This window comes from Patiria miniata, unplaced genomic scaffold, assembly GCF_015706575.1.
Source record: "Patiria miniata isolate m_02_andy unplaced genomic scaffold, ASM1570657v1 HiC_scaffold_30, whole genome shotgun sequence".
NCBI classification, from domain to species: Eukaryota; Metazoa; Echinodermata; class Asteroidea; order Valvatida; family Asterinidae; genus Patiria; species Patiria miniata.
In genome coordinates, this window is record NW_024037070.1 from 4,682,018 (window position 1) to 5,202,263 (window position 520,246).

At 39.8% G+C, this 520,246-nt stretch overlaps 24 protein-coding genes, 1 long non-coding RNA gene and 1 other non-coding gene across 36 annotated transcripts; 10 read left to right on the forward strand and 16 right to left on the reverse strand.

Annotated features, from left to right (window-relative positions):
- The first annotated feature begins 2,144 nt into the window (after nucleotides 1–2,144).
- LOC119739332 lies at nucleotides 2,145–13,424 on the forward strand. Of its 2 annotated transcripts, XM_038214222.1 has the most exons (8): nucleotides 2,145–2,307; nucleotides 4,994–5,168; nucleotides 5,368–5,435; nucleotides 5,643–5,694; nucleotides 7,925–8,086; nucleotides 9,007–9,372; nucleotides 11,049–11,280; nucleotides 11,766–13,424. In XM_038214222.1, the coding sequence occupies exons 2-8, from the start codon at nucleotides 5,075–5,077 to the stop codon at nucleotides 12,277–12,279; spliced, it is 1,488 nt and encodes a 495-aa protein (XP_038070150.1). In that variant the 5' UTR covers nucleotides 2,145–2,307; nucleotides 4,994–5,074; the 3' UTR covers nucleotides 12,280–13,424. The 2 variants fall into 2 exon arrangements, with proteins under 2 accessions (XP_038070150.1, XP_038070151.1); XM_038214223.1 differs by lacking the exons at nucleotides 5,368–5,435; nucleotides 5,643–5,694.
- A 5,596-nt stretch (nucleotides 13,425–19,020) lies between these two features.
- Nucleotides 19,021–29,362, reverse strand: LOC119739082 (probable basic-leucine zipper transcription factor Q). The gene is made up of 8 exons (XM_038213917.1): nucleotides 29,039–29,362; nucleotides 27,868–27,974; nucleotides 26,769–27,092; nucleotides 26,525–26,699; nucleotides 25,907–26,005; nucleotides 25,223–25,753; nucleotides 21,961–22,189; nucleotides 19,021–19,635 (listed from the first exon to the last, which is right to left on the reverse strand). The coding sequence occupies exons 2-8, from the start codon at nucleotides 27,895–27,897 to the stop codon at nucleotides 19,137–19,139; spliced, it is 1,887 nt and encodes a 628-aa protein (XP_038069845.1). The 5' UTR covers nucleotides 27,898–27,974; nucleotides 29,039–29,362; the 3' UTR covers nucleotides 19,021–19,136.
- Nucleotides 29,363–32,688: 3,326 nt separating this feature from the next.
- LOC119739496 lies at nucleotides 32,689–50,210 on the reverse strand. Of its 2 annotated transcripts, none has more exons than XM_038214472.1 (11): nucleotides 49,876–50,210; nucleotides 45,244–45,487; nucleotides 43,294–43,471; nucleotides 41,516–41,580; nucleotides 40,865–40,922; nucleotides 40,419–40,477; nucleotides 40,156–40,204; nucleotides 39,628–39,819; nucleotides 38,858–39,220; nucleotides 36,655–36,883; nucleotides 32,689–34,503 (listed from the first exon to the last, which is right to left on the reverse strand). In XM_038214472.1, the coding sequence occupies exons 1-11, from the start codon at nucleotides 49,932–49,934 to the stop codon at nucleotides 34,047–34,049; spliced, it is 1,953 nt and encodes a 650-aa protein (XP_038070400.1). In that variant the 5' UTR covers nucleotides 49,935–50,210; the 3' UTR covers nucleotides 32,689–34,046. The 2 variants fall into 2 exon arrangements, with proteins under 2 accessions (XP_038070400.1, XP_038070399.1); XM_038214471.1 differs by having other exon boundaries at nucleotides 41,516–41,583.
- A 44,661-nt stretch (nucleotides 50,211–94,871) lies between these two features.
- LOC119739505 (neuronal acetylcholine receptor subunit beta-2-like) lies at nucleotides 94,872–119,856 on the reverse strand. Its single transcript, XM_038214478.1, has 9 exons — nucleotides 119,228–119,856; nucleotides 118,464–118,642; nucleotides 118,061–118,105; nucleotides 109,756–109,862; nucleotides 108,878–109,088; nucleotides 107,608–107,826; nucleotides 104,839–104,935; nucleotides 100,610–100,786; nucleotides 94,872–96,968 (listed from the first exon to the last, which is right to left on the reverse strand). Exons 1-9 carry the CDS (start codon nucleotides 119,283–119,285, stop codon nucleotides 96,451–96,453), a joined length of 1,611 nt encoding a protein of 536 aa, XP_038070406.1. The 5' UTR covers nucleotides 119,286–119,856; the 3' UTR covers nucleotides 94,872–96,450.
- Nucleotides 119,857–124,731: 4,875 nt separating this feature from the next.
- Nucleotides 124,732–136,075, forward strand: LOC119739453 (twisted gastrulation protein homolog 1-A-like). 2 transcript variants are annotated; one of them, XM_038214416.1, is made up of 4 exons: nucleotides 124,732–125,218; nucleotides 133,045–133,291; nucleotides 134,579–134,764; nucleotides 135,554–136,075. In XM_038214416.1, the coding sequence occupies exons 2-4, from the start codon at nucleotides 133,069–133,071 to the stop codon at nucleotides 135,802–135,804; spliced, it is 660 nt and encodes a 219-aa protein (XP_038070344.1). In that variant the 5' UTR covers nucleotides 124,732–125,218; nucleotides 133,045–133,068; the 3' UTR covers nucleotides 135,805–136,075. The 2 variants fall into 2 exon arrangements, with proteins under 2 accessions (XP_038070344.1, XP_038070343.1); XM_038214415.1 differs by having other exon boundaries at nucleotides 133,042–133,291; nucleotides 135,554–136,074.
- A 10,671-nt stretch (nucleotides 136,076–146,746) lies between these two features.
- Nucleotides 146,747–178,932, reverse strand: LOC119739335 (granule associated Rac and RHOG effector protein 1-like). 2 transcript variants are annotated; one of them, XM_038214227.1, is made up of 13 exons: nucleotides 178,781–178,932; nucleotides 176,525–176,980; nucleotides 163,559–163,735; nucleotides 160,372–160,509; nucleotides 158,162–158,491; nucleotides 157,363–157,521; nucleotides 156,443–156,645; nucleotides 154,941–155,268; nucleotides 154,145–154,307; nucleotides 152,436–153,072; nucleotides 150,389–150,532; nucleotides 148,517–148,613; nucleotides 146,747–147,582 (listed from the first exon to the last, which is right to left on the reverse strand). In XM_038214227.1, exons 2-13 carry the CDS (start codon nucleotides 176,867–176,869, stop codon nucleotides 147,208–147,210), a joined length of 3,096 nt encoding a protein of 1,031 aa, XP_038070155.1. In that variant the 5' UTR covers nucleotides 176,870–176,980; nucleotides 178,781–178,932; the 3' UTR covers nucleotides 146,747–147,207. The 2 variants fall into 2 exon arrangements, with proteins under 2 accessions (XP_038070155.1, XP_038070154.1); XM_038214226.1 differs by having other exon boundaries at nucleotides 176,525–176,978; nucleotides 178,776–178,932.
- Nucleotides 178,933–187,018: 8,086 nt separating this feature from the next.
- On the reverse strand, nucleotides 187,019–208,776 carry LOC119739244 (paraplegin-like). 2 transcript variants are annotated; one of them, XM_038214102.1, is made up of 16 exons: nucleotides 208,234–208,776; nucleotides 207,514–207,577; nucleotides 205,325–205,408; nucleotides 201,140–201,291; nucleotides 198,971–199,087; nucleotides 198,061–198,171; nucleotides 197,271–197,409; nucleotides 196,529–196,677; nucleotides 195,581–195,819; nucleotides 194,038–194,167; nucleotides 191,661–191,823; nucleotides 190,569–190,879; nucleotides 189,989–190,061; nucleotides 189,043–189,203; nucleotides 188,259–188,336; nucleotides 187,019–187,358 (listed from the first exon to the last, which is right to left on the reverse strand). In XM_038214102.1, the coding sequence occupies exons 1-16, from the start codon at nucleotides 208,609–208,611 to the stop codon at nucleotides 187,152–187,154; spliced, it is 2,556 nt and encodes an 851-aa protein (XP_038070030.1). In that variant the 5' UTR covers nucleotides 208,612–208,776; the 3' UTR covers nucleotides 187,019–187,151. The 2 variants fall into 2 exon arrangements, with proteins under 2 accessions (XP_038070030.1, XP_038070029.1); XM_038214101.1 differs by having other exon boundaries at nucleotides 207,472–207,577.
- Nucleotides 208,777–208,939: 163 nt separating this feature from the next.
- Nucleotides 208,940–292,995, forward strand: LOC119739243 (ankyrin repeat domain-containing protein 11-like). The gene is made up of 14 exons (XM_038214100.1): nucleotides 208,940–209,038; nucleotides 225,067–225,155; nucleotides 248,616–248,662; nucleotides 270,294–270,497; nucleotides 273,658–273,760; nucleotides 281,291–281,452; nucleotides 282,210–282,395; nucleotides 283,974–284,116; nucleotides 285,955–286,177; nucleotides 286,318–288,749; nucleotides 289,233–289,331; nucleotides 289,705–289,845; nucleotides 290,368–290,466; nucleotides 290,997–292,995. Exons 4-14 carry the CDS (start codon nucleotides 270,450–270,452, stop codon nucleotides 291,174–291,176), a joined length of 3,816 nt encoding a protein of 1,271 aa, XP_038070028.1. The 5' UTR covers nucleotides 208,940–209,038; nucleotides 225,067–225,155; nucleotides 248,616–248,662; nucleotides 270,294–270,449; the 3' UTR covers nucleotides 291,177–292,995.
- On the forward strand, nucleotides 217,678–220,407 carry LOC119739246 (putative nuclease HARBI1). Of its 2 annotated transcripts, XM_038214104.1 has the most exons (4): nucleotides 217,678–218,255; nucleotides 218,821–218,922; nucleotides 219,205–219,359; nucleotides 219,839–220,407. In XM_038214104.1, the coding sequence occupies exons 1-4, from the start codon at nucleotides 217,813–217,815 to the stop codon at nucleotides 219,853–219,855; spliced, it is 717 nt and encodes a 238-aa protein (XP_038070032.1). In that variant the 5' UTR covers nucleotides 217,678–217,812; the 3' UTR covers nucleotides 219,856–220,407. The 2 variants fall into 2 exon arrangements, with proteins under 2 accessions (XP_038070032.1, XP_038070031.1); XM_038214103.1 differs by lacking the exon at nucleotides 219,839–220,407 and having other exon boundaries at nucleotides 219,205–219,668.
- LOC119739247 lies at nucleotides 220,908–222,385 on the reverse strand. Its single transcript, XM_038214105.1, has 2 exons — nucleotides 222,080–222,385; nucleotides 220,908–221,712 (listed from the first exon to the last, which is right to left on the reverse strand). The coding sequence occupies exons 1-2, from the start codon at nucleotides 222,300–222,302 to the stop codon at nucleotides 221,354–221,356; spliced, it is 582 nt and encodes a 193-aa protein (XP_038070033.1). The 5' UTR covers nucleotides 222,303–222,385; the 3' UTR covers nucleotides 220,908–221,353.
- A 3,128-nt stretch (nucleotides 292,996–296,123) lies between the features above and the next one.
- Nucleotides 296,124–307,236, reverse strand: LOC119739194 (uncharacterized protein C594.04c-like). 2 transcript variants are annotated; one of them, XM_038214030.1, is made up of 6 exons: nucleotides 307,071–307,236; nucleotides 302,435–302,690; nucleotides 301,660–301,821; nucleotides 300,092–300,290; nucleotides 298,557–298,752; nucleotides 296,124–296,874 (listed from the first exon to the last, which is right to left on the reverse strand). In XM_038214030.1, exons 2-6 carry the CDS (start codon nucleotides 302,639–302,641, stop codon nucleotides 296,679–296,681), a joined length of 960 nt encoding a protein of 319 aa, XP_038069958.1. In that variant the 5' UTR covers nucleotides 302,642–302,690; nucleotides 307,071–307,236; the 3' UTR covers nucleotides 296,124–296,678. The 2 variants fall into 2 exon arrangements, with proteins under 2 accessions (XP_038069958.1, XP_038069959.1); XM_038214031.1 differs by lacking the exon at nucleotides 307,071–307,236 and adding an exon at nucleotides 303,357–303,500.
- Nucleotides 307,237–313,964: 6,728 nt separating this feature from the next.
- LOC119739195 (beta-1-syntrophin-like) lies at nucleotides 313,965–351,540 on the reverse strand. 2 transcript variants are annotated; one of them, XM_038214033.1, is made up of 7 exons: nucleotides 350,801–351,540; nucleotides 327,226–327,524; nucleotides 325,434–325,541; nucleotides 323,850–323,992; nucleotides 317,535–317,734; nucleotides 315,806–316,008; nucleotides 313,965–314,385 (listed from the first exon to the last, which is right to left on the reverse strand). In XM_038214033.1, exons 1-7 carry the CDS (start codon nucleotides 351,309–351,311, stop codon nucleotides 314,293–314,295), a joined length of 1,557 nt encoding a protein of 518 aa, XP_038069961.1. In that variant the 5' UTR covers nucleotides 351,312–351,540; the 3' UTR covers nucleotides 313,965–314,292. The 2 variants fall into 2 exon arrangements, with proteins under 2 accessions (XP_038069961.1, XP_038069960.1); XM_038214032.1 differs by having other exon boundaries at nucleotides 325,416–325,541; nucleotides 350,801–351,538.
- On the forward strand, nucleotides 326,267–326,339 carry Trnaa-ggc. The gene has a single exon. It is a non-coding gene; the product is annotated as a tRNA-Ala (tRNA).
- Nucleotides 351,541–353,097: 1,557 nt separating the features above from the next.
- Nucleotides 353,098–360,258, forward strand: LOC119739457 (malonyl-CoA-acyl carrier protein transacylase, mitochondrial-like). 2 transcript variants are annotated; one of them, XM_038214420.1, is made up of 6 exons: nucleotides 353,098–353,579; nucleotides 354,900–355,118; nucleotides 355,211–355,422; nucleotides 356,383–356,470; nucleotides 356,654–356,871; nucleotides 358,344–360,258. In XM_038214420.1, the coding sequence occupies exons 1-6, from the start codon at nucleotides 353,219–353,221 to the stop codon at nucleotides 358,737–358,739; spliced, it is 1,494 nt and encodes a 497-aa protein (XP_038070348.1). In that variant the 5' UTR covers nucleotides 353,098–353,218; the 3' UTR covers nucleotides 358,740–360,258. The 2 variants fall into 2 exon arrangements, with proteins under 2 accessions (XP_038070348.1, XP_038070349.1); XM_038214421.1 differs by having other exon boundaries at nucleotides 353,104–353,525.
- Nucleotides 360,259–363,607: 3,349 nt separating this feature from the next.
- LOC119739231 (terminal nucleotidyltransferase 4A-like) lies at nucleotides 363,608–385,487 on the reverse strand. The gene is made up of 9 exons (XM_038214086.1): nucleotides 384,867–385,487; nucleotides 381,540–381,663; nucleotides 379,174–379,220; nucleotides 374,071–374,191; nucleotides 371,824–372,060; nucleotides 371,295–371,496; nucleotides 369,990–370,110; nucleotides 369,255–369,636; nucleotides 363,608–368,976 (listed from the first exon to the last, which is right to left on the reverse strand). The coding sequence occupies exons 1-9, from the start codon at nucleotides 385,325–385,327 to the stop codon at nucleotides 368,323–368,325; spliced, it is 2,349 nt and encodes a 782-aa protein (XP_038070014.1). The 5' UTR covers nucleotides 385,328–385,487; the 3' UTR covers nucleotides 363,608–368,322.
- Nucleotides 385,488–387,065: 1,578 nt separating this feature from the next.
- LOC119739232 (Fanconi anemia core complex-associated protein 24-like) lies at nucleotides 387,066–393,162 on the reverse strand. Of its 2 annotated transcripts, none has more exons than XM_038214088.1 (6): nucleotides 393,087–393,162; nucleotides 391,533–391,744; nucleotides 390,910–391,049; nucleotides 389,431–389,583; nucleotides 388,502–388,661; nucleotides 387,066–387,972 (listed from the first exon to the last, which is right to left on the reverse strand). In XM_038214088.1, exons 2-6 carry the CDS (start codon nucleotides 391,672–391,674, stop codon nucleotides 387,962–387,964), a joined length of 606 nt encoding a protein of 201 aa, XP_038070016.1. In that variant the 5' UTR covers nucleotides 391,675–391,744; nucleotides 393,087–393,162; the 3' UTR covers nucleotides 387,066–387,961. The 2 variants fall into 2 exon arrangements, with proteins under 2 accessions (XP_038070016.1, XP_038070015.1); XM_038214087.1 differs by having other exon boundaries at nucleotides 387,070–387,972; nucleotides 388,485–388,661.
- A 254-nt stretch (nucleotides 393,163–393,416) lies between these two features.
- On the forward strand, nucleotides 393,417–406,583 carry LOC119739233 (DNA replication licensing factor mcm4-A-like). Its single transcript, XM_038214089.1, has 18 exons — nucleotides 393,417–393,534; nucleotides 394,242–394,467; nucleotides 395,310–395,480; nucleotides 396,318–396,399; nucleotides 397,398–397,476; nucleotides 398,287–398,487; nucleotides 399,116–399,350; nucleotides 400,428–400,670; nucleotides 400,784–401,018; nucleotides 401,667–401,761; nucleotides 402,508–402,610; nucleotides 403,401–403,577; nucleotides 403,885–403,978; nucleotides 404,216–404,370; nucleotides 404,476–404,593; nucleotides 405,280–405,521; nucleotides 405,836–406,046; nucleotides 406,454–406,583. Exons 2-18 carry the CDS (start codon nucleotides 394,275–394,277, stop codon nucleotides 406,547–406,549), a joined length of 2,730 nt encoding a protein of 909 aa, XP_038070017.1. The 5' UTR covers nucleotides 393,417–393,534; nucleotides 394,242–394,274; the 3' UTR covers nucleotides 406,550–406,583.
- Nucleotides 406,584–411,054: 4,471 nt separating this feature from the next.
- On the forward strand, nucleotides 411,055–422,231 carry LOC119739235 (E3 ubiquitin-protein ligase TRIM71-like). The gene is made up of 2 exons (XM_038214090.1): nucleotides 411,055–411,190; nucleotides 411,556–422,231. Exon 2 carries the CDS (start codon nucleotides 411,634–411,636, stop codon nucleotides 413,956–413,958), a length of 2,325 nt encoding a protein of 774 aa, XP_038070018.1. The 5' UTR covers nucleotides 411,055–411,190; nucleotides 411,556–411,633; the 3' UTR covers nucleotides 413,959–422,231.
- A 7,032-nt stretch (nucleotides 422,232–429,263) lies between these two features.
- LOC119739237 (DNA-directed RNA polymerase II subunit RPB3-like) lies at nucleotides 429,264–437,313 on the reverse strand. Its single transcript, XM_038214092.1, has 7 exons — nucleotides 437,090–437,313; nucleotides 433,198–433,316; nucleotides 432,622–432,674; nucleotides 431,960–432,088; nucleotides 431,437–431,488; nucleotides 430,658–430,864; nucleotides 429,264–429,503 (listed from the first exon to the last, which is right to left on the reverse strand). Exons 1-7 carry the CDS (start codon nucleotides 437,173–437,175, stop codon nucleotides 429,322–429,324), a joined length of 828 nt encoding a protein of 275 aa, XP_038070020.1. The 5' UTR covers nucleotides 437,176–437,313; the 3' UTR covers nucleotides 429,264–429,321.
- A 213-nt stretch (nucleotides 437,314–437,526) lies between these two features.
- On the forward strand, nucleotides 437,527–445,405 carry LOC119739236 (regulation of nuclear pre-mRNA domain-containing protein 1B-like). Its single transcript, XM_038214091.1, has 7 exons — nucleotides 437,527–437,745; nucleotides 438,579–438,708; nucleotides 439,303–439,415; nucleotides 440,226–440,500; nucleotides 442,037–442,163; nucleotides 442,811–442,986; nucleotides 444,393–445,405. The coding sequence occupies exons 1-7, from the start codon at nucleotides 437,595–437,597 to the stop codon at nucleotides 444,537–444,539; spliced, it is 1,119 nt and encodes a 372-aa protein (XP_038070019.1). The 5' UTR covers nucleotides 437,527–437,594; the 3' UTR covers nucleotides 444,540–445,405.
- A 593-nt stretch (nucleotides 445,406–445,998) lies between these two features.
- LOC119739531 (glucose-6-phosphate isomerase-like) lies at nucleotides 445,999–458,748 on the forward strand. The gene is given in 14 exon segments (XM_038214506.1): nucleotides 445,999–446,226; nucleotides 448,492–448,582; nucleotides 448,947–449,135; nucleotides 450,033–450,116; nucleotides 450,577–450,610; nucleotides 450,613–450,719; nucleotides 451,311–451,427; nucleotides 451,730–451,783; nucleotides 452,217–452,441; nucleotides 452,628–452,793; nucleotides 453,310–453,386; nucleotides 454,350–454,478; nucleotides 455,110–455,252; nucleotides 456,539–458,748. Coding segments are annotated over 14 exon segments (1,674 nt in total). The 5' UTR covers nucleotides 445,999–446,092; the 3' UTR covers nucleotides 456,663–458,748.
- A 6,198-nt stretch (nucleotides 458,749–464,946) lies between these two features.
- Nucleotides 464,947–478,624, reverse strand: LOC119739532 (type I phosphatidylinositol 4,5-bisphosphate 4-phosphatase-A-like). The gene is made up of 8 exons (XM_038214507.1): nucleotides 478,472–478,624; nucleotides 474,743–474,942; nucleotides 469,189–469,295; nucleotides 468,310–468,427; nucleotides 467,592–467,638; nucleotides 466,890–466,980; nucleotides 465,847–465,901; nucleotides 464,947–465,054 (listed from the first exon to the last, which is right to left on the reverse strand). Exons 1-8 carry the CDS (start codon nucleotides 478,581–478,583, stop codon nucleotides 464,972–464,974), a joined length of 813 nt encoding a protein of 270 aa, XP_038070435.1. The 5' UTR covers nucleotides 478,584–478,624; the 3' UTR covers nucleotides 464,947–464,971.
- Nucleotides 478,625–479,624: 1,000 nt separating this feature from the next.
- Nucleotides 479,625–489,854, reverse strand: LOC119739251 (pyrimidodiazepine synthase-like). Its single transcript, XM_038214110.1, has 5 exons — nucleotides 489,622–489,854; nucleotides 487,789–487,894; nucleotides 486,715–486,937; nucleotides 485,334–485,454; nucleotides 479,625–480,716 (listed from the first exon to the last, which is right to left on the reverse strand). Exons 1-5 carry the CDS (start codon nucleotides 489,749–489,751, stop codon nucleotides 480,475–480,477), a joined length of 822 nt encoding a protein of 273 aa, XP_038070038.1. The 5' UTR covers nucleotides 489,752–489,854; the 3' UTR covers nucleotides 479,625–480,474.
- Nucleotides 489,855–497,226: 7,372 nt separating this feature from the next.
- LOC119739253 (glutathione S-transferase omega-1-like) lies at nucleotides 497,227–502,785 on the reverse strand. The gene is made up of 5 exons (XM_038214112.1): nucleotides 502,405–502,785; nucleotides 501,558–501,663; nucleotides 500,844–501,066; nucleotides 498,921–499,047; nucleotides 497,227–498,451 (listed from the first exon to the last, which is right to left on the reverse strand). The coding sequence occupies exons 1-5, from the start codon at nucleotides 502,427–502,429 to the stop codon at nucleotides 498,228–498,230; spliced, it is 705 nt and encodes a 234-aa protein (XP_038070040.1). The 5' UTR covers nucleotides 502,430–502,785; the 3' UTR covers nucleotides 497,227–498,227.
- Nucleotides 502,786–504,436: 1,651 nt separating this feature from the next.
- On the reverse strand, nucleotides 504,437–511,959 carry LOC119739252 (pyrimidodiazepine synthase-like). The gene is made up of 5 exons (XM_038214111.1): nucleotides 511,735–511,959; nucleotides 507,532–507,637; nucleotides 506,911–507,133; nucleotides 505,905–506,031; nucleotides 504,437–505,049 (listed from the first exon to the last, which is right to left on the reverse strand). The coding sequence occupies exons 1-5, from the start codon at nucleotides 511,886–511,888 to the stop codon at nucleotides 504,826–504,828; spliced, it is 834 nt and encodes a 277-aa protein (XP_038070039.1). The 5' UTR covers nucleotides 511,889–511,959; the 3' UTR covers nucleotides 504,437–504,825.
- Nucleotides 509,184–511,077, reverse strand: LOC119739254. Its single transcript, XR_005272549.1, has 2 exons — nucleotides 510,768–511,077; nucleotides 509,184–510,052 (listed from the first exon to the last, which is right to left on the reverse strand). It is a non-coding gene; the product is annotated as an uncharacterized LOC119739254 (long non-coding RNA).
- Nucleotides 511,960–520,246: the final 8,287 nt, after the last annotated feature.

The following is a 520,246-nucleotide window of genomic DNA, read 5'->3' on the forward strand; positions in this document are numbered from 1 at the left end:
TGTCTTGGTTTTTCCAGCATCTATGAATACCAAACTTTAAACAGATCAGTGTAACAATATTTGCTTTAAAATACTCATCCCCAAATCCATCCATTTCTGAAAATTACAGCAAAAGCAAATGTTGTACAGTCTTAATGAAGTTTTGGTTGTTGCATGTTTGCGAGTGTGTTTGTGTGTCAATTTTGTTTTCTGTTTGATGATTTGAAATTGGCTTTTAATATGTCTAACGTTTGGGTTTTTATATCTTTGTCCCGTTAACTGCTTGTGAACCCAAAATGTCGTTTTGCAGGTTGTATCTGTTGTCGTTTCGTGTAAGTTTTGTTTTTAATTGCATGATTCGATCAATTTCAATGAGACTTGCGATTTTTACCAACGTATACTAGTAATCGCCGAGTAGTCACAAGACATGTAGAAATAATTATTGTAAAATGGGAACATATTTATGCAAAACCTGGACTGAAAGTATTCAGTTTTAGAACCGATGAACTTAATGTCAAAGTGATTTGAAAGTATTTGTTTAATTGAGTGGAATTTGGGGATTTTGTTTATATCAGAATTGATCATACTTCATGTGTACATAATTTGAACCAATAGAAAATGGACCAAGTGGTTTTGAGTCTGGTTACAGAACGAAACGATTGTGCCTTATTTTCTTTCTTTTTTTCGGGGGAGGGGGGCACCTTCAAGTTGGAGATTGTGTACTTTGTAAGAGAAACTAAACAGCCATGCAAAAACAATGGTACCGATGATTTTTAAGGATTTGCAGTTTAAAAAAATTATTCTAACTGCATGCATTTCCCAGAAAAGTGAGAATATTTACATTAACTTCAGAAAATGTGTTGGGTCTTGTTAGATCATTTTTTTTGTAATTTCCTCCTTTTTTAATGTGAAAGGGAAAACATGCAAAGAATTATTAATTTGTATATTTAATTCATTCTCTTACAACAAGTTCATCTTAGAAGGTATTCCCATTGACAAATATGTAAGCAATGTGCTTCAACAATTTTCAAGTATATACATAAAGAATTAGAAAGTAAGAATTTTTAGTTCAACATTTGTTATAACACCTTGATTTTTATACTAAGTGTGAAAATGTTATTTTCTTTTTTCATTTTGGATTGTAAACACTTCATTATTATGCTTCCTTTTTTTATAAAGTTGATGAATTTTGTACCAAATGAGAAAAACATGTTGGTGCTTTGAAATAAAGTGATTAATGGTTCAAGTTAATTTGGCTGTTGAAACAGGTCTTTTCCTTTTTCGTTATGTGAAAATTTTGCTCAGTACAAAAACATTTGAAGAAGTAAAATAGGTAAACGGAATTATATTGTACAAATTTGTTTAGTGGGTGGAGGGGAAAAAAATCATACTATTATTATTATTATTAATCATTTTTGGTAATGAAACCAAGGATTCCTCAAAAGCGCCCTAGGCACTGTAGCTCGCAAGCCTGAAGAAACCTGTGGAGAGAAGACAATGAGAAGAAATTACAGTTTTAGAGGTGGGAGGAAAAGCCCAGAAGAATATTCTGAGGAAAACCCACGGAATCAGGTAGGGACTGAAAACCCAATTCGTCCAGGCGGGATTCGAACCCGGGTCACAGCGGTGGAAGGCGAAGAAAGTATCGCTACGCCAACCTGACTCGACCATCTACACGGTCAACAACCAAAAAAAAATCACATCACTGTCTATACACGTTTCAAAACCAAACATGAAATAACCCCAACGTGTTCGGAAACAACACTAAATACTGGTTGTATTACTTGTTGTATTACCAGTCTTGAGCCAAGACTAGCAAAACATTAGACTATAGTACACCACTTGGTGGCGCACTCTCGTGCCGCGGGGAACTCCCCAAAATAACGACGTGGTCGCTAAAAATAGATTATCAGTAACTCGCTGCTCGAAATTGAAGATATCACGTAGTTCATGTTGTTATGAAGTAGTGGTTGTTCTTTATCTGTCAGAGGGTTTTAAAATTAAAACATCTTTCAACTTCATCTCTAATTTGCTTGATCGTAATATCTTATCACAAGAGGACAGTATCAATAATTAATAGTTACTCAAGAAAGTCATGTACTACACGTTATTAATACTTAACGCAGTGATGCAATGACGATAATGTGGAAATTTCCAGATTCTAAAAATAGCTCTGAATAATGAGGTAATGCAATCCACACGAAGCGTTTGCTGTTGTGGGGATATTTGCTGCAAATGTGCAATAATCCAATATCGATACATGAATTAACTGATGTTCCTTGCTTTCCACTCGCGTCTTACAGTTGTTGTGGCTCTCAAAAAAGAAACGTAAGTATTTTTGACGGACTTTTTAGTGGCCTATCCCTAATTTAACTTAACTAACATTGACCATGGAGGTAGGAAACACCTCCATGCTAACATTAACAACATTTTTTTGTATTATGAATGAGCATGTTTTTTGTTAATTAATTTTTATATTAGGCCTAATGAGTAATGTTACAATGTTAATTGTCATGTTTATCAATGTCATGTTTGTTTGGCTGTCGTTACGATCATAACGGTAGACCTGTAAACATGGTTACAAGAAACATAACTTATTATTAACTTATATATGTTTAGACCCGTGAACGTGGCTTGTAAACTGAACGTGGCTTGTAAACTACGCCACGTTCTTATGTCATTTCGAACCTGGCGAACGTGTCCCTCTGACTCCCTCCGTTACACACACTGAACGTTATTTTGCCCATGTAATAAGTACTCACATATGAAGCTGTCTTGAATTCTATTTGTACGTCAAAACTTGCATTTGACGACAATTGAGGAAAATTCTGGCCCCGGTTCATGAAGTCCGTTCGCTACTGCTAGCTGCCATTTTCTCCCAACTGCCGCATGCGCATTGCGTTTTATTTTCGTATGATTCGACGGCTGTTTACTGTCGCAGCTAAAACAGACATCGTTTTAGACAAGTTTCAAGTCCTTTCCTCTCTCACCGCACCGCACGCGGTCGCACGTGCGCCCGCGTGTTTGTTGTGCACACACGTACTGTACACGAGATAAGCCGAGCAGCAATCGTCTGCGGGGTTTTTTTTTCGGGGTTGCGACATGAAACAGCCGTCAATCTGTCCAAGCGACTCAGACGCGTCCGGGGTTATTTGTCAGGGTCAGGTTAAAATCTAATTTCTACACGTTCGTATGGGTCTTTACTGATGGGCAAATTTCGTCGAAATTACACAGCCGAAACAATCGGACGGGCAAATTTAGATTTCTAGGTGAGTACTCAACACCCATACGGAATTATGTATGTCGGATCGATTTCGCCAGGTTCGAAATGAAACAAGAACGTGGCGTTGTATACAACGCCACGTTCACGGGTCTAATATATGTTGGGCGCGTTCGGTCAATGTGCGCAATCGGTCAATCGCATTGCGCTGTCGGTCAATCATGAGGCTATATCGGTCAATCCTGCTGCCACCCAGTAGGCCTACCAGTAGAACACCAGTTTCTTTGCGCATTTTCCGGCGATCGTGTACATGTATCTACGGGCCCGGCCCGGTTTTATTATAACTATAATAAGGGAACAAAATCCACTTTTAAATTATTTGACCAACCAAACTAGTCATGCTAGTTGGTAGACCCATGAACGTGGCTTGTAAACTATGCCGCGCTCTTGTACATGTTCAAACCAAGCGAAATCGGCCTTCCGTGACAAAGACTGAACACCGCCTTACCGTGTGATAAGTATTCACATATCAAGCTTTCTTGAACATGTTGAAATCTGCTTTTACGCCAAATCTGGCATTTAAACGATATTCTTGGTAAAATCTGGCAAGATCTCGACGTCCTGCAACCTCCTGATGCATGTGATTTACCACGTGATAAATGCTGCAGATAATTTGGTATCGCACTGACGCTCCGGGCACTCCTGATGTCCGGATCATAAGTGCGATTCCAAATTATTAGCTGCCTTTATCACGTGGTCTCGTTATTGGCCAATCAGACGCCGCCTGTCATATGCGCCACATGAAGCAGACGGGTAGCTCGGAGGGCTCCGATAATTTTGCACGCAAATGACCCTGGGTACTCGTCCAGGGTCATTTGTCAGGGTCACTTGTCAGGTTAAAATCTAATTTCTACACGTTCGTATGGGTCTTCATTGATGGCAAATTTTGTCGAAATGACACATCCTGAACACGCGGACAGGCAAATTTAGATTTCTAAATAAAGAAATGAAATATTAAACTCAGGAATATGATTCCCAAGCAGCAGCACATCAATCATGATCACACCTAGACTGCTTTCTGCCCCCATAAATTTTCCAACTATCATTGAAAGATGAAATCACTTTCGCAGTGATCAGGAAATGTTTTTAGCCAATCCTGTAGTGTTTTTAATATTGCTGCATGCTTTTTGCAGTTTTTAACTTGACCAGTAGTGTGTGATCGAAGAGAGAAAAGGGGAAATTTGAGCTTGGAAAGTAATTGTGCAATTCGGGGGAATGAATGGATCTGCTCGAAAGATTGTCATTTTCAATTTTTTTTCCCTGGGTCCTGTAAAGTTAATAGGTCTTGTTCACAATAATACCACACTTTTGAAAAGTTGTGTAAGTCACACCGTGATGTATAAAATTGAAGGAAAAACAATAACCAAAAAACCCAGGATTTTCTCAAGGAAAAACCAAACCAACTTAGTTGAGAATTACTAATGGTGTTGAATTATTAGATCCGGCATAGCATGAATTTTAAGGGAAAAAACACAGAGAAAATTGAGTCTCAAAAAGAGTGTCAGATGTCACTGAGAATATGTTTGGTGAAGTATAAGGAAATTAAAGAAATATTGGTGTTTAATACCCCCAGTTACAAAAACCATTTGTTTTACAAATCTGCTGATTTAAAAGCAACAACTTTCTGGTAGGTACCATTTTTCATGATTATATGAGATGTTTAAAAGCATTTTCATTGAAAGTGTGGAACTGAGTTTATTTGTAACACAAATTTTTTTTTTCCATTTTGGACAGAATCGTCTGATTCTATTCATTGTTTGTGCTCGCCTCATTTGCCTGTGATATTGACGTCGTGGTCTAGCTCTGCGTAGAACGATGGAGAACGGCCAAATGAACCAAAATGTATCGGTAGAGCCAGAGCATTTGCAGTATTTCCTGGCCATGTTGGCAGAAGAGAACATGGGGAATGGTAATTTTTTTGTTCTTTGGTTTGTACAACTTTTCAAATTGCTTTTCCACCGTTCCTACAACGTTGATAAACATTTTTTGAGTACAGACAGGACTAGAACAAAATACTTTTGTAAGTTTATTCCATCCGGTATGCTGTCGATTTCAAAAGACCGTATATAAATTGTTTTTTATTTCTGTTCGGAATTTCCCAAAACAAGGGCCCGCCGGCGTTGAGGCTCTTGAGTCCAAGTTTGACGACGAGATATACAGAGTTGCGCTAGCCATGGTAAGAGACAAATTCTTTCACTTGCACGGTGGAGTAAAAAAGAAACATCAAAATAATCCACTTTATACCAAAAGATATCCATATCACATCAGAGATGTCATTCATCGGCTGTTTTTCGTTCCTTTTAAATCATCACAATTTGGAGATTATTTTAAGGTATTTTTTCGGAGTGATAATTTTTGTTTTTCTGATGAATGTTGTCAACAGAGCCCACTGGATGCAGGCTCGCAAGAAAACAACACTTCGTTACCAAAAATAGGTGAGAAATGTTTTATTTGTATGCAAAGTTAATCCTCATTTCCCTTTAACAAACAAAACATTTTTTTTTGCAATACAGACCCAAATCGTAGTGTAATTTTGATTCAGGATTCTAATTTTTTTGCAAGAACATTCACAATCCAAACGACAAATCCACATGAACACTGCGTTCGCAAGGGACAACTTAGTTATGATGGAAACATTGTGACAGCGTTTTTTGTTGTTGAAATAACGGCTGAATGTTACAATGAAATAAACTGGCGATTTCAGCGTACCAAAACATGTTTTTTGTGTGATTGCAAAAGGAAACTGAGAAAGATTCTTTACCAATTATTTTGAAATGGGGGCAGAAAAAATGCTGAAAAACCGTTGATCCACCAGAGTGAAAGAATTTTCTCTTTCCTGCAAAAAAGTCTTTGTCGTTTCCAACTTTTGCTTTTCCTGTCTTCCTCTGCCTGCTTTTTTTTCTCTTCCTTGCACTTTGAAATCTCAGATCTGATGATTTCAAATCTCTGTTGTTGAGTCCAAGTTGTTTGTGCTTGTAAATCTTTGTTTATTTTGTGTGACATTTATCATCATGAGTTCTCTGCTGGATATAATATTTGTCTATTTGAAAACAGTGTATTCAATCGGGATGTGTGACATATTTCATTTTTTTAATATGTAAACTTTGGTTGGTTCAGTATCGAATCGCTTCATCAGGAAAAAAAGATTTTTATGTTTAAAAAGAACCTTTAATAAGGGAATAAATGTGTGCTCGAGAGGTTTTAATCACTCTGTTTAAGACCGCTTAGAGTCTGGGTGTTGATAATTACCCGAGCCGGAGGCGAGGGTAATTATCAGCACCCAGACTCTAAGCGGTCTTAAACAGAGTGATTAATACCGACCAAGCACATATTTATACCCATTCATAAATACCTTTTCGGTCAAAAAAATCCAATATTTCGGTCAAAAAATCCCAATTTTGTTCAACAAGTTCACTTCATTCCTTTTGAAACATCCCTCTAGCTAAATAATGGAGTGTTCAGCTGGCAATTAAGATGTAAACAACCCTTTTATGGAGATTCACACTCGCATGGCACGTTCTGTGCGATGTCGCGCAGAACGCACCTGGGGCGTTGCGTTTTGAATTTAGAACTATAAAATTCTGACTCACTGGTAGTGTTGTGCATGCCTACGTGAGGACTGTGAACGTTCAACCAATAAAACGGTAAAAGGCACCGGATTTCATGGGAGTCCACATTTTATGTGACATTGGAAAAGTGTTTAAGACCAGCTAGCCATGTTTTTATCATCCGTTTAAAGGGAATATACATCATTTGCTTTTGCTGTAATTTTCAGAAATGGATGGAATTTGGGGGTTGGAAATATTTAGCAAATATAGTTACACTGACTTTTTTGAGGTTTTGGGTTCGAAAATGCTATAAAACCAAGAAAAACAATCATTTTCCTGTAGTCTGGTTCCCTGACTCCATATAAGAAGAAACAGCAGTTTACATACATTGGGGAATTGTAAGGTCGGGGAACCAGTCTAGCTGGCTCGTACCCGTTCATAGGTTTGTAATCGATTGCAAACAAGTGCGATTGTCAATTGGGGCCACTATTTGAAAAAAGCCAGTTTTTTCCAACGCTGATCGGCCGATCAGCGTTGGAAATTGATACAAAAATACCACTTTTCTTGAAAATGACAGTTTACCAGGTGCCATGATTTTACAGGATGCTTTACACTGTCATTCACTAACAGTCCAGCAAGGTATTTCAAAATGATTTGGTAGTTTTATTTTTTGATGTTTGCAAATGTTGTATTTTCCCTTTAAGACCAGCCACGTGACAGGCTCTCGACCAATAGGGGTGGATCCATAATTTTGGGAAAGGGGGGGGGGGGGGGGCAACCTTTCATGCTTTATACCCTCTGGAGTAAATAAGTTTCTACCAAGTAAACATTTTGCCTTAGTGTGTATTACATGAGGATACTGGCTAGACTGCACATTATGTGTATGTTTTTCCAAAGCGTTGATAGTTTTTCAAACATTTAAAAAAAAAAGGTGAGTTCCCCCCCCCCCCAATTTAAAATATTGCCCTGGTGTGTATTACATAAGAATACTGGCTAGATTACACTTTACAGGTATGAGTTTCCAAAGCTTCAATTATTTTTAATTGGCAAATTCCTCCCCCCCCCCCCCACCAATCCACCCTGTTGACTTGTCTTAATTGGATTGTTTCCCACCCAGACCTAGCCATGATAGATGACATCATCGGACCAGACCAGGAGATGCAGATGGACGTCGGTGCCCCTCCCTTGCCACCCACAGGTGGTTACCACTACCCGATCTCCTCCCCACACATGTACGACTCCAATTACGGCTTCGGGCAACAACAGTTAATACCCAATGGTATGGCACTTGTCTTATGATAACAAACGTCAACTCATTTAAACGGTTTCCTTCCTTCATGATGCTGAGTTCAAACCTTCGGTAATAGCAGAGGTTTTCATTTTTTTTCACAAAGAGGTTGTATTTTTGTCTAGTTTAAAGGTAGGGTAGATCGTTTGTCAGTTGAGCATTTTGGTTTGGTTTGAACCATCAAAAGTGCTCAAAATCTAAGATGGGTGCTTAACAACTATCCTGATGAAGTTTTAGCTCTGTGAATGCTGTAATTCCGAAAAATCAATGGTCTTGGATCTCGGTTTCAGTTCTAAAGTTGCCGAATCATGTTTTGAATGACGCCCGAAATCAGCGTCCGGGACACGTCATTCAGCCGATTGTAGCTACGCGGTGTCACGCAATGAAATGACGAATAATTTTAAGGTTCTCTCCGTGGGTCGCAAAAAAATTCAGTGTTCTTTCAGCAAAACGAAATTCACACACATAGGGATGTGTGTTAATTTTTTTCGTTTTGCTGAAAGAGCGCACACCTTTTTGGTGATCCGTGGACAGAACCTTAAATTGGCGGTTGTGTTCAAAATTCTGTAACTTGAAAAGTACATGAGTGATTTGAATGATTCTTGTACTAAAAGAAAGCTCATGAATTGAGTTTCCATATACTAGATTTTGAAAGTGCTACATGCAGAACTTCAATAAAACAAAAGTCCTGAATTTTGGGTTTCGGTGGGTTTTTTTTTTACTCACACTGTATATAAAGCGGAGAGGTGTATGTAGTCACGAGTTGATCGGCGAGGCAGCTGCCTCCGAGTCCCAAGCAAAGTGTGCGAGGCGAAGCGCCCTCTACCATGAAGCGGGCGAGGTGAAACCGTGCTATTTGTATGTCAGATTAACCCTAATCCTCACGGTATTATTTCTGTATCTCTAACCAGAGGAACTTTTGCAAACAGTCCCCGTTCAGAACCCGTCAGCGATGATCTCGGGCGCCATCCCCGAGCAACTGGACTTTCTCCAGTTGCCCATGGTGACCATCGACCCATCGCAGCTCCAGGAGAACGCATCCTCCCAAACGATGTCCGTCGATGTCCCGCCGGAGGGCATGTCTGTGGAGGTGATGTCGGTCGACCAATCAGAGGTCATGTCCGAGGCCGTGTCCGAGGACTCGGCAACCACAGGAAGCACAACCACAGAGAGTGCTGCCGAGAGTCTCCCAAAGCAAGGCGGAGCCCACATGACGGAAGGGGAGGGGCAGATGGCCCAGAGGCAGGGAAACGGAGAACCCCCTCAGCTACCAGACTGTACGAAAGCATTCTTAGCCGTTTTTATTGGAAATTGTTTGAACAAAATGAATGGTTCCCTGCATGGAGAAAATAAGATGCTTTTATTGCCCAATAGCAAATGTTAGTGAAAAAGTCCCTTCTAAAATTCTCAGTTCACTGTGTGGTAGTGAATCAGAGCTTAACCGAAAAACAAAAGCAAATTTAGATAGGCTGGTTGTGTCTAAGAAGCTTGTCTTCTTAAGCAGTTCACGCCGGGATTTCTTTTTCCGAAAGTTGCGATTTTTTTTTAAAAGGCAAGATATAGCAGCCAACGTTTGATATATAGCCAAACCCCACAAATACTAATTCGGTAGCGTCATGTCAACAGTACATGTATGGTGTTTCTTACCGCAACCTCATATTTTTCAACACTCTGGGGTGTGCCCGCGGAGCGTACTACAACAGGCCATGCACAGCGGCCAAGTTCAAGTACAACACACGGTCCGCCTCCACAGACTTCTCGAACTTTGTGTGTGTGTTCAAAACAGATGGGGATAATCGTGTTTAGACGTCAACCGGAGGCGAGTCGAGCCACACTTGGCATTTTAACCCATCAGCCGTGCCTGTGTTTAGAAACAGCCAGATTGTGTTAAAGGGAAAATACAACATTTGCAAACATCAAAAATAAAACTACCAAATCATTTTGAAATACCTTGCTGGACTGTTAGTGAATGACAGTGTAAAGCATCCTGTAAAATCATGGCATCTGGTATACTGTCATTTTCAAGAAAAGTGGTATTTTTGTATCAATTTCCAACGCTGGTCGGCCGACCAGCGTTGGAAAAAACTGGCTTTTTTTCAAATACTGGCCCCAATTGACCATCGCACTTGTTTGCAATCGATTACACACCTATGAACGGGTACAAGCCAGCTAGACTGGTTATCTGACCTTACAATTCCCCAATGTATGTAAACTGCTCTATTTCTTCTTATATGGAGTCAGGGAACCAGACTACAGGAAAATGATTGTTTTTCTTGGTTTTTATAGCATTTTCGAACCCAAAACCTCAAAAAAGTCAGTGTAACTATATTTGCTATATATTTCCAACCCCCAATTCCATCCATTTCTGAAAATTACAGCAAAAGCAAATGATGTATATTCCCTTTAACATTCATCCAACGGGAAGTGATCGAATTGACTATTCTCCAAAATAATGGTGTTACAATTGCCTAAAGATGTAGTGATGTCATGGGCCTTATTCACGAGTTGGCCATTTTTGTCGAGTTCCCTGAATGTATTTCATTAGTTGTTTTCTGTTGAATGGGATGGCGCCAGACTATTTATGCAGGCACAATGCAGCCTTATTTTACAGTCATATTTGTTTTTAAATACGGCTTTAGACATTAGGGAATGTTTAATTACAAATTTTGATTTATTCTTTACAGCAGACTGGAATTTGTTAATAAATTAACTTGCTTTCATTTCTCTTCGCAAGTTCCAAAAATGAAGATTTTACCTAACTTTCAATTCAATATGGCCGACTTGTGAATAAGGCCCATGCTTTCTCACATTTACTTTCTTTGAAAGCAAGTTGGGAAGTGGCACACATTAACAAAGCCTGACTTCCATCTCAGGTCAGTCCTGTGTACAAGATGAAGAAATTCAATAACGTTTTGTTTCCTTCTCCCCCCCCCCCTTTTTTTTTGGTTAACAGTTAAAGAACTCCTAATCAGAATTCGCTACCGTTCCAAAGAGATGACCAGAGAGCTCATCAAGAATCCTAACGGCTGCCTGGTATTTTACAACAAACCTTGGAACTTCCCGGTCCCGCCAGAACGCTCCCCTGCTGGAGTGGCCTTCCCAGAGATCAAAATGCAGGAAAGTGAAGGAATAACAGAGAGTCAGTTCAAGTTTACGGAGCAGGTCCTTAAGGCTCTGGAGAAGGGGTAAGTGGTTGGTCATTTGCTGCTTGACGTTACTAGATATACTGTCTGTACTACTTCACCTTAAACTTAGAGTACATCATTTGTGATTTTGTTTTGGTTTGAAGCAACAAAAGTGCCCAGAATCTAAAGAAGGGTGCTTAACAACTAACCTGATAAAATTTTAGCTCGGTGAATGCTGTACGTTCCCAGAAAATGTTCTAGGATCTCGATTTCAATTCAAAGTTGCTGAGTCCTGTTTTGAATTGGGCCGGAATTCAGCGTCCGAGACACGTTCTCACTGAGGCCATGGCACTCCACAAAATCGGGATGACACAACACAGGGATGTTACACCCTCACCATGAGGTTAATTTGTAAAACAAATCCCAGGCTATGCATGGTAGGAGCTTTTTCAATTAAATTTGGTCACAATGTGTTTATAAGTGCCTGGCTGTTGAGTTTAAAGTGTCAACGATAAGTAAGCTAATTGTTGTTCATTCTGTTCCAGGGTTTACCTCCGATGCGATGATTATGGTAACATCTACGCCACCCGTTTCTGCCGGAGTAAGATCTTCTGGTACAGCACAGAGAAAGGGCCAATCGCCGAGGCCGAAATCACACGGTCCATGCCCAGCCTGACGTTCCAGAAACTGGAACGCAATCAGGAGGTCATGGTCTTCGACAACATGCTCTTCCAGCGCAAGCTCTTGCACTACGTCATCAACAAGCCCACGTTCAAGAACGAAGCGGCCAAGCAGGCCTCCGTCAAGCACACCATACCCATCAGCCCGGCCATCTTCTTCACGTTTGCCCAGTCCTGGAACCCCATGACCAGCGCCCTCAGCAGCTGTCTGGTGTCCATGGTGGTCAACCCCGTGCGGGCCAGGATGCAGCGGCAGTGGGGGAACGAGGACCGGCACGAGTCCTACGACTTGAGCAACTATCGGCCGCAGATCTCGGCCAAAAGCGACGCCAGTATGAAAAGCTCAACCGAAAAACAACTACCGAATGTCAGTCACTGAGTGAAGGTCATTGAGTAACTATGGGGTGTGTGACCATCGGTTAAGTCTTGCATCCTACACTGCATTGGTTTAATGTTCAACCCAGTCAACTTGACTTGACACAAGTGCTGTGCCACTTTTCTGAAACGTTCTGAAATACTTCAATCAAGTGTGCAGTTTGCAGTGAAAATCGTGTCCGTCAGCGTCAGCAATGTGACATTAGCATGATGTTATTTGACAAGATATATTTAATTACTGACTGAATCCATTGTAAATGACCATAAAAATATTGAGTAAAAGACTTTAAACAGCACTTAATCAGGCCTATTGTTCATTTCCCAATTCAGTCACAGTCGTATTCTACCGGTTTTTTTTTTAAGGTACAACTGATTTTTTTGATCAGTTCGTGCCGGAGGCCGTGATAACATGCACTGGCTGTTTTTGTACCCAGGCATGGCTGACGGATTAATACATCTAGATTGCATTCGACTTGCTTCCGGGTGACGTCTAAACACGCTAATCCCTCGTGCATTTTGCACACACACACACAAAGTCTGTGTAGTCTGTGGAGTCAGACTCTGTGCTGACCATTGTGTGGGCCGTTGTGCACGACCTATTGCTGTACAATTAACGCTCCAGTGCACACCCTGAGTATTGAAACATATGAGGGTTCGGCAAGAAATAATATACAAATACTGTTGAAACCACTCTTGTGGATCAGTATTTGTGGCGTTTGGCTGTATCACAGAAGTTGGCTGGAAAAATTTTGCCTTTTGAAAATTTCGAAATTTTCAGCAAAAATAAATCCAGCGCGAAGTGGTTAAGGTAATTCACACATTTTATAAATTCTTCTTGCTATAAACATCCTACCACCGTTGAAATTTTATGTCTGAGGTCACATAACATGAAACGAATAAATTAGTCATAAAAGGTCTGTATATTTGCATGAGTCATGGTGACTTACAAATTAAAATATCACCCACGTACTGCAGCGGTATTTACGGAAAGGGGGGGGGGGCAAAAATGGAGGCGAATTTCGAACATACAAGCGGGGCCTATATTTGCTTTTTTGGGTGACAATTTCTGTATTTGAAGTCATTAAATGAGTAGTTGACAGAAAGATGGGGGGGGGAGATGAGACATACCTCGTAAAAAAAAAAAAAAAATTAAGTGAAAATATAGGGGGAGGCACATGCCGGCTGCGCCCCCCTCTTGATCTGCTACTGTAGTGAGGGAATTTAAGATAAATTTCCTTTTTTGATGCCAACTCCTTCATCTGTACATACATGTAAAATTTAGTAATGTAAATATTTTTTTGCATTCACTATTAAAATGGGATCACTATTGGATAGACATCCAGCACCCATGCATAATAGCTGAATGAAAACAAGGCAGGCACATTATCTTATTTATCTGCATTGGATGTTTCTTATTAAAATGATTTGCGTTCTAAGTTTCATCCCATGGGGAAATGTTTATATGACAGATACATTCAAAAGGGCAATTCCACGGTTACTCGCATTACATTTTCGTAATGTTAGTAACCGATTTTGTGCGTCTTGTTTATCATACATAACGCATTTTTCTGGATGTCATCTTTGGTGCTTAGGTAGGTCTAGGTCTACTCTATCTACCATGGGGATAACAGATATTAAACCTTTTCAGTAAGGTAATTACAGCCCAAGGAAACTCAAAAGTACATCAAAAATGTAACGTGAGTAACCGTGGGATTGCCCTAAACATCCTCTTCTCACTATTATTCAAGAAATGAGTATCACCTCTAAATTCCCTGTAAATAACAAACTGAATATTTCATGAGAAATGTAAACGCTGTAAACTTGAAATTGCAATTTGCAGGTGGGAACTTGTGAACAATGTGTTAAATTATAAGGTTTAAACAATTTTTTTAAAAACTTATTGATATGTTTGTTTTATTTCAGTGTTTTATTTCCACTCCTTTTGTTAAAAGTCTTTATATGATAAAATAATTGAATTGATGTAGTGCATTTCCCATCAGTAACAACAAGGGCGTCAATCACTTCGCAACAGTGAGGGGGACATGTCTTGACAAGAATTGATGCAAAGCGCGATGCCCTAACTGCGTGGGGTTCTGGGCCCGCTTAAGGGCCCCGAAAATTGTTGGATTCTCGACGCTTGTGTGTGGTGCGATCTGAGGCCATTTCTGACTTTAAACAGTTTTATAAGCAAAAGATCGTCATTTAAATATCATTTTGGAGTTTTGGAGTCATTAAATCAGCTAATCTGAGCTATAGAATCATATGTGGGCTACAATTTATATTCAGGGACGAAAAAAGTAGGGGGGACAAACAATATGATACTCCCTCCCCACTTTAAAAAGTGGGGGCGTCCCCCACCGATTGAGGCCAATGAGTAATGATGGGCTTCTGCAGCTATTTTGACGAGGATGGACATAAGTGTGTCTAACTCTCTGATAATGTAAATACGTGTTTGTCTGGATGTGTTTTCTTTTTTTCACGTGGCATTATGTACAGTGAATTACCAGACAATGTTGTCAGTACATTGAATCTGTGAAAATTGTTTTGAGAAACTGATTTCTATTGGAAACTGTCACAGGTTTTGAGCCATGAGGGGTGATGTTAATATTATACCGTTAATTGATTGTATATATTTAACACCCGATTCTGCAAAAAAAAAGAGAGGGCCCTAAAAAATCTGGGTATACAAGTTCTGGAACAAAAATGTTAAAATATGTCCAAATGATTTAATTTATTACAGCTGGTACTTTCTTGCATCGCTTCTGAAGAGTGCTTTGCCGCTGCCCCCCCCCCCCCCCAAGAAAAAAACAAATCCTGGCGACGCCCATGACGATTACACCACTCCCTTCCCACTGTTGATACGGAGTCATGCTTGTAAGCTGTGTTGCACAAGTAGGCGAAATCATATAAATTTGATAAAATCTGCAGTATGTGAAATAAAACAATTGTTTGAAGTACAGTCTGTTGGCAACCTCGTCCCCAGTGCTTACTTTATTTCCAACCGCGTTTCCAATAGTAAACCCTGGATAGGAAACTTTCTTCCTGTATCCTGATTGGATACCGCAATTGGCTAGTAATGGATTTTTATCGTGTACTTGGTGCTATTATTCACAACGTGCAGTACGTGTTTTCGCGATCATTCGTCCACGCCTTCTCGAAAATACTAATTTCCTTTCCAATTTGCTCATATTAATATGAAATATGATGCTGTATGTTGTCTTGATAAGATCGTAACAGTTTGATTTCAAAAATCGTGTTTTCGTAACTCACGCCGTGCTCGCGCTGCTACGAATTGACTCTGTTTTTACCCCAGACACCGCATATAAAACCAAACGCTAATGTGTAACGCATATCCAGGCACCAGACTGTTCCTCATTTGCATACGTGTGCAAAAATCTTGCACATGCAAATGATCCAATACCAGGGTGAGAGAGCAGGTAGTGGTGGGCGCGTACTGCTCAACACCCTGGAGAGGAGGTTGAGTCTGTTGGTTATTATTTTGTTAAAGGTAGAGTCCATCATTTGTAATTTGTGCATTTTGTTCGTTTGAAGCAACAAAAGAGTTCAAAATCTAATGAAGGATACTGAGCAACTAACCTGATGAAGTTTCAGCTAAGCTTCAGCTGTACATTCCGAGAAAAACAGCATTCTAAGATCTCAATTTCAAATCAAAAGTTGCTGAATCATGTTTTGAATTGTTTTGAATTGCAACTATATGCGACGTCGCGCACTGATCCGACGAATTATAACAACCGCGCGCGCGTGTGCGTCGTTCGAATACTTGTGCGCGCTGCGCTGAATAACAAAACGAACTACTAATTTAAATTTTCCTACGGTGCTTCTTAAGAATCACCGTTGGAAATGCCTTCTTTCGTTGATTACTTCAAAATGACAGCTTCCCAGAAAGAATAATTTCACAGGGAGTTTAGTCTCCTTACTATCTTTCAACCAAGTTAGTTTTTCAACAATAATTACGCCAGTTACTTTTCGAATGGCTGCAAATGATGGACTCTACCTTTAAATATTAGCACATTTTTAGTCTAAATGCCTGAACTGGGCCTTCTTTTGTGGCGTATGGATATTCAAGCTTGAGAGACGCGTACCACAAATACCTAGTGCCGCCTCCCCCCAAAAGGAACCATAATTTGCCACTCCCCAAAGAGGTTTTTTTTTTTTCATTAAAACTTAAACCAGAGAGATATGTAGACAACTAGTTTAAACTCAATGTTGCAATAATTCTCATTCCCCATATGGATTTGTGAAATACAAGTAAAAAGATAAGAAAAAGGGGGGAAGAGCCCCCCCCCCCAGCTTCAATTGAGGTCCACCCCACCCCTTTGAATTTGTAGCTGCAAGTTCAGACCTTTGTGGCACCCAATAAAATGCTAGTTCCCCCCCCCCCCCCAAAAAAAATTAAAAATTAAAAAAAATGCCACTGATATGCTCATTCCCGGTGGTAAATAAGGGAATAAATGTGTGCTCGAGAGGTTTTTATCACTCTGTTTAAGACCGCTTATTAGAGTCTTGGTGCTGATAATTACCCGAGCCGGAGGCGAGGGTAATTATCAACACCCAGACTCTAAACGGTCTTAAACAGAGTGATAAATACCGACCGAGCACATATTTATTCCCATTCATAAATACCTTTTCGGTAAAAAAAAATATCAAATAATTCGTTCAAAAAATCCCGATTTTGTTCAACAAGTTCACTTCATGCTTTTTAAAACATCCCTCTAGCAAAATAATGGAGTGTTCAGCTGGCGCGTAAGATGTTAACAACCCTTTTATGGAGATTGACGCGCGCGTAGCATGTTCTGCGCTATGTCGCGCAGAACGCACCTGGTTATGGGGCGTTGCGTTTTGAATTTAGAACTATAAAATTCTGACTCACTGGTAGTGTTGCGCATGCCTTCGTGAGGATTGTGAACGTTCAAGCAATAAAACGGTAAGAGGCACTGGATTTTTAGGAGTCCACATTTTATGTGACACTGAAAAGGTGTTTAAGACCAGCTATATCATCCGTTTAAGACCGGCCACGTGACGGGCTCTCGACCAATAGGAATAGCTAAACTGTCTGAGGTATTTATGAATAAAGTTTTCATATTTTTTTTATTGAAAGACATATTGATTAACAAAAACAGGTTAATGCCAGCTGATTTAATTGTATATTGCTTGTACAGTTATCAGCTGATTTTGAATTTACTTAAAACACTCTGTCTAACTGGGTGTGGTTTCATAGCATATCCGCTCAAAAACACTCAAAAACAGGACACTGAAATAACGTAAACATGGAACAACTTTTCACAGGTCCTGCAAACTTTTATTGGAATACATGTAATCGCATTTGAATTAAAATTTTAAATTAAAACAAAAACAAGATTTTATAACTGTTGTTGGCAAACAACATCAGATTCTATCCATCTACGATTGTTTTTTAATATATCTGAGTTTTTCTTGCGAGGACAAATGCCTTATTTCACCAAATTTTAAACGATCTACCAATTTGATTGGAAAAGCATTTTGGCAAGACTATATCTATTTACTTGAAACATAAAAAGAGTTAAGCCATAAAAGAAATCATGGTAAATGTAAAAGTCACTGCAAATGTTTACGTAATTGTATTATTTTCAAAAGGTCCTGCAAACCTTTATCGGAATAACTGCATTTGAAGGCAAATAACATCAGATTCTCTCAATCCATCTACAATCTTATTGGCTAGCAATTTTGTTAATAATCTGAGTTTTTCTGCGAGGGCAAATGCCTTATTTCACCACATTTTAAACGATCTACAAGTTTGATTGGAAATACATTTTGGCAAGACTATATCTATTTGCCTGAAACATAAAAAAAAGTTCTAACTTTTTTTTATGTTTCAGCTTAAAAGCTTTTTAAAAAATCCTGGTTAATGTAAAATGCATTGCAAATGGTAACATTATTCTACTATTTTAAATAACAATTGGGTTTCCTGTTATACACTAACTACATATTACCAACAATTTACTACGTTATGCTCAATGCTAATTGTATGTGAATTTCAGCAAGTTTGTTTCCAACACAATTAAGACACGAGATAAATTTTATTCCAGATATTCTTTAAGTATGTACAGTTTTCTTAGAAAGGCGAACTAGACTTTGTCATGTCCCTTTGAACAATGCCTGATTTTATACTTGTCTTCCAACTACAAAACAATATATATTTACGTTACAAGCATATATACAGCAACTTCTTTAAAGATAGAATGGACTATTTGTTGTTTGTGCGATTTTTTTTTTTTTTAAATTGAAGCGACAAAAGTCCTCTTGGCTTGTGATTGACTTGTGATTGGCTTGTGATTGATGAGTGATTTACTTGTGATTAACTTGCAACCGACTTGGCAGTTACTTGTGATTGATTTGTGGTCAACTCCATCATGATTAACTTGTGATTGACTTGTGATTGGCTTGTGATTGGCTTGTGATGGACTTGGGATTGACTAGTGATTGACTTGTGAATGTGAAGATCACATTTGTCTGGTAAGAACCAACACTTTAAATCCACAAATCAGGGATCTGCATAACTATTCCATCTGCCAATTCTATCCAAATTAATAGTTCCACATTTACATTTATATAAATATTTAATAATTATATAATTACGATATACAATTTTTTTGTTGAAATTAACAATTTGAGATGTATCTAGGTTTAAAACACAGCTATTAGACATACTGTTAACATATTTTTCATGCAACCCATTCCATTCCAGTTTTTTTTTTTTTTTTTTTTTTATACATTTTTTTTTTTTTTTTTTAATACATTTTTTTTTTTTTTTTTACATTTTTTTTTTTTAAATCATTTATATTTTATTTTTGCCAACACAACTCATTTGGGTAATGGTTGACCATTTGGACCATGTGAAGGCCCACCCTGGCTCGAGGACAAACTCATATCGGACATAGCCAAGACCACTTCGTCACATTCAAAGGATTCGTGGTTGCCTCCGTTTAAAACACATCGGTTATACCGGGCCGATTTTGGAAGGACCTTAAGGTACACCAGACAATTAGCAACAGGCTTATCCGGTTCCCAGTCCTGGCCAATCGTGAAAAATATGACTGGGCGAGGGATTTGGTCGGGTTTACAACTAACACAACAATCCAAGAGGCTTTCCTTGAATTTTTTCTCATCAAAGACCTTCACGATTGTGTCTTTTGGCAACTCCTTGACGTAGCGTTTATGTTTGTGGTCCAAGGAGGTGCTATTTTGCTTGCTGACAAGCTGAAATCCTTCATCGCTGGGCATGGTGGAATAGCAGTAGACGTGGGACCGACAAAAACGTCGGGCACAGATGTCCCCATCTTTGTCGTAAAATATGTGAATCCTGGCCGAGATGAAAACAAAGAAAAGAGGAATTTCTTGGCTAAGCAAGGATGATAATGCTAATTATGAGGGGGCAGTAAAGGAATCTTGGTATTAGCATTGACGCATTTCCAAACCAAGGGCGGATCCAGAACACAATTTTTTTGGGGGGCCAAAAAAAAAATTGGTCCCCCAAAAAAGTGGGTCAAAATTTTTTTTGGATTCTAGATGCTCTGTGGTGCGATCTGAGGCAATTTCTGACCACTTTAACCAATTTTTTTTTGAGGAAAAGATGGTGGTGTACTCATTGCCTGCCTTTATTGCGATGTCACATAAAAAAGAAAACAATTGGGTTTTTTGGGGGGGGGGGGGCCATGGCCCCCTGGATCCGCCCTTGTTTCAAACTAAACAAAAGTTGTCTTTGTAATATGTTGCTCCAGCTCCTTTCAAAATGGGAAGTGATTTTGTTTTTTTAACATCACTCAAGACAACACCAAAGTATAAACAAATACACGTCGGTGAAGGGCAAAACCTGCAATGTTGAATTCAAATCATCCCGCGGAGCATCTTATATGAATAGTTTGGTTACTGTACCCACTACTATATGAGATTAGAAACAGCCAGCCGACCCGGGCAATCTCGGTGGTCGAGTGGTAAGACATCTTCGCTAGTAAGCAGAAGGTCGTGGGTTCAAGTCCCACCTGAGTGATTTTGTTCTCACAATCACTCGGGGGCAACACTGAGTATACAGTTTTTTATAACAAAATTTACGGCGTTGAAGGGCAAAACCCATTATTGAATTCCAAAATTCCTTGGTAAGATCTGAAGGTGTGCATGAGAACTAGTCAGCAATACATGTCAATGTAAGTTTGTGCAGTGTTGCAGTCCAATGGTTACGGTGTTCAACACAGGATCTGTGATACATGGATTTGACCCCAGAGAGGGGCATGGTGTTGTGTCCTTGGGCAAGACACTTAACTACAATTGCCTGTCTCCAACCAGTAGTATAAATGTGACTGGCTCCACAAAAAAGAAACTGAGTTACATGATTGGAAAGCCACAATGTAAGCTTTCATTTGGTATATAATAGAGCTCCATAGCTCCTCCCGTTCTGGAGATATGACATATTTGCATTATATGAATTACTTCCTTGGAGTTAAAATAAGCCATTTGCGAGTTAAATTTGAATAAAATCTGGTATGCTGACTTAATCCAATGGTTTGCACGTTTTAACTTTGCATTCTCCCGACCAAAGACACTGTTTCTATATCACGTGATTTGGGGCAAGCCTTATGCTAGCAACCCCAGCTCCGGCATGGTCTGGTGTCTTTGTGCCATTCTCACCCAGTGTGAACAATATACTGGTGCTGAGCGTCTCTTACGTAACTATGCAAGAGCTTGCCCCGAATCATGTGATTAGCAACAGTGTCTTTGGTCAAAGTTAAAATGTGCAAAGCATTCTGAGCAAGTCAGTGTACCAGATGTTTATCAAATGTAAATCCCAAAGGGTGTAGGTTACTCGCAAATGGCTTATTACACAACTGAGAAAACAGGCTTTGAAATAGCTGGCTTCGATGTAGAACAGAATGATGCACACAAAATGGTTGTATTTTCCACTTTGTTCATCAAAATCATCATTTCTGTGAATGAAACCTGAAACTGTAGGTAATAAAGATGTCATTCATGACAAAAACTTAAAATCACTTTTTGACATATTTTTACCCTCTCAATGTTGAGCAGGCCATTGTACAGTGCGACTTAATACCCTTTTTCTGTGGAGCCGGTCACAAATGGGTACCTGTGAAGGTAGAGACCAGCTTGCACTGATCTAAAGCTGCTGCTGCAAAAACAATTGTCTCACATAGCCTGATGTGCAGGGGTACTGATTGTAAAATGCTTTGAGATCTTTGGTATAAAGTGCTATATTAACACCACACGTAATATTATACATTCTACAAATAAGGCCCCAAAAAAAATAGTCGGTCTCTGGTCAGACCGAAGTTCCGGAATTGATGCGGCGACGCGGTTTTTTTTTTTTTTGGTGGCTTTTTTTTTTCAAGCTTGAATTGTACAGACAAGGTGGGTACTATTATCTCATCATTATACATTGGTGTCCTCCATAATTTGCCTAGGTGCCCTTTATCATTTGCCTTGGTGCAATTTCCCAATTCCTTGGTGCTCCTTGGTACAAAAATTTGAGGAGGTGCGGCAATAGAGAGCGCTGTTATAGCTTCCGTGTTAATTTGAAGAAAAACAAGGTTGACGCGGATGATTAAAATCGACGCGCGCTGACCAGAGAACGAGTATTATTTTTTTTTTGGCCTAAACATTTACCACAAATTCTTACCCTTTGGCCAGTGCATCCAACAACTTTCTTGTGGCTTCTGCCTGACTATCCGTCAGTTTGACTTTCTTGTCCAGTTCTGGGAACTCGATTTCGGTGACATCAGGGCTGGTGTCTCCAAAAGTCCACGGTTTCTTGTGGAACACCAGACATCCGTTGCGACTGTTGACCTCCAGGGGGCATTCCCGCAGCGCTTGCGACTGGAAGTACAGTTGGATATTGAGCTGCTTTGCTGTAAAGAAAAGAGAACAAAACTGAAACGGATATTCTCAAAGGTTCAACTGCGAAATGTTGAGTGCACTTTGCTGGGCCGTTATTAGCCAGTTCGCGCCGGAGGCCGTGACAACACGCACTGGCTGTTTTTGTGCACAGGCACGGCTGACGGGTTAAAATGTCAAGATTGCATTGCCTCCAGGTGACGTCTAAAAACACTAATCCCTCGTATCTCTTGTACCAGAGTTGCTGACTCGAGTCATGTGACTTGGACTCGAGTCGGACTCGAGTCGCTATTTTTGTGACTTGTGACTTGACTTGTAAATACCAGCTTTGACTTGTGACTTGACTTGGACTTGCAAACAATGACTTGCGACTTGACTTGGGATTGCAAAAAATGACTTGTTACCAACCCAAGTCAGACGCTACTCGAGCGACCCAATACACTTTAATTAAGCTATTATAGGCCAAAAAAAAAAGTCTCCATTTTCTGGTATGCGCGCGCGTCGCCGTAGCCATGCGCGTCGGCAAAATGAAAAAGGTTTTTTTTCAATAAAAGATGATGTCTCAAAACCGCCAAACTCACTGGTTTGTCTGGAATCCTGCTGCTGCACAATTTTAACGTGTTTTTAGATGGGGTTATGATCGAGAATAAGCTTTATGTGGCCTCTCTGGACTCCCATATATTTGTACTAAGTTTAGTCGGGCACCATTTGCAGTCATCAGTCGACATTTGAAGCAAAAAAGTCGGGTAAAAAAACAAAAAGCCGCGTCGCCATACCACTTTTTGGACAAGCTCCATACCAGAAACCGGAGACTTTTTTGGGGGGCCATACTTTTAATTAGCTTTTTCATTCCAGAAAATAGACCTCAGTGACTGAATCCAGTAAAATGAATAGTTCCCACTAGTTTCAAAAGTTTTCAATAAGACTGTCACAACAAACTACAGTTTTCAATGACCAATTGTCTCTTGCTTAATGTATTGGTTGAACAAACTTTGAAAGGAACCTTTCTTTAAAAGAAATCAGGCCTTTGTCAATTGCATGTAAAATACTGGATAGCCTTACCCATTAGTAGGCGTTTAGTATACATGAAAATTGAACAATAAAGTGTTAGTATACTACATGTAATTGAGTGAGTGAAGTCTTTTTTTCACGGTCATCTTAGCCTTGACCAAGGCGTTGGGCTTATCGATTCGCCGATAAAAAAAAATCGCCGATAAGAAAATCCCTAATCAACTTGGCAAAGCATAATTGCGTGCACATATCGAAGCCCGTACGCTGCTAGTGAGAAAGTAACTTGTACCATACAGCAAGGCTATGCTTGTAAAATACGTGCGCACGTACATGTACATCACACACGTACTCGTACAACAGCCATGCACACACAGTACCGTACATGTACATGTACATGTACAGTACATGCATGAGCTAGTCCGCGTAACCCAACGCCTTGATGGTTTTGAGTTGACCCAGCAAAACCTATTATGGTAATGAGGTACCACCCCCGCGTATATACTGAATTCTCATTGGTCAGCCCGCGATAGGCTAACAAACACGTCGCATCCGCGAAGAAACGCTGCAATGGCGGCCCGTTGCTGTGGGTGAAAGTCGTTCAGTCCCAGTCTGTCCGAAGCAGTATTGAAGGCTCCAACGAATTCTGCAGGTAATGCTGTCATTAGACGATCGTTGCCCACTCAAATGGATTCATTACACGAGCCGAAAAACTCGAATCAATGTCAAATTGTTGAAAAAGTGATGACCATGGCGCTCTCGCTAAAAAGACATGGAAGACGCCATGATGACAAATGCATTATGCATGTCGCGCGACGTCACATGATTCTTGTGAAGCTTACGATTGGTCAGCTTAAAAATGAATTAATCATACTATTGGGAAGGTTGTTTCATGTGATTGGTCCAAGACGAACCTACATAATCATCACGGCATACCCGCATACCTGAAGCCCGCCCATTTTTTTCCAAAACTGGACGAAAAAGTAAAGAAAGACATTAAACCCGGAAGTTGCAGACCCAACAAGGCGGTCGTTCGACAGGCCACGCGGCGCGTATATCCCCCACACGTACGTACGTACACCCACACGCAGAACATAGTAGGCCTACATTTACTGCCTTATTACACCATGCGTACAGTCCGTACTCACGTGTTTGTGCTTGCTGGTTGTGTTAGTACCAAACCGTTCGTACGGACAAGGGTCGGTGGTACGGTACACGCACGGACAAGGGTCGGTGGTACACGCACGTAGCCGCGTTGATTGTGGGTGCTAGGGCCCGATTATCTTCCTTCGACAAAAAGCCGAGAGACCGCATTGAACAAGGCTACGGTCATCTCAACATTTATTTCTACAATGTAAAGTAAATTTATTAAAGTATACAAAAGGCTTATATCCGACAGATATGTGATAAACTACAAGAATGGTAATTGCAACACATTGAAAAAGGGGAATTAAGGAGGCATGTTCAAAATAACTCGTAAGTTGACGCCAGGTTAATTCTTATAGCTTATTACAGCTGTACAAAATAATGTGCAACTTGACGTGTTCTTGGACAAAGATACTTGTGACTTGACTTGTTTTTAGACCAAATGACTTGTGACTTGACTTGTGACTGGACCTAATGACTTGTGAATTGACTTGTGACTGGACCTAATGACTTGTGACTTGACTTGGACTTGCAAACAATGACTTGTGACTTGACTTGGACTTGCAAAAAATGACTTGCTGCCACCTCTGTCTTGTACACACACACAAGGTCCATGTATTCTGTGGAGGCGGACCGTGTGTTGACCATTGTGTGGGCCATTGTGCATGGCCTACTTTTAAACAATTAATTTATACTCCAGTGCACACCCCATAGAATATAGAAACACATGAGGTTTTGACAAGAAATATCGTACAAATACTGTTGAAATGACTTTTGCCAATCTGAATGTATGGCGTTTTATATCAGAAGTTGTTTCTGGGACATTTCGCTTTTTGACAATTTTGACATTTTTGGCAAAAATAAACTCAGCGCCACTAGATACATGCACTCACCATCAGGCTCTTCACCGATTCCTACAATGTCTGAGGTTTTGGTCTTCTTGGCATCTGTTTCCAGTGATGACAACTGGTTAGCGTCCTTCTTGGACTTGGCGCCGGCCTGACGGTTTTTTTTAGGCTTTCTCGGCTTGGGCCTTTTGGTCTTGGTTTTCTCTGGAGGATTCTCGTTGGTTTCTGAGGTGGAGCTAGTGGGGTTGCAGATGGGAGAGGCTGCCATGGTGGTTCCCATGGCAGCATCCGTGGGGGGGTTTGAAGGGCTCAGCTGAGCCTCGCGGGTTGTCGTGGACTGCGAAATGTGATTGGCCATCACGGTGGCGGGTACGGTCGCCAATGGCATTCCTGCAGCTGCTGCTGAGCTTCGTGGTAAAGCAACCTGATTGGTTGATGCTGTTACCATGGTATTAGAGAAACCAGCAAGTGGTGGAGCTGGATTGGTTGGAACTGCTGTCGCCATGGTAACACCTGGATTATTTGGGCACTCATTTGGATCACCAAGTGGTAGACCATCAGTGTGCTGTCCATCTGCTGCAATTGATTAAAATGTATACATTTCTAATTGGAAGAGATCATTATGCACTATACACACATATAAAAACAAAATTGATTTTGTTTTTTTGTAAATGCACCACAATAGACAACTTAAAAATAATCCCAAAATTAAATTATGAATAGACAAACCTTCTAGTTGTCTAAGAAGAGAATCATATGACGTTTCAGTAACATCAGCCGCCGAGCTTCCATTGAGAAGGGCGTTCAAATCATCCATGGTGAAAGTCACTGTCAACAACAACAAAGAAATCAAAGGACAAGAAGTTACAAATACCACAGACATTTCTTTACCATTATTATTCTTATTATCTATTTCTGGTGAAGAACCAAAGGACTCCTCAAGGCTGAAAAGCGCCCCTGGCACTGTGGCTCGCAAGCACCTGTAGAGAGAAGGCAATTAGAAGAAATTACAGTTTTAGGGGTGGGAGGACAACCCCAGAAGACTAGGAATGCCATGTCACGGTTCATTTGAATAGCTTGTGACTTGACTTCAGACAAGACAAATCGTCACATAATTGCGGGTGAATTAACTGAGAGGATTTGTGAGGCCACAGGCAAGATTGCTCTGAAATTATAAGTGGAGTGTCATGGCCGAGCGGTTAAGAGCAACGGACTCAAGCTCTGGTGTTTCTGATCAGCAGAGTGTGGGTTCAAGTCCCGGTCTTGACACCTGTGTCCTTAAGCAAGGCACTTAACCATTACTGATTCCTCCTTCCGATGGGACGTAAAAAAAATCTGTCTAAATACCTTGATTAGCTTGATCCTGGCAAGGTGGTGACTGGAACTGCGGATGATTGACATCCTGTGGAGGTGGCAACTGGCTGGCCGGTGCCTGCAACACTTGTGCCAGCAGCTGCTGCTGCTGTTGCTGTTGCTGCAGCTGCTGCAGCTGCTGCAGCTGCTGCAACAGCTGCTGCTGCTCCTGTTGGTGTTGTTGTTGTTGTGGTTGTTGTTGTGGTTGTTGTAGTTGTTGTTGTTGTTGTTGCTGCTGCTGCTGCTGCTGCTGTTGCTGAAGAGGATTCAAGTCAGAGGTCACCTGAAAGCTCGGCCTCATATAATCCTCTTGTTGTGCCACCTGCGCCGTCTGTGGATAAGTCGTCACATTTGGCAAAAGCTCCGGGACTGGTACCTGATGTGCTTGAGGCATCTGGAGCATGGGCTGAGGATTCTGCACCAGACCATTGCCCAGTTGCACCCATTGAGCCATCGCTGCCGCTTCAGTATACGTTGGAGGCTGCATCATCAACTGCGTTTGAAGAGGATTGTAATTTTGGTGCAAGCCCAGTTCTGGGACAACCGTCTGAGTTTCGCTGCCCTGAAATAGCATCACATTTAAAAGTGAAACTTTTAACGTTTCACTAAAAATGTAACTGTCAGCCAAATCCAGACGATTAACTGAATTAATATCTTCACTTTCATTTGTCATTTCAAAAAGCACAATAAAGTCTTCAATGAATATGACACACAGATCAACAAATTTTTAAGTGTCCTATAGGCCTTTCTTTTGTTTGTAAACATTGGCGCCATTTTGTATGGGCTGCCGTAAGCGCATAAATTGAAGCCGTGGTTGGCAACATATTTTTCCAAAAAAGTCCTCATAACGCCATCAACACATAGTAAAAAGACATATGTAGGAATTATTTTGTATCTTTGTGGAAAATGTTTTATTTTCAAGCATCAAATAATGTTTTGGTGATCTGTAATAACTCTTCTTCATTTTTGCAGTGTTGGACCTTCCATAGTTTTGCAGGCTGTGGTTGGCAAAAATGCAGTTTGCCAACCAAGCGCAGAAAGGTCTACACAGATTTAGTTTGCAAACTAAACTCATACTGAAATGAGCAAACGTAGCACATAACTTTTCTTTATGAGTAACCTTATGTTTTTTTCTCTTCCACTTAGGTACCCTGTTAAAGACTGAGCAATTTTGTCTGGGGGCTGGTCCATGAATTTTCAAAAAAATTTGAAAGATACAAAATTAGTTTTGGCATTGACAAACTATTATTGATGACATCATGAAACTTGCTTCACTTTCGCTCCCACGTGAAGTGTTAATCAACTGGAAGATAAAGAAATTTGTGGCTGAAAATTACCTGCTGATCTTGAGGCACGTAGCCGTCCATTTCTCTTTGGCAGTGGACTTTGATGAAGAGCAACTAGTTGATTTTGAATGTAGAAGAGATGTCCGCTGCCAGTAATACTGTTGGATATTAGAACAAAACAATTAAATTTGTAGCGTTCGGAATGTCAGTTTTCTATTTGAACAAATCTTTTAACATCTTATTCAACATCAGTATATTTAGCACTAGTGGGTCTGTATATCGGTCTGACTTGGCCTGGGCCAATTACGCACAATGAACCATTTGCGGTATGGCCGTATTCGGAATACAAGTACTTGTACTCGTACTCGTTGTACAAGTACTCGTACTCGGAGACCTGAACTTGTACTCGGAAGTGCAAGTACTCGTACTTGTACTCAGTAACCTAAGGTTTCGGCAGTACTCGGTACTTGGAAAAGAGTACTCGACTACAACACTGATCGTAACCACATCTAAAAACACGTTAAAATTTAGCCCGAAAATTTGGGACTCTCAATACTGTGTATGGTTAAAATTGCACAGCAGCAGAATTCCCGTCAAACCAGTGAGTTTGGCAGAATTAAGACATCATCTAACATTGAATATTTTTTTTAAAAGACATTTTTTTTGGCCTAACCCATATTATAAAATGGAAAGAATGTTGCAACCTGACGCTGCTTTTTTCCTTCATATATCATCTCAAGACATGAATCTGGGACTGAGAAACATTTCCAATTTTGTTAGGAAATAACTTAGACAATTTTCTTGACTCTCCGTAGCCCCACTAGTGTGGCCGCGGTATGCTGCGCTGAACCTCTGGAGCGCAGTATACCGTGGCCACACTAGTGGGGCTAGACTCTCCGTAGACTTTGTACACAACCGCTGAAGTAGCGTCAGGTTGCAACATTCTTTCCGCTAAGGGGAATTTGGCAGAATACAGCTGCCGTAACGATGGCCACTACGATTAATATGAATTTTTGACTGACTTACGTTTTAAGACAATTTTCACAATTAAACATTTTGCTTTTAAACAACTAGGCCTACTTACAGAAAATTCTAAAAAGTATTAAACAACCATCACAATAGCGTCGTCGAGATGCTGAAGTCTTACCCCCCCCCCCCCAACAATCCAGTAACTGATATAATTATGTATATCAAAACTTTACCAGTTAGCAGTTAGGCCTACCTATTTATGCGGCCAAAAGGTTTGGCCCACCACTTCCGACCACAAAGGCAAAGCACAAGAATTTGATACGACTTCGTGATGTCCACGTCTTTCTTGCTTAGCTGAGCATCAACCAACTGCGCAGCGTATTTTCAGTTTCACTTTGGACACTGTAATTGTAAACCACACATCATCGGGTATTTCTGAGCTAAATTTAGCAGATTCTCTCATAATTATTTGAAGTGATGGGGAAAAACAATAGAACGTCTGATCCTTCTTTGGAAATACCCTGTTTTTCTGTGATAGTAGACAAACGTACAGTTCGCACCAGTTCAATCAATATGGTTTGTACTACAGGCTCGAAAACAATCGCTTCAGGGATTCCCAGAAAATATTGGTGGCGCCCTGGACATTCCAAAAACGTGAATGTTGGGGATTCCCCTAGTTCTAATTCTGGGGATATTTGTTTTGTATTCAGATATACATAGCTCATGCATTGAGTGAAAATAGTCCCTTCTGTGAGTATGCAGCATAATGTAGCGCGATATGTGACAGAGGGAACCCCCTCTTTTGTGTTGGTCATTGTGTTACCAGAATCTCAGGAATTCTTTTCAGATATCTAGGGGGATGTGTTAGGTAACAATAGTCTAGGGTTTGCACAGGGGGTTGGGGGCACCCCTAGTATCGTGCTGGCTATTGTATACAGACTCAATCGATGAAAAAAAAACGAAAATGCAACAAAAGAGTCATTTTCTAAAAATAGCGAGGGGCTTTTTTTGTTGGAAATATGCATAAGCTTAAAGAAAATAGGAAGGGAATGCATGTATCCCCAATTCTGAATTAGTCCCCAAAACAAAAAGTGAAAATGAAAAATTTAAAAAAGGGGCCTAAATCGATGTCTCTTGAAAATCTTGGAGAGTTGTGAATTTTTCTTTCTTTCTCATTCCAGTGAATGTATGCAACCCCCATGGGCGTCGCCAGGATTTTTTTCGGGGGAGGGGGGCAAAGCAAATTTTCGCTAGCATATTCTCGTTTAATTTCTGTTCATTTTTTTTTTAGGGGGGGGGGTTAATTCAAAAATACATGAACTTTGGGAGAAATTTCCACCCAAAGATGATTACCCCCTAAAAGTAATGGTGAAGCCCATCACCATCTTGAAAAAAAGATGCCTGCACTCCATTGCAAAATAGACAAATTTTAGGGCCCATGCTTTTCCATCAAACTAACACAGAAATACCGAAGCTTGCAGTCAAGAAAATTTGACGGCATACAAATTGTGATTTGGCCCGCGTAGCCAATTTTGGGCTTATTTACAGTCATACATCCTTAATACAAAGTCTTGATTTCAAGTTAACCCCACCCCCTTAATATTTAAAAGTATAAACGAAGAAATCGAAGATATTTAATAATTATTTATTCAAAGCCCTTTTTTGTTAATAGCCATGACCCCCTTCAAAACGGCCAACAAGCCGCCTACAGTATTTCCTATCGGAAAAAAGAAAAGAAAATCGGGGTCATCCTTTCCGCTGGAAATAGTCGGGGGATATAACAGAACGTTATGGCAACTGTAGAAGGTAGAAACACAAAAGTGTCAACACCGATCTCCAGGAAACACAGTAAGGAAATACAAATGGCTTGTTTTATGTTTTGCGCGAGACAGTATCCCCGTCAACATTTCCCAAACTGGCCTGGAAAATGTGTTCCTGGAAGTACTAATTGTTTCCTCGGATTTCCAGAGCGACTAAAACCAAGTTGGCCCCGTTAAGGCATTTTGGCACACATTCAAGAGTATGGTCATGAGACATTTTTTTGGCTATATAGGGCCATCGCAGATTTGTCCTTTGACCAAAAAATATAGGTATAGAGTAACAAGCAATTTTCAAAATTTTCAAAATGGCTGCCATTTCTTGTTATTCTACCTATATTTTGTTTTCAAAGGACAACATCTGCGATGGCCCTATAGCCAAATATCTTTCTCCTGACATACTCTGACTGTGTGCCAAATGCCACGTTTGTATCATCAAAGGCACAATTCCCCTAAATATTTCCCCTATCTGCCCCACTAAACTGGGCCTACGTTCTCACTTTTGTTTCGCTGGATGGACTATGGAGGATATTGTGGTAATAAAATCATAAGTCGATTTCTAACTGTTAAAGAGTGATAAACCACTCAAAAAGAGTTCTCCCGTATGGCTCTTTAAAAAGAGTGGAAGTTAATATCGTTTCGGTTTGCGGGAACACCATGTGGTAATAACTACTGCTTAGAAGATATTAGTTCTGAAAAGAACTTGTCCTGCTTATTATCAACTTTGCTAAGTAGTATTTGTGTTCTGTTAAGAACAGTCCTGCTGTAAGTTCTAAAAGAATTAAGTTCTTTTAGAAGATATTAGTTCTGAAAAGAACTTGTCCTGCTTATTATCAACTTTGCTAAGTAGTATTTTTGTTCTGTTAAGAACAGTCCTGCTGTAAGTTCTAAAAGAACTAAGTTCTTTCTTTTAGAACTTACAGCAGGACTGTTCTTAACAGAACAAAAATACTACTTAGCAAAGTTGATAATAAGCAGGACAAGTTCTTTTCAGAACTAATATCTTCTAATCAGTAGTTATTACCACATGGTGTTACCGCAAACCGAAACGATACCGATACCCCACCATGCAAAGCCTCAAATCTTATAGTGGAAGTTAATGTTTCTCACTATGGGCCATAGTGGGGAAAACCTCGAAAAGATGCAAACTTCAATCTAAAAGAGTGAAAAACTACTCGAAAAGAGTTGTCCCCCATAGGCTATTGGCTCTAAAAAGTGGTGTTTTTTTTTTTACTCTTTCACATTTAGAGAGGCCAGCCATCGCGGGTGCAACATTATTCAGGGTTGTACAGTTTTTAGTCATGCATTGCGAAATTTAAAGGGGAAAAGATTTGCTGTTGTTTCGGAATTCCCCGTCTCTTGATTTCGCAAGTTTAGCTCTAACATTTTGTAGTCGAAATGTAACAAAGGAATTCACAAATTTTTAATGAGTCATCATCAGATTCTATCTACACTAACACAAATTAATTTAAAGGGATCATGCAAAGTAATTATTTGAAATGCAATCCTTGAAAATGCACCTTAATTTGTATTTCATTAATCTTCGATTTTCGTTTTGCTATTTGCAAGGGTATTTTCAGTGGTGTTTTTTTTTTGTTTTTTGTTTTGTTTTTATGCTGATGCGAATTTCCATATTCATGAGCAAAAGTGTGATGTCATTTCAGGCAGAAACCTCAATGTTGCAGCTATTTCAGCACCAAAGTGGCCAGAATTGTGGCTATTTTCCTGTCATTAATTTTCTTTTCTGTGGTGATTCGTTGTGGTGTATAGTACAAGGCAGTGAGCAAACTTTTCACACAGATTGTTCAATTAGCACATTGTTGGGTTCACGATTTGAACAGAAAAACCCCTAAACTGAACTTCCTGAAATGACATCACAGCAACAGCGCCCTCAGTTGTCCGGGAAAGCATGGAAACAACTAATGTTTGAAGAAGTGCACTTTTTAATCCAATTAACCAAAAAGGGATGTCAAATAGTTTTCATACATTTAAGAGGAGTAGAAAATTGCCCAAAATATGTTTCTAGGAAAAATTCATTTCACGGACCCTTAAACTAAACCTTAATGGGGCACGAATCGAAGTATATAATACTCTATATTGTTAACATACAGTTTTACACTGAAAAAAAAACTAGGTATCAGAACACACTTTATTTCTGTACAAATAACTGATCTTTAATGGCCAGCATCATCCGTTTCTAATACAAAACAATCACTTGATAAATAAAAGAATATTAAATCAATTCAGAAATAAGGATTAAATAATATCTATAAAGGCATATCAGGCAATGTATAGGCATAGCTGTTGCGTGCGTTCAAACGGTTAAAATTCGAGGTTATGTTCGCTTGATTTTGTTGGCATAGAAAGAAATTATTTACATCAGTATAAAAAAAACCAGCAAGATAACTGCGTATAAAAAAGACCACCGTGTAAATGATGCAGAAAAATAGGTATTTACAAAAGTCCACTCATTGGATCATTTACATATCAGTTTGTAGAAATATTTGTAAAAAAAATATTTACAGGTTTTGTTCCTTGCAAAGTTATTATGATGTCTCATTGAATTCGGTGTACTAAGACTGCTTACGACACCAGACTGTATAAGGAACTCGCAACAGGAATGGTAAAATGGAGTCGGCAATTGTCTGCGATGATGTCAGCGACTGTCAGGGAATGTCTGTGATTGATAAGGATTACCCGCTCCAAAACCACCGTTTTATAGTGACGTAACAAGGCAAAGCAGATGGTTAGGTGTTCCAACTTAAACAAAAAATGTTGACAAGAGAGTAGCCTAATGGATATTGCAACAATTAAGTCACAAAAAGATTAATTATATATAGCCAGTGAATGATTGAAACGAAAGCACCACACACAAGCGACAAGCTAATTATGAACAGCGCCATCATCAGTCATTTTTGGGTAACCAAGGCCCGATTTTTTTGATTCTGCGAATATTTTGATGTCTTCACAGAGCTACCGTGAAAATTCTGTGAGCGCCGTGCGAAGAAGCCAACATTCCTTGCTAACAGCTTTTAGTGAAGATCAAGGTATAGAATAATCCGGGCACGGTGTCAATTCTATCACGAAGGCCCCCTTCAATGGCGAAAACAATGCTTTGCACAATAGCGTGCACAGTGGTTTCTCCATTGAAGGGGGCCCACGTACAGCTGTGATCACGTGCCGGATTTGTCTACAGCAGAGCCTTGAAATAGGGCCCAAGTACGGTATCCGTTTGCATCAGAAACTGACCGGCACATTCGATTTATGCATTTTCATATTTTCCTGAGCTAAGTCTTTCCAGTAAACCTTATTGGCCTCAGCGAGTATATAGGTCTATATCTACAAAGCTATAATACATACTTCTAAAATACAAAAAAAAATGTACAGCTACAGTTTCTGAGGTCAAGGTTCATTGATTTTTTTTAGGGGGGAGGGGGTGGGATGTTACACCACAGCACTCGATCTGCGGCAGCTCTGGGCCAAATCGTTCCACGAGTTGCCGAAGGGCGAGGCACAGTCCGACCCCGCCCCTGAGATCTGCAGCAAACCGCTGTGGATGCTTCCCGGCAAGGAGTGGGCATCCGGGCTGATGGTGCGCAGCTCCTCGGACGCCCTCAGCGGCGTGACCACGATGGAGATGAGGCAGGCGTGGAGGGACATGTCCAGTGCGCTCCACTTCTGCGCCACGGTGAAGTAGATCTTGGGCACCATCGGCGGCGCGTCCTCCCCGAGCAGGTAGCGGCGCAGCTGGTCGTGGAACTGGTCCAGATCGAAGACTTTGACCTCCATGTCTCGCTCCAGCTTCGTCGGCTTCTCGTTGGCGTTCGGGGAGCACCAGAAGACGACACTGCGACAGCGCCGCGTGACGTAGATGTTGCCGTGACGACACTCCAGGCTCATTCTACACATACGGGAGAGGAAGACGGCCACTTTTGATTTTTGGTCCCAATTTTGTTAGGAGCTAGAAAGGCAGCTGAGCTGCTGGGGTTCATTGAGAAAGGTGTGCACTTTGTGGTAAAAGCATGAAACTTGGCATGCAGGGCTGCATTAGATCTTGGATCTTGCGTATTTGGGAGGTGGAGCTTGATGTTTTAAAAAGCGGTGTACACAATTAAATTCAGAGAAACTGAAGTTTTTGTTCACGTCTGAAATAAATATAGACATGAGATAATACATCTTAACCTTTAAAACGCCTGTTATTTCCCCCATTTTGTAGGCGTTGCCAGAATTAGTAAATTAAGTCATGCCGGCTATATCCTCCAACAGCTTATAAATAAAATCGTGGACTTTATTTATATGCAATTGGACAGATGACCTCATTCGAGTTCTTTGCGTAAAAAAATGAAATAAATATAAAAATAAAATGTATAAACCAATTAAAATAAGACATACAATACAATGGCGGAATTGTCAGGGTACGGTCGGCTAACCACGCCCTTCCTTATGACTAATATAAATTATTTACATTTTTTTAATTTTATTTGCAATTACTATATTAACAAAAAAATCTCAAACTTCTTTTCTTGAAATAACGTCATACAATAATAAAGGGCCATGTAATGTAATTGTTCTAATGTCATCATTGAAAATGCACATTTGTGTCCCATTTAACCTTATTTTCAATTTTCGTTTTTTCCCTTTCTAAGGGCATTTGGTTCATTTTTAGATTTTATGCTAATGCTAATTTCCATATTCATGAGCAAAAGTGTGATGTCAGCTATTTCAGCACCAAAATTTGCCAGAATTTTGGATATTTTGCTGTCGTACATTTTTCTTTTTTTGGGTGATTCGCTGTTGTTTCGGTACATAACAGTAAGCCATTGAGCAAAGTTTTCTCACAAATGTTTTCAGTGAGCAAATTTTGGGTTCACGATTTGAACAGAAAACCCCTAAACTAAACAGCGTCTTCCTGAAATGACATCGCAGCAACAGCGCCCTCATTTGTTGGGAGAAGCATGGAACATTTTCAATTTTTTAAAAAGTGCACTTTTCAATAAGATTTTTTAAATTTTTAAAAGGTGCACGTTTCAATAAGATTAACCAAAATGGGATGTAAAATAGTTTTTATTCATTTAAGAGGAGTAGAAAGCTGCACAAAAAATATGTTTCCAAGTAAATTTCATGCCATGGCCCTTTAAGAAAACATTTTTTTTTAACACCTCGGTAAAATCCCTTTAAAAACTCTGGATCCGCCACTGCGATGTACGCCCATAAACTCAAATGAGAGTATTATTAACGAAAAATTAGCAAATCAAATAAATGAAATGAAAACTAAAATGGACAAAAACAAATACAAATGAACGAATACAAATGAATGCAAACAGAAAATTCTAAATTCTAAAATTCTACAACTAAAATGATGGACCAAAATAATAAACACAATGGTACATGAAAAAAAACTACAAAAATAACAACTCAACGAATACAAATGAATATAATGAAGAAAAAAAATCTAAAACTAAAATGGGTGACAAAATAATGAACACAATGGTACATTAAACTATAACAAAAAAAAATAACTCGAAAGCAAAATATGAAAACGGACACGCATGTGGACGTCAAACGATATAAAAATAACATCATGGCAACATGCAATGTAATTTTCAAATCTAATCAAGTTTAGAACTATGCTGTCAAAGATGTGTTTGGAGTTTAAAAACATTTCTAAATATTTAATAATTGTACCAACTTTTTGTGTTTGGAACATGTTCAGACTTGTGAATGTCCACAACATGCTTGGGTACAAGCCTGTTAGCACCATCAAGTATAAATTAAAAGAGTTAAAGGGTTCAGGTCGAATGACAGGCCAAATAAACAATTTTGTCATTCTGTTTTATAACCTGTCTCAGTACTAAACACGAATTTTTAATTATAAGTTTGACTTTTGTATCAGTTATTATAGATGGCACTACCAGGCAGACTTTTGTATATTTTCGTCTTGCACAAAATGTAAACATGTCTTAAGACTAAAGAAGTGGGTACAAAAAGCGTTTAAACTCCAAGCAACAATTTGGCACACTCTTCAATAATCTGTGGTGTGTTCTTGTCATACCCTCGCTCGAAGCAGCCGAGGACCTGGGCCGTCAGACGTGCCTGGTTCTCGGTCATGTCAGGGTGGGCGGGCACCGTTCCAATCTCAGGCAGGTGGATGGGCTCCATCCCCCGCTGAATCCCTTCCTCCCACGGCTGGTTGAAGTACAATACGCAGCCGTTGGGGTTATCCACGCACCGGTAGCCGGCGTCGGTGGACCGGTACGAGATCTGGATGGACATGACGTGCTCTGGGTAGAACGAGAGGGAAAGAGAAATGGAGGAAAAGGAAGGAGTTGGATTTAAGAAACTTGTTGGTACATTGCTAAAACTGAGAACCTGTCGATAATCATTAACCCCGCCCCGTGCATGCATTATGCTTTGACCAAGTCCGTCGTGCGTGTGCTTGCGTACGACGCGCGCGTCTGACACAATGCAGTGTGTCATTGGTTGCCCACGTGCGTGTGGGCGGTGCATAATGAATCGGTACGTCTATCCCATAGAGCTATATTAAATATAGCTCATATGGTCTATCCGGTTCGTTAGTGACTTCGTCATACACGCGCGCGCACCACTGATTACTAGCGCCCATTGGCTAAACGCTCAAGTTGCGTTAACTTCCGTTTCCATTGGTTCCAGTGCTACTTACGTGCAATGGGCGTGGTTTAAACTAAGTGACTTCACACCAACGAACTGGATTATCAAAATGGTGTGCATTTAATACACCATTTCAAAGATGTCAATTTTTTGATGAGTTCAAAGGGAAAGTCGATATATTTCACGGAGCTAATCACAGACATTTTAAGTGCGGAATAACTTGCTTTGTCAAAACTAGTTCTCATCTAAAAATACGCAATGTTCACCCTTAAGCCCCGCCCACTGCGCACGTGGGGAAACAACATGTGCGCATCTCCAACCAATGCCCTGCAACTTCCAACCGGCGCGCATTATTTACGCGCGTGTACGTTTGTGCACGCGCACGCGTGCCGGACATGAATTGCAGTTGTGATTGGTCAGATCATTGAGGGGCGGGGCTTAAAATGGATCGGTCATCTAGGAGCTCAACGTAAATGGATCCAGGTGCCCTGCATGCAAAACACTTTATGTGTAACACGGTGTGGAATCTATATTAAGCCACTTCATAGTTTGCCAGTTCATAGTAACGAGGTTCTACATTTTCTAAGTGTTGACAGCGAACGGTTATAATGGGTACCAGTATGAAGTAAGGAACCACACATGTGCCCCTCCATAGCACCCTGCAATCGTTTCAAATAGGTTCCTTTTTTTCTAGTTTGCCAACTTTTATAACGATGTGTACCAGGCGCGCCCGTGCACGAAACATTACAACGATGGTATCTCCATATTCGGCACACCTGCGTTGCAAAAGGCCTCCAATTGTAGAAAATAAGATTAGAATGTGGGGAAATTGGCAATTATCCTTTAATTACGGTCGAGTCAGGAAACGGCTGCTTTATTTTGCCTCGCCGTGCCACTTCCACTATTGCACCGTATCAAATTGGCCCCAGAAATATAACCCATGGTATTCTTCGAATACGGACAAGCGCTGTATTTTTTTTTATTTGCGTAGCGGTTTGGATGGGCGTTCCCGGCAAATTCTTTCCCGATGCTGTGGCCCTTGACATCTTTTAAGATATTTCTCCCCCTCAAATACGATTCATGCCAAGTTTTTCTCGTCATTGAACGTCAGAGGCGCTCCCAATGCTTTCCGCACTTCGGAGCAGATTTAGAACTACCTCGGCTAATTTTAGCCCAGGTAATAACCCGTTATAAGTGTCCCCGAATTTTTTTGATTCACCCTTCCCTCAAAAAGTTTGAGATACAAATTAACTTTCAAAGGCTGAGCCCTTGACTTCTAGTAGCAAGAGATCATCTGGTAGTATTTATTGTCATCCTATACGTAAACGTGTTTGTTAATGACGGTATTCCTACTGTCGTATTGAGGGGCAAGGTAATGCACTTTTACATCTGGCCATTTAAAAAAAAAGAGAGAGCACAGTGGAGAATTAAGTGACGGTGTTGGTTATCAGCAAGGTATAAAAAGATTGCAGGGTCCAAGCGGAGATGAGAGTAAAAATAGAGCGTCTTGCGGTCACGAGTTGTGGACAGAATAAATTGAATTTCAGTTAGGAATATCGTCATCGCGAAAAGTTCGCCTTTCCTCTTTTCCACCCCCTCTCTTGCCTGTTACTTCTTCCAAGACTTACCATCTGGTAAAGTGGGCTCCGAACAGGAGCGCATGCGCTTGGGCTGATGAGACGGGGAGAACTCGTGCGCATGCTCCTGCTGGTGCTGCTGGGTTTGCAGATGGTGATTGGCCATGTCGGTGGTATCCATGCTGACGGACTCCGTGGCCATAGTGACGGCGCAGGTGGTGGCGAAGGGCTGCGGGTTGGCCAGGGCGCTCTCGTAGCTCGGCGGCGGGTTGGACTTGCTGGAGGAGACGGCTGCCGTGGCTGTGGCCGGGCAGGTCGTGTAGCCCGTGGATGACGTCACGGTCGTTATGGGGACCAGGTCTTGGTAGTTGACGTGTCGAGGATCATTATTATTGACCAGGGCCTCGGCTGTCACTATTTCGAGGGGGAGAGGAAGGAAGTGACAGTTTGGGAACGCTGCAACAGGTTCGGTATATTTCGGGAAGGTCAACGACTAAATATAGGGGATCGGCAAATGTGGAAAATGTCCCGACTAAAAGAGCCAATTCCCTGGGCAACTTATATTCCATCAAGATATACAAACTCTTTAACGATTTGTTGAGTTTGCAAAACAATATATCTATTTGACTGGGTTCAATCTTTACTTGATTGACCCTCCATTACATTTAGCCCAAAATTTACAAGTTAACTCAAAGTTCAATTGTAGACATCGACACAGACCCAGACCTGTGACATACATCGTCTTGACTTCTATAAATTACAAAAACAACAAAACTAAAAGGAGTAAACAGATTGACATCGTGTAACAGAACAACACTCACCACCAACACTGTCCAATTTGGTGATGCGAGTTTGCTCCATCGCGAGGGCGTCCTCCTGATCGTACACGTGACCATTGTAGTGATGTCCTAATTGGCGGTGGCCATGGTGACCACGCATATCTCCATCGATGACGTCAATGATGTTGGACAGCGGATCATCAGAAACAGTGCTGCCAGGTTGGTAGCCTGGTGCTGAAGAAAGAGCAAAAACTTCATTTACTTAATTGCCTAACGAGTTGCTTTTACTTTACAAAACTGAATCGTTGAATCGAGAATTCTCATTTTTCATTTTCAAGTTTTCTGTCTTTCTGTTTTAAAATTCTGATCAATGCTGTCCTCACATCAGTAACTTCATGTAACACGATACAAAAAACACCGTCGAAAATAGGCCTATAGTCATCAATAAATAAATTTCGTCTGATGTCTCATTTACTCTCCATCTTTTAATATCACTATATATACTTTCATTTTTATGAATTCTCTTTCTGTTTTTTGTTAAAAAAAAATAAAAAAATAAAAAATACGTACATATGTAATTCCCATAGTTGAAGCTGGGCTCCATACCAGAAGTTGGACCCTGTATAAAGAAGGAAAAAGGATGGTTACAAGTTTTCAGAAAACGAAAGGCCTTTCTCCGTAGAATGTTTCCAAAATGAATTTTATACAAGCTTGTTCATGCAATCTTGAAGGGAAAGCTATATCATGATCAGGGGGTATACGAAATACATGGGATGGTGGGTTTTTTTTAGTGGAAACTTGAAGAATTTAAGATTTTTTTTAAGACGCCTTACCGTGTTAAACCAAGTGTCTCCATGGTGATGGTAATTTTGCTGTGCTGCCTGGCCAGGATCTTTAAGTTAACAAGGAGAAACAATCCAATTCATTAACGATTGAAAACATAAATGTTTAACCAACAGTTACTGTATTTAACAAACACAACAAACATTGATACATCATTGTCATTTATATTAAATAATGATATTTGTGCCTGGGTTTTTGGTATCAATTAGAGGATTTTTATTGTGACTGACTTTTCGATTTGAGGCCTAAACACAAACGGTTCAAAGCAAATTTCGTCAGGTGAAAGTTTGTACCCGATCTTTAAGTGTCCAATCTCAGGGAACCAGACATGCCGAAGTGAATGGACTATTAATCTCGTACATATGTTAATATTGCGGACCTGAAAGAGATTATATTCATAAGTATAACAATTAAAACAAATGATTTCTCCACTTACAGTAGTAATTCAAATGCTGATTCATGTTAATACCAGATGAGAAACCCCCTGGATAATTCTGAAAGTAAAAAAGAGAAAATGGATACTTTTTTTTCCAAACGTAAAAAGACTGGGCATTATTTACTATCGTTAGTTCTGTTTTCGCAGATATCAAAAGATTAATAGCAACCGTTCGGAACTCCATTTTTAAATGGGCTCAAAATAGTACATTTAAATGAAGAACAGCCAAATAAAAATGATAATTGAAAAACGTCAATCGTAGTTTTGTAGCCAGAACTGTGCAGCACAATACATGAACATCATTAAAGGGCCCATGTCATGGATGAGTGTGTTCCTGAAGTGACATCACAGCAACAGCGCCCTCAGTTGTCAAGAAAAGCGTGAAACATTTTGTTTGTTTGTTTGTTTGTTTTTTGTTTGTTTTTACCAAAAAGGGATGTCTTATAGTTTTGATACATTGCAGAGGAATGAATATTTGCTACAAAGGTGCTCCAGTGCAAAATTCCATTCATGAACCCTTAAATAATGAACCCCCACCAAAAAAGAAAAAAAAAGGGAATCGTGAAAACAATTCCCAGGCTGAGTTTGCAATCACGTGATTGCTAGTCTCCTGCTTGTGTTAGCAAAACTAGTCTCCATCTCAAGCCTTACCCTGTGGTGATCCACAGGAACGTACGATGGGCTGGTGGGCATGACTCTCTTCACTGGGCCGGATGCTGCTGGAAAAAAATCAAATGATCAGATGTTTAGTTTGAAGTATTGAAAACTCAACTGGTGCAAATATATTGGATTATGAATATTATTTCGGCCATACAAATTACCGGTGGTATTGTCCTAATACTTACAGACTAGTGTGAATACATGTGAATACAGTAAATCTGCATTAAAAACGTATAATGCGCAATTGCGCATGTCCTTTGCATTGTTTTGCTGTAATTACGCATTTCTGAAAACTTGTGCTAAACGGGACTTTTGGAGTCATCAACGTTAATGCATAGCCTAAATTAGAATAACTGTGCATAGATAATTAGCTTCGTTTTTGATTATCTAAACGCAACACGCCAGAGCGATTTTTTTCCAGATATGTTTGCCAGTGTGTGACAGGGAGCATTCCACTCCAGAATCAAGGCACGAAATAAGATTGTCTAAGTCAGCGTGTATACGGGGCCTTACACCCACACTGGTTAACCCTCGCCACCCGTGCCTGACCACAAAAACATTCAAAACTGTCTACAAGAAAATTGGCCGTTTATTTTAGGTGCTCGGAGCTCAGGCGGTTTCGAAGCGCCTGAGACAACAAGTCCATGTAGGGGGTATACCGGCTTAGGCTCTGGTCGAGTCGTCCATATATACTCAACAAATCACGTGTCATTCCAAAACAATAGTTACCAAAAAAAAATTACTATTATGAGTCACCACCAGAAGAAGAAATAATATGACGTCAGAGGTTCAAGTGCGGGGGCGCACACAGTTATATTGACGTCACGGGTTTGATGATCGCTTCGCTGTGGGAAAGCGGGTAAACACCGCGGCCCACTTTCGGCAGTCGATGTGGCCGGAGTTAATACGAGGGGAGAACCCCCCGTGATTTCTCTTAATTCGTTTGCAGGACAAGACCACTTTGGACCGGCCCCCATTGAGCGTCCACCGAGACTAAGATTGACAGTGGTTCAGACAGCAAGATTGGGCATAAATGTTAAAAATAAATAGTGGTGTTTTTCAGAATGATTGGTCTTAGTCTGAGAATTTGTCTAGTTTAGTTCAAAACATGATTACGAATCGTCTTAAAAATAGATTATCTACAGTTCTCACACTGTGATTGTTTGTCTCCGTTTTGTGGCACTTCCATGATATTAAACTCTGGATTTTGTTTTTCAGTGGTCGATATCAAAAGGCGACTTTTTTTTTAAACATCTTGTTGGATTTGTTGGATTTAGTACAAGAAATTTCATTATTATTGCTCGTCGCGTCTTATCAAGATTTTGTTTAATCCGAAACTTTACAATTCAATTTCAATTCAATTCAATCACATTTGTTTCCATCAACAGCTAAGTATAAGCATCGTGAAAACAAAAAGTAGTTATATTTGGATGGAGGCATGATTTGAAAAAGCCGAAGCTTAAAGGGGCATGCCTACACTTAAATGCCAAACTGTAAAATGGACATATTTTTCTTAATTTTTTTTCGGCAATGTTCAGAATTTCCCAAACAAATATTTGCATTAAATCTTGACCGCTAAAATGGCTTGAGTGCAAAATTAGGGAACCTGGGCACAATTTGATAGAAATATTGCTTTGCAAATTTATGTGCATTTTAAATTATTCCTGAAGCGAAAACGTGGACTAGTGTTTTGAGCCGGAATCTCAAAGTCGGGGCCCCAAAAGACTCCCCCTGAGGCTGAACCTTTGGAAAATGGGATGAGTTCTTACGTTTCTTGGGGAGGAACCGGTAGACCCGGTAAGGTTCGGGGATGTCGAGTTGCGTCTTCTCTTGGACCTCCTCAATGTCCGGGAGTTTGTTGAGCGCCGTCCGCAGCCGAGTCTTCCACACCGCCGGCTCCGGCACGTGAATGCTCGGCTTGTACTTGCCCGTGTTCAGGGACCAGAGCTGTCAATTCGCGGTGAAAAAAAGAGGGGACAGTTGTCATAATTCGCTAAACTTTTCACAAATAAAAAATGTCATAAAATGGGAAAGTTTCTACTCTTCTGGACTTATCTTTCTCATTCAGTTCTGAATATTAGTTTTCGGGCTCCTGAATTCTACTGTTGAGTTCAGAGAGTGTCCGATCGTACCAAAATCGTTTCAAGTCAATCACAAGTCAATTTTTCACAGTGCAAAAAAAAACACATGTTACAGCTCAACTATATGGTTTGTTACAGCTTGTTGCAAAAAATCAGTGAATTGGAAAGTTTCTATAGTTTGACTGACATTTTTTTAGTCAATTCTGTAAATATGTTTTCAGGCCACTGAACTTGTATTGTTGTATTATTTACACAATATCATTCCAGTCACACCCCAAATTTCGTAGCAAATGTCATCACAAGTCAATCACGATGTCACGTGATGTTACTGTTCAAATGAAACGTGACAATTGGACAAAAGCATTCCTTTGTCATTGTTCATCCCTTGTTTATACTTTTGATCTGAATTGCGATATGACTGGTGTCGGCATGTGACTGAAACGTGTGATTAGTGACGGCAATTACGATTAGGAATTTGCTTCATTTTTCACACAAAAAAATCTGAACAATAAATTTGTTGAAAAATCAAGTATTTAAAATTGCTCAAAATGTTTCGATACAATGACGGTATTATGTCTCGATGTGTCAATCAACTTTTATTTTTTTTGGAGGAAAAAAACTATGGCGGTAAAACGAACTTTTGGGAGGAAATCCAATATTTCATAGTCGAGCTGCAGCCGAAAGTTTTGCACATTAAACTTAGTCAGTTATTCAGTCAGTGAACCAGTCTATCACAGAACAATTATAGGCTGGCCCTTCGGTCCAGCAAAACAACAACAACAACAACAACAACAACAACAACAACAACAACAACAACAACAACAACAACAACAACAACAACAACAACAACAACAACACCAAAACAGGAAAACAAAATTGAAAGCATCTTGGTAGATAGTGGAGAAGAAATACCGTTGAAAATTCCGTTTATATCCAGCTTAAAGAGGCCATGACATGAAGTTAGCACCGGAACCTATTTTGTGCAAATTATCTACCTCCGAACTGTCTGTGAAAACTGTTAAAACGTCCCTTTTTGGTTAAAAAATAATTAACATATTCCATGTATTTTTCTGACAAGTGAGGGCGCTGTTGCTGTGATCATGTGATGTCACTTTAAGCACACACTCTTCAATTTCAGGGTTTCTGTTCAAATTGTGAACACGAAGTTTTGGTTACTGAAAAAGCATTGTGTTTATAGACTTACTTTCTTGTACTAACTCAACAATATATCACACAAAACTGACAAAAGCCAGCAAAAAAATTAACATAGTAAAACCCCCAAAATTCTGGAAACGGTCTATGGAGCAGCTGTAACACTGAAGTTTCTGCCTAAAATGACATCACAGTTTTGCTCATGAGTGTGCAAATACGCATGAGCAGCAAAACAAAGTGGCATCCAAACACCCTTGAAATTATGAAGATCGAAAATAAAGATAAATGGGTCATGGTGCATGAAAAAGACGGATGGCGTTAAAAATATATACAATGTATAACATGGGCCCTTACACCCAGCTGGTCGATCAGTCAGTGCAGTCAGAGAACAATAGGCTTTCCGTTTGTGTCAAGCAAAATCTTACAAGCAGTTGAAAGCATCTGAGAAGTTGTAGAAAAGAAATCGGTAGCCTCGGATATACCCACCATAAAAATCTTGGAGTCCTCGTCCTGATTGTAGTCCTGTTTCCCGGCGTGTTTCCAGGGGATCTTGAAGAGCTTCTTCTCCTTGTCGATCCACTCCAAGCCTTTGACCGAACCCTCGTTGATGAGGCCCTCCAGCCAGGGCCGCAGGCGGGTCCGGGTGTGGTGGGTGCGCGGCGCGACCTCGTCGCCGCCGCCGTCCGTGGAGGTCGGCGGACTCTGGGCCTGCTGCATTGCCTCGGCCGTCCTGCGAGATCACACGGGACAAAATTGTTGGAAAGTTGCCCGCGGTGGAAATGAATGATATAGAAATACAGGACTGGCAGCTGCATGACAGTGTCATGTTCTGTCAAAACCAGACTCTTTTGGGGCAGAATTTGAAATAGAGATATCACCACAGAAAAAAAGGAGTCGATTTCTGTTATTATTTGTTTTTCGATTTTCAGTGTTTTGCAAATATGTACATGTCAATCTGAATGTCTACTTTTTTATACAGTAAAACTTTCAAATTGTAATTTTGCTTCTTATATAAGGTTAATTTCTTTGGATGATTTGCAGAGATATAACAATTATCAAGAAATGCATAACCAAAGACTTTAATTATGTCAAATTCTCCGTTTTCATCACAAATATGCGACATCACAAACTTCGAACAGACAAAAGTCCGTATTAAAATAAGACAATGTTTACACAGACGTTCCTAATAGATAACGAGAAGTTTCTGTTTTTACACAGAACGCGTCACTCGTAATGCGGGAGTGTAAATGAATATATTTTGACATCTTTGTCCTCACCCCCCTTAAGCAATCTATTTCGTGTGAATACCTGAATCGATATTATTATTATTTTGGAAAATGTTTTAGAATAAGCAACGTTTTTCTCTGTGGAGTTGGAGGCCTGGAGGGGTTACGCACGGGCCAACGAAGCTGTACCGAACCAGGAAGGTCTTTTGAGGGGACAAAGATGAAAATGTGCAGTTCGAAACACAGGTCATTGAAACGGAGTTAATGAAGGAAGTTCACCTTTAGCAGGGGCAATCCAATAAAAAGTACTTTGATCTCGTGTGGTAGGCCTCGATAATTATGTAGCCACGGTGATGCGGCATATATACGAGTCACCTCGTATGTGCCAGGGTCACTATGACCGGGCCCGGGGACCCATCCGCGCCCGCGTTATCTAACCGTTTGTCGGTCGACTCACCGCGCGCCACGTCTGGTCTTCTCATTATCGCGAGCGGTGTAGCCACCAAGGGCTGCACTGGCCGGGAAACGAGGCGTCATCTCCCAGCGAACTAGTGGCACGCAAGGTGGAAACTGTAGGCATAGGCGGGGGTAGGTGGTTTATACGCTGGATGCTCTATTGTTTCCAAATGAGGGGGGAAAGTCACAACCACCGACAGAAACAAGGGACGATTTTGAGTAAAATTCATTCAATCGAATAGATCGTGTTTTCACTCGAGTTTCCACTGGATCGGAGTAGGGCCTAATTCTTTTTCAAAGCTTTGCGGTCTAAAGCTGAAGTGATTTTATTCTTTAAATCGACTTGTTTGGCTCTTTTGGAAGAGTGCACAGAGACGCTTGGAAATGGATCCGTGGGAATGATCTCGGGCAGAAATAGATGATTGTGCTTTAAACAATAGTTTGTTTTAAATAATGATGTTTAAATTTTATGCGGTAGATATTAAAAGTTGTCAAAGTTATAGGGCTTTCCATCAAGAGGTGCCATAAAAAATTTTTAATGACTGAAAGAACATACAGTTGATGAGGTTAATTTAACTGTGGCTGCACGGTTAATGACTGTGGTTGCAGGGCTTTTCGGTTTTCCGGAAAACAAAATAGTAAAATAAGCTTTTTGAACAATATTTTACAATTTGTTTTGCAATGAACATGCAGTCAAAAGTCTTTTTCATCAATCAAACATTAGCGACCAAAGAAAAATAAAATCTGGGAATTAAAAATGGGTGTTGCCTATGGTTGAATGCCACTTTCGTGGTATTTTCCGGTTCGCAACAATACGTCGACGAGAACACGCCCCGAAAGAAAAAAAGAGAAAAAGCAATGCCGATAAATTGAACATTTTTGACTTAAATCCCATATCTCATGGTCCAATCTAAGCTTTATCATATACTTGCTATTTAGCCCTGTAACTAAAGTGAGCAAATTCTTTACGTGAAAAACTACCCCCTCCCCCCGGCCAAAGGGGGGTGGTCATGTTCTAATTTTTTCCCCCCATTGCTGGAAGCAGAGTAAAACACATTCAAGTCACTCCGGGAAATGTTTAAGGAAATGTTACGCAGACCATAAGGAAAGTAACTGCACGGTCATATTGTATTTAGGTTTAGGTCTATTTTGAAGGAAATAAGGTCAATGGGAACACGAAATCCAGGAAGAACGTGTCGTGCGCTACGCCGAACACCTGAAGTTACGAAATGATGAACAAGTTTTCTTCCTCCAATGTCGTCAATGGTGGTAATGTTTCTCCAAACCCACGCAAGTGGAAAATACCCGTGGTGGACCCGCGACAACAACTTGATGCAGGACGGTCACGAGAAACAAAAGGTATTTCAAAATGCAATGAGTATAGCATTAATAAAAATAGGATTGCCACTGTCATGCTGACTTCACTTTTCAGGGGCTCTGTTTTCAATTGGTCCGCTGTCCTTGTTTCGATTCGCTGCGAACATGGATTCACTTTAACATTCGGTGATGTTTTTTTTAAGATGGGGTCTTTCTTGTGATCAGTGTATAATGTTTGAAAAAAGAATGAGCTGTTTTGCAGCCATTGTGGTTTTTCTTTTTTGGAAAATGATTGAAGCATGTTAATTCTTAGGTTGATTTTGATCCGATATTTGATGACAAAAAGTCACACACAAAAGTTCAGCAATCTTTAAAGACCAATTACCAGCTCACAGTACCGAAATATATGTCATTCTATAGACAAAAATAAATATGTAATTCCGGAGACAAAAAATGAAAAATAAGTTGTGTAACTACGGGAAATACAATTCCTCTGAAAATTAAAAAAAAACTAAATAACAATATTAACCAAAATTATTATTATTATTATTTTTGGGAAGTGGATTCCAAAAATTCATCCAATAAATTCCAAGTTCGATATTTACCCTTTCAAGGATGAGCTACGATATTGCTTTTAAAGTCTCGATACGTTTTACGAGTTGAAATATCTCACCCAGGTACCCCTCGAAACTTAAACATTCCTCTCTTTTGTTCGTGTCCAAGATACAAAACAAAAGAAGGAATTTGAAATTGGTATTTTTTTCAGATTCATAATAATGTGTTGAGGTCGTGTTTCTGTGACATCCAGTGTTTTTTTTTTCACGCCCAGTTCCCGAAAAACGAGGGGAACAAACTTCGGGGCATGTTTTGCCAGGGGCCGGGCCGGTTGGATGACAGCAGCGCCCGCCGCGTAAAACCACACACCGCCGGGGCCGCGCACAGCCCCTGGGCCCGGCCGAAACACCGCCGCGACCCGGGCAGCCTGCTCGGCAGGCACGCGGTATACAGAAGGAGGGAAAGGTGCTAAGTTTCAGAGCAGATATTGGGTGACAAAAGCTTGTCATTTTATGTCACGAGTGATCCCTTCCAGACGCTTGGCAAGACAAAGAAGCAATTTTTGTGTTGGTCTGATGAATTTAATTGTCGCCCGTGTGGGCAATAAACTGAGAAATGCAACATTGTGTGTATTTTTGGTTCTATATATAAATGCACTGCAAGATATCGCGTTTTGTCGTAAGCCTAAAATGAAATGATGTGACAATGAATCTCGAAGTTTTGAGGTCTGTCTGGTTCTGAGGACCAAATTGAACATTCTGAACAGGAAAATGCTCTACTCATCAGCTGAATTAAACAAAATGAAAATGCCATCACGACAAGCTACATTTGTTTGGTCACATTTTTGTGTAACTTGGAGATATGCCATCAGAGAGACGTCGCCCACAAAAAACAACTTTAATCAAACTTTTACAACATAGCACAAGTTTCTTTCTGGTGATCTCTCCCAAACACTGGGACCTAGACAAAGAACCATTTCTTTTGTCAGATGAATTTAATTGTCGTCCGTGTGGGCAATAACTGCCAAATGTAACATCATGGATTTGCAAGAAATTATAGACGTGCATTTTCTTTTTTTAAATGTAACTCTTGCACAAAGTGTTGCTTCTATAATTTAATATTTAATGTGGATAACAACCATCGCAGTTGTACGTTTTCTTCGAAAGTCAGATTAAATCAATAGAACTGTCCACGATGGCAGTGAAAAAAAAAAAATCTGTCGGAAAAAGCACATTTTCTTTAACAGTATATAACTACAATTCCAGATGGAGGGAAATACTGAGTGTAATGTTTAAAGGGCACTTTAATGTAAATAGCACCTGCTTCTCCAAAAACACAAGTAATATAAAAGGGCGGCGGTATAAGCTAAAACCACATTCAAAATCACTCATTTAATTCAAAATAAACAAACAAACATCTCTCTAGAGTCAGTAGTATGTACTTATTTCGGTCAAGTTTCAATTTCTTTGTTTACAAACATTCTAAAGTCTTAGCGAAGAGAAAACAAATCTAAAGCAATGCTTCAGAAGTTAAAAAAAAAAACGGAGAAAAGTTTGCAACTTACTTTGTTTCGGATGCTCGGTGCTGAGAAGTGGCGTTTGCCGACGACACGCTTGTCAGCATGTTGTCCGGTCGCAGACTTTTTTTCCTCTCGCAAATCCTATGAGATTGGCAACTTCGGAGCGAAAAGTTGTGTTCCTCAGTTCGATTCGTCCCAAGATGGAATGTGGCTGCCAAGCGCCAGGCGCGAGTGGTTTTATACACCGCGTCCGGTGTGTTGGGATATGATGACGTCAGAGGTAGCAGTGACTGGTCGCACTGCGCTGGTAGTCTCTGTGACTAGCGAAGTCTGTGTGATGTACTACCGGCCCACCTAGGGTGCTCGCACTGAACCAGTCAGCTCGCTATAAACGGAGGGATGAGATCATAATAAAAATGTAGTACCCGTCAAATTCACTTTATATCAATTCCAATTTCGCTTTCATCTAATCCTCGGTTTTCTCGCAATGTTTTCCCTGAGAAGACTACAAAAAGGTTTAATTAGTAACTGTTGAGGATCTGACGATTAATTAAGCGACGGTATTAATTCAAAAATCTCTCTGTTTTCTTTTCTTTTTGGGGACGACGAAGGGCTTTTAGTTGCACCACAATCTCTTTTTTTGTTGTTGCTTGGTTAAACTGGATTATTCTGACTTTTAAAAGCACGTGACCCGGGAGCAAACGCTGATTGGATATTGGCAGTCCAGCGCTTAACCAGACATGCACAGCCGTGTAAGAATTTGATTGGTTGGTTGTTGGAGTGCGTGACCCGACGAGTAATAATTAACTAACTCATTAGAAAACCGTGCGCGGTCAACGGCCATTTTGATTGGTTGGTTGACGCGCAAAGGCAATTCGTTTATACGACACGCGCGATATATCGTCTGACCAATCAGCGATGGGGCTTTTTTTGCATATAGCGCGCCTTATTAGGCTTAACCCAGCGTGTCAAGTTGTGTATACATGACCATAGAGGGAAGTGGCAGTCACAATAATACACTGACACCTTTGTGATGTTTGGGGTGGTAGCTATTCTTTGCAAACAGTCGAACAAAAGTTCTGCCTCGCGCGGAACTTGTTCAAAAGACCCCTGTTAAAATGTGGGTCATGGCTGATGTTATAATGGAAGGATTAACATTTGAAAAGATGCGGGGCATTGCAAGGGGCAACTCTTTGACGAATTTGGTTTTCTTTGGTGTTACCTACCTTACATGGTCGCGTAATGTTCGATGGCATTTCAGATTTCTTTTCTGATGTAATTACAATGTGACAATGAATCTCTAAGTTTAACGCCTTACTCATGAGTCGATAAACACGTCATGCTGACGTCAGAACGCACAATCTTTTGTCACAAAAGTGTTACGAGTCTTAAAGTCACGCCCTTATTGAAATCGCAAGCAAAATCTTTATTCAAATTAGTACAACGTAGTCCGACAAAAATGAACTGTAAAACGTACAATTGGCTGTTGTGAGGTCTGCGTCATATCATCTTTTTACGAACAAAAAATAGGATTTTAGTCATTTTACAAAACTTTCGTTTCAACGCGACATGCATGATCTGAATGATTTCAATGATCATCTTTCTCACAGTTGTATAAAATGAACAAATAATTATCTGAAGCTTCGGTATTTGCTCAAAATGTTTATCTGTTGAAGCTTGACTGTGGTTGTTGTTGTTGTTGTTTTGGTTGTTTTTTTTTTGTTGGGGTGGGGGCTTTTAGTATTTTTACAATTACTCCTCATGTGCCCGCTGCTACATGAACATCAGATTCGAACCAGCCAACCAATCTTGCAAGCTCGGTGGTTGAGTGGTTAGACGTCTGCACTAGAAAGCAGGAGGTCATGGCTTCGAGACCAACCCGAGAGAATTTTTCCAACTTTCACTCGGGAGGTAACACACTGAGTAGGCATATACAGTGTCTATACGTCGGTGAAGAGCAAAACCTAATATTGATTTACATCACCCGACGCAAATTCACTTAATGAACACTCACTGATAATTGAACTTGGCTGTTTAAATTAAAATATCAACTTGCCTTTGCAACGCTGTGACAAACTCTAGTTGCAAATTTCTTTTGCTCTTACAAGTCCTTAATTGATTTGGTGGCACTGGGTTTGAGTAAAAATTAGACACAATTGAATTGAATTGAATTGAATTTCTATACGACAAAAACTATTTTGCCTTCTTTGCAGAAACCTTTCAACCGATTTTGAGGGAATTTTGCTTCTTCCAGGTCTCAGAAAGGTTTCAGAGGAAATTAAACGAGGTATTCCAAAGAAAAAAGAAGTGCTTCATTGTTTCTTTCGGTGTAGGGATACTGTTTCCGAGATTCGTGCAGGAAGCACAAGTATATAGGCCTACTGTATGCTTATTTCTGTGTACGTTTTGTGGAAATAGTCAGGGCGCAATCTTCCACTGAATCTAGCGGGGGAAACACAGCGAGGCAACGGTACTGGAAGTTTCCCTGTACACGCTAAACTTACTCGAGTCGGAACTCCACTTCCTTCTAATATGCTAAAGCATTAGACTAAAGCGGTGTATCGTTACAATAGGGGGTTTCATTTTCAGTTGTTTCGAGGCTGAGTTTCCACTGTTTTGGGGTTTCGTGGAAAATATCAGCCGATGATTTGTCGGGAACCCATGAAACAGAAGCCTGCAGAATGACTGCAACCTTAAATTTTTAGCTTCTGAGGTTTCATTGTCTTTTTTTTTAAACCGTGTCTGAGGCCCTGGTTTTTCACAGAACCCTGAATCCCCGAAAAAAAATTGTACCACAAAAGAGACTTTTTAATGACTCTTGTCAAGAAAAATGCTCACGGTGATTTTGCAATGTTGGCTTCACTAAATTTTCTTTTAGGGTTCACATGCCCCGATTTCCACGACCTTGCGTTTAACAAAAGACATACCCAAGTACACGTACACATGCACCGCGCGCCACAGAAATAAAATCCCCCGAAGTTAAAATGTCCAACATTCCGAGGTGGTTGTTGTGCATGCAATTTCGAGGTATATTTTGGCAGAAAGGGGGAATTGTGCTCAATAGCCGATTGTCTCTTTTGTCGGTGTTTGATACTTGCAACGCGGGCCTTATATGGCTCAAGAGTGGTTGATCAACATGCATTAAGATTACTTTACATAGTATTCGGATAATTTCAACTGGCTAAATTAATACCCAAAAAGACATACTATGTATGTGAGTTCGTTTCTGCATGCATCCTAGTCAAGATCCCTAGAGGATGTTTCAGGAGGAAACCAACCAAGTACCAAGTACATTGTACCAAGTACCAAGTACCAAGTTGAAGAATGGAGGACAATAGGGTCCCCAATTCCCGAGAGGTCCCCATTTGGATTCGTGTACAAAACATATGGGAGGTCTTCCTAAAAAGTACAAACAAAATGTCCCCGATTGCAGGTAAATACACACTTGTACGGGGGGGGGGGGGGGGAAGGGAGGGGGTAGCCTAACCTCGACCTTTGCATTTTGGCTTCAATTTCGTCTCCAGCTCAAGAATTATTGTAAACGCACGGACCAACTGAAAATTCTCCAATTATAACAGTTGTCATATATTATGCGAAATAATTATGCCAATTGATGTATTCTGTCATCAATGGACAAACTGACACCAGGAGTAGGCCCTAATGCAATGTTGGGTTGGATATCACGTATCAAGATGATCAATTAAAGAATCTTCGCGTGAATTTACCATTTTTTATCGAAACATCGGTACCCAATTTGGCTGAAACTTCAAAGGTATATACATATTATAATTGTTAATAAACACACTTGCAAAATTGATTTGATAGTTGTTACTTGTCAAACAAACGGCCTACCTTGTTATGTTTTAGGAACTTGTGAAAACGACGATTTGCCGATAACAAATTACCGTTTACAAATATTGATACAAGAACGGGTGTCTTTGTCGTATATAGAAACATTCATCTAGTAAACTAGATATTATTCGTAATCTTAAACACAAACATACCGGAGGAATTTAAGCTGATAATGGCTTACGTATTTTCGTCAGTTCGTTACAGCAGTCATCAGTTTATTTGTCGGGCAATCGTACCGTCGAACAGAAAGCAAACAAAATTGTAAATCATTTTGTGAGTATTTGCAGCAAAAATATTGAGTCGTTATTTTTAAGCTTCAGTGAATTCACACCCGACACTGAAAATGTGTTGTTAAAGATACGCCATTAATTGTAGTTCCTTCTTTTTAAGATAGGAGACTGGAAAAACCCGGATTCGGGATTTTGAACACGGACCGAAATCGTACATGTGATATGCAAAGTACGGTAATGCCGCGATAAACCTAGCGGAGCGGAGCAGGTGCACCGCCCGTAACAGACCGGCAGGTTTTTGTTTCGTGTCTCGCTACTAAATTCACGTCTCGGTGAAAAAGAAATTTCCCCCAACAACGTGGAATAGCTTCCTGTTCCTATCTGCCTTTGTTTCGTCTGGCATTGCGGATCGTCAACTGGACGGGATTATATGTGAACAATAGTGATTGATAACAGACGTAAAAATACACACTGTATAAATTAAAATTAGAAATCGATTGGAATTTAAACAATTTGACAGAATATAGAGAAGTCATCTTCGTGAACAACGTTTTCATTTTAGAAGCATATATAGGCCTATATACAAAGACAACATTCTGGCAGCTTTTTGAAAACAAAATCATGGAGTGTCATGGCCGAACTGAGCACCGGACTCAAGCTCTGGTGTTGCTGATCAGCAGGGTTCGAGGCGCGGTCTTGATACTTGTGTCCTTAAGCAAGACACTTCACCATTATTGCTTCGTTCTTCGGATGGGACGTGAAGCAGGGTTCGAAATTAGCGGTACTGGCCCGCTAGCCAAATGCTAGTCCAAAACAGCGGCGGGCTAGTCAAACTATTTCTTAAGTAACCCGGCTGGCGAGTCAAAATATATTGGGAAACGGCAAAGATGAAAGGACAGGAAGAAATAAATCATTAAATTCAAAAGAAAACCTCATTAATTTGTGTCTCGTTTTTTCAACTGTTTTAAAAGGTTAAATTATTAGATCTGTTTATATTTAAAATTACTGACAAAATTGCATCGGAATTGAGCCTGAAAATGCGCCATTTTGTATTTGAGCTAAAAAAAAATGCGGGCTAGTGAAAATGCCGGCGGGCTAGTTAAGAGTCTGTTTCAGTAGTCTGGCTAGCTAGTGAACAAAACATTTAAGGTCGAACCCTGCGTAAAGCCGTAGGTCCCGTGTGTTGTGTAATGCACGTTAAAGAACCCAGTAACACTTATTGCTAAGAGAAGGGGTTTGCCCCGGTGTTTCTGGCAGTGGCTGCAATATGCGCCGCAGCAACTTGCAATTAAACCCTTAGGTGCTATATATAAAATAGGTCTCATATTTCAAATTAAAAAAAAATGTACGTCATTTACCTGTCTTTAAAGTAAATTCATATTAATTAGTGCCTTGGGTACCTAATTGTTGGTAGATACGTGCGCTATATAAGACTCCGGTTTTAAAAACCGGTGCTCAATAATCACCGGATTTTTATGAAAGGTTTCGATAAAATGTTCTATAAAATAAGTCCTAAAATTTAAATGGAGGTCTTCAGTTTCAGAAAAGATTTCGGAGGAAAGGTGTCGATAAGAAAAGTTAATGATGGTGGGTTAGGAGATGTAGAGACTAAAATGACTGCCAGAAAACTCGTATGATTACCGTTGTACACGGTGAGTAAAAAAAACCCACGAAACCCAAACGGCAGGACAATTTTTGAATGAAGTTTTGTCTGTAGCACTTTCAAAATCTAGGATATAAAAGCCCAGTCATTAAGCTTTCTTTTATACAAGAACCATTCGAATCACTCACAAACTTTTCAAGTTACGGAATTTTGAACACAAACACCGTTTTAAAGTTCTGTGCACGGATCACACAAAAAGTGGGTGTTCTTTCAGCAAAATGAAAATTCTCATAGTGATGCATGTGGTTTGTTTCCGTTTTGCTGAAAGAACACTTACCTTGTTGTGTGATCCGTGGACAGAACTTTAAAACGGTGCTTGTGTTCAAAATTCCGTAACTCGAAAGTACATGAGTGATTTGAATGATTCTTGTACTAAAAGAAAGCTCATTGATTGGACTTTCATATCCTAGATTTTGAAAGTGCTACAGGCAAAACGTCATTCCAAAATTGGTCCTGCCATTTGGGATTCGTGTGTTTTTACTCACCCTGTGCGTTGTATTCTGCTGAGAAACCGCAGTGAGTGAATAAAATAATAAACTTGAATTTAACACCGAGATGACGTTCAACTCGACGGTATTGTGTTTAATATGTCATTATTAAGAGCATATAGGTCGTGTTTCTGGTCAAAAACACATAATGTGTTAATTTTACACTTGCGTTTAAGCACGTATAGCATCAGGCGACACTTATTACAAAGATGCAACTGCTTAAGAACAAATGCAATAATTAACAACTCTTTCGTTTAACCAAAGAAATACGGAACCTGCAACGCGGTCTTCTGAATTTGATTGCCCCGTCAATGTTTTTTTAACTGAGTACAAACAAACGGCCAATAAAACGTATAAGCTGGTTCGAGACAGTCCAGAAAGCTAGGGGAATCCCCAAGTTTCCCCTCCTCGCAGCTGCGCATGTACCGAACAAAGCACCAATGTTCCCCCTGCCCACACGGGCTCGCGTGGCCGCACGCGCACGGTACGGCGCCTGCATGCCCGGGCCGTCTGCGGCCTAACCCACACAAAAGGTTTATCAGGCTTAACTATGCGGTTATTATCATGAGTCTATATGGACTATATCAAAACCGGCCAAATGATTCTATTATATAACACGGGGCTTTTGTTTTTTCGGTATCCGGGTGTCAGTAAAGCGTGCTCCATTTTTCAAAAAATGATTAGTGACTTTTTAACGGTCGGCTGTCCGGCTGAACACACGGAAGTCAATATAGGGCCTGTATTTTCTGGCTTTTATGTTAAACAAATACAATATAATTATGCAAACCTCGTTCAGTGTAAAAACGCACTCTTTAGTTGTTTAACAAGAACATTTAAGGTCTGCGTTGCATTTGGGTTTAGAATGATTATGATTGGTCAGATTCCAAAGACACCAATTTTTTTAAAAAAGTTTCTCTTTTTTGGAGGGGAGGTGATCGGTTGAGCAAAATTTGTAGTTTTCTTGTGATTGGTCCGTTGCAACGATTATCTTGTATGTTTAAAGAAGTTTCAAAGTCTGATTTCTGATTGATCGATGGCGTTTCAAAACTTGTAACATGATTTGGTATTAGTGGATACTGATTGGTTCAGGAAGTTTCAATGATTGTCAGTGAAGATTTTAAGACTTCCCTGATTGGCTAATGGCGTACCAAAGATTTTACCGAATGGAGATTCAACGATTGAAATTCTGCTGTTAAAGCCATCCTATAGCAAATTTCTATTCTTATTAATTCTATATTTTTTTTTACTCACACCCGATTTAGTTTTTCAGTTGCTTCAATTAAAAACATATCTGTCTTTCGTTGCAAAAACAAAATTACATTAGTTTTAATTAAAAGATATAGCTCGGCAGGTGGTACGAATTTACGAAATAAAACAGGATACTTTATGGCAACGACCGATGCAACAACGGAGTTAAATCTGCTTCAATAATTTTGAAGTATATTAAAAAAACAAGTATCGGGAAAACTGCAACAAAGCCCCCAACATGGCATTCGATTTCTATTGTTACAAACGGTGGTTTTTTTTGTGTCCCTCACGGAACCTTTTCTGAGAAGGAAAGTACAACATATAATGCTGGGATAATACTTCTGCTAGTTGCGCGATCCCCCTAGCATGTTGGCAGTATTTATACAGGGTGAGTAAAAAAAAAACCGAATCCCAAATGTCGGGACTATTGTTTTATTGAAGTTCTGCATGTAGCACTGTCAAAATCTGAGACATGAAAGCCCAATTCATAAGCTTTCTTTTAGTACAAGAATCAGTCAAATCACTTATGTACTTTTCAAGTTACGGAAGTTTAAACACAACCACCGTTTTAAAGTTCTGTCCACGGATCACAAAAAAAAGTGATAAGTGTTCTTTCAGCAAAACGAAAAGAAATCATATAGGCCAAAGGATGTGTGTGAATTGTTTTGCTGAAAGAACGCACACCTTTTTTGTGATCAGTATCTTAAAACGGTGGTTGTGTTTAAAATTCTGTAACTTGAAAAGTACGTGAGCGATTTGAATGATTCTTGTACTAAAAGAAAGCTTATGAATTGGGCTTTCATATCCTAGATTTTGAAAGTGCTACATGCAGAACTTCACTAAAACAATGGTACCGACATTTGGGTTTCGGGTTTTTTTACTCACCCTGTATAATGCACGGATGAAAATACTGCGAGTTGCGCGACCCCCCAGCACGCTGGCAGTATTTACACAGTCAGTCAGTATTACAAATAACACATTTTTCAGTGGACCTAACCAAAATCAACAATGACCTCATATGACCTCTAGATGACCTTTGACCTCAAATGTCTCAAGTCATCTGAAGTCCCCCTACCCAAAGATTATTGTCACCAAGTTTGGTTGAGAGCGAAGTCTGACTTTTCATATGACAGCACTAAACAGTTAACCTAACCAAAATGGACACAGGGACAGAAGGAAACACTATCGCAAGATCCCCTTTCTTGGCTAAAGCCATGGTGATAAAAAAAAGAATATCCACTGCATGGTGAGGCTTTCAACTCAGAGAAAATATAATTAACCTGCATGTAGGTCACCTCTGAATGGAACTTCGGGAGACGCCTTTTCAAACAAAAAATGGATTTCCACAGAATTCCTTCGTAACAAAAGTGGGTCAACACCAATGGACAGAGGACCAGAAAAAAATTGGACAGGATTTTTGTTGCTATTTTCTGGTATAACAAAGAAGGAGGAAGCAACGCCAGGATCAACACAGGGGTTGAACGGGCGTTCCTAGGCACAGACCGAGGCCACACCGGAAGCTGATCGGGGGCTTATGGGCGTGAATGCTGACCTCTGGTGACCCTGCACCGGATGTCGAACTGGGCTCCTTTGACGCGCTTGGTGCCGTAAACAACTCGGGCTGAGCCTGATGATCGCTTAATAAGGTGATCTAGGACTTTCGATTGGCGTAATAATCGGATATCTTTTAACGATGACGAAATCGGCTTATTAAATGACAACAATAATGTTGGTGTTTTGTGAGACTTAATATGTACACTGTTATGTATCACAATATGAGTATACTTTAAAGAGAAAACACAGCTAAAACTGCCACTAAAAAGATGGTACGTGATTTTTGTGATTTGGTTGAGCAACTTTCCCTTTCTTTCCCCAAATCTCCTTTCACACCTATCTATACAGCAGACTACACTGCAGAGTTTTGCGGCACAATACAACCAGACTAAATGTACCAACGTCACCGCTAGGCCTATTGAGCTCTTACCCCTGCATCACACAATAAAGTCACGTTTCACGGGCGATGCCCCCATACACACACAGAAGAAAAAAAACTAGAGCAACTTTCTATAAAAAAAGTTTCTGATGCGTTAAAAAAATCCACAAAACCAACAACCCAAGTATAGGGACAACTGTGTCCACATTTTAATTTAAAGGTCGGCCTACATTTGCTTTTTACCGTGCTTGTTCCCTTTTGAAGCAAAACAAAATGCTCAAAACATTGTAGGTCCATTTCTGCGTTTATTACCAATGTTCCCTGCACATGCCTTTTAACATTATCTTTATAAAAGGAACACAAATTTCCTTTTCACACACAATTGCGGTACCGAATCGACTGACACAGTTTGTGTTTTAATAAGGGAATAAATGTGTGCTTGGCCGGTTTTAAACACTATTTTTAAGACCGGTTTGGAGTCTGGACGCTGATAATGACCCGAGCCGAAGGCAAGGGACATTATCAGCGTCCAGACTCCAAACCGGTCTTAAATATTGTGTTTAAATACTGGCCAAACCATAAATAACTTTTCGGTCAAGCAGTCAAAACAACTCAAAAATTAAAAAATTCAAACGATTTTGTTCAACAATTTTGCTTCATGTTTTTTTTAGCATCCATCTACCTGTGTTATGATATGTGCCTCTTGCGAGTAGTCTTAAAGCAACCCATTATGGAGACTGGCGCACGTTATGCGCGTTACGCGATGTGCCCCAGAATGCAGCTGTGCCGGTGTAGTATGAATTTTAGGACTATGAAATACGGACTCATTGATGGTACCGTGTGCACGCCTAACCTTTGATTGTGAACGTTCAAATAATAACAGGTTAAAAGGGACCGGATTTCATAGGAGCCCAATATCATGTGACACTGGAAAAGGCGGTGTTTAATCAACCGTTTAAGACCGGCCACGTGACGGGCTCTCGACCAATAGGAATGGGTAAGGTATTTATGGATATACGATTTCCTTTCTTTTTTTTTCTCTTTTCTTGCAGGGTCTTGCCTTCCCCCATGCATATTTCCGGTCTGGACCCTGTGCGTGATCTATCTCGCATTACTTATTGTGAAGTTCTGTTGTTAAAGGGTAAACGCATCCCTGATTTTCATTATATACGAAGTACAATGTACAATATTCCTTTAAATATAATCCTTTTTATTCCAATTTTCCAAGTAATTTAAAACGAAACCGTTTTTTTTTTCGAAGGACGTGTCAAACTTGATCCACAGACTGGCCCTGAAACTATGAATGATCACTAAAAATGTTGGCTGTTGGAGGGATTGTCGAAAATTATCTGACGAAAGCCCAATATTGCACGATAGCCAAATATAATGTACATGTAAACTGGACATATACCCGGTAGCGTAATTGGTCCGTGATAATAATCATAATATTGGACCTAATTATGAGGGACGATAACCCAATATTGGACCAGAAGCCCAATATCGTAGGCCGACAATGGACGATATAGAAATATTGGACTGGTAGCTCTTTTTGTTTTATTTTATAAAATAACTATCTAAAATTTGCAATGTAATCCCATTTTGATGATTATATGGTTAAATCGAAACTGACAGAACGCGTGTAAAATCGGAATAGTAAACAAACAACCTCCATGACCAATTTAAAAGGCGTGATTCAACAAGGTGAGAAAAGCATGATAAGCAAAAAGATCCATTACCTGGGATTTTTCCCCCGATTTGGTCAATTTTGTTCGCGCCCAGACTCCGGACCCGCGATTGACCGCGTGATGACTAAGTCACTACCGGGGAGAAGGGGCTCTGGACCCTTGCCGAGTGAGTCGACCTACGGAGTGTGTCATCGTCGTGACACTATGAAATACGGACTCATTGATGGTACCGTGTGCACGCCTAACCTTTGATTGTGAACGTTCAAATAATAACAGGTTAAAAGGGACCGGATTTCATAGGAGCCCAATATCATGTGACACTGGAAAAGGCGGTGTTTAATCAACCGTTTAAGACCGGCCACGTGACGGGCTCTCGACCAATAGGAATGGGTAAGGTATTTATGGATATACGATTTCCTTTCTTTTTTTTTCTCTTTTCTTGCAGGGTCTTGCCTTCCCCCATGCATATTTCCGGTCTGGACCCTGTGCGTGATCTATCTCGCATTACTTATTGTGAAGTTCTGTTGTTAAAGGGTAAACGCATCCCTGATTTTCATTATATACGAAGTACAATGTACAATATTCCTTTAAATATAATCCTTTTTATTCCAATTTTCCAAGTAATTTAAAACGAAACCGTTTTTTTTTTCGAAGGACGTGTCAAACTTGATCCACAGACTGGCCCTGAAACTATGAATGATCACTAAAAATGTTGGCTGTTGGAGGGATTGTCGAAAATTATCTGACGAAAGCCCAATATTGCACGATAGCCAAATATAATGTACATGTAAACTGGACATATACCCGGTAGCGTAATTGGTCCGTGATAATAATCATAATATTGGACCTAATTATGAGGGACGATAACCCAATATTGGACCAGAAGCCCAATATCGTAGGCCGACAATGGACGATATAGAAATATTGGACTGGTAGCTCTTTTTGTTTTATTTTATAAAATAACTATCTAAAATTTGCAATGTAATCCCATTTTGATGATTATATGGTTAAATCGAAACTGACAGAACGCGTGTAAAATCGGAATAGTAAACAAACAACCTCCATGACCAATTTAAAAGGCGTGATTCAACAAGGTGAGAAAAGCATGATAAGCAAAAAGATCCATTACCTGGGATTTTTCCCCCGATTTGGTCAATTTTGTTCGCGCCCAGACTCCGGACCCGCGATTGACCGCGTGATGACTAAGTCACTACCGGGGAGAAGGGGCTCTGGACCCTTGCCGAGTGAGTCGACCTACGGAGTGTGTCATCGTCGTGATTTTACGCTGACTCTGGCTCTACACCCCAAAAATATATCTGGTTTTCCTCTCAAATTTGGCCGCAGGTAATCATTGTTCTTCTCGAGGGCAAAAACAACGGGATTCACCTTGTCTATTTTTAGACCTGTTACTCACTGGCGGCTTTGTGTAGTCGGGCATCCGCAGCCAATGAGAGCGCGCGGTTGGGAATCCCCTCGGGGATGATTCATTCATGCTTCCGGCAGAATGCCCATATACGGTGCGTGTGTCATGAATAATTCATGACCGTTTTGAGTTGCAAAAACAAAGTCTGAACTTTTAGGATCATTGACGGGTAAGCCAAAACATTAAAGTTATATTAAGGGGGGAAATATTGTATAGCAAAATACAAAATGTATAGAGAATCCGCTTTGCCTGAAGGGAAAAGATATAAGGTTCCATGAAAGGATTAAGAAATAAAACCTTTTTTTAATAACACGAATTACGGTACCTAAAAGCCCCCAATACTTCGTTCTTGTTTGTTGGTTTGTCTTTTGTTTACTAGGGGAATGAAGAGGGTTTGTTTGTTTGTTTGTTTGTTGCTTGTTTGTTTCCTTGTTTTACTGACGTTCGCTTTCTGGGAGTGGTGTGTGCAAGTGGCGCAACTTTAACTGGGGTTCAGTGCGCAGAGGAGGGGTACTATTATAAGAGGGTCTCATTTTCTTGTGGGGTATTCCGATGGGTTTGTAACAATTAAAAGCTTATATTACCCAGAATTCTGAGCAGGGGGAACAGGCCTAAAACAGGGGGAGGGGCTGCACATGTCCCGCTTTAGTTACGCAACTGGCATGTGCTTATTTTAAACATTTACTTCGAGTCTTCCGTTTTGGTTTGCGGCGTCCATACAATGATTTCGCTGAAGAAAATAGCCAAGTCGTCCCTGGCTCTGAAACATTTTTCCCAGACCCTTGCTACAAGCGGAAAAGTTTCAATCAAAATCGTAAATTATGCCAAAACTGCAAAACCTTGCCAGACTTTTCACCAGTCACATGATCTGATCAACAATTAATCATCGGAGGCCGCAGCATCAACCCACTTAAAACAAAACAGGTGAAAATGTAATCAACTCCCTAAAAGAAGAACTCAGTCCAAATCAGCACAAGAGATCATAACCCGTCCTTGGCTCTTTCCTTTGGTTTTTACCAGGTCAGTCAGCATAGATCATAAGAGTGACACATTATTGGTATTGGGTGATTCATCTGTGAACGGATCTTGAGTGGTTATGACCACTGTCGATGAGTCCTCGCAAGCCGAGGGGTGTCCCGACCAGACCGCAGTCACAGAATGACAACAAACACTGTCGTGAGGTGACGTCTTCATAATCGTTCTCTTATTGGCTGAAGGTTTCAAGGACGCACTCTGATTGGTCTGAATTCTTGCAAGGTTGCGTTAACAATTTCAAGGATTGTGATTGGTCAGGCACTGAATACGGTTTGTTCTGATAGGTCAATGAAGTTCTCATGCTTAATGTGATGGTTTCAAGACTTAATCTTATTGGTCAATGAGTTTTCAAGAATTCGCCGGATTGGTCAGTTGGAAATTTCAAGCAGTGCCAGTACAAACATTTTTTTTAAAGTCAAAGGTAACAGTATATGAAAACGGAGAAACGTGACATCACTTTTAGGTGGCTCTTTACTTCATAAAATAAAAGGATTAAGTAACTTTTGATGCGTCACCCTTTTACAAAATCTAATACAAGCCATCATGCATTTAAAAATAAACTGGCCATTGACAAATATACAATAAATTCATTTTACAGCTCATTATGCGTCCTAAGCCAAATCCTTATCAATTTGTCTTATGTATTTTAGAATGAATTTCAATATCATAAAACGAAACAAAGTTGTAGGATCCAGACACGATTTTCCGTCCCACGCCAAATAAAAGTGGCGCGTCCTCGGAGTATAATTTGGCCGTCCCACACGGCTAAACCCGTGACGTAAATCACGCTGTAAAATGACACTTTTATATCCATCCCAATTTGTCCCCAACCCGAGCAGATCACCCCAAGTCGGTGTAGTTTTCCATGTTTTTCCACCTTCCATCCACTCATCATGTCCCTGTCTTGAGAGAGTTTTTTTCCCACGAATATGATATTCGCCGACTGGGGACTCGCCGACGTGAACTCGGCCACCTTTTAGTCTATCCGTCGAGACGAGGCGAATCCCGCACTCGGGAAGTCATGAGAAACTCGGGAAAAGTCAAACGAGTGAAACGACCTAACTCTAACCAAAAAAAGTTCCGGGAATGACGTATTACATGTTTATAGGATCATTTGCTTTTCATGCACTGTTTGTTTCCAATAAAAACACCACTCAAAATCCAAAGACGAATGTTCAAAACGTAACCTGATGAAGTTTCAGCTCAGTGGATATTGCATATTTCGAGAAAGCAGTGAAAAACAATGTTATGTACAACATTTTGATGACGAAACATGATTTCGTCTACGTCACTCTTTCTTTCAGAAAATCAGTCAATGGACTGATCGTTGGAAATCACCTATATTTCTTGATTTCTTCCAAATGACAGCAAGCCAGACGGAATAATTTAACAGGTTGCTGTATTACCAATACGATCTTAATCCGAGTAAGCTTTTTGATAATAATAAAGTTAAATACTTTTAGTGTAAAACTGCAAACGATCCTTCCTTTCAGTTACCTTAGAGGAACATCCCCTACGTTTCGCTTCAAACTGAAAAGCCGACAATCGCTCAAACACGTCAATAACAAAAGCCTTACAAAACTCGGCACGATAACTGAAAAGCAAGCTTCCGTTCCGGATGATAAGTAACAATCGCTTACGTCACTTCAATTCAATCTGGATTTATTTCCGTCAAGGCCAAAACTTTTGGCCACCGATCAAAATATGACATCAGCTTTTGAAAAAAAATTAACCAAGTTGCCAACTGAAGTGCGGTTTGCTCGTTGTTTGGGTTGTGTTATTATCAGTATTTTTTGAACTTTTTTATATTTTCTGTGCTCCAGATCTGTCTAGTTTGCGGTTTTTACATAGAATAGCTAATTTTGAACGGTGGCCGATATATTTCACTTTGTACATTAAAAATCAAACTTCAATCTGAAGTTAAATTTACCCGGTCAAACACAACCATCACACTTAAGAAAAATTGGCCTTCCCCTTCTTGGCCCAAAGCCAAGAGCACAAGACACTCTATTGTACCATATTGTCATGAATGTCATTCGGAAAAGATGCTTCATTTTTCTCACTAAAAATAAATGCAGAGTTTGTGGGAATGTTATTTTTTAAATACAATTTGAAAAAGATCGGAACAATATTTTCATTCAGATATAGGCGTATCCTAAACCAAACTCTTTCACAAAATTCTAGATGACACATTTAGATACGTTTCCGTTGTCAAAGCCATTTGCAAAGCCTGAGTGATTGTATTTACTATAACACAAATTGGCCCCCCCCCTACTCTTTTTTTTTTGTCCATCGAATTTTGACATCGTGTTTACACTAGCGGCTCATTTTCTCACTGTTGTGTTTACAGCTGAAATCTCGCCGTCTAGTTTGATTAGCTGGTGCCCCGCAGTAAACTCGATCCGATCAGACGGCGGCTGGGGATACCGGACACCAGCGCGGTGTCTGATTGGTTGATGACCCAACATGCCAAAGAGTGAGTCATTCGTCCAGGGGTCACCCGGGGTCAACCTAATACTACGCGTGGGCGTCCCGATTCCCGGCCGACATTAAACCATGATTCAGTTCTGTTGTTGACGTTCTTTGTTGTTGTTTGGGTTTGGCGTGCATTCACTGATATCTGTTTGAGTTCCAATCCAAAATGTCAATAAAGCCCATCAAGTTTCATTTTCTTTCCGTAACTTCAATAGACCTTCTTTGAAATAGACGTTTCCGTACCAGGTACACTAGGGCCTAAATTGACAATTCTTTGATAAAAAGTAGTTGCATTTGAAGGAGAAAAGAGAGATTCTGTGTTAATGGTCGGGGAATGCGCATGCGATAATTGTTAAAGAATGTGTACAGTCAGAAAATGATGAATAATTGAACGATCGACAAATCAACATTCCGATCGGAAATGGCGCGCATTCAACCATAATTCAACTCCGTTGTTGATGGTTTTTGTTGTTGTTTGTGTTTTGCTTGCATTCATCGATATTTTCTCTGAATTCCAATCCAAATGTCAACAGAGCCCATCACGTCTGCCCCAAACTTCTTGTGAACTTTCGTTTTGCTTCCATGGCTCTAAAAAGACATTGAAATTGAAACTGACGTTTTATTATTATGTATACTAAAAAGGGTGATTTTATGATAAAAAAAGTTGAGTTTGACGCCAAGGAAAGATTCTTAGATTGTTGGGGAATGTGCATGCCGTCATTTTTCTGAAATGTATGTAGACCGTCACAGAATGTCCTAATTAATCATTAATTATATGACTTACAAAATTAAAATTGGTGTATATACGTGCTTTTTGGGTGTGGCACCTTCAAAAGAGATTTTCAAATAGAATTAATGATTTTGTAGCATTACTTATGAGCTTTCCAATGAGACATCGCACGGGAAAAAAACCGGCCCATGACTAGTAATCAATTAATTAATTTCAACTTTGACGCTCTTAATTCGTTCTGAACTGGAGAGCGCCATTTAAAACTAATTTTTAAAACTGTATAAAGGCCTGCAAAACCAAACAAGCAAATGTATTTCCTTGAGAATTCGTTCGGAAAAGAAAATCGAAATTTTGAATGAAGCACGTATAGGCCTATACCAACTTTAACAGTTCGACCGGATATATAGACGCGCATTCAACCGTAATTCAGCGCTGTTGTTGATGTTTTTGTTGTTGCTTGTGGTTTGGTTGTATCCAAATGTCAACAGACACCAGCACGTTTTCTCCAAACTTTTCGTCAACTTTCGTTTTCTCTCCATAACTTCAACAGACATTCTTTTAAAGAGATGTCGACCAGACTCGAGTTTCTGTATTAGGTGTAAAAGAATATTATCAGGTTTCTGTATCAGGTATAAATGAAGGAATATTCTAATATGATTATCGTCAGGGAATGTGCATACGGTAATTGTTTTGGTATGTGTGTACTGTAGGAGAATAATCGAACATTCCTACTTGACATAACAATGAATAGTTTTCGACCGGAAATACAATGCAAAATACCATTGGACTTGATCGGTTTTCCACTTTAAGTTTGGGGATATGATCTCGAGTTTTCGGTGGATAATTGCAAGACTAAAATTTGACTATAACTGCGTCCCCTCTGGGACACCATAGCTAATTACCCAAGGTAAGTTTGGGAATGCCCCGCCAGTGATGTTGTAAGTGGCTCGAGGGAGTCACGCGATAATATTGCGGTGGCCAGCCAATGACGATATGCTTCGGGAATGCCAAGCCAGATACAACGATGGAAGAGCCAACCATCACCCAGAGCGAGAACTTTTTGTAGCAGGTGTTGACATACCACAGTTACAACCTGTTGTTGTTGCTGCAAATGATGCGTATCCTTTTTTGAATTTGTTTGTATTTGATAATTTGGTGGGGAAACCTATTTTGAATTGGCGCGTAACATCATTTGTCACTATATGCGTTTCTGCATCTGATTTGACGAGTGAAAAGTTAATGTAAACAAGTAGTGTTTGAAATCGACAACGAAGAATATTGCTTGTGATCTGTGAAAATATTTAAAAACGCACTGTAGATGGGCGTCGGGTTGGCGAAGCGTTACTTTCCTCGCCTTCCACCGCTGTGACCCGGGTTCGATTCCCGCCTGGGCTAATGATGTGGATTGGGTTTTCAGTCCCTACCTGATTCCGTGGGTTTTCCTCAGAATATTCTTCTGGGGTTTTCCTCCCCCATCTAACTGTACTTTCTTCACATTGTCTTCTCTTTACTGGGCCCATGGGAGACCAGTGGGTTCCACTGAATGGACTACCCAGTTAAAAATAAGAATAAAATGCATACAATGCATGCACTAGCCCTCTTTGAATGAAGAAGGAATTCGAAAAGTCTTATTCGTGACATTTTCTTAATAAAATATATTTGAACTTTGCTGTCAGTCCAGGACGTCTGGCTAAACATTCAGCTCAGAGTTCTCATTTGCAAACAGTACACCAAACCTGATGACCTTGTTTCTTGATCTGGCATAACTTACTCAACATCGGCTGCTTTGATTTAATTTGGCCTAAAACTTCGCATCTTTGACAACAAAATTCTCTCATGAATTCACGAAATAAGAAAGTGTGTTCATACCACACTTTTTCTTGGTCAGCAGTAATAAAGTTTTACGATCTCCCACCCTCAACCCCACCACCGTTCCGCAGGGGTTCGGATAATTCCTCCAATTAGGCCAGACGGTTCATTCCTAATTGGTCATAAATTATTAATTAGTCCTGGGTTAGCAAGTGCGAGAAGAGCGGTCCGTTTCACCTGTGCAAGCGTTCACACGCATAAGGTAATCCTACCAGATTTACGGCAGAATTGTCATCAAACATGACCGAATGACAAAATAAGTCAGTTGACACAATTTATACCGGGTTTTTTTTCTGGCCACAAAAATTAAAACAATTGAAAGATTTAGGTGAGCGCACGTGTGTCAGCCATTTCTTCTTCTACATTTGCCGCCGCTTCGTTTACTCGTTTTGCTGAGACTTGGCAATACTTTATCAGAATAATTCGGTGAGATCCCCTTTGAATAATTGCAGATTTTACCGCAGTTTCAAACTGATTAAACAGTGTTTATAGTCGGTGAAGGGCAAAAACTTAATACTATTTTCAAATAACACCAGTTCTTATAATCTATACATTAATATGTAAATGATGGGCAATCAATTTTGAACGTATATACTGAAGAAAAGGTAATGAACAGTAAGAAAGGTTCACTGCCCCACAGGTTTATGCTAATGCCTTGTTGGTCAATGTTCTTGGCAAATGTCCACAAAGTATAACAATAGACGTGTATTCTATACGGAAGTTTGATTTTCGCTCGACCTATTTCTTTAGGATTTATTCAAAGTTTCCCCGTTGCGTGCCTAATTTTGTCAATCATGGTGTGACATTTTATTGGGTTTAATACAAATCCCTCCGTTCCAACTCTCAATATTAAAAAGGGTTGAGGTATTTTCTCGGTCAGACAAAATTCGACGAAAAAATTACAATGGCCCGGAAATTTATTTTCTGATGTGGCCTCAGACAAAAAGAAATCTGTTACACTTACAGAAATGAAAATCTGTTACAGAAATGAAAATAGCCCAAAATTCTTCGAAAATTACACCTGTACGTTATTGGATTCCATGCCGCCCTTCTCTGACAAATTCAAGCCCAGCTAATTCACTTACACATCAAGGGCAAAAGTGAGGACAGCGATAGAATTACACAAAAGCTTCTGCTTTTAAAGCGAGGGCCATCTTGCGGCTTGTTAAGGACATGGAGGAGTGGTATACGTGACTTTGTATGATGATTCTGTCAGTCGCGACATTCCTCAAAATAATTCACGACAAGTTCTGAATTGATAAGCAAAGGAATAAAATGGTAGAAATAAAACAGAAACAGAATGCTCACACGAGATACCTTTAAAACTCAACTATTGGCCAGTCTATATCCTAAAACTTGATTAGGATTTTTATACTATAAACACCGGTACCATAGACTTATAGTGGATAAAAAAGAGACAATTTCGTTTGACTTTAATTGGTCTGACATAAAGAGATAGATAACTCAATGAAAGTGGTGTAAGATGACATGTACTAGAGACAGAAAACCTGGGCACGTCAAAAAACAAGCCATAAGCCCGTAGGGAATGACTAGGGATGACGGAGGTCGGACGAGACACGAACGTCCGTCACTATAAAAAATCTTTTAAAAAGTGTTGAAACAAATGGACTTTTTCATTGCACACATTTTACAATGAAAAAAAAAATCCACTTTTTCGGGCCCCAGAGGGGCCACCGTAGTGTCCTCTTTGGCCTCGGACTGACCCAGGCTGATCTCTAAAAAAAATATGGATAGCCCACTGGATGTTAGAAGTGAAGTCACCGCCCGCCATGTTTCCACTCTCACAAATCTATCTTTAAGTATAATAAGAGAGCATGTGTTCACAGGAACGGAGTGCCCATCTCTCTTTCATTAGCGATTGGGCCAGACTCATATGCTGCTGTGGGGGGATCGCCACACCTCCTCCACAGCGAGTCTGTTACCATCCCAGCATTGAATAATGCCGGTACCCATTTAACACCTGGGTTGAGAGGAGTAATTGAGGTAAAGTGCCTTACTCAAGGGCACAACACGCATGGCCACGGCGGGGCTCGAACCCACAACCTCACGATCATGAATCCTGTGCTCTACCGCTAGACCACACGTACCCACATCTTTAAGTATACCTATTTTATTAAATGTATTCATTCCCCTCCCTATGTATACCCCCTCCCAAGACACCACATTCATACTACTATCCGTTGTTCCAACCCCTCTCCCTGCATCATCCTTTCCTTCTGCCCCCTCCCTCTTGATCCTTCCCACCACACACTCCTTTGTCCCCTTATCCCCTTCGATCTTCACCCACATTGATCTGCCCCCCCCCCAATCCCTCTGTGGTGTTCTCCTTCCAGCGGGTGCATAAGTATGTTCCCCAGTCCCTATGTTCCCACTTCAGGTCAACAGAAAATTCAATCTGTTGAGGTAAATCATTGGGGTTGGGTTATGTGTACGATGGGAGTGTTATAAATACTGGTTCCCGTGCCATCTCATGTATTCGAATAGAAAGATTCGGAACCAACGCGTATAGCCAATGAGCTATGGAGATCAGTGATTCTCACTCACGTTGTAGCATCAATTTACGTTACTACGTTACGCTACTACTCTTTGGTAGTATTGCGCATGCGCAAGTATGATAATTAGGAAAGTCACTGGTCACGTGAGAGGGATTAACCAATAAATGGGGAAAGGGTCTGATTTTAATAGGAGTCGGATTTTCATGTGACAACGTCACTGACATGACTTATGCCGTGTCTCGTCAGGGACATGACGATGGTTTCGGGAGGCCTAGCCAACGAGGTGACCTTTGAGACATGGTTTGAAAATTGGCAAAGTACAAAATTTTAGTTTTGGAATTTGGGAGAACAACCCCCCCCCCCCCCCCCACTAAAAAGTCATCAAATATGAACTGTAAATATGAGGGTGAATTATATATCCATGCCCAAGTTTCAAATCAATCAATCGGGTTTTTTTCTCCAAAATATTGTTTTCTTGGTATTTTTTTGTTACCTTGACACCTTGACACAGTTATTATAAATCAAGTCGGCATCGTTTGGTGCCGAGTAAATAACACATCTCTGGCATATTTGACTTGAAAGATACATTGTTTGTTCAGAATTCATTTGAACGCGTGAAAGGAAGCTAAACTCGGATCTCAACGCGAAGAATGTTCATGTATTTTTATGCAAAAATTGATGCTCGGTTCAGTCGGTGGTAAACACAAGAATAAACGGAACAAATTCATAATAAATACTTTGCTTGTCATTTTGGCCGCGAAAAAAATTTGTCATCGGTGAAACTAAGGTACCAGACATTCCTTGTGATTATTGAAAAAATTCTTCAATTCAAATCACCCAAATTCAAACTAAATGCAAACATGCAGTGGCTCGATCATCTCGTTCAGAAACTTTTAAAAAAAAATATCGCATTCCCAAATTCCTTTTCTGTATGTAGATATTTAACGTATATGCTCTTTTGACCAAAAAGCAGTATAGAAAAATATCATCGGCTGTCAAGGGCGAACGGAGTATTCAATAAAATCAGTGGTTGTAAATGGCAAAAAGCAACGAGTCGGAACGATAAATAGTTTTTTACTGCCTTTGGCAACAAAACTCACCCCATGAAAAGAATCTAAACAAAAACAGAAAAACGGTTTATGGAGACCTAGCAATGGGGATAAGAAAGGTACAGTCTATTACCAATATCATCATACCAGAAATAATAATTTTCCCCAACACTGCGAGAGACTTTAATTTGCTACCACTATCCAAAAACCAGCATTATGAATCGTAGAAGTATAGCTGATATTCACTCTTTTAACCAAGTGCTCCCCAACCCATCTGACCTCAAGCATGGCAAGATTTAGTGTTGTTCCAATCTAAGCCGATCAGTTTATAACACCAGGATCACAATAAGATCAATGCGTGAATCTTACCCGAGTTGCCCCAATCCTCGGTGCCGGTCGAGTTGCTCAGTCACCCACGCGTCTGGGTCCAGTCCCAAGATGGTTCCGGAGTTTTCCCAAAGATGACTAGTCAGACATGCTCATTAGTGGCGGCCAAGATATAGAAACATCACCTGTAGATTGGGTTGGTACAGCTGCCTCCAACTGGAGGGTGAGCTAGGGGGGACTGGGGTGCTCACGGGGTGCAGCAAAGGGGTCTTGAGATCGCAGCTACGTACCCGGTCGATGAGTCACCGTGTTGTGGCGGATCGGATGGCACAACGTCTTGGTGTTTTCCCACCAGATGGTGGTTTCTTCCAGGAACGTGTAGATGGGGACATTTCTTGTGCGGAGTCTTGAAAGGATTGCTGGGTTTACTTGGGAACTATTGCCTGACATGTCTTCCGTTTATAAAGACGTCGTTAATTGCATTACTGTTTTTCTTCCTCCATGCTTTAACAAAATTTTATTCAAAAATGTTTTTCTTGAAAACATGTTTCGCATAAAGTCGACGGAAGCTTAGATGCTATAGATCTTAAACAATTTAATACATTCTGATCTAGAATTCGACGTCCATTTAAAAAAAATCCTTCCCGGCATGCACTGTTGGCTTGCCAAACCTGGCAATTTTTTGTAGGTGAACCCAGTCAATGCCATATTAATTTTACCTGATTCATACCACTCTCATAACTTCACGTGTTTAATTAAGCTATACATGTGATTCGAATGGGGGGAGTGAAACATGCTTGGCATGCATATACTCAAAACCTTCTTCCAAAACCGAAACATGTCACGAGGATATTTTGTAATTTTTGTCCATTCTACATCAATAATTGTGGAAAAAGTCTGCAAAGAGATAATGGCTGATGGTATTTTGATAGTCTCGAATTTTGCTAGCCACGTGAAACATTGTCAGCACGCCCTAATTCGATTTCAATAAACGCGCCGTCCGAATTTGTGAATGGAAAAATTACTCACAAAATTCTAGAAATTCTACCTAAAATACAAAACTGAGATTCCATGAACATTGTGTAATCCCTGTCCACACCCTAATCACGTGAGACTACGGCGTCACGATATTCATTTTATTTCACCGTGGAAACTGAAAGGTAATGCACATTATAGTCAGGGAAAAGCGAAACTGACGTTACGGATGACGTCACTACTTTTCAATTTAAAATTGTATTTTCCAATTTTGTATAGGGAGAATCTTTTTGTGGGGATGGGAATAAACTTGCATCCGGTTAAATAGTGACAACGCCCACAAGACACCTCTATATAAAATATGTGACAGGGAGTTATGTTGATGAAATGAATGAAATATTTTAGTTCGCTTTGCCACCGGAAGGTTTCCCAAAAAGACGACTCCCATGGATCATTTCCTCATTGTCTTCTCATCTAAGGTTTTATTTTTCAAGCGAGCCAAACCGAGTCTGTGCAATCTTGGGAAAGCTTGTTTAATTATCAGAGCTTGAAAGGACAGAAAAGATGAGCCACTATTTTGTATACTATTCAAAAAAAATGTTGGTTGGTTGAAAGCGTTGGTAAATTTGTATTGTTAAGTTACAAGTAAGCTTTATATTTTCATTTGTTACCAAATTATAGGCTTTTTATGGTGATTCGGCCTTTAGTTTGGCCTTGGCCTTGGCCTTGGGGTACGTGTCCGAGGTTACCATTGAAGGATTGGATAAGAAGCTCACCGTACCTGATTCGTTACAAATTGATGACCACCCGCTTGCACATGAAAAAAAAGTCCACTCCCATCTCCATGTCACACACATCTAGACCCCTCCCCCTCCTCCAGCCCCCTCCCCCATGCACTCTCCCCTTCCACACCACTCCCCCTTCAGCAACCCTCCCACTCCCCCCCCCCCCCCACATCTACACCACCCCTACTTCTATACCTCTTCCCTTTAAACAACACTGTCCCTTCCACAACTTTTCTGTGTGTCCATGGCTTGAAGCATCATCTACACGTTCCTTATTACATCCCAAAGTTAGTAAACTTTGATGGATTGGGGAGTACCACTAGTCCGCGTAGTTTGGACGCAGCAGCCTGTACAGCTAAAGTACCCGCGACCTGATTGGACCTGACAGGTATCGGATAACACTGACATACCAATCGAGTTACGTGTACTGGGAATGCCGTAATCACCTCACTGAAAAACAAAACAGTTCCGTAAAAACTAGAGCCCTGAACAACCTTGCTCTGGTAATGCACTATGCTACAACTAAACTAAACAAAGCGCGGTGTGTATATCATATTGAGCAAGTGCACAAGTCCTTGGGATACCAGCGCTGTACATATTTTAGAAGGCCAATCTTGGATAAAATTAAATAATTTTGCCATAAGTACATGGAAATAGCGTGATCGCTTGATCATAAAAACGATTGAATTTCACTAAAAGTGAAGTGCACTGGCCTAGCCTGCGCCCAGCTGCGTGCCAGAAAAGACTTCTTTTGAAAATCTGTGCCGTGACGTCATTGTCGGATTTCTATCGATTATTTTCGTCCTGTGACTCGTGTCTATACACTTTATGTTTTTGTAAAAAAACTTTCACAAAAGACGTTGTCTAGACTTTAGTGCCAGTGCTAGTGATATGCGTGCGTGGGTGGGTGGCAACAATTTTGACCGGAATACTTTTTTTTTCAATCAGTTCTCTTCTATGGATCGAACAACGTCTGGCTCTGATTTCTGCACCATGACTGATATTCGATTGTTGGAAGGGGCACAATAAAGGGGTACAAGATTTGCCTTTTTGTGCATTTTCTTCTTATGATCCAACAAAAATTGCTCAAAATCTTAAAGAACTTGGGTGCATAACAACTAATGTGTAGTATACAGGAACATTTGCAGTTCCCCGCAAATAGGCCTACCTACCAATTTAACGAGAAAATCCTTTCTCAAAAGACATGACTTATACCGTGATAAATACTTCACCTGAATATAAAAGGTGGTTATGTGCCCGGGAACAGCATTTTACGTGAATTAACACCGGAAGTTCCTTTTCCGTACCTTTAGGTTAAAGATACCAATGGTCAACATTTAGTGCTTGGACTGGGTCAAAAGAAATCCCCGTGTCTTAACATTTTACGGAGAAAATGTTGGGAAACCTCATTTGTTTACATCTTTTTTGTTTAGTCCGTGCGTATTTCTAGCTGTGAACAAAGCCATCGAATGGTGAGCTATAACTGACACACAAACGAGAATGGAGCCTGAAAGTACGCCATTTTGTCTTTGAGCTTCCGGCCTTCTATGGTCATTTTACACGGCAGGGTGCGACCGTAACTTTTTTGTTTACTAGCCAGCCGGGCTACTAGTGTTCATTCGTTTTGAACGTACGCAAGACGGGCATTTACGTTTCAGCCAATGGAGAGCTTTGCTTGCCACGCTCCACCCACAATTACCGCCCACCGTGACCGTCCACAGCCTTACTTTTATTATTCAAATTGTTTGCTGCATGCAAGAGGTTTCCAACTCGTTGAGCGGTACAAAAATCTAAATAACAAAAGAAGATCTCTTACAAAGAAAGCTGTCTGACACAATACCTGCTGAATCTCTCTATCGAAGCAATTTTTCAAGTACATGTACATTGTATATGATGTGTTTTGAACAAAATCTAGTCGGTAAAGCAAACAGAATTACGCACGTATTTAGTTTAGTGCAGGTATATGAATTCAAACTGCAGGGAGTCCTCTCAGCATTTAAGCCTACTGTACATACTGCCTTTAGTCATGGATCCCGTGGCCACGATCATGTTCCTTTCTATGTTATTACTTTCTGTTATTGATAAGTGTACCCCCTGTTGATTTTTTTCTCGACGAAGAGCTGGCTTTTCTTTGGAATTATTTCAACGCTCTGTTTATGGGTTTTCTCTGCACGGGCATATTTTGTTTGCCTGCACCTTTACCAAGATTGCGCTACAATAGAAACTATTCTGAAGGCTTACGTAGGGTACAGCATACAGTCAGTATTCAGATTAACAATACACTTGGAATGTAAGGAAAGAATAAGGCTAAGGCAGAGTACGAGTGCTATAGACACCATTATAAAGGCTTACGTAGGGTACAGTCAGTATTCAGATTAACAATACACTTGAAACGCAAGGAAAGAATAAGGCTAAGGCAGGGTACGGGCGCTACAATAGACACTATTATAAGGGCTTACGTAGGGTACAGTCAGTATTCAGATTAACAATACACTTGGAACGTAAGGAAATAATAAGGCTAGGCAGGGTACGAGCGCTACAATAGAAACTATGTAGGATTAAAAAGGCTTACGTAGGGAACAGTCAGTATTCAGATTAACAATACACTCGGAACGCAAGGAAATAATAAGGCTAAGGCAGGGTACGAGCGCTACTTAGAAAAACAATAAAAACGGTACATAGGATTATAAATGTTACGCAGGGTACATTTAGTATTCAGATTAACAAGACATATACATTTTGTATGCCTGTTAAAGCTAAAGGCCACGTACCTTCGGGTACTGTCACTCTGAAAGCAAGACGAAAGTGAGGCACGAAATGGGGGACGTTCGACAAATGTGCCCGTGTGAATATCAATGATAAGGAGAGGGCACCTGTTTTAAATGCATATTGCCATAAGTTTATAAACAAAGAAGAGGTTTATGGAGTAAATCATTAGTTTATAGAGTCACAAATGTTTAACGACGCTGAAAAAAAAGTTTGGCTCATTACGTGTAAAAAGTGTTCATTGTTTTGAACGTACGCATGACGGGCATTTACGTCTCAGCCAATGAAAAGCTTTGCTTGCCACGCTCCACCCACAGTTACCGCCCACCGTGACCGTCCACCGCCTTACTTTTATTATTCAAATTGTTCGGTGCTTCTATTAATCACGATAACAATACAAGAGGATTCCAAGTCGTTGAGCGGTACAAATTTCAACATAGCAAAAGAACATTCTAAGTGGCAGGATCAGGAACAATAAAGTGGAGTTGTATAGTGCTGTACCTATAGGCGACTCATGACGTGATGAAGAAATGCACTGGAAATGTTGTACATGTACGTGTATACGTGTATAGGATACTTTAGTGCACGTACAACTCAAACTCATGTTGACATTTTTCGACAAAGTTTGTCAACCCTTTTTCCTGTCAATAAAAGTAAACTCAAACAAATCTCTGCTTCTTTGAAGCTCTATCGTATAATCTCCGATAAATAAAAACTGAAATTAACAAAATAAAAGACTTGTTATCGATTATATCACATGTATTATAAATAAATAATTATAAATAAAAATTGGAAGGACTTGCCGAAACATGGGTCAGCTAAGTTTGTTGATTGTAGTTTCAGGTCATTGTACTCTTTAAACAGTTTGCAGCAGTTTTTTCGTTTTTAGTTATGAAAAGAATATGATAAAAATACGGTACATACAAATATTTCTTGATTTACTGTGATTTACTCTATAAACCTATGATTTACTCCATAAACCTCTTCTTTGTTTATAAACTTATGGCGATATGCATTAAAAACAGGTGCCCTCTCCTCATCATTGATATTCACACGGGCACATTTGTCAAACGTTCCCCATATCGCGGTGCCTCACTTTCGTCTTGCTTTCAGGGTGACAGAACCCGACGGTACGTGGCCTTTAGCTTTTACAGGCATACAATGTATATGTCTTGTTAATCTGAATACTGACTGTACCCTGCGTAAGCATTTATAATCCTATGTACCATTTTTATTGTTGTTCTAAGTAGCGCTCGTACCCTGCCTTAGCCTTATTATTTCCTTGCGTTCCGAGTGTATTGTTAATCTGAATACTGACTGTTCCCTACGTAAGCCTTTTTAATCCTACATGGTTTCTATTGTAGCGCTCGTACCCTGCCTTAGCCTTATTCTTTCCTTACGTGCCAAGTGTATTGTAAATCTGAATACTGACTGTACCCTACGTAAGCCCTTATAATAGTGTCTATTGTGGCGCTCGTACCCTGCCTAAGCCTTATTCTTTCCTTGCGTTTCGAATGTATTGTTAATCTGAATACTGACTGTACCCTACTAAGCCCTTATAATAGTTTCTATTGTAGCGCTCGTACCCTGCCTTAGCCTTATTCTTTCTTTACGTTCCAAGTGTATTGTTAATCTGAATACTGACTGTACCCTACGTAAGCCCTTATAATAGTGTCTATTGTAGCGCTCGTACCCTACCTACGCCTTATTCTTTCCTTGCGTTTCAAGTGTATTGTTAATCTGAATACTGACTGTACCCTACGTAAGCCTTTATAGTGGTGTCTATAGCAGTCGTACTCTGCCTTAGCCTTTCTTTACATTCCAAGTGTATTGTTAATCTGAATACTGACTGTATGCTGTACCCTACGTAAGCCTTCAGAATAGTTTCTATTGTAGCGCAATCTTGGCAAAGGTGCAGGCAAACAAAATATGCCCGTGCAGAGAAAACCCATAAACAGAGTGTTGAAATAATTCCAAAGAAAAGCCAGCTCTTCGTCGAGAAAAAAATCAACAGGGGGTACACTTATCAATAACAGAAAGTAATAACATAGAAAGGAACATGATTGTGGCCACGGGATCCGTGACTAAAGGCAGTATGTATACAGAAGTTTGAATTCATATACCTGCACTAAACTAATTACGTGCGTAGTTCTGTTTGCTTTAGGCCAAAAAAAGAGGTTTTTTTACCTGTTTTTTTTTGCTTCAAATGTCGGCTGATGACTGCAAATGGTGCCCGACTAAACTTAGTGCAAATATTATGGGAGACCAGAGAGGCCACAAAAAGCTTATTCTCGATCATAACCCCATCTATAAACACGTTGAAATTGTGCAGCAGCAGGATTCCAGTCAAACCAGTGAGTTTGGCGGTTTTGAGACATCATCTTTCATTGAAAAAAAAACCTTTTCATTTTGCCGACGCGCATGGCTACGGCGACGCGCACGCATACCAGAAACCGGAGACTTTTTGTTTTGGCCTTACCGACTAGATTTTGTTCAAAACACATCATGTACAATGTACATGTACTTGCAAAAGTGCTTGGATAGAGAGATTCAGCAGGCATTGTGTCAGACAAAATTCATAGTAAGAGATCCTCTTTGGTTATTTAGATTTTTGTACCGCTCAACGAGTTGGAATCCTCTTGCATGCAGCAAACAATTTGAATAATAAAAGTAAGGCTGTGGACGGTCATGGTGGGCGGTAACTGTGGGCGGAGCGTGGCAAGCAAAGCTTTTCATTGGCTGAAACGTAAATGCCCGTCTTGCGTACGTTCAAAACGAATGAACACTAACGAAACAGACTCTTAACTAGCCCGCAGGCATGTTCACTAGCCTGCATACGGGTTTTTTTTCTTTTATATTCTCTCATTTTTTATAAACGACAATGTGGCAATGTGCATACATGTAAAACGTGTATATGTCCTGAAAGTTGACCCCTGGTGGCCAGGCCCGGATTGCCCAATAGGCACAGTGGGCACTGTGCCTAGGGCCTACGAAAAATGTGGGGGCCCACGAAAACTTGGGGGAGAGCCTACGAAAATACCGCAGGTGCCATAACTGACGCTGTACAGCATGTATGCACTATGCATTGGCCCTACGTATAAAATGTACGTGTAAAGTCTGTCGTTCTGAAGCACGGTGCCGCATGGGCGTCGATCGGTGAAGAACGGGGGGCTAATGTCGTTCTTCAACGTTTTTTGTCCCTGAATAAAAATATGTAGCCTACATTTGATTTTATAGCTCAGGACAGCTGATTTAATGACTCCAAACTCGAAAAAGATGTTTAAATGATGATCTTGTGCCAAAACTTTGGCAGTCGTCAGAAATTGCCTCAGATCGCACCACAGGGCGCCTAGAATCTATTTTTTTTTCAAGCTTCGCACTCGCACAGTTAGTACAGATCAAGATACACATGTATGTACCACCCCCACTTTGAGAAGCGAATGACGCCCTCGAGAATCGGTGCCAACGGGCTGTTATAGAGCTAGGACCTATACCAGTTTGGCCTGGCTTGATTTGTACACCCCCCCCCCCCCAACAAAAGTGTTTTCTGGATCCGTCCTTGTACCCCCACTCCCAATAGGCCTAATCTATAGCCACAGATTTTTATTGAGTTTTTTTTAGACAGGGACATTTTTCGGTTCTTATTACATGATTTTATAGTGTAACCAACTTCAGGCGTTGATTACTCACAACATGGTATTGGGGGACATTCCTCATTTTGCCACATTAGGTCACAAATGTGCCCCGCCTAAAACTGCCCTCAAACATACATGAAAGCATTATGATCGCGTTTAAAAATGATCTCCTCTCTTATAATGCAACTTTGAAAGTTGTTTAATGACACTCATTGAAATGGGCCATGTTTTTTCGACCGTAATTTGAAAACCTGAATCTCCATGGCAAACTCTTGGTGGCGCACTGCATTGTGAATCGCCCGAATTTTATGATTTTGGTCATCCCCCCTCCCCCCCTCCCCCCCCCCCCCCCCCCCCCCCTCGCCAGCACAGATTTACGCCACTGGCCGTCATTGCACTCACTTGGTCACGATTCTAATCATGCCACCGGCTGACGTTAATGTGACACTGTATTATAATGGCATCATTCCCTAGACTTAGCGTATAGTACAAGAAAAGATGAAGTTTCCCAAGCTAGCTAAGGGAGCTAAATTAGAATCAGACAAACACAATTCCCTCGTAACAATTTGTAAACGGGTCAGTAGTTTGATATAAATATAATGATATCAATCATAGCAACATGCAATCAGTGCCGGCCGAAAGACGCGCGACGCGAAACAATAATTGATGAGACAGAATAAGGACGAGCTTGGTAAGGTTAATTGCTCGTAGTGACTCTGAATAGTCAACTGCTCGGTACATAAGAATGATTGTAGAAAAGAGTTACGTAACAGCATTCGTGCGTATAGCGGGATTCTGGCGCATCTTTCGTGCAGCTATTAAGAAACACAAAGTAACTCTCCCACTGCGGAAATAAGGATTATGTTTTGAACGCAAAGAGAAAAGCACCTACTGAAACAGCCTCGTTGTTAAGCTGTCTGACAGCGGACCCAGGGTTAGGGGTTCGAACCCGCCTGGTGTCATTTTTTTGGTTTTCGATGCCCGCGGTTCTGTCATTTAAAAGTATTAATTTCCCGTGGTCGTTTACCAACAGCAGTTAGCTCGGTCGGTCGGTAAGCTGACTCACAAGTTGGGACTGTCTGCGAAGTCCAGGTTGGCATCTGCGTATAGGTACGGGGTTCTTTTGCTGACTCGGCAGCAAGGCTTAGGGTGCCACCTCGTTTCCTCCCTTTATGGTGCCTGACTTTCGAGTTACATGAATGGACAGGGAAGGAGGTGTGGTGGGCCGGGTACCGAGTCCCAGAAGAGTTCTATATGGAAGTCGGTAAGGGGCTCATTGAGTTAGGGTCATAAGTCCGACTCCTGAAGACTTGGCCATCGCCACATAACTTTTTGTTTTATTTTCTTCTTTTCTTTCGGAGGACAATTGCAAGAATGAATATTTTGTTATATTGAAAGCTTGAACTGTAATCTTTCGAAATTAATTTTAAAAATTGGTCGAAAATACAAAATTCAATTCAGCTATAATGTTTTTATTTCATTGTCGCAAAACTGCATGTACATGCTCAGTACCTATGCGCATACCTTGTTCAGGCCTGTTCCCTGATCCCAGACTGCAGGGGGGGGGGGGTGTCTTTAAATCCTATAGTGGAATTGTATATAATATGATGAGAAAGAGGGCCTGGTGTTGGCGCTTCAGGGCCCCTCGAAAAGAATAAGTAATTTGGAAAAGTCAGAGTTTTTAAAATTAGTTTGGTATATTGATTTCTTTAAAAAAAGCCCCCTCGGAATTTTATGGAAACTGAAAAATCGCATGATGAGAAAGAGAAATATCCTGCAAAAAATGGACCTGTCACTTCCGAAAACTTCCGTGTGGGCTCGTGGAACTCGATCGCTCGTTTAAGCATGAATATTCATGGAATAATAATTTGTGGCTGACAATTTTCTCATCTATTCTGAGGCAATTTTGTCAGTGTTTTTAATAAACAGATCTTATAACTTAACCCGTTAAAACAGTTGATAAAATTATACACAAATTGATAGGTGTGATTTCTGAATTTCATGATTTATTTCTTCCTGTCCTTTCATCTTTGCTGTATCCCAATAATTTTGGACTCGCCAGCTGGGCTACTTAAGGAATAGTTTGACTAGCCCGCCACTGTTTTGACTAGCATTTGGCTAGCGAGCTACGGCTAAAATCGAACCCTGCACGGGGTCGCCCTTTCTCTTGCTACAATTTCTGATCGAATGATTTCTAACCGCAATCATCCCAAGAATTAATTTAACATTCATGTTGGAATTTTATCATGGCATTCCGCAAGAAAAACTGATGAGAAATCAGTTGGAGTAAAAACGAATTTTACTTAGGACTTTTCACATCCAGATTTTCGTATAGGTCTCCTTGTTCGATCACGTTTGTTTTCACATGAAAACGACGCTTAGATTTACCTACCTACATCCAATGGATTCTAGATTTAGTCGGGCTTGCGTGAACACCGTTCATATCAACGGTCATTTTAGATTTGTTTGTACATGAGAATTAGCCCTTCCAGATAAGTCAAACAATATGTGTCCCAAATGCTATTTAAGTCTCCTATTTAAGTTTCAGTTTGTACCCAATGACCGCCACAAAATTATTTCATAAATTTTCATCTTTGTACGAGTGCTCCGAGTTCCACAAGTCCACATGTATTTTAGATTTTCGGAAGTAAGAGGTCAATTTTTTGGCACAATGTTTCTCTTTCCGTTTCACGTCATGCTAATTTTCAGTTTCCATAAATTGAGATGCATAGGTAGATTACCATCTTTATTCTACAAAGCCTGGAGTAAAGTTTCTGCTAAAACTTGGAGCAAGTCCTTGCGATATTGGCACGTAAACTGGGCTTTTGCATGGGCGTCGCGAGGGGGGGGCAAGGGGGGCACTTGCCCCCCCCCCCCCCCCCCCTGGAAAAGCAAAAAAAAAAAAAAAAAAGGAAGAAAAAAAAAAAAAAAAAGAAAGAAAAAAAAAAGAGGCGCGAAGACAAAGTGGTGTAAATTTAATGAGTTGGGGGGGGGGGGCAAAATGTCCCTGCCCCCCTCTAAAACTGATAAATCCAGAATGTGTTGAGAAATACAAGCATTTTTTGGCAAAAAAAAATTTTGCCCCCCTCTAAAAAAAATCCTGGCGACGCCCATGCTTTTAAGGCGAAGCTTCAACTCCCAAATATAGCCATATTAATGTAAAGATAAGAACGTGAACGCCCTTGGACACAATAGAGATTATTCTGCTCGAAGCTTGGATTGACCTTAGCCTACCTTTGCGCCACCAAAAAAGGGGAAAAGGGTTTTTATATGCTTTGTTGTGCTTTACTATTCGTCCACACCCTTTGCGACGTGTGTAAATTTTAACTAGATTGGATAATTTTGTTTGTACGTTATTTTTTATAACAATACAAACTTTAACAAAAGGAGTGGGTTGAGACTTTTTTAGGAACACGGTCGGTAGTCCTGGTAACTAAACGCGCGTAAACAGTGTGAATGAGTCAATGAGGGAAAAGTTCTCTATTTTCAGCCGGATTTCGTTTGGTGGATCTCAACAGCTTCGCCATCGTACCAGGAAAACGAATCCCGAGTTTTTGTTCACCTTGATTTTTTTTTCAATAAAAAAACACCGATACGGGAACAAGGGTTCCAAAAGATGCATAATAGAGCAGATATATATGAGAGTCCCCCTAGGTTGTTCTGGGATTTATGGGATTCTTTTTTAGTTGGTGTCGCCTTTAGAAAATTTGACAACGGGGTTGTTTGGATCATAGAGCAAGGGTGCTTGGATCGCGTGGACCAGCCAGTTTCGCACTATATTCCCATGACTTTTAGGTTCGCGAATCGAGACTTCGAGTGCACTGTATACGATTGGGTGCGCCTCTTTGATACTCGATCTCATGACGACACCTGTTGTACAAACAAATAAAAAATATCCAGCAAAAAGAGGCGATAATCGCTAAACTATTTGCCAGTGAAAATAGCAATCAAATGTTATTCACCTTTGAATGACGTCGAGCGAAAAATGAGCCTATGTTTAGTTAACTTATCAGTACCGTACAATGAATTTGAACGGCTGCAAATACGTAATATCCCATTATAAACACAGGCATTGTAACATTCGGTATAATAGTGGTTTGAATAGCACAGTAGCATCATGTTTATAATATGCTAGTGAAGTGCCTTAAACAGAAACGCTAAAGGCAATAGGGTCGCGTTTGGGAGTAATAACCGTGTCAACATTACACAAAGGAGCAGCGAGTCGCGCGACCACTTCCAACCAGTGACGTCTAAGCCCTTTGTGTTCTAAATTTGGCAAGAGCTAAATCGTGCCTCCAAATTTAGCTTGTTGAAAGAGGTAGGCGTATAAATGTGGTGGGATAAAGAATAGAATTATTTTTGGGGAATGACCGCGAATTCTGTAGGTTAGGTAAACTTGAGAACGTTGATCTGCTCATGTCAAAATGTTTTTTTTTTTCGAGGAACAATAATGTATTAATGTTCTGACTTGGTGGTCATTGACATTTGAACGTCATTTTGATGCAACACACATGGCTTTTGCATGGTGGACATGGATATATCGTCAAATAACAATCTGTGTTATGTGGGGTGCTGTGGTCCAACGGTTACGGTGTTCGACTCGTGTGCCGAGGTACATGGGTTCGAATCCTGGCCGTGGGAACATGGTTCTTGTGCGCTTAGGCAAGGCACTTTACTACGATGGTCTCTCTCCACACATAAGTATAAATGGGTACCTGTGAAGGTAGAGATCAGAATGCGCCGCTGATTTTGAGATGCTGCAGGGGGAAAATGGTCTCATGGCCTGATGAATAGGGGTAATAATTGTGAAACGCTTTGAGATGTTCGGTATAAAACGCTATACAGGGTTAATAAAAAAAAAGGCAGGACCAATTTTTGAATGAAGATGCATGTATCACCTTCAAAATCTAGGATTTGAAAGCCCAATCAATGAGCTTTCTTTAGTACACGAATCATTCAAATCCCTCATGTAATTTTCAAGTTACGGTATTTAACACAGACACCGTTTTTAAAGTTCTGTTCACGGATCACAAAAAAGTATAAGTGTTATTTCAGCTGATCTCTAGCTGCTGCAGAAAAAAAATGGTTTCTTGCCTGATTAACAGGGATAATAATAATGCACATTTGAACATAATCCCATGGAAATCGCGCAATAAAATGCAACGTTAGTATTTATATTTATTTTATTAAAGGCAATAGGATCATTTGCATGTATCCCGAAAGCTATTTAGAGTAAAGATCGCACTGCAACAAAACACCCCGTGAAATTATTCCGTCTGGCTTGCTGTCATTTAGAAGAAATCAAGAAATGATTTCCAGCGATCACCCAATTGACTGATTTTTTTTGAAATACAGAGTGATATTGACGGAAAAAACGTGTTTCGTGATCAAAAGGTTGTGCATGGTTTTCACTGTTTAAGTTTGTCGAATAGTGTAATATCCACTGAGCTGAAACTTCAACAGGTTAGGTTTTGAACATCTACTTCTTCAAGATTTTGCGTGGTGTTCTTATTGGAAACGAACAAATTGCATAAAGATCAAATGATCCCGTGGCTTTAATACGAGGCTCCTTTAAAAACAAATCTGCCGCAGTTCACTTTGCGTCACTTCTGAAATCAAAAACGCAGTCGACCGTTTCCCGCCAGATTTACCGTCGCCATGGCAACACTTACGCACTAGAGAAACCTCGTGGTCCGCGGTACCAGGACCCCGCCAAAAATATTGTTATTTATTGAAGTTAAAAATAGCGGTCACTTGTTCTCCTGATGGTGTTAACACGCATCATCCACTTTGAGACTTAAACTCTGCTCTTTCACGATGAGACTTGACACACGATGTCAATGCGTGCAATATTTAGCAACGGTGTTTAATCAGCAGGTGGTGTTCAGTTTTAGACTGCATGCGCCATGACCTGCGCAGTGACCTTTAAGTCCAACATTAATTAATGGGCAAATTTAATAGAGGAGCTTAGTAGATAAAATGTTAAGAACATTTCTATTTTGAGTCAAATATAATCTTAAAACCAGTCACAATAATAGCCTGCGTCGCATGGCAACATTGGCTGATCACTTGTTGTTGCTAAGCAAATTGATACACGTAGTTTGAACTCCCTAGGGGGTGTAAAATCGTGTTAAAATTGGAGTATTCAGGACTGTTATAGGGATAGCTATTGCATTGTTGAAACAAGTTAATACGTGTAGTTTCTTTGCTTTAGTCGTTCCTGTGTCTATCAGCTCGATGATATAAGTTTGTGTCATCATAGGGTTGCAGACCAGTATAGGCCAAAAATTACCTACGCTAGCCAAATCACGATTTGCATGCCCTAGCTCAAATTATCTGCTATAAGAGCATTTTGTGGGCCATGAACTTGAGGGTTTGTAAAAAAAAAAAAAATTGATGGAAGCTGTACACAGGACTTTGAGCTTGTATTTCCGTGGAATTTGGATGAAATTCTTCCCCAAAGGTGCTTTATTTTGCAATGTAGCATAGTCATCATTTTTTTTCAAAATGGTAACAGGCTTCAGGACTATTTTAGGGGGGATCATCTTTAGATGGAAATTTCTACCAAAAGTCATAGGATGACATCAAAATTGAACACAAAATGAAAGATGATGAAATAGGCTTTAATTTGACGTGTGTCTCAAACACCTTAATTGGAGAGTTGTGAGTATTTTTCCTGATTTTTTGAAGCGGGGGCATTTATTGTTTGGGTCTGTGGTTGTTAAATCGATTGGTTTGCAACTCTAGACTATTACAGTCATTAGTGTCTCGGTGATTCTGATAACCCAAGGCTTAATCGCAGGTGCTGAAGACAAGTTTAACGAGCAGCTATATTAAGACATGGTACTGTAGCGCATATACTGCTAAAACTCCGTCCGAATGAGGACTGTGGAACGCTGGACAGCCTCAAACTCGGACTAAACACTCCTCCCGGCCCCGGTGAGGAAATAAATGAAAGTTGGAGGAAAAGTTTACTGTAAGTCCGTGTAAGACACGGTATTTAGGAATTATATGATAAAATCAAATTGGCGGATTACTGAGTCTGCCTTGACCTAGAAAACAGCTGCATTAACGAAGGCATTGAATAGAAGTAAGAAACAAACTTTGTACTTTTTTTAAAGGTAAAAAACAATTTGGTGTAAATTGTGGTTTTCTGACTGTTCTCTGGATATCGATAATCTGAATGTACCGTAACAAGTAGCATCCGGGAACAATTTGTAGTTTTTTGGGGTTTTTTCCGCGCAATTATCACGAACAACGTTTGATCAGGGTGAATACCTATGTTCCCCAATACCTATGTTCCCCAACCCTAACCCTAACCCTAAGCCTACCCCTATCCCTAAAGATTTTGGGGAACATAGGTACTGGGGAACATCGGGTAGGCCCCATTGATCAGGTGTTCTGGCAATGTTTCTTATTTCTGAAGTTACTTTTTCCATTACTCACAGGTTTGGAGACTTGGGATAAGGTGCCAACAAAAAAGACAATAGCATTGTCTGCGAAATGGTTTGATTTGTCACACAAGGTCATCATATATGCTAATGAGGTAGGGAATCCCTTCCAGTGAGCTAGTCACATCCGGTATCTTGACTCATCCTTCCACTGAACTATCTGACCCGGCCTTTGCTGATTGTATCTCTTATACTATTAGTGGACGAGCCATATGCGCGCTACCGGGGATCTAAAGTGTAGAGCGGTTTGGTTAAAGCAGGAAAAACGCACATCGCGAATGAGCGTGCGGCGGAAAGATACGGTCGGTCCGCTAAAATAGCTCCGCGAATAAACGTGTTGCACGGTCACAGGAGGTCAATCTGTGACAGCCAGGGACGCCAATTGTTTTTTTTTGCAACCATGTGCGGTCATTGACAATGATGCACAGGCGTTTGTGGTCAATGGAATAACTGTTGGACTTAACTTCTATTAAAAAATCCTCTTTGGAAATCTAAATCTAAAATCTAAACTTCCGTTCATTCGAGCCAAGTGTTCAGTGGGTTTATAACTGGCAAATCTTTCACTGGTTCAAGGGCGACTAGAAAGTACAGTTTTTAGGACGACAGTTCAAAGATGGGAAGGGAACAAGGTGAAAGCGATGCCCTAGTGACATGCACTTTGTTTCAGGGGTGCCTTTATCCCTATTCCAAGGGCGCTGCAGGTGGACTCTAAATTTCTTTACGAGTGACCACGCAGAACGCAATCTTCATGTAGCTGCATTAGGCAGAAAACTCGCTTAGCTTACATGTATGTGCTGAGCAAAAATCAGCTGGGTACCAGTTTCAAACTGTATACATCCCATGTATTTTGTGCTGGTAACCTGTTTCTGCTATAAAGCCACTATCTTCTGTGCTTATAGTAGATTTTGTTTTTTGTTTTTATTTAATCCTCTATACAAAGTGTGGTCTATAGCGGTAGAGCCCATGCCGCATGACTGTGGGGAGTGTGGGTTCGAGCCCTACCGTGGCCATGCGTTTTGTGCCCTTGAGTAAGGCACTTTACCTCAATTACTCCTCTCAAACCAGGTGTTAAATGGGTACCAGCATTCCATGCTGGGAAGGTAACAGACTCGCTGTGGAGGAGGTGTGGCGATCCTTCCACATACCATTTGTTTTTATTCGCAATGTTTTGTTGTTTTACATTACAGGGCAGGTTTTGTGCTTGTAAACTAAAAGGGTGGTTTGCATGATAGGCCTAATGATTTGGAACAAGCGCATCACCGGTTTGAAAATGAAGTATTTTATAAACAGCTAAAAAGAACTGGTCTGAAAAGTAACTGCAATGAAGAACTGAAAACCACAAGGTGCGTAGAACGTTCCCAAAATTCAACTCAATTCTGTCAATCAAACTGCCTGATGCCACGTTGACATCCTGGAATGATTGAATAATCTCCGAAATGAGTAATTTAGTGGCACATTGGTAAACTCATTCTTCGAAATCGTATGTTTATTTCCAGTACTTCCTGCTACTGAAATCCGAACAAAACTGGAAATTCAACTTCATTTTTTTTATTTGTTTATTTATTTATTTATTTATTTTTAAAAAATATTTCAGATGTTGTGGTTTAAAGCCACAGTGTTTTTATTATTATTTGTATTTAATATTTTCTTCTTTATCTCAATTCGTGGGACATATGTGGTTGAATTCCGCGGGTTGGCTAATGCATATATTCGGTATGTATTCTGGGAATGAAAGAACCTCACAACATTTTTGTTTACATTTGTCAATATTTTCAATAGTTTTTTTTTTAAGGGTGGGGTGCTTTAATGAATGGATCAAAATACAGTGGTAAAGACACAATATAAATGTGAAAATAGCTGGACAGTAAATGACGTATACTTTGCAGAAAAATTGTACAAAACAGAGTACATTTACAGGGTGTGTAAAAAAAACCACGAAACCAACGCTTTCTTAGTCAGAATCATTCAAATGACTCAAAGTTCTGTCCATGCACGGATCACAAATAAAGTAGGGCCTAAGTGTTCTCTCAGCAAAACAAAAACAATTCACACAGGGATGCATGTGAATTGATTTCGTTTTGCTGAAAGAACACTTACCTTTTTAATGATCCGTGCATGGACGAGAACTTTAAAACGGTGGTTGTGTTCAAAATTCCGTAACTTTAAAAGTACATAAGTGATTTGAATGTTTCTTGTACTGAAAGAAAGCTCATTAATTGGGCTTTCATATCCTAGATTTTGAAAGTGCTACATGCAAAACTTCATTCAAAAATTGGTCCTGTCATTTGGGTTTCGTGGTTTTTTTTTTACTCACCCTGTAGCGTATAGAGCTTGGAGTCGTTTTGGGACATGATTCCGCACAAACGATTTAGTATTGCTCCACTGTGCCAACGACAACGATATCATAGAACAAATTTCAGTGAAGGATTTAGTCGTAGCACAGCAAGACGTTTAAATTGTGTGGCGTAATGAAGTAACAATGTGTCTGTGTTGCGAGATAAGACTGCAACTATTAACCACAACAAAAACCCAATAAAATAATACTCTAAAATTAAATCTCTCTAAATATTTACGCTCATTTTATGGTTTCCTTCCTCTAATTAAACAACTGAGGCTTTAGCGCTTATTGAAGTAGACGGACCAACAATGGTAGATAACTCACCGAAGGGCTATATCATTTTATATTTCCTATGCAATTTAGATTTTAAACAATTTCCCTTGACGATTAAAACCTTGTATGCGTTCCATGCACTCTTTATAAGGATATACATGTAGTATTTTTTTTACAGTGAGCTATCGTTTTCCATTAATGAGCCTCTTGATAATTTTACCACAGTTCTTGACACACATGTTTATTGTTTTTTTGGAAACCTGTCATAGGTCGCGGGACCTTTATAGAATTTTAAGGATTCTTTTTTTTTTTTAATATAATCCATATTCATAAGAAAAACATGCGTTCTATAGTGCAGTATTGGGTAATCGTTAGTTGATTGGACTAAAGTTTAACCTTGAATACCAAGATGCGACCATTTTTAAGAACTCCAATACATACCTATTGACAATCCTATACGATAGAACTGCCCAGCTTTAAGGTGAGCCAGTCAGTCTGTTAGTGAAGAACAAAGAAGACATTTTACTGGCCGCATGGGACATGCTAAAAAAATGAAGCAGTTTTAAAGATAACACTTCTTTGTCCAGACCAGAAGGGTCAATGAAATATACGTTTGCCTTACCCCCCCCCCCTCATCTTTTACATATAAGAGCCCCAAAAACCTCATTTTTCTCATATTCGTGTTCCTTTTACATTACACATCTCCCAAATTTCCCCGTTAGATTCTCGGACAATTAAACCCAACTTCCTAGAAACAAAACCCTGGCTTCCTGGAACAATACCGGGCCACCAACTCTGAAGTCTCTTATCAATAAAGGAAGAAGGGGTTTGGACAAAAGTTCGACTCGTCTGTGGTCTGGACTAGGTGTCGCCTCCTAACTTTTTGTCGCACAATTTCTGATAACTTGTTGCAAGAGGATGATTGCAAGGTTATTACTCAGGTATCTTTTGATCTTAAAAGTTGCCTCTGTTGTCGGTTTAGAGTTTCCAAAGCCAAATGGTTTTTTTTTCCTTTGGTCACCTAGAAGTAGGCCCTCCACTGCTTGCTGCTTCCGTGTTGATGACTGGGCCCATATACAGCTCGTCCCAAAATACCCGCAACTTTTTTTGCGAGGCTCTAGCGTCGGCGCGGAGACACGTACCGCCATTATTTGTATACCATTTTAAAGCTTGGAATCTGAACGTTATCCGTGGTAAGTATTGGTTTGATATTTAAAAGAGTTTTACAATTATTCGTGTTCAAATAAAAGGCATGTCGAAAACTCAACCGATTTCGAGGAAAATCGATGATGCGGTACATCAGATGCAAACTCGAGTCGCGCTTTGAGCGCGCTTTTCGAATAGGTACTTGCACGTGAATTCCAAAATTGAACTTGAAACGAAGAACAATATTGTGAATTCTTTTAAAGTGAAGTCCACGTGGATCAACAAGAATAGGAAACACAGAAAGTATAAAACAACGAGATCGTCACATCATGATCGAACCATTTCCACATTAGAAAGAAATGCGCATGATTGATTTTCCTTGAAAGCGGTTGATTTTGTGTTTGACATGCCTTTATTTGAACACGGATCATTTCAAAACCCTTTTGAAAATCAAACCAACAGGGATAAAGTTGACATCCCCAGCTTTAAAATGTTATAAAAAAGTATGGCGGTACGTGTTTCCGCGGCGATGCTAGACCTCGCGAATAAAATGTCGCGGGTATTTTGGGACGCGCTGTACAGAAAAAAAAACCACGTACTTATTACTTTATCATGTCCATGTCATATTTGGCTTATCGATAACAGTTTCCGTAAGCATCCAGTTGAGCAATTAGTTCTTAAATGTAAAAAACAAATTATTTAAATCCACGCGAAGAGAAAGAAAATGACCCAACTAGGCCTATTCCCGGAAAAAAATACTATATTTAAATATCAATGGATGTGTTATGCTTTATCGAAGATGCAGTGATAAAAAAACAAACACTGCATCCGAGAAAAACAAACTTTGATTGGTGTGGTGGGATGAAACTTCAGCTGTTTCCGTTTTCATCGCTCGGTTCGCAAGCAGGTGGATGTCCTCGATCAGCGATGGGGCTTTACGGCTAGAAACTAGGCAGCCTGGGTGAGACCATGGGGCCGGCCCCGGTTCCGAGTTTCAGCTCTACGGCACAGGTGCGTCCGAGCCAGGAGCGGTGTACGGAGCGGGGGAATCACGGGGAAACCCCCGTCATTTCCCCCATGCCCGCATCTCCGCCCGCCTCGCTCGCTGTACCCGTAGTTCGTGGTTTATGCGGAGTCTCGAATGCTTAAACAATACCTCGAAACAAAAAATAGCCCCAGTTGAATAAAAGCGGAGTTCCCCATGAAACTGATTGAAACCATACAAAGGAAATACAGTAGGAGCAACAAGTGGGATTTTTGGTCTACAACTCTACTTTATTAATTTCAAAACTTTTACGATTTTTCTCCAATTTTCGATTCCCAAAATGCTTAATCTGTTAAATTGAATCATTGTTATCATAACTTTTAATAATAAATAGACAAAAATTAAAATAGATTCTTTTACCATTCAGCACCAATAACCTTACAGATGTGCAAAACCGACAAATAAAACAATGATTCCTTTATGGCCAGCATCTACTGCTCATATGAACAGCTTTAAGTATGTTTAATGAGTAATTAATATCTGTGCTCGAATTTTGATCTCATTGTTCTTGGTCAGATAAGTTCATTTTGTGGTCGGACCAGGCATTTTCCACGGCATGTTGAACTTGTGACAAAAAGTACATTGCTTGAAGCTATAGATCATTTTGCAGTACATGAACATTCCATATTTGACCCCACGCTTCTAAAAACCAATATTGATGAAGTGAATTTTCTGACAAGACAGACGTTAGTCGGTCGTAAGTCAATCAACAGTGTCAAATAGTCGGTGATATACTGATGCGAAAATTGTACATAATGACAAATTATTTTGGTAAGGGAGAGGGCGCTGTTCCGTTTGGATGATAGTGTAAGATTTTTTTGTCTAACAGTGCCAGGTGTTCACACAAAAATGATGATTCCTAGAACACGAAATGAATACAAGATTTGTGTTCTATGGTAATATATTATAATTTTACTTATGACAAATAGTAATAATTTCAAAGACTTATATTATTGACAAAAACTGATTTACATGTTAAACTACTCTCGAATACAACTTGAATACAATTTGATAATTTAATGTACAGGGTGAGTCAAAAAGAAAGTGACAGAATTAAAACAATATATTTTAAAAAAATATGTTGCTCGCCTCATTTCATAAAAAACCCACAGACATAAAGTACATATTATTGACCAGTAACTGTGAAAATTTTACGTAATTTGCATACTCTATTCACAAGTTACGTCTATTTTAATAAGAAGATCACCAAATCCAGCTGTCCAACGCTGATCATTTACCGTTCTACGAACTGATGAATACCCATCAAATTCAACGAAACATGGACGGTTTCCCACCTCGATAAATGGGGGAGAACTTGCAAAGGAAAACCGACCAAAATCGCCCTTAATATTTCAGAAAATTTGACTTGTTCTTCATACTCAAAACACAAAGCCTGACAGTAAAAATAATGTTTCAGCCTTGATTTAAATGATTAAAATCTCTTGGTATTTGAATGCCTGTGTGTAATCTATTATTCTCACTAAGCTCAATAGCTTCCAATGGCATTCCATGGACAACTATAAAAATGTCCTTTTTTAGTAAAACATGCATAATTTCTGAAAGTGCGGATCAATTTCAGAAACTCTTTTTTTAGATGAGTGGAAGAACATACTCTTTAAAGATATAATTCATTGGTGCTTCAAATTTGATTGCTTTTTAAGAACAAAAATCACTAATTCGGGTCACTTTTTTTTTTGACTCACCCTGTATAGCACAAAGTGTATCGATTTCAAAATCAATCGTAATTAGTATAACTATGTGAGTTGACAACAAAAACGAAGAGCGTTAATGAAGTACTATATACAATCACTTTTAACGCACAAAGATTTTTGTGAATATAATTATATACAATTGTAATAGAACGCTTGACTTAAGCTTGAAATCCACGGAAAGTATATTATATTGCAGTTACTATTAAGGATCTGTGCTCCGATATAGAAAAAAATAATAATTAAAGGGAATATTCCGACATTTGCAAACACCAAAAAACAAAATCAAAATTATTATGAAATACCTTACTTGACTGTAAGTGAATAATAGTCTCAAGCATCCTGTAAATTTCATGGCACATGGTGTGCTGTCATTTTCGAGAAAAGTGGTATTTTTGTATCAATTTCCAACGCTGGTCGGCTGACCAGAGTTGGAAAAAAAACTGGTGTTTTTTTTCTTCAAATAGTGTCTTCAATTTACAATATTTAGTTATAGACCACATTTTGTTTACAATCGATTACACACCTACGAACGGGTACAAGCCAGCTAGACTGGTTCCCTGACCTTACAATTCCAGGGAACCAGACTACATGAACATGATTGGTTTTCCTTAGTTTTTCCAGCGTCTACGAACACAGACCTTCAAACAAGTCAGAGTAACAATATTTGCTATAAAATACTAGGCCTAACACCCAGATCCTTCAATTTCTGAAAATTACAGCAAAAGCAAATGTTGTATATTCCCTTTAAAAAAATCTCCGTCTTTCAAATTAAAAAAAAATGAAGGGAAAAACCTTCAAAAGAGGGTCGTTTAAAAGAAAAGAAAATCGTTCATCGAAAATGAGAGGAATTAAACATCACAATCTGACATTTCTGAAAATAGGGTCCTATATAGGAATTGAAAGTGTCTTAGAACGTTCAAGTTACATCCCCGTGACTCAACTGAACGTTTAATAAAAGTTAACGAAATATTATCTTACAAAGAACCACCAGTTCAGAGAAATAAGTTTTACCATTATCAGCGAATAAAATATTATACCACTGTCCTTTGTTTTACCAACTTCCGTCATAAACTTTATCAGAGAATTAAAAGTCTAGTTGACTGGAATGCAGAAATATAACCCAACAGAGAATAAACAGTTTAATCACGGGAACAGAAATCACCACCTGTTCATGTTCAATTGTTATTTTTAGGGGATTCTCGGGAACCAAAACTCTAAAATTACTGAATACATTCGTTATTATGCACATAATTATGTCGGCCTGTATACATAATACATGTACATAATACGCACACAAAATAGAATTTAATACGAGTGTCTTACATCAATGTGATTTATGTCCACTTTTCTCACACAAGATCCGGGATTTAAATAAACGCTTTGTCGATCACCCAGACTGGGGGGGGGGATCCTTTTTCACCCCCTCAAATTTAAGTAAGAATATGTGCTTATTACCACGGAGGAAGGAGAGTGCACAAATTTCTAGAGCAAAAAAATCGACCCTTCATTCACTCTAAAAACAACTGTCAGAATATTGACTGGTTTTCCTAGTTATTGAAAATTGACTAGCTAGAATTTAGTTAAACATGCAAACGTTCATACTATGACTAGAAAAAGTAGTTGTATTTGACTCCAATTTTAGTTATTTGCAAAATTATTTTTCACTTCTGACTTGAAAGATCTAGTCAGATTGACTGATTTTCAGTTGCACCCAGCTGACCCTGAATGGCTAGTCAAATTTAACTGGTTTCTAGTCAAATCTGACTAATGTGTTTTTAGAGTGTTCGGTATAAGCATGGCAGTCAGATCAAGTAGCTTAAAAACTGGGGGGATAACTAAGATGGAAAGCTAGTGTGTTGAAAATAAGGATGAGCAAATATTTGAGGCATCTTTACAAAGACACGATTTAATGAGATCTCATTTCATCCCCTCAGTCTTATTGTTACTCCTCATCTAGACTTACAAACTGTCCTATCTCCGCAACATTTCCGACCCTAAGACGACAGTCAGAAGGATGGAAGCGCCCACAAACATGAAGAGGAAGATGCGATCCACGGCCTTGGCCAGCAGCTTCCACTCGTCCACTATCGCCTCTTCTTCTTTCTCCTCCTCCTTGTGCTCCACTAACTTCTTCAAGTCCCCGGAGATGTTGGTCAGCAGGCGCTCTAAGGCCGGCGAGGCCCCATGGGCGGCGCCATCTTGCCGGGGCGCCCCAAGCGGCGAGACAATGTCCAGCGTCGTCTGCAACCCTGTTTCGCCCGCCTCTCCGACTTGCTCCTTGGAGCGATCGCGGCTCACCGGCCGGCCGAGCTTCGGGCTGGACGGGTACCGTACCATCCCCGGCGTGCCCGCCTCCGGGGCGGGGTCGTCGCCGCCCGCGGAGTAATCTTCAGAGATGCAACTGGACTTGGTCGTCTTGGCGGAGGGAGACAGCGTGTAGGTCACTACCCCGGTTGGCTGCTCAGTGTCGTTGGTCGCTCGCATAACATCTTGGATATTGGATCAAAATGTGAAATGAATTGTTTTCGCTCTTCTTATGCCACCCAAATGTGTCGAAATACAACATAGCAAAATGCAATCTATAGTTTTTCAGCGCTATCGAATTGACCCTTATATAACACTATAACATCCATACGAAAAGAGCAAAGTGAAAAAGATCATGTAGTACGGCAGATGTGCCTTTGATAATACAAGCATGGCACTTGGCACACAGAGTACGTCGCGAGAAAGATATTTGGCTATAGGGCCACTGCAGACTTGTCCTTTGAAAAAAAAATAGGTAGAATAGGCCAAAAAAAAAAAGTCTCCGGTTTCTGGTATGCGCGCGCGTCGCCGTAGCCATGCGCGTCGGCAAAATGAAAACGGTTTTTTTTCAATACAAGATGATGTTTCAAAACCGCCAAACTCACTGGTTTGACTGGAATTCTGCTGCTGCACAATTCTAACGTGTTTTTAGAAGGGGTTATGATTGAGAATAAGATTTATGTGGCCTCTCTGGAGTCCCATATATTTGCACTAAGTTTAGTCGGGCACCATTTGCAGTCATCAGCCGACATTTGAAGCCAAAAAAAAATAAAAAACAGGTAAAAAAAAAAAAAAAGCCGCGTCGCCGCACCACTTTTGGGGCAAGCTCCATACCAGAAACCGGAGACTTTTTTTTTTGGCCATAACAAGTAATGGCAGCCTTTTTGAAAATTTTCAAAATTGCTTGTTATTCTACCTGGGCAAATCTGCGATGACCCTATAAAACCAAACATCTTTCTCATGTCATACTCTGACTGTGTGCCAAATGCCATGCTTGTATCATCAAAGGCACAATGCCCCTAAATGTTTCCCCTATCTGCCCCACTAATGCACCAGCTGCGGACAACAAATTTAAATTACGCTTCCTTTCGCAAATAGTTGGACAAACCTATAGTACAGAAACTTTTGAGTCGAGATGTTAATTCTTGCAATCAGAGAACGAAACTGACGTAAAGAAAAATCGAAGTCGAAATAAGACGAATACATTAAGTCAATTTCAATCGAAATGTATACCAAGCAAATAATGTTTACGCTCGATCCGAAACATTTTGTAACCAAATCGAATCAAAGATGAATAAAGGAGATACAGGGGGAAAAATAATCAAATGTGAGCGTCAATTCAACCAGTCAAAAACAGTTCTTCAAAACAAGTTCGGAAAACGTCGCGAAACTTGTTGCAAGATTACTTTATCAGCACCCCCCCCCCCAGATTTCCCTAAGCGGATACCGCAAAGCACGAAACAGGTGTAAGGACAACTTTTATCTTAGCAGGACCTTAATTGATCTGGAGAGGCGATCCAACGAGACAGTTTAATATGTTTGTTTGACCTATTACTCAGTATTGAAATTTGCAGAATCATGACCACTGCGATACACACATTGTAGATTTAAGCCTGTGATGTTATATAAAGCTCCGTCGACTTAAGATTCATTTCCGTGAGATTGAGACGCGGACAGTGCTCGATTTTAAATTTTAAAGCAGTTATGAAGAAACTTTCAAGCCGTCGACCACCTGAGTATTATAGATTTTCTCTGGGTTTTTTTTCGGTTTTTTTTCTGGCCCCTATCTACAGTGCCAGTGATTTGTTGTGAGAAGAAAAATCGTTTCATTTTACCAGAAATATATCAAGATCAGTCTGTATGCGACAGACATCGACTTCAGTATTTCACCGAAATGCCTCAAAACTTTGCCTGAAATATCATTTTATGGGCGGCAACTGTGATTTCACCTTTTTAAAGAAGTAGCTAATGCACGGAATATTCCATCCCTCGAACCAATCATTGAATCCAAGTATTTGAATCCAATTTGAATTTATATAAAGATCCTAATACAGTGACGGAAATATTCAGGTAAAATCAGCACTATTTTTTACTTAACATGCAAGTAAACTGTTTGCGGCTGAGTATTTATCATCATGACGGGGTTAATATTACCACAAACGACACAGTAATCCTTATCATCGTTATTTCCATCTTTATAAATCGTCATCATAGTTTTTGACAATCATCCTTTGCATACTTTTCCGAGGTCGAACTATACTTGGCTACGCTTGCTTGCAGTGACTCACGCGTCGATGGGAAGTGAAGTCCGGCATACTCTATTCCCAAGTTTTGTCTATTTTATTAAGATCACAAAATCCAGCTGTCCCCATGCACCGTTCTGCGAACTGATGAATATTCATTAAATACAAGAAACATAAACGTTTCCCCACCTGCACGAATGAACGAGAACTTGCAAAGGAAAACAGACAGCTATTTCCATAAATAGCATGAAAAAAAAAATGAAAACTGGTACCCGTCTACCACCCCCCCCCCCCCCCCCCCCTTTGGATACTCCACTGAATCTACGACGATTTCGTCTTCATTCGAAGGCCATTGATAACTTAATTTAGGAACTTTAACATTCTATTGATTATTTTGGCGAAATTTACATCTTTCACAACATTAGTCAACAATTTTCATCTGTTCACAACATTAGTCAGTGGGGTGTGTGGGGGGGGGGGGGGGTGCATCCCCGCTACTGATATAGCCGACATTGCAGATCTTCAAGTGGAGACGTTAGGCTGGATAAGAAAATCGTGGGCTTTTTCAGTTTCACGAAGTAGGGTAAAATGCAAAGAATCGTATTCCCAATTGCTCAGCTAGTATCGAAATCTAAAAATTCAAATAATGTCCTCTGTATCGGTGTGATGACACGTATTTTACCCACACGCCGTAAAGTTTTGTCAACTATATTTTTTAGAAAGCCAATTTCTTCTAACCGAATTCATTTTAGTAATATCCGAGGATATTTTCTTCGGTTCTTTTTTTAATTTTCAGTAATTCATTTATTAATACATTTAGTTGTACATCCTCCAGAAAATTAATCTAACGGGATGCGGACAGCAATTCAAACTCCGTTCCCTCCCCCTTCTGCCCCCTCCCGTTTGATTTGACGGAGACCAAGCGTCCGGAGAAAAAAACACCTGTCAACATTTCGGCACGGATATGCAACTGCTGTTGTTCCCCCTCCCCCCGCGACATCAAAAGCTGGATACTCCACTGTCGCCACCAAAACTGTAAACGCCCATTCTCGTCATCATCACCATTGCCACCGTCCGTGCTCCAGTCATCGCCACAAACACGGACCAAGCAATCATCAAAATATTCCCTCCCAAAACCACCACCATCTAATACTTCAATATATCCTCATACGAGATAAAAAATGTTTTAGGAGCTGAAGGCAAAAAAATAAGTGAAAATGGACTTCAGTCCTTGTTTTTGCCTTTACCGACGTGGCAGGGAGTAGTTGGTTCGAGTCCCACCCAAGTAAGTTGTTGTGGTTTGTTTTTAATTCGCAAGTCCTTGGAAAGCACCGAGTATTCACTGCTTATGAAATTGCGTAAGTGAAGGGCAAAACACAATTTTAAATTGACCAGTTCCCGACTTACAAAACAAAACAAAAAAATTATCATTAAAAAAAGTAAGAGTAGACATTGGTCTACTCCAAAAGAAACTGATGCCTTTTAAAACCGACATGTCTGCAATTCTAATTTTGATCCATCCCTGCCTGAATTTTGAATGCTACGTAATGGTGACGTACAGTGACGTCACATAAATTACTTACTGAATGATTGCATGCCGCGGAGGGAGACGCACTTTGAACACCGAGACTGGAGGAGCAGGCGGCGCATCCACTCCGGCGCCCGGCGAGCGCCCGGAGGCCGGTGGTTGAAGTTGAGCACCATGACCGACATGCCCACGGACGCGGCCACTAAGACCATGGTAGCTGTGTAGAACTGGCCTGAAAATAAAAACAAGAACATTTAGAGAAAAAAAATAAAGAGATTCTTATTTTTTGCCCCATTTCATTTCAGCCGATTTAGAGCATAGCAGCTGTGTAGAATTGGCCTAAGAGCAGAAAAGTACAAAATTGGAGGAAACGAAAAACATTTTTTTTATCCATTTTTATTTCAAAAAAAAAATGCTCGGGATCCTGTCACATTGTTTTGTTCCTGTTCATTAAACAAAAAGACCAAATTCATATTATATGCATAAGGCCAATTCGCAGCCATGGGCGTCGCGAGGGGAGGGGGGCAAGGGGGAAAACGAAAAAAAAAGGGGGGAAAAAGGAAAAAGAGGTGCGAAGCCATATTGCTGTTAATTTGATGGGGGGTGGGGGTAGGGCAAATGCTCTGCTGCTCACGCTCGGAAAAATGATAAATTCTGAATATAATGAACAAGTTAAGGAATTTTGGGGGAAAATTTGCTTCCCCCCCCCCCGAAAAAATCCTGGCGACGTCCATGTTCGCAGCTGAAAGCTGAATTGCATGGTTATTACATGAACTTCAATAGAAAATTAAACACAAGTAATAATTGAAATTAAAAAGAAATAAGAACTTTCAAATCCAGCTGCTGGCCATACGTTGTGTCCTTGGGCAAGGCACTTTATCCCCACTTGCCTCTCTCCACCCAGGAGTATAAATGGGTACTGGCATTAAGCTGGGGAGTAACCTGCGATGGACTGGCATCCTGTCCAGGGGGAATAGAACTATTTTCAGTCGTTTCATGCCACTGAAACCGGAGATAAACGCCAGCCTGATGGGCCATATAGGCTCGGGACAGACTTTACTTACTTTACAATTGTAGTTCCTCATACGATATTATTTGTTGGACTATTGCCCCAACTAGAAAAAAAAAGTTCTTCTAAATCTACTTCCAACATGGTGATTCGCTTGGTAATTATTGTTTCTAAAAACACAGATTAAGTTAAGAAGATGACAAAACATTTTAAGTACACTTGCGTGGTATACATACATGTACGTGAAAACATCCATCTGTGTTTTGTACATTATTCCAAGATGGCGTCCGCTCATAGACATACACACATAAATCCTACTTCCTCCTATAGGCCTATAGTGTATTCCACATGTGCTCTTGCAAATTTGTGCTCATCCTGAACATCTCCGCTTGAAATAAAAGCTAAAGTTGAACCACAAACTGCAACTCTGAACTAAATTTCGGATTCTGGGTCTTATATACTCGACAGTAAACTCTCACATCTTACATCGTGGTCAAATTATAGGTATAGTGATGTTTGTTCATCATTACAATGCCCGAAACAGTTCAACAAATAGTTGCAAAACAAGAATATACTTACAAGTTTTGTTTTCGGTGTTTTTCAGCACCGTTATGTCATGTTCTTGAAACCCGAAAGACTTGGGTGGATTTTGTTTTTACCTGGTTTCTGTTGGTTATCGTTGTTTTGTTTGTTAGTTCCCTTCGGAAAGAGAAGTTTAGACATGTGGGTTTTTGTTTTCAAACTGGACCATCACAAATCATGGGGGAACTGCATCACATTAAGCAAACTTAATAGCGTCTGAAAATGAAATTTCGTGACTGGTTTGCTGAGTTATATGCTTTTCGATATAATAAAAAAGATTCGTGGTTTTTTTTCAATGCTGTTTTACTGTGTAAAAAAACAAGTATCGATATTATAATTGTTTGAGCTTCAAGTTCCAGTTTCAGGCCGAGTGTCGGAAATACAAAGCGAGTAGAGTGAAGATGAACTCCGTTGCCTTTAAAATCAGCAGAAATCGCTTTGAAAATCATAAGAAAACGCCTCTGTATATGTGATACTGTGGCTCACCTCTTGACATGACGATGTTATGAAAAACCGAAGTTTACGTCTTAGTAAATAATTATTGCATTACTTTCTCGTTGCTGAAATGCATTATCAGTTCATCATTTTAGACGAAAATTCATCTATACCATTAAAGGGAATGTACAACATTGGCTTTTGCTGCAATTTTCAGAAATAAGTGCATTTGGAGGATTTATATGTTTTAGCAAATATTGTTAAATTGACTTGTTTCACGTTTTTGGCTTGTAGATACTGGAAAAACCAAGAAACCAATTATATTCTTGTAGTCTGGTTCCCTGACCCCACTTAAGATGAAATGGAGCAATTTATAGACTTTGGGGAATCGTGCGGTCAGAGTATCAATTTAGCTGGCTTGTACCCATTCACAGGTGAGTAATCAATTGCAAAGAAGATGTGGAATAACTAAATATAAGAAATATGGAGTAGTTTTTGAAAATAGCCAGTTTTCTCCAGCGCTGGTCGGCCGACCAGCGTTGGAAAAATACAATCTTTCTTGAAAATATCAACACACCAGGAGCCACAATTTTACAGGATGCTTTAGACTGTCATTCCCTAACAATCCAGTAAGGTATTTCGTGATAAGTGGATCATTTCGTTTTTTGATGTTTGCAAATGTTGTATTTTTCCTTTAATGTAGACTCATGTGTCAACCATGCATGGTATTTGTGATATAGTGTCAAAACAGTTTTATATCGTACCGGCAACCAATTTTTCGATTGTGATGATCTTGACACTCTTGGTCGACTGCTCAGGTCGTTTTGACTATCTTTTCTGTTCTTTTAACATGTATTTAGCTGTATTTTGATTCAGTTTTTTTACATACGTATATAGGCCTATGTCGTATTTTGTCCTCTCCTTTTATGGAGGTCTGGTTGGAAAATAAATAAATAAATAAATAACTAAACAAAATAAACATTAGGCCACGCACGATTGGTAAGAGCGACACGTCTTTATTCAATGGGGCCCATGATTTGGTCCGGCCCTCCCAGCCCAAAAGAGGGCGTGCTATTGGCACTCTGAAATTTTTATATAATTTTCGACGAGATCAGAGATCTATTCTTCAACTCCAAAATAAAAAATTGCAATAGCAAAATGATATTGAGTCATTTTCTGAAGCTTTTACAATTTTTCCGACCTTGGAATTTGTAAGTAATCAAAGCTTTTTCCGTGTACGTGACATGCATCGTCATGGTGGCAGGCCGAAAATCGCCGGTCCTCGCCACAACGGAAAGCACCCGATGAAACCGAAGCTACTTCATTCCAAGGAAGTTGAGGATTTGCGCATGCATGCTTCCATGGTTGGAAAAAAATCCCCAAAGATCGTTATCCATGAAGGTAATTATAATACATTAATTCGATAGTTCCTGAATATTTTTATCATTGAAGGTTTTTTTTTAAATAAACTTTAATGAAAGTTATATTCTTTTTCTTGTGATTTTATAAATTTACTGAAAACCTGTGTTGCGTACTTTTCCCAACGAGCTTGTTAATTATATTTATCAAAGCCTATGCAATTCATTTGTTATTTAGCAGGTTGTAAAAATTGTAAATAAATAATAAAATAGGATAAGATATTTTAGTAATAAGATAAGATGAAATAAAATAAAAAAATTAGATGAGATAATTCAATCGAATATTTTCGAGTGTCTCAAAATATAGCTATAACACATCCATATCTCCAACCGCAGCCCGACCAATTTAGGTGTCAAGACCGAAAAAGCTAAATTTCAACAAAGCGTCGGCCTACTTAGAAATGGAGAGTTTTGGATTTGATTTTTAGCTAATATTCAGGTTAAGTTTATGAAAAGAAATTTTTGGGGGAAAAAAGAGACCCATATGAATGACCCCAAGCAATATCCAAGTACAACGCATGTCGGCAAATCTAACTTGCCAAAGTTACTTTCCAGGAACCTACTTATTATTTTAGATTTTGGGAACCTTTCTTTTGAGTGACGCAGTCACAATTATTCGAGTGAAGAGATACTTTAATCCGGCGACCACGATTTGAAGACGTTAATGAGGTCCTACCTCGCTAATGCGCATGTCAAACGCGTTCTTAAATTTGAGGCGCGCGCGCTGTTTGGCAACGCTATTGGTCGACGGAGCAATTGCGCGTTCGCGTGCAACCTGCGCCCGAGCGTTGTGTACCACTACTTTTGGTCTCCGGATTTGTGTGTAGATTTCTATCTTACCAATCAGTGGGAAGTTGTCAGATGTTGGCGGCATCATGTCGGCTGAGATGAGCATGAAGACAGTCAGGGACAGCAGGATAGTGATGCCCAGACCGATCTGTAGACATACGGAGAGGAAACACAAGAATCTCTGAGAGGTATAGAGACAATATTTGTCACCTTTGACATGTGGTTCGGCAAGAAAGACGAGGATGGCAATTGTGATAAACCAGCTCCAACCCAAGCAATCCTCGTTCCCTAAATTTCTTTGTCCTCTTTGAAAAATTCCCCGCTCGCAAAAACCTTTGAGATGTGTTTGTATAATTGGTGACACAAGTGACCATTCAACGATAAACTCGACACAAGAATCAACTTGACAAGTTTCTGTCTTGGAAAAAAAGTTGCATTTATCCCCAATTTTGAGTTTAGGATTGTCATCAATACAAGGAGACCTTGGTAGCAAAGTATAAGCTAACACCGAAACTGCAGTTTCTTCTCAAAACCTTTTAAAGGAGATGTATTTGAATTGCATTTTTCCACGAATCGTCGTAGTGATGTTCCCCTAACACTGCCCTCTGTACGAGCACTTGAAACAGTGCATATTTGAACATGAAACAAGCAGGAGTCGAGCATCGCCTGAAGACGACCGGAGCATAAATCGAAATGTCGAGCCCTTACTAGTTGGATTTCTATTATTTTCACCACTCAAAGGCGACATCTTTCCACCATGTTTCTACCAAACCTTCTCACCATCTTTTTACCGTTAGCGAATTATGCACGTGGGCCTGAAATTACAACACACCCTTTAGTGTTGATATCAAAGTTATGTCCGTTGTTTGTCAATTTTTAATTCCATTCCGATCAAACATTCAGTAGTCGCGCTGTAACCTGTTCTACACGTCGGTTTATTCTTGCGATCAATCTTCGTAGTAGGGTGTTGGAATAATCCAATCTTAGGATGAGACTTCGCGTCGGGGAGATTTAAATTTTAATATTTAGGCCTTTTTAAAGATTTAAAATCTGCCTCTACCTGATGCAGTATTAGCCTATATAAAGGCAAATCTCTATATAACAAAATAGCTGATATCTTCAAAAAAGGTGCCCCACTTTCTAAATTGTGTATTTCAAAATATGTCTGAAATACAACTTTTTGACATCCTCGATTTTTCAATATCGTTATTCATTTAGTTTACGGGTAATATGATTCTAAATATTTATACGATATTCATCACAGCCGCACCTTGTTTTTTTTTAGTTTCCTTTCACCATCATCAGAAAAATCGCGGATTCTTTGTTTGACAGTTCATTATTTTCTTTGACAATGATATGGAAATGATTATGGGATGTCATTCCAGGGATTAGTGTTTATTCGCATGCTACCAGGCCCCTCGGAGTGCCAGGCCGGCCCTCGGAGTTTTGCCATATACGGGCATGCTTATACACGGCGCCCCACCTTCTGAAACTAAATATTTATTGTCGCATTTCTGTTATCTCGCGCCCAGTTCTGCCTCTGCCAGTTTCGTATTTATTCATTCTCTTCAGCGCCTGTCCTTACAGAAACAAAAAGAAGATGGTTCCTCTTTCATCCATCCAGGAAATACATCTTGTTATTTATACCTGTCGAAACTAAAAATTGCAAATTTCTGTTCTTTTTTGTCTTCCCGTTAAGTTTGATTAAGCCGTAGTGTGTAAGTGGAAAACCACCGGATGACAGCAATGGAGTGGTGCGCGGGCTGCGTTTTCATTGGTCAAAACACTCGCGCATTGCCGAATAGTTTCGAAACGGCTCTGCTAACACTACAGGATTGTCCTTTACTGACTTAGGTAGATAAACGTTGTTGACCTTTGTTATAATATTTGTTGATCTGAATTACCACTGGATAAATAAACACATGAATAAAAGTCAAAAAGCTTGTATCAATATCATGGAATATTAAGTTGATGCTCTTCTTAGAACAAAAGCGTTGACCTTTGTACTGTTTTCTGTATCAACTTTTTTACTACAGTTGTTTTAGCTGTATCATTTGCCCAATTATGGCAGTGCGTCTCGAACTGTAATACTGTTTAGATTAGGAAATATAAATTATATTAATAATTAAATATTATAAATTAGGAAATATCTCAAGAAAGACCAGTCCCTTAAATCCAGAATATTTTGTGGCGTTTTATCTAAACGACAGCGAAAGACTTGAACATTTAGAAATATTTTTTTTTTTTTAGAAATTGATCTCATATTTTTATGGAGATAGATAATTGACCGCTCGGCGATAGTCCGAAGTTTCGTTAGCCCGAAGTTTCGATAGCCCGAGGTTCGATAGTCCGAAGGTTCGATAGTCCGAAGGTTCGATAGTCCGAAGGTTCGTTAGTCCGAAGGTTCGATAGTCCGAATAGACGATGAAGTTCGATAGTCCGAATCGACAATAAGGTTCAACTGTCCGAATTGACAGCACTGAACATTATTGTCAATTCGGACTACTGAACCTATATGCTTTCGGATTAATGAACCTTTGGACTATTGAACTTTGTTTTCGTTGCGGACTATAATTGAACCTTCGGGCTAATTAACCTTATTCTAAATTCGGACTAACGAACCTTCGGACTAACGAACCTTCGGACTATCGCATCAAATACTCGGATTAACGAACCTTATTCTATTTTCGGACTATAATGAACCCCAGTTGTGGGAAATTTGTGTGTTCGGATTATCGAACCTTCGGATAGACTTGGGATAGACTCGACTATACAACACTGCCCAGGTGAGGCATTTTTTTCGCTCCGTTTCTTTCTCACCTTTTCGCCCGAGTCACAGGGGAGGCAGAAGCTGAACAGCGTCAGGCAGTAGATGATGAGACACGGCACGATGATGTTCATGACGTAGAACTGCGGCCGTCGGATCAGCGCGATGCTCACGACGAAGTCGCTGAAGCTGCCGTGGTCCTCGTCGTACTCTTCCACCTTGCCTTTCATCTCGGAGATCATCCACTCGCCATGTTCCTCCGTGTCGTTGGCCTGGGATCGGGGTGGGGGGGGGGGGTGCGGGGGAGGTACAGGGATACCAAGGGGATGTAGTAAGCAGGGGGAGGTCAAATGATCAATAAGAATTTGGACCAAGACCAGTTGAAAAAAGGAATCCTGTCCAAATTTTTTTAATAACTTCTTGTATCGAAATTTTAGGTAACTTAATCCACAGTTATATGAAAGACCTTCAATATTATTTACCGGTACTCTTCCCAAACATTCAACAATTATGTTTAAAGAATATGGAACAAAATCAGTTTAAAAAACCGAATCTTATCAAAAGAATTAAAAGAATCTTCGTGTACCGAAATGTTAGTACATTGTACCTTAATCCACATTTAAGACCTTTAACCATTTTCGGCACAATTCCCGTAAATTCAAGAAGCTACGTCTTGTATTGTTGGCGCGTCATCTGTAATACGTGAGCTAAGTTTACTGTGATTTTTCCTGTGACATTTTCAGTGAAGGGAGAAATAACGATTTTTATAACACTTTTGCAAATGTCACTTGTGCAAACGGCAACTCGCACTGTCAAATGAAGTGGAAATTTCACCAAAAACATGAGAAAGCTAGCAGATGTACTTAAAGTTCCCTTGTACTAAAGGCTGCAATTCTTTTCATTCAAATATCATGTTGCCAAAGAAACAATGCTGACATTTTTAGGAACGCTTTTCGGTAGTGCGATGGGAAGATGTTTTGGAGCGGCGCGCGCTGCAAAAGGTTAACCGTCGATCGCCCTGGACGCACGGCGCAACTCATGCCCTCGCTCCGGTAAACTCTACACCAACCCATTGTTCTAAAATCCATTGCAGACGTCAATCAACCATCGACTTAAAGTAGACCTTTTAACTACAAAAGGGTACTATCAATGCCGCAACTGCTGGACATTTAAATGTGCGTACAACCTTAAAGTGGGCCATGCCGAATTAGGGGTGGGTCTTTTTTTAAACCCCCACTAAATACGGGCTTTATGGTATTGAATTGGTCTGATATAAAACGAAAATACACAGGGTTTGTTTGTATTCATATTCGTTCGATTTACATTGAATTCGTCACCGGGGATGAAGATCACTTGTTCCCGCGGGTAGGTCCAGGCGCGAAACTTGAGCTGACAGCTCTGCTCATCGTACGGGAAGAAGGCGAAGTTGATCTTACAGAAGCTCGTAATGACGATGAAGGCACGAAACTCGATCTCACCGCTGGGCTTGACACGGACCTGACGGTCTTCCAACATGAAGTTGACGCTGTCGGCACTGGGTGGAGTGGGTGGCGGGGGGGGGGGGGTGGCAGGGGGAGAGGGTAAGAGGTGTTTGATGGAAGAGTTGTGCAGGTTGAAATTGGTCAAGATTGACTTGATGAAATGGAACTTTATTCCAAAATCGGCATCAGCATCGTCAACATTGTAAGCGAAATCGCCTTCATCAATGCAGTAATCACCTCCGTAATCGCAAAATCACCATCACTATTATTACCACCACCATCACCACCACGATAACCTCAATCATTATCAGAAGATCACCATCATCATCACAACCACTATACATGTATCACCAACATCACCATCATAATCACCTTTATTATCACCATCATCATGACAATCACCGCCACAGTTCTCAGCATCACCACCATAATCGTCACCATTATTACCATCACCACCACTACTATCACCGAAATCACCATAATCATCACCATTATTTTCGACAGCATTACCATCATATTCACCACTATTATCACCAGAATCACCAACATCGCCATAACCATCATCTTCACCAGCATTACCATACATAAAAATTATGAGCACCTTTTACTATAATGACCTGAACCGTCATCTACACCTTGACTACCGTTCTCAACACCACCAATATCACCATCTCCTCCACCAACCTCACCACGGCGACCTTTCATCGCCACGCTCCTCACCTGTTACGCAGCGTGACGTCAGGCAACCACAACTTCGAAGATGGTATTCTCATCTCAGGTACTGCAAAATCGTGTGTATCCCAGCTCAGATACTCATCAATCCAATTCTGAAATTAAAAAAAAACCAAAGGTTTGCCCTGCCCTTGAAGAATAAATTAATTATGCACAGAAATTTAAAAAAAAATATCGAAAGTGTGAAATGCGCTTTCCAACTTGGAACTTAGGCGAGCCATCAGATAACAGACCGTTCGGGTACCGGGTCCGGTATGCTAATTTCTTTCACCCCAATCGGTATGAAGCCAGAAGCCACCCGGTCACTGAAGCGTGACGCCCCAATCGGTCCAAACTGGTGATTCAGGGTTTCACAATAGGCAACATAAATTGAAGTCTAGCCATTGTTGGAGGATTATTTGGCCAGCTGGGATTACCAGCGGCAACTTCTTTGAAGCTCATCACAGTCATTGTTGCCTACTGGAGGATTAGCGCGTCACAAATTGGTTCCTTTGTGATGAGCCAGAGCCATGGTGCAGAAACCTGGTGGAGTTAATCCAGGCCGATCGGTTCCATGCAAGGTCCCAATCCCTTCAACATACTGGGCGGGCTCAACCCCGAACGGTCCGGGAGGGATTCTAATTTGAGGGCTCGCCTTACATGTAACACTAAAACTGGAAGTGCGTTAACATTTGCCACAGGCGCGGATCCAGACGGGGGCACACCCGGCCCGTGCCCCCCCTTTTCGCAACTGGTTTTTTTTTTTTTTTACGAGTCGTCTTAGGGCTGGCGGGCATTAAATACATTCCTTTGAGAACATGGCTGTCTTTTTTGTTTTTGAGGAGTCATTATGGCGGGCGGACGGGCGGTCATCAAATCAATCGCTTTGAACATAACTATCATACATAATTATAAACAAAAATATACAATGTATAAGTTTTGAAGGTAGCCTGTCAATCATTGTCTCAAAATTTATTTCAAAGCAAGAATATATTTTTATAAGACACTTTTGTTTCCCGGCTGGAATTGGGGGCACATTTAATACAGCACTTGCATTTAATGCTTCATGTCAAAATATATTCCAAAATATATTCTAGAGTAGAACATGTACCGGTACACGAAATAATGTAGGCCATGTGGTTTTTTTTAATAAATGAAGAATAAAATCGTCATCCCCTTTTTTATTTTCCCGACCTCAGAGAGAGATTTACGTCTGGTTCTCTAAATATTTTTTTAAAAGCAAAATGATTAAAAAAACCTAGCCCGTTAAAATTTGCACTCTAAGTTAATTCTTTGGTAGATTCCAGGGGAAATTTAATACGAATTATGCTCGGTTTTTCTTATTTTTAAATGAATATATCAGGATTAACAACATCCCTCAAATAATAGCGTCAAAATATATTCCAAAATATATTCTAGAGTAAAACATTTTCACAAAATAATGTAGGCCATGCGTTTAATTTTTTAAATACACGAAGAATTAATCGTCATCCCTTTTATATTGTCCCGGCCTCAGATAGAGAGAGACATCAAATAAATAGGGGTTATTTTAATACGATTTAGTATGTCTTGTTCTCTCGATTTATTTTTAAAGTAAAACGATTTCAAACACCCTAGCCCATTAAGTTCTGAACTCTCAGTTAATTCTTTTGTAGATTCCAGGGGAAATTTTAATACGAATTATGCTTAGTTTTTCCTAATTTTAAAAGGAATACGAATAAGATCATCAACAGCCCTTTGACTTCAAACTTAATTTCAAAATGTATTCCGAAATAATTATATTCTAGAGTAACATTTACAAGAATAATGTAGGCCATGCAGTTTTATTTTTGAAATAAGCGAAGAATAAAATCGTACTACGAAAAAAAGACATCGGGAGCCCTACATTTAATGAATTATTTGGACTTGGAATATCATCCCCCAATCGTTTATCTATGTGCATGTACACAACACGGAGGTGAAATTTCACGTTCAATTCAGTTTCCCACATTTTTCGCATAAAGTTTTTCCCTGTCTCTGAGAAAAAAATGCCCAAATAAAATGTCAGCTCCGAAAAGTCTTTCCAGAGAATGATTGATAGCCGCATTGTTCAAATTGATACAATGCCACTCTTGTTCGTTACAAAGCATATACATTTGGGCTCAGCTGTAGGCCACCGAACTTTAAGGCCTTTGAGAACTTGCCGTCAGTAATTGGAAGATTCTTAGATGATAAACAGTGATGATAGTATCTCAGCCAATGAAATGAGCCGGTTCCCGGCAAATAAATATGCCATTGGTTGCTTTCATCACGAACCGTCTGCTTTCATGAATATGACTTCCTTCCACGCGCAACTGGAGCGATTAGCTATCTGAGCCACAGGTGCATGGCTGCATGCCCGTCACATTCCAACCTGGTTGCTTGGAAATACTGTTGCTAGGAGGCTCCCCTGTGATGCCTGGGACTGCCGGTTGTGTAGCCAGAAATCTTTTATGTGACTATTTTGAAACCTTGTATGTGAAAGCGGCAGCTCAGGAATGCTGCCGCTTTCGGGAAATTTGTGCTGGCAAAGTTTTTTATATTTTGGAAATTGGAATTTGGATGCAGTTTGCATTTCCGTTAAATCATAGCTGTTTTTTGGTTTTCTTTTTTTAAGAAAATCGGAGCCCCTCCCAAAAAAATACAAATAAACGATTTTCCTCAGGCCTTGACATTTCTTGAAGTGATTCGACAACACTTGCAGAATGCAGACGATTCATTTCGTCTTAAATTATTTAGCCTGCAGACTTCAAAAGAACATGGAAAAAATGGTGGTTAAAGTGTATGCAAGTGTATATACAAATTAAGTATATATGACCGCAGTTACCACACATTATACTGGGACTCAAAAGTGAAGCCAATCACATCCGCGCGAACTCGATTTACACCATAAACAACCCCCCCCCCCCCCCACACACACACACACACACACAAACGGGATGATAATGGAGAAAATACGAATTGAACTAAAATCACCAATTACATTACATGGTAAAAGAAAGAAAATACCAGGAGAGGGGCAAAACGAAAAGGATATTATTAATGATGATGGAAGCAAAAAAAAAAAAAAAAAAAAAATGAAACGACAATAACATCAACCAAAATGGGGTGGTGTGGGGGTAGGGGCTGCTTGGGGCCAAGGGCGGATCCAGGGGGGGGGGGCCAAAGGGGGCCATGCCCCCCCCCCCCAAACGAAAGCATTTTTTTTTTTTTTATATATATGACATCGCAAAAAAGGCAGGCAATGAGTACACCACCATCTTTTCCTCAAAAAAACATTGGTTAAAGTGGTAAGAAACTGCCTCAGATCGCACCACAGAGCACCTAGAATCCAAAAAATTTTCGGGGCCCTTAAGCGGGCCCCGAACCCCACGCCGTAATTTTTTTGACCCACTTTTTTGGAGGACCAAATTTGTTTTTGGCCCCCCCCCCCAAAAAATTGTGTTCTGGATCCGCCCTTGCTTGGGGCAGGCTGTCCCCTAATGAAATTCAATTTATTTTATTTTCTTTGTTTGCAAGGCAAATTTCTGGGTAGAAATGTATGTTTTAATAGTAAACATGACTTTTTTTTTGGCTCGCTCGCTCCGCTCGCTCGCAAAATAACACATTTCATTTTTTTTTCACCCGGGGGCTGTCATCAGCACCTTCTAATTTTGGGGTTCATTTTCAACTAACATCAACAGTGACTTTATATTCTATATTTGATAGGAAAAAAAAAGTATTATCAAAATTAAAAAATAAACATTGTGAATTTTGCTCTTAATGGCTTAAAATACTCATGATGTAGGAGAGAACATCTAAAATCGTAGAGCTTCCAGTGCCCTCAACCCCGCCCGCAAGGGATTTCGCGCTTCAGTCTCGTTATGTGTGCAACGCGCACAAAGTTTTTGTGCCCCCCCTTTTTGAAAATCCTGGATCCGCCCCTGATTTGCCACACTATTTATATATTAACTAACTATTCATTATGTATTTAGTGGGGAAGTCTTGATTTGTGACATTAATTTGTCGCTCTTCTGGGATATTTAAATTAGGTTTTGAAGAATTGTAATACCCTTTCTTCTTGACACCTTTCTTGTTTTACACAAAATTTAATGCCTGGAAATGCTAAATTTACCGTGCAAACCAGTCGGTTAGATAACTAAATGGAATGTACAACAATCGTCTTTCATTTCACAGATGCAAAATTCTGGTGTTTAGGCTATAACAAACGTGCCTATATGAATCTATTAGTGAATTCAATTTGTATTTCTTTTTAACCTATTTTGATGATTTTTTCCTTACTCCAGATGAGGCAATTTCATGCTAGTTTACCCCCTCATAATCCTTGAATAAACATAAGGTATATATATAAATATCAGGTTAGGGAAAATAAGGTTTTTGCGCTTTGTACATAACATTTCTGCTAAATTAATGGCTAGGCCTGCTGTGTAAAAAAAAAGATATTGTTATTATATTGTTAAAGGGAAGATACAACATTTGCAAACATCAAAAACCGAAATAATCAAATTATCATGAAATACCTTACTGGATTGTTAGGGAATGACAGTCTAAAGCATCCTGTAAAATCGTGGCTCCTGGTGTACTGACATTTTCAAGAAAAAATGTATTTTTCCAACGCTGGTCGGCCGACCAGCATTGGAGAAAACTTTTTTTTCTCTCTCAAAAACTGCTCCTAATTGACATATTTAGTTATTCCGCATTTTCTTTGCAATTGATTACACACCTGTGAAGGGGTACAAGCCTGCTAGACTGATTCTCTGACTTTATAATTTCCCCAAAGTCTATAAATTGCTCCGTTTCATCTTAAGTGGGGTCAGGGAACTAGACTACAAGAACATGATTGGTTTTCTTGGTTTTTCCAGCGTCTACAAACCCAAAAAGTGAAACAAGTCAGTTTAACAATATTTGCTATAGTTACTAATCCTCAAAATCCATTTATTTCTGAAAAATGCAGCAAAAGCAAATGTTGTACATTCCCTTTAAACTATTCACGAAAAAGCAAATATTATTTATTTCCAAGCTCAATGACAAAATTAAAAATACGAAAAAAATCTGAATAATTTTTTAAACAATAACTGACACACAAACAAAAAATCCCCACAAAAACTCCAATCATAAATGTTTCTTTTGTTATCTGTCAATCATTCATTACATTTTGTTTTGATCAGGAAGTGTGTTCAATAAAAATATGAATCCTATACACACTTCCGAAAGTGAAGGTATAATTTTAGACAGCTTTGTTGATTCAAACAATTCCTTTATCCGAGGTTACGATACCGCAGTCACGGGACAGAGAGTATTGTTATACATAAATAAAGATCTTCCCCGAAGGAGGCAATCATAGTCACAGAGTTCATTATAAAATTCGCGTTCAGATTCTGTAATAATGTTGGAAGGATTTTTAAATGCACTTGAAACGCACTGAGATTACAACAAACTACTTAAAAATTGTTTGTTTTATCTTAGTACGTTTCAAATTCATCCGAATTTACTGCGCCATCATTTTTTCCTTCATTACAATATTGGATGTCGGTATAAAAAAAAACACGAAACCCAAATGTCGGGAGTCGGGACTATTGTTTTAGTGAAGTTCTGCATGTAGCATGTAAAATCTAGGATATGAAAGCCCAATTCATAAGCTTTCTTTTAGTACAAGAATCATTCAAATGACTCATGTACTTTTCAAGTTACGGAATTTTAAACATGGCCACCGTTTAAAGTTCTGTCCACGGATCACACAAAAGGTGTGCTTTCTATCAGCAAAACGAAAACAATTCACATACATCCCTATGTGATTTGTTTTCGCTTTGCTGAAAGAACACCGCCTTTTTGTGATCTGTGAACAGAACTTTAAAACGATGCTTGTGTTGAAAAGTCCGTAACTTGAAAAGTACATGAGTGATTTTAATGATTCTTGTATACTAACAGAAAGCTTATGAATTGAGCTTTCATATCCGAGATTTTGAAAGTGCTACATTTAGAACTTCACTACAACAATGGTCCCGACATTTTGGGTTTCGTTTTTTTTCTCTTTTTTACTCACCCTGTATAGATGGATTGCATTTAGCAGCCATATTTGAGATGTGTTTTGTTATGTTAATTCATTAACAATGAATACACAAGAGGTCTAAGCATGCGTACCCCTGTTGAACAAAAGCACACACCTCAAACATGGCTGCAGTGCAAACGCTCTATTAATTGTGTCCAGTGTCCTTTGACCTTTTAGTGCTCTCAGGCTCTGTGGTACAGCCCAGCAGGGTGACCGTTTTAGCCGATTTTTGGCTAACTTTGACAGAATTTTTGTTAAAAAACTGAGTTTGACAGAAAATTTGACAGAATGGATGTTTTTGGGCAGATTTCTAGCAGAATTCTGCAAAAATGGTTATTTGACAGAAAAACAGCAAATTTGAACACAAAATGGTACATCTGTTTAAAAAAGCTTCAATCCTTTCAAACAAACCCTTGCATAATGGGACAGGTTGGCTGGTCTGAGGTTCACTGGGAAACGGACTTCGTCGTGGCCGGATCCGTATTTTGCCCGAAATGTTCGCGATAATTTCATAACATCTTTATGTGACTAGGCCCTATAGATTGTTTATAATGTAATTTGAACCTTAATTAAGGCAACACTTCCAATCTGCATGTGATTTTAAGTGTTAATAGTGTATTTCGAGTACTTCTGGGGAATTTGGTAGATTTTTGATAAATCTGACAGATTTTTGATGTGAATTTAGCAGAATTTGGCTCTGACCTTACGTTCACCCTGCAGCCCAGTAAATAGGCCAAAAATCCGTCCGCCGAGCTCATGAATGGCACTCACCTAAAGCCCGGACTTGGGGCTTCCACTTCTGAACATTTTGGATGCAATTGGGTCCGAACGTGGCGCTATTTAGCCATGTCGTGGAGGGATCCTTTTACAAAATGGCTTCTTTTCCAGTTTGGGTAACATTCGTTATATGGGTGGTGTTCTTTGGGTGAGAATTTCTCGAAAAGTCAATGGTCAACCCACCAAAAATTGAAAAGAAAATGAAATATGACATGTTGGTCATCAGTTTTCTGTGCAGCCCGATTACCTGTGAGAGTGGTATTTTTTTAAAAAGAATTTTGAAGTTTGGGGATCTAACCTGGTGTTTTGGGGAATTTTATTTCTTGGGTGCTGGGAGTTGGAAGAGCGGTGAAGTTGACATAGCGCCCTCTATCGTTCTGCTTTGCAGAATCAATTTGTGACAAAATTGATACACGTAGGTCTACTTACAATAGCTTGGGCTATAAAAATTTCTTTTAGCTTGTTTGTCAGTTTATTTTGATTCTAACTTCCAACCCCTTTATATCCCCAATTTATATAACAGAATGACTACGATTTTTAAATCGAAGCTGTGCCGAAAACGGGTTCAACAAAAGCAATGCGGTTAGTTGCGAGCAACAGAGGGCGATGTTTACAACTAATGGAATCAGTTTTGAGCAAAAAAAAGTCGGCTCGTTGCGGAAGAGGAAATTCGTATCATGTTGCTGCTTAGCCATCACTTTCAAGCATGATAGGCAATACATCGAAACAGAGTTTTTTAATAATATGTGCAACGATAAAAAAGAGGGCAGTGTTTACCATAAACGGAGACTGCCTCAATTAAAATGTCAACTCATTGATAAAGATGACAACTCCTTTGCTTGTCATAAACATCGAAGTGTGTACATATTACTGGTATTATAGACGATAATAATTTGAAGCAAGACTAAGTTTGAAATCATTTTACTCCGTCTAAAACAATCGAGGCCTCAGAAATCCAGTGTCCAAGAGCCTCCCTATAATGACTTTATCACTAGTTCACTGACACCTGTGTTCATTTTCACCGTCTCCTATATACCCTCCTTCGCGCTTCAATGTCATCTTAGACACGCTCCATCAATTTCAGTAGGCTGATGATGGAGGAGTCGGCGTGTACGTCTTGCCAAGACACAGAACGCGGCAACTGTCACTGATGCGTTACGCATACTGATAATGATGTCATAATCATAAATAAATAAAGCCGTATAGTGCTGTGGTACCTGTAGTTTTGTGTGAGCATCAAATTATTTTGCATGAAATTTCCATCTACTATAGCAGCTGCACTTGGAATTTCAAGGACTGGCTGCAACCAATCAGATCTATTGTTAATGATTGTGACTGTACAGTAACGCTCTCTCTGATTGGACGGCGACCTGGTGATGACGCTACGCGTCATTTTCTTGTAAATAATATGGATAGATTGGTCAATTTGCATTGAATATAAAAACACTGCGCACAGTCAAAAATACTTACCAGAATTACTGTCACTTGGGTTTTCAGAAGTTGTTTGGGCTCGTCCTAAAAATGGAAGAAAATATACACAATAAAAGTAGTTTTTCATTTAAATAAGAATTTGCAATGTTTTAATGCTATAGAAAATGTACCTTTGTGTCCAATTAAACCTTCTATTTTCGTTTTGCGATTTGTGCCTTTTTTAATGTTGCACCTGTTACAACACAAAAAAGCTTCTAGAATTTAGGATATTTTGCTGTCATACATTTTCTTTTCTTAGGTGATTCGTTGATGTGTAAGACAAGTACATTGCAGTAAAGCCAATGAACAACCCTGAGTGAGTCAGTGGCCGAGTAAGTCAATTAGTCGGGGAGTCAGTCAGTCAGTCCGGTGAAAAGAGCGCCAAGAAAATCACGCTAGTTACCAGGTCGATGATGGCGTTAAGCTCCAGACCAAACTTCACCGGGGTCGGTTTGGACTGGTCTTTGGTGGGCCGTGTGTGCTCCGGGTAGACCGAGTCGTTGAGGAGTGTCTTGAGGAGCCTGACGTGGTCATCTACCCCGGAGTCTCGCGCTGAGGGGCGGTTCCTAGGGTGTGGCGAACCTACGACGGGGTGTAGAAGGAAGAAAGGGACTTCGGTTGGATAATAGTGACAAAAATATGTATTGAGAAATAAGCTTTCAGTGAAACAAAGCACATCTTAAAGCGCTAAATATTATGTAAAGATGTACTAAAAAGACAAAAAGGGTACCAAATAAAAAAAGAAGGTCTAAAAAGATGGGGTGTGAAGACAGGACATCAAAATATCAAACTGTTTTGCCTTTATAGATGTGCCAAAGATATCTGAAATGTTTGACGTTTTATATTGGGTTTTTACCTTCGTCGACGTATATATAAATAGCGTTTACTCAGTGTTTTTTTATTTTGGAATTAATTTAGGAGGGGAAAAACAGGCGATTCTCACTATCAAAAGCAAAATTATTTGTTAAGGTATAAAGAAATATAAAGAATTAGATTTATTGGTTTAGAATCCATGCCGCAATTGGAATCCATGCTAAAGCCTTTGGACGAAACGCCGAGATTGGTGTGGTTTTATTAGTTAATTAGTAATAGGCTTGTCTTTCTCAGTTGAAAATCTTTCTCAATTTCGTGTATTACTCATCGGTTTCACAGTTGAAACGCACCCACCTGATTGGAAGGATCCCAGCAGGACTAGAAGGGCGAGGCACACCGTCCAACGACGCATTTTGTCCCGTCAAACGTGGGCTTGGCCGCTCGCTGACGCAGTCCAAAAGACGGTGATTATAAACGGCGACTGTGATAAGATGCTAGCAGGCCGGTACACACAGGACCTCAAGCCTGTCTTCGTCGATGTATTAATTGTAGATAGGAGGAGCCAAAAAATCCCAAGATGGCCAGAAATCGAAAGATGAACATCGGACAACTTCAGCAGCCGACTATTCCTTAAACCAAACAAGTTCAGCCTAAAATCGCAACTGCAAATGTTTGAGTCTAAATTGCTTTCAAACGAAATGTAGTCTTCAACTACGCTCTTGCTGCAGGCTAAAGGACTGCAGAGCGTACCGCAACAGTAGCTGCACCGACTTGTTTCAATGTTTTCGAGCGTCAAATGCACGATCAGACGCACGAATAGGCTAACGAGGCTTCCACCGCCCCCGACGTCACCTGGCATCAGCGTATTTGAAAGGTTAAGGAAAGACAGTCTCCAAGATAAAGCAAGGAAGCTGTTGACGTAGATGGAGGTGAACATCCAAGGTAGTCGACGAATCGTGCCAACTGACGCGATTGGATTAGAGACCATGCGTTTCGGCCGCAATTACTTTGTTTCTGCAACCAAGTATAGGCATTGACCATAATGCGCATGCGTCAGTTGTTCACTGGATGAATTCTCGGACAGACTTGAACCCCCCCCCCCAAAAAAAAGTCCCCCAGAACCACGAATCCGAGATAAAAGAAGTAATAATTTCATTGAAATAATATTATAGGACTCGAATAATCACGATAAGCGAAAGAAAAGGTTTTTTTTAGGGGGGTGGGGTGTGGTGGAGGTCACTTGGATTTAGTGTCCAGTGTATAGTGATTTTTATTTCGACATCAAAACCGTATCTATAGAGTAATCACAAATCACGTGATAGGGCCTACATAGTTTCAATCACGTGATGTTTCACGCATGCGTGTTACGGTAAGTAACTATACTTGGTTGCAATTTGAAAATCGTAAGTGTGATTGGAAACCAGGTGCTACTGTCTTGACAACCACTTGTGCCCTCCCAATTTTTCTTCACTCGCACCAGCCGTCCCTCGACCAACCCCCCCCCCCCCTCCCCCGAGTCCATGCATCAAAGTCTTCTCCAGCCCTGTCTTCGTTTCCGACGGCCCGGTCTAGCGGAACGGAGCAGGAGCATGTGGCCGGCTTCCCCAGTCCCTTATCAATATTTCATGGGTGTTTTTCTCGGTCTCCGCGAGCTGTGAATGTCACGTCTTGGCTTAGCTGGCCGGGCCGGGAGGACACCTAACTGCTCTATACCGGGCCCTTCATCAAGTTTTTGTTTAATGATTATTTGATGACGCTCACGCAACATTAAAGGCAGGATAATATTTGTTCGGTTCCAATAATAGCACCACTCAAAATGCAAAGGAGAATGTTCAAAACCTTACCTGTTGACGTTTCAGCTAAGTGGATGCTAAACTTTTGGAATAAAAATTGAAAATCATGCACAACCATTTGGTCACGAAACACTCATTTGATCATAAAGCACTCTTTATTCCTAAAATTCAGTCAGTTGACTGATCGTTGGAAATTTCTTGATTTCTTCCAAATGACGAAATCCATGGTGTTTATCAGTGCGATCTTTAATCCAAGATATGTTTAAAATACTTTTGGAATAACTGCAAATGATCATATGGCCTTTAAACAATCAGTAACTCAAGGTAGAAGCCCGAGGTATACCTCGCAAAACCGTAAAAATCGAAGTAGTTCATGTGAAAAAGTACGATATAAACACGACGATTTATCAAAAGATATAACTCCTCACTGTTTTATTGTTTTAATACTTGACGTTAAGAACGTGCAGTGACCATTTTTTGACGCGCCAGTACCTGACAGGGAGGTGGTAGTTTCGCCGTCCAGGCGAGGCCGCAAGGTGAGAACAATCTCCCCTTTGATTTATCCGAGTAGCTCGCTGATCCGGAGGATCCTCGGGGAGTTTGCCAGTAGGCAAACAAGGCAAGGCCGAGAATGATGATGAGGCAAGGAGATGGCGGAGGGAATTACAACCCATGCGTCTCCCTGAGGATGCCGGGATGCATTATTCAGGGCATGAAACCTCCCGCGCACATCCGTCTTGATGCAGGTATATACGGGACACCGTCTTAATGATGCATGCCTTGCCAAGGTGGCTGGCTGTCTGGGGCGGGGCGAGATGGTCGGTGGCTTGACCCCGATAAGCGTTAGCGATAACATCCAGCGTAAATGGTTCAAGAGAGGAATTTGACCAACAACAAAAAGTCGGATTATGAAAGATGATAGATTGCAGCTGATTGGATGTTGTGGTCACGTGATGCCAATTTTCAACAAACTTTATCTTGTGTACCATTTGAAATGTAACTGGTGTAAAATTGCTGACATAAACTGTTTAATATGGGCAAAATAACATGCCAAAGATGCTCAAAATTATAATTTTTTCGTATTGGGCGAGACCACAATTCGCTGAGACACCGTTTGGGTTTTTTTTACTTAGGCATACAGAGTCTGATTATTAATCATTTTCCACAAACGTGCGAAGTGGCACAACAGCTCAACATGGGGATTGCCCTACGAAACAAAATTCCAAATACCGTTGAGCGATGCTGTGACAAATTTGTTTCGCTTTAAGCTGACATAAAGCCGCTGCAACCACCGTGACTCTAATACCGAGTCGCAAATTCCGCTTCAAACTCGCTTGTTCATGGATGAGAGGTCGGTTCAATCTAGAAGGCGTGACTGCAAATACTCAAGACACTTTTATTCAAACACATGCATTCATCAGTTTTAAAAGGAACAACAATTACGCTGGAAACTTTAAGAGCAGCATTCCTGAAAGTTGATTTAAAACATAATTAAAACGCTGTGGTGCGTAGACGAAACATGAGCCCTTAGCGTCGCTTTAGAAAGTGCATCCGCACGCACGGTATCTCTTTTTCAATTAATTCTCGAACATTTTCAACGATTTTTTAATTAAACATAATTATTTGAAGTTCAATTAGTAGTCAGTCGTGCGTGACAGTAAGAAGACTTGAACATCTGCTGAGGCTGACGAAGTTCTTTTTTTCCCCGACGACTGTTGGGTGTTTTATTATTACAGACCAACCGAGGGCTAATTGTGTTAAGGAGCATGCGATTTTCTTCAAGAATCAAAATGTGAAAAATCATACCATGACAAAAAGCAAATTGGAAAAAGGAAAAAAAGGTTTTGATCAGAGATAATTTCAGCCTTCACTCAATCAACCCCCCCCCCCAGTTTCCTGAAAGCTAGATCCGCCCCTGCCGTATAGCATCACACTTATTCGCATATGGGCAATTCCACGGTTACTCACGTTAAATTTTTGATGTACTTTTGAGTTTCCTTGTGCTGTACTACCTTACTGAAAAGGTTTAATAACTGTTATCCCCATGGTAGATAGAGTAGACCTAGACCTGCCTAAGCATCACAGATGACTCTCCAGAATGGGATGTATGGGATAAACAAGACACACAAAATCGGTTACTCACGTTACGAAAATGTAACATGAGTAACCGTGGAATTGCCCATATACGTGATGAGGCATTCCAAATTCAGTTTCGGCATCGCGCAGCTAGCTACGTGCACTTTGGTAAGGAAAGCCAGAAAAGGAACAAAAATTAGACTACAAAGTTCTAGGCCAAAAGTGTTCTTACTGTACAGTCATTGTTTTACTGTGCTGAGAAGATTACAAAATGGTTCCTCGTGCTATGGCGATTTTCACCTCTTTTTTTTCAATTGCTATTTTCTTAGAAATATAAAAGTTATTAAATATTGAATGAGACAACGAAAGAAAAAAACCATCGAAGTTTAATTATTGACTTATTTCTTCATAAAATTCGAATTTTTGGCTGCCAGACAATCATTTGTGCGCAAAATGAAATTCCTATTTCACAGGATTGCGTGCAGACGCCCACAGTCGGAATGAAGTAGTATGTTTTCGTTAAAAGGGAATAACTTCCCTTTTTTACTTCAGAAAATCATTTTAAGTTAACCTATAATTTATTGTTTTTGAAATAATGACGTACTATTAAGAGCACGTCATAGGGCCATAAAACATGCCAGTAAAAAAAGAAGGATGTGTGCGTGGCGTGGACTATAGCTTGGGACGATACCAAACACTTAATGGGCCTTAGTCACAAGTCGGCCATATTGAATTGAAAGTGAGGTAAAATCTTAATTTTTGGAACTTGCGAAGAGAAACGAAAACAAGTTAATTACTAATTAATACCAGTCTGCTTCAATGAATAATTTAAAATTTGGAATTAAACATTCCCTAATGTTTAAAGCCAGATTTAAAAAAAAATGGCAGTAAAATGAGGCTGCATAAAATAGTCTGGCGCCATCTCATTCAACAGTTAACACTATATGAAATACATTAAGGGAACTCGACAAAAATGGCCAACTTGTGCATAAGGCCCATTGTCCTCAAAATTCGCGTGGATACTGCAACCGCACCTGATCCTTAGACTAGATGTAATGCGATCTTATTTGTTTTCCAATATTTTCTCCGTAAAAGTAAGACATAAATGGGTGAATTTTTCGTGACCCAGATCTTTGAAATATGGCTAGCAAACAACTGCATTGCCAGTGTGAAAACACTAAATTTTGTTGGCTGTCCCGATTTTGCTTCTATATAGGCTCCCGATTTTGCGCTTAAAATCTCTAGCCCATTGCACTCTGCCACTCTGTACCCCTGGCCCCGCCCCCTTACGCAATGAACTGCATACCGCCTTTTTTTTATACACCGCTAAAATGAAAAGCGCCACCTATCGATGCAGATGCAACTGTAATCTGCGCCTATTTGGCATGGATATGCATGAGCTTGATATCGCAAAAATGAATTCCTCGCTGCATTTTGCTTCAAAGATGACAAATAACGTTTCCTCTAGGGCCAACTCTGAACATGAATAAGAAATGAGTGAAAGTTTTACTCGGTTACGTCTTTAAATTTCCTCCACTCACCACTCTTTTAAAGTTTTTTGTCTTTTCACCCCCTCAATTTTTGGAGCACCCCCGGCCCTCCACACACATACACAGTGTGACATTTGTATCGTTCCGACCCTTAGAAAGACGTTCACCGTTGTAGGTCCCATTTTGCCAATTAAAATGTCTCTCGATCGAGTCATTACAACGATGAAAAGGACAGAACCCCCCCCACCCCCCCACCCCCCGCGGAAGAAAAAAGTTTGTTACCGCTCATGAATAATTCATAGTATTCTGGGTTCTAAATTTGTTTCCTACGACAGTACTATAAATTGATATAAATTGTCCAAACAAAAGACCTTAATAATCAGAATATATTGACATACATTTTTTCTTTAGAAAATGAGTGAAAATTTTTTTTGCTTCTCTTTTTTTATTTGGAAATCCTACTCATATAGTTTGGAACATGATCCTGTACAACAGTGGGAAACTAAATTTTAAACACACACACAGTACACATGTACAGCCATGTTGATGTTGGATCCGTCATCAACGTCTCAGAAAAAGTGCCAGTATTTTCCGTGTTTCTGTCCTTTTTGTGATGTAGCGACTGTAAGATGTTTACTGGCGCTACGATAAGGTAGTATAGTACACACACTTCTTCATTTCGGGATTTCCATCCCCAAGAACGGATGTATTTTTAGGGTGAATTGATCGTAAGTTTTGACCCGGGCGGGCTGAAGACACGCCGTACGCAAGCTAGATCGCCCACGAAGTTTTCTTGAAGGAGGGTCGGCCGTGCGTAACGGGAGCAGATACCGCAACAAGGCTGGGCTTTATGGACTAGCTCTCGGACTCTGTGGATTTATGCTGAGGTATTACTGCCGTGAAACCACACAAAAGGCTCATTCTGCTTGCGCTGGGAGTTCTTTCTTTGCGGGGCTGATTGTTACTTGCAAGGAGGATCTTAAGTGGTGAGCGTAGACGGTGTAATTTTCAGACGTAGAAGTTTCAAGTTTTATTTTGTAACTAAAAAATCGGAATGTTCACAAAATTCTATGTTTTCAGAACCAACTGATTAGAGTATGTTTTTTATTGCATGATGATTAGAGCAAACTAGTTGTTCACTTACCTTGCATACAAAATTGATATTCTCTTTGAGTTTGATAGAGATAGAAGGGCAAACATTCTCATAGTTGTATGAAGTAAAAAAAAAAAAAGACAGAAAGAATTTTTAAATTTGAAATTTTACAAAAAGAGAAACTGAATATATGCCAACTATTATTATTAATCATTTCTGGTAATGAAACCAAGGATTCCTCAAAAGCGCCTTAGGCACTGTAGCTCGCAAGCCTGAAGAAACCTGTAGAGAGAAGACAATGAGAAGAATTTACAGTTTTAGAGGTGGGAGGAAAAGCCCAGAAGAATATTTTGGGGAAAACCCACGGAATCAGGCAGGGACTGAAAACCCAATCCACATAGGGCCTATTGGCCCAGGCGGGATTCATACCTGGGTCGCAGCGGTGGAAGGCGAGGAAAGTACCGCTACGCCAACCTGACCCCCCAAAATGACTAAAATGAACTAATCTATTGGTTATTGCTTGTGATTTTTCCCCATACATTTGACCAGCTCCACATCTAAACAAAGTTTAGGGTTTTTATCCTTGGGCATAATGAAAAGACAAAACAGATTGAATGTTGTTTTATTATAAATTATAGACTAAATTATAGACAAAAGAACATTTCAGAGAGATTGCACAAGATAGATGGAAAGTATATGTTGTATCCTGATGCCACTTTTTTCCCCATCATATATATCATCTCAATGAAGGTCACTCATTGCAAAAATGTTGATAAGACATGAATCTGGGACTGAGAAACATTTCCAATTTTGTTAGGGAATACTTTGAAAATGTTCTTGACTTTCCATAGACTGCACACAAACGCTAAATCCTGTGTATAATAATATTTGTGAGCATGTTTAAGCCAAAATAGAACCATTTCAAGAAATCACATTATAAACAGTTCAGATGTCATTCCTACAGTTTAAAGGATTGTACTTCAAGTTGTTAATGTGTAAAATCCTAAATTTTGAAACCCAAATTGAAAAGACTGCTAAAATACCATACTTTAAAAACCTTTTCTTTAACCATATCATTTTTCATTGCATTATATTACTATTCACGTTTTTGCTAAGAAAGGCAGCATTTCTGGTATTATCTGTAGAAATTTGCATAATTTTTTTGGAAAGTTAAATATCTTAAAAACTAGGCAGTTCCCTTTTTTTATCTGAGGGATACGTAAAACTCGTGTTGCTAAGTTGATACTTAAAAATGAAATTTCTAATAAGTAAATTGTTCCCCTCTCAAGATGACACTATACATGTACACAAACATAATTTCGTGTACTAAAAGGATGAAATTATCTTGGTTTTCAACTTGTTTTAAACCCTTTAAATGCATCTTTTGAAATTGTGAGTTCTAAACAAACACAAGTTGCCGTATTGCTGGCATCATAATAAAACCACATAAAGTCTAGTCAACATTCTGTGGTCTGTTTCTCCCACTCCTTGTAGATTTGTTTCACGTGACCTTTGAGGTCAGAGGTTAGCATGGGTGCCCTTTCGCTGGAGGCAATTTGAAGTGGGACGATCGCTGATCACATAAATAAATCCCATATTGTCAATATTGGTTTATATAAGAAATTGTGATTTAGAATGGGCCAGCGCTGAAAGGCCGGCACGGAGTGTGGCTAGCATATAAACAAAGCAACATGGTACACATATTTGGTCTGATTATCAATAGTACAGACGGAATAAATAAAAAGTGTAATGACATTGGTTTTATGCTGGAAAGAAAACCTCACCAATTTTATTAAGAACAATACTGACATGTTTATTATGCTTGTACCTAAACATGACTGCGTGTAAAATTACAAAATGAAAATTGTGCTTGTGTTAATGAAATTGTTAGTATCCTGTGATATGTGTTCAAACAAGAAAGGAAAAAGAAGTAAAAATCTTAATGGTTAGAGGTCTTGATGTTTTGATCTTAAAAGAATCTTTCTAAATTATAGCTTAGGCATTTTAAAACGTTTTGAATTTGCTTAGATGAAAGCAGTACATTTGGGTAAATCTATACTGCATTTGGGGTCCAAAAGTGCGACATTTTAGTGTCCCAGTTACACTTGACCTGTGTGTAATTTGACATGGAAATATTGAAATTGACTTCAAACTATTTTTATTTGTTAATAAGCAAGTACTCTGCATTATCAATCTTGGAGGTACGGTAGAAGGCATTAACCCTAACCGCCCTTCAGGAATCCTTCAAAATCCTCTTTGCCAAAGTGGAGGCATTTGGAGGATTGGGGTTACATGGCAAATGTGCGTTACTGATTTCGTAGGATCATGGTACGTGTAGGATGCTCTTTGTCAAGGTCTTGGGCCGGACCTTGTGTTGTTTTTGCTCAGCCATGCATAAATGGATTATGCTTGAAATCCTCCGTACTGCTCCAGGATGTCACTGGCCAAGCCTCATTATATTGACAGTCACTGCCGCAGGATTTTGCAGGATTCAGGCAGTGGTCACCCCTCCATGGACCATATTCAAGAAATAATAGAGGAATTTGCAGGATTTAGGCAGTGGTCACCCCTCCATGGACCCTATTCCAGCAGGAATTTTCAGGATTGAGGCTATCTAGGCCTACATGTTATATTTCCATGAGGCCAATCGGAGGATTTTGCAGGATTGAGGCTTCATCCAAGCAAAAAGGCCTAGGGAGTTAAAGAATATGTTCTGAATTGACAAAATCGTATTTGAGATGTAAAGGGGGCAACCCCCCCCCCCAAAAAAAAAAGTTGGACCTGAAATTTATAGAATGACCCATTTGCACAGTTAATTTCTTTCTTCACCTAGCAGTGAGTTACAGCCTGTTCTGTATGTGTACATGTACATGTACGGTAGCTGGAGTAGTTATGACTTATAAAATCAAATATTCAGTCTTGGCACATTACCATAGCCAACATAAAAACAATGTACACACGCATCATGAAGCAATTAATGTTTGAACCAATGGAAGGATACATGTCTTTGTTTTTTTGGTAGTCTTGGCTTTAACGAGCACCTCTCGGAATGAGAGGAATTTCTGAATCTAAACTGTCCAAAAAGGTTGATGGATGGATGTGCGGACCAACTGGGAAATGTCACGTTTGTTTAAAGTGCCAAACATAAGGCACAACCGTTTTACCAACCCAACCACAAGTAAAAAAGCTGAGTTTTTTTTTTCAGGGTTAGTTTGATTTTTATAATAATTTGAAGAAATCTAGTACTGATGATCAGTAAATAGAGAGCACACCAAAAACAAAACAAGAAATACATGTACATGTTCCCCTCAAAAAAAATAGATCAAAATATTCTTTTTTTAATTTATTTCAAATTTTGCATTTTTATTTTGCTGTTAAAAACTTATATTTTGTGTTTTACTCTGAAAGAGTAAATCCTAGATGCCTTGGATAAAGAATATAAAAAAAGGCTTTGATTTAGGCCTATTCAAATTACATGTTAAGTTAACTTAAGGTTTCCTTTTTAGTTTGACTACAAAGTACAAGTGAACAACTATGACAACATTGTTGTCTGGTTCCAGTGTTGACAGCACACGTTTCTATTCTGTGAATTTCCCAAAGGCACAAATATAAATAGCATTTTTTCCACCGCAAGTATTTCACCAAGCAATGCTGTCTGCTGTGACCACATGTCCAGCTCTCCGCGGGGAGTCTTTGCGAGTCAGAATGCCGCCCTCCCCACGGCTGACTGGTTGTCCCCTGATTGGCCGAGGCGAAATGAGAACCAAATGATGGAACTTGGAGCTGATCCAGTTTTCTGAATCATGGTGGAATTATAAAACAATTTAGGCCAGTAATTACTACCAGTTTGTCACATTTTTGATAGTTCGTGATTCCACAGGAAGGTCTGAAATTGAAACAAATCCAGTTGAGACCTTCATACTAAGATGTATGGTGGAAACTGTGTTTTCATTTTGGGTTCTTGAAACAGTCAGTCAATATTTAAAGGGAATATACATCATTGGCTTTTGCTGCAATTTTCAGAAATAAACTATTTGAGGGGTTAGTATAATGGATCAAATATTGTTTAACTGACATGTTTGAAGTTTTGTGTTACGAAAATGCTTGAAAAACCAAGAAAAACAAAAATATTTAAGTAGTCTGGTTCCCTGACACCACTAAAGATAAAATGGATCAAGTTATAGATGTCAGAAAATTGTAAGGTAAGGGAACCAGTCTAGCTGGCCTGCACCCGTTCATGAACATGTAACCAATGGCAAACACAATTTGGACTGAAAAAAAATTGTAAATTTGGAGCAGTAGTTGAAATATAGTTAGGTTTTTCCAACGGTGGTCGGCTGACCACCGTTGGAAATGTATACAAAAATACAATTTTCTTGAAAATGACTTGACACCAGGTACCATAATTTTACAAGATGCTTTAGACTGTCATTTACCAACATCTTAGTAAGGTATTTCGTAAAAACTTGGTAGTTTTATTTTTCGATGTTTGCAAATGTTGTATATTCCCTTTAAACAGTTTTAAAAATGCTTAAATTGCTTGAGCATGTTTATTTTTTTCATTTTTCCTTTTTTTTTCAAATCAACTGAGAGTACCCTGAGAATATTCTGGGAGAATTTCTAACCGCCATACATGTACCGGTATTAAGTAGTAATATTTTAATATTCTTTTGTTTTTCTCTCTTTTTGTAATTTTGTTGGGAAACTTCCTTATTCCACCAAAATCTAATATTATTGGAACAGAATGGTGAGTTATTTGTTCTAAACCAATATAGGACATCAAACTTCATGTTATACTTTAGCAACTGGGCTGTACTTTCCAGAATCTACAAAAAGAAAAAGATGCAATCGCAGTTTTCATTGAATTAAGTGTTGTTAGAGAACTTCGCTTTGAAGTTGACAAAACCAATGTGTGTTATAATGTGAGTCAGGAAAAAAAACTCTGCAGTGCAGTGCATTGTATGCTGATAAGTTTGCAGGTTGAAAAACAGCCAAACCTTGTAAACACTTCCCAGGGTGTGAACTGTGCTAAAGTAAAGGCCAGACTTTTCCCCTGTAAATCACAGATTTTGTCAAGTCATATTAAGTCTGTGTTGGCTCAAAATTTCCTCTCTGAAACTCTACCCACCCCCCCCCCCTCCACCCCTCTCCTCATTAGGTGAATTACGTGTCTAGCTCATGATTTATGGGCAATTTTCCTTTATTGCTGATTTTGCCTTCAGAGATGATTTATTTTGTGACTAGATTTACGCATTAACGTTTTTAATCAACAGCTGAAGTTCTTGGCGCAGTCACATCCGGTGAATTGATTTTGTTCCTGAACAGACCCCCTGAATTTAATTTCAATTAGATCCCATGACATTTACTTGCAGTTTTCAGGATTAAGCAATCACGTAATTCTGTAATTAAGATATCACACTATTAGTTGTATATAAGTGGAAGAGGCTTTTTGAGTGTTGCAATGTCTCTTGTCTCAAATGGACAACATTAGCTTTTGCTGTAATTTTCAGAAACGGATGGATTGGTTTTTTTTTGGGGGGGGGGGTTAGTATTTTATAGCAAATATTGTTACACTAACGTGTTTGAAGTTAAATGTATGTGTTCGTAGTAAGTAGAAAACAAAGCAAAACAATCATGTTCTTGTAGTCTGGTTCCCTGACCCCACTTAAGATGAAACAGAGCAATTTATAGACGTCGGAGAATTGTAAGGTCAGGGAACCAGTCTAGCTGGCTTGTACCCGTTCAAAGGTGTGTAATCGATTGCAAACCAAATGCGGACTAACTACATTGTAAATTGGGGGTAGTATTTGAAAAAAGCCAGTAATTTTCCAACGCTGGTCGGCCGACCATCGTTGGAAATTGATACATACCGGTAAATACCACTTTTCTTGAAACTGTCAGCACACCAGGTGCCAAGCTTTACACTGGATGCTTTAGACTGTCATTCCCCAACAGTCCAGTAAGGTATTTTATAATATTTTTGGTAGTTTTGTTTTTTAATGTTTGGGTAAATGTTGTATACAAAAAAAAAATATTCCCTTTAAATGGATCACAAGTTTTGTAGTGCGGCATTCTTGTCCGCAAACACAATCTGGATTGGACCAGGTGCGCCAAGTCTCTCACCAAAAATGCTAAGACAAAGATTGATGGATTGTTAAACTTTGGAAAAAAATATAAACTAACTCTAAACCGAAAAAGAAGAAAAAGAAAGAAAGCCGCAGTGATCAATCCTTCGTCTTGCCACTGACAAAGAGGAAGAGCACGCTTGACCCCCTGACCCTAACCTTTGACCTTCCCTCTTAATCATCCTGGCACAACAGGTGTTTCGGCAGGTGTGAGGCAGAAATTTTGGCGACCATGAAAACATCAAGCTTCATTACAGACTTCCCTCAAACAGGGAGTCGGGTTTCGTTTTCCCTCCTCCAAACCTTGGAGAAATCTTTTTCAAATGTATGATTAAATGAATGGATTTTAGTATATGGGATTAAGTTTCAGAATTGAAGTGATAATGTATCCAGCATTGAACATTTATAAGTTGGAGATATTCTTGATTAAAATTTAAGTTTTTAAAACAGAAGTAGTCAGAACTGTGTGTGGTGTGCAGAGTTGACAAGATTTTTTTCACAAGCAGAAGTATTACAGAACTACTCAAATGTACATGTAGTGTTCGTACAGTGATGTTCATTGCACATGAGTAATGTGAGGAGACTGTGTAGTGTATACTGTACATGTTTTAGAGGATATCACAATTTATTGGAAGAAATGTTAAAGGTCACGGAGGCCTTGCGTGAAGAATTATCGGGGAGGGCTTGAAAACCCATTTTTTTTTTAGTAACGTCTCAAAAAAGCAGCCATTGTGTTTACCACCCACAAAACGCAACAAATGCAATACATTTGCACCCCTCCCCTTGCTTTTCATATTAAATTTGGGGCGGACAATTTTTGGACCTACTTTTTCTGGAACTCAATTTTTTATGCCCCCTCCCAAATTGTGTTCTGGATCCGGCCTTGATACTTGTGTTCCACTTAATTCACAATTCCTCAATTTGTACACACATCTCTGCCAAACTTGAAGCTGTTTCATACTATGCAATCAACCTTGTGAACTGTTGAAATACCTATCCGGATCGGACTACTCAGCGGAGGGCCAGTCATGATGAGAGAGGGTTCAAATAACTTCCTCTGACTATAACCTGCCAATTTTCCGCGCTTCCTGACCGCAAAAATCCCCCGAGTTCCAGTTTATGACTTCACAAGCTTGGAAAGGGGGGGGGGGGGGGGGGAGCTAGGCATGACAAAGTTTGGATAAACACAACCGTGAATCATGGAGGGCTGTAAGTCAAGCACTCTATCATGTCTCACCAATTCCCAAAATAACTAGGGACCATGGAAAAATAAAATTGAGCATGTCCCTGACTTCCAACATGTTTTTGATGCTAGAAATCTTCCTAGATCCTCCAAAATTATCCACGGTGCACAAAACCAACAGCACATTGTGTTAGTAATAATGCCCATCGCCATGTTGGTCCGAGGTCTCTGAAAATTGTAGAAAATTTAAGGAAATGCTTGGAAATTAAATTTGTGATTTTTAGGTCTGTCATAAGTAAGGTGCCAACGTGTACATTAGAATCAAGCTGAAAGGATCTGTTACAGTTTACAGTCTATAGTGCATATAATTGATATAAACATAGTTTTTTAATATTGATTTCTCCACAGAAGGTGTCGACCAAGCAGCTTCGTAAAATGATTGACAGATACTGGCTGACCCTGGCCCTACTGGGCGTGCTCTGGGCGGTCGCAGTGGGCAACATCATCGGTTGCAATGAGAACAAGTGCGCGTCGGAGGTCAGCAAGTGCCAGCTGATTGGCTCCTGCGGTTGCAGCTACCACGCCGACAACTGCACGTGCTGCTTGAACTGTTCCCGCTGTCTGGCCGCTTACTGGGAGGAATGTTGCTCCTGTACAGGTCGGTCACAGTCACAGAGACAATCCAGACTGATAGACGGACTAACAAACAGATTGGCGGAACTCACATCACGTGACATTCGTTATTGCTCCCATTCACGCCGCGGCTCAAAATGTACTATGTACGGTACTATGGGGAATGGGAAATACTATTGAACAGTTGGGATCATTCTTGTTCCATGACGCAGTATTTGTGTGCAAATGCATGCTGGTGTGCGCGTTGTTCCAAAGAGCCGGTGCTACAGCGTTGGGTTCAAACATTTTCGTGAAGGGGTGGTTTGGAAGAGAAAAATAAGTTTTCCACCAATTTTGTATTGAATATATCAAATATATCAAATGACAAGGATCTATACATGTATGTCAGTTATATAAAACAACTATTAAATTGTGAAATGGGAGGAATATTATCACTTGGTAAAATCTGGACTTTTCCAGTTCACTTGGCTTCGCCTTGTGAAATGGAAAAGTCCAAATTTCACCTTGCGTTAATATTCCTCCCATTTCCCTCTGAGCCACTCAATATTTGTACACTATCCAAAAATCTCCATGTGGGACCTGGGTCAGACCTTGAGACTTTGTTAACCCCTTTCACACTAATTGGGCGAGAAGCCAGTCCGGCAGGGTTCTGCACGAGGCTACACGGGCCTAGCCCAACTCTGACCAGAGTTGAGAGGGGGGGAACCACACATCCGCGCCGAAATGTAGATATCGGGGGGTGAAGGGAAGGGTACCCATCTTCCAAATGGGGGCGCTCTTCAAAACTGACCATTATTATGCATACTGGAAAATATATGCCGATTTTCACGGCGCATTGTAATGGTTTTTGAGCTTGTTTTCTTTTTTGGCTTGATGTCAAACATCTCTAACCATTTTTTGAATAAGAAAAAAAACCCGCCGGGGGGGGGGGGGGGGGGGGTCAAGATGCAAAACAAAAACAATTCTCATAAGGATGCATGTGAATTGTTTTCGTTTTGCTGAAAGAACACTTAACCTAGAACTTAGCAACGGTCTTTGTGTTCAAAATTCCGTAACTTGAAAAGTGCATGAGTGATTTGAATTATTTTTGAACTAATAGAAAGCTCATTGATTGGGCTTTCATATCCTAGATTTTGAAAGTACTACAGGCAAAACTTCATTCAAAAATTGGTCCTGCCATTTTGGTATCTTTTTTTTTGGACTCGCCCTGTACAATTAGCACGATTAATAGCAAACAATTGATAACTGGTTTTGATCAGAAAACATGACTGGTTTATCCGTCAGTAATGAATTGTTCTTGCATCATTCCCAGGACTGTGCCCGGTGTTCGGAGAGGACCCCATCCCATCCTGGCATCGGAGCACCCTGGTGGACCTCGACCCCTTCCCCTCTCTGTTCAACGCCTTGACCAGCTTGGAGGCCTCCCAAGACCCTAACCTGAGATGGACGTCCTTCCCCCTCACGCTGAAGGATCAAGGAATACTGGTTCTTCCGACAGGTAAATTGGAATTTCCTTAACCCTAAAAGGGCCGGGGGGGGGGGGGGGCGGAACCCCTCGACATTTTCCGCGATAGCCTTGAAAAAAATTTCTTCGCGACCCGAGCTGTTATGACTTTTTAGCCTCAAGCCTTGCGCATCTTTTGATACCAAAAATATAAAAATCGGACCACGGGTTGCCGCGCAGCGAAAAATTTTGCGGCGAAAACTGAATTTTGCCATATACGTCGTGTACACAGAGCAGAATTACCATTCGTACATATGAATAATTAATTAGCCATAATTCCACAACCCTTTGACCTAAGGTCATGAAATTTCTTGGGTATGTTAATGATGAGTTGCTCGATGCATGTACCGAGTTTCAAAAATTTTCGTCTCTCGAGAGATGGTCAAAATAACCCGGCACTTTTAGGGTTAAAACGCTGTCGGTGGGTTTTAGCAGTTCAAAGCAGCTCAAGAAATCATTGTGTCTTTCCATTGGTTGGTTGGTTGGTTAGTAACACATCAGCTCATGCCTTTTTTGGCAATCAATCACCTTGTCACTTAGACCCTCGCAACAACACGTGCTTCAGGTCTCCACTGACCAGTACCTATTTATTGCAGTCGTAGAAAATTGGGTCACGATTGATAATTAATGTAACCCTCGCATTGTGCATTATTGTGTTATCATTGATTGGGCTAAACAACTTCTCTCAGTATCGGTAATAATTGATGATCGGTGTGGGCATTGAATACTGACGACATTTGACCCATTTTCCCACCCTTTCCCCACCACCCCCCCCCCTCCCAGCTATGCCTACAGTGTATGAGGATGAATCGCCTGCGGTTGCAGCAGCCAACACTACGGTATCCGATGAGTGCATCGTGGCCTACATGCACGACTGCACCTCCCTGGAGAAATGCCAGACGACCTGCAGATCCATGGGGGCGGCCCAGCAGCGCTGGTTCCACAACGGCTGCTGCGAGTGCATCGGCGAGATCTGCCTGAACTACGGCAAGAACGAGCCGCTGTGTAAAGAATGTCTGGCTGGGGAATATTAAGCAGACACGGAGTTGTTACCGAGTTGAGATCGAGTCCATCACAAGTCGTATCACAAATCCATTTAAACCACAGGTCAAAGAAATGAGTACTTGTATAGTCGTACTTAACATGAGTTACGCCTTTTCGATGGTTCTTTTTAGCTTGAAACTCGACTTGAGACTGCAAGTCTTTTGATTGGCTTGTTAGGACTTATGATGGACTTGTGATTGACTGGAGGACTTGTGAGGACTTGTAAGGATTGTGAGGACTTGTAAGGATTGTGAGGACTTGTGAGGACTTGTGAGGATTGTGAGGACTTGTGAGGATTGTCAGGATTGTGAGGACTTGTAAGGATTGTGAGGACTTGTTAGAATTTGTAAGGATTGTGAGGACTTGTAAGGATTGTGAGGACTTGTGAGGATTGTCAGGATTGTGAGGACTTGTAAGGATTGTGAGGACTTGTAAGGATTGTGAGGACTTGTTAGAATTTGTAAGGATTGTGAGGACTTGTAAGGATTGTTAGGACTTGTGAGGACTTGTAAGGAATTTGAGGACTTGTAAGGATTGTGAGGACTTGTAAGGATTGTGAGGACTTGTTAGAATTTGTAAGGATTGTGAGGACCTGACCACATCTCTGCCAAAGTGTTTAAAATGGAGTATTTATTGATGGAGTGAGACTGATTTGCCAGGCACGGCATTCATTGGTTGAGTAGCCTGGGGATCAGAAAATTTTTAATCCGGTCTGCAGAGTTGAAAAATAGCTTGAGTCTTCCATTATTAAAAGCCTTTTTAAAAAATTCTCATATTTTTGTAGATATGGCTGCCATTTTGAAAGTATCCTCAGCCAGCTTGTTGGTTTAGATGCATTGTATTGAAAAATTCTACTTTCTGGATTTAAATTTCAGTATTTTCTCGCTACTTAGACTTATTATTTATTTCTGATCATCGCATTGAAACTACATGTATTTGCTTGTGTCGCCTTGTCCTGGAGGTTTATTAAGGGGATATTGTGACTTTTAGGCCCCCTTCTAAGGAGGGGGAGGGGGGAATCTGCACCCTAGGCTCAAGGGCAGATCCAGGGGGGCCAAGGGGGCCATGGCCCCCCCCCAAAACGAAACCAATTTTTAAAAAATTTTTATGTGACATCGCAATAAAGGCAGGCAATGAGTACACCACCATCTTTTCCTCAAAAAAACACATTGGTTAAAGTGGTCAGAAAGTGCCTCAGATCGCACCACAGAGCATCTAGAATCCCCCCCAAAAATTTGACCCACTTTTTGGGGGGACCAAACAATTTTTTGGCCCCCCCAAATTGTGTTCTGGATCCGCCCTTGCCTAGGCTACGCCCCAAACCTTCTTAAGACCGCTTCGGAAGGATACCTACCAGGCCATGTGGTTAATTCCCGCCTGTGTTGTTCCTCACCACTGCATAATTTACATGTACACAAAGGATTTCATTACATAACAGAAACAGAATGGTCACACTGTGCAGTTGAATGGCATGCTGGTAACTGGAATAGAAGCCGACATGTACAACCTTGTAAGTTAATACTTTGGGACTCAGTCCGCTATTGATATGAGAATCAGATGCAGTATTTTTTCCATTCCCCTTACTTCTATATTGTATGCAAATGGTCATTCATGTCTCAGCTTCTTTTTGGAGCAGCAAATTTGGGACATCTTGTCTCCGAGTCCACGCTACTTATAAATAACTTCCAGGCGGACTGTTGGTAACACTTCTTGCAGTTGATATCTTTGTTTGCTTACCAAGTTTAATTGTGAGATTTTTGTAATTTTATCAATTTTGTTTATAATAATACAGTGTACCGGTAGTTACATGTGCCATTTCCCATCAGAATTTGGGAAGTGTCAGCATGTTAAAAAAAAAAAATAAAATAGTATTTGATTGTTTGAAACTGTGTTTGACCAAATATTCAAATATTCGAAACATGGCAGTCAAGTTGCCAGCTGCAACTGCATGCGGCACCTGTCTAAAAGTTGCACGCAAACCGCGCCAGTTATAATTTGCGTGCGCCGATTGATGTTTTGGTCCGCGGGAGTGTTTTGCAGTAAGTATTTATAACAGGGGTGTGAAATCTCAGCTTTAAAGCTGATTTCAGCTTTTTTTGTTTTGGATTTCAGCTTTTTCCCTCACTTGCTGTGTGCAAAAGTATAGTAGATTTCCAAAGTTCAGCTTATTTACACTTTTTCCAGCTATTTTCAGCTATTTTTATCAGTGGTCACTCACACCCCTGTTATAAGTGGCATTGGCTTTTATACCTGCTACAAGGAAGGGAACAACGAACCGCCGTCGACCCAAAAAGTTACTGTCAACATAAATAGCATCACAGTCGTGTGTGTTCATGTGTGGTTTGTTATCTTTGGAATATTCGAACCAGCAGCAAGCTGATTCAATATTTGGTTGATGATTTACTTTTCGAATATTCGGTATATTTGGATCAGCCCTAAATTTGTCTGGAGTCGCACAGCTGCAATAGACATGTAGTTGTAATTTATTAGTGTAATCACGATTTTAAAATTTATTTGAAATCAAACATTATGTGCTTATGGATACATCAGTATTTTGCATGTACATGTACATCTAGGGACAAATTCACTTCAAGCTTCTTGGTAGTTGGAGTAACGTGCTTACAACAGCAAAAACAATGTGCCAATTTAGAGCATTTTGACTATTTTGATGATCTTTACTGTGTTTACTGCTCTATGATAATGCTTGAAGGGTGGAGAAATTTGTGTGCTTAGAAGCTCCATGGAATTATTCCCAACTTGACATCTGTTCTGATTATGAGTCATCCCTTATCGTTATGAAAGTGGCTATGATCACTCATATTATATTTGGCGAAATACTTCAATATATATAGCTAAATGTATTTATGTAAATTTCTACTTATTAGGTACTAACAGTGTTATATTTTCAGTTGCCATTTTCATAATACACTTGTATAATGTACATATTATACTAATGGAATAAGCCCTCGGTGAATTGAATTGAGTTATTCGTCGGGTAACAAAGTTTGGCTCATTTGAACTAACTCATGTTGGTGTTTCACATTGGGGGGGGGGGGGGGGGGTGTGAGCCCTCACATAATTACTTTCAGTACAGGACACCCTGCAATGTTGCAGTCCGAGTAACTCTACGAATCGCCTTTTTTAACATTTGGACATGGTCGGGCGATAGTAGAGTCCTAGGTACATAGCCTTATTGTGTTACTAATAACTTTTTTTGACCATTTTCACTTATACCCCCAGTCAAAATCTTCAGATTTCACCCCCAAAACAGTCTTCAAACTGCCTCATGCGACCCTGTAGGCTTCACTGGGAATTGGAAATACAAATGGTGGTGGTTAGGTTCACATACCTTTGGGAAGAAAAGAGAAATTTCACCTTCAATTCGGGAAACATCCTTGTCACAAATGCCTTGTTTGAGGCTGCCATTTTGAATTCAGGAAATGCATCAGACAGACCAATCACAGGGCACTTTGATTGGCCACCTGGATTGGTGACCCATCAAAGTGCCCTGTGATTGGTCAGGTAACAAATCGAAGTGCCCTGTGATTGGTCCGTCTGATGCTTGCCAGGAAACAGTCTAGCCAGCCATGCACCAGTCTACTTTTCCAATAAGGCTATGTACGTAATAAGGCTATGCACCTAGGACTCTACTACCGGTATCGCCCGACCATGTCCAAATGTTAAAAAAGGCGATTCGTAGAGTCCTAGTTACTCAGACTAGCAATGTTGATACATTCTTCACAACGGGAGAAGAATGGCAGAAAGAGACCAGACAATTGCAGAGCTGGCAAAACTGCCCTTCGTCATGTCACAATACATGTACATGTATGTTTGATTTGGCAATTACTGTGAGTTTTGTTTGCCGTTACTGGGACATTTCCGTGCCTGAGCTTTGGAGCGTCCCAGTACTAGTAATGGTGCGTATGCATGGTGCAAAGTACGCATTCTGAATATATGTGCACAAACCAGCACACAGCCATAACGTCTTCGCGCAGTGCATTTGAATGGCCCTCCCACTGTCCCGACATTTGAATCTAGAGCCTGCGAAAAAGCTTGAGTAAGCATGAAGAAAGCATTTTTTTTGAAGAAAAAAAAAAGGTGAAAAGTAGGAAATTGTGTGAAATTAAGATTGATTGCAGGTTACACCAAATTTGCTGAGCTCTGCTTTAGAATGTTCCAATAACAGGAGATGAGAGTTAAGTGGTTGTAATGAATGTTTATCTTGAAACTGGTTATTTCACTTTAAATCATGATGAGTTCCGTTCTATCTACAGGTAGATCTCTGGGGGATAACAGCTGTGCGTGAGTTCATCTCTGTAAAGTTTGTCGGCTATTGACCGTAATTTTTGTTCCGTTTGGGACAGACTTGCTAACACCGTCAAACATCATTAGGGTAAACTATTCACTTTTGACTTCGTTCACACTCAAACAAAAAATTGCCTGTCTGAGTGATCACCCATTGTCCAATGGAGCCTTCTCCGTAACCAACGTCTGATATATGTGAGTCATGCAAATTTTATGCAACCCCGCGCGCCAGCAAATCAGAGTCGACTTTAAAAATCGTGATCTCATTTTCGATCAGAAATGTGGACTAAGCTGTTGATTGGTCAACTTGGTTGCCATGTTTTTGTAATACATCAACGGGTTACGGAAGACCCGATAGAAGGCGCCCGCTGAATGGTCAGAATCTCGAGTTCAAGACGCAATCTTGTTTTGCATAATTTATCGCAGAATCGCAGAATCTGTCAGTGCCAACTACATGTATTCACAACAGGTGAAAGTTAAAGTGAACTGAAATCTGGTGTCGAGCTTGATATACAAAACTTGAAATAATTAGTTGGGTAACAAAAAATGGTTTCATGAGCATGTGGGAATTTACTTGGCCATTTTTTGTTTTGTTTTTGAACTGGATAATTTGGGTATCCTTATATTTTGTTGTTGACATATTTGTTAAACCTTTTTACAACAAGGCCCAATTTCACGGCGCTGCTAAGCACACAATTTTCTGCTAACAGAGCCTCCGTCTATTTCATGGAGACTGTAAGCATAAGCACAGGAAAAGGCATGCTTACCTCAGAAAAAAAATTTGCTTAGCTTAGTGACGTAACAATAGAAATCTCCATGCACGCGCGACCGTTAGCACACACACGCCGTGAAATAGTGCTTAAGGTTAGCAAGTTTTTCTGCTATGCTAAACACAACTTTTCTGCTAACTGTTAAAGCAGCGCCGTGAAATTGGGCCCTGATCTCAAGTTAAAATTTCAATTTCTATTTGACCATGTACATAATGTGTATTTGGCAATGCATCCAATTGCATGTTCAGCAGTTAGATCACTGACAAGTACATGTGTACTGTCGTAAATTGTACCATTTTGGAGACACTTTTATGTTTTACCTTTGAGAGACGTGTAATTAGGGAGACATTTCAATGTCTCCTTAATGCCTCAGCTCCGATTTAGAGGCAAAATTTTAGTGTCGCAAAAAGGCTGGATCGGCTGCTCGTGGTCCAATTAGTAAAAATACCAAAATTTGTGGGGGTAGGATAAGGTTAAATTGGGGTCAGGGGTCAGGAAAGTCAGAAAAAAGTTTGTACACAAGTCTATGGGAATGTCTCCCTAATGGTATATTTTTCGGTTATTATTATTTTCCTTTTATCAATTTGAAATCGTTCTAGATGATGCTTTTTCCTTTTTTTCAGTAACTTATACGAGCAGCAGCTTTGAGGTAGCTAAAAAAAGGAAGTATTTTTTGTACTCATAGACTGCTTATTTAAAAAAAAAAAAATTTGTACATTGTAGAACTGGTGCTTTGAATTACTAAAATAATAAAAATCTGTAAAATAAAATTAGAAATTGTTTTGCATTGCATTTTTATTTTATGTGAAGTTGTCACGGCAGGAATGACAAAAGTAAGAAATAAATGAACACAGACATTTGCTACGAAATTTACAAAGATTCACGATAGACTCTGCAAGTATAACATTCAACATGAAATTTTATTTGATTTTGAAGTAGCAAAAATTGTATTACAGCAAAAACAAAGTCCAGCATTATCGTCTTTACAAACTATCACTTGTTATATTTTTTCCCTTCACTGAAGGAAAAGAATATGATTGCTGCCATTATTGTCAAAGCAAATGCAAAAAAAAGTAAAATTACTATTTTTTTTTACTGTGTGCCCACCACAATCTTTATATTTCGATGTTTCTAGAAAATCAGCGCATCTCCAAACACGACTTCTCTCATAAAACATACAACCATCAATCCAAACTGAATGCCAAAGTGTTACAGCAAACGAAATTATTTCAATGATTGGACCAATCAAGAAGCATCTTTGAAAAAAAAAAATCATAACAAATAGCCTCACAATCACCAGTACTGATATACATGTATAAAGAAAGTGAAACTTCCATTTTTCTTGAATTCAACAAAAAATAATTCGTATTCGCTACGACCAACAAAAACTAGAATGTAAGAAAAGGCAAAGTTGTCAAAACTCAATTTGCCAAAAATTGTACAAAAAAAATCACTTAAATTAAAGTTAATTTGATTATGAATGCAGCTGGAACTATTTCATAATCAAAGAATTCATTGCTATAAATAACTGAGTAATTTGTATATATTTCAGCATTTTTTTCTGTCTTCTACATTTGAAGCACCATTTAAGTTTGTCTTTTTTTCTAGCTGCAAACTTTGTATGTGGCTTATCAAGGTGCGCTTTTAGAACCATTAAAAAAGTCTACAAATTTAGTGTACAGTTAGAGTATAATCGTCACTGCTTTAATACTTTCAATTGAGGCATGGATACCAGGGAAACCCATAGATATTTACATGAACTGGTTGGTACCAGGAAACTAAGGCTTTGTAAAGTTGTATGGCTAGGGCTAGAAGTGACACACATTTCCATAGGTGCATGTGTGATTGCAAAGCCATAGTCTCTTAATTTGGACGCAGCCTGAAGCTCAGCTGGTATCCCAGTTACAGACTGGTTCCCGACCTCAATATAATTATCATACAAACCACCGGTGCCCTGACAAACAAAACAAATGAGCACTAGCTGGTTCCCTGCACCAGTTGAAGCAATCAATCCAATGTCCTACTACAAAGTCTACTTGTTCGCTTCCAAGATAAAGCAGCACCTTCTACGACGAGAGAAAAAAACTTCTCAAATTTATGGTGGAAAAAAAAAGCAAGTTCATTAAACCCGTTCTCTGGACCAGCCAGATACTTGAAGAAATTGGGAGTCGCAAAAATTCTGTATTAAAGTACCGTTCAACGTATTACCTGTATAAAGTTTTACATGACACGACTTGGGAAAAACATGGACAAGACCCTAGTTTGTTTATGAAAGGATGATTGTCACAAATAAACTGTCAATCACAAACTGAGCACACAACTCTGCTCACAGACGACATACGTCACATTTTAACAATTTGACACACCGGGCATTCTTGATTTATACAAGAAACTTGTATTACATTCAATTATGGAAGCTTGGTATTTTTTCAAAATAGGAACAAGATGTTGGAAATTACAAAACACATACAGAGTAGGGCATAGAAAATAGTCAACACTTCAAAATGACACACATGTACCATATTTCACAACCCTTCATGCATTCAAATCTGTACTGGCGATTTGTGCTAATACCACAAATACCAGATTTTAAAGCTATAGTCCATCATTTGCAGCCATCCGAAAAAGTAACTGGCGTATTATTGTTGAAAAACATACTTGGTTGAAAGATAGTAAGTGGACTAAACTCCCTGTGAAATTAATCTTTCTGGCAAGCTATCATTTTGAAGTAATCAACAAAAGGAGGCCTTTCCAACGGTGCGTCTTAAGACGCACCGTAGGAAAATTTAAATTAGTAGTTCGTTTTGTTATTCGGCGCAGCGCGCGCAAGCATTGGCACGACGCACAGGCGCGCGCGGTTGCTATAATTCGTCGGATCAGTGCGCGACATCGCGTATAGCTGCAATTCAAAACAATTCAAAACATGATTCAGCAACTTTTGATTTGAAATTGAGATCCTAGAATGCTGTTTTTCTCGGAATATACAGCTGAAGCTGAGCTGAAACTCCATCAGGTTAGTTGTTCAGTATCCTTCATTAGATTTTGAACACTTTTGTTGCTTCAAACGAACAAAATGCACAAACTACAAATGATGGACTATATCTTTAAATGTTTTTGAGTATAGCACTCACATGTTACTATTTTTTTAAGCAAGTGGGGTATATGCAAAGGGGCGAATCCAGAGGGGGGGGGGGGGGCGAAACACCCCCTCTGCTCTGACACCAAGTAACAATATGCTGCATTTGGTACATCTGCCTGTCGGCAACAATCGGACATAAAAAAAATCTGACAGGCCTGAACCCCCCCCCCCCCTCCCCGCAAAAATTCCTGCATCAGCCCCTGACGCAGTTTGATAAACATGTACCAGGAATTAGGTAAAACATGTTTTGACACTTAAATCAAACTCCACTTTTTTTGGCAACAAAAGTAGTGTCTTAAGCAGCGAAGAATAACATGACGTGAAGTGTGATCATAAAAATGTGAAGCTGAAGACGATGATTTGAGTTAGGGTAGGGGAGGGGTTTGGGTGACGGTTAGGGAGGGGGGGGGGGAAACAAAACTTTCACTTGCCTTTCACATGAAATTTCAAGGGTATCAATGAAATGTTGCCGCTCATTACAAAATTGTTCCAAATACACGTAGCAAATTATAATACATGTTCGTAAGAACATACAATGTACACAAATAACAGTCCCCAAAAAAGTCACAAATAGGGGAAAAAGAAAGAACCATGACTTAATAACAGCCAAAGGTACACTGAAAATACATTTTCACTATTAATGCTATGACAGACAACAATATGGGTCCTTCTATAAATTTAGTGTCAAAAGTGTGAATTTTTTTTTCCTGTCCCTGTTAATTCTGAACTTGTGGGTCTCCTATATCCTACATGTAGGTCCTTCCTCTACTGACACTGCAACCCTACTGTTCCACTTCAGTGGGCACCAAGCTTGTTCTAGGATCCTGTCTACTTGGCATCCTCACAGGATGCAACTTCACACTTCATCGATTTCGCTTTTACTACTTAAGTGTTTACTTTCTTAGAGTTTAGGCACTCTCCTGAAGACGGTCAGAGCATACTGACCGGAACGTTGAGTTTATACCTCTGGTTCTTTTCAGAACCATTCTCTTAGTTGAAAAATTATTTGCACATGGTGTTTCCGCAAACCTTTCATTCATTAGTATCTCCACCATGCAAAGGCTCAAATCTTACTTAACTCAGAACTTTGTCATTTGCCATTCAAGTATCATTAAGAATGACATTAAACAAGTTTTTATTAGTTGGGTATGTAGTTTGCTATTCATAATCACTCTTGGAGGATGACTGCATTAAACTCTTTAGGCATTTTTGCTAGGATGCAACCTCAATCCTGCAAAATCCTCCAACTGCCTCCATGTAAAAATTGCATACAGCCTCAATCCTCCAAAATTCATCCGTTACTTCTCGAATGTGGTCCTTGGAGGGGTGACCACTGCCTCAATCCTGCAAAACCCTCCAGCAGTCACTGTCGATATGTCGAGGCAGAGCCAGTGACATCCTGGAGCAGTGCGGAGGATTTCAAATATAATCTAGGCCTAAATTTGTGCACGGCTGAGCTTTAACAACACAAGGTCCGGCCTAAGACCTTGACACGGTGCATCCCCAGAATTATAAAAAACAAAGATGCCAGATGAAACAGGGACAGGGAAAAAAGTGGACCCCATATTTACAGAATTACCCATGTCCAAATAAGCCCTGTACACATAACAGCAAAGAGACTTTCTGCAATACAACATCCAATTAGACTCATATCTTTTGACTGTAGAAAAAAAAAGAATCCAATCATTTTGGCCACACTATAAATTCACTCATTTTTTTCACTAAATGCAATTCATATGAATTTTTTTGTACAAGTAACAAAAGTTCGCTCTGCAAGGCACCAGGCCTGTATTTCAATTTATGTACATAGTTGGCAACTGAAGCCATATTCGTTCCAACAAATTTATTCTAAAGAAAAAAAAAATCAGTACTTTTTAAAGAAAAGGACTTCTTGTCAAACATGTAAAAAACTGTTCATTTCTTCAAAACTAATCATTTTTTAAGCTAAAACTGAACTGTGATGTGCTCTTGTAAATTGCGCCCCTGCCTGACTTTTCAAGGCTTGCCCTTGTATAAAAAAAAAATACAAAATATATTTTAAAAATCTTTTATCTAAAGTCTTGAAGTTCTTGCAATCAAGGCTCGTGATAGTACTTAAAATAATCTCTAAAGAAACTTGAGGTATATTTTTTGAAAGAAAATACATCCTTTCTTTAAGCTTCAAAATGTAGTCCCAAAAAAGTTAAAAGTTAGGCTGATATGAGTAGGCTTTGCTTTCATCAAAATTGTCATAAAAAATCGTTGAAACTATTTATTCTACTTTTACAACAGTTATATTTTGTAATCAAAATGACAGATGCGCCATTTGTCCGTAATACAATCAATAAAACTGAAAACAAAATACTTCTGAGTCAAGATGCTAACTTCTTTGATGCGAGACGGACAAGGTGGAGGAGTTTGTAATCTGATGCGATCAAGTTTAACCAAATCGGTGCGATTCGAGAAAGCCTAAACCTTTTACCGATAAACTGAACATCCTCTATGGATGTTTGGTATATTTTTAAGATGATAGTGAACTTTAGAACTTCTTAAATTACTTGCTTATGGCCTTTACATCAGACGTTCTGGCAAAAATACAAATCAAAGGATTTTAAAAGCAAGAGAGTAAAATTTTCAGCAGATATGGGCTCCGTGGCGTGCACAAGTACCCATTCAAAGGCCAAAGAAGGAGAGTTGGGGGTGACCTAGACTGGTTCCCGGTGCATCCACTGTGTATTTCGAATGATCCAAAGTTATTGGGGGCGGGGATTAGTCTGTCTGGGAGACCATCGCAAGTGAAAATTCGAATGCATTCACGCACCGACGACGCCTGACGCTCACGCAAAGACGCTGTGGCTAACAGCTTTGGCACATTCAGGAAGTCGTGCGTACTTCGCGTGCGAACCAGCACAGTACGGTACGCACACGCTGTGTGTCTCGTCCACGGGCTCTCAAAAGTGGTAAAAAGCGCCCTCATTTGTATGCGCATGGAGCAAATACCGGCTAATTACAGGCAATGATTTGAAGCTAAAAATAAAACAAAAAGAACTAATATGATGAAAAAAAAATTAAAAAATCCTTGAGGACGAACCTTCTTTTGTCTTTGCTCAAGTATCACAATAAGAAACTTTGACAGGATTTCCCCGATGTCATCAGTAGTCACCGTCAAACTACAACAAAACTGAGGAAGCTCAACTTGCCTAGTACTGGCTGTAAGCGTACTTGCGGTCCAGCTTAGGGTGGGCGCGTGCCATCCCCGCGCCCCCCTGTACGCCCCCCATCCCACCCACGGCAGACCCTCCCGGTACCCCCTGCTGCACCGGCTGCTGCATGGGGGCCAACCGCGACATGGAGCCCGCGGGCGACACGGGCGTGGAACCTCCCGTCGGGGGCCACATGGGGGGCTGGCGTAAGGTCACCGGGTCGCTCCATTGCGGGGTCAGGGGTGGATGGACTAAGAGTTGCTCCTGAGGGGGGAGGGGGTAAGGCCCGGGGGTCGGGGTAGCACCGTCGTTAGGGGAGACGGGTCGTTGCCATAGGACCTTGGGCGGCCAGGTTTTGGTGGATTTCGGCTCCTGTCATAAAACAAAACAAAAACAAAAATATACGAACTTAAACAAAAAGAAGTAATTTGGTGAAGTTAATTTACACTCATTTCTGGCATTTCAAAGCTGTGCTGAACCATATTTATAATTTGAATATTGAATAAGTATATAAAACCGTTTGAAACAGTTAGGAGTGACAACTTCGAAAAAATGACTATTGTTAACAGTTTGAAACAAGTGTTAAGCTATGCACGGTTAAAGAATTTCATTTCCATCAAATTCTGGAGTAAATAACGATTCCTTTTTGGCAGGTCAGTTGGACAAACCGGGGCATAAAGGGGCTAGGTCACACATTGATTTGATGGTGCGACCATTACTTGTATTTCTGGTGCTTCCCCAGAAAGATCTGATTTACAAGACTGTACAGAAATATACAACTTGACAACTTAAACCAACAAGCACACGATAAGAATTTATTACTTATTAACCCTAACCCTGCTCAATCCAACAGGATCCAACTATATCATATACCCAATGGAGCCTGTTGGATTGGGCAGTAAACCCCTTGTTTATATTCCTGTTGGAATATGTTGGATTCAGCAGGCAACCGAAAACATTCAGAATCGGATTCTGTTGGGTACTGGTAAATAACGCCAAGTTGGACTCTGTTGGATCCAGCAGACAACAGAAACATAAGGCACAGTTGGATTCTGTTGGATTGAGCATGCCAGTCATTTTAGATTTTCAGGTACCCAACAACTTGGCGAGTTGGGTTGCATGGGACTGTGTTGGATTGAGCAGGAAACTCATACGAGTATAAACCGTCGGATTCTCTTGGATTTAGCAGGGTAGCCCTGGGGAACAACTAGGGGATTAGGGTTTTAATTAAGGGAAGGTACCGGGGTCAACTTTTGAACACCGGCTAAGAAGCCTCTTGGACTGAGGTTGCTGGAATGCAGCTTACCATCTGTGCAACTTCCAGGTACTTCATTGCCGCCTGCCCCGTTGGATCAAAGCTCCGCCCATGATGAATGACCTCCTCCCCTCCGCTACTGTGCCTCCTGTATCAATAAACCCAACAAATTCAACATGATGATCCTGTGAACGATGTCCAACCGGGGGTTGCGAACCATCAAGTCCGTACCAGCAAACTAACTTTTTTTATCTGCAGTCTATCCTGCAACATGACAGTTAGCCATGTCCAAATTTCTTGGCTATGGCTAGCGAAAACACATGTGTCTATGGGAAGCGGCTGTAGTCGCTTCCCATAGACACGTGTGTACATGCCAGCCATCGCCAAGTCATTTGAACACAGCCTTAGGCCGTTTCCAAAGTTTTGGCTACGGCTTGAAATTACACACCGGTCTATGGGTAGTGGCTGCAGCGGCTACCATAGACCCGTGTGTAATTTCAAGCCGCAGCCACGTAATTCAGACACAGCCCTAGTTTATAAAGTAAGTAAGTAAGTTTATGTCCAATTTGCCTATATTGTGGCAATGGTTGAAGCTTTGGAAACTGCAGCACTACAGTAAATCATCATAAGACAAGATAAGTTTGCGGTAGCACCATGTGAATGAATCTCTTTTGTGAGTATGTGTGGTTCTGAAAAGAACCAGGGGGACTCAACGTTTCGAACAGTATGCTCTGCCCGTCGTCAGGAGAATGAGGGATTCCAACGATGATATGATGTTATAAGGATGGGTGCGGTGAGGCCTGAGAAGGATGCAAACTGGTGAAGCTCGAAACCGGTGAAGCTGAGAAGGATGCAAGTTGACTGAGGAATGCTGGATGATTACTGGAGCGTGTCAGTACACAGTGAGGGGGCAAAGGGGAAGGAGCTCAGGGTATAGGTGACCCATAGGCGAGAACTACACATACTCACAAAAGAGATTTATTCACATGGTGCTACCGCAAACTTATCTTGTCTTAGTATCTTTCCACCATGCAAACCTTCAAATCTCAGTAAATCATCATATCTGCAAACCAAAATGCCCATTTTAGACACGCTCTGAATAAATGACTTCCACATGTGAGACTTTATGAGGTGTGTACCCACTGGTTTGTCAATGTGAATACAGGGTGTTTCAAAAAAAAGGAAACCCAACTTCAAAGAATGAGTATGGACAGACGATATGTTTACTGGCTATAAAACTGGTATCATCTGAAAGCGTAATTTCTATGCTTTTCAATGCTACTATGTTTAGGTTTTCTGAGTCATGCATCACTGAGCGTCATTGTCTTGAAAACTGGATGCAAAAATGCAGTTGGTTCACTTTCATGAAAAAAAAACACACCACTGGGCACGGTGTGCCTATTGTTACGGCAATGTCTGTGAAATGGCTTGAATGTTAATCCTCTGGAAAATGGCACATTGTTTTGAACGTGGCTTGGTCAAAACGAGAATTCATGACAAACAATAAAATCCAGTTTTGAAACCAACCCAACTTGTTTTTTGGTTTCATTTTATGCACTCGTGTCTTCTTCTTGAATACTTATTCTCATGCACACCATGCCTATTGTGTTTGACATGAAAGTGAACCAACTGCAATTTTGCATCAAAATCTCATGACAATGGCGCTCAGTGATGCATGACCCTGGAAATGTAAACAAGGTATCATTGAAAAGCATACAGATTACGCTTTCAGATGATACCAGTTTTATAGCCAGTAAACATTTAGTCTGTCCATACTGGTTCTTCAAAGTTGGGTTTCCTTTTTATTGAAACACCCTGTAGAACACACTGCTTGCACCAAACTTCCTTCTGATATCAATATCCCTGAAATGTGTTGGACTTTATGAGTAGTCAACCAAACTTTTGCAATTCAGTTTTGCCTACCTTCTGTTGACGGAAGCGACAAAGTTGGGCCCAGTCAGCCCCAGCCCCATGGAGAATGCTGTGTCGCCGTTCTCTCCCGATTCATCGCTGGAGCTACCGGAATCGTGCTGGCCTGAAAAGCTGTGGCTCAGGTGCTCTGCACCACTAAAACAAAAAAACCAAATTATAAAATTAATCAAATTTGGGTCACAAAGACCTTTCAAATGTTAGAACTATGATGAAAAATCTCAGGAGAACAGGGGCTATCATCATTGTGCTGCTTAGAAGCATATAGGACCATCTGCATTTTTCCAAATATGGACCAACCAAATTATTATGCAAAGAGCTTACTTGGTACTTAAAGCTATAGTCCATCATTTGCAGCCATCCGAAAAAGTAACTGGCGTATTATTGTTGAAAAACATACTTGGTTGAAAGATAGTAAGTGGACTAAACTCCCTGTGAAATTATTCTTTCTGGCAAGCTATCATTTTGAAGTAATCAACGAAAGAAGGCTTTTCCAACGGTGTGTCTTAAGACGCACCGTAGGAAAATTTAAATTAGTAGTTCGTTTTGTTATTCGGCGCAGCGCGCGCAAGCATAAGCACGACGCACACACGCGCGCGGTTGCTATAATTCGTCGGATCAGTGCGCGACATTGCGTATAGCTGCAATCGGCTCAGTGAGAACGCGTCTCGGATGCTGAATTCAGGCCCAATTCAAAGCATGATTCAGCAACTTTTGATTTGAAATTGAGATCCTAGAATGCTGTTTTTCTCGAAATATACAGCTGAAGCTGAGCTGAAACTTCATCAGGTTAGTTGTTCAGTATCCTTCATTAGATATTGAACACTTTTGTTGCTTCAAACGAACAAAATGCACAAATTACAAATGATGGACTATATCTTTAAAAGCATATAGGATCATCTGCATTTATCAAAATATTGACCTACCAACTTATTACGCAAAGAGCTTACTTGGTACTTAACATCCCGTGAAATTATTCCGTTTTGGCTTGCTGTGGTTCAGAAGAAATAAAAAAAATGTAGGAGATTTCAGTCCAAAAAACTGATTTTTGGAATAAAGAGTGCTATTGACAAAATCCTGTTTCATGATCAGAAGGTTGTGCATGGATTATCATTACTTTCTCGAAAAGTGCAATATCCACGGAGCTGAGACTTCAACAGGTTAGGTTTTGAACATTTTTCTTTGGCTTTCGAGTGGCGTTGTTATTGGAAACCAACAAAATGCATGAAAAGCAAATGAGCCTACATGCCTTTTAACAGTTAGCAGAAAATTGTGTTAACCTTATTAAAGGGAATATACAACATTTGCAAACATTGGAAAACAAAACTACCAAATTTTTACGAAATAGCTGACTAGGATGTCGGTAAAAGAAAGTCTGTAAAATTATGGCACCTGGTGTGAAGTCGTTTTCAAGAAAAGTGGTATTTTGTATAAGTTTCCAACGGTGGTCAGCCGACCACCGTTGGAAAAACCTAACTATTTTTCAACTACTGCTCCAAATTTACCATTTTGTGTTCAGTCCAAATTTTGTTTGCTATTGGTTACATGTTCATGAACGAGTGCAGGCCAGCTAGACTAGTTCCCTTACCTTACAATTTTCCGGCATCTATAAATTGATCCATTTCATCTTTAGTGGAGTCAGGGAACCAGACTACTTGAACATTTTTGTTTTTCTTGGTTTTTCCAGCATCCTCGAACACAAAACTTCAAACTTGTCAGTGTAACAATATTTGATCTATTATACTAACCCCTCAAATAGTTCATTTCTGAAAATTACAGCAAAAGCCAATGATGTACATTCCCTTGAAGCACAATTTCACGCCATGAATGTATGAACCGTTGCGCCTGCATGAGGATGTATGCCATGTGTCCCTCGGATCTTAAAAACTGCCGTGTCCCACATTCAAGCAGTCGACAGTTGTACGCTGATCAAGCCAAGTCTGAATGATATGGCTATGGCTATGGAAGCCTCTGAATCCATTTCCCCATAGGCACGTGTGTTACAATGAGCCGCAGCCAAGTAGTTTAGATGCGGCCTTACCTATCTGATGTTCCCTCGGGCGGAGGCGGCCATGTTTGATTCAGCCTGCTGTCTGGGTATCCCCACTGGTCCCCGACCATGTTCAGATCCTTAGCGTAGCCCTTCGTCCTCTTCCCCAAGAAGTTCGTAGCGATGTACTTGGCAAACTCCTCATCCGTGCTGGAGTTGTCGTACATGGACACGATGTCACGCTCGGCGTCGTGGTTGCCGTACGACTCGTGTCGGTGTAAGGGCTGCACGGGATGCTGCTGGGGACCAGTTTGGCAGGGCACCGGGTTGGACCAGGCCCGGGAGACGGCTACGATGTTGTGTGTCGTCAAGGGGATCTCCCCCACCCGGTCTTGGGCCTCCGCCTCTTGGAAGGTGGGGTTGAAATTGCCGAATTTAGCCGGGTTGGGGTCCATGCCCCCTCCCCCTCCACCGCCTGGCCAGGTCCCGCCCACCGCGCTGCGGTTACTCCCGCTGCTGGAGCTGGACGAAGGCGTGGTGTTCTGGGTCGACCGCTGGGATTGGCCGAAGGTATCCAGGTGTTGACCAATCACAGTCTGCGGAGGCCTGGTGACCCCCGATAAGAGGTCAACGATATCTTGGACCTCTGCATCTGATGCAAACCCCTTCTTTGGTGTTTTGACAGGACCTGTGTAATGAAATCAAAAAGAATTCCATTTCTTTCAGAAATATGCAAAACAACTGAAGAAAATTTTAAATCAATGTTAATCCTTTGAGCTTCAGATACATTTCTGAACCACCCATTGTTGCATTCCTCCAAACTGATGACATGACAATTGACCCCTCCCATAGACATATATCTTCGCAGGAAAATTACAACTGGGTTATCAACGCCATCAGGTGCGTGTACGCCCAGTGTGCAAAATGTTCTAATGACGTGCGCATGTTGCTCCAAATTTCTTCAAAATACGGCACAGCCGATACGCGTCAAATTTGATTCCCAAAATGCCAATGCACGTGACAATCTGTAGGCGGTGACGCCATTTGAGAGATATACAATTGTTTATTACATATTCACTCAAATCGTCACATGTGGCTGAAGTGCAACCTGATTTCTGGTTATTGTTTTGGCATAATTTGCTTCTCAGGTACTAGTTTAACTTTGTGAATAAAAGTTGTTTTTTCCCGTGTTCAAGTCCCCAGCTTCTGGTTCTATGTCTGGAATTTAAATTCTAGTTCTAAAATTTAATTTCTAGTTCTTAGGTTTTGGTTATAGTTCTTAGGTTTTGGTTCTAGATCTTAGGTTTTGGTTATAGTTCTTAGGTTTTGGCTCTAGTTGTCAGGTATTGGCTCTAGTTCTTAAATTTTGGCTCTAGTTCTTAGGTTTTGGTTGTAGTTCTTAGGTTTTGGCTCTAGTTCTTAGGTTTTGGCTCTAGTTCTTCGGTTTTGGCTCTAGTTCTTAGGTTTTGGTTCCAGTTCTTAGGTTTTGGTTCCAGTTCTTAGGTTTTGGTTCTAGTTCTTAGGTTTTGGTTCTAGTTCTTAGGTTTTGGTTCTAGTTCTTAGGTTTTGGTTCTAGTTCTTAGGTTTTGGTTCTAGTTCTTAGGTTTTGGCTCTAGTTCTTAGGTTTTGGCCCTGGTTCTTAGGTTTTGGTTCTAGTTCTTAGGTTTGGGCTCTAGTTCTTAGGTTTTGGTTCCAGTTCTTAGGTTCAACTCCAGGTCCTAATTATAGTTCCTGGTTTCTAGATACCCTCCCCCTCATACCTTTGTAGCCAACCACGTTCTTATTCCAAGAAACCTGCTCCTCCGTTGGGCTAGGGTGGGATGTGATGGTCACCGTAGGGCTGATCATCGCCGGGCGTGGCATCACCGAGGGGACGGTATCCTTGGCAACCTCTCTCTTCGGGGTGCTGCAGCTCACCGGCCCCTTCAAAGTGAACAATGAATTCTTTACACTTAACAAAGAAGACTACAGTAGGGTTCACACCTGCCACGTACCAAACTGAGCTACACATTATTCCCGAAGGTTGCGGGTTCAAATCCCGTTCAAGCCTGTAACATTTTTGTTCACAGAGAAAATTGTTATTAACTTAAAAGACTTAATTGCAGTACACCTCATAAACTGTGGGGAGTGTGGCCACGTGGATAGGGTTCGTGACTCATGATCAGAGGGCCAGGGGTTCGAATCCAGCTGTTGGCCACATGTTGTGTCCTTGGGCAAGCCACTTCACCCCCACTTGCCTCTCTCCACCCAGGAGTATAAATGGGTACGGGCATAATTAGCTGGGGAGTAACCTACGATGAGTAGCATCCCATCCAGGGGGGAGTAGAAATTTTCTGTCATTTCATGCCAAGGAAAGGGGCTATAAACATCAGCCTGATGGGCTATATTGGATTGTGACAAACTTTACTACTATCTCATAAACGATGGCCTTTATTCAAGTCTGTTGACAATTTATGTGAAGCTGGTTTATCAGCTTCAGCCCGGAGACTATGGTTCCCAAGCTGATGAAAAAACTGCCAACTTTTTTCCAGAAAAAGTTTTTTTCCCAGAACTTACTTTATGCTGAGCAAGATGCGGCTCCTCTTTCACTTTTGATTGGCTGTTGGAAGAACCATTTGAATTGTGATTGGTCAATTCTGCTTGCTGGTCCGGTACCGCATCCACGCTCACATAGAACTCACTGCTGGCAGCCTTGGGCACCGGGGCCGATCCCAGACCAAACTTGGCGGCTAGTTTCTCCATGGTGTGACGGAAGCCCTTACCCAGGGGAGACCCCAGGCTGCCGTCCCCTGGGGATCTGAGACTCCCCTGGGGGGTGGGGGTCGTTGGGGAGGTTCGCTCCACCTGGCGGAGCTTGACTTTGATTGTTGGCAAGGGTGGGTGTCTTTAACGGGAGAAATAAAAAAGAATATGAGACTTAAATCTACGACAACGGAAATAATTCTAGTAATTGTTGAGAATTAAGACAATGTTCTCTAAAATACATTGTCCTCAGTTGGAGCCTTTATAGCTGACATTTATGGACTTGAAAGCATGCAGATGGTTACGAATGATATGCCACTTCTCAATCCTTAACCACTTCGAGCTGGGATTATTTTTGCCGAAAATTTCGATTTTCGCAAAGGGCAAACTTTTCCAGACAAATTCTGATATACAGCCAAACGCCACAAATACTGATTTGCAAGAGTAATTTCAACAGGATTTGTACAACATTTTTTGCCGAAACCTTTAATGGTTCAATACTCCGAGGTGTGCACTGAGCGTAAATTGTACAACAATAGGCCGTGCACAATGGCCTCCAAAGACTTCACGGACTTTGTGTGTGTGCACGAAAGGCACAAGGGATTAGCATGTTTAGACGTCACCCGGAGGCAAGTCGAGGCAATCTTGACGTTTTAACCCGTCAGTCGTGCCTGTGTATAAAAACAGCCAGTGCATATTATCACGTCCTCCGACGCAAACCGGTTAAAAAAAACCCCAGGAGCATCAACTTCAGGTATTCCAGCTGAATTGAGCAAAATCTTAATAATTCACCAATTCATTCTCCCATGGTAGGACAACTGATTAGCCAAAAAATAACTGTTTTAATTGCAAAATGAGCACTTCAATATTAACCCGTTAGTCCTTGCACAAACCCAAACAACCCTGCTTGTTAACCAAGTACCCTCTGAATCCCCAACACTGTATGGTTTTAATGGATTGAACAAGCAAGAAATACAATGAAATACAATGTAATACAATATAATACAATGTGATACAATGTAATACAATGTAGTACAATATATTACAATGTAGTACAATGTAATACAATGTAGTACAATGTAATACAATGAAATACAATATAGTACAATGTAATACAATGTAATGCAATGTAACACAATGTAACACAATGTAACACAATGTAACACAATGTAATACAATGTAATACAATGTAATACAATGTAATGCAATGTAATACAATGTAGCACAATGTAATACAGGTGCTACTGGGCTAAACACAAGGTACACAAGATGAACATAATTCACAATAGCAAAAAAAACTCTAAAGTTCTACCCACCTTCCTTCCAACAGCTCAATCCGCCTGACATACACGACCTCCACCACACCCAGACTAGTCTCCAGACCAGCCGCTGATTTTGTCCGGAAGGTCTGGTCCAGTTTCCAGACGGTTGGTACTTCAACGGTGAAGGCGCCCTCCTGTGATGAAATCTGAGCATACTTCTGGAGGTTGCCGTGGAGATTGGAAGGCTTGATTCTCACCTTGTCAAAAGAATTGGAAAAAAAACACCAAAACCACTTCACTTTTTGGACTCCAAAGAACGGACTATTCTTGATTTGGCCATCAGCCCCGCCCACCTTAAGTTGGTGAAGTATGTGTACATTTCTCAAGGTGTTTTCAACCGAGTTTTACCAAACTACTACGAGTCTTCCCCCCCAGCCTTCTCTCCCCACCCTTCTAACCCGACCCCCAGCCACCAAGGAATCGTGAGCTCACCACATCAGCTCTACCAAAGATGAACTGCGCAGCCAGCCTGCTTTGGTTCTCAGCTACCGATGGACAGGCTTCACACAGCAACCCCAGGGCCACCTGTCAATGCCCCCTTCCCCACCCTCCACTCCCCCTCCCCCCAGCCACCAAGGAATCATGAACTCACCACATCAGCTCTACCAAAGATGAACTGCGCAGCCAGCCTGCTTTGGTTCTCAGCTACCGATGGACAGGCTTCATACAGCAACCCCAGGGCCACCTGTCAATGCCCCCTTCCCCACCCTCCACTCCCCCTACCCCCCAGCCACCAAGGAATCATGAGCTCACCACATCAGCTCTACCAAAGATGAACTGCGCAGCCAGCCTGCTTTGGTTCTCAGCTACCGATGGACAGGCTTCATACAGCAACCCCAGGGCCACCTGTCAATGCCCCCTTCCCCACCCTCCACTCCCCCTACCCCCCAGCCACCAAGGAACCATGAACCCACCACATCAGCTCTACCAAAGATGAACTGCGCAGCCAGCCTGCTTTGGTTCTCAGCCACCGATGGACAGGCTTCACACAGCAACGCCAGGGCCACCTGTTCCCTGTTGACGCCAACACCGAGTTGCTTGGATGTTTCCTTCACTAACTTCTCAACTGCTTGCTGCAAGAAAGCGAGAGAGAGAGAACATCTGACCACGGGCAAAGGTGCCATTAGGGGAGAATGTCAAATAAAGCAGGAAGTTTACCTCAAGGTTTAACGAGGTTCCGCTGGATTCTCCCCCAAGTCCCGCCTGTTAAATTGTGCATTGTTCCTTTGGGGAGTTAGCCTGGTTAAGTAGTTATGTCTTCACTTTCAATTTCTGGTGCCGTAGTTTGAATCTAAACCGGTTTTAATCAGTAATTTAGTCTGGCATAGACAATTTTTTTTCATTGTGGATCTAGGATCGTACGGTGATACGGTGGTAGTTTCTTCACCCTTAATCACTATGGCTGTGTTCAAATCCACAACGTTTTCACTGGTTGGTGCAGTGGTATAAATCCCTCATCTCAATGGCCAAGGTTCAAATCATATAATTTCTTAGTTTTTAAGGAGTAGACATGATTCTTGACTTTGTAGCAGAGCTTTAATCAAAATGATTTGAAAAAGGATGGGAATGCTTACAACAATTGACAATGTGATGGTTTTCATAGTAGGCTCATTTTGAAAACAGGTATTCACGTAATTTTTGGTTTGGTTTCTCTCTTTTGGGATTTTAAAAACACCCCAAACATACTGGAACATTAACAGTAACATCACCCACCAGTTTTGACTTGAAGTTCTCCTCCTGATTCTGCGACGTGTGACACGGGGACCCCTCGACCTGCAAGGACACGTCCCGGAGATCCGTCTGCAACACCGCCCTCAGCTCCTCGGCGCTCAGTCGCTGCTGCTGCTGTGGCTGGTGGCTCCGTTCCCCCGGCATGGCATGGTGTAGGAGCTTGTTGTTTGACTGGCTGTCGAGGAGCTCGGTGGCCTCCGCGATGCTACAGCAGCCGTGCAGGAGGAGGGAGGTGCATTGCTGTTGGAGGTGGAAGCCGCCGGTTAGGGTGTGCTCCGATCGCGGAAGCTCAGACAACGCTTGCTTGTATACCTGCACACAAACATTGTAAAGAATGAGTTTGAACCCAATCCCTCCAAGAGCTATCAAAATCAGGCAGGCAGGTTTTTGGAGGATTTTGCAGGATTGACTGAGAAAGAGCCCTCCAACTGCCCCCAGTTGGCCCCGTTCAAGGGGTCACCCCCGTTTGCATTGGACGGACAACTTAGACGGAGACCTCAGGGCACTGGGGCTGAATCTGTCAGCCGGTTGGAGACTTGCTCAGAACCGGCTGGACTGGAAACTGCGTTGTCGAGACGCTGCGCTCTTCCCGAGCATACAGAATTGATGAATGAGGAAGGTAGATCTCTGCTTCGTTTACTTTGCATAGTAGGGGCTGGAGACCTCTTGTTTGTTTAAGTTCACAGAAAGAGCGATTGGGTTCGTGCACAGAACATGATTTGGGAAGACTTGGGAAGAATCTAAGCACAAATGCTCAGAAAAATGCTCAGGAAGTTAGGGTTCAAGCAAAGACACGCTGCACAGAGGTAATGTGCTGTGATTGTTTCAATGTCGGTCTATTACAGCTTACATGGTTTCAGCAAGCATGGGCTCCAGGCACATATATCCGTTCCATTCACAAGTACCCCCTCACCAGCAAAGGAAGTACCGTTGGGGATGACCGACCGATGCCATCTTGCCTGACTGCAATTCATTTGCCGCGAAGAGTGGCCACTGCGTGTACATAGTACAAATCCCCTGGTGTACGTGCGTCACACACAAGGAACAGAGCGCGTCAACCAGCGAAATGTCCCGCCCATGGGACGTCGTTGCTAGGTAAAAGGGCGCCCTCTTTTGTCAGCGCACGGAGCCCATACCAGCTCATCAGTAAAATGTGATATTTCAGGATGGTTCTGAAATCTCAACTACGCTAGTACAGCTATTGTTGTATTTGAAGCAAATAAGTGGAAATATATTTGTAAACATGCTTTAGATCCAACATGATCCTTGATGCAAGTCTACACAAAGCCTCCTTCGGTTTGCATAAAGAACCCGCAGATGAAAACAGTAAGTTGATGTCTGATTGCAGTACCGCAATGCCACCATTACAGCCCCTTTTGTCATTCACAGGAAATCTTTACTTCTTGGGAGTGGACTGTTTCGACGGTAGGTAAGACATTGCTATCAAGTATTCAAGACTCTTCGCACAAGGAGCTCTTCAACAGTGATAATGCTGGAGATGTGAAAGACGCGCAAATGCCACTACCACTGAGAGTCCAGGATCCATGCTACAGGTTAACACTCATTCAGACGACAGTCATGCACACCCCGACTCCAAATTAGTCTAGGGGCGAGACGTTGTTCTTGTTTGATACGCGATAACTCGCCTCCGCGATAACCCGCCTCTGCGATAACCGGCCACCGCGAGAGGGCGCTATCACGACCAACCAATATCGCACACGAACCTGTCAGAACAACGTCTAGGGAAACTCTTATTGGTTGTGTAATGCGCGCGCACTTGTTTGGCCTAATATATGCAGTGCGCAATTCAAAAAAGTTATAGCAGTTCCGAAGCAAACTCTCAAATTTCTTCCAGTGCAATAAAAGATGCAGCAAGACCTTTGTGCAACTTCACTGGTCAGCTCTTTTGTTATATGTAGTATGTGTCGGACTGAAAATGGACCGTAATTGCCTGCAGTCGTCGCGCATCAGCAGTTTCCCTAGACGTTGTTCTGACAGGTTCGTGGGCGATATTGGTTGGTCGTGATAGCGCCCTCTCGCAGTGGCCGGTTATCGCGGCGGCGGGTTTTCGCGTATCAAACAAGAACAACGTCTAGCCCCTAGACCACCTCCAAATGCGTTTGACGACACCGAGCACATCTACTAGTCCTACACCAGGGTCCACAGTACTGTGTATTTCTACATGAACCTACCGATGATTGAATGTCCAACTTCTGCTTGACCTCTGACACCTTGGCATCCCCATGGTGACCTCTCGGGTGGTGCGCATCATCCAATAGCTGTTGCTCGTTGGGGGTGAGACTCACTCCTGTCCGTAGAGACTTGGTTGCCTGCAATGATAATATCAATTTATGTTTATTTATTTATTTATTTCTTATTTTATTTGGGTAGCCATTTCATTGGAATCCACTGGTCTCCAATGAGGCCCAGTGAAGAGAAGACAATGTGAAGAAATTACAGTTTTAGAGGTGGGAGGAAAGCCCCCGAAGATCATTCTGGGGAAAACCCACGGAATCAAGTAGGGACTGAAAAGCCAATCCACATATTGGCCCAGGCGGGCTTCGAACCCGGGTCACAGCGGTGGAAGGCGAGGAAAGTACCGCTACGCCTACCTGACTCCCCATAGTTATCAATATTTAGGGATTTTGCTTATGCCCTTGGCATTTTTATATTTGATAAAAACAGCTTATTACTGTCTCTTTTATGAAGTTACACGTAATACAATAAATACAACCTTAACCTAAATGTAAACCATTTTTTACAAATATGAAAAAGAGGACAATGTAATCATATAGGGCCTACCCAGAACAAAATACCTTTGATTTTGATTAACCTTTTTCTGTTGGTTTAATGACAAGTATTATTAATTTAGGGGTTTTGCATAATGTGCCCTTAGCTTTAATCAGTTTAATTAAAAAAATTTATTACTGTGACTCTCATATGATATTACTTGTACACAATAAATAAAACCATAAACCTACATTGTGTAAATGTAATAGATTTTCTAAATGCTACATGTATGCCCAACAAATTCATTTGATAATGCTTTCGTTTCAAGAAATAAAAATGAAATAGTACAAGGAAATTGTTTGTACATTGTACAAAATAATGACAACATTATGTACATCCTACGTTATTGTGTACTGTCCTGGAAATGGGCATTTCTCCCAATGAGTGCTAAGCAAGTTCATACCTGTTTACCCAATAATTTCAATAATTAACATAAAACTGCAAAATCACAATTCCAGCAATTGTTGGTCGTCGCTTTTGTCACTACATTTCCCACAACGAGACACAACCTCAAGCTTCCATGCCTACTTATTAAAGCCAGAGTCCATCATTTGCAGCTATCCAAAAAATAACAGGCGTATTTATTGTTGAAAAAAATACTTGATTGAAAGATAGTAAGGAGACTAAACTCCCTGTGAAATTATTCTTTCTGGCATGCTGTCATTTTGAAGTTATCAACGAAAGAAGGCCTTTCCAACGGTGCGTCTTAGGAAGCACCGTTGGAAATTTCCGTTAGTACATGTAGTCCGTTTTTTTCAAAAGGCGAAGTGCGTGCAAGCGTTGGCACGACGCACATGCGGTTGCTATAATTCGTCAGATCGGTGCGCGACATCGCGTAGCTGCAATCGGCTCAGTGAGATCGCGTCTTGGACGCTGAATTCAGGCCCAATTCAAACTATGAGTCAGCAACTTTTGATTTGAAACCGAGATCCTAGAATGATGTTTTTCTCGAAACATACAGCTGAAGCTGAGCTGAAACTTCATCAGGTAAGCTGTTCAGCACCCTTCTTTAGAATTTGAGCACTATTGTTGCTTCAAACGAACAAAAATGCACAAATTACAAATGATGGACTATGCCTTTAAATCTGTTATTCTCCTTACTCCATAAATGCACCTGGCTTAAAAAGTACAGGTTGCTCATATTTATCCCCACTGATCAATATCTCCATCCATCAAGTCATCTGCCCATCTTCTCCCTAATCAGTGACACTGGATCCCTAAAGAATCATTATTTTTTCTTGTCGCTGTCTCGCCCGCAAAAAAAATAATAATTGTAATAACAGGGATGATCTTGGGCTGATATTAAAGAGGAGTCGTAAAGGTTCTCATGTTTCGTACTTTTATTGTCAACCTTAACTCCCTGCATTTTTGCTACGATGTAGCCTCAATCCTGCAAAATCCTCTAGTTGGCCTCATGGAAAAATAGCATATAGCCTATATCCTGCAAATTCCTCCATTATTTCTTGAATATGGTCCATGGAGGGGTGACCACTGCCTGAATCGTGCAACATCCTCCGGCTATGACTGTCAATACGTCGAGGCAGAGGCAGTGACATCTTGGAGCAGTGCGGAGGATTTCAAGTAAAATCAAGGACTAAATTTATGCACGGCTGAGCATAAACAACACAAGGTCCGGCCCAAGACCTTGACACAGTGCGTACTCCGAAATCGGCAACGCACTTTTGCCATGTAACCTCAATCCTGCAAATTCCTCCAATTTGCAAAAAGGATTTTGGAGGATTTGGGTTTGTTATGCCCTTTCCAGTTTCACCCCCAAAAAGGTTTGTTTTTTTCACTTGCTATTTTCCTAGCAATATTAAAGTTATTCATTTTTGAGTGCAATATCAAATGAAAAAATCCACCAACATTTACATTGTAGTTATTGAATTATTTCTTTACAGAATTTGAGTTTCTTGCGGCCGACAATAATCCGGCTCTCACAGGGCCGGTTCATTTGTGTGAAAAATAAAAGCCTCTTTTCAGAGGGATGCAGACACCCAGAATTGGCGGGGGAAAGTACTTTTTGTAAAAAAAAAAAATTAGAAATTGGAAATTTGTCAGAAAAAAAAAAAATCTTTTTAATAGCACGGGGCATGGATCTTTTAACCATTACCTCTGAACAGAGTAATGTGAGCAGCAGTGATACAAAAATGTATGTGCTAATATTACATTGTGAGCAGTACATGCACCGGTAGTCATGCTATGCTTAATTTCCGAAAAATAAACCACATAAAATCTCAATAATTCATGCAAGAAGTGTTATACTGTAGATCCCAGTGAATACAATCTTGAATGAACAAGGTACTTTAGTCTGTGATAGAAATCACTAATCATGAAAAAAAAAAATCTGAAATAGCTCTAAACAAATCATAAAAACACGAATGATAATGATTACAAAAATTACAATTAATGCAAAGTTACTCGCAATAAACCTTTTCGATTTTTTTTTATTTTATAAAAATCATAACAATTATGCAAATGTATTCACAACAAACCCCTCTTACCATCGATAGTATAGATAACACAAAGATTGATAAAGACTGGTAAATTGCATGCAAATTTACTCGTATTACACCGCCCTCTACTGACCTGCGAGGCCGCGATCCACGTACTGCAGGCCTCTCGGATTCCGTCGTCCTCGCATCGCTCCCCGATCAATACGTCTTCCACCTCCTCGTAGCGGCCCAAGGGTGCGAAAACATCGGTCGCTGACCGGAAGAAGTGGCACTGGGTCTGCAGCATCAGGAGGAAACATCTGGCCAGGACCTGAGAGATTGAGAGAGAGAGACGAGAGACAGTCTTAAAGATGAGGCTAGACACATCAATCTGTCTAAAAGCCAATTCATTCTTGGTGCAAATTTGAACATGAACATCAGCACCAGCGTGACCGTAAGGTCAGAGCCAAATTCTGCTAAATGCACATCAAAAATCTGTCAGATTTATCAAAAATCTGCCAAATTCCCCAGAATTACTCGAAATACTCTATAAACACTTAAAATCACATGCAGATTGGTACTTTTGCCTTAATTAAGGTTCAAATTACATTATAAACAATCTATAGTCTCATAAAGATGTTGTGAAATTATCGCGTAAATTTCGGCAAAACGCGGATCCGGCCACGACGAAGTTCGTTTCCCAGTGAACCTCAGCACCTACGGTAGACCAGCCAACCTGGTCTACAAAAGGATTGAAGCTTTTTTAAACAATTATATCATTTTTTGTTCAAATTTGCTGTTTTTCTGTCAAATAACCATTTTTTGCAGAATTCTGCCAGAAATCCATTCTGTTAAATTTTCTGTCAAACTCATTTTTTAACAAAAATTCTGTCAAAGTTAGCCGAAAATCTGCTAAAACGGTTACCCTGATCAGCACTAATCTGTGACGCCACGGCAAGTATATTCACATCTCAAATTTTAAAAAGTTGAAAATGTTTCAACTCTGGAAAATCTTTGCAGCAAATGTTGAAGTCAAATTTCCTCTGCTTTGCATTTGTGTGAGCAGGCATTAAGAACTATCTTTTTTATCTGCATCCAGTAAGGTCACTTGGAGGTAATGATAAATTTCCAGCTGTAGAATTTATTTTAAGATACTCAGAAACCCTCAATTGTTTTCACACAAGGTAAAAAACTGAAAAGGTTACAGTGGTCTCCAACATCATTATACATTTTCACATGATGTCCAGTAAAAGTTATCAGATATTCTTCTCGACAAATCAACCAACAAAATGGCCCTTCTGTGCAAACCTCAAAAGAAAATCAAGATATAAGGCCTAGATTTAGGATCCCGTGTGCACAAAATCCATCCCCAGAATCCAAATCCAAGAATCAAGGGCAAAACGAAATGGCAAAACTCATACAATCTTTCAATTCATGGCCTTCAAATCGCGAGTGCTGGATTATCTCATCATTTTATATACCCTTCTAGGTCAGGATTTTTTTCCCCAAACAAGATCGGACAATATCAAAAGAGGGCGCACTCTTTACCGGTACGTTATGCATATTCATGAAGTCCAGGGCTTTACAGAATAAGTTAAGGCATAATGGTGTTTAAATCACTGACAATTGGCAGCTGATTCGTGGACTGGTTGGAAGTAGTCCTGACTTCTAATCAGGTGATTTGAGTTCGAATCTCAGTGAGTGTTTTTCACTTCTTCTCATTTTACTTTTTAATTAATTAAAGTGAGGAAGGAACATTTCTCAAAAGACATAAAGCCTATCTCGGGTTTGTGTTGTGGAGAAACAAGTCATTAGGTATGCATGTAATGGACCAATCAGAGTGGTCACGCTGCTTGCCACATAAACTTGCTAAGCCGTATTTTCTGTTAACTACATGTACATGTAGCTCCATAACATTGGGCCTACGGGTATGTATGATCCAATTTCATGACTCTGCTTAGTGTTAATGGAAATTTCCTGCTTACTGTAAAATTCTGTGCTTACAGTTTGCAGCGGTTAATTAATTTTGGCTTATGCACTATACATGTACATCCAGTAACTATGGATTCTATGCTTACAGGGTAAGCATCTTTTTCTGCTAGCGCTGTTACTTTGTTAGCACAGTATGGTGATCGTAAGCCCGGAATTCTGTGGCTAGCCAAGCCATGAAGTTGCGGGTCCAGGTTTAATATCTGGGTCACCTAGCGTGAAGCTACATGTATCGTTTCTGAGAAAGCACGCTCGAAGCCTGACCCAACTGATCACGAAGTAATTAAATCAAGATGGATGGGGCTTCTCGGAATCCGATGACTCAACCCTCGACAGACGCTAAACAATAACAACAGCTGTGCATACTAATTAGATAGGACAGTTCAGAAATCTATATTCATTGCTAGCAACAAGGAAGACGACCGAAGGTGGAGAATTGAAAACTAATTGGAATGGACGTTTCTTGGAAATCATCTTCGGTCGTGATTGTCAAAGGAAAAGGAGCATCTTGTGTCTGGAAAAAAAAAATCAATGGCTACTGTTTGGGCAATCACTGCATTCACAGCTGACACTTGGGAAATAGTTTGAACACAACAGGAATGGACGAGGATAATGTGGACAAGAAACTGGCGCAAATGTGCAGTAGATATAGATTACAACAAAATTTGTCTATTCAACTATTGAAACTCCCAAGTACACATTCAATGTAATTAAAGGAAGAAAAATTAAGCTTAATCGAACAAAATGCAAAAATTGTAAAAAAAAATTCAACAACACCCCCTTCCTTAAAAAACCAAAACAGTCGGATGGTCAAGGACTTGTAAACACTAAAATTCCATGTAATGTTTGATTCCCATTATTTTCCTTGTAAACATGCATGGCTTTCTGTTTATCTGCATTTTGCCAGGTACTATTTGATATGATATGCAATATTATTCCTAGTATAGTATAAGCACTTGTAGTTGAGTTGGTAAAGGAGTAATCAGGTTTTGTTCACATTTTAAGAATGGAAGTAAGCACACCTTCGAAAGTATGGAGTGCCTAAGAGGGTAAATTCATTCCAAGAACTCTTATTAAATGAAGGGAAAGTACATCATTGGCTTTTGCTGTAATTTTGAACTGTTTGCGGGATTACTATAATAGATCAAATATTGTTACACTGACATGGTTGAAGTTTTGTGTTCGAAAATGCTGGAAAAACCAAGAAAAACAAAAATGCTCAAGTAGTCTGGTTCCCTGACTCCAGTAAAGATAAAATGGATCAATTAATAGATGCCGGACAATTGTAAGGTAAGGGAACCAGTCTAGCTGGCCTGCACCCGTTCATGTATATATGTAACCAATAGCAAACAACATTTTGACTGAAAAAAAATTGTAACTTTGGAGCAGTAGTTGAAAAATAGTTAGGTTTTTCCAAGGGTGGTCGGCCGACCACCGTTGGAAATGTATACAAAAATACCATTTTCTTGAAAACGACTTCACACCAGGTGCTATAATTTGCTTCAGACTGTCATTTACCAACATCCTAGTAAGGTATTTCATAAAAACTTGGTAGTTTTGTTTTTCGAATGTTTGCAAATGTTGTATATTCCCTTTAAGAATGGAAGTAAGCACACCTTCAGAAGTACGGAGTGCCCAAGAGGATAAATTCATTCCAAGAGCTCTATTAAGTAAATTAAGCTGGGGGAATTTCAAGTTTTCTTAATGGAAAGTCAACAGCCCTACAAACCTATGAAGAGCAACAGTGGTGTGCCAGAGTGCGAGTGTGAAAGGTTTGTGTGTGGGTGGGGACCGGGAAGCAAATTTTCACCGAGACAGCGCAGCAAGTGCATGCACTTACTGTAGCTGAACTGACTAGCATACATATGTACATGTTCATGTACATGTTCAATGGTCCTTTCAACCTTTTAATGCATACTCGGCCCCCTGACCTACTGTACATGTACATGTGAAGGTAAAAAAAATATTGTTTCTGGTACATGAACACCCATTAAAAGCATTGTACTTCTGGTAAATACAAGTGCACACATGATCTGATGCACCGTGCCCTCTGGAGACATGCACACAATAGGGAACAAAAGATTGTATACATGTACGTCTCCACAGGGCAATTTCTATAGATGAATACGTCTCCACAAGGTTTTTACGAAATAGATATGGATTTTACTGAAAAACTAGGAATTTCCAGGTATGTTGTTGAGTCGCAAATGGTAGAGTTTTATAAAAGGGATATTAAGTCCGAATTTCAGCCAAGGAAATTAATTCTGGTTATAATAAGAGCATTTTGAAACTGTACTTTCAAACTCGAAAACTTGAGTACACGAGAACAAAGAAATGTCTCCACAAGGATACAAATTTCAGTGTGTCTGCGAACACATCAGCTGTTCGGTGTTGGCCTAAATAAATTTACAAAGAGTATTTCCATTTAGAAGTTGAACAAAGTAATTGATTGGAGCGGGGTTTAAACCTGCGACCTCCATACTATCCAGTGCTCTACACACTGAGCTATCCAGCTCTATATGTTGGCGAGTTGTCCAATTTGTCACTGTCTTTGCTCGAGGGACGCTAGTCAGAAGCCACAAAGAATATTTTTGAAGCTTGGGCTTCACCTCTGGCCCAAAATCTACATGTACATGTATGAAAAGTAATAATGACTACAATTACTGACTTCAAAGTCCTTGGAAACCAGGGGCCAACTTTATGGTGCTGCTAAATAAATATCTGCTTAGTAGAAATCGGTCACCAGCCAAAATGCCATGAACTGTTGACTGCTTACGACTGGTTCTCGGTGGATTTTTACTTAAAACATAAAATCTGCTAAGCAGTATAATTTCCAATTTGCCCTCCATGAAATTGGAGTGCGAATTTTGACAGATTTGGAAGAGAAGAATTTTGCTAACTCTATTTCATCATTTAAAAAAAAAATATATTCCCCATCATTTGTTACCAATACTACATATTTTATGAAATTATTATGACACATTTTTTTAAAATTGGAGTGCAAAGTCTGACATGTGGACTGAGAAGAAACTTTTTGCAATAAGAAAGTTTCTTGTTTTTCTTTTTCTTTTAAAATATCCCCATCATTTGATACTGCAGATTTCATTAAAGGCATTGGCTTTTGCTGTCATTTTCAAAAATGAAATATTTGAGGGGCTAGTATAATAGATCAAATATTGGTACACTGACATGTTTGAAGTTTTGTGTTCGAAAATGCTGGAAAAACCAAGAAAAACAAAACTGTTCAAGTAGTCTGGTTCCCTGACTCCACTAAATATAAAATGGATGAATTTTCAGATCGATGCCGGAAAATTGTTAGATAAGAGTACCAGTCTAGCTGGCCTGCACCCGTTCATGAACATGTAACCAATAGCAAACAAAATTTGGACTGAATTAATGGTAAACTTGGAGCAGTAGTTGAAAAATAGTTAGGTTTTTCCAACGGTGGTCGGCCGACCACCACTGGAAATTTTTTACAAAAATACCATTTTTTGGAAAATGACTTCACACCAGGTGCCATGATTTTACAGGATGCTTTAGACTGTCATTTACCAACATCCTATTAAGGTATTCCGTAAAAACTTGGTAGTTTTATTTTTCGATGTTTGCAAATGTTGCATATTCCCTTTAAATTATTTTGACCAATAACATAAACAGGTACAATGTACATCTAGATATCCAATAAAACCTACAAGATTGTAAACTTCTACATATACATGTAACAGTACCGGTACAAGCCACCCGCCCTACGAGATTGCATTATTCTTTTTCTAGTACAAGCCTACCCTCCCTGCCTCCATAAATCTGTAAACAAGAGATTGAATTGGCCGTCGGGAATTAAACGAGGTGTCTCCTCTCCTCTCAGGCTCGGCCCAGCAAGGTGATGAATTACCGTGACGACCCGCTCCTTGCTGCCAGAGGAGAATCAATCAGAGGCCTCGGTGCATTACCCAACAGACGCTCGACCGACGCGTTTTGTTTACATCATCTTCATAACTGATTTTGTTCTTTAATTTTATTCAACAACATCTTCATAACTGATTTTGTTCTTTAATTTTGTACATTTCCCAAAGATACTGGGCGAATGTGTTTTGTTGACGTCATCTTCATCAATTTTTTTTTTCTAATTTGGGGGAAGGGATATCTTGGGAACGGCATCTGAGTTGAGAGGTTCTGGTTTATAATTTAGTTTTCAACAAATCTACAATTTCTTTTCATTTTAGAAAACAAATTAGTACGAAACTCCCTCAGACATGCATTACATAATGTACTTAATACATTTTTTTAAAATTTAAAATAAACCTTGATTAGGCCAAAAAAAAAGTCTCCGGTTTCTGGTATGCGCGCGCGTCGCCGTAGCCATGCGCGTCTGCAAAATTTACAAAAAAAATTTTCAATGTAAGATGATGTCTCAAAACCGCCAAACTCACTGGTTTGACTGGAATCCTGCTGCTGCACAATTTTAACGTGTTTTTTGATGGGGTTACGATCGAGTATAAGCTTTATGTGGCCACTCTGGGCTCCCATACATTTTGCACTAAATTTAGTCGGCCATCATTTCCAGTCATCAGCCGACATTTGAAGAAAAAAAAAGTAAAAAAAAAAAAAAAAGCCGCGCCGCCGCACCACTTTTGAGGCAAGCTCCATACCAGAAACTGGAGACTTTTTGGGGGGGCCTTAACCCTATCGTAACTCCCTAGGCCTTTTTGCTAGGATATATAGCCTCAATCCTGCAAAATCCTCCAATTGGCCTCAAGGAAAAATAATATATACATGTACATGTAGCCTCAATCCTGCAAATTCCTCCATTATTTCTTGAATATGGTCCGTGGAGGGGTGACCACTGCCTGAATCCTGCAAAATTCTGTGGCAGTGGCAGTCAATACGTTGAGGCTTGGCCTGTGACATCCTGGAGCAGTACGGAGGATTTCAAGCATACATGTAATCCAGGCCTATATTCATGCATGGCTGAGCAAAAACAACACAAGGTCCGGCCCAAGACCTTGACAAAGTGCATCCTACGAAATCAGTAACACACTTTTGCCATGTAACCTCAATCCTCCAAATTCTTCCACTTTGGCAAAGAGGGTTTTGCAGGATTCAGGGCGGTTAGGGTTAAAATATATGTTCATACATATATATGCAATTTGTAAAAGTATATGAAAATTGTATTTCTGTGAATGCCAGGCTACGAAACATCTTGGAACAACTTAATTTCTAAAAAGTACAAGTCTGCTTTATAAAGTGAAACGAAAAATTACATGACCAATAAATGTTTGTTTTAAAAACACCGCTATTTTTTTAACATGGAGATGATGTATCCTAAACATGCTAAAAGAAACAATATACAGGGTACTTCTCCAAACGGAAACGCCAGAAATATAACAGGAAGTACTTGTGTGCATGTTGAAAATGCAGATGGTGACAGAATAACGTGTCTGCCTGGACAAAATGATTTATCAGAGAAGTTCAGGAGTAGTGGACAGATTAACATACTACATGTATTGTGCAAACTTATGAGTAAAAAAAATCAAAAAAAAAATCAAAACTTTTGACAGAAAACAAAGAATCATTTTACTTTGGCCCCATACTGTTAAAGGGAATGTATACCATTGGCTTTTGCTGTAATTTTCAGAAATGAAATACATGTATTTAAGTGGTTAGTATAATAGATCAAATATTGTTACACTGACATGTTTGAAGTTTGGTGTTCGAAAATGCTGGGAAAACCAAGAAAAACAAATATGTCCAAGTAGTCTGGTTCCCTGACTCCACTAAAGATGAAATGGATCAATTTATAGATGCCGGAAAATTGTAAGGTAAGGGAACCAGTCTAGCTGGCCTGCACCCGTTCATGAACATGTAACCAATAGCAAACAAAATTTGGACTAAAAAATGGTAAATTTGAAGCAGTAGTTGAAAAAAAGTTAGGTTTTCCAACGGTGGTCGGCCGACCACTTTTGGAAATGTATACAAAAATACCATTTTCTTGAAGATGACTTCACACCAGGAGACATAATTTTACAGGATGCTTTTGACTGTCATTTACCAACATCCAAGTAAGGTATTTCGTAAAAACTTGAGTTTTATTTTTCGATGTTTGCAAATGTTGTACATGAATATATTCCCTTTAAAGGGAAAATTTTGCAACATTGGAATGCGCCAAATTGGGCTACGAAACCCGTTTTAAATGAAATGATGTTAATTGAAAAGAGCCAATTAACAAACGTCCACACAACCATCCTTAAAAAACTGGGCGTTTTTGTGTTATTCTTGCGAGAACGAATTTCAGGGGTCAAAATTTTCACTCTCCAAAATCGAGCTGTTCAATGCTACACGTAGTCGTGATTCCTACCGCACACGTTCCACCAGTGCATCGCATTCTGCGGACGTGCAAGAAACAACATTTGTGTTTTGGTGCTGTGTGTATTACGTGTCACACACACGAGTACCATGACATTGAATGGACACAGCTGGAAATATGTGTATGCCACAAAATGTCCACCGCATCAGAAGTAAACAACCAGGATTTGTCGTCTTTTTTCAGGAACAGTGCCACATGAGGTTAAAGTTTCCTTTCAACCAGACCTTTGAAATAGGATTTAAGTAAACAATCCAAAACATGAAATTTTCAGGGATTTTCAGCTGTAATATGCCCCTTTAAGCCTGCTTTGAAGGGAAAAATCAAACACTTGGGTTCTAAACAAAAATATAAATTGAAATGCTTATAGCGCTTTCCATCGTATCAACAATCTCAGAGCGCTTTACAATTATTCCCCCGTTCATCAGGCCACGAGACCAAGCGGCAGCCCATATCAGCGCACATTCGGTCCTCTACCCTCACAGGTACCCATTCATACTCCTGGGTGGAGAGAAGCAATTGTAGTGAAGTGTCTTGCCAAAGGGCACAAACACCATGTTCCTGGTAGGGTTCGAACCCACGTACCATCGTGAGTCAAACACCGTAACCACTGGACCATAGTATGAATTGTGATGGCTTATTCATGTATAATTCAAACTGAGAATTAGGACTTTTATACAAATTACAAGTAGGCAGCCAGGGACGGGAAACAACACTTAATTATAAATTGGCCCCCTGCTGTTGAGCCTGTATTTTTTCCAGGGGGAAAATTGCTCATGGTTGATATGGGTTGCGATGCTTATTCACCGACCCAAACTAAGAAGTTAGACCTTTATCAAATAAATTAGGCGCAGGCAGAGACAGGAAACAACCATTAATTATAATTTGGCCCAATGCGGTTGAGCCAGTCTTTTCCAGGGGAAAATCACACACTTGCATTGATATGCGTTGTGATGGCCATTCACTGACCCAATCTACGGATCCTTCAATCCCATTAGGCCTCACGGCTGTACAGACATTATATACTGGCCCGTCCTAGCAGTGTTGCGCAGTCTGTTTTCTCCGAGGCTCGAAGAAAAATTCCCGACCCGCCCACTAGCATTATGGGGTTAGAGGAGGTGGCTTTTGCAGGGGCAGATTAATGATGATGCTCGGGCCCGGGGAAAAATCTCACGCAAAATTGAAAACAAAAACAAAACCAAATCCCTACTTTCCCAGCGATATCGTGAGATAGCTGGTTATGTGTATCGCAACCGCAGGGCATACATATGCAGGGTCGACTTTAACTTTTTCTTTCACTAGCCAACCGGGCTACTGAAACCATCCCCATGTTTTTATGTTATAGATTGTCTCATAAACAACAATGTGCCTACATGACACAATCTTGTCAGTGTTTTTAATAAACAGATCTAATAAATTCACCAAAATTTGACAAAAATGATACAGGTTTGCTTTCTGAATGCAGTGCCCGGCGTACAAATTCTAACGAAAAATGCCCCGGGCTACCTAAACTTTGTTCCTTGGTTGCCCGGTGGGCTAGTGAAAAATTCAGTATTAAACCTACCTGTTAAAATTTTGATCAAACTTTATAATGCTTTCGGTGATAATAAATACACGATCGCACAAACTGAGTCGTTGTGGATGTTTTTAATTGTGTTTTCGAAACGTGATACTCGCGCGATAGGGCGATATAAGCGACCGGACCGCGAATGCCACGAACAGGGTAGACAATGTGCAATACATGTACTGTAGAGTGATCTGTTTCCAAACCTAATTTCCTTATTTTCATTTACTGTTTATAAAGAATTACTAAAACAAAGTTTCATTTCAGTCTCTGTGTGCATTACATGCAAAACTTCAATTTATGAAAGTTGGTACTTCCCACTTCACAAACTCACTTCGTTAAAGGTACAATGTATAGTCCATCATTTGTAATTTGTACATTTTGTTCGTCTGAAGCAACAAAAGTGCTCAAGATAAAGAAGGGTGCTGAACAACTAACCTGATGAAGTTTCAGCTCAGCTTTAGCTGTAAATTTTGAGAAAAACAACATTCTAGGATCTCGATTCAAATCCAAAAGTTGCTGAATCATGTTTTGAATTAGGCCTGAATTCAGCGTCCGAGACACGTTCTCACTGAGCCGATTGCAGCTACGCGATGTCGCGCGCTCATCCGACAAATTACAGCAACCGCGCGTGCGTGTGCGTCGTGCCAATGCTTGCGCGTGCTTCGCCGAATAACAAGCTTAAGAAGCACCGTTGGAAAGCCTTCTTTTGTTGATTTCTTCAAAATACTTGCCAGAAAGAATAATTTCACAGGGAGTTTAGACCCCTTACTATCTTTCAACGAAGAATGTTTTTCAACAATAATTACGCCAGTTACTTTTTGGATAGCTGCAAATGATGGACTCTGGCTTTAAGTATCTTCAAATTTATATTAACAGGAGTTTGGGGTATCACTAATCTTAAATGATAAGAAACAATCCCCTCCCAAATTAGACAAAAGTTGTTTCTGATTTGTGGGTGACAGTGCAATACTAGAGATCTACGTACATTGTACATGTAGCTGTAGATAGGACAACATGGATTGGAGTTAAAAAAAAACTTGGACTAAGAATGCATCATACTCATAGGAAACAATTGCATACATGTACAGTTGTACAATGTACATTTGTACATGTTTTGTACAAGTGCCTCACAACAGTGGTTGACTGTGTCATTCGGGTCAAAATTCTGAACAAAAATCTACAGTCCATGTATGTCTACATCACAACAATCCGTCAATCTAGAACCATGGAGGTACATGTAGGAAACACCTCCATGCTAGAACCAGCAGACATAAAATCCTGGCCCACTTTCAAGAAGCTGCTTAGGCACAGAATATGGCTGAGCATAAAAAAATTGCTTAGCAAAAGACTTTGTTACCAGCCAGAATGTCATGTGATGCATATTGATTGTGACTGGTTCTCTGATGAATTTTGCTTAGCATGTGAATTTGCTTCATATAATGCAACATTTTTTGGCTTAGCATTTCCAAAACTGGGGCCCGAGTACTTCCCCTTTTTACTGATGGTGGCTCCCACTTAAAGGTAATATACAATATTTGCAAACATCAAAACACAAAACTTCTCAATTATTATGAAATGCCTCACTTGACTGCAAGTGAATAATAGTCTCAAGCATCCTGTGAAACCACGGCACCTGGTGTGCTGTCATTTTAATTAAAGAAAAGTGAAATTTTTGTATAAATTTCCAACGATGGTCGGCTGACCATCATTGGAAAAAACTGACTTAAAAAAAATACTACCCCCAATTTATCAAATTTAGTTAGTCCACATTTCGTTTGCGATCGGTTTCACATCCGTGAATAGGTGCAAGCCAGCCAGTCTGGTTCCCCGACCTGACATTTCCCAGACGTCTATAAATTGCTCTGTTTCCATCCATTAGGCCTATAAGCAAATCTTGTACAAATACATCAAATATGATATCTTTAAAACCCACACAGGGATCTACTCTGTGTACACACACACTGAAATTTGTATTCTTATGGAGACATTTGTTTGTTCTCGTGTAGTAAAGTTTTCGAAAGTTTGAAAGTGTAGTTTCAAAATGCTCTTATTTTAACCAGAATTAATTTCCTGGGCTGAAATTCGGATTTAATATCCCTTTTCTAAAACTCTTCCATTTGCGACAGATCAACCCACCATGGAACTCCTAATTTTTAGTAAAATCCATATATCTATTTCGTGAAAATCTTGTGGAGACGTATTCATCTATAGAAATTGCTCTGTGGAGACGTATACAATCTTTTGTTCCCTATTGTGTGCTTGTCTCCAGAGGACACGGTGTATCAGATCACATATTCACACAGATAATATCTGTCCCTGACTGAAACTTGAACCCTGGGTGAACCTACTTTGTTAAAACAATAGCTTATAATTTGATATCCTGTGATGAGCTGGGTCACAATGTCAGGAACAGTCTGGCCCCAAAACACCCTGAAAGTCGTTCAAGGAACCCTATGAATACGTACATACTGTATGTGCATACATTACATCACAGACAGAGAGAATGTTCAGTCCGATGGGTGTCAGGTATCCCTCAGGCAACCTGTTTTTGAAACTGGATACTTTTTGACGGAGCTGTTCCATTTGCTATTCATGAGCAAATATATTACATAAAATTTTGTAGACTGAATTGAAGCTGTAGCGTGTATGTAAACATGTTTTTTTTTTGGACAGTTTTTGTCAGCTTTTTTGTTCACAAGAAGAAAATGACATCTTTCAAACTAATTTCACATATTGATCACATATTTAAAAAAAAACACCAAAGAATCATTGACACATACATTATTACCAAAGCATCTACATTGTATTGCATAAAGGGAAAATCTGCATTTTTTGGGGAAAAAAGGGGGGCGGGTTAAAAATGACCCCAAAATATAGCTGTAAACATTTTTTCAGCCTTAAAACATTTCGAACACCTTCAAACATAATTTTATACTAGAAAGTTATTTTCTCATGAAACAGGGGATGAACACCAAGGAGTATGACAAGGGAGACTCTATAAAAAAAAAAAAAAGCGCTCAGTTTTGTTGACAATTGATAAAAATGAGCAATTCTTTGTTCATGAACAAAGACATCCCCCCCCCAAAAAAATCGACCTCATCCCCTAAAAACACAAAACAGACAAACACACAATTTACCTAAAACCCTACAATCTGCTGATATAGTGAGGGGGAAAAAAAAAGGAAATATGACATGGATTGTACCTGAACTCCTTCGTCTGTTTTCTCTTTGGTGCCCCGCCCAATGAGCCTGGCTACCATGGCGATACCGTCCTCCTGGATATGCTCGCTGGCATTCAGCGTCCTGGCGGCCAGGTCCTGCGAGACCTGCTTCAGCCGCAACGCCAGCTCCATAAAGGGCGTGTCCTGAAACACGCCCATGAAGGTTTCAGCCAGGAGTGCGCTTGACCGGCACAGCGCGTTCATGGCCGCCAGGACGTCCTCGCTTTGGGTCCGGACGTCCTCGGTCTGGGCGTGGAAGCTGTTGGGGAAGCTGCGGTGGAAATGGGAGCGGCTGGCTGGCCCCTCCCCGGCCTTCATAATGGGCATCAGGTATTACTAAATCAGAAACGTTCAATCCGGCGGATTATTTATTCGGCTTTCTTGCTGTCATCTTGTCGGTTGTCACTTGCGCGAAACGATTCACATCTTTCATTCACTGCAAAACAAAATAGGAAAACAAAAAATCATTCAACTTTTTGGGTTAATCTCAATCTACTTCTCTGTTAACCCAAACTCCCTAGGCATTTTTGCTAGGATGTAACCTCAATCCTGCAAAATCCTCCAACTGCCTCCATGTGAAAATAGCCTACCGCCTCCATGTGAAAATAGCCTACAGCCTCAATCCTCCGAAATCCTTAGTTATTTCTTGAGTGTGGTCCTTGGAGGGGTGACCACTGCCTCAGCCCTGCAAAATCCTCCGGCAATCACTGTCAAATATGTTGAGGCAGAGCCAGTGACATCCTGGAGCAGTGCGCAGGATTTCAAGTATAGTATACATTATGCCTAAATTTATGCACGGCTGAGCATAAACAATACAACTCCGGCCGGCCTAAGACCTTAATTGGCACGGTACATCTGCTGAAATCAGCCACACACTTTTGCCAAAGCCTCAATCCTGCAAAATCCTCCATTTTGCAAAGAGTATTTTGGAGGATTTGGGAAGGTTTAAGAAATGAACCATGTGCATTTCGTACTTGACAATTGTAAATGCATCTAGATACACTGTACACATTTATAATACTGTTCCCAGGTACTCAACATGTAGTTATTTTATTGACAAGTTGGGAACCACACAAAGCTGTGTGTCTGTATTTTTTTCTCACAGTTTTCACTTTCAATTCATGTATGTTTCCCTAACAAATATTTCATGCTGACTCAAAAAAGAATGCGCTCTGCAGTTCATGTGCATGCACAATACAGCTCCTTTCAGTTTCATTAACCGTGCCATTTTATTGTCAAGGCTTGGAATTGAAAGTTGTTTTATTCCATCCCAAACCAATTTTTTTTTCTTCAAACATTTCAGCAAAGGTCATAATAAAATGTGGATTTCACTTGGAACTCTCAAATTCAATTTGAAAATACAGCCTAATTTTAATGACTGATCAGTTGGTCAAGAGAGAATCTTAAATTTAGACAAAGCTAAAATTTGGACAATTAATATTGCAGAAAAATGCACTAAGCAGCAGCTACATAAGCAGGCCTATGTTGTAGGTAAGAAAGTAATTTGGCCCTAGTACATGTAGGTGGACGTTTTTGCAAAAGAGGAAAGAAGTTTGTTAAATGCTAGAACTTTGAAAATCTTTTATTAGAGAACAGGCGCGGTTCTAGAGCCTACCGGTACATGTGTATTTTAGGGGGCTATCAGGGGTGAATCCAGAAATGTTTGCAGGGAGGCGTGCTGAAATGTAGACAGGTTTTTTTTGTCCGCACACTTTGCTTCTGGAAATCAATTAAGGGGGGGGGGGGGGGGGGAGGTCCTACCGGTACCATATTTTCAATGGGGAGCACTGATAAAATCCTATTATCATGCGCACTACATGTACATACCTAATAGTGTACAAATGTCACCTTCTAACGAATGGCTAAGCCTCAGGCGGACATGTACGTTATTATCAATACAATTTTCAACAGTTTTCAACAGGGGGGGGGGGGGATGTTTGACACAAAAACCACCCCTCTGGATCCGCGCCTGACCGGCTGTAGCGAATATTTCACACGTGATTCACCTTCTAACATTTTTTTTTCGGGGGGGGGGGGGGGGGGGGGGGGAGCGGGGCTAAACAAAAGTTTTTTTGGGGGGGCTAAGGCCACCTAGAACAATGCACGTTAGAGAAACAGATAGTGTTTTTGCCTCATATAATGTTAATTTCTAACAATTTCTAAGCAAAAGTAACTTGTAACATTGAAGGGTGGAAAACACTTTGCCGATAAAAACATTCGCTGAAGGATTTACCTTTATAGGGTGAGACGTCGCCCTGCAGACAAACAGACTGATGTCTGAGCTCTCTCTCAAATTAGCAGTCAGTCCAGTCTTCGGCGAGCAGTAAAAACCTGTTTACTTTTCCCGTCTCCAATCATGCAATTCTGCAGTCCACGGAAAATACACATGAATGCTCGATGAAATGCTAAACAGTACTGAAAATGAGAAAATCCCTTCAAATGAGGTAATATAAATTCTCATTTTAATCTGCCAAAAGTGCAGAACACATTACAATGATTATTTTTTATAAGTTTATCTTTTTCAAGTTGCAAAAACTATTGAAAGTGACCGTCTGTTGCCGATGAGTATAAAAGGAAGTTAATTTCGGTAGATGCTATAAATTTATGACCATAATCTAAAAAAAACCCAAAATAAATAAAGAGGCAATTTCCTGTCTAAGTCATTAAGGCAATTTATAGAGAGAGAGAGAGAGATATTTAGAATGTTCCATGCACTGCACTATGAGTAATATCAGAGTATGAAGTAGAGGTCTCATAATCCACAGAATAACAGAAAGATCTTAAAAAACCAAAAAGGAAAAAAAAAAAAAAGTGGCAATTTCCCGTCTACATGTACTGTAAGTCATTACGGCAATTTATAGAGAGAGTGATACATACATGGTACATGTATATATTTCGAATGTTCCATGCACTGCACTATGAGTAATATCCGAGTATGAAGTAGAGGTTTCATAATCCCCAAAATAACAGAAAGAATGGTTTCACTTCATCCTAATAACGATTTCGTTTTTAGGAATCTCTCTGATCTCCCGAATGGGTGCGCTCTTCAAAACTGACCATTGTTATGCATACTGGAAAATATATACCGATGTTCACGGCACATTGTTATGGTTTTGGAATTTAAAGTAGGTTTTCTCTTTTTCATGTCGTACCTCTCTAAGCATTTATGGAAATACATTGTAGTTAGTGAAACAATATCTTTCAAAGAAGTCAGTGGGGGGGGGGGGGGGGGGTTGAACCCCCCTGCCCCCCCCCCCCCCCCTCTGGATCTGAGAGTGGTGTGTGTGGTAGTTCATTTCCTTAATGAGATGGTGATCACTGCACTTAAGACAGATGAAGTTGACAGTCTAATTTCACAGTCACTGATTTCAAATTGGCGTGAGGGAATCTTGAAATCTTGTGTCACACATTTTTTACAACCGTATTAATCAGAGCGAATAATATGGGAAACTACATGGCGTGTGGTTTTTCTGGATTTCAATGGATTTTAGGACCTTGGGACCGAGTTTCCTGTGTGGTTTAAGGCCAGTTCATGAGAAGCAAATTGGATATCAGGAAACATTCCCTGAGCAACTAAGTTCACCGAAATTGTGTTCAACTCTTTCGAATTCACAGCGCAAATGCTCACCATGATGTCACAAAATTGCATTCGCATTCAAGTTCGTGATGAGTATGGACTGGACTCGATATGCGATGTTGGTTGGTGTTCAATTTTGTCAAGTGCAAAAAATAAGACCGTGATTTAAGTGCATAGCAATGTTTGCTTGTGGAATGCTCTAGTGGACTTTACTGACTTTGAGTTAAATGAACTTAATTTCATTCCAAAGCTTTTAGACCTGTGATTCTCATAATTTCTAGGTCAAGCAAACGTGTACATTGCATTTGGAGAGGGGCGGGGATGGTCAAGTTCAATTATTTGTGAAAAAGAACACAATAATTCAAGACCTGATTATCTCAATATGATGCAATAAAGTCCGAATTTCATAACATTCAAATTCACTTTTTTCCTTCTAATTTTATATTTTCCTCTCATGTTTTTATAAAAGTTGCAGTCTACCGTAACGATAGAAAATGGGAAATGCATTATGGCTGCCGTAACGATAGCCACTGCGTATTCTAAAAGTACATTCAAACAAAATCTGATATCATTCTTGATTTTGAATCTGTGTTAAGGTTTTCCCAAATACCGGTAATTAATGTGACTTGCTGTAGGCCTAAATGAGGATACATCCTATGACTGAAAGAGGCTTTTAGACCTGTTTCTCATAATTTCTAGGTCAAGCAAACGTGTACATTGCATTTTGAGAGGGGCGGGGATGGTCAAGTTAAATTATCTGTGAGAAAGAACACAATAATTCAAGACCTGATTATCTCAACGTGATGAAATACATGTACTTAGGCGGGAAAAATTAGGCAGTTCCCCTAGGCGGTTCTACGTGATTCAAACTCACACCCTCCATTCGTCAAAACCGAACTACATGTAAGTATGACTGAGGGATATTTACACAAGAATATGGTTTCCGTCCATTATAGAACTCCCCATGAGACAATGCTGCTTCACCGTCAGACGCGCTTGTGTTGCAAATCACGACATTTTACAAAATTATTTAAACATGACGTCTGGAAACCGAGCCTCTAGTAATCTTTGTTTAATTATTCTCACTTTGTCATGTTGTCATTTTTACTCATACAACTTTGATTTGACAATGTAAATAATATAAGACCCTTTGGTAATAAAGGTAAACCACTGGAAAGGTTAACTACTGAAAAAGGGGACAATGTATGAGGGAAAAAAGGGGAATATGTATTCAGATGCAACATGTATGTAAAACTAAAAGGTCGCTTACATTAAGTCTATATAGGGGTGTTAGGAATATGGCAGTGGATATTTGGCGGACGCTAGTTTAAAACAAGTCAGGTGTGTTTACAAACACAAATGCCCCGCAACGATGACAGTTCCCATGACATAACACCACTCTTTTAACATCAACTTACATGTACCTTGGTCACACGGAACATTCATTGACAGCATTAGTGTCTTCTGTAGGTTTTATATGAATAAATCCCTAATCCCTATAATCTCAGAATAAATACATGATTTCTATTGTTTTAGCCACTGTGAACTTGACCCTTGACCTTTTGGCCCCAAATTCAATAGGCTTCTTAGGATTACCAAGAACAATCCACAAACCAAACTTGAAGTTCACATGTAAAGTATTTCTCAAGTTATCGCGCTGACAAGATTTTTATTGTGTTAGCCACTGTGAACTTGACCCTTGACCTTTTGGCCCCAAATTCAATAGGCTTCTTAGGATTACCAAGAACAATCCACAAACCAAATTTGAAGTTCACATGTAAAGTATTTCTCAAGTTATCGCGCTGACAAGATTTTTATTGTGTTAGCCACTGTGAACTTGACCCTTGACCTTTTGGCCCCAAATGCAATAGGCTTCTTAGGATTGCCAAGAACAATCCACAAACCAAATTTGAAGTTCACATGTAAAGTATTTCTCAAGTTATCGCGCTGACAAGATTTCTATTGTTTTAGCCACTGTGAACTTGACCTTTGGCCTTTTGGCCCCAAATGCAAAAGGCTTCTTAGGATTGCCAAAAACAATCCACAAACCAAATTTGAAGTTCACATGTAAAGTATTTCTCAAGTTATCGCGCTGACAAGATTTCTATTGTTTTAACCACTGTGAACTTGACCTTTGGCCTTTTGGCCCCAAATGCAAAAGGCTTCTTAGGATTACCAAGAACAATCCACAAACCAAATTTGAAGTTCATATGTTAAGTATTTCTCAAGTTATCGCGCTGACAAGATTTCTATTGTTTTAGCCACTGTGAACTTGACCTTTGGCCTTTTGGCCCCAAATGCAAAAGGCTTCTTAGGATTACCAAGAACAATCCACAAACCAAATTTGAAGTTCATATGTTAAGTATTTCTCAAGTTATCGCGCTGACACGATTTATCCGGACACACACACCCACACACCCACCCATACTTGTTTCACATGACTAGTGTGGACTTTCAATTGCTTTCGTGTAGTTAAGAAAAACCAGTGAAAAAACTCATTTTTCTCAAACTGTGAAAACTCTTTCAACCCAATTTTTTTTCTATGATTCCCTTTAGTGTTTCTCTTCATTCTGCTACAGATAAACCTAACCCAAAAATGCCTCTAAACCTGTTTTCCAGAAATGGGGAAACACTGTGTGGACGTGGGCAAGTCCACACAACGTCGGTGCTACCTACATTATGTGGACGTCTTTTGTTCGGAAGTCCACACTGCGTATGTAAGACAAGCTCACCCACCCACACACACACCCACACACCCACCCACCCACCACCCACCCACGGAAGGACAAGGCGGAAACAGTATGCCCCTTCGGCTTCGCCGCGGGGCATAAAAAATCATTATCACAGAGGCTTTCTCATATATTGTTGATGTACCCTAACGTGGCGCGGCCCCCAGAATGGCGCACTTTGATTTTTCGCCTGTAACGCCTAGCTTTTGCAAAAGTTTTAATTGAAATTTCACAGAAAGTGAAATTTCATTAAGTTCTAAAACACTCCCGTTCATAAATCGCGAGTTTATTTACCCGTTACAAAGTTAGAAGAAAAATTTATTTTGGCGTGATTGTCCAATTTTATTTTCAAGTGCAAAGTGAACCCTTTGAAAATGCCCCGAAAAATAAGAAAATTATTTTCTGACAAACATCTGGCTGGGTATGTGATTAAAGATAATAATGATTTATCAGAATTTATCAAGTTTACAGCAATTCATAAATGTTAATTTGGAATTTTCGGAGATTTATTTAAGTACGCCACGTTAGGGAACACTCTGCCAATTTGTGCCCAATTTCCGGACACCACCGTTTTTGAATTTCGGATAAAATTTTATGAAACCAAAACTGTTTTCAGAGGTTAAATAGCAAGCATTAACAAAGTAAAAGTACCAGCATTTTACTGCATGAATTTGAGGTTTGTCAACGAAGAGGTTTGGCAACACTACACGAGGAAAGTCGGGTAAGCTTTGAAGTGCGCCACGTTAGGGAACACGACTATAGGCCTACACTGTATAGGAATATTCTAAAAGTACATTCAAACAAAATTTGATATCATTCTTGATTTTAAATCTGTGTTGAAGGTTTTCCCAAATACCGGTACTTAATGTAACTTGCTGTAAATGAGGATACATCCTATGATTGAAAGACATAGAGAGAATTAAAAAGAAAAGCACACCAACAAATGGGCTTTCCTTTGTCACTTTGGAAAGAATGTTGCAACCTGACGCTGCTTTTTTCTTCATGTATCTCAAATCCTCAATGAAGGTCATTCATTGCTAAAAGATGATGAGGCATGAATCTGGGATTGAGAAACATTTCCAATTTTGTTGACTCTCCATAGACTTTGTACACAATCGAGGAAGTGGCGTCAGGTTGCTTGCAACATGTTTTTCGTACATTCTTTCCCTTTTCTGTTTTCTCCTTTTTAATTTAAAAGTGCAGTTATGAATACTCCTACAAAGTCCTAGAAGTAGAAGTAGAACTATGAGGCTCCGCGTGCTCCGCTCACGCGGAGCCTCATAGTTCTAGGAGTACAGTTATGAATACAATCATGACAATGGTACATTCAAATGGCGATGATGGGAAAGCCACTCAGTTAAAAATTTACAGGAACACAGGTTTAGTGGCAGATCTGATTTGTACGACAACTCATCACTCATTCATTTGTGCATAGCGCATGTGCTTACATTACACACGTACTGCTCGTACAGCACAACCAACAGAAACCCCGACTTGATTTTTGTCAAATTAAACTAAGCAAAAAATTACTCACATTTCTGTAAGTGTAACCGTTACATCCGACAGAATAACACAAACATTACAAAGGGATCCTCAATCTTGACAGGTAATGTTCAGTGTCAATTACATGGTAAATGCTTCGTCCAAAAGTAAGATTTTCGACGCGGGCAAGTTGTGGATTTTTCGTCTCGCGAGTGCAGTCGTCGTGTGTATGTATGTTGTTGACAGAGGTCAAACTCCCATCGATATGACCCGGAAGTAAAAGCCTGTCTATACACCATATTCCTTATATGGCAGCAATGCGTGGGCTCCTTTTGAGCCGTTTTATTGTTCAAGTGTTAAAAAAGTTTCAATAAAAAGTGCATGCGTCATATACAATGTCTATTTATAGTCATTACTGTATCATTGTCACGGGTTAAGACGTTTTAAATTTGTGTAAAATGACAATTTCGCACGATGTGTCTGCATTTTGAAAATTGAACACTTTTGCATTCGTGCATCTTCAGTAATAATATGCCCAGTTTGGAAATGAAAACTACTTGAAACTGTCTAAAAAAAAAAAAAAAAAAATACATAAATAATAAATAAATAAATAAATAATAAATAAATAAATAAATAAATAAATAAATAAAAATTGAAATCACCAACTACACGTTCCAAAGAAAGAATGAAGTGGAGTCATTTGTATTCATTCAGGTCTTTATTGGATATTCGAAACGGACTTTTATATGATTGAAAACACAAGATTCTTAAAAATGTGAAAATAGAAATCAAAGCAAGGCCGCATGAAACATGTCAACAAAAAAAATATAATCAAGTTAATGTGCAACTTCATAATTACAGTGGCAGCGGAACAGTTTTGAAAGTGGGGGGGGGGGGCAAGCACTGTCGGTGCTGGCAGGCTGTTGCAAATTCGAAAAGTGGTGGTGGGGGGGGGGGGCCTCATTCAACCATAGGGGGCGCCCTTTTCTATGTTGTTCTTTTCAGTGAATGTTACACTGTTACACCCTGGCTCCGCAGTGGCGCACCCAGGATTTGGTTTTGGGGGGAGGGGCTTAAAAAATTTTTTTTTTTTTTACAAATTTGTTAAAAGTTTTTGGCCGCAGAAATTCTTTTTTTTTTTTGAGGGACGGCCTATATTGACGTTGGTGGCGCCATTTACACCCCTATTATACTACTCAAAAATAGGCCACATTCATCACCAAGGCCAAATCGTGGAACTAAAAAAAAAAAATACCCCCAAAAAAAACCCTCTTGGGGGGAGCGGGTTCAAGCCCCCCGAGGCCCCCCCCCCCCCCCCCCCCCCCCCCCGGCTGTTACACCCTGGCACCGTTAAATACTATAAATGAGCCTAAGTGGGAATAAAGACAAACCTCAGTGGCCGGGCCCAATGTTATCACGCCAGACAATAAACTTCCATCAAATCACCGTCTTTTAATCTCTCCCAAAGAAAGAGACCAACAACTTCATAACCTGCCTCTCGAACAACAGCCTTATTAACTGCATCATCTGTCCTATTCTACTCTAAATACTTGACCAACTGGATTGAAACAGACAATGAGTAAACCCTTTTCCCTGCTCTAACACCTTAATCAGGTATTTAAAATGTTGATTTATTCGGTTGAGTACCGGGGCAAATTAGCATAAATTACTTTAGCGCTGGTATGTCAATCATGCATGGTTCAGTGGATGTCAGGGCGGATTAGTTGAATAGAGAGTGTCGCATTGTGTGTTCAGAATTTCGGATTGATGCCAATGAATAGAGAGTATATTTTGTGAATTTCCAGCACAAAAAAATAAATAAATAAAAATCGGAAAGGATTTTTTTTTATGCACGCATTACATTCTACTTTTCCTTTGTGTGACATCACAAAGCTTTGAACAACAAGAAGCACCCACATTAAAGTTATTTATTAGAGTTACGTTCCCTGTGCTATTTTCGAGTTTCATCCAAAAAAATAGAGACCTCTTCTGAATTGCTATTTTTCTATTAATACAAATATTATTCACTTTTGACATTTGAAGGGGACATCGACCCAAAACAAATCGGCCCTTGTATAGTTATTGAATTATTACTTAACAATTTCACAATATTGGCTGCCAGATAATAATTCCATTGTCGCGGGGAAGGCTGGTCCCCGACCCACAGTCAGTATCGATAATGTACAGACCGGGAGCCAGTCTGCTCGCAAAGTAGATATGTTTGTGCCTACAACAACCACCTTTTATTTCAAAGGGTCTCAGACATCCAAAAAAGTTAAAAAGGAGTTTTTTTGGGTGGGACTATAAGGCCAAAAAAAAAGTCTCCGGTTTCTGGTATGCGCGCGCATCGCCGTAGCCATGCCCGTCGGCAAAATGAAAAAGTTTTTTTTTCAATGAAAGATGATGTCTCAAAACCGCCAAACTCATTGGTTTGACTGGAATCCTGCTGCTGCACAATTTTAACGTGTTTTTAGATGGGGTTATGATCGACAATAAGCTTTATGTGGCCTCTCTGGACTCCCATATATTTGCACTAAGTTTAGTCGGGCACCATTTGCAGTCATCAGCTGACATTTGAAGCAAAAAAGTCAGGTAAAAAAAAAAAAAAAAGGTCGTGTCGCCGCACCACCTTTTGGGCAAGCTCCATACCAGAAACCAGAGACTTTTTGGGGGGGCCTAACACACAAGTTGAAAATTTATTAATAGAAAAAAAAATTGAAATTAAAGCGCACGGCGATTGCAACTTTAAGGTTCAAACTATCCTAAATATTCAGATATCATGAATATTCAGATGAAACATGTTAATGATTATGCTAATTAACTACGCATATGCATTAGGTTCTTCATCTTCCTTCTTGTTCCGTGGATCTTTAGGCGGGTCGTTGCCACTGTCGCTGTCGTCCGCCTCACCCAGGACGTCAAACTCGTCCAGATTTATCTGCTTCTTGGTGCCGAAGGGAGGCGGGCCCAACAGGGCTTCCACATCAACGTAGTTTAGGACTTCGGTTTTTAGTAGTTCATGCGACAGCTTTGAAAACAAAAGGGAAATTATTTCACTTATTATTTCAAAAAAAAAAACCAAGCAGGATTTGAACACGTCTATGGAAGAATAGATGATTGCACGCACAGCAAGCATCTATGATATGCGTCCAGATTTTGCAAAACAACACTGTGTCTTGTCCTCCAGATTCTGACTATTCAGCCAACGCCTTCTGGCGTGTCTTCGGTAACTCGATGTTGTATGAGAAAAACATGGCAGCTATTGACCAATCAACAGCTCTGGTCGAATTTCTGTACTCGTAAGGACGTCACAACTTCTAAAGGCGCCTCCGAATGTTGATGGCTCAGAGTTCTCATTTTCACTCTTCATTCATACCAGTTCTTGTTCTTGTTTGGTTCATCTCCTAAATACTCCACATGGGAGTTTATACAGGAGACCAGAAACACCGGGGCAAACCCCTTCTCTTTAATAGCGATAAGTGTCACTGGGTTCTTTTACGTGCATTGGATTACACAACACATGGGACCTACGGCTTTACGTCCCATCTGAAGGACGAAGCAATAATGGTTAAGTGCCTTGCTCAAGGGCACAAGTGTCCACCCGGCGGGCTCGAACCCACGCCACTGTTGCCTCTGAAACACCAGAGCATGTGTCCGGTGTAAAACCGCTAGGCCATGACACTCCACAATGACTCAGTCAGTCTGTCAGTCAGTCGGTCGGTTGGTCAGTGACTCAGATGAAAGGACAACAGGCTGGCCTGTCCGGTATAGCGAAGTTTCTTGACACTCAGTGTAAGATGCCTATGACTTTTGGGGAGACTTTCTTCCAATTTTGGCAAACTTTCATCAAGAATATTTTGTCATTAGTTGAAACAAGTAAGTTACGTGTTCTGAGATGATGTCAGGAAACAGTCAGTTTTTGACTCACCATTTTCAGTTGGTCCATGTTGTCAGACAGGAGTTTCTCTGTCCTTCTATATGCACTGGTGACGAGCTTACGAGCCTCCTGCAAGTAACAACAGTTGGAAATAGTTAAATTTTCCAAAAGAAGTGTTTCTAACTTATAGCCTCCGTTGACACTGTTTTGACAACTGATATATCCCTCACTTTGACATCCTGACTGCTTATTTCACTCTGTCCGAATTACTCATTCACGATGTGACCCAACCCAACAAAAAAGTCTTAAGTCCTATGAGCTACTTCTCTGTTACAAACCCTACATCTTCCATATGTCATGTTTTCACCAATATTTCACATACAACAGGATGTAAAAGTGAGTGATTAAGCAAATTGAAAAGCTGAGCAAGTGAATATACTCATTCCAATGCATATGAAAGTATGAGAAATGTCCTCAAGACTCATTTTGCAGAATCTGCCAAAGCGTGAATCATAAACAACTTGTATTGATCACCATCAGTTTCATGGGAGCTGAGTACAAGCACAATACACAATTTATTTTGTTTTAGGGGGGGGGGGGGAGGGTGGAGGTATAATTAAACCACAGAAGGAGTGAAGATAACTGTTTTTAAATCAATGCAGTAGTCTACTCATACCACTTTCATCCACAGATTCATGAAACTTTAGTAAAAAAAAACCCAGAAAAGAATAAGGGAAAAAAGAGTGCTCCTTAGCATCAAAGTAAATCGCCTCCACACCCCCCCCCCACAATTTTTTTTTTAAAAATTGAGGTTCTGGACCAACGTTTACAATACCTCATCAATGATTGATTGTAGTCTCTGGCTGTACGGTCTGGTACCCAGCTCGCCGGACTTGCTCTCAGGGAAGGAGACCTGACCGACTCTCTCATTCATTCCGTAGGACTGGATCTGGGCGTACGCCATCTTGGTAACCCTATTCAGGTCATCCTGCGCACCTGTCAAGAAGAAAGACAAACCGATGGTTATAGACCTTTCTTTGCCAGTCTTTGTGGATGGCACTTTTTGCAAACTATGGAAGGCCAAACGTCGCAAAAATTAAGAACAGTCATTAATGTTTCCAAACACATCATTAGATTGTTGAAAATAAAAAACTACTAACAATGGCTACCACAGACTGAATAAAAATGCCTATTTCTTGCATAATGAGGGTGTTAATATGCATTTTTTGGGGCAAAATCTGTTGCCAACCCCAAAGCGCTCTCTGTTGACTGAAAGGAAAGATGATTACGTGACCTTATTATTCATTTGTCAACTTGATATCGATTGGGATATATTTTTACATGCTCACGGAGCCCCTAGTAATGACAGAAGCATTGTGCCAGTGATTGTTCAGGATAACCATTATGGAGAAGTCATTCTGTACAATAGCTGGCACAATGGATCTGCCATTACTGGGGGGGGGGGGCCTTCATGACTGAACATGAGCCCAGAATGGTCTTGACTGAGAATGTGACAGAACTTAAGATTATAGCTGCACCTTGACATCAGTGTGTGAACTTTTGTAAAAAAAATGCCTGCCTAAAAAAATAAGGAATTTGCCCAAATGGTACTTTATGCTAATGAGTGCTACAATAGTAAATTTGTTATAGACACTTACAGAATACTTCAGAAAATGTCACCTTCAAAAGAAGTCAAAGCCTGCGATATAAATGTGCTAGGCTAGAATTTCACCAAACTTTTAAATAAAATTCCTCATTTCCCCCCCCCCCCAAGTACATACCTGTAGTGACTTTGTTAAATATTAGTGCCTCTGCAGCCCGTCCTCCTAGCGCCATGCACATACGGTCCAAAAGCTAGGACAAGTCATGAAAGAAAAATACAAGAAACCCCAAAAATGTGTAAACGAGTGAACAACAGAATGCCATGCAATAAATAGGTTTCATAGATCGATAGTAATCTGACTTTATGAATGACAAAAAAATATAAGTGAGCAAAGTAGGAATTTCAATGCATCTGCACTTTGAACTTTCTTTAAAATTACTAATTCAGTATGTCTGGAATACAAATGTAATTAAAAAGTAAAATTATATTTCAAAGTCAAGTACAGTGGCACAACAAATTTACAACAAAGTGCGACAAAGTAAAATGGAAGACGACTTTTTGTCTAACTCTTTTTAACAGAATTTGCATAGACAAAATCTCCACACGACCAACTTGTTTCAATATGAAACAATATTTCTCCTTTATCGTACTGTTTTTATCTCTTTATATACTCAAACTATTCGCTTCCAAAGATGAACTCTCCTTGCAGAGTCTGTAAATCTTATATATTTTCTGCTAAAATCATGAGCCCCACATACCTGGTCTGTTGAGTAGAGTTTCTGATCGGACGGCAAGTACTGTGCGAACCCGAGCGCGGCACTGGCTCGTGGTACGATAGAAATCTTCATCAGTGCGTCCGTGTGCTCCAGCAACCACCCCGCCAGTGCGTGTCCGGATTCGTGGAACGCGACGACCCGGCGTTCCTCTTCCGACATGACCCGGTTGACCTTGGTTGCCCCGGCAATGACCCGCTCGATGGCACTCTCGAAGTCGTCGCCCGTGACCATTTTCTTGCTCTCCCGGGCGGCGTGCAGGGCGGCCTCGTTGCAGATGTTGGCGATGTCAGCACCTGATTGGCCAATAGAAAAAATTGCCTTAGCAACCAAAACATACTTTTCCCACACTTGTTGTGTTGGGAAGATATACATTTTTTTCATTAGGATTTGTCCTTCGCTGATGTAAGATAAAATCTGTATACATATGTTTGTGCTTATGTTGCAGCAGCAATGGCATAATGTTAAAATTTACATCTCCAAGATGCAAATTCTAATCACAAGCCATCCTTCAAAATAGTTTTTTTTTAGATCATCAATTACGTTACATACGTAGTGTGGACATTCCTTTGTTTTGGGGTAGTTAAGAAAAACCTGTAAAAAAACCTCATTTTACTCACACTGTGAAAACTCTTTCAACCCAATTTTTTTTCTAAGATTCCCTTTAGTGTTTCTCTTCATTTTGCCACCGATAAACGTAACCCCCAAATGCCTCTAAACCTGTTTTCCAGAGAGGAGGGAACACTGTGTGGACGTGGGCAAGTCCACACAACGTCGCTGCTATCTGGTTTATGTGGACCTCTTTTGTTCGGAAGTCCACACAGTGAATGTAATGCTTGTACAAATATATCGAGTTGCCGCCAAACCCCCCCCTCCAAAAAAACAACCCAAACTGGTAATTGACTTCAATATCTTGATTTCAATGATTGCACGTAAATAAGTTGGAAATATTCAGAGAAAATCACCTCAAGAGCAGAAATTATAATAAACAAGGGGTTTTTCTTTCATCAAAGTAATATTAGTGAACAGAAAACAAAATTTTACAATATCCAGACGCCAAATGTCATCAAGTTTTACCACTCATTCCCGGGGTAAGCTGAGCGAGCCTCATCGAGTATGACTCCGGTTTGTTCTCCAATGTCAGCTTCTTGAGGTGGACCTCAAATATCTCCTTCCTCTCAATCAGGGTGGGAGAGTCGATCAGAATGTGACGGTCAAACCGGCCTGGCCTCAGCAAAGCCTTCAAGGATAAAACAAACAAAGGCCAAAGGTAGAGTGTCATGGCCTAGCGGTTAAGAACACCGGACTCATGCTCTGGTGTTTCAGAGGCAACAGTGGCGTGGGTTCGAGCCCGCCGGCGGACACTTGTGCTCTTAAGCAAGGCACTTAACCATTATTGCTCCGTCCTTCGCATGGGACGTAAAGCCGTAGGTCCCATGTGTTGTGTAATCCAATGCACGTAAAAGAACCCAGTGACACTTATCGCTAAGAGAAGGGGTTTGCCACGGTGTTTCTGGTCTCCTGTGTAAACTCCCACGCAGAGTATTTGGGAGATGAACCAAACAAGTACAAGTACCAAAAGTACTGAAACCTAGCAAACAGGAAATGGGCACATGGATTTTCCAAAATTAAGTATACAGGGTGAGTCCGAATGATCTGGACCCAAGTTCACCATTTTTTTGGTGACAAATAGAGTATATTGAGAGGAAAAAAATGAGTGTTTCATATGAATGGTTATAATCTTGTCTTCCACATGAATTTTGCATAATTTGTCAAATTGGTGGCTGTGGTGAGGAGTTATGCCATTTTCATTGAAGTGGCTCATTTTCCAGTCTGCACACGGAATTGGTTTTGCCTTTTTTAAATGTGTCAATAACTTCAAGTGAGTCAGTCACCATGACTAGGTTTTTATTTGTTATTACATTGCTTCACATATGTACCAAGTTTCAATCAATTTGTTGAACCAAGGAACCAAGTGGGTTTTTTTTAGCGTGTGTTCTTTGCTAGCGCTTTCTTCAAAATGGTAAAATGGATATACATGAAATAGTCACCAAATATGTCCAAAATACCAGCTTATCCGCTCCGTTCACAAGTACCCCCTCACTGGCAAAGAAAATACAGTTGGGGTGACCGACCGACGCCATCTTGCCTGAGTGCAATTCATTTGCCGCGAAGCTCGGCCACTGCATGTACATACGACCAAACCCCTGGTGTACGTGCGCACACACAAGGAACGGTGCGCGTCAACCAGCGAAATGTCCCGCCCATGGGACGTCGTTGCTAGGTAAAAGGGCGCCCTCTTTTGTCGGCGCACGGAGCCCATAACATAACTCATTTGCACTTGTTTTGATATTAATTGCTACATATTTTTTATATTTTCTTTAATTTGGGTCCAGATCATTCTGACTCACCCTGTAAAGGATATCGGACATATGCCGACCATATACCATAATTGTTCAAATACACCCAGATGGGCTTGTGCACTGAAAGGGAATTCTAAATGCATGTAACAGCTCAAAAGTAATTGTGCTACTTCCATTTTGATTAAGCATATTTTTTTTCTTCTAAAGTTCACCCCCGTTGGTGTATTTTGATGAACTCAACTCACAAAGACAGGTACCTCTTCTAGACGAAACACCTCCAAGAATCAGAAACAACACGGTGATAAGACAAGATAAGTTTGCGGCTCCATGTGAATAAATCTCTTTTGTGAGTATGCGTAGTTCTCGCCTATGGGTCACCTATACCCTGAGCTCCTTCCCCTTTGCCCCCCTCACTGTGTACTGACACGCTCCAGGAATCATCCAGCATCCCTCAGTCAACTTGCATCCTTCTCAGCTTCACCGGTTTCGAGCTTCACCAGTTTGCATCCTTCTCAGGCCTCACCGCACCCATCCTTATAACATCGCATCATCGTTGGAATCCAATCATTCTCCTGACGACGGGCAGAGCATACTGTTCGAAACGTTGAGTCCCTCCGGTTCTTTTCAGAACCACACATACTCACAAAAGAGATTTATCCACATGGTGCTACCGCAAACTTATCTTGTCTTAGTATCTTTCCACCGTGCAAACCTTCAAATCTCAACACTGGTGATGCCTTGGTTTTAAAAATACTTTGAGTTCCCATTTGATTAACCATCAGCTGGACATTTTTTGTCAATATCATCGCTGTGCGATTTTTCTTTTTGGTGATTGATATCCTGTACACATTTTGGACGTCAATATCATAAATATCAGATGTAGTGTTCACCCCAAAAGTCAAATTTGTGATGTGGGGTGCCCAAAATGACTTCGTTTTCCATTTGTGCGTGAAATAATGGTGATCAGAGAATGCTTTGTCTAATGGAGCTCCAAATGTTCGTTCAGAAATGAATGTCTCTGCAAACATAGCAAATTTTTACAAAAATCAGACAATGTTATTTCCGAGATTGGAAGGTGGCAAGGGGCTTACTTTGTCCAGGATATCTGCCCTGTTTGTAGATGCCAGCATAATGACGCCTTTCTTAGTACCCATACCGTCCATCTCAACCAGCAGCTGATTCAGTGTCTGTTCTTCTTCCCCAGAACTCCCCAGTGAAGCACTGTAAAAAAATATGTACAGAAAAACTGATTGCTGCAATACTGAAACCAATCTGAACACTTCAACTACAAGCAGATGTAGAGTTCATTTTTTCCCAGTGCATTGTGGGAGATGGTCGACAAATTCGCAGCGCGGGACAATTGAAATTGTTAGTTTTTTTCTGGTCAGTAGTTTCGTAAGCGTATGATTCGAGGATCTGTTTGCCCTTTTGTTTTCTTTTTATCAATATGGTGTTTTTTGTAAGGCGGCAGAACGCTATGCCCAAATCTATAGCAAACTAGCTCAAGTTGTCTACTGACACTCATTCAAATTGTTCATGTTTTGTCGACCGTAAACTTGAAAAATAGACTCTCCATGGCAAACTCTTGGTGGCGCACTGCATTGTGAATCGCCCAAATTTTACAATACAAAAATAGAGTGGTTGATTGCAGTACCCACTGCTGTATCAGACTCAAACCGGCCAGCTAACCCCGGTAAGCTCGGTGGTCGAGTAAGACATCGATGCTAGCAAGCAGGTCGTGGGTTCAAGTCCCTTCCAAATACAGTAAACTTCGGCTAAACCGACATCGTACAACTCGTCAAATTGCTCAAGTGGGCCATCTGGATAAAGTCACGATTGTCCGTAATGCATTTCCATTGAATTCTTAATTTCTAAGTCAGCTTTTATAAGTCGCCATTTCGCTCAAGTCGTCGTGTTACTCTCGGTCTCCTTTCCATAAAAAGTATTACAAAATCCTTTGTGTAAGTCGGCATCAACAAATCACGCATTGGCATTGAGAGTCCTGTACAGCGGTTGGCAAAGTGTCGAGTAAAAAGTGGTTTCGCACTGCCCGTGATCGCATGCATTGGTGTCGAAAAAGGGTGTCCTACTGCATACATCACATATGCATCGTGAGCATATCAATACCAGTACCCCCTCTAGGCTGTACGCATGCGCTCTGTCCATTTTGGGGGCCCGTCGTCTTATTGAATGACTACTGCTGCAGTCAATGCGTGCGTGGTATATACCGGACCACAAACGCATTCAATTCATTACTGTGCACGTACATACATGTCTCCACTATCAATACCCCAAACGTGATGACACAATTCGAGGATTAATTTGCTGGATTCAACTCAAGCATTAAGGAGACAATCCAGGGTAAATCGAAGCCAATTAGTGCAATGAATCATGTGTGCAAACGACCATTCATGTAAGTCGGCAAAATGACGCCTTACAGCATATATCGGCATACCCGTATTAAAGTCGTCACAAATTCTCGGGTCCCGAGAGTGCCGGTTTAGCTGGAGTTTACTATAGGCTTGTACATTTTCTTTGCAAGCCCAAGATTTCAGAATCACTGGGAGCATTGTGTCCTCATTAAAGTGTATAATATAATGTCACAACTCCAGTCTAACTACAAGAACCACTCACTTGTCCGTCCTCTTTCTGCCGATAGCATCCAGCTCATCGATGTAGACGATGCAGGGCGACCTCTTCCGAGCTTCCTTGAACAGGTTCCTGACCCTTGCTGCGCCTAGGCCGCCGATCATCTCCACGAACTCTGACCCAGCCATGGCCAGGAAGGGAACGTTGGCCTCCGTGGCTACAGCTTTGGCTAGGAGGGTCTTGCCGCAGCCCGGGGGGCCCAGGAGTAGGGCTCCTCTGGGTACCTACAAGAATGCAAAAGGAAGGGATTTTGTCGTTGAGATTTATCATGTGAGAATGTTGTTAAAACTGCTAAGAGCAGGTTTGACAGAGAGCTTTGGTTAAAGATATAGTCCATCATTTGAAATTTGTGCATTTTGTTCGTTTGAAGCAAAAAAAGTGCTCAAAATCTAAAGAAGGGTGCTGAACAACTAACCTGATGAAGTTTCAGCTCAGCTTCAGCTGTATATTCCGAGAAAAACAGCATTCTAGGATCTCAATTTCAAATCAAAAGTTGCTGAATCATATTTTGAAATGGGCCCGAATTCAGTGTCCGAGACACATTCTCACTGAGCCGATTGCAGCTACGCGATGTCGCGCACTGATCCGACGAGTTATAGCAACCGGGGGTGCGTGTGCGTCGTGCCAATACTTGCGCGCGCTTCGCTGAATAACAAAACGAACAACTAATTTAAATTTCCTACAGTGCGTCTTAAGAAACACCGTTGGAAAGGCCTACTTTCGTTGATTACTTCAAAATGACAGCTTGCCAGAAAGTATAATTTCACAGGGAGTTTAGTCCCCTTACTATCTTTCAACCAAGTATGTTTTTCAACAATAATTACGCCAGTTACTTTTCGGATAGCTGCAAATGATGGACTATAGCTTTAAACATCAGTTCCAAAAACTATGTATGAAAATAATGAATTTAAAAGTGTGGGATACACCTCTCACCTTAGCTCCCAGCTCCTGATATTTGGCAGGTCGTTTCAAGTAGTCAACAAACTCCATGACCTCGGTCTTTGCCTCCTGCAGACCCGCGACGTCTTTAAAGGTCACGCCCTTTGACCCGCCCTCCTCGACCAGAGTGAACCGCGCTTTAGCTGTTATAGTAACACAGGATGAAATTGTTTTTTGAAACTGTACATAAATAGTCAATAATGCATTGGTAATGATGCATTCACAAGTTTTTGTAAATTTTTTAACAACTTTCCTTCATGAATGACATTTTTACTTACATTGGCTAAAATTTGTACGAATCATCGGTTGCACCACGAACAAAGTTTATAGATATATGGTTCAAACTATAGGCAAATCCGGGAACGTGAACACTGTACACTCGCGAGGCCCCCATCAATGGAGAAACCATTGGGCATGCTATTGTACAAAGTAACATCCCCGTGACAGATTACCCGAACAATAGCTAGCACAATGCTTTCGCCATTGAAGGGGGCCTTCGTGATAGAAATGGCATCATGCCCAGATTGCTCTCTAGAACAACTCTTAGTGAAACAACTGCACAGGATACATCACTTGGGGTGCCCCTGAATTGTTTATTTGAATTGGAAGTTTGGATCTGTAACAGCTGACAAAATATCACAAAACCACAAAAATGCCTCATGCCACGAACGAAACTTCAAACACTGAACACGCTGTTTGAAACAGCGCCCTCATTCTTTGTCGCGCTGCGACTCACTCATCTGTGTGAAGGTATTCATGCCACCACCACCTTTCATCGCCGAGCGGATGATGTAGAAGATGACGGCCATGACCAACACTGTTCCCACGATGCTAGAGAGACCGTCGCTGGTCACGTGCTTGTATTGAATCTGGATCTGTAGCAAAAAGGGAAAGTAAGACATCAGTGGTTTAATGCAAAGAGTAAGTATTATGGTTGACTCTACAAAATGACGAAACCCAAATGTCGGGACTATTTTTTAGTGAAGTTCTGCATTTAGCACTTTCAAAATCAAGGATATGAAAACCCAATTCATAAGCTTTCTTTTAGTACAAGAATCATTCAAATCACTCATGTACTTTTCAAGTTACGGAATTTTAAACAAAACCACCATTCTAAAGTTCTGTCCACGGATCACAAAATAGGGGGGGGGGGGGGGATTATCGGCAAAATGAAAACAATTCACACATAGCCCTATGCGATTTGTTTTTATTTTGCTGAAAGAACACTTACTTTTTTGTGATCCGTGGACAGAACTTTAAAACTGTGGTTTTGTTTAAAATTCTGTAACTTTAAAAGTGCATGAGCGATTTGAATGATTCTTGTACTAAAAGAAAGCTTATGAATTGGGCTTTTACATCCTAGATTTTGAAAGTGATACAGGCAGAACTTCACTAAAGCAATGGTCCCAACATTTTGGGTTTCTTTTTACTCACCCTGTAGTAGGACTAACAGCCACTGTACGATGATGGGCAGACATTTTTTTTAAGCAAGAAAATGGACTTTAAGAGCTTCGTTAATTACTCACCCTGTCATGAAGCGCTATACCCAGGCTGTCCTCCATTTGTCTCAACTTGGTCTCAAACTTGTCAATGTTGCCCACTCGCATGCGAAAGTGATTGGGCTGACCTCGACCAACCTGCCGATCAAAACCATGAATGGATCCTCAAAATTAATCACAAAATTGTCTTTCTCTTTTTATAACGACAGAATTGATTTGTATAAAGTTGAAATTGTAGCAACTCTGTACAGACACTACAGAAAGTGTCTATTGATGGATCTAGAGCAGTCAGGGGTGGTGGGGGAGGGTGGGGTGGTGTTTTTCGGTCGGGTGGGGGGGGGGGGGTAGAGAGAACAACTTTCCGTTGTCCCTTGTTTTCTTTAATATTGTATTTGCAATATGTTGCCCCCCCCCCCTCCCCTGTTGAACAAAGACATTGACTGGAGCAGGGTTTGAACCTTAGACCTCTGAATTGCCGTTCCGGTGCTCTACCAACTGAGCTATCCTGCCCTATGTTGGCAGTTCCCCATTTCGTCAATGCCTTTGTTCAAGGGGCGCTGGTCAGAAGCCATAAACCCGTATATGCCATGTAGCCAGGGATCACGCCCAAAGTCACGATGCTAGCAACATTAGCAATGCTGCAAACCTGGGAAATCTTTCAGTGTAAGAAAAACATGACTTCACATCGAGGGAAATTCAAAGCTGTAATGTTCGAAGATTACTTCTATTTGAAGTAAAAGATTTACACCAAATAAGCTACATATTCTAACAATAAATTCAAAATGTTTAGATTACATTTCACTCGCCATGCAATACAACATGCTATGTCAAGATCTTGAAGATTCATGAAAGACCATGAGAAATTAAAAAAATTCTTCCAAGACAGTATTCCATTGTTTTATTGGACACCTTACATGTACAACGTGTATTAACGTACCTCTCTTCCATGGACGATAGCACCATCATTAGCGTACACGTGAACCACGTCAGATTCTGGATTACTGCTCTTACCACTGCCATCGGAGTCATAATAAGTCACGGATACAAACTTGACCTAAAAACAGCAAATCACAACAAAGTCAGAAAAAATATCATCATTTTCTGCTGGAGCCAAAGGGCAAGCCTAATGTCCTCTGACAGAGTGAGAATCTGAGTATCCACACTGTCCTCAACTGAGTCTTTTGGGTCCAATTCAACTGGGCGCGCTTTGTCTTTTTTTTTTAACCCCAACTCCCCAGGCATTTTTGCTAGGATGCAACCTCAATCCTGCAAAATCCTCCAACTGCCTCCATGTAAAAATTGCGTAACAGCCTGAATCCTCCAAAATCATCCGTTATTTCTTGAATGTGTTCCTTGTAGGGGTGACCATTGCCTCAATCCTGCCAAATCCTCCAGCTATCACTGTCAAGATGTTGAGGCAGAGCCAGTGACATCCTGGAGAAGTGCAGAGGATTTCAAGTGTAATCTAGGCCTAAATTTATGCACGGCTGAGCATAAACAACCAAGGTCCGGCCAAAGACCTTGACGAAGTGCCTCCTACAAAATCAGCCACATACTTTTGCCATATAGCCTCAATCCTGCAAAATCCTCCATTTTGCAAAGAGGATTTTGGAGGATTTGGTAAGATTAGGTATAATGAAGGTATTTCTGTGAAAAGAAAACAAATTCAGTACACTTTCCATAAGTTTTACATATTCTTGATTTTTCTTATGAAGTCAATATTCATGAAGCTTTTGTTGATCTATTACTGAAATGGTCGACACATGAATTAACGGTAAGATCGATAAACTTTTCAGTCAGTCAAAAAATTCAATTGTTTAATTGATAAACAAACACATCATTCCTTCTTGGTTTCGTAATTGGAACAATTGTTGACTAGTCAATAAAATTAAAAATGAAATCAATCAATCAATCAATCAAAATCGCTTGTCAATAAATCAACGAATCACCGAACGAACCTGTCATCAAATCTTTCAAAATATTCAATCATCCATCACCATTCATTCAATAAAACCTATAAAATATGCCAATTGATTTATCAATTAATCAATCCATAAACCAATCAATTCTCCAATAAATCAATCAATAAACTCATCAATAACCAATCAATGAATGAATGAATTCACCAATAATCAATCAACTGATCAATTCGGGTGATTCACAATGCAGTGCGCCACCAAGAGTTTGCCACGGAGAGTTCATTTTTCCCAGTGCATTGTGGGAGATGGTCGACAAATTCGCAGCGCGGGACATTTGAAATTGTTAGTTTTTCCGGTCAGTAGTTTCGTAAGCGAATGATTCGAGTATCTGTTTGCCCTTTTGTTTTCTTTTTATCAATATGGTTTTTTTTGTAAGGCAGCGCACGCTTTGCCCCAATTTATAACAAACTAGCTCAAGTTGTCTACTGACACTCATTCAAATCGTTCATGTTTTGTTGACCGTAAACTTGAAAAATAGACTCTCCATGGCAAACTCTTGGTGGCACACTGCATTGCGAATCGCCCGAATTCACACATACACAACCTCGTTCCCCATGGGTACCGATCTTGCTGCGCCATGTTGTTTCCCATCATGCCTTGCGCGATCTTAACCCCTGGAATTGTGTAATTTAAATGTGTCAAAATATGGCACATTATAATTAGGCTGCAGTTTATCCGTTTTACGTGCCGACGCCATCTTAAAATGTTAAAAGTTGTAATTTTGAAGAATCAATCCTTTCAAACATTACGTTTCGACGTTGCCTTATTTAGCAAAGATTTGTATTAAATGTACGTACCACTTTCGTCCCTGTACAACCGAAGATACAGGGTTTTTTTTTAGTGAAAAACGAGGCTGCCATAATCCATATCATACAGGCATCGCGACATTTGAATAACAATTTTTTTTTCGTACGTGACGTTTACATGCAAAGCACGCGAGCGCATTATGGGCACCCCCGGCGTGCAATCTTTGAAATGCGCGCGCAGTACGCTGGGAATAGCCAATCAGCGTCATTTACGTCATCATCACGGCCAGGGGTTAGTGTAAGGAACGCGCACGCGCCCATGGAGTCGAGGCTGACACATACATCAAGCAATTTACCAATCAATCTTTGAGCTTGTCTTACCTCTCCCTTCATCAGCATCTCATTGATGAATGTCTGCCATGAGATGCTCTGCGCCTCATCCTCCTTGGACAGGAAGTTCAGAAGCGTCAGGATCAGCATCAGGACTAAGAGCATTCGTATGTTATCCCCCTCACTCCCTCGCTTGGCGGGATCTGGAAAGGCAAGGGGGATATATGATAATGGCTTAGAATGCTAACATTAAAGGGAATGTACCAACCTCGTCCCTTACGTGCTTACTTTATTTCTAACCGCGTTTCCAATAGTAAACCCTGGATAGGAAACTTTCTTCCTGTATCCTGATTGGATACCGCAATTGGCTAGTAATGGATTTTTATCGTGTACTTGGTGCTATATATTCACAACGTGCAGAACGTGTTTTCGCGATCATTCGTCCACGCCTTCTCGAAAATACTAATTTCCTTTCCAATTTGCTCATATTAATATGAAATATGATACTGCATGTTGTCTCGATAAGATCGTAACAGTTTGATTTCAAAAATCGTGTTTTCGTAACTCACGCCGTGCTCGCGCTGCTACAAATTGACTCTGTTTTTACCCCAGACACCGCATACAAAAACAAACGCTAATGTGTAACGCATATCCAGGCACCAGACTGTTCCTCATTTGCATACATGTGCAAAAATCTTGCACATGCAAATGATCCAATACCAGGGTGAGAGAGCAGGTAGTGGTGGGCGCGTACTGCTCGACACCCTGGGTACGAGGTTGGGAATGTACATCATTGGCTTTTGCTGTAATTTTCAGAAATGAACTATTTGACTTTGAGGGGTTAGTATAATAGATCAAATATTGTTACACTGACAAGTTTGAAGTTTTGTGTTCGAAAATGCTGGAAAAACCAAGAAAAACCTAAATTTTCAAGTAGTCTGGTTCCCTGACTCCACTAAAGATGAAATGGATCAATTTATAAATGCCAGAAAATTGTAAGGTAAGGGAACCAGTCTAGCTGGCCTGCACCCGTTCATGAACATGTAACCAATAGCAAACAAAATTTGGACTGAAAAAAGGGTAAATTTGGAGCAGTTGTTGAAAAATAGTTAGGTTTTTCCAACGGTGGTTGGCAGACCATCGTTGGAAATTTATACAAAATACCACTTTTCTTGAAAATGACTTCACACCAGGTGCCATAATTTTACAGGATGCTTTAGACTTTCATTTACCAACATCCTAGTAAGGTATTTCGTAAAAAAATTGGTAGTTTTGTTTTCCAATGTTTGCAAATGTTGTATTTTCCCTTTAAAGGCATGCAGGATCATTTGCTTTTCATGCATTTTGTTCATTTCCAATAATACCACCACTCAAAATCCAAAGAAGAATGTTCAAACCTAACCTGTTGAAGTTTCAGCTCAGTGGATATTACATTTTTTTTTTGAGAAAATGGCGAAAAACCATACACAACCTTTCGATCACGAAACACAATTTCATCTATAGCACTCTCTATTCCAATAATCAGGCAGCTGACTGATCGCTGGAAATCATCTTGATTTCTTCTAAATGACATCAAGTCAGACAAGATAATTTCACAGCGTGTTTAGTACCAGCAAGATATATAATCCAAGTAAGCTTTGGGGAATAATTTTGTAGGTTACTACCGTTACTTTTGGGATAAATGTAAATGATCCTACCAGTATATGCCTTAAAGGGAATATACAACATTTGCAAACATCGAAAAACAAAAGTACCATTTTTTTTATGAAATACCTTATTAGGATGTTGGTAAATGACAGTCTGAAGCATCCTGTAAAATTATGGCACCTGGTGTGAAGTCATTTTCAAGAAAAGTGGTATTTTGTATAAATTTCCAACGGTGGTCGGCCGACCACCGTTGGAAAAACCTAACTATTTTTCAACTACTGCTCCAAATTAGACTGGTTCCATTATCTTACAATTTTCCAGCATCTATAAATGATCCATTTTATCTTTAGTGGAGTCAGGGAACCAGACTACTTGAAATTTTTGTTTTTCTTCGGTTTTCCAGTATTTTCGAACACAAAACTTCAAACTTGTCAGTGTAACAATATTTGATCTGTTATACTAACCCTCATTTCTGAAAATTACAGCAAAAGCCAATGATGTACATTCCCTTTAACCCTAACTCCCCAGCATAATTTACTAGGAACCGTACCCATTCAGGCAAATTACACACACCCACATGGGAAACTGTACACACACACTGTTGGACTTAGTTTCTGGACGTATACCAAACCCAATGTAAACGACCATCTGTTTAGGGGTACTGTACCTATCCCAACATGCTGTTGAACTTTGATGGGTTGAGTTCGGTTAGGGTTAAAAAAAAGCTTGAAACATATCAGTGTGGTTGCATCTCCAAGGGTGGCTTATCAGCTTTCTACTGATACCTTATGACGAGTACAGCATACTGTTTGAAGCGTCGAGTTAAAGGGAATGTACATCATTGGCTTTTGCTGTAATTTTCAGAAAGAACTATTTGAGGGGTTAGTATAATAGGCCTAGATCAAATATTGTTTAACTGACATATTTTGAAGTTTTGTTTTTCGAAAATGCTTGAAAAACCAAGAAAAACAAAAAACGTTTAAGTAGTCTGGTTCCCTGACTCCACTAAAGATAAAATGCATCAATTTATAGTTGTCGGAAAATTATAAGGTTAGGGAACCAGTCTAGCTGGCCTGCACCCGTTCATGAACATGTAACCAATAGCAAACAAAATTTGGACTGAAAATTGTAAATTTTGAGCAGTAGTTGAAAAATAGTTAGGTTTTTCCAACGGTGGTCGGCCGACCACCGTTGGAAATGTATACAACAATACAAGTTTCTTGAAAATGACTTCACACCAGGTGCCATAGTTTTACAGGATGCCTTTACTGTCATTTACCAACATCCTAGTAAGGTATTTCGTAAAAACTTGGTAGTTTTATTTTTCGATGTTTGCAAATGTTGTATATTCCCTTTAAACCAACTGGTTCTTCCCAGAACCACACAACTCACTTACAGATATCTTTCATTCACATGGTGTTACCGCAAGCCTCCCATTCATTACTGATACCTTCCTTGCATCCCTGCAGTCATTGATGACTGAGCACAAATGATTTCAAAACAAAGCTCAAAATTATTTCTAAGACGTTAAAAAAAGCTTCTCTTGCCCAGTTGGTCCAATTTAGTGGAGGCATCCCCCTGTGGACTGTGTAGGGGTGCACACCTGTAAATAGGCCAAAAATCCGTCCGCCGAGCTCATGAATAAAAGTTATACCCTCAAAATATTCTATATTAGAGAGTTTTGAGAGCCATAAAATTGGGGAATTGAAGAGATACGGTAATGAACCTCTGGCCTGGACTTGGGGCTTCCAATTCTGAGCATTTTGGATGCTATTGGGCTCAAAAGTGGCGCTAGTTTTGCCATGTTGTGGAGGGATTGTTTTTCAAGATGGCTACTTTTCCGCTTTAGGGAAAATAGGGGTCGTCTTCTTTGGGTGAGAATATCTGGAAAAGTCAATGGTCAACCCACCACAAAATGAAAAGGAAATGAAAGATGACACATTGATCATCATTTTTCTGTGCAGCTTGAATACCTGTGAGAGTTTGGAGTATTTTTAAAAGAAATTTGAAGTATGCGCATTTAGCACTAGTGTCTATGGGATTTTTTTTGCAGGGTTGCACCCGTAGGCCTGTTACGCCCAACTAGACCAATGTCCCAACTTCAGTTGGGACTCTCCCAACTTAAGTTGAGACCGCCCCAAATAAAGAGTTTCATCACTAACACTTCAGTTGGGATTATCCCAGTTTAAGTTGGGTCCCAGTTTAAGTTGGGACCATGGTCCAGCTGGGGCTTAACAGGCCTACCCATTCAATGCGCAATCTATACCAACATCACATTGTTTGAGAAGCTCATAATATAACTACTCAAAACTCGACCAAACTTTACAAAAGGAAGTTACGCCCTATCTTCAGCAAATGCCCAAACTATAGTTGGGATGGTGTCACTAGATTTGAGATGATCTCAAAAATAAGTCAGGATCTGAACTACAGTCGAGACTTGGGACAATACTGAAGTTGGGCACGACAGTAACAATCTTTGCTTAGCACTCAAAAGTTTTGCTGAGCAAAACAAAATAGGTTACCAGCCAGAAACGATGTCTATTGCCGGTGACCGGTTCCCTGCTGATTTCTGCTCAGCGTATAACTCACCTTCTTCCTCATCCTTTCTTTCTTCATTCTTGTTGTCGTTTTGCTGATTCTGCCTGGATGATGTGCTGAAGAAATTGACATTCCCTGATTTTAATAAAAATAAACGGAGCCAGAGAACTAAGGGTAAAATTAGATGCAGAAACCATGTGTACAACTCAAACTGGGACAATCAGTTTTAACTTTTTTTAACAAAGAAAAAAAATTGTTCTGGTTCCGGTTTCCCTACCTATCCTATTCTGATAGCCCCTACCCTAATTTTGTTATGGGAAAATGAGAAAAAAAACACCCCAAACTATCAATTTCTACATTTTACCCTTGATTACATGCAGACGCCTCCATATGATCGTACACAAAAAAAATTGGCAAAAAAAAAAAAATTCCCTACCTACCTACCCTATTTTGGAATGCCATGTAATCGGAAGCAGAACTATTATTTTTTTTTTGGCCTAAGCTGTTTCAGCTGTCTGATGTCAGTTTGTATTGTCACCAACCCTCTACAAAAATTAAAACCCTTTTAAGAAACTATTTGCTAATGTCTTGGTTTTCTCACTTGATACTGACCGTACTGAGCTCAGGTTGGGGAGTCATGTTGGCGTAGGGGTACTTTCCTTGCCTTCCACCGCTGTGCCCCGGGGTCGATTCCTACCCGGGTCAATATGTGGATTGGGTTTTCAGTCCCTACTTGATTTTGTGGGTTTTCCTCAGAATATTCTTCTGGGGTTTTCCTCCCACATCTAAAACTGTAATTTCTTCACACTGTCTTCTCTTTACTGGGCCCCATGGGAGACCAGTGGATATGGTTGAATGGGCTACCCAGTTAAAATAAGAAATACATGTAAGGCTTTAAAGGATTCATTTGTGGCCTCAAGACATCTTGTGTGTACATCTGATAAAATTTCACGATGAGGGAGTTTTGGCCCAAACAAATTGTTTTTTTTTTAGAGGTACAGAAATGGAGAATGGATGCGTCTGAAGCATAGAGCTATATTAAACTACTAGAGCGCTAACTCGATGTACAAAGTAATGCCTGATGGGCGCATCCATGTTCAAGTGCATAAACCTATGTAAAACTCGAAATTTTGTACGGCTTTTGTACGGCTATTTGCATATCTGCGTTTGTTTTCCATACCGGTGCATCATGGAAGACGATACGCCCAAAACCAAAACGCACGATCAGCAAATGAGTGTTTCATTTTGCTCTACAACGCAATGCAACGTGTGCGTATCCGCTGCAGATGCTTTTCGCCATGACGTTTTTTGAACCGTCATGGCGCGCTTAAGTTGTTTGCATATCTTCTACTTGCGCGTTGCATTTAGAGTACACTTTTAAAATTCACTCCATCTATTATGATTGTGTGCTACAAACACGCACATTAATTCAAAATGTCTGCGCCCAGAGCGGCTTCAAAGCTTCTCCGCACGCAAGAATGAGGAGTTAGCGCTCTAGTAATTTAATATAGCTCTATGGTCTGAAGCCACTGGGGTGTAAAGTCAGTCACATTATACATTGATGCAAATTTCAAGACCAATAATTGAAACCCATGGGACATTTCCTTGTACAAGAGTTGTGTTATTAAATAGGGTTAAATCCAGTGTTGTTGTCTTGAGTCTCTGACTTGGACTCAAGTCTGACAAAAGTTGCTATTTTTTGGACTTGAGACTTGACTTGACTTGGAAAAAAATGACTTGCAACTTGGCTTGATGGAATAAACTTGACTTTTATAACAATTTTTCGGGCATATGCAAAATTCGGTTAACAGAAAGCCAAGGACTTGATGCACATGTAGCGAGCTGGGCGTCAATTAGGCACAATTCCTACCTGTAACTTGTACTCGTATATTACAAACTAAATACTTGTATTGTCAATAAAGGATGTCAGAGAAAGTGTACATGTACATGTACATCTATCATGTGAATTATGACTTAGCATGTTCAGACGGACTTTAAAAAATTGACTTGCGACTTGACTTGACTCAGGAAAAATTGACTTGCGACTGTACTTGACTAGTGAAAATTTGACTTTGTTAGTGTTACAACACTAGTTAAATCTAGCCTCATAAAATGTGGCTCAAATACTGGAATATACCTCTGATACGGAGGAAGTCCAGTATTTGAGCCACATTTGTGGGGTTAGGTTTAAGTCATACCAATCCCAATAAGCTGTTGCAGAGCTGGGACATTATTGAAACCTGATCGCTGAAGAATTCTTGTCAAAGCGTGGTACTCTCTGGTTAGAAATCTTGAAGAAAACACCTAAACAAAATAGAAAGAAAGGAAGTGACGAAAAGTGAATTTAATGTAAAAAAAACCAAAAAAAAAAACCATCAACTGACACAAAAAAAGACCATACTATTTATTTGTCAAATATTTTGTTTTTCATAAAACAAAATTCTAGTTCCCAACAAAAAGTTCTCAACTTGACAAGACAACTATTTCCAAAGATGTTACGTTAGGTGAAGCATCTTAACAAGTTTTACTTGACACTGTGGTAGATTTATAACAACAGTTGAACTTTTGTAGGATTTGTGACTTTTTACAACAAATAAATGTGATGCGATCAAGCTAAATGAGTCGTTTGTCGGGACTTTTTATTTGGAGATACAGGCCAAAATAAGATCACTTCATCACATCACTTCATGGCATCTCTTGGTGTTCCAACTGCCATTATTTTTTAACTAAAGATGGTATCAGCATGCGGTTTTCACAGCAGTAAAGCTGAGATTGTGCTCTTTAAATCTGTAAAAAAATAAAAAATTGACCAGGGTCGACAAACGACTCATGTAGCTTGATTGCATCACAAATATTTATTTTCCAAGTTTCCTTACGTTAGAATTTCAATTAATTTGTGATGAATGCATGAAAAAGTAAATAACACAGCACATCATAGAGGATTAGAGAGAGACACTCACTACTTCTTGTTTGGGTAATGATGATCCGTTTGAACATCTCGCTGTTGCAGGAATTTGCGAACACACAGTTTTTGATTCATGTTTTTGACACTGACACTGTTTACTTTTTCGAGAATGTAAATTTATCCTCGAAATATATCTCTCCTGAACTTGATGAAGAGTTCTTGTCACACTGTGTGACCACTGTGAAGACGACGAAGTAGCAGTTCCTGTATCATCCCGATGAATAGAGTCAAGTGTTCGCGAGGAACACACGGCTGGACTTGAACGGCTGGATTTGAGTCTACCGATCAACTGTGCAGTTTTGTAACACGGATGATTATAAAATACATTATTTACACCGAGTGCGTGGTTTGATCGCGTAAAGAATCGGAACATGATGATAAACTTGATATTTTCTTCGAAAATTTGCAGTTGTATTACGACAAATAGTAATCATTACGAAGAATTCTACAATTTCGTTTTCCCAATGTTTCATCAGATCTCAATCCAAGGGCAGCGCCATCTTGAAACTTTCCGTAAAGGAACGCTAGACTGGCACCTACTGAAACTATACGTGATTAGTAACGGGCATTTACATTGGGAACCAGCCTTCAAAATGTCAACATCCGTGGGATAAAAATATTAACCAATCAAAGAAGATCTTATGTACCACATCTTGCGCGGCTCTGGGGGAAAGGACCAATTGCATGATCCGTTAGAAGTTGAGCAAGGCGGCGGCGGGGAAAGGGTACTTGCTAAATTTTCGCATGTTATATTGATTGTGAGTTTTCGTGGTCGTCAACGTTTCTCCTTAGGAATCAAGGTAAGATTTCACTTACTTGAAAACACTTCCTTGGAGTTTCTTTACTGTGATCATGTTTCAGATTTGTTGGTGATTCTCTGTGAATTGTGAAAAGTCTTATTTGACGAAGGAAATACAAGCAAAAGTACACCCAATCTCGACATTTTCAGTTTGTTGATCATTTTCTGATTTTGGCAAACTTCCCAAAATGTGGAATGGCGCCCTCATGTTGTATTGTAAATAAGTTCATGAAGTTTACAGGGCGGGGATTTTTTTTACTCTGTGTTAAAAATCTAACACTTCAGTTCGCTGCCAAAAATCTACTGACTTGACTTGGAGGAATAATAAAATATTTTAATCGTGCAACTTAAGTTATTTTGCTCGACTTATTAGGCAAAATAAAAAAAACAAAACATGTTTAGCGTCCTGCCTCTTTGACAAAAAGGAAGGAGGAGGCCCTTTTTTTTTTTTTTTTTTTTTTTTCAAAATGGCCGCCCGACACATTTTTCAAGGCAACGCGGCCGGGCTATTTTTCAAGATGGTTACCAGCTTTTTTCAAAATGGCCGCCACTTGGACTCATTGACTATTTCCACAGCTTTATACACGGTATAAAAGTCTAAAAATACGATTTCTTTTGTCAGAGATCGTTAAAATTTATCAATTTTTGTCTAAAAAAAAAAAAAAAAAAAAAAAAAAAAAGGAGGCGGCCTCTAAAAAGGAAGCGGGCGGGGACGCTAAACATGTTTTTTTTTTTACTTCGCCTTATCATTCTTTTGTTGGTTGATATTTTGTAAGATTTATGCCCACGTAAATTTTACAAAATTTTTATTGACAAATTTTATTTGCCAATATTATTTATTATTAGCAATATAAAATAATGTTAACATGTTTTAGTTGTTATTGACAATTTAAATCTAAAAACTTTTCAAGAGTAGGCCCTATTGTCGTTTTTACAAACTGTAAACTACAATTTTGTTATTTTTTACAACTGAGGAACAACAGTTGAACATTGAACTGTATTTTTGAAATAAAGTCTTGCTCGTTATTCAGGATAATGTCAGCCTACAATGTTGTAAACAGATCTTCCCCAGGTAAATTAACAAAAATAATGTTGCATTTTTTGTCCTGAATGGGGATTTAGGTCGGAGTGAAAAATAAAATAAAAAGATTTTTATTTAATACAGATGCTGTCTCCAATTAACTTTACATAACATCAGATATTCACAAGGACATACAATTTGTCGTTTATGTTTAGAAATTTTTACAGTAGTCGCTTTCAGTATGAAATTCTGTATATTACATTTATCAAATCTGCACACAACATTTTATACACAACCTGCTTTGGAGATATATTCCTAAAATTTCCCACAGTAATGTGCATTTGCGTGCAGAAAATTTATTTTAAAACCAAGTCCAGAATGCATTGGTTACCATCAATCAAATACATACGGCCTTGTTGCTTTTGCCGAGAAATTCTAACCAATCAGCACGGCCAATGCAAATAATCCCATCGCCCGGGGTAAGAAGATGCGGCTTTTCTATTTTAATCAGGATTCCATTTTCTTAATGCGTTTTCCACTTCATTTCTCACAGGATTAGGCTGGCCGTCTTTACTAGACTCTTGTTGAACGAGCTTTTATCGTGAAAGAGATTTGACAGACAGGCTTTTTACTCTGAAAATAATCTGGCCCTTTCTTTCTAGAGTACTTACCGGGTAGATGCCAATCAAATGGAGAAATTACAACATCGAGTTACAAATTTCGTGTGGGCAATACACTGAGAAATGGAGCTATTAAGGTGTCAGAATACATGCCCCCTGCAGTCAGACAAATTTATTATATTTCACTTGTCGTTGCTTAAAGTCATATAGGATCATTTTGCAATTGTCCCAAAAGTAACCTACCGAATTGTTATCAAAAAAAACTTTACTTGGATTACAGATTGCACTGGCACATGTACTAAACACCCAGTGCAATAATTCTATCTGGCTTGCCGTCTTTTAGAAGAAATCAAGAAATGTAGGTGATTTGGGGAAATATCGTGCTCTTGATCAAACGTTGTGCATGGTTTCTCGAAAGTGTAAAATCCACTGAGTTGAAATTTCAACAGGTTAGGTTTTGAACAATTTTCTTTGGATTTGGAGTGGTGTTATTATTGGAAACAAACAAGCTGCATGAAAAATTATTGTACATGTATACGTACATGTATAAGCCTTTAAAGGGAAAATACAACATTTGCAAACATCAAAAAATAAAACTACCAAATCATTTTGAAATACCTTGCTGGACTGTTAGTGAATGACAGTGTAAAGCATCCTGTAAAATCATGGCACCTGGTATACTGTCATTTTCAAGAAAAGTGGTATTTTTGTATCAATTTCCAACGATGATCGGCCGATCAGCGTTGGAAAAAACTGGCTTTTTTTCAAATACTGGCCCCAGTTGACCATCGCACTTGTTTGCAATCGATTACACACCTATGAACGGGTACAAGCCAGCTAGACTGGTTCCCTGACCTTACAATTCCCCAATATATGTAAACTGCTCTGTTTCTTCTTAAATGGAGTCAGGGAACCAGACTACAGGAAAATGATTGTTTTTCTTGGTTTTTATAGCATTTCGAACCCAAAACCTCAAAAAAGTCAGTGTAACTATATTTGCTATATATTTCCAACCCCCCAATTCCATCCATTTCTGAAAATTACAGCAAAAGCAAATGATGTATATTCCCTTTAAAACAATGCTGCAATGAAAAGTTTGGCTTTTTGTCTCAAGTACATAACAGTGCTGGTACATAACATAAATATTCATCTAATAAATGAATGCCGGGTAGGTTCCGTAGTTTTAATCAACGGAATATCGATTTTGCCAACATGTGATCACTGGTGGCCAGACACACTATTGATCTCCTTCATGAGGTGGAAGTAGCGTGAATACAAAATGGAAATGTTCATTTGATGAGGGGGGAAAAACAGCTTCTTTTTCCTGTTTTGTTGGATTTGTTTTTTTTACAATAAAATATTTTCCTCTCCTTGAAATTTGGAGCCAAATCCTAACTCCATAGGCCTTTTTTGCTACGAACCATCCTCAATCCTGCAGAATCCTCCCATTGCCACCATGTCAAAATTGGATTTATCCTCAATCTTTCAAAATCATCCGTTATGCCATAAAAAATAATAATAATTAGCGTCCTGCCTTTTGAAAAAAAAAAAAGGAAAGAAGGAGGCCCTTTTTTTCCCTTCCAAAATGGCCGCCCGACCGGGCTATTTTTCAAGGTGGCCGCCACTTGGACTCAGGACAATATGCAACAGACAAAGAGGCCAAAATGATGTCACTATTTAAAATTAATAATTTTTTCGTGTTATAAAAAGAAAAGAAATAGGGGCGGCCTCCAAAAAGGAAGCAGGCAGTGACACTAAACATGTTTTTTTTTTATTTGGCCTTATTTCTTGAATTTGTTCAGTGGAGGGGTAACCGTTGCCTCAATCCTTTGAAATCTTCCAACAATCACCGTTGTTGAGGCATTGCTGATGACATTCAGAAGCAGTGCGGTTAATATCAATCATAATTCAGGGCTCAATTATGCATGACTGAATGTAAACAATGCTGGGTACAGCCTTTGAACTCGCCACAACGCATCCTCCAAAACAACCAACAATTTTTTTGCCATTCATCCTCAATCCTCAAAAATCCTTAGGGTTAAAATGCCAGATGAAGTCATTCAAATATAGTATCGATGAGAACGAGCTGATATTTATTAATCCTACATAGATATTTATTAATCAATATGTGTGGGAAAAAAAATAATAAATTTGAAAATAAAGTTTGCCGCGTTTAATTAAATAAAGAAATTTGCACACCATGAGCTGAATTGGAAGATGAAGGTCCAAATGCCATGTAAATGACATTCATTTGGTCTGCCCGTTTCATCCATTCATTTCTGAGTTCCAGTCATGCAGTCAGTCACTGAGTGAGATCATATTCTCAGCTTTGTGTCTTTGTTCCGGCTGACGGCATCATGCATGCGGGAGCGGTACATGTATTGCGACAGATTTTTTTTTCTTCTCCGCATCTATGTGGAATTAATTCAGTCCCGCTGAGCCACCTCGCCTAGCTCTTCCCAGCAGCTGAAGGGCCTGGACAAACAGCACTGGTGGGTGGAGAAAACAAAAATGAGGAAAAAAAAAATGAGGGGAAACAAAAAATATGAATATCTGCCCGGGGCTGTGTCAGTGTGCATACAATGCACGCACAGAGCGTTATTAACAGTGACCGCGATTTGCCCCCGAATCCCCATTGTTTTGTGCTCAATCACGTCGCAAAATTGATAAAAGTACACGCTGGCCTCTGTCCCAGCATCTAGGCATATATTGTGATTCACTTTGTTGATTGGTGCCTGATTTTGGCCTGCTCCAAGCAGCGCTCTTTGTGTGTCGCAGCCATCAGGGTGTGGCTCCGGTTAGGTCGACAGTACACTTGCTGAATGATATTAAAACATGGCTACATTCAGCGCAATGTTTGCTGTAAAGGCTTATCAATATACTGTGCATACACTTGGCCATGTTGGTCTAGGAATGGAATTGAATTGAAATGAAAATATTATTTTTGGCAGAATGTTACTGAAATTGCATTGTCAATATTGAAAATGGCATCTGCTTGCATACTGTGCATGCATACAACATTGTCTGATGTTTGATTGCACACATACATGTATGTACATGTTCAAGAATACATGGACACGCACATGTATGTTATTTAAACCTTTAATATGTGTTTAAAAGCTCTGTACAGTCTGTTTCACACATTATCCATGCAATTTCATTATTCCAAAATGAGATGTCAATATGTACAAATGTAATATATACAGGGTCAATAGATTATTTAATTATAGAAATTTCCAAGGACTAAAACAATTGCCATCCATCAAAAACAACATTGATTATTTTTTATTTCATGACATTTTACATTGATTATTTTCTGTTATAAGTGACATTCCTCCACCCCTCCCCTTTTTTTCAATACAAAATTAAACTGATTTAGAGAAAAAAATGTATATTAATTAAATAGCCTACCTTTTTTCTTAAAATTAAAAGAAAATCAATACAATGTATCTGCAACACAATTCAATATATTATCACTTTATCGCCACGGTGTTTGAAGGTTAGATTTCATCTCTCGCTATTTACCCTGCCTCATGTTGAAGATGATTACGCAAAAAATATTATAAATAGCCGCAGGTTCGTGTTTTCCATTGGAAATGGAATTTATAATGAACGAAACGTTCATACAAGGTTGACATTGTTTGTTAATGCACACTAAAAAAAAAAGGTCAAAATTCTTCTCAGCGGTGCTCCAATGAAATTCTTCAAAATTTGTGCATTGTGTGCCTGATCTATGATCCTTGATTCAAAGGTCCCAAAGATTAAAATCGATCTGAAATAGCAGAAAGGTTAAAATGATAAATCCTCACCATGGTCATTTTAGACGTAAATTTCACAAAAAGCTGGTGACTTGTGTGTCATATTTGGCATTACCATTGCCATGCCAGCAATCGAAGTAGTTTGAAGAATATCTAATTATGCTGGTACGAGAATTTTGAGTGCGTACAGGTGTAATTGAAATGCAGTGAATATAGCAATAATATGTTTGTTCTGAAAAGTTAGTCAGCAATTTGCTATGTAGGCAATTAATCATACATTTATTAGGCCTAATCCATTGTATGACAAAACCTTAAACTGTAATATTGCCTAAAATTCAAGTGTTGAACATATATCGGAAGTTAATGAAATGTAAACAAGGAAAAGCTGAATTTATTAAATGTTGAGTTAAATGTACATGTAGGCCGAAAAGGGAATTTTTTGTCTTGTTATTCCCCATACATAATGACTTATACATGTACATGTATGCTTGCATGCAAGCCTACATGTACGTTCATGACATGTAACATATATCTACATGGATCCTCCATTTCAACAAATTTGATTGTTTAGTGAGACCGACACCAAAATAGTAACAACTAACATGTCAACAAACAGTACATTTACTTAGAGTTGGAAGTTTTTATTGTATTTCTTTGTAGAGTGATGATAAGTAAGCCTGCAAGCCAGGCACCCCAACACACAAAAAAACCTTCAGTGCTTAAAACTCATCGATCTTCTATTTGACTATTTCTACTGAAAACGACACCAAAAATAGTAACATGTCAACAAGAAATGACTTTTACTAAGAAACGAGAGAAGTTTTTATTAATGCATTCCTTTGTGGAGTTGATCCCTAAGCAAGCCTTCAAGCATGGCACCCCAACGCAAAAAAAAAGAGAGACCCTCCTTCAATGCTTAGAACACTGATTGGAACACCGCTGTGTATCCTTTGATATTGCACAGCCATCGATCAAAAGAAGTGCTGGTGCAGTCTGTGTGTGATGCCTAAGGTCAGCGTGGCTGTGCCTCCTGCGGTCGATTTCACGAAACGCTACGATGCATCGTAAACGTAAGTTGCGATGCATATGCATCGCAACTTTCAAAATGGCCTAAAAACGATTTCACGAAACTTACGATGCGTTCAATGATTCGTAAATCCCATGGCAACAGGATGTAATACATCGTAACTTACGACGACCCCAAGGGTCGTCGTAACTCAAGTTGCAGGGGAAAAAATGGCGTTTATGCTGCTGCTAGACAGAGAAGCTGGCCGGGCATTACGCCGAGAAAGATTGTTTGGAGAGCGTAGACCGCGTAGATGCCCGCTTGATTCTTTGACGGACGATGAAATTTATAGACGCTATCGTTTCACCAGAAATGGAATTACACAGTTATTAGAGAGGGTTGAACTTGAACTAGAACACGATACAAAGGTAATTAATGCGACGAAACGTATACATGTATATTACTATAGGCCTAGGCCTACATACAATTATTATGATGAACTTATATAAGGAATACTAATTTTAAAAAAAACCATAGCAAACGTTATAATTAAGTAACGTACGACTAGGGAAAAGTTTAATGTGGATAAAGTGTATAGCGCCACCGTTCGTCGTTTACTGAAGAATATTTCAACATGGCAGCGTCCGTACGGACGCATTTATTAATAGCATGTTTAGTCGGCCGTGTTTAGTCACCTACTTAGTTTTAGCTCCATGGTTTTATCATTTAAATACTGATCCAACTTATACAGTATTTGCTGCTCAATGCTACAAACACTGGACGGAATCAAAGCTAAGTTCCTCTTAACTAAATTAATTTGAGTACATGCCGTTCAAACTTGAGTGAGGAGGGGAATGCTTTAGCCTTAGGGAAGTACATACAGGCGGTGATCGTACAGGCGCTGGGGCTAACGTATAGGCATGATAGGCTAGGCTTTATAGCCCCATAAATGTGGCCAATTTAATTTACTGGACTACCTCCGTAAATAAAGGCCACACTTCCACCATGTACAAAAACATGTCGAACTTTGTCAAATTTTAATTTTCACAGTTAGGCTTAGTTTGTAGTTTATTTTTGCTTTAGAAGCATACTCACCATGCTCACCATCCATTAGTTGCGATAATCGTAACCCACCATCCTCCCGACCGCGGTCGGGAGGATCGTAACTCACCATCCTCCCGACCGTCGGGAGGATGGTGGGTTACGATTATCGCAACTACCTCGATATAGGCTAATCAGAAAGTGCTGCCTTTTTCAGATGTCTAAACTCTAATTTTCGTGAAATTTCATGTTCAAATTTTGATACGAAAACGTGTGCAAACAAATCTGGAAATTTCACATAAAATAGATATCTGAAAAAGGCAGCACTTTCTGATTATAATATAAAGAGGGCGAGTATGTTTCTAAAGCAAAAATAAACTACAAACTAAGCCTAAATGTGAAAATCAAAATTTGACAAAGTTTGACATGTTTTTGTACATGGTGGAAGGCGTGGCCTTTATTTACGGAGGTAGTCCAGTAAATTGGCCATATGTATGGGGCTAAGCTAGGCTTGGCACGGCATGTTGTTTTTGGAGCAGACATGGCGGAAGGGATATTGAAAGGAGGGTTTTACTTTATTGGTTTCATCGCATCTACTAATGGAGGGCCCCTGTTTATTTTCAATCAAATAATACTCAAGGGTGTCTTTTTATTACTCAAACATTTCCTTTTGTAGCAGACTTCTCTCAATTCTAATGACACTTTTTTTGCGGTAATTTTCATCATTTTTGGGTGGCAGAAATTATTTCCTAAGCAGTTTACGGTTAGTTATTTTGGCTATGATACAAGCAGGAAAGGTCACTTTATATGTTTGAATCGTTTCAAATATAGATCGCTAAGAAATCAGTTAGGCCTATGTTAGTACTATAGGCCTCATGAGACCTAATGACGTCACACTTTGTTTATATGTGGGCTTTCCCGTGGTAGATGGTCCCTACTTTGTCTGGCGTCCTGACTTTGCTTTCATAGGATTAGTAAAGCCCATATGTAAACAAAGTCATTATGTCATTAGGTCTCAGGTCTATTTGTGGAAAGAGGGCAGGGTTTTGATTTATGAAAGAAAGTTGTAATTAGGGGATAACAGTGTGAGGCCCCAGTCTTCACTGCGTGATAATGACTGGGGAGGCGGGATGACCACTGTTAATGGAAACTGTGTTACAATAGCACTTTTTAACTAGGACACACGACTTTAAATTGAAGCCTTTTTAAAGATGTATTTAAAAACGTTTCACGCTTAAAGTGTGTGTTAGATAATGTAATAATAATCAAATATTCACTTGCAAATTTGATTTTCTATTGTCACAGCGTAGCAATGCAATCTCAGCGCAGATGCAGCTTTTGACGGCCCTTAGATTTTTTGCCACTGGCTCCTTTTACACCATGCACGGAGACCTTCATGACATGAGTGCACCATCAGTGAGCAGGATAATCCATCGAGTCTGTAGAGCCATCAATAGAGAAGCCAACAGAGTCATCAAGTTTCCTGTGCGCCAACAAGATGTGAACAGAGCCCAACGCGACTTCTTTGCCATCGCCGGCTTTCCTCAAGTTGTTGGAGCTGTTGATGGGAGTCACATCCGTTTGTATGGTGCCCCTCTAATGGATGACGAGCACCTATATGTTAACCGGAAAGGCTGGCACAGCATCAACATTCAAGTCATCTGTGATGCTAACTACCTGATCACAAATGTTGTCGCCAGGTGGCCAGGCAGTACACACGACAGTGCCATTATCCACGGCAGTGTCATTGGTGACATGTTTAGTGATGGCAGGTCAGTCAATTATCTGATAATTGGGAAAAAATTGAACATTTAGCCAATCAAATTTGATTGAATCGCACAAGCATGAGCACAAACACTAACAAAGGATGGCTTCTTCTTTGCTGTTGCAAGATATTTAGTTCACTTCTTGATTTTAAAGCCAGACAAGATGTGTATGCAGAATTACACAATGTGATAGCTTGTGTGAACAGTATTCAGTAGTCCTAAGTAGTTTTAGTTCTGATAAGAACAGTCCCGCTTTAAGTTCTAAAAGAACTTGTCTTTGGTCTTAGAACTTAAAGCAGGACTGTTCTTATCAGAACTAAAACTACTTAGCGAAAGTTGATTATAAGCAGGACAAGTTCTTTTCAGAACTAAATATCTATATATTCTGATTAGTAGTTATTACCACATGGTGTTACCGCAAACCAAAACAATACTTATACTGCACCATGCAAAGCCTAAAATCTTATATTAGAATCAATGACTCAAGGAAGCTGGCTGAGTTAATAGAATCTAATTAAAATCATGTTTGACGTGAACAACATAAAATTGTTAACCGAATCTTCATTTTCAGGCTGCAAGGTATGCTCATAGGTGATTCAGCATATGCCCTCAGACCGTGGCTGATGACACCAATTGAGAACCCCATAACAGACGCTGAAAGAAATTATAACAGGTAATGTGATTCACACTATTTGTCCACAGTTTTTTTTAAATAGGGGCGGGAGCTTTTGATGTGCTGAACTATACATGTACATGTATATTTGTGTGCATTTTTTCACTCTCATTGGGGGGGGGGGGGGGGGGCAGAGTTCTCAGAATGAGACTCCCTCACCCCTCTGGCTAGGCCACTGAGTAATTTAAAGGTTGAATATTGTATAGAAGGTGTAATTCATACTTGTTATATCTCCGATTGACTTTGACTCATGCCATATTTGTTTATTTTTCCCAATTAAAGGTGTCACAGAAGAACAAGGGTCAAGGTGGAGCAAACGTTCGGTCAACTAAAGCGGAAATTTCCATGCCTGGCACTTGGTCTCAGGGTATCACCCAGTAGAGCATGTCAAATCATCAAGGCTTGCTGCATTCTGCACAATCTAGCCAAGATCATGGGTGAGCCTGATTTTGAGGAGGAAGTAGAAGTTGAGGAGGTTGGGGCTCTGCCATATGTTGGAGTACTCCATGATGGTCAAGCACATAGGGAGCGTATTATTCGTCAGTATTTTAACTAAATTGATGTATTGTAAAGTTTCATAGTTAATTCAACAGATGTTGAAATGTTATAAAAATTAGAGTGGCCTCATATTTCATCCTGAACAAGGACTTTTTCAGAGGCAAAGGATTTTGCATTATGTGATTTCTTGCCTCTGAAATTGTCCTTACTCAGGATGAGTGGGAGACTTTTGAGACAATGGTGGCAGCAAACACACAGGTCCTTTTTTCATTGTTTGCGTCATATTGAGCACGCGCGCTTTAGCTTAAACATGACGTAAACAATTGAGAAGGACCGGTGTGTTTGCTGCCACCAACGTCTCAAAATCTCCCATTATCATATCAGCCAACTCTTTTTTTTTTATTTATGTATATTTCAGGTCAATCTAGTCAGTGAGCAGTTTGCAGCAGTTTCTTCTTCATTTTCTGTAATCTGTTTTTATTGGATGCAAATAGGATGGGCAAGTAAGAGCAAGAAAATCAGCATGGGCAAAAAGAACAGGTTATCGTTACCCCCCCCCCCTCCAATTTTGGTGACATGTAAAGACACACAACTATTTAACAAACAATTGGAAATTAGTTCACAGTAACTATTTATTGTGCTTCTTTGAATAAAAACATACAGTTCAATAATGTATGGCTCTCTTCCAAATGTACAATATAAATAAAAACGCAGGAGTACTCTTTATTCACACTTTTTACTCTCTTCAAACTAAGATTTTAAGCATCCTCTTGAATAATATATCTTGAAAAAATATTATCTAGTGTGCATGAGATGAAGCAGGTTTCTTGCACTTCGTTTTTTTTTTTTTGTCTTTGATAACTACTTTTCCAAACAAACAAAAAAGGCCCAGAATCGGTGATATCCCCTGGAACAGTGTGAGTAACTTAGAATTTGCAATATTTTTTTTATATGTATGTTAAAGTTAAGGTTGAGTTAAAAAAATATATACAGTCGAGTCTCGTTAATACAAACTCCATCGGACCTAGCCAAATTTGAAAGAGGAACATCAGTCCCATTCATTGTGCACATAAATGTACAGTCAGGACTAAGGCTTTATGTTTGTTATAACCAGAATTTTGTATTAACAGAGTTTGTACTAACGAGATTCGACTGTAGATAACCTTTACATGCTTTCATGGATTTTGGTGAAACTTAGATGCAGTGACCCAAGTTGGGTAGAAAGACAATTCTTTGGATTGTTGAGGTCAAAGGTCATGTAGGGGTCATCAGAGGTAATTGTTTAAATACCCTACTGTTTCTTTGTCTACATAATATGATATATTTTAATGTTACTTGGATGGAGTGATCCTTGGGTAGGGGTGTATGACACCTCTTTAGAAAATGGAGGTCATAAGTGATCTAGAGGTCATTTGAGGAATTTAAAAAATATGCAAACTTTCACTTTTTTTTCGACAGATGAAATTATCAGTTGTGTTGTATCTTGATTTTTTTAACAAAATACAATTATGAACTTTCCTCTATGCCAATCGATGTGATATTTTCTTCAGGAATGCTTTAAAAGATATGCTTTAAAATAGTTCTACATTGTATTTACATGTCTGTTTAAAGGTTTAAAGAAAGAAACAAAGAGAAATTCATAATGATTTAATACTTTTAAACAACTTGCAAATAAGTAAAATGTTGAACTTAAAATTAGGCACAGTGGAAATAGCTAATGAGAACAAACTTTTTGTAGCACCATTCGGCATAAATTTGTAGGAGTAGTGGAGCTCTGACATGAGCCCATTTGTACCCGATATTGCAACCAGACTATACATGACTAAACATCGAGTACAAACATGCTCTTCTCAGAGCCATCACTAATTACATATATTTTGCCGAATGTTGTTACCTCAAGTTTATCCTTATTAGATGAAAAAAAAAAACAATTTTAGGACTCAGATACGATTACTGCACCGTGCTTCTCCAGTGTAAATGCCACTAGTATTTGAAAGGAATGGCTAATTTCCTTCAAGGATTCCGTCATGGCTTGTGAAGCTTCCAGTTGTTGCCGAGCTATTTTCAATTTTTCTTTGTCGATCTGCAACCTTTCCCTCTCGATTTGGAGTATGCTCTGATCTCTTGCTATCTTCTTCTTTTGTACTGGTGGTCTTGAACTTGCAGTGCTGCACTCGCCCTTTTCTCTCTCTATTTCCTTCTCAACCTCCTCTGGCTCTACCTGTACGGGCTCCACCTCCTCCACCTCCTCCATATCTACATCAGTGTCGATGGTGTCACTGCATGTGATAGCTGTAGCAAATGAGTACAATTATATCATCGTCAGTTTGTTTGTTTTTACAATTCGCATTTCCCCTTCCTAACAATGAATTTGATAGACACATGTATTACAAATAGTCTTTAAATCATTTAGTTCAAAAATCGTCAACATGTCTTATTGACTTAAACAAAGAATAACACTATTCTTGAAATCAGCTGTGTCTCAGACTTGCATGTCATGAAGAGAACAATTCAATATAACTATCCAATAAACACCATAGTTCATGAATTGAGTGGAAATAAATACTCAAAATATGTAAGAAAAGAATATAAGTATTTTGAATCAGGTTTTTGTCTGAAGTGTTTTCTCAGTTGTTTTCAAAGGCTTTAAATATCCTACCTTTTTCAACACTGCCTAGCAGAAATTCCAAGTCTGGCATTGTTTCGCCTTCGTATTTTTCCACGATGCCATCTTTGCCCACCGGTAGCAGGGCATCGAGGACAAGCTCGTATGTCGAGTTTACTGGTGGTTTAGGACCCCCTCCTGAAAATAAGCGAGAGAGCATTGTTATTGTTATTCGAATTGAAGACTTCAAATAATCTTGTAATCTTGTTAAATGCATTCATGCAATATACTTGAACAGAGTTGAAAAAACTCGAGTTTTGTTATTGTTGAAAATGTTGAAAATGTTTGTTAGCATCAGAGTGAAGGGCAAAACCTAATATTGAATCAAAAAGTTAGTTGAATGAATTTCATTACCTGTTTTGTTGAACTCCCGATGGTAGCTCCTCGCCTGGCTTGAGATATCTTGCCATTTTTTACGTACTTTGGTCCAGTCCCTTAGTTGGCCCCCACACTCATTCAGCTCATCTGCCGCCATCTTCCAATGATCTTTCTTCACTTTATCTACCTCAGCTGTAGCCTTGCAGCGTGTGCCAAACAATTTGGCTGTATGGCTCTTAACGAACTCGGCCAGAATTTTGACCTCCTCATGAGACCAGTTCGCGGCTCGCTCAGGAGGAACTTTAGTCTTAGACATGACTAGGCCTATTTAATGTAAGTTTGTGAATGACAACAATCCAAATGCTGACAGACGGTTGCACACGCCCCAACCATTGCAAACACAATTTTGTTTAAACATTAACAGATTTATATTATTCCATTTTTCATGTTTTGAATTTTTGTTTTGTTTTACATTTCAATTTTTATGTAAAACTACTTGGCCCTTGTGTTTGTGGACTCTATTTATTTTTAAATATTTTAATCATAATTCTGAGGTGAATATTGTAACCCCCCCCCCCCTCCCAATTTTATGGACATGTTTTTTTTAAATTTAATACAAGTTTCTTGTTTTCAGAATGAAGCCCTGGTGACGATGGCTGGGAGTAGTTAGAGGCCTATTTTACATTAGCCAGCATAGGGCTGAAGCCTAATGTAACCTGGGAAAATATCAGGTTTTTTATCACTCAGTCAAACTAAGTTTGACTTTGAGTCTTGACTCAATAATTAATAATAATATGGTCGAAATTCTGCCTGTGCTGTGACTACTTTATAGAGAAAAGTGGTGGTTCTGTGAAGTATGTCCCTTCGTAAGTTCGTTTTGATTTTGGTGAAATCGACCGCTGGGGCTTTAGCCTAAATCGCTTTAACTATCGCTAATAATAAAATAAGTTAAAATCTTCTCATTTAACTTCAAACATGTTTTGTCAAATTTAACCCCAACCGGAATACGTACTGAATGTGCAGACAACCGACTGACAGAAGTTTGGATGCAGTGCAGTCTTTACACTGGATACTCTTTGACTAGGACAACAAAGTTTATCGCTGTAAATAGCACTCAGTAGGCCTACTTTAATTAATCAAATGAATAACTTACCAAAATTCCTTAGCAACGTGGACGGTCTTCGTATATTTAATAGCAGACGACATTGTCGGCCATCTTCAGCGCGACTGCGTGCGCGTCTCTTGGTTTCGCGCGCTACAGACGGCTGTTGCATTGTTGTAGACTGTTTTTCACATAAAAGAGTCGTATGCATTAAGGTCATCCTCGTTCACAAACTTTATTTTATATAAAACATTGCTTGCGATGCATCGTTCTTACGATGTGTTTCGTGAAATTGCAAAAGCAGTTCGTCGTAGCTACGATGCTTCGTAGAGCTGCGATGGCTCGTAAACCCTGCGATGCATCGTAAGTTAAGAACAGTTTCGTGAAATCGACCGCTGGGTAGAAGGCTGTCCAGGGATTTTGAAGCCTGTCCAGGGATTTTGAAGCCTGTCCAGTGAGTCGAAAACACCTGAGCAAGGCTAATAATAAAGAAAACACCGAGTGACATGTACGGTACATTTTCAATGAAAACAAGGACAAAGACCATGAAAAAATGCAGTTCATTCACATGTAATCCTTTTTCAGATTTTTGTTTTTTTCACAGTTTTAACTACTCCCTACTGTCTTTTATTAAGTAGTGGACCAAGTCTGCCAAAATCCAACAATCACTCCATCTAGCGATGAGCAATAAAAATGTGCTTGCTGCTCCATTAATTTTGATACTGTCAAATAAAATGTAGTGCACATTGTACGTGTACAGGTATCCATGGATAATTTTATTGTAGTGTTCTGAATATTAAGTCAAGCGTCAACACAATGAGTAGTACAGTAGTACACGTACATACATGTACATGTACGTGATAACCGCCAAATAGAGGTGATTGCACAGTATTGAGCAGAAACAGAAGCAAAAGTACATGAAGTTTTTTAGAACAAAAATATTGGTCATAATACTTTAATAATACAACCAGCAACCTAACAAGTACCGGTACCTATTTAGTAGATCACAGCAGTAATAAACACCATTTCTCTATATTGTACTTTCTCCCGTATTAATATGAAAATGAATTGGACTGCTGCAAACTGCTCACTGACTGGCTTGACCTGAAATATGCAAATCTAAAAAATTAATGCGGCCCGACGTCGCAAACTTCACAAGTTCTTCTTCAGAGGCTAACATTTAATTTTAATACATTAGTTATTACACTTAAGAAGAAAGTCGCCAGATCCTGGTTTGTCATTAACTTGCATCAACGATAAGATACAAAAAAAAAATCCAAAATGCTGTCACGCTGACACATGTGTTATCAATATTTAGCGAACAATTTCAGGAATGTTCTCCCGACATGCAGTTGCATACATTTTGATTAATGGCAATAATCAAATTTCTATAATAATATGAGCTACTGAGGACTCATTCCTGATGTTGAATTGGTGTTGATAAGATTCAGATTTATCTTTATTTTAAGCTGTTGACATATTTTTACTTGCGAATACAAATTGTTGGCGCTCTCTTTGTTGGATTTTGTTAACTCAAAAGATTTATATTTACATGTTACAGGAAAAAGATAATACACCTGCGAGAAAAACGGAAAGGATTACCACCGGCAAGTCACTGAAAAGTCACACACATCTAAATTGGAAATACAGGTATGTGAACTTTGGAAAATCACAGATAATCTTGGTAATTTCGCTCCGTTTGTGGCCCTCATAAATATTCTTTCCGCTGCAGAGAAGGGACAGAGAAAGGACGGAGAAATCGTCACTCCACGGTTGCTTACATGGCGCCCTTCCTGCACCACTCGAAATTCCGTCCCTGGCATCAACCAGTGTGTGTTTGCCTAGCCTCCCATGGGTTCATGAAAATTTCATGCGAGGCAAGGAAAAATCCATTTATTTTGCGAAATTAAAAAGACTGGGGGCCAAGGCCACTAGCCTAATGGACCAGACTGTCAATAAAGGTTCAGCGCGTAATTATTCAGGGAACATTGCCCGGTGCTTCGTGGGTACAGGTCCGGACAAAGGCCGCAGCGTAAATTTGTAGTTGTATCTAGCTTCCTGTGTTGTGCATTATGGAGCCTAGCTGTAAAGCCTAATACCGCTTTCCTAGAAGTCCTTGACTGTATCGGCAGCTGCCATTAAATCCTATGGGCTTCGATTCTAATCAAGATGCTTTTTGTGTATGTGCGTGGGCTTGGAAATTTGTGGCACACTAGCTTTTAAGCATTTTCCAGTTGACGAGCAGGATGCGTTCACAAAAGGTTGAGCCATCACACTAAATGAACTATTGATGAGATTTTTTCCCCCATCGTTGTGGTACCAGGTACCACCTTACTTGGCAGCTTCAATTATTTTCTTGTTGATAGTTTGATACAGAGGAAATTAAATCATGTTGAACAAGTTGACCACATAAATAACTCTGTTGTCAGAGTGCCTAGTCATGTTGGGATATTCTTTTATTTTTTAATAAATAATTTATTAAAAACGAAAAATGCATAAAAATAGTTAATCAAAGAAGTTGTAACATTGGTTACAAAAGTGAATCAATCCATTTTTTTTTTCATTCTTATTTAAAACTACAAATTGAAGATGATGGCAGGCTTGCAACATTTTTCCTCGGATCTGCCAATTTCCTTTGTTTTTTGATTCTCATGAATGCCATTACAAATTGAAAAACACTGCAAAGATTTTGTGTGGTTAAATATTTCCTCATTTTTTTTTTTATTCCCAGTTGCATGCCTGTGTCGGGGAAGGCATTTTGCATTAATATAAAACAGATCCAAGTATTTGCCATTTTTAATTTAAATTTAATGTAATAGTTTCCCTATATTTTGATGTCATTGGTCTGACAAAGCCAGAAATGAATCATTTGTTCATTGTATGATAATAGGCCTAATTCTGTTGTATTGTTTTTAAGCGTTGAATTTTGTTTTGATTGTTGTATCATAGTAGCTTATTACTCAGAACAGGAAAACAAGATGAAGGCCAGATAGAAACTTGTTTTTATTTTATTAGCGTTCCACCCAATTTTTGTCTTTCGCGCACGCTTGCGATGCCATTGGGAATGGACTTGGGGACCTCCCGTTGTGGCACATAAAAGATACAAATGGGCGTTGCATTTGTCTGGCCGTGCAGTAAATCCATACTTCTCTAAACAAGCTTGAAATGACTCGGAATATCAAGAAAAAGGATGCTGAGGGTGAGTCAGCACGGTTGGCATGGCAACGGATCTTGCGGATATAATTGTCCCACATCATGCTTGGATTTTTCCTTATAACCATTAATGCTTTCTAAGTTTTGCCATATAGTATACAAATGCTATGATAGTTCCATGTATGGTAATTGTATTACTGGGGAAGGGGAACTCGTAATTCAATGTAAATAAAAATACGGATAAAGATATGCTGTATTGTGTGTTGACATTAAAATCTTGTCAATATGTCATAGGCCCACAAAATACTTTTCTTTTTTTTAGATATCGTAACCATGTAATTTGATATTAATTCCTCTTCCACGAAGGTTGTTATTCATTATTTTGTAATGCTGTTATTACCGAACGTGACCTAAAAATTAACAAGACAGTGCATGTTATTCTGGTTTGGATCAGAGCGACATCATTGTGAAGTGGATCTTCACAAGAGAGTTTAATTGCTACGCAAACATTACCCAGGGGTTCTTCATTTCGCTCATTTCCTTCGACGTCTTTTGTCTTCTTCTTCTCTCTCGGTGCGTGGGACGTCCCAAACAAATCCTGGCGTTTCCTCTCTCCCCCCCCCCCCCCCCTAAATGTCAACTTCATTTTCATCAACGAAGCTCACATTCGTGGCGCTGGCTTTTTGTAAAATGACGAATGTGTATGCGCGGGGGTATGATTGACTGCTTTGTTTTTGCCTGTGATGTAAGGGTTGCGTTTACGCGTTACCAGGAAGAAGACCAGAAATTGGCGGGTTTGCCCGAGGACTCGAGTTTAATTACTCGCATAGTCAGCATTGCAGATGGTCTTCAATTTCAATTTCGGTCTCTTGAATAATAATCGCTCGCTGCGGTTTATACGACTTGTGTTCGGATTGAAAGTGGGTTACTGTTTCGACGGCACTGATGCAGTGCAGCAAGGTGTTTGACAGCTCTTGAAAAAAATTATTACTTTTTTATGCATTTTTCTCACGGACTTCTCAAATCGAGGCCCTGAAAACTGATGACTCAACATTGGCAGATTGTCAATCTTGATAAAATCTTATTAAATTGAGCAAACGATTCACATGTGCAGGCCAGGCATAGGATATTAAATGTACCGTACCTGTACATAGACAGATATTTTTTAGATAAATGAATTAAACTTGGTCATGTTCCTTGTCTGATTTCTGTGGATGTTCCCAATGGCAATGTGTCAGTATACTGAAATTCAATTATACCAAAACTCCCCCCCCCTTTCAATTCAGACAGTTTTGGATTGTGAATTAAATTTCATCATTGCCCTTGGCTTTGAAATTGCCTAATTTACTTTTGTTGAGTCATGTCCTTTTCTTTCAGTAACTACATGTACCTGCTGATTTGTTTATAGAGCAAGTAGCATCTCTAGGCCATGTTAAATTTAGTTACATTTGTATTTTAAGCGGAAGTCTGGTCATAATATGAATTTTACCCTGGGGAACAATAATAACTCGGTTTTGATTTACAATTCTATTGTCCTGTAGACACAGAATCATTCAAAGTGGGGAGTAATTTGCTTTATTTTTTACTGGTAAATAACACCAGATACAGTTTAGTACAGTGTACGTGAACTGAATGAAGCATCATTTTCTTGTAGAATATCCACAGATAAACCCTAAAGGGTAAGTCACCAGAAGTTCAAAGGTCACAGATCATTTTTTTTTAGTCCAACGTGCCTGGTCAAAATCTTCGTTCCACATTTTCATAAAATTTCACTCGCAGAAAACTATGAGCCTCTCCCATACAAGTCGGGTAAACAGTTTAGATCGATTTCCCCATTTAAATTGGGGCAGTTTTGAAAGCCCGTTGGAACAACAGACCTGACACACATCACACACTCCCCCCTTTAAGCGAAGCACAGTATTTTTCTGCAGCGACCTGTGAACATGCAGGGCCAAAAAGAACCGAAAGAGGTTTTACATCTAGACTTCCTGCACTTTCAGCTTAGAGGATATGAGATGTTCTCCGTTTCCCCTGTTCTGTTCCCCCTCTGAATTAGAGTGATGATGGCGAGATACTAAGTACATACAGCTTGTTGATCTACGCAGGATAGGGGTCATATTCACAGAGCTGCGAGACCACACATTTATTGACCTCTCAAGATTTTTCTAGCACAAAAAAAGGTTAGTAGCTTTGAAGTGATGTGATTTTCATTTAATCATTTTGTGCTCTGGACAAGAAATTCAAAATATATTTGCTCGACTTTATTTTCTGCTCAACATGCATTTTTGAATAATTTATTACTTGGATTTGGAATTTGGTCAAGTATTCAAAATATCGAAACATTGGCATCAAGGTAAAACCTTTTAATTTTATGAATGTCATGTGTACATGTATCAATTCGAGTTGACTAGCCGATATTTTTCAGATTTTAAAGATGGAAATTTGGGCTATACATTTTTTTGTAAAACAAAGCAACTTATAATGAGTAAATTTACATCACAGATCTTTTTTTTTGGGTGATCTTTTTGACTTTGAGACCTCTCACATTTTTAAAAAATATTCTGATGTGTTAAGTGCTGTTCAGATATTCTGTGGATAATTGGATAATTATTCAATTTATTTATTTATTAAATGTTTTTTGGCCACAGCCCTAGCAAATTTTTGTGTAAAAATCACCATGAGTTCTTAAGAGTGTTGCGTGTACCGGTAGGCCTTTAGGGCTGACATGCGGATGACAGGTTAATGGATGTTGATGTCCAGTTCCTGCCATTGTTTTGACAGAATTCCATTTGTAGGGTATTTTGGCAGCATGCGTGTGTTTTTATTGTGTCAAAGTGAAATACTAAAACCTGCACTTTGCCTCCTTTTAATTTTTGTTTACTTGTAGTCGTCATGGTGGATTTAATTTTATTCTCAACCCAGTCATTTTGGTATATTCTTTTGTTTAAAGATATAGTCCATCATTTGTAATTTGTGCATTTTGTTCATTTGAAGCAACATTAAAGTGCTCAAAATCTAAAGAAGGGGACTGAACAACTAACCTGATGAAGTTTCAGCTCAGCTTCAGCTGTCTAATTCGAGAAAAACAACATTCTAGGATCTCGATTTCAAATCAAAAGTTGCTGCATCATGTTTTGAATTGGGCCTGAATTCAGCGTCCGAGACATGTTCTCACTGAGCCGATTGCAGCTAGGCCGCGTCGCGCACTGCTCCGACGAATAATAGCAACCGAGCGCGCGTGTGCGTCGTGTCAACGCTTGCGCGCGCTTCCCCGAATAACGAAACGAACAACTAATTTAAATTTCCTACGGTGTGTCTTAAGAAGCACCGTTGGAAAGGCCTTCTTTTGTTGATTTCTTCAAAATGACAGCTTGCCAGAAAGAATAATTTCACAGGGAGTTTATTCCCCTAACTATCTTTCAACCAATAATGTTTTTCAACAATAATTACGCCAGTTACTTTTCGGATAGCTACAAATGATGGACTATAGCTTTAATCTCTATACATAGTAAATCTAATTTCTATGTAACGTCACTGATAATATCAACATATTCAAAAGTTACATTGAACTGAAAAAAACTAACAAATCAAATCCAAAACAAGGTTTACCCAGAGTTAGGTAAGAGTTTGATGGCTTCAATTTCATGTTATTATTTTTATGTATAATGTTTTATTTACATAAATTTTTTATAAACAAAAATCCGCACAATTATTTCCCTACAGTACAGGCAGTTTTTACTCAGGAGATGACACACACACACTCACTCATCTGGAAATAAAATTACTTTTTTTAGAGCGTGTTTTTCAGCTTATTTTTTGTTTGTTCCTGAACAAATCCCTGAAGATCCGTTTGACACTGATCCCCAGTGCTGCTGATGAATGGCCTTGGCGTTACGGATGCTTGAATCCTCAGCGCAATTTGAATTCCCAAGTTTTTTATGCTTGTGAAAAATGCATGAGATATCAGCCGAGATGGATGTCAGTGAATGTAGTTGAAGGTCAATGAGAGAGAGGGGTGATGGATAATATTTGTACAGCGTACATTGTATGTATTGAGATCAGAGGAAATTCAATATGATATTGTAGGCTAAGTGTACAGATAGGCTTGCATGTACATGTACACATTGGAGTTAATGCACAATTCATGGGCAGTAAAAAGTCGGGCGGTATTGTGCGCTGTCACGTAGGCCTACATGTCAACTATGACATTTTGTTTCTTTGTGTAGAAATGCACAATAAAAAACAAGAGTTGTAATCAATATATGTATGTTATTATTTACCGGGACGTAATGTTTGCATTTTTGTTTGTTCAAATGTGACATACAGAATGTAGTTTTTAAATGTTAGGTTTTAACTTTTATGTCACCCATGTGGATATAATACAAACTCGTTAATACAAACTCGTTCGGACCTAGCCAAATTGTTTGTTATATCAGAATTTTGTATTAAGAGGAACATCAGTCCCATTCAATGTGCATATAAATGCACAGTCGGGACTAAGGATTTATGTTTGTTATAACCAGAATTTTGTATTAACAGAGTTTGTACTAACGAGAGTCGACTGTACATGTACTATTTTTATCAGCAGTGTACATGTACTGGTAAATTTCCATTTTATGCCCAAAATAGTACATTTGTGTTACTCTCAATCGTGATACCGGACTGCACTGCATATTTTTATTAGATTATACAACTGACAACAATACACACATGTGTAATTCCCAATCAAATTGATTATGCAATCCTGGCTCAGTGTAATTCTTCTCTTTGAGGCCTTGTTTGTCCATCAGCTCAAGGTCACTTCCTTTCCACATCTGCAGATCACCTGATCTGCTGATTGTCAGCTGCACAATGACAACTACTAGTACTGGCCTCTGTTGGATGAATTGGACAATTTCATTTCTCTGCTTTCAGTTTTTGTGCTTTCAGTTGAGAAACATTGAAATATGTGTAAAAAGCATACATGTGCAGCAGTGATAAGGCAAAAAAAAATTTCTGCTTCCGATTACATGCTATTTGAAAATAGGGTATGGGAATTTTTTTTTTTTACAATTTTTTGTGTGTGTACCATCATATGGAGGCATCTGCGTGTAGTCAAGGGTAAAAGGTAGAAATTGATGGTTTTGGGTGTTTTGTTCTCATTTTTCCAATAAAAAAATTAGGGTAGGGGTGTCAGAATAGGGTAGGTAGGGAAACCGGAAGCAGAACTATTTTTTTTTGGCCTAAGCTTGTGGTAGGACATGTCAGTGTAATACCTTCTGATAGGTACATGTATTGGCTAAAGTAGCCCACTTCACACTAGAGCCTCTCAACCCAGGTTGAACTCAACCCTGGGCAAACCCAGTGCTGCCCCGGGTTGAGTTTTGGATTTTTCAACCCTGCGTTCAACTCCACTCGTTTCACACTTGTTTCATGCAAATCAAGCATACGGTATCATGCTCAGTTACTACTGTTTCGAACCCTGGCAAGAATTTCAACCCGGGTTGTAAATCTCAACCCTGGTCTCGGGGTTGGCGCAGGGTTGAAATTCTTCAAGTGTGAAACGCTGCATGTTTTCAACCCTGCGTCAACCCCGAGATTTGTCTAGTGTGAAAAGGCCTTCTGTGTCAGTGAACAGTTTCGTTGAAAAACATTGTAAACTGCTGTGCATTTTAAAATGTAATTGCAAAAGCAAATTCAGTACCCTGTATTGCAAAAGGTTGAAACTGTCTTCCATTTTGCGATATGTCATTTGCGTAATCCATTATCAATGCATTATTAGTGAACATGCGTGTAAAAATAAATATTGAATGTGACCTGTATTAAGAAAAAGTGAATAGGCCTATTTGATCTTGATGAATTACCTGTGATGGATTACGCCTAGGTCCCAAACAAAAATAGTTCTGCTTCTGATTACATGGCATTTGAAAATAGGGTACATGTAGGTAGGTAGGGAATTTTTTTGCAATTTTGTGTGTGTGTACAGTTGTATGGAGGCGTCTGTGCATAAAGGTAGAAATTGATTGTTTGGGGTGTTTTTTTTTCTCATTTTCCAATAAAAAAAATTGGGTAGGGGTTGTCAGAATAGGGTACATGTAGGTAAGAAACCAGAAGCAGAACTATTTTTTTGGGGCCCTAGTTTTGTATGCAGAATGATGAAATGTACAGTAAATAAATTGACATGGTTGTATAACAGATAAATTTACGTGTTGCATAACAGGGACAATAGTGAACTACATTGTATGGCATCATCAGCTACAAGGTTTTTTGTTTGATGGATCAAAAATGTGTTCAGTAGTCAACTGGTACAACATTATTGATTTCAGCACTGTCAGAATTCATTTGGATCCATTGAACTTATTGCACGGAGTGCACGTACGGGCCTTCCACATAATACATGTGTACATCTACTCTTTAAAATTCAACTTTCAAATGTGTCATTTTGGATCAAACCACTCAACTACACTACAAAGCTCTTCTCTTTTGGTGCATACTTTTTCTTGTTTTGATAATGAGAAAACAAGTATTATGCAGCATTCTCATGCCGGTACTTAAGAGTGTTCCTTCTATAAATGATAAAGTTTACATATTTCCATCAAATATTTTTCAAATGGATTGAAGCAGGTGCAGATCACAGCAGGAATATTTCAAATTATGCATGCGAAATATGTGTCATGTTGCACCATCAGAATGTACGCGTACATGCAGGCATCCGCCCAGTGTATTCGTCTGGACCATAGATTTTTAAAAGAGCGTTAAGAGACACATTTAAAGGGAAATAACAACATTTGCAAACATCGAAAAATAAAACTACCAAGTTTTTACGAAATATCTTACTAGGATGTTGGTAAATGACAGTCTAAAGCATCCAGTAAAATTATGGCACCTGGTGTGAAGTCATTTTCAAGAAAATGGTATTTTTGTATACATTTCCAGTGGTGGTCGGCCGACCACTGTTGGAAAAACCTAACTATTTTTGCAACTTCTGCTCCAAATGTACCATTTTTTTTCACTCCAAATTTTGTTTGCTATTGGTTACATGTTTATGAACGGATGCAGGCCAGCTAGACTGGTTCCCTTACCTTACAATTTTCCGGCATCTATAAATTGATCCAATTTATTTTTAGTGGAGCCAGGGAACCAGACTACTTGAACTTTTTTGTTTTTCTTGGTTTTCCAGCATTTTTGAACACAAAACTTCAAACATGTCAGTGTAACAATATTTGATCTATATGTACCGTACTAACCCCTCAAATACTTCATTGCTGAAAATTACAGCAAAGGCCAATGATGTACATTCCCTTTCAAGGTATTTTAGTACCATTTGTTGGTTGTAGGTTTCTGTTGAAGCACCATTGGGTGTATATAAATGTGCAGACCTACATGTATGCACTGTATTGTGTGAACAGCTGCCGACCGTAAAGGTTGCGGGAGAACAAAAAATGTGTCGCTTTAATTGCTCAATGGGAAATTAATTTGGTCTTCTTGGTTGAGAGCCGAGCATTTGTTTCCTGTATGTGATTAATTTGGCACTTCATGTCTTAATTTTATATAATAAGTGGCCATGGTAAAGTTCAGAGATTGTCTAATATTGGCCAACATGTAATTTGAAAGAAATTAATTTAACTTTTAAAAGATAAAATGGGTTTTGGGTTAAAAATTGCAATAAATCCTTCTGCTTACTGCATAGTCCTCCAAACAAAGTCCCTTTCTTGATTTCCCTTGAAATTTCATTTTCAAATTTTTGTTAAAATTTTTGTTTTATAATTTCAAATTAATTGACCTTCAAATAGAAAATCGTTCAATGCATTAACCAAGTACGTTTGGCCTAATGTACATTTTTCTGAAGTTTCCCAGTTTACAATGAATGTGTTACAGATACCGGTACATTCAAATTGTGTACACATAGGTAATGTGTTTTGTCTTTGTTTCACATCAGTGAATGCCACATGTTCAGCCTACAGCAGGTCAACAGGATGTGATATTTTCTTACAAGTACTGGGTACCTTTCTTTCTGTACAATTGTTGTGGGTTCGTAAATTTGTGATTTCAAGTGGTGATCACATGTCTACTACCGTACATGTACATGTACCTGCATATACATGTAGTTAAATGTGCTCAACCCAAGGCTTTCATTTTTTTATACATGTGCGTAATATGATCTGTATTGGTCATAACTACATGTATACATGTAGTTCCAAGCTGATTTTTTGTTAAAATTAAATTTTGTGAAACAATATTTCCTGTGTAGCATGATCTCTATTAAATTGTTTGTCTGTTTCACGTCATATTCACAAAGTGATTACTGGCATTTGACTGTTGATGTACACGACTATTGCTTAATTAGTATACAATAACATTTTGTTTTTGCTGTATTTTTCAGAAATGGATGGATTGGGGGTTAGTACATGTACTTTGTATATTATAGCAAATATTGTTACGCTGACTTTTTAAAAAGTTTTGTGTTCGTAGATGCTGGGAAAAAAACAAGAAAAACAATCGCGTTCCTGTAGTCTGGTTCCCTGACCTCACTTAAGATGAAACAGAGCAATTTATAGACATCGGGGAATTATAATGTCAGGGAACCAGTCTGGCTGGCTTGTACCCATTCATAGGTGTGTAATCGATTGCAAACAAAATGCGGACTAAATATGGTATATTGGGGACAGTATTTGAAAAAAAGCCAGTTTTTTTCCAACGCTGGTTGGCTGACCAGCGTTGGAAATTGATAAAAAAATACCCACTTTCTTGAAAATGACAGCACACCAGGTGCCACGATTCTACAGTGTGCTTTAGACTATCATTCACTAACACTAGTAAGGTATTTCATAATAATGTGGTAGTTGTGTTTTTTTATGTTTGCAAATGTTGTACATTGTGTATAGTCCCTTTAAATACCTTTGGGGGGGGGGAGGATTAGGGAGTAAATAAATCACGTAGAAAAACTCCCTGTGATTCAATTATGCAGTAATAAAAAAAAATTGCCATGGGTGGTGTTGTCGTTCCCATTTTCTGGTAACCCTTTTCAATTGCCCAAGTCCTGTTTGTATACGTCAAAGAGGGGACCATATTTGGGTAATGACGACCTTGTTGCCAGTACCTTTTTCCCCTTTCGAAACAACCTTGAGACTAGAGTCACTTACAGGGTCAAAGTACGCTTGAATTTGATAAACAGATGTCATCTGTATGATAATGATGGGAACAATTTGTTGGATATATGTTGATTATTAATTTCCACGGATTGTTTGTCGATAAGACATGCTTGTTTTGATAATGGAGCTATGTTGAGAGATTTTGTGTAGATATTTCGACATTCTTGACACAGTTTTAACTAGGAAGTACATTTGTTATTCAGTGTGTGAGCATAGACAGTACGCTATTTAGCATTCTGTAACTCAATGCAAGATTGATTTTGTTATGATTTTAAATGAAAATTGGTTTATTGCTCTGTACATGTATGCTCAATTTGAGGTAAAAATAAAATATCAGTTTTGAATTTGATACAATATTCCCTTTATTTCAATTTTTTTTTATGTTTTATCCTCTTTTACGGTAGATGTTAGTTTTCTTCATGCCAAATGTCTTACATGTAAAAACAAAACACATTAGTGTCTACAAATCTGTTAGTCCAGGGTCTAAAACTGTAATGTTTTCACACTAGTGACCGAAAACATGTGTTAATTGTAACACCACAGATTTCAGCATTGACAACAGTTTATTATCTGATTATTAGTCTGACACTTGACAATGAGGAACTAATCCTATAATCACCCACACACCCAAGCTCTAGGATTGCTGATGTTGTTGTGTCTCTGGTTAACACCTTCTCCTGTTGTAGGTGTGAGGTCTTTATAAATCATACTGTCTAGGGTTCCTCTTTGACCTTCTGAGCAAGGGGGAGTCCTTCTGAGAAAGCTAGGGTGCCAAAGTGCCAAAATAACATACCTCATGTGAATACTGAGTACCAAGTTATGTGCACAAGACTGTGCCAGCAACAGTTGCGTAGTTTCGGCCTATTCTAAACTGTTGGCCTAACTGTACAATGGACATACATGTAGAACCATGGAGCTATAAACTCTATGTTAGAACAGACTAAAAAAAATTGGGGAAGGCCAGTTTAACTTATAAAATCACATCTATTCTCAAAATATAGCAGTTCACATGAAAGAAAACTGTCATGCATTTCTTGGAGGGGGGCGGAATTCAGCATTAGTTGATTTGCTTTCACCATCCTGAAATAGAGTTACGGTAGTGTTTACCCCAACCACACAAAAAACACCCAGTAACCAAAAAGGACTGTAAATTGTGTCATAGAGCAAGGTATGCACATTGGAGCTGATATTTTTAACAGTTTGTTTTTTTGAGTGTGTTTTACTGTAGGTGCTGTACTGGTTGTACTTGTATGTAGGCATACATGTATGGATCATGGGTGTAGTTGGATCTGGGGGAAAAAACAGATCAATGAAAATGCAAATGAACTTGATTAACTTGAATAGATTGTACAATGCATGTATGTACCAGTACAATGTACATGTATCAGCCAGTGTTGTCAATACCTTGCCCTTTTAAAACAGGTGTGGATTAGGATGGGTGTACGTGTACTATGTGCAAAATTGCCATCAGACCCCAGAGCGGCCTTAAAAAAATGGTGTCTCCTTCAAATGCACTTTCCGTTTGACCTTTTGACACTGTACTGTCAGTTGATTGAAGTACTACAATGTATATAACCCATAGAGTTCTGTGCAAATTGTTCAGTTCCATTTGATACATATTTTTGTACACGTTGGTACAATGTATGTTTATGTGTCAGCTGTTACCAACAGTGGTACAAATGTACAAGTATAATTGCATGGATGTCCATGTGATCACAATGTGATAGTTTGCTGGCATCACCTGTTAAATCAAATGTGACCGAATCCCACGAAATGAGTCTTAAGAACAATCTTTCAATAGTTACATTTTTACAGTTATGAAGTGCTGTATGTAACCCAGGGTGCAGTACGAAGCCCATCATTTGCTCTTTTTCTTCTTAAATTTATATCATTCACTTTGACATGTTGAAATATTTGGGTGCAAGAAGTTGACTGTTCACTATTGATTTACATTGTGTTACTCAAAAGTACATTTTGTAGCTCTGGGGACTTGTGCCTCATTTTGGTGTGTGGGGTCACACTGTCACAGGTGTTTGAAGGGCAGGGATGACCCAGTTTCCCATGCAGACAATAGGGCCATGATTGCATCATGGCTGGGTCCAGCCCCTTAAGTACTGATAACAATAGGGATTAGTGTATGGCAGTGTTTGCTTAAGGCCCAAGCAGGGCTCAACATCCAGTATGGTTCCTGTAGTCTTGGCTATTAGGCAGTGTTAGTCAATATCATGCACTTTATTTGTACATGGACCTACATGTAGTTGGGTCCATGTGGACATAACAGAAAGCTTGAAGCAGTTTTACTGTACTTTGACTCTTGTATTTCAATAAGCAGCCCACACATCTTTCAATAGATGAATCGGTACATGTACATGTACAAATATGACTCAGCATCATATTTTGTTTGTATAATTTTCAAAAGCCACACGCGGCGGGGTTTTACTTTTACCTGTGACAGTGTGGGTTTTTTTTTTTGTAGGAAAAATATGTTTACGTTGTATTTTTATGAGCATGAGATAAAAAAATATATATTTAGTTGAATGCAGTATATTGACCTTTTTTATTAAAAATCCAGAGATGGGCACAAAACACAAAATATCCTTAAAATAGAGCATGCATACCTACAGTTTCAATTCACTTCAGTTTCTCAGTTATTTAAATCAGCCTTCGCCACTTTCAGTTTTCAGTGTTTAATTTTGTTGAAACTGAAGAAAAAAAAAGAGTTAAAGTGCAATTAAAGTTGCATGACATCAACGGAACAGATGTGGGGTTCAGTGACATTTGTAAACAGATTCTAGGAATTTTCAATATCCATAGCGTACCGTACGTTCATAATTAATGCATTATTTGACTAACCATTAAATTGGGTAGTTGGTTCCGCAGATGGTGTTACGTTATATTTCATAATCCTTTCATGAAACAGCGGTTCACACATAAAAGGTTACAGCCTGCCTGCGTCAAAGAAGGACAATGTACGGTACCGGTATTCTTGTTCAGATTGCGCAATGTGAACCCTTATAATGATGGTTTATTGACAATGCAGTATACTGAAGTACATGTACGTGTATATGTAATTGGAATTTTTTCTCTCTGTACATTAAATGCCAGCAGCTGCTGAGATTTTTTTTTTTATAAATTAGTACTTTTGCATTCCTATCAATATGAAATATACCGTATATGGTTAATTACAATGTACACGTACATGTATGTAAACTATGGTGTTTGTGTGTACAAATACATCTTTTATAATGTATTTATGTTGTTTATATTATTTAATAATTCTGTACTGTCTAATTCAGAAAACAAACATGTATACAGAAACTGCGTGTATGTATTTCAGTTTTATAATTAATAATAATAATAGTAATTTACAAGTTCTAGTGCGCCTTTTGCATATAAATGATCAAAAGCGCATTACAGAATCAACATATTCATGACAACTCATTCATAGCAAATACAATATAACATTCTTGAACTGATAAACCATGTAAAAATCCCCATGCTGTATGATAAATGTAGAACTTTACGATGCGATGTAATGCGAGGGTGAAGCCTAACCTACACCAACTCGGGACTTGGTCGCTGCCCTCCACTCTTTCCTATATATCCAACATTATGGGCTCTGTGCGCCGACAAAAGAGGGCGCCCTTTTACCTAGCAACGACGTCCCATGGGCAGGACATTTCGCTGGTTGACGCGCACCGTTACTTGTGTGTGGCACACGTACACCAGGGTATTTGCACTACCGGTATGTACACATAGTGGTACGGCCGCACGTCGCGGCAAAATTGCAGTCAGGCAAGATGGCGTCGGTCGGTCACCCCCAACCGTACTTTCTTTGCCGGTGAGGGAGTACTTGTGAACGGAGCGGATACTGTCCTCAGCTCCCCCATGTCACTGAGACCAACATCCCGCCGCAGTGTGTCGATGCACATGTACGTGGCTCGGCTTGATAGGAATCCTCATTTTTACATGTTTTTCGAATGGATAATAATAAATGTTGTGTAGGAGGAATATAAAATTGGTCGCTTTGTGAAAACGCTAATGACAAGAGTACGAATTAATCCCAAGCATTGAAGCAATATCCCATTAGATTCACTGATGCCCTGTCATTTGACTGTATAGTAACTCATGTTCATAACCTGCAGTATGTGTTCACGCATCCCAACTAATGTCAAATTTTTGTTTTAGGACGTGCTTAGACATCTCTTACAAGTACTGTACGAACAATGTGTTAAAGGGAATATACAACATTTGCATACATTGAAAAACAAAACTACAAATATTTTACGAAATACCTTACTAGGATGCTGGTAAACTGACAGTCTAAAGCATCCTGTAAAATTATGGCACCTGGTGTGAAATCATTTTCAAGAAAAGCTGTATTTTGTATCAATTTCCAACGGTGGTCGGCCGACCATCCTTGGAAAAAACCTAACTATTTTTCAACTACTGCTCCAAATTTACCATATTTTTTTCACTCTAAATTTTGTTTGCTATTGGTTACATGTTCATGAACGGGTGCAGGCCAGCTAGACTGGTTTCCTTTACCTTACAATTTTCCGGCATGTATAAATTGATCCATTGCATCTTAAGTGGAGTCAGGGAGCCTGACTACTTGAAAATTTTTGTTTTCCTTGGTTATTCCAGCATTTTCGAATGCAAAACTTCAAACATGTCAGTGTAACAATATTTGATCTATTATACTAACCCCTCAAATAGTTCATTTCTGAAAATTACAGCAAAAACCAATGATGTACCGTACATTCCCTTTAAACATCACTCCATGTTTGTAATGTATGCAAACTTGTGACTGTGTTTTTCATATCGCAATGGCCCATCCATGTGATACTTGTAAATTTATGCAGCCGTCAACCTGTGTCCATATATGCACCCGTCTGGCAATTTCTGGCTTCATCCTGATAGTCGAAACAGACATGAAAATATCTGCACACCCGGTCCACCTTGTGCACATTAACCTCTGCGGTTCAATTTTGCCGGTTTTCCTATATGCATTTATGATGCTAAGGTCAGGGCTGTTTTTCTTTCATTCTCACTTCCATCAGGAAACGGTCTCTTGTTTGATGCAAACACCGGAAGGTCTTTTATTTCCGAATCGGAAATTTCTGTCCAAAATGTGGTACCCAAGCAAATGATACAATGTACGTGAATGTAAGAGTACGTGAAAACTTTAGCTGCATGCATGTACAGTGCAATGCCGCTATAATGTCAACACCGCTATAACGACTATTTGGCTATAACGAACATCCCGTTTGGCTCCAGAAATATTAAATTCTTTCATAATGCACAATAACTATAACAAAGGACCACTATATGGAACAATTTTGTACGGACCCCATCATGTTCATTATCCCTAACCCCTTGGGTATATTTACTAGAAATTATCCTGAATCTGCCAATATCCATCAATCTTGCCATGCAAAACAAATTTGGTGGCCAGTGAGTCCATCAGAATCCACCAGTAAAAGGTGGAAGTAAATCTGTTGAGATCCTGAATCCGCCAAAGTCCCCCAACAGCTCAATATAGAGGTATCCTGAATCCATCAAAATCCTGCAGTTCCGCCAGGCTTACAATCCTGAATCCATCAAAATCCCCCAGAACGTGTAATATGGAGGTATCCTGAATCTGCCGAAATCCTCCGAAGCAGGGGTGTGGATTTTGATGGATTCAGGTACGTAAGGGTTAAAGTGGCGTTCTACTGTATACAGTTGACTCTCTCTGTTAATACAAACACTGTTAATACAAATTCTGGTTATAACACAAAGCCTTGGTCCCGCCTGTGCATTTATGTGCACAATGAATGGGACCAGCACTCCTCTTAGTACAAAATTCTGATATAACAAACACTTTGGCTAGGTCCAGCCGAGTTTGTATTAATGAGAGTTGATTGTACTTTTTTTTTCTGGCCCCCCCCCCCCCCTCTTTATCTGTCTTCAATATCCATTAACCCATGAGCAAATGACAATAAAATGTTGCGATAACCCGCTTTACTTTTTGACCAAGCTAAAAAAAATTGGCAACATTCCATATTCGGGGCACCTCCATATGGTATTACTAATGCGGCCGCTCTTTTGTACATTTACATGTATATCAACTTTGATCGGTAACAGAACATTGAAAATGGAAATTAGATAAAACATACAGTACATGTCGTGTATGTATGCTTGCATTCTTTTTTGTCTTGTCAGTGAGCAGACCAATGCTCATGATAATCCAGTTTTGTATTTTTAATTTGACAGTTCCGGATAATGTTTCATTCTCTTATTTTCACAGGGGTGTGAAATCTCAGCTTTAAAGCTGATTTCAGCTTTTTGTGTGTTGGATTTCAGGGGTTTTTTTTCCAGCTTTTTCCCTCACTTGCTGTGTACAAAAGTATAGGAGATTTCCAAAGTTCAGCTTTTTTACAGCTATTTCAGCTGTTTTCAGCTATTTTTATCAGTGGTCACTCACATCCCTGTTTCAGATGCTTGAGCAAATTTGTTTTCAAACATCCTGTTTTCACATTCGCACAAAAAAAGAAAATCTGACTGACATTGACAATAGCTGTAGTGTATTCTGTTATTTTTGTTCAATGACAAGGGTATTTTCCCCCTTAACATTTTCTTGAAAATCGATCCAAAAACATCCCCCTGTGATCCCAAGTGCTTTCACTCCCAAATACTCAGACAGACAAATCATTGCCAATAGTTTGTGGTTTTTAGGGGGAGGGGTTTCTGAGAAACTCGATATTTGTGGTCAGCGACTGACTGTGTTGTCATGGTGCTGACCCCTAGGCATAAATATTTGACTGTCACCTTCTCAAGGGTCACTCACACTTTATTTATCTGGAAAGCTCAATTTTTCCATTGAGTAGAGGGGGGGGGGGGGGATTACTCATAAACTATAGAGGCGTTGTGGTGAAAATCGATGACTGCTCTATGTTCCAACACCCCTACATGTATGTTCCGACACCCCTATGTTCCGACAACCGGCACATAAGATTATGTTTACTCCCGGTTAGGGTTAGGGATAGGGATAGGAATATGTGCAGCCAGAACATAGGGGTGGCGGAACATACCGTAGAGGTGTCCGAACATAAAGGTGTAATTGTGAAAATCATTTGTATCTGGTGAAGCTTTTATAGTTTTGTTTAACATTTCATGAACAGTTTTGATATTTGAAGAGGTAAAGTTATAATGCAGGTATGCAACTTTTCCTCAGATCCGCTGATTTCCTCGTGTTTTTTTTGCTTCTCACGAATGCCATTACAAATTGAAAAACACTGTACAAAGACTTATGTGGTTTGGAATTTCCTCGTTTTTTCCTCTAAATTCTCAGTTGCATGCCTGATAATTGTAAAGACATACAGTTATAATTGTAAAGACATACAGTTTTACAAATGCAGTGTACCCGGTACTTTCATAGAGCTATAAGTTTTTTTTGGTATTTTGAATTTAAAAACAAAGTGACTCATGTAGAATAGGCAATAAAATATGGATAGGCTAAAATGTGTGGTTGCGTCGAGATTTTAATCAAACTGATAGTCTGGACAATTCCATTCTAATCTGGATATCACATTATTTGATGATCACTAAAAAGTTTAGGAAAAAGTAAATAAATTTTGTGAAGGGTGTCCTTTTTTTTCGCTTTCATTTTATTCTTCAGTTTTAATCTGCATCCACACATGTTTTTGTGCTCAAGCACATATAGAGTCAGACATTTTAATGAAAGATTAATTAACCAGCATGCACAGGTGTATAATGTAAATCAAGTAGGGGGCCTACTATCCCTGTACAACTATGGTAAACCAAGCCCATGGTTTTAATTGTAATACACATGTGTACACGTACATCAACATGCACATGCCTAGTTTTAATACTATGTTTCCTACATCATAGTACATGTACATGTAACTTCACAGTACGTTTTCATGTATGTTTTGTAAATCACACGTAACTTCTGCCAACAAGATGTTAATTACTTTTTACACAGAGTCTCAAACTAAAAATAAGTTATCTATGAAAATGTACATGTTGTATCTGTACATAAATGCATATTATTTAATGGTTATGTACATGTACATGTAGTGAATACGTACATGTACCAGTACATTAACATGCAATATTGTTATAACTGGATATGAAGTAATAACCTGTAGATGTACATGTACAATTGTCCAAGGACTCTCCTTTGGCACTTTGCTTTGCTTTCAACAAATACAGGAAGGAAAGGAGTCATTAGACACAGCGTATTTGACCTCGTAACAGATTTTCCTATTGCTCTATACACCGTACATGTACATGTACATGTAAATACATGTACATGTACATGGCACATGGTCCTTTACAATCTGCATGAGATCATCCTGCCAATTATGCCCTCTGACCTCCCTGAGCTGCATGCATTCTGCACACATTCTGAGTAAACAAACTGGCTTTTGTTATTCCAAAGGGCACTCTCTGTAGGAGCTTCAGGGACGGGCTCATTTATTTCTTTTCTTTAATCCAAGCTGTGAAAGTGTGTGGTTCATTCTCTTTGACAGCTAGACTGATGCGTGTTTTTAATTAAATATCAGGCATGAGAGTTTCAGACGTTTTGTCTGAAATCCGCCTTTTTATCCCAGAGAAAGACATTATCAGCGTGAAAAGAAATGCATCTTTCAGACTTTTCATTCAATTTTCAGACTGTTTTAACTTTTATATTGACAATCTCATTTCTACTTCATGCGCTGTCTCATGGATTCATACACCGTGACGTACATGTGATTCTTCTTTCTAAATTGCATTCCATTACTTGTGGCCCATGATTATTCATCCACATACATATTTGTGTATACATGATGGCAGCAATATAATCTTCATATAATTGCCCTTCTATTAATATTCTGCTCACCCAGACATTTCAAAAAAATGAATACAATGTATGTTATTATCCAGATGACAATGAATGTATATTGTGCAAATATTGTGGCCCTTTCAATTCAGGACCCAGGGCTCACAATTATAATATCCTGTCGTTTTTTTTTTTTTTTTTTTTTTTTTTTTTTTTTTGATGACTCAAATTTCCAACGTGTTCATTGTGCTTTGTGTTTGAATAGGGAGGCTGTGGACACATACGTGTACAATCATAGATGCTGACCCTTATGTATTTGCGTATGGAATTTTAATTTAATTTTCGTTACTGCTGGTTGGTATCCTTTTTGAACAAGCACATCTGTTGGGAGCCATGTCGTTACTTTCTCTGATTATTATGATTGATTGATGACAATTTTCAATGATGAATATGATTATGGTTTTGATCAGTGGTTGGATTTTTTTATGGGAATGACTTCACTTACAAATTAAAAAAAAGTCCGGTATAGTACATGTACATTATACACAGTACCACATGTACATGTACCATATTTAGCCTGATAGTAATATTAACCCTAAGCCCCTAGGCCTTTTTGCCAGGAACCATCCTCAATCCTCCAAAATTTTACAACAGCGCCTAAAGTCTTCAAAATTTTCAGACATTCCTGCCTCAAAATGCGTTCATCCTCAATCCTCCAAAATCCTCCTCATCCAAAAATGTTGCACACACACACACAAGTTTATGTTCAAATGAAGGGTACCCAGCCCCTCAATCCTTCAAAATCGTCAGACAAGTCCTGCCTCAAAATACCATTCAGCCTCAATCCTCCAAAATCCTTTTCTGAAAAAAATACCATTCAGCCTCAATCCTCCAAAATCCTCCAAAACCCACAAGGAGGATTTTGAAGGATTGAGGAGGGTTAGGGTGATACATGTACCACATTCAGCCTAATGGCCATAACCAAGCCCAATTGAATCAGTAAGCTTCTTCATCATTCAAATGAACGCTTTTGGGTTAGGGATGAAAGGACACCACATCAATCATCAGAACAAGTAGAATCCAAAGCTTGCTTTTTTATATCAAATGTGCTTAAATCTTTCAGCACCAACATCAGTACAAGGAAACAACTACAATCGGTACATGTAAATGACAATTGTACATGTACATGTAGGTGTAGCCTGTACTTGGCCCAGATATTACATGTACTGTACATGTATATCTTTCAAAATATTTCTAAATGTATAAATATACATGTAGTATCTAGTTGAATGACAAAATGAGATCCGGAGGCTCATACTGAAGTGTTAGCTTGGAAATAATGGCTGACTTATTATGTTTTGGTATGCAGTAAAACCGAGTATAATTATGTAAAATGTATGTAGAATCCAGTTGAATGACAAAATCGGATCCGGAGGTTCATATTGAAGTGTTAGCTTTAAAAATAATGGCTGACTTATTAATAATCTTTTGGTACATACATGTACATGTAGTTAACGGGATATGATTCATACTGCTAATAATAGTGTCGACATGTGTTATTGAATACACTGAGTTGAACATAAACAAGATAATGAAATCTTGATTACAATTTCTGCCTTTCCTTTTTTTTGTATTTTTTACAGAAAACATTTTGATTGGGAACTTTTCTAATGAATGCCCTAAGGCGACCGGTGTTTGGATTTCCTTTTTTGTATTTTTTACAGAAAACATTTTGATTGGGAACATTTCTAATGAATGCCCTAAGGCGACCGGTATTTGGATTCAGAGAAATCATAGTTTTAGGACCGTCAGTGGAATTTGTTTTGTTTTTTAAAGGCCGGAGTTACCGCTGTTGGTTACGGACTCTGAGTAGCAGATGCATGACCGGGCAAGACTGTCACTTCGGCTGATCATGGGGTTCCCGGCCATGCCCAGTCATCGATTGCCAAGATTTCCTGTTTTTCTCAGAAAAAAAATCTGCTGAGCTTGAGACACCCCGAAAAAAAAGCTGCCCACAAAAAAAAAAGATCAGAGACCGAAGCTTGGCAATCTAGTCAATTTCCTCTCTCTTGGAGCTTGTTGTGTTGTCTCTGGGTCACGCGGTAAGGTCCTGAGTGGCTTTTGTTGCCGGGCGTGGTGTGTGAGGATCTTTCTCGCCTTTTTTTTTTCTGGCTTGCTCGCTGGCCAGTCCAGGCCCGGCCATCTGTTGAGAGAGGTGGGAACAGCGACAGAGGGGAGACAAGGAAAGGAAGAAGTGAATTTGGGAGAAATTAGACGCGGGATTTGGGAGGATTCGGGACAGGGTCATTTATTGTTTGGTGCTGCTTCAATTTAACTCTCATGTGCTTCGGGTTCTGTATTTTTTTTCTCATCAATCAAATCTGTATTTTTTTATTAGATGGAATTTGATGAAATACTGTTCATTGTTGGAAATTGATTGAGTATCTCTTTGTACTCATTATTCAAGTACATGCATAGTAGACTGTGTTGTGTGTACATCATGATAAAGCAGGCATGTAATTGCACGCTGATATTCAGAAGCGTATGCTGAAAAATCCTCAACATTAATTGCATCATAATTTTATGGATTTTAAAATACGTATGGATGTACGGTAGGCCTACGGTGAACTAGAATTTACATGACTCACAACGTAGCATTTTTAACCATGAGATTACGAATTAAAAAAATAAGATACATGCGAGAACAACATTTTAAAGAATATGTTTGATTCATGTTATTTGAATCAAAACTCCTCCACTTTTTTAACTGGCATATTTCTACTGATAACAGTCTGAGAATATGTTTGATTCGTCTTATTTGAATTAAAACTCCTGGACTTTTTTAAGTGGCATATTTCTACTGATAACAGTGTGAGAATAATAATCTTGATAACGTAGTGTTTTAGAATTGTAGAAGAATTGTATGTCTGTTTTCAGCTTCTTGCAATTTGAATGCACGCTGATCAAGTGCAAAATTGTAATACATATATTTTGAAATGATTTATGATGATGTACTGTTACAAAAAAAAAAAATCTGAATGCTTCTCTTTTCCTTCTGATAATTGATTTAAAACAAGCAAATCCCCGGATGGGCTTTGCTTTTGCTGTTGAAAAAACTGTTCCAGCTTGGGGTTTTCCCTTCAAAAAGGAAGCAGTCAAATTCCTCTGAAAAAAAGTGAAAGCTATTGATTAGTAGTACTAGTAGTGTGGTGGTTTATTTTCCCCCTTGTTTGTGTTTGGTTTCTGTGTCCATGTGGAGTCATTAGACACCATTCATGCATGCATTACTGGCATTGTGTGTCTTCCTAACCACAACACCAGCCGAAATTATGCACAACCTGTTTGCAATGCAACAGTCTACATGACCTCGCCATCACTACACAAACATACACACACAGCTTGTGTGAAAGAAACGGATTAGAAAGTAAACACCCCCTGCACACCAGTGGACTCTCTCATTCCTGTGTTGCCACACAAGAGACGGGTCTATTTCGGGGGCACCGGAGGGGTCGGGATTTTCATCAGATTGCACAAATTATGATTTCAGTTGCAAGTTTTTGGCAGATTTGGAAACGTGCCCGTTTTTGTCCCATGATAGCGAAACAGGAATTTTATCAAAACTATCTGCTGTAACAAAGCCGGTGAGTCTAGAGATATGACATTTGTTTATCAGCGTGACCCTCACAGGGGAGAAAAATGGAACGGTCCAGAAATATCCAGCAATGCACATTGGTACACCTGCGGTCCGTTCAGTACATGTGTTTTAATAGAAATTGGAAAGGCTGTGGGTTTATAGCATAGCCGGAGTATTCTTGCAATGCTAAAAAAATTATACTGGTTTTGAATTCTTATTCCTGTGTGCTGAATTACTGTGATACATCTGTGAAAGCGAAAGGATAGACTACCAAGATTTGCTTCAAGAAAACATCTTCGTATCAAAGCGCTGTCACGGCCTGACAATATATTTTCGCCTTTTTATTTCTCCGCTTTTTTCAGAGTTACTTACAGTTACGTCTTGCCCAGGTGGAATTGAAAATGACTTGGTAAGTGAAATATTTGTTGAAACTTTCTGAAATTGATATATTTTGTTGTGTTTTTTTAGAATTAGATTTAAAAGTGTTGCACATTTGTTGTTGTTTTTTCCCCCGGGAAATGTAAGGTGATTGAAAGATTTATTCAGAGATGGAACTGAAATATAGATTGACTTCCAAATTGTCATGTTTAATTTGTTTAAATTTTGTACTGAATGTCGGGAATATCATTTTCAATAAACGTTCAGGTTGTCTTCACAATGTTACATATAAAAATAAAGTAAAAGCTGTCATAGAATATTTGAGTTCCATTTTTCAGTGACCTGTTTTCCACATTTCGTTTTGTTTCAAAATCAAGAAATCTGTTTTTTGAAATGGCCGTTCAGTTTTGATACTGAATAATCTTTCATTTCACTCTCGTACATTTCAGTTTCTTTTAATCATAGTACATTTATGGTAAATGAGTGTTGCAATCAGCAGAGTGTTGTAACATTTATGGTAAATGGTTGTTGCAATAAGTAGAGTGTTGTAATATTTTGAAATAAGACCAGGGTAAATTTTCGTTGGAGTTACCTGCACATGAACTTGCCTCGACGTATATTCTGTTTCATTTTCAGTGGCACACAATTCGTTCAACTCTCGTATACATCATTATATCATCTTGCATGTTTCATTCGTGAAGTTCAAATGTAGAAACAATAGATCTGTATGTTAATACATGGACTTATAGTAATACAATGTAAAGAATGTAGGGAAAACTGATTCAGGAAAACTTAATATCTGAAAATAATTTGTCATTTCAAACAAAAAATGAAATTATCGTTTTGACTGGATCCATGGATGAAAAGTTATTGATGATAACTGCGGATCCGTCTACTTTTCCTGAAATTGTTAGTCTTTAAAAATATGTGATTCCTTACTTTTGTGTAAGGTTATGTTTCCTTCACTTGTGTAAATGTAAAAAAAGTATCATTGTACATGAATGTAGCATTTGCAAGAACCTTGACTTCAGGACTATAGTGATTGAGAAATGTCAGTTACCAAGGGGATTGGTAGCAAATCAGCATTATCATGAGACATACTCATGCCCGGTCTACGTAAAGTTAGAGAGAATTATTTTTGGACATCCTGTACAAGATTTCTTCGTTGGGGAAAAAAAGAAGAAGTTAGTTACATGTAGCTTCAGCTTGCTTGTTGTATCAATGGCCATGTTGCGTGTCATGTACGTTCGACCTCAGGAGGTGATGAGTAATTTGCATGGGGGAGTATTCTACTAGAAACGGGCCAAACAAGGGCTTACATGGAAGCCAATGATTGATCACTATGTGCGTCAAATTAGCCTCCATTCATGAAGCAAAATGTGCGGTTTTCAAAAAGTGAATTCCCAGAATGTTTTACCTTTCATAGTAGGAGAAAATGACAAGACGATAACCCTGTGTAAAAATGTTCTAAAGTATCAAAGATGCATACAGTTGTCATTGATCAAATTGTCCAGAGAATCAGTTGATTACAAGTTTGCTTGGGTTTTTTTTGGTCATTTTTGATTAATGGTTGGGAAGAAAGCAGGGTCGTCCATCAGTGGTTGAAATTTGTTTACGTTCAGAAACGTTTCGGGGAAACGGTGCGTATTGTAAATGACCCTCCCTTGCCGTCCAGTAAATGCTGTGACAGTAATGAAAAGGGCACGCTCGCACACGCTACATTGCAGTGACACACATCCCGCACGCTATATTTAATTACAGCCTGAACTTTTCCATTTAATTAACTTGGAAACGCTGTCATGTTATTTTTTTTTTCTTCCGAGGACTGTTCTCACGTTTTCCAACATTAATTGAATTTTGTGAAATAATCTTAGTTAGAGGTGATAAATTATGCGTGTTGCAAATTGTGGGGTTTTTTTTCTGTTGCAATAAGTCCAGCAAGTCTTCACATGTTTTTGCGGAGTATCGTTCAAACACAGCCCACGCAAGAAACCCGAGACGTTACTCATATGCGTTCAATTTGAAATTAAAACAAAATTAATCCTAGGTAATATAGAATTACTGCGCATGCATGGCTGAACACGTACTGTGCTGTAATGTCCATGGGAATAAAAACTGCACTATAAAAATGAACATGTAGAAAAATACACATTATACTGCAGTAGCTACAGGCAATTATAGACAGATTAAGTTTTAATAGCCTGTCATTTTAGTGTAACTCATTTCCATATAAATGAATATATATTCAAATGTAATATGAAATACAGTGAGAAGTGTTAATTATAAAAAGAAAACTTGAGGGGTCATAAATTTGGCATAATTTGTAACAAGCAGGCGCTGTTTTGGATTGTGCTACCGTAACTTAAGCGTGTATTTTTATGTCCGCATGCATGTCATGTAGGATGTTGAAATTATGGATTTAGTTTTAATGAAAATGGATGCATGCAAATTGTAAACCATTTTACATGGTTTTCTACTCATACCTTTTCATGTGAAAATCAATGTCCAATTCACTTTATATTTTTTTTCTGTAAAATTATGACAAAAAAAAAATAACTGTGTTCATAATCATTTGAACAGGCAGTCCCTAAACATGCATGTTGGGGTTCCTGAAGCATCTCTCCTATCCAACCATTCAGTGATTATCTTTTGGGCTTTAAAGTAATAACTACACACTTACTCAACATTGAAAGGATGATATAATGATGTAGACATCATTTCAAATGCTAATTAAAACATCCCTTTCAGGCATTCTTAGTCTGTGTTTATGAAAAAGCTAATCCTCGGTCCCTAAGCTTTCCTTTGGCAGTTCAACAACTTGTCTGTATCAAAAGCTACCCCCCTTCTTTTCCTTTTCAAAGAGCCAGAACCACTGGTGTTTGGAAAGTAAAAAAAGCCTTTCTCTTGGTATGATCGATTTAGGGTGTAGCGTGGAACAACTCTCTTTGGCCAGGGATACAAGTCTTTGTATTGCGCTATTCATGGGCAACAAAGGGACTGGCCAACTAGGGGTTCCAGCTTGGTATTGTCACTTGGCTATTGAGAGTTCTGGTTATTGTTTGGCCAATCCATACAGTGCTTAACCCAATGGACAGGCTTAGACCAATCTACAAAAATTGGGGCAAGGATTTTTGTAAAGGTTCCCTTAGTCCGCTACATGTATGATAGACAAACATGTCAAAGTGGTTGATGTAATGTGTCTCTTGGACTGATGCCCGGCATAGTTGAGTGATATTTTATGTCGCCTATTAATAGTTTACTTCCTGGGTTTGATATCACTTGACAGGGTTGTGTAATCTGTTATTGCAAACCACATTTTGAAGAAAAAAATTAAAAATCCATCTTATATGATCAGTTTTTTGTGTGAAATGAAAGAATTTCTGGTCGCTGCGTGAGAGACGTGAGTCATGGCGTGTGGTTCTTGCTTCAAGTTCAGGTCAGGTAGTCATGCTTGAGAAGATTTATCCTGTATTTTAGCAGTGATGGTGTGCAACGTGTAATTTTCCACGGATGATTCAGTCATAAGCACAGTACATGTGAGTGCATCGAAAACCACAAATTGCAAATAGAATTTCATCATGTCATATGGCACATTCCGATTTGCCGCAACTGGGAAAACAAAAATGTGTGAAATCTTTTTTTTTTCATTCTTTTGCATGGTTCTGTTGGAAGGGTCCGCATAAAGTAATGGTTAACCAGTGTCAAGAAGTATTTTCGTACGATATAGTAAACAAACACCATCTTTTAGTTGTTGGAAATAAGCACTTTTTCTATCACACATATACACTGTTCGTGTAATTTTTATTTTTTGCACATCCAAACGTACTGTATTTTGCCCTAGTCACTAAAATTATTCACAATTTTGCAAACATATACATGTACAGTGTACAGACAGTGTACAGTGTCATGAAAATCATTCAATTCCTGTAATTCTCCAATTTCTGTGTTTACAGAGAATCTGTTAAGTTGAAATATTACAACCAAGCCATCATTAGTGTAATTCTGAAGAAAAAAATATATTTGTGATTTTTACACAAAAAAAAGGACTGCCTTTCAGAAAGCATGTTTTAGTTGTTTTTAATTTTCAGTGTTGTACAACAGTTATTCTGAAAAAGAAGAAAAAAAGAACTGGCACCAGTCAATTTTTTTTGCGGAGAAACTGTGACCACCTTCGGAAACTCAGTGACACGTCTGTTTACACAATTTCATAGATGTCAAAGGTCTTTGTTGTTTTTCTTGTGTCAACAAGGAGTTATCAGAAACCTGTTATCAGTTAATCGGGTTTCCCGGGGAAAGGCTTATCAGTCAAATGTTAAGTTGTAAAGTTGTATTGATTTTCCCAACTGTGAGTTTTGTTTGCAAGGGTTCGGCTCGGAAGATTCTCGGAAGTGCGTACTTAAGAAGAAAGACTTCTCAGAATTTGTAAATTTTAACACATGTTCTGGTTTCACAAACGTGTATAATTTGAGTTGATGATTTTGTCATGATATAAGTCTGACAATTCATGTTAACCAAAATGCCAATGAGTTTTTCCTACTCTGTATAGGATCCTTTCTCTTTCTAATTCTGTCAAAATCCAACAGTGAGTTGTAAAACTGCCTGTGCTTTCCATGCATTTTTTCCAGTCCGTTTTTTGTCAACCTACAGTTAAGAAAATAGGCCTAAATAGACTCATGTACTGTACATAACGGACACAAAACGCACTTTGGAAAGGCACACTAAAAGCATATGGAAAGGTTCCTAAGTTACACCATCGTCTTTGTGTGTGTGTGTATACTTCAAACAATATATAAGCACATGTAATAATGAAAATTACTATTACACATGTAATAGTGAAAATTACATTTTGTGAACCCAGACGTGAACCCTAAACCATAAAAAAAACTACCAAAACCATGGGTGGGATCTCTGCAGGTTAAGGTTGCCATTTTTATATGCGTAACACATGCTCATCACATGATATTTCACATTGTTGTGCTGATATACATGTACGTAAGTAAAGTGGAACGCTATACTGAACACCTCTATACCGAACATTTGGTTATACTGAACATCATCCATGGCTCCCGGTTTTAATGTACAAAAGGTACCAAACATTGTCGTTGAAAAAAAGTCAACAGAGTAACAAAAAATCTACCGGATGTATTAAATGCTATTTCAGTCACTTTTAATTCCTGAACATCAAACCAACCATGGTTACATCATGTTTGAATGTTGAAGAGCAATAGATGGCTTTTTTTCCCCCAAGGAATAAAAGGGAAAACCACCCATTGCTAAAGTTTCATGACGACTACTCGAAATGCCAGTTCTCTATTGGTCAAAAGAGGGTACCGGCGGTTCAAAATCGCTGTACCGAAGGATCGTTATTACAAACACTTTCTGTGGATCCTGCGATGTTCGTTATAGCGGCGTTCCACTGTATGTGCATAAATGTACAAAGTATGATCATGTTCAACCTTGGACACACCTTTAGTTCATTTCCATTTCCACATGAAAAGCGGAAGAATATCCGGGATATTGCTCTGAAAGTACATCGGAAAACAGTTCTTTCCTGTTTTCAAAACCACTGTAGGCCCTACACTTTGCATTCAAACCAGACGACAAAAGAAACTTGTATTCATAACTGGCTTCGAGGGAATTCTTAAAAGTTCTCATATACATAGTTATAATATTGCACTGAAAGTACATCGGTAAACAGTTCTTTCCTGTTTTCAAAACCACTGTACATTTTGTTCAGTTTGCTTTGTATTCAAACCGGACGACTAAAGAAACTTGTATTCATAAATGGCTTGGAGGGAATTCTAAAAAGTTCAAATGTATTTGTAATTTCTCACAGCGCAACCATGAAAGTGATTGCAGTAATTAATATGCATTGTGTACACGTAAGTAGAATGTAGCAAGTTAAAGCGAATAACATTTGCAAACATCAAAAACCAAATCTACCAAATTATTATGAAAAAAACCCTTACTGGACTGTTAGTGAATGACAGTCTCAAGCATCCTGTAAAATCATTGCACCTGGCGTGCTGAAATTTTCAAGAAAAGTGATATTTTTGTATCAATTTCCAACGCTGGTCGGCCAACCAGCATTGGACTAAACTGGCTTTTTCCCTCAATTAACTATATTTAGTTAGTCCGCATTTTGTTTGCAATTGATTAAAACATCCAAGAACAGGTACAGGCCAGCTGGACTGGCTCCCTGACCTTACAATTCCCCGACGTCTATAAATTGCTCTGTTTCATTTTAAGTGGGGTCAGGGAACCAAACTTTCTTGGTTTTTCCAGTATCTACAAACACAAATTTTCAAACAAGTCGGTGTAACAATATTTTCTATTAAATACTAACCCCGCAAATCCATTCATTTCTGAAAATTACAGAGTAAGCAAATGTTGTATTATTCCCTTTAAGTTCAATCAATATGTCATTGTTCATATACATTGTATCCCCGACTCTCATTTCAAAGAATTTCTGGAATTAATGATAACACATGATTTTGTTTTGCTGCTGAAACAAAAACAAACAATTTCAATCCCATGACAATTCTTTGAAATGATATCCCCAAAAAACCTGCCTGCTAATAAATTCATTCAGTAAGATCAGGCAAGAAACCGAAAACACGTATTGCTGTAAGTGCACCGGAGGCTGCATAATGATAATCATACATCGGCTGAAATTGAATCCAGAAATTCATATTTGTTGCGGCCCCAAGGGAAGAAATCATATTTTCTTCTGGAATATCCGCACTGCCTCAGGTGAAGATTGTATATCCCATCATTTTTTTTTCAGCAGTTTTCTGTTTTTTCCCCTACTGAGTCCTTTCTTTTCAAGGGATATGTGCATGTACCTGCACTGCTTAGATTAAAATCCTAGGTTTTAGTTTGTCGTGTTTGTTTACATTTCCTTTTATGTTTTTATACATGGATTTTTAGAGGTACATGTCTATTTTTGTGGTACATGTAAGTACTGCATATTTGACATGTTGTACACATCTTTGTCCTGCATATATACGAAATGAATGCAGATGTTACAGAAAATTAATTTCAAAACACCCTCTTAAAGGGAATATACATCATTTGCTTTTGCTGTAATTTTCAGAAATGGATGGAATTGGGGGGTTAGAAATATATAGCAAATATAGTTACACTGACTTTTTGGAAGTTTTGGGTTCGAAAATGCTATAAAAACCAAGAAAAACGATCATTTTCCTGTAGTCTGGTTCCCTGACTCTATATAAGAAGAAACAGAGCAGTTTACATACATTGGGGAATTGTAAGGTCAGGGAACCAGTCTAGCTGGCTCGTACCCGTTCATAGGTTTGTAATCGATTGCAAACAAGTGCAATGGTCAATTGGGTCCAGTATTTGAAAAAAAAAGCCAGTTGTTTCCAACGCTGATCGGCCGATCAGCGTTGGAAATTGATACAAAAATACCACTTTTCTTGAAAATGACAGTATACCAGGTGCCATAATTTTACAGGATGCTTTAGACTGTCATTTACCAACATCCTATTAAGGTATTTCGCAAAAACTTGGTACTTTTTTTTTTCGATGTTTGCAAATGTTGTATATTCCCTTTAACGTAAAGATACTACTTTTTGTTTCTCTTTACTTTAATTAATATGGAGCACCACAACCACCAAAAACCAATTGCCAAAAAAAAACCCAACCTTTTTCGGAATATTTTTAAACCAAACAAATCTATTCCTTGTCACAACATTTCTTGTGAACCCTAAACAGAAGAAATATGACCAGTTATTAAACACTCCCTGATTCATGAGGACATTTGTAAAAAAGCGAATAATTCACCGTGTATTTTTGGGCTTGGAATTCGATCGGTGCCCGGGTACTGATGCTTCTGTCGCCCGAGGAAAGAAATTTTCCGCAGAATCCAGAGATCCGGTTATGCTGACTTGTTTACTCCTGGACCTAAAGTTTCACGATACGCAGAGTACTGAATTTACACTTGGATTTTTTGTGTTTTTTAAACGGTTTTGGTTTCTGCAAGATTTTGTTTCAGACGCCCCAGAAAATTTGTCACCAAATCGTGACCTGAAGTCTGAGAAATGATGGAATGCTCCAAGAAGGAGAGGAGGGGGGGGGGGGGGGGGGGGGGAGGGGAGAGGGGGTGATCAAACAAATAAGATTGGAACAGGAAAGCTGATTCTGTCATCTCCTCTATTTCATCATAGGCCAGGAAGGGTGGGAATCCCCTATGAATTACACACACAAACAAGTACAAGATGGGGCTTTTTCCCCTTGTATTTTTAGAGAGAAAGTTTTTCCAGCTTTTCTTTGCATGCTTTGATTACTTTGGTATATTTTGCCCGTTCGCCGATTCAGCTGAACCAGGGGTGTATTTTGACAAGTTCGCTTCTTTAGAAAATGCCCCCCCCCCAAAAAAAAATCCCCCCAAAGATATTTAAACATTTGGAGTTGAACTCTTCTATTTAATTATGACACAGCTTGTTATAACCCAGGGTTATATTAAAATCCAAGATGTCAACGTTTGGTAGCAATTTACAATCAATGTTGAAATAGTTCAACCACAGGGGATACTGATCTTAAATTCAATACTCTTTTTTTCCTAATCTAGCACTGCGTATTATGTACGAGGATTAAGGCATTTATAATGTAGGTACATGTACCAGTATAGGAAGTGCATTTAAAGGTATAAATTTGAACTGTAAATTTTTCTTTTGAACAGCTGTAAATTTTTGTAAAATTTTGAATTTGGCTGCCATACTGTACACGAATGCATGTCATATTTTTTTTTGGGGGGGGGGGGAGGGCATACATGTAAGAGCTTTAAAAATTACTTTGCAACAGATTTTATTGAAATAATTAACCTGATATTTATCAAGATATCATTTATTCTGTTGGCCAACTTGTGAATTATTAATAATTTTGGCTGATTCATTAAAAATAAAAACGTATCCTGTTAATTCATCAGCACGATATCATCTGAATACACCCACAATCGTTCCTCCCTGTAGATTTTAAACACTCATGTACATGTAGGCCCTATGTAAGTTGTTTACTTGAAATGACACATTTCTATTTCTCCCAAACATGTATCAATTTATTGAACCCCAAGGGCAGATGAAGAGATTTATTATGAGCCTTGTTGTTGACAAGGAATTGTTGTGGTGGTCCCTAACCCATACATATCCCCTTTGACCTCTACTGAGTGGCTGGCAGCTTGCCAAACAGGATGTACCATTATTATTAAGGGGGGAGACTTTGACTGGTTCAGACCAGTACAAAATATTTTATGGCACAACATGTAATAAATTGTTGGCACTGAAATGTTTGGAATTGCAGTTTATGTAACCTCTTCCTAGTACTGTTATAAACATGAACATTGTATACTCTACAGAATATTATAACTTGTGGAAGTATACATTGTATCTATTAATGCTTCCTGTGTGTAATGAAATGTAACAAAAAATGTTATACATTCTACATGTACAATGTAAATTGCATCAGTGTATAAATACATGTGCATTACATACACATACACCTGATAACATGTAGAATTTAATGTACAACTACACATTTGGGGCTTTTGGGGATTGAAATTTCAAGCTTTCTGCAATTTTAGCCTGTTGGATTGAGCAGAAATCCCTTGTACAAATTAACATGTAAATATTTAGAGTCGGATTCTATTGGGTACTGATATTAAATAATGCCAAGTTGGATTCTGTTGGATTTAGCAGGAAGTAACCGTTGGACTCTGTTGGATTTAGCAGGGTAGTCCTGAGGAACCCTTTGGCCGTTAGGGGGTTATGGTTAACATGTTATTTTCATTTTGTTCACAGAATCATAAAAAAATATCAAAACAATCAACAAACATTCCCTCGCTTTGTTTAGTTTGCGTGAGTATTTCTTGTCATCGGTGTTTGTTTTTCCGGATTTTGTTTTGTTGGGTTGTTTCTTCAAGTGATTTTGGTTACTTGTTAACCACAGTGCTTTTATATTTTTGATATAAATTTCCATATGTCCAATGTGAATACTATAATTTAAATAAATACTATAATTTTTGTTTATTCTTATTTTAAAGACAGATTTATTGTCAGAATCTTTGAATACAGGCAGACAGTTCGCCTACTCTAGCCAAATCATATCTTTGCATGGGGTTTGGGAAAATAAATTGTCTTTATGTTAGAGTAAACATGTGCTTTTTGATGAAACGTTGGTTGGGCCGTCCATAAACTTTAACTCGCAGTTTGCTAAACAGTTTTGAATATTTCTGTGCTGAAGTTCATTGCTGACAGGTGGCCGAGTGGTACTGCCTGATGATAAGCACACACCGTGGACAAAGGAGTGACTCCTTATTTTTAGACAAATCTGACAGGCATTTGGTCATAAATCAAGCCTTTTTTTAATGTGCCATACAGGGTAATGGTCAGACATGGTAGACATTGGCCCAACCTATTAATGTTGTCAACTGTGTTTATCTTGAAAGTTTAGGCCTATTACTCACAAAAAATTTCAACGCACAAGTTGGAGGATTGTGGAGGATTAGGGCACATGAACATAATCAGTATCGGTTGATTTTTGGGAATTGCGGCCGAATGGTGTTTGAAGAAGAGGAGGATTTTGGAGGATTTGAGGCTGAATGCATTTTGAAAGGCAGGGCTGTTTGAGGATTTTGAAGGAGTGAGGCAGTGGGTATCCTTCATTTGAACAAACATGCACGATTTATTTTTGGAGGATTCAGGATGGTTCCTAGCAAAAAGGCCTAGGGTTAAGGCAAAGATGATGTAAAAATTACATATTACGCCATTTTTCTTGTTAAGCAAACTGAAGTGAACAAAATGTTTACAGTGGATGACGTCTCCTCAGTTTCCTTAATTTATTGACCAATTCCTTACTATTACCAGTACTTCATAATAATACATAACTAGTCATTAAATGTAACTAACTGCCCAACCACATGTAAGTTGTCAAAAAATCCTGCGCCATTTATTGCATTGTTCTGAGTTTGTCGCTTCAGTGTGCTTTTTGACCGTCAGTGACTGCAATATGAAGTGGCATTGAAATGTAAAATTCTTTCCAGTTTGCGCCATTCATTGATGTGGTTGACTGGTCGTGAATTCCATACAAAGATGGAGCTTTTCGCTTGACAATTTTTTTCCCACAACTATGATGAAGTGCACAAATAGGAATTAAGGGAGTGTAGTTTGCATGGAAGAATCACGTTCCCACCATTCATGTTGTATCGGTAATCGTCTGGGGTCCTGGTTTAGACAGACACGGTTGAAGTATTTTCCATTCTGGGATACAAGCCGATCCCTTCCCTTCAGATTTCTCCAGCTCAAATTCCTGTTGTGATTGAGCCTGAAGGGGGGGGGGGGTTGTCAGCTTGGCAGAGAGCCAGCCGAGCATAGAGTACAAGGGCACAGACAGAACCATTAATAACAGCAGGAAACTGGTATCCGGCAATGTCATCGGGTTACCGGTGATGATGACTTGGCTGCGTTTTCTTTTATGGGTTCCTGAATATGTCACACAAAATGGTTAAAGCGCACCTGCGGATTTGGGGGAAATGTTCGACAGATTTGTGGAACACTCCCTATTGTATGTTACCAGGGTACCATTACTGGATTTTCGTTTCTACCTTATTTTTCCTTTTCTTTTTTAAATAAAAGTAAATTGATTTTTGAATTTGATTTAACTTACACGTTGGGAATCAATTTTTTCTCCCACAAAATGTCTGACACATCTCTATCAGCAATACATATGTATGTTAATCAGCAAGCATGTAGTAAACGTATGTGTAATCTGAATTTGTTTCGTGAATTTATCTCAGATTTATACCGGCACATAATTCATGTGTACATGTACATGTAATTTGAAAGTTGATACATTTGACTGAACGTTAGTAATATTCTCTGATCCAACGATTACTCTGATTACAGGACAGGAATAAAAAAAAATTCTCATTTTCTATCAGCAAAACATGTTAATCAGCAAGCATGTATAATGCATGTACTTCTGAATTTGTTTGTGAATTTGTCTCAGATTTATGCATAATTCATACATGTAATTTCAAAGTTGATGCATTTTACTGAAGTTTAGTAATATTCTCTGATCCAACGATTACTCTGATTACATGATAGGAATGACAAAAATTCTGATCTCTATCAGCAATACATTGTACATGTATGTTAATCAGCAAGCATGTACATATACAATACATACGTAAAGTGTGTACACAATGTACATCTGAATTTGTTTGTGAATTTGTCTCAGATTTATGCATAATTCATACGTGTGATTTCAAAGTTGATACGTTTTACTGAAGTTTAGTAATATTCTCTGATCAAAGATGATTGCCTATTCCATGCATCGTTACATTTTAAGGCCAGTGTGTTGTCTTATTTTAGGTTGATTATAGGCCCGAATCTTCGCTCAGAATGTAATGTTGAGAGAAATTTTATGATGATGCACAGCCTTGTAGTGCGTAATAGCAAATAAGTGTTTATTGGTTGGAGCACGCAGCGGGGTATTTACATTGGCATCTGGTCGGGTTGGTAAGGCCATGTGGTAACCAAGTGATCCTGGTTGACAACGATGCGTACGGGCAAGCCGCCCTCGTCTCCTTGAGACGCGCCCACGAGACGTGCTCGCGATGGCACGGCCGGGATGGGCAGGGAGGCAAGACAAGATTCCATCCAGTTTAAGTAAGGCTTTGAATTCTTGTCGCTCGCACGGCGCCGGGACGTAATCTTTATGATCTTCTGAATGCATGTACTGTCCACAAAGAGGGTGCATGTGTTTGTTACATTTTGGAATCCCTATTCAAAGCGTGTCTGGTTTTTTTTATGCAAACATGTAATGTTCTAGAAGAATTGATTCTTTGTTGTACAGGGTGAGTCAAAAAAGCGGAACCCAAACTCAATAAAATATAATTTCATATTTAAAAAAATCTGTAGCACCAAAAATAATAATGACTGAAAAGGCAATTTCATACGCTACTTTCAGATGACAAAATTACTGTAATTGCTCAATCCGTTCAAATAATATAACCATTTAAACACAATGACCCTAAAACCTGTCTCGTCCAAAAAAGCAATTCATTGTGTGATTTGACTGTTTTGAACAACAAAGAAAATGACACACAATACTTGTTTCAACAACTGTCACCAAATGTAGTACACAATATCTTTATTAACAACCCTGGTTAGGCCAACAATATGATATATAAAAATGTACTTTTTGTAAAGGACGGGTCTCCAAAGGGATTCTGTTGAATATTGTTAATGTTTAAACTGAGATTTTATCGCTGGTGATGTTTAAAGAGACAATTGCGACGACGATTCTTGAAATCGCATTTTTTGGACGAGACAGGTTTTAGGGTCATTGCGTTTAAATGGTGATATTTTCCGAACGGATTGACCAATTTCAGTCATTTTTTCATCTAAAAGTACCTCATGAAATTGGCTTTCCAGTCGTTATTATTTTTGGTGCTACATATTGTTTTAAAGATGAAATATAATTTTTGGGGTTTGGGTTCCACTTTTTTTGACTCACCCTGTATTACAATTGTAAACGAATGGAGTGAAATTATTTTTGGTATCCAGTGACACAATCAACAACATCATTGAGTGCCTAGATGATAATGTTATTCCGGTATGCAACAATGTTTATTTGTGTGGGTCACGCTAAGTGTATTGCACATACATGCTGGCTAGTTTCCAATTAAGATGAAATCCCCCTTTTCCCATTGATGTAATTGAATTTGTGAAGCGTATCAAACAAACTATTAGCAACCAGCGAACCGAAAAGTACAATTTGAAGTTGCCATATCCAGCTATTCAATTTTTCCATACCAGTTCCCCTCAAGAATATTCAGGAATATTTGTATTGTTATCGTCAACAATAGAGTACTGTACATGTACATACTTTTTGCGAACACACACGTTGTGGGAATACATATATATACTTACCGGTACATGGAGTTCTTTTCATGCTATTTTGTATTGCATTTGTTTAGGTTTTGGGTGTGTGTGTGTGTGTGTGTTGTATCGTATTTTATGTACCGTGCAGTCATGGTTTCTGCACGTAGGCATTATATCACCATTTTGCCTTTCAGGAATATTGGCCATGAATTATTTTCAAATGGCACGATCCTGTAAATTATGATATAAATAGTGAATACTGAGTGACGAGTGAATTTCATATGAAAAACCATGGACAAGATGTTGAACCGAGTACATTGTATAAGTACCCCCATCACAAATAAAGCTACAATTTACAAACATTCACTACAAAATTAGGGAAAGTCACAATTACATAGGTGTGACAAAAACAACTGAAACGCAAATGTCTTTAACTTCAAGATTTTATGAACCCTAGTGAGGAATCTTGGTTTTTTGATGCGTAGATCATGCTAGATTTTTTATATTATAAAAGTTTCATTATCTTATTACATAGCAAGTCTGATTGCGTAATTTACATTTGCTACACCCAAAATAAATTAATGTACATGTGCGTCAGTGTACATGTACATGTACATACTTACATGTGACCATGGAGCTCCTAGATAGATGTGTGATTAAATTGTTTGTGTATATGTACACATGTGCATAAGTGTACATGTGACCATAGAGCTCCTTGATAGATGTGTGATTAAATTGTTTGTGTACATGTGCACATGTGCATAAGTGTACATGTACATGTGACCATGGAGCTCCTACAGTAGATAGATGTGTGATTAAATTGTTCGCATCACAATGATGTGAACAACTGATGTGATCAATTACGTAGAAGATTAGATTTGCAAATAAGTGAGAAAATCTCCGCCCCCCCCCCAAAAAAAATGCTTGCCTGTTTAAGTGAGTTTTCTTCATATTGTAGAATATAACAGAATCTGTTAATTCAAAAAGGTTTGTATCTTGGACAAAAAGACCAATTAATTAATTTTGTATAAAATACACCTGCTTCTGTGAGATCCAACTGATAAATTCGATTTCCAATTCAGGTAAAGAACCTTGTCATGCATTTGCATTTTACATGGAAGCATTTTAATGCGGAATATTAATAGGGAATAAATTTACAGGGCTGTGCCCATTATCCATATTGAAAGAGAACCGCAGGTGATGATGCACATAATTTACGGCCGACAGAACACAGATCCCTGAGCCCCGGAGATGGGCTGATGCAAGCACTTTGCATAATATTTTCCAGGAAAATCGGAGCCCGTCCCTAAACCCGCAAAAACATGAGTCACCCTCATGCATGTGCCACCTGGCCAGCGCTATTTATAGTGGAGCTTCCATCAAAAAGAATAGGAGCTGCTGTGTATGTGTGTGTGCTGAAGCGGCCATACATTGGCTGTTATGGTGTGCAGTGAACATGTACAGTACATGTACATGTACATGGTTGCTACCAGTGGTGGGTCTGCCTGTTATGTCTGGAGCGACATTCTTTCCATCCAGATTGTAATTTGGTTGGACTTGGAGTGTCTCCCACAAAAGAACGAAAGAAAGACATTGTTGACTATATTTCTATAAAACTGAATGCACACTGAAAATTCCTGTTGTGTAACTGCTGTACACATACATGTGCACAAACAAATATGTAGCTTCTTGTCAAAGTGTTCTTAGGTCTCAGGTAAATCTGGAAAATAAAATTGAAGTTGTGAATAAAATGAGTGCTGTAAGATATCATCTTTAAAATATTTTACATACATGAACCGGTACATACAAATTACAATGTACTGGTATATTATTAAATTTGTGGGGTCTATTTGTTATGCTTTAATTTTAAGTCTTTCTGAATTGTTTTGCACATGGCATGCCAATATATTGACTTACTTGTTGGATAACAGCTTGATTTAAATTACATATGTACATAATGTTTCCATCAAATTAAATCGTTTCTGTAGTCTCCATAAGTAGGACATCGTGTAGTTTGGTGAAACTGTAGAAACGATTTTCTTTTGATTGAATACACACATGCCCATGTTTGTACATTTGTACATGTAGGTAAATGTAAATTATCGATTTTTTTGGTTGTTTGCACAGATCAGCCCCAGCACTAGTCAGAAAACAGACTGGTGTTTTGTGGAGTGGGAAAAAGCAGCAATTTTTTTCTGTGTTCACATGTGTTAACAAAATGTCAAAGGTACATGTTTCCAACATGCCCCGAAGAAGTCTGTGCGGCACAGATATTAGCGAACACTGACATTTTCCAAAGCGTAGATGTCATTAATCATCATTTTGCAAGACCAACATTTATCTGGTTTATAGGCATTGCCTCTGGAAAGGAACCTTTTCGAAGTCGCAATGGGACTAAAATCAACACAGAAACACATTAGGGACAAAAAGGCCAGACTATGCAATTAACCAACATGTGCGCAGGTTTTCGGATGAGTCACTGCGAGCGTAATTTGAAAATGCGGGTTTTTTCAACAAAGGGTAGTTTGAAGGTGTGCGTGCGCGATTGCATTGAATCGAGAAACGGCGATAAAGATCCGCGCATTTGTAATAATTCCCAGAAGGAAAGAGATCGCTATCCCATAATAACACCATGACAACCACCAGGAAATGTCGCCTCGCATTGTCCACTACTTTCTGTTTTGAAAACTAATAATCAGCCCGTGTTGCTTCATCAGAAGAATTTCTGTTGCAATATGAAAACTTGGCGTGAGATCAAAGCCTGACTTTTAGACAAAGCATTTCTGGTTTAATTACTGTGTCAGAATATGGAGATAATAAAAACCCAACATGCATTTTGTACACATAGTATGGAGGGTGTGGTTTTTCCCCTTCATTTTTATTAGACCACAATGTACATTATTACTTGGAACAACATGAGCCTCACGTGAATGTTGCTTGTGCTTTCTTAATGGGAAGTGTTTTTTCTTCTTCTTATTTCATATCAATACGTCTGTAGTACCACAGCATTCATTGAAAGGCATGGGGGTTGCATTGTTACCGAACATTCAAACCTCCCTGAATGATCCCTATTTTGCTATTTTCGAGATTTGCAGCATTGCTAATAATTGCCAGCATTGTGGCTATTTGGGCGTGATCCCCGGCTACATCATGGCACATAATTTATACAGGTTTATGGCTTCTGACTAGCGCCCCTGAACATTGACAAAATGGGGCCGGATAGCTCAGTTGGTAGAGCGCCGGAAAGATTGTCCGGAGGCCGCAGGTTCAATCCCCGCTCCGGTCAATTTCTTTGTTCGACCTTAAAATTGTTCAAGCATTGAACAGATCTCATGGTCTGAGCTCTGTGTTGCACAGGTACCAGTGCACATGTAATTGTCAAAATCAAAACCATGTTTACATTTGTTTTTGGAAGTTCAAAGTGAAAATTATTACTTGTGAACATTGTAGATTTCAAATGCACCTCCAAGTCATTGCATGTATTCAAAACCTTCACATTGTCAATACTTGAAAACAAAACAAATTTTGAATGTTTGGTTGTCTCAAATAAACTTAAGGCCTTGGAACCGGTATTGTCAGTTTTTGTGCAGGTGGATTTAAATACAATTTCCGATATACCTTAAAACATGTAGCCGAAACGGTAACCGTTTCACACTTGAGTGGATCTGCAAGGCTCTTTATTACACTGGCCTGTATTTAATATGCTGGTATGTAAGGTCAGGAGCAGTAGTGCGTTACGTCCTCATGTGGAATGGTATCCCCTGGAGTGTTTTGCGCATGTAATTATGCACGCTTCACTGCACGGGATCTGTTGTATAAATTATTCACTTTTTTTTTACCCGCATTTCATTTTTGACACTTGCGTGTACATGCACATGTATCGATCTTATGTTTCCCCTAGATATAGGTCATAACGGAAGTATAGCATATTGCATTTTTGTTTGCTTATCGTTTACTTGTGTCCGCTCTGTTCACAAGTACCCCGTCACTGGCAAAGAAAGTACAGTTGGGGGTGACCGACCAACGCCATCTTGTCTGACTGCAATTCATTTGCCGCAATGCGCAGCCACTGCGTGTACGTAGTACAAATCCCCTGGTGTACGTGCGTCCCACACAAGGAACGGTGCGCGTCAACCAGCGAAATGTCATGCCCATGGTAAAAGGGCGCCCTCTTTCGTCGGCGCACGGAACCCATAGGGGAAGGCCGCTACACTGAACATTCGGCTAGACCGAACGTCATCCTCGGCTCCCAGTTTTTATCCATACCGAACATTGTTGTTGAAAAAGTCAACAGATTAACCAAAAAAATCTACCGGTTATATTAACTGCTACTTGGGCCATTTTGTCTTTCCTGAACATCAAACGACCCATGGTAACTTACGTTGTGTTTGAATGTTGAAGAGTGATAGGTGGCGATTATTTTTCCAAGGAACAGGAGGGAAAATCCAGTCAAAAGAGGGCGTACTTCAAGTAGGGTACAAGAGGGCGCTATTTAAATGGACAGTCGGACAGACGTCATTTTAAGTAGTTACCAGCGGCTCGAAATCGCTATTCCGAATGATCCCTATGACAAATAGATTCTGTGGATCCCGCGCTGTTTGTTATACATGTAGCACCATATCGGCGTTCCACTGTACTATATTATTTTAAAAGCCCATGGATAAAACAATCAGCATTTAGGTTTTTTTTCTATTAATGTGCAAGTATATATGCCATTTGTTATCTACTTACAAGAGGGATACAAATTTATATTATTTGTAAATGTATTAATCTATCTTTCTCTATTGAGAGAAATACAGGCTGTATCGTTTTGACACTTGACATTAACTGACCATTCAGAATCAGTCATCAATACCATTCATCATTTTGTTCGCAGCGCCATATTTTTCTTTTCAATAAACAAAACACGCCCAATCTCCAGAAGATAAAGTTCACCATTCGCGATCGTTCCTTTCCCATAAAAAAAACCCCTAAAATCATTCTTATCTGAGCGCGACAGGAAACTTAATAACCGTTATCCCTTCAAAACACGTCCCAGGTCACTAGGGTCTGGTGAACTCTGCGGCTTTCCGCATAATTAAGGTCACTCGGGGGTCAAGTGCATTCCGGTCCCTCTTGGGTTTCCTAATTCTAGAGGAATTTTTTTTTTACCACCTCACTGTCAGTACTTTTAGTGTCGGGTATTTAATTGGACTGAGCCCTTTCCGAAAGTTCACCCCCCTAAGAGGAATTTGTTGGTTTACCATATTTCTCGGGTTGAGGTCAGTGCTATTTTGTGGTTTTGGGCAGTGCCCCATTGAAAGGGTTTAGATACTTGTAGGGGCTGTTGTACATCCAAATGCTGCCTGCCCTTTACTTTGTGTTGTTGATGTTGGCAACACTGTTATTCTGTTAGACCAGTAGGTTAAACCTTGTTACAACTTTGCTGTTCTGCATGTATTTCGTGAAGTGGCAGTGACCACTTTTTTAATCATTGTCCAAATTCAGGCTGCTTTCAGTGAGATTAAACTTTAAATCCGTTGGTCCACATGAAGAACTACACAGTAACACTAAAATAAAAGTTCCAAGCCAAACTCAAACTATACGCAAATTGTATAAAGCAACTGTAAAAACATGCCCACAATAAAAGTCTCACTGTGAGTCAGTGCTGAGTTTGCATCTTATAATATGCATCATGTTTGGTCATTGTCTTTGCTGAACATAAACATGTACTGGTGTAGTTTTGGCAATGAAACAATGGGGGAAGCTTTAACATTTTAAAGACATTATATACAACGTACGCAAGCACAAGAGAATATGAAACCATTATTAAAAAAAGTAAACATCAATTTTTCATGCTGTTTACATGTTGTACGGTGCATCATGATCTGTAGTTCTGTACAAAAGTAAAATTTTTTTTTTCTCAAAACATCTTTTGTGAAGGGCTCAGAAGATAAGCCATCGACTATTTCTCGTATTTTTTTTTCCACGCAAAGGACGAGTCGCAGCTTGAAATGAAGTGCGTTGTTTTGTTGACGCAGTAATCGTGTCCTTCCTCGAGGCCAGATCTTGAGCCAAAATAGAATCCAATCCGTATCAGATGACAGCCAAGGAGACGGTTGGACTTTCAAATCTCTCTAAATCCCCCAACGTACTGTGGAAAGTTCTCTCAAAGTATAAAATGCGAGATTTCTGTCTTTCTTAAAGTTTTATCCTGTTTATCGCAGGGAGATATTTCTTTTTTTGTACTGCGTCAAGATCGTGTTCTGAAATTTGAGAAAATTTTGAATCCTGCCCTTAAACCAGTTGGCTTGTACATCAGAAGTATTGCAGGTTTTGAAAAGCTTGAGTTGATGATGTAGACTTTATGCGTTGCAGTACTTTAGAAGTTGTTCTTCAGTTTTTTTAAATTGGAACAATGAATGCGCCAAAAAGGTTAACTCATGCTTAGCCAAGTGATACAAAACTATTGTTCCTGGACTCTAAATCTTTTTTTTCAAATGTTAGGTTTTTTTTGTAACAAATTTTTGTCAACAAGACATCTGCATGTTACATGTGCATATTGTGTGTACGCATACATTGCACATAATTAAATTGTACATTGCAACTTATTTGTTGTACCGTACGCAGATGGTCCGTGTACATGTACTGTACATAGGGGAAATAATGGTTACACAACCACAATGTACATGTACATGTAAATTGCATTAACCCTACCATCATATTGAAAAGGTTTTTGTGCCGGTAGAGTGATATCACCAATCAAGAATTCGGAACCGAAGATAGATTGAGATTATTATTGCCGCGGCTTTTGTGTAGCAAACAGTAGGGAAAAGTGCATAACGACCTTGGAGACAATTCAGGTATGGAATTTGTCCAGAGGCTAGAAAAACTGACAGCGCCATTCAAACTGTCATGGGTCTATTATTATTCAGATTTTTTTTTCTTTGGGCCTTGTTTGTCGATTGTCTGGTGTTGTGAGCACACCCTTTTTGCTGCAAGCTGGCAGGCTTTCAAGTTGAGTAGCCAGCGTGAAAAGGACTTGTCATGTTAATTCAGAAATTTGTGACTGGATTTAAAGGATCGAACTTAGGAAATGTACCAGGTACCAATATGTGTACGTAAATGGCCTTATGCACAAGGAATCTTTTATCACAGTAAGCGCGCTCTATTCCTTGAAAACGTTTTATATTCGACATCCTTTGAATGAATACAATGTACGCAAATTGTACATGCATTCTTTGTTCGAGGGAATTTTTTAAAAAGTTTTTGGTTTTAAAAAAACAAAAGGACTTCCTGTATTTTCAGAAGATTTGGTAAAATCACGACTACGCAATGATCGGTTGAAGTAACAGTACTTTTCATGAGCAACACATTTTACGGTCTGACCAAGTCGAGACACAAGAGTTTATTTCGTCGTTCCTTTAAAATGCAAAGTAGTATATTGACTGTGACTCTGACCCGGCATTCAGTTGCATTTCAAACCATACAGAGATGACAGGCTATTTTTTGGTTGATGGCAATACACTTCATTTGCAAATCTTTAGTGTTGTCCATTTCCAGCGATTGCAGGTGCAGGGTCTTTTGGGATTCACGAGATGGCTTACTTTGTATATCTGTCGGCGACATTCAAAAACCGAGCCGTTTTTACGCAGATCGATTCAGCCGGATATGTAAATCTACACACACTGCTTCCTGTGTCTCCATCCATGTTACACCTGGTCTGATTAAGACTCCTAATTCACGTCATCTGTTTCCTTCTTGTCTTGGCCTACGCAGGATCGTCACTTGCTACTAGCCGGCCGCAGGATGGAGGAGCTGAGGTAGTGTCCACGATGCGACAGAAATCTCCTCGGACGCGGAACGCAACCCCCTGATGACCACTTCTTGCCAGTGTACAAGTGAGCGCGTCTTACTTCCCAACGAGCAAGATCTATGGTCCAGTATTCAGGAATGGCTGAGAAGACCTCTCCACATAGGAAGGTAAGATGAGAGGGGTATGGGGGAGGGGGGAGGTTGTGGAGCAAGTTTTCTCACTTATTTTATTGTCACACCATCCACCGGCCTCAATTATCCACTTCTACTCACACTACCCCTCCCTTAACCATTCCCCACCCCATAGATAACCACCCCAACTCCATCAAAATCCATCCCCCCATTTTGGTGGATTTCGGGGGACTTGGTCCAGAAGGCCTGGCGTGACTAAATGTTGATGGAGTATGATGGACTTGGGCCTAATGGCCTGAAGCAGTGCTAGGGGTATCCGATTGATTTTGCCTAGCAGACCTGCCAACCAGTACGGTTTTGCCGTATTTAATACGGGAATTTATTGAAAATACGGCCGTACGTTTTTTCTCCATAAAATACGGGTTTTGACCATTTTGACACGCCAAAAAAAAATCCTAGTTCGGCTGCGAGTGAAGAGTGCGCAAGAAGAAAAAAAACGGCTGCGAACGTAGACTACGTTGAGACACGAGGCTCGACATCGCGATCAAGTAAGCTAGGGTGTCTGTGATTGGTGCATGGGATGTAAACAAACGCATGGACCGGGCGTATTAACCAATCGGATCGTTGCATACAAAAGCGTTAGGCATATACTGCGCATACCATGTGCAACTAGCTACATGTGTAGCTGAGGATAATTGAGCGTGGAATTCGAAAGCAGCACTGGCGTGAAATAAATATGGCTTCGACCTCCAAAAAAGATATTAAAAGGAAGCAACTGTACAAAAAAGAGTACACCGAGAAATGGGATTTCATCCAGCCGTCCCAGAGAGGAGAGAATTACGCACGGTGTACGTTGTCATGGTTGTGTATTTCCTATTTTAGCATCGGTCATAGTGGATCATATGATATTACCCAGCACATTGAAACGACCAAGCACCGAAATATTGCCGAGTAAGAGTGCTAATCGCTCTGTTAGACAATTTATGCCAACAGACTATGATCTGATTAGAGCGGAAACTTTATGGACTGAGTTAGCCCCACTAGTGTGGCCGTCGGTATGCTGCGCTGGGTTCAGCGCAGCATACCGACGGCCACACTAGTGGGGCTAGGACTGAGTATGTTATCGAACATAACATGCCGTTCGTCTCTTCGTTTAGTAGGCCTAATATTATTATTATTAATCAGAATGGTTTTGTGAGTTTTTACTGAAGTTTACTCGCCATACAGTTTTAGGTGGATTAGGGCATTTTTAAAATAAGTTGTAACGTTAAGGGGCATATAACGTCGGGGGAAATAATTTTGAAAAATCGCCGCCCCCCAAAAAGAATTCCTCAAAAAATGCCTCCCTAGTAACCACAAGCTTTTGATTCACTTTTAAACTGGAATCCTGGCGTCTAGTGGAAAAAAATAGAGAAAGAAATCACCGTAGTCCGTACATTTCCACATGCCCTGATCGTTGATTGAGTACGGCCGCCCCACCACGCTGGCGCCCTTATTTATCAGGATGTAGCATGCTCGCAGCAACGTGTTTTACGTTTGTGCACTGGTTCCTGTCAACAAATATATCTTGGGCCTAACGGGCCGGGTACCAGCTGCACCGACCATGCGACCGTATCGGAGTATGCATCGACAGCTTAATGCTCGCGTACTTTTCGATGACAGGTATTGAAGCGACGACTTTTTTTTTAAGCAAACATAGTTTGGAACAAGATAAATAATGACAGTTTGCTTAGTCTGCAGACTTTCTCCTTCATTATTTATGTACTTTTAATGTGATAAACTCGTGCAGTGAAACTGAATGACGACGTTTTGTTCGAACACGAATACTGTGTCCGAAAACTGGGCGCACTATTACGGGCGCGCTGTAAAGGGCGTTGATTTTTTTTTTTAATTTATAAATTCCCTCTCACCGCCCGACCCAGGGAACCAAATCCGTAATCCAACTAACTGAGAAAGGTCTTAACTAAGTTTACTTCGATATATAGTCAGTTGTGAATAGAATTGAATTGAATTTTAAATGGAATTGAATTCATTGAATTGAATTTGAAAATTATTTTTTTATGTTACCTAGGCTATTACCTATTACTAAAAATGATGACTTAGTTTCAGCGGGCCCTTTTTTTAAAAGTCCCTGAATACAGCAAAGCTCTGCTCAATTTTTTTAAATTAGGTATTGCTAAAATCCTCACACCACGTGGAATTGCACTGCAGCAACATTAAACCTTTGTAAGCTCGTTTGTGCATTAAAACAAAAAAATACAGGTTTTTAAGGAAAAATACAGGTTTTTGAGTTTCAGAATACAGTTTTGTTATCTCACAGGTTGGCAGGTCTGGCCTAGCTTCCTGTACTGCTATTGTGATAAAAGCCATGTGTAGCAAGTCCATGAATGTCGACCAGTGCGTCAGTGGTGGATTCCATTATGTCATGTACAGTTTTGTATAAGACGCACAGTGATTGATGGATTTTGATGGAATTGGTCCAGTTTCTAGTGAAAGACGCTAGGGAGTTAGGGATAATTGCAATTTTTTTTTTATTCGGTTCCTTCTTTTTTTCTTTTATGAAAGAATCAACATTTTTTAAATTGACCATGAATCACAGAGAACACTTACATATTGTCTCTCTTCCCCATCCAGCTAAAAAATTGTATTAGGCCACTAGTCACTTCTGTCTAACGTGACATTTCATTAGGGCAGATGAAACTTGTTTACATTCAAGTTGCCGGTCGCCAGGGAAACTCAATTTTGTTGACCACCTTAATTTAGTTGAAAAAGAAAAAATAATTCAAAAACATTTCTTTTCTTTTCACAATTTAATTTTAGACTTCAGACATTTTGTTATTACCTGAATGCGAAAAGCGTTGTGGATAAAAAAGGCTCGTCCGTTACCCCAACTATCACTGTCACTGTGTCTGGCTGTGTATTGTGTCTAATGGTGTACCTGTCACACTTTCTGTCGGTTTTACTGTCTATCTGTTTGCCTGTCTTTCAAGACCTCTTGCTGTTTTAGCGGGCGCGGGTTGCTAAAATTGTAATGAGTGCATGTAACGCAAGAAGAAAAAAAAGATGTTCTTTTTGTTTCCCATGTTTGTTGTTTTTGAAAGATTGGTATTTCTGTTCTGTTTGTCTTTACTTTCTGTTTTGAATTTTCACGATGAATTAGCGACTCCATTTGATACCTTTTCTGTTTCTTCGACAGGAGAAGCAAGGAGGGGTGAAGTCTCCCATGGCAACCAAGGGGGAGGGGGGTAAAACCCTCAAACGCAAACTCTTCACTGGTGTCAATGGGGAAGGGGCTGAAGGTAGGAAGCAAATATTCTGATTCAAATTTGAAACAATTGCAATGATAGATATATTCACACGGCTTCTTTTGAGATTGAGTGTTGCCACGTCATTGATAACAGAAATTGATGTTAGAATTTTCGCATTAAGAATGATTTTTACAGTTCAGAAAAAGGGGGGATATCTGTAGAACTCCAACCACGTTACTTACTCTCTCATTAAGATCAACTCGTATTTTTAACAGAAAAAAAATTTCGAGGAAATCCTTTTGAAAGGTGTGCATCTCAAGCTAGTAGAATCTTAAAGTCTACATGTACCTATAGGCCTACATTGGAATGTTCATGCCTATTCAACGATACACCCAAAATACATTCATGTACATGTACGCTGTCCAAAACAGTACATGTACATGCACATTGTGTTGACATGTGTGAGCCCTCGTGTGTTCAAATTAGTCCAGGTTTTCTAAATCTGACACCGTTCAAGGGGTATTTTTGTTTAATGTCAATACCTTGCATACTGTGCGGTACTGTCACCCAATATTAAAGATATTAAAAGAAAAGTGCATATTAAGGGCTGACATCAAAATGGGTCACTTAGTCGAAAGGCTTGACAAATAAGTGTATTTTGAGAACGAAATTTGATAATGGTTGATAATATCAATTGCACCAATTTTTGTCTACGGTCGGTGATTCAATGTCGTTCTTTCAATTTCAGGCCTGTTTTACCAATAACCAGTAATTGAATTTGTTGGAGTAATATCATGTAATGTACTGTAATATAATGTAATGGATGTGCCATTTTCAGTAATATTTTTTGTCCGTCGGAGCCATTTCTGTTGTCAAGGTGGGAATGGAATGCTTTTACAGCCGGGCCTGACATTTAGCTGATGGCATTTCACTCTGCCCCAACACTTCAGGGATTACACTTACCAAACTAACCCCCTCCATCATGTTCCGAACACAGCTCTTACCAAAAAACCAAGTCTGTCGTCATTCCAAAAAAGAAAAGAAAAAAGTGACAAAACCAGGCCCCAGGATTGAAATAGAACTCTTAATGTGCCCCTTTCAAAAGATCAAGGTACAAGTATCGCATTTATCTTGGTTGTTCGGTTGTTGTTTCGGCGCCGATAACGTGGGATGCATTGTAAGTAGTAAGACACCCCGGCGGAGAGATGTATGAAAATGGATAATTGCACGAGGGTTTGAAGTGGGCAAAATTAATGGTCTGATTCATGTTGGCGTGTTGGGGGGAAAAAAAATCAACTGTCAAGATTCATGTTCAAATTCTACCCCTTTGAGATTCCACAATCTTCAGGAGCATACGCACAGGACGTCCGTTTTAAATTTGTGTGCAGTTGCTTTTATTTAAAACAAAATGGTTGGGGCATTTTGCCTTCGAAGTGCTTGATAAAATATGTAATAAAACTACATGTCGAGGGCATTTACAAAAAAATACTACTTTTTTTAATCCTTGGCATTTCCAGCATCACGGACATTACAAATCAGGCTTTTGGGTACTTCAAGAGCTCAGTGAATAAACCTGAAAACGTATCACTCAAATCTTATACATCCATCATCTGGTAATGGTCAAGGAGATTACAGACTAGAAGTTTGGGATCATTTCTTTGAATCACTCGTTAGATATCACGGTTAATTGGCTCTGTCACGGACATTACATTTTCTTTTATAATTGCCCTTCTGTGAGTTGCGGCACGGTGCGGAGAGTGAGAAGAAAAAAAAGAAGATCAGACTAGAAAACAGACGATTCAAACAAGCTTGCGAATTCACTGGTCAAACCTATTTTTGTAGGTCCCGTTTTGGCTCCAATGAGATGTTAGCATTTCAACGGCCCTCTTCAATCTCAGGCTGGCTGGCATGGCAGGGCAGAGGCATTGGGTTACCCAACCCGCCTTGTTTTTCCTCTCGGACATGCTGGTCAGTTCGGCCAGACTGTTTTTTTGTATGTTTTCTTCTCAGAGCTCTGTCCAAACGTCTCTCTCCCGAGCCTTTGACGTGGGTTAGTGACGTAGACACAAACAAAGTTGTTTTCCTTTTCTTTTCTTTTTTTATCCTTCACCCACTCGTTTGCGTCTTAACTATTCCTACCCACATATCGCTACTACACAATTCTTCTTTTGATTTCTCCAAGGATTAAGACAATATTTTTTTGTTGCTGTTAATTACTGTCCGTGTAGAATTGACTAAAAAAATTTGTTTTGTCATAAAATATTGGATTCCCGGACCTCATGAATAAAATTTCCTGGGCAGACAGTAAATATTATTTTAATTTATTTTATTTGATAACAATTTTATTCATTGGCGTTGAGTAGCTTCAAAATTATTCATCTGTACACTTACTCTGGTATACATGTACATGTATACATTTTGTATGCAAACATGTGCATTTACATGTGCATAATGAACATGTGCATTGTATGCACGTGTACGTAAAACGTGCACCAAATCTGTCCATATGTATGTGGATCTGAGGAATTTTTTTTTAGGCATCATAATTAAATTACGCAAAAGCCTTTATGGAGACTCTTGACCTATATCTTGCTCTCTGAATTGCCAAAGGAAACATATGTTGAAAGGTTTACTTTCCTGGAGGGACACGGCTTATGTTATTAAAGGGTTCCGCGATTGCCCTCCATACATTTTGGGCCCCAGAACAAACTAAAAATATCGCACTGGAAGGAAATGATGTTATATTTATGCTGCATTTTTTTTTTTTTTTTTACTCATGTTTTTTTTTTTTTTCGCCAAGAAATATTGCTGTTTTTTTAATTGACTAGATTGCCCAGCTTAATTCATCTGATGTAGTAATTTTTCTGTAAGGGGAGTCGGATTGGCGTAGCGGTACTTTCCCCGATTTCCACCGCTGTGACCGGGGTTGGAATCCCGCCTGGGCCAATATGTGGATTGGGTTTTCAGTCCCTACCTGATTCTGTGGGTTTTCCCCAGAATATTCTTCTGGGCTTTTCCTCCCACCTCTAAAACTGTCATTTCTTCTCATTGTTTCGTCAGGCTTTCGGGCTACAGTGCCTCGGGCACTTTTGAGGAATACTTGGTTTCATTACCAGAAAGACATAAAATAAATAAAATAAATAGTAATGTTTCTAATATTAGACTTGAACATTAGATGGCAAAAGTAAACTGTGAAAGAGTTAAGTTAAATCAATCATTAGATTATGGTTTCATAAATGTGTGAAGTATCATAATGATGGATGAAAAAAAAAGGGGATGTTTTGGTGAAGTTTTTTTTTTTTAGTCTTTTTTTGGCTATCCTGTTATTCCAATCATTCCTTCCTCCGTGTTCCAATCTCCCTCACAAAATCCAGGCATGCATCAGCCGCAAAGCAATTTGACTAATTTGAATTTCCTCATCAAACAGAAAAGACACTTATCAAATTTCCCATCGAGATTCAGAAATTATGCATTTTGAAATGTACTTTCCCTTAATGTTGCTTTTAATATTCCAATGACTCTACTGCCATTCAGATTTCTTTTCCTATTATCCAACGTCCCTCCACATAATTTGTTTCTCAATCAAGTTCTGAAAACTGTACATATGTAGACAGTGTTTTTTCCCTCTTAAAAGTAATTTGGAAATGGCTTTAAAAAATCCATGCGCACAGATAAGAAGATTTTTGTTCGTACATTTTGCTAAAACCAATAGCGTATTTATCTTCTTCAGCCTTGCTCTTTCTAAGCTCTCTCCGTTTCTGTATTGTTTGCCTGAAATATCCAAAACCATCTCTTTTCATAAGTTGATTTGTTTCCTCTGCCCCTTATCTGCAAATCTGTCCTCGTTGATTCCCTTTCCTTGTGGCTTCCTCCGTACGTAATCCACCAAAGATTCGACGAGATCTCTGATAACTCGTGCAGAGATTCATGGCGGATAGTGTATTGATTGCACTGCTGTTGGAGGAATTTGTCCCGAGCTTCTGAGAGAAGACGCTAAATATAAATTCAAGAGCCTTGTTTTCCCCCTACCCTTTCCTGTTTTTTTCTTTATCTCTGGTTTGATAACAATCGCTTGTAGTCCACGCTAAATATATCTCGGAGAAAAACATGCGCAAGACTGTGACCCTTTCTCTCTATACAATTGTATATTGTAAATATGAAATTTGAAGAAAAAAAAATGTTTGCAGTTGTTCTTTTGAAAAGAGAGATACGCGGACTATGCTCAAAAACTGAGGCAGAAAATAAGAGAAATTGATGGAAACGGCACTGTTTTCTTGAAGACTCGGGTGCATTTTCTATTCCTGTGAGAAATATTTGTTTGAAAATATTTTGTCAATATATGTAATTACTTTCTTGAAACACATGGCTATCCAATTGAAATTGTGTTTTGTTTGATGCATTCCGATTCCAATTGACTTGTCATATACTCAGCCATACATGCCCAGCCTTGGCCTTGTACATTGTGCAACAAGGATCCAGAATTTTCATGTGAATTAAAAATGTCTTCAATGATAATGCTCATGACTCAATTTGAGAACATTTTATGAAAGGTTGGGCAGTTTTGGTTTGAAAAAATGAATGTTGACATAAGATTTGATAAACAAAATTGCCAAGAGGAACATGATTTCTTTTTAGTTTATTTTTACTGTAAATTACTATGTAGATGTACCAGAAGTATACCTTTTCACTGGAGTTTACCCACACCTGGGGTAAATGTACCTTACTGTGTAATATAATCAACAAAATTATCTGGAATTCTTTATATTTGTTGCAAGGATTGTGACATATTTAACACAAACTGTCGGGCTAGTTTTTACCCTTGACGCCTTTAATTTCTTGGTAGTCTCAGACTTGACCCCGAGGTGAGTTCCATGCTGCATATGCCATATCAATCAACAATCCTCAGTTATTACTTCCTGGGCCTTTAAAGAATGCATTCTTGACTGGATAATTTTTTTTCTGTTTTGATTATTTTCTTTCGTGTTTTTTTTTTTCTTTCTATGGTACAAAACAGCCCGGCCCTTGATTAGATTAGCCAAGGCTTAAACAGTGCGTAGCTGTTGTCACTGACAGATGTACAGAGCATAATTGAAGAGTGGGGCATTCAACCGTGTGGATGAATTTGCATGACATTTGAAAACCAACTATAAAGAAGAAAAGAAAGACAGAAAAAAAAAGAGGAAAAATAAAAGGTCCATTGCTTTGTTGAGTTTAAATGCACTTCTACTTCGTTTGCTTGGTTTTTGAATCTCATTTGTACAATGAACTGTGAAGAAGGATTATATACATGGTGTAGACATTTGGATACAGTTGTGTAAAATTGAATTTAGAGTAAAGTGAAATCAGCTTTCACACCAGTCGGTATAATGGTATCGTACTTTGTCAACTGTTGTGTGGTTCTCCTGTGTAGTACTTGGTTTTGTAACAACATATTTTTAATTTTTGATAGTATGTCCATTGAGAAATACATTAGTTAAAGTCTTGTATGGCTTGTACATTGTAAGTCTCGTAAGTTGTATGTAATGTTTACATTTTCTGCCCGTTTAAGTCAAGTTTAGGGAATCCCTTTTTTTTTTATTCTTCGACCCTATTTTGGGCCCCGGATCCAAGAAAAACAAACAACTTTTATATTACCGCCAACCCTGTCTGGAGCCCCACTAACAAAAAAAATAATTATTGAGAGAAAAAAAAGAATATCAAATTCAGGAAATCTGGCTGTCTGTTATTTGAAAAGCTGTGAAAAATAATATTTGATTTTACTAGAAGTACAGCGTATGGCAAACAGTGCAATCTCAGAAGAAGTGAGGGTGTTCCCTCTCATCATGTCAGGGGTTTATAGTTAACCTTAATAACCCTAAATCCCATCCTTTTTGCTAGGATGTAGCCTCAATCCTGCAAAATCCTCCAATTGGCCTCAAGGCGAAATAGCATACCGCCTCAGTCCTGCAAATTCCTCCGTTATTTCTTAAATATGGTCCCTGGAGAGGTGACCACTGCCTGAATCCTGCAAAATCCTCTGGCTATGACTGTCAATAGGCCGAGGCAGAGGCAGTGACATCTTGGTGCAGTGTGGAGGATTTCAAGTATAATCAAGGACTAAATTTATGCACGGCTGAGCATAAACAACACAAGGTCCGGCCCAAGACCTTGACACAGTGCGCACTCCGAAATCAGCAACGCACTTTTGCCATGTAACCTCAATCCTGCAAATTCCTCCAATTTGCAAAAAGGATTTTGGAGGATTTGGGATTATTAGGGTTAATACTGTTATGTCATGGCCGCCACTACAGCCTAAACGTTGGTGAGCTGCCTTGTGCAGATATTGATCCCAATAATAAGTCAACTACATCGTGCCAATGATGGCTTTACATATATTTCATTGCAATAAACAAACGAGATGAAATGCACTTGGTATCATTTAATTTAGCCATCTACTGGTATATGGTTGCAACAGCCAAAAAAAAAAATTCTTTCAGTTTTTAATTTTTCGCCGACCAACCGATCCTGCTTCAGCGGTAACAAAATATGAGAATCACAGAAATAAAAAAAGCACTCCCGTATATATAAATAAATATTTCCATACATCAGTCACTAAGTCTCGTTATTGAGTTACAACAAAGAAATTTTCCCAAGCTCACGCTGATGAACAAAGATTTCTATCTAAAGAAAATACAATCTGTTGGAAAAGAAAAACCCTGAATAGGTATAATTGAGAGCTTCATTCCCTCAGAGTATAGATACATGCGTAGACAATGGATGTTGATGATGTCCGTGTGTTAAGCGAGTATATTTGCAGCCAACACTAAGGACCCTTAGTCTGTCAATTGACGTCAGTAGATGGAAACGTTGCCCGGCACACCGCTGTTATTTTTAAAAAGTCCTGTACATGTTGTTGCGTGTTTTCCACTGTCGCATTGAGAGATAGTCCATTTGCGTAAGCAGGAAGTAGGGGGGGGGAAGCCTTATAAATACATTACCCCCTCCCCCATCCCCTTGTAAAAAAATACTTATAAGTTAAAGAAAATGTTAAACTCCGCTGTTTTTTGTTATCCACTTGAAAAACAGAATGAAATTGATGTAATTTTTATTCGGTAAAACACCGATGAAACAAATGAATGAACGAAAATAGAAAATTAAAATACACATGTTTGTGAAAAAAATTTCTTTTGTTAGAATATTAAAAATGGGTCCCTGTTTACAATTTTGTCTCCGAAGTCTTAGAAAAGTCTTCCTCAAAACACGGGGCTAAAAAGTAATCTTGCAATTTTTTTTTAACTTCTATTTAAGAGATTAAAGGCTGAAAAAATGGAATTGTCGTCCTGAACAGAAAGGCAAATTGTACTTGATGACAGGCCTTTATTTTAGTTGGAAGCCTTGAATTTTTGGATTTATGTTTTAATTATAGCCTCAGTGAACATGTATGATACCGTGCCCCGTACAGCCTTGCAGTCATTAGAACAATGCACCCACGCAATATATTTGTTTGATGATGCATATTGTTAGAGAGTTCGTATAATAACATGGGGGTTTTAATGAAGATTTACCTTCATAAAATTGTATTATATTTTTTTTCCATCTCAGACAAGAAGCCGCCCAAGCCGACGCCGAAGCGCAAGAAGCCCACGTCCCAGCCGGGCAGCCCGACTCTCCTGGGAACGCCGGGGCGCTCCATCCCACTGTCGGAGAGGCAACAGTTGGCTCTGCTCATGCAGATGACGGCTAACGAAGAGAACAACAGCCCAGGTAAGAATCACGGCCCAAGTATGGATAATGAGCCGTACAAGATATAACAGCATCAGTGGAAGTGGCAGAAATTTGAACAATTGCCCAATCATGGCCCAAGTAAGAATAATGACCGGGCCATGATATATCAGACATAGGCATGTCAGAAATTTATGTAATTGCCCAGCTTAGAATCGGGCTTCGATGCAAGAATGGCTGCCTCGGTGTACATTTTCCAATTATCAGAGTCGAGGCTAAAAAATGCCCAAGTGAGACTAATTGGCCATGTTTGTAGTCGTACATGTCGGCGGTCTTGAAACAAAATCGTATTCAGTATGCGAGAGAAAGCTCTGAAATACAATTTATATTTAATTCTGTCAGAGCTGTTGAATGTGGAACCATCATCACCTTATTTTTTAGCTCGATATTTGCTTTTTAGAATGTATTCATTTGGAACAAATTTGGATATATGGCTTTCAGCTGTACAGAAAATATTAAAAATTAAAATTAAAAATATTTTTCAGTTTTTTTTTTAGAATAAATGCCATTGTAATAGTAATTGATTTTAGGACCTTTACTTGAAAATGAATACTAGTGCATCAAATAACCCTACTTGTGCGTTTCATCGACAGACTTTAACCGACTTTTTGCCAATGTCCAAATTGTCTAGTTTCCTTAGCATTTGATTCACACCCCGATGATTCATATCGTCATAAATTCAGGAGAAGCTTCCATGTCAGTCGTTTATTTTCTAACTTTTTTATTTCTTGTTACGCAGTCGTCAATCACCCTCCAGCCAAGCCCCTCACGACCCCGGGATCGGTGGGCGGCGTCAAGAACAAGGCCAACAAGCGCAACGAGCGAGGGGAGGCCCCACTCCACCTAGCCTCCATCCGGGGCGACGTCCAGGCCACCAAGAACTTGATCAAGCAGGGGGCGGAGGTCAACGTGCAAGACTTTGCAGGTCAGTTTCAGAATTCAAACCCTCACACCATCCTCCCCCTCCAAGTAAGCCTTTTTGAGAGATGGACACATTACAAGGGCATTATTTGGGGGGGGGGGGGGGGTTAAACTTCTTTTTTATTTAGCCAAAGTTAGCCATTTCCAATAGCGCCCTCAAGTTGTCTCCGTAATATCTGGAAAAGGCTAATAGATTTTCCCTAAAGGATTTCCAAATCTTCTAAATTTGAATGCATTCTCTGTTTTCGCCAGCCATCTTCAAGGTGTTTTTTGTTCTTTTAATTAAGTAACAATGAATGCGCGAAAGGTCTGCTTAGACAGGTGCTGTGGAACAAAGGCACACAATTCCAAAGGTGGCTGCAAAACAAAGGATATGTATTGTGATGTAAAGCAAAGGCACATTCTTGCACTAAATTTTGAATATTTACTTAATGTATTTTCACTGTGGTGCACAAAAGATTCAGCAATTTTTTACTTGAATATAATAACATTACTTGTTACAGAAATAAAAATTGGAATAACTTGGATATGTCATCTAGTGATGTAAACTATTAATTATTTTACATCACGAAATCCCTCAAAATCTGGTAAAAGTGGCCGGGCGATTATTTCTCAGATTGCCTTTTGTTCATATTTGCGGTCCTGATGACTTCATCCGAATTTGTACAAAACTACAACTTATGAGACACTCCGTACAGGTGGGTTAGGCTTCACACCTGTTGTAAATGACGCGATGATGTCATGAAGTGACTCACGCCGTGGGTCTGTAGCACTCTTGTCCCAGGGCTCGAGGGCAGAGACCGGAATGACTCAACCCTGGCAGATACACATCACGAGATCACTCGATAAACCCCGCTTTTGGTTTCCCCTAATGGAATCCTTACTGCAACTCGTGTACTAAATAAGCCTCTTTCAGCGGAATATCTGAAGTTTTCTAAGTACCCACTGTAAAGGATTCACCCTGACCATCTTTCGGTTGTCCTCTTTCAATCATTCACGGCCTAAGTCTAGAAAATTCCGAATGTAGGTTAAATAATCCCCATCAAAAAAGGACTTTAGAGGTTTTAAAATACCACAGTAAAATGTAGAACATCATAAATATTGTGCAGCTCTGGAACTCTAATGGGCACTGCAGGCAATTCCTAATGCAGGCAAGCCCTAATGCTTCTTGGCCCAATTCGATTGCTCTGCCAGGCACCATTTTCTGCTAGCTGAGCCTTTTTTCCTTTTTACGGAAACCGTAAATCAGTAAGCACGGCACCAAAAAGCACGCTTACTGCGCAAGAAGAATTTGCTCATGATAGTGATTCAGTTAGAAAAATCTCTGTGCACAAGTGTGGCTAGCACAAGTTTAGCACAAGGTTCGCACAAATTACCATGTACTTGCCATAGTAAGCAATCTACTGTAGTACATAGTATGCGCCATAAAATTGTTCCCTAGTTTGTGCCGCATGACTTGTTAAAAAAACGTGCCCTTTACCAAAGAAAAATTACCTTTTTTTCATCATATTAAAAAAACTTCCAATATGCGCGATGATTTTCTTATCTGTTACGCTAAAGAAATTGTTTTTGCCGTCACCAGGTTGGACGCCTCTCCACGAGGCCTGTAACCATGGCTACTATGAGGTTGCCAAGCTGCTTCTCAAGGCCGGAGCATTCGTTAACACCCAGGGACTAGAAGATGACACCCCGTTGCACGATGCCGCCGTGAATGGCCACGTCAAGGTAATGGAGTCTTGGACATCTTGATTTCTTGGGGAATTGACTTAGGGGCTTTTCCGAACCTGGGCTTGCCTGGAGCTTCTGGTCAGAGATTCTAGGCCCCTGACTTGGGGTATTCTGGCTCAGTATTCTGGTCCATGTTTCAATTTGGGAGCATCAGATCATCTAACATGGATCAAAGCTAAGAATACTGCCATTTCGCGTGGACATGAACCCCTGTACTGCCCTAAACCACCCTGCCTGTTACTCCCTGTACTGCCCCAAACCACCCTGCCTGTTACTCCCTGTACTACCCCAAACCGCCCTGCCTGTTCCTCTCTGTACCGCCCTAAACCACCCTGCCTGTTACTCCCTGTACTGCCCCAAACCGCCCTGCCTGTTACTCCCTGTACCGCCCTAAACCACCCTGCCTGTTACTCCCTGTACTGCCCCAAACCGCCCTGCCTGTTACTCCCTGTACCGCCCTAAACCACCCGGCCTGTTACTCCCTGTACCGCCCCAAACCACCCTGCCTGTTACTCCCTGTACCGCCCTAAACCACCCTGCCTGTTACTCCCTGTACTGCCCCAAACTGCCCTGCCTGTTACTCCCTGTACTGCCCCAAACCACCCTGCCTGTTACTCCCTGTACCGCCCTAAACCACCCTGCCTGTTACTCCCTGTACTGCCCCAAACCGCCCTGCCTGTTGCTCCCTGTACCGCCCCAAACCGCCCTGTCTGTTACTCCCTGTACCGCCCTTAACCACCCTGCCTGTTACTCCCTGTATTGCCCTAAACCACCCTGCCTGTTACTCCCTGTACTGCCCCAAACCACCCTGCCTGTTACTCCCTGTACTGCCCCAAATTGCCCTGCCTGTTACTCCCTGTACTGCCCTAAACCACCCTGCCTGTTACTCCCTGTACTGCCCCAAACCACCCTGCCTGTTACTCCCTGTACTGCCCTAAACCACCCTGCCTGTTACTCCCTGTACTGCCCCAAACTGCCCTGCCTGTTACTCCCTGTACTGCCCTAAACCACCCTGCCTGTTACTCCCTGTACTGCCCCAAACCACCCTGCCTGTTACTCCCTGTACTGCCCCAAACCACCCTGCCTGTTACTCCCTGTACTGCCCCAAACTGCCCTGCCTGTTACTCCCTGTACTGCCCTAAACCACCCTGCCTGTTACTCCCTGTACTGCCCTAAACCACCCTGCCTGTTACTCCCTGTACTGCCCCAAACTGCCCAAGCATTCTACCGTTTTATGGAATCATCAGGGAATAAAGAATTCCTTAGCTAACGACAAAGCTGCAGAGACAAACCCAGATTTCAAAAGAAAGAAGTTACGCCTGATAGTCCTGAATCCTGCCAAATACTCCAAAACCTGGGGGTGGATTTTGATAAATTCAGGACAGTACAAAGACAACAGAGTTCAAACACCTTGCAACATCTGTCTGTTTATGACAAGTTTACCCTAACCCCGTCTAGTTATTCTCTTGAGACCCTGCGGAATGTAACACCAGCTGAGTGGGCAGCCTGTTGGTCCAACAGACAACAAGAGCTACAACCTACAATCCCGGCCAAAATGGTTGGGACACTTGCTGAGCCTGCCATGGTCACCCACTCCCCGGCTCCCCCGGTCAATGTTGTTCTCTCCAGCTGATGGAGCACACACCGCACAATGAGAGACAACATTGAACGGGGACCGGGGGGTTGGAGGCCCAGCAAGATTTGGCCAGGATTGTAGCTGCAAATCAGCAGAAATCACCCACTTTTGGAATTTCTTGTTATCAGAAAAAGCATGATTAGGGCCAATCGTTATTATTTTGTAAATAACAGTCGTTAATCTTGATGGACTCCCTCAGGTGGTGGAGCTACTCCTGAAGCACGGAGCCAACCCTCTCCAGGTCAACAAGCGAGGCAAGGCCCCCATCGACCTGGCCTGCAACGCCGAGATCCGCAGCCTCATGAAGAATGAGATCATCGAGACCAGCAGCGACACCTCCCTGGCCGAGGCCCGGCCGCCGACGTCACCGGAGAGCGTGGACTCGGTGGACGGTCATGAACTCAGAAATGGCCAGGCTAGACGTAAGTAGGCTTTGTTTAATATTATGTGCTTTTTATCTGAAGCTCTTTAGTTTGCCCACCTTTCCTCCATTTCATAGGCCTGTCTTTTCTGGACTGTAATTTAGTAGTGGTAACTGTATCTTTATGCTCTTCTCTTTTAGCCGATCCGTACGAGTTTGACCATCAGGATCGCAGTCCCAACGAGCAGAAGATAACGATTCACTGGGCGTCGCCGGACAAATCTGGCAAGGGGGCAATCATGGAAATCACCAGAACTATCCCCAAATTGAACGACCGAGCCACCCCAAACTCCATGACCTCGACAACCACGTCGGACAGCGATCTGTTTGATCCCCACTTAAACACAAAACCTTTGAATAATGCTGCGCCTAATGTAGCTGTTCTTAAACAGCAGCAACAACCGCAGCAGCAGCATCATCTGCAGCAACAGCAGCAGCAGCAACAGCAGCAACAACCTGTGCGCGTAGTCGTTCCCGAGGTTCGGAACTCGCATCAGGACTTGAAGTCCCAAGGAGAGGTGTGCAACAACGCCTCGCGTTCCTCCCCAAAGGAATCCAACACTGTCCCCATGTGTGATACGGGGGTGCCCAGGGTAGCGGGCGCCAAAGAGGACTCGGACAGCAGTCTGAGCGATTTGAACTTGATCATGTCGGACGACTCCAATGCAGCAACCGAGACCAAAGGGACCTCAGGTAAAGCGGACAGCACCACGGCAGAATCCACGCTCTCCTCATTCATGTGGAACACCGCCAATGGAAGAACTTTACCGCAATCGAGTTATGTCAGCAACGCCATGGTTCCCACGATAGACTCCAGCGCCCAGCAGCCACAGCAGCCGCGTGTGAATGCCGCTAGTATATCATCAGGCTCTGTTTTCCCGGAGAACTCTTCCAGCAAGCAGGACACGTCCCTAGCCAGTTTGAATGTGAACAGTAAAGCCTCCTCGTCCTCAATGAGCCCCCTGGCTCCATTCAGTACTTCGTCTCTGTCGTCGTTGCCTGGACTGCCTCTCCAACAGGCGCAGAGCCGCATTGCGCCAGACACGCCCTCAGAGTCTGTTGACTCGCAACAACGCCCATCCAGTAACGTTGTCGTCGGGCAGGATTTGCCGGTGCAGCCGTCGCAGTCCACTCACCCTAACCGCTTAGTATCAGCTACCTCGGCGAGTCTGACCAGTACCAATTACCAAACGGAACAGAAGCCAGTCGATAGACCGGTGCCTGGCTGTGCTGACACTCAGGCTACAAACAGTGTGTCAGAGTGGAGGACAGACACCAAACCAGTCATGCCTATGGCTGATAGCCGCTTAGGAAGTGAGTCGGATTCAAGTATGGATAGACTTATACAACCTCAGGTGCAGCAGCAGCAGCAGCAGCAGCAGCATGAGAGGCGGGATCGCCCAAAGAGACACAAAGATCGCTCGCATCAAAAATCACATCGGAGACACCACAGACATCAAAGTCAATCTAGTCAGGGGTCACGCTCCTCTAAGGATGAACGCTCCTCTAAGGATGAACGCTCCTCTAAGGATGAACGCCACTTCAGTGAGGAAGCCAGTACCTCGTCCAAGTCCCCATCACCGGAGGTGAAAGCTGTCGAGAATGGACAGGTTGAGCTCGCGGAGAACTCCCCGGATGGCCATAAATCAGACCCCCAACAAAGAGCATCACCTTTCCCAGTTGCGAGGGAATACTACATCGTCTCGCAACCATCCTCGGCCGATAACGCCGGAGAAATCAAAGCTTTGCTGCTCAGACCGCGGGATCCCAGTACCATCCCACAAACTCGGCCCAAAGAGGCCACCTCCTCTCCGACATCTGTCTCTTCCACAAGTGCCTCTCTGCCTCCGGAAAACAACCAAACACCAGCTGAGCAGGACCCCACGACCTCCAACAGGATCACAGACTCTGTCGCTGCCTCATCTAGCACTGACTCGACCAACCGCAAAAGTCCTGTCTTACGCGATTTGGAAAGGCGGAGATCGCCAGCAAGGGGAAGCCCGGATGTGACATCATCGTCATCGTCCACCTCGAACCAGACGGGGAAAGGCTCTCCAAAAGCTCAAGAGCAGCCTCCAGCAGTGCAGGAGAAACCCCAACCTCCCAAGCCCACACGGACACTGCGATCTAACTCAGGAATGGTGAACTCTAACAGCAACAGTGCCGCCAACGAGACCAACGGTAACGAGAAAGAAATCGCGATGACCACGCCCATGACCAGGAGTCGCCGCATCCAAGCTGCCGAGTCCTCCTCCTCAACCTCCACGCCGGAGCCCAACTTGGAATCCTCTCATCCCAGGAAGCGAAAAATGGCACGGCACCGCCAGCAGCAACAGAATAACGGGGAGTGCTCAACCAACGTTGAACGGCAGTCACCGCCGGCTCCCTTGGAGAGAATCAACACCATGGAGATGTTTCTGAACATCAGGCAGAGGATTGCGGCCCGGCAACGGACGATGATAGCCAACGTCCAACCTAAGCAACCCAGCGGTTACAGCGAGTACCTGATGCATAGGAAGACCTACCTACTAGCCAGTGATCCAGACACCAAGATCAGCGTGGCTATCCCTAATGTAAGTACAGTCACTATCAGCTCTACTTTAAGATCTCAAGAAAGGATGGGCAGAAATGTTTGGTATACTGGCTTTGGGAATAACAATTATCTATGAATGGAATGCAATGTGCTTCAGACTTTGTCGCAAAACTGTATTTTGTGGTGTACCCTCATTACAAAATTCTGCTATATTTGTTCATTATTTCTGACAAGTAATCTTACAATGGACATTAATTTCGCATTCGCTTTCCAGCTTCCAATAAGATTTTGTTTTCTTAAGTAACAAAAAAAAATTATGTTATAGTCTCCAGATTGGCACATCGAAAATAGGTTGAAATGCTAATCATTCTCTGGTTGCATTGGGTTAACTTTCACAAGCATCGTAATCTGAAGTATTGGGTTTTTTTTAAAGTCACGCAAAGCAGCTTTTGGTTGAGGCTTAGAAATTGTTAAGTAGCTCTTTTATCCCCAAAGCTTACCAAGACCTGCTTATTTTTCTCAGATGGAAGCACCTCCTGAGCTACACAACATCTGTCTGCAACAGTTCCGAGAACAGGAAAAGAAGCGACATGATCTAAGATGTCGACATTGTATTGAGAGAGTAAGTGGCCAGACTTCATCCTGAATCTTGAAACTTGAAATTTAGGTTTTTTTATTTTAAGAACAAACATGAGTTTAAATTTTATGACTGACCCAGAAAAATGCATGTTGAGTAAAGAGGTGTTTTTACCCTTAAAAGTTGAACAAAATGAATGTAATCTTTCTGAATTTAAGACTCCAAATTTTTGTGTGTAGATTTTGTGAGTAAGCAGTGAGCGAAGTACTGTCAAACTTTTGGATTCTGTTTTGGATGCAGTAGGCTTCACATTTTTACTGCCGTTGGATTGGAAGCCTCATAAAATCTTGTAGAAATTAGGGTTTGGAGAGAGTTTTGACTTGAGGTAGTGAAATACTGCACCTTTTCCTCTTAATAGGAGAAACTGATGTTAGCAGCTGAGCAGGACATCATCCGAGTGTACGGTCGAGCAGCGAGGGCCTTAGCCAATCAGAGCATTCCATTCAGCGTCTGTACGGTTCTCAAGAACCAGGAAGTCTACAACATGCCCGAGCCCATGGTGAGTATGTGCTACAGGTTGGACTCACGGTTGAAATCAAAGAATGATTGCACTTTGCAGCACGGATGTAGTCGAGTCCAGCACAAGTCCCTGCAAGTCCATCACAAGTCCTCCAGTCCCAATTCAACTTGCGAGCTACTCACATAAGCTTTGACAAAGGCATTGCCTTTGTTATTGTTTATCCACTGTTACTTGTGACTGGACTTGTGATGGACATGAGATGGATTCGAGTACATCCCTGTTTTGCAGACTGTCCAATTCTTTAGTGCCCTTTCTTTAAGTGCAGATTTGACAAAGCAAACCCATACTCTATCAAACCAATATGGTAATGTGTTTTTTGTCGACTCTAATCGCACTCTCTGCTTGTCCATTCTTTCACTTGGTCTGTTTGTCAAATTGGTTTCCTGCTTTGGCTGCAACCCTTGCCCCTAACAGTTGGGAATCTCGGAGTTTGGGTAAATTTTGATTGATAACAAGTGAACGGAAATGTTAAACATAGTGTAATTTCACTTTTTTTTGCAGCCACATGAAGATAGCAAAGGAAGCATCCGTCAACGCTACAACGGTCGACAGCTACTGTCGTGGCTGCAGGACGTGGACGACAAGTATGAGAAAATCAAGGTGGGTTTGTGTTTCCGTTAGATGACACTGACTACGTGTATGAACAGTAGATGGGGCAGTGTGACTACTCAAGAGTGCTCCAGTAGCACAGACACACTGCGGGTTCACCCAGTCCTACTTTACATAACTCTCGAGGACAATGCATTGTCTTTCCCTTTGTCCCTATAATATAACACTCTGCCATAGACTAAGCACACAAACACACGATAGAGGACCGTTTTCAACAAAAGATAAATGATCGAGGTCAACAAAGAATCTGTTCTCTCTTTGTCTGTCAGTCCTGGGGTGTATTTAGTGCACGTACACACTGGTTGGTGCATGTATGGCGAAGAAGTAGCCCATGATTACATTTATTCTGAATGTGCTGCGAGTTCAGAAAAGTTGAACCCTTTTATCCTTTGGTGAATTTTGCTGCGAAGGTTTGAAATTTGAACATTCATGTCATTCACGTACGCAAGAAGACCCGACAATTTATTGGAGCACTTACAATTGAAGTTTAAATTGTGACTGAATTTTTATTTTGCATTCAGGAGGACCTTCTTCAACGGCATCAACACGAGGCGGCGTCGCTGTACGCCATACAGAAGCTGGAATGGGAGCTCAAGTTGCAGGAGTTGAAGCTGTGGGACCCCAAGAACCGCCCCCAGATCCCGTCCTGCCACGTGCCCATGGTGGAGGTCGACAGAGACCTGGATCTGCTACCGGCCTAGAGGTCTTAAACCATCGAGGAAAAAACAACGGATGAGGTCGGAAAATCGGATTGATTACGGAGAGGATTGAAACCCATGTAACTGATTTACACTTGGGGTAACCGGCGAAGGATTTGAAAAGGGATGGGCGGAGTTATTGAATGGGAGGTGATCCCGTAAAGGGGGTGGATGTTCGGGTTGGGTCATTCGGGGGATGTTGGCATGGTCGATTCGTCGGTCAAAATTTTGCCCGCACGATTTCGTGTTCAGAGGTGGTTTGTTAATGGGAAGTTTTATGAGCGAAAATTTTGGTAGCTTGTTGGCACTAGAAACAAAAAAAACAGTAAGGTGGCGGTGGAATATGGAACAGGTTTGAACGTGTACCGAGTGGTGATTTTGAAAAGATTGATTTTATGACTGACTAGTTGGCAAACCTGTGAGGTTTTTATTGAGGTGGTTTTTCTTTTTTTTTTTTGGAGATTTTATTTGGTCAAATTGAAGGATTGGGTGATTGGGATGTGGGGACGAAAAGAGCTTTAGGGGAACGTAACTACCATTTCCAGAAGAACGACCGTTTTGCGGAGAGGAAAATCTCGCTGTCATTTTGGTGGAATTTATTGTTATTTGTTGGGGTTTTTTTTTATCCCAAGGGATAACCAGAAGAACCAATTATTTGAGGAAAATATTGAGAAAAAAATGTTGTCTTTATCACAGGTACATTGTAAATAAAGTATACATATAAAACAAATGTATATATATATAAAAACAACTTGTGTTTGTAAATTACACATTGACAAAATTCACACATGTACAGAGAGTTACTCTTTAACACGAATTGATTGTTGTTGTTTTTCTAACAAATCAAGAATCTGTTTCTGATGGAGATTTGTTCTTAACAAAATTTGGAAAAAAGTTTAACAACTGAGGGAGGTTTCCCAAGTTGTTGTTGTTTTGTTTTTTTAAGTGATTGAGCTTTGTGGATTTTTTTTTGTTTTTAGTGATGTTGACCAAAAATTCTGTTTTTAATAGTGGAATTATCTGTTATATCGTTGGGACTCGTGTTCATCGATAACTGAAGAGTTCTATTCAGTTTTTAGGGTCCTTTATTTTTTTTCCCTGCAGAGATTTGTTTTAAATTTTGCCATTTTTTTTTTGGTTTGATGTTTGAAGACAGTTTGATGTTGGAAAACTGCTTTTGAAGAAACAGCCTGCGCCAGTTAGTTTATGTAAATTAAAAACAAAAACCATCAAATTGAAAGTTGACCATTGTTTTTAAACTTCGGGTTTAGGTAAACTAGTTAAATGATAAACTAGTGCACAGCGTTTTAACTAGATTAACTAGTTATATGGTTTTATCAGTCAACATGGTCCACAGCTAATCCTGTTCAACTGTAGATACCTTACTAATAAACCGAAAAATCCATACGTGTTTCGCTTAAACCCCACCCCCCCCCCCCAAAAAAAAACTCTACACCCAATCACAAAGTATGTTAATAACCTAAACTAGGTCAAGCCTTGGCAATCTTAACAAAAATAAATAGTAATTTTCCCGACCCTAAAAAAGAGATTTTATAGAAGCTATGGAAGGGAAAAACCCTTATTATTGTAGATTTCCATTCATTTTATACAGAATTTGTGCTGGATTTTGTGAAATCTGACCATTAGTCCGTTCATTTTAAGTATTATCTTTTCAAAGCCACTCTTTGTCAAAAATAAAGGTATCTAGAACATATTCCTGTAACGATGAGAACTATACTTGTGCATGTACATTTTCTTGGTGCAAAGAAAATCTAACGTATGTCCCTCAAAATTAGCATTTCCCTATATAAGCCCAAAAAAACCCAAAATGTAAGGGCATAACAGTTTTGTGATCGAAGTTGATCCAAGTTATAAGAAGCCAGTATTGGCGTGTGATTTTGCGATATCATTTACTCCTGTTTAGTGTGTATGTGCGTATGGAGGAGTTTAACAGTCGTTTGAGTTAACGTGACCCCGTCTACGGTATTCGTTGTGCAGTGCCACATTTGTTAGCCATAATTTGTGAAAAACCATGGGAGTTGTTCCTTTTGATTAGTGTACATCATTCCTTTCCCATTTTAATAAAGATCAATCCCTGCTTGTTTCCGATGAGAAATCTGACCGTTTAAGTAACAAAACATTTCTAAGAGATGCATATTTCCCCTGTAGTGAATAAACAAAAAAAGTGAAACTTTGCAAGGATGTAAACCATGTATTAGTTAACTCACGTACCAACTTCGTTTTGTTCTGTATTTCCTTTCTTGCGTGCAATTATACTTATGTACCATTTAGATTATTGCGTTTTTGTGTTTACTTATGGTACATTTATTTGCTTTTTTGTTTTTTGTTTTTTTGGCTAAACTAGCATGAACGATTGGTTAATGTGGTGTTTTGTTATCACCAAAAACATTAAAAAGAACACGAGTTCTTAAAAACCACTGCACACAAACTAGATGTTTAATCAAAGTTCTCAAAAATGTACTGTTGTCATTTGGTGTGGTAAAAGAAAATTATTGTACAAAAAAATAATAACGTGAAGTCCGTGAAGATGCTTGAACTGCCAAGGTGTATAGAATTAAAATGCGATTAACATCAAAGAAAACAGGAATGCGAGTTTTGTCTCTTCGATTTTGTGTTTTCGAGTTCTTTTTTTCTTTTTCAAAAATGCACAAAATTCCGACCATGGAAAAAGGCGACACGTGCGATCCAAGGATCACCTTTTTGTTTAGTCATCAGATCTTGAACAAAATAAGATTTGAAAATTGATGACGTTTGAGGGGTCAACTCTGTGACAACGAACAGATATATGTTAACTCAAAATAATTAACACCTATATGAAATGCACATCATTGTTTTAATTCCATATAATTAAGGTTTTATACACACCAACGTCAACGAGTAAACAACCATACATATATATGATTTTTATCAAGATGTTTTTGACATCCGTCTCCCCAGGAAAAAAGGTCCAAGCTATTACATTTTTTTCATGAAAATTAGATTATTTACAGAAATAAATGAGTAAAAAAATTCTGAGGATAACTTATTTTTTAGACCAAAAAAGATTTTAAATCATGTTTTTAAATTTCACAGTTCAAAAGTAACATTGTTCAAAACAATGAAATACATGTGTATTACAAAACATACATGTACATGTACAAGGTAATTCTGCAAAAAAGCAACATGTTGAAATTTCCAAACAAACTTTTAGCACACGGAAGAATGCCTGTACAAAGAAATTTTTATCAATTACAAAAATGATGACTGGAAGGGCAATCAATTCCTGCCAAGTTCAGCCATAAAAGTGAATGAAATATTTAAACAATGAAATTTGGACAAATTCAATCAAATTAGTTTTTTGCATATTTGTTTAAATTTTAGAGACTTCGAACATAAGTCATTCATGGGATCGAATCAAATCTGAGTGGTTGGTAAAAATCAGCTAAAGAATCCTCAAAAAAATTACAAAAAAATTTGCATGACATTTGGCTGATAAGCTGTTTTGGCTTATAAGAAAATGTCTAACCAACTTTCTATTCTTATAACTTATTAGCTCCATTTAATTGCACCCAATTGTTATTAACAATAATCATCTTTTAGCGAGTTGAACAGTTTGAAAACAACACATCATATTAACAACTTCATGGGCTCTACGCGCTAACTAGAAAGGACATTTTGACGTGTGTGTCCTGGTTCGTGCGCATATGGTGCAAAATACGCAACACTAATTTTTTTTTCTTTCTGAATGTGCACAAAGCAACAGTGTCTTCGCATGAGTGTCGGGCGTAGTTAGCATAGCATTTGAATATCTCTCCCAGTGGTCTCCCCCAACTCTCCCTTTCTTACCGTTGAGGGGGTACTTGTGCAAAGAGCCCATAGGCAGCGTACCTTTTAAATATACATAAAATAGACCAGTACAAGCCAATATACAGCTTTAACTCAAAAGAATGCTGGTTTCATACAAAGAGCTAATATGCTGGTAATTTCTTGAAGTTTTACATTGTATTTTTTTAACACACATCTTGTACAGTGTCCATTTTGTACAGTGTCACAATAAAACTCAGTCATGCAAGAAGTGTTTTCTCGGTACGACCCTCATTGAAGCTGGGCACATAAAACAAAAGTGTTTGGCAAAATATATAGAATGTGAAAATGTAGCATTATTAGCAATATGTACACGAATGTGTAAGTTGAATAATGGTGGTGGCAATGCTGCCCTCTTGTGGTAAATCTGGATCACAAAAAATAGCAACCACCACACAGAGCATACCAGGCTAGGGTATTTTATAATAAGAACGATATTCTGCATATATGTGACATGCACTGCACTTTTTCAACTGCATGTACAGGGTGACCCCCAAAAGATGCAACCCTGAAACATATGCTTTTTTTTTTTCAAAAACGTGATCGGTGAATTTTGATGTTTTGATATCAGATTAAAGCTAAGAGCTTTTTCTTTCAAATACTGAAAAAAATCATGAGAACAGCACATTGTTTGCTGAGAAAATACCAATTATGTGAAAGAAGTGATTTTTCATCCTTTCCAAAGTTGCTTCAATCAGTGAAACATGTTACTGTAAGCCCACTGTGCAAATCTTTCATTTGTGCAATTTCTTCAATATTTTGACATATTTATGATGCTGAAAAGGTTTAATACCTGTTCAGGTGAAATAAAAGGTATATCCATCAAATTCATTTGTGACCTGTTCTGTCAAAATCAGACTTTTCTGGGCATAAGGTGACAAATGAGGTTTTTGCATATTGTTAAAATATGTTCTTTTTCCTTTTAATAGGTGGTTTAATTTTTGAAACCGGTCATTCCTGGGCAGAGTTATGCTATTTTGAAGTTCATTGTGTCGAAAAGTAGAAAACGGAGAAAATGGCCACGAACGTCACAAAACAGTAATTTCTTTAATTGATATACCTTAACAAATCATCAAAAATACTATATTTAGAGTTCAAATTATGGTTTCAAACTTTCATAGTATATTTAAGACATGTTCAGGATTACAAATATGATAAAATTGGACAATCGAAAAAAAATCACCTCCACAGTTTTTTGGCCATATCTTACTTTCAACCTCTGCCCAGAAGCGTCTGCTTTTGACAGAACAGGTCACATTTGTGCTCTTGTCATATTATGCGCCGTGTTGTTTGTAAGGATTAGGACATGCACAGATAGGTACAGTGTATATCCCTTAACTGTAGTAATGCCATTTGAATGGACCAAAAAAGGAGTTGTGTTACATAATTGACATTTTCTCAGCAACCCAATGTGCTGTTTTCATGATTTTTTTTTCTCAGTATTTGAAAGAAAAAACTCTCAGCTTCAATCTGATATCCAAAACATAATCATTCACCGGCCACGTTTTTGAAACAAGGCAAATCTTTTAAGGTTGCATTTTTGTTGGGGCACCCTGTACTACAACCAAATTCTTTCCACACGAAATACAGATGTATAGTTACAGTATGAGTGAAGGGCGCCCTCACATTCCCCATCAAGACTTAAGCCCTCACAACGCTTTGTCCTTCAGTAGGCGCAGCTGTTATCGGTTTGCATTCGTCTTTCGGCTTGAGGTTGTAGAATGGAAACTCGCACAGGAACAGGCACTTGACGACATCCGGCAAAGATCGGTAGAGGCGGGGCGGACAGAGGAGGATGGGGCTGGTCTGCCTCTTGTACTCCTGGTATTCCGCTCGGCTGGATTCAATGACAAGGAACAGTTTAATGGTTTGCGGTTACCATCTTTATGGTACTCTTAAATAATAATAATAATAATAATAATAATAATAATAATTACCGGCAATGGGGTAATAGGGAGACTTTCCCGTAGACTTGTGCACAAAAATTTTCCGATTTAAATGTGCCCTAACCCAATATTCCCATTTCGGTATTTTTACTAATTAGACCACGAGCAACAAATATAACCTAATATGGACAGCAAAATTTTTTCTCTAAAGGGGGGCTGCGCCAATAGGGAGACACCTATTAAGCCCGTGTCTCCCTACTATCGAAATTTCTACGCTAACGTGTCTCCCTAATAGTACATTTGTAGGAATAACAGGTTCTTATATAGTGCTTTTAACTATTAAGATCAAAGGGCTTTACATTATTATTACCCCTGCTTATTGGGCCAATTAAACATTCCAAATACCATCTCAGCTCCCTGGGGAGTATACAGCTGTATAATGCCTGTTAGGCGCAAGCAAGCTAATTCAACCACAATAACCATCTCTGCCCTCACAGGTACCCATTTACTCCTGGGTGGAGAGAAGCAATGAGTGACAAAGTGCCTTGCCCAAGGGCACACGCACCATGACCCCGGGCTGGACTCGAACCCACAACCTGCAGCTTTACCCACAGACCACGAATCCAGCGTAATTGCATATGTTTTCTTCAAATGTTTTTGTGTAACAGCAAGTAAGGCCACACAATAATAGAATATGCATAGTAGAAGTTGATCACAAATTATACGATCTCAACTTGACGTCACAACTACTCATATATGAACTATGACAACTTAGGCATGCCATGTTAGTGTTCATCCATCGTTACTTGCCATCCAACTTGGGAATGGACTTGTGATTCACTAGTGTTTAGACTTGTGACGGACACGACTACAACACTGAAAATGTGATGTTTTCTGATAACAACTACTGTCAATCACATGAATAACAACTTCGACTTTTAAATTTTACTCAGTTCATCATGATCCAACACGGCCCAAATGCAACTGAACTCTTAAAGGTAATACACAACACTTGCAAACATCAAAAAACAAAACTACCAAATTATTATGAAATATCTTACTGGACTGTTAGTGAATGACAGTCTAAAGCATCCTGTAAAATCATGGCACCTGGTGCACTGTCATTTTCAAGAAAAGTGTTATTTTTGTATCAATTTCCAACGCTGGTTAGCCGACCAGCATTGGAAAAAACTGGCTTTTTTTAAATACTACCCCCAATTTACCATATTTAGGTAGTCCGCATTTTGTTTACAATCGATTACACACCTACGAACGGGTACAAGCCAGCTAGACTGGTTCCCTGACCTTACAATTCCCCAACGTCTATAAATTGCTCTGTTTCATCTTAAGTGGGGTCAGGGAACCAGACTACAGGAACATGATTGTTTTTCTTGGTTTTTCCAGCATCTACGAACACAAAACTTCAAACAAGTCAATGTAACAATATTTGCTATAAAATAGCAACTCCCAAAATCCATCCATTTCCGAAAAATGACAACAAAATCAAATGTTGTATGTTATCTTTAACTTGCTCCTCTATTTCTCATTTGTAGCCCGTACTGCGATTGGCCCTTAGCCTTGTTGCTGGAATTTCGGTTGCAAGTGTCACAATTTTTGGTTTTGTTTAACTCACCATCCGTATCGGTCGTCCGATTTCTGTTCCAGCATGGGCACGCCGCTGACAAACAGCAGGATACAGATGATGAAGATTGGGCTGATGACAACGACCCACTCGCAGTATATGACAACGCTACAGCTCACCAGGAAGATGCCCAACCACAGGGTGATCTCACCCAGGTAGTTGGGATGACGAGACCAGTACCACAGACCTGAAAAAGAATCGACCAAAAAAAATTGTTAAGGAAGAGCGTTTTCACTCAAATCCTTGCAAGTCAGTCACAACAGTCCTTCTGTTTTGAGGCGTGTGATCACACCCCCACGCCATCACACGCCTAAAAGCTTCCCGAGAAGTGCGAATAATCGCACCCCAGAATCCCTCAGTACCGCACACCTCAGCATACGTAATTTATGTCATAATTATACTTCATAATTTGTGAAAAATAAAGTCCGTCGGTGAACAGAAAACCGCTTTATTGTAAACCAAGATGAATATTATGAAAAAAAGTACCAGATTGTTCAGTCCCAGCTTGGAACACAGAATCACACGCCTAGACAAATCACACGCCTGTAAAAATCCAGGCGGGGCCTTTTTCCACACACCTGTGATTTTCAAATCAGAAGGACTGTCACAAGTCTCTTTGGGACCCATTTACTCCCCACCCAGGAGTAAATTGGGTACCTGTGAGGGTAAAGATGGTTACTGTGATTGATTTTAGCAGCTGCTTTGTGCCGAAATGGGCAGCATCGAGCTGTATATTCCCCAAGGAGCTGAGGTCTTTGGAATGTTTCATTGGCCCAATGAGCAAGGCACTAATGATGTAGCGCCTTGAGCACCAATAATGGTGAATAGGTGTGCTTTCTAATATTATTATATTAGAAGTCAGTTCAAGCCCACTACCATAGACATTAACACCCCAATCCATTACAAAAAAAACCCAAAATTACCAGAGTTGTGGTCAGTGGTCATGTCCTCGTAAGCAGGGGTCTTACCAGAAATTGCGTTCAGAGTGGGGAAAATTCTAAAAATAGAGTCAAGGGTGGGGGACTTTCTGTTTTTGCAGGGTAGCTACAACGATTATTTGTTTTTCACATGACTCTTACATGTAAATGTCATTTTCCAGAGTGGTGAACCAATTTTTTCACCGTGTGGGAAATTTTGTTTTTCTTCAAAAAGCGTGGAAAAGAGCACCACACTTATTAGGCATGCCTGGCTTGACTGGGTGGCTCGCAAGTCAGTCTCACGTTGATGACAAGTCCTCCAGTCCCAAGTCAAATGAACTGCGCAAATGAACTGCAACCAAAGCATTCTGTTGTCACTGTTCATCCCCTGTTACGTATGACATTACTAGTTCCAAAAAACAAAACAAAAACTAGAAACTTTCAACTATTATTAGATATGGTTGCGTTGCGCAGAAAGCGTCCTGAAGCAAGCACACCAGTCAAAATACGAAGCTCTCTGGCAATCCTTCCGATATACCAAGGCATCTCCGCCAACAGGCCTCCAGTCTCAAGACAAATTTTGGATAACCTCAAGACAATGATTCTTACCGACGGCGCACCACTTGCCCTTGTTCTCCGCATTGTTGCGGAAGCTGAACTTCTGCATGTCGGCAACCGTCTCAATGACCAACCCGATGACAAAGAAGACAGTGCCGATGATGTCCAGGACGCCGAAGCAGCCCCCCTCTGCATTCTTGGCTGCGTTGATGAAGATGACCGGCAGGCTGACCGAGAAGACCCACACGGCCTGGCCAAACGATGAAAATGTAAACAAAGTGAAGGTTTTATAACATGGGTTTTTCTCTTTTACCAATATAAAATCATGTTTTTCCAAAACGTGTTGTGGAAATTTGCTGACGGCTTTCTTAAACCTCCAACATTTAACACCTTCCCGCAACCAAGTTGCATATTCTATGTGCATGAACGAAGTGGGACACCAAGACCCATGTAAAGCAATAGTAGCCAATATCTAGAGTACAAAATCCCTCAAAATTGTTGGAAAAAACCTTGAAATTAGACAAGAAATTGCTAGAAAGCACAAATAATAATAAATAACCTAGACCCTTTGCGATTTAAATTTGAATAATGTCTGGTACACTGACTTGCTCAGAATGCTTGGCACATGTTAACTTTGAATTCTCCAGACCAAAGACACTGTTGCTATATCACATGATTTGGGGCAAGCTCTTGCATAGTTACGTAAAAGACGCTCAGCACCAATACATTGTTCACAATGGGTGAGAATGGCACAAAGACACCAGACCATGCCAGAGCTGGGGGTTGCTAGCGTAAGGCTTGCCCCAAATCACGTGATATAGCAACAGTCCTCTTTGGTCTGGAGAATTCAAAATTAAAATGTGCCAATCATTCCAGCAAGTCAGATGTTACTCGAATTTATTCGCAAATGGGCTTATTTTGAGCTGTCCCATGCAGAGTGCCAAATGTCTTCACTATTAATACAACATACACCATTGGCAGTTCAGGGTTTTTTGTAATAGTTTGGATTAGTGCGGTTTACAGTTGGAAAATATCTGGGGTGAGTTTTGGCGGTCATAACTAAGAATTGGTTCGGTTGTTTCTTGTCGGTGAATTTCTTCGGCAGTATTTATTTGGTAAGAACTACGCATGATGATGTACATGTAGTACCGATACTCAAATCACCCAAACAATTAACCAAAGAGAACTAACAGAACCAATTCTTGGTTACGACTGCCAAAACACCCCAGATTTCTGTTTGTAATTCCATCTTCTGGTTTCTGGGATCTACAGAACAGAAAAATAGATCAGATCTTCCTAAACAAACAAAAAAGTTTCTTTTTCAACAAACTAATTCAAATTTGGAAATGTAGCTAAAAGTGGCTCATCATTCACACAAAATCATAACGATTTCTTTCGTTTCATTTCCTCAGAAAAAAAAAATTAAATAAAGTGGTAAGATTTGCGGGTATACCATGGAATTAACTTTTTTTTCTGTGAAGAAGTGCGGTTCTGTAAAAAAAAAAAAAAAAATGCTGAGAAACGTTTTCAATTTTTCGGACAGTGTACTCTGTCTAAAAGAAACACAGCAAAACACTGCGACAATACATGTAGTAAATAAGAAGTTGATCTTGTCCAACCTGGAAGAACCAGAAGCCAGCAAATTTCAGGAAATTTCCTCTGATTTCGTCGAAGCGATTGTCTTCGCCAATCTTGATGATGCGATACAGGAGATAGCCAGAGAGACGGAACCCCCAGGCGCAAACGAAGACGGTCACGGCAATCTGTCTGGCTCCATAGGTCTGGAGTTCAAGGGGGGGGGGGGGTGGATAAAGGGGTGGCAAAGGGTGTGGGTTAAAAACATGCGAATGAATGAAAAAAATAAGGTACATGTACAATTGAAGTGATCAAAATTTTAATGTCAATGGGTAAAGCAGCAAACATATTTTCTAATTGTTGTTGTTATTTCATTTTGTGAATACCTGACGATGGGGTATTAATGAATTCTAGCACATCATAAAGTTTTGTGGAGGCACTATGCCTCTTAAAAAAAGCAACTCTTTTGAAGAGGAAAAATAAAGTGTTCATTTAAAAAAAAAAAGGCCAGACAAGATATTTTTTACTCGGCCTTACCCCAGTTTGAGCACAAAATGATGGAAATTAATCTTGCATGCTTCAAGCCATATGCATGTAAGCCAATGCGCACGCACAGCGTGTCTTGCACATGAATGGAGATCTCAAAGAGTGATAACAAACGCCACCTACACTGTCAAATGCCATCGCACTGCTCATGCACGATGTATGCAGGGTTTGTTCATCCATCTTGCATATACACAGAATAGACAGTTCAGATCTTTACCTAGCAAATTTTGTTGGTAGTGACACGCGCAGTTCACGTTAATCTGGCCAACTTACCCCTGCCAGAAAGAAGGTCAGAAGTGCCAGGACTACGAAGTTACTCCCTCCGGCGAAGTCCGTGACTTTGTCAAACTTGCAGGTTGCTGCGATGATGAAGAACGTCGTCTGCATCAACAGGGTTACGATGGCACACAGGGCCAGGTTGTACTCGTCTATAATGAAGACGGCCCCTTTGCTGCACGGAGGCATGTACTCACACATCATGTAGACCGTGCAGGGATTGACGGGTTGGCAAACTTTTCAAATCTATTTCCTGGAATTAAAATTGGAAAATTGTTAGTTACCAGAAATTTGTTAGTTCCCACTTTGTGATTGAATTTCATTTTTTATTTCCCTCTTTTCAGTCAGCAAACTTGAACATGTATCTGCGTACCGATCTTGACAACCAACAAATAATCCAAAAGTCAAAACCATTATGTTAGAAGGATCAGATTCCTTAATACATGTCTACAATTCATCTTGGAAAATCAATAAAACATACTAAATCGTGACGTAATTAACAGGACTTGTTTATACTACGCTGCATCTGGAGTCCTGTTTATTACGTCACGATTTACTATGTTTTGTTTGCTGCCCCCAACGACGACTTTTACACAAATTGCACGTTTGGGTCGAAACAGGAACTGAAAAACAGCTCTCAAAAGTACCTTTTGTACTCATTTCATGACCGACACAATAGTCGTTTTTATTTCATCACACCTTAGGCTACATATACCCGAAAAATGAAAGAAATGTCTTCGAGCATTCCACAACCTCTTTAATTTGTTGTCCTAGTTACAATGCTAGGCATAATGCACATGTACCGTACAAACAGTATCAATGAAGTTCACTGTTCATGTACTGGTACACAGCTACATACAGTATAGGAGACACATATTACTCTGTATACATGTACCATGAAAACAAAACATGAACATACCGCAATCATGTACGTATCACTGTTTTTCGCCGTCTGCTTGGTTCTAGACAGCTTGGAATGTGTTCAAATCTCCCATTTCCTTATTCAGCAAATAACGTCAGATTTTATTTGTTGCGGTGTTTCCCCCTTGACTGAATTATGAGCCAGACTGAACAATGCATATTTACACTAGTAAATAGGTCGATGGTGCTATTTATACACACACTAGCCCAGGTTGGACTCCGTCACGTACACGCATGCAATGAAGACATTGTCCGACCTGGGCTATACACACACACAATGAACATGAACTGGGCGGGGCTGAATTATGTGGCGACCATACAAAGTTCGTGACAAATCACAATGGAATTTATGAGTTAATGTCCATGATAAAATGAAGTGCGTATACACTGTACATACTTTGTACATAAAATCAGATTATTACAGGTACACATAGGTACACCATACATTTTACATTATGAACATACATGTGTTCAGTGTAAAATGCATCTCAACACATATTTGGCCAAAACAAAAAAATACTTCTGCTTCCAATTACATGGCATTTGAAAATATAGGATAGGTAGGTAGGAAATTTTTTTTGCAATTTTTTTTGTGTACAATCATATGGAGGTGTCTGCGTGTAGACACTAGTCACGGACCATGGTCCGTGGTGTAGTCAAGGGTAAAAGGTTGTAACTGATTATTTTCGGGTTTTTTTCCCTCATTTTTCCATAAAAAAATAAGGGTAGGGGCTGTCAAAGTAGGGTAGGTTCATGTAGGGTAACCGGAAGCAGAATTATTTTTTTTTGGGCTTTAACACCACATGACAAATTACTTGAGGAAATAATAGAAAATCTGCTTTTTTTCTTGCAAAGTAATGAGACGGAATGTTTCTTGCACATATTTTTCCAAGACAAAAATGGACTTCTTGGCCTACTTCTTGGCCTATAGAGCTTATGCGTAGCGGCCATCTTAGAAGGCATCTGTTGTTATTTCAATTCAGTAACAATGAACGCACAAGAGGTTCACTCATATGTATCCCAGCAAATCAAAGGCATTGCCCTCTAAGAAGGCTGCTACGCAATATAAGGTCTACGCAATATAAGGTCTACCATTAAAGGTATATAGTCCATCGTTTGTAATTTGTGCCTTTGGTTCGTGTGAAGCAACAAAAGTTCTCAAAATCTAAAGAAGAGTGCTGAACAATTAACCTGATGAAGTTGTAGATCAGTTTCAGCTGTACATTTCGAGAAAACCAACATTCTAGGATCTTGATTTCAAATCAAAAGTTGCTGAATCATGTTTCTAATTGGGCTTGAATTCAGCGTCCGAGACACGTTCTCACTAAGCCGATTGCAGCTATGCAATGTCGCGCACTGAACCGACGAATTGTAGCAACCGCGCATGCATGTGCGTCGTGTCAATGCTTGCGCCCGCTTCGCCAAATAAAAAAACGAACAATTAACAGAAATTTCCCACGGTGCGTTTTAAGACGCACCGTTGGAAAGGCCTTCTTTCGTGGATTTCTTCAAAACAACAGCATGACAAAAAGAAGAATTTCACAGGGAGTTTAGTCCCCTTACTATCTTTCAGCCAAGTCACTTTTTGGATAGCTGCAAATGATGGACTGTACCTTTAAAGGGGCACTAGGTCCTGAAATCCCTGAAAATGTTATGTTTTGGATTGTTTACTTAGCCTAATTCAAACATCTGGTTGAAAGGAAACCAACCTAATGTCTTACCGTTCCCGTTCAAGCTAGTTCCCCCGACTCCCGCCCATAAAAGCTGTCGTAGTTCCCGACTCCCTATTATCGTTCGAAATGCACTTGTGTTTACAAACGTGATCCAGTCTACTCATTATCATAATCGACGCATCGTGCGCGCTCGGTAACGGAATCGCACTCGGGATACGGGGACCATCGAATGAACGCTGGGCATGAAGACCACATCGCATCGTTCAAACATTAACACGAATCGGAAATTAAATGTGTTCACGATCGCGAGGGGAGCTCTCGGAATTGAACGGGAAATTTCACTTTTCATCCAGATCGTAAGTAAACTTCAGGGGCGGATTGCAATAACGCAGTCTCAGTCGGCTGGCTAAACCAGTCCAATTTTAGCCGGCTATTGTTCTTAGACGGTCTTGGTTAAGACACCAAACTTAGCCCATTGCAATAAGCTGGTCTTTACTAAGCCGGCTTAGAGTAATGATTCACAAACAAACATTCCATGGTAACGGGCGAATACTGGAGAGACTGCACCTTCTTTTTTTTTTAGGTTTGTGTAATTCATATCACGGGAAATCAAATGTCAATTCCGAAATTTTATGTTGAGAAAATTGTATTTGCAGTACAACTCAGTGTTATTACATTTTTCCAGAAGATCCCTTCTATCCCAGAGAATTTTCCCTCCAAGCAGTGTTCTGCTTTTTTAAGATTTAATCATCAAACACTCATCAACTGGGAAAAAATATTTTGGGAAAGAATAATTCAACACACCAGTGAATTCCAAAAATCCCAACTATAGACCGTTTTAAGCCAGCCCAACCCAGGCTAACTATTTTAAGACTGTCTTACTACTTAAACTGTGTTATAGCAATGGTCTTACTTATAGACTGACTGACAGCCAGAGCTTTTAGACTGTCTAATGCGCATAGACAGCTTTAAGACCGGTTATTGCAATCCACCCCAGTACAACTATCTTAATCATCGATGTCTACTTGTACCTCAGGTGGCGTATCTAGTAATTTGAAAACCGTTTTGAGGGTGAAATCTGATGTTTTTGTTGGAAAATGTTGGTTTTTGGGCCAGTGACAGAATTGTGTTGCTCCGCATATAACCATTAGCTTGGACCCTACTATCGCCAGACCATGTCCGAATGTCCGAAAAATAAAAACCTGAAAATGTTGGATGAGCGCGATGGGGATATCGAACCCGGGATCTCTACAAACGTGCCATCCATTCTGCCTCACGCATGTCATGTGCTGCTCAAAGGTGTTCAAGGTTGTGTGACCATTATTTGCGCACTTACTTTGAACAATAGTTTTACTGAAGTGGCGTCTGGATTACTACATTCTTTCCCAATCATGACAGTCAAGGTAGACTGTCATGACTGTTGAGTTAGTGAAGACTTGCCCGAAATCCGGACAACAGCTGAACATTTTATTTAATAAAATAAAGGGAAGAATGTTGCAAACTGACGCCACTTTTTTCTTCATTCATAATCTCAATAAAGGTTAGTTATTCTCATTGCAAAAATGTTGAAAAGACATGAAGGAAAGATTTCCATATACGAAGTTCACTCAACACCCTGTGTACAAACCCTATGAGATTGGACAGAAAAATTCTAAGTGTTTTCTAAGAAAATGCTTGTATTTTCTCACTGCTCATGAAATTGCTATCTGGGGGCTTGTGTTAGTCAATAGAGGAAAATTAGTGAACTTCGTATATGGAAATCTTTCCGACATGAATCTGAGACTGAGAAACATTTCCAATTTTGTTAGGAAATAGGCCAAGGGGCCTACTTAAACTTATTTCTTGACTCTGCATAGACTTTGTACACAGCGCGCTGAAGTGGCGTCTGGATTACTACATTCTTAGGTAGACTGTCATGACTGTTGAGTTAGTGAAGACTTGCCCGAAATCCGGACAACAGCTGAACAGTCAGTCACTGGCAAAAGTGGATTAAACTTCAGGAACAACACGTCCATGACGTCTATAGTTGGCACACTTACCTCGGCTCGAGCTTCTTTAAATGCAATAGTTTCCACCTCGCCCTGCTACTTCCTGATTCTTGCCAGTCCTAAAATAAAACTGCAGTGCAGTCTAATTTTATTGTTATAATTTCTCGTTAGGCCTAGATCAGTTCATTATGAATGTAAGTGACGTGCGTGACGAACAATTTTGTTGTTATACAAGATAGCATGTGTCCCTGGCTAGTAATTAGAAAATTGCACGGACAGCCACGGCCCGGGTCTGGGAACTAGACTGGTCCAAACGCACTGAGGGGTTTTCAAAACTTGACTTTCTTTTCCACTTCGGATGCATAAGTTTTCTGTGCCCATGACTCGGCTTAAATAATGGTCCCGTATTCTAATTCAGAAACATTAAATGTTAGTTATAAAGTCTAGGGTTGGATTAATTTTAGCTGATTTGGGCAATAATACTCCAATATCTTCCAAAGCCAAAGATGGGACCAGAGCTGGAGACAAATCCTAGGTTTAGGAAAAACCTATCCGGATCCGATTGGGTCAGGGACAAATTGAGGCACGTGTTCTGACCACGTGCCGTGACCACGTGCTTTTGTTTACATCTTTGTTATGTAATCAAGACAAACGCAAAAACACGCCCACGTAGCACTAACATGCACTGTACGAAATTGTGCAAGAGGAATCAGGAAGAAAAACAGAAGTTTGAAAAACACGCATGAATCAGCAAAATAAGATATATTCATTCAGTCCCGTCTTTGATAATTTTATTTTTTTAGGGGGACTCCATATTGGTTAAATTGAATGTATTTTTAATTTTACGAGACCACTCATACAATCTTTAACATTATGTAACCATTCTGTTCCTTGCTCTATGATTTAACTGAGGAAACATTACTCAAAAAAAAAAAATCAAAAATATTTCGAAATTATTCTTTGGTGACAAGACGAACCTTGATTTTCATCCAAGGAATTTCAACACAGTAAAGTGAGAGGATATAATCATGGGGGGGGGGGGGGGGGGGGGGCACTAGATGGTCTATGATTTTTCCACCGAGCCCAAGTACCACCAACACAAGAAGAGACTTAGTATGACAAATACATAGCTTCTTTTTATCATCAATCAGTATATTTTTATTTTTCAATGTTAAACCTATAATTATGGATAAATAACTTGCACATCAAATTAATGAATTATTCCACACAAACAGAAACAGATATTAAAACAGAGATATTGATGTGAAACAGATGTTAAACAGCAGCATGCAAATAAACGACAGAAGAAAAGAGTTGTATTCATTTTGGGAGTTAAAATATTCGGCTTTGCTGTTATGAATAATGAAACAAACTTTAGTGTGAGCCATACCATAGATCTGTCAAAATCGGGCATAATGTATTGAATGTGAAAAAAACCCAGGTATTTTTTCATAATTTCCGGCTGCAAATTAGTACGTTTTCTTAAAATTAGAAAGAATGGTCAATTATCAATTTTGGTTAATCACAATATATGAATATATATTAAATTAAGTTGGCAAAAAATGAAAGTAAAATTATGCCTTTCGAATGACCAAATGCTAACATGTTAAGATGGTTACTGGCTCCCCATTGTACAATGAGAATATTTACAGAATTATCGGTTTAGTAATAAGTATGATTTATAATTGGTTTGTTCCATTTAACAATTTGATTTGATTTGTCACGGAAAGAGTAAAAAATGTCTTCCAAATAAAAAATATATTTTTTTCTGCCTGAACTATGCTAAAAACTCCTTGGTGTTGTTTCATAGTCACGATGCACTGTCTATTTTCCATGTTTTCCACACTTCCAAACTTGTCCGTTTGTTTATTTATATGTTTTGTTTTTTAAGTTGATGCAGTGCATGCTGAGATATCCTATAATGAAACCCTTCCCACAATGCATTGCTGTCATGTGATTGAATGGGAGTTCATCCACAGGATTCAACGGGTGTTTCTAAAAATAGACCAACAACCCCAAACTTCTCAGTCACGTACAAATTCAAATAAAATTTCAAAATAAAACAAATTCAAACAGCTCTATACAATTTTCCCTGTCACATCTACATACATTTGAATATGCTACAAAACTTTGACTTTTTTTTCTTCAAACCACGCCTTAATAAGGGAATAAAAAAGATGTGCTTGGCCCTGGACGAGGATTATGGCCCAAGCCAAAGGCGACGGTCATTACCCGCATCCGGACTCCTAGCCACTATTAAACGTACTTGTTTAATACCGGCCAAGCACATATTTATTTCCATTCACAAATACTGTTCGGTCAAAGTCACAAGTCAAGAATTCATAAATTTCCAACGATTTCGTTCAACAAGTTTACTTCAGGTTTTGTGAAACACCCCTCTGGCCAGGTCTATGGTATGAGCTTCATTAAGGTAGTGCTACCATTTCCTTATATGGAATTTGGCTCACGCGCGTCGTGATTGCCCGGTGTGACTGCGCGATGTGGCACAGAATGCAGCGGTGTCTTACCGGCAATTTAAAACCACCCATGTGACGGTCTCATGACCAATCGGAATTGGTGAACTGTCTCAGGTATTTATGAATAGTTTTTAAACATTTTTTTTAAAATTTGTGACGAGTAGAACAAGGATTATCTTGTTAGTGGCATTTCTGCAAGGGATTTCATTTAAAGTATTTTACAGTTGAATTGAATAGAAAATTAAACATTTCATTGTTTATTTAACTGTGCCCTTTTTCGGAATTTTTTTTTTCTTATATCATTTTATGATCCGAGGAAAATATAGCTATCAGCACAAATTTCTCTGAGTAGTCACGTAATATAATTGTTTTACTTTCATTTTAGTGAGTGGATATATGCCTCATTTTAGTCTTAGAAGAAAGCCATCAAATGAATATATTTGCTGTTGTAGTAAATACTGAGTATAAGTGAATAATCTATGATATTTTTTTACAAAAGATTCTGGTATGATTAAATATTTTGAAAGAAATGCAAAGAAAAGTCATCGGCACAGTTACAATAAAATATCTGCACTTTTTCAAAAGATTTTCATCACATTGCAAACATTAAAGAAAACGCTGGTTAAACTGGTACAAAACGACGTTAACAATGACTATGTTAATAAATATAACTCAATTCATGCGTCATACATTCTATGTACACAAATATAACCGGTTTAAATTGAAGCACACTAAATGTTTGCACAATAGGAAACCACAAAAAAGTCCTTCAAATCAAGTTTTACAAAAGGAAATCCTTAACTTCAAACGCATACTATAAAGGGTGGTCAAAATACCGGAATGGCATACTTCCACTACCCTGATACTCAAACCACATACCAATGTATGGAGAATCTTTTTTAGAAGAAAAACGAAACCAAGATCGCCTGATTCGGTCCAGTAGTTTTTGTTCTAGAGCCTATTTTGTGAAGCAAGGTGGGGTAATTTTTGTCCCGATGAATTACTAAACCGCGCCCGGGAATTTTGACTTACATTGTAATTGATAGAGGGATTGTTATGTAATACTACCCGCATGAAAGAAGTGTGCTTCACAAAATAGGCTCTGCAGCAAAAACTAATGGACGAATCGGGAGATTTTGGTATCATAATTCTTCTAAGGATTCTCCATCTATTTGGTACAGGTGGTTCGAGTCTCAAGGTAGTGGAAGTATGCCGTTCCACTTTTTTTGGGGGGGGGACCACCCTGTATTGGTCACTTGATTTGGGTTTGTGTCCCTAAACAATATTTCAATTAGTTATTTGTTTCTCAATATTTTAAGTCCAATTTCTGAAAGTCATCGAATAGTGAATGTGTGGGAATAAGTGCCAATTCACTATTGAAGTGATTCTGCCAAGGTCAGTCGCCACAGCAACGGGATCACGCTGATGCAAACATGGCGGCCACTGGCTACGGACTTGTGTATTTTCTGAGCATTTTTGTGTTGTTTCGTTCGGGAAAAAAAAACCCACCGGAGTTACTTTGCTTTGTATGATTTCAGTCCGCAGTGAAACAGTTGACCATCGCGAGGTAGCATTTATTGACAAATTTTCCGAACGGTTTTACTTTCGCTTCGAATACACGTGCAGTATCAATTGCTGGATCAGTTGTCAAGTGTGTGGCATGATGCGTCACTAGGATAAGTCCAGTGACCTCGCTCGCTATTACATAACACTTCCATAGTGAATATTTCACCCAAAAAAGAGAAAGTTTTGGCATAGGCCATTGGGTATAGACAATCAAATTGCTGAATTTGGTCCATTACGACGTCTTGAATTTAAAAAAAAAAATGGAGAAGACAATTCAACATGAAAGGGAGAAAATTAATCAATCAATCAAAATTGATTAAGCCTTTGGCCAAATATTTTGTGCTTCAGGGTTACATGAAATTGTCTCCTGACTTAAATATTACCAGAATATTAAATTTTAATAGCACGGTTGGGCTCACCTCCGGTCACGACTAGCACTGAATACCGTAGCATTAAAGAATACAATAGATTTCAAAAACACAACGCTCAAATCTGAATAATCTCGTTTAGCAAACTAAAAATCCAACACTATGAAAAGAATGGCTATTGGTTGGCATAAAAATCCAATAATGTTCTCAAAAATAAGAATATATTTTAGTTGATACATAAACAATTATAATGTACAGTGATTTACATACATTTTAAGTACAGCTTGAACCAAAAACAAACAAGGTAGAATAGTTTTTTTTATCATTTACCCATTCAAATTATAAAAGACTTTCTATTGAAGAAGAGGGCCATTCAGAATTAACTTAAGCAATAATTTATGCAACTTCTGGGTGGGTTTTGGCTCAAAAAACCCTTATTGTACCCCAAATCAGCATCACTGAACCAATTTGAAGGGGGGGGGGGAGATGTGACCAATTTGAAGGGGAACATCATCTGACCAATACGAGCGCTGTTTTAATAATAAAAATAATATTGTGCTTACAAAGCACTTTATACCAAAGGTCTCAAAGCACTTCACAAATATTACCCCTGTGCATCAGGCAATGAGACCAGTTTTTGCAGAAGTTCGAGACCAGCTCCCTCACAGGTACCCATTTATACTCCTGGGTGGAGAGAGGCCACTGTAGTAAAGTGTCTTGCCCAAGACACTAGCAGCATGTTCCCTGTCAAGGTTCGAACCCACGTACCACGGCGTGAGTCGAACGCCATTACCATTGGACGACAGTGCTGCACAAGTTTTAAGTGAAATATTTTAACCCTGCCAGACAATAGATGGTGTTATTTGTTGCAGCACATTTGCCGTTGGACACACGATTTTGCCGACAAGACAATGATTTTGCAGAACAATGGGGGGGGGGGGGGGAGGGTCGGACCCCCACCCTCTCTAGCGATGTCCACAACCCTTTGATCCTAAATCCAATCCATTCAAATATTTAAAAACTTTGTGAGGTTTGGGTGGTTTTGGGAGGATTTACGCCTAAACTCACATGTGCTAACATAAATGCCTCGTAAAATTTTGGTAAATACAAATATAACCAAACTGCTCTTCCAAACTCAATTTTGAATGGTCCCCTTTCAAAATGTTACATCAGAAAATACTGATGGTGTGTATTAAAAGCGCTAAATTAAGGTACAATGAAATGTAATATGTACCCAAAAAAAAATGTGTTTAAAGTTATCAGTTGAGGTAGCCAAAGGTTTGATAACTTGTAATTCACATTTTGAGTCTTGTGCCCCAATTAACATCAAACTATCAAGTATTTAAATAAGCTTTGTATTTTTAGCCAATGTGAACATCCAATGCCCTCATTTGCATAATGTTTATTCATAATTCACATGCACCTGAGCTGGAAAAAAATTAATGTTGAATTTGGTCAGAAAAATGCTCTGGGTTCAAACTCTTTGTTGAAGACACTTTTTTTAAAGGGGCACAATTTTATTTGCCGAGTAATCTCAGCATAAATAAATTCATCCATTTGGAAACGAACCAACAAAAGGAAAGTTATTTAAATTAGTCATGCACAGCCAATAGTAACACACAGCAATGCCTAATTTGCATAGATCTTTCCTAACTTTTGATTGGGTAACTATCTCAACGAGCCAATTCCAATTTTCAACTTTTTAGTTTAAAATAACAAAATTCCCAGGAGGGTACAGAATGAGACTTTGACAGCAAACGTATGAAGCAATAAGAAAAATGTATCAAAATGTGGCAAGACTTTGATTCAGTTTTGACTTTAGTTCATACTTCACAGTAGAGAGAAACAAGGCGAATTAGAGGCGTTCAATCCACAAGGGCCTAACAATGTAGGACAATTTCTATTGGTTCTTTAAGAGCCTTTTCACGTAATGTTAAAAAAAGCCACGCGTGCACTTTGCCAAAACCAAAATTCTATCCAAAACGTCATTATTATCTTATTATCCCGACATGCAACAACTCTAATACATGCATTGGTCGATTTTTTTACTGGTATTTCTGAGTTGATCACAAGGGCGGTTCCTACTACTAGTGGGGGGCGGGGGGGGTGCCGGGGGGGGGGGGGGGGGGGGCAGGCAGAAGTGCTCTCTCAAGTGACAAATGGCCTTACTTGAGAACATTTCGATCACTGCTGGGAAGAGGGGGATCGGGTGCACCCTTCGCATCCCCCTAGGTCCATCACTGGATCACCAACTTGTTTTGAGTTGGAAAAATACTTTGCGAACACTATTGACCAAGCAGTTACAATTCAATCGACTACCAACTTTAAACCAGCCAGATAATAAAAAAAAAAAATGCTGTACAAGGTCTGGTTTGGGGCTATTTAAATACAAGTGATTCTGGTATTGTGAGTGTAACTTACAAATGCTACCTACACTGTTAGGTAGATGCTGTGGTTCAGAATGTTATATCTGGAATACAGGGCTACACCCAATAACTAACTTTCTTCATGCTTGCAGTCTTCACTTTTTTTTCCGATCAGATTAATCTTCAAACGGTGATTTTTTCTTTTGGCGTACCACGATTAAGTCAGGGTTCAGAGAGGGGATCCCGCTACGCAGTGTGACTATCCCACAATGCATTGCGACGCGGAATCTATGGGGCGTGCTCACAACCCGCGAAAGAACAACTGCGCGTACAACCATAATAAATGCTGCCTTCCGTTATCCAGTGAATCTGAGCTCCTTCCCACCAGTACTGGTGCAAATGACCCTTGCCCTTTGACCCGAGGGGCATGACCCGCAATCCCTTGCAAATCTCCGACACCAAGGCATATATCCCAGAATGCAGGGCGTGTATCCCATCATGCAAAGAGTCCCATCCGTGTGACTTTGGCACTGAGGAAGGTGTGGATGATAAAAACGATGGGCTTGGGGCAAGTGTGAAGGTCCAATTCCTGAAAGTGGTGAAAAAAAGGAGCAAGAAAAGAGTTACAAAAATGCATATTGAAGGTGCACTCTCAGAAAGTATGGAACTTTTGATTCACAAAAATGGTGGCAGTGACTGTCAGTGTGTTGTAGCCTGCACCCGATTTCACAAAACTCATCGTAACTTACGATGCATCGCAGCGCTGCGACGCATCGTATCCCTACGATGCGTCGCAGCTGCGACGCGTCCTGCGATCCATTTCACGAAACAAGTCGTAAGTGCGACGCGTCGTAGGTGTATTTATAGCACAACTCGGTGACTGTTTTATGTATTAAGTCAACGTACAGTAAATAGTCATCTGATATTCAACAAAGAGTCGTCGGATCTCCGCTCAAAATTTGTTAAAATGTAAAACAAAATGGCGGTCGTGCGATGCAATTTTGAAGGAAAACAAGCTCTCAGTGGACTGTATAGCTACTTTGAAATTTCAATTGCAATACTCCAGTCTAATTCATGATTATTCAATGAGTTTACTATTTACAACTTTACACACGTTGCCTTGGTATTATAATCTCGTTAATGTAATGTTTATGGCCCAAAACTGGCTGAGAAAGGGACTCTTCTTATTTTGCGATGACCACTAGACACGTTGTAACTTGCGACGTGTTTTAAGCCGTTGTCAAGGAACTTACGACGCGTTCAACACATCGCAACTTTCGTGAAATGGAAGATACCGGTACGACGCGTCGCAAGTTGCGATGTGTTACACGTCGTAACTCGAGTTACGACGCATCGCAGCGCTTCGTGAAATCGGGTGCTGGTCCTTTTCCGAAGTGGGAAAACATATATACCAAATATAAGCTTGAAAAGTAAGAATTAAAGTTAAGAAACTCAACAGAGTTGTCCGAACGTAGGTATGCTATTGGCTTTAGAGGAAGAATTTGAGAATTGGGTGAAAGAGCTAGGTGTGCTGAAAATTTACAAGAAAGTCACAAAGAAAATCAGAATGGACTGGAGTCTGAATCTTCTTGACAATATTTGTGCATTTCTTCCATATCAGTGATGCGTCCAAATACTTGTATATTCCTACTCATTCAAAGTACTCAGCGCAACTGCATTTGCGTCTTTAACCTTGGTTTGTTGACGCAAATTTTGCTGATGAAAATGTCCCCTGTTCCAACTTAGTACAGGATTACTTCTTTATTACAACTGTGGTGCTCTCTCTCTGAAGGATTGCCCCCGTTTTGAATGGTATAAGACGTTGCTTAAGCACAAGGATGATGCTGCGGGGCTACGTTTTCCTCGCTAATCACTTTGAGCACTGTGAAATGAAGAATCTGTGAGACATGCTAAGTGCAAAGCAAAGAAACATTTCTTGAGCAGTACTGTGAAATTTAGCGCCAATTATGGCAAAAAAAAAACTCTGACTGGATGTGAACCACACTTACAAATTCTCCTTCTCCGGCCCCGAAATCGAGCCACATAAGTCTCTTGCCGTCGTCGGACGAATACCGGAGTTTCTCGTAAGGGTAGACCCAGTAGACCTCGCTTTTACTACTGCTGTTCTGGCCCTCCTGTGGGTTGCTGGTAAGCGTGAATCCATTCTCGTAGTGGATGGTGAGTTTGGCCTCTTTGCCTTGCCACGTCACAGCTGCCGAGTTGTGGTAAAAAAAAAAAAAAAGCAAAAGGAGTTTTAGTAAAATCCAGATTTTGTAAGGACTCATTAAAGAGTCCATCCTGACAGAAAAGTAAGCTTGCCGCTAACTTGTATTAAGCTGGTAACTAGATTGCAGCAAGCTTAATAAGCTTGCGTGAGTTGGAACTTTTGCATGCAGTCTAGCTGCAAGCAAATAATCTTGCAGGCTTGTAACGCTTGCACAGGTATGAGGCAAGCTTGCACATGTTGAGGCAAGCTTGCACATGTTGCTTGCACATGTTCTTGCAAGCTTGTGGTAAGCTTGTGCATGTACTTGCAAGCCTGCGGCAAGCTTGTACAAGCCTGCAAGCTTGCTACAAGCTTGCCTGCCTGCCCAAATTTACACACTTGGAGTGTGCAAGCTTGCGGCAAGCTTGTCTGTGAGCTTACGGCAAGCTTGTCTGTGAGCTTGCGGCAAGCTTGTCTGTGAGCTTGCGGCAAGCTTGTCTGGAAGCTTGCGGCAAGCTTGTCTGTGAGCTTGCGGCAAGCTTGTCTGTGAGCTTGCGGCAAGCTTGTCTGTGAGCTTGCGGCAAGCTTGTCTGTGAGCTTGCGGCAAGCTTGTCTGTGAGCTTGCGGCAAGCTTGTCTGGGAGCTTGCGGCAAGCTTGTCTGGGAGCTTGCGGCAAGCTTTTCTGGGAGCTTGCGGCAAGCTTTTCTGGGAGCTTGCGGCAAGCTTGTCTGTGAGCTTGCGGCAAGCTTGTCTGGGAGCTTGCGGCAAGCTTGTCTGGGAGCTTGCGGCAAGCTTGTCTGGGAGCTTGCGGCAAGCTTGTCTGGGAGCTTGCGGCAAGCTTGTCTGGGAGCTTGCGGCAAGCTTGCTGAAAGCTCGCTGGCAAACTTACCTGAATTTACATATTTGGAACCGTGCAAACCTGCAACAAGCCTTCCTGCAAGCTTGCAAGTCCTTTCCTTTCCATAACAAGTCCTCCGGTCCCAAGTCAACTCACAAGCCATTCCAACGAGCTTAAACAAAAGGCATTTCTTTGTTATTGTTCATCCACTGTTACTTGTGACTGGACTTGTGAATGGACTTGTGATTTTCCTGTGGCCTGACTTGTGATGGACTCGACTACAACACTTGATCATGAGACCGGTCAAAAAGAAAACCACAAGTCCAGTCACAAGTAACAGGGGCAGAACAAAGACAAAGGAATGCTTCTGTGACTTCTGTCACAGTGCATTTGAATAGCTTGCGACTTGACTTGAGATTGAAGGACTTGGGATGGACTTGTGAGAACTTGCGACAAACTCGAAACGCCACCATCAAAGACTGACTAAATGTATAGGTATGATGCTGCACAATTAGGAGCGGAAAGATTGTGTTTGTTTATGAATAAGTATTTATCAAGGCACAGTTTTATCTACCATTCAGCAAGTTTAAATGTTTGTTTTAAGTGACAAGAGAAGTCCTGCTGGACCGCGGCCCTCCCACGAACTACCCCTTGAACACCCCTCCCCGAAAACAAGAAGTAGCCTTTTACTTACCACACACGATTTCCTTGACCAGCACTGCTGCATTGTGGGATCCCTGCACGAGGTGGCGCGTCCAGGCCCCCAGGTCTCGCCTCGTGTCCACCCTGAAGAGATGGGCCTCGATGCCGTTGCGGGTCCCCGTCCGCGTACCGAACGTCAGTTCTACCTGGTGACGCGGGCCAAGGCCTTTAGGGCTCCCTGAGTACAAGAGTCTGGAATCGGGACACAAATCAAATCCAATTTTCATAAAGAATGAACAGCTATTCAAACAAATATCTGTGTTCTCCACAAGTGGTTCATTCAAATTTGATACTGCTATTTGTTGCCCTGTTACAATTTATAAAGCCTTCATTTTTTTTTTTTTTTTTTTTTTTTACAATTACCTACTTCAACAGAAAAGATTGCTTAGTTTGCTTGTAACCAAGCATATTCTGTACAAGACTCCAAGGATTTGTGATTGCTGAAAAAATATGAAAAACTTGAAGCACCCTGAACTGTATGCTCTCTGTAAAAGTGGACGAACCTGTGTTAACAGGAACGGAGTGCACATCTCTCTATGGTTAACGATTGGGCCAGACTCATATGCTGTTGTAGGGGGGATCGCCACACCTCCTCCACAGCGAGTCTGTTACCTTCCCAGCATTGAATAATGCCGGTACCCATTTAACACCTTGGTTGAGAGGAGTTATTGAGGTAAAGCGCCTTACTCAAGGGCACAACACGCATGGCCACAGCGGGGCTCGAACCCACAACCTCGCGATCATGAATCCTGTGCTCCACCATTAGACCACACGTATGCTCGCTGTAAGTGCCGCATTTCATGTCTATATGACTAATCTGAAAGACTTTTTTATCTGAAGAGCATCCTTAATGAAATTGGGCTGAGTTTGGCATATTAAAGTCAAGCCTGCATAACACAGAGTGAACAACACCAGATTTCAACTCGTTAGCATCAACAGTGAAGGCAAGAAAACTCAATCATCTCAGAACATTTACTGACTTGTTCTTAAGAAAATCATTTTTAATTATTTCAAAATGTTTTGAAATCCATCAATTTCAAAATTATTCTAAACATTTGTTTCCTCTGATGAAAGGAACATTATAAAAAAAAATACAACAAGCAATCAACGACATAAGAAACTGACATATATCTACATATACCTTCAAGTGGGTAATATTTCATTTGAACCAAGGGATCTTGAACATCTTTCAACCATGTTTCGGATATCGCTACCACACAGGGCGATATGTTAATCCAAAAATTATCTATTTCCACAAAAATAGTGAACTTTTGAAATATTCTTCTTCCTTTTACAGAGCTTTAAAAGTTTAAAGCACCCAAGCAACATCTACTTTGACAGCTGGCATAGCTGTGAACAAAACTATAAACAAATTTGACAGACATATGACAAATGATGTCATTGCATAGGATTATCAAACAACCTCAGCCTTCGGGGGAGTTTGTTTCCGGAACGCACAAACATAAACATTGTCTTTATTTTTGCAGGCGATCCAAGAACGTTTGTTTTGTGGCACTAAAAAAAAAAAAAAACCTAGCCGTTGATTTTTTTTCAGCAAGCTATACTTGAACTTTTTTGGGGGGGGGGGGGGTATTCAGTTGAATAGACTACAGTGACTACACACAACCTTAATGGGGTTAGGGTTGATAGAAGTTTGACGTAATTTTTTAGGAGAATCGCTTAGAGCCATCCAGATATTAGACATTTGGTGACTACATTTTGCTGATTTCTATAAAAAAAAATTTCTCCATTTTCAGTCAATTCAGTTTTCTACCTTCCTCTTCACATTAATACTGCTTTCAAAACTGAATCGTGTTTCTCATGTTCGCAAGTTCAACTAATTTGCATGGGTTTAGACTGGCTACAGCCTGTTCCATAGACACATGTACAAGAAAGCACTCCGCCAAGGCTAAACAATTCCTCGCCATATTGTCAGTACACCCAAAAGAAATAATCTCATAAAAGGTGAAGATTCCTTCAAAAAATCCTGCATCCAGACCCAGATCCGGTAACACTTCCAAAATCTAATCGATTTGTACTTGTACCAAGGACAACCCCTAACAAAAATTTCATGTAAATCCGTCCATAACTTTTCTGGTTTTTTGTGTGTTATCTTGTTAAAGGGAAAATACAACATTTGCAAACATCAAAAAATAAAACTACCAAATCATTTTGAAATACCTTGCTGGACTGTTAGTGAATGACAGTGTAAAGCATCCTGTAAAATCATGGCACCTGGTATACTGTCATTTTCAAGAAAAGTGGTATTTTTGTATCAATTTCCAACGCTGATCGGCCGATCAGCGTTGGAAAAAACTGGCTTTTTTTCAAATACTGGCCCCAGTTGACCATCGCACTTGTTTGCAATCAATTACACACCTATGAACGGGTACAAGCCAGCTAGACTGGTTCCCTGACCTTACAATTCCCCAATGTATGTAAACTGCTCTGTTTCTTATTATATGGAGTCAGGGAACCAGACTACAGGAAAATGATTGTTTTTCTTGGTTTTTATAGCATTTTCGAACCCAAAACCTCAAAAAAGTCAGTGTAACTATATTTGCTATATATTTCCAACCCCCCAATTCCATCCATTTCTAAAAATTACAGCAAAAGCAAATGATGTATATTCCCTTTAACAGACAAACCAACCAACCAACAAACTAACTAAATCCGATGAAAACATAACCTCCTTGGCGGAGGTAATTACAAGACAAAGTCACACTTAGGATGAAGCCTAGAATTTCTCCCCCTGGAGAACAGGACAGTCAAATCATTTTCCTGAACATCTGTCCCAAAAATGAAAGATTACAAAGTCATCTCTCAAAGTTATCACCTGATTTTGAGTCCCGTGCAATAATTATCTCAGTTTACCCGTTCCTGTCAGCGTTTGACAAATCACTCTCCTCTTGTGATACATCTGTGTCCAGGTTGACAGATAACAGCAAACCCTCGCACACTTAATTTATGATCCAATCAGATGTGACGACTCATTTACGTGTCTGTTTTGTCACTGTCAGAGTGCCCATGTGGAACCATTTTTCATTGCACGTCCCTAGGCAATACTCAATTAAAGGGAAAATACATCATTTGCTTTTGCTGTAATTTTCAGAAATGGATGGAATTGGGGGGTTGGAAATATATAGCAAATACAGTTACACTGACTTTTTTGAGGTTTTGGGTTCGAAAATGCTATAAAAACCAAGAAAAACAATCATTTTCCTGTAGTCTGGTTCCCTGACTCCATATAAGAAGAAACAGAGCAGTTTAAATACATTGGGGAATTGTAAGGTCAGGGAACCAGTCTAGCTGGCTTGTACCCGTTCATAGGTGTGTAATTGGTTGTAAACAAGTGTGATGGTCAACTGGGGCCAGTATTTGAAAAAAAGCCAGTTTTTTTCCAACGCTGGTCGGCCGACCAGCGTTGGAAATTAATACAAAAATACCACTTTTCTTGAAAATGACAGTATACCAGGTGCCATGATTTTACAGGATGCTTTACACTGTCATTCACTAACAGTCCAGCAAGGTATTTCAAAATGATTTGGTAGTTTTATTTTTTGATGTTTGCAAATGTTGTATTTTCCCTTTAGTACGTGCAAATTTAAGAAAGTCACTGTGATTATGTGACATGTAGTTGGTGCTAAATCCTGATCGAGGTCCTGCAGAAAGTCTAGAATACAGTGCAATAGCATCAACGATAATTTTTTATCGTTACATGTATTTTTCATTACTTGTCAATTGTCTTCCATTTTCAAACTGTTGTATTCCTTCCAATTGACTATAACGTTTTGATAGGTTTTCAAGAAAAAATACCTCCAACCCCAAAATATCCTGATAAGCAGTTACACTACAAAGCCCACTTTAAACTTCAAAGGACTACTGCTTTCTACTTTTTGTTTCAAACTAACTTATTTATTAGACTCTGATTTGTTCCGTTGGAAAGATAAGAACCCATTGATTCAAACGGATCACGTTTCAACAGCAATAGACAAGCCCCCAAAGGTTCCGCATACAGAACAATCTGCATTGAGGGTATCCATTTCAACCCCTTTATTCAACCGAGAAGGACGATACGGCTATTGTAAACCAGTCAATCGTCGTTTGCCGTTCAGCTGGCCATGGATAAGCTAAATTAGGACACTCAGTACTCCAATGACTAGAACTCCATCCAGAAATGCGAAGAAGATTCTTTTCTTTTCAGAAGTGTACAGTATGTTCTCAAGAGATTTTCTCTGTTTCAGAGATACAATTTTGACAGTAGCACCCAACCTAGCCCCATAAATGTGGCCTATTTACTGGACTGCCTCCGTAAACATAGGCCACACATCCACATGTACAAAAACGTGTCGACTTTGCCAAATTTTGATTTTCACATTTAGGCTTACTTTGAAGTTTTTTTTTGCTTTAGAAGCATTCTCACCCTCTATATAGGCTAATCAGAAAGTGCTGCCTTTTTCAGATGTCTAATTTTTGTGAAATTTCATGTTGAAATTTTGATACGCAAACGTGTGCAAATGTATCTGGAAATTTCACGAAAAATGGACATCTGAAAAAGGCAGCACTTTCTGATTAGCCTATATAGAGGGTGAGAATGCTTCTAAAGCAAAAAAAACCTACAAAGTAAGCCTAAATGTGAAAATCAAAATTTGGCAAAGTCGACACGTTTTTGTACATGTGGATGTGTGGCCTATGTTTACGGAGGCAGTCCAGTAAATAGGCCACATTTATGGGGCTACACCCAACCATACTGAGCACTCAATCTTTCATTATTCAAGGATGATTTTCAGGAAAACCCTATAACTGATGTCAAATTTCATTAAATGCGCTCTCCGAAGTAGGATTGGATTCATTTTAAGGTATAAATGTGTAAATGTTACAAAGAAGTTGTACTCTTAATGTAAAAACTGATAAAAAGTGTAAAGACTGATAAAAATTGCAAAAAAACATTAAAATGTTTTTAATGGTTGTTCAAGACACACCTCCAAAAATTGTAATTCCAACCTCCCCTTGAAGCTTAGGCATTGCAGAAAAATGCAATATGCTTCACTACATTCTGAAAACGCTTCAGGGATAGATGAAATAATAAAAATAATTAACACACGCATCTGGCCTTATCCAATCATCACCGCACGCTTTCTTCGCTAATCAATCGGAGAGGAACGAGGGAACTAAACCTGTCCCTCTACGCCCCGTTGGGGAGAAATTTTTAATCTTCGCAATGCTGTGTGACCGCAACTCTATGTCCCTAATGAAAATAAGACTCTTTCGGTTCTGAAAGCTGGGGAAGATGATTTTGGCAAGATCGCAAAGAGGGTTGTCATGTTAGTAATCCTAGCAATGCTTTTACTTTTATATTATTAACCCTCCTGCTGTTTGAACAGTCACAGACAGTCAAAAAAAATTAAATCCTCTCCCCTGCTGTGCCTTTTACACAGGCTAGTCACCAACAGTCAGATCGTATGTCAAGCAAGCACTGCTAGTAGTCAGATTCAGTCAACAGACAAAAGCAGGCAAGTGGTTGGCACAGCTGGCTTATCAATCACCAACAGTCAAACCATAGCTGTGTCAAGTTACATAAACAGTCACAGCCAGTCAATCCTGCTTTCTGTAGGCTGAGAGCTCTTAACTGTCGAAAGCAGTCACTTGACTGATTTTGACTGAAAGGACAACTTTGTACAGAGTGTATGTTTGCATCTAGGAGGATTCATTAATGATCTAATGAATTCTAACTTAATTTTTTTTCAAAGTTGAACGAAGAAATTGACTGGAGCGGGGTTTGAACCTGCGATGTCCGGATTGCAGTTCCGGTGCTCTACCAACTGAGCTTTCCAATTTCCGTTTGTGGATCATCGTCAGTCAGATACCATTTGTGGATCAGTCAGATGCCGTTTGTGGATCAGTCAGATGCCGTTTGTGGATCAGTCAGATGCCGTTTGTGGATCAGTCAGATGCCGTTTGTGGATCAGTCAGATGCCGTTTGTGGATCAGTCAGATGCCGTTTGTGGATCAGTCAGATGCCGTTTGTGGATCAGTCAGATGCCGTTTGTGGATCAGTCAGATGCCGTTTGTGGATCAGTCAAATGGCATTTATGGATTATCGTCAGATGCCGTTTGTGGATCAGTCAGATGCCGTTTGTGGATCAGTCAGATGCCGTTTGTGGATCAGTCAGATGCCGTTTGTGGATCAGTCAGATGCCGTTTGTGGATTATTTAAGTTCTAACTATACATTTAGAGCTAGCTTATCCATGCACATGAAAGAGCACATTTTCATTTTTATGATTCTCAACTTTTTCGTTTCTGTACCTCGTTGCGAGAAGTCCGTGGACCAAAAACGCCTTCCCCCACTCCTCTCTGGTGAAGGGAACGCTGTCGTACATCAATATGTCTTTGTCTGTGATGGCGACGAAGACCGGCTTCCACGCTGAGCCACCAGATTCTGTGTTGCTCTGCAGAGAAATTTGGTGATTTGATGATGAAACCATTAGCATCTGTAGTACATTGTATTACACTGTATTTAATCGCTGATGAATTCATACAACTATAGAGTGATGGGGCAGTTTTGGGCTATATAGGGAGTAACAGGCAGAGCAGTTTGGGACAGTACAAGGACCAATCAGTTAAAAGAGTCATTCTCTGCGCTTTATTATAGAAGTCTTGCCTGTCACTTGAAAATACATGCAATTAGCGATGCAACTAGAGTTGCATTGTTTGTGTGCAGAAAAGGTTGGTAGGGGTAGTGACATGAAAATAATATCAGGGTAACAGTTTATCCATATTTTTGAAACTTCTGTTAAATAACTGAGAAAGCAAAGGACAGCTTGGTATATTCCAGTCTCCAGTCTCTCACATTTACTCATAAACTCTTGACATAAATGCATGAGTTCAACTCATTCCTCCAAATCTGAGAGTTCTGCATTTGAATAAATTTAAGACTGTAGAGCTAGGCATTGTTTGCTTGATGTTAGAAACTTTGTAAAGAATGAGGCACTGCCCAGCACTGGAAATTACTTGACAGTTTCAGCAAATTTCTTAGCAAGTATAGCCAGTGTGTTCAAAGAGGAATGAAATTTATTATTATTTGCTTACTGTGCGTTGACACCCACCAGCTTTACTTAAAATGTTTCATCTCTGTTTTTAAAGGGAATGTACAACATTTGTTTTTGCTGCAATTTTCAGAAATAAATGGATTTGGAGGAGTATGTTAATTTAGCAAATATTGTTAAATGACTTGTTTCACGTTTTGGGCTTGTAGTTGCTGGAAAAACCAAGAAAACCATTTATGTTCTTGTAGTCTGGTTCCCTGACCCAGCTTTAGATGAAACGGAGACTTTATAGCCTTAGGGGAATTGTAAGGTCAGAGAACAGTGTAGCAGGCTTGTACCCCTTCAAAGTTGTGTAATATCAATTGCAAAATAATGCAGAATAACTAATTAATAAAATGGAGGAGCAGCTTTTGAGAAAAAAACCCAGTTTCTCCAATGCTGGTCGTCCGACCAGCGTTGGAAAAATACCAGTTTTCTTGAAAATGAAAGCACACCAGGAGCCACGATTTTCAGGATGCTTTAGACTGTCATTCTCTAACAATCCAGTAAGGTGTTTTGTGATAATATTATCATTTCATTTTGTGATGTTTGCAAATGTTGCATCTTCCCTTTAAGTCTGTAACTGATGCAAACTAGTGCAAATATTGAACCCAGTTGATGAGGTTTGATACATTTTTTTCTGATACATTGGTCTATATATTCTCACGATTTGCGATCCACCAATTAAGGTCTAGCGACCCGTCCACTGCCCAGTCAGCGTGCACACAGTTGTGGGTGTCAATACGCAAACAGAGCGCGGTTCCATCACTGCGCTTGTCATATTTACCATTTCTTTGACTAGTACCTGCTCACAGACCCAGCCCATGTGCTTGATCTCCCGGCTGCCTGGCATGGCCCGTAGGATATCGTTGGCCTCGGCGATGGCCTGGATGGTCAGTAGCGACACGTTGGCCTGCAAGAAACAAAAGGAAAATCATTGTTTAAAGGGAATGTACATCATTGGTTTTTGCTGTAATTCTCAGAAATGAACTATTTGAGGGGTTACTATGATAGATCAAATATTGTTCCACTGATGTGCTTGAAGTTTTGTGTTCGAAAATGCTGGAAAACCAAGAAAAACACAAATGGTGGAGTAGTCTGGTTCCCTGACTCCACTAAAGATAAAATGCATCAATTTATAGATGCCGGAAAATTGTAAGGTATATAAGGAAACCAATCTAGCTGGTCTGCACCCGTTCATGAACATGGAACCAATAGCAAACAAAATTTGGACTGAAAAAAGGGTAATTTGGAGCAGTAGTTGAAAAATAGTTAGGTTTTTCCAACGGTGGTCGGCCGACCACTGTTGGAAATTTATACAAAATACCACTTTTCTTGGAAATGACTTCACACCAGGTGCCATAATTTTACAGGATGCTTCAGACTTTCATGTACTAACATCCTAGTAAGATATTTCGTAAAAATTTGGTAGTTTTGTTTTCCAATGTTTGCAAATGTTGTATATTCCCTTTAATTTACAACGCTCTCTGAGTGATCCCCATTTGCTATTTCCCAGGTTTGCAGCATTGCTAATGTTGCTAGCATCGTGACTTAAGGTGTGATACCTGGCTAGTGGCATATGTTCATGTAAAGCGCCCTTAACCAAAGAAATGACAAACTGGGGAACCGCCAACATAGGGTTGGATAGCTCAGTTGGTAGAGCACCGGAACGGCAATCCGGAGGTCGCAGGTTCAAACCCTGCTCCAGTCAATTTCTTTGTTCAACTTAAAAATAAATTTACAGAGTATTAAGAGCAGTGTAGTAAGTTTGTCATCCCATCCCGACTCAAGTCATAAGATATTCAAATGAACTGTTTGACAAAAGACATTCCTTTGTTATTTTTTCATCCCATGTTGCTTGTGAATTGACTTGTGATTTACTTGTGACAAGACTCGTGACCAACACTTGTAATGGACTAACACAGGCTGGCCAATCCCTGACAAGTGATAGCAAATTCGGGCGAGAACCGTTGGAGTTGATTTGTGACGTACAGTATCTTACCCTGCGCAGTAATAGCAACGCGCAAAGGCCTCTAGTCAAACAATGGTCAACAGTCCTGGCTCCCGTTGTGCTTTATGATGCCCGCAGATATTGGTTACCAGCAATGGCCCCACGCTCTGGTTCCAAATAGTCGACTAGAGTAGTCCAACTATCCGTCGTTCGAGCGAAGTTAGTCGAACTGTGGTTACCTATAGTTCACCCCTGAACTCGGGTCTCAGTGCCAGTATAGCCAAGACTGGGTTGATTCATCTCATTGATAGCGCCCCCTATTGGCGCAGTGGCTTGACTGCGCTTGCCAGGGCCCAATTTCATGGCGCTGCTTACCGTTAGTGAAAATTCCCTGCTTACTGTAGCAGAAAATGCTGTGCTTACAGTTAGCATGATTCGCAGGTTAGCGAGGAGTTTTTGCTTCTGCGCATGCGTACATCCCGTAACTAAGAATTCTGTGCTTACAGGGTAATTAGCACGGAATGTTTCTGCTAGCGCGGTTAACACAAAATGGTGAGCGTAAGCGTCAAATTCTGTGGTTAGCACAGCCATGAAATTGGGTCCAGGAGGAAAAAAATCCATGTCTAATCTTGAACAACATTCTTACTTGCAAGGCGCTGAACCATTCACTGGCGCTGGTGGCGTCCTTGCAGCGCAGAATGCACGAGCTTCGGCTGTCCGGCGAGTGCAACTCGATGGTCCGGTGCTCCGGGTCGTTGACGGTCAGGTTGGACGTCACGTAGCACAGCTTGAGCGGGATGGTTCGCATCTCCGTGAAGTTGTTACGGGTGGCTCGGGGGTTGGCGCCCGGTTCCTTGATGACGTAGGGGGAAGGCGTGTCCCAGCCCACTTCCCCGATGACGGTGCTTCGACGGAAGTAGGGCGTCACCTCCCGTAAGTATTTAACTGCGGAAAACAGGAAGTGTAACAATATGCATATGAACTTGTGATCTTTTTGATCTGTCTTCGCTACTTCAGTGTTGGTCCATGCATTTCATGCTTGGTACAGAATCCCAGTGAGTTTAATACAGTTTTAAAATAGCATCCCCCACGCCAATGGGTTTCAATACTTATACGTAGTGGCAAATTTACATTTCAGTTCACTATGCTTTGTGACACCCCCCCCCCCCATTTCTCAGATACCAACTAAAAAAAACCCCAAAATTTCCTGAATCTTTCTGAATTCACAAAAGATCTAACACAACATGTGTGTTGTTGCAAGCCAAAAGCACAAAAGTGGGTGAGGATTGAGATTTTGACATATTTTGCAGTCCTTCTGATTTGAAAATCACAGGCGTGTGGAAAAGGCACACCTGGATTTTTCCAGGCGTGTGATTTTTCTAGTTGTGTGATTTGCCAGGTGTGTGATTCTGTGGTCTAGGGAATTCAGGCGTGCAATTATTCATACTTCTCGGGAAGCTTTTAGGCGTGCGATGGCGTGGGGGTGCGATCGCACGCCTCAAATCAGAAGGACTGATTTTGGGAAGTTTGGGTAATAAATGGCAAATTTGAAATGAAAACTTTAAACAAGCTGCTCAAATTCAAAGAGTATCAAGCTGATTCTATTCCACCATCCATATAGTTATATAAAGCTTCTAAAGGTGCTGCTATTGTTGGAGTTCATTCTCTTGGAGTTCATAGCGCTATATTAAATTACTAGAGCGCTAACTTCTCATTCTTATGTGTGGAGATACTTTGAATCCTTCCTGCGCGCAGATATTTTGAATTCATGTCGCGTGTTTGTTGAACATAATGAAATTAGATGGAGTGAATTTTGAAAGTGTACTCTAAATGCAATGCGCAAGTAGAACGTACGCAAACAACTTAAGCACATCATGACGGTTCAAAAAACGTCATGGCAAAAATCATCCGGATACATGCATACGTTTGCATTGTTTGCACAGAGCAAAATGAAACGCTCATTTACTGATTGCGCGTTTCGGTTTTGGGCGTATCGGCCTCGATAACGCACCTGTATTATAATACAAACGCAGATATGCAAACAGCCGTACAAAAGCCGTACAAATTTCAAGTTTTCCATAGGTTTACGCACAAACATGGATGCGCCCAGCAGGCATCAATTTGTACATCGAATCAGCGTTCTACCGGGTAGTTATTTAATATAGCTCTACGTTCGACCTACAATGTACAAACTGTATGTACATTAAAAATTACAACTGTATGTACATTAAAAAATTACAACCTTTTATGAACATTTAAGACCAGGCAAGTTGTGTTTCCACAATATAAAGTTATGAGTCTACATGTACACATGTACATGAGTCTCAATCTTTGAATCAAACAAGTTTCAATCAAGGCAAAATAAAATGAACCCCGAGGGCACTTGTTTAAATCTGATCACTTGTTTTTCATCGAGTCTCTCCGGTTACGGAATGACGTGAAGCTACACTGCCAAGCGTAATAGGATGACAGAACACCATTTGTTCCAATCATATCATCTGCGACGAATGGCTAATTATGTTGACCAGGATCTATGCATATTGTAGATATTTTTTTCACTGCCTTAATATACTTTGTATTACATTGTATACTCTTCATGATGTTATTATATTCCATGTATTACATTGTACACACTTCTCTGAGTTATTATATACATTGTACTACATTGTATCCTCTTCACAGTCTTCTTATGTATATACACTGTATTACAATGTATTCAATACGCTTCACTGCCTTATATGATGCACAATTTGTACATATCACACTGTCTTTTCATATACTGTTCATATATTACACCCAGTTTCTCCATCACTGATTGCTAAACAGATACTACGGCAGGTACTGTATATTATGTGAATGTTAAAGGCAGTGATGATAGAGCTATTTTAAGATCAAATATCAACCGAGTATATGTGTGATGTGTACGTGTGCGATAGAACATGTAGGCCTACATGTACGTGCAGTTTAGCACAAGTGGGAAGTAATAATGGTACTTTTATATTGTATCAATGTTAGATGCTTTATTGTATTATAATGTACATGTATAAATTTCTCCTGGGAGATGTTCTGATCAGTGTCCAAGCACATTTCTCCTCAGGTTTCAGCTTGGAATTCAGAGAAAACCCCGGAAGGAAATTTCAGTTACAGAAATCAATATTAGACCGATCCGGGATTGCTATCAATTGTATCACGAAGGCTCCTTCAATGGCGTGAGCATGCGCCGTAGAAGTGAGATGTCACTTGAGGTTGTCTCCAATAGTGTTCATTCCAAACAATGGCTTGTCTGCCATTTTTTACCATAGGATTTGTACGGGCGAATTAGGTGAGCATTTTCTACTAAATTTCTCAAACATGAAGAATAAATAATACTGGAATATAGGACAGTGCTTCGTAGCTGACTTATTATCACTCCGAACGTGACTGCTTTCCGTTATTTTTCTTTTCCCGTGAATAAACAAAAAAACGATGAAAAGTGGGCACCGTGCGTATCGCTACTTAAAGGGAATATACAACATTTGCAAACATAAAAAAATAAAACTACCAAGCTTTTACGAAATACCTTACTAGGATGTTGGTAAATGACAGTCTCAAGCATCTTGTAAACTTATGGCACCTGGTTTGAAGTCATTTTCAAGAAAATGGTATTTTTGTATACATTTCCAACGGTGGTCAGCCGACCAGCGTTGGAAAAACCTAACTATTTTTCAACTTCTGCTCAAAATTTACCGTTTTTTCAGTCCAAATTTTGTTTGCTTTTGGTTACATGTTCATGAACGGGTGCAGGCCAGCTAGACTGGTTCCCTTACCTTACAATTTTCAGGCATCTATAAATTGATCCATTTTATCTTTAGTGGAGTCAAGGAACCAGACTACTTGAACATTTTTGTTTTTCTTGGTTTTTCCAGCATTTTCGAACACAAACCTTCAAACACATCAGTGTAACAGTATTTGATCTATTATGCCAACCCCTGAAATAGTTTATTTCTGAAAATTACAGCAAAAGCCAATGATGTACTTAAAGTCCAGGTTTATATGGGAACATCAACCCAGGCAAGCAATGCATGACCTCAGCGGCGTATGACGTAACCACTTCTACGGCGTATTAATGCTAGCTGTTGTTCAGTATAATCCGTCACGGACTTTGGTTTGTACAGTAGCACGCATTTTTAATGGCTTCTCCATTGAAGAGGGGCTCGTGACTGTACAGTGGTCACGTGCCCGGATATCAGTAATACAATCAAATAAAGAAATAGACTAGAATGGCAACAGTGTCAAAAACCCAGCCAAACACATCCTGTTTTAACTTTCAATTTCAATTTTGGTTTATGTGACAAACAAGAACAAATTCAAGGAAAAAGGATGAAAAATCCAGTATCCTTTGTGGATTTGTATACACTCAGTTGGCCGAGCACACTGCAGTGGCCAGAATAGTAGGAAGGCCCTCAAGCATTTCATTTCTTTCCCTGACCCATCAAAATAGTACATGTGTACAGTCTGACCCATCTGGCCAAGCACATCCCTGTTGCGTGTTGGACTCGTACATTAAGTCAACAGCATCTGATTCCTTAAATGCAGGTCAAATACATGGATATAAAATGCGCGGATCCAGTAAGACTGAAATGCACACTCAAGGGACTATATGCACTCTCCTACAAGTAGCGCGCGCTATCGGACTGCAGCACAATACAGTGGTTGCCTAGTATGCGAAACATGTTATTTCCAGAAAAATATACAAGTCCGTTTACCCTAACCTTCCCAAATACTGCAAAACCCTCTTTGCAAAATGGAGGATTTTGCAGGATTGAGGCTATATGGCAAAGAGTGTGGCTGATTATGGAGGATGCACTGTGTCAAGGTCTTGGGCCGCACCTCGTGTTGTTTATGCTCAGCTGTGCATAAATTTAGGCCTAGATTTCACTTGAAATCCTCCACACTGCATGCTGCAGGATGTCGCCGGCTCCAGCTGCCTCAACATACTGACAGTGACTGCTGGAGGATTTTGCAAGGAATGAGGCAGTGGTCACCCCTCCAAGAACCACATTCAAGAAATAATGAATGATTTTGCAGGATTGTGGCCGTTTGCAAGTTTACACGGAGGCAGTCGGAGGATTTGGCAGGATTGAGGCTTCATCCAAGCAAAAATGCCTAGGGAGCTAGCGTTAGTGACAATACAGCATTGATTTGTCAATATCTTCAAATCTATAACCATTGAAATTACGGTCAGGCATTGGAAATTTACTGAATATGTAAATACCTCGGTTGAAGGAACAAATGTTGTCCTGTAAGCATCTTAAGTGCCTTGGACAGCTAAAACTTGCTTACATGTATAGTGTGATATTTTTTTTCCTTTAAATTTTGATCATCCTCTCATAGATCATTATGATGCCCAACACAATTCTATTCAGTTTCACATGTATTCACCAGCGACGGATCCAGGGGGTGACCGAAATGTTCTCAACAAATTTTTTACTTGAGAGAGTCCTCTCCCCCCCCCCCCCCCCCGGCAGTAACCTCTGACCTCACTGGATCCGCCCTTGTTAACAAGGTGTCACACTACACAAAAAACAGGGGGGGGGGGACCCAAATTTTGTCCCCAAAATTTCAATTTGCCAGCCGGCCGAGAAGCGGTCTGAGACTGACGGTTTTAAGCCACGTCCGCATACAGAGCACCACGCTCAAGTGGGTTGTATGCAGAGAGTGCGTACAATGTGTGGTTCAGATGTGGTGCTACTTTACCCCCCCCCCCCCCTTTTTTGGGCATTTTTTTTTTTTTACACAGCAAAACCCCCACTGCTCACAACTGACAGAAAGATACGAACAGATTAAAATTACAGCTGTCTGGTGAAATTCGGTATTGAATTAATCTTAATAATCTTGCTTAATAAGACAAACGGACGTTACAGGACAAGGAGCGCAAAGGCTTGTGACTTCAACGCATTGCTGTTTCTCTACACACACATCCGATTTGATTAACCAACAGTACGGTAGAAGAATGCATTTTTTTCTCCTTTCTTTCTTTTTTTCCCCGCGCAGTTGATCGATGGAGCCTCACGCTTGATTTCTCGGCAACCTGACTCATCGCTCTATCTCCAGCGACGATCGACGATTGTCCTCCATGTCATTTCCAATGTCATTCTCAAACACATACAAAAAAGTGCTAATTTGTACAGTGGATCAGGCCCGAGTATGCATTGTCAGAGTTTTCAAATATGGTTCAAATAAAGGTACATACATGTGGAACATTTGTTTTTGTGCATTTATGGTTTTGAAACAATGTAATTGCTAAAAAATCTTAGGAAGGGTACATGACAACTAACATGTTGAAGTTTCAGCTTTAGTAGATTATACTATGCATTTTGAGAAAACAGAGGAAGTGCGTGCACAATTTTGGGGTCTCACAACTGGATTCTGTTGGCAACACATGTAAAAAATCTGTGCCCGTGGGCGCAGCTCCTTAAACCACCTTCAACGATTGTCTTCTCCCGAATGACACCATTTCAGGCAGAATAATTATACAGGGTATTTGTTACCAGTCCTATCTTCGCTTTCAGCGAGGATTTTCTCGCAAAATCGTTAGGTACGGTTCCGGGTAATTGCAAATGTCTCTACGTGCCTAGTTCCACATGAAACCTCATCGTTAGAGGGTAGTTTCGACACCAGACTCCGCAACTGTGTATTTCCCGCTCCGGGCTCATCATGTATGCAAGTCAAGCCTCGGCTTACGAGAACAAACTCCTTGTAGTAGAGAACCTCGTCGTTGTCACCTCAGTGCTTGATCCCAAGTGACAAGGGCTGTCTTTCTTGTTTTCTGCTTCATTTAACGTGGCAAAACGTCTTCGCACCATCGCTGAAAACAGATGAGCCCACCCTATCCATTCCGAGACACGTGGGGCCGGGAGAGAGGAATCAATTTTGTAAGTCGCTCTTGTCGGGAAGTAGACCCGTAGGGATGACGGAACGGTTTTATCATTGGAAAACAATCGCTAAACGTAGCCGGAGGATAAATTACGATCTGATAGGGAGTGAGAAGCATACAAACCAGCAGCAAATACCATACGTTTTTATTTTGAGATTACTATCAGTATTTTCTGAAAACATATGTTTGCATTTTTTGGATTCAGATACACGGACGTTGATGGGTATACCTATTACCTACACTTCGAATTGAATTGGAATAAAATATAAATTAGTGATTACCAGCATGAATTCTCTATGTGGTGATATTTTTCTCTAGTAAGAGGCTGTCAGAACAAAAGAAAAGTATGAATTGTACAAGATCTCCTCTCAATAAAAAAAGGAAAGAGTTTTTAATAAAAATATGAGTATTTTAGGCTGTGCCATATTTCCTTGAGAAAATATGTGACGAGTACCGGTAAATGTGCAACATCTTATAGCTTGACATCTCTGTGAACTCTGGCAACAGAGAGACTAGTACATAAGGGGATACAAGTAAACCCAACCAAACCTCCCACCCCACCCTACCCTAGCCCCAACCCCATCTCTTCCCCACCCCTACTTCAAACACCACCCCCTTCCAACTCCAAAGTTTTTTTGCAAACCAACATGTACCGTACATGTACATGTATGCTTCACACAAGAAAAATCAATCGTAAATACTGGGTGACTTTATCAATCCTAACCCTCTACTGTCTTTTACTAAGTACTGGACAAAGTCCGGCAAAATCCATCAATCACACTGCTTCCAATGCATGCTTTGCTTTAGACCTCCAGGCCCAAGTCCATCATACTCCATCAATATTTAGTCCAACCAGGCCTGCAGGACCAAGTCCCCCAAAATCCACCAAAATGGGGGGATGGATTTTTGGGTAAGGTAAGGGTTAATAAAGACATACCTCTTGGAGCTTAAAGTTTGTCTCCTTGGAGGGGGATACTTTTTCTTTACATACTAATAATTTTGAGACAGGACGTCAAAATTCTGCTACAAATTAAAAATGTGCATATATCATCCAAAACGTTCGTCGATGACACAATTGCACAAGGAAATGTCTAACATCCAAATGTGGGTGGCCTATTCACTTACACTTACGGTTTAATGGGTAAATTAATTAGGCATAGCCTTTGTGACCCCATATCCTATCTTTTCCTCCTTCCAGTGAGAATCCAGTCTTTTCTTGAATGTTGCTACAGTTTTGGCATTCACTACTGCTTGTGGAAGGGAATTCCAGCTGTTTATCACTCTTTGGGTGAAGAAGTTCTTCCTACATCCAATGTTTTTCTTCACTGTTCAGGGATGGCTTGAAGAGTTTAAGAGAGTGACCTCTTGTCCTGATTCTGTCAGCTGTTTGGAAGAATCCGCTGCTGTCTACTTTTTCAAGGACTTTCAATATCTTGAAAGTCTCTACAAGGTCCCCTCTTTCTCTTCTTTTCTCAAGAGAATACAGGTCTAGAGCTTGCAGTCATTCTTCATTAAAGCTCCCTTAGAGCTTGGACCAACTTGGTGGCCCTCATTAAAGGGAATATACATCATTTGCTTTTGCTGTAATTTTCAGAAATGGATGGAATTGGGGGGTTGGAAACATAGCAAATATAGTTATACTGACTTTTTTGAGGTTTTGGGTTCGAAAATGCTATAAAAACCAAGAAAAACAATCATTTTCCTGTAGTCTGGTTCCCTGACTCCATATAAGAAGAAACAGAGCAGTTTACATACATTGGAGAATTGTTAAGGTCAGGGAACCAGTCTAGCTGGCTTGTACCCGTTCATAGGTGTGTAATCGATTGCAAACAAGTGCGATGGTCAATTGGGGCCAGTATTTGAAAAAAAGCCAGTTTTTTCCAATGCTGGTCGGCCGACCAGCGTTGGAAATTGATACAAAAATACCACTTTTCTTGAAAATGACAGTATACGTGGTGCCATGATTTTACAGGATGCTTTACACTGTCAATTCACTAACAGTCCAGCAAGGTATTTCAAAATGATTTGGTAGTTTTATTTTTTGATGTTTGCAAATGTTGTATTTTCCCTTTAAAGCTTTCCTGCTAAAAATTGTTAAGTGGCAGTTTACTATACAGTGTTTCTCGTTGTAGCTGCATTTTGTCTGCCCACTGATATTTCAAAAGAGCTCGGGAATTTGACAGCACTGGAATTCATGTATTTCCAAGTACAAACCCTAATCGAAATCCCAGGTACCTATCGTAACATACTTCCGTCTCCATGTTTCAGGTCGTTGTGTTTTCCCTCCCGAGCCCAAACCTCTCGGCAAACGCGATTACAAGTGGATGTGAAGGATCTCTCTCAATGTTGCCAACTCCTGTCAAAATGCGCCCGAGCGCACACAATGGAAACTGCATTAAAACTCCAGGTGTTTCTTCCGCGCACTGCTTGTATGCACTTATGGTACAGTGTGGATGGAATTTCTACTCTTAAAATACAAAATGTATAAAAGATTACCGAGGTGAAATGAACTTAAAGTTGCTCTGTCTGAGCTTTTCAATTTTTTGTTTTTCTCTCAATGAACTTTAAATTTTCAAGTTTTATTTGAACCAACGAGAAACTTTTTAATTTTGGGCATCTGCAAACCTCTGTAAAAGGTTTGAATTTATTTTTTCATTATTTACAATGTATTAATTACTGTTTTGGTCTTTCCTTCATTCGCAATTGCTTTAGGATTCATTCTCTCCGTTGATTGCTTTGCCATTTCGCCCTCTGTACTACCACTCGGTAATTTGTTTTTATTATGATTTACTCGCAAGTTTTCAGTCTTTTTGTCCGTTCGTTGCTTTCGCTTTGTCTAATTAACAGTTATTCTTGTATTCATATATTATCGTTTCTGTTCCATTGCTGATTGTTTGTGTTTGCGGCATCTGCACTACAAGCCCCTGCTTTTTGAATGGTTAGATTTTACCCCTGTAGAGTGCCGGACCAATGAAAACGTAAAAGCTGTGTTGGATTTTTTTTTAGTGTTAAAGGGCCAATGCAATGTAGTTTTTTTTATGCAATCCTTGAAAATGCACTGTTGTTTTTAATGCTCATCTGAATTTCCATATTCATGAGCAAAAGTGTGATGTCATTTCAGGCAGAACCTCAATGTTACAGCTACCGGTATTTCAGCGCCAAAAGTTGTCAGAATTTTGGATGTTTCACTGTTGTAAATTTTCTCTCTTTTTTGATGATTCGTTGAACATGTGTCAGCACTTGGCAGTAAGCCAATGAGCAAACTTTTCTCACAGATGTTTTCAATGGGCAAATTTTTGGATTTACAATTTCAACAGAAAAACCCTAAACTTAACAATAACAACAGTGTCTTCTTGAAATGACATCACAGCACCAGCGCCCTCAGTTGTCCAGAAAAACATGGACAATTTTAAATGTCAAAAGAAGTGCACTTTTCAATAAAATTTACCAAAAAGGAATGTCAAACATTTTTCATACATCTAAGAGGAGTAGAAAGTTGCACAAAATACGGTATGTTCCTAAGAAAATTTCACGTTATAGACCCTTTAAAGGGGTTCCCGAAATCTCTGTGTTGGAACCAGGTACAACACAGAGATTGTCGACAGTGTGAAAAGTCCTACAAAATACATAACCTCAGCATATGAAACCAATATAATAATGATAATCGGCATTTAAAAACGCTCTTATTAGTAAACTAAATCACAGCGCTAACAGTATTATTATTACCCCTGATCATTGGGCCAATGAAACATTCCAAATACCATCCCAGCTCCCTGGGGAGTATACAGCTGGATGCAGCCTGTTAGGCGCAAGGAAGCTAATTCAATCACAATAACCATCTCTGCCCTCACAGGTATACCCATTTACTCCTGGGTGGAGAGAAGCAATGAGTGACAAAGTGCCTAGCTCAAGGGCACACGCACCATGACCCCGGCTGGACTCGAACCCACAACCCTCAGCTTTACCCACAGACCACGAATCCAGTGCCCTTAACCACGAGGCCACAGCACTCCACTTATCCCACACAATAAGGAACTAACGCCTGAAAGTTTACAAAATGACCCAATAAGCTCGTCAGATTTACTCCAGTGAGCCTACACATCACCTTGCCTTAGTCAATAAGTTAACTGTTCAAGAAAATCACAGCCACAACAGACTACACACAGAGACAGGGAAAGGTGACTTGTAAACGCCAGGATCTGCTGGAATTTGAGCACTTAATCCCCTCTTTTTAGGGCCAGACTCGCTTCATTCATGGATCACAAACGCCAGACAGTTAATCCCCGTCCAGCTTTCATGGGCTAGCCCTGAGAAGCTAGGCATCAACCAAACATGTCATTCAACAAGGAGACCTGAAGGTTTCGCTGGGGAGAAGCCTTAGAACAGCGTGCTACCAGAACGTGAAGTAAGGCTGATAAGTGGGGGAGAATAAGACCTCTGAGGCCTTGTCTCAGTCTCCTTGTGCCATCTCTCCTTGGAAGAAGTCATAAAAGTACTACTTGACAGACATTTTTGTTGCAGTCAAGGAGATGTTACTTCAATGTAGGATTTGCCCCTCATTATTTAAGCACTGTATGTAATACTCACTGTTGTCTGGGGTTTGCAAGAAAAAAATTTACCAGTTTATTCAGGTGGGACTCGAACCCATGACCACCTGCTTACTAGTGCAGACGTCTTACCACTCAACCACTGAGTTTGCTAGGGACAGCTGGCCAGTTTCAATTCGATACGCAATCAATCACAATTTTATATGCTGGAATTAAAAACAGTCTCTTTTAGGACCACGTGTCCTCATGCGAATCCTCATGTAAGTATGTGATGAGCCAATATGGCCCATCAGGCCAGTGTTTATCTCTGGTTTCAGAAGCACGAATGACTGAGAAGATTTCTATCCTTCCATGATGCATGTATGCCAGTCAATTGCCAGGTGAAGTGGCTTGCCCAAGAACACAACATATGGCCAGCAGCTTGATTCGAACCCCTGACCCTCTGATCATGATTCATAAACCCTACCACTAGGGCCGTTAGTATCGAAAACGAAGACCCACTCGAAAATGAAGACCCACTGTTTTTGAGTGGGTCTTCGGTCATCGTTTTAGGGGTCTTTGTTTTCGATACTACCCAATCGGGCCACACTCCCCCTATGTCATGTACATGTACATGCATCTGCATACATGTACATGTGTACATGTACATGTACATCCACAGCTTGTACATGTACTGCAAAATAGTCTTTTTTTTTGTACCATGTTCATAACATGTACTGAGCCATACAATGTACTGTATGTGAAAATGCACTGAGAAAAACACGAAAAACATGTCATCCCGTTTGCAATGCGTCTTTTTTCTCTTTTTTATGTATTCACCAGGCATTGCGTTGGGGCCAGATAGTCTGCGTCTATAGGCTAACAAGTATGATGTGTGGATTGAGTACCAGCACGCCCACGTTTCAATACCCACAACGAATGCAGGCACACGCACAGATTGTACTATGTATAATGTCAATGACAGAACAGACCCGTATATTATTGGCTCAATGTAGTCCATCTAGATGCAGGACATCCGTTAAAGGTAAAGTCCATCATTTGCAATTTGTGCATTTTGTTCGTTTGAAGCAACAAAAGTGCTCAATATCTGAAGAAGGATGCTGAACAACTAACCTGATGAAGTTTCAGCTTAGCTTCAGCTGTATTTTCCAAGAAAAACAACATTCTAGGATCTCGATCTCAAATCAAAAGTTGCTGAATCATGTTTTGAATTGGGCCTGAATTCAGCATCCGAGACACGTTCTCAATGAGCCGATTGCAGCTATGCGATGTCGCGCACCGATCCGACGAACCGATCTTAAGATGCACCGTTGGAAAGGCCTTCTTTCGTTGATTTCTTCAAAATGACAGCTTGCCAGAAAGAATAAATTCACAGGTAGTTTAGTCCCCTTACTATCTTTCAACCAAATATGTTTTTCAACAATAATTATGTCAGTTACTTTTTGGATAGCTGCAAATGATGGACTATAGCTTTAAACCAATGTCTAGATTTTGGACATGTAGGCCTACATGTATGTCACTAATCTAATTATATCTAAGTCCTAAATCAAATTCATTATCTAATTGTATGTAAATTGTTATGTATTGTGTACAAGTTTCAAATTGAAATCATGTGTGTAAAGTTTCCTGAATGACTGAACTTGGAGCTTTGCATTTCACTTATTAAAGATGCACATTTTGAAATTGCGTACATGTAACTTGGTTTAAGAGAAATCACTTGGAAAACGGGGAAACAAATTCTGTAAAGTTAACTTTGTGAAAGTATGTTGACAATTTCATTGAGGAAACCCCCCCTCCCAAAAAAATATTTGCAAATAGCATCCACTGTTTCCATGGTAACCATAACAAGCACATTCCCAGGCGTAATTTTTTTCTTCACCAAGCCTTGGATTTGTTTCTCCCCTTTCATCTCTACGGCCCGGGTTTGAATCCCACCCAGTTACAAGTGTGGATTGGGTATTCAGTCCCTACCTGATTCCGTGGGTTTTCCCCAGAATAGTCTTCTGCGTTTTTTTTTCCTCCCACATCTAAATAAACTGTAATTTCTTCATTGACTTCTCTCTAAAGGTTTCTTCAGGCTTGTGAACTAGGCTTTTGAGGTATCCTTGGTTTCATTACCAGAAATAAATAATATGAATAATAATACTTAGTATCAATGAATTCAGGCGATTCACAATGTAAAGCGCCACCAATAGTTTGCCACGGAGAGTTCCTTTTTTCCAAGTGCATTGTGGGAGATGGTCGACAAATTCGCAGCGCGGGACATTTGAAATTGTTTGTTTTTTTCGGTCAGTAGTTTCGTCAGCGTATGATTCGAGTATATGTTTGCCCTTTTATTTTCTTTGTATCAATATGGTGATTTTTTGTAAGGCGGCAGAACGCTATGCCCCTATCTATAACATAATAGCTCAAGTTGTCTACTGACACTCATTCAAATGGGCCATATTTTGTCGACCGTAAACTTGACAAGTTGACTCTCCATGGCAAACTCTTGGTGGCGCACTGCATTGTGAATCGCCCGAATTGGTTGTGAATGATTTTTTGCGTAAAATATTTGCTTAACACATTTGCAAAGCACATATTTCTGCTCTAATATAGTAAATGTAACCCAATTAAATGCAGCAAATGTGGCAGAGAGCTTGTAAAATGATCAATTTCTTTGCACTTCTGTGTTTCTTTTTCTCCTTTTGTCCTGATCAGAAGCCATGCTGCTCATTCTCAGCATCGGCGCGACTTTATGAATCGCACACCCCGTGATCCTCCAGAGCAGTTCCTGGTAACGAGATTGGACAGGAGGAGGTATTCCATTCACTGCTCGCTTGATATATCGACTCCGGCCCGCGAGTGAGTTATTACCAGCCCAGTGTGGCTCCAGATGAAGAAGAAAAAAAAGATGACAGCCCCAGCGGGAAACATTCCTGAATAGTTTTCCTGCCAGTGACTTAAAACAAAAACTATTGGAGGACGTGCACTTTATGATAGCCTATGCTTCCATCCTCATCAATTTAGAATGCATGAATCAGAACGCCACAAATACACGCAGTGTTATTTTTAGACACTTCTCACTGTCACGATGATGCATGACAAGTGCATATTTCCACATCACTTCTACTTTCAGGATCAGGTTGAGTTTTTCTTTCTATCCTTAATTAATGGAATTTGTACTTTTGCTAATTTCGCGGAAGTTAAAACTATGAAACGCTTGCCAACAGTGGAAACATAAATAAAATTGTAAAAATGCACAATACAAAAATGAATGAGAAAATATTTCACCCTCTTTAATTTTATGCTTTTTTATGTTGTGTTTTTGTTGTTATTTTTTAATTTAAATTTAAAAAAAAATATTCGGGGGGGGGGGGGAGGAATCATTTTCTGGGTGTGATCATGCCATGTTAAAGAGTAAAAATATAGATCTCGTAACAGGTAGAGCATGTTCTCAACCCGAAGTATATGTTTGTCCTTGTAGAAAACATTGTACAACTTTTCAGAAAAAAATAATGGTACCATTCCATGCATCTCATATAATCAACTTCTGCAGCCATACAATGAAATAAAATAACACAGTGGTAAGCTGTTCCTCAAGTCCAACATACACGAATAACAATAATCACAAAACCATCATTTCTAGGTCATAAAATTCCCCAGATATAATCATACCAAATAATCCATTGCAGAAAACAGATCAATAACGAAGGCAGTCTGTGCGTATTTCCTGCTCAAAAATCAAGAAATGAATTCGACTCCGATGAATAACACAAAAAAGGCAACAACCATACAAGGCCTGTTTTCTCGACCTTTGAGGGGGACCTCCGCGCTTTCGACAGACCCCAGGTTTTTCTCCGCATGCTTTCAGAGCTTCGGCACTTGACACATCCGCGCGTGTTGTTTTGAATCGACGTGCATGTCTTCGTCTCTGCCCCACCGTGGAATGCCGTTCTCGACCGTCCACCGACCCGTCGTCAACTCGTCGGCGTGAGCAGCTTCTCTTGCATCCCATTCATCGCCACGGCGACGAATTCATCGCCACCTGACCCCCCAAGCCAGGTCATGATGAGGCATGGTTGCATTACTCACAGTTTTGGCCTCAAAATCTCGGGGTAATATTATTATCGCATCCCCGTGAGGTGAACATGCCCTGAAAAACGTGTCCCAGAACTGCCCTAAAGAATTTGAGAATACTGTCACCGACGATAATTACATTGTAAGGGGATAGACATCTGTGTGCAGACTAGGTTTTTTTTCCTGATATATTTGTACGCAATAATACTAAGCTATGATCAATTAACTAGTTATGTACAGTATGCATAAAATGGAGATCACTGCCTGATGCACCAGGCCTACCGATATATTACAAACTACAAGTTTAACCCGTACCTTCCCAAATCCTCCAAAATCCTCTTTGCAAAACGGAGGATTTTGCAGGATTGAGACTACATTTATGTGGCAAAAATGTGCGGCTGATTTTGGAGGATGCACTGTTTGTTTCAAGGTCTTGAGCCGCACCTTGTGTTGTTTATGATCAGCCATGCATAAATTTAGGCCTAGGTTGTACTTGAAATCCTATGCACTGCTCCAGGATGTCACTGGCTCTGCCTCAACATACTGACAGTGATTGCTGGAGGATTTTGCAGGATTGAGGCAGTGGTCACCCCTCCAAGGGCCACATTCAAGAAATAACGTAGGATTTTGCAGGATTGATGCTGTCTGCAATTTTTACATGGTGGCAGTTGAATGATTTGGCAGGATTCAGGTTGCATCCTAGCTAAATGCCTAGGGAGTAAGGGTTAAAGGAACACTCATTAATGGTTACTTTAAAGGGAAACTCTCTTCATGTTTATATTCTTTTGTTGATGAACTCTATGATTTGAGGGGTAACTCTGCACATCTAATTAATCCAAATCTTTCCCAAAAATTAACTTTCTCCGATTAAATTCTCATTAACAGTTAATTTCTGCTTTACAAAAAAAACAGGAACCAAAATGTCCAATTCTCATTTGTAATAACTGTCACTGCTAGATGATACAAATTATCAAAACATTTTTGAAAGATTTTATAAATATATATTGAATTCTATCACAAAGTGTATATGCCATTAAAAGATAAAAAGTGCAGTGCCTACAGCCACACACGTTTAAACTTCTATTATAATATTGCTAAAACGTTATCGCTAAAAAGTTCTACTTGAGGTTAATCAAATTACTTTAATGGATTGTCTGCAATAGCCTTGACGTTGGTTCGTTAATTTTCAGTTTCATTGTACAATTAACATAACTTGCCATGGCGATTTCCTGAGCAACATGAAAGAAAATTAATTCTGAGAGCAAATTATCCCTACAATGTTTCTCCCTGCAAAAGGAAACTAAAAATTCTCATTAGATGAGCACACTTTGTGAGTGACATTTTGAAATGTGCACAGTAAGATGGGTATTGATCCCAAAGAATGTATATTGTACTGGGGAATATTGTTACCCGACATTTCTATACTACATGTATGACTACCCTGAATTACGTTGTGTGTCCCTATGGTGTGTCCAACTACAAGAGGTCCAGTGTGGGACCATGGTTGGACATGCTGAGTGGGCACGCTTGTTCAAGTGCGTATGGCATGGAGTACACACGATCATTTTTTATCTGAATATACCGGTACATGTAGAATAACCAGTAGCATCCTTTTGCATTGGTGATGGGCAAAAGGTGGCAATATATTCAAGTCTTAATTTTTGACTTTTTTTTAACCTGTTGAGGGGGAAACTCACACACATACATGTACTAGTTAGTAGACTGATGTTTGTACTGGAGAACTGAAAATAAAGTTGATACTATTTATTTTGTTACCTAAATCACACTGCGGCATATTTTCAAATTGTAATCAGCGCTTTATCAGGCTTTATACCAAAAAAGTCTCAAAGTGCTTCAGAATCATCGACCCGTTCAATAGGCCATGAGACCATTTTTTTTTCTGCAGCCAAGATCAGTGCAATCTGGTCGCTAACCTCAAAGATACCCATTTACTGCATACCCACGGGTGGAGAGAAGGCAATTGCAGTAAAGTATCTTGCCCAAGAACACTAAACATCATTTCCCCGTCAGGCTTTGAACCCACATATCATATTGCACATGGGTCATTCCAATTTGGGGTCCAATTTTCCCTAACCGCCCTGAATCCGTCAAAATCCTCTTTGCCAAAGTGGAGGAATTTGGAGGATTGATGTTACATGGCAAAAGTGCGTTACTGATTTCGTAGGATGCACTTTGTCAAGGTCTTGGGCCGGACCTTGTGTTGTTTTTGCTCAGCCATGCATAAATTTAGGCCTGGCTTATGCTTGAATCCTCCGTACTGTTCCAGGATGTCACTGGCCAAGCCTCAATATATTGACAGTCACTGCCGCAGGATTTTGCAGGATTCAGGCAGTGGTCACCCCTCCATGGAACATATTCAAGAAATAATGGAGGAATTTGCAGGATTGAGCTATTTTTCCATGAGGTCAATTGGAGGATTTTGCAGGATTGGGGCTACATCCTGGCAAAAATAGCCTAGGGAGTTAGGGTTAATGCCTTCTACATGTACATGCAATTCAATCTCAAAGTCAAAGAGTGATAATAACGGAAAGTACCTGCTAAACCAATACAAAAATAGTTTGATGTCAATTTTAATGACATTTGCATGGCAAATTACACAAGTCAGGTGAAACAGGGACACAAAAATGTCACAGTTTTGGGTCATTCGATGGAATGACCCAAATATTACTGGCTGTTCAGTGATTAATGTTCAATACTTGGGGGGAAACATCTCCACTTCCCCCTCAAGAAAATCCATCCATTACGGTCGAGTCTTAGAGAGGACAGCGGCCTGACATCATGATCCCTGGAGTTAATGTGCCGTGAGATTAAACACGGTAAGTCGATTAACCCAATCATAATAATAAAGAGTAACAGAACAGGGGCAGATCATGTGGAATGTATGACATTTAAAAGCAGAGGGACCTGGTGGCGTTTCAATGGTGTGTACGCAAGCGATTAAAAATTTCGGCCTCATGAAACTACCAAAGCACCGTAATTAGTGCATGATTTTTGGACACAGTTCTAATTAAACGTGCATTGTGTATCTGTGCATGTCCCCAACAAAACAGCATCATGCAAGTTGAACTCCACAAAAAAAACAAAATAAAAAACTAATGTACCGGTACTCCCTCCTCCCCCCCCCCCCAAAAAAAAAAAACCACCAAAATTTGGGGAAACGGTGGGCCTAGTTACTCAAAACAGAATTCTACATGCAGAAAATGTATTAATACAGATATCAACTTTTTTATTGAAACGGTCCATGCGATGATTTTTTCGTAGGAACACATTTTGTGCAACTTTCTACTCCTCTTAAAGGGAAAGTACAACATTTGCTTTTGCTCCAATTTTCAGAAATAAATGAATGTGGAGGATCAGTTTGTTATAGTAAATGTTGTTAAAATGACTTGTTTCACGTTTTGGGCTTGTAGATGCTGGAAAAACCAAGAAAACCATAAATTTATGTTCTTGTAGTCTGGTTTCCTGAAGGAGAATTTATAGACTTTGGGGAATTGTAAGGTCAGAGAATCAGTCTAGCAGGCTTGTACCCCTTCACATGTGTGTAATCAAAATTGCAAAGAGTTTTTGTAGCAAAGAGTTTAAAAGCAGTTTTTAAAAAAAAAAACAGTTTTCTTCAACGCTGGTCAGCCGACCAGCATTGGAAAAATACAATTTTTCTTGAAAATGTCACACACCAGGAGCCACAATATTACAGGATGCTTTTCACTGTCATTCCCTAACAATCCAGTAAGGTATTTTGTGATAATTCGATCATTTCGTTTTGTAATGTTTGCAAATGTTGTATCTTCCCTTTAAATGTATGAAAACTATTTGTCACCCCTTTTTGGTTAATTTTATTGAAAAGTGCACTTCCTTACCTTTACACATTTAAAATTTCCCATGTTTTTCCGGACAACTGAGGGGCTGTTACTTTGATGTATTTTCAGAAAGATACTGTTCAGTTTAGGGGTTTTCTGTTCAAATTTTGAACCCCAAATTTGCTCATTGAAAACAGTTGTGAGGAAGGGTTGCTCATTAGCCTTAATGCCATGTACTTACACAACAACGAATCACCAAAGAAAAGAAAATTGATGACAGCAAAATGTCCAAAATTCAAGCAACTTTTTGAAATTCAAGCAACTTTTTGAGTTTTGTGCTGTAATAGCTGTAATATTGAGGTTTCTGCCTAGAATGACATCACGGTTTTGCTCATGAATATGGACATTTTTATTAGCATAAAAACCAAAAAGGCACCAAATTACCCTTCAAAATTGCAAAACAAAAATTGAAAATACGGTTAAATTGGACACAAAGGTGCAGTTTTAAGGATACGGTAGCATCAAAAAGGTTACACTGCATGATCCCTTTAAAGGGAATGTACAACATTTGCTTTTGCTGCAATTTTCAGAAATAAATGGATTTGGAGGATTAGTATGTTATAGCAAATATTGTTAAAATGACTTGTTTCACGTTTTGGGCTTGTAGATGTTGGAAAAACCAAGAAAACCATTCATGTTCTTGTAGTCTGGTTCCTTGACCCCACTTAAGATGAAACAGAGAATGTATAGACTTTGGGGAATTGTAAGATCAGAGAGTCAGTCTAGTAGGCTTGTACCCCTTCAGTTGTGTCATCAATTGCAAAGAAAAAACACGGAATAACTAATAATGAAAAATTAGGAGCAGTTTTGAAAAAAGCCAGTTTTCTCCAACGCTGGTCGGCCGACCAGCGTTGGAAAAATACCATTTTTCTTGAAAATGTCAGCAAACCAGGAGCCACGATATTACAGGATGCTTTAGACTGTCAATCCCTAACAATCCAGCAAGGTATTTTGTGATAATTTGATCATTTCATTTTTTTAATCTTTGCAAATGTTGTATCTTCCCTTTAATGACTGGAGCATACTAATCCTTTGACATCCTAAACTTGTGTGCTTGCTAATATAGTAATGACATGCAAATGTACCTTTGTCTTAAGAGTTTCTTTAAAAGCAGGAAACTCTGTATTAAGCACATAACGACACTTCCATTCACGACTTCCCTCTACTGTAAGACGTGCATAATAAACTAAATTACGGACTCATTTAAAGCATCCGACAGACCGCTGGTTTATAAATTAGACATGTTATCCTGCGCGACCATGTGTTGGGACCGCGGGTGGGACGGAAAATGAAATAATTGAAGAGAAATGGAAAGAAAAAAATGTTCAGTGGGGGGAAACATTTATAAAAAGCCTTTATTACATCCGTGTATGGGTTGCTTAAGTGCACTCTATCAGATATGGTACGTCAGACCTTAACGGAAAATATTACGTGTACACAATCTACGTTATTCAAAACTGAAGAAAAAAATTATAGGCCTACTAAAGAAAACATGCTTTTGCTGGCCATATGTGAAAGTTGTGAATTTGAAGTCCAACTTTCAAACATGTGCATACATATGTACAGTTGTACACAACTTCCACCATTCTTCAAATGCAAAAATGTGTCCATCAAAATCTGTGAAAAGTCAAGCTTTATTTTGGGACCCATTTCCTAAAATAAACAAGCAGAGACCTAATCCCTGCTTCACCCACACCTATTATCTGATGTTTGTAAATACCTCTGAGGGTACTCCATGACCCGACACAGTGACCTCTTCCCAGGGTTACATAGTAACCTTTGACCCGCACACTACCGAGTTATGCACACAGCAAACAGAGCAAACTTTTTGGGGTAGCTTGGGCAAGCTTTTTTATGAGGCTGAGCTTCAGTTAATGGCCAATGAAATACGTGGGGGATATAATGCTCAGTAGTTTTGTCAACGGGGGAAACTTCTACCATAAATTAAGTTTTGGAAATTTTTTTGGAAATTTTCCTCAGACTTCCATGATATTATACGGATTGATACCAAACCAAACATACATTTTTGTATTAGCCCTTTGGTGGACAGGGTCATGACTTGGCTAAGCCATATTTTGTTGGTCTTTTTTGCATACCGATGGGTTCCCAATTCAGCTGACTTCAGCTTCAGATGTTGGATTATATTGGATTTAGCACAGGGAATACGGAATGGGGTTAGTCCGCTCCGTTCACAAGTACCCCCTCACCGGCAAAGAAAGTACAGTTGGGGGTGACCGACCAACGCCATCTTGCCTGACTGCAATTATTTTGCCGCGAAGCGCTGCCACTGCGTGTATGTATAGCACAAATCCCCTGGTGTACGTATGTCACACACAAGGAACGGTGCGCATCAACCAGCGAAATGTCCAGCCTATGGGACGTCGTTGCTAGGTAAAGGGCGCCCTCTTTTGTTGGCGCACAGAGCCCATTAGGCCAAAAAAATAGTTCTGCTTCCAGTTTCCCTACCTACCCTATTCTGACAGCCCCTACCCTCATTTTTTTTATAGAAAAAATGAGGGGGAAAAACATCCAAAACCATCAATTTCTACCTTTAACCTTGACTACACGCAGACACATCCATATGATCGTACAGAATAAAATTGGCAAAAAAATATACATGTATTCCCTACCTGCCTTCCCTATTTTTGAATGCCAAAAATCGGAAACAGAAGTATTTTTTAATTTTTATTTTGCCTAAACATGCTGTATGAGACCCTCTTATAAAAAATATCATTTATCAACACCATCTTTAACACCTGAGGGATTGTTTACATGCTCCTCCCTGACAGAAAAATAAACATGCTCAACAATACTCAAATCTTTTGTGCCAACTTCCTTTGTAACAAATTCATCTCCCCAAAAGCCCTGGATTGTCCACACAGGAGTGAATGGGGCCAGTATGTGCACAGCTGAAGAGCACTGTTGACAATGTCATTATGTCAACAATTGTGAATGGCTGAGAGGTAACCGTTATTTGCTAATTGAATTAAAGATACCTTCGGTGTCTTTTTTTATTCCTTTTATCATAATTTTTTTTAGAAGAAAAAAAAAAGACTACACCTCCTCACAACCACACCCTCCCCCCCCCCCAAACCAGCACCCAACCCCTCCCCTCACTTCCAATAAGCTTGAAAAAAATCCATCCCTGTTCGTTTCCAAGGTATACTTACACTACTGAATGTCAAATCACAACATCTTTAATAGGTACCGGTACAGTACATGTACTGTCAAGAATGTACATTGTATGTTCAATAATGCTAGCCAAAAATGTAATTTGAGCCAAAGTGTCACGCAAGTAATTTTCCAGATGCCTCCAGATTTCATGACATTTTAAATATCTCAGGTTTTGTGTCTGTCAGTTTCTGGCCCGCTCATGTTCCCATGAGACCCCCCCCCCCCCCCCCCCCCTATTCTTAAGAGTCTTCCCATGACTTTCTCTCAACCCTTAGGGCAAATTCTCAAGGATGGCCACAAATTGCAAAACCAGCTGAGAAGTTCTAACATGAATCTTCTGATAAAGTGGGGACCCTTGATGGCAGGTTCGTTATTATTGGTTTTTCGCATTGAAGGACAAGACCAATTCTTCACGGATGTTAGCAAGGAGGATTCAATGCGTCCTTTAATTACATTTTTTTTCTAAGATCTACCCTCTCTTGAACCCTACAGTTTTCAAATTCTACTGCGCTGCTTTTCTAAATCCAAACCTTTTTAGAACTCTGGAATGTGACGGGTTTTAAATTGGTAGCTTGACCCACTCTTGAAGAGCCTGATGTGATGGACAAAAGATTGAGAACATCACACTCACAGCGTCAAGTTTCAGCAATAAATTCCGGAGATAAGAATGATGCATTGCTCCGACTGACATATTTACAACTTCAATTACATTACCAGACTGCTTCTTTTATCTACATGATTGATTGGTTGAAATTCTCAGACTGAAATTTTTTTGGATTTGGCATAATGGAGAAAACACCAGGCTTGGACAAAAAATCGCAACAAGGTCAGACAATAGGCGTGCCAAAATTGAGAGCAATTACCTGTGTAAATGTGAAAGTTATCTTTCATGATATGGAATTTGCACTGGGGTGATGCAAATTTAATATTGGATTTGTGAATCTGGAAAGAATGTAGTATCCAGACACCACTTTTTTGATTGTGTACAAAGTCTGTAGAGAGTCGAGTGCATTCTTAAAAAAAAAATTAACAAAATTGAAAATGTTTCTCAGTCCCAGATTCATGTCTTTTCAACATTTTTGCAATGACTGACCATCATTGAAATAATAATATGATGAAAAAAGTGGCATCAGGACGCAACATTCTTTCCGTGATTTTTTTTTCCATGAGCATTCAGACAACACTGAGTAGGCCTATACAGTGTTTATAAAATACGTCCATGAAGGATGAAGGCCATAACCCAATATTGATTTAAAGTTTTCATCACCGGATTTTATATCCCGGCTTAATACAACCTCTAATTTACAACTTTTTTATACAATAAAAACTCATTTGTTTTCTACACATAGTTAACATTACTGTAAAGAGTAACATCTGAACGTGCAGAGTACTTCGTGTATACATTTTCAAATATTATTAACACTGACACCAAATTCAGAATAAAAGGATAAGTCATCCAAACTTTCACGTTTAATAATAAAAAAAAATTGTTAGTTTAAAAAAAAACTATGAAATAAAAGTATCAGTAAGAATTTACTATTTACTTCTTATAAGTTATAGACATAATTAGAATGCAACTTCTTCGATACCAAACCAGTAATGGCAATCAGTTTCATAACTCCGACGTGATCCAACCAACCAACTTACCTTCCAAAGACACCTCCTTGCCGGCTTTCTTGAGCGCTCGCACCGCCTCGTCGTGCGTTGCGTCTCGCAAGTCCTCCCCGTTCACGGACAAAATTGCATCCCCAACGTAAAGGCTCTCCGTGTGATCCGCCGCCAAACCTTTGAAGATTTTACTGATGATGATGGGCATTTTGTTCTCTTTCCCTCCCTTGATGCTGACTCCCAGGCCCCCCACTTCATGTTTGATGACTTTTACGACGCGTTTCTGGTTTGCAATCGCGTCGGGAATTGTGTCCGGTCCTTGTACGCCGTGCAAGTAGTCAGAATGGCGGAGTGAATCGTTTTTGCTCGGGTTGTTGTTTTGCTCCGTCGGGCCCGTTCCCCCGCCGTTTGAGACGCCATTCGGTTCATATCCGTCCTCCAAACTTATTGTCAAGGTTTCCTCTTCGAGTGTGGCCAGGATTCGGCACCACTGGTCCCTTGCAAGTACCTCCAAAAGGCCAGATTTTGCAACTCCGGCCGCAGCCATCATGTTGACAAAATTCACCGCACGATGTTTTTCCTGAATTTGCTGAACGCCTCATTTGTTATTTCTGTATTTCCTACCGCAAATCCGGAATGCTGATTCCGTCCGCAAACACAGTATGAATCCAAGAAATTAAAATTTGCTTTGGTCTGGTACCTTGTTTGTCAACATCGTGTATTGTATCAAATTGAACACGAAAATGAATTTTCTTAAAGGAGGGATGTGACTAAATTGCAATGCAAAGCTAGCTTACGAAAAAAAGTCGCAGTGACCGCCGGCTGCATCGTGGTGCTATTTTTAAATTCCAAATTTCCTTATTTTTGTGCTTACGTCCGAAATTAAGATCAAGATTCATTAAAAATGTAAATAATTTTTCCTTTACTTTCTTCACCTCCAAAAAGATGCCGCTTGTTTGACTCAATTACTAACTGCATGAAACCATGGAGGAATTCCTCCATGATGAAACTGAAACCTGGGTGCGGTGTGTTTTGCTTCATGATTCCTCTGCGGGTGAATTAAGGACCCCCCCCCTTCCCCCAGCCAAGACATCGATCTTGAGAAGTAAGAAATTTACTGAAAAATTAAGGGAGATCCCCAAACGTAAAACAAAGGCCCCCCACAAATAAATTCATGGGGCATTTAAGGTTCTCAAATCACGTTCCAAATAAAAAAACTCAACAACACATTCTTGAAGAAACGTGTAGTTGGTGTTTTTAATTCATGCTTTACATGTACCATTGGCGCAATATGACTTTACCGCGAACTATAAGCATAAAATTGATGAGCGTGTTTACTTTCCAAGTAAAGTCGTGTGCGGCGCTGTTTGCTTCTTCCATACATCCGCGGCGTGATCGATTGATCCATTTTTGAACATTGATTCTGGCTGATAGTGATAATGTAAGTGCATGAACTAATTTTTAACATGTTGAAGAAATAACCTGAAAAAGTCAAAGGAAACTTCGAGATGAAGCGTGTGCAAAGATGGCATAATTAGCCAAAAACGGTGCCAAATCATTATCAAACTGAATTTTGAGAGCCTTATTAAAGCAAGGCATAACTTGGGAAGAGCAGTGGGCGGGGCATGTGTGTCGGGTGGGGGGGGGGGAAATGCTGGTTTCCCGCATGTCATTAATTAAGTATTTATATTTATTAAATCATGGAGGAGGAGGGCGTTCCTTCATGATTGAACTCAAGTTTGCAAGTGCGTTTGTATACAAATGTAAATGTTTGCATTCAGAATAATGAATATTTTCACAATTAGTCTTAATTTGACAAAGTGACAGGGTTTCCTTTTGCTAGGCAGTTCCCTTTTGATTGTTTCACCCAGCATGCAGTGTTCCACCCAGCATGCATTGTTCCACGCAGGGTGTATTATCCGTGAAATGCAAAGAAATTAGTTACTTTTTTTTAGGACCCATGTGTTTGTCTTTTGCCTTTGCTTTTTTACGGAAGTCGACCATTGTGATTTGCGCATGCGTCAGTTGTCAACCAAAATAGTTGGTGGACTTTTATACATCCCTTTAAAAAAATATTCCTTGAGAGCCATGAATTAGAAAAGAAAAATTAAATCTGCAGACCTCCGCCAGCTGTTTAGCCTAGGAGTTCAAAACATAATAATGGGTTTTCATTCTCATACAGGAAGGGTTCTTCAAAGTAATCAATGCCCCCCCCCCAAAAAAAAAGAAACACTTGTGCGGATGCACCTTTGAGAATACCAACAGTTAAAAAAAAAAAAAAAAAAAAACATAGCTTTTTATTAAGTTTTGTTTTATCTTTAATCTTTCTTTTACAGTATAACTATTCCTAGAAGTAGAAGACGCTGAAGTATAACGCACCGAGCAATCTAACTGACGATGCACTTGCAGTCAGCTGTATAATTTGTGGAAAAAAAACGTCTTGAAAATTTACGAACAATGGCAGCTACTTTGACTAAAAATTGGACAAAACTTCAGACCATGCAGCAGATGTTCCAGCATCCTCCAATTGTAAGACACACCACCCTTGCAGATCGGAACTGGAGAATTCGTCTGAGGATTCCACCTTTATCAATTGGAGTAAGACAACTTTACTTGCGTCCGTCGGGCGTAAGGAGAGCGAGCAATCCTCGCCTCGTGTCACAGATTGTCTCGAGAACGAGATGCTGCCATCCGAGATTCTTGAACCACGAGAGGATGGGAGTTGTCCTCCAGAGAAGGCATCTTGGGTCCGAGAGCAAAGATGGTGATGATAATGAGAACGCCAGGGGTACTGTATCAGAGGCATCAGGGGTCCGAGGTGCAACTAGACTATGGATTTATGGGATTTCTTTGAAACCTCTAATAGTCGCTGGTATTGTCTTCAAGAGATATCAGGCCCCAGACTTTAGGGACTCCAGTGCATCATTGGTACATGTTTCGATTCAGAAGTACCAGATCCTAAAGTACAAGGCCTATCGCTGTTTTGCCCATAGAGCTTAAACTACTAGAGCGCTAACTTTGTGTACATAGTGATGCCTGCTGGGCGCATCCATGTTTGTGCACAAACCTATGGAGACCTAGAAATTTTGTATGGCTTTTGAACGGCTATTTGCATATCTGCGTTTGTATTCCATACCGGTAGGCTATCGAAGCCAATACGCCCAAAACCGAAACACATGATCAGCAAATGAGTGTGTCATTTTGCTCTACGCAATCAGCGCAACGCGTGCGCATATTCGCTGCAGATGCTTCTTGCCGTCACGTTGTTTTAACAGCCAATGACGCGCTTAAGTTGTTTGCGTATGTTCTACTTGCGCGTACGTTGCATGTAGAGTACACTTTCAAAATTCAATCTATCTAATTTCATTATGTTCTACAAACACGCACATGAATTCAAAATGTCTGCGCCCAGGACGGCTTCAAAGCGTCTCCGCGCGCACAATGACGAGTTAGCACTCTAGTAATTTAATATAGCTCTATGGTTTTGCCCCAACTATCCCACTGCTATCAGTTGGCCAAGAAACAAAATCGGCCTGGCGAAAATGGATCAGGAACGCATAATCGAGACGAAACATATAACTGGGACGAAAATTCTATTTTGCAACAGGGAAACAAAACCCTGGCTACCTGCGTGCACATACACGTACACGTCCCAACCATTATCACTGATTCTGAGACTGATTCTGTTTCTGTTAGGCTTGAAAGCCCAGCTTGTAGAATACCATCACAGTAATTTTGAGGTCACAGGTTCAAATCCCACTTTGTCAATTTTCTTCTTTTTTGGTTCTCCCAAAATTTGTCCTTTTTAAATTTTTTTTTAATCATAACATCAAATAAACCACAAGAGAAGCACACCAACTGATGCAAATTTTTGAGTTAACAAGGAAAAATTGATGGACCGGATTCGAAACCCACTAGCTCTTGAACACCATACCAGCTGCTCTACCAACTGAGCTATCTAGAGACACCAATGATAATATGGCCGTTAAATTTGTTGATATCTTCGTTTGGGCGATGCTTGTCATAACCCATTACACTGTATTTCCAGAGATTGCCCCCAAACTTTACTATGCAACTTGGAACAATGGAAGTTTGGGAATCCTTGATGACAATTCAACGTTTTAATTGTTTTATTCAGAAACTAGTGAGCCTCAAGATCAATCAGCCAAGTTGAAGGCAACCCAGCGAATTCGAACCATGCATCGACTTCTTGAGGAAGCCCAAGTACAGGAACCGACGAAGGACTTTGACTTCTCAAACATCCCTCAGCGCCGAGAAGATCGACGTCGGCCGCAGAAGACAGAAAGACCACGGATTGATCCGAAAGAGATGACTGTCTTTCTGTTCCCTGGACAAGGTACTGAGGTGCATGTATTGTCGGTTTTGTTTTGACCTTGCTGCTTGTTAGGTACAAATATAAATTATACTTTGTGATTGTCTTGGGTGCAGGTTCTCAGTTTCAAGGCATGGGGCGTCAGCTTTTGGCCTACCCCAACGTCCGGCAGATGTTCAGCATCGCGTCGGATATCCTCGGGTACGACCTGCTGGATCTGTGTCTGAACGGATCGCAGGAGGAGCTGAACCGCACCGTGCACAGCCAGCCAGCCGTCCTGGTGTGCTCGCTGGCTGCCGTGGAGAAACTCAAAGAGGAACAGCCGAAGGTATGGGCTCCTTGCTTACAGTATCCCCTGCACAGTTACAAAGATGGAGTCTAGAGCTACTTCATTGCATTGCTGACATACGCTTTCAATATTGGGTTTTGCCCTTCACCGACATATTGTATAAACTCTGTCTACTCAGTGTTGCCCCCAAGTAATTGTGAGAAAAAAAAATCAGTCAGGTGGGACTTGAACCCACGACCTCCTGCTCACTAGCGCTGATGTCTTACCACTCAACCACCAAGCTTGCTGGGGTCGGCTGGCTGGTTTGAATCAGATATTTGCCAGGGGTACCGCAATGAAACTGTTCATAAGATGGAATTTGCTTCGAGGTGATGTAAATTCAATGTTGGGTTTTGCCCTTCACTGACATATTTTTATAAACATTGTGTACTCAGTGTTGCCCCAGTGTTTGTGAGAAAAAAATCTCTCGGGTGGAACTCGAACCCACGACCTCCTGATTACCCGCTGCTATATCTGATTCGAACTATGATGACTATTTCTAAGATGAAATTCGTGTTGGGATGATCGATGTAAACTCAACATTAGGTTTTGCCCTTCACCGATGTAAAAACACTGTATACTCGGTGTGTTCCCTCCCCCCTCCATTCCCCCTTCTGAGTGAAAGTGAGAAAAAATCACTCAGGTGGGACTATGAACCCACGACCACCTAATATTGAAGTTACATCACCCCGACGCAAATTCCATCTTATGAATAGTTTCATTGCAGTACCCGCTGCTACATCAGATTTGAACCAGCAAACTAATCCCGCAAGCTGGGTGGTCGAGTGGTAAGACATCTGCACCAGAAAGCAGGAGGTCGTGGGTTTGAGTCCCACCCGAGTGATTTTTTTCTCACTTTCACTCGGGAGGTAACAATGTTTATACATCAGTGAAGGGCAAAACCTTATATTGAGTTGAATCCTAACCATTATATTTTCTGTTATTTTATTGATGTCACAGGCCGTTGCAAATTGCGTAGCTGCTTCTGGCTTCAGTGTCGGAGAGTTCTCCGCTTTGGTGTTCTCTGGCGCCCTCGCGTTCAAGGACGGTAAGTTGGTCCTTAAGCAGAGTATGCGTAGTAAGACGTCATGTGAAATCAAGTTAGATTCGCACATTTTATAGTCTCACATCTAGAGAAAGTCTTATTCCTCATACTTGTATGGAAACATTGAAGAAAGATCTTGAGGATATCATTGTGATGTGTTAAAGACATGTTTTTCTTCATCACCAGCCATACATCTGATCAAAATCCGCGCCGAGTCGATGCAGCGAGCTTCCGATCTGGTACCCAGCGGTATGCTGTCCGTGATTGGCCGGCCCGGTGTACGCTTCAAGATGATGTGTCGCGAGGCCATGGATACGTGCATAATAGACGGAGTCGAGGTACCAGTCTGCACCATCGCATCCCATCTGTTCCCAGAGGCAAAGGTCTTAGCTGGACATACAAAGGTAAATAAACACCTTTGGCCGAGTCCGAATTATGTGGTTATGGCTTGCAATTACACATTGGCCTATGGAAGCTGCTGGAGCCACTTCAAATAGACTTGTGTTACTGCTAGCCAGAGCCATGTTATTTTGAAGCGGCCTTATTTACTTATTAAAGATATAGTCCATCATTTGTAATTTGTGCATTTTGTTCGTTTGAAGCAACAGAAGTGTTCAAAATCTAATGAAGGATACTGAACAACTAACCTGATGAAGTTTCAGCTCAGCTTCAGCTGTATATTCCGAGAAAAACAGCATTCTAGGATCTCAATTTCAAATCAAAAGTTGCTGAATCATGTTTTGAAATGTTTTGAATTGCAGCAATACGCGATGTCGCGCACTGATCCGATGAATTATAGCAACCGCGCGTGCCTGTGCGTCGTGCCAATGCTTGCGCGTGCTGCGCCGAATAACAAAACGAACTACTAATTTAAATTTTCCTACGGTGCGTCTTAAGACGCACCGTTGGAAAGACCTTCTTTTGTTGATTACTTCAAAATGATAGCTTGCCAGAAAGATTAAGGGAGTTTAGTCCACTTACTATCTTTCAACCAAGTATGTTTTTCAACAATAATACGACAGTTACTTTTTCGGATGGCTGCAAATGATGGACTATAGCTTTAAGTAAAATCATTATCCCCAATATAATATAATTTAAAGGTAGTATAGTGGCAACACAGCCTCACACCATTATCTAAGAAACTTCTGGAATGACCACGCCCTGGTTTTGTAAATTTTTGAACATTTAATTTCAGGACACCATTTTGTCCAAATTTTCAGATTCCTATTGGTAATCAAAATCCAAAAATATTCGGACCACTCTGTCTTTTTTCTTGAGCTTAGTTCCTACTGTATCAGAAAACCTGTCAGAAAACTTGGCCATTGTGACGTAAGTTATAAACAAAAAAGCGTTTCTACCAGGCTTAGTGGGAAAATGTGACATTTTCTAACATAAGTTTATTGCTAGAATGCTCAGATAAAAAAATAAGGGTGTGAAGAAAGGTAGCAAACACAAATAGCCCGTTTGCTTCCTATTTCCTTGCGTCATAAAATATCTCTTGCATGCCCAACATGTAATCTATAAAATTAGTAAACGTTTGCCATATTGAAATACAATCTTATAATAGTTTATAGTTTATCTTATAATAGTTTATGCGGTACCCGCTGCTCTGTACATCAGATTCGAACCGGCCAACCGATCCCGTTAGCTCGGTGGTCGAGTGGTAAGACATCTGCACTAGAAAGCAGGAGGTCGTGGGTTCGAGTCCCACCCGAGTGATTTTTTCCAACTTTCACTCGGGAGGTAACACACTGAGTATACAGTGTTTAAAAAAACGTCGGTGAAGGGCAAAACCTAATTTGATTCACATTGAAGTTGCTGATCTTTAATGATCGATTAAAGATTATCAGAACACTGTTTTGATGTCTCGTTTCAGGCCTTGGATTACATCCAAGAAATGTCCCGTCACTACTCCTTACGCAAGGTCAAGCGCGTGCCGGTCAGTGGAGCGTTTCACTCCCCGCTCATGGCCCCGGCCAGGGAGGCCTTCTACTCCGCGGTCGACCGCGTCCCCTTCGACACCCCCGTCATTAAGGTCCACTCCAACGTCAACGGGAAGCAGTACCGTCACCCGAAGCACGTCCGCACGTTGCTGAAACGCCAACTCATAGAACCCATCCACTGGGAGCAGACCATGCACGAGATGTACCAGCGCAGCAAAGGGGCCGTCTTCCCCAAGACGTTTGAGGTGGGGCCGGGGAAACAACTCGGAGGTTTCTTACAGAGGAACAACCTCAAGGCATTCCACTCCTACACAAAAGTCGATGTGTGATGTGCAAACGGCGACGGGTTTTGTCAAAAACTCTGAGCATGTTTAAGGCAGAACAGTGCTTAACCCACAGTAAATGGTATTTGTGATCACTTTCAAAAGACCCCAATGCATCCATCCAAATCTTATGTATCCATCATCAAGTAACGATCCAGGAGATTTAAGACTAGGAGTTTTTGGATCATTTCTCTGAATTGGTTGGATGGCTCTGTCACGGACATTACACTTTTGTAATGCTGGAATTGCCTTGGACTAGTATTGCCTTCTAGGGGTTCCGTGCACAAGTACTCCTCCAACTGCCAGAAAAGGAGAGTTGGGGGTGACCTAGACTGGTTTCCAGTCCATCCACTGCGTATTTCGAATGATCGAAAGTTATTGGGGGCGGGGATAAGTCTGGGAGACCATCGCAAGTTAAATTGGAACGTATTCGCGCGCCGACGATGCCTGATGCACACGCGAAGCCACTGTTGCTATAGCTTAGGCACATTCAGGAAGTCGTGCGTACTTTGCGCGCGAACCAGTACATTACAGTACACATTACAGTCCCGTCCACCGATTTCTCAAAAGTGTTAAAAACGCGCCCTCTTTGTTGGTGCACGGAGCCCATTCAGGACGAATCTACCCAGGTTTGTTGCATGGCTAGACATGTACATAATGTACATCAGCAAGCAAGGACCAAGAAGATATGTGATGACGTTTTGACCACCCCTTTACTCCAGACGTTCGTACATTTAACTTTCAAATATAATAGAGGCAAAGCTGTAGACTAAGTCGTTGTACTACATGTATACATTTATTAATCTATATAAGATATTGTCAGCTGATGTTAATATGAAACCGTAACTATTTTTATTCCATGTGATATACTGTGGCTGAAATTTTTGGCTTAACTTTAGATTTCAAATAATTTTCCAGTTTTTTCAAGGCTGTTATTGTGAGGCTGAATTTTTTGTCCTGGCATAGAAAAATGTGAACTGATTTTGTAGTTCTTATCATACACAACTCTTACATGCGCACACAAGTTTAAATATAGTGGAATGGTTGGGCAGACTTTGCATCTTGTCACTAGGCTGCAGGGAGCAATACTTACAGGAATCAAAAACATTTTGACAATAACAAGTACCAAGTGGTACAACCCATGGCGGTTCCACGAACAGTACAACCGCGAATTTGGCAATGCAATGGGGCGTGATCTAATATGCAAATTAGACGCATGCGCATCAGTGTCACAAAGCTGTCATACAACCAACAAACCAAGCAACCCGCCCACTCGCCAACCAACCAAGCAACATAAGCAGCTCAAGCCCATGGCGTGTTTCAAACCGCCGTGAAAAAAAAGTCCACTGCCGCGGGAAAAAGTCCCCAGTTTCTGGCACAGATATAAATATTTATTACGCTCAGGTTTTTAAGTAGTTCATCAGAGCTGGAACCTATGTTAAGAAAGCGTCCAAATGCTGTTGAAAGTTATTAAAAGTAACAGGTAAATTGTTGTCATACTAAATGAGCGTGCTCATGTTGTGTAGTTTTGGGCGTTTGTCGTTTCACTAGTATGATTTCATTCGTATTTTAATTTAATGCGTATTGACTCCATACTGGAACTGAAGAAGACACTTGTGTGGCCTGTGCATTATTTCAAAAATGCAAATGGACCAATTTTCTTAAAGGGACATTACGTTCTGGAATGTGCCCAATTGGGCTACAAAACACGTTTTAAACGAAATGATATTAATTGGAAAGAGCATTCAAAGTAGGATATAAATGTCCACACAACCATCCTTTAAATACTGGACGTTGTTGTATTCTTGCAAGAACAAATTTCGGGGGTCAAAATTATGACTCTCAAAAATTAAGCTGTTGAGTGCTAGTTGTGAACCCTGCCTCACAGTGCATTGCATTCTGCCACCGTGCGAGAAACAACATCTGTGTATTGGTCAGAGTTGTAATGACTCGAGTCAATGACTCGACTCGAGTCAATGACTCGACTCGAGTCAATGACTCGACTCGAGTCCGACTCGAGTCACATCTTTTGGTGACTCGACTCGACTCCCTCATCAGAAGACTCGACTCGAGCGAAGGCTAATAAGACTCGAGTCCCAAAAATAAAAGCAAAACTTTGGGAAAAGTATTTGCAATGACTTACGGTGCAAAATTTATGCTCACTTCGCTTTGCGAATAGCAGTCATGTACAAATATACAACGTGTCACAGACTCCCACCTCATGGTTCTAGAACGCACAAAATACTATCCAGGAACCAGATTTTTAAACACATTTTCTAATTTGCTGTTTCATCATTGGCTTTGGGCGATTTCTTATAAAGCTCTTGGATTCGAACGCTGGTTAAACTTATGGCCTCCTTTTATAAATTTTGGTACATACCGGTAGTGTTCAAATATTCGTGACTAGAATTGACTTGAGCTAAATATTTGACTCGACTCGACCTTTTGACCTAATGACACGACTCGAGTCACTTCTTTAAACTGACTCGACTTGACTCGAGTCACTTCTTTAAAATGACTCGACTCGATTCGAGTCACAAAAATCAGTGACTCGTTACAACTCTGGTATTGGTGCTGTGTGCATTATGTGACACATACACAACGTGTACCATACACTGAATGGATACGGCTGGAAATACGAACACGTATGCCACAAAATGTCCGACGCGACCGATGTAAACCGCCTGTCTATTTGTCCGTCTTTTCTCGGAAACAGTTAAGACATTGGGTTAGTTTCCTTTCAGCTAAACCTTTGAAAAAAGGATAAGTAAACAATCAAAAACAAAATTTTCGGGGAGTTTTGGCCATAATGCCTTTAAGTAATAGTGCACAAACCTGAAGAATCTTTACGTGTTAATTTCCCCCCTATAGTACACCACCATTCAAAGCAGTCAGTTTAGGTATATTATGAATGTCGTTTATTTCTGGTAATGAAACCAAGGATTCCTCAAAAGCGCCCTCGCGAGCCTGAAGAAACACCCATGAAGAAATTAGTTTTAGAGTTGGGGGGGGGGGGGGCCAGAAAAATGTTTTGGAGGAAAACCCAATCCACATGTAGACCACGGCAGGAATCGAACCCGGGCCATAGAGATCGAAGGCGAGGAAAGGATCACTGCACCAACCTAACTCCCCGTATAATCTACTGCTACTTGTTCAAATACACCCAATAACAACACACATTTTGTAAGACTCGTTTGGGGAATCAAATGGAATCCTTTATTTCAAATTTTGGCAAACAACTGATAGAACAGGCGTGATATGGGGGGAAAAGTACTTTCCTGGTAACGTCAAAAAGAATGAAAATATTTGGAGCATTGAATTCCATACCATGGTGCTATATGGGGAGTTTATGTAAATATAATTTTAAGACGTTTGTTTACATACACTTAAAATAATCCACAACGAAATACAACTGAAATATAGGAGGGGAGGCTGACATGCAATAAAATACTCTTTTTTTTTGTTTTTTGCCTTGTATTTTAATTTTTTTTTTTACGATAATTTTATACAATCCAAAAAACAAAATAAAATGTTACAACTATAACCCATCTGTTGATTCTGATGACGCTTCCATGCATAATTCTGTTCCTTTTTTTTGTCTTTAAATTTGCCTCGAAAATGTGCTTCCTATAGAACTGGGAATAAACCACTTCAGTTGTGCATTTTTTAATTAACTTATCCAACCCTTCTATTCATATACGATGTCTGTTATTTCTTAGGTTCTTATAACACTCACTGGCTATTGATGAAATAATAAAAACGCCTCGTAAGGTCAATGCTATTAGAGTCCCTTTTTTTCTTCATTTTTTTCATCTTACACGTACATGTCATTATTATTGTCACGTGCTCCAGGCTCATAAATGTCTACGTCAAAACGCGCGATGTGATCAAACGTCGCTATGCAAACTAACCCAGACTCAGAGTTTCTCTTCTTCTCACTGTAAAAATTGGAAAGCATTTCAAAATATTCCTGTCAGGAAAAAAAATAATAATAACAATATTCACATATTTATAATTACCGTTATTTTAACTATGTATAAAATTTACAGCAAGATATGGTACTGTATTTACAGTTTAACCCAATCGCGGAGTGGCATCGGATATATGGTTTATAATATGTCCAAAAGTAGACAGGCTTACAAGTTTTCCGATTTTGGATCAATCCCCCCCCCCCCAGTAATTTACATAGCATATTTACATGAACTTCACTCTACAACCCCATTCCCCTGCTCTGAAAAGAGAAAACCAACTCAATATCAGTTTTATCTAAATATTAGTGAGTGGTTTTAATCATGGTGATGCTTAACAGTAATCTTAGACTTTTTTTCACTCTTCAAACTTTTTTTGTTTACCACCTAGTAATTTTCACTAATACGCAACTTACAATGCCAGAAATACTGAACATTATGTACACAGTTCCAAATCGTCATAATTTCAAACTTCATGAAAGTGTTTTTTTTTTTTTGGTTAGAATGAACTGCAGATTACGAACCATATATCTCGACATTTAAAAAAAATTTGTCGAAGTCCACTTACTGAAGATATCGATTTCCTTAAGATAACTTTGGTGTGTAAATGACGACGCAATATGCAGGCTTCTGTCCCACTAACAATTTTTGAATAATGTTTACATAATACAAGAATATATAAATATTCATATTTGAAAATGGTACATCGTTTCATATACTCTTACCTCTCAGATTACTGTAATATTAATGTGAAAATGTCACCAATCTTCAGACAGAAAAGCCAACTATCAAATCACTCGCACTTGCATAATCACACATTAACCTCCATTTTTTTTTAAAGAAGTACACAAAGCAAGTTAACACTTAATACCCTAAAAATTCATAATAAAAACATCGACAGCAAAATAAATTTTGTGGTTTTTTTTTTCAGCGTGAACACGTCAAGAGAAATATACAGCAGTTAACAAACAAAGAAAATTTACATCATACTTTTTAAAAATGTTAAAATCTGTACTTGACCAAATACTGGGATTGTGTCAATGAAGCTACATGTATTTCCCATACATAATTTCTGTCAAATTATTTTGGGTCTACTGTGAAATTGCCACTTTTCAGCAATGTATCGTTCATTGAATGTGTATGGTTACACTCAAAAGATAAATCCTTCCCCTCTCGATACAGAATCGAGAATCAACAGAATACAGCTCAAAACTGAAACATATTTGTAACCCTAAATAAACAGGCAAAACCTGCCATAGAGAGTTATAGAACTGTACAGATATTCATATACAAATGTACAACTAATTCAGACAGAATCAGTTTTTTACATGTGCATGTACATGTATGTGTTTTTTCGTTCCTCTCAATTCAGTGTATAACAGTATATGAAGAATGACTACTTTTTGTTGTTGTTTTTTAAGCAACTTACACAATTAAAAAAATTAGAATAAAATTGTGGGGGGAAAATGTGAAAGAAATATTACATAATGCAAACATTTTCGTAACGACAACAAAAATGACATGCATGTACCCACTGGCAAAATCTAACATCTTTTTGCAAAATTCACTGCTCAAGTTGGACAAGATGTGGAATAAACTATCCGGGAAACCTGAATTCAGTTCCATTCCTGCAAATGATGAATAATTTTAAGCCGTGGAAAACACAATAACAGCTGTTATGTTGTGGTGGTGTTTTTTTTTTACAGATAAGTTTAAAATCACACACATTTCCTCAAATAAGTTTGATTTTACATCATGCAATGTGGTCAAAACATTCAAAAAGCACGATTGGGAAAAAAAAAAGTCAGACGTACAAGTATGTTACAAAAGGCTCCTTTTTGCCGCACAAAAATTCTGAAGCAAGTTCACAAAATTTTCGAAAGCTAAAAGTAATGACAGATCAATTTTTGTACTACAAGGTACATGCGTCACATTTGACCAACAGACGAGTGATCTTGAACAATTTCCCATAGTAAATGTCAGGATCATTGCAATTTTAATGCAAGAACAATTGTCCTGAATGCACAATTGAAACATACCATTGATTATTGTATACTAGTATTCCATTGAGTATTTAGTGATTTTTTCCCCAACATTTTAGCATTCATTTTAACTTTTTTTTTCAAACAGGCCTATTGAGCATTTGCCTTCCTTTAAAAATTGATCAAAACTGTTTTCTTTTCATTCTATTTCATATTCACAGCAACACAAACAGTAAAAGTCCAACAATGTAACAGCGAAAATCTCCCATCATAATCAAATTTTGATCATCACGCTTTCACATATACAAAAGAAGGCACATGAGATTTTGTTGAATGTTGTTAATCGATGTGGAAAAATACTGAACACGTGACTTGAACCAAACCACAATTGGGGAGGGGGGGGGGGGGAGAAACGTGCATGGTGAAAACAAATACATGAAAGTTTTATGTAGTTCTAAACACTGTACCAACAGACCAAGACTCTTTATCAAGTTTTAGCCCTGGAATTAGACGAAGGCATGTCATTCCATAAATGTCCGACTTATGTTCCCAAAGATAAGTAGCTTTTCAAACAGACATTGCCTTAAGCAAGGAAAAAACGTCACCCTAACTTTACACATTTTCTTTTTTTCCCTTTTTTTTTCATGTGAATTTATAGGAATTAAAAAAAAAACCACACACACAAAAAGTCAGATATCGGTACATTAATTAACATGTTACAGTAATTTTCAATTACGAGCATATTTGTTTAAATACAGTTTTTGTACACTAAAACTAGTTTCAGCACAAAAAATGCAGAGACTTTTTTTTTTTGCGAACTGATCTGAAAAAAATCTGTATATTTAGTGGAAGCATTAGCTCGATTGGTCACAAGGTTAATTTATCGCTATTGCTGAATTTTATTGACAAAATTAATCTACTGCTGCCGATCAATTTTCAACTGAAAACTACAAGACTTAACCAATCTGAAAGAAAAAATATTCTTAACGCTGCCTTGTTTAATGTCTTTAATTTAATTTTAATTTTTTTTTTTTATGGGTCACAAGAGTACATTTCTTTAATATGTATTTTAACAGCATGACTGTGCATCAAATTTTGTTGGTAGAAACTATGAGTGCCAATATCCTAATCAGAAAAGATAACATTGGTGATTGAAATTGGATGCAAATCTAAAATCTGTATCCGTTTTTAGGAATAGAGTTTTAGTGTTTAAAGATATGCGATCTGTCTCATACATGTACGTGTATTCATTGTTATTCCTAAGTAACAGCAGAAGACATTTTTTTAATTAACGAAATAAATTAATGCATACCTGAGTATTTTAAGTACAAATATGTGTACGCTCATTTCCAGTTGTGCAGTACGGAACTAACGCGACTGTTAACGGGTAACGTGTTCGAATCCTCCCTTATCAACGCCTTTCTAGTGGTCTCAACTTCAGTACCTCAAGCTAAGGGAACCTAACGTTGAGCTGAGGTACTGATCCAATAACGAGAGGTTACGGGTTCGAACCCTCTCTTTATCAAATCTGAAATCCTTTCTAGTGGTCGCAACTTCATCACATCAAGCTAAGGGAAACTGTATTTTGTTAGCAATGTTGAACTAACGTACTGCTCCAATAATGAGTGGTTACGGGTTCGAACTCTCTCTTATCAAATCTGAAATCCTTTCTAGTGGTCTCAACTTCATCACATCATGTGACATCAGTGAAGGGCAACCGTGATTTGTTGATCATGTTGATTTGTTGATTTGTTGATCATGTTGTACTGCTCCAGTAATGAGAGGTTACGGGTTCGAACCCTCTCTTATCAACACTGGAATTCCTTTCTAGTGGTCTCAACTTCATCACAACGTGCGGAGGGAAACCGTAGATTGTTGGTCATGTTACACTAACATACTGCTTCAATAACGAGAGGTTACGGGTTCAAATGCCCTCTACATAACTCTGGAATTCCTTCTTGAATACTTCTTCCTACCACTGCACGATCAACCTCAAACCATTCTACGAGAAAGTTCATTTAGATTGTCAGCAAACGCGCTTGACGACATGCTAATTATGACCGAGGTTGACCAACTAAGCGAAAGATAAAATTGACATCAAAAGCTAGCTGACTTTGACCGCCCCGAGGTTTAATAAAAAAATATCAGATGTCAAACTTACTATAATTTTCGCTCCAAAGAGCTCATGTTCTCATCTTTAGTCAATTCAATCCAGACTATTTCAGTCCATGGCTTGGCGCAAGTTTTATGCAGCAGTACTTTACAGTGCAGTAAAGTGTGATCAATTCTAAATATTTACTGTTTTCAAACTCAATCACATGCATAGGTAAAAAAAAATGCAACGCTTGAACTACTTATATGGTTTATGCAAAATGCTTTAGTATTCATCAAAGAAGACATCAATTTGCAGTTATCTTAGCCTAGTTTCCTTGGAAACATGCTTTCTTTTTTTGCCTGTAGATTCAATAAAAAAAAAAGTAATAACTCAAAAACAAAAAATATCTACGGTCATTTTTTTTTAACAGATGTCTTTTTTTTTTTAAAATTACCCTGTCCTAATACATGATGAAATAAACATTTTACAAACTCCTTCTGGAAAAGGAATTCCTTGGAAAAAAAAGCTACTCAAAACTGATGACACTATCGGTTTCTCTCCAAATTAAAGTGAATGGAGGGGTAGAAACGTCCATTCACCACCAGAGAATTCGAGAAGTACCTCATCGGCAGAGTTTGGCCTACGAACAAGTACAGCACTGCCGGGCAGCACAAGCACGCTACGACGATTGTTTAACATTAAAAACAAAAATCAAAAAGTAAAATCAACATTTCTAAAAATATATCCTTTAATTTTACAAAGCTTCCCGTCCCTTCTATTTTTTTTTTTTATCCAAGAAAGATCCAAGAGCTTTTATCAAGACACTTTGTGTCCAAATCATTGTGCCACTTTCCTATTTACAATCATGGCAGCACCTTATTGATGTTCGTTGATATTCGTCTTTTTTCCTTCTTTTTTTGGTTTATTTTTTTTGGTACAACTGAATTTTTTTTTTTAAGAGTGCAACAAGTACTTCAATTGTTGCATAGACAGTGATGCATAAATAAAGTCAGATAGTTACAATGTACAATCGGCTTATTGCACCCGGTTACAAAAATATACAGTCTGATACGGTTTTTGTCTAGTTGTCGTTTCGTTGGAAGTTGTTCCAGTACGGGCGTTGAGATGTCTATAGACAAGAGAATAAAATGGTTATAGTAATAAAAATGTACATTAAGGCGGTGATGTGGCTTTCATGGTTATTTCAATTAACAGGCAACTCAAAGAGCTTCCGGGGAAACCATTTGAAAAACGTTTCTACAGGAATCCCAACAAGTTTACACGACAAAAGAAATCTTTTTGATTTTTTCGCCTAAGCAATTTTGGTCTCACCAAGTTTACCAAGAGGACCTTTTATTGATACACCTGCTGCAGTAAAATCATCAGGCGCCGTTCCTGCCACGGCTGAGGAAGGCAGCGATATTAGCAATGCAGGGTCTTGGCTTGTCTAGTGTGTATTCCCTCAAGCTTGATTGAGATCTTTCTCTTCCGGTCTTGAACATCAAATCCTCTTGAAAGTGAAGTGTGCAATCACATCCAACCCGTCAACGCACGGAATTGGAGTTGGCATCGCGCCGGGTCTTGTGCTTGAATTTCTTACTTTTGACGTTGTTGTTGTTGTTGCTGCCGCGGTTGTTGTTGCTGTTGCTACTGGTGCCATTGGTTTGATGCATGCTCCCAGAGTGGATCCCACCGCTGCCACCGTGAATCCCGCCGCTGCCACCGTGGGTATTATTACTGCTTCCACCAGCACTACTACTGCGGTATTTACTACCTTGTTGATAGCTGGGCTGGTGGTTACTGTTACGGTACGTCCTTGATGTGACCATATTGGGGGTAGTCCGGTGTGATTGTTGCTGCGTCGTCGGTGACTGCTTGCTTGTGTCATCCTTGGCAGCCACCTTCTCCTTAGACACCGAGATCTTAGACGGAGCTTCCTCCTTTTGTGGCTTTGATTCAGCCGCAGGCTGGTTCGAGACAGCAACAGGTTCTGTCTTGACTGTTCTGCTGTCCTTTTCCTTCGCCGGATTGGACTTGTCTGCCTTCTTGACGCCGTCTTCACTGTGTTGCTGCGGTGTTGGGGGAGCTTCCTCTGACGTTGGAAGAACTGGAAGTGAGTCCACTGGCTTGCGCAGGTCTGGACTGTTGTCTCTGCTTTCCTTGGAAGAACCAGACACTTGTGATGACAGGTCAGAATCCTAAGCAAAAAGAAAATCACAATTGTAGATCAAACAAAAAATTACTAGATAGAGATAGGGTTGTAGTCCAGTCCATCACAAGTCCATCACAAATCTTCCAGGCTTAAAAGGCTTTTTATTTTTAATTGTTCATCCCCTGCTCCTTGTGACCAGACTTGTGCCAACTTGTGATGGACCCTACTTCAACACTGTTTGGAGAATGTTAGAATGGCAATTTCTCATATAGAAAACACTCGGAGATTTCAGCTTTTGGAAACAGATAAAATCAGTTCACATACTGTATCACTAGCACTTGACAAAGCATCCGGCGTTGACATGGATGACTGAAGAGAATTCAACTCCGACTCGGTACCACCGTGCCCGATCAGCCCCACCTCGGTGTTGGCGTTACTGGTATCCTCAGCGGTTTCCCCACCCGTTTCGTCCACAGCATTGTCCACGGTACCGTTGTCCAGGGTGGTGTTCATCAGGGGAAGGGGGGCGGTACTGCCGCCCCAGTACCTGGACGAGGATACCATGCTCGGGGGAGGGGGCAAGTGATGGGTGATGTAGCTGCCCGGGTACAGCATGGGCTGGGGGACCTTGTGGGCCCAGTTTCTGTGGATCCAATGCCGGTACTCGATGACGTCGTCAGTGATGCGGACGATACGACCAAGGATGCTGTGCAGTGGAAACATAGTTTAATAGTTTGTGGATCATTCCAAATATACGGGGTCCACCTTTTTTTCCTGTCCCTGTTACATGTGACATCTATTATTTCATACCTCTGATGCAGATGTCGTCCAAGGGTGATCATGAATAGCAAACTACCTACCCAACAAACAAACAAACTGTTTGAAGTCATTCTTTATGATACTGGGATAAATGTCACACTTTGGACCCTACATTTTTGGAATGACCTATTTGTCAAATCATTACATTGAATCTAAATTTGTCTGAAGATTGCCGAGAACAAATTGCCTCTGACTTTGTTTAGTATCAAGTTAGGCTGTCTTCATCTTTCGGACTCCTACCTGTTCATACATTCCTCCTGGTCTAGTTGATTCAACAAGCCTTGCTTCAAGACACTGTATGCATAGCCAAAGGCCTTGCGGACCTCCAGGAAACCGTACGAGTTCTTGCAAATGTCAGCCCCTGGAGACAGATATCAGAGTGATCATTTTTAAATGGCACTAAAATGTTCATTGAACCTTAAGCCACGGACCGTTTCAAGGTTACTGCCATCTTTGTGATCCCATGGGACTCCTTGAAAAGACGTCCCATCATGGAAAGTAATGATCAGTAAGATGGTGATATCTGTGAAACGATCCATGGACACGACACAACATATGACCACCATTGCTGCCGTGACATGGAGTATAAGTGCACTTAACCTTAACCTTCCTCAATCCTCCAAAGTCATCCAGGCAGTTTGGAGGATTTTGGAGGATTGAGGCTGAATGCAACATACAATTGTGGGGATTTTTGTGGAGGATTGAGGGCACGTGGACATTCAGCTTCGGTTCATTTTGGAGAATTGAGGCTGAATGCATTTTGAACATACCGGTAAGTGGAAACTTTTGGAGGATTTTGGAGGATTGAGGATGGTTCCTAGCAAAAAGGGCCTGTAGAGTTAGGGTGAACCGTAACCCTGCCAGAGGCAACGTAGTGCAACAGGTGTAAAACTCTGTGCAACCTGGCTGCATTGAGTTTACAAACTTCAATGCATGAACTGCTTGTCCAACTGAACGATGCCACTCTTTACACTGTTAAATCTGGTTAGCAACCATAGACTCTGATGCAATTTGGCATTGGGCAATTTTGATCTTGTGGATCTTGTCACACTGGGCAGGCCTCTCACTTTGAGAAGTCTTGCGGGGGGGGGGGGGTTGCATGTTTTTTTTTGCATGGGGAGGGGGGTTCTAGACAAAACACCTCAGGGGGTAGGACTAATCATACTATCCTATACGAAGGCAAAAACCTTGGTGCTATAATATTCCATAAGCTGTAGCAAGTAAAAAGTCAAGTCAAGTCTGTCACGAGCCAATGTGGCCCATCAGGCTGGTGTTTGTCTCCGGTTTCAGTAGCATGAAACGACTGAGAATATTTCTGTTACCCCGGGATGGGATGCTAGTCTATCGCAGGTTCCCATTTATACTGGGTGGAAAGAGCAAGTTGGGGTGAAGTGGCTGGCCCAAGGACACAACACAAGGCCAGCAGCTGGATTTGAGCCCCTGGCCTTCTGACCAGGAGTCACAAACCCTAACCACTAGGTCACACGCCCCACAAACTGTAGCAAGCCCAAAAGCAAATTGAAGAAAAAGTTTCATCTTGCTTACCGGGATTCAATGGATCCTCAATGCAGAGCAAGGAGGTCCCGTAGCCCTGGGTCATCTTGCCTCGAGCATCGTCCTTGGAGAAGTAGCAACCGCCATCCATCACGCTGATCCCCGTCTTGAAGTAGTTGAAGTTGACGCCGTACAGCTCGAAGAACTCGATGAGCTGCACTCCGAGGTTGATCGGCTCTGGCTGCACGTGCATCTGGCGTAGGAGAACCAAGAAAACAAAAATTGACGCAAGTCCCCACGAGTCCAAGACAAGTCACTTCTTGTTCTTCCATTGTTTTTTTGTGACTGGACTTGTGATGTATCTGTGATGGACTCAACTATATCCCAGAGCTTTTCACATGAGGTTTGACAAAAACTTTCCAATTTTGTATCAGCAGGAGTCCAGAAATCAAAGTATCCATCCACCATCTGGGGGGGGGGGGGGGAGGAAGGGGGGTCTCCTTCATGTTTTCAAAAAGCCTTGACGAGAAACTAAATTTCTGTTTTACTCGGCCTAAGTCCAAATCTACAAGTCTGGTACCTGGAGGAAGCTGACTGCCAAGAGGATCAGGCTGTAGGAGCTGATGCCACCAGTCCAGACCTCGTTCAGATCTCGCTGGAGCAGGAACTGCTTCAGGACAAAGACCAGGTACGGCAGGCGCGGATACTGACGGATGAAGTCCTCGATCAGCTTGGCGCAGGCGATGCCCGACCGCATGTTGAAGCTGATGTCCACTTTGACCTTGGTCAGGTCGTCCGTCAGCTTCACGATGGGTACCTGGGAGAAGGGAAGGGGGTCGAGGGTAAGCGAGGATCGTAAAGAACAAGTTAACATTCAAACCAGTCTTTAACACAAGTTTTGCCTTGACACTTTTGCTCACTTTTTCCAAATATTTTTAAAAACATTTAATCCTCTGTCCAGCAATACATTCTCTACAAAACCCTTCAAGTGACAGATCGACTTTGTGCACATGATGTGTAACTCTGAGGTATAGAAATCAGGGTTGTTTAATTTTCGTCAAATAAACCAAAAAGGGAATGAAAAAAAAACTGTTCAATTATATTTTTTAGTTTTAATAAAAACAAGATGTTTTTCTTTTACAGTGTAGATGGTGATTTATTTTCATCTCGTAGATAACTATATAATTGGATGGCTTTGAGGGGGATACAAGAATATATTGCACTCGCTATAACAATATTGCACGATTCGAAGACAAACAAACTGAACTTTGATTTCATTTGGCGAATTAACATTTGTTCCCTGGACCCTCACAAAAAAAAAAAAAAACACATCAACATTTGCTTGATGAGAAGGCATCATTAGGTTTACTTTCTGGGCATCATTAGTATAATTGTTCACCAAAGGTTGAAAACTGCAACAAAAACAATCTACAGGCAAGACGTACTTGGCACGAAACCTTAAAACTGTCAAATCTTTAATGAGGCATCATGCTTGGTATAAATTTAGCTTGAACCTAAAAGTACATGTACATGTAACCTACATGTACATGCACGCAATCATCAGTCCAAACAACAAACTTTGTGTCTTTCATTTAAAAACTCCAGGACAAATAACATGCATTTGTTGTAAATACTTGAAGATGTTTGCAGGTTTTCAATTTCGATCAAAGGGCATCAAACTTTACAGAGAAACCAATGACTCTTGTGGATGGAAATATGCAATCACGTTAAAGTAAAAAAACTTAATGCCTCTTACTGTGCACAAATTTTGGTATTCAGGACATATTTCAAACACTGAATCCAAAATGTTTGGACTCACAAAATGCTGGAATTTCGGTGGATTTTCAATGTCCCCCTTGCTGAATGACACCAAGAATGTCAAGAAAAATGCACAATTGACTTTAAAGTTGGCCAGACTTTACTCAAACATTAAAAACCTCAGCCAAAAGATGTTGAATAAATATTTGTGTACTCGGTACAAAGTAAAACCTCAGCGCAGGCCTAGAAATCAACAAAAAAAATCCAGGTTTGTTATAATACCGTCTTTGTGCAATCCCCAGTGGATCCGACCCACGTCCCCACCTCAGCACTATAAATACATCATAAGGCCGAGAGAGAAAAAAATTGTGTGTTTACGGTTGGAAAAACGGTTAGGTTTGAAAACAATTTTATTTTGTATTTTTTTTTAATGTTCATGTCATTTTTTTATACCTTCTTTGTTTACTTTAACCCTTAAAACCTCCTCAATCCTCCGAAGGTTTTGGAGGATTTTGAAGGATTGAGGATGAATGCAACATACACTTTTGGAGGATTATGGAGGATTGAGGGTACATGGACATCAGTATCGGTTGATTTTGGAGGATTGAGGATACAACGGTATTTGAAGAAATGGATGATTTTGGAGGATTTAAGCTGAATGCATTTTGAGAGGCAGGGCTGTTGGAGGATTCTGAAGGATTGAGGCAGTGGGTATCCTCCATTTGAACATACATGTAAGTGCACAATTTGGGAGGATTTTGGAGGACTGAGGATGGTTCCTAGCAAAAAGGGCCAAGGGGGGTTAGGGTTAAGGTAACTTCAACAGTTAACCTGTTTAATGTTTGATTAACAATTAACACGGGGAAAAAAATGCATAGGGAAGGCTTTTTATTTTCAAAATATACTGTATTTCTAATTTTTGTCCAAATGTGGCAATTAAAAATCTGAGGTCGGAAATTTGGTCTGAAAAAAAAAAACCCAGGTAGGCCGGGTTACGGTAAACACACAATTTTTTTTTTTTTAGGCCTAAACAGACCAGGGATTTAGTAGCACACGTGTTAGTACTCACCGACGCTTTGTCCAACACTTTGATGGAGCCCATCTCGGCAATGTGGCTCTTCTCGAGCTCGTTGCCGATCCTGAAGTAGGGGCAATCCCCTAGGTCCCCAAACACGACCAGGTCGATATCACTGCGGGAAAGGGGGGGGGGGGACCAATAAAAAAAGAAACACAAGGGTTAATCTCCAGGACTTTTAGGCAGGCTTTCAGGTACTCTGGAATCACTTTTCACATTTTTAAGGGTTCCATTTATTTCTATTTAAACTACATTGTACATCCCGGATTACCCCTAACCTTCCCAAATCCTCCAAAATCCTTCTTGCATAAGTGGAGGATTTTGCAGGATTGAGGCTGTATGGCAAAAACATGTGGCTGATTTTGAAGGATACATGTATTGTGTCATGGTCTTAGGCCCGACCTTGTGTTGTTTATGCCAAGCCGTGCATAAATTTAGACCTAGATTACACTTGAAATCCTCCCCACTGCTCCAGGATGTCACTGGCTCAGCCTTAACATAATGACAGTGATTGCTGGAGGCTTTTGCAGGATTGAGGCAGTGGTCACCCCTCCAAGGAACACTATCAATAAATAATGGATGATTTTGGAGGATTAAGGCTGAATCCTAGCAAAAAAATTCCTTGAGAGTTAGGGTTAAAAAAAAGTATGAATAAAGAAAAATTACGACGGTTGATCTCTAGGAATTATTTCTAGGCTATTCGGTATCATGGACTTACTTTTCCTTCTTTTTTGTCTGTGTTCCATATATTTACAATTACATGAACTGAGATGTACAATGTAGGTCAACGCATAATAACTTGAATAATCTATCATGTAGCAGTGTATATGCTACATGTACGGTACCATAGGTATACTCTGACTTGCCACACACATGGCTCATTCTTTGTGGGGAAAAAAGGCCTTTTGATTTGCTCGGTACGGACTTAATAAGCCCAAAATAAAATGCTAATTTTATGAGCTTTATTGTGAACTGATTTTGTAACAATTTGGTGCAAATGCCTCAAAAAGGGCACGAAACTTTGTTATTTAACCTAACCCCCCAGAGTTGTTTACCAAGAACCTTCCTCGCTCCTACAAATTCCAACACAATGGTAAACTGTACATGAAAACTGTTGGACTCTGGTTATTGGTGGTATGCCTGACCCCATGTAAAGCGTAATCAGTTTACTTGTGCAGTACTCACTCCAACAGATTCCAACAAACCCTGGAGTTTGACTGGATGGGGATTGTTGGGGTTAATTAACAATAAACATGTGAACATATAAATATAAAAAACCTTGATTTTTGACAGAGGAGTTCGTCAAAAAGTGAACAATACTTTGAGTACGTTGTTGCACATCCACTACTGTAAACTTGGTGGTGTGTTTTGTTATGTTAATTCATTAACAAGGAATGCACAAAAGGACCAATCATGCGTTTCCAACCCTGCTGCACAAAAGCACACACCTCCAAGATGGCTGTAGTGCAAATGGTCTATAGTATTAGCAGGATGACATATACATGTACATGTACATGTGCATCACAATGTAACACAGTACAGGTACATCACATGCACAGTACATGTAAGCTATCAAGACCCCATCAGGAACTCCATGTACATGTACACATGCATACATGTACATATTTATCTACACAGCTGTGCATTGATTACAGAGCACAGTATGCAGAAGGTTACAACTTCATGGATAAAGTCCACAGTGTGCTGCTTGTATAATGTACATCATTGCACAGTCTGCACAGTTGCTATATTTACACATATGAAGATCAGTGCAGACGCATAGCGTGTGTTTATCATAAACTTTGTTGAGCTAAAAAAATATCAACTATAGTAAACAATTTGGACATAAATCCAATCCAACACTGAAATCACTGCACAACGTACGCAGGCATGCAACTTGGATTTGGAAGTAACAAAAAAAAAAAAACTACAAAAAGAGGAAAAAGCTTTTAGAAGTAAACAAGAGGAAATCAGCTCATCCTAGGAAAAGTTGCATGTTTGTGTACCGGTGCATGTACATGTATGTAAAGTTCTACACATACAAAAAGTTGTAACATAAAACGGACCCATTCATTTACAAATTATAAAAATGTGGGGTTTTTTTTGCATGGTAAAATGGATAAACTTTGATGGATTTTGTGTCTAAAGGCTTTGCCACTCTACTTACATGTTAAGTATGTAAATGAACCATGTACCAATTTTATTTGAAAATACCATACAAAGAATGTGCCATTAGCTACATATCAATAATGCGGATTCCTTAAGCCCCGCCCACTACAGTAACACACGTGGCCAATATGCAACAAGTAACACACTGTATGTTCCAAACGCGTGCGTCATACGTGCACACCATGGATAAAGAAATATAACATTTACATGTAATACTATCTTGTATACTATGGTACATGCATACATGTCAGCATTTAGTACACGCATGTCAGAATTTAGAGCACACATGTCAGAATTTAGAGCACACATGTCAGAATTTAGAGCACACATGTCAGAATTTAGTACACGCTTTTCAGAATTTAGTACGTACGCATGTCAGAAGTTAGTGCATGCATGTCAGAATTTAGTACACGTATGTCAGAATTTAGTACACGCATGTCAGAATTTAGTGCATGCATGTCAGAATTTAGTAAACGCATGTCAGAATTTAGTGCATGCATGTCAGAAGTTAGTGCATGCATGTCAGACATTAGCCCCAACCTCCCCAACTCCATCAAAATCCGTCCCCCAAATTGGTGGATTTTAGGGGACTTGGTCCTGCAGGCCTGGCTTGACTAAATATTGTTGGAGTATGATGGACTTGGGCCTGGAAGCCTGAAGCAAAGCAGGCATTGGAAGCAGAAAGCTTGATGGATTTTTGCGGACTTGGTCCAGTACAAGCGGTAGGGAGTAAAAGCGCTACTGTGAATGGTCAATATATGGTGGGCGGGGCTTGACGGATCGTCTATTTAATGGGCTAATTTGGACTTTGGAGGATACTATCATCCCCAAAAAAAAAACCCTAATGGTTTAGGGATTAATTCTAATGTCATTCTGAAAGAGTACACAAATGTCCATCCTGTTCAAACTGCGCTGTCATGTTTGTACATGACAGGCCAAGATCCTCTCACCCCGTGTACTCGACAGGAAACTGCCCAGTTTTTAGATACTCTGACAGGTAGCATGTATGGCACGTACATGTACAGCTCTCTGATGGAAACCCAGGGAAAAATGAACACTTCCCAGCTATCACTTCCTCCATGCATGCACATCCTAGTATTGCAGCTACTGGTTTTTGCTATCACTCATTTTGGTGCACAATATAAGTTTGATTCAAGGTAATTTAAGCCCAATTACCCCAAAATCCACCTGACGTATGACCTGTTAGCGCAAAATGAGCTTAAAGGGAAAATACAACATTTGCAAACATCAAAAAATAAAACTACCAAATCATTTTGAAATACCTTGCTGGACTGTTAGTGAATGACAGTGTAAAGCATCCTGTAAAATCATGGCATCTGGTATACTGTCATTTTCAAGAAAAGTGGTATTTTTGTATCAATTTCCACCGTTGGTCGGCTGACCAGCGTTGGAAAAAACTTTTTTTTTCTTCAAATACTGGCCCCAATTGACCATCGCACTTGTTTGCAATCGATTACACACCTATGAACGGGTACAAGCCAGCTAGACTGGTTCCCTGACCTTACAATTCCCCAATGTATGTAAACTGCTCTGTTTCTTCTTATATGGAGTCAGGGAACCAGACTACAGGAAAATGATTGTTTTTCTTGGTTTTTATAGCATTTTCGAACCCAAAACCTCAAAAAAGTCAGTGTAACTATATTTGCTATATATTCCCAACCCCCCAATTCCATCCATTTCTGAAAATTACAACAAAAGCAAATGATGTTTATTCCCTTTAAAGTTGGAAATTTGGGGTAAGGCCTAAATTGGATGAGGTGGTACATTTTGTTTGTTTTCAGTTGAACTTTAATCCGTAAATCCTATTTTACCTTTCCCCGCTTTTCGGCTTCATCAGACATCTTTAAAAACTATTTCACCCTGTCTATAAGTGGACTGTTCATTCACTGTACATTACACAATTGTATGATTTTTAAATGCCATTTTCTCCAGAATCAGTTTTACAACTTCAAATAAGTCGGTGGTCTATATTTCCACTACTCACTCAGTACCCCTTAATGTTGTATACCATTGGAAAGCTCTTGTTCTGCAGAATCCAGATATACAAATATCTCAATTCCTAAAAACTCTTGACTTTTAAGCTCACTTTGTGATGACGGATATATCAAACACATGTTGCCACAGTATTTTGAAACATGCAGTATTGCGCTTGCTAAGTCCCTTTTTACTGGAGGATTGACGTCCCAGTTTTGTTCGCTTGCAAAATCCCGCCCAGGCTGTTAGATTACGGCTGATTCAGGTAGCTTTCCTGTTAAGCTTCCAGAGTTATTCGGCAAATTGACATACCTTTTTCATGTAAATTATGAAAGATTCTAGTATGTATACTGCACATGTTTGTTTGGCTTCAAATTAAGAAGGATTATCTTTGTGTCACATGTAACATTTTAAGGATTTGTCATCTTATTATTTTACTTAATATTTCTGTGTTTTTTTCACTGTTATTTAAAGCACAACGTGACAATCTATTAAATTCATTAAACGACAAAAGCAACTGAAGCAGTGAGTATTTGGCCATTACTGCTTTACCAAATGTTTCATTTTGTTTTTGTTTTTTTAACTTGCAGCAATTCCTAATGGCAAATGTACATTTCACCAATTAAAACCGTTGAACAGTGCAGTGGCAACAAGTGAAGAATTGACGTCAATGTCATGGGAATCAACGATGCGCTGTTCTTTTCTCCTCTTTGCGCGCCCGACTGAGCACTCTGTGGACTGGAATGCGCAATTGTTATCTATTAAGAAAACGATAACAAAGCGGACTCCAAGGCGACTGCCGCACCAACGATCAGTCTCATGAGTCAAAGCTTCACTGGCTCTCTGACTCACTCGGTTGGTAACCCAAGTACACACAAACAGGCTTACCATTACTATGATCTGGGCAAGTTATAAAGCATACTCGAAACTCACCTGGTGGGAAGATACAGCATTGTCCGGTAGCTGCCATAGATTTCCACCTGAAAAGCAATGACAATGAACATTAGTCAACGATTTGATGACCCTAGAAAATTTAATCATATTTACTCAACTATAACAACAAACAAGTTAAAAAAAACCCTGTAAAACACAAAGAACATTTAAAATACTTTTTGGATGTTGAGTTTACCCTTGCTAAGAAAACATAACTAATAACTAAAGGACATGATTCCAGTCTCTACAAAATGTTTGATAGTTTACTTCAACACACATTGTTTTCCCTTTTTTCTTAAATTTGTTCACAAAGATGACTAGAATAACTGAAAACAATAACTATGTCCAAACAACTACATACATACATGATAATGCCACCTGAAGTCATTGTGACTTTAACTTTTTAAACCTTGTTAAATACCCGCGAGTCATGAATTGTTAAAAGATAATCTTTAAACCTAACCCTCCCAAATCCTCTTTGCAAAATGGAGGATTTTGCAGGATTGAGGTTACATGGCAAAGGTGTGTTGCTGATTTCGAAGGATGCACTTTGTCAAGGTCTTGGGCTGGACCTTGTGTTGTTTATGCTCAGCCGTGCATAAATTTAGGCCTAGGTTATACTGATGTCACTGGCTCTGCCTCAACATATTGGCAGTGAGTGTCGGAGGGTTTTGCAGGATTGAGGCAGTGGTCACCCCTCCAAGTACCAAATTCAAGAAATAATGGAGGATTTTGCAGGATTGAGGCTATGTGCTATTTTTTACATGGAGGCAGTTGGAGGATTTTGCAGGATTGAGGTTGCATCCCAGCAAAAATGCCTAGGGAGTTAGGGTTTAATTGTACAGAAGTTTCATTTTCATGGACTTCATAATTTTCCAAAATTTCCTCTCAGTAGGTTGGCATACACAGGGCTAAAATAAACACTGTATGTTACCAACCCACAAGCAGTCATGTAGTGTACATAGCCATATATGCACAGGTCTGGACAGTGCTCAGTGCACGTACAATGTACGTACGTGTACATGTAACCGTTCTGTCAATGGTTAACGCTGCACCCACTTCATGTCATTTCTCATGTAGGGGATTTCCCAAATGTGCAATACACAAAATCAGCACAATAGTGTTTTTCTTATCGGTCGCTATATAGTATTTGGTATGCACTAATGTGTATCATAATTAGAATCCTGACAAAAAAGGGCATGGAAATTAAGCATACTTTGATAGCAAAAAAACTTTACTGTTGAGTGATACAAAGCATGTGAATCTACTACGCAATATTCTTTCACTTAGCAGCTACATCAGATTTGTCCTGATCTTAATTTATTCTGATGGTTGAGGTGCTTTAGGAAAAAGCCGCCTTTCGTTTTATTACAAAATAGAAATGGCTAGCAGTAGTACAATTTTAAATTATTAAACTTCCCATTTAACAAAATTAAAAATTCCACTAAAACTCAGAAGTTGTTCAACATTTATTTCTTACTTTGGTGTTTGAATTTGGCGTCGATGAAATTCATCAAACAGATAGTCTCACACAGAAACCTCTAAACTATGATTTAACCCTCCTTTTGTTTGATCAGTCGCAGACAGTCAGAATTTCAATCCTGTTCCCCTGCCATGCCTTTTACACAGGCTAGTCACCAACAGTCAGATCATATTTCTTTGTAAGCACTGTGACATCAAATTTCATCAACAGATGAAAGAATTTAAGCAGGTGATAGGTAGGCACAGCTGGCATATCAATCACCTTCATTCAAAGCATAGCTATATCAGGTTTCATAACAATCACAGCCAGTCAATCCCGCTTTATGAAGGCAGGGAGCACTCGACTGTTATATACAGTGAAATTGCCAGCCAGAGAGGGTGGGTTTTAATCATCTGTACAAGCATGCACATTTTCAGATGAAAAAGCCCTTAAACCTAACCTTCCCAAATCCTCCAAAATCGTCTTGCTTTGGAAAATGGAGGATTTTTGCAGGATTGAGGCTATAATGGCAAAAATGTGTGGTTGATTTTAGAGGATGCACTGCGTCAAGGTCTTGGGCCAGACCATGTTTTGTTTATACTCAGCCGTGGATAAATTTAGGCCTATATTATACTTGAAATCATCCGCACTGCCCCAGGATGTCACTAGCTGTGCCTTAACATACTGACGGTGATTGCTGGAGGATTTTGCAGGATTGAGGCAGTGGTCACCCCTACGAGGACCACATTCAAGAAATACAAATGTCAAGGATTTTGGAGGATTGAGGCTGTATGCAATTTCTACATGGAGGCAGTTGGAGGATTTTGTAGGATTGAGGTTGCATCCTAGCAAAAATGCCTAGGGAGTTAGGGTTAATTAAAATAAATATATATGATGTTTTTACCCGAGCCTCTGGCCAGATGTTCTTGACGATGCCTTCTATTCTCTGCACCACTTCTCTTCGCATGAGATGCTCCTCGGCGCGGGGTAACATGAACAAGTAGAAATCGTGAATCTCACGACTCAGTCTGTGTATATAAAGTGGAAAATATAAATATACAAAAATTGACAGATAAATTTCATGGTAAATCTAATGTCTGAGAATTGTGGTATACAAGACATGAGTACCAAGTCCATCAAAATCCACCTATAGCAGGGGAGGGTTTGTGGATGATTTCTGCGGATTCGGTCCTGAAGCATTATGTGAAGCAGAGTCAGTGATGGATTTTGGAGGACTTGGTACTGGTCTAGGTAAAACTAAGTAGGGAGTTTGGGTTAAAACCAATTTAACAGATGCCATTACTTTTAGTTTTAGGCCTGTGCGAGTAGTGGATTTTCCTACTCGAGTTTTCACAGAGAAATAACTCATGATTTGTCGAGTACTTGCAAGTAGTTCACTAAATTACCATAAAAACAAATCAAAATTGGCATAAACATTACTAAGAAGGAAGTTACTACGAATAAAAAGCGTGGAAGACACACCACATTCTTCAGCACTGAGATATATCCTTACTTTGCAAAATTTTGGCTCATTTTACTTGAAAATGTATTTGTTGAAAGTGCTAGTGGAATCCCAAGGAAACAGATGGAGGTAGTGATTCCTTTATTGCGGGGGACGTATTAAGACAAAAGACAAGTTTGGCGCAGAAACCGCGAGCATTAACTTTTTTTAAGTCAGGACTTGTAAACGAAAATTGATACTCGGGAGTACCTACTTCTACTGGCGCCAGGATGAGTACTCGAGTAGATGAAAAACCATGAGTAGAACGACTACTCGCACTACTCGCAAGTTCTCGTGTACTCGGTATAGTCGCCCAGCTAGGGGAAATTATATCTTACAGATTTAGTTTGTTCATCCAGTACAATCTCTGAGAGCTGTTGTTTGAACTAGGTATACAGAGTATGCATAGATTTATATGCATTTTAAATGAATTTAACAAAGAAACCCCATCTGACAGGCACCTTTTGAGGGTGCATACATTTACATAATACTAATGCATATTCATTATGGGGCAGGCTGGATCATTTTGTATGCGAGCCATTGAGGTGGATGTTTCATAATCTGCCAAGTGACAGGTCACGGTTATGTAACATTTACAATTCAGTGTGTTATCTTTTGTTGTTAATCTGAACGCTAGAATGCTTTGTCAGTTTTTGATAATGAGCAAAACCTGATAAAAATTCGTAGAAATGGCTTGTATCCGTGTACACAGTGAGTCACTCAGTTGCGACAAAAAAAATATGACAGCATCATGCCATTCCAACAAAATGCTAACGATCCAATTAGCAGAAGTAATCCCAACAAAATCTGTAACATTAGTATGTTCCATGGGCAGACAATGTATTTGGGTCAGTTTCTACAATGTACTGTATATCTATGGTATCTCATATCAGCAAATTATTCATGTTTTACAGCACAGTAACAAGATGCATCTAGGCCTATGTAGTTCTGATCTGGGATTTAAATCTGGATGTTTTAAAATGCGATTGGAATTCCAGTATGCGAATTGGAATATCCCCAAATTTGCTCCACTGTCTCTGATTGTACATGTAACTGCATTCACTCGCAAGTACCAGTCTTGATACATGTATGAAAAGCCTGCCCATTTAAAATCAGAGAGTTCCCACCCAATTTTTTGGAAAAAAATGTTGTAATCCGATGCCACTTTTTTCTTCATATATCATCTCAATGAAGGTCAGTCACTGCAAAAACAATGATAAGACATGAATCTGGGACTGAGAAACATTTCCAAATTTGTTAGGAAATTTTCTTTACTCTCTACAACTACTGAAGTGGCGTCAGGTTGCAACATTTGATTCCCATTTTATTCCAACATTACAGCTCTGGACAGTGTTTTTGTAAAGGCCCAGTGGTCGCTGAATCCAGTAAAATAAAGCCATTCATTCGGAACGGGATGGCATTGCACGCAGCACTTCACCCGTCACTTTTTGCTGGCATGACTGTGGGCTGGATAGGTACTTCCGGTAAAATTGGATAACCGTTATTCAGTTTGAAAAAAAGTGGGATAAATGGATTTTCAAATCTCTGATTTCTCTAACCACCACAAGTACAATGGGTTACCCTACAATGTATGTCATTTTCTTTGTTACAAACGCAGCTGGAAATGTTTCATAGCATTAGCAGTTATGCTTCATGCCAAATCTTATGTTATTTACAATAAAACAATCTAGCAATTTCATTATTAAAAGATAGTGGATATTTTGCCGGAGGTAATGACGGCAAACTAACGATTACTAAAGGTTTGCCGGCGGCAATCCATATCAACAGAGGGCGCTGTACTCTTTAAAATAGGGCTGAATTATAAGATGTATTAAATTCCCACAAAAAGTTGTGTAGCACGTTTGGTGTAGTGGTTAAGCAAAGGCTTTATTAAGTGGGATGACTCGCATTTGATTCCAACCGCACCACATTTTTAAGTGTTTGTTTTCTCATCCCCAAATAAATAAGAATATTCTTCTTTTATTATTTTAACATGTCTCAAACATTTTTTGCAGAGTATTACATTGTCTTTTTCAGATTTGTGGCTCTGGAGGATTTTTTTTAAAAGGGAAAAAAAGTCCGAAATTATAAAATGGTCTGAATCCCATCTTGTGAATACGAGGTAACAACGATAATTTTGGCATGGAGCCAGGCTAAAACTTGTCACCGGAAAATGTTAAAGTACAAAAAAACAGTAACTGCGCATGTTCAGTGCATATCCGGCAAACTAACGTTTACAGTAAAGGTTTGCCGTCTCCGGCAAAATATACACTGCCTTATTAAAACTTTTTACTCAGTTTCCTCCCAATATCTTTAGTGCATGGACTATTTTAATTGCATTTTTAATTTATATATTTTGTTAACAATAACAGATGTAGGTAGGCCTAGTAAGTAGTAGACCTATATGCACAGCCTGCAGCCACAGGTCTACTTTATTTTTAAAATTTAAAGTTTCAATATATGCTGCAATATCCCCCGATTCATTTAAATAGGGTTTCAACCAACAGGCAACAACTTAAAAACTGGTCAAAATATTTCACTTTGGAACAAAATTTTCCAAACAAAACAAAGTCAAATCCAAACAAAACATGCAGGGCATTGTTGACATGTCATTGTCAACCGTTTCTACTTTGAAAGATTTTCCACAATATTTCCTCAAGTAGGCCTAGTCTAATTTGTTAATTATTTGTATTTCTGCAGTAAGAGAGAATGGCCATCATCAAACCGTACCCAAGTCCGACATTGTGGTTAGTCAAGTCCGGGTACGGTGACCCGAGTTGATTGCCAACATTTCGCCTTGACCACCACGGCGTTCCGCCGTCTCGAACCTTGCCCGAACTGTTCCAGTCGTAGGTGCTGGCTAGATTGTCTTTCCGCCGCTTGTTGAACAAATTATTGCTGCTCACGTTAGTCCTTTCCCCGTTGTGGTAGCCGTGATTCACGGCTGAACGTTTCGTGGCCAAATCGACCCCGGAGTCCCCGTGCAAAGGGATAAAATCCTGGGTGTCCCGAGAGGGGAGGGTACGAGTTCTGGCATCGTTATCGTGCACATTCCCATCGCCATTGGCCGATTTGCCGTCGCCCATTTGAAGGTCCCGAAGACTCCGGGTAGCGCTGTTGAAAATGTTCGTCCAAAGTTCCGTTGCGGGTCCAAGTTGCTCGGGCTGGTACCAGGTGCTTCTTGGATCCATCCAAATGTCCTCACGAAGGTGAAAGCTGGAAGCAACTGGAAGGCAAATTCGGCGAAGATTTTGCGGCTCCAATCCCTATTTCCATTCGGCAGACAGTCGGCAGATGTTCTTCACCTTTCGAATTTACAAGATGGCGACCGCAAATGAATAAATACCAAAATTTCAATATTAATAGCATGTCGTGAATATTCATCATGTTATCACAGACATGCGCATGCGTACTCTCTCACGAGCGCAAGGTTGAAAATCATTTGCATGACAATCAACGAGCACAAAGAGGGCGCTATTAAACAAGTCCGTAAAGTTGACAGGGATATTACAAAACCTCGGCTTCGTCTCTTCAGATTTGGCTTCAAAAGATATTTGGCCTTTTTTGGGGGACTACATCTCAAAGTGGGTACACGTTTTACCTCAAAACAAAAATATCCTTCAACATAAGGCTGAGGGTAACAGTATATCTATATGGTTTGGTTATTAAAGGATTCTGTAGCCAGAGATGAAGCCGAACTAAAAACAAGGCCGGGGTTTTGAAAAAGTCTACTGTATAGTCGTCAGTTGAACATTTTGTATCCAATTTCCAAACCCTGGTAAGATATTTTGGAACCCCAAACTAAATTATGAGATTATGTTACAAAAGCCAGTAGTGATAAGGATTGAAGAATATCCCCCCCCCCCAAAAAAAATATCCCAAGAACACAAAATTGATCAACAATAATCTTTCATATTATCAAGGACAACCCAAAGAAATAGGACCCGAGTCCAATTTTGGTTCAGATGCATTTTCTGTTAATATTTGTAATAAACCGAGACACAGAAATGTATAAAAATATAAATACATGTACATGTATATAAAATGTACAAAATTATGTAGATGTTGAATCCACAGCTAAGTAATGAAAACATATGAAGCAATACAAGTATGATTTCAAAGCAAGTACGGTTTTACATGGGAACATGAAAAGCTTCCTTTAACCACCCCCCCAAAAAAAAAAATCAAAATGTTATGAGGATATTCAAGCAGCCCTTGCCTATAATTTCTCATGGCATCACTGCAACATATACAACATTTGCAAACATAACAAAAAAAACCTACCAAATTATTGTGAAATACCTTACTGGACTGTTAATAAATGACATTCTAAAGCACCTGTAAAATCATGGCACCTGGTGTGCCAACATTTTCAAGAATAGTGGATTTTTTGTTTCAATTTCCAACGATGGTCAGCCGACCATCGTTGGAAAAAAAATGGCTTTTTTTTAAAACTGCTTCCCCAGATGTACCAAATTTAGGTATAGGCCATCAGCCTCAGACCAAAATTTTGGCCACCGGTATCAAATGAGGGGAAGAATCGTCATAGCGATTTTTGGCAAGGTATACACCTCCAGAGTTGGAAAATATGTGAAAAAGCATTGCAGCGGTGGCAGCATTTTGGGTGTTATCACCATTCATGCTTGCATGTGTCCACTCTGGGGGCGGTATACCTTGCGCATATATGCGCACAATAATCACTTATGCCCTGATTTGATACTGACCAACCCCCCCCCCCCCCAGCTGATGGCCTATTAGTTCACATTTTGTATGTGATCGGTTACACATCTGCGAACGGGTACAAGCCAGCTAGACTGGCTCCCTGACCTTAGAATTCCCTGATGTCTATAAATTGTGCCACTTCTTCTGAGGTAGGGTCAGGGAACCAGACAAAAGGAATATAAATTTTTTTGGGGGGGGGGGGTCCAAAATCTACAAAACTTTAAAAAGGTCAGTGTAACAAAACATGCTATAAAATACTAACCCCTCCAAATAAATCCAGCAAAAGCAAATTGACTTTTCTCTGGTGTCAGTTTGGGTTGGTTTTAACTCAAACTCCCTGAGTCTGTTAACCGATGTGGAATCCAAGCCTAATTTACAACATCCTGTGAGAAGCCCTTGGCAACTCAAGTGACAGATGAAAAGTAAGTTAAACAAAAGTCAGGTGACACATGACACTGCGCATGACAGGTGACAGGTCAAGGGGCATATGGTAGGTCGGGTGACAATGAAGCTGAGGTGACACATTACAGCTCAGATGACAGCTGACAGCTCAAATGGCAGAGGCTGGCTCAGGTGACAGGTGCCAGGTCAAGTGGCATATGGTAGGTTAGGTGACTGATGACAGCTGAAGTGACAGATGACATACTACTCGAGTGACAGGTAACAACTTAGGTGACAGATCTCAGCTCAACTGGGATGACAGCTCAGTTGACAGATAACAGCTCAGATGACAGATGACAGCTCAGTTGACAGATGACATTTCAAGTGGCAGATGACAGTTCAAGTGACAGATGACAGCTCAGCTGACAGATGACAGCTCAGTTGACAGATGACAGCTCAATTGACAGATGACAGCTCAGTTGACATGGCAGCTCAAGTGACGGATGACAGCTCAGATCAAAGATGACAACTCAAGTGACAGATTACAGCTCAGGTGACAGGCCAAGATGATAAACTCCAAACTCGGGTGACATGCTTTAGGTGTAATATGACCTCGCAGGCGACATATGACCTCTCAGGTTACAGACGATGACTGACCATCAGCTGATGTCCTATGTTGGAAGAAGGCCTTGATGTTACTTGCCTTGGTTCTACCGACCACCTCAGTCAACTCCTACGCACACAAAAAAGGTACAACAAATGTTTCTTTCCTTCAACATCTTTTGAGAAACATACATCTTTCAAGAATTCATCCTTTCTGTGATGTCTGTCTCAGTTTGTCATGGTAACCACAATCGAAATTTGAACACTAATTTGTTTTTGTTTTATTGGATTTATTCATAGTATTGCTAACATTTATGTTGAAATCAAGGTTATGGACAATTAAATGTGCTAGTCTTAAAGCTTGCCCGTAGAGAGACAAAACATTTTACTTTAAATAAGTAAGATTTGAGGCTTTGCATGGTGGAGATAATGAATAATGAAAGGTTTGCAGAAACACCATGTGCGAATGATTTCTCAACTAAGAGAATGGTTCTGAAAAGAACCCGAGGTATAAACTCGACGTTCTGGTCAGTATGCTCTGACCGTCTTTTACTTTAAAAATTGCATTTTTTTGTTTTTAGGTTTCTTTGTAACTTCTATTTAGATTGAGTTTATTTCTAAGGAGGGGGAAGGGTTACTGACCTGCTCGGAAGCATTACCGATTCCTTTAATGCTTCTGAATCTCTGCAGTAAGACCTTGGCTTTGACTGGGCCCACATTGGGGATGAGATGTACTGTCGCTAGGACGCCGGCGTCGATGGACTGTTTGCGTCTCTTGACGAGGAAAGGGTTGGCATGCGGTTTGTGCTCTTCATTCACCTTGGGTTCAGAGTTCAACAAATTCTTTTCAAAAATGTTTCACTCACAGTAACACTCAGTAACTCTCCTGTTGTCTGAACAGTCAAAGACAGTCAAAAAAATCAATCCATTCTCCTGCCATGCCTGTATACATGGGCTAGTCACCAACAGTCACATCGTATTTCTGATAAGCACTGTGACAAGTCAAATTCCATCAGCCAATAAAAAGCAAGTAACTGGTAGGTACAGCTTGCTAATATCAATCACCTACAGTCAAAGCAAAGCTGTATCAAGTTTCACTAACAGTCGCAGCCAGTCAATCTGCTTTATCTAGGCGGGGAGCTCTTAACTGTTACAGTCACATTCTTCTTTTACTACTCGGACAGCTGTGTTGGCAGAGAGGGAGAATTAACTAATACATTTACTGCATTTACTTTGCTACAAGCTGGAATTCAATTGGTAAATATAGGGTTTGAGGTTTTACAACAATTCACACTTAAAGTGAGAAAAGTTTCCTGATTTTGTGTCAAGATTTTAATATTGGATGCTGCCCTTCACTGTCATATTTCTTGGTACTGTTCAGGAGCTTGTGACAAACAAATCTGAAGTATATGCCCTTTGCTAGGGCGTAACTCGAACCAACAAATTCATTTAACTTTTGACAAATTTGTTTATGGTTAACTTCCTACTTCCTCATTTAAATACCTTAACCAAAACAAAAACAAAAACCCAAAAAACAAATTCTGTCAGTGAAGGTCAAAAATCTGTCAGAAATGTCCTGATTTGTTACCATTTGGATGAGAAGATTGGCGGCTTCCGTCTGAGACACGACGAAGAGCATCTTGAGTCCCAGCTCCAGACTCACAAACTTCTGAAGATCTGCGTAGTACTGCTCGCTGATTGGGGTGCGTTCTGCTACGACGACGCCTCTGAGACTGTTGGCCTGAGGAACAGGAAAACAGAAGGGGGATTGAAAGGGTCAGATGATTGTCAACTTTTGACGTCCATTTTTTGTTACTTTTTTTTGATCACTTGATAAAACGGTGAAGTAAAAAAGGCATTCATGTTTAGTGTCTGCTCGCTTCCTGTTTTGGCAGCTGCCTGGATTTTTTATTTTAATTTTACCAACAGGAAAATGAGGTGAAAATAAAACACAAATGTCAACTGATCCATTGGAGCTTCTAATTTCAGACTGTCGGTCACATTCCACATCATGCAGTCGACCCTGCGATCTCCAGTCCAAACCAGCCTCGACTCCATGGGCTGCGTGCGCGTTCCTTACTAAAAAATGATCACTGATAGCGTCAAGACGTCTTTCAAGATCGAGCCTAATTTTGTTACTGCACGATGCAACAACTGTGATGATGTATAGACTGGTTCCTGTTTGTAAACACAAGCGCATTTCGAACGACAACAGGGAGTCGGGAACTAGGGCAGCTTGAACTGGTTTCCGCTGAACTCTCCCTAAAATCCTTCAAAAATCCTGCACAATATCCTGAAGGATTTTGAAAAGACGTTGGAAGGTTAGGTTTAAAGGGAATATACATCATTTGCTTTTACTGTAATTTTCAGAAATGGATGGAATTGGGGGGTTGGAAATATATAGCAAATATAGTTACACTGACTTTTTTGAGGTTTTGGGTTCGAAAATGCTATAAAAACCAAGAAAAACAATCATTTTCCTGTAGTCTGGTTCCCTGACTCCATATAAGAAGAAACAGAGCAGTTTACATACATTGGGGAATTGTAAGGTCAGGGAACCAGTCTAGCTGGCTCGTACCCGTTCATAGGTGTGTAATCGATTGCAAACAAGTGCGATGGTCAATTGGGGCCAGTATTTGAAAAAAAGCCAGTTTTTTCCAACACTGATCGGCCGATCAGCGTTGGAAATTGATACAAAAATACCACTTTTCTTGAAAATGACAGTATACCAGGTGCCATGATTTTACAGGATGCTTGACACTGTCATTCACTAACAGTCCAGCAAGGTATTTCAAAATGATTTGGTAGTTTTATTTTTTGATGTTTGCAAATGTTGTATTTTCCCTTTAATGTTGAATGAGCAGAATCACATAATCACAGTCACACAATCTGTTTTATACACACACAAAAAAGGCAACGCTTCTCCTGTGACCTAAGGCTGCTCCAAATGTCTTGGCTATGGCTTAATTACACATGCGCCTATGGAAGCGGCTTAAGCCACTTCCCATAGACACATGCATTACTTTCAGCCGCAGCCGTGTAATTCAGACAATACTGACGTACTGACCTTCCTGAGTTTAGCTAGTTTCTGTTTGTAGCCACTGCCGGCCACCAAGTCCGTCTCTGAGATGTACACCACGCCGGCTTCATTGGACGGATGGAAGTCTATCACACCAAGCTTATCCTCCATGATAACTTTCAATTTCCCTGAAAAAAAACATAAATAAATAAAATTTCAAAACAAAAGTTGTATTTCTCGATTGTAATAAGTGAAAGTAGCATTTTGCAATTAGACATGAACCCTTTTAAGTTTCAGCACTGTCTACATTTTTTTTTCAGTTTAAATGTACATTTCAAAAAAATTGCCCCAAGTTTCCACATTATTTAAAACCCATAAAATTAGTATTCAGATAAAAAATATACCATGTTGTGCAATTTTAAGACACCGGTTCTAGACAGAATCATGAGGTATCAGTAACATTTTTAAGGTATTTGCTGACAAAAAATGTATCGATTTCTCAGTCCTATTTTTTTGTTCTCTTTATCCTATGATACAGAGGGTGACATATTTGTATGGCGAAAAACTTCAAAAGGGGAGAAGGGTTACTGCATAATTTAGGAACAATTTTTTCAAGGTTTTTCCAATATCCATTTACCATAGCCAAGTGTTGCCAAAATATTGACAATTACCTTGCAATGTGTTGACCAATTCCGATCCTTTCCATCGTTGACTAGTGACAATGCACCCCGGTGGTACACGGCCGCCCTCGTTGACTGGAGTGCACGGTATCTGAGACAGCTGATCGACGCTGGCTCTTCGAGATGACGACATCTTCAATACACTCAAATCCTTTCACCGTCTCTCATTTTAATTGTTGTTCATGTGAAGCCATGCATTAAGTCTACGGAATGGATTGGTGAGATTTAAACATGATGTTGATAATGTTGAAAGTTAGTTAGGCCTATCAAAAGTTCAATGCAGAGGCTATCGTTATGGCAGCCGTAACGCGATTTCCAACTGCTGTCATAACGGAAATGTTTGGTTCCCTAACATAATAAAAAAATTCTCCAAAGCCACTGATTTCAATGAAGAAAATGAACTCTAATTAGCATGACTAGAGTTAGACCCGTGAACGTGGCTTGTAAACTACGCCACGATGTTGTCTATTTTCGAACATGGCGAACGTGTCCCTCTGACTCCCTCCATTACACACACTGGACGTTATTTTGCCCATGTAATAAGTACTCACATATGAAGCTGTCTTGAATTCTATTTGTACGTCAAAACTTGCATTTGACGAAAATTGAGGAAAATTCTGGCCCCGGTTCATGCTAGCTGCCATTTTCTCCCAACTGACACATGCGCATTGCGTTTTATTTTCGTATGATCCGACGGCTGTTTACTGTCGCAGCTAAAACAGACATCGTTTTAGACAAGTTTCAAGTCCTTTCCTCTCTCACCGCACCGCACGCGGTCACACGTGCGCCCGCGCCGCGTGTGTGTGCGTGCACACCATAGAGCTATATAATGCACACACGTACTTTGTACACGAGATGAGCCGAGCAGCCAATCGTCTGCGGGGTTTTTGTTTCGGGGTTGTGACATGAAACAGCCGTCAATCTGTCCAAGCGACTCAGACGCGTCCGGGGTTATTTGTCAGGGTCCGGTTAAAATCTAATTTCTACACGTTCGTATGGGTCTTTACTGATGGGCAAATTTCGTCGAAATTACACAGCCGAAACAATCGGACGGGCAAATTTAGATTTCTAGGTGAGTACTCAACACCCATACGGAATTATGTATGTCGGATCGATTTCGCCAGGTTCGAAATGAAACAAGAACGTGGCGTTGTATACAACGCCACGTTCACGGGTCTAGACTAGAGTAAGGCCAAGTCTAACTAATAAAAAGAACGGAAAAAATGTTGCAACCTGACGCCACTTTTGTCTTCATATATCATCTAAATGAAGGTCAGTCATTGCAAAAATGATGATAAGACATGAATCTGGGACTGAGAAACATTTCCAATTTTGTAAGGAAATACTTAGAAAATGTTCTCGACTCTCCATAGACATTGTACACAACCCTAGGTCAGGTTGCAACATTTTTTTTCCCAACTTGAGTTAATTCAGTAATAAAAATATTCATGCATATCAAAATGAAATACTATTACTAAGCACGCACTTTCTTTATTTTGCTAACCAAAAAAAGCTGTCTTTATGTTCTAGCTAGGCCTCACTTACTGTCAAGAGACATCATATCGATCGCAGTAAGATTCCGGCACTGATAGTGATGGATTCCCGGTTTCGTTCTTTCGCGGGACTTTTTGTTTTGATGTAGCGCCCTCTATGAATCACTTCTGTCCAGTTTAATTATGTTTTCATAAAAGTGTATTTTATTTTAACCTTAAAAAAAAATGTTATCATTATTCAATTTTTTGTTTGACAATTTTGATTTAAAAAGAAATATATCATTTAAATAAATGGATAATTAAATTTGAAATGAATTTTTAGAAACATATATTTAGAAATATTTGTTGTAGTGATAAATACGTGATTATTAAATACACCGGCATTGATTTCGCGCGCTGAATTTGACACGTGATTGATCGTGCACTGTCGACTGAAAGTGAACCGCGGGAAACAGATCTCGGAAGAAACACAAGGGGTTCATCGTTTGTCCGTAAATTTGGTAAGAATTTGTATTAATAACTATTTTTTAAAGAAAGTTTTTGCAGAATTCCGGTTATGGGGAAGTTATACGTCGTGTTTGGTTGCAGAAATATATCTGGGATTTTTGTTTGCAGTGTTTGTGGCGTGTCATTGATTATGGACATTTGATTTAAATGCCCTGCCTGTCAACAATGAATGTCATCATCAGATCATGCATCAACTTATCAATATCATTCATTGATGATTTTGTCGAACTTTTTGTGAAGTGCCTGTGGTAGTACAATTGACAAATATAACTTTCCTAGATTCATCTAGTAGTAGGCCTACGTATATTCAGTGATCGTGTAAGAACACTTGAAACATTAAACCTTAATAATAAATCATGTAAATGGAAATCTGAGACATTTTCATTGAATTTAATTAGCCGAATGTAACTTGTATTTTGTAACTTTTTGCAAGGTTTTGTTGAGGGCAATTTTGACATATCGCGCAAATTTGAATGTGCGCACACAGATTTCAGATGTACACGATTGAGTAAAATTTATCTTGCAATTGATGTTTGCGCGCGCACATATTTATGTGCAAGGGGATACTATCGCAAAGTTGATCATGTTGCGTGCTAATTTTGATCCTATCCTGATTTTGTGTTGAGGCCCAAAAAAATGGTAATAAACTAATTAATTTATATTTGCAGATTTTCTTTACTTTCCTTTACTTTCCCCCCAGAAAAGCCAGCAATCTGCAGTAAAATCGTCTGCCATGTCTTCACCGAGCAGTTCAGCCGGCGGCAGCCCGCGGAGTCGTCGCACCAGCAAACGCAACCGTGCTGATGATGACGCCGACGTAGACAAGACGCCAAGTAAGCGAGGGCGCAAGGGGAGCCAGCAGAGCGAAACACCCTCTCGGAGAAGCACCAGGGTGGCTGCTGATACCCCAGGAGGGGCAAGAACACGTAAGAAAACAATTAAGCCAAACCCGTTACACCCCAACTAGGCCATCGGTCCCAACTAAAGCTGGGACCGTCCTAACTAAAGTTTTCCAGTTGGGTATTAGCATGCACATACGGAATGGTATGTAAATGTACATCCTCTAACGTGCCACGCATGAGCACGGAGTAGCGGCGTCCCAGTTGGGCTGGCCCAACTGCAGCACTTTACTTGGGACGATCCCAACTTAAGTTGGGTCGGATGGTAAAGTTGGGGCATAAAACAGACCGAAAGGATAACACTATGGAAAGAATGTTGCAACCTGATGCCACTTCAGTGGTTGTGTACAAAGTTTATGGAGAGTCAAGAAATTTTTCTAAGTATTTCCTAACAAAATTGGAAATGTTTCTCAGTCCCATATTCATGTCTTATCAACATTTTTGCCAGGACTGACCTTCATTGACATGATATATGAAGAAAAAAGTGGTGCCAGGTTGCAACATTTTCTTTCCAAAACTATTGCCCTTTTATTGAATTACTGACTATAAATAACTTGGCTTAGTTAGAATAAATTCACTCAAATAAATTTCAACTAGAAAATTGGGCCTTGTCAGCACTGGGGTCACTGATATGCCTGCCATTTTTTTAAAAATAATACAAGACTAGACTAGACTAGTCAATTTGTACCCGAAAGTCGCAATTTAGGAAATTATCAGTGAAACTCGGTCAGTCGGTCAAGTAGTGACTCGGTCAATCAGAGGACAATGATCTGACCCCTCAGGTAATAACTCTACGACGAAAATTTTAATTTCGATACTGAGTTGTGGATCTTCATAAGGAAGTTTGTATTTTTGTCTTTGTGACCCAGCTACCAGTCGAGCCAGCAAGCGCGGCAGTGCAGCCTCCTCACCAGCGTCTCAGGCCGGTAGGCCATTAGACTCCTCCCCCAGTGGTGACCTACGACCTATGCCTTCCTCTCCGGCATCCGGTGGGTTGCAGGATAACTCGGTGTTTTCGAGCCCCGGCCTCTCCAGAGCAGGTGAGATCTCAAAAAAGGTCCCTCCCCCACAATCATCAGCTATTTTCTGGCATCAAAAATTTAAAAGATAAGAGATTTTAAGACCCTGTTTTGGGGGACTCTGGTTCAAGACAGGGCCATTTCATTTTGTTTCAGTAACATCAAATCCTGATTAAAGAAAAACCTAACCGCCCTGAATCCTTCAAAATCTTCTTTGCCAAAGTGGAGGAAGTTACATGGCAAAAGTGCGTTACTGATTTCGTAGGATGCTCTTTGTCAAGGTCTTGGGCAGGACCTTGTGTTGTTTTTGCTCAGCCATGCATAAATATAGGCCTGGATTATGCTTGAAATCCTCCGTACTGCTCCACGATGTCACTGGCCAAGCCTCAACATTACTGACAGTCACTGCCGCAGGATTCAGGCAGTGGTCACCCCTCCACGGACCATATTCAAGAAATAATGGAGGAATTTGCAGGATTGAGGCTATATGCTATTTTTCCATGAGGCCAATTGGAGGATTTTGCGGGATTGAGACTACATCCTAGCAAAAAGGTCAAGGGAGTTAGGGTTAATTGAAGCCTAAGTATCGAGTATTTCAGTTTGCTTTTAGACATGAAAGGCTTTTTTAATGATTCTGTTTCTAGAGATGGAGCCGAAGTCGGACTTCAAAGCTGGGTTAGGAAAAACCAAGAATATGACACACTTGTTAAAATAATTGGCATACTGCAGCCAACTAGTTTTTTTCCGAAACTGTTACATAGCTTTTGTATCTTCTTTGCAGATTTTCAAAACAAAATGTTGAGCTTAGGGGTAAAAAAATGTTAGTCAACTGTTAATTTTTTTTATGTTTGTATTCAGGTACTAGCGATATCGGGATGAGTTCCCCTCTCAACTACGGCACACCAAGCTCTCGGATGAGTGGAACTCCTGGTCGTATGGCGTATCCTTGTTACAATACTTTATCACTTCTTCTGTCAGAAAAGGGATGGTATACAAATAATGAATGTTTATGAGTGCAATGGCAAGAATATTTTCATGAGGTGACAGATGGAATGTTCCATTCCACGAGGCGAAGCGAGGGTTTTATGTTCTACTGTTTAAATCAATTCATAAATACCTCAGACAGTTTAGCTATTCCTATTGGTCGAGAGCCCGTCACGTGGCTGGTCTTAAACGGATGATAAAGACATGGCTAGCTGGTCTTAAACACTTTTCCAGTGTCACAACAAAATGTGGACTCCTAAAAATCCAGTGCCTCTTACCGTCTCATTGGTTGAACGTTCACAATCCTCACGTAGGCATGCGCAACACTACATGCGAGTCAGAATTTTATAGTTCTAAATTCAAAACGCAACGCCCCAGGTGCGTTCTGCGTGACATCGCGCAGAACATGCTACGCGCGCGTCAATCTCCATAAAAGGGTTGTTTACAGCTTAATCGCCAGCTGAACACTCCATTATTTTGCTAGAGGGATGTTTCAAAAAGAATGAAGTGAACTTGTTGAACAATTCGGGATTTTTTGAACGAATTATTTGATATTTTTTTACGGATAAGGTATTTATGAATGGGAATAAATATGTGCTCGGTCGGTATTTATCACTCTGTTTAATACCGCTTAGAGTCTGGGTGCTGATAATTACCCTCGCCTCCGGCTCGGGTAATTATCAGCACCCAGACTCTAAGCGGTATTAAACAGAGTGATAAAAACCTCTCGAGCACACATTTATTCCCTTAGGAAAGGTACAGCTGGTCCTAGAGTGCACAAAACTATGCATCTGGTCCACTTAATTGGTTGGATTTAGCCCACTCATTGGCATGGGGGTAATCCTATATGATGGCACTGCCCAGCTCTCTTTGCAAGTTTATAACCTGTCTCAGTCGCAAGGGAGGTCATTCAGTCGGTCAGAAATTGAAAACTTTGCCTTAACCCTTTTGAAGTGGCACGCCTGTGAGACCTCGCAACGACATCACCAGCAATCGTAAGATGCGGCAGGTCAACTTACAGTCGGATCCATCGGTGAGTGATCATGGATTCTCCTCATGAATGAAACCATTATCTAAATCAGTTAGGGGAGTGGCTATGCAAATAATGATTTAAATATTCACAAAATATGTAAATGAGCTTTACTCATTGGCTTATTTTTCAAATGAAAACCTTCAACTCATGCTTGCAAGAGAGCAACTGCATTCGGGAAACATAATCTACATCCAGTCTTGGGCCAAACTTTTGTGTTAAAGGGAATGTACATCATTGGCTTTTGCTGTAATTTTCAGAAATGAACTATTTGAGGGATAAGTATAATAGATCAAATATTGTTACACTGACATGTTTGAAGTTTTGTGTTCGAAAATGCTGGAAAAACCAAGAAAAACAAAAATTTTCAAGTAGTCTGGTTCCTTGACTCCACTAAAGATAAAATGGATCAATTTATAAATGCCGAAAAATTGTAAGGTAAGGGAACCAGTCTAGCTGGCCTGCACCCGTTCATGAACATGTAACCAATAGCAAACAAAATTTGGACTGAAAAAGTGTAAAGTTGGAGCAGTAGTTGAAAAATAGTTAGGTTTTTCGAACGGTGGTCGGCCGACCACCGTTGGAAATGTATACAAAAATACAATTTTCTTGAAAATGACTTCACACCAGGTGCCATAATTTTACAGGATGCTTTAGACTGTCATTTACCAACATCCTAGTAAGGTATTTCGTAAAAACTTGGTAGTTTTATTTTTCGATGTTTGCAAATGTTGTATATTCCCTTTAACAGAAGCCTGAAGACCCATTTTCAAGCCAACAGTTTTTCAAAAAAAGTTAACATTTATTTTCCAGGGAGATGGCTCGGAGCCCACCGCGGCAGTGACCAGCGAGCAACCGGGCGGTCCCCAGCTGGTCATCTGGGGCACCAACGTGGTGGTCAGCGAGGCCAAGTCCAAGTTCACCCGCTTCATCCAAAGGTTCATCGACCCCGAGGCCGAGGAGGCCGAGGGCATTGACCCCAACGAGCCCCTGTACCTGCAGAAACTGGACGAGGTAAAAATTGAGGCAAACTTTGGGGATGTGAAACCATTGCGTTTCTCCCTCCTTATCAAGCGGGGAGTGTTTTAACCAATGGTCTTACAATGCATACCTAAGAACGGTGCTCTTCCTTGTTAGCAGGAATGCTTGACAAACCCTCAACACTGCTCCAATCTGAAAAAGTAAGGGCCACATGAAATCATGCAATCATTTTGAATTTCTGGGAAACTTACCACCCATAAATTTGTCTTTGTTACAATGTGCAAGCTATTAGCAACCAGTGATGTGGCCAACCCTCAGTAGGCAAATTCCGAGTAGTTGACTACTCTAGTCCAACTATAGTCGACAAGCTTCAAACACTGTGTGTGGTTAACGATAGTTCATACTCCAAATTGGACGGCATTCACTGTTCAAGAGCTTCCAACATGATCGTCACGCCTCATGCAAATTTAAGTTGTTCTTAATTAATGACCACCTCTGAGGGAAGCTCTGTTAGAAATACTACAAATACTACAAATACTAGAATTAGTAGAAATCATAGTTGAATATGCACAAGGTGTGACAATGTCCTTTTGGTTGTTCTCAACAAGTGCTTACCCTTCAAATTACTCATATTTCTTCCTTTTTTTCCCCAATTGTACAGATCAATACTTTGGAGCTTCCCTTCCTGAACATCAACTGCCAGCACTTGAACCAGTTTGACGTGGATCTGTACCGCCAGCTGGTCTGCTACCCGCAGGAGGTCATCCCGACCTTTGACATGGCTGTCAACGAGATGTTCTTTGAGCGCTACCCCGACACTACACTGGAACATCAGATCCAGGTGCGAACCTACAACACGGAGAAGACCAAGAACATGAGGTCACTCAACCCTGAGGGTAAGTAAGCTTTTTACTTTTGATTATTACCCATTATGTTCTGTGCTGCTCAAACCACCCTGCCTGTTACTCCCTGTACTGCCCAAACTGCCCTGCCTGTTACTCCCTGTACTGCCGTAAACCGCCCAGCCTGTTACTCCCTGTACTGTCCCAAACTGCCCTGCCTGTTACTCCCTGTACTGCCCCAAACTGCCCTGCCTGTTACTCCCTGTACTGCCCCAAACTGCCCCAGCATTGTACAGTTATTAGGATTCATCATGGGAATAAATTCAATGTAATACAATTTATACAATATAGTACAGGTGTTAACTGGTTAAAACTCTAGAAACTGTCTAGATTGCAAAAGTAGGGGCTGCTCCCCTCCTCCCCCCCCCCCCACTTTTTTAGCAAATAGTGAAATTTGTTCCGCCTTTCCCCTTTTGATCCCTAGTTACAGAAACTGACAGACACAAACACATTGTGTGCCCCCCCCACAAAAATTGTTTGTTTTTGTTTTTAGAAGTGTTGTACAGCTGATTAAAGACAGTTTCTCAAGAGAGTTGGGTTTGGGCACTTTCAATTGCAATGCGTTTCTTCTATTGTGACCCTGGTTCAAATCCAACCTTGTTCAACAATATTGAAGAAAAGTGGTTTTTACCAAAATTACAAAAGGTTTAGACGCCACCATACTTTTTAACACCATTTTTTTAAGCATATTTTTAACCATAACTTTCAAAAAAAAAGTTTCTCTTTTTAACTGCATTACAAAAATTTGAGTTTGTAACTTTGTAACTTTTGCCCACACCGAGTACAATTATCTCCTGCAATCATCCCAAACTATTTCCCAGGTTTGCAGCATTGCTAATGTTGCCAGCATCGTAGCTTTGGACGTGATCCCTGGCTAGATGGCATATATATATGGGTTTGTGGCTTCTGACTAGCACCCTTGACAAACTGGGGAACCGCCAACATCAGGCTGGGCTCAGTTGGTAGAGCACTGTTTCGGTTTTCCAGACGTCGCGAGTTCAAACCCTGCTCCAGTCAATTTTGTCATTCAACTTCATAATTAACGTCGGGATTTGATTGTTCTATTTCCAGATATTGACCAGCTGGTCACCATCAGTGGCATGGTGATCCGCACCTCCCAGCTCATGCCGGAGATGCGCGAGGCGTTCTTCCGTTGCCACGTCTGCTCCTTCACCGCGACCGTGGAGATCGACCGTGGGCGCATCGGGGAGCCCGCCGTGTGCCGTAACTGTCAGACCAAGCACAGCATGGCGCTGATTCACAACCGCTCGCAGTTCTCCGACAAGCAGATGGTCAAGTTGCAGGAATCCCCAGGTATGGTCTCGGTTTTTTTAGGGATAAATTCCAGATTTTGTTGATTTTACACTTACATTTTTTTAAGTAAAAAATTGCTTATGATATTGGCTTGCCTTTATTTCATTTCACAGATGATATGCCCGCCGGCCAAACGCCACACACCGTTATCCTGTACGCCCACAACGATCTCGTGGACTCGGTACAGCCCGGCGACCGTGTGACTGTCACTGGTATCTACCGCGCCACTCCGCTGCGCGTCAACCCCCGCCAGCGCAACGTGAAGGCGGTGTACAAGACGTACATCGACGTGATTCAGTTCTGTAAGGATGACGCCAATCGACTGCATGAGCAGGGAGGTGATGACGGGTGAGTATCTCTAGTTCATGCAGGAATGTATGGATGCTTGTTTACAAAATTGCATGTTGTGGTGGCTGACTTAAATGCTAAACCTGCAAGTACCCTTATTCTATCGTACTAAGGGAATAAATGTGTGCTGCTGAGTTTTTAATTACTATGTTTAAGACCAGTTGGAGTCTGGATGCAATTTTGAACGATGTTGTTCAACAATTTCCCTTCAAGTTTTTCAAAACACCCCTCTAGCTGTATAATGGAGTGTCCAGCTCACAAGTAAGACGTAAACAGCTCCTTTTATGGAGCTTGGCGTGTGCGTCGCGCGTACTGCGCAATGACGCGCAGATGCAGCTGTGGCGAGTGCGTCGTCAATTAAGGACTATGAAATACTGACTTACTGGTAGTACTGCGTGTGCATTGTGAACGTTCAACCAATCAAACGGTAACTAAAAGGCACCGGATTTCAAAGGAGTCAAAATTTCATGCGACACTGGAAAAGTGTTGAAGACCAGCCAGCCGGTCTTCATCAACTAGCCACGTGACGGGCTATCGACCAATAGGAATGGGTAAACTGTCCTAGGTATTTATGAATACAACATAACTGATACAATGTAGTAACGGCGTAAATGGGTTAAAATGATTTATATTTTTTTGTTTGACCAGGGATGATCAGCAAATTTTCACTGAGGAGCGCAAGCAGCAGTTGATCGAGCTTTCTCAGAAGGAAGACATATACGAGAGATTGGCAAGAGCCTTGGGTATGTATAACAAGTCCTGCCATCAAACTACACACGTATCTGTTCATGAAATTCCACTCTTTTGATTTTTCGATCATAGCCAGGGCTCAGTGTGACATAGCTGCCCAGCATACAACATTCTGCAAAGAAAACTTGTGAGCGGAAAAAAATAAGCAAAGATCACATTTTCTCTTAATAAATTTCCAACCCTCAAAACTTCTCATTTGTGGTGTCTGTAACCCTCTGAAAAAAAGCTTTCAATTTTTGTCCACAAAAAGAGTCGCCTTACAAGCAGACTGGTTCCCGGTCTGTACATTATTGATACTGATAGAGGGGTGGGAACCAGCTTACCACGCGACAATTGAATTATTGTCAGGCCACATGTAATTCGAAATTTTTAAAGTAATTCAATAACTAAACGGAGGCGGATTTTTTTTGGTCGACTTCTCGTTCAAAAGTGAAAAACTTACATATTGCTAGAAAATTATCAATTTAGAAAAGGAATCTGTTTTACAGGATGAAACTTGATAACAAAAAAAACACGGGAAAAAGGCAGAATTAAAGTTTGCGTGACCAGCTAGTCTTGGTATCTTGCTTGTCGTTTGTCATCTTCAGGTCCATTCCGTGACGGTCTTCATTGTCTAATTGCTACTGTGATATGTTCTTAAACAGTTTAATGTAGAGAAAGGATGAACTTGGGAGAGCGTGTCTTAGGTAGGATGGGAGAATATTTTGTTTGAGACATTTGATTTTTCTTCTGTGTACAGCTCCTAGCATCTTTGAGAATGAGGACATCAAGAAGGGTATCATGTGTCAGCTTTTTGGTGCGACCAAGAAAGACTTCTCTGAAGCGGGGCGTGCACATTTCAGGTAAGTGATCTTATATGTCTTCCTGAAAACCAATATGAAGTGGATACATTTAACTTCCCTGACCCTTAGCCTTTGTGGCGTTTTGATTGTCCAACACAGCAGTGTGCAACACTTGTCAACGTGAGAAGCCTGCCCATGTGACAAAATCCGTGGGGTAAAAATTCCCATGGGCAAACTGCCTCAGAGTTCATGGTTGCCAACAGTAGCAGGATACAACTGTGGCATTGTTCAATGGGACTAGCTCCGGTGTCTCAGAATTGGCAGTTAGTTCACTGATGCTGTTACAGTGGAACGTCGCTATACCGAACACCGCTATACCAAACATTTGGCTATACCAAACATCGTCCTTGGCTCCCGATTTTTGTGTACAAAACGTACCAAACATTGTTGTTGAAAAATGTCAACAGAAGAGCGACAAGTGGCTATTATTTCCCCAAGGAATAGAAGGGGAAAGCCATCCATTGCTGTAGGTAGTAAGCTCAAAAATTACATAATTAAATAGTCGGCACAAGTTTAAAGTCGTCTTTCAGTAACTACCAGGACGTGCGGGGTGAAGTTCTGAAGGGCGCTATTTATTGAAAAGTGAGTATCGGAGCACCAGCAGCTTAAAATCGTTATAACGATGTTCCAATGAACCTCAATAGAGAAAGGTCCCCAAGACCTTTACACCTTGTGCACTGTGTCAAATCTGGAAGGTTTAGGGTTTATAACGGGATAAGGTTTTCGAAAATCATGAGAGCTTTGTGTACTTGTCTTTCATATTGAATGTGCCCTATGACACCATGCCCAGGTCCCAACTCAACATCTTGCTGTGCGGCGACCCAGGAACGAGCAAGTCGCAGCTACTGCAGTACGTGAACAATCTGGTCCCGCGAGGGCAGTATACATCCGGCAAGGGATCCAGCGCCGTCGGTCTGACGGCGTACGTCACCAAGGATCCCGAAACCAGACAATTGGTCCTGCAAACGTAAGAGTAACCCGACTTCTTATTTGAGGGCGCTATAGTCCAAAGGCTGGCTCATATACTTTGCACAAATTCTTGAATGTAGACGAGAATTTTTTACATCTCGGCAACTGTTTACGCTACAAATTGTAAACTTGAATCACATTGCAATCCCAGTAATTTTTAGTCTTGTATGTTTTCAGTCTTGTAGTTGCTTGGAGTTTTAGTCCCGCCTCGTTTTCTCTGTGGGACCATTGAGGGAGGTATTTCTTCACAAAGTCCATTCCTTGTCTAAACTTGTCTTTGTTTTTTTTCTGTGTGGTCTTTGCAGTGGAGCTTTGGTGCTCAGTGATAACGGCATCTGTTGCATTGACGAGTTTGACAAGATGAACGACAGCACGCGCTCTGTCCTCCATGAAGTTATGGTAAGTCTTTGGGTTTTCCAAAAGCAGTGGAGATGGGGGTGAAGTCTTCTTGAAATTTGGCTGTGTTATCCTGCGTTGGGTGAAGCCCGCTTTCAAGCCGTTCCCATCTTTCTCAATATTTTGACTTGGTGGCCCAAGAGGCCTCGAGCTCATATCAAATCTAATCTTCGTTCTACATTATATTGATGTATGAATCTTTAAAGGTTTTTACAGCCCCAGTTGTTTTGTCTTACATAGGAGCAACAGACTCTCTCGATTGCCAAAGCTGGCATCATCTGCTCCCTGAATGCACGTACATCCATCTTGGCTGCAGCTAATCCCGTGGACTCCCAGTGGAACCCAAAGAAGACCATCATTGACAACATCCAGTTGCCTCACACTCTGCTGTCGAGGTAGGTGTCATCCTGCCAAGACCCTTGATCACGAATATTGAGGTGTCTTGAGTTAAGCGAGATGACTTCATGCTAACTCTGTTTTGTTTTACGTTTCTATTGTAGATTTGATTTGATCTTCTTGATTCTGGATCCTCAAGATGAGATATTTGATCGTCGCTTGGCCAATCATCTGGTCTCGCTCTATCACCAGGGTGGCGAGTTACAAGATAGTGAACACATGGTCAGTATTAAATCACTTTTGATAGGGGCCAATTTCATCGTGGTGCCCCTAACTCCCAAACCTCTCCCCCCCCCCCCCCCCCCCATCTTGGCATTGTATGGTTGTATGAAATGTCATACATGTGCTAATAATGGCAGGCTTTCAAGTATTCCTACTTGTTTAACCTTGCTCCTACTTTTTGCACTTTTCTTTTTTCTTGAAATTCCTACCTTTTCCTACTTTTCCCCTACTTTTTTGTCCCACAACTCCGAAAAATGAAATCTCATTGAAATATTTTCATAATGGTGTTTACACACTGTCTTCTGTAAATCACACAATTAAGGGTTTGGGTGCAGGAATACTTTTCAAAGAGCTTAGTTGAGAATGGAGCACAACCGCTGTGAGTACGGAACATACCAAATGAGGCCTATGATGATGTGGACATGGGTGAGTATCAATGAAAACTGCTCCTGAGAGCCCGCAAAAGTCCTACTTTTATCCTGATTTTTGTCCACCAAAGTCCTACTTTTGTCCTGTTTTTGGGGGGTGAAAATTTTGATCCTACTATTCTACTTTTTCACCTGGGTCTACTTGAAAGCCTGTAATGGGTGGTAAGTTTTTTCCCCCTCAGCCAAACCTTTCTCTACTCAACGAATTCCATCCCCAGTCCTTTGTTAACTTAGCTCCACTGTTTTGGCTTTTGCCAGGATTTGGCCCTCCTCAGAGACTACCTTTCCTACGCTCGTACCTACGTCCATCCCAAACTCAGCGAGGAGGCCAGCCAGTTGCTCATCCACGCCTACGTGGAGATGAGGAAGATTGGCAGCGCCAGGGGGATGGTGTCGGCCTACCCACGTCAGCTGGAGTCGCTGATCCGTCTGGCCGAGGCCCACGCTAGGATGAGGTTCTCTGATGTCGTGGAGACGGTGGATGTGGATGAGGCTAAGAGGTGAGATTAAAAACCATCGGGTGTTTCATTATCGACTGTGTGTACAATTATCTCCTTGGCAGTGAAAACAAAAACATGGGTCTTTGGTATGTTTGCCTAAAGGCACCCCTTAATATTCCAACTGCATTTGTGCTATATAAACCTTGGAAATTTTTTGCCCCATTTTTTAAAGTTTCATTACATTTGTCAGTAGCTGCCCCCCCCCCCAGATCTTATTCAAGCATCAATCTGTGAATTCAAGCATCAATCTGTGAACATCACAATGTATCCTCTTTGAATTTAATATCATGTACCTTCCTTCCTGTATCACACAGGTTGCACTACGAAGCTCTGAAGCAGTCGGCCTTCGACCCGCGAGACGGGACCATCAACATTGACATCTTGGCGACGGGAATGAGCACCTCGGCCCGCAAGCAGAGACAGGAAGTAAAGGCAGCCCTCAAGAAGATGATCGAGGGCAAGGGTAAAGTGGCGACTCTCAAGTACCAGACGACGTTTGAGGAACTGCGGCAGCAGTCCGAGATGGTAAGTTCAGTTCTTGCCAATTATTTTTTGAAGTCATGCCCGATATGTCATTGTTTAACTGGGTAGCCCATTCAGTGGAACCCACTGATCTCCAAGAAATTACAGTTTTAGATGTGGGAGGAAAACCCCAGAAGAATATTCCGAGGAAAACCCACGGAATCAAGTAGGGACTGAAACCCAATCCACATATTGGCCCAGGCAGGAATCGAACCCGGGTCACAGTCCGAGCATTGTATAGTTTAATCGATTAGTCAGGGTATAAATGCAGTGTTATACAATGCAGTTCAATTGCTGATGGGTTGAAATGGAGTATTCAAATGCAGTATGAATAACTCTGGTGTGAATTTGGATTGCAGATCAGTCATCTATTTTGATTCTCCGTTTTCCTTTTTTTTCCTATAAAACAGCCAATCACAAAGGAGATGTTTGATGGAGCCTTGCGAGAACTCCAAGATGAGGACTTCCTGATTTGGCTTGGCAAGACTATTCGCCTCCTGAAGTAGATAGATTCTTGAAATGAAGAAAAAAAAAAAAAAAGATGAATAATACAACTTATCCACAACAAAAAGTGTACGATTAAAAATGTGACCGGTTTAAGTTATTCTGGATAATAAATTTCTGTGACCGATATATGACAGATTACTTCAAGCTAAACTCAAAGCCTTGTTGCTGATTGTGCTCTAGTCTTGTGTATGTTTAACATACAATATGTTGGGTATTATGTGCACACCAGCAATAAATATGAGGCATTCTGGTAAAAAATTTCGACGTAACTGGGCACAGGTCTTAGTTGAGAAAAATGAAAAACCAAATGAGGTTTTTTTTTTAATATTTATTGATAATTGTAATCTTTGAAATGTCTACTTCACACGTATTAAAGAAATAGTATAAAAATTGTAGAATAAAAGGTTTTTTTTGAGGAAAAACAATTATTTCACAAATACATAACTCGATACTTTAAAGGGCCATTTTCTCAGTATTTTGCGTTTTTGACGTCGATTTGTGTGAAATTTAAACGGCCCTAACTTGTCAATGGAATGTCTGATTGAAGTTCAACAAACAGTATTGTAAGGAGAATTTTATTCTCTTTCAGAATACCCTCAAATTGTCATTTCAACCTCTGCCCAGTTCTGTCTCATTTTGCCAGAACGCCTCACAAATTACAATCAATATAACAATGTATTTAACAAATCCCCAGGTTTTAATAACTGCCTCTTTGTAAAAAGGCTTTCCAGTTATTCTTCCGTAGTTAAGTATTCAAGGTCTAAATATACCTGACCAATCAAAAGTGCCTGCTTTTGGTTTAAGATGCTTGGCAATTTTAATTTGATTCGGTTGTTCAGTTAATGTAATTCTGGTCTTGTACATGTGACAAATTATAAATAGATAGGCGAACAAACCCAGGTAATCATTTTGCAGTTTGCTTTGTCCTTTTTGTTAAAGGGGGTGGGGTCCAAGTGTGACATTAAAAAATAATACTTAATATTTCTAAGTAGCGTAAAACAATGTGTAAAATATAATGGAAAGTTAAACAAAAGTTCCATGTTTAGTCATAGTGCCTTTTTTATACTTAAAAAGTTGAAAGTTTAAATTCAGAAGACTATAATGTAACAGTTCAATCATTCAAAACCGGACATAAAACAGAAATGAAAAAAAAAGTTATCACATGAACATATACTGCAAAGACATTCTAGTTGAGATCGATAACTTTAAGAGATGTGTTTATTCATTTGTACTGCTTGTTTCTATGTACTTTCTTCGTTTTGAACAATTGTAATAAAAAGTTTGGATATTATACCTGTGCGAAATTAGAAGTTCGTTGTTTATCTGTCTGAGTTTGTTTTGAACAGGTTTTTGAAATAGTTGTTTCAGAACACACTTGCTGATGGCCATGCTTTTTTTTACCCCCCCCCCCAAAAAAAAATGTCTAGTATTGGAACTTAGGAGGGAGGCACTCGCAAACCTTTGTTAGAAAAAAAGGGGAAAAATCTTAAATTAGTTTTATCTTGATTTGTCAGTTTTATCGAACGCTGCGACTTTGTTAGCTTACGATTGATCCGCACATGTATGTTAATTTAAATCCGGAGACTAATTTCTAGAATATTTTTGAAGGGTAGGCATCTCGTAATGAACCCAAGGACCAGCAAGTGAGGTTCTGTCCCTATTTTTATAACCTCAGCCCTGCACACACGAATGTTGAGGGCCCCTCTTACCTACAGCATAAAACAGTGTTTTTTTTAGCAAAACAAACAACACGGTTTCTTTGCCAATCGAGGACCCCCCCCCCCTCCCACCAACCCGCCCGACTAGATTGCCACTTCATTTGGATCCTTCCTCAATGACCGGTGTTTTTGCATTTTGTAAAAGAAAAATGTAAAGTTACCAACTCTTCTCAATTTCATGACGAAGGTTACAAAAACCAAGCAGCCACCTGTAAAGGGCTTGAACGACATTTCTACAGGGCCTAATGTTTATAATTTGGTTTACTCGATTTAACATTGATGTTCCCGAACATTTCAATCCTCCATGGTTCCACTGAATAAAGGTGGTTTTTTTTGGCAATGATTCACCATTCCCGCTACACAAATCATACATGTAGTGTACTTCCGATATGTTCGGTAGCTGTGTTCATGTTCACAACAACAATGGCATAGAACATGAATAGTGCAGACCAGGGTACACCCACGCAAGTCATGTGCAGAACATGAATTGACCTTTGACAACATATTGTAGTATGCTCAGGCCACGTGTCAAGGGCTTCTGTTATGGGACGCTGAATGTTCCGTTTTGGCTCCAACTTTTAAAGTTGGGCTTGGGACACGTGCTATCATTCACCGGGTAGTTAAAGGGAAAATACAACATTTGCAAACATCAAAAAATAAAACTACCAAATCATTTTGAAATACCTTGCTGGACTGTTAGTGAATGACAGTGTAAAGCATCCTGTAAAATCATGGCACCTGGTATACTGTCATTTTCAAGCAAAGTGGTATTTTTGTATCAATTTCCAACGCTGGTCGGCCGACCAGCGTTGGAAAAAATGGCTTTTTTTCTTCAAATACTGGCCCCAATTGACCATACACTTGTTTGCAATCGATTACACACCTATGAACGGGTACAAGCCAGCTAGACTGGTTCCCTGACCTTACAATTCCCCAATGTATGTAAACTGCTCTGTTTCTTCTTTTATGGAGTCAGGGAACCAGACTACAGGAAAATGATTGTTTTTCTTGGTTTTTATAGCATTTTCGAACCCAAAACCTAAAAAAAGTCAGTGTAACTATATTTGCTATATATTTCCAACCCCCCAATTCCATCCATTTCTGAAAATTACAGCAAAAGCAAATGATGTATATTCCCTTTAAGATATGAAGCTTAACTTCACGTGTACCATCTTGGAAATAAATTGATATTGTTATGTATTAATTATTACGATTGGGTCTACTTTGGTTTTCATCTGCATGACGAACTAGCAAGTCCGGACGACAGAGTATAGAAGCAAACATGTGCAACAAAACCCCAACCGCTGCAACACGAAGTTTGACGATATTTTTCCTCGCCTTGTATTTCATTAGTAAAGCACATCTCGAGGGCAGAAAATGTAAAACTATATTTGTGAAAAAAGATGTATGCAATACAGGGATGATCCATTTTGTTCTCACTGAGATCTCCAATTTTCTTCAAGTTTCCGGGCGCGGCTATAGCGCAGTGCCTATTGTTGTTTGGTCAATGGTGTGTGCACCTTTGATGAATCTTCGGTTTGAATACTTGTAAAAACAAAAACAAAAATGATTCCTGTTGATGTGGACAAAGGTGACAATTGATAAAAAAAAAACCCGTTATGTCGCTCAAGCTTTGCATATGATCTAATTCTATGAAAAAAGGTTTCACCAGAAAATATATTGTGGCCATCATATTGAGCTTTATACACAACTCGTGTTTATATAGTCCGAGTAACTAGGACTCTACGAATCGCCTTTTGTAACATTTGGACATGGTCGGGCGACCATGCCCAAATGTTAAAAAAGCGATTAGTTACTCGGACTAAACTGGTGTAACGATAAGGCAGTAGGATTTTTCCCAAAGCATGTGCCAAGGAAACAATCCATACCAGAAACCCTTTTTCGTTTTATCATATAGGAAGGCGTTAGGCAGTTTTGTTTCTTCAATCATCAGACAGACTGACTCCGTGTTTGTCTTTTATCTTTGAGTAACAGCAAGCCGACTCGGATCACGCTGATGTGGTTCCAGACAATGCAATTGGAGGAAGTACATTTCCGCGATAAAAACAAGCAACAGTCTTGCCTCGGGCATTTATCGGACAAGATTGCGGCTATTGTTATAACATCAACATCAAAACACTTGTATTTTATTAATTGTTATTTTGTAGCTTTGGGAGATGTTTTTAGATGAGCTCGCCTGCATACGGTACGAAAAAGCCAAACCAGCACGTTTAAAAGAATGACGCAAGATAGGAGGCTGTATGCTTGTGTGTTAGTTATGGCTTTCGTCGGACATTGTTTCATTTTTAAATACGAGTCGTATTTTAGGAACAAGGCTTTTGATTTGAAAAAAAAATCAAGAACCTATTATCACCTAAGACTTCTTATGACGCAACAATGAGAAATGAGGAGATAGTCCTTAAAATCATTAATTACATGAAAAATTATTATGAAACGACAAAAATGTTTGCCTATTTTTGAGGCGCTATCAAGGGGCAAAATGAACACGGTTAAAGGACATAAACATTTTGATGAAGGGGTGAATTTTCTGTCCTTCTTGTGTCTAGTTTGTGGTATATGCAGAGAACAAACATCCAATTAGTCACAAAAAACAAGAGGCCAACATATATCCTGCCAGGGGGCGGTTTAACACGTGGGTCCCCCGTTGCGGTTATTATGATGCAAATTAGCTGTGTGAACTCTGGCATGACATACGCGCATTTTGGCCAATGATAAACTTGGCTTATCGGGAGGCTCCGCCCACTTACTAGGCCAGCGAATGGATCCCAGTTTTGCGTACTGTATGATTCAACGACGTGCATATCGCCAAAGTACACGAATAGATGGGCGAGATCGCTCTGGCTTAGGATTTCTGAAATAGTGGCCGGTAAATGAACAGAAATTCCCCGAATCATGGAGGAGGTAAGTCCCATTTTCCCCTGTTTTGAATAACAATCTTCCAGGCAGGGTGCATTTTATTTTGACAATGCTTAAGATCGGTCTTCTTTAACACAATCAAGCTGAAGCAGCGATCTTTTTTGTTGCCTAATTTAGGTGCGAATGCGGTAACACATACAGCGCGTTTTCCCCCCATTGATCAAGCCCGTATTTTCTTTAGCCCAATGTTGTTGGTCTTTTGCATTTAGATAGCCGTTACTTAATACTCTAACCGCGGTAGCACAAAGGGGCGATATCTTGTTGGTTAGGCCATCCATGGTTAGGCACACAACAGCTGTAAATTCTCTGTGTTTTCAGGCCTTTACGTAATGTGCTTTTCTTGAAAACAGGAAGGCGAGCGTTGACCTCCTCCGCTCACCACGCAGGACGGCCGATGCGTCACTCTGCTCCGTGCACCAGCACCACTCATGGCCGCTTTCGCTCCTGCTGCCGTGGCCGAAGATTACAATAACGAACAGCAATGGTGCGCGCTTTGCTCGGAACGACTGCAGGGCACGGAGCCCAAAATCCTGGCCTGCCTTCACAGGTTCTGCCGGCCCTGCTTGGAGATGAGAGTGGCCGAGCCAGACCGCATACGGTGCCCTATTTGTTACCAGGAAAGCCAGCTCGGCGATTTGGGGGTGGACGGTCTACCGTCCGATCTTTTCATCAGTAATATTCTGGATGTGGTCGGCAGTCATGAGGATGATGGAGACGGGGTTGTGTCGTCGTCTGAACGGCGGACGTGCAGCTCTTGTGATGAGGGGCAAGTTGCATCCAGGCTTTGCAGGGACTGCAACGAGAGATTATGTGAAAGCTGTGTGCTTGCCCACCAACGCGTCCGATTGACTAAAGATCATGAAATAGTTACGCTACAATCCTCAGGGCCTAGTACATCAGGAAGCTATCACAGACATGCGCAACGCCAATCCTACCAAGCGCAGATACAGCCAGTGTCAGATCGACCTCCAAGCTATTGCGAAATCCATCAGAACGAAGTCTTGCGGTTGTACTGCGATTCTTGCAGTAAAGCCATATGCCGTGACTGTACCATGATGGAGCATCGCGGCCACAGCTGTGTATATCTTCAGAATGCAGTTGAAGACAGCAAAGCTATCACCCTCCGTCTACTCAGTGATGCCAAGAATGGAATGCAGGCTTTGCAGGAGAGTTTATCCCACACCAAAGGAATGGCCGAACGGGTTGAGATGAGAACCCAGCTTGTGGTCAAGGAGGTTCAGACGACCATGCATCGACACCTGACTGCGCTTGAAGAACGGGAACAAGATCTGCTTCGAAAGGTGGACAAGATTCGACAGGTGAAGGGAAGAGCTTTGCACATGCAAATGGAAGATTTGAAGCGTGGTTTAGAGAGCGTCTCAAATTGTGTTGGAGCTGTTGAAAAGGCTTTGCAGAGTGGCACCGATTTGGACGTTCTCAAGACCAAGGATATGATTGTCAATCAGATGCAGGCCCTGAGAAGTCTTCGAGGTCATCTACAGCCCCATGAAGATGATCAAGTAGTTTTCACACCCCCCGATACTGCCCTCCACACTGCCATCAGCTCTCTGGGATTCATAAGCAGCAGCGCCTATGCTCCAACTTCATATGCCACAGGCGATGGGTTGAAGCGTGCACTTCAGGGAAAAATCACCACGTTTGTGGTGCACGCCAAGGATCACAATGGTGAATGTCGGTGCATCGGAGGTGAAGCTGTGGAAGTTATCATCCAAGGCCCAGAAGGTGGTCTCTATCCTGCTGAAGTCATCGATCGTCAGAATGGTACCTACTCTATCAGCTACCGACCACAGCTAGAAGGTCGTCACGTAGTGTCCGTCACAATACGAGGGACCCACATCCAAGATAGCCCCTTCATTGTAACTGTCCGTACTGGTCGTAACTACACCAATATCAGCCATGTGCAGCTTGCATTTGGCACTGAAGGTGAGGGCGATGGTCAGCTTTGTCGTCCATGGGGAATAGCCGTCAATAAGGACAATTTCATTGTCATAGCCGACCGCAGCAACAACCGCATTCAAGTCTTCAACCCCGATGGCACATTTCACCACAAGTTTGGTTCGGCAGGATCTCGAAATGGGCAGTTCGACCGTCCAGCAGGAATCGCCATCGACAACCAAGGAAACATCATCGTTGCCGACAAAGACAACCACCGCATCCAAGTCTTCTCGTTCGAGGGGCAGTTCCTCTTCAAGTTTGGTGAGAAGGGAAGCAAGAACGGCCAGTTCAACTATCCATGGGATGTGGCCATCAACAACGAGGGCAAGATTCTGGTGTCGGACACACGTAATCATCGCATCCAGCTCTTCCATCCTGATGGCACCTTCTGCAATAAGTACGGCTTTGAGGGGGCTTTGTGGAAACACTTTGATTCCCCAAGGGGCGTTGCGTTCAACAACGAGGGCCACGTAGTCGTCACGGATTTCAACAACCACCGGTTACTGGTCATCCATCCAGAGTTCAAGACAGCTCGGTTCCTGGGCTCGGAAGGCACAAACAACGGGCAGTTTCTCAGACCTCAGGGAGTAGCCATTGACCAGGAGGGCAACATCATCGTAGCTGACTCCCGAAACCACCGCATCCAAGTATTTCAGCCAAACGGCAACTTCCTGTGTAAGTTTGGCATACAGGGGATGCAGCCAGGTCATCTGGACAGACCGTCCGGTATCTGCGTCACCCACGATGGTCTCATCCTAGTGGTCGACTTTGGCAACAATCGTGTGCAAGGTTTCTGAATATACAAATGTTATACGGGTATTATATAAGCCATCAAAAGGAGGATGGCTGGTGTACAAGGGCCGGTTCCTTTAAGTTGTTTGCATTTGGCCACATCACATTAAAACAAATTGTAAAATACGTGTTTCTTGTTGGTGTTGAAAAGTTTTGCCTCGTAGTGCTTAAAGCATTTTTACTCGGCTGTGCTTTCCAGTACTTGTGGTACATTTTCCTAGTAAACCCTCGTAAAAAAAAAAAATAATGCAATTTTTAGTTTTAAAAAAAATGGTGTGTTTTCATCCTCTGGCCTGTTGTATAGAATGGTATTATGCTTGCATGTGATGTAAATGTGAAAATACAATTATATTTTATCTAAAGTGCTTTCTCAGGAGAATTTGTGATGCGTGTTAAAATGCAAACATCTTAATGGTGCCGAGGCAGAGATAAGTAATTGATTTTAGCTGTCTGTTGAGCAGGGGCAAAACAGTTGTCTTTTACTTGGCGATGCTTTGTAAAGTTCCGATGACAAAAATATTGTTGGTTTGATCAATTTATGATGTACATGTATGCAGCTTTGATGGTTCTTAATTTGGAAAAAAAAAATATGGAAGCAGATTTGCATGTTCAATATGAATTTTAAAACTGCTCGATAAAACCAATGCGCTTTTTAGATAGAGAAGCTTTATTCACATTTGAGAATAGCATCCGTAATTGGCCAAACTAAAAGTGCTAAACTAAAAGCTTGGAAGAAAAGGCAAAAATCTTTTCTTGTAAAATTGTCCCAGCTGATCATGTAGCTGTCGTCAATGTGAGTTGTGGTACCAGGACGGCACCACACTAAAAATATAAAACTCTTCCACCACCAAAGATTTTTAAACTGTTCAGAATATTTAGTGTTTTAGCAAGACGTCGGCCTAAGGCTGTGTTTTTTTGTGTGCAGGTCCAACCATGCAAGTGAGATGCTAACATCTCGCACAGCAGAATTTTATGATTTTTATACAGGAAAAGAAAAAAAGCTTATAAAGCGATTCTCATTCAGGGTTTCATACATGTACAGGTATTATTGTGCAGCATTTGTGTCGCTGCAGTGCTGCCTTTTTGAAAATCAAGCAAAATAATCCGAGATTGGTGAGTTTTAAAAAGGCAGCGGAAGTACATGTAATAAGCGGTTTATTAAATAGATTTTTAGAATTTCTGCTTTCACCAAGTTCCAACATGGGCGCTTTTCAGATTTCAAAAGAAAGGGTCGCAGCAAATGCAAATGCATTTTTTGAGGCACTGTACAAATGTGTGAAAATTGGACACAAAGAATAAAACCTTTTTTTTTCTTGTGATACAACAAAGCTTCAAAGCTGGAAGCATCGCTATCGCCAAACGTTAAAAACGAACATTAAAGTGAAAGATTGAAATGAATACTCCCAATCTGTGAAATGAAAATGTTAATGAAAATTAAAGCATCTGCGCGCTGCATCTGAAATGATCAATGGATTTTGACGATTTCAGTGTTTTTTTTAAAGTGATTGTGACTTCCATATAAATGTGTATTTTAGACTGCACCGTTTTTAAATTCTACCTCAGTATAAATGTCTTGCACCTCCTTATAGATTTGAGTGTAGGTTTTTGGATTATTATAAAGCAGTGCCTTGGTTTAAAGGTAGTATTTTGGGAATTTCTTTTGATGTTTTTTTCTTTTCTTTACCTTTTTTTCACTTGCACACTTTGTTGTAACGTGTATTGCATTCATGTAGGTGTTGATATTGATGGAATTGTGTTCTGTTACATTTGTGACATTTTGTGTTCCTTTGTTGTTTTTTCTCCAACATATTTTACTGGACATAATCACGTTTAAGTTTTGTAAAAAAAATTGTTTAGCTGCTTGGCTCTGTCACAGTTTTATACCTCAAAATCAGAGTTTATCAAATACTTTCAACGCTAACGAACGCGTGCCAACTTTAACAAACATGTACTTCAGAAGTACACAATTTGCGCTTTTTTAACTCAGGAAGCGAAATCTCAGGCTATAAGTAGGCAAATCACACTTTCAATAACTAGGCAAAGCCTGAAATAATGTGTGAATGGACGTTTGATCATTTCAGCCAAAATTTGTATTTTGAGGGATGAGTTGGTTAAGGGCTTGCTCTTAAACGTCTTAAGTGTAGTATTTGTTACAATTTGCAAAGCATACATAGATTAAACAGTTATCGGCTTGCTACAGTGCTAGGGCATGACTCAGTTTTAATGCGCCTCAAAGCTTGCTGATTAATCACAGTTGAGTACAACTCGAGTGCGTTTCCCTCCTTAATCTACTTAACTGCACTTACAAGGAGACGTCGTAATTACAAAACCAGTGTACATGCATGTCAATCTGTTAGCTGCTATCACTAGCATTTGGTAATATTTTTCTTGCAACAGAAAACTTCCACTCCTTGCCTTACAACCGGCCAAATTCATTGCATGTTATCATGAAACATCACAGTTAAATTCCACAGTTATTTTTCACTAAAAATAATTCAGAACATTTTAAAAACAGTTTCGTCAATTGGATTTTTTTTTTTGTAAATCCTTTTTCATCATTTGGAATGCAGGACAAACTGTGCAGGGTTGTGTACACATTTTTTGTGAATCCAATATGGCGGACGATGCCAGAAATCTCAGTGTGTGCTGTGTGCATGCTTTAGTAGGTCACTCCTGACGAAATCTAACCACAACATTATGCAGGAGGTCAGTTTCCTTAGCTACTTGCCCTGACTACCTACAGTACCCCTGTACTCCTTGCTTAAAGGGACCGACGGAATTACTAGTCTTAAGCCTCGTGAAACAAAAATGGCGATATTGGTAGATTTTTTTTTTAAGAGGATCGACTTGTAGCTTGTCACGGTGCAGAAAGATTAGGGATTTGATCCTTGTAGGGTAGAAAACGTGGTCAAAATTGCTGAGAATATTTCTGTTCTGATCGACATGCCCTTTTTTCTTTCTTTTTTTCAGTTGATAGGGATTTTGCATTTTATATTCTCCTATGATTTATGTTGCCTGTAAATGAAATGCAGTAATTTATGGTACATGACATAGTCATTGTAACTGCTCATGCTTGTTTCTTCTGTGTCTTCACATTATTTTTTCTAAGCAATCAAATTTTGTACAGAGTACAGTTAACTTGAATTCTTGTTTGTTCAAAGATTCATGGTGTGGCTAACACTAACGTGGACAAAGTTAACCGTTTTCATAATAAGATAATATCAAGCACTACAATTTTACACGTTCTTGAAGACATCCATTTTGTTTTTCATGTTGATTTCAGTTTGTACTGTTGCCTATGCCTCGGTGACTGTTACTAACAAGTAATGCATTCTGATAGGCATTTCACACTGAGCTGTTGGTTTCACAACCTAAAAGGGAGGGCCGTTTGCAATAAATCCTTGACCTCAAAAGAGAAAAACACACAAGTTGGCTTGAATATAGCCTGGGAAAGAGTGATTCAAGTATTTCTCTTCTTGCTGATAAAGAAAATTAGTATGCATGCTTTAGGAGGTCAACTCTTTAAATAGGTTGTAAACATCGATATCACATCAGCCAAAATGGAATAAACAGAGGGTATGGTTGTGAGATGATGTGCATGTTTTGAAGAGAGTACAGTGGAAAGTCCACTAATTTTTACAGGTTTTTGTTTCAGAAACCAAAAAAAAGAAAAAAAGAACATGGACATGAATCTGTCAAAAAATGTGGAGTCATTTCCTGAAAGAAACGTATACCGGTAGTTTACTCTTGAGTCCTTGAAAAGGAAGTCAGGTGCCAAATTTGGTCATCATTTTAAAATGAGACTGCAAAGAAAATTGCTTTTTAAAATGTAAGAGTTAACAAATGTGTCTTTTTTTTTCTTTTCAGGCAATTCATGTGCTAGAGTTTCTTTACATGGTTGGTTTTCTGAAGTTACCTTGCACTTTGTGGTTGGGGAGAAATTTCTCAGGTGAATGGCCCTTAAGTGTTGAGAAAATGGGAAAATGATCAAAATCAAACATTCTTTTGATAAAAAAGAGAAACTAAACGTGTTCAGATGTGAAGTGTAGCAGCAGTCTACAGTCCATAATCAAAACTATTGCAAATTTGCAAAAAACAAAAAACGGAATATATCCATAACTGGTTATAAAACCAAAAACATACAACACAAGCAGACATATCGGTATTGTGATGAAATTTAATTTGCCGGAAATTTAGTTGTAATTTTACAATTTGAGATAAATGAAACATGTGTGCTTTTAGTGATTTACAATTTAGGAAGGGAAACATGTACATTTTATGCGAGTGTGTGATTTTTCAGAAGTCTACTGGAAGGACATTTCTTTCAAGAGAAATTTCTTGTCCTGTGTTTCGATGACATGATTAACCGAGCTATTTTACACTGTTTTGATATCCATGGGGAAAATTGTGGGGTTCCAACTATTTGATTGGTTGAGTTTAAAAGGGTTGCTCTTTAAAAAAAAAAGGACAGCTCGTATTATTTAATCATTCATGAATCTGGTATTTTTTCTTCTGGATGTTATTATTATACGTGGTTCATATTGAATTCTAGGTTTGCATGTGTTAGTTATAGCTGCATGCCACAATACATGCACATGTACATTACACTGAAGGTGTTTGCCAATTTACTAAAACAGTAGTTCTTGGAACATGAGAAAGTATTTAGCAGAAATGTGATAAGTAGTAAATACGTAACACCGATTTACAAAAGTAACCTTGGATGTCAAACTTTGGCTCCAAATTTGGTTCGCATAATTTGCACATTGTATACGTGGATTTGGTCATAGTTTCAAACTTTCAAATACATTAGCAGTCCTGTGAATATACAGCATGATATATGCACAAAAGGCTGGCTTACGTAATTATCAACGATCCAAAACTGCACTTTCAAGGTGACGAAGTAAACGAGTCTATACTGCCTAAAGGGATGTTATTTAAAAAAAAAAAAAAAAAAAAAATGGTATTAAATCTTGTTACGCTTTTGTTATAATGATAACTGCTGTGCTGTACATACCGCTTGCCTTGTGCAGCCACGCTGCTCGGTCCGTGTTTGTGCTGCGTGATTACATTTTATGGGATATTACAGATTGCGAAGCAAAGCCTTAGGTGTGTTTAGCTCTGTGTAACTTTGAATTACGGGTAGCCTTGTACGTGGTGTATCTCTAAGATCCCACCAAAAAGGCTTGTTTTTTCGTTCGAGTCCCATCTAAATGTCGACAGAATATAAAATGCTTTGCAAAGTTGCATCTACCTCAAAAGTGTGGTAAAAATGTGGCTCGATATTATTACTCAAGAGCTAGCTCTACTACTCTGTTTAAACTCAGGTATTGTACAAAAGATAGTAATTTTTTTTTTTTTCAACTTTTTTTTTTTTTTTGAGTTGGAAAGCTCTCGGACGTGTCGGTTTTGTGATAGAAATAACTTTAGGTCATAATATGAATGTTTATTTGCAGCTGAGTGAGATGGAACAACAATGTTTCCAATGCCAAGCATCATTTTATTATTTCATGCGATCCTTGAAAGGGTAGCATTGTTGAAATGTTTCGGCAGGGCTTCAAGTTCACTTGTAACGGTCAACTGTATGGAAAAGAGTCTTGTTGTAGAAAAGAGAATGCCAGCTTGACATGCTCTTTTGAGCCTGTTATTTTGCTTATAACTTTTTTTTTAAATGATGCACTTTGGCATTCCGTCTGTGTTGATGTTCATGTTTTGGTGCAGAATCTGCCTCATTTATATTACAAAATATCTTTTTTTCTCTGTAAACTTAGAATATTTTTTTCGGTGAAATTTCATCATTTGCAAATAGTGTTCGTTTCGGTTGAATAAGTTGTTATTTTGTGGGTGAATTGAAAAATTTAACTTTTGTGTAGGATTGCCGAGTCTGCATAAGGGTCAGCTGACATGTCATGTGATTTTCACGGTCAAGAGGTGAGAAGCCCTGCTGAATCATTCAAGGTTTTTTTGTTATAATTGTATAATTTTCTGATATATCTAAAACATAGTTTTGATCATATTGGATTGAATCCACTTTGTCGTGAAGATGTTTAATCGTGTCGATTATTTTATTTTGAAATTTTGTGTTAGTGTTTATAAGAGCCTTGCATTGTTGTTTTGATTTGTGTCAATCAGTAATTGTCGTTAGAATCTTAGATTTTTTTATATTGTTATCCATAAAATGAAATATTAGAATTGATTATCGAAAAAAATGATTAGATGAATGTTTAAATGCATTTTTGACTGTTTGGTAACTGAAGCAGTCGGTTGGTGATTTAGGAACTTACTACGATTACCAAATGCAATTTGATTTTCTCCTGTCAATGTTTGATGTAAGTAACAAAGTTCAATTTAAAATGCTGCATGTTCATGTATTTACAGACTCTGACATAGGTTGTAGTTTCTATTAATGTGTATCAGTAGAAAGTAGCCAGAAAGGATGTTAAACAATATGATATTATGGAGGAAAACGAATGCTTAAATGCTACTGTGGAAGGGGAATATGACAAAGGGGTAATTTTTGCCAAGATCAGCATTTGTACGTGTAGCTCAAATGTTGCACTCTGTTTTTTTTAATGTAAACACGATCATCACGATGAGTTCATTAACCCGGAAATAACTACCCTTATTAGTCTTAATTTGCAAAATAAATTTAATTTGGGAAAAGACTTCTGAAATCTGTATTTTACATGATGGAATTGGGGAACACTAGTAGTTATGGTTTTTGTTTGTGTGGATCCTTACATATATGCTGCAAAGGGGTGAACTAATTATGAAATAGGTGTATAGGAAGTAAATATGTTTGCAGGTGCCATATGTACATGTAGCATTGCTTATTTTTTAGTAGTCTGGCCACGTCCAAGTTTGACATAATACCTCGATGAACTGTTTAATTACATAATGTTATTGGAATTGTGTATGGATTCTGAAGGGAAAACAGATGTTTAGAAATCTAATTGGACTGTAAAACTATGAATTTGACTAGTCAGTTCTCAAATTTTATGAAATCAATGTAGCATAAATGCAAATGGAATGCCAATTAATTTTAAGTCGGATTTTTAAATACATTATGTAGTTTGCTTATGCTGTAAACCTCCTTAGGAAACAGGAAAATTTAAGATAATCCTAAATTGAAGATAAGGGAACCTTTAAAATTGACACAAATTCTGTCCTGTTGAATAACAGTTTTGAAATTTTTGAAATTCATAGTCATATTCTATACTGGGGCAACTTTTTAGCATCTTTTATGCACGCTGAGTAAAATTTGGTGTACGTAGTTTTTAGTGTTGGTCAGTGTATTAAAATTGTTAGAGTGTAGATGAGTATTGTAAACTGTAGTTTGAGTAAAATTGTTACCAGTTTATATTTTTTAAATGTGGCCTTTGGGAGGAGAAATACCCAGCAACACAAGACATTTCAGGGAAAAAAATGTGGCGTACATGTATTTCAGGGATAAATGTCATGGGTGAATTCAAGTCCAGGAAGTGATCGCGTATTTGCTAGAATAGTCATGCAATGGTTAATGCCTTATTGGTTTTCTGTTGCAATTTGCAATTGACAATTGAGAGTTTTTGTTTTTGAAACATTTTCAATCTTTAGCCCAGTTCGTTATCAGAAAATGGTACCAATTTCGGTTAGCATTTGATAACTATTTGCCAGAGATGTGAGAAAAACGTTTTCAGGAAAGGAATTGTTCGTCCATGTGGTCGAGTCCATAATGTTCTACCCCAACGAAAAGGCTTAAAGACCCCCCCCCCCTCAAAAAAAGCATTTTAGTTAAAAAGTACACTACGATAGTATTTTATTAGTCCTGCTATAAACTTTTATATGGAATAGGCCTATATAACTGTTGCTTTGCATAAACCTTCCTTTATACATGTCCATGCTTACATGTACCTGAAAATGCACACAGTGCTTAATGGTACTTCAGGTAAAATGGTTCCGTAAATGTTTCTACCTCTTAGCAAAAAAAAACAACGAATAAATACAGCAACAAAGTGATACAATACAATTGATAAATGATACAATTTTCTGATGTCATATTGACATCTATTACAATAACACAGATTGCATTGATTTTTTTAAAGGGAATGATTTATTATCTAGAGACATTTCAGAAAGGTGAAATGCTTGTCTTATAGATTTTTTTTAAACAATTTGCATTGTCTTGGAGTGTACCTTTAAGGTGTTGTACCATACATGTCTTAATAGCCAAGCTTACCTCATGCGTCAGAATGTAATGTTTCATTATTTTGTTCATGCAAATAAAAGAAAGGCCAAGAAAGAAGTGTTGAGTTTGTTCTTTTTATGTCTGATACAAACAGGCATGCAACGTTTCCTCGGATCAGCTGATTTCCACTGTTTTTACTAAAGTATGTTTGCCATTAAAAAAAAAAAAAAAAACGGTGTAAAAGGTCTTGGAAAGATTTTAATGTCCTGGTTTTTTTGTGACTTCCCAGTTACATACCTGTACAAAAGAGCTGACTAAAAAGAGTTGTGTATATGTATTTATCATGACTCTTCCCTTAATGCTTTCTAGTAAAATAATATATATTTTTTTACACTTTTGTCTGGGTTTTACAATATTTGATTACAATGTACAATATAGTGTTAGCTAAATTTGAAAAAAAAAAAATACTTTCTCATTCTCAATTCTATCATGATTCTATTCAGCTCATTTCAATTCATATTCAGGATTTAAAGGGAAAATACAACATTTGCAAACATCAAAAAATAAAACTACCAAATCATTTTGAAATACCTTGCTGGACTGTTAATGAATGACAGTGTAAAGCATCCTGTAAAATCATGGCACCTGGTGCACTGTCATTTTCAAGAAAAGTGGTATTTTTGTGTTGGAAAAAAAACTGGCTTTTTTTCAAATACTGTCCCCAATTGACCATACACTTGTTTGCAATCGATTACACACCTATGAACAGGTACAAGCCAGCTAGACTGGTTCCCTGACCTTACAATTCCCCAATGTATGTAAATTGCTCTGTTTCTTCTTAAATGGAGTCAGGGAACCAGACTACAGGAAAATGATTGTTTTTCTTGGTTTTTATAGCATTTTTGAACCCAAAACCTCAAAAAAGTCAGTGTAACTATATTTGCTATATATTTCCAACCCCCCAATTCCATCCATTTCTGAAAATTACAGCAAAAGCAAATGATGTATATTCCCTTTAATTATCATACGTGTATTATTTTGGGTAACATCTTGAAAGCAGTGTGTGCAGAAAATAATATTTTTCCTGCTTTATTATAAATCGAAATGCTTTATCAAAACCCTCGGTCAGTAATCTGTACCTGAGCAAAACATTCAAGGAGATATGTGGTTTACGCAGTTGAGTTCAGTGGAAACACAAACATGTACATATGTACATGCAAGATTGAAGGTTTGCATTCAAGATAGCCATGTACATGTACAATGTACATGATATATCTCAAGAAAACACAGTGCTGGACATTATGTACACATGTATGCCTTACTGTCTGTTACATAATGTTACATAACAAAAAATGCTCACAGTACATCCTTGGGCTTACTGCTTTGTGAAAGGAGGGCTACTTGTAGGATCCGAATTGAGCTAACCTTGATGTGGGCATGGCTCCATGCATGTGTACAGGGCATGGCTGTGTTAACTGATTGAATTCTGGGTCCATTGTGGGTTTTCTAAGAAACAATCTGCTCTCCTGCTGCTAGTATCAGGTCAAGGATTTGGTAATTGGTGTTGGGTGAGAAAGACAAAATTGAAATCGGGAGGAAATACAATTTATCTGGACTGCAAAGTCATGGCTTACTTTGTTTTGTTATTGGAAGCACTTGGCTTACTAAACCTTAACACAGCACGGCTTTAATTTTGGCCCTTGTTGGAGTAAAAAAAAAACATCATTTAAACACTTGCACAATATTGGGAAAATAGTAAAAAGCAACAATGGAGGACATGAGTGTTCAATATGCCACAGTGAAGACTGCATTTTGTCATTGTTTCAGCCAAAAGGGAACTACAGAAAAGGATTTGAACATTGCATATTTTTGAAATTTTTATCACACATTGAAACATGATGAAGTTGTGAAAGCACCTCAAAGAACAAAAAAGCTTTTGAATCGTACAGATTTCAGAAACGACCACTTAAATTGTGTTGACCATATGGAGCTCCTGTGTTTTATTACTCCATGGTTTCCCTAATCGGGCATGCTTCTGTTTGTTGCAGATCTTTTTCAGATTTTCTCAGGAAATTCTGGCAGCAGATAAGGAATGTGTTATCTGATACAGGGCTTGTTATGTAATGAACTAAATGAACCCCAGCTTATCATTGTTTTTTATATTTCAACCTTTGTTAAGTGCACTGGTGGTGTCAATTAGGTTAACAAACAAGGGCTTAGCAAAGGAGGGGGGTGGGTCAGTTGGCATGCAGAGCCCTAGTTGGTAAAGGAATCACCATTTGAATTAAAATACAGAACCAATTGCCCCAATTTCAAGTGTATAATTTGAAGGGTATCGAGATAGACAACTTGTGGTGCAATGCAAGCATGCTTTATTTGACCTATAAGTGACCTTATGTATGGAGCGCCAAGTACTACAAAAATAACACAAGTGATCTTGCATGTGATGGAATGCCTTTGATACAAAATGAATGGTAATGAATACTACATATAAAGGGGTGGGTTGTGTGCAATATTTAACCAGCTCATTCAAATGCATGGCATTTTTTTGAATTGTAACAAAAAAAATCAGTCATGGGCCCGAAAATCAATCTTTACAATGGCTATGACAATACTAACACCATAGGCCCTGTCCGTTGCGCATGAGTTGATTTCCATAACTTTTTCCTCATTGAAATAAAAAATTCTGAAACATCACAGGAATACTTGTCAAAATTCACTTTAAGCTCAAATTCACTTTTTTTTTATGTGACATCGCAATAAAGGCAGGCAATGAGTACACCACCATCTTTTCCTCAAAAAAACATTGGTTAAAGTGGTCAGAAATTGCCTCAGATCGCACCACAGAGTATGTAGAATCCAAAAATTTTTTGGGGCCCTTAAGCGGGCCCCGAACACCACGCCGTAATTTTGTTGACCCACTTTTTTTGACCCGTTGAACCGTAACTTTGTTGAACCACTTTTTTTGACCCGTTGAACCGTAATTTTGTTGACCCACAAAATTATTTGGGCCCCCCAAAAAATTGTGTTCTGGATCCGCCCTTGTATGAAGCTGGTACAATCTTGCTCTATTAAAAAAATAAGAGGCTCTAGTGTGAAAAGGGCTATAAGCATAGAGCAAGGAACAGAATGTATGTATTTGTACATGGACATGTACATGTACATGTACATTGTACATACATGATGTACAATGTACATTGTACAGTATGTAACCAAAGTATCAGTGTGGCACCAAATGGCAAACTGGTGATCTGGAAGTGGGAGGTGTCTTGATTGACCCTGATAATCAGTACTGTTATGTCATGTTGATAATGAATATTCATGAATAATGAATATTTATAGCAGGTGGATAAACTGATGAGATATCACTACATGAACTATAGTTAATCTCATGAATAGTGACAACTCTCTAAGGTGGTCAAGACATGCATCAAATTAAAGCTTGTTTTTACCTATCTTGTTGACAGCAAATTATGATGTAATTTGTGTTGGTTGTGTCTGTCTTGTCTTTTTTTTTTAACTCGGCAAGAACATTTGGGGGGAAAATGAATCATCACACAGCATGCCTATCATAAAGGATATTATTTTTTTAACAGAAATTTCAGTTTTCACATGCAATTTTGGTTAAACTATCTTACATGATGATATTTATCGGGACGCGTACCTCAATTAAGTTTTACTAAAAGATACAAAATGCTTTTACCACTGAAGAATAAAAGCTGTTCTGGCTTTCCAAAAATGGCATATATGGTGGCTGAAAATTAGCTCAATATAATTATTGGTAGGAAATTTCATATTATGAATCCATCAGATACAGATCTCCCAGACCCATTCCTGTTGGTTCGCTGATTACAATTTATTTACAAATAAAGTTTCATTGTCAGTCCCTTTTCACCAACAAAAAACAACATCCCTGACTCTTGTATTTTCGCAAATTAAACCTTGATGGCATATGGTAGCTGAAAAATAGCTCTCAACTAGTAGGAAACCCCATTATGGCATGTGGCCTGAATTTAGGAAGACATCAGATATCTCCAGACATTGTTGGTTGGCTTATGATTTACAAACAAAATTCATTGTGTCATTTTGGCCCACAAAAAGTCCATCTCTGTGTTGTATTTTCTCAGATTAAACTAGAAATTATCTGTTTCATCGGGCCACGAGTTCATCTTTCCAACTTGAAATCCGCGCCCTTAGAGTGATCCCACCCATCACATGCACAGCAAATGTAATCAACCAGAGAGAGCGCACAGGGCATTATAAATTTCCAGCCCATGTGTGTACTCTTGAACTACATGCAAATAATGTACTCATATCAAGTGCATTGTACAATTTTATGTGAACTTTTTTAGATGTGTGACACAATGACCTATCGTCTAGACACTGCCCTGGATCCTGCTAACATGTTCTGGCTTGCTGCCAAAGGAAAAACACACAAAAAATCTAGGATGTTTTTTTTTTCTTTTCTGACACACATCCGTTTTGTTATTCAATCTTGATCTATGTTTTGTAATATTTCATTAGATTTGGAAGAAAAACATTTGAAGTGGCTTTAAAAATGCACCAAGCTTGAATTTCGATTCAACTTGACATTCGGTTACAAAAATGACCGCCAGCTTTTAATTAGCTACTCTAATAGTAGGCCCTAAGTAAAGGCAAAATATTCATGTTAAACATGTTCTATGTGTTTTAGCAAAATACAATAAAAAGTTAGCTTTTTGAGGTGAGAAAAAAATAAATAAAATTTTTTTTTAAAGGATGCAGCTTCAAAAATGGATGCGAGCGGGGATGATCAATTTTTTTTTTATTTGGCCTAAATAACACTTTTTTTCACTTTATACAAGTAAATTATTTTAATTCAATTCTTTCTCTTCATTTAAAGCAAAACTGAAAATTCAAACAAAGGTCAATTCTTTAGGGTAAAATGTATTTAAATTTACATACATTTGTATTTGTTAGTTTTTGGCACCTAATAGTAATTAGCTTTACAATGAAACAAGACTTTAGTTGTGTTTGTTTACAAACGTTTATGATGCATGCTACAGATTAATACAGTGCATACATGAGTAGAATACTGAAATTGAGTTTTAGTTGAGGTAATAGGCCTATATTTATTTATTTTTTGACATGAATTTAGTTGGTTTTTGTTTGTTACTGATACAAATATGTTTGAGCTGTAGGCCTATACTATGGGATAGAGGTTGGGAACAATCGATTTATTATTTGAAAATCAAATTTAAAAATACCTTATTTTCAAAACATTTTGTCCTAAAATGTTCACTTTTCTTTCTTTTTTTAAATTTTTTAAAATTATGAAATAAGAATCAAACAACTTCAAGTGAAAGGAAATTCCAAAAAAAATATTTGCTTAACTCCCAAATCAAGCAACTAAGCTTGAGGAATATTGTGTTTTATTCAGTATTTCTGACGCGAGTACAATTGACATAAAAGTTATTTATTCAACCATTTAATAATTTATGTAAATTTATTATTCAATTTTTTTTAAAACTGAGATACACAACTTGAAACACTTTTTTTGCACTTAGCTCTTGAATGGACGTCAAAACATTTCTGAGGTGTCGAGCCCCCAGTATATTGCGCACAGTTGAAAATCTTTCCTCAAAACATGCAAAAAGATCAAACTTACCAGAACAGAAACTCGCAACAAAAGTTACTGTTTACTTTGGTCCAAATATTTACGAACAAATGCCGCCAAACTGTACTGATTTCCACGGTAGCAAAGTTGTGATTCTAAATCACGCGTTCGTCGTCACTTTTCTTATTCCTTAATTTCAAAACGTCTAAAGCAAAGATATTTCGTCTGCTCTCAAAATTACTGTCGTCTGCTCGGTGTGGCGCGCACACAAGCGGTATGACAAGCGCCCTCTGTTGTTCTCTTTGAAATCTAGTTGAAACAACGATTTTGAGTAATTTTGGGCGTTTCATATAAGAAAATGCAAATTTGGTATTTCTGTTTTCACATGGTTCATTGAATAGAGAAGTATGGGCGTTAGGCGCCTCCTAATTAAAATTCGCGATCACATTTTCCTTCATTCTATGGGAAAGAACCATCTAAAATTATTTAAACAAAACATTTCTGTTGCAGGAATTACTAAAAAAATAAACACAATAAAAGGAGACCTGAAATATGAAATAATGTGTAGAGCACTAGCTTAACAGTTTATTTTCTGTATTTAGCTAACACCACATAAATGTACAGAAGTCAATACAAAAACTGTTGCCCCAAATGAATTTAAATGCACCACCTCCTTTGCAGTTTCTGCAGGCTATATAAAGGTGAAACATTTGAAAAACCTGAAACACCCCCCCCCCCCACCCCCCCCAAAAAAGGATTATTTACATGAAAATCCACCTCGGTTAAAGGTAATATACAACATTTGCTTTTGAAGTTCTTTTCAGAAATGGATGGATTTGGGGGTTAGTATTTTATAGCAAATATTGTCACACTGACAGTCCCTGTTGAAATATTTGTGTTCATGGATGCTGGGGGGGGGGGGGGGGGACTGGGAAAAAAAACTAGAAAAAAATGCCGTTCTTGTAGTCTGGTTCCCTGACCCTACTTCAGACGAAACGGAGCAATTTATAGACGTCAGGGAATTGTCAGGTCAGTGAACCAGACTAGCTGGCTTGCACTTGTCCACGGATTTGCAACCGTTTGCAAACAAAATGTGGACATAACTAAATTTGGTAAATTGCAGGTAGTGTTTGAAGAAAGCCAGTCGTTGGAAATTGATACAAACTACACAAAATTCCACATTTCATGAAAACAGCACACCAGGTGCCATGATTTCACAGGCTGCTTGAGACTATTTTTCATTAACATTCAAGTAAGGTATTTCAAAATAATTTAGTACATGTTTTTTGATGTTTGCAAATTTTGAATATTTACCTATGAATTTCAATAAGTTATCACATTCAGATATTTTTGTCTCCAGCTTCAGTCTCATCACAGGCTACAGAATTATTCAGAAGGCTTTTTCTCAGTATTTTACTTTTTTGACATGTCAATAAACGTGAACTTTAAACAGCCATAACTTGTCAACGGAATGTCTGATTAAAGTGCAACAAACAGTATTGTAAGGAGGATTGTATTCTCTTTCCTAATACTCGCAAACCAGAGTTCCACAAGTCGAAACCCCGAGATGAAGCCAAGATTTTTACCCCCCCCCCTTCATAAATAATATTAATTGATTGCCAGTACTTCGCTCTGCGTCTCGTGGCTGTGTTGTGTTTGAAGGTCGCTCAGTTTCTTCTTGAGTACGGCCAGGCCCGAGAGGACGATGTTTTCTGGCCTGAGGGCGCCGCACGACTCCACGTTGATCCAGAACTTCCTCGGGTTGGAATTAGCGTCAAATGCTGCCTCAGCTGTGCGGCAATCGAACAAATACAAGAGAGTAAATACCAACGTTTACTGTCTGGAAATGCAGTCATAGGCTGTTTTGTTTTGAATCATGTGACCCAGCCTTATGGCTTTTGTGCACAACTATGTCATCAGCAGCAGTCTCAGCAGTACGGGTGTCGATTTATGGGTAGAACGGTAACCGGGTACCCGATTGAAAAAAAAAACACGGCTACCAGGGTACCCGTTAAAGAAACCCAACCCCAAAATTCAAATCTTCGGTGTTCAGATTGTTCATTTTTCATTGTTCATTTATTTTCCACAGTGTCACATTTTTTAATTATAGTAATTAATACAAAAAGGTACTTTATAGACAGATGGTGAAACTGTAGAGGATCCTATAAGAAGCTAAGCTTGTAATCGTTGGCCCCTTTTATACAAATTTAAAGCTGCTTTAAATACACAAAACACAGGACAAACAATAGACAAGGACAATACACGAACGTTACATGCCAGTTAACAAGCAGGATAAGATTTGTACATGTAGCATGAGCAATCTCAAAGTTAAGGGGTTACACGGGATCACAATAATTGTACAACATGATCGATTTATATTTCCGTTTGAAAGTAGACAAATATTTAGATCAAGCATGAAAGTCCTTTTCCTGTCCCATTCTTATATCAATTAAATAAAAGATACCTTTTTGAGACTTTGGTTACAGAGTTCGTATCAGGAGCTTGCGACACCATCACGGTGTATTTATCAACTGGTGTTGTTGAGGCCCTCATGTGTCCCGTCACGTGACAAAGCACGTGACGTGAGGGGACACGTGAGGGCCTCAACAACACTAGTTGATAAAGACACCGTGATGGTGTCGCAAGCTCCTGATACGAGCTCTGTAACCAAAGTCTCAAAAAGGTATCTTTTATTTCATAAATATTTAGATGTTTTCAGGTTCTCCGTAAATGAGTTCCACAGCCTGGGTCCCTCATATCTAATAGTTATTGTTTCATAAAGGTCTGTGCATCGATACAGCTAGATACAAGTGTGCATAGTGAGCTTCTTCTTTAAGCTTTATGATGTAAACTGCTACTTTCACGAGCGTCATTAACGTGAAATGATTAGCAAGCTGGCTCGGGTGGGACTTAAACCCAAAACCTCCTGCGCAATGAAACTTACGTGTCTCATCATCCAGTTCCGTGAACTCGCTCTTGGGCCACTCCTCCGGCTTGGGGTACACGGTGTGCCGGAAGGAGTTGTCTGGGTCGTACTCAAAGGCAACGGCGGCCGTCGGGATCCACTTGGCGTGCTCCTTGCCGAAACCTTTCCTGGCAAAGGCGTGGAATTTCAACTCCTGCCCCTTGCGCAGTTTCACGATGAGGATATCTGGGAGGAATGATATGAACAGGTTTTTTTATGCTTGGACTATAATTTTTATAGCCGAACAAAACTGAATGACGATATCAACATACCGAAACACCGACGACCTCTGTATGGAATTTCATTAACCCTAACCCACCTCACTCCTCCAAAATCCTCCTGGCGGTTTTGGAGGATTCTAGAGGATTGAGGATGAATGGTGATTGAATCAAATGAGGATTCTGGAGGATTGAGGATGAATGGTGATTGAAGCAAATGAGGATTTTGGAGGATTGAGGATGAATGGTGATTGAAGCACAAGAGGATTTTGGAGGATTGAGGATGAATGCATTTTGTGGCAGGACTGTCTGATGATTTTGAATGATTTGGCGTTGGTTATCCTTCATTTAAACACGAGTGCAAAGTTTTGGGATGAGGAGGATTTTGGAGGATTGAGGATGAATGCATTTTGAGGCAGGACTGTCTGACAATTTTGAAAAATTTAGGCGGAGTTGAAAAATTTTGGAGGATTTTGGAGGATTGAGTATGGTTGTAAGCAACAAGGGCCTAGGGGGTTAGGGTTAAGACAGATCTCTTACCATCAGTTTCGCCATATTCACTGGACTCGTCTTCCCTGTGTCTTGAGGTCACCTGGAGGTCAAAGGTAAGAAAATTAACGTGAAATTCTCCGTCCTGCAATTAAAAATTTATCAGCCAGGTTTTCAACGGAATAAAACACAGCTTGCAGTGTCCAAAAATAAATATTAATTCCTCCCTCTCTGGCTGGCAATTTCAACAAGGCCAGCCCAGCAGTCAAAGAAAATCAAGTGACTGTGTTAAATAGTTGAGTGCTCCCTGCCTTCATAAGGCAGGATTGACTGGCTGTGATTGCTTTAAAACCTGATATAGCTATGCTTTGACTGTAGGAGATTGATAAGCCAGCTGTGCCTACCAGTCTCCTGCTTTTGTCTGTTGGAATCTGACTGTCACAGTGCCTACAAAAATTAATATAATCTGACTGTCGGTGACTAGCCTATGTAAAAGGCATGGCAGGGTAAGAGATTGAATTTTTGACTCTGCGATGGATCAAGTAAAAGTAGGGTTTTAAAGTGTGTGACTTACGGGGACTACTTTTGGATTATTGGAGATGAGGTCTCGTGATGTGACGTGACGCGTCTGGTCGTCCGTACATTTGACGTCGAGAATGAATTCAACGGAGCACTCTGGGCAGAACTCATCACAGTTGCAGTCCTAACAACAACAATAACAACAACAACAAAGTGTCAAGGTTTCATCGAAATATCAGAGGGAAAATGAAGTATTTAAGGGCAGAACATAGATATCTGCTAAAATCAAATCATATTGTCAACTAGGGTTGTGCATCGGAACCTTTCCAGATTATGGGATCGGGTACCCGTAACCAACTTTACATATTACTTAGTAACTTCTCAGACAATGAAAAAGAAAGGTTTTGAACATCATTTGTGCGGAATTTTCAAAATGAAAACCAGGCTACATGGGAAAACGAACCATATTTCACATTTATGACGCTAGCGAAAGTTGCAGTTTACACCGTAAAGTTATAAAGCTCACTGTACACACTTGTATCTTACTGCACCGATGTGGTAGTATTAATCGTGCGGACCTTTGTAAACAATCTGAACAGCCACTTCTGGGATTTGAATTTTGGGGTTGGGTTTCTTTAACAGGTACCTGGGTTTTTTTTCAGTTAGGTACCCATTTCCTTTACTACCCCTAAATGCACACCCCTATTTTCAACTCACCCGGTTGTAGTTCATTCGGTCAACAAAATCATCACTCGTCAGGGGAATTAAACCTGGGATAAATAAAAATAATATATTTTTACAAAGTGATATTCGAATATCATGATGTCTGTTACCACAAATGAATTAATTCAATCAAATATAATATGGTTAACTCTCCTGCTATTTAAAGTCACAGACAGTCAAACTTTCCATCCACTTCCCCTGCTATACTTTTAACACAGGCTAGTCACCAGCAGTCAGATCATGTCCAGCAAGCACTGTGACTAGTCAAACTCAGTCAACAGACCATGAACAGACAAAGCAGGCAAGTTGTGGGCACAGCTGGCTAATCAATCACCCACAGTCAAAGCAAAGGTGGAGCAAGTTACATGGGCAGTCAGGACCAGTCAATCCTGCTTTATGCAAGCTGGGAGCTTTTAACTGTTGAAAACAGTCACATCATTGATTTGACTGAAAGGACTCCTTGGCACAGAATATACGTTTGCATCGGAGGGTTGATACTGATGATGGAAAACTAACAGTGGTGTCACTGGACCAAATTTACCACCAACTCAACTCCACGCGTCTACTCACCTACTCTTTGTGAAATGAATTCATCGTGCAGGACTGAGCTATTAGCCTCAATCTGAATCCAATCGATGGCTAATGTAGGCGTCTCAGCAATGAATACTCGACGCAAACTGTTTGCAACACTAGCAGGGAAAAATTTTAAAAATTAAATGAGAATAAAAAAGCCAGCTGTACAACCAAAGCCTCACTGTAAGTACAAACCTTTTTCCATGGTTTTCTATTTTAGGCATTGCAAGGTTTCCAATCCATGCATTTCTATTTTAGTTCCCTGGATTCTAATCCTGGTTCAACCTCAAATACAATACTGAGCTCCGAGGAAATGTACACCTTACCAGCTATTAAAGGACTACCGTAAAGGGGACCTGACAATACTAATTTAAGATAATATGATCTCGTCTAAATGAACTTAAAAATGTTTTCCAAACCTTTTTCAAATATTATGAGGTGATTTGGAGTTTTTTGTTTAATTTTACACCCCGCACCATGCCGGCGGAATAATTAGAGTTGGACATGCCCCTTTAACGGACCATAACTTCACCATACTTTAAGATAATTGGTATCATTTGTTTTCTTTTTCCAATGATACCAAGTTTGTAATATTTGGACAAAAAAAACCCAAAGTGTCGACCACCCTATTTAATTACAGAGTAGTGACTATTACATTTCTTTTTGATTAACATTTTCAACTTCCAACTCGCTGCTGTCTTCCAGACACTTCAATCAATTTGACCGGCTGCCTCCAACTTAAGTTAATTCTGCACGACGTGTGCATCCAAAAGGTGCTCTAAAATTTTTAACAAATTTTCCCTAAAAACTTTTCGCACATGTACGAGTCTTCCTGGATTCATCTTGAGTAGCTTGAGTAACTCCAGCTCTAATGCATTAGAGCTGGAGTCACAACTACGTTAAACTACCGGGTCGTAAGAATCCCGAAATCCCGGACTGTAAATCTGATGTTTTTATTTGCCAGTGTTGTTTTTTTTCTCTTGGTCAACGGTAGTCGGCAGAATAGTGTCGCGCGACGTTTTCTCATGGTTTCTGGAGATTCGCCACCAAAATCATCAAAAAATTTCATATGTTAATCTTCGTCGTTCTGTTTGAAGTTGATTACAAGCTTCATGAATGTCTGTTGCATCGTATGAGGTATGAATTATGGAATCTGGGTCGCGATAATATAGGGAAAATAACCCGTTTTTGTAATGCACTGGGGATACACAGTCCGGGATTTCGGGATTCTTACGACCTGGTAGTTTACGTAGTTGTGACTCCAGCTCTAATGCGATAGGCATTAGACTTAGAGCTGGAGTTTTAATACTCAAGCTAGCCTACATGTACATCTTGAGTGAAATCACAAGGTGAGGTGAAAATTGATGTGTTTGGCGGCAGGTAAGTGGTGGCCCAGTATGGAACTCTTCCCTTTGTTATACGACAGACAGTACGAGTCGAGTACGAGTACGAATCAACCTCTTCCCCAGTGCTTGCTTTATTTCCAACCGCTTTTCCAATAGTAAACCCTGGATAGGAAAGTTTCATCCTGTATCCTGATTGGATACCGCAATTGGCTAGTAATGGATTTTTATCGTGTACTTGCTGCTATTATTCACAACGTGCAGTACGTGTTTTCGCGATCATTCGTCCACGCCTTCTCGAAAATACTAATTTCCTTTCCAATTTGCTCATATTAATATGAAATATGATGCGTGATACTGCATGTTGTCTCGATAAGATCGTAACAGTTTGATTTCAAAAATCGTGTTTTCGTAACTCACGCCGTGCTCGCGCTGCTACGAATTGACTCTGTTTTTACCCCAGACACCGCATACAAAAATAAACGGGCACAATTGCAGAATACCCCGCCACTCGATCTATCCACCTCGTAGCCGGCTACGAGGTCACGGCTGATTGACCTCAATAAACATTCTCAGCGCTACTTGTATGTACTATGCCGAGTATGCATCATGCTCCATTGCACTCCCACTTTGTGACCGCGTAGCCGCCAACAGGGTAGTTGGTTTGGACTTAGAATTTTTTCAGCAACTCCCATTCCTTTTGTGTTGCTTTGTTCTCAAGCATATTCAAGGGGACTCCCACTCCGTAGCCTCGTAGCCGCCAACAGGGTGGTTGGTTTGGACTTAGGGGTGCATACCTGCAAATAAACTCCCATAGACACTAGTGCTAAATGCCCATACTTCAAAATTCTTTTAAAAATACTCAAAACTCTCACAGGTATTCAAGCTGCACAGAAAAATGATGATCAATGTGTCATCTTTCATTTTCTTTTCAATTTATGGTGGGTTGACCATTGACTTTTCGAGATATTTTCACGCAAAGAAGACGACCCCTATTTTCCCCAAAGCGGAAAAGTAGCCATCTTGAAAAACGATCCCTCCACAACATGGCAAAATAGCGCCACTTTCGAGCCCAATAGCATCCAAAATGCTCAGAATTGGAAGCCCCAAGTCCGGGCCAGAGGTTCACTACCATATCTCTTCAATTCCCCAATTTTACGGCGCTCAGAACTCTCTAATATAGAATATTTTGAGGGTATAACTTTTATTCATGAGCTTGGCGGATCGATTTACCGGTATGCACCCTATAATAGCAGGCAACTTTCAAATTTTAACACAAAATCACATTCAGGACAAGCAGAATATCTCCAAAGTCAATATTTTGAAAAAAAAAATGAAAGAAAAATATTATCCAAGGTCGAAATTAAGCCCGAAAATAGTGATTGTTTTGCCCCTGCTAAGCTGTAGAGCGCCCCCAGCGACAATACATTGAGTTCCAGCTACTTTTAAGCTCAAAATGCCCCCCCCCCTTTCAACTATCAATTGTTGTAATCGGGTGATAGCCTACTGCTCCCTTATGATTTGGAAGCATCCGTTACGGAAAAAAAACCCTTGTTGATACCTTTAAAACACTTTTTCCCCCTCCCCGTAGGTTCCGCCCACTGAAAAGACCACTGCCGCGGCACAGCGCATGCGCGAAACGGCCATCTTTGTGATTCTTTATAGGGTGCATACCTGCAAATAAACTCCCATAGACACTAGTGCTAAATGCCCATACTTCAAAATTCTTTTAAAAATACTCAAAACTCTCACAGGTATTCAAGCTGCACAGAAAAATGATGATCAATGTGTCATCTTTCATTTTCTTTTCAATTTATGGTGGGTTGACCATTGACTTTTCGAGATATTTTCACGCAAAGAAGACGACCCCTATTTTCCCCAAAGCGGAAAAGTAGCCATCTTGAAAAACGATCCCTCCACAACATGGCAAAATAGCGCCACTTTCGAGCCCAATAGCATCCAAAATGCTCAGAATTGGAAGCCCCAAGTCCGGGCCAGAGGTTCACTACCATATCTCTTCAATTCCCCAATTTTACGGCGCTCAGAACTCTCTAATATAGAATATTTTGAGGGTATAACTTTTATTCATGAGCTTGGCGGATCGATTTACCGGTATGCACCCTATTAGAATTTTTTTCAGCAACTCTCATTCATTTTGTGTTGCTTCGTTCTCAAATAATGGACCCCCACTCAGTATCCGCGTAGCTGGCAATGGACTTGAATTGTTTCTTTTGCAGTGATTCCAACCTCGTAGCCAGTGATTTTAGGGGTGTATTTCCGAGTGGCGGGGTATTCTGCAATTACTCCAATAAACGCTAATGTGTAACGCATATTCAGGCACCAGACTGTTCCTCATTTGCATACGTGTTCAAAAATCTTGCACATGCAAATGATCCAATACCACCAGGGTGAGACTGAGAGAGCAGGTAGTAGTGGGCGCGTACTGCTCGACACCCCGGGGACGAGGTCGGAGTACGAATGTCAACGCAACAGTAAAGAGAAATAGCGCCCCCAATGTGTGAAAGTGGCGGCCAGTTGATGTTTACCTCAAATCGGTGTCTTCAATCACAAATTTGACGTTGTCTTCTTTCAGTTCAGTAATTGCAATGGATGGTTGATTAGCGTATGGCATCTTGACAGTCGTTTACGAACTCAAAAGTTCTATTTTCTTATCGTCTTCGGAGAAAATCATGTATTTTTTTCACGAAGAACATCAGTCACGTTTCATTCTGCAACGTTCTTCAAAGTAGACTGGCCCTTTCGCGTGTCGCATCAGGAATACGTATAACGAGACAGGATTTCAAACAAGCCTCGTTCTCATTATTTTACTGTCATTATGATGTTTATTTGATAAATATCCTTCAAAACGAAGATAGTAAATTTAAATTTCCACTTTTTAGCAATAAATTGAAAAACGTGTTATTAATACACACAAAAACATTTTCACTCTATTTACAAAAATTATCTCAAATCAAAAGTTATTCTGAAAGAGCCAATCAAGACAAGACCGACCACGGCCACAGCAATTTCGGGTCTTAAAAACTTTTTAAAATGAGCTCTTTTTCGGAGGGCGCTTTGACGGAAAAACTTGCTGGATTGACCAACTCACAGCAAAGCATTCAAACGATGTCCTTATGGCTGATTCACCACAGAAAACATGCCAGAAAGATTGTAAAGATCTGGAACATTGAACTCAAGAAAGGTAGCTTTTGGCTCGCGCTCTTCTTTTTCCAGTGGGGGACAAATAGCCAGTTCTTTCTTTAAATTTGGTTATTTGGTGTTCTTGTGTCATATGTTAAATAGTATGCAACGCCTGAATAACTCCCCTTTATCTGATTTCATCTGATTGCATCATGACGTATCATTGAATTATTCGTCCCAATGCACAGCTCAGCTGCACGTCAAAAATAGGAGTTCCATTCCACAGTAGCCTAAATGGAAGTTCACTTTCATTGCATGGTCACACTTTTGACGGCTTTGAGACTTGACCAGTCATATGATGAGGAATTTATTTAGGTGTATAAAACAAATATAATGTTTAATAAATATTTCACATTTTATGATATGACATTTTTGCAATGGAAAGAATAATTTCATTTCATTCAGTGCCAACATTCCATCTGTTACCTCATGAAAATGTTCTTAGCAATGCACTCACAAACATTATTTGTAAATTGTGTATAATTATTTACATTTGTACTTATTTATTAATTATGAATTAAATCAAACAATATCAGTCAATCAATTAATTTGGGGCACCATCTATCACAGTCCTGTAGCTCGTCCACAGTCTCAAACCTTGGCGCTTCCGCTACCATACATCCATTACTTAAAATTCATAACTCCTCTAATGAGATGTCTCATGACTCGGACTTGGACTTTTGTCTTCAAGCAAACTTGAATCCTTGATTCTGATAGGTTGATCCACTAGCAACAACAGTGTGACATTATACCTAATACCACAGTCCATATCGCACTCATGGTGGTGATTTAAATATATAATGATTTTGACATTTACTGCTTTGTATTTTTCAGCAAAGACTAAGAGAAAATTGGTGTTCATCTACCTTGCCAATGATGTCGTACAGAACGGCAAGAAGAAAGGAGCAGAATTCACCAAGGAATTCAGTACAATTATCGACCACGCCTTCAGTCATGTCTTGGAGTAAGTCTTTTAACTCCGACCCCTCAGCGGTTTTTTTTGGGGGGGGGGGGACTAGACAATATATTAGTTGATGGAGAGAGACAATCATAGAATTCTGAATTTCTGGAAGATAAGAGTAACAAAATGTCCCTGGAACCTGAAAGAACAAAACATTTTCTTATCCAGCCTGGATTTGAAGGCTGACCTGTTTAAAGTGTTGTGTTCATAGATGCTTGAAAAACAAGAAAAAAGTGTTGTTCTTGTAGTCTGGTTACCTGACCATACTTTAGACGAAACAGAGCAATTTATAGATGTCTGGGACTTGTCAGGTCAGGGAGCCAGACTAGCTGTAACCAATTTGTTCTTGTAGTCTGGTTACCTGACCATACCTCAGACGAAACGGAGCAATTTATAGATGTCTGGGACTTGTCAGGTCAGGGAGCCAGACTAGCTGTAACCGATTGTAAACAAAATATGGACCAAATAATTTGGTAAATTAGGGGGCAGTATTTGAAGGAAAAAAAGTGAGTCCACAACATTGGCCCCTGTATTTTTTTCTGAGCATATGATTTGATATATTGTATTCCCCCTCCCTCCCTCCCCCCTCTTCCCCAGGACAGCAGAAGATGAAAAGACAAAGAAAGCGTTGGCCAGAGTGCTAAGTGTCTGGGCAGAGAGAAATGTCTTCAGTTCCCAGTTGCTGTACAAGATGACTACCCTACTGTCAGGTAGGCCTAAACCCTCGTACTCTTTCACTCTTAACATGCTAAAAAAGTGACAAGGTAAGTTGTACCTTGTACAATAATGTTATTTAACATTAATTGGCAATAGCCATAGCATGTTTGCAAAACTAGTTCCCAAAGTTCCCAAAGGATTAGGATTTTTAGGATGCGATACTGTTCATCATGCGAGAGGTCGTCTTCAACTGACGCCTTCTTGGGAGACTCTGATGGTCGCAATCAATGCATCTCTGTCCAGCATCAGCGTCCTGGCTCAGCAGTATCTTGTTGTGCTGCCACCCTCTTCAACTATTAATACCTCAAACAACCCTCTAAACTCGGCCTTCAAAAAACTTATGTCGAGCCCAAAATCAGATTCATGATGATGGGCAGAGTATTATTGTCTAAAAACGTTGAGTTTGTCTGGTTCTTTTGAGAACCACACAAGCTCACAAAAGAGATTTTTCTTGTCACCTGCTGCAACCACAAACTTACTCTTATTGCTTAAGCCAAAAAAAAGAAGAAGATAGTTCCGCTTCCGGTTACCCTACCTACCCTATTTTGACAGCCCCTACCCTCATTCTTGGGGGGAAAATTGAGGGGAAAAAACGAAAATCATCGATTACTACCTTTTAACCTTGACACCTCCATATGATCGTACACACAAAAAAAATTGCAAAAAAAATAAATAATTCCCTACCTACCTACCCTTTTTTCAAACGCCATGTTATCGGGAGCAGAATTTTTTTGGCATTACTTGATCATGCAAATCTTCAATTCTTCTCTGATGAAATTTTGTTTTGGGTTTAACATCCGAAGGTGAAGCGCCGCCACCAGTCAAGAAAGCCAGACACAGTGAACCTCGCCATCACCACCACCACCACCGCCACCATCAGCATCACCACAGCCAACCCGCCCAAGCCTCCCCGGCCCCGCCCGACTCGGACAGCCAGAACGAGGAAGCGGCCAAGAAGGAGAAGTTTGAAGCGTCATTCGGGGAGAAGTTTGAGGAGTTGCACGGTTTGCTCGGCGAGGAACAGGACGGGTCGGAAGAGGAAGAAGACGAACACGTCGATCCTGAAGATGTGCCGGAGGTAAGGAGACATCTTATGACTCTAGTCCGAAATGTTACCTTCACTCGGATGATTTTGGTCGTGATCCTCCTGAGGGGGTTCAAATTTCTGTCCTAGGAATTATCATTAAAACCACAAATTTTTCACCAGTTGTATTGATTGATAGGGACTATGGTACTTGGTAGATATTTAATCCTAAGGATCTAAGCGCACCTTCCCTCTCAGCAGTGATAGTGAAACTGTACTTGTGCAATGCCAACAACTCACGTTGGCTGTATTTCCAATTTGTAATGGTTTTTAATGTTAAAGGGAATATACATCATTTGCTTTTGCTGTAATTTTCAGAAATGGATGGAATTGGGGGGTTGGAAATATATAGCAAATATAGTTACACTGACTTTTTTGAGGTTTTGGTTTCAAAAATGCTATAAAAACCAAGAAAAACAATCATTTTCCTGTAGTCTGGTTCCCTGACTCCATTTAAGAAGAAACAGAGCAGTTTACATATACTGGGAATTGTAAGGTCAGGGAACCAGTCTAGCTGGCTTGTACCCGTTCATAGGTGTGTAATCGATTGCAAACAAGTGCGATGGTCAATTGGGGCCAGTATTTGAAAAAAATGCCAGTTTTTTTCCAACGCTGGTCGGCCAATCAGCGTTGGAAATTGATACAAAAATACCACTTTTCTTGAAAATGACAGTATACCAGGTGCCATGATTTTACAGGATGCTTTACACTGTCATTCACTAACAGTCCAGCAAGGTATTTCAAAATGATTTGGTAGTTTTATTTTTTGATGTTTGCAAATGTTGTATTTTCCCTTTAACTTCTCTTTTGCTCTATGATGTTTTCATTGAGTCCATCGCAAGTCCAAATTCTCAGTTCCAAGGAAATCATTCGTCAATTCAAAAGCTAGGCCACAAGTAATAGGAGATGAACAGTAACAACAAAGGACAGCCTGTGTAACAGTACATTTGAATAGATTATGACTTGACTTAGGAATCAATGACCTTGTGATGGACCGATGAGGACTTGTAATGAATTCAACTGCAAAAATGGTTCTCGCCCTCCATCTTTCTCTTTTGAAAATGGAGATTATACTCAAAGAAGCATTTGCTGTGCTGTTGTTAGTCTTCATTCTACCTTCCTTCCTGTGGGGAGAGTAGCCTAGTGGTTAGGGTTCGTGACTCACGATCAGAGGGTCAGAGGTTCGAATCCAGCTGCTGGTCATATGTTGTGTCCTCGGGCAAGCCACTTCACCACCACTTGCTTCTCTCCACCCAGGAGTATAAATGGGTACTGGCATTATACTGGGGAGTAACCTGCGATGGACTAGCATCCCGTCCAGGGGGAATAGAAATATTCTCAGCCGTTTCATGCTACTGAAACCGGAGATAAATGCTGGCCTGATGGCTCATGACAGACTTTACTTCTTACTTTACTAGCTTCCTTCAGACGCATTTGAATTTTTGCCTTATTTACTACCCAATTTACCCTTCTGATTCTTATGAACAGTTTCTGTTTTTTAAAACTTGGATATTAAATGATTTCTTCTAGGCTGACGAGATCATTCAAGCACTGAATGACATGGACAACTCGGCCTCCAGCGATGCGGTGGTCAGGGAGAAGATTGCCAAGCTACCCCCAGAGGTGCAAGACGTCAGCCTGCTAGACAAGATACAAGGTTGGTATTCAGCAGACTTGTATTCGAGTCACCAAACAGCGAGTCCGAGTCCGAGCCCGAGTCCGAGCCCCGAGTCATGAAGGTCGAGTCCAAGTCCGAGTCACAAAGGTCGAGTCCAAGTCTGAGTCACGAGTCACCTTTAAGTATTTATAGGAAATCATTCTTGATGTATATGTATGTAAGTATGTATAGTACTTACCGTGTGTGTTTTGCACTGCACTGACTGTATTGCTTGCTCAGGAAAGGATCGTCTTCAAAATAACTATAGTGCTGAAAAAAAAGTTGATTTGTGGTAATTTGTGGTCGAGTCCCGAGTCACGCAGGTGGTGTTCGAGCCCAAGTCTGGGTACACAGGGTCAAGTCCGAGTCATTTTTCATCGTGACTCAAGTCCGAGTCCGAGTCATGGAAAATGGGACTCGAGTCGGACTCTAGTCCAATCTGAGTCATGAGTCATACAACTCAAGTCTGTCACAAATTCTCTTCAAATTCTCTTTCAAAATGTCTTTACAAGTCCCAAGTCAACTCCAATTTATGTAAATGAACTGTGACAGAGGCATTCTTCTGTTATTGTTCCTCCACTGTTACTCCTGACCGACATTGTTACCCTTTTAAATTAACGACAACTAATCCTTATTTTTTTTCTCAGAAATGGAACAAGCCGACAGACTCTCCGCCTTGGTCAACGATGCCTGCTCCCTTCTGGACGACTACAACGTCCGGTTGTCTCTGGAGTTGGAGGACCGGCAACACGTGATGAGAATGCTGAAGAATTACAGAATCTCACAGCATCAGAAACTCAAAGAAGCCGAGGAAAAACTCAAGGTAAGGCTGCATCCGTATTACTTGGCTACGGCTGCGTCCGTATTGCTTGGCTACAGCTGGAGATAACACACGTGTCTATGGGAAGTAGCTGCAGCCGCTTCCATAGGAGTGTGTTAAATTTCCAGCCAGAGCCAATAATTTGGATAATGCACTTTCACCTTTTCTTAAAGGGAAAATACAACATTTGCAAACATCAAAAAATAAAACTACCAAATCATTTTGAAATACCTTGCTGGACTGTTAGTGAATGACAGTGTAAAGCATCCTGTAAAATCATGGCACCTGGTATACTGTCATTTTCAAGAAAAGTGGTATTTTTGTATCAATTTCCAACGCTGGTCGGCCGACCAGCGTTAGAAAAAACTGGCTTTTTTTCAAATACTGGCCCCAATTGACCATCGCACTTGTTTGCAATCGATTGTACACACCTATGAACGGGTACAAGCCAGCTAGACTGGTTCCCTGACCTTACAATTCCCCAATGTATTTAAACTGCTCTGTTTCTTCTTATATGGAGTCAGGGAACCAGACTACAGGAAAATGATTGTTTTTCTTGGTTTTTATAGCATTTTCGAACCCAAAACCTCAAAAAAGTCAGTGTAACTATATTTGCTATATATTTCCAACCCCCCAATTCCATCCATTTCTGAAAATTACAGCAAAAGCAAATGATGTATATTCCCATTAACCGATTAGCACTTGTAGTATTACATTGTATTAGTATGTACATTGTATTTATTCTCTGATGAATGTATAAAACCATACAGCGCTCGGGCAGTTTTGGACTGTGTAGGGAGGAATAGTACGGGCAGGTTGGGGCGGTACAAGAACTAACGGCCTATTGAGTCATGCGTGAAACGTCGACAAATTCATGAGAATCTAGCACTTCTAGGTTCGTCAGTAAAGTTCTTGCTAAGAAAGATAGATTGGGATGTGTATTTTATTAGCCCGCAAAAGCCCAGAGATAACATCACGCTTTATTGTAAACTAAGTGTGATGACATTACATCTCAGGGTATTATTGAAAACCTATAACATGATAAAAGACTACTTTGGATGTCATTTTTCACCCTGTTAGTTATAAAAATGAAAAGTGTGATTTTTTTTCACCCATTTACAGACTGTCAGGGGCCAATATCATGGACTGCTAAAATTTTGCTAAGCATGGAAAATATATGCTTAGTAGAATAGGTTACCAGTGAAAATACCATGCTATGTATACTGCTAATGACTGGTTAACTGAGGATTTTTGCTTAGCACCTACATTTTGTAAGCGATATTTTCTGCTTAGCAGTCCTATGACATTTGACCCACGTGCACATATCCTCTTAATTTATCGTGAACAAAATTAAGAGAAAAAGTTATTAATTTTAAATTAAATTGGTTCTTGTCTGGTCAACTTCTCAGGATTTCAAAACCAAACACGACAAGGTGACGCTGGTGCGCAAAGACCTGGCGTCCCACATACAGAACCTCCCAGATCTGACGTTACTGCCCGATGTCACCGGCGGTCTGGCACCACTACCCTCTGCTGGGGACCTCTTCTCAGTATGAGCGGCGAGTCTAGATACCAGACTAGTAAAGCATTGTTTGTTAAAAAAAAAAGGTGAATGGATATTGACTACAAGTCAAATGAACTTATTGCCCAAGGCACGGGGTAATGTTTTAGCTACGCATTGCCACTCATAATGCAGTAACACATATGAAGAGAAAGCCACAGAAAATTTCAATCAAAACCTCTCGGCATTCTTTTTATAAGAACATTTTTTTCACTCATAATGTATTTATTTGGGAAAAAAAGTTGAGAAATATGGTGAATGTTTCTAAATGGCTGGTCCTCATTATCACATTTGCTGCAGTGAAAGATCATATTGACACGAGCCAAAAAGTGTACAATTAATTTATTATTCATTTTATCGTTTTCCGATAAAGGTAAGACCCAAAACAAAGCCTTTATACACATGACCCCTACCTGTTATCTTTCCCCCTGGATGTGTCATCCCAGACAATTTTCTCATACTTATGAAGGGATTAATTCAAATTTTTTTAAAAATGCAGGAAGAAAATAGGCCATAAAATGTGTCACTTGTGTCTCATTCATGTTATTTTAATTTATTAACAATATGCAATGAATGCTGATGCACAAAAAATGCAAAACCATTGCCCACCAACTCCGCCTCAAGGCATAAAGTCTGTAATCGAGACACTTTTCAAACAATGGGCCTAAACACAGTAATTTTGAATTCTGATTTCTACAAGCGTTTATTGGGGGACAGACCCGAAACTGTATCACTTTTCAAGCTGATATAAATTGAAAACACAAATGTACAGATGTAAGATATTAAAGTGACTTTTAAAATGTTTGGTATTGTCATTTATGTGACAGTTTTGAGCATGGAAATAAAATTTGTCTTACTGGATTTTTGTCTCCTGTTTCCCATGTGATCTCCTTATGGTCAAAATGACTATTTGAAATTTGTTTAGCCAGTCGATGCAGGGAAAAAAGATCTGGAAACTTTCAACAAAAAGTTGAAAATTGACAGATTTGTTTGGCTATAGGCCATTAATCATGTTGCGGCCATTGTGATTTTCCCCATTCAAATCAACATAACCAAATAAAGGAAGGAAAAATAGTCTGGTTCTTTTTGCATAAAAACCATTATCATTAGGTATTGTTATTGGATACAGGGAACATGACTGAAATGTTGGCAGCATGATCAAGATTATTTTCCTTTTCCACTGAACCCCCCTCATGATTACTTTGCCTCGCCCACTAAGAAGCCCCGCCCTGCAAACTTGTCAATCTGCATTCTTTTTGGGGGAGGGGAGGGGCTTTCAATGTCATGTGTAAAATTGGATATGAATATTCATGAGTTACGTGTCATCCTTGGTGTTTTTCCATCTTCCGCCCATATCTGGAATGAATGACCTTGATGAATTTGCATGCCTGGATGACCTTGACACGGATGATGGTCCCCTGTTATGCTACGGCTGTTTTATGTATGATAGAAACCAAACAGTAAATTGTCGTGGACCGGCATTGAGAATTGGGCGTACGTGAGATTGCGGAAATCGTTCATTTTCCCTTGAAATTTTACGGAGAAGAGATGGCTGCGACGTTCCTAACTGACGATCCGGCCTGGCAGGCCTTGCAGAAGTACCACGATGAAAACGGAAAGTCGTTGAATATTCTGGAGATGTTCAAATCGGACCCTGATCGGTTCAAGAAATTCAGCTTATCGTACGTAGCAACCAATGGGGTTTGTGTATAGCATGCATCGGCCTTTCACATGCAGTGTCGTGTCAAGTGTGGTTTAGCAGTGCCATGGTGCATGACTTTTTGCATTGTCATGGAATTGTTGAGCACTGTCTACTATCTATTCTAGTGTCTATTTCAAGAGTGCAGTGTTATTGTACAAACAAATGTTAACATTTTTGTTGTCATGGTTGTAGAGAATGTAGTGTACCTATCCGCTAAATGTGTAGTTTGACTTTTAATATCAATCATTCATGATCGGGGATTTTAGAAGATTAACTTAACCTAAAAAAAGTAAAAAGTACAACTCAGTGATTTAGCCCTATTGTGTTTTGTTTTGCCATAAAGATATCGTGCTGTTGCTCCAGACTTACACTATAGACTCGGTTTGTTGCACAAATTGCACAAAATCCTACTTTACGTTTTGTAGACATTTTCGTTGAACTTAGTGACAACCCATCATTTACATGAATGGAAAACATGGTCATGGAGAAAATTTAGCTCAGATGTCCACACTAGTACTTGCATTATCATTCCAACTCGAAAAAAAGTGCATGAAGCTAAATGACTGGAAAATAAAAAAGGGAAGAATTCCATACATGGACATCACTGTTTTTATTCCCTGCTGTGCTTGACCTATCAGACATCAAAAAACATTAAGTCCTAAAAAAGTAAAAAAACCTGTCTCATACTTTGTGCACAGGGTATCAAGTGATGTCCAGGTATGCTGTAGGTTCCTTGCTCAATTTATGCAACCTCTAAGTCTAAACTTTCAAAAAGTGTATGGTCAAGTATTTCTCTGTCATTATGCTCTTGAGACAGATTCTGCTAAAATGAAATAGTAGTTAGGCCCTCCAACTTCTGTGATTCAAATAAAAAAATATTGGTGAAGTTTCCCCTGTGGTCACAACCCACTACTTGTTCCCTCCTTTTAAAGCAGTTTTTTTCAAGGAGATAATTTCCTTCAGCTTGTTAAATCCGGGCTCAGTTGACAAGAATCCAACCAACCAGGAAGCACACTTTAGACGATCGTGTAAACATTTTCTGCCATTGTACCGTGGATCTAACCCTTGACCACAGTTTTAGGTAAACAAGGAAATGAAACTGGGTTGTTACATTCATTGCATGTAAAGCTGTACAGTGCGATCACAGCGTTGGGTTAGCCTCATGTGTCACTCAATTTATACCCAAAATTAGGCTTCCAGTATCCCTGATCCTATGAAATCCGCCTGGAATGTTTTGAAGGGTTTTGCAGGATTGAGGCGGGGGGGGGGGGGGGGGGGGGGGGGGGGGGTGTTACAGTAGAATGCCAATATAGGTCTAATGTGTACATAATACAATAGGGCTTATGGATTTTGGAAAATTCAGGGAGGTTGTTATTTCAGAGTTTTCAAGAATAAATTAAGCCAACAAATAATCAGCATTTAACTTAGAGAATCAGTCATTTGTATTAGTGATGGATATATAAACATTTGCAAAAATATCAGAAAAACAAAACTACCAAATTATGGTGGAAATACCTTACTTGACTGTAAGTGAATAATAGTCTGAAGCATCCTGTGAAATCATGGCACCGGGTGTGCTGTCATTGCCAAGAAAAGTGGAATTTTTGTATTTATTTCCAATAATGGTCGGCCGACCATCGTTGGAAAAAAACCTGACTTTTTTATAAACAGTGTCCCCAATTTACCTAATTTAGTGTCTGTGGTATTGGCTTGAAGTAGTTGCTTGTGAAATACAATTGCTGGGGGGAAAAATCCTTTCAGCTGTTGATTTGAGTTTTTGCTGACTTTGTAAACTTAAATAATAATGATCTTAGAGTAAAACAAGGAAACAGACCAAAGCAGGCTTTGAAGCCGCGTATGCCATGAAGCCAGGGATCACGCCCAAAGTCACGATTCTAGCAACAACACCCGGGAAATAGCAAACGGGGATAACTCAGAGAGGATACAGCTAATTTTTCAAATAAACCACAAAGGGACACTGACTAGGTTCATTATAATACTTTTAAAGTTGAACAAAGAAATTGACTGAAGCGGGGTTTGAACCTGCGACCTCCAGATTGCTGTTCCAGTGCTTTACCAACTGAGCTATCCAGCTCTATGTTGGCGGCTCCCCAATTTCTCAATGTCTTTGTTCAAGGGTCGCTTGAACAAAGACATTTTCCCCTGTGTGGTTTATTTGAAAAATTAATGAATTATAAAAGTCCTTATTGCATTACTTGATTGAAACCAAATGTGTTTCTTACAGTGTTCCCCTTGGTGATGGAAATGGCGATATTCTTCTGGATTTCTCCAAAAATCTCATCAACGAAGAAGTCTTCAAGTTGCTCATCGATCTTGTAAGAATTGGGCAGATTTGAATGAATTTTTATAACTTTTCTGTGAATTATTTGCAGCTGCCAATTGAAGCAAACTTTCCTTACTGGAAACTGAAAATGTTTGGTGTTTCCATCGGAAAGATGAAAATTTATCTTTGAAGTTCTTTCTCAAGGAGATTACAGCAAAGAATATTGAAGTGCATTTATGTTTTATTATTATTATTCTTTTATCATTTGACAATTGCTGTCCTTATTCAGGGGCCAGATTTATAAATGACTGGTTTTAAACACTCGGTGGTGTTAAAATGTGACAGGCTCTTAGCCAATAAATAGTCAGGTTTTCCTTTTAAGTTTGAATGTTTTATTTTTCATTTATTTTTCACAGGCAAAATCCCGGAATCTTGAGGCTGCTCGGGAGCGCATGTTTACCGGGGAGAAGATCAACATCACCGAGGATCGCGCCGTGCTTCACATCGCGCTGCGTAACCGCTCCAATAGACCCATCGTGGTGGGTGGACAGGACGTCGTGCCGGAAGTGAACAAGGTCCTCGGACACATGAGGACATTCTCTGAGGTAGGTATAACAAAGTCTTTTTCTTTTACCCTTAGGCCAAAAAAAAAAGTCTCCGGTTTCTGGTATGGAACTTGCCCAAAAAGTGGTGCGGCGACGTGGCCTTTTTTTTTTTAACCTGATTTTTTTGCTTCAAATGTCGGCTGATGACTGCAAATGGTGCCCGTCTAAGCTTAGTGCAAATATATGCGAGTCCAGAGAGGCCACATAAAGCTTATTCTTGACCATAACCCAATCTAAAAAACACGTAAAAATTGTGCAGCAGCAGGATTCCAGTCAAACCAGTTAGTTTGGCAGTTTTGAGACATCATCTTTCATTGAAAAAGAAATTTTCATTTTGCCGACGTGCATGGCTACGGCGACGTGCACGCATACCAGAAACCGGAGACTTTTTTTTTTGGTCTTAGGGTTATGGTTTAAGGCCTAAATGTACTGGCTTGGATTGGCCTGTATACACTGCGCATGAACATACCCCGAGGAAGAGCGATAAACCGCCTTAGAAACCAGAGATTTTTGTCAAAATACCTAGCGATAACTCTGCATTCTGACCAATCAGCACTTGATGGTTATGACGTTTTGGAGCTAGCTGTACGCTGCCGTGAAAACCTTTTAATAGTTTGCATAAATTAACACAATGCCGCACAGTTCTGCCCATGTGTAACTGTTTACTACTTCTTGATTGGCCGTTTTTGTTTCTGTTTTCTGTTAATTCACTTCTGTGAAAATAGGTCCTGAACCTTCCAAATCCTCCACAATCCACAAGGAGTTTTTGAAGGGTTTGCTGGATTTTGTAGGATTTGGAAAGGTTGCATAATATTGGGCTAAATACAGCATTTAGAATGTGCCGTGGAGTTATTACAGAGTAGTCAATTTAATCGATGTTTTTTTTTTTCTTTTCAGGCGGTGCGCAGTGGCGAATGGAAGGGCTACACAGGCAAAGCTATCACCGATGTGGTCAATATCGGGATTGGTGGATCAGACCTGGTAAGTGGATTAATATTTACTGAGACAAATCACTATCAGTGGCTGGGATATCAGCTGACATGTCCATACTTGCAATGGTGGATCAGATCTGGTTAGTGGATTAAACTAATTCAAGTCACTATTAGTGGCTTGGTTAACTTCTTAACTTAAATCAACTAACAAATTAGCTACCATGTTCCATATTGGTATTGGTGGATCAGACCTGGTAAGTGGATAAGTATTTACTAAGGTAAGTCACTATCAGCGGCTTGGTTAAATTCTTAAATCAACTAACAAATCACATGACCTGTTCCCTCATCTGTAGTGGTGGATCACACCCGGACCTGGTTAATGGATTAATATTATCCGAGGCAAGTAACTATCGGTGGCCTAGTTAAGTGTCCCAATCAACTAAAAGTGGTTTAGGTGATCAATAGACAACATTTCAGAAATGTGTTGTATTTTTTTATTCATGTTCCAGGGCCCTGTCATGGTAACTGAGGCCTTGAAGCCTTTTGTGGGAACCTGAACGTGCATTTTGTGTCCAACATTGACGGCACCCACTTGGCCGTGACGCTGAAGAAGCTGAACCCAGAGACGTCACTCTTCGTTATTGCTTCCAAGGTAGGAGGATCTATCAGTTTGGTAGTCAAGTTTTGTAGTCAAGTCCTCACATGTCCTCACATGTCCTCACACGTCCTCCTTATGTAGTCCTCAAAAGTTATTAAAGGTTCATCATAAGTCCACACAAGTCCATCACAAGTCCTCACATATGCTCACATGCCCCCACAAATCCTCACAAGTCCTCACACATCCTCAAATTCTCACAGGTCCATCACAAGTCCTCACAAGTCCATCACAAGTCCTCACAAGTCCATACAAGTCCATCACAAGTCCTCACAAGTCATAACAAGTTCTTACCAGTTCTCCAAACTCTTCACAAGTCCTCAAGAGTCCTCACAAGTCCTCAAAAGACCTTACAAGTCCTCACAAGTCCTTACAAGTCCTCACAAGTCCTCACAAGTCCATGCAAGTCAACACCAGTCCTCAAAACTGTGAACAAGTCCTCGCAAGTCATCCAGTCCCAAGTAAAGTCACACAATATTCAATTAATCTGTGATAAAGGCAATCCTTACTTTTTGTGCATCCCCTATCAACTGTTTTTTTTCCCCCACATTTTTGCCGAGTTTAACATATCCTTATCAATTTGTGCAGACATTTACCACACAAGAGACGATTACCAACGCGACATCTGCCAAGAATTGGTTCCTAGCGACAGCCAAGGATGCAGCTCACGTTGCCAAACACTTCGTTGCTCTGTCGACCAATGCCGTAAGTTATCATGAATTTCTTTTCAATTTACTAATAAACTTATTTAACATCAGCACAAAATCTTGTGCTGAAGAATTTTCTCAAGTTGACCTGAGCCTTGAAGCATAGGACTGTTTCACCATTTTCAGTATTTCAGCATTTCCGCACCTCCCCTTGTTGTTTGGGCAATCTTTCTCCCAACTTTGACCCCCCTTGCCCCCTCACGCCACCCACTATAATAATTTGCCAACTTGCCAAGATATATGAAGTATTACCACAGTAACATTATACTTCTCTTGTTTCCAAATTTTCCTCCTCAATAGGCAAAGGTTACAGAGTTTGGCATCGACAAGGAAAACATGTTTCCCTTTTGGGATGTGAGTATTTCATTGAAATAAAAATCATTTTGGATGAAGAATAGTTAAAGTAACCTTGTTTGTGTATAATATACCAATTCATTATATAGGAAAACATAACTGATGAAATGTCCTTTTCTGAAATCATATGCATACAATTTTGTTTTTATGAACCTGTTTTAAAGTCTAGATAAACAGTATTGTAATGATTGTAATTTTTAAATGTTTGTAGATTTTTTTGGGGGGGGGGGGGATAATTTTAGTTAATATTGTAACATTGTCTGTTTCTGGCAAAAGCATTTTACAAATAATGTATTTATTAAAAGCCTGTTGTAGCATTCATACCATCCAACAGATTTATACTTTTACTGTTTCTTGCTAAGTGCTCCAAAACTGAATATGATAAACTGTACCTCACCTTTATTGAAACTCGGCTTTGCCATTCTCTCCTTAGTGGGTAGGGGGCCGCTACTCCCTCTGGTCTGCCATCGGCCTCTCCATCGCCCTGTACATTGGCATGGACAACTTTGAGGCCCTGCTGTCTGGTGCCCACTTCATGGACAACCATTTCTACCAGACCCCCCTGGAAAAGAATCTGCCAGTGGTGCTGGCCGTGCTGGGAGTCTGGTACCACAACTTCTACAAGGCCGAGACCCATGCTCTGCTGCCGTACGACCAGGTTTGTGCTCAGACAATGGCATCACTTAACTACACATGAAAATTAAAATTGCACAAAAATTCTACACTTTGCATTTCGAGAAACAACCATCACATGTTCCGTTCATGGAAATGGCCCTGGAACATGGATAGCAGTGTAATGTTTTTTAAAAATCAATCATATGATGGTTTATTTTCTTGCCTTCAGTACATGCATCGCTTCGCCGCCTACTTCCAACAAGGTGACATGGAGTCCAACGGGAAATACGTCACGGCCACCACCGGTCGCCGTGTGGAATACACTACAGGACCCATAGTGTGGGGAGAACCGGGTACCAACGGCCAGCATGCATTCTACCAACTCATTCACCAAGGTAGCCAATCACAACTTCTCAACCAAATTTGTTTTTTGTTTTTTTCGTATTTTGTATTCTTGCATTGAAACTGATGTGGAATAAACGGAAAGAATGTTGCAACCTGACGCTGCTTTTTTCTTCATATGTCATCTCAATGACGGTCATTCATTGCAAAAATGATGATGAGACATGAATCTGGGACTGAAAAACATTTCCAATTTTGTTAGGAAATACTTAAAAAATTTCTTGACTCTCCATAGACTTTGTACACAGCTGCCGAAGTAGCGTCAGGTTGCAACATTCTTTCCGAATAAACAATATGCTTGGTTTTTTAATTTATGTCGCATTTGGTGTAAATTAGAAGGAACATTCTAAGGAATAATCAATCATTTCAGTATGAATTCAACATAACTTTATAATATTTCAGGCGGCATTTTATTAATATTGACATAGATGACATAATTTACTCCAAAATAGATATGCGCTCAAATCAGTGATTTTTTTTTCTTGAAAACAATTTTCTTATCCCCATAGGAACCCGCATCGTTCCTGCCGACTTCTTGGCTCCCGTTGTAACCCATAACCCTATCGCGGATGGACTCCATCATGAGGCAAGTCAATTTTCAGTTAGAACAATCTTTGTATTGTTTCCATGGTTCGTTTCTTTTTCCCACAGAATCATAAGCATATTTGTAGGGATCATGTGAGAGGCGCTCTGGCGAAACGAGATTGGGCAGTGGTCAAAATGAGGAATAAATTCTCATTACAAAACTGTTGCACTTCAGTCAGGCATTCTGTTGATAATTATGGCTGTTTAAAGTTCACATTTATCAACGTGTCAAAAAAAAGAATACTGAGAAAGAGGCCTTGAATGTTTTGAGTTTTATAGTCATGGAAATGAAAGGGCAAGTTTGCGCAAGAACTATTGTTGACCATTGGTTAACCATAGTTCAACTAAAGTTAGCCCAAACTCTGTCTAGTCGACAGTGGTTGACTACGCTAGTCGACTATTTGTAACCAACCTACTGGGGCTGGTTGCATCGCTGGTAACCAATAGCCGCGCGCATTCATAACGTACAGCAGGGAGCCAGGATCCAGAAGTGTTGCTATGACATTTTGACCAGCGTTTGACTAGAGACGTTCGCGCGTTGCTATCAGTGCGCAGGCGTAAGGTACGTCACAAACCAACCACTAGTCGACTAATGGTCCTTGCCCGAACTTGGCCATAGATGCCAATTGTATTTTCCTTAAAAAACACTTTTATTCCACGATTTTAAAACTATTTCTTTAAAATATGTGTAGTAGACATATCAAAGATTACAAATATCAATAAATCTGAAAATCAAAAAAAAATCACCCCTATTTTTTTTTTTTTTTTTTTGCATTTTTCTTCACTAAAGCCTGTTCCTGTTCCATTTCATTTTACATGAACGCCTCACATACAAGGCTGAATCGCAATTACTAAGCTATGGCCAACATTAATACACCTGTCTTTGGGGTTGCAACAGAGTTCATAATGTTCATGCTATTGCCTGCAAGTTGAAGTCAATATTTTCTATTTTTCCGCCTTTCAGATTTTGCTGGCCAATTTCTTAGCTCAGACCGAAGCGCTGATGAAAGGGAAGACAGCCGCGGAGGCCGAGGCCGAGCTGAAGGGCTCCAACATGCCGGAGGCCACCATGAAACGCATCCTGCCGCACAAGGTATGGACTGCATGCGCGAACTGTAGAGGGCGCCCCGTCACCACTCACAAGAGCGCCAGTGGGAGGGGCACACCGCATGCATGTTCTGGTTCGCAAAGTGTCTGACAAATATTTTTTATCTTTATATGCACCAACCTGTAGTGTGTTCACATGTGTGTGGTTATGGTGCATGTGCCCCTGGGCAAGGTACTATGTCACTCATTGCTTCTCTCCACCCAGGAGTCAATGGGTACCTGTGAGGGCAGAGATGGTATATTGCGGTTGATTTTAGCTGCCTTGCGTCGAAATGGCCGCATCGAGCTGTATACTCCCCAGGGAGCTGAGATTACATCTTGAGAGTTTCATTGGCCCAATGATCAGGGGTAGTAATAATGTCAAGTGCTTTGATCTGAGCTAAAAGCATTATGTAAGTACCTGTTGTTATTATCAACCAGAGCCATGAAGTTGACCCCTGTTTGAAAAAAAAACTACCCAACGGAGCAAGATATCAAACCGACGAGCAAATCATGAGTTCCTTCTACATGTGAAGAAACCAAAAAGGCCAAAAATTGTCCTTTAGACTCGTTTTGTGGGATCCGGTCACAGTTAGCCTTTATTGATGTCATGAATTGCTTTTGTTTGCAATGATCAGGTGTTTGAAGGGAATCGTCCTACCAACTCCATCCTCTTCCAGAAGACCAGTCCCTTCACCCTGGGGGCTCTGATCGCGATGTATGAACACAAGATCTTCACCCAGGGCATCATCTGGGACATTAACTCCTTTGATCAGTGGGGGTAAGGCACTTGGAAAGACCAAGACAAATTTGCGTAAATTTGGATAATTTTTATTTTAGCTGAGAAGCCATGGTCCAGTGGTTACAGAGTTCGACTCATGTGCCGTGGTGCGTAGTTCGAACCTTGGCAGGGCACATGGTGCTTGTGTTCTTGGGCAGGACAATTTACAACAATTGCCTCTCTCTGCCAGATTTGTCATCAATTCCATCACAAGTCAAGAATATTATGTGAGGCCACAGTGGGATGTTCCAGATTTGGCCATAAGCTCCACCCACTGATTATGCAGTCGCTGCTGTGATTGGTCAAAAGATTATGGGGGCGGGGCTTAACATATTGGCCCATTAAACAAGAGATGAACAATGACAAAATGTTGGACACCTTTGTCAAAGTTCATTTAAATATTTTTTTTCCATGAATAAATGAATAACATTGCTGCAAACTGCTTTACTGGCTGGATAGAATTGACATTTAAAAAATACAAATAAAAAAAAAATCCCTCCCCCCCCCCAAAAAAAAATGGAGGGCCTTACGTTTCAATCCCGGTAGGATCTTTGTCAAAGGCTATTGAAAAAGTTTTTCACTTAAAGATATAGTCCATCATTTGTAATCTGTGCATTTTGTTCGTTTGAAGCAACAAAAGTGCTCAAAATCTAAAGAAGGGTACTGAACAACTAACCTGATGAAGTTTCAGCTCAGCTTCAGTTGTATATTCCGAGAAAAACAGCATTCTAGGATCTCAATTTCAAATCAAAAGTTGCTGAATCATGTTTTGAATTGGGCCTGAATTCAGTGTCCGAGACACGTTCTCACTGAGCCGATTGCAGCTACGCTATGTCGCGCACTGATCCAACGAATTATAGCAACCACATGTGCGTCGTGCCAATGCTTGCGCGCGCTTCGCCGAATAACAAAACGAACTACTAATTTAAATTTCCTACGATGCGTCTTAAGAAGCACCGTTGGAAAGGCCTTCTTTTGTTGATTACTTCAAAATGACAGCTTGCCAGAAAGAATAATTTCACAGGGAGTTTAGTCCCCTTACTATCTTTCATCCAAGTATGTTTTTCAACAATAATAAATTAACGCTAGTTACTTTTCGGATGGCTGCAAATGATGGACTGTAGCTTTAACTTGGTACTGACTTGTAATTTGATTGATGGATGGATTTATCAAATATGAGGACTTGACTGAAACATTTATCAATCACTCAGTCAATCGACTGCAACACTAATAATCCCACATTCACTATGTTTTTGCATATGTGCATCTCTTTCCCCCTCGTTCAGAGTTGAACTGGGCAAGCAACTTGCCAAGATCATCCAGCCGGAGCTGCGCGGCGACACCCCAGTCACAAGCCACGACGCCTCCACCAATGGACTGATCAACCACATCAAGGCCAGCCGCCTGTGACGGGGCGGGCCCGCATCTCAAGATGACGTCGTCAAGGACGACGACGACAAAAACGCAACAACGGACAGTGAAGTTGGGGTCAGTCAGAGGGGTAGCGAGGTCAAAGGTCCTCGGTTCAGGAGCAAGGAGGTCAAATTTCAAGAGGGTCAGGAAGTCATCCCTAGAACCAAGCGTAGTCACAGAGGTAACAAGTCCGGTACGTGTTTGCTCATCTAAAGATAGCGGGCGTGTCATTTTTGTTTGTGATTTTCTTTAATGCTGATTATGGCAGAGTTGGAATTGAGGTATCGCAAGTCATCTAAAGTTTACACAAGTCAGTTTGAGGTCGATCACAAGTCATCAAGACTCAAGTTAAGCAACACAAGCAGGACTTTTCTTTTTTCTTCAGACTTTTGTCGGAAATAAGCCCTTTTGAATCTAAGAGAAAGACGTTATCAATATCAGTAAAGAAAGAAATGCATCTTTCAAACCTTCCCTCAAATTTTCTGACCTTATTTTTAGCTGTGTCATCATGGAGTCACTGGGGTCAAAAAGCTGATTTTTTTTACTCAAAACGCTACTCCTTCCAGAAATTACATGGCACAGTCACGTGACTCGTTCATGAACACGGATTCGTTGGCCCGCAGCTTCTGAGATCCGATCGAGCTTGTTTTTTATTGACAATCTCATCTTTAGTGACAAAGAATTTCAAAAAAATTGTGATATTCTTTAGTCATTATTCATGCCCTGTTGCTTGTGACTTGAATTTGACTTGTGACTGACTTGTGATTGGCTTGTGATTGACTTTTGATTGACTTATGATTTGCGATTACAACTCTCCAGTTCTGTTCATTTTGAGTTGTTAAAAGTTGCTATTTAGTATTACTCAGTGAAATTTAATTTCAATGCAATTTTATGTGGAGTGCTGTTTGATTTATGTTAGATGTAAAACCTGGGCTTTCTTATGTTAATCAAGCTATGCGAGTTAGATACATGTAACTAAACTTTTATATTTGAAGCCATCCACCGTTTTTCCTAGTCTGTGGAATATCCCCTTGCACAGCAAGGGTCTATGATATGCGAGCAGATTCGGCGATTAATTATGCAAAACAAGACTGCGTCTTGACCATGAGATTCACTGACCATTCAAGCAGACGCCTTCTATCAGGTCTTTCGTAACCCTTTGTTGTATGACAAAAACATGCCATCCAAATCGACCAATCCACAGCTTAGTCCACATTTCTGATCAAAATGACGTCACAGTTTCTAAAGACCACTCCAATTGGCTGGCGTTCATGCCCACGTGAATGTCTGATCGTCAAGCTACCTTTTTTTCCCAATCATGCTTACAACTTTAGAAATCTGCTAAGCATTGAAACTACTTGCTTACCGGTTACCACCCAAAATGTCATGCAATGCACATTGCTTGTAACTGGTCCCTTGCTGATTTTCGCTTAGCACATAAATTTGCCAAGCTAAATTTGTTGTTTAGCAGCGCAGTGAAAATATGGCCCTGAAGTCCGTGTCACCTACTGTGGCTTATATCTTGTGAAATAATTTGGTAACTTTGTAACAGTAACAGCTTGATAGTGAAATGGTTAAATTAAACCACAACTTTTTAAGATGATTTTCAGATGGTTTGGGGGAATTAAGATTAGGAAAAATAATTTTACATTGTTTATGCCTAGATTTATTTGTGTGCAAATTTTACCGTTATATTGATATCAAGTGTGGTGTTTGGATAAATTTATGTTTACATTTGTGTTTCTGAATATATTTGTGTATCACAGCTCTCGTTCAAATTTTATTTGCTAATTAGCGTGGGCTTTTTCTTTTCATTTTGAAATTGAAAAAGGAGGATCTATGTATTGTGTTGTTTCCACATCATTATGAATCAAGAGCAGAAATGTGGAGTTATATTGATGTTGAAATTTGTTTTCTGATTTGGCAGTAACGTATTTGTTTTCATTTTGCTGTCGTGAATTTGTCCGAATATCTTGAAGAGTCATTCACTTACCAGACTAAAAACCTCTGTCTTCTGCAATAAACTTTAGATCTTAAACCTTTTCCTTAAAAAAAAAATAATAAAGTACTATATGAGAGTGAATTCCTATTTTTGTAAGAATATAAACCTAGTATGCTTTAGTATAGTTTTAATATTTTTCAGATGAAATACATTTTTGAGATTGGTTTGACTAATGCATGAATATATCAATTGTAAAATGATTTTCTAGAATTGGAAATTTCGCTGCTTCGCATTTCAGGAAAACACTATTGACCTTATGCGTTGAAGGCGGAGTTAGAGGGCAGTGTTTTTTGTATCACTGGAATAGGCACGCGTAAACCATATGTGCATTCATTGTTACTGAATTAAACCCAACCCTCCTGTTGTCTGAACTGTCACAGACAGTCAATAAAATAATTAATCCTCTTCCCTGCCATGCCTTTTATACAGGCTAGCCATCAACAGTCAGATCATATTTCAAGCAAGTAATGTGACTAGTCAAATTCAGTTAACAGACAAAAGCTGGCAAGTGGCAGGCACAGCTGGCTTACCAATCACCTACAGTCAAAGCATAGCTAGATCAAGTTCCATAAACAGTCACAGCCAGTCAATACTGCTTTCTGTAGGCTGGGAGCTCTGAACTGTTAAAAACAGTCACTTGATTGATTTTGACTTAAAGGCCAACTTAACACAATGTATGTTTGCATTGGGGTTAAACACTTGTATTACATTGTACTGTATTTACTCCTTAGTGAATTCGTAAAACCATAGTGTTGACAAGGTTTGAGACGTTAAAAGGAATAACAGGCAGGGCGCTTTAGGGTGGTACTGAGAATGATGGATTAAAACAAAGAACACCCTAAGAGATACCCACAACGCATAAGCTTGCTAATCCACCTGTTGAAAGTTTCACGGCTGATTGTGATTAAACAGTGAAAGCATCTGTTGAATGCTGAACAGTCTGTGTTTGGTTTTTTTTGCGATTGAATACCTGGTTTCGCAGGTTGTGCATGGCATAATTAACAAGTTTTCTTCCCAAGTTTAATATGACCCTTCCCAGGTTGGTGCTGTGTATCACAGAAAAAGAAATATAGTCATTGAAGATCAGGTTATATCACTGTCATTATTAACTGATAAGTATTAAAGATGCAAATGTTATGAAATATTAACATTGTTGTACAGGTGTTTCATTTTCTTTTGTCTGTTCCAAACATTTGTAGCAGTTTTTCTATTTTCTGTTTTTTATAATAGCCCCAATTTCCACTTCATATTTTTTTGGCACAATTTTAAGACCACACATGATTAAAAAATAACACAAACACTGCTTTATTGTTACAATTGAAAATGCAATTTAATATCAGAGAGCAGCCCACAGTAATCCGTCTGAACGATTAATATGCCTTGAATTTCGGTTCATCTTGAGTTTTACTATTTTACAGTTTTCAGGAGTAATACAATTTTTTTGTCGGTAATATTTTTATAGCATCATTAAATTTAACTATACTTTTAAAAATAATTTTCAATAGTGGTTTTAGATTACTATACATAGGATTAGTGCAAAAGAAACGATACACACACAAAAAATTCTTGAAGAATGTATTCCTAATCATTAATTGCTCTTGATCAACATTCAACAAAAATATGAAGATCAATGGTTGTATTAGGTAATCATCAGAACCAGAGCTGAGTTATTCAAATTTGGGGTCCACTTAGTTCCTGTCCCTGTTACATTTGACGTCTACGATTTTGTAAACTCTGTATGCACTACTTAACCTTAATCCCCAGGCCCTTTTTGCTCCTCAATCCTCCAAAATCCTGCAACATTTTGCACTTATGTTCAAATGAAGGATACCCAGCGCCTCAATCCTTCAAAATCGTCAGACAGTCCTGCCTCTCAAAATGCATTCATCCTCAATCCTCCGAAATTTTCAAACAACATTCATCCTCAATCCTCCAACATCCTCATGTGCTTCAAAACCCTTCACCCTCAATCCTCCAAAATCCTCATGTTTTTCAAACACCATTCAACATCAATCCTCCAAAATCCTCATGTTTCTCAAACAACATTTATCATCAGTCCTCCAAAATCCTCAAGTGCTAAAACACCATTCATCCTCAATCCTCCATAATCCTCATGCGCTAAAATACCACTCATCCTCAATCCTCCAAAATCCTCATGTTTCTCCAAAACAATTAATCCTCCAAAATCCTCCAAAACCACCAGAAGGATTTTGGAGGATTGAGGTATTAATGCCTTCATCCCCGGAGAGTGATTATGTAAAGCAAACTACCAACCCAACAAATGAGAATAGTTTGAACTATTTAATGACACTTGAACAGCAAATTTCGAAGTTCACAGGTAGCAGGGACAGAAAAAATGTCACAATTTGAACCCTAAATTTATACAGAGTGACCCATCAGGACAAAGATTGATGAAGCAATCAACAGTAACCTACGATTTTAAGGAGAAAATCTCTGTTCAGATTTTTTTCTCAAAAATACATTAACTTCTATGTTATATATTGAATGTTATTAATCAAAAATCCCGACACTATTCCTCTATACAGTATTGGAAATAAATCGCAGCTTAGAAAATCAAAAACAAAGGTATTGGGTATTAAAAAAAAACACCAAAAAAGCTCATAATTTGATAATCTGTACAGTCATTTTAGTCCAAAAATTCCTCATTGAATAAAACGTCTGAAATATCAGATCCATTGCCCAAATGACCAAAAACAGTTTACAAAAGCAAGTTTTCAAAATGTGAATCCCAAGAAACCATTCCCAAATTTGTACACGATGCCTTGAATACTGAATTTAATACAAAAATAATTACATACAAAATGCAAAGTTGAATCCGAATGTTGAAAAAAAAACATATCTATAATTCCACAAGTTTTTAAAGTAAATTTGAAGTTTTGGGCAAAATTTTATCACCACATTACTGACAGAATTTCACCTGAACTTGGTTTGATACTTAACCTTTAAAGTTTAGAAGAAATACAATTTTAGTGGATTTATATAAAGCAAATATACATGAATTTCTATTATAAATCAAATCATACAAAAACAAATTTAAAAGAAATTTCAAATTTCAAATTCATGCTTTTACTGCAGAGGAAAAAAACCAATAAATGCTTTGAGTACATAAAATGAATAGACGAAAAAAAGAGTTACAATATTGATTCAATAGTTGTACACTCGAAAATATACATTGTTTTCTTGGTATTAATGGACAATATGTTTGAGAAACCATGCTTGCCTTTCCAAACATCAATTGAACTCCAGATAGATTTGCTCTTTTTTTTCAACATCCGAGCTCACAAAAGCACTTCCTTCTTCAACATGAAGATGTTTTTTTCACCTGGGTGTTATCTTTTTTTTCTACGGGGATCTATTTCTTGCAAACTTGGCCCATCAAAACTTGGTCTTATGGGCATGGGGTGGAAAACACCCTTAACGCTAACCCTTGAATGATTTACTAGGAACCTTCCTCACTCTTTCAAAATCCAACACCACGTGATAAACTCCACACCCAAACTGTTGGACTCTGATTATGGTGGTATGCCTGACCCCATGTAAAGCATAATCAGTTTACTTGTGCAGTCCTCACTCCAACAGAATCCAACAAAACATGCAGTTGGATTTTGAAGGGTTGGGGTGGTTGGGGTTAACAATGTGTCCAACACATATAAAAACTCATAATCTGTTTTCCCAGATATGGAACTAAGCTATTTGACAGAAAAATACATCAGCGTCAAGTATTTGCGTGTAAAAAAACTACATTTTTTTGTAATTCTGTGTAACAAAACTGTTTACAATGAGGCGTGAATCAATGTGCAGCATAGTATTTTTAATTTCTTTGTATGGGATGAAACTGTGAAATACTAATTTCAACGGGAAATACACAAATGTTAATCTTGTACGGAATCCGACGGCTAAATGCAACATTTTGTTTCGCAGTACTTAACTTCGTGATCAACTTTACGCAAATATTGTAGAATGATGCGCTACCTTCTACAAAGCTAATTTTAAACAGATTCTGATATAAATTTTTGTACATATATATATAGTATGCGATTGTAATGTGACGTCAATGTGTTACCGCACGATTCGTACTATGTTGAGTTACCTTACTCCATTTTTTTTAAAGTGTGCTTGATACTCAAGATTAAGACTTCTTTCTTTACCAACCCGCTGGAGAAATGACGACAGTTTTGAAGAATTTTGTAAAAAATTACAGCAGATTTTTAATCCTATTTACAATAATATAAATACATGTCGCGATGATATCGTCAGATTACAATCTGAGGATTACTAATTAGCCGATTAAGCATTATTATCAGAACCATTTCCGGGGGTTCTTTTAAACTACATTATCAGAGATTTGTGATTCAAGTCAAGTACAAGCACGTACGACGCGCGTGGCTGTAACATGCAGTGTGGCATGGGGGACTTGCACGTGTTGTTTCCCCACACAGTGGGCGGGGCTTAATGGAGGGTTCTACTGAAATTAGGTGTATCAAGTTTTTGAAAAATATCTTGTCCATGTTGAAATACGCAGCAATGGACTATTTAAGCGCCCATGACATGAACTGTACTCCTAAATGTATGAAAACTATTTGACATCCCTTTTTCGGTTAATCTTATTGTAAAGGACATTTTTTTAAGCATTTCCAATTTTCCATGCTTTTCTTGACAAATGAGGGTGCTGTTGCTGTGATGTCATTTCAGGAAGACACTGTTCAGTTTGGTGGATTTTCTGTTAAAACTGTGAACCCTAAAAGTTGCTCACTGAAAACATTTGTGGAAAACTTAGCTAATTGGCCTGTCATGTACTGAATCAACGACTCACCCAAAAAAATTATGATAGCAAAATAGCCAAAATTGTGGAAACATGTTGATACCAAAATAGCTGTGACATTGAGGTTTCTGCCTGAAATGACATCACACTTTTGCTCATGAATATGCAAATTTTCATTAGCATAAAATGGCCAAATGAAAATTGAGAATAAGGTTTACAGGATACAAAGGTTCATTTCCAAGGGTCGCATTAAAAAAAAGTTACATTACATGGGCCCTTTAAGAACCGAAACTAACCGGAGTAATTCGGGAGACAGAGAGTGACACACAGTGACAGACATACAGTGAAACATGGGTGAGAAATAGGGTGATATCTCTCCCCAAAGTCATCTTCGTTAGAAAATATCACTTGAAAGCAAATGGTCAAAAAATCTCTCACGAAAGAAACCCATGTAGTTCATAAAATCCTGTCGATTCGATCAAGACAAAAATCTTAAGCATCTTTTTTTCACAGAAAACATTTTCAAACCAGTAATTTTTGTTTGTTTCCATATAAAATGAATGACCTCAACATTCTGGCCACATGATCTTACCGCTGGAAGTTTGATTCCAAAACCAGGACTACTTCACATATTTTTGAGCCAAATATGATTTTTCTGAGTGAAGTTTTGTTTTTAGCAGCACCTAAATACAAGAAGTGATAAATTTTTTCACCAGATTTCAACATGCTATAAGATAAACCTTGTCTACACTGTAGATATGTGAAATAACCAGTGATGTAGTTGAGCCCATCACAAGTCCATCACAACTCCAGTCAAAAGTAAATAACAAGTCCAGTCACAAATAACAGTGGATGAACAATAACAAAGGAAGCCTTTGTCAAAGCTCATTTGAACAGCTTGTAAGTTGAATTGGGACTGGAGGACTTGTGGAGGACTTGTGATGGACTTGCAGGGACTTGTGATGGACTCGACAACATCCCTGGAAATACTGATTTCCTGGTTATGGTACAGAAAGGGATTCAGAATTTAATTTTAGAACAAAATCGAAATAGAGATTAGATCACTTATTTTGTCCTCCGCAGTTATGCCTGGTTTGTATTTCTGTGTGTACCTTTTAACAAATTCTTATGTCGTTTTTTTTTTTACTAGTTATCTCTTAAGTCTCCTCATATGAATAAGTCTCCTCATTTTGAACTTTGTATAAATTGTATGGGCCTAATTTTATTGAGAAGCTAAGCAGAAAAATAGTGCTTAGCAGATTTATGTCCTAAGCAGAAATCAGCTGGGCACCAGTGAGAAGTAAAACATTTCACATGACATTTCACTGGTGACCGGTATTTTTCTGCGCTTAGCAAATTTCTGTTCTAAGCAGATCCAAGAAAAAAATTGGCCCCTGGTCAAGCCAGGCCAAGCCAAGCCAAGCCTTAGCCTAGCCCGACTCCAAATGTAGACTGGTATAATTTCTCACTGTCAAGCTGCGTAGGGTCTTCTTTTTTCTCTTGCAGTTGGGGTTTCCCCGTCTAATCCGTCTCCAGGGTACTAACCTTCATGACCCCGTAGTACACGGCTCGCATCAGGTTCAGGATCCCGACCACAAAGGCACCTGGGAATGTCAAAGGTGAAAGGTCATGAGGTCAAATCAACTTCACAGCTTACATCAGGGTGAAGTGCTCATTCAAGGACCATTGGTTGGAATGGTGGTCGCTGCGTGATGTGCGTTGTAACTGTTTAATCACAGATGTCTATGGGAAGTCAGGTTTGGGCAGTGGCTTCTTGCCTCGACTTCCACCGTTATGGCTGGGGTTCGATGGATGGGTTTTTTCAGTCCCTACCTGATTGGCTTTTTAGCCCCTGCCAGTCCTTGCCTATTAACCTACCTGATTCTGTGGGATTTCTACAGAATATTCTTCTAGGGTTTTCCTCCCACCTCTTAAAACTGTAATTTTTTTTCTTCTCATTGTCTCCTCTTTTACATGTTTCTTCAGGCTTGCGAGCTGCAGTGCCTAGGGCACTTTTGAGGAATCCTTGGTTCCAGTAGACTATAATGTGCGAACTATGGTTGATCCGCATTAAAAAGAAAATCCACATGGTCTATGCTCCATGTGTACACTATGTCCATCGCACTCTCTATAAATAGCGGACTAGATCAACATTAGTTTGATGATGTTTTGACCATCATTTGATAAGATATGTTCACACGCTGCTATTAGAGCGCTAGTATCGTGTTATGTCTCATATTAACCATTTGGCCACCTAGCGTCCTTGCCCTGATCAAAACTTACTCAGGATGGGAATAACAACCGTGGTGTTTGTGGCACTGCACGGGGTAGTCCAAAAAAAAAACCCAGCCTGGTTTCAATACAGCCAATTAATTTTAAGTAAGTTATTCACTCACCGATCCACACAAAGTAGATACCGCCTTGGTTCTCAGCCAGAGAGTAGGTCCCAATCTGTGGACGAATACAACCAGACCATTTACAATTAACTCTTTGTAGGAACCCTAACCCTCCTCAATCCTCCAAAATCCTCCAGGCAGTTTTGGAGGATTTTGGAGGATTGAGGCCGAATGGCCAAAACAACATCGGTTGATTTTGGAGGATGCACTGTGTCGAGTTCGCAGGTTGTACCCAGCTTTGCTTACGTTCAAGTCATGCATAACTGAGCACTGCTTGATGTAGTCCGCACTGCTTTTGAATGTCATCGGCACTCAACCCGTTAACAGTGATTAATTGTTGGAGGATTTTGAAAGATTGAGGCAATGGTCAACCCTCCCACTGAACGAGTGCAAGAAATATCGGACGGTTTTGGAGGATTGAGGCTGAACCCAATTTTGACATGGTGGCAATTGGAGGATTTTGCAGGATTGAGGATGGTTCCTGGCAAAGCGGGCCTGGGGGATTAGGGTTAAGGTGTATTTACACATACATATACAAGATTTTATTGCAACGCCTTTGTGTCGCGGCAATGTCTCGTTCCTTGTTTTTCCGTCTTTTTCAATCAGTTCAGGCACCGGTTTCAGGTGAAATATGTACACAAAGTTTTTGTGTGGTATCACAAAATAACTTTGTGTGATTAAAACCACACGCTAAGTCCCATAACTTTGTGGCATAAACACTCTCACTAATTTTTGCATATTTATAAAAATGTATAAAAAAATTTGCAACATTGTCGAAAGAGGAACATGCCTGCGCTTGCCCTGACTGAAATGACTCTCCAAAGTTTGGCAATAACAGCAATGCACCGTTGAATGAGTCTTAACGGATCGGTCAATTGCTTGGAATTTTACAGCTGAAGGCACAGCAATTCGCACCAAATTATTTCCATTATTAATTTGAGCGTGTATAATATTGGAAATACAGGTTTAAATACAAGGTCTTTGCAACAAATTGTAAGGTGTTTGCAACAACTATTTCACAGAAAAATAAAACATGGCCATACCGTGACACCAATGCCAGCGCCCAGGAAAATCAGTCCAATCACAGTGTAGATGATGCACCTGTTTTTAGCATAGGCTTGTCCAACAGACGATCTGCAAGTTCAAAACAGAAAATTTATACAAACCATCGGAATCTCCTATTAGGAATTTTAAGGAGCAGCATAAAGTTGGTTTTGGTACTCGACCCCATATTCTGGAACCTGACATCAACGGTCGGGTGCTCGGGTGCTCGGGTACCCGGTTCCGATGCACAGCTGAGCTGGCCAGCTGGCGCTATTAAGCTGGGTGCTTTATGGCTAAGACATCTGCACTGCAGAGATGTTATCAGTTTGGGTCTCATCCGAGCTAGCTTGTGGAAATTGTTGTGCAAGCTTTTTGACAGCGTTGGGTACAAAGGGCAAGCCCAACACTGGGAGTCGGGTTGGCGTAGCGGTACTTTCCTCGCCTTCTACCACGGTGACCTGGGTTCAAATCCCAACTGGGCCAATATGTGGATTGGGTATTCAGTCCCTACCTGATTCAGTGGGTTTCCCTAGAAAATAATCCTGGGGTTTTCCTCCCACCACTAAAACTGTTAATTTCCTTCCACATCTTCTAACAAGGGACCCCACTGGAAGTAAGTCGAGAGACTTCCGTGGGCTATCCTGTCAATTGCCGAATAATGACAAACAAACAAACAACTAACAAACAAACTGACAACTTACACTCTTCGACAGTAGGGGCATCTGGCCAGGGTTGACGAGTGTGGAAACTAGAAAAAACAATTCAAAGAAATCTTCATTTACAATGTACTTATGCTCCCAAGGGTTTTAAGCCCTTTCCACCTAAAATAACTTTATATATCTTAACTGAATCAAACTACTTAGTAAAACCAGAGTACAATCCCCAAATGTGTTTACATGTACATCGTGTAATGTACACTGCTTGCTGCCAGTTCTCTTTGCTGAGCGACAGTTCTGTCAAATTTATGGTGACAGAGAGTTGGTGTTACTACCTGGCAGAACACAACGAAGCTTGCCAGGCACATCCGTGCTTACGCCCAAACCCACTGATTGCTTACAACTTCCTGCGGCATTTTCTACAGCTATTTGCAGTTGTGTGCTTGTACTCAAAACTGATGTGTAAAGGAAAGTGATACTACAAAAACTGCAATGCACAATTAGTAAATAAGCGTTTGACTTCCTTTTCCACAAACAACACACACGTGCGCACATGCACTGAAGATGACATTTCTTCATGCTGATAGAAACTGCACCTATACAGCCGTGTTAGAGCTTGCCATGAGGAATTTCCTGCCTAGTTTTAATACATATTATGAGCACGTGAAATTCAAAATCTCACGTAGCCAGGACGTTTGTATTCTGTGCGAGGGAATGAGTTTAATAGCGCTCTAGTATTTCAAATATAGCTGTATGGGCTCACCCTGAATCGCTCGTTGCAATGACCGCACACCACGCGGTAGCCAGAGGTAGTGGTCAGGGTGTTCGTGGTCGAGGGAGTTGCAACAGTCGTCATCGGCGCCAGGTTGATGATTCGCTTACTGTTGGCCAATCAGAACAAAGGAACAAACTTTTTCAAAAATATTCACATGTGTCATGTACGCACAAAAGTCACATCATCTCGTCCAAAAAAATGATGTTTATTTCCACACACAAGAAAAGAAATTGACCCAGCTTTAAAAAAAACACATTAAAAAATATGCAAAGAGAAAATACTACATTATTTACCCATTCAAACAAGAATCACTTTGTGAATCGACATAGCAAGATTATAAATATTTAATCTTGGAGTTTTTACGATTTGTAATTCACCTTTTCCTGTGATATGCACACAGGAAACATAACAACAGCAGGCACTTTGTGGTTGCAATTCGCTGACAAATGATCAATGGGCAGAACAAGTCTTAGCTATATCCGTTGGGTTTTGGAGGATTCAGGAGCAACCAGGCTTTGCATTTGTTGGATTTTCATGGATTCACAAAAAAAACACCCAAAAGAGGGAGTTAGCATGGTAAGGGTTAATATTAAACAATGCTTAAACCCAATTCCTCTGAAGTTTGGGTAGAATCCTTCCTTAGTCCATGGAAATCCAACAATCAAAATCCAACAAAATTCCACTCATAGTTATAATTTTCAATGAAAAAAAAAATCTTCTAGTTTTTCTTATTCAACTCAAATGGCTTACGAAACTTATTTGTGTCAAATTTTGCAAGTCCGCTATACTCCAGTTTCTGGAGCCATCAAAATCAATTAATACCAGTTATTAGATTTTGATGGAATTTGTAGGGTTAAGGAGACCCACCAGTTAGCCCTGGGGCATGCAATCCGCTTGGATGACAGCTTGCAGATAAGTAGGCAGTTGCACGGACAGCGGACATACTTCTTGCCAGCTGGGGCTTCTTTGATTGGCTGGAAATTGACAGGAAAGAAATATATTTAAGGGGTTCATTACGTTTCAAATAACAAGACAATTATACAGGGTGAGTAATAAAACCAGAAACCCAATTGTCGGGACCATGGTTTTAGTGAAGTTCTGCATGTAGCACTTTCAAAATCCAGGATATGAAAGCCCAATTCATTTCTTTAAGTACAAGAATCCTTCAAATCACTCAGGTAATTTTCAAGTTACGGAGTTTTAAACACAACCACCGTTTTAAGTGTTCTTTCAGCAAAACGAAAACAATTCACATAGGGATGCGTGTGAATTGTTTCGTTTTGCTGAAAGAACCGTGGACAGAACTTTAAAACGGTGGTTGTGTTTAAATTCCGAATGAATGATTCTTGTACTAAAAGAAAGCTTGTTAATTGGGCTTTCATATCTTAACTTTATTAAGAAAATGGTTCTGCCATTTGGGTATCCTTTTTTTTTACTCACCCTGAAGATGTAAGTGAAAACAAAGTAACTGGATTATGTTCATTATGTTCAACTAGTTGAGCTTGACCTGAAAGTTTGACAGCTAGTTTTATTTTCAAAGGAAACATAAAGAAAATTATCACAGTGAAATAAAAAAAAATGTGATAATACACTAACCAAACAACAATGTTATTTAAAAAGGTTTCGTTGAGGACTAAATGAAGAGATGAAAAAAAAAAACCTGGAAAAGTAAAAGGTGATATGGACTTCATAAGATGTTAATCCTCATCAAATTTTGTTTTTAAATTGGTTCTTGATTACAAACTTGAAGCACATGCAGGGTTGCAAGTGTTATGCAAGTTCGGTATCGAGGCTCCCAAAAAATAGTTCTGCTGCCGATTACATGGCATTTGAAAATAGGGTAGGTAGGTAGGGAATTTTTTTGGGGGGGGGGGGGGGCAATTTTTGCTGTACGACCATATGGAGGTGTCTGCATGTAGTCAAGGGTAAAAGGTAGTAATTGATGATTTTCAGGGTTTTATCCTCACTTTTCCCACACAAGATTAGTGTAGGGGCTGTCAAAACTGGGTAGGCCTGGTAACCGGAAGCAGAACTATTTTTTTTTTGGCCTTACATAAGTTGTTATCAACTCAACTTTGACAATAACATTACTGCCCATCTGTGTTATCATGGAATGACACATGATCCGCAAAAAAAAAATTGGTTATCAGAATGAACGTCAAGTTGCCTTGAAACCAACACCAAGGCAAAGATCGGTGTCACAAGATTTTCTTTTTGATACCAACTTTATCAATCTCAAAGGTCGGTCATTGGCAATTGTCAAATCCAAATAATTTGTGTAGCCGCCAACATTTAGATCATATTGAAACAAAAAGTACTGTGTAACTTTCAAAATCTGTAAATTTTAAACATAAACATAAAAAAACATACATGTACAGTGACTCATCAAAATCGAGACAACTTTATATTTACCCCCTTTTTTTTTCAAAAACACTTCCTGCATTTCATGATATTTTGTGGAAATATTCTTAAGTGCTTACACAAATATTAGAACATCAATAAAGTAAATTATAGAACTTTCCTGAATCAATCAAAATACTGCCAAACCAGAGTGTAGTTTTTTGGTAGATTTAGGGAAGTTACATAGGACTATGGAAGTTTTGTTTTGGTACACTTTTAAACATGCGTGCTAAGTTATACACATTTATGTAACCACACATGTACACACATTTATACATGTACAAACAATGTACATGTACAAACGTTAAACAATGTACACATGTACAATGTACATGTACGCAATGCCTGTACAACAGTACAGGGAAATTGATATTGTGTAATGGCATTGCATTCAAAGACAAGTCCATGTACATGTACATGAGACAATATGTACAACTTGCAATTTCTTTTCTGTCAAACTTCCTGTATGATGCTATTGAATTTTGATCATGTAAAATGTACAAATGTACATGTCTGTGTGCACTCTTGGAAATTGAACTAACAACAGCCTTTGGGGAGAAGAACTCTTTATAGAAACTTACTCAACCTTTGCCTGTTGCATTGTTTGAATAAGGTCACGGGACCACCCAAATAATACAAAAGATTCCTGTGGGGCCCTTTGTCCAAATTACGATTACGCATATAGAATGCTGACTGTTATCAGGGGCTACAAACAAACAGAAATGTGTTTCTGGCAATTTTTGTGACTCCTTTTTTTATGTGCAGTGTGCGTTAAAATTTCCCAGTTGAGAATTTGAGTCGTCAAAAGTTTCAGACTGATCAAGTTACAGGACACACGTAACCCCTTTTCATATTAAACAAAACTGACATTAACCAGTAGCCTAAGGCCGAATTAATATAAAAAAAAATAGTTTCTCGTCCGAGCTTGTTAGAAAAATGAAGGAGGCGAGCGTTTTCTGCTTTTCTTTTTCTTTTCTTTGGCCGATTTTCCAAATTTGCGGATTGATTCGTCCATTTTCTCAACTCTGTTGCTGATATAAAATTGAGTCCAAAGGAGCCTTAATTAATGAACCCTTTCTTCATTGCAATAATTTTGTTAAGACAATCATTGCAAAAAAAAGGAGGTGGGCAGAAGAACAATGAAGCGTGCGGGGACGGGAAAGCGATATATATTTTTTACTTGGACTAATTTCCACAAGTTTCATTTTTTCAAATAAACCCCAAAGTAAGTTTCAATTTTGATAGATGGACCACGTACCAGACGCCGGTACATACTACATGTACCTGTATGAGGATGCACATATACAATAGGTTTGCAGGGATGCTTGCAAAATGGAGTTTGGCCACGAAAACCACAACTGACAACTCATAATAGAATAAAATCTATTTAGAGGTATTTACATGTAGATAAGAAACCTGTACAAACATGTTCACATGTAATTTAGTTTTGATTTCCGTCACAGTCAGTATGGTATTAAAAAAGCAATACTTCTGTCTAAGAGGCTGTCGTAAAACTCTCTAACACGTACATTAATGTTCTCGTAAAGCTCACACTGCATGTAGGTGCATGTATGCATACTACAAATTGTGCGTTGATAGCTAATCTTTAATAATTCCTATGATTTTTCCATTTTGAGAAAGTTTCATTTCACATTCTAAATAAGAACCGCTTTGTGTTTTTATGATTCCGAAGAAAGTCAGACAAAACAATTTTCAAAATGGCGGGCTGAGGTGATCCAACGACTGTTTCACGAACGAACAAATTCACACACAAACAGCCATCGTAAATGCTGCTTTTATCCTCATCTAATATGTGTGAATTATTTAAAACGATGCGCAGCTACGGCAAGTTTTGTGACATCGATCGTAAGTTTATTGCGCAACTGCACCACAAATTTGTTGCGTATGTCTTACACATGGCGCAAGCTGCGTACTTTTTCGTGAAATCGGCTGCTGATCATTGGATTGGGTACCTGTAACCAACTTCACATGTTACTTAGTAAGTTCTCAGACAATGAAAAAAAAAGGTTACGACTGTCATTTATGGGGACTTTTCAAAATGAAAACCAGGTTACATGGAAAAACAAAAGAGATTCACGTTTGATGAGGCTTGCAAAAATGCAATTTCCACTGTCAAGCTAAAGAGCTCACTGTACACACTTGTATTTGTCTGTACTGACACACCCATGTGGTAGTATATTGTGAACAGCAACTTCCATGATTTGAAATTTAGGATGGGGTTTATTTCAGTCGGGTACCTGATTCCCGTAATTCCCATAAATCCACATCCCCCCCCCCCCCCCAGTTCAAACCTTAATTCATACAAATTGTCTGGATTTTAAACCATGAACTACCCTAATACTACAAGCAACTGATACTTATTAACAAGAACAAACCCACAGACCCTGCGATCTGCCATCCATAGTTATGATGAAGCTCTAATTTACATATCACACTCCCGCCCCCTACCTCCCCCCCCCCCTCCCCGCCCTTTGAATTTGCTGAGCCAGGGCAAGACAGCTCTATTAAATCCTTGATAACTCTTTATTTTCCTAAAGTTACCTCCATTTCAAACCGGTGTTCTTAAGTCACACCAAACAAACTTATTTGAAAGATTTTGAATTAAGTACATGAACAATTGACATTTGAAACAGGAGCAACCACATCAAATGATCAACTGTTGCAGTCGTTCAGAACAACTCAGAACAGAGTCTAGTCAATCCAAATTTAACCCTAACTCCCCTGGCCTTTTTGCTAGGATGTAGCCTCAATCCTGCAAAATCCTCCAATTGGCCTCATGGAAAAATAACATATAGCCTCAATACTGCAAATTCCTCCATTATTACTTGAATATGGTCCGTGGAGGATTTCTAGCATAATCCAGGCCTATTTCAGCGCCTTGTATCCTTTGGCAATTTGGCGCGCTATAAATCCAGTTATTATTATTATTATTATTATTATTTATGCATGGCTGAGGAAAAACAACACAAGGTCCGGCCCAAGACCTTGACACAGTGTATCCTACGAAATCAGTAACGCACTTTTGCCATGTAAACTCAATCCTGCAAAATCCTCCACTTTGGCAAAGAGGATTTTGAAGGAATCAGGGCAATTAGGGTTAAATGTTTGTGTAACCCCACAAATAAGTAAACAGATGGAGTAAATTTGTGTCAAACCCTTCAAAGCGTTTCTTCTCCGAATTGCATTTCCACCACATGCTTGCTTGTCAGTTCATGAAACCAAAATTATTGATGAACCCAAACTCCCTAGCATCTTTTACTAGGAACTGGACCAAGTCCATCAAAATCCATCAATCACTGTGCGTCCAATACAAAACTGTACATGACATAATTGAATCCACCACTGACACACTGGTTGACATTCATGAACTTGCTACACATGGCTTTTATCACAATAGCAATACAGGAAGCTAGGCAAAATCAATCGGATGAACCAAGCACTGCTTCAGGCCATTAGGCCCAAGTCCATCATACTCCATCAATATTTAGTCACGCCAGGCCTTCTGGACCAAGTCCCCAAAATCCAACAAAATGGGGGGATGGATTTTGATGGAGTTGGGGTGGTTAGGGTTTTAAGCAGTTTTAAGTCAGTTCGTGATAAGGCCAAAAAAAAAAATGTTCGGTCTCTGGTCAGACCAAAGTTCCGGAATTGACGCGGCCACGCGGCTTTTTTTTTTTTTTTTTCCTTTTTTTTTTTTTCTTCAAGCTTGGATTGTACAGACAAGGTGGGGTACTATTTTGCTTTTTTGGTGTCCTCATGTACATTGGTGTCCTCCATAATTTGCCTTGGTGCTTTCCATCATTTGCCTTGGTGCAATTTCCCATTCCTTGGTGCTCTTTGGTAAAAAAAAATTGAGGAGGTGCGGAAATAGAGGGCGCTGTTGGAGCTACCGCGGAACATTTTGCAAAAAAAAGATCGACGCGCATGATTACAATCGACGCGCGCGCTGACCAGAGACCAACTTTTTTTTTTTTTGCCCAACAGTGACAATTTTACTCACAGTGGCTTCGTGACAGATGCTGCATTTGACCACGTGCTGGTGCATCCTCCCTTCCAGGTTGATCATGGCCTGACAGACGCGGCAGTTGATCATGGGCACTCCGCCACCGGGGCCCCCCTGGACCGGAGGGGAGTAGGGCGGGGGCATCTCGCCGGGCTGGATGGGTGGAGGGACATCGCTGCCTAGCACTGGTGGAATTTCTAGGGGTAGAAAATATCAGACTTTAGTATCACAAATTTAACACACACAAAATAAAAACCCAGATTAGTTCCTGAAGCAAAGTATTTTATGAAGATTAACCCTAACTTTCTAGGGCTTTTGTGCCAGGAATCCGCCAACATCCTCCAAAATTTTGCACCTCTGTTCAAATGAAGGGATACCCAGCACCTCAATCCTTCAAAATCGTCAGACAGTCCTGCCTCTCAAAATGCATTCATCCTCAATTCTCCAAAATCCTTCTCTTTTTCAAACACCATTCATCCCAATCCTCCAAAATCCTCATGTGCTAAAACACCATTCATCCTCAATCCTCCAAAATCCTCATGTTTCTCAAACACCATTCATCCTAAATCCTCAAAAATCCTCAAAACCGCCATGATGATTTTTGGAAGATTGAGGAGGGTTTATAGGGTTAATTGTTCTCTTTTTCATTTTTTGGAATTTATTAATTTTTTGGTTTTCTTTCAAAAATCCCAGCCAGCTGTCATAACTTCATTTTTTTCCCCCCAGTACATAGTGCTCATGCTATTTTTTTTTTTTTTAAGAATTTCGTGTATGAAAGTTATTTTTGGCATGGAAATATATTGGTGTACATGCTCTTTTTGTATATTTTGAAACAAAACCTTCCATTTCACAATGTGACTTTTGATTAATTGAACTTAAAAATGTACATGTACAACAATCAATTAGTATGAATAACAAAATATACCTTGCGGGTCTTTGCTATTTCTAAAAGTAAAAAGTACCTGTGGCTGTGTGCCTTCTACTTTTCTAGCACGACCAAAAATAAGATTGCCAAATTGTCTATATTTCACACCTGACGTGCCTGAAGAAAAACAGCAGTTTCTAGTCGGATACTACTCCTAGAACCATGGACCCCACAAAATTGGTTGCTTCTACAAAACACCAACTAAGTACAAAAACGTCCATCAAAACACAGACATTTCCCACAGAACCGCTGCACAATTTGCCCCTAAACTTCGTACTATACATCTTGACATACTCACGTAAGTTGCGCCTAACTTTTGTCAGTTTTTAGGCCAAAACGATGAAAAATATGCCCTTTCCGCACTGAGCCAACCTGACACTTGAAACGTGCACGCAGATATCTACATGTGTATGATCGATCGATGATTTTTGGTTCGCTCAGCGCGCAGAGCATCACATTTCTAGGATTACACTAGTCCAAGTAACTTGGACCCAACTTATCGCCTTTTTAACATTCAGACATGGTCTGGCGATAGTAAGGTCCAAGCTAATAGTGCGAGCTGGACAACATAACCCTGTCACTGTCCCAAAAACCAACATTTTCCAACAAAAAACATCAGATTTCACCTTCAAAACGGCCCCCAAATTACTAGATATGCCACCTGAGCTACAAGTAGACATCGATGATTAAGATGGTTGTACTGAAGTTTACTTACGATCCAGAAGAAAAGTGAAATTTCTCGTTAAATTCTGAGAGCTCCCCTCTCGATCTTGAACATGTTAAATTTCCGACTCGTGTTAATGTTTGAACGACGCGATTTCTTCTTCATGCCCAGCGTACATTGGATGGTCCCCGTATCCCGAGTGCAATTCCGTTACCGAGCGCGCGCGATGCATCGCTTATGATAATGAGTCACGTTTGTAAACACAAGTGCATTTCGAACGGTAAAAGGGAATCGGGAACCAGCTTGAACTGGTATCCCCCATAAAAGCTGCGCTAGTTCCCGATTCCCTATTATCGTTCGAAATGCACTTGTGTTTACATGTACAAACGTTATCCAGTCTACTCATTATCATAATCGATGCATTTCGCGCGCTCGGTAACGGAATCGCACTCCGGATACGGGGACCATCGAATGTACGCTGGGCATGAAGAAGAAATCGTGTCGTTCAAACGTTAACACGAGTCGGAAATTTAACATGTTCAAGATCGCGAGGGGAGCTCTAAGAATTGAACGGGAAATTTCACTTTTCTTTCAGATCGTAAGTAAACTTCAGTACAACCATCTTAAAGGGAATATACATCATTTGCTTTTGCTGTAATTTTCATAAATGGATGGAATTGGGGGGTTGGAAATATATAGCAAATATAGTTACACTGACTTTTTTGAGGTTTTGTGTTTGAAAATGCTATAAAAACCAAGAAAAACGATCATTTTCCTGTAGTCTGGTTCCCTGACTCCATGTAAGAAGAAACAGAGCCTTTAACATACATTGGGGAATTGTAAGGTCAGGGAACCAGTCTAGCTGGCTCGTACCCGTTCATAGGTTTGTAATCGATTGCAAACAAGTGTGATGGTCAATTGGGGCCAGTATTTGAAAAAAAGCCAGTTGTTTCCAACGCTGATCGGCCGATCAGCGTTGGAAATTGATACAAAAATACCACTTTTCTTGAAAATGACAGTATACCAGGTGCCATGATTTTACAGGATGCTTTACACTGTCATTCACTAACAGTCCAGCAAGGTATTTCAAAATGATTTGGTAGTTTTATTTTTTGATGTTTGCAAATGTTGTATTTTCCCTTTAATCATCGATGTCTATTTGTACCTCAGGTGGCATATCTAGTAATTTGAAGGCCATTTTGAAGGTGAAATCTGATGTTTTTTTGTTGGAAAATGTTGGTTTTTGGGACAGTGACAGGATGATGTTGTCCAGCTCGCACTATTAGCTTGGACCTTACTATCGCCAGACCATGTCTGAATGTTAAAAAGGCGATAAGTTGGGTCCAAGTTACTCGGACTAGGATTACACAGGCACGGCTGACAGTTTAAAAGGTCAAGCGTGTAAGTCTTCATTTGGAAAGTTCGTACTGAAAATGTTTACGACGAAAGCATGGATCTACAATTTATTTTCTGTGAACATGTCACCCACGGACATATTTACTTTTTCTAAGCCAATCATCTTTTTAATATGGACACAAGGAATATATGTAAACAGAATTTCATCTCCCTCCATCATTTTGTCCATCAGGTAAAAATATAAAATGATGTGTTGTAATTTTTTTCGCTATGGGCAGCACAGTCATACCCTGGATGTCAGTCGTAATCTGGTTCTGGTAGGAACCGTAGGCCGTAATGCAATGAAGATGTCGTCCAACCTGGGCTTGCTGATAATGATATCTGGATATCCAACATGTATTTTTAGCGAACTAGTTTACTGTTCGTTTAGACAATTCCAAACACATAAAATTAAAATTACTTTTTTTCTGCTTGTATCATCACCAAATGTTTTGGTATAGGCCTAAATAATCTAGAAGTCCCAAAGCATAAAATGTCTTATGTTCTCTAATACGGAACGGGGTCCTAAACTACACGATTACCACCGTTCTTTCCTTCATGGCGCAACTTGGAAGGGGAAGTCAAAACAAAGCAAAAGGAGGAACCAACCACGATGTCGCGGAACATGTCGAAATCCATATCCCATGATTGTATCCCGCACACTAATTCGCAAAAACTTAACGGCCATATTTTTTCACAAAAACGACAAATTATGTCCCCCTAAAGTAGCCACATGTTTTACCTGTAGAGTTAATGGGCGGCAGGTTCGGTGCTGAAGGAGCAATGCCTTCATTTTCGCTACTTTCTGAATTACTCAAGAGAGGTTCACTTTCGCCCCGTCGACTGTCCGCCATCTTGGCTGACTAAAATGCTGCTGACATACGTCACACGTCAGGAAATAAAAGTTCGTTTGTCATGTGACGTGATCACGTGATGAGCTTTGTTTACATTCGTTTCGTCAGCAAGTTGTAGAAGTATTTTTTTTTTCCCATTATAGAATTGTGATGTATTTTTACTAGTTTTTGAACGAAATAAAATGAAATGGAATAAAAAAAAAGCTTACTTTTTAAAAAAAATGTCATTTTGGCGAAAAAAGTCTGTCATAATTGTGGTGGAACAAGTTTAGGTCTTTTTTGCGGGAGGGGGGGTTGAAGAAACATGAAGGAAAAAATGATAAATTGTTTTGAGAAATTTATGGAAATTAGCGAAAAAAACCATGACTCAAAGGATAACAATATTTCATACGTAGTCTATAGGCAAAATATAACCACTCCCAATTTTCTGGTATAATTGCAAAGTTAATTTATTTTGGCTGAAATTAACTTAAAGGGAATACACAACATTTGCAAACATCGAAAAATAAAACTGCCAAGTTTTAAGAAGTACTTTACTAGGATGTTGGTAAATGACAGTATAAAGCATTCTGTAAAATTATGGCACTTGGTGTGAAGTCATTTTCAAGAAAATAGTATTTTTGTATACATTTCCAATGGTGGTCGGCCGACCACCGTTGGAAAACCTAACTAGTTTTTAACTACTGATCCAAATTTACCATTTTTTTTAGTCCAAATTTTGTTTGCTATTGGTTACATGTTCATGAACGGGTGCAGGCAGGCTTGACTGGTTCCCTTACCTCACAATTTTCCGGCATCTATAAATATTGATCTATTTCATCTTTAGTGGAGTCAGGGAACCAGACTGCTGGAACATTTGTGTTTTTCTTGGTTTTTCCAGCATTTTCAAACCCAAAACTTCAAACATGTTAGTGTAACAATATTTGATTCATTATACTAACCCCTCAAATAGTTCATTTTTGAAAATTACAGCAAAAGCCAATAATGTACATTCCCTTTAATGACGTCCAGTTTACAAATCCACAAAATAGTGACAAAATGTTCATTATGGATTTAATTTATTACATTATCTCCACTGTCAACTTCCTAAAGACCAATGGACTCAAATAAAGTATTACATTTTCATATTCAATGTCACTCTACATGGGTATTTTAATTCACTACTAAACAATGTAAGGCCACGAAAAAAAGAAAAAAAAAAATCTTTTTTTTTTTTTAATTCATACATTTGCAATTACTGCATATTGCCAATATTGTCTGTTTATGTTTTTCTAATAATATTTGAACTGTGTAAAAACACAGTTTTGTACCATCAAAAGATTCAAAATCCGCTACCACGGGGGGAAAACAGGAAACAAAAAGCCCCTTTCTCCTCCATTTTTTTTTAAAGCCCGGACTACAAACAATTTTTTTTTTACTTGGCCTAACAATTGACTTTTCAAACCAAGACTAAAGTTGCAGATTCCTGCTCAGTTTGAGTAAGTGTAAATTCTTCAAATAAGAGACCTTGGTGGAGTGAATGCTTTACATTGTAAATATCTGCAGCAAAAGTTGTACACGAACTCTCACAAGACTTGGTAAATAATTCTGTCCAAAAAAGGATGTAATGCAACCTCATTTGTTTTTCTTTTAAATTGGCAGTACATTTTTTGATAATTTAAATAGACTTCTGAAAATAAGATCGAGTTAAAACATTTCAATTTTGGCAATAAGTTCTAAACACAAAATATATACATTGCAAAACTGGTTTTACAATTTCAACAGTATCAAATTACATCAGACTAATGTTGAAAAGTTAAACGACATGAACATAATATATAAAAAAAAAATCATCAAGTTTTTGATATAAAATTCATAATTTCTCTCCAAACACAATTTATTTCTGTACACATCACAGCTTTGATGAGAAGGTTTCATAATCATACTGATCGCTTTGAGCCAGTCCTTTGAAGATTTTGAGGTACATTTCCTTTGGGCTTGCGGTGGCTTTGACGGCAGGTGTGCTCTCCATGCGATTGACGTAATCCACCAAGTTTGGAAGTTGTGCTTTGCCTAAATCGTAGAGTGGATCAAAGCTTACCAAACGCTCATTGAAAGGCCAGATCATCAGGTCCACCATTCCGGGCTCTTGCCCTGTAACGAGACAAAGGACAGGCGTATAAATAAGGGAATGTTAAGACTGGTTGGAGTCTCGAATGCTGATAATTACCCAAGGCGAAGCTGAGGGTAATTATCAGCATCCAGACTCCAACCGGTCTTAAACATAGTGTTTAATACCGTCCAAGCACATATTTATTCCCATTGATAAATACCTGTTTGGTCAAAAAATCAAAACCTTTGGGTCCAAAAGTCCAAACAAGTCAAAAATTAAATGTTTCCAACCATTTTGTTCAACAGTTTTACTTTCTGTTTACGAAGCACCCCTCTAGCTATATAATGGAGTAAACAACTCCTTTTATGCGTACTGCGGATGACCCGCAGATGCAGCTGTGGTGAGTGCGTTGTGAATTTAGGACTATGAAATACTGACTCTCTGGTAGTCTACATGCCTACGTGAGGATTGTGAACGTTCGACCAATAAAACGGTAAAAGGTACTGGATTTCAAAGGAGTCAAAATTTCATGTGACACTGGGAAAGTGTTTGAGACCAGCCAGCCATGTCTTTATCATCCGTTTAAGACCGGCCACGTGACGGGCTCTCGACCAATGGGAACGGGCAAACTATCTTAGGTATAATTAATTTTTCTGATTTTTCTTTATAATAATGGAAATTTATACCGCGCCAATATCCGCCATTAATGACGCTCATGGCGCAAACAAAATTATATCAAATCAGAAATAACAAAACAATTAAATTTAACTAAACAAGAATATTCTGAGTGGTCTGAAACAAATAGGTCTTTAGGGCAACTTTAAATTCAGAAAGCGATGTGATGTTGCGAATGGCGAGGGGTAGTTTGTTCCAAAGATGAGGACCTGCGTGAGAAAATGATCGATCACCCCAAGATTTGTGAGTGTGAGGGACAACCAGCAAAGAAGCATCAGAAGATCTCAATCGCCTGGATGGATTATATGGAGTTAATAGGTCTATGTTGTATTCAGGAGCTGAATCATGAAGGCAATGAAAAACAAGCAGTAACAGTTTGTACTTAATCCGGTCAGCAACAGGGAGCCAATGCAGAGACTGCAAAATCGGGGTGATATGGGTTCTAGAGGGTGTCAGGGTCACAATTCGAGCGGCAGAATTTTGGAGTCTTTGTAGGCGAGCAAGTTGGTTACGGGGTAGCTGATACAACAGGGAATTACAAAAATCCAACCGAGATGAAATGAGGGCGTGAACAAGTTTCTCTGTTGCTGAGCGGGTTAGATACTTCCGAATTAAACCCAAGTTACGAAGTTGAAATCTGACAGATTTACATGTGTTAGAAACATGATGAGACATTGACATAAGTGAGTCAAAGGTGACTCCCAGATTTCGACAGGTCGCCGACAAGTTAACAGGTGAATTTTGGATGTTGATACCATGGACATTGATCTTAGCAAGTTGTGACTTTGACCCAAACATAATAAGTTCAGATTTATCAGTGTTGAGTTTGAGAGAATTAGAACTCATCCATACACTGACATCATTGATGCATGATTCAAGTTTCTGGAGAGTCAGCAGGGCGTCATCTTGATTTGGTGCAAATGACACAAAGAGTTGAATGTCATCAGCATAGCAGTGGTAACTGATATTATGAGATTCCAAGACATGTTTCAGACCACTGAGATAGATGGTAAACAACAATGGCCCGCCGACAGATCCCTGGGGAACTCCATGTTTCAGTTCAACTATATCGGATCTGGCGTTACCAATACATACCAGCTGATGACGATCACCCAAGTATGACTTGAACCAAGCAAGAGCACGATCACAAATACCAAAAGATGACATAATGTTTGCAAGTATGTCGTGGTTGACCGTATCAAACGCTGCGGACAAGTCCAGTAGAACGACTGCTGTAAGTCTGCCGACATCCATTTCTGACAAAATGTGGTTAGATAAATTAACTAACAGGGTCTCGACGCTATGATTGGCACGGTATGCAGATTGACGATTATCATACAAATTGATAGATTGTAAATAATCAGTCAGTCTAGAGAAGACAACCCGCTCAAGGACCTTAGACAAGTACGGTAAGTTTGACACGGGGCGGTAGTTCTGAAGCGACTCTGGATCGAGTCCCGGCCTCTTCAGCAATGGACGAACATGGGCGATCTTTAATGCTGCTGGAATAACCCCATCCTTGAGACTCAAGTTGACAATTTTTGCGATCATTGATGAGAAAGCTGGTGCGCAGTCTTTGAGTAGTTTTGTAGGAACAGGATCAAGTTCACATGATTTGACGGGACTTTTACGGATGAGTGTTTCGATTTCTTTAGGTGTTGTAGGCTCAATTGAATTCATGACTGCAGATGTCTGAACTGGTAGTGGAGTAGATGTATCCGGGGTGAAACCAGCGCATATGGTGTCGATCTTGCTAATGAAGAATTGACTGAAAAAATGTGCCAGTGTTTTATCACAGCCATGGGAGGGAAGAGCGGTTGTCTGCTTTCGATTCAGGAGTTTATTGGCGACACTGAAGAGTCGTTTGGAGTCATTGCCACAGTCATTGATGATCTGGTTGTAGTGAGCACGTTTTGACTTGCGTACAAGGGAGATGACATGTTGTCGCTGCTGCCGGTACAATTGACGATCAATCTCTAGCCTGGAAGAGCGCCACTTGCGCTCGAGTCGTTTGCGCTTGCTCCTCTCCTGACCTATTTCATTGTTATACCAAGGAGTACGGACCTTGATAGATGTAGTTCTGGCTGGCGCATATGTATCCAAGAGCTGACCAAGTGTGACATTGTATTGGTCAACGGCTTCGTAGACAGTAGAAACATCCGACGAAATGTCATGCTGACGGAGATCGTCAGCAAAGTCCTTCCTGTCAATTGCACTGATGTTCCTCACTGTAATTTGTGTGCGAGTTGGGCATGGCTTGCGAATATGCAGGCGACAGGAAATGGCTGAATGGTCAGAGATGCCTGGCAAAAGTTTGAGGTCTGAAAAAATGTGTTTTTCAGAGGTGCGGGAGATGAAGACGTCTAAGATGTGACCGCGTTCATGGGTTGGCGATTGAATATACTGGGAAAGACTGTGCGCTTTCAGTAAGTCGTTGAACGTCTTTGTATTGGACGCCTCCAGATTGTCAAGGTGAATGTTAAGGTCACCACAAATCACAAGCGGTGCAGGTCTGAAGATATGGTCATCAAGCAAAAGCGTGAACTCATTCAGAAACGAAGAAAATGCCATTTGACCGGACGGTGGTCGGTAAATGATGTAAAAGTCAAGGCTGGTACTATTGGAGGTCGCGGTGGCTGACAAAACCTCAAAACTCAGGTAATCAAAAGACGTGTTGACTGACATGTCCAGTTCCTTCCGAAAAAGTACGCCAACTCCTCCTCCTCGCTTGCATGCTCTGGGTTTGTGTTTGAATTCATAACCACAAGGAGTTAAGTCGGCTATGGTTGCTTCATCGGATTCAGTTAACCAGGTTTCGCAAATACCCACGATGTCAAAGTTGTTTTCTATGACAAAGTCCTGAAAATCTGTGGATTTGTTGCGAAGAGACCGTGCGTTAAGCATGCAAAAACTAACATGATCGTCAAGGTTGGGGATGATAACTCTGACTAAGTTCTGATGAATAGGGTGGGATCTTGGGGGTTCATCTACAAAATCAGGGTGAGAACTTTCAGTGGGGTTAGGACGGCCAACAATCACACGTATTGGCAGGCCATGTTTGCTTTTCCTACGAATACCGCCCTTGTAAGCACGTCGAGTACGACGACGAGGTGATGTAGATTTAGTGTTGTGTGTTATGCAGGGTTTCCTGAGAAGTTTAAGATGTGAGATTTCATGGCACACCTCCCTGGATAGTTTGCAACTTTGGGAAGACAAGTCACGGTTAAGACCGAGGAGAAAAGTCCGATCATAGGAACGTAACATGTTGGTCGTCGATGTCGGGCCAGAAGAGGCCATTGTTATATAACAGTACCTTGGTGACAATAGGATAGTCCCCGCAACACCAGCTGAAGATTCACTCAGTTTGTTTTGTAGAGCAGCTGAACTCGATTGTCCATCTTGATGAGCCTGTGTGAGATGAATGTCACGTCTTGTCCAGGACGAGTCAAGCGGATAGTCAATGACAAAAGACGGTTGGTGGCATGGCGTTAACGTTACAGTTCTGTACCTCAGGGAATGGCATGATGAAAAATTGCAAATGCAAAATATGCTCCAAATCAGAATGATCAGAAGAGAATCAGGCAGTACCATGATGATCACCGAGTCTCCAACATTCACATGGTGCCAAAAATGATGAATAAATGTAACAGAAGCATATAAAAATGTGAAAAGAACGGAGAGCAAAAACGTGGAGCTGCCAGACACTAGCGCTACACACAAAGAAAATGTTTACCTATCCAGTAATTTGGCATTTTATCTTGCTGTTGGATTTGGTTAATATCAAACCAAAAAACAAATAAAAACCAACTCTGAATTGGAAAACACATTCGTGGCACAAAAGAGAATCAATGAACAACTTTACTCGCATATGACCCAAGCTGGGAATCGAACCCGGGCCACATTGATGAGAGTCAAGTGCAATACCACCCATGCCACAAAATTTAGTTAGGATTGAGAGTTGAGGATAACACCCCTGAACTTACCACCAAAAAAAGGGGTCCCTCTCTTAACAAGTTCCCTTTCAATGAATCCCAGGCCATCCATGAGTTTACCAGCGGCCTTCATATCCCCTGTAAATATAGCTTTCATCATTGGGTTCTGGACCTGAATGAAGAAACATTAGGGAGGAAAAAAAGGGCACAACATAAAGTAGACTTAAATTGGAGTCGCCACACATCAAGTCCGAGTCCGAGTCACCTCTCCCGAGTCCGAGCCCCAAGTCATACAAGTGGAGTCCGAGTCCGAGTCACGAGTCACAAAAGTCGAGTCGATGTCCAAATCACGAGTCACCTTTAATAAATCCTGGAAATATTTTGAAGTACATTTGTACTGCTAAAACCTCACTGCGTAAAATTTTTATTATTTTTTTTACAGCTTTTCTCTAATTCAATGAACTGGAAATACATGTATATCATGTTAAATAAGGCAAGGCGCCAATGTCTGGAAAGCATAATGTGGTACCAAACACTATCGAGCTTGCATTTACGCAATACACATTAACATGTCAAGCATGGATGGTTGGATACATGTTTCGATACATTGTTTTCCCAAATCAATACACCGGAAACAAGCCAGCTGCATGCGCTGTGTAGGTACAGAACTTAGCTCCGTTTCTCCTGCACCGCACAGACTGTATCGCTTGCTCAGAAGAGGATCGTCTTCAAAACAATTTGTAATTATATTGTGGGAAAAAAAGTGATTTGTGGTAATTTTGTTAAAACAGCATATTGCAACCGGGTCTAGGTTGAAAAGTACATTTGGATTGTGTTATCCTCACGTAGACAGTCGGGATCAGTGGCGCACCCAGAATTTGGCTGGGGGGGGGGGGGGGGCCTCACAATTTTTTTGTTCAAACTTTTTAGAAGTGTAAATTTTGTCAAAAAATGTTGCCCAAAATATCTGGCCGCGTCACTTACATAGGCCACATATATAGCACCAAGGTCAAATCGTTGGACGAAAAAAAAATCCCCCAAAAATTGACCTCAGGGGGAGGGGGCTCAAGCCCCCCAAACCCCCCCCCCCCCCTTGGGTGCACCACTGGTCCGGATCCATAGCTCCTTGGTCAACCTGCCAGTTGTGGCGTTAGAGGAAAATATTAACAAGAGGAATTAGGAACTTGGGCGCTAGGACCCCACAAAATCTGGGCATCTTTCACGCATGCGTTTTCAACGTGCACGTGTGTGGGGTAAGCTTAGAACTTCTTGGTTTTGGGCGCCAACATTCCCAAGACTAGACTTGTCTCATCTGGTTAAAACAGCCTCTACCGCAACGGCTGCTTGCTGCCCTTGCTCAGGCTTGGAACTGGCTGCATTCGAGGAGCAACATTCCGAATCCAGTCTCCAATTACGACTAACTGCAACCCACCTTGGATGTGTACATTTCCACGATCACTCTGTCCTGTGCTTTGTCAAACGGATCCTTCGGGTAGAGTGGGGGATCTGGATACAATTCCTCGATCAACTCACTGATGACTCTCGACTCGGTGATCACTTTCCCATTAATTTCCAACACGGGGACTTTCCCGCTGGGGTTGCGCTCCACAAGGAACTCGGGCTTGGTCCCCAAGTTGCAGTTGATCTCATCGTAGCTGTCAAGGTTAATTGGCATTCAGAACTATTAGCTTCCTGAACAGACGAACAGTTACAAGGACAAATCAAGTGATTTTTCTATTTACTTGAGCTCGAGGTGATTTGGGCATACCATAGTGCAAAAAAAAAAAAACTATAGGATTCACTGACAGAAGAAAGGACTGGAAGGCCAAGTCACTATTTTGTGTAGGAAGAAAAAAGGGCAGTGAAAATGCAGTCTTTCCTGAGCCAAATATTATAAGTGGGTCAGTGTTTTTTTCTGATTTCAATGGCCTTAAATGGCTATCTGTTCCCCAGAAAAGATGCCCGACAATTGCAAGTCACTCGAGCTAATGCTGGTACCCATTCTTACACCTGGGTGGGAAGCGTGGTCGAAGTGGCTTGCCCAAGGACTCAAACTTACAAATGCCAGCTGCTGGATTCGAACCCCACACCCTTTACCTACTAGGTCATGATTTCCCCAACAGTGTGCGGGCTGTGCCCTTGTGGTCTGAAGCATCGAGCTGAAGATCTGTAGGTAATTCTGCAGGTTGCGGGTTCGAGTCCAGGCTAGAATTCAGGAGCATGTGTCCTCAGGCAAGACGCTTTACCCTAATTGCTTCTCCCCGCCCAGGAGTGAATGGGTATGTGAGGGCAGTGCTTAACAAATACACATTATTAGTGGCAGTGGTAGTGGTACTAGTACAGTGAGCAGATATTAATACCATTTTAAATTTTACGGAAAATGAAAACTGTAGGTGAAAAAGGATGAAATTTAAATATTGTCGACGTCTCCAAGAAATGCAAATCTCATTTGCTGAATTTCAGCTTCACTTTGATGATGTCCTGTTTTAAGCTGCCCTAGTCTTACCTGATTCCTTTTGTTGCAAAAACCAAGCGAACCCGATGAGAAAACGGAGATAATTTGGCGCTAAACAGCCATGGAAAACCAGCTCTTAACTCTGGCAGAGGGTCACCTGTGATGGACGAAACGTTTCAACCAAGAAATGAATTGACTCATGCAGGATTCGAACCCGGGACCTCGAGACAGAGCAGCAGTGACCCCATTGCAATGCCTTTATTTCAGGCCCCCGGTCCTAGTCAAAGAGTCAGCTTTAATTTTTCTAAATAAAATTATGAAGAACTTCATTAAAACTTAAAAGGCTTTATTGCAAATATGGTCAAACTTCGTACTGCCCCGAGGGACTTTAAAAAAAAATCCAAAAATATATTTTTTCCCCTTCTTGTGATTTTCTCTGAAAAATGTGTTGCAACCTGAAGCTGTTGTGCCCATTCTTGAAAATCACGCAATCTTAAGAATGTGCGCGCATTCTTACGAATGAGCGCCCATTCTTAAGAACGAGCACGCGTTCTTAAGAATGAGCGCTCATTCTTAAGATTGGGTGGGAATATCACGTGCACAATTTATGAATTTTGCCCAATCTTAACAAACATTGCATGACATAATTATGTTAAATGAAATGTAAAGCGGTTAAAAGGGAAACAATTTATATAAAGAGGAAAGAAAATGTTCTATGCTTCTGTACTCGTATAACTACGATAATTTGAATCAAATTAAACATGTTATTATTGCTTTTTTCTGCCCACTATGGGAAGTTTTGTAATAACGGAGGACTGGGAACTAGTCTGGGAAGTGCTTTGTTTAGGCTAGACAAGTTACAAGTCCCTGTATGTATCATATGCATGCCACGAAAAAAAAACGATGTCCAGAAGCTGCCAAAATTGCTCTTTTGACTAGATAGAATCCAGCTCTGCGACGTAATGGTGGGGTGTGAACAATAAATTGGTGGCAATTTAAATGGGAAATAGCATAAGCACTATGGGATGTCGCAGTATTCATTCTCATTCTTCACATTCTTCATTCTTACGTCCCCCCCCCCCCCCCCCCCCGCTTTTATTATCCCAAAAATCAGAATTCTTTCCACTAGTATTATTATGTCTCTTATTTTTTCCCGGTCCCCCCCCCCCCATATCAATACGCCTATACTTATCATATCCACTCTACTTTTCAGCGCCTTGCGTTGCAACAGTATAATTATTGAGAGTCAGTGAACGAGGATGCAGCTAGACTTGCCAAGCGCAGCCGGTGCTCGGCATCGACAAGACCGTTATCTTGTCGCGCATTCTTAAGAATGTGCGCTCAATCTGGAAGAGTTATTTTTTGCGAAGATTGCGCAAGGATCCAGTTGCACATTCTTAAGAATGCGTGATTTTCAAGAATGAGCACAACAAAGCCACTTCAGCGGTTGTGTTCAAAGTCTATGGAGAGTCGAGAAGATTTTCTAAGCCTAACCATGGAGGAATAAGAACATATTCCTCCATGGCCTAACAAAACTGACTTGGTGAGTCAGTCCATGGTCAGTCCCAGATTCACGCATGTGATGTCTTCATGATCATCACGATCATTATTGCAATGACTGACCTTCATCTAGACCCGTGAACATGGCTTGCTTGTAAACTACAACGCCACGTTCACGGGTCTAACCTTCATCGAGACGATATATGAAGAAAATAAGTGGCGTCAGGTTGCAACATTTTTTCCTTCTCTGATGTAAATATTTTGTATAATTTGTGTGTTGAGGCCAAAAATTCCAGATTTTGAACCCCCCCCCATCCCATGCCCGGCCCACCCTCCCCATTCCCTCCAGACATGTCAGATCATTTCCATGCCTGCCAAGCGTACCAGTTTTTAGATGCGTTTTCGAGACGACCCTTGCTGAACCTTCCAAAGCAGTCTGCGTTGATAAAGATCTTGACATGACTAACTTTGCTGGGCGCAGATAACCAACAACGACAAGCTTGCACTTATACATGATTTTCTTTAAACATCAACAATTTAATAAAGTTTCGCACGATTATTTCGGGTTGCAGCTGTCTTTGCTAATTTGACGATCGATGATCGCATGATTGAACGATAGAGGGCGCTAGATCGCCCCGCTGGGTCCAGATAACCAGCAAATAAACTGAATGATAAATGCCCCCACTTCAGAAATTCAGGAAACAATACTCACAACTCTCCAAGGTATTCAAGACTAGCATCAAATTATTGCTTATTTCATCATCTTTCATTTTCTTTTCAAGTTTTTGAGGGTAATCTGATGACTTTTGGTAGAAATTTGAAAAAACGGGTGCCTACACTCCATTGCAAAATGGAGCGTTTTTAGGGCCCCAATTTCATCCAAATTACACAGAAATACAAGCTCGGGGTCCTGTGCACGGCTTCCACCACTATTACTCACAAACCCTCAAGTTCATGGCACACAATGTGCTTAAATACTGAAGAATTTGCCGGCGTAGGCAATTTCAGACCGATTTACTGGCCTGCAAACTTGACAATTGGAAAGACTTTCGGCAATTAGTTTCTGCATGCTTTCGAACACTATTACAAGCCTTTAAAAGCCTATGCATTAAAGTTAGTCCTATACATGATTTCCGACCGATTTACTGGCCTGCATACCGCTAGTACGGACAGGATTGGGCCGGCCCGGCCGGTGAAGCATTTTTTTAAAATTCCAGTCCGAATTAATAAGGTACTATAAATGTCTACTAAAGGACTACCCTAAAGGTCTACTAAAGGAGCACCCGCCTTCCACGGTTCCACCCCCAAGGAACTGATCGGCCGAAGAAAAAAAAACAATTCAAAATCATGTATAGGACTGAACTTTAATGCATAGGCCTATAAAGGCTTGTAATAATTATGTTCGAAAGCATGTAGAAACTAATTGCCGAAAGTCTTTCCAATTGTCAAGTTCATGACATTTTAACCATTATTTTATTCAAGAGCTTGTATTTGATTGGCTTGAGATGAAATTCTGGGTTTTTTTTAATTCTTTGTCAAAACTACTTGCATCTTCGAGTGGTGATTGGAGGAAAATGATAATGTAAAGGGGGCGTTTAATTAAAGGTGTCGTTTTTTTAGCCTGTAGTTCACTATACATTGCATTGTCACCAGCAACAATCAACATCGGTTTCTATACCCGTTGTGATTGTTCAAATACAGACAAGACTGTCACCGTGACCGTATGTACTTACTGGATCTAAGGATGTCAATGATACAGGAAATTGTGTCTTTCTTCGCCGAAGGCCAAACTATAAATGGAGAAACTGAGCACATCACGTGTTATTTTCTTTTAACACAAATTGTTGTGTATGCGCCTGCGCATCTTAAACGAAATCGATGGTATCAATTTAAATCGGAGGCTGCGATATGAATTTATATAAGACTCAAGTTAATATTGTGAATGTGAGTAGTTTCCCTTGAGGATCAAACCACACACGAATAAGACAAAGAAGTATGAAATGTCGCCTTTGACAATACCACATTAAAGATGTGACCCGTACTTTAAATAATGATGCTTAAAGGCAAATTTAAATGTTTTTTTTTGTGTGGAGGCATATGTACAGATATCGACTAATCATGAAACATTGGCCAAGGTTCTTGACTTACCCAAAGCGGAATGAAAGATTATCGTTGAGGTATCGACATAAGTCGTTATCTACAAAGGTTTCGATGGGAAACAAAGGCGGGGAAGTTTGGTCGAAAGAAGTTCATTGTTTGGTGGTGACAGGACAACCGTCGAGACTATTTAAAGCTAACTGTAGTGCACGAGTTAATTCTTGCAACACCTACCAACTCAGTTTTACTTCATCAACTAATGTGCTCAGTTCGTCTGTTTCCCGTTGCACAGTAGATCAATTCCAATGAACAGAGTTGACATGAACGTATTCTATATTGTAAGTTTTACTTCCAATTTAATGATTCCACTTTAACAAGACAACATTAAACAGCTGAATTGATACTTGCTTAGAATAAAGTGACAAGAATACAATTATTGTTACTTCAAATTACTCTGTGCACAAACTAGCATGTGTGATGTAGGTTTTCCCGGCCAATTTCGCAAAAATTACATTCGAATTCATCTTGACAGCTGGCCAATTTGAAGCAAAGTAGCGCCCTGCTGTCATTCCCGTGGTTCGTATTAGATTTCAAGCGTTCAAATTCGTTTTTTAGACCTGACATTTTCATGTTTAACACATCCTAAATTGAAGGTATGTCGTTCGGTTTAAGTGATCATTCAATTTAGCAGTCGGTTGGTCAATGGTTATTTGCATGAGATTCTTGTTTTCGTTTTCATTTCTGCGCATTCTATTTAGCACTTTTTGCATTCAAAATGAAAGTAAACGAAGGTATACGGTGCGAGGCTTTTCATTTCTTTCACCTTTTGATTATTTCTGGTTCATGTCGTGGTCCATGTTTGTGTTTCTGGCCCCTACTCGGCAGTTTTTCCCGTCTGCCAGGTCTCAGATACGCGGCAACTGATTGACCTGGCAGTAGATCTGTTTATACCAAGATTGTCTGCAAGTTCAAGATAGTGTTAGGTATATTGCCTTCGAAAGCTTCGATCAAACGACCACGGTCTACATTTCAAATTCTCATGTAACGCCCATGAGCTGGCATATTGATATTTCTAGTGCTTCAATCTAACAGTTTGCATGGTGATCAGAGTGGCAGAGTCTTGTGAGAGACAGGTTTTTATATCTATATTTCCAAATTGGAACAAAAACACTCCATCTTATTCTAACAAACGTCGGAACGACATGGACCTATTTCGAATTCCTTTGCTTACTTTTCATATATGCTTGCTTAATGATGAATTTGAATGACCAAACTTACACAGCTGGAAGCTCCGGCGAATTTGGATGCTCGTTTGTGCAATTTTCATTTGAATGCCATTGTTGAAATTGCATGATTAAAATGTGAAATCGCACGCTTCTAATGTGAAATTGATTGGTGTTTTCAGGTAATTGAATGTTGATCTCAACGTGCATTCAAGTTCGTGCGAAAATGGGTGATTGGTCGCCAATTTGGTCGCCAAATCTGCTAACTTGGCCGGAAAAACCTATATTAAAGCGCAACTAATATTGAAAGCATATTGAATACATGTCACATCAAAACATTTTCTAACAAGTGTAGTATTTATAATTTGAGATATTAAAAAAATCGTTTCAAGTGATCATCCGCACCCTTGTTTCTCCTTCACAAATAATAATACAATTATGTAAAATTGATAATAGGGCATAAATAAGTTTGAAAGCGCCCGTCCATAAAAATGAACCATGCTCCTGGGCACTTATAAAATTAATTTGAAAAAAACCCATATACATATAGATGAGGGATCTATTATTTAAAAAGACAGGTCATCCTACTCAGAATAATCTGTACGTAAATGGATCCTTGAAGTCAAACACATATTTATCACATTTCAAAATTGTTTAAATAAGTGGAAAGTGCAACACAAAGTGAAAAACGCGGCTTGCAATTCCATGTCAAAAATACCAATAAAGAAATGTTCTTTTTAAAAAGTGCAATTTGGTAAAACTTCAAGGCAAATGGCTCTCCTCGTATCCAACTGTAACTTCATCACTAAGGCACTAGGACAGCTTAAATTACTGTCACCACTACGTTAAATTTCTTCATAACAATTTACAAATTCAAATGTTTTTATGCAGGTGCGAAAGGCAATAAAAATTGTGAAACATGAAGCTGATGTTTTAAAATATCCTCCTAGTACGAAAAAAATGTTAGATAATTTCAAACGATAATAAGCAATATTCTATGACATTTTGTGTCGAGAAGATGCAAATTTCAATATTTAATTTCAGTAGTTGACTTTATTAATTATTTTAAATGATAAAGAACGGTGCAATTAAAAGTGATGTTAAAGGGTCTTTGTATACGTTCATTCAGGATTCCTGAACAAGCATACCTTATGTTATTCATAGGCGTAGCCAGCGGGGGGTGGGGGGGTACCCCCCCCCCCCCAATGTTTGTCAAGAGTGCCCTTTTTTCCTGAACAAGTGGCCTTTTTGTCCGAAAAAGTGCCCTTTTTCCCCGAACAAAAGTGGCCCGTAAAACGTAATCTTGCCATTTTTGCTTTCATCAGCCGTTTTAACACAGGTGCCTTCACCGTGTACAGGTACATTTCACCACGGATGTGCAAGTGCCCTTTTCAATAATTTTTACCCAACCAACAAAAAAGACCGTGCTACGCCACTGTTATTACCTCAAAAAGGCCGCTAAATGAATGTTGTAAAGCGGTCCTATATTTCCATGCCAGCAAGACACACTATATGTATTCTAAAACTTTATTTTTAATCGATTTAATATGTTAATTTTCTAAAATGTGAATTGAAAAAAAATAAGTGCAAAAGGCGATGCAAAATGTGAACTCTCACAATCGTTAACACAATACGGAAAAATGCTAGCAAATTTCAAAACATTTACATGTATGAGCAATTTTATGATTAAAAATTTAAGTTGTTTACCAGCGACTGTTTCTCTGGTGGCGTTTGCCAGTTCATCCACTATTCCTGAACGACCTTGCTTCAAAAGTTTCTCTCCGTTCAAGATAGATGTTTAACGATTCAGTTGTCTCGCAGAAGCGAGTAAAATGTTAATATTAGTTGTTTTTTTTCTCAGCAGAATTGAACTTTCTGTTACCATCTATTGTTCTGAACACAATCTCTCTCAAAACCCTCCAAGTTTTCCACCTTACTATAGCCACTTTTCTTACACCTTATAGCATTTTAGGACAACGTATTTGGGTTTCGAAATTTGAGCAATATTTGTAAAATACCATATCGCTTTTGCCGGCTTCATAGCGAGTGATGTCATTTAATTGACAGATCTTCTCTCCAAGGCTGACCTCCAAGGCGTCATCGAGGCTCATTCCGGCACGCCGAACCACACGCGATGACACCCTTGGTGGTGGAGACCTCGACGTGACCACTATTGGGATGTGAGGCGGCCATCAGCGTCGGTCTTCAGGCAGAACATCGATGGGGCAGCAAACTTATTGACACCAACAGGGTCGTCAGTAGACTCGGTATCGAATGGGTTGACAGTAGACTGCAGGGTATCAACTGGGTTGACAGTTGATTCGGCATCGAGTTCACAAATTGCGTGCAAGTCATGCGCGCACGGGAAATCAAACCAGATTCGGTCGTACATGCGCCAATATGCGCAATGGTCAGTGTAACCTCTAGGACAAACATGACACCAGTTAGGGTTCTCACACGGAGTATCATCGGAATGAAGCCATTCGCCCGGTGATGACGCTTCGAAACAGTTGATCCACAACTCTAACGCGTCCCCAAACTCTCCCATTACCATGCCAGATATGAAATCTTGCTCACTTACCGAAGTAGGGTACCACAAACTGCCTCTAACCTCAGAACAGGCAATTTGAGCATTTGCCCATGTCATTGTTTCGTTTGTCACGCAATATCCCATACCATTAAACCACTCCCAGTCAGGGCAGAATGCATCTGCTCCAACACCGACGAGTGCGATCACAAGCGACATCAATGTCTCCATTCCTGTAGCCTTTTCACCAGCAACAATCGACGTTCGTTTTTATACCTGTTGAGATTGTTCAAAATTTAATACAGTCAAGACTGTTTTTCGATATCGTATGATGTATCCGCTGGATCCAAGGATGGCTTTGATACAGGAAATTGCGACTGTGTTTCGTCTCTGACGACCGAACAACAAATGGAGAAACTGAGCACACCGCTTGGTATATTTCAACGGAAAAAAAATGTATAGGCCTACGCTTGCGCATCAACGAAATCGATAGCATCAATTAAAACTGAATTGCATTAATAACCTCGGCGGGGTTTCATTGTGCCATTTAAGATGCAAAATGATATTTTACTAAAGCTGATGTTACTGATGTGAATGTGAGTTATTTCCCCTTGAGGATCAAACCACTCACGAATAAAACCCAAAAACAAATAGTATGAAATCTCTCCTTTGACAATATGCGTTGTAGATGTGACACGTAATTTAAATTTCGATTCTTAATAGACAAACTTAAATGTTATTTCGTGGCAGTAGATACATATATCGATTAAGGTTTACGTTCATTGTTGAGGCGGCAGTCTCGATGCCTCGGTAAAATAAACCGATTGCACTAAGTGAAAGAATCATGAAACAGTGGTCAAGGTTCTTGACTTACCCACAGCGGAATGAAATGAATTATCACTGAGGTGTCGACATGAGTCTCTATCTATAAAGGCTTCCATGGAAACAAAGGTGGGGACATTTGGTAGCAGACTTGGTACCGACTGGGTTGACAGTAGACTCGGTATCGGCTCGGTATCGAAAATTCAACAATGTCAAGAAAACCTCAGTGGCTTTATGGAATCCTTTCTAATTGAACGGTCAACTTTCGTCTCAGGTCGGTACCGGCATGCATGCGACTTGCACTTAAATGAGGAGACATTGTCCAACCGGGTCGACCAAGTCCTCAGCATTGGCTGTGTTTTGATGCTTCTTTGTATTGAGGGAGCTCACCAAGCAATAAGATTATATAGGAGTTTTGTTGTGTAGTTTCCATGGTGATATCGGACACATATTTGGATTGGGCTGCCTGTCAATCATTCGAGGCCTGCGTTGTTGTTTGTTGGTATTGACCGACTCCATAAACACATCACTCACTGTGCCAATCTCACTTGTCAAGGCTGCATCGTCCGTCTCGGTTAAATGAGACACACATTGTCTGTTGTTACTTTGATGATTATTCCAAAAGCTGCATCGATAGTCTCCATAGAAACGTAATGCCAGGCAGTAATGCCAGAATTTGGCTTGGGGGTTCACAATTTTTTTTTTCCAATCTTTTTTTAATTTAATTTTCTTTTCTATTTTGCCTTAAATATTTGGCCGCAGAAAAAAAATTGTGTGGTTTTTTTTTTTTTTTTTTTGGGGGGGGGGGACATTTTGACGTTTGTGGCACCACTTACACCTCTGTTATACTACTCGGAATGTTTTTAACTTGATAAAACATTTTGGGGGGGGGGGGCTCAAGCCCCCGAGGCCCCCCCCCCCCCGCCCCCGGGTGCGCCACTGACGCCAGGGCTTACTGTCAATGTTCCCTGGCTGCATTGCAGATCGAGGTAAATGACTAGCGCCCCTTGAACAAATAGTTGGCAGAGCGCGAGGTTGCAGGTTCAAGCCCAATTTCTCTTTTTAACCAAAAAAACCCCGAACAATTGTATCAATATGACAGTATAAGTTTTGAGACATTATGCAAAGTAACCAATTGGTATTGCCATCATTCATGTCCACGGGTAATGGAATTTGAAACAATTAATGTTTCCTGTTTACCAAAAGAGGGAGCAGTGGGTCCACGAACATTGTGAAGCAGAAGGTAGAACCCTATAACAAAAATGTGCACCAACACAAAAAGACACCACATCAATAACACAGACAGCAATATTTGTCAGAACATGTCTTCAAATTGCCCATAAATTAATGGTTCTTTATTCAAAGTATTCACACCAAATATGACACTGATAAAATTTGAAAGATACATTTTCGCTACAGGAATGACATTGTGAAGAATACATAGAATTAATCTATCACATGATCTACCAATTTATTTCAATAATCTCGGGGCCCAAAGAATTACCATACCATTCCACCAACTATTTTCTAGTCACTGAGTTGAAAAAAATAAAAAAATAAAGTCTTTGTCCAATGAACAGTACAGCTGAGTAAAATCAAATCTGTAGTTCAGTAACAATTTAGCTTAATGTTGTTTTACCCTTGCTGATTTCAAGTTTCTTTCCGAGAAAAAAATACATACCTTTTTCAAAATTGCTATTTTTCTAGCAATATACAAAAGTTATTCACTTCTGAATGATAATCAACAGAAAAACAAGTTGGACAATGTTAGCAATTGAATTTATTGAATTATTACTTTATTACAAATTTCGAATGACTTGCTCCCCAACAATAACTGCGTTCTCACAGTCTCGATGTGCCCAGAATTAAAAAAAACCCGTTTTTTTTCGGTTGGAATAGAATATACAAGTTTAACATTTATTAAGATAAAAACCCTCCAATTTGTTGAAGAAAAGGGGGATACAACTGTAAGACTGACACCAAAGTACGGATACTTCGTCGAGATAGTGGACCAGAAAATATTGCCTGAAAGCCACAGGTCCACTCTCTCCACATTGAAAAAAAAATAGGCCTACCTAAAAACTAGATACGGTTAAATGTATGTATTACCGTAATTAGTGATCTGCTTGATACCGGTTTTGTCATTAGCAAAGTATTGGTTATTTTATTTTATTTATTTGACATGATCTGAAATTAAAGTGAATTACTTTTGTAGACAAAATGAAGAGGAGTAAACAAAGAAAACTTATTTTATGGCTCTGCCGGTGAGTGACGGGAATCTTTTTCCTTTTGAAGACTTGGTGCCTTTCCATCCAGTCAGCCTAGAAGTCGTACAAGAAAGTCCCGGTCACATATGCCTGGTTGTACTTCTGGTGGGCCTCTTTGCTGTTGAGGACGGCCTTGACGGTCGGGTTGGCCACCATCCGCTTGTAGTAGGCGTCCAGAGCCGGAAGCTTGGTCTTGACGGCGCTCATCAGCGAATCGGAGGCCATAGTTCGCTCGTTAAAGGACCAGGCATTGAAGTCAACCATGCTGGGCTGCTGGCCTGTACGTGGCAGGAAATCAAACGATCAGGAAATTCAGAATGAAGCTCACCGCCCGCAAAACAAGAAAATTAATTCCTGGTAAAATATATGCTGCACCCCACAAAACATGTGACTGATGTACGTACACTGCCAAGATATATTTAGGAAATTGCAGTAGAAATTATGCATTGTGCTAGTCCTGCTCCCCATGTGATATACTTTTTTACTATGTCTTGATATTTTTGATGTTTTTTGTTCAACCCTAAAATTGTGTCGTCACAGCACATTCTTTTGCTAATTTCTTTTTTTTTTAAATGGCCCATTCAGATAAAGATTACCAACTGCACCTCCCAGCACTAATACAAAATACAAGGCTCACGAAGGAAGTAAAATATAAAATATGAGTTCTATTTAAACACAAAAGTCCTTTTGTGCCATTATGGGCAATGAAATGAATGCTGGTTTTTCAGTTTCCAAGTTAATTTTTACCGCCAAAGAACGGAGTTCCTCTTTTCTTGAGCTCGGCATCAAACAAGGTCATGGCAACCAGATGTTTTGTGGCTGCTTCTTTGTTCTTTTCTCCAGACATGACATACCCGAAGTATGCTGGAATCACCTGAAGAGTCAAACAATCAGATGACAGTTTTTTTAACTTCTTAACAACTTGCGGCCGAAAAAGACAATTTTGGGCCGAAAAAAGACCATTTTTAAAAAAAGGCAACATAGCTCGCCCAACTGTGAAAATTGCGTCAAACACCACAAATACTGACTCTTGAGAGTCATTTGTACATTTTGTAGAATACTTCTCACCATAACTTCATCAACACTCTGAGGCCCCGCCACGGAGAGAGATTTGATACAACGACAGGCCATGTGTGGCCAAGTTCAAGTTCAAGTTCAAAACGGTTGACAGCTTGAATTTCTTTTAAAACAAAACCACCACTGCAGCCAATGGGGTGCAGGGGAGGCAACTTGGGAGGTGACTATTTGCCTTTTGGGGGGGGGGGCGACGGTTCAGAAATTGAAAATTCTAAAAGTAAAAACTGTACAGCCACCCCTCCCCTCCCTTCCTCCGCCACCTGCTACTGAAAGTATTTTTATGGGGGAAAACAATCACGGGTTACTCTTTTGTATTATATTCCCCATTTTGATCCACCCTGGACTGTGTGTGGCCTAGTGGTTAAGGTTCGTGACTCATGACCAGAGGGTCAGGGGTTCGAATCCAGCTGTTGACCATATGTTGCGTCCTTGGACAAGCCACTTCACCCCCACTTGCCTCTCTCCACCCAGGAGTATAAATGGGTACCGGCATTAGCTGGGGAGTAACCTGCGATGGACCGGCATCCCATCCAGTGGGAATATGAATATTCGCAGAAGTTTCATGCCAAGGAAACCGGAGATAAATGCCGGCCTGATGGGCGATATTGGCTTTATTTTGAGACACGCTGAAACATTGGCTATAAGTCGTCGATCGGTAGGATATATATTAAAAAACTATTCAAATCTGTCATCAAGGAAAATGAGGTCTACGCTTCAGTGACAGGATTCGTTTTTCCCTTTCTTTGGGTTGGTGGGGGATTCTTGTAGACTTATTCTCCCAAATGCCTTCACACACACACACACACACCCACACCCACACATGCAGACTTGTTTCACATACGTAGTGTGGACTTACCTTTCTTTTCGTGTAGTTAAGGAACACCAGTGGAAAAACCTCATTTTTCTCAAACTGTGAAAACTCTTACAACCCAATTTTTTTTCAATGATTCCCTTTAGTGTTTCTCTTCATTCTGCTACTGATAAACCTAACCCAAAAATGCCTCTAAACCTGTTTTCCAGAAATGGGGAAACACTGTGTGGACGTGGGCAAGTCCACACAACGTCGGTGCTACCTACATTATGTGGACGTCTTTTGTTCGGAAGTCCACACTGCGTATGTAAGACAAGCTCACACCCACACACAAAGAATGCTTCAAGCCCACATTTCCGAATTTTTAAAGCAAATATACAGCTGAAGCTGAACTGAAACTTCATCAGGTTAGTTGTTCAGTATCCTTCATTAGATTTTGAACACTTGTGTTGCTTCAAACGAACAAAATGCACAAATTACAAATGATGGACTATATCTTTAATAAGGTTTTAAAAATCAACAGGCTTTGCAGAAAAGCCTTTTTTGCCACATTGCAGAGGAGCTAGAATTCCACTCTGATTCAAATGTATTCAGTTTAAAGAAGATTGGTGTAAATTTTTATCCAATCGGTGGAAGGCGTTTTAGTTAATTGTCAGGAGGAAAAATATATGTGGTACACGAGGGACACAGATTGAGATAGTTTCTATAACAAAAAAAAAAAAAAAAAACACCATCCCCAACAAACAAACCAACAGCCCAACAAACAAACAAATCATAGGTACCTTTGATGAAAAGGCTTCCATGAACATCTTATCCTTGGCCTTATCATACGGATCCTTGGGGTAGAGAGGCGGGTCGGGATACACCTCGTCCAGGAAATCGCAGATGATGTTGGACTCAGAGATGACTTTGCCGTTGTGTTCGAAGATTGGGACCTTCCCTTCCGGCTCTCGCTCGAAAAGAAACTCCGGCTTCTTCTTCAAGTTGCAGTTGATCACTTCATAACTTGGGTGAAAAAAAACAATTACAAGTAAATTTGATTCATTTTGCCAGACAGATTGACTATGAGTGCAATTTATTATGATGAGTGTAATTTATTATGTACCGGTGTGATGTTTTATTGTGTTTGTTAATTGTTTTTTTTTTTAGTTGTTTACTTCTTCTTCTTTTTTAAACGAATAGCCTAGATGAATAATGATTGGTGGACTGTTGACCACGCGCCAACAGTCTATTCCACCGTAAAATATAAGTTTTTACACTGTCACACTGCATGTATTACCAATCAAATAACGAGAATTCAAACAGGCGCTGTATAGAACAAATAATGCATGTTTCACATTCGTGCAATGGAAAGAATAAGTTCATGAGGTGACGGAGATGGAATGTTCCACTCCACTCGACTTCACCTTGTAGAATGGAACATTACATTTGTCACCACATGAAATATATTCTATTAAATGCATTCATCAACGTTTATTATTTATAAAGTATCTTACTCGATTCCCTTGGCCTTTAGAACCAAGCGAGCGCGCTGTGCAAATGGACAGTACTTCATGCTGAAGAGACGAATGGAGCCATCCTTTAAGGCTGGCAGAGGCTGACCTGTACACATTATCAAAATAATTGATAAATTAATCAAAAAGATTATGCTCCTGTTCATTTAAGGCATTTAATCCCCATCTCCTTTTTTTGAAGGATGTGGACATGCTGTGCAATTTGTCTTGGACAGAATATTGCAATCTGACGCCACTTTTTTCTTCATATTATCATCTCAATGAAGGTCATTCATTGCAAATATGATAATAAGACATGAATCTGGGACTAAGAAATATTTCCAATTTTGTTAGGAAATACTTATGAAATTTTCTTGACTCTCCATAGACTTTGTACACAATCGCAGAAGTGACGTCAGGTTGCAACATTTTTTCCCCCTTTGTCTTTACATGAATGATATAGCCTACCTTATGAGTCTCAGGTAGTTGAAGGGAGTCTTGCATAAGTTGCGTTATTGTACAAATGTTTAGTCCTGCCAGGTCATGCATACAAAACCACTGCCCTCAATCTGTCTCCACCTTAACGCAATATGTCCATTGAAGGTCCGTCGCAAACAACTTCTTAAGGGGAAACACTTTTATGGAAGGCGTGGAATTTTGCATTTTTTCCCCGAGAAAAGGGCAGTCGGCTTTGAAAATCCACAAGTTTTAAGAGAAAAATACATATTCTTCAACAACAACAACAACACATACAGACCATGTTCTCATGATTTAAAAGGATAGCTGTGTGAATTAAAATTGTGAACAAGTAGGCCTTTTAGGTCAAAAAGGGTAAATGTATCTTGCTTACCAGCTTCTAGGTGTTTTTGTGACATGATCGCTGTTGCTTGGCTGTGCTGCTGACGTTGACTGCTTGATGAAGACACAAGCCTTCGCTTGATATAATTAATGAAAAATTTGTTGAGTCGCACCAAAAATGCCTTGTCACAAAGAAAACTGCAGACTCATTCAAATTCGATTTACCACTCTTTTATTTCACTTGTTAAATCTGACCGCAGCTTGTCTAATAGAATTTCAAATGTCAATTGAAACGTTCAAAGTCCGTCTAACAAAACTTGACCCATCAATTTTTTTTAAACAGAATAATGTAGTTAATTATTACAAGAACAATGCCAGTGGCGCACCCTGGATTTGGCTTGGGGGCTAACAAATTCGTTTTCAATTTTTTTTTGTAGAACTTTGAATACAAAATGTTGCCCAAATTTTTTTGGCCGAAAAATAATTATATATATATATATATTTTTTTTTTTGGGGGGGGGGATATTTTGACGTTGGTGTGGCACCATTTACACCCCTATTATACTACTTGAAAATAAACCACATACATATCACCACGGTCAAATCGTTTGACTAAAAAATTGACCCCACAAGAAGAAAATAATTGATAACCTCTTTGGAGGGGGCCCCGATGCCCCCCCCCCCCCTTGGGTACGCCACTGAACAGTGCATGAAAATTAAAGTGCACGATAGCTTTAGCGCATTTAAAAAAAAACAAAGTGGCAAGGAAATGCTCTCTAAGCATTAAAGAGGACATATGAACTCTGAACTTTTGAAGTAGAGCCATGTACTTTTGGGTGGGGGGGGGGGGGTACTCATGAAGAAAAGCTACCAGCAGAATTCTATAGCGCTCTCTGCTGATACTTGTGGAGCACATGTTATGGAAGTAGACCTTGAATAATACCAGTTGCCTGTCAGTTCTAGAAAAGCAGTGTTAAAGCTGTCTTTCAACTACATGTAATATTACAGTAGATGGGTGCACTGAAGTTGTACCAATGAAGGTTTTCGAACCCTGGCGAATGTAGACTTAAAAAAAAAAAAAACATCAAAATCGTGAATTTTTTTGAAACAAAACAAAACAAACAAGAAATGTCATAAAATGAACTGACCAATAAACAGATTGTTATTCAATGTTTATATCATGTGAAAGAAGTTTATTAAAACCGGATAGGGGCCCGGTCACTGATAATGGCCCGAGCAGAATTCCTATTTGTAAATACATTTCAGTCAATTTTCCAACGATCTGTTCAACAGTTTTACTTCATGTTTGGAGAAATACCCATCCGGCCTATGTCTATGGTATGTGCCTCGCGGGTAATGCTAAAAATCTCCTGAAATGGAGACTGGCGCACAGCGCATAGTGTGCGACGGGGCGCAGAATGCAGCGGTGTAAAACCACCCATGTGATGGGCTCTCAACCAATAGAATGGGTAAACTGTCTCGGGAATTTATGAATACAATTTGAAAGATACAAAGTGACACCCACGAAAAATACATTGACATTGTAATAGATTTACAACCAATCTATCAAGATTATTTAATAATAATTAGGCCGTAAGAATACAATACTGCTATTTTAAATCCCTGATTTTTTTTAAATCAGCTTTTTATAGTAAAAATATGTAGATGACCCTCAAGTAAGGATAAAACTAAATCAATTTTGCCATACAGGCTTTCAATCATTTTCTGGGCAACTATCTTGACATTGGAAAAATACTTACCCACATGTAAAAACTCAATTATGGTTAAATCTATAAATTACCCATAGTTAGAGATCTGTTGATATTGGTTTTGTCATTAGCAAACCATGGAACATGATTAGTAATGTTTTACAAATTGCTTAATTGTAGAAACATGGAGAAGAGTAAACAATCATGGTGACCGTTTTAGCCGATTTTTGGCTAACTTTGACAGAATTTTTGTTCAAAAACGAGTTTGACAGAAAATTTGACAGAATGGATTTATTTGGTAGATTTCTGGCAGAAAAACAGCAAATTTGAACTAAAAAGTGCACATTTATTTAATAAACCTTCAATCCTTTCAAACAAACCACAGGATGGCTGGTCTAGGTGCTGAGGTTCACTGGGAAATGGACTTCGTCGTGGCCGGATCCACGTTTTGCCCGAAATTTACCAAAATGAACAACATCTTTATTTGACTAGATTGTTTATATGTAATTTGAATCTTAATTAAGGCAATCCTACAAATCTGCATGTAATTTTAAGTGTTCATAGTGTATTTCGAGTAATTCTGGGGAATTTGGCAGATTTTTGATAAATCTGACAGATTTTTGATGCGCATTTAGCAGAATTTGGCTCTGACCTTACGGTCACCCTGTAAACAATGATTTTAAAAAATTGGATGATTTTTATAGCTTTGCCAGTGAGTAGCCCGAGTCTTTTTCCATTTGAAGACTTGGTGTCTTTCCATCTAGTCAGAAATCGTACTGATAATTGCCGGTCACGTAGCCCTCGAAGAACTTCAGGTAGATCTCTTTGCTGTTGATGATGGCCTTGACGGTTGGGTTGGCCACCATCCGCTGGAAGTAGGCGTCCAGGTCCGGCAGCTTGGCCTTGATGAGGTCCATCAGCGGGTCCGAGACCGCCAGGCGCTCGTTGAAGGGCCAGGTGTTGAAGTCCACCATGTTGGGCTGCTGGCCTGTAGCAGGGAATCAAGAGGTCGGGAAATTCAGAGTGAAGCTCACAAAAGAGAAATTCTTGGCAAGAAATATATGTTGCACCCCTCCCGCCCATGTCAGATGTCATCTTCAGGAAATTGCAGTAGATATCATGTGTTTTGTCAGCCCCCCCCCCCCACCCCTTGTGAAATTTTTAGTGTTTCTAAAAAAAAAATTCTTTCATTGCCCCTTAAAATTATGTCATTATAGCACCCTCTAGGTCAGCGCATCTGTAAACAACTATTCCGGCCAGGCCCCCCCCCCCACCTCTTGTGATATTTTTAGTGTTTCTTAATTTTAGTTTGGATTTTTTTCTTTCATTTAACCCTTAAAAGTGTGTCGTTATAGCACTCTCTGGTCAGAGCACATGTAACTATGCCGGCAGAGTGCTGTCAGAGGCTAATGAACAAAAGAAAAGAACAAGTCTCGGCAAGAAATATGTTGCACCCCCCCCCCCCCAAAAAAAACCATGCAACTGATGTCAGCTGTCATCTTCAGGAAATTGCAGTAGAAATCATGTGTTTTGCCAGCCCCCCCCCCAACCCTTTGTGAAATGTTTAGCGTGTTTTTAACAGTTTCAGTTCTATCTAGACAAAATCATGTTTCGTGATCAAAAGGTTGTGAATGGTTTTCTACACTTTTCTCTAAAAGTGTAACATCCACTGAGCTAAAACTTCAACAGGTTAGGTTTTAAGCATTCTTCTTTGGATTTTAAGTGGTGCTATTAAGATTGCAGGAAACGCAAATGAACCTATATGCCTTTAAACAAAAAAGCCCTGTGTGCCATTACGGGCAATGAAATTCATGTTGCATTTTCAGTTTGCCAAATTTCTTACCGCCAAAGAACGGAGTTCCTCGTTTCTTGAGCTCGGCATCAAACAAGGTCAGGCCAGCCAGGAGTTTTGTGGCTGCTTCTTCGTTCTGCCCTCCTGACCTGATTGCCTGGTAGAATGCTGGAATCACCTGAAGAGTCAACCAATCAGACGACAGTGTTTTATTTTGGGCAAAAAAAAATTGTTTTTTTGAAAAAGGCAAGATATCTCATCCATTTGTGAAAATTGCATCAAACACCACATATACTGACTCTTAAGAGTCATTTGTACAATATTTGTACCATACTTCTCACAGGCCATGTACAGTGGCCAAGTTCAAGTCCAAAACATGGTGTGAACAAAACCATGGAGAGCCAATGACGAGTATACACAGCCACAGCTGGAGACTCAGGAATGCTTGATGATGGTTTAACCCGTCACCCGCCCCTGTGAATATACATTGCCAGATCGTGTTTACACGTCCTGCGGTGTTAACTGGTTAAAGAGGACTGCATTCTGCCCTTGGCAGGGGAGGCAACTGTTCCCCCCCCCCCCATTTGCCATTTTTTTTGGTCAGAAACCCCCTCCCGGCCTCCCCCACCTGCTATTGACAGTATTTTGTACAGAAACAACAGACACGGACTTCTTCTGCAAAAGCATTCACAAAACAAGAATGCTTCAGGCTTCCCTAAGTTTTTAATGCAACAAAATACCCTCCGCGGTGGGATGAGAACAAAAAAGTGCTGTCCCTTTTGCTTAATTTTTGAATTACTCCGAAACTTTTTGATCAAATAATTTTCATTTTTCACAAGTTCTTCATTCAAAGGTAGCCAAATGACTCGGTGAGAGTCGTCCCCCATAGCGTATGTTGACCCTGACAATCCTAGCTCCTCTGACAACCACCTTATGTCTGTGTAAGAAAATCCCAGTGAGACTAGCCGACCTCATCTGCGGCACATACAGGTAGAAGGATATTTGATAACACGACAGACAGGTTGGAGATGATTTGAAAGAACAAAAAAATAACTACCTTTGATGAATAGGTTTCCATGACGATCTTATCCTTGGCCTTCTCAAATGGATCCTTGGGGTAGAGAGGCGGGTTGGGATACACCTCGTCAAGGAGATCACAGATGACATTGGACTCGATGACGACTTTGCCGTTGTGTTCGAAGACGGGGACCTTCCCATCTGGATGTCGCTCCAAGAGAAACTCCGGCTTGTTCTTCAAGTTACAGTTTATCTCTTCATAACTGGTAAAAAAAAAAATCAACTTCTTTTGATTTATTTTCTGGACATGATTGACTATGAGCATAAGTCTGTTATAGTTTGGTCATCTATGTTTCTGAACCTACAATATAACATTACCACAAACTGGGACTCGATAATATAAAATGTTGACCGTGTTTCAGTCAATGACAAGCCCATCACAAGTTCGATGACAAATAATTTTCACAACTCCAACCACAAGCAAAAGGTGAACAGTCACGTTTATGCAGTGGTTACTTTCCTCGCCTTCCATTTAACCAGTGTAGGTGAAGATCACAAAGGATGGAGTGGAAGGACTTACAAAGGACGGACAAATATTTTGGAAAATATATTTCCAAAAATAAAAATTATCTATGCAAATTGATGTTTGTCTTTAACTTACTCGATTCCCTTGGCCTTTAGAACCAAGCGAGGGCGCTGTGCAAATGGACAGTACTTCATGCTAAAGAGACGGACGGAGCCATCCTTTAAGGCTGGCAGAGGCTGACCTGTACACATTATCAAAATAATCGATAAAAATGTTGAAACAAATCGTGTTCATTTCAGTGGAATCCACGTTTTGAACGATGTGGTTACGCTGTGTAATTGGTCTCTTTCATGAAAGATATGAGGATGTTCTTTCTTATGTTAATCTAGTAACAATGAATACACAAAAGGTTTAATCATGCCTATCCATGCCATAAAAAAACATTGCCCTCTGACTCTGCCTTAACGCATAAGGTCTATTGATGGCCTGTCACAAGCACTTTCTAATTACAATCTTCTACTGGGAACTTTACACTTTTTTTGCTTAGAAAATTAAAAGCTGGTTTTGAAAATCCACAAGATTTAAGAAAAAATATTATATTCTACAACAGTTAACAAACACCATGTTCCCAAAACGTTAAGGGATAGTTGAATCTCTGCATACGCCAATATTGATGTTAAAACTTCGCCTTGGAGGCCATAGATTGGAATAGCTGGTCATGCTATTTTCTGGTTGTAGTAGGTATTGTTGGATAAATGTTGTTTCACATTAAATTTTGCTAAAAAAGTGACATAAAATTTAAATATAAGTGAAACAAATCAAACTCAACAAAAGATGATGGTTAATTCATATTTCACACAAATGTCAACATGTCAAGGAAGAACATGAGCCCTACAATTCGCAAAAGTCAAACACATTGCAACACATCACAACTACAAATTTCTTCATGAGTGTTTCGTGATGACAAAGCCGCTTTGCTTATGCATTTGTGCGACGTATTATTGTCCTTATCATCTTGGGAAAAATTAGTTCAATATGAAATAAACATTCAGATTTTAGCTTTTCTAAACACTAGGCTTAGTAAACTAATCTTGATCTGAATTGTTAAATTGAGAAAAGATGGCATGAACTTTATTATTGAAATTAATGAACTTTGCTATTCAATGATTTTTGGGGGACATTTTCAAAGGGTTCACTGTGCACTTTAGCTTGAGTAACTCCAGCTCTAATGCCAACGCGATAAGCATTAGAGCTGGAGTTACTCAAGCTATGTGCACTTCGAAATAAAATCGAAAAAGCACGCCGAAATAAAATTTTTTCTAACTTTATAACAGGTAGGCCTAGCTAGGCGAAAAATTCCCCATTGGCCGTGTAACACGGATGGGAATGGGGGCGTGGGCGACAAGCGCGGCGCTCATTGGTGGACGTGCCCGGCCGGGCCCGTGACGTCACAGAAACCACATGTCAGGGATTCGTTTACGCACGCACGCACGGCCTGTGCAGGCACGTACGGCCGGTGCATTCCGAGCCGCGGAGAACTTCGCACTGTCGAGCGGGCTGACGTGACCTGCTGACTTCCCGCAAGTTTATCACGAAATAGATTACGGATTTTACTCAAACAATTGCCATTTCCAAGGCGTGTTGATAGTTGCAAATTGAAGTATTTTAAGTAAGGGAAGTCCTCCTTTCATCCCAGGAAATTCTGGTTAAAATAGGAGCATTTTGTAAACTATATTTTCTAACTCTTAGTTGTCTAAAATATACAAAGAAATGACTCGGGATACAAATTCAGAGACATCAGAGACTCGTTTTTAATAGAAAAGTTTGGCCTATGTTCATTTTATTATACGCATGTTCGTAATACCTGATATTTTGTGTATTACAATTTGGTTTTGTTTTGGTTAGTATACAATTCACTTGGAAAAATAGTGGAAGATCTCTTGACCCAAACACTCGAGTTATACATTTAAATCTAAAGATTGTTTATAAACTCTTTTCACAATAGTGCTTTCCTTGCTGTCCATTCCCAGGGCTTTATTTTTACCAAGTGCATTATTGTAATTGTAAATTTTAGCTTTTTTCAATAAACATTCAACCCGTTTTCTATGTGTATAGCATTGTTCTTGTGGTTTCGACCGGTACCTGAATAATTAAGACTGAAATTTAACCTACATGTACAACACGTAAACAGCAATGTGACTTCCCTCCTCAATAAACAGCCCCCTTCACACCCCACTCAGCTCAGCAGGATTAAGGGAAACAATGGCAGGTTCAAACCTAATTAAGATACGGCTTAACCCATTGCACAGCCTCCAAGAAGCTTAGTTTTCTCTCGTATAACGGTAAGTTTTGAATTACTTGTATTAGTTTGTGTAGTCATGTAAGCTCTTCTCTTTGAATTGTTATGCTACCGTCAAAATGGGGAGCGATAAAGACAGTTTGAAATAAAAACTTCATGTCGCACGATATTAAAATATTTTTTTGTTAAAATTGGGTGGGGAAAACTATTCATTAATAACGGCAATGTATTAAATGTTGTCGCTGTCACAGGAGGCACGCTTCCACCTCTTCATGGCGCTGCAATTTCAGGTGACGTATGTAGAAACTCTGGACCGAAAGACGACATCGCGACAAGGGCACGACACTTCCCGCCAACCTGAAAAAAATTTAAAATCCATAAAATAATTGGTAAAGGGTTTGAAGGTACAGGTCGCCGATGATGGTTAAAAAGCAATTAAGGGTCTATTAATGTTTTAATTTGTATAAGGCTCCCTTAATTTACATCTCTTCATCTGTCCTTAATAAACTTTTAAAAGTGAACAATATTCAGGAATTCCAAATTCCTAAAAAAAATCTTAAAGAATCCGGAAATCAGAAAAAAAAAGACAAAAAGTTCCTAAATTAAATCAGGAAATCCTGACCCCAAAAAATTCCAAAAGTTTTTACAAGAAAAAATCCTGTCAAAAATGCCTGAAATCAGGAAAAATCCACACAAAAATTCTTGAAATCCTGACAAATCGCACGCCTGGATTATCAAATCTGAATCAGTATTAAATCTGAATCTTGCATTTTCATCGCTTGCACGAATGTCAATTTACATTCAACAAACCGCACGTGCATGTACCGCGCCCGCGCCGCCTAGATATAGACTGTACGCGTCGGGGTCAGGTCGTATATGTGTAACGGCCACGCACGATTTGACGTACGACGTACGCATCAACGTCGTCGTCGCCATGCATATTGACGTGGCGCACTCAATACACTCAACCCCCACACACAAAACACGTTGCATATGATTTTCCAATGATTAACGAACACCTTCAGCCAGTGGCGCGGTTTCACACTAAAATCGCAACAAAAATATGACCTACCAAAATTCAAATACCACCAAGGAATCCGCGAGTTGTTGCGCCTCAGGTTGACACCAAAGAAATGGAATATAAAGTCGAAGAAAACCACGAATTCATACGATTTTGGTACCATTCGAAAGATCGTCGTGAACTCTGTCGAAGTGGAAACGACTCGAGGTACAGACGTGAAGCATGTGCGCATGCGCAACAGTTTCATTCATGAAAACTGCCTTTTATGGTCAGTATGATGACGTCATATAATGAGATCGCTGTGACGCCCTCTCGCGGCCGTTCCGTGCCAATTCATGTAGGGTATTTTTCGCTGTGCCTAGATAAACTTGTGATGCATGAACGGGAGTGTTTAGAACTTGATGAAATTTCACTTTATGTGAAATTAGGCGAAGTAAAAAAAAAAACATGTTTAGCGTCCCCGCCCGCTTTCTTTTTAGAGGCCGCCTCCTTTTTTTTTTTTTTTAAAAAGACAAAAATTGATAAATTTTAACGATCTCTGACGAAAGAAATCGTATTTTTAGACTTTTATACCGTGTATAAAGCTGTGGAAATAGTCAATGAGTCCAAGTGGCGGCCATTTTGAAAAAAGCTGGTAACCATCTAGAAAAATAGCCCGGCCGCGTTGTCTTGAAAAATGTGTCGGGCGGCCATTTTGAAAAGAAAAAAAAAGAAAAAAAAGGGCCTCCTCCTTCCTTTTTGTCAAAGAGGCAGGACGCTAAACATGTTTTGTTTTTTATTTTGCCTTACAGTTAAAACTTTTGCTCCAGCTCGGCGCTACAGGCGAAAAATCAAAGTGCGCCACATAAGGGGCCGTACTTCTAGTTCTAGAAGTAAGAAGCCTTCTAATTCTAGAAGTAAAGGGGCTGCGCCACGTTAGAGTACACAATAATGTGCATTGCTTGTTTTTGTCATACCCGGGCATAGACCAGTGAACGTGGCTTGTCCACAGGGCTGTCCTGGGCACTGACTCGCTCACCGGCTTCGAGGTGTTTTTCTGACATGATCGCTGTAGCTACGCTGTGCTCCTGCCGATGACTGCTTGACGACGACACAAGCCTTCGGTTGACGTTATTAAAGAATCTTGTGCTGCGCCAAATATGCCTTGTCACCGACAAAAGTTGCAAACTCATTGAAGGTACTCGAATGGGGTCAACTTTAGGCTTAGCAAGCTTGGCAAATCTTTGTCATAACATGTGACATGCACGTGACCGATGAGCGCCAGCTGGATGAAAGGACGCCCTCAACAAACTTCAATTTACACGCCCTCAACTTAACTCTCTGTTCGCTCGTTCGCTCGTTCGCTCGTCCCCCCCCCGCAAACTGGCGGGGGGGGGGGGGGGGGTACCAAATCCATGCATAATTCATGTCATGCATAATTTTAACGTTTAAAACACTAGATTGTTACGATCATATTATATTTGTAGCTCCACGGTTTCTCACGCCATTCAAACTACTCATGCTACACATCGTGAAAACTAATTGCACGAAATTTCAATTGAATCCATTTTGTATTTCTTGAGTAGTTCATCGGAAACGAGGTTGTTCTTTTTCTTCACTTGTGCAGCATCCGTATTGATGCGTTGTTGAGACCACTATTTATGTGGCGCGTCCTCTGTTATAGTGGTCTCGATCTCCACCACCAAACCCGATTTCGGGCCAACAACTCAAGAAATACACGTTACATTAAAATGAATTTTCGTACACTCATTTGTCATGATGTTTGGCATCAAAAGATTTCATTTCATAAAACAACGTCAATTAATCAAGCTATTATGACCGTAACAATACAGGATTTTGTTTGCAACTAATACATTCCTAATGGAAGTCAACATGGATTTTTAACGTTTAAAACACTAGATTGTTACGATCATATTTTATTTGTAGTTCCACGGTTTCTCACGCCATTCAAACTACTCATGCTACACATAGTGAAAACTAATTGCACGAAATTGCAATTTAATCCATTTTGTATTTCTCGAGTAGTTCATCGGAATCGAGGTTGTTCTTTTTCTTCAAATGTGCAGCATCCGTTTAGATGCGTTGTTGAGACCACTATTTATGTGGCGCGCCCTCTATCATAGTGGTCTCGATCTCCACCACCAAACCCGATTTCGGGCCAACAACTCAAGAAATACACGTTACATTAAAATGAATTTCCGTACACTCATTTGTCACGATGTTTGACATCAAAAGATTTCATTTCATAATAAAAACGTCAAATTATCAAGCTATTATGACCGTAACAATAAAGGATTTTAATTGCAACAAATACAATCCTAATGTAAGTCAACATGGATTTTTAACGTTTAAAACACTAGATTGTTACGATCACATAGTATTTATAGCTACACGGTTTCTCACGTCATTCAAACAATTTATGCTACACATCGTGAAAACTAATTGCACGAAATTTCAATTGAATCCATTTTGTATTTCTTGAGTAGTTCATCGGAAACGAGGTTGTTCTTTTTCTTCACTTGTGCAGCATCCGTATTGATGCGTTGTTGAGACCACTATTTATGTGGCGCGCCCTCTGTTATAGTGGTCTCGATCTCCACCACCAAGCCCGATTTCGGGCCAACAACTCAAGAAATACACGTTACATTAAAATGAATTTTCGTACACTCATTTGTCATGATGTTTGGCATCAAAAGATTTCATTTCATAAAACAACGTCAATTAATCAAGCTATTATGACCGTAACAATACAGGATTTTATTTGCAACTAATACAATCCTAATGGAAGTCAACATGGATTTTTAACGTTTAAAACACTAGATTGTTACGATTATATTATATTTGTAGCTCCACGGTTTCTCACGCCATTCAAACTACTAATGCTACACATAGTGAAAACTAATTGCACGAAATTGCAATTTAATCCATTTTGTATTTCTCGAGTAGTTCATCGGAAACGAGGTTGTTCTTTTTCTTCAAATGTGCAGCATCCGTGTTGATGCGTTGTTGAGACCACTATTTATGTGGCGCGCCCTCTATCATAGTGGTCTCGATCTCCACCACCAAACCCGATTTCGGGCCAACAACTCAAGAAATACACGTTACATTAAGGGAGCGTCTCATAAGTCGGGAACGTTCGCGGTCCAATGTACGTTCCGTTGGAACGCCAGGCGTTCCATTGGCGTTCCATTGGGAACGTGCTGTGTTCCCAATGGAACGCGGGTGCGTTCCGCGCAATAGACCGCTTGCAGACGCGATCGATAATTGACGCGCGAAGGTGCAAACACCATGTTGTGGGACAAAATGTGCATGGATAGATATACGCTTGTCCCAAAACATGGCGTCGCGCGACTTCGCGCGTCGATTATCGAACGCGTCTGCAAGCGGTCTATGAATGGAACGCACCGATCTGCGGTCCAGCTGGAGCGGGGAGGGAACAGCGTGTTCCCGTCGGAACGCTGCACGGCGGGGTATTCGCAGTCGGGTATACGTACGTTCATTTTTCGTAATATTGCAGGCCTCGGAGTCGGAGTTAATTCAACGACAGATTTTTCTGACAATGTGTGTAACGTCAATGGTAAGCTCCGCTTTTATCGTTCTATTTTAGTTGGTAAATTTATTAAATGGTAAAAATATAAAAAGAATTGTTCTTGCACCAGCATACTTGAACGTGAATACGCAATCACCGTTGCGATTGCATGTGATGTGAGGTCGGGGCTACCGAAATTTCACCACAGAAACGACATTTACATCTCCATCAACGTTCACTCGTAACTTGTGTTGAACTAATTACCCAAAACATCATAGGAATTTCACAATCACGTCCAAATATTACCTGTAAATCCTCAAAAAACAAGAAAAACCTACCGTTCAGTGACTCACGGGTTGCCGGGGATCGGGACGCCATTTTTCCTGACGCAATACGGGCAAATATTCTAAACTGGTTCATCGTGTACGCGCTATACTGGGAACGTTCCACTGGAACGCGCAATAGAACGCGTATTCCCAACCATTCCGCTGGACCGTTCTCGCAAAGGGATCGTGCCGTTCCAACGGAACAGTGGCCTGTTTCCAATGGAACGCAGAGCGTTCCTGTCTGGGAACACGTCCGGGAACACGCCGTTCCAATGAAAACGTTCCGAGCGTTCCGACTTATGAGACGCTCCCTAATTGGGGGATACAATCGGAGCACAATCATCGTGAAAAATGTTACCCTTGACCTCATTAAATGTGCCATCTCAACGGAAGGCGCTGTAACGAAATTACAGAAACCCAAGTTTACATGTTACCTCAACAAACTTATTCCAATCAAAGGTACGCCGTGATTACAAATTACAAAATATAGGAAACACCTTGAAATAACAAACTTACTACGATTCAAACCAAAATAAAATTAGTTTATCTTGCCGCTACAGTAAATATTGTCAAGACACTGTCTGGCAATCTTACCTCGATATGGTACTGCCCATACGTGTGACCCTGCATGACTTGTGATTGACTCGACTTCATTGACTGCTGTGATGTGGGACTGGTGCTGCGCCGGCAATGTGCCATCATGCCTCATAATTTAGGGGGGGGGGGGGTAAAAACGACTACATTTAAGGTAAAGAAAGGTTTGCGGAAACACCATGTGTGAATAATTTCTCAACTAAGAGAATGGTTCTGAAAAGAACCAGAGGTATAAACTCGACGTTGCGGTCAGTATGCTCTGACCGTCTTCAGGAGAGTGCCTAAACTCTAAGAAAGTAAACACTTGAGTAGCAAAAGCAAATCGAAAACTAGACAAAACCGATATTTTCGACCAAGTCAGGGGCGGATCCAGGTCAGGAGTTAAGCTGCCACGATGGGAGGGTAGCTTTTTTTATGTGCACACATTTGTTTCCAACTTTAATGACCTGTGACCGCAATTTTACCTTATCCTACCCCCACGAACTTTTTACTTACTGGACCACGAGCAATCGATCTAGCCTATTTGCGAAGTTAAAATGTTGCCTCTAAGTAAGGGATGTGTAATTAGGGAGACATTGAAATGTCTCCCTAATTCGACGTGTCTCCCGAAGGTATAACTTATGACGCTAAAGTGTCTCCCAAAGGGTATACTTGTTATAATAATAATAATAATAATAAAAAGTAATATAATAGTAATAATATAGTATAATAATAATAATTTAATTTCATGCACGCATCACTACACAGTTGTTAATTGATCACAACAACATTTTAGACCCTGTGACCAAGTTCCAAATTTTGTAATCGAAAATTTGGCCAGATATGTATTTATCTCTATCCCATTAACTAATTAGTATTATTTGTAAAGAAAAATCGTGTATTTAAAAATCCAAATGATATAACCACCGTACAACTCAGCCTTACAGTGTCAAATAAACCAAATATTATAATAGTAATAATGATTTTTAAAAACTGAAGGAAATTAAACCTAGTACAAACAATAACCGTGCTTGTTAAAAAAATATGCGTAATTCTGTGACGTCACCCTTTCACCATCACATTCTTAACTAACTACCGGTTCCAAAAAACGTTTGAACCAACTAGGCTGCCGAGGTCCTATTTTGTTTATATTTGTGGGCTTATTTTAACCCAACTTATCCAAAGCAAAATCGTTAAAACCCTCAACTTCACCCTATTCATAGCCCCCAAAGTTTTCAAACCCTAAAACTCTCACCTATACCTGTAAATCCTTACCCCAATACTTTAACCATATAAACAAAGCGTGTTGAATAATGAACATGCAAATTGTATTTGTATTTCATAGGCTTAATAAAAATATGCCCTCCACTAACATGTGACCTAACCCCTAAACCTCCCCAAACCCGGAAACCCTCACCCACACCCTTTACCTTTAAATCCCTACCTCGAAAACTCTAACCCTATAAACAAAGCGTGTTGAACAACGGACATGCAATTTGGGTTTTTACTTGAAAGGCTTAATAAAATGCACTCCACTAACATGTAACAAGTGAGGAATACTTAACATTACATTATCTTTACCAATTGTTTACATCACGATACTGTTTAACAGCTTTACATAATTCCGCTACACGTGACGAGGAGGCTGATTTACATGCAATTTATATACATGTACTATAGTAAAATCTATACTATAGTAAAATGTCCCAAACAAAAGTGTCCGTCGGACTATTTTTGAAATAACTACAAAACCGCATGAAGTCAGTTTTGAAATTGTTTGATCGTGCAGATACTCATATTATCCTTGGCCAAAACCCCACTGGGTTTCATTTCATTTCATTCACGCATCACTACACAATTTTCAATTGATCACAACAACATTTTTGGACCCTGCGACCAAGTGCATTGCCTTCATCAATTTCAATGCTGTGTCAAGTTAGTTGTGTAAAATCCGTCATGTTGTGAAAAATGCTTCGTGGCTGGGATTGGAATCATTTGCCTAAGATATCAGTCATCATGGCAAGACCTAAGCTTAATGCTCAAGGCCCTTTTTTCACAACATGTATAATATTACACAGCTTACATACCACATCACTGAAATTGATTAAGGCAAGGAACTTGGTCACAGTGTCCAAAAATGTTGTTGTGATCATTACTGATCATTGCGCAGTGATGCATTACTGAAATTAAATAAAACTCATAGGGATTTAGGCCAAGGATATAAGGAATATCTGTACAATCAAACATTTTCAAAATTGACTTCATGGTTTTGTAGTTATTTCAAAAATAGTTAGACGGACACAAATTGTTGTTAGTAGCAAGCTAAAATGAAAAAAAAAGACGGAAGGTTGCATCACAAAAAGTACCAAAGTAACCTAGCCGTGTGAAAGTGAGGTCGCAAGCGTCGGAGTTGGGCCGTTTTTCAAACAGACCGCGTATGCCCGAGTTCAAATTTACGTTAGGATCGTAGATTCGTGCTCGTCTTCTACTACTACATGTATATCCCTATAATTATGTTTCAAGAATCAACAGTCATATTGGTGGCAACAATGTTACGACTCAGTTGTTTTCGACGTTGACGATCGGCGGTTTGACGACACGGTAGGAATGCCTCTCTGTAAGCTTGTCTATATCGGGAATTGGCGACGTTGTAGATGATTGGATTGACCATGGAGTTGATGTTGACCAAGATATTCGTAGTTATAATTGTGACATTGGACCCCACGATATTTGTCAGTGCGGGTGGCAACTCTACCTTGAAATTATAGAGACCATGGAGGCATTTATGAATGAATTCGGGAGCGGTTAAAATAAAGAAAACGATGGTATTGGCGAGTAGCATGCGGGTAACACTGCGACGCGTGCGGTCAGCGCTGTCGCTCAACCCTTGCTGGCCATCTCGCTGTGCCGGTCGGTTTTTCAGAGCCTTCACAATTTTGAAGTACATAAGAGAGTTGGCCAACATCATGAGGACAAAGAGCAAGGGGTCCAAGAAATGAACCACCAAAATACTGACTTCCTCGGGGAAAATGGTATCACAGTATCCCAAGACAGGTGACAGCTCAGAGTACCGAGGCAAATCGGGCCAAATGACACAAACCCTCGTCTTGTACCAGAATACGAATACGTCCTTCACTCGATACAGAACTGCGAAGACCCATGCAGCGATCGTAATCTTGATTGCTCGAGTTTTAGAGAACATGAGATGCTTCAGTGGGTAGCACACGGCATAATATCTGTCAAAAGTAACCGCAACGATTAAAATCGCCGATGTCACGTAGAAAATGTTTGTAAATTGACTTGAATTACAGTCCAATGTGCCGGCGTTTGGAAAATTTGCATATACTCCGCCTGAAATGAAGTAATAATAGATGTAAAGCCCACACGTTGAGAGCAAAAAACAAAACATCAGCCACAGCAAGATTACACAGGTAGATGTTAATGACAGTGTGCATTGACTTAGTCTTGGCAACAACAAAGAGGTAACTGCCATTGGTGATGACGGCCAGTGATGTTATGATCGGTATCACCACGAAAATATAGACGATTTGTAAGCGAGAATACAACAGCCTCGATTCGATAAACTCGATCCTAGTTGCATCTAAGACGACGGTAGCTTCAAGCGCACAGCTTCTGCCCTCCTCCAGGAAGGATTCGTTGTTGCTGGACTGGAGCTCGGAAAACGACAATGACACTGTGGTTTCCATGTTCACTTTTGAGACTTCCCGACTGGCTGATTGCGGTGCAAGGTGTGTTTGATGGTCGAACTCCAAACTCTTTTCAGCAGGAACAATTTGTCTCTCTCTTTTCATTCGCATCAAATAAGTGTCTCGCCTTTAATAAAGCACGGTCTCTTTCCTTGAAACGCCGTCGCTCTCCGCACCCACACAAGTCATGCACGCTCACAACTGCGGATTTTTATACCCTTCTTTTTGAGCGCACGACGCATGCACGAAGCTGTCACTGACTCTGCAACTTGTTTGTTTGGGAGATTCCATTTGTAGTTTTGAGTTCCTTGATTGGTCGGTAGTTTGGCGCCCAACCTTGTCTAATGCAATATCACTCTCTCATGGATGTCGCGAAATAATTAAACAGCGCGTGCAAAACAAATTACCGCGCACTTGGCGTGTCCCGATAGTTTGGAAATGTTGCGGAATTAATTTGATATTCTTTCCATGCCTCTATAAGTCAAATATTAATTTCTCTTACGTGGTGCTCGCATGGATGCGCCAAATTGTTATTACTAACGAAGATAAAGGTTGCGGGGAAAAAAAAAATCTAATATCAATTAACTTTTCCGCCTGGCTTTCACGAAGTGATCTAAAATGGAATTAATAATGTGCCACACCCCTGCTGTGCAATTTGTGTATTTCGTCAATTCGTGATATATTTTTTGATTTTGATAAACTATACATGCCCTTATTAATTACAAAATGGGAAATAATTTTCGGACAACACTACTCCGCACCTTCCGCTCTGGAAACACTGATATCAATCATTTTTTTTCCACGTGCATTTTACGCAGCGGTCCTTAAACAAAAAAAAGCAATTGGCGCCGAACGCCTGTTCTGCAATTAATTTGGAGGAGCGACCAATAACTTAAACAACCGGACTGAGGAAATTTTCGGGAAATGCTGTTTAGCACCTTGCGTGGTTGTAAAAAAAATCACCATCAGCAGAAGGCCTGGAAAGTTTTCAGCAAGGCTTATTTCTGTGGACGTGCTTTAACTTTTTGGTGTTATTTTGTTAATTTGGCAAAGCCAGAGTCTCGTTGCGTTATCGTTTGATATCGACAAGAATGAAAACATTACTGTGGTATGGAATTATTGTTGGAGGCCCGGCCCAGATCAGCGTGAGGGAAGCCCTGTGGGCCACGTCCCAGAAGCTAGGCAGCGTGATATTCAGCTGATGGCTCGTCTGTTTATAAGTGGCATTTTGACACCTTGCAAAACTTCCGATGATGAATATAAACGACCCGCCAAAAGCGTGGATCGCAACAGGCGTCAGGGGCGGATCGAGGATTTTCGCAGGGGGCGGGTTCATCAGCAAAAATTCTTTGAATGTAGCCCTTTTTTCTACGGACACTTGGCCTCCGTATAGTA

Coding starts and splice junctions, on each gene's coding strand:
- LOC119739332 (XM_038214222.1), top strand. CDS start 5,075: ATGGAGAACGGCCAAATGAACCAAAATGTATCGGTAGAGCCAGAGCAT. Junction 8,087..9,006: donor ACAACAGTTAATACCCAATG/GTATGGCACTTG, acceptor ATCTCTAACCAG/AGGAACTTTTGCAAACAGTC. Junction 9,373..11,048: donor ACCCCCTCAGCTACCAGACT/GTACGAAAGCAT, acceptor TTTGGTTAACAG/TTAAAGAACTCCTAATCAGA.
- LOC119739082 (XM_038213917.1), bottom strand. CDS start 27,897: ATGGACGGCTACGTGCCTCAAGATCAGCAG. Junction 26,700..26,768: donor AGCAACAGCAGCAGCAGCAG/CAGCAGCAACAA, acceptor CAACACCAACAG/GAGCAGCAGCAGCTGTTGCA. Junction 19,636..21,960: donor TTGGATGCACTGGCCAAAGG/GTAAGAATTTGT, acceptor CATCTCGGCCAG/GATTCACATATTTTACGACA.
- LOC119739496 (XM_038214471.1), bottom strand. CDS start 49,934: ATGCTGACAAGCGTGTCGTCGGCAAACGCCACTTCTCAGCACCGAGCA. Junction 43,472..45,243: donor AGGACTCCAAGATTTTTATG/GTGGGTATATCC, acceptor GCGAATTGACAG/CTCTGGTCCCTGAACACGGG. Junction 39,820..40,155: donor CAACTATGGGAATTACATAT/GTACGTATTTTT, acceptor CTCTTTCTTCAG/CACCAGGCTACCAACCTGGC.
- LOC119739505 (XM_038214478.1), bottom strand. CDS start 119,285: ATGCGTCGTTGGACGGTGTGCCTCGCCCTTCTAGTCCTGCTGGGATCC. Junction 107,827..108,877: donor TCCCCGGTGACGAATTCAAT/GTAAATCGAACG, acceptor CCCCGATCCCAG/GCCAACGACACGGAGGAACA. Junction 100,787..104,838: donor TGACAACTTCCCACTGATTG/GTAAGATAGAAA, acceptor TTTTATTTTCAG/GCCAGTTCTACACAGCTACC.
- LOC119739453 (XM_038214416.1), top strand. CDS start 133,069: ATGATTGACAGATACTGGCTGACCCTGGCCCTACTGGGCGTGCTCTGG. Junction 133,292..134,578: donor GGAATGTTGCTCCTGTACAG/GTCGGTCACAGT, acceptor CATCATTCCCAG/GACTGTGCCCGGTGTTCGGA. Junction 134,765..135,553: donor AATACTGGTTCTTCCGACAG/GTAAATTGGAAT, acceptor CCCCCCTCCCAG/CTATGCCTACAGTGTATGAG.
- LOC119739335 (XM_038214227.1), bottom strand. CDS start 176,869: ATGCCCATTATGAAGGCCGGGGAGGGGCCAGCCAGCCGCTCCCATTTC. Junction 157,522..158,161: donor AGAACTTCAAGTCAAAACTG/GTGGGTGATGTT, acceptor GCTTTCTTGCAG/CAAGCAGTTGAGAAGTTAGT. Junction 148,614..150,388: donor GTCGCTTCCGTCAACAGAAG/GTAGGCAAAACT, acceptor TTATTGATACAG/GAGGCACAGTAGCGGAGGGG.
- LOC119739244 (XM_038214101.1), bottom strand. CDS start 208,611: ATGTTCCGATTCTTTACGCGATCAAACCACGCACTCGGTGTAAATAAT. Junction 199,088..201,139: donor AGATGCTGATGAAGGGAGAG/GTAAGACAAGCT, acceptor TGCTGTTTTTAG/GTCAAGTTTGTATCCGTGAC. Junction 191,824..194,037: donor GGGCAGATATCCTGGACAAA/GTAAGCCCCTTG, acceptor TTATCCTTGAAG/GCTTTGCTGAGGCCAGGCCG.
- LOC119739246 (XM_038214103.1), top strand. CDS start 217,813: ATGCAGCTTTTGACGGCCCTTAGATTTTTTGCCACTGGCTCCTTTTAC. Junction 218,256..218,820: donor GACATGTTTAGTGATGGCAG/GTCAGTCAATTA, acceptor CTTCATTTTCAG/GCTGCAAGGTATGCTCATAG. Junction 218,923..219,204: donor GCTGAAAGAAATTATAACAG/GTAATGTGATTC, acceptor TCCCAATTAAAG/GTGTCACAGAAGAACAAGGG.
- LOC119739247 (XM_038214105.1), bottom strand. CDS start 222,302: ATGCATTTAACAAGATTACAAGATTATTTGAAGTCTTCAATTCGAATA. Junction 221,713..222,079: donor GCTAGGCAGTGTTGAAAAAG/GTAGGATATTTA, acceptor CATTTGCTACAG/CTATCACATGCAGTGACACC.
- LOC119739243 (XM_038214100.1), top strand. CDS start 270,450: ATGGTCCAGTATTCAGGAATGGCTGAGAAGACCTCTCCACATAGGAAG. Junction 282,396..283,973: donor CAACGTGCAAGACTTTGCAG/GTCAGTTTCAGA, acceptor TGCCGTCACCAG/GTTGGACGCCTCTCCACGAG. Junction 288,750..289,232: donor TCAGCGTGGCTATCCCTAAT/GTAAGTACAGTC, acceptor TATTTTTCTCAG/ATGGAAGCACCTCCTGAGCT.
- LOC119739194 (XM_038214030.1), bottom strand. CDS start 302,641: ATGATGTGTGAGTACATGCCTCCGTGCAGCAAAGGGGCCGTCTTCATT. Junction 301,822..302,434: donor TGACCTTCTTTCTGGCAGGG/GTAAGTTGGCCA, acceptor CTTGAACTCCAG/ACCTATGGAGCCAGACAGAT. Junction 300,291..301,659: donor CTGGCTTCTGGTTCTTCCAG/GTTGGACAAGAT, acceptor TCGTTTGGCCAG/GCCGTGTGGGTCTTCTCGGT.
- LOC119739195 (XM_038214032.1), bottom strand. CDS start 351,311: ATGATGGCTGCGGCCGGAGTTGCAAAATCTGGCCTTTTGGAGGTACTT. Junction 327,525..350,800: donor CAAGGAGGTGTCTTTGGAAG/GTAAGTTGGTTG, acceptor TGTTTTCCGCAG/TTAAATACTTACGGGAGGTG. Junction 325,542..327,225: donor AATGGTTCAGCGCCTTGCAA/GTAAGAATGTTG, acceptor TGTTTCTTGCAG/GCCAACGTGTCGCTACTGAC.
- LOC119739457 (XM_038214420.1), top strand. CDS start 353,219: ATGGCAGCTACTTTGACTAAAAATTGGACAAAACTTCAGACCATGCAG. Junction 355,119..355,210: donor CTTTCTGTTCCCTGGACAAG/GTACTGAGGTGC, acceptor TCTTGGGTGCAG/GTTCTCAGTTTCAAGGCATG. Junction 356,872..358,343: donor TCTTAGCTGGACATACAAAG/GTAAATAAACAC, acceptor GTCTCGTTTCAG/GCCTTGGATTACATCCAAGA.
- LOC119739231 (XM_038214086.1), bottom strand. CDS start 385,327: ATGGATCCAAGAAGCACCTGGTACCAGCCCGAGCAACTTGGACCCGCA. Junction 374,192..379,173: donor ATGCTGTATCTTCCCACCAG/GTGAGTTTCGAG, acceptor CCTTTCCCGCAG/TGATATCGACCTGGTCGTGT. Junction 369,637..369,989: donor CAGGAGGAATGTATGAACAG/GTAGGAGTCCGA, acceptor TCCACTGCACAG/CATCCTTGGTCGTATCGTCC.
- LOC119739232 (XM_038214087.1), bottom strand. CDS start 391,674: ATGTCGTCATCTCGAAGAGCCAGCGTCGATCAGCTGTCTCAGATACCG. Junction 389,584..390,909: donor AACTAGCTAAACTCAGGAAG/GTCAGTACGTCA, acceptor CCTGTTCCTCAG/GCCAACAGTCTCAGAGGCGT. Junction 387,973..388,484: donor TCGGTAATGCTTCCGAGCAG/GTCAGTAACCCT, acceptor TTGTGTGCGTAG/GAGTTGACTGAGGTGGTCGG.
- LOC119739233 (XM_038214089.1), top strand. CDS start 394,275: ATGTCTTCACCGAGCAGTTCAGCCGGCGGCAGCCCGCGGAGTCGTCGC. Junction 403,578..403,884: donor AGACAATTGGTCCTGCAAAC/GTAAGAGTAACC, acceptor TGGTCTTTGCAG/TGGAGCTTTGGTGCTCAGTG. Junction 403,979..404,215: donor CTGTCCTCCATGAAGTTATG/GTAAGTCTTTGG, acceptor TGTCTTACATAG/GAGCAACAGACTCTCTCGAT.
- LOC119739235 (XM_038214090.1), top strand. CDS start 411,634: ATGGCCGCTTTCGCTCCTGCTGCCGTGGCCGAAGATTACAATAACGAA.
- LOC119739237 (XM_038214092.1), bottom strand. CDS start 437,175: ATGCCATACGCTAATCAACCATCCATTGCAATTACTGAACTGAAAGAA. Junction 430,865..431,436: donor TGAATATGGCGAAACTGATG/GTAAGAGATCTG, acceptor CATTCCTCCCAG/ATATCCTCATCGTGAAACTG. Junction 429,504..430,657: donor GGAACTGGATGATGAGACAC/GTAAGTTTCATT, acceptor ATTGCCGCACAG/CTGAGGCAGCATTTGACGCT.
- LOC119739236 (XM_038214091.1), top strand. CDS start 437,595: ATGAGCTCTTTTTCGGAGGGCGCTTTGACGGAAAAACTTGCTGGATTG. Junction 438,709..439,302: donor GCCTTCAGTCATGTCTTGGA/GTAAGTCTTTTA, acceptor CCTCTTCCCCAG/GACAGCAGAAGATGAAAAGA. Junction 439,416..440,225: donor GATGACTACCCTACTGTCAG/GTAGGCCTAAAC, acceptor TAACATCCGAAG/GTGAAGCGCCGCCACCAGTC.
- LOC119739532 (XM_038214507.1), bottom strand. CDS start 478,583: ATGGCGGACAGTCGACGGGGCGAAAGTGAACCTCTCTTGAGTAATTCA. Junction 474,943..478,471: donor GCCGCCCATTAACTCTACAG/GTAAAACATGTG, acceptor TTCTACCCCTAG/AAATTCCACCAGTGCTAGGC. Junction 469,296..474,742: donor GCATCTGTCACGAAGCCACT/GTGAGTAAAATT, acceptor GTCAATTTCCAG/CCAATCAAAGAAGCCCCAGC.
- LOC119739251 (XM_038214110.1), bottom strand. CDS start 489,751: ATGTATAAGTGCAAGCTTGTCGTTGTTGGTTATCTGCGCCCAGCAAAG. Junction 486,938..487,788: donor TTTGCAACAAAAGGAATCAG/GTAAGACTAGGG, acceptor TAACCTTGACAG/CTACGATGAGATCAACTGCA. Junction 480,717..485,333: donor AGGGACCCCTTTTTTTGGTG/GTAAGTTCAGGG, acceptor GTCTCGTTACAG/GGCAAGAGCCCGGAATGGTG.
- LOC119739253 (XM_038214112.1), bottom strand. CDS start 502,429: ATGTCACAAAAACACCTAGAAGCTG. Junction 501,664..502,404: donor ACAAAAACACCTAGAAGCTG/GTAAGCAAGATA, acceptor TAATGTGTACAG/GTCAGCCTCTGCCAGCCTTA. Junction 498,452..498,920: donor AGGAACTCCGTTCTTTGGCG/GTAAAAATTAAC, acceptor TGCCACGTACAG/GCCAGCAGCCCAGCATGGTT.
- LOC119739252 (XM_038214111.1), bottom strand. CDS start 511,888: ATGAGTTTGCAACTTTTGTCGGTGACAAGGCATATTTGGCGCAGCACA. Junction 507,134..507,531: donor CTAAAGGCCAAGGGAATCGA/GTAAGTTAAAGA, acceptor TTTTTTTACCAG/TTATGAAGAGATAAACTGTA. Junction 506,032..506,910: donor TGGAAACCTATTCATCAAAG/GTAGTTATTTTT, acceptor TTGACTCTTCAG/GTGATTCCAGCATTCTACCA.